Source organism: Apus apus, chromosome 1 (assembly GCF_020740795.1).
Source record: "Apus apus isolate bApuApu2 chromosome 1, bApuApu2.pri.cur, whole genome shotgun sequence".
NCBI lineage: Eukaryota > Metazoa > Chordata > Aves > Apodiformes > Apodidae > Apus > Apus apus.
In genome coordinates this window covers 58898214-59391898 of record NC_067282.1, presented here as the reverse complement: position 1 = coordinate 59391898, position 493685 = coordinate 58898214, and the positions used below count along the sequence as shown (strand labels likewise).

Genomic DNA, 493685 nt, shown 5'->3' with positions numbered 1-493685 from the left:
CAATAAAGCAAAATACACAGTTGCCCAGGAAAAACTTACATGATTATATGCATGAGGAGTGGGAAACTTTACAGCTCAAAACAGCTGTGCTTTCTGCTCTTAGACTCCCAGGTATTTCAAGCAAGAGTGTCATTAAGTCACAAAAGTTTCTAGTCTAAATAGGTAAAATGTCAGACTTTCAATCAGTATTTTGAAGAGGGAAAGACAGACAACATTTTCCTTTACTGTTTTGGTTTATATATAAGCTGTGCTCAAACAGACATGCTGGTTTTATCTGGACCAAACACAAGCAGAAGAGATTTGTGCCCTTCAGCTTTAGAAGCATCACTTAAAAGAGCCATTGTGTCTGCACAGGGCAAGGCAGATGACGTGAGCTTTTAGTAACCCAGATTGTACAGTAACCCTGGTCCCAGAGCAGGAACTTGGATGCCTGACAAGTTCACTGTCGGGTATTAACTTGTTTGTTGAAAAGTTACTCTTCTCTAGGTCCTGGTATCTGGTATGATTTGAAAGGCAATACCCAGTTAGTAAAATTTGCCCTGTGTTCAGTCAGCAGAAGTAATGCTTTTTAACCTTCAACTATCTGACTGTGTGGCAACCAAAAAGATAGATTGAATGGCCAATCATGTTTAATTTTTACATAAGTTTTAACCTAGAAAAAAGGGTTCTCAGGTTGTTGAACACCACATTCCTTACGCTCATGTTTTGATTCCAGCTGGAAGGATAAAAAGTATGTAGATTCCCTGTAACTCCAGCACTGATTTAATATCTGACGGAGAGGGGAGAAAGAGCAATGCAAATGTTTTTTTCATGTCATTGAGTATCTCTGACTTCACTAAAAACTTGTGTCCAACAAAAGAGAGAGGAATAAAGATACTGTTTTTCACTAAGTTCTGTGGGGTTTTTTTCATCCAAGATGGAAGCAAGTTCTGATGCTGCAGAACCTTCAGAAGTTGTTTGTGGAACCATTTAAATTTTCGGGACCCAGTTCTCAATTCATGTCTAGAGGAAAACTTAAAGGTGTCTGTGGGCTTCCACTATGCCAAAGTTGTTCAGCTTGTTATGCGCAACCTTGACATCAACTAAACCAATCTTGCTGCTGCCATTAGATGACACGAGTGTAAAAACTTCAAGCAGAACAGATTGCTGCTCCTCAGGTGTTTGCTCTGCATCTAACTCAAGTTACCTTATTTTGGTAAAGCACCGGCTGCCATCTCCGTACTGTGTAGTGTATGAATCCGTAACTTTTAGTGCCACCTCTGAGCCCAACATCAGTGATGATACTTAACCAGAAGATAAGGCAGGGAAAGAAGAAAAATGAGTATGATGCAAAAGTTCGTATGCTCATCATAGAGAAAAAGCAACTGCACTTACTTCTTTAGGTATAAACTGTGCTGTGCGTTTTTTTATTGGGCTTCCTGTTCTGACAGTCCTGCACTTTGCTTGTCTGTCTGCTTGTTCATCTCTTAGATGGAGGGAGCAATGACCCTGTGGAATTCCCTATCATGCTCTGGGCAAAATCCTTCTGGCTTCATTGCTTGGTGCTCCATTGCTGGCACCTTCCTCTATCTGAGAGTCTTGCCCCTCCTTCTCTACCTCTTGTTCTCAGCCTTCAGCTCCAGCATTTTAACCCTTTTCTAGCTGCACAGTCACCAAAACATCACCTCCTCATTAGGAGAATAATTTCTGCAACCTTTTCCTCCCCTGCTACACCAAGAAAGGCTAGCCAGCAGTGTCTGACCTGAGAATGTCCTACTCCTGTCAAGGTAGGCAAGAGCTTGGGGATTGAGTTTAGCAGATGGCAGCAGTCACTGACAGCTGATGCTCACTGGGAACAGAATGTATATACATGGATATGGGTATGGACTGTAAACTAGACATCCCTGTGCAGAGACTCCAAAGTAATGATCACTCTGGACCATTTTGTGTTGTCTTTTGCAGGTTCCTGTTGACTCTTTGGTCACAATATTTTTACTTTTTTCTTCTGATGACTTTGTACTCACTCAGCACTTAAGTCCTAGTCCTTGCTATCCATTTGGTAACTGTTGTGCAGCCCTGCCTACCCAAGCCATTCCAAGGTGAACATGGACAGCAGGTGGCAATAGCAGAACTTGCAACATCCTTTGATTGCATTCTCTCCACTCAAGTAATTGTTAGCCTGTACTGGAATCACCATTTAATGTCATAAATATTATATGTATATCCACGTTAATAACTGCAACAGGAGGTCTATGCGTTCACGTGGAGTGAGGAAATGAAAGAACTCAGAAGTAATAAATAGCTTTAATTGAAATTGCCTGTAAAATACGGCCAAAGACTTCTTTGTTGTTGAAAGGGGAATCTGGAAACACTTCTCATTGTGAAAAAGATGAAAAAGTGGGAAGTCTTAATTTCACTTGAATGTTTACCTAGCTAAATTGTAGGAGTCAGAATGGATAGTGATAATAGAGAAGATGGTAACGGTGTGTCTGTTAAGATAAAAAGGGAGCCATCCCTGTAGATGTTATTAGCAGTACTATTTACTGTCATTCAAGTGAGTGGAGTGAGCATGTTTTACACCAAAGATTACGTTTCTCTTAGTACAGGTTTTATATGGTGTAAATTTTATTTTGTTAGGTTTGATGTCTCTCTAGGCTGCAGAGAAACTAAAAACAGAATAAGAAAACCTGAAGCTATAGTAATTATTCCTGCCACTACACTTCTGTGCATTTCTATATTCAAGAGAAAGGGTAGCAGCAAGCAATTGAACAAGCCATTACAAAAACAGAGCAGCATGCTTTGGTTTACCTGTAAAGTTTACTAATTAGGAGTGTCACATGGGCTGAAGGAGGGAAAGGAAACTGTAAATGAGAAGAAATACACCCACATCTGACTAAATACTGTGTGATAAGTTAGTCCCTACAACTTCTGTAGTTCTTCATATTTTTACCAGCACAGTACAGATGCTGTCAATTCTAGACATATTCTCTATAATATTTGGCAGGCCCCATGTTTCACTAGGTAATTTTGGTGTTATCCAAAGTGAGCAGTAGTATCTTTTTCTTTGTGCTGAGTGTTCATGGTGAAAAAAACAGATATCAAAAAAACAATAAAGGGAATGCTTCTGGTTTGTTTTGTTTTGTTTTTCTTAGAGCAAGCCATTGAAGTGATCTATGTACTCCAATAGAAGCAAAGAGGGTTTTTTTTGGGGATCAACCAACTTCTTCAAACAAGTTCCTGATATCTAGTGCAAACATTTAAAATCTTGTACACCTCCTAAGCAACATCAAAAAAGTTAAAACAGTCTCTTCAGTAGGGAATAGTCACAGAATCACAGAATGTCCCTGGCTGGAAGAGACCTCCAAGATCATCCAGTCCTGATGATGTCCTGACAACCCTTTTCAGTGAAGAAATGCTTCCTAATATCTAACCTAAACCTTCCCTGGCACAGCTTGCATCCATTCCCTCTGGTCCTATCACACATCACCAGGAAGAAGAGGCTGTCCCCCTCATCACTACAAACTCCTTTCAGGTAGTTGCAGAGAGCAATGAGGTCTCCCGTCAGCTTCCTCTTCTCCAGACTGAACAACCCCAGCTCCCTCAGCCACTCTTCATAGGACTTGTGCTCTAGGCCCTTCACAAGCCTCATTGCCCCTTTCTGGACACGCTCCAACACTTCTAGGTCCTCCTTATATTGAGGGGCCCAGAGCTGAACACAATGTTCAAGGTGTGGTCTCACCAGTGCCCAATACAGAGGGATGATCACCTCCCTATTCCTGCTGGCGACAGTTTTCCATAAAACTGCTTTAGCTCTGTCCTTTGGTGGCAGAAGATAACATTTACCCAATCCATTAATTTGCACAATTTAAAACACTGCTTTTATTATTAAATATGCTACTAATTTATATAACTTTTTTCTTCAATGGTGTTGTGTTGTAGCTGAACCTAGAAGCTTTGCCTGGGTATTTTCTTATCCATTGTAGATACAGGAAAGTCAATCCCTTGCTCTAAACTCATCTTTAAGAGACACATGGATACTGAGAATGATGGGCAGATTTATAAAGGATAAACTGGTTTTACCTTAAGTGACACATCAGTTCAGTTCAGTTCAGTCCTGGAAACACATAGTGTACATAGTGTATATTGAACATGACTGCTAGAAGGCAGCTACATGCTATTATCCACAAAGGGATTTGAACCCCAAATGTTCCTTTTTCAGGTGCCTTGCTTCCTCTTCCTTTTTTCTTTTTTTTTTCCCCTGTAATGTGTTGCTAGTCAGCTAACAGATCCAGCATATCAGCTGTAGTAGTTGTGTCCCCAGGTCTTTTTCTGAAGACTTTGTAGTCGTTTTCCCCACAGCCCCCCAAGCCTTGCCCTTGTAGTCACTCTCAGATTGCTGTGTTAAGAATGCCACGGGTGATGTCTTTGCCTTCAGTTGCTTCTGGAGTTGTGCATAATCTTGTTGCCCAAAGGAAAATGCTGTAGTTCTCTTTCCTCCCTGTGAAAACTGTTTATGTTACATATTCCTGAGATCTTATACGTGGAAAATACACTCTAGTCCTTTTGATGCCTGCTTTTCAATATACAGGTGTTAAAATTTAACATGTGTACCTGAGTTTGATTACAGCATGCTCTGCTTCAGAGTCAGCATATATGCATGTGTATTATTTCTTCCTGTTGTTGCCACAGCTGTGTAAGTGTATGGGCAGCAACAACTCATTTTTTTCATACCAAGGCCAGCTGTGCAAGTTTTACTGGTTTAATTAATCCCATTGGGGATGAGGAGGTCATTTAAAAATAAAAGCCAAAATAGGGTAAGAGGGTGGATATAATGACCTCATTATAAAGATGACATCATTATAAAGATGACATCAGAATGATGATTTTCCTTGCTGTGTGGGAATAGCTATCCCAGTATAAAGCACCTTCATACAAATGTAACTACTATAGGCATGTTAAGAAGTTGAGATAGTAGGGATATTGTATTGCTTTACTTCTATCACATTAATTACAATGGTGCTTATTTTTGACAGACAAGCCCCAAGTAACCTGTGGTAATTTAAAATTTCTTCATTTGGCCAATAGTTTTCTGCAAAGAAGCTTGTCTTTTCATGTGAAGTAAAACAAACCTTTCAAACTTTCATTTCCATTTTCTGTCCTTCATTTTTGTTAACACCTTTGCCATATCAATGAATCTTGTTCTTCTGATACCACATTTTCATGAAGAGTAGTTAATGAAGGAGCAAGAAACATCAGGAGGGGCAGGAATTTTGTGTGGGAGTGTGGGAAGGAGAGCCTTGACAGATGGTTCCCCAGCACTAGGACTGCCAAATGTCACATGTCAAGTAAGAGGATGCATGGCCAGGGAGGAAGGCAGGCAGGTAGCCCTTCTGCCCCTGATGAGCTCCTGCTGTCACCTTTAGGTTCTCATTAAGAGTTCAGGCAGTCCATGTCACAGTCAGCACTCCATACCAACCCATCTCTCCTGCACTCTGCTCTCCTGCTGTCTTCCAGTGTCTTCTACCAAACCTGAGTCTCATTCACAGATTAAAATAAGATTAAACTCTCAGTCAGTGAAGGGGAGAGGTCTCTGTGCCCATGCAGCTAGAAGAAAGTCTTACTGCCCTCAGGCCACCCTGCTGGTGCTGCCCAGCTCCAGAGGCTTTTCTCTCCCTCCACACCTACCCATTCTTTGCCCCTTCCCTTGTTGGTCATGCTGTGGCTCATCACATATTGCCTGCTGCCACGCACTGAGGCTGTCCACAGCAGCCTTCTGCTCCCACTCTCCCTGCTAGCAGTGTGGCAGACACCACCTGTATTTCACCAAAATCCACCCTGGCAGGACCTTGACAGAGGAAAAAGATGAGGTGTGTGTGGCAAACCTAGACACCTTAGCAAGGAGTAACCACCCCTGATACTGTGGTGGGTGGAACGAGTGATCATGAGCTGGAGTGTCTTAGGTTGCTGAGGCCAAACCTTGTCTAGGGATGCAGAGCTCGAGTGAGCAATACTATCCATGTACCATCTTCAGCCTAGAGTGCTGGCTGGTCTCGTGTCATGCTAAACTACTGTTATGGTTTGAGGGGACCCAGGCTAAAAGGACCTTGAGAGAAGATGTTTAAGACTCTGAGGGATCCAGAGGGCAGAACAGAGAGTGGTCAGTATTCTCTCCCATTTCCTGCCATGCTCTGTAAAAGCCAGGGGGATGGGAGGTCTGCCTCTTCCTGCTCTCTTCTTCCTTGCTGCTTCACTGCACTCAGAAATCTTGGAGAGGCTCCTGCTTTGTCATCAGCTTGCCACATGCTCTCCAGGATCGGAATCCATCTGGTGCTGAGAAGAGCCATGGACCCAGTTCCCGAGTTGGCTCTGTCACAAGGGACCCTCGGACCCTTATAGCCACAGTCATCAAGTTTGGATTTTGTATGTATTTGTTTCAAATCCCATGTGTTACTGTACTTTCCCTGTTCCAGTAAACTTGTTCCAGGTTTAACTTCCAACCTATAAGTCTCTCTTCCTTATTCCCCTTTCATTTTCCCTTGGGAGGGCGTGGGGGGGGGTAACAGAGAGCATTTCTGTTCTCTGGGTTTTGGTTTGCCCTGACCACTAAACCAAGACAGACACCTTACGAGGAGCCAAGGACTAAAAGCCTTGGTACTAAAAGCTCACGTACCTCCACCCTGCAAATAAGGACCTCAGGATATTTCTCTTAACTTTCCCATTCTTTAATTATACATACCGCTCCCTCAGGCTGGCACCCCTAACCTTTGCAGCCCCACTCTCCCCTGCTTTTCTCTTTAGCACCTCCCTGTCCCACTGCAGAGCCTGCTTTGGGCCCTGCTCCGTGTTTTATTTTGCACTATGCTGAATGTGAAGGGACACCTTGCAGTGGATCAGGAACCACAGCTAGGTACCAAATCTCATACACATTTACTGGATTGCTGCACATTTCCATACAATTCACTGTATTTGCCAGAGGTAGGCACCTTCTGCAGATGACAGCAGAGGGCTGAAGAACAGTCTGTAAGCTGCCTTTAGCCCAGTTGTCAGCTGGTGATTACCTGCTGTAAAAAAGTCTTTTAAGGCACTGCCTTTAAAGTGCCCGTGAAGGCTTCCTCCCATTATACAGAAACCAGATTATTGCTGAACTTATTTGATCCACTCCTAGGGAGTAATAAAACACACATTTTGCTCAGTAAAATCTCCATCTGGTCTCTGAGATGTATTGGCATGGTAAGCGTCCACCTTCCTTTGCTGTCGCTTGCAGTCCCCATCCAGCCACTTATCAGTTCATCTGTCACAAGAAGCAGGAAAATTTCCCTGGCATAGACAAAAAGTCACCTCCCTGCAGCCTCTAGTAATTGGTCCTGCCTCAGTTTTGGCAACTGAAGCTGCACATTTTAAGGTTGTAACAGCCTAAAAAGGATTTAACAGGCAGTTCCCTCTGCTCAGGCAGTCAAAACTGTCTCTCTACAAAGAAACTATGTAATGGGGAGGGAAAGCATTAGGAAGTAAAAAATTAATCACTTTTGTTTTTTTACTGGAAGAGCTCTTTTCTAATGCTGCAGAGCAGACAGGAGTTTGCCGGTTAGGAAATTAGGTAAACTGAATGCTGTTCTTTTGAGATACAACGTAGTGCCTTTCATTTGCAGCTGTGCACACAGAGTTGTAATCCACCCTATGTTTATCAGGTTCAAAAGCAGTTTTATCAAATTCACTGAGAAAAAAGAAATGCCACAGGATTGGGCTTAACTATCCTTCTGATACCCATGGGTCAAGGCTGAAACCTCAAGTCTTTCTTGTCTCGCTCTTAGGCTGAGTTTATTAAAGCTGCTGACCTGTTGCAAGTCATTGTGATTACACAAGTGACTCAGTCACCTTTCAAAAGCATCACATTATTTCAAGACAAAACCATTACTGAGTAATATCATGACGGTAAATATTTAATGGAAAAAAATAGGGTCTATCAGGTTTAACAGATGCTTGAGGTTATCAGTTCTTCTGTCAAGTGTGTGTTTCTGCATGTGTTGCCTTGACCTTGTCCAGAGGTACCCAGTCTCTGTGGTCTCCTCGCTCCCTAGTGTTTATCCTTTTGAGCCAGAATCCACTAGTTTAGTAATTTTCTTGGGGGCACAAGGCTTCTCAGACTTGCTTACCAGCCATAAGATTAATCTTAACTACTCTACCATGATTCTAGGATCTCAATGATGCAAAAGATGCCCATTGATACGTTGATCTATGAATGCCTCATGTGTGCAGATTCTGGAGATACAACCATTTTTGCTTTTCCTGGGCTTTCAGAGACTCCTGTAATTTATAAAAAGGCAGTTAGATTATTCAATGTGTGAAAAGACACAGATTTGGAGATCAAAGTGACAAAGGACAAAGGTGACCTAATTGTGGATGTGTGTTTCAGACCAGTGGAAAAGTGGAAATAAAAGACGTTAAAGAGTTTCAGAAGATGCTTCTGGCTGAGTATTTTTGCCAGGTCATGAGCTGTAATGGGAAATATGGAGTCTAATTCAGTTCCACACTGTAGGCATCTAAATTTAGCTATCAAATGTAGGTAACTGCCTGTGAGCCATATACCTAAACTTCCATTTCAAGCAGTGGAGTTCAAGTCCTTAGAGTTATTTGGGTCTGTTGAGCTACCAAGCTCATCCTAAATTAGACACCTAGTGGGCCAGTCAGTCAAAGGCCCACTCCTGCTGCTGCTAAGGTACTACTTAAACTTTTTCAAGTGTATTTGGCACATTCCCAGATGCCTAGGGTGCCTGAGGATGTGCTGGGTTCCTTGAAGCCAGAGGGATCACACACATCCATCTGGTAACTGTGTTGGCAAGGGGCAACTATGTACCTGTTTGCCCACACAGAAACACGCCAGATGGTTGGGACAGCTGAGTGTAATGCATCCTTCAGTGCAAGCCTTCTTGAATGTCCCAAAAGCTGCTCATATACTTGCTTGTTTCACATGGTAGACACATGAAGGACGTAAACATCAGCTGTTTCTGGGAAGTCCAAGAACTTAATCTGTTCAGAGTCTCTCTGCCAGGCTTACTACTGTGGGCGTAGTCCTGACTGTGAAGCTATGGACAGGAGGTGTAGGACTTAGGGCTCTTTGGTAAGGGTGGCTAGATATGTCTGCAGTAAGCATTGCTAATTGGAAAGCTGTTGCATGTCAACCCTGGCCTATCAAGTATAAATAGAACATGTAGGAATGGCTAAAAACAAATGTTTGAAGCACTAACATCTATAACTCACTCCTTTGCAAGAGAAAGGGCACCTTCCTCATATATCTTTGATCTTGTCCTCTATTCAACCTAAAAGGTAAAAAAAAAAAAAAAAAAGACTAAACAGACCCACAAATACATTAGAGCTTATTTTTATCTCTTTCTTTGCAGAGTTTGCTATCAAGGTTACAAATCTTTTTGGTATATTACACAAGGTTTACAAGAATTTAAGTACTAATGGTTTTTCACTGTAGAACATAAGGTGAGTACAGGGCAATTCTGGAAATACAGGATGTTCATGCACTTCTACAAAAGATATGTGAACACACAAATACTTGACAGTGGATATAAAGAAGAGATACCATCAGCTAACATAGGAGGACATATCCATAGATAATTGACTTGCACTTCACAAGAAGGTTCTTGGTCCCTAGCTGCTCATTGCACATTCATTTCACAAGGTATTGCTGGTACACATCTGCCTTAATAGCATCATCAGCTTTTTCTGTGCCACTGTTTCTACGCACTTGTGTCCTTTCTTCCCATTGCTTGGCTTCTGTTTGGAACTAAAGGCCGTTACTTCCATTTGCTGTGGGCAAAAATCTGCCTCTGAGAGACTCTCACTGTCCCTTGGCAGTGTGCCACAGAAACATTTATCCAGGAAAAAAACCAGTAGCTGGCACTACTGGATGGATTTTAGGGACTGCAGGATCACTTGCAGTGCATAACAGTGCACCTTTAAATTAGTTATTATTAGGTCCCTCTAGGAGATTAATTTTCTGGGTTTGTTCTTCTGAGGCTTTTACATTCCCCAGGGGGGCAAAGTGGCTGATGTACAGCCCACTCACTGTTCATACCAATACAGGGCAGCCTGGTGAGTTGCAGTGCTATGAATCATCTCCTTCCTTTTCACACTTTCAAGCAAGAGAGCTTTAAAGAGAAGTGATTTCTCTCTAGTAACCCATGTGTATCACTGTGTTCTGCTGTTTACCCAACAAAAGATTTCCTCTCTCCTTTGCCCTTTTTAATCATTATTGACAGCATGATTCTTCTAATTGTGAATCAGATTTATAGCCTGGGCATCACCTTCAGATTGAAATTTGTCTTCAAATTCCTTGCATCCAAACTGTGGTTAAATCTTGCAGGTGACTTTTCCTTACTCTTCTGAGGAGGTGGTCCTTTTTGAATACTCACACACCAAAAGTTTCTCAAATACAGGCACTGCAATCTCGGAAGAAGAGTGAGAACTGCTATTTTTGGTTAGAATTCCTGTAATTCCTGTCGTGCTTAGAAGCATGATTCACTGATCAAGACCCCATTGCATTAGGAATAGTGTGAAGCTTGTAGAAAGGACAGGGTCTCAGAAAACTTTACAAACCAAGTACATGAGACAACAGCTGGGTGGATATGAAGAGGCAGACAGGCAAATGCAGGGAATTGAGAAGTCTTTATTGGTCAGCATGGGGGTGACAGTACTTCCAGCACACATACTGTGTAAGAGTTTCAAAATTTTACTGGAAAGCTTTGAAAATTACAATGCATTCAGTGCATGAATGTTTATGGCATTCTTCTCCCATATGTGATGGCTGCAAGGAAGGAATGCATCAAGAAATGCAACAGATGACCAGGCAGTGGTTGGAATTAGCATCTTTATAGAGAATGAGGGATAAAAACACAAAGAAAACATGCTAGGAAACTTCTTGGAAATAAAGAAAAGGATATATTTGATGAGGGAGAAAAAAAAAAGTAGAGAATAAATGTGGAGTTCACAGGCAAACTGATGGAGAGGAAATACAAGAAAGTAATGGAGGGCAGAAGCTATCACAAATGGTGGTAAGGGTGCAACCTTGTGTTCAGCAAGTCCTTATGCTGGTGACTATGGGAAGAAAGAGAGGAACCCTCTAAATTTTTAGTTTTCTCCACATGCTCTGAACATCTCTGGGACTCCACATGTGATTTGAAGGAGTGTAAGATACAGTGAATACAAAAAAGTCTGGTGAGTAGGGTTAGGCATTTGCACTGGCAAATGTTTTGGAAACTTTGCACTGAAAAGTAATGATATGTATATTATTTTCCCTAAATACACCTAATGAGCAAAATTAGAGTATTAGTTCAGATGGTTAGCAGGACAGATGGAAGAGTGAAGGATATCTATAGGATGTGGGACTCAGCACCAGAAACTTGTCTGTATTACAGTTACACACTGTTAGCTGTATTTAGCTGGCTAGAGAAAAAACATGACATCTAAGATACTGGGATCCAAAAAAATCCAATTCATACACAGTCCACATTGGAGTATTAGCAAGCTACAGAATTGCCTCTTAAATTTGTTCAGTTTTTCCTCCAACCACTCAGCATGTTTTGCACTACAACCCATCATCCCTGGGACATCTCTGCCTTGAAAGCCACTCACCTCATCTCAGCTTTTTTTCCCCCTTAATATAAAACAGAAGAAATTTTGAACCAAACATCACTTACAGTGGGATTCATTTTAACCTAACTTGTAGTTTAAAAGTTAGCCTATTAATCTAACAGTCAATCAACTGATTCAGTTCTGGATGAGTAAATCAAGAGAGTGGTTCATTTAATTCCATAAAAATAAGGATGTATCTACATTTGCAAAGACATTCTGAGTCCTTTAAGGTAGAACAAGCTTTAATTTTTTTCTTGACCTAGATATCAACACAGTGGTTCAGATGCACTCAAAGAGAAATCCTGTATTAGTAATCACTGGTTGCCCACACGGGGGACCTGTTCAAGTACATCACCGCCCCCTCCTTTCTCATGTCCCTTGGTCTTCTTCAAGTGGAAAAAAGCCTCAGGGAAGAAAAAGGAGCACACACATCTGGCTTTCCCCTGAGTATGCAGTCAAGGTGGAGTCAGAGTGGCATCTGGACTCTAATGCTCTTTGATCTATGATCTAGTATACCAAATAATTAAATAATCATAGAACGGTTTGGGTTGGATCCCTGTTTATATTTCTTATGTAAGGGTGATGTGATTTTTATTTTGTTGGTTTTTGGGGGGTTTTTTGAGCTGTCAGATATGGTCTGCAAATCTGTAACTACTTTACAAAGCAGGTCACAAAATCCAGGAAGGGGAAGAGGTTAATAGGACTGTATTCAAAGCTTTTTGGCAGCCACTTCTGTCTCTTTTCTGTATTTTTATACTAATTTCTTGAAAATTTATGTTGTTTTTTTCATATATATTTTCTATATTTATTACTTGTGAATATTTATATGTTATTACTGAGCTCTTTTATGTGTCTATGGCTGCTCTTCTCATGATTCTTCTGATTTTTAAGATGTTCATTAATACCTTTGAGAAAAAAAAGAAAAGAATGAACAGTAATTCATAGACATAGCAAACTTCAGAAAAGCTGCTTAGGTTTCTGAGCCCTCAGTTTTAGTTTTGTCTGTCCCTTTAATTTCAGCTGAACACTTAATACTGATGAGAAGACAGCTGGTTGCTCAGACATGGATGTATAACATCTGCTGGCTGCTGTATAAGCATGAGACTTGAAACAGCTTCCTCTCACTGTGCACCTGACTTTTTTGAAAATGGTCCAGTTTTTGTGTTTGTGAACTGATTTAGTGCCTTTATTCATCACAGAGCATCTCCTCATCCCTTCTTTACCATCCTTCAATGTGTGCCACACCATCTGAAAATAAAAGATGGAATCAGAAGGATAGCACTTGGTTTTTAGATTTTGCAAAGTTCTTTCAATATTTCCTTCCGTTAAAACAAAAATAAATTATTTTTGGAGTGCCTGCAAGTCTTGTGTGACTCTTTATCTTGCTTGCCACAGGTGGCAGAAGTTAAAAAATGGAACACCCAAATGCTCACAAGCTTGGAACTAGAGGCAAGGGTGTGCTAAAGAATCTGCATAGCTGTGAAGTGTCTCTAGGCCTGCAGCAGCTAAACTGTAAGGTCTCGTTTCTTTAAAAAGGAAACAAGTAAAGCTTGTGACTAGTAAGTGTGCCTGAGAGGTTAATTAAAACAGCAGTGTTGGACCCACTTGCAATAAAGAAATTTAAAGAGCTTCTGCATCCCCGATTGTAGTTGGATGAGCATCCAGCAACGAAAAACCTTTCTGTGACCTGCACTCAAAATGCTTCCCATGCTGCTGGGAGATTTCAGAAGAATTCCACAAGATGGTTTGCAAGTACTGAATATGTACATGTACAGATGGTGGCTTTCTAATTCTGAAAATGCTTTCTTTCTGACACACAACACACACACACCTCATTCTGTGCATTTGTGAACATGTTCATACAGTTGGCTAAAAACATCCTGTACATTAAAGGGAAAATGGGGAGATGGGATCTTTTTTTTCCCTCAACACAAAAGTAAGAGGGGATGCATTTCATTGCCTCTTTTCACTTCACCTTCAGCATTTTCCTGGGACAGGACCTGCACAGACATAATAATCTGTAGCATGCAAACTGATTTCCAGGGTGGGGTAGGAAGGTGTTGATGTGCTCAAAGTTAAGCACAAGGCTAAGAACTTGCAGACCCAAAGTTGGGAATGTAAATCCTCCAGGCACAGTAACATGCCTTCCCAGGCAGCTGGGTATATGTGTTGTCAATAGGATGCCCTCATCCAAAATTCCTGTAACTGTGTTTGCTGGCACATCACTTGAATCTTTTGGTCATGCTTACTACCTACAGATGGTGCTTCATGAATGCATTTACACATGGCTGGGATTTAAATTAACTTCCTGGAGTGAGGGTGAGGGGAGCTTACTAGGATAGCTCCAGTGTTCAGCAGAGCTAGGACTTTGGGTCTTGCCCAGAACTTGTAGGTATTATTGCTATAAGAATAGTGCTTTTTGCCTCTTTTGTCAAGATAAGAGAGGCTCTTCTGCTTTTTAAGAGAAAAGGGAACTTATTATTTGGGATTTCAAAGATGTTCTCAATGTATATGTTTGCTCTTCTTTGCTGGGATTCAGCATTTTTACCCCTTGCTGAAACATGTTCTCTGGACCTCTTCTTCTTCTTACTCTCTTTCCAAGCAGAACTTGTGAATTGTGCCAAAAAGTGTTGGTCTTTTTAGCTCTCTGAGTCACCTGCACTGGATCAAAGAGCTGTGGTGATTTAGGCTATAAACATGTCAACAGCTGTCTGCTGCTTTCCTTTGTCAGGGAGAACAAAACGTCTTCTTTTAGCTGGGCTACTGCAATCCATAGGTCAGGGTAGCAAACCCACTTCATCTGCATTTTAGCTACAATAAACTCTTAACTGGAACACTTAAAGTATGTGTTCGATTACACTGCTACACTTCTGGGCATATGATTATAATTTTTTTGGTGATTGTAGTGCCTTTGTCAAATCCCTTCTACACAAATGCCTTGTGAGGAAATACAAACACTCTTTTCTCCATTTTTTTACTGTAGACAGGATCAGATTTGAGCTTATGCCACCGGTTGTGACAAGGCTAGGGTGTATTTGCTTATGTACATGTCCAAAATCTCCTGGCAGGTGCATTCCCTATGAAGGTTGAATAGCAAGGGTAGGATTAATTTGCTTTATTTTAGGTGTTTGAAGGTATTTAACCTTAGATTGTCATTGTAGGCTCCTTTATAAGCAGTGACCAGTGAAATCACAGAATCACAGAATCTTAGGGGTTGGAAGGGACCTCAAAAGATCATCTAGTCCAAACCTCTGTGCTGGACTCTTTCAAGCAGTTCCCTGTCCTTCTTGAACTGAGGGGCCCAGAACTGGACACAATACTCCAGATGCGGCCTCACCAAGGCAGAATAGAGGGGGAGGAGAACCTCCCTTGACCTACTAACCACACCCTTTCTAATGCACCCCAGGATGCCATTGGCCTTCTTGGCAGCAAGGGCACATTGCTGGCTCATGGTCATCCTCCTGTCCACCAGGACCCCCAGGTCCCTTTCTACTACACTGCTCTCCAGCAGGTCAGCCCCCAACCTGTACTCGTACATGGGGTGTTATTCCCCAGATGCAAGACTCTGCACTTGCCCTTCTTGAATTTTATCCAGTTTCTCCCCACCCGACTCTCCAGCCTGTCTAAGTCACCATCGGAGTTGATATGTGTCATTGTAAAATGAATGCCTGTGAAAAGTTTGGCAGGTAAGAAAGAGAGGCAATTCCTCTGTTTCCTTCCACTGTACTTAAAGAGAAAACAGGGTACTAGCTCCGACTGCTGTGGATGACTGTGAATTGGTGGCAATATTTCTATGTTTACTGTATTTTGACATCCCTCTTCACAGGTAACAAGGGTAGAACACAACTGTGAAGGCATAAGAATAACTGACAGAAGAACTTGAGATGATAGACATTTACAGGACTGGATGGGTCTCCTCCAGGAGTGGTAAAGAATAGAACAGCTGACTTGTTAATAAATATCTACAAGTGATCATCTCACATTTATTATGCCATGCTAAGATGAAACCCTAACCCTGGCTCTAACTCTAGCCCTACGAATAGCAGTTAAGTTATAGAGATTTTTTTTTCCTGTTATTCTGAAGAACAGAAATATTGCTAACACTGAAGTAATGCTGAAGTAATTCCAAAGAAATATGTGATCGTAATCTCATTACTAAGACTAAGAATTAACAAACACATTGAAAGTGACAATATGTTTATGAGATCCTTTTTTTTTGGTAGCAAGTTAATAAAGGAAGGGAGAAAAAAAAACAAACAGGCAAATATTTTACTAACTGAACTTTCACAAAATAGGCTGTAAAAGAAACTTGAAAACCACAGGGTTGGAGGAGCTGTTTTATCATGAATCAAAACCCCCAAGAGAAAGGAAGTAAAGGGTAAAAATTTCAGTCTGAAATGAGGTTAAATCTGAATGTTCAAGTGACTAGTATGCATAGAACTTTCTTGTGTACTATCATCAGCCTCAGTTGAAAGGAGAATTAGCAAATTATCATAAAATGTGCATATAATTAATTAGCAAAACCCTATATACCTGAAAAATTACTTCAAGTTGGAGATAAGCACTTACTTAAACTTCATTTCACCCAGCTATGCTGCAATATTACTTTGTTCAAGTACCTCACAGAGTGAAGAAGGATTCAATTTCTTCATCCAAATCCCTGGAATACATCCATTTGCTAAGTCTCAGGTTCTGCATGTTTTGCTATCCGTGGAGTAGGATGGGAAGGCAGCTGGTCAGAGCTGCACATGCTTTATCCCCCTTGACATATAAGAGGGGCTGGAAAAAAGCTGTGAGCGTGCCATTAGGAGTATGTTGGCTTGAACCCTAGTGCCCAACCCCAGCAAGCAAACTCTGACCCAAAGTATGGCAGTACTGCCACAGAGGGAGAAGAAAGCAACCCATAAGGCAACACTGTGTAAGAACACAGTAAAAACATTACTCCAGACTTAAAACTTTCTCTGTTTTTTTGCATAGGCTCCCTACCCAGTTATTTTGCAGGGGCTGATGGTAACAGGAGCTTGGCAGAACCATGCAGGCAATCTTGTTCACTGAACAGTTGCACTGACCAGGTGGCCCTCTGAGGTTGGCTGGGGACACAGACGCTTCTTTTTACACTTTCTAGGAAGTGTCCATATGCAATTAAATGAGCCAGGAAAAATAATCTGTTCTTCATTCCTTGGAAAGCTGAGATAGTATGGAATAAATGCTTGGGGTTTTCCAGCACACGCGCCTAAAATGGTTTGGCAAAGATGTGTGTTTGACCAGAGAAACACAGGCAGCACAGAGTCACATTTTTGGAGGGGTGGGGAGAGGGTGAGAACTCCTGCACTGTGGAAACAACCCAAGGTTGTTTTTTGCTGCCTTCTATGCCTTGTGACGCCATGAAGGTGTCACACAATGGGAGCCACAGAGCCTGTCACTAGTAAACTTTCTGCATCCTGTGGAGGCAGTTCCATTTTCCTGCTCTCTGCCTCCAGACTGGCTACTGGATTGAGTGGAGAAGGCCTCAGTGGGAGCTAGCTTGTAGTAGAAATATTTCCTTGTTTGCAAGGATGAGAGGAATGGGTCTAACTTGGTTCGGCACTTTCTTAACCTCATTTGAGCCCTACTGAAGACAAGGTCTTCACATTATACGTTCTTTTTGCACATTCCTGTTCTTCAGCATGTGGAAACCCAGTGGCTTTCTGGACAAGAACTGTTCCTGTAGCTGAGGGAGAAGTGGCTAATCTGCTCCATAACCACATTCAGCACCACTAACATGTCCATTAAAGCCTGTGAAGAGAAAGTAAAATTTATGGAATATGATTGTCATCTGCCTGTTTCTGATGCCTCTTAGACTGTCAAATAAATTGTTGAAGATCAGGGCTTCATCATCCTCTTTATTGGAGGCATGAACTGAGGGGCAGAATAGTGAAGGAATATGAATAATAACAAAGGAGAAAGTCACTGCTAAGGTTTTGGCCAGGATGGCATATTCCCAGCAAGCTAATGAAGACTTTGCAACAACCTTTTTTTTTTTTAATGTCTTCAGCTTAAAATGCCAGCTGAGTGAATCAAAATTAGGAGTGTTCAGCAGAGCAAGAAAGACTGCAGAGGACTCCTCTCCTGAAAATTAATAGAGACGTTTGGGAACCTTGGCTGAGATGCATGAATGAGTCTGTAATATCAACTACCAAAAAATCACTGTATATGTAGCTTTGGGGGATTTAACAAGCTGTTTGAAATATTGGAGACTATAAGAGAAATGAAAAAAAAAAATTAAATATGTTCGTTACAGTATTGTTACTTTATTTTGCCTTCAGAAACTGGCACTTAAGATTTGGCTGAACAGACATGGAACAGTTTCTTTTGATCAGTATGAATTAAAATGTATTTTGGCCTGCTGCTGCTTGCTGTTACTCCTCTGTGGCTCATATTGCAGAGGGTTTGATTAATGTGCATGCTTTACATGGGGTCATTTTTAGTTTTATATATAATTATATAAATATATATATATATTTATATAATTATATAAAGAGACAGTATCTACCCTGGATCAGGACACACTTGTTAGAGAAAACACACACACACTTTTTTTTCTTCCTGAATTTTTGCTCTACAGATTTAAACAAAAAAAAACTTTGAAGCTCATAATTTCTGCTCTTTAATGAACATGGTATTGATCTATGAAGGCAGCAAACCTGAAATTTAATCATCTGCCAGAGTCTCTTACAGAATACTGTCCTGACAGCTACAGGCTTAGCCTGATGGGATGCACTCTAATACAAGTGTCAGCAACTAGTAATCGAAGGCACCAACTCTTTTCTTGGGCCTACCAAGATGGTTTGATGTAGTGATCTAGTTTTAGGTATCCAAATAAAACCACTTACTCCTAATGTTCTGTCTTTTTGTGACTGAAGTTTGTGCATTTAATTGGTAAACAAAATTTAAACCAAGGGAATATTATTGTGTTCATATATACACATCACTGCTAAAAGCCTCAGCCTGCCTCCAGGCTGAAAAAGTTCATTGATGCCTTCTCAATATGGATAAAAGTTGTTTGTTTTTTTTAATATTTTTTTTTTACTTTTCAAAAAATGCTGGTGCAGAATTTCATTTCTCCCAGACTTTAATGTTGCTTTTCTTTGCATATAGATGTAATTATGCAGACTTCAAAATGCCCCATATGAAAGTTACTCAACTTTCAGAAGATTTGACAAATAATTCCCATTAGAGTACAAGAGCCATACATTGAAACTATCTGGGTTGTATTAACATTTACAGAACTACAAACATGGTCAGACACTCCCTGCTTGGCAGTACTAAGGCAACTTTTCAACTAGTCACTTTGCTGCTTTATTTTAAATGGCTTACAACATTATACTGTGCCTGACTAAATCTTCTTTCTCTTTCATTTTTTGATTTTGGCTGTCATCTGTATTTCAAGGCAGTCTCCTTCTCTGGAGACTTTCAAGACCCATCTGGACACGTTTCTGTGTGATCTGCCCTAGGTGTTTCTGCTGCAGCAGAGGGCTGGACTTGATCTTCAGAGGTCCCTTCCAACCCCTGTGATTCTATGATTCTTTTTAACTGTCCCACAGACATACAGGCACCACTGATGGATTGAAAGCAAGGTGGCTTACCTCTTGGAAATGTATTTTTAACTAGCTGCAGATACCAGAGTAACACTGGTGGTGTAAGTTCTATACCTGTGCCCTGGGCTGGCAGAAGCTGCTCCACAAAGCTCTGTAGCAGCTGTGAGGAGCTTTTTGCTTGCCATGAGCAGCCACTGAAATACATTTGAGAACCCACAGATTATCATCCAGCTTAATTCAAAATGGGGAGAAAACTCCAAACCACCTAAAACTCTCAGCACATCAGTTTGCCTCAAAGGAAATTCTCAATTTTTTTTTCCCTGCAGTTGCTCTTTCTTTACTGTGATCTTTGTTATGCAAGACATATACCCAGATTTGGGTTAAAACATGAGGATATTTAGACCACAGCTAACTTAAAGTTGTTAATATACTTTCTTACCATACAAATGGCTGTATTTTTTCATGATGACAGAGTACTTATTCCCATCAGAAGGCAATTTCTGAGGTATGTGAGGAAACATAATGTATAGAAAAGTTTTTACTGTAGATACACTGACATTGCATCATAACTTGGAAAGGGGAGAATACAGGGATGAAAAACTTGGAAGGTGACTTGATGACTTTCGCTCCCAGCAGCATAATCCAGTATATCTGCTCATTCCTGCTGGCTATGTACAGTAATGAGGGGTGAATTCCTCTTCCCCAAGCCATGTAAACATCATCAGGTAACTCCTGCAAGGTGAAGGTCCCTGTGATACCTGCGGCTGAGGCAGCACCTGTCCACAATCCCACAGCTCTGCAGCCTCCAGGACATAGGCTGCTGCTGCTGAATTTTCTGTTCTGCTCTGACCACTTTGCACAGCTCAGACACTAGCAAAGGGCTGCAGTGTGTCTAGAGACAGCCAGCAGAGAATTTCCTTAACACAAAGGGGCTTTTCATTGGCATTAGGCATTAGCTGTGCTCCGCACCAGGCATGCTCCTCCTTCCCTCCAGTGGTTTAGTGGTGGGAGGGGAAAAGGGCAGACTGGGGAAGAAGGACCAACAGAGGTCTATATCCATTTTCCAGACAGTCTTAGGATGAGGGGCACTGGTAGGCTGCATACTGAGCCCCTGCCCCAAGCCCATCACCTGCTGTTGATGTGGAACAGTGGAGTTTCTCATATATACTTAAGCACAGGAGGAAAAAATGTCCTCAGCAGCAGCCCCAGCACTAAGTGGTAACACACAACCTGAAAATAATTCAGCAGGCAACAATGGGACACCTGACACAGGTTTTGTTCGAAACAGGCTTCAGCACATGCTTGTGTAGGAGGGAGCAGAGGGACATGCTGTGCTGACACACCTATGTGAATGGAGGCAAGGAATATAAACTGCAGTTTAAAGGAAGTTTTCAAGGGATGCTGCTAGTCCCTATGCTCATCAGAAACAAATACCAGGAAAGTGAGTGTGATCCTAACAGCATCTGACTGCACATGCAAGTCTGGCATTTTCTGAATACAATGCCATTTCTATTGCTTTTTTTAATGTAAAGTATTTAAGTACTCTTGGGAAGAGTACTCCATGACAGAGAATTTACTATAAAAGCAGAGCAGAAGAGAAAAGTGACTGAAGAAGGAAAACCTTCTCATTTCAGTGCTATAAACACTGAGGTAGCTGTTGGCATCCAGCTTGCAACCAAACAGATCTTGCACTCAGCACTTTTCCCATGGCATCCATTTCAGTCTGACATTGAAGAGGGGTCTCATGCTGGCCGGTGAATCCCCAGGTGGCAGCAGCCTCTGGGCTGTCATGACAACCACAGGCCTATGGCCATGGGTTCTGGATGCCTGCACACACTGTGTGGAGGCTGGGTTTGTGATTAATCCTTTGCTGACGTTTGACTGTTGCACTCTGCCAATGCCTCTTCCAGTTCAGAGATCAGGGAAAGTAATTTCCACTGGGCTGTTCATTTTTATTGCTGACTTAATGGTACTTTTCTGGCTAATGGTACCAGATTATTCTGGGAAATAATATATCAAAGGACCATTTTATCAATGGTCTAAAAGATAGCATACCCTCTTTTGTCTCTTTCAGTTAAGCAGTTGCCCCTAAACCATTTCTTTCCTAGGCTCAGAGTTATTCTTGATTACTGCAGAGACTACGGCCAGTGACAGGGAACATGAACAGCAGTATCCCAAGCATGTCAGCATCTCAGCGCAGTGTGACTGCAATACAAATTATTTTTGGACTCATGCTGTGACTATTCAGGGGAAGAGACTCTCCATCTCCACCACAATACCTTCACAGCTCTTACCAGAAGAGTTTTCCAGAGAGTGAACAACCTGGGGTAATCTCTGCATTTTGAATCATTAGTCTTTGTCAAGTATTTCTTGCTGTGATAAGCTTTCAGTTTAATTTGTGGATAGAATAATTCACATTCAGAGCAGTGATAGCAGAGCTTTTCCAAACAGGGTAAGTTTCATGGCATCATGGCATTACTGCAGTTTCAGGATGCTGTTTTTCCCTGAAATAGAGGGCGAAGGCTTAAGAGTGCTGTAGTCCTTCGCTTGTGCAACAGGTATGTTTTCAAGGAAAGACGTGCAGCCCCTGCTCTCCTGATCTGCATTTCAGCATCTCTGAGACCAGCACTGACATACACCAAGGCCACTGCCAGCCAGGACCACCACTCCCCTGGTGTGAGACCCTCTGAGCAGATGCAGCGGTGGGAGCCCCGAGACACAGACTCTGGGCAGCTCTAGGTCTCCCTCTCCAGGAGCAAGGCTGTTGAAAAAGCAACTGCTGAGGCTGATTGTCAGTTCCTTCGTTTGCCAGCTTCTTCAGAATTTAAGATTGTTATTCTGTCACTGGAGAAAAGCTTTTTTTATTACAGCCACCTGACTGTTTTGTATTTGGGCTTTCAGGGCAAGCAGTTAGAGAGCAAAGAGTAGTGAGGAAATACTGAGACAGCCAATCTCCTGGGCACTCAGAGCCAAGGGGTTTTCCCTGACTCTTTGAAGCTAATTTATTTATTAGCTGCTGAGGAACAGCAGTAACCATGTGTCAGTATTTATCAAAATTTGTCTCTGATACCCTTCTCCACAAGATGGGTCTGGCACTTCTGCAAAGCCACATGGGGGTAAAGACACAGCAGGTCCATGAGGAGCTGACACCCTCCACTCCGTGATGGTAGCTCTGCCAAAGGTACTGCTACAATTAGCATTGCAACCCACTACTTAAATGTAATAGGGCTGCAGCCTAAAACACTAGAAGTGGGTTTTCTGCTAGTTAGGACTTCGACTGCCACTTAATGTCTGTGGGAAGCATGTGCTTTGACCACTGTGCCTATCATGTTGGCCATCCTTCTCCGTGGGTCACACACACACATTTCCTTTAACTGGGGCTAGCAGGCCCCTCGTTTTCAGAAGAAAGATCTGAACCTGGACATTTGCAGTCAGGGTGGTCAATCTCATCTCTCCTCATCCATTTTAATAGAATCACAGAATCATAGAATGGTTTGAGTTCGAAGGAACCTTGAAGATCATCTGGTTCCAACCCCCTGGCATGGGCAAGGACACCTCCCATTAGATCAGGTTGCTCAAGGCCCCGTCCAACCTGGCCTTGCACACTTCCTGGGATGGGCATCCACAGCTTCTCTGGTCAACCTGTTCCAGTGTCTCACCACCCTCACACTAAACAATTTCGTCCTAATGTCCAACCTAAATCTCCCCTCCTTCAGTTTTGATCCATTCCCCCTTGTCCTCTCACTACGTGCCCTTGTAAAAGGTCCCTCTCCAGCTTTCCTGTAGCCCCTTCAGGTACTGAGAGGCCGCTATGAAGTCTCCCTGGAGCCTTCTCTTATCCAGGTGTTGCAAGCCGATGCCAGGGGAACTAACGTTTCCCACACCAGGCAACTGTCCTAGCACACAGACTTGTAGGGATAGTAAAAAGCTCTCCAGCTTTCTGGGGGCTCTTCCATGAGCTCCAGCGAGATGAATGGGGTCATTTTGAGAGCCCACAACAAGACTACAGCTGTAGCCCAAATTGCCCAGCACCTGCTTTGTAGCTGAGACCACGGTATCGTGCCAAAAAATGATTTTGTCAGCAGGAGCCACCAGAGAAGTGCAGGCAGCCCGGCTCTCTCCTGTCGTACCGTATTAATTGACGGGATTGAGAAGGCTGGAAAGAGCAGAACCCCCAAAGTATCCACCGGGCTCCCACAGCTGAGACCCTGGCCAGCCCGGTGGAGGAGGCAGCGCTGGGTCTTCCATGACGACTTCGGGTGGGAGACCCACGGCCCCGCAGCACAGCCCCGGCGCCGGCCGAGCCCCCGGCGGGGCCCCGTGCTGCCACCTGCCGGCACCGGGACCCTGCGAGGCCCCGCAGCGAGACCCCGGGTCCCCCGGACCGTCCTTCTCCCTCCGCACTGCACTCATCGTCCTACATTATCCGCCGTTCATCAGACTTGCCCAGGGCCACGCGTATCAGGAGCATCCACAGGGAGGGCATCCAGCATGTTTCATCCTACTTTGTGAGGTAAATATTAATAACAGATACTGCTCATTCGAAAAAATGGCTCTGATAATTTTTTTTTTTTTTGGGGGGGGGGGTTGTTGTTGCTGTTGTTTGTTTGCTTGTTTTTGTTTGGTTGTTGTTTTTTTTTTTCTTTGCAAGAGCTTGTTTTGGAAGCAATTCCTCCAGTTTTTGACTGTGCCAATACTGTTGGGGCACGTGTGCTGTACATATGCCTGCATTCTTGGTTTTCTTACTTGTCCAGATAAAACCATGTGCCCACGTTTGCACCTGCCCGAGATCACACCTGCTCCCTCCTGTCTGAACATCAGGTTCACTTTTGCAAAGAAAAAAGTACAGCAAAAGGTCAAGTATGGTGATTCAAGCATAAAATTGGGGCATGAGTTTTTAAGCATCCAGTCTTGGCAGCAGAGAGATACCCTCATGCCCCATAATACAGCTATATCCCAAATATCCTGTTGTGATTGGAGTGCTTCATGTTTCAAGGTACAACAACACAAACCAACACCCACCCCTTCCCACATACTGTAGTACGAGATTAGGCACCAACTTAGGCTGCAGATTCTTCCAAGATGTCTTCCAAAGGATATCTAACTTCCCAAGGATATTTTCTTAGGATAACCACAAGTCCCGTAGAACTGCAGAAACTGGAATTTCTTCTGAACCATTTCATGGTTGGGAGGATGCAAAGTCACATCATCACAGAGGAAATGACCATCATAAACACTGATATTTGGACACAATCCTGTAAATTGTAAATAATTTGTGAGGGATGGCAGGTGTGAGCAGAGTTCCTGCTTCCACCTTCTGATGAAAAACGTTCATACTCAGAGAGAGCAAGCTGATGCAAGAAATTAAAATCCTCATTTTTTTAGCCAAAGTAGCCTTTACAGGTATACCTACATTGCAACTGATTTCCCAACTACACCTCCAAGTAGTTAAGACTATCATAACTCCCACCCAGAGGCTTCTGCTGTGTTAGCAATACAAAAGAGTGAAGGTACATTGACTCAGCTCTCCTCTCTCTGACATAATTTGTGACTAACGGGAAGGATTTTTTGCTTCATCTTGCTTACTGGAAAAGATGACCTTGAGCATTCAGCCGTGAAACTACAGTATCATGTGAAAACATGTAACTAATTCTAAATTATTATCTTATTGTGCATTACAAAACAAAAACCTCTGGAAGTTACAAAAGGAAACAGGGAGTCTGAAAGGAAAAAAATGCATGACAGGTATTAACAAAACCTCTCCTACGTTCACCAGACCTGCCCCACAACTATTCTTACTTTTGATAACATCACATAGTTAGTCTTGTTAAAGACTTTTGAAAGTCTAAGTAAACTGTGTTAGCTTTTTTCCCCTGCCTAGGAACACATTTAAAGAACTGTAATTGAAGAGGGAGATTTTCCAAGGTGAGACTGCTTGATTAGGCATCAGATTGTGACAGTCAAAGCATTTTTATGGATCCAAAATACAGCTAATAAGTGTGAAATATGCTAGAAATGAATACTACATTTCTTAATGAAAAATAGCTGATAGAGGGTTGTCTCAAGTTTCTGTATATGATTTGACATGGTTTGATATGTAAAATAAAGGAAGAAAGATCAAAGTTTGGTTAAAGAAGAGAGATGAATGAGGTCATTCTCAAAAATGGTAAAATGTGCAGGCTTCATTTCACTGACATTGGCCATCTCACCATGCCTCATCTGAGCAGGTTGTTTCACCCCACTCTGCTTGTGAGGTTAAGTCACTTGCTGTGCTGAGGTTCCCATTTCTCTCCACTGATCTCAGAGGGAACCCAGTCATCCACCCTCTTTATACGTGCTCAACTTTTCTTCTGGCAACTTATCTCTCCTGCTTCAAATTCTTTTGCTTACCCATGCCCAGAAAAGACAAAGCAGAAACTCAGATAATCTTAACAGGATTTAACTGAAGGGGTAACACAATAGTAGATGAACCTCATTGGTAATAAATGAGAAACAACTCACCCTGGGGACACCTACATCAGCTGACAGGGTCTCCTATAGCACAGTTTTCTAAAGCACCTCTCTTCCTGGACTGTACAGCCTACATCCAAACTGACCAGTCCAGGACCTATGGAGGAAGAAATGTGGCTCACCAGCTGAAGGAAAGCAACAGGCTGCATTCAGGACAAGGTGCAGCATGTATCCATGGCTCAGTTCAGATGCAGTCTGGCCACGAGCTTAGGCAGACTGATTCATGAAGCTACAGGCAGGGCACCCATGGTACACGTGCAACGGTCCTTTGTGCTGTGGAAAATAGTGTTATTCTCACCCCTTTCATGATGAGTTGCTTCTCACAGAATGCTTCCCAAGGTGGGCTGAAGTCCTAAGAGCCCCCACGCAGGCAGTTTTTTGGTTTTGTTCTCTGCAAAAAAGTGGGCCGCACCCTGGTGAACAGTTACTTTTACTGCTACTTTTGTTATCATGTTATATTAATGCAATTAATATGCACAGACAGTAGTTGCTAATCTACTCCTCTCTTAGAAGAGGCCGATTTTTTTCACTGCAATCAGAAACCCAGTTTGTCAAGGTCATGAACCATCTCATTCCTCAGCAATGGCTGATGTCAGAATGTGACCAAACCAGCCTCCATTTACTGGTTAATAATTAACAGTTTATTTCAAGTCCCTGATAAATTCTGGGTCAGATCTCTTGAAAACATTCGAGGGCTCAGAGTTAATGTTTATTTTAGCAGGGTAAAAATATGAAACACTTATTTTTGTAGCCTCCTGTGATTTGATTTTGTTTCCAGCATGAAACAAATTAGGCAACAGCAGCCACCTGCCTTGCCAGGGAGGCCAAAGAAAACAGCTAACAGGAAAATCTCTTAGAAACAGAAGACCAAATGGGAGGAAGCTACAAAGACCAGAGTAATAAGTTATCTCTGTGATCAGGTAGTTTAAGATAGTTTAAGGCTCCACATCTACCGTCATCTAAGTTTTCATCAAGTTATGCAGATTTTACAAAACCTTTTGAATACTATAAACTCTATTGTCTTTACATTTCTTTGCTTAAATCCAGTCTAGGTGAAACTACTTCCTAAAATCCAGACTATTTAATTTCTTCTTTCCTTTCAACTAGCTGGATCATGTCAACATAAGTTTTTTGATCCTTCCAGCTGATAATGGAGAAGCAAGATAGCACCTATGACTTACTATTAAAAAACTTTTAGAAGAAAGCCTTGGGCAGTTGTTAGCTTTCTTGTGGGTCTAATTTGTACTACAGGATGAGTTGGCTCAGAATCTGGGAGACCTTTGCAGCTCCTTTCTTCTACACTCACCTTCTACCCTGACAGCACCTCAAAAACTCAGTGTCCCACAGAAGAGAAAAATGAGCAGTTATTTTCATCTCCTGAAATGCCACAGCTTTTATATTAATGTTTTAGGACAAAGTGACCCAAATTTCCCTTTATTTCTATATGTAACTGCAGTGGTTTGGGGGCTGCTTCATAAAAGCATTTCTTTCACAGAGGTGAGGAGGATTCAAGTGGGAAACAGAGCAATTGTACAGGAGCTCTTTCCTGGTAAATGCTGCAAGTGTCTGAGGATTAGCAGCTCTGGGACTTTCTGATTTACATTAGTCTAACCTATTTTTCTTTTTTTCTTTTTTCTTTTTTTTACTTTTGGCCTCCACAAGGCAAGGAGTTCTGCAATGTAGTCATGCATGAGAAAAAAAAAACAATAACTTCCTTGGGTTTTAAACCTTCTCCCACAAGGTTGTGAAGGCTACTCTCACTATTTCTAGCTTCCTGATAGTTTTTCCTCCTTTATAGTGGCAATTTGAGGCAATGACTTATATGTTTTATCTGGAGAACAAACTCCACTTCCATTCTCTGGATTGCCTATATCCGTTCATTTTTAAAAAGGCCTCGAGTTTCAAGTTTTTGCACTTCTTGTGCCTTTACGCAATAGTTTGCTACACATTGTTTCTCTTTCCTGATCACAAGGTGTACTTACAGTTAATGTAAGCACATTGTCAGCTTGAGTGCCTTATCCATCAAAACACGGGCTTTGACCTGAAGCTCAGTGAAATGCATGGATTATTTTTTGTCCACACTGAAGAACACAGCCAACAAGTCTTTACTGTGACTTCTTCATTTGTACTCTAGTGGGGTTTTTTTGTGTTTTGTTTTGTTTTGTTTTGTTTTTTTTACTATCCATTTTCTGTATATCCAGAAATTAGCTAATTTATAACCCTAATAAAAAACTCATAATAAAACTTACATTCAAGTCTGTCCTTTTTCACTAAAGGATCTCAACACAGACTTCATTTGGGTATACTTTTAACTGTTAATGGTATTCCTAAGAAGTAAGAAAATACTTCAGGACTCAGTTGACCAGCAACAGGTTATGTGATCAAGTTCCTATTTGCCATTTCACTGAGAATGGAAATATTTTTCTATAGTGACTGATGTCCTCCACCCAGAGTGGATATTCCTATTTATTTTTCTTTTACCTTCTTCCATTCTCGTTTTCCATGTATGTAGTCTCTAATGAAGATTTCATTTTAAACTTTGCATTCTCTCTCTTCTCTTTTGGACAAACCTCCTTGTGTTTCACCTTTTAATTTTAAATTTCTTTTTTTTTTTTTCATTAATTTTAATTTGTCTATAGTTAATCCATTTTTTTCTTTTCTCCCTTTTCTGCTTTAAGAATAGCATTTTTGTTACATTCTTTTATAAAAGTCTCATCTGAGCTTTAGAGAATGACAAGCTTTTTTAATTCGACAGGAACAAGCTCACTCCAATAATAATATCTTATGTTAACATCTCCAATATGTTCTAAAAGTGTACTTTACTCTGTTATTTTCCTCCTTAAAGAGACCAGCTTTGGCACAAGCAGGTTTTTGAAGGCAGTTAGATTATATCATATTAAACCTGGAATGAGTTTCACCCAACACTTCTGTTTAAATTAGAAATTTAGATTAAATATCAACAAACATTAATAATTTCTGCAACTTCCTTTACCTCACAGAAGCTGTTTTCTCAATGTGTTAAAACAATAGATGCAATTCATATTCCATGAAAAAAATAAATCTCATGATAGATAGAAACTTTTTCCTTGAACATTTTCCTTCTTCCAACCTCTGTGGCTCTGTTTTCTCTCTGATTTAAGAATTATTTGCCCCGGCTGTGAAGGAAGGTTGGGATACCTCATACTCAAAGCTGCTGGAACTGATTAGTGATATATCAGGCCAAATACAGAAGTGATCTTCTCCCATAAGCAATTTCAGTAATGCTTCATTGAAGTTCACAGGAGTGTGAATCAGCACAAAATGTAGCACTACGTTTTTGCAATGCTCTGAAGATGCAAAATGTCATGACAGTGCTAGTTACTACTGGTGACTGAACAGCCGAAGAAAAGCAATCTGCAGTTATGTTTACTGCATAATCCCACTTGGCATTTCAAACAGAAAAAAGCAAGCAAACAAATTTTCAAATAATATTTTCAGAACTGAAGCCAGACCAGGAGGTACTAAAGCAATTACTTCAGCAACATGCTTTTCTAAAGGGAAACTCCAGCAACAGGTTTCGTTTCCAGGTAACTTCCCAGGCTCCCAGGAAACATAGCAGCATCTATGGTCTGGAAAAGCATCAAAACAGCAGCATGCAATTCCTAGCAACTCAGAAACAAAGTGCCAAAACATATACTGCTACAAAAACATCATTAGCATCAGATTTTCTCATGACATAACTACATAGGGGGAAAATTGTATTAGGAGAAAACAGTGTTTAATCTGCAAACAGTGGACACTGGTTTTTTATCAGAGGCGATTTTAAAGTATTTTTGCTCTTGAATTTACAGCAGAATTATGTCTGTATAATTAGATGGGAGAATATTTTTTTGAGGTGACTGAAGGTCAAATCCCATCATGCTTATTTATACCTTGGCTAAGAATAGTTCCACCGATCTCAATAAGACTTCTAGAGGAGTACCCAAAGTGAGTAATGATTAAAAACTTGGTTATTGAAAAAAGAAAAGGCAAAAGCAAAACAGAATAGTTTAATAAGATAAATCAACAACAAACATCTAAATAGTGAAAATGAAAATGTGCCTGAAAGAATGACACAGAAATAAATTCCCAGAAACATTGTGATGTAAAGCGATGCACTGGGGAGTGATGCACTTTATTTTAATCATAAATATATGGTTAAAGACACAGAAAACCAGGAATTTCTGAATGCAGCACCTTTATGTAAACTCTCTACAGGATATTGGGGTATGGCACTGTTTCAAATGCAGTGATGTCATCCTTATGCTGTGTTTAAAACTATTTTAATAAAACTTAGGGTCGTTTTAGTAGGCTTTAGAGCATAGATAGAATGTCTAATACAGGAATGTCCAACTAACTAGCTAGCAACTGAAATCTGAAACACTCTGTATTTTTTGTCTCTTTATACATGTTAGAAAGCAACAAGGAAGTCCTCTTTCATATTCTAGGAGGGGAAGATTTTCTATTACAGAAGTAACCGTTACTAACCAAATCATCATAGCATCCTTTTTACCTAGTTCAAAACTAGGACTAGAAGAGGACTTGAAAATTTTATACAGTAAGTTTCTAATAGGAAGACTACAAACGTAGGCAAAAAATTCCAGTATTACTCTCCAAAAACATGCTGGTATCAATTATATTTGCACATTCCATTTTGATCATCCTTTCTCCTCTTAATCTCCAAGTCCCATCTTCACACATGTAAGTAAATCATTACTGCCTTTATGCTCCTAATAACATTAATTTTTACTTTCTAAATAAGTTATATTACTTCCCAATAGTTGGTACATCCCTTGCCCAAGGGCCAAACATAGTAGATGAAGGGGTTCCATGCTTTTTGGAGAGGTCATTGTGGTAAATTTCATTTCACAGTCATCAGTTTACACTTGGAAGGTGACAATGTTATCTTTCTGTAGGGAGATAAAAAGAGGACAACTGTTCTTCACTGCCAAATTCAATCAAATTCTTTTGACCTTTAACGAGAACTCAGAGGGGAAGTCCTGTTTCTGTCTGCATACTGACAGGATGGTGGGAAGGAGTTCAAAGAGGAAGGAAAAAAGGGGATCACAATAGCTAGTCCAGCCAAGAGGTGAAATAAAAGTGTAAATGCAGAACAAAGTGTAACTCCTGACTGCATGTGACTTTGCCCTGAGGCAAAGTTGTCCAGGACACTCTTCAATGGCCTGACCAAGCACAATGTTCCTGACCAGGAACACTGATGACAAGCTTGTCATCACATGAGTTTCTTCATAGGAAATAGATACAGTTCACAGCCTAGAGAAATGACTTGAAATTAGGGTATAAAACACCAAAGACACTTGATATACATGAATGTCAATAGTGAAAAGGTGGGTTCTACTGCAAACACAGGTCTATTCTTCTGTATGTGTCACTTTTCTAATGATTCAAACAATGACAGTATTGAACTTGCAAGTAAAAATAAAGCTCTTCCAACTGTCACAAACCTGCAGTGTGAAAATAACTTCACATTTAAAGGTCACAAGTTGCCTTCATTTTGGCTTCTGTGTCATTATTAGTCACTAGGATTGTGCCATCTGATTCTGCCAAACCTGCACTCAGATTCCCACTCATGGGCTGTGGCAGCCCCTTGGACTTCTCATAGATACATGGATCTGTGTATCACAAACAAGACTCTTGATGAGTTTCTAAGAACTACAGCAAATTCTGTCTCACTGCCAGCTAACTTACTCCATCCCTTTCATGATGCTGGAAAAAGGGAAAACATAATACAACTTTTTATAGGCCATAATTCTGTGACTTCTTGTAGGCATATGGACCTATGTACACATGCACACACTGGGCCCTATTAAAGTCCAGGTACATGAGAAAATAGCAAGACAGCTTTGGGTTCCATTTGTTGATGGAATCCGATTTATACCTTAAAATGCTGCAGTTAGAAAAAAGAAATCTATGTAAAACTCACATTTTGTGCACTTACCAGAACTTCTTGCATTGTTATCACTTTAAATCACCATTGCTTACTTTCTGATCAAGCTGCCAGTCCTATATTTCCATGTCATTTGGTGAGTACATCCACACTAGGCCCCCTGAAGTTAAGGAAGGGAGTTTTTTCTTTCATACAGCAGAAAGTCCAGAAAAACTAGAGCACTGATTCCTTCATATGATAAAACATATACATCTAGATAGATCATTACAAAGTACTGGAGGACTTGGATGACTTTGGTGAAAGGCAGGTACTAGTAAGGAGAGAGTTGAGATAGCTGGTGGCATGGACCCATCAGGGCTGCTCCCTTCACACGGTGCCAGCTGCTGGCTGCTAACAAACTCAGATTGCTCTCTGAAGAAAGCTGATTTGAGACCTTGACTCACAGTTGAGCAATGGGGGACAAACTAACCTCCTACAGAAGACCTCCTGAGCCCCTATTTCCACCTGCATCTCTAGCATCTGTGCATCAAGGAAGTGTTTAGTACAGTTCAGCGGCTATATCTACAGCTCAAGTTGCCTCATGGTTTCTTCCTAAGATCTTCTTTCCAGTTACCTGTAACACAAGCAAATTCTATTCATCCAGGTCAGGCTTTTCTGTGAGAAGAATGTCTCAAGCTGGTTGATTTACCCATCTCATTTTCAGTGTGCTGTGATTTGGACATCTATCTAACAGAAGTAATACAGTGATACTCTTGTTCAATCCTAGTGAAAGAAAACAGTCCTACAACTGAGAGGCTCCAAGAGTTGCAGGGTTTGGAGAGGTGGCAGGGCAGGGACACCTGCCAAGAGGAAACAAAGGCCCATGAACTTGCTGAAGCCCCAGGGATCTGAAGCTCAGTGGCCTCAACCATGGGTTGCCTCAACTGCCTCCCCTGTGCTGATCACAAAACCAGCAGAAAACCACTCATGTCACTTTTGAGCTAGTTTTTCATCAGCTTATCAAGCTCAGTTAGCTTGGGGAAGGATCAAGGAGAAGCCAGTGCCAGCACAAGGAAAGGGGCAGAAAAAGAGGGAGAAAAAGGGATGGAACTGCAACCGTAGAGAAAGCAGGCTAACTCTGGGTTTAAAGTGCAGGACAATTTCCCTTGATTAGGGCATCTAGGTTGTGGACTAGTCTGTGATGTGAAGTGGAAGAATCTAGTCTGTGTAAGCATAAATATGTAGACAGAGCAGTGGCAATGTGATAAATAGCTCTTTCAGGCTTTATAGATTTGTAGCCTGAAAGAGAGTGCCTTGAGGGTGAGGTGTAGTTGGGGCTGTCTGGAAGATGACGAGTGCAAGTATTTGTCTTTAATGAGTATGCATGCCCATTTGCTCATTTAGAAGAAAGAAGTCATAAAGGAAGGCAATAAACAGAAACAAAACCAGAAATTGCTATGCTTCACAAACTGCTACCTGTTCATAGCCGTGACCTCATGTCTCATGAAGAGGTGCAACAAATAAAAGACTGGTGTGCCAGCATGTTTTGAGGACAAGGAATGATCCTCCCTTATTTTCCTTGTTTGTAAGGCTTTGTCTAGGATTCACTAGGTAACTGAGATACATGTCTTTATTTAATGGATTTGACCATGTTTAAAAAGCAGCCTGTGTCATTCAGCAGTTTTTACCTCCTTCATTATTACCATCAGTCCCATTGAGGCCCCCTCTGGTATCTTCAGAAAGCACTCATCTGGTCATGAAGGTTCAAAATTCCAGAAGACAGAGACACTGTCAGAAGAGGAAAAAGAGAGGCAGATTGAGGTGTTGAACACCAAGGCCACAGCAAACTTGTGGCATGTTGGGGGCAGCAGTTGGTAGCTGGCATGACATACATCTTCAACCCCTTGCTCAATGTGTTTCTAAAAGAAGATCAGCTCAGCAAAAATCAATCCTGTTCTGTGACAAACATTTCACCCCATGTGAACTTACAAAATACTCCTAGCCTGAAGACCAACTAGGGCCCATAGGCAGGACAATGTATATATAAATACCCAGGGAAGGCTGGCAAGGAAACAAATTAACAGGCTCTAATTTTCTTCTGCAAAACTAGGCAGCTTTCATACTGTGGTAGACTAGAAAGGTTGAGTTACCCTCATACTAGTATAGTCATTATTGTCTCAGATTTTTTGGCTGGCGTACAAGGCAGACATTCCTGTTCTTGAGGGGGTTTTACCCTAGCACAGAAATTGGTAGGAAACTTTAATGCATTGTTTGCCTTTGTAAGCTAGCCCAAGAGTTTGAATTCCAGAATATCTGAATACCAACCATCATGACCACGTCTCCACACTGTCAGGAAGGCTAATGAACAACTGCACTGTAATTAAATGGTGTCCTCAAATGCTCTAAAATGAAAAACAAATGAACCCCAGACACTGTGTGCAGCTTGCACACATGCACTGTCCAGACAGTAAAGTATTCTATATCCCGTCCTACTTAAGAAATGTTGACATACTTCTTGCCTGTGCTTACTGTGGTGGAGACCTCCTGCTACAGACGACTCAGTGATTTTGGGGAAATTATCTTGCAACAGGCCTATGCATCTGAGGGCTAGAGAGTAAATTACAGGCTCTTCATGTTTTCCCAAATATTTTCACATATGCTCTGTTATTATCTGTATTGCATTACAGACTATCATGAGCCATTTGTCTTGAACAACAGGCGACTTAAATTGTATGCTGTGGATTGGGGCACATTCATACGAGGAGACGTCGGCAGTAATGACCAGGCACACGGCGCTGTGCCCAGCAAACACGTTCCTCCTGAGGTCAGGGGAAGCTCGGACTGCTGAGGACTTCACAACCTCCAGTACTGAAGGGCTTACCTCAGGAGCCCTTCTACATACCTGGAACCTGTCCATGTCACCATTTTCCTAAGTTCTCCCAAAGATCTGAAACAACACACAGTACTCTCCTGTCTTATCACATCCGATCACTAGGGCTTGATCCCAGTGAACAGTGGGATAATGCATGTTGTGCCAAAGTCATTAGCTGTGGTACAGGGTCCAAATAAGTACTGGGCCTGATGGATTTGTTGGCTCATTTAGCCAGGCTATGGTTAACATACAAAAATACTATATTGCCATCAGTGAAAGTTGGCTGGTGACACTTTCAGGAGAGTCCCCTGTGTGACTGACCACTGCTAGCTGGAAATGCACACCCTCAGAAATGTGTAAGTGCAGGCATCTGTTTCAAGCAAATGCAGAGAACGTTTATGAAGGGAGTGGTATTCTCTTCATATAGTGCAAGCTATTTATTAACAAAACCTAAAATCCCAGTTGCATTTTCACCATATTATTGAAACTGTTTTCTGTTCTAACTTCTCTGCATCACTGTTAGAAATGATTGAGACCTATTTTGAACACCAGGAAGAGTGTAGTAATACATGAAAGTAACTCAAGTACAGTAGGATCTTGGTAAAATACAGAAATAATTGTTTTAAGTGCTTTAACTGCTATGATTTGGTAGCAGAAGAACTGCTGTAAATTGATCATACACAAGTTTTATAAGTATGGACAGTAAATCAGTGGATAAGATGAGAGGATGGACACCTTTACTGGTTTAGATCTTCACAGTCTAAACTCTTTGATATAACATTCTAGTTTTCTCTTTCTGAAATGATGCCTGCTGCTTCAAAAGGGTGTAACTTACATTGCCCATGGGAATTTGCAAATAGCACCCGTGCAAAAGAGGATGTCTGTTCTTTTTACACGTTGATACCAAGCACCCAGAAGAAGCCTACTTGCTTTGCACTACCTCAGGGAAGTACTTTGATTAGATGAGTTTCTTTTTCCCAGCTCCAGGACTGAGATGGGAATCCAGGCAGGAAATGGGAATCCGAGGTGAAGGCAAAATACCTCCATACAATAAGAAAAGCGAAGGGACACTGCCCCCCCTTCCCCCAGTATTTCACACAGCCCTGAATAACGCAAATTATTATTATTATTATTATTATTATTATTATTATTATTATTATTATTATTATTATTATTATTATTATTATCATCTATTGTAAGAAATTTTGTTCAAATAATTTATCCTCTGGGGATTGCTAGTACTTTTATATCTGGTGGATATCTGATCCTTAACCAAAATTCTGTATCACCAGCTACAGCTGTGAAACCACAAATCTGCGCAGTAAAGCAGAACAAGCAAAATTAACTGGACATGACTTTAAAAAATAAAATAAAATCTCCTAAAGAGCTATTCCTTTTTAGCAGGTAGGCAAAAATTGAAGCATCTCACAAATGTGAATCCTAGACTGGCTGAAGAAATTCTAATAGTTTCAACATGAGACATGCAAGTGTATGGATGTATGTTCATTTTTTATGAAAAGTGTTGCTATCTGAATGCTTTCGTGTGAGGAGGAAGAGGAAATTGATAACCAGTAAATTCTCTTAAAAATACTCTAACGTTGTTTTCCCTCCAGTTGGTCTGCACATTTTCATTTTCCTTGACCCAAATTCATAATGCGTTTACATCCTGTTAAAACATATTTCTAGATTTGTTTGGCACAAGGAGGTTTGAGGGGAAAATGACAGGCTAGATCTCTAGGTAATTGAAATGACTGCAGTTCTGTTACCTGAACTGGAGTTAAGCTGAATTACAGCAGGTGGGCAACTGTGGAAGTGGGCAGACTGCTAATGGGAAATCAAACCCCGATTGCTACAGAAAACCTACCTCCCACCACAGCAAATGTGTGAGGTAACTGGCATATAGCTCCGCCAGAGATCCAGAGAAGTTTGTGACTGCCCTCTCCCTGGAGGTGTTCCAAGGCCGGTTGGATGGAGCTTTGGAGCAACCAGGTGTAGCGGGAGACTTCCCTGCCCACGGCAGGGGGGTTGGAACTCGATGATTTTAAGGCCTCTTCCAACTCAAACCATTCTGCGATTATTTCAGAGCAAATTTCTGCCTCTCTGTTTACACTCCGGGAAGGGAGGGGGAGAAGAGGCTGGGGGCTCCGGGAGAGCTGCGGGGCTGCTGACTTTGGCGTTCCCGGCTGGAAAGGTTTGTCAGCCTGGGGGGGCATCAGCATCCCCCGGGGGGCTCCGTGTGGCCGAGCTCCGGCCCGATGCCCCCACGGGAGGCGGCTTCCCGGCACCCTGCCGCGGAGGGGTGGGCCTGGACGGCCCGCACACCCCCCCAGCTCCTCCGGGGCAGGCCCGCGGGGATAAGGAGAGTTGGCGGAGCCCCGGCTGCCTGCCCGCCCGCGTCCCCTCCCCCTGGCGCCGGCGAGGGAGGAGCGGGGCCGGGCCCAGGGGTAGGAGGAGCCGGGGCCGGGGCCGGATCGCGGCAGCTCCGGCAGAGCCCCCGAAGTTTGCGGTGCCCGCCGAGGGGGGCCTCGTCCCGCCGCTTGCGGGGCTCCGCTGCGCCCGGCGGAGCGGGCGCCCGGGGGAAGGGGCGGGGAGGGGCCGGACCGAGCCGCGATGAAGAAGCCGGACGGGAAGGTGGTGCTGCTGGGGGACATGAACGTGGGCAAGACCTCCCTGCTGCACCGCTACATGGAGAGGCGCTTCCAGGAGACGGTCAGCACCGTCGGCGGAGCCTTCTACCTCAAGCAGTGGGGGCCGTACAACATCTCCATCTGGGACACGGCAGGTGAGACCCCCGGCGCGGCGCGGCCCCTCTCCCGGGCAGGAGTGGGGGAGGTCCGGTCCCGCGGGCTCCCGGTGCTTCCCGGAGGAAAGGGCCGCTCCGAGCTCCGCGGGGTTTTGGCCGGCGGGTTGCCCCTCTCTTGCGGGCCCGGGGATTGCGGCGCTTGCCCCGCCGCCGTCTCGGGCGGGGGCTGCCTGCCGACACCCCCCTCGCTTCGGTCGCTGTGCCTGCCTTGTTCTTTTCCCTCATTTTGGCTCGGTGCTAATGTAAGAGCTGCTGATGGGAAAGACTGCGGTCGGGTGACCTCGCTGGGGACAGCTTCGCCTTTCCGAGAACCCCGGCGCGGGAGCTGGAGGGGGGAACGCCGCTCTGCCCCGGCGGGGGGGGCCGGGACATCCTCCACGGCTGCCCGGCCATCGGCGTGTTATTTCGGCACGACTGTAAAGTCGCTTAAAACAAATGGTTTGGCAGTACAACAAAGTCTGAAAAGAAGCACGTTTCTGATGGGCCGAAAGACGCCTTAGAACGGCTAATATCTGGTCTTTGGGGACCTGCTTCGCAAAACCTGGGTGTTCAGAGAGGATGCTGGTTGGCTTTCGTTTGCCCGAGTAGATGGCTACTGACTGCAACTCCAGGCAGGAGTTAAGAGAGGTTACAACTTCTGTTCATCACTCCTCGCTGCACGCTTTCAGATCTTCCATTGATCTCAGCTGGTGTCAGACTCGGACTTTCAAATGCACGCAGCTCACGACCCGTTCAGATGTGGCTCACTCCTTCACCACAGCCATCAAGAGCCTGTACATAAGGATTTAATGTGCCGAGAGGACGGGCTGCAGGCAGTTCCTGTCTGGGATAGCAGCAAGTGGTTGTCTGGCCCACAGTGCTGCGGCAGGCAGCATCTCTGAGATGCAAGAGGGAGCACGAGTTGTAGTTTGAAGTCTTGGGGTGGACGAGGTGGGAGGGCATGGGCTGGGGAAGTGGTCTGTAGTCTTGATCGAGTGAATGTCTTCCTTTTGGTTAATAGGCCAGAAGCTTTGCTCTGTCACATAGAGGGCCAGACTGCCCTACCTTTCCTGCTCTGGCACGGGGGTTGGACTAGGTGATCTTTCAAGGTCCCTTCCAACCCCTAAGATTCTGTGATTCTGTGAAAATGTAGGTCTTTTGTGTTGCTTGTGGGAGAAACATCTTGTTCAATTTTTTTCTTGTTTTCACATTTAGCCGAATTTTGTTAAAATTGGTTAGTGGCAGTATGAAGAATGCAAATTATATATAATTGCAAAATCTGGGGAGCTGCAGCATCGTGCAATATTCCAGTTTCCTTTGGGTGACGTTTGGGAGGGAAGTTCTTTTGCTGTGTCACTTCATGTCACAATCTAGTCCAAAATGGCTTTTCCTGTGTGAGGAATTGAGAAGAAGGAAGGAGAGAATGAAATTGCCAAGAAGTGATGCAGAGACACCTTTTTTGGAGGAGGAGAGATGTTTAAGAGCTTTTGCTTCTTGCATTTTTTAACTTGTTACTATGATGAAAGCATGCTAGCAGTAGTTCTCTTCTAAATACACTTTGTACGTCTTCTGCAGTGTCTTCTAAAAAATTCTTCTTCAGTTTTAGAATTGACACGTTTTACTGTGCAATGCCTCTTTTGGGCAACTGCTGCTTGTTTCTAGTAAGCCAGACCCACGTGGGTGATTAGCAGTGGACTTTATTTAAACAGAAGAATTATGTTGGTGAGATTGTTCTTTGGTAATTTCCCTGATGCCCTTCTGCTGCTTTTGTTGGTTTATTTGTTTGCATTATTTATTATTTATAATATACTATAAAGTTACTCCCTCCCAGGTATTGTCTTATGGATTTAAAACCTTCTTTTTTTTTCACTAATTTGTTCTTTTTGCAGTATTTTATTCAGTGTTGCTTGAGGATTCAGGTTCCAGCTTTATATGGGATCTGGAGTATCCACAGGTGGTTCCCCATGTGGTAGGGGAAGCACCCATAGGATACCTGTCTCAGGACAATGCAAGCATTCAGAGCTCATCACCTTCCTAGCAGCTGGAGTTCCCTCTGTGCCCTGGGGCAGGGCCATTGCTGATGCTGCTGCCTGCATAGCTTCCTGAGCATCGGCTAGACTTCTGTAGCAGGATTTCTGGAGCTGTATTTGCGGAGCACCAGCTGAAAAGTGGCTGTGTGTTGTCCTGAAGGCGGCATAGCACATCTTCCTCATTCTTCTCTGTTGTTGGCATTAGTGTGGAGCTCAGCATCCCATCTCTCGTGTTTCAGAGGCACGTATAGACTCTTGCACCTCTCCCTATTAACTTGTGCTCCTGCAGAAAAAATGGAAGTTGCCAAGACTGGGCTAGACAGACCATCTTGGGGCCTGTCAGCTCTGGTTTGTGAATAGCTCTCGTTAATCTTCTAAGAAATAGTAGCTCCCATGACACATAGTGTGCATTCTCCTGTCCTGATGAAGAAGGAAGTGACCTTGTGGTCACTGCAACTCTGTTAAGTCAACAATGGGATTCAAAAGCCTTTAATATTTATTTTTTATTATTTTTCTTTTCTGTGGACACAATGTGTCTGCAGTCCTTGGCTCTTATCTTTCTATGGTGTCACTGTTTTATCTGTACCAGGTGGGTACCAAGTAAGAATTTTTTGTTTTAAGGAGGAGCTTAAAATTGAGCTCTTTTGTCTGTTCATTATCCTGATGTTGCTTACTTCTGAATTCTTGTAACGCAGTTACAGGTACATCAAATATATACAATACCAATATATTGTTTTCTCTGACTGCATGTGCATAGATACACAGGGGAATCCAGAAAGAAAAGATCATCCAGGACCTGAAAAATTGTTTAGCACAGCAACATGACAAAAGTACAGTTCAGTGTTTGTACCCGTCTTACCTACCTGAATGCTGAATGCCAACTCAAGATGTCTGTCTTAATATCCCAATAGTGTTTTATACCATGTAAGAAATATTGAAGATTTGGCCTAGAAAATGGGGGGAGGCTTGGTAGCAATTACTATACCAGTTCAGTACTCTAGTAAAATACACAGTTATACAAGGTTAATTGGAGTGCATGTTCCCTTTTTTAAAGTTTTCTTTGTTCATGTCTTATTTAGTATATCAGTGTATGTCTATTTTTGTCGTTGCTTATCAGCATTATTTTAGAGACTGTTATCTCCACAGCAGTTCCCTGTATTTTACTTTCAGTTCAGTCTGGATGGTTATTTCTTATTCTGGTATGGGTTAAGCAGTTTGCTGTAACAATGTAAACCTTGATACGCTGAAGCTTTGTTCCTGTAGCACAAAGTTCTGTTTTTACAAGATTAGACTTCAGTGATTGATGAGTATATCTGCAGTAGCAGTGATGGATCAAAAGTTAAGCATGTGTTGATGCTAGTACTACATCAGTTTAATTGCTGATCTTCTGAATTATTTAAAATACATGTAACTTTTACTCATCCCTCTGTTGATCTTGCATTACTTCTCACTCTAGTATTCAGAAAAATCTCTTTTTTTTTTTTTTTTTCCCCAGGAAGAATTCAGTTTGCTTGCCAAAGTGCCTAAAATGTATGTTTCTGGGTTGTTAACTCTCCATAAATCATAGAAGTGCTCACCTGGCCTGTTCTACCAAGTTAGGTCTGAAGTGCAAATTGATTATTCTAGGGAAGACTCTTCTCTTGGTTGTACATTCACACTCCTCCATAGCTTGGAAGAATCAGCTTCTTAGTCTAGTCTTCCATGTTGCTATCCACAAGTCTTAGTAAAATGGATGTGCAGAAGTTGTCAGACTTGATTACTTTTTATGTAAATGCTGACAGCAAAGAGTTCAACATTTCCGGTGTTCCAATCTGATGATTATGAGAGAAGTTATTTGGATTGCATTCAACTCAAGGAAACAAATAAGCCACAGAAGGAAGAATACTTGGGAGAAATATATGGTTGCCATGTTTTTATGCTCTTTTTTCCTTAGCCATTTGATTTTGACTGTATCTCCATTGTCAGAGGCTTGGATAGATGGTGTTGTGGCTGATCCAGCATGGATTGTTGTATTCTTGTTGCAGATAATTATTAATTTACTCCTTAGATGCTAAAACTACAAATTATATTTACTTCTGTTTGTGTCAGTTAATTCAAAGGAATTAAATAAAAAAAGTGTGTGAATTGTAAAAAAAAAGAGAGAAACTGTAAACGTCTAGCATGTTTTAAAGGACTAGTCTGCTGGATAGAGGCCTAGTCTCTAAAGCATTTGAGTGTATTCTTTGACACCCTCATAATGGTATGTTTGAAGTAGTATTTTTCAGAACCAAGGAAGGTAAGCAGCAACATCAGCTAGAAGAACTTTCTCTTATGAAAGGGGTGGATGTTTGAGACTCAGGCTGTCAAAGCTATACATATATACATGTGTATTTGTGTGTATATATATCTTGTAGGCAGTGTTGACAGCAACTGCAGAGTAAACCAAAACTTCCTGTTGGGTGTTGGTGGCATGCAGCTCTGAGCTAGCACATAACCTTTTATCTTGGTCAGTGCAAATGCATCCTGAAGTTCTGAGGGTCTCAGTCCTGCTCCACCTCTAAACCTGGAATACTAATACATGGCAGTTGCAGCTAACAATCTTGTGGGAGTGTATAATTCAGGCTTATTTTCTGGTGTGCCTTAATATTTCAAAATAAAAGAGTTGTTTCTATGTTGGATTTCAGTGCCCCCAGCAGCAAGGTTTCTTAATTATTATTGGTCAGTGTCCCCTGTATTGCTGGCTGGGTAAGTCAGACTGGTAAGTTAATGACAAGTATTTAATAAAGTTCGCTTCATGATCCTGTGATTGTATTTTAAGAAAGAGTCTGGGTTTTGAACTTAACAGGTAGTCATGCAGCATGATAATGGGGAAACATAAAGGTTAACTGAGAAAGCAAGCTTCCTTTTTTTTCCTTCCTCTCATCTTAAGCTAGCTGATTTGACTTCTGTGAATATTCAGCTATTGGTTAATATTTTTACACCCCCGACCCCATTATTTTGCATCGGCAGGGTTTTTTTTTCTCTGCGACTTTTGACTTGTTGGAGCTGATAGGGACAAGAGAGATAAACGTAGCCTAGAAAAGGCTTTTTGGTGGCTTGGGTCAACTGCTGTATATCTGTTTAACAAATGCTTACACCTCTTGTGACTTGTTTGCTGATGTCTGATGGATCAGTGCTGGTGGGCATGTGTGAATCGCTCGCAGTTTCTGATGGGTGGTGTTTCACTGGGGCAGGGCAGGCCGTTGCTGGTGCTGAGCTTTCTTGGGATAGGTGTGAGTGTTCAGCTGGTAAGAAGCGCAAGGGTCCTCCCTTGCTTAGTAAGGCTTTGAGTCTTGACTGTGGTTTGTTTGGTTGTTGGTTTTTTTCGGTACTTATCTGGGTAGGTGTATGCTTCCTTCTGCACGTTTTTCTCCTGGAAAGGGGGTGACCTGTCAAAGTTCTCAGGGGAAACTTGTGATGAGGTGTGACTCAGTCCTTTGCAGTATGAGATCAGCCCAGGCAGGCTGCTCTCCCCGCTGCCCTGGAGGCAAATGTTCCCCTGTGCTGTGAACAATATGCAAATATACAAGATACAGATAGGCTGTAGATAAGCAGCAAGCATGGTCCTCCACCATACTGAAACAGAACAAAGAAAGAGTAGGATTAGTGGCGTATTTTCCTCGCAACTGAAGATCAGTCATAGCTACTCTGATACTCTGCTTATTTAGACTTTAGGAAGTAGTGGACTACACTAGGAGAAGAGGAGTGGGGACTTACATGAGACAGCTTCTCCAATATGGGATGGTTAGGTAGGTTAGTCAAAGCCAAAGAGGACTCTTGAGGCACGTTGGAAAGCCTTTTCAAACCAGGTGAGACGGTGATAGGGTAGCAGTTGGGGTTGAGTCTTGCTGAATGTGTGATGAGGTATCTTTAATTGAGGAGGTAATTTGTGGGGTTTAGAGGATGTCACCTCAAGCAGTGTCTTAGGCATCAGGGATCATTTAGTGAGAGACTGGTGAGAATGTACATGCACTCAGGAGGCTGAAATTTAACAGGATATGAGATGGGAATTAAGAAGAATAAAATGCCTTAAGTTTGTTGCTGGTGAGTCATGGCTTGTTGGGGCCCATTTGGCACTAAGAGGCTTCTTTTTTTTTTTTTTTTTTTTTGCCTCTGGGAATATTATCCAGCAGAATATGATGTTAGCCTCTGCGTATTAATTGTTCATAATTATTTCATGTAAAACAATGACAGCTGAGGACCAATGCTTTGTACACAAATGCTGTGGCTTTCCTGGGATTACTGTGTACAGTTACAGTCTCCAGATCTTGAAAAGGAAATCATAAGAATGGAGGTTCAAAGGGACAGTGTGGTTAGCTGCTGAGAAAAATCTCTTGTGTATGTGGGGAAAAAGCCCTGAAGAGAATTCACTGTCAGTGAGCTCTGTATCTAAAGCCTCTGAACCTGCTTCAGAGGCAGGAATAAAGGTTTTGCTTTACACCATCCCTGGAAGAATGGTTTTGTTATTGTGAAACAGTGTACTAGATTACTTTATTCTGCAATGAATGTTTTCTGAAAAGAGCAGAATAACTTGGGAAGTGATTAAAAATATGAAGAAATAATGAATTGCCTGGAGAAAGTCCTGGAAGAAGTTATTTTTTCTGTGTACCAGAACTTAAGAATGTGACAATACACAAATAAATTCAAAGGGGCAGATTCACTGCTGCTGAAATAAAGTGCTTTTCTATGCAAGTGAAATAAAAATATAGAAATAACATGTTAGGGGGAATTGTGAAATATACAAAACAAGTCAAAAGGAAACAGGAGACAAAATTAACTCAGTTTGTTTATTCAGCTATGGCTGATTCACTTTATTGAAGGAGAAGTTTTGTTTCTAATGTGTAATTTTATTACTGACCCTTGGGCAGGCAAGCTAATAGGGAGGGTATGGTACTTTTATGTTGTGAGTACTTGATGCAGGCCAAGATAAATGTCATGTTTGAACCTCTGCAGTAACTTCTGTATTCCAGCCCCCATGTTAAATTCCTGCTTTGCATGTGGTATTTAATAACAGCGTGCAAAGTGACTGCACTGTTTTAGCCCAAGTGGGAATTCACTTGACTGTTAAGTGAGGCTCTCTCTCAAATAGTACAGTGACCTGGCTTATGCTGTGCAGTGTTGTGCCATGGCATTGTGACTTGATGAACACTAGCAGCTTTGGAGACCTCGGCAGCACCTCAATTTCTATAACAAAAGAGGTTGTCTTTGTTATCTAATTTTGGCCTAGACTGAGACCTCAGTTTCAGAGTCAAACTGTGAAAAGAGGGAGAGAGAGATGTTTATATGGGCCATTTTCAAGTGCACCTGAGTGGATGGTGGAAGGGAAAACAAAAATACATGTTTGTCTAGTCCTTTGTGCATGGCTCATATTCTTGTTTTTCTGTGAAAATCTTGCTTTTCAGCTTTGGCTGATAAAAGTGAGTTTGTTCAAGTGCTTGAGTTGATTGAATTAGTCTATTTTAAACCCATGTTTTAGAGCTCCAGATCCTAGGTTGGAGTGATACTGAGAATCTTCCTAATGAAGAGTTTGTGCTTTTGGCATTACATCTTTTGTTCTCTGCTTACTGAAGGAGAGGTGTATTTTCCAGATATCTCTGTCAAAATTGACTAGACAGATGAAAGGTTAGTTGGAGTGTTGACTGTTTGTTTTGTAGCAATACAAAATGAAATGAAAATTAATGAGAGTGGCAGGCACGAGCAAAAGAAATGGTTAGTTAAACAATGTAAATGCAAAGCTGTTGACAAAAACTGCAGGCATGGACATTAATCTTCATGGTGGATTGGGGGCAGGTGGGAGGAACTGTAGAAAATTTCAGAAGGGTGTCTGATTTATTCACTTCCATAAAACAGGTCTCCTAGCAGTGTGTGTGTAAAGGATTAAATAGGTGTTCTGTGCAAGACAGCACGTTATTAGTGCCATGTTGCGTTCTTCACTTTCACTTTACTATTTGTGAAGTGTATACCTGAGCTGCTTAAGAAATTGCCACTCTTTCAACAGTTTGGGCATGAGGGGGGAAAACACAGGGATGGAACATTTTTTTCCCTGGTAGTTCTCTCTCTAGCTGGGTAAATAGTGTTGCACAGAACAGCAAAAAGCTTCATTGACTGTAACATAGAGATACATGTGGACACAGTAACTCATATTGACTCTATTCTGGTTATTTCTGGGGTACCAGGCACATTCCAATGAAAAACAAATAGATACTTAAAATTAGCATTGCACGTTTAGGTGCCTGAATTTAGGCAATCTGTGTTGTGGTGCCTTTTTCTATAGACTATGCAATGAGCTTTTTCCTTTAGAAGGAAGGAGAGAGTGGGTGCTTGAAATGTAAGTACAGGCCAGGTAACCAGCTGTTAGCTGTATGGCTTTACAATTGCTCCTTTGAGTGCTCATTTATGGTGAGTGCTTTTTTTATTTCACTGTGGTGCATGAATATTAAAGCCAGGGAGACTCATAGCCAAGTTCACAGTGTCTTGGCTGAGCTGCTTCTGATACATTGGGTACTTTAAATATCTGTGCTTCACACTGCAATAATCTTTTATCATAGATGAGTTGTTTGCTTCACTATAATTATTGTCTTGTGCTGAAGCCACTAGCCATGTGAGCTTCCAAGTGATTTTTCCTGTGGCACTGCTTCATGGGCTGAACTGAAGGTGAACTTGGTAATTCCTTGTCTGAGTCACATTGTACTATATTGCAAAATATCCAAACAAGTAACCTTTGTTTGGGGCTCCATCCGGAAAGAGGCTGAGTCTGTTGTGGATACGTCTGGAGCCATTACAAATTATGGAACAGAAATAATAATTTTCTCTCCCAAGTCTGAATGACTTGCTTTCTTCCAGGTGAACATTGGGTAGAACATCCTGGGATTTGATCAAAAGGCATCAAACTTGTCATAAATGCCTTTTGCTGCACCTGTCATATTAACTATAACTTCATATGCAGTGCCTGAAGATATGCCTAGGAAATGAAATTTTAACTTGGTGATAAAACTTAGCTTATGCAAGTGGTACTGCTGAGAGCAGACGTGGTCAAAGGAAATGAGTGGTTTTTTGCTCCTAATTTGAATGAATTATCAACATAAGTAGTTTGCCATCCTTCACCACAGGAGATCCAGGATATCATCTTTTAGGACTACAAAGTCAGTAAACATATGTGATTTCCTAAGCCTACTAACTTACCTGGGTGTGGGAAAAAATAATCTAGAAGTTAACTTCTTAACTTCATTTTTAAAGGGAGATAGATAATCAGATGTGTTTGTGAATCTTCTGATCTATCTTTCCATCTCTTAGGAAAGAGACTAGAATTGAAGTTGGCTTTGCGTGGGCCATCAAGGAGCCTTTCATGGCTGAACTGTGACGACACCCTAAAAACTGGTGTGAGCTTGAATTTACTATAAAAGAGCAAAAAGAGGGAAATGTGTATTTCAGCTTTTGCCTTCTCACCAATTCCATTAGAGCAAAAATACATTTTACACTAGTTTGTAGCATGGTGGAAACTTCATTTACAGTGCTCTAGGAGGAGAGACATTTGAAACTTGCAATACTCACACAGGCTAATGTCTTGCTATGAAATACAGTTTGGTGCTTTCATGTTATTTCTGTTCTGCCCTTTACAAAATATTTTTTTTGTTGTTTTTGCTTTTTTTCTGTAATGCAAATAACTCATCGTATTTTCAGCTACAGTGAATACCTCCTTTTTCCTTTTTATCCCGTGTACAGGTTAATGAATGGAAGTTTGGAATAATTTTGTTCAATAATGATTAAGCATCTGTTGTAGGTACTTCTCCCTGTTACCTGAGCTTCAGCTGCTGATCCACTGACATTTTTTATTTAATCTGTTACATGATTTAATATTCCTAATTACTTCTTTTGTATTTCAGGAAATTAATACAAAATACAGAGAACATAGCTTGTCCAACCATCCAACTGCTTTTATTTACTTAGTTAAAAAATAATGGTCTTCATTCCAGCAGAAATAGCAGGATATTTTTATTACAGGTTCTGCAGCTGATGACTACTTAGGAGTTTTCAGAAATGTATAATATTTGACCATAGATATTTAAATACTTGAGATTTTGTTTTAATTATATCATTATCTGTAAAATGAAGGATGGCTTAGACCTTCAGGAACATGTTCTTCCTGTAAGAATATATTAACTAGAAACCCTACAGAAACAGTTTGGAGGTGGGGCAAGAGAAATTAACGTGTAGTACACTTTGTGAAGAATGTGAAATGAAAGTTAGGTAGCTTGAACTAGCTTTTAAAACAAAATAAATGTCTAAAATGCTGGTCATTTGCTTGGTAACAATTTCTCTGCATGGGGTCAACCAACTTTGATTTCTGCTTAAGTTTACATTCCCAATCCGCTTAATGACAGCAGTCTTAAAACCTACATATGTGATGATGTGCTCTGGTTGCAGTGTCCTTCAGTTGAGCTCCTGCTCCCCTTTCCTCAAGGGGTTTGGGCTGATGGACTTCCCCTTCTGGTTGTGCACGCTTACTTCAGCAATGGGGCTGAAGCTTCGTGCAGTTTAATGCCTTGTGTTGTGAAAGTCCTCAGAAGTTCAGTTTCTGTTCTTCATAGTGGGCTCTGTGATCTGGACAAACAAATCTGTTGTTGCTGTCTTAATTGTTGCAATTAGCAATCTTGCTAGTGGTTATATTTTAGTCTTTTTGTGTTGTTGTGTGTTGTGTATTTGTTTCCATTCTCCAGCTGTAATTTTCTCTCAAAAAGGGAAGATTTTTCTTCATTCAGAAAAGGGTGAAATAACCAAAATAACCAGAATCTGTAGCAGTTTATTGTTAAAAAAAAGAACATAAGAAAAAGCCCTCTGTAGCTGAGTCATCATCTTCCAGGCTTCATAAAAGGAATACTAAATCCTGTGGGTTAAATACAAGTGAGCTTAGGTGTTATAAAAGTAAAAAAAACACCACAAAGCAACAAAAAATCAAACTTCCCCCCCTGTTTGTTTTTTTTTTTTTTTCCTGAAACAGGCTGTTATTTATTTAAAAAGTAAATCTCTAATTTTGTGAAACTGCAAATGTCTCAAAGCACTCAGCTCCTCCAACCCCTGCTAGTATGATTACTTCTTATTTTTCTGAGAAGGAACAAACTCCTGTAAGGCTGTCTTTAGGACAGGAGCTTTCCTTCACATAACAGATCGCTGTATGTATCACCTTCATCTTGTTTCCTTTCTCTTCCTGTTCTGGTTTTGTGCTTTTTTTTCTCTTTTAAAACTTCAAGCCTTGGAAGCCTAGTGACAGTAGAACAGTTGGCTCTGTCCTCTTTTTTATGCCCTAGAGATGCTGCCTTGTTGCCTTAATGATGAAGGAAAAGGATATGATGCATGCAAACCAGTAGGAAGTTCCCTTTCAGTAAGTAGCTTCTCCTCATGGCATAGGGTTGAGTGCTGGACAGTGGTAACACTGCTCTTTGTAGCTTCTTCTGTGTTGTGAATTCAGCAGTGAGGTGTTTATGGTCTTTAGTGGTACTGCCTTTATAACAGGTTGGGGATCATTAATGAGACAAGATCAATTTTTACCATGCTTGTTTCTTGGTTTTCGTTTCTTTAATCCTCAAATTAATGCCCCTGAAGAAAGAGTTCTAAGTATGCTCTTAAGAGTGTAGACAGAGAAGCCAGAAGTGGAATGAAGAGGGTGAAATAAATAGTGCTGCAAGTGTAAGAGCCACGTGTTCATCTCATCCAGCACAAGTTCTGAAGACACAAGCCATGCGTGCTGTGATAAAATAATCTGAGTGAGGCGAGCAAGTTTTAAGTACATTCCTGTAAAACCCAGATGGCAGGTGTACGTCTGGAACAGTCTCCTATTGTTGGTAGTTGGTGAAGACAGCCCACTGGATCACCAGAACTTCCTTGTGTTTTTGACAAGTAGCAGCTATCCAGAAGCACCCAGTGAAGACGACTTCACCTGAATAGAAACTGACAGGGGCTGGTAAGGAGTAGAAGCAGTTCTAACTTTCTTGAAGATAAACTATGAGTTCTTAGTTGAGAACCTGCCTATAAATGATCTGATGTTGAAATAAATAATAAAAGTATCTGTTTAATGAGTGGGCATAGGTTTAAGTCCTGTGCTACTGATAGGAATCTGTCTTTAAAAAAACAGTAGTAGTCAATTTTTCATTCAGTTTGTAGGATCCATGGCCTTTACTTCTACCCATTTAGCAAGGTGTAAATGTTTTTCGAATTGCTAGTGAATTTGGGTTTAAAGTTAAACTCTAGTATTACAAATCAGGAGCTAGCATATAGTTATCTACTGCAGCTGAGTTCCATTTCACCAGAGCATAGTTTAACCTCAAATAAGAAGCCCGTATCAAGTACCTGCTGGTGCAGACCATCTGTGGGTGCCTGCTGGTGCTCGGATCACCCTAGCTTCTTCCTAAGGTGTTTCAGTGTTACTCATTATGTGAGCAAGAATTTATCATTTTTGAAACACATGACACAGAATATCACTTCTGGCAAGACAATCTGCCAGCTTTCAAGATTTTTTCTTTGTGAAATTTTGTCTCTGTTTTTCAGAATATGAATGTTGTAATTTGTAGATACTTTTTTTTTTTTCTTGGAATGCTGAACAGTGATGATTAGCAGCATTTACAATTCAGCAGTTAGTGCAATACACCATACGTTTGAAAGTATTTCTAGTCCTCCTCTTTTGTCACCTAATCTGGAAAGGTACTAGTGGGAGAAGAGATACATGGAAGTGGTGCTTGAGGTACTGTCTACATATGGGCTTAGTAATTAAATATTTTTATCTCCAAAAGGAACCATGGCCAATATAATATACTGGGGTCCCTCCTTCTGTATTGTAGGGCCCCAGTGCCAGTACTGAACAAAGCTGTGCTGCTGCTGTGGGAGAAGAGGATGGCCTCTGGCTGTGGGAAGGTGCCTTCTTGGGAGTGTATGACCAGCTTGTCCTTGAAGCCTTCCAAGCTGACTGCCGAAGGCTAAAAAAGATGTTGCTTCTGATGCCCTGGTGCTGTGGTAAAACTCACTGCAGAGATCCCTTGAAATGTCTGAAGAATGAGCTTTCTGCAGTGTCTTTTTTGCAGTTTTGCTGCACTCTGACAGCTTGTTGCCACTTTTTAGGTATTGATGGCAGGATGGAAAAAAGTGCCATTGAGATGGGGCTGATGGAAAATAGGTATTGCCATAGTTAACGTTGTCATAAGTGAAACTCTCCAGTGGAGCTGTGAAAGAAAAAAAACTAACTTAATGTTTTTTCCCATGTGACTCCACTTGTGTGGGTGTTCACAAAAATGTTTATAGCTGCATGTTGGTTTCCTGTACTTGGGAAGGGGCTTGAGGACCGACAGCCAGGAGGCAGAAATACCTATGATGTGTTTGGGGTTAAAATGGTAATATGGCAAAAAAAAAGTTTCTAATACATGAGACAATTTCATTTTATTTATGGTTGGGTACAAAACTTAATCCATAGAGGATCTGCAGTTAGTAGCATGAGGTGTCCCTGCTCATGGCAGGGAGGTTGGAACCTGATGGTCTTTGAGCTTCCTTCCAACCTTAACCCTTCTATGATTCTATAATTATTTTCCTTCTCTAACATGTCGATAGCCTTAATTAAGATGTTTATTAGGTTCATGGTATTTCCTTGCTCAAAAAATGGTGTGGTGTATTGCATTGATTGACTTGGTATGTACATAGTTACCCTTCTGCAGAAAATTGGTATGTTTGTAATTTCTATTCTGAAAAAGATATCTAAGGCAAAAGCAAAATACCTAATGAGGAAGTTGAAAAAATCTAAGTAAACTTGAAACAGGAATAAAAATGAAGAAAACAAGGAAGCATCTCTAATCTGTGAGGGGGCAGGGAGATGCTGGCTTGCTGAATTCTCACTGAGAGCTGGCAGGAATGCCTGCTGAGTGGTAGCATTTCAGGGTGCTTCTGGAGATACATTGAGGAGTCCACTCTCAACCAGCCCTACCCATTTCTGGATTTATTTATTTTTTTTAAATCACACACCTGTATCAATGTTTGCTTGGGTGAATTGGAAGACAAGTTAACTAGCCAGTTCCTTATTGAGCAAGATAAATCATCCAGCGTGTGTGGGGTGACCTCCTGGCCCCTCAGTGCCAGTCAGTCTGTGCTGAAATACACCCATCCGTGCATTCCTGCCTGAGCTGAGGGCCTGCTTCTTCGTTTGAAGAGTATATTTAGGGAGGGAGTGTGGGCTTTGGAGATCTTTCGGAGTGTCTCTGAAGATAAGGACTTGGTAACTGCCTCTGCTTAGCAGTTGCATAGAGAAGTGGGCTCATCTGCAGTGCCTGTTCCCGTGTGGAAAAGAAATTGTAAATTTAAGGAAAAAGTATCAGTTTTCAGGTACTGGAAAGAAAAACAAGCTGCTTTAGGGCTCATCCTGTGGAAAATGAATTGCTTTTCTGTAGGAGGGACTTCTCTTGGAGGAGATGGATTGCTATTCAAGCAGGCATTACAACCCCAAAGGCTTCCTGCACAACTCCAGAGCAAACTTCTTAGGCAGGCGAAGCTGTTTTACAGCCCTGTTCTGTAACTGACCTCTTTGTTACCCACCACTGAGCAATATTGGACCGTCAAGCTCTGCTGCTGCAGCTAAGTGTTCAGTGCTATTGCTTCCCTTAGAACTCTTCCAAAGTAAATCTGAAGGGTTGTTTTTTTTTCCCCTTATGGTTTGCTTCCAATCATATCTTTCCTTAAGAAGGTAAGCTGCCAAATGACCGCTTCTCTTTAAGTAGCAGATTAAAAAGGTTCAGAAGAATTCACGTTGATGCTTACATTTTATTTACTCAGTTTCAAATTTCTAAATTCATCCTTGCACTCCTGCTCCCATTTTAGTACAGGGGTACAGAAGCTTCATAAATTTAACTCTCAAGCACCCTTGCCATGTTTTCTTTTCAGTAGAGAAGGTGTTGATGCTACATCTCAGCTGGAGTTCTGGTGGAGCATTTGCTTGTAGACAAAATTATGATGTCCCATAAAGCTGGCATGCCCTCATTCTTTTGCCACACTTCAGTGTTTAAATAAAACATCTTCCTACACAACTGTGAGGTTTCAGAGGGAAATAGATAAATACTTGTGTTTGTTTTTTTGGTTTGTGTTGCAGATGCACTCAAAAAATGCATTCTGGTCTGGTGGGGCTATTCTGTTCTTCTACAAGGCAACTGGGCTTTCAGACAGCTGAAAGTATGTGAACTGCTTGAAGACTCTGGGATTATTTTCTTCACTATACAGTCAGTGAAGAGAACTACATAAAATGACTGGTTTGAAAAAAGTAAGTCTAATCTAGCTAAATGAAAAAGCCATCCAGGATTACAGAGGCATCAGTGGGAACTCTAGCTACAAATAAGTGGATTTTTTTATTTTTTGCATGTCCAGCTAAGGTTCTATTTTGCTAAACCAAGCAGGGTAGTGTGGTTAGGAGCTTTATTTTTTTTCTCTGTAATGCTCGGTGTTACCATGCATAATATTATTACATTTAGAACTATGGATATAAAGCATATTGGTGGAGTAAAGTTGGTGTTTTTATGGAAGCTTTGATTTTGAAATTAAAATTCTTGTGATTTTAGAAGCTTGGGCTTAATTTCATTATTAGAATGTAAGTTCTACTTTATTCTTGCCAGCAAGGAAAATAATTTTTTGTATTTATGCAGCAGAACAGATTCCAGGTACTTTTTTGTCCCAGAAAAGCTGAAACTACTTAATGAGGTTAATCTTGTAGACAAAAGGGATCTCCTCTGATAGTATTTATTTTTCTTTATACAGGAGTTGTGTAGGTCCTTTGTTTGGTGAAGACATTGCTGGTTATAGATACCATGAGTATGCATTTAGTCCAAAGATACTGTGTTTGTAAGTCTCTTTATAAAAAGATGATTGCAGCTAGAAGTATGCAGACTAGACAAATGTGTAAGGCTGCAAATAGAGACTAATGGTGTGGAGTGCTGGTAACAGATTAAGATAGAACCATCTGGGGAACAATATGTATTTTGCAAGGTCCATTGAGTTGGTAGTAGATGACAAACTGAGCTCTTTGTCCCTCGTGATGCTCCAAAGCGTACAAGCTGTTCTAAGAAGTATACCAAGTGTTGGGAGGGATGAAAGTAGTGAAGAATTTAAGTAACCTCGTAGCTTCATTGAGAGTCTTTTAAAGTCTTGGTTGTAGAATAATATGGAAAGGTTGGTGAAAAGAGCTACAGGTATGGTGAATGGTTTAGAGGCATCTGTCAGAGGCAAAGAGCATGAATATGAAAAAAATGTTGATTTCTTTGGCCTAACATGAAGAAGGTTGTCATAAAGGAACACCTTTTACAGAGAATGGTGGGTTTTTTCTGTTTTTTTTTCTTTCTTCTGTTTGTTTGTGGTTTTGTGGTTTTGTTTTTTTTGTGTGTGTATGGTAGGTTGTTTCAAAGTCTCATAGCTGAAATGCAGCAAAGTAATTCATGCGATATTAACATGCCTTTTTTGTTTGCTTTATAAAATACAAATTCTTTAGGCGTAAGATGAGGGCTGAGCAAAATTCTATCATCTTTATAAAGCAGGAGATCAGATTTGAATGAGCATTATTACACTTATCTCTGGTCTTGCTCTGTGATTTTTTTTTTTTTTTTCCCCCTCTTCTCGTTAACTTGATCTCCTCCTTCCCATGAACATGTCTGACAGGTTTGTTCTTGGGGCCTTGTAATGGAGGTCTTCACTGCCAGTTATGGAATGAAAATTGGCAAACTGCTCTTCAGGGCTAGATCAAAAAAAGTTTCTGGGAATATTTAAACTAGTTAAATTTAAACTGAATAATACAGGATTTGATAAGGTGACTGTGGGATGTTTATTATTGGTGAGAGAGTTCATCTGCAGTAATCAGATTTTTTGGATGGCCCTGTGACTCAGCATGCTCTACAGGATTAACAACGGATTGATCCACACCAGCTAAGCATCTGCTTTTAGTTTAGCTGCCTTTAGAAAGTGAAGCTTTTACTTAAAAGCACATTTCTCCATAAAATATCACTGTTAGCTGTCAAAAACCCACAGCAAATGTTTACCCATGTTTCAGTTGTGAGTTCTTGAAAGGTGTGCCATGAGTTAAAGCTTTTGAGTAATTTCCTCAGCACACGAGAGAAATGTTGTCACTAGGCATTTATTTTGGAGGTTCTACCAACACAGGACCAGAAAGGGAACCTTTTGGGAGAATATGAAACAAAGCTAACTAAAACTAACTAGCTGAATTCCCATTTATTTTCTGTTTTGCCACTTTTATTAAATGAGATTTTATATGTGCCCTTTGGTTGAAGTGAAACATACCACAACAAGCAGTCATCTTCAGATAACGCTCAGATGATCCTGGAGATTGTTAACCACGTCTCAGAGTTTGGCATGTGACCTGCAGTACACCAGGCTGACATGATTCTTGCATAACTTCTCCACGTGCTGTTTGTCCTAACAATAAAAGGCCCATTTAAGTGAGCTTCTTTGGAAGAATTGTTTTATGTGAATCGTGCCAAAGTATCACTTTTGGAATGTTAATTGAATTGGTGTTTTAATAACGATTGAAAAGTCAGTTGAAACTGCTTGACCTATTGGTATAGTTCAAGTGTGATGAGGGAAAGCTGTTCTCAAGAAAGCATATGAAGGGGTCAGGGCTGTTTTGAACTGCAATTACTCTGGGTGTATATAGCAAAAAAATTAAGAAAGAAACCCGGCCAAAATAGAATTATGAGCACTTTTTACTGATTTAAACTATGAAAGGGGAACCAAATTAATAATACTTGCTGCTGCCATTTGTTTTAGCTGGCTGTTAAGGTGACTTTCCTTATGAAAAGGCTGCAAACTAGGAATAAGGTTGAATCTATAAAGAAACAGAGGGAGCAGTACTATTAGCAAAGCTATTAATCCTTTTAGGGGAAGACTCATCCTTCAGAAGGTAGGTGAGTAGCTAGATTTTTAGTGCAAAATCTTTTATGTACTTCATATTTGTTGGTTCCTGCTGAAACATGTGCTGCAAACTTTATTTATGGTTTGTCCATTATTTTTAGTTTAGTTATTATATTTAAAGGGGAGAGAAAAGAAGTAGCCTAAAAGATATCTGGATATATATTTTTTTTTCTTTCTTTTTTTTTTTTTTTCATTAAATGTACAGCTATTCTTACGTATAGAGTGGAATTTGCATTTCTAGTCAGTAAAAGCCTCCTTTTTCTTTATTTCCAATAACATCTAATGATTGTTTTTGTTTGTTAAGATTCTGAATGGATTCCTTTCCCAGCCATACTCACACTAAAGAATTTCCTCCTAATGTCTAACCTAAATCTCCCCTCTTTCAGTTTTGATCCATTCCCCCTTGTCCTCTCACAACGAGCCCTTGTAAAAAGCCCCTCCCCAGCTTTCCTGTAGGCCCCTTCAGGCCCTTGAAGGCCACTATGAGATCTCCCTGGAGCCTTCCCTTCTCCAGGCTGAACAGCCCCAGCTCTCTCAGCGTGTCTCCCTAGGAGAGGTGCTCCAGCCCTCTGATCATCTTTGTGGCCCTCTTCTGGCTTTGCTCCTCCTCTGTAGTTTGTCTTTATGCTCTTTTAAAACTTTCTGGTTTTCCATCTTCATCCTACTTTCAATATGTCTTTCAATGTCTTTTTTTTTTTTTTTTTAAACTGTGAAATGTAGTTGGAGGTAAAAATACATTATTTGTGTTTTTAGTGCCCTTAGCTAAAGCAAAGGAAGTAAGTAAGAGTTGCTTTTCATAACATGCTGGTAGTTGCTGGTGTGGACTAGCATTCCAGGGGGTAGTCATCTTCTTTTGGCACAATGTTAATAGCTAATTTAGGAGCCTGAAAGCATATTGGTTTTGTTACATGAGGGAATGGAAAGAAAGGATTAGTTTTATTTTTTTCCTTTCATATTGCATTGGAGACAGAATCTCCAGTATTAGACCTTGATGCTTAGTTTTTCCTGATTACTATTATAGTTTCTCTTGTTATTCCATGAAGAATGTACTAATACCTGTCAAATATTCCTGTATAAGTTTGCTGGGGACAAGTGCTTATCCTTCAAGGATAAAAGGTAAGATTTATATTCTTTTTTAAAAATAGCGTACAAGAATTAGTCCTGTCAAACAGCCCTTCAGTTAGTAATTGCTGAGTATTTTTCCTCTATTTTTGACTCCTATCAGAATTTGGGTTCTCTGATAACTCTGTTTGCATGTGTTTTGGTGTGTGTTTTATCCCATACAATGCTGCATCACTGATGGCAGTTCAGTACACTTCTAAAAAAATTCCATTTTTAATACTTGTACTCACACGAAGAGTGCCGCTTAATCTCTCAGGATAAAATTCGTACTGTGGTACCATAGCTCATAAATTTGGGATTGTAGTGCCAAGGCATTTCCTGTTTCATCAAAAGTTTTCTCTGCCTCCAGCAAGGTAAGAAGTTGGATTTTCTCAAGTAATTTATCAGGCTGTTCAGACGAAATCAGGTCTATTGAATTGAATTTTGATATCTTATAGAATTATATTCTAGAATCTGCTAGTAGTTTGTACAAAATTTCTGTATGTGAATTCAACAGGGACTAGGTCATACTGACATAATTTAATGCCACTTCCAGATCAGGAAAGTAATGTTACATTCTTCCTGTGTAACAGCACACTGAACTCTTCAGATCTGCCTTTTATTCAAATCACAGAATCATAGAATGGTTTGGGTTGGAAGGGACCTTGAAGATCATCTAGTTCCAGCCCCTGTGCCTGGGCAGGGACACCTCCCACTAGACCAGGTTGCTCAGAGCCCCATCCAGCCTGGCCTTGAGCGCATCCAGGGGCAGGGCTTCTAGTCTTTCTAGTCATTGATTTTTGTGTCCAAGTCAAACATTTCTTAGTGGGGGTTTGATATTTATTGTGTGATAGTTAAAGCTGACTGAAGGACAGGGCTCAGTTTGATTGTGATTTCTCAGCTTGCTTAAGCAAGAAGCGAATGTTTGCTCCTCTTCATGTGGCTTTCTTGCTCGCACTGACCTGCTGTTTTGCAGAAGAACCTTTCACATGCCTAAAATGATGCACATAGAGATACTTGACTTAGCAACTGAGAGTAAGTTGTATTTAGAAGTTGAGTAGGCTTGTCCCAATCATATGTTGAGCCTTCTTTCTTGACTGACTGTATTTGAATGTTTTCTCTTTGGAGAGCTGTATTAAAGCATTTTCCTTTGTTCGCTGTTCACTTAACCCATGCGGCTGTTATTTTATTCTTCCGTGTTTTGCTCTTTCTACTTTAAGACATGAAAGTAGAGCCCTTTGGGTATTAAGATCAGTACTTTCCTATGCTTATATTGCATTCTGCTTTGGCCAAGACACCTATATCTGATTTTAATAACTTAAACAGTAGCTCCTTAAATAGGGCACAGTTCATGCCTTGAATATTGATTCATATCTAAGTAATGAGTATAAACAAAATACATGTAATCTTGATTTTTAGGAGAGCTAGAGGTCTGTTACATTCCGTAATGTAGCACTGTCAATGTATAATACTAAGTGAAGGTGGGGCTTAAATTAATTTTCTAGTTGCTCAACTGTAATTGTTTTGTTGGTTGGGTTTTTGGGAGGATTTGTGGTAGTTTTTGGTGTGGGTTTTGTTTTTTTTCCCTCCCAGAGACTTCTGTTATATGGGGAATTCTGTCTTGGAAGAAAACCAAATGCTGGGATTTTTCTAATGGACTGGGAAATCATGTGTTCAGAGAGATCCTGGATGAGTAAAAATTGAGCTCCTCAGTGCTTTCTGACTGATGTTTTCACTTATTCCTGCTTAGGTCCTTCATGTTAATTCTTTGGGATGGAGGCCTTTATTTTTATCCCTAAATAATGACAGGCATAGTCTTGTTCTTAATAAAGCTCTTTCTTTCAAGGGAAATGTGATAAAGCCACCTAGAAGAAATAAATATCACTCTTGCAGAAGGTAATGAGGAACTCTGACTTCATCAGTGTCAGAACTTTACAGCCTGACTCGCATGTAGGCAGGGGAATTTTCCTGAAACCTTCAGGGACCTTTATTGTTTTGTCTTTGATAGTCAGACTGTATCTCAGTATATGTGCACAAACGGAAGTATCAGCTCCTAGAAAAATTGTTTCACATAATGTCCTTTAAAGGGTGACGACTTTACTGCTTTGTCTGCAAACAGAAGGAAGTGCTCTTCCTTAAAAAGGAGTTCCTTTCTCTGCCCTTGTGGTCTCGGAGATGTTCACACTGAGGTAACTCCAGAGCATCAGGGTCAGCCTTTGACTCTTCATCCACTGCAGCTGTATCCTCAGCTCTCATTTCTTTCTAATACTGATTTCCACACTGTGTCATACTTTCCCTTTTCTTTCCTGTTTTTGCTGTTTTCTTAGGGCACAGTTCCTGTAGCTTTTCATGTGCATTCAAGTTCAGACTCCTATAAAGGAGAATTTAAAAGGCGAAACCTAGTTGATGCCTTGGGTTTGTGTTTATTCCTCTCTACTGTTCAGATGACAATCCTGCTTAAATTACAGTGAAAATCCTTACAAGACACCTGTTTCATGGGCTGAGAACTTCTTGGACAATTTTGCACTCTTGTTATTTTTTAATGCAATGTTAGTGTGCTTCTGTTGCTCACCTGTGTGTTTTCCACACCACTACTTTTAGGGACTCAGAATTTATGATTCTACTCAGACTGTGGTATCAGAGTAAGGACATTTCTTTTTTCAGTATCTTCTGAAGACCTTTTTAGCTCTTTAGTATGTGTGGTGTTTTATTCCTCAAGACTCACATTAACTGGATGTTTTTCATTCTTGTGCCTGCTCAACACTGAGAGACTTAAAACTTGTTCTTCCAGTAGAGGATTTCTTCAAAAAGAGTGTGTGGGGGTGGTTATACTACTTAAGTTGTAGTGAAAGCCTTTGAAGAGGTGGTAGGTAAGGAATGTTCAGCTCTGGCTGGAGGAAACCTGTTGCTCTTGTAAACATCAACAGCAACTTCACAGACTACTGTGGATACCATCCCTAGGGACAGCAGACAGTAGGAGAGCTCCAAGGAGGCTGAGGCAGTGGCTAATATTGCTGTTGTCAGCAGATCCCATAGCTGGGACCTGGGAAGGGAATGCTCAGTCAGGCTGTGCTTCCAAATCAGAAAAAAGGTTCATGTGGGCTGCTGCACTGCAGCTGAGAGGTGAGGGTGCTGTAGGAGGCTGACTAGATCAAAGCCTAGCCCTTAAGTTCAGGTCTCAGCACACTTCAAATCTACCCTTGCTGGATTTATCAGACTAGTCTCTTGCAATGTCTACTTTTCTCTTCTTTCTCCCCTGAGTTTCTTATGAACTTTGTGGTACTGAGGTCCATTTGGCTCAAAATTCTTTGATTTATGACAACCATCACAGGACTTTGAAAATGCTTGCTGGCTGTGCTGCTCCTGAGCAGGTGAAGGCTCCAGCAGGACTTCATATACCTGTTGGAAGAGCCTCTGAAAAGCTAATGGTGCTGCAGGTAGTGATGTAGCCATAGGGGTTGTTGAACTCCTGTAATAAGGCAAGATATAAAGATGAAAAGAAAAATGGAAATGAGTTTTTGGTTGCATGGCTTTAAGGAATTTCCCTAATGCTGTGCATTTGTGGTTGGTTTGGTGGTTCTGCAGTTCCTTTGATTGCAGATTGTTCAACAGTTTTGCCACTCTTCTCTGTTACCTAGTTTTTTGTTGCTTTGTGGTTTTGTTTCTAATGGGTGAAATGGTTTTAATTCTTGGATTCAGGGATTGCCATTCAATTTAGCCAACTGTGTAAAGAGGTACATGGTTGTAGTGGGACCAGATGGGTACAGAGAAAGAAATAACTGGGCATAAGAAAGGGGTGGCTGTTTTCATGCAATAAGGTTCTCAGTGTAACATCTGATACTATTCTTCCTGAGACCTTGAGGGACAGATAAAATATTAGTTTAAATACTTTGTGTAGTTTTGGGGAGTTTCCATGTTTAGGGTTGTTCCAGCCCTTAAATCCCACAAGTGCCACTTGTGCCACAAGTACCAGAAGGATACTGTGCTGCAAAAATAAACAATACATTTTTTCTGCATGTAGATTGTGCGTGTGGGTGAGAGAGGGAGCCTATCCATAAGTCCTCTGACATAATTAATCCCTTATGCAGGGTAAATTCTTAATGTTTCTTTCCCCTTTTCAACAATATAGTAGTTGTAGAAGTAGCCAGTTTGTAGTTCGAGTCTAAAAATGCCATGCTGTATGTTACACTGTTCAAGATTAAATTAGCATAAAAATTCCATAAAACAAGTAATAGTATTGTTCTAGTACTCATTGCTGTAGCTAATGATTTTGGGGGCTGGATTTTGTCTTAGGCATCTGAAGTGGGAGAATGGGGGAGGATATATGTTCCATTGTGGTTTCAAGACCACAATATAACCAGGGTTTGGATAAAAACAAAGTAGGTCATGGCACAAACTTCTATTGAAAAATTGGAGACTTAAAAAAAAAAAAATCACTTGCATTGTAACTAAAAGCACAACTTGGAAGATGAGATTGGAGGAAAAAGTGTAAAAGCACTGACATTCTCCCTGCCCTACAGCCCGATCTCCCTTGCCCTTACCCAATAATGTACAATACTCTTTTGTTGGAGGAAAACAAATCAGAGGTTATACAAAATTGCACTGAACTAATTCTCCATAAACTTTGCCTGGTGCTTTTCTGAACCCCATTCATTGAACTTTTGCCCTCTGCAATGCCATATAACACTTACTGCCAATTATTCACTGTGTAGGTTGGTATTTAAACTACGTGGATGATTTTTTGATGGGGAATCACTTTCTGCATTATGAGAGAAATTAAATAGTTGCTTCTGAATTCCTTTCTTGGTATTAAGTCTGAATTTATAGACATCTGGTTTCACCTTTTTTTAATCATCCACCAGCCTGAGAGATCCCATAATTTTTGCTCAGGCAAAAGTTTTGTATATTCCTGAACATCCTCACCAGCTTCCATTAGACCACTTTATAATGTATTCTGCACCTTTTCAAATCATTTTCTCTGAGAGCTACCAGAGTTTCACTAAGTCTTAAAAGCATGGTGAGCTTTGGATTTCATGTTCTAGCTTGATGTTTTCTGGTATTGTTTTACTGATAACAATGAACACTGCATCTCTGCTGGTCACTGTGGAGTAGGATCCTAAGTTGGCCAAAGGACTTACACAGTGACTCAAAGATCTATTCTAAGTTCTGTTTCTGACTGCAATTAGGCACCAAGTTAATTTCAGTTTTCCCAATAGACGCTGACCTGTGTTTTTCAGCATTCATTTCTTCTGCCTTTCTTATTTCACAGTCATATACAAAGATTTCAGGATGCTGTAACTCATGGTGGTCAGTAATTTTGTACAGAAAATTAAGGTAACCAGATGGCTTCCAGGTTTTCTATAAATGGAAGTTCTGTGCAAAGAGACTATACAGAGAAGGGTTGATAAATTATGATGATTCTTAAATGTTCAGAAGAGCCTAGTTGGCTCTTTTTTAATATTTCTTTTTCTTTATTCATTCACACTTCTGTTACATCGTGACCAAAGGCTGACTCTGATGGTTGGTAGAAGTCTAGTTTGTTTTATCTCTTTTTCAGTAGAGTTTTGTGGAGTAGAGGGAATGTGCTACAGCAAATTCTGCGTATAGCAGGCATTTGGGGAAAGTTGCAGTATTTAATAGGAAAGGAAAACTGTCTGTCTTCTGCCTCCTTTCTCTTAGTCCCTTTGCAACTACTAAGAACGTTGTTTGCTTTCCAAAATTTAAAGAGTCAGTTTTGTCTTCCAAGAAACAAATTTGACGTACACCATCAAGGTCTAGCTGGAAGTGCTGGTAGATACTTGCTGAATGATGATGAGGAGGAAGAAATGTTTTGTTACAGCTGTTGGTTATTGAGTGATGGTCAGGGCATCTTAAAAGATAAATTACTCTTAAAATGTAGTTTTATTGGTTCTCTATAGTGTATGTATTTAGTATGCTAAACAATGTGTGAGTACTTGTGATGGGACAGATGCATATTGGTACAGGGTATATAGGGCAGCATTAAAGACAAGTCTTTCCCTGCAAAGCCAGTGTACCTGAGACCTGTGGGCACATAGCATAGGACTAAGTTGCTGACAGGGTCCTTCCAAAAACCTAGGAAGAAGTGGATTACTGACTTTTATCTAGATTTCTGAACTGGATGTACTTGAAAGCATGTACTGAATTTATAGAAACAGTAAGTTCTAGCAGAGTTTGAAACAGGAGGATGTATTTTTTTGTTCATAAACGGTTTAATAGGTGGAATGGGCCATCTGGGTATGCAAGCAGGGTAGTTGTTAGTGTGACATAAGTAAACTAGCATGCAATTTATTAGAAAAAAAACACTTTTTTTTTGCTTACTTTGAATGCTGTGTCACCCTCGCTTGCTCACTCCTCTTTAAAGATTCCCTGCTCTGAACTGGAGCAGGCAGTGAGCTGAGCTGCTCTGTGACAGTGTTGCACTCTTAAGGAAAAGCAGAAGGAAAAAGCTGAAAATGCAGTAAATAACACATTTACCTTCAGTGTTGCATCCGAACTTGTGAAGTCGGCTTAAAATTCTTTTAAACTCTTACTCGGTTAATAATGTAGCTTCCAAGAGACTAACTTTCTTTGCTGTGTTTAAACTCTTGCCAGGACGGGAGCAGTTCCATGGCCTCGGGTCTATGTACTGCAGAGGAGCTGCTGCTGTGATCCTCACGTATGATGTGAACAGCCTCCAAAGCCTGACAGAGCTGGAAGAAAGATTCTTGGCACTGACGGACAGTGCGAGCGCTGACTGCATTTTTGCTATTGTTGGAAACAAAGTTGACCTGGCGGATGACTGTGCTTTACCACCGGATGAAAATAGACCTGAGAAGTCTCTTGCCAGCTGTGGCTCGAAGGTGCGAAAACAAGTCCATGCAGAGGATGCGATTGCACTCTATAAAAAGATACTGAAATACAAAATGCTCGATGAGAAGGATTTTCCAGCAGCTGAAAAAATGTGCTTTGAGACCAGTGCAAAAACAGGGTACAAGGTGGACTACCTCTTTGAAACTGTGTTTGAGATGGTAGTCCCCATAATTGTACGGCAGAAAGCTGAGGGGCCGCAGCAAACTGTAGACATTACTGACTACAAGCCAGCAAAAAGGACAAAATCTGGTTGTTGTGCCTGAACCATTGACATGACATGAAGAAAAGGGGGAGGGATTCTTTGCTCCAGCAAACTGAGGACTGGCAAGTGTTTGCAGTTCACCAGAAAGGAGAAGTCAAAGAATAAATAGGCTAAAACGGTGCATGAGAAAAACCTGAATCTACTGACCATTTAAAGTTTCTGGGAAGTTCTGTGTACGAAAGTGGGAATGTGAGTGAAATTATGGAGGAAGACTTGCCAGTTTCCATGGTCTCTGAAGAAAAACGGTATTTTAGTCCAATTGGTAGCGACAATCAATTGAACAGTTTTGAAGGAGTCTGATTTTTTTTAATGACTCACCATTTCATCTTGCATGTAAATGACCTGACAGCTTTCACATGTTTATAATCTTTGCCCTTGCAACTCTAACTTTGGAAGATTGAATACATGGTACTTTTATATTCTTAAGAAAAAAAGAAAATCCAAGTATAATTTATATTTGTAGCTAATAAATCAATTACAGTTGTTTTATGTCAGATATAACAGTGTAAGATTCGGAAGCCAAACGATTAAAATCACTGTGGATACGTACTATTCATTTGGAGACTTTATTAATGTGAATTCTCCTTCCATAGTGGGCTTTCATGTATTAACAAGCAGCATGACAACTGTTGCTGCTCTAATTGCAAGTTGCAGGAGGAAGTTTTTTCATTCATTTTTCTCTTGTAATTCTTTGTCATGTGGATAGTGAAGTGTTTTTGCAGAAGGGAGCAGTTTTCTATTTTGTCTGCATGGTGCCTATAGGATACCACAGTGTTGAATACATGTGTTCTGTCTCCCTTCCAACACCTCCTTAGTTCTGCCCAGGCAAAGCTGCAGCTTTCATTTTTAGCAGCTATGTATGACATTACCATCTACCTGCAGGGAAGTGAGGGCTGGCATTTTCTGATGTGATAGTGGCTAATGCAGGAGGAAGGGAAGAGAAACTGCCTTCTGTGGAGTAGAAGGGTACATGAAGGAGCAGTAATGAGGTTTCTCTCCTGACTGCAGTGAAAAGGAGGACCTAATACTCAATACTACTTCTAGAGTTTTCCAACCCTCTTGGCTACACAGAATGCATGCAGTGACTCTGGAGCTCACACTGGGACACCATAACCAGAGTGAAGAACTGGTAGTTTAAAAAAAACAAAACAACAAACAAACAAAGACTCTCCCCTCCCCAATAATGTCCTCCTAAAACCAAAAAGGCTCAAAGATGCCATGTTCCAATGCTTTATCATTGCCTTTCTTGGTTCCACACAAATCATAGTTGTTTAGTACATGGAGAGACAATTCCTAAATTAATAATGAATTAAATGATCGCTAAGTGTATTTTAAGTATTTTTTTTCCAAACATATGGCCTCTTGAGAACCTTTCTGCAGAGTAGTATCTTTATTTTCTGCTTTCAAGTTCATGCATGGTATAGATGTAGTGGGGAAGAATGGCTTGGGGGAAATACCTTTGTACATTTAACCATAAAAATCATAGAATGGTTTGGGCTGGAAAAGACCTTTAGGTCATCAACTCCAGCTCCCTGCCTCCCCTGCAATAAGCACGGACGTCTTCCTCAGGTTGCTCAGAGCCCCACCCAACCTGACCTTCAAAGTTTCCAGGGATGGGGCAGCTACCACCTTCCTGGGCAACCTGTTCCTGTGTTTCATCACCCTAACTGTAAATTTTTTTTTCCATGTACCTAGTCTGAATCTACCCTTATTTAGTTTAAAACCGTTACCCCTTGTCCTATGGGTACAGGTCCTACACAGGGTTGTCATCTTTTGGATTTGCTAGAGATTGGCCGATCTGTCAGAGAATTAACTGCAGCTGCTGTGTGGTGTTTACAGTGGTATACAATTAAAAACCCTCTAGCTCTTAACAAAATTCCAAGGCCAGTATCTTAGTAGTCTCTTAGTACTGAGGAGACAAACAGGCTACACTCTCAGCCTTCCTCCCTACCAAAGTGATCTGCTATTGTATCTGTGAGAGGTTACTGCTGGCGTTGCTGCATCTGTTGACAACTGAACCTGCAGCATGCACTGGTGGCAAGGTGAGGCTTTTGAAAGATGTACACCTAGAAGGTACGGAACAGGAACAAATATTCGTACATCTAACACTTCTTAAGGTATAAATATTTGCAATTCAGTTGCACCAGCATTTGATTAATATAAGATCTTGAGAAATTCTTGCAGTCCTTCCAAAAGCTCCAACTTGGGTGTTTTCACTGAAAGAGATGACATAGGAGCCAGCCTTGCATGCTGTGCTTTTGCCTTTAGGGCTACACTTGTCTGACACAATGTTCAAGGCTTTTTAGTGTCGCTGGCTGTTGTTCCTTGAGAAGTGTCTGGGTTATGAGAGATTGTCACTCTGCCAGTCTGTGAGAGATCATGGGGTTGCAGAACAGAACCTGGGAGGCTGTGTAACACACAGGACTATTGATAAGAGGTTAAGGAGTAGAACTGGATTGCTCAATATGTGTGCTAGCCTCATTTCTTTACTACTTTCTGAAGTTCTATTGCTTGTTATATTGCTACATACTCTTGTAAAAAGTCCCTCACCAGCTTTCCTGTAGCTCCTTCAGATGCTGGAAAGCTGCTGTAATGTCTCCCTGGAGCCTTCTCTTCCTCAGGCTGAACAGCCCCAACTCTTTCAGCCTGTCTTAATAGGAGAGGTGCTCCAGCCCTCTGATTATCTTCGTGGCCCTCCTTTGGACTCACTCCAACAGATCCATGACTTTCTTATGTTGGGGGCTCCAGAACTGGACACAGTACTCCAGGTGGGGTCTCATGAGAGCTAAGTAGAGAGCAGAATTACCTCTGTTGACCTGCTGGCTGTGCTGCTTTTGATGCAGCCCAGGACACAGTTGGCTTTCTGGGTTGCACGTGCACATCACCAGCTCATGTTGAGCTTCTCATCAACCAACAACCCTAAGTCCTTTTCCTCAGAGCTACTTTCAATCCATTCTCGGCCCAGCCTGTAATTGTGCTTGGGATTGCCCCAACACAGGTGCAGGACAAGTACATCTGTTTGATGCCTGCTCTTCTGCATGCCACTGGCTGCATCACTGTGAGGTTCCTTTCCCCATTAAAAATCATGGAGCATCCTGGAGCTTGGCAGGTTGTGCCTGCACTGCTGGAGCCAGGTGGCACCCCTCCCTGCCAGGACTAGTGATGGCAGGTCAAAGCAGGGACCCTGGTGTTCTGCCTGGGAGGGGAGCCTCATTTTACAAGTATTTATTTCCTTTCCCCTGCTCCTTCATTTTGTTTGTCTGGTTTATGTGAAGTGTTTGAACTGTGAAATAAAAGATGTTATTTTTGGCCAAGCTGGGTGACTGAGCAAAAGGCCTGACTATGCCCAAGCTGATGTCTGGGTCAAGCTGTGACCCAAAGGGGAGGCAGAGAAGGAGGATTGGAGGAATGGCATGGTGAGCAGGATGGGGGGAACTGGCTGGGAAGGCCCCATCCTGCTTCCTGCCCCTTGCAGGCTCTGATGGTGCAAGACAGGTTGTTATAGGCCCATGACAACCCCAACAAGGCTTCGAGTCTTGTGGAGGGCACAAAAGGAGCCTGAAGTCGTGCTGGTGCCCATGGGGTAGGGCAGAGCTGCTGAGCTTAGTTGTGCCCTTGCTCATGTTGTGGTTTAGCAATATGGTTTAGTGGTGGATGTGGCAGTGATGAGTTAACGACTGGACCTGAAGATCTTACAGGGTTTTTCCAACCAGAATGATTCTATGATTCTGTTGTGGGAAGCACCACTGCCATTTTTACTTCTCTGCTTGTGGGTTATGGGGCCCAGGGGTTTTACTTGCTTCCCTCATCCAGTATGTCTTGCACCAACGTGTGCCTAGTCCTATGGCTATGAGGCTGGATCCCTGCTTACCCTTGGTGGGTATGGGTGGCCATCCTTGGAGATGACCCTGGCCCCCAGGTAGTTATGGAGGCTGGTGCTGACTGCCAGAGACACCATCAGCGCATCACCAGTGACCTTCCCAGCTTCTCTTCTGGTAGCAGTCTGTTACTTTTTGATTTGAGGTCACATGTATTGTTTGCTTTTTTTTCTGTTTCTGGCAGCTGTGGACAAGCCCAGTCATGCAGGGTGTGAATGAACTCAACTGATCTGGTCAATACACTCTGAGGAAATGATCAGTGTCAACTGATGTCATTATGTTGACTTCCCTATAGCTGTGCTGATAGACTGATTCATTATTACCTACAGAATGAGAATATAATCTTGTTTACTTTCTCTAGCCTCAACAGCATGTTATATTTTAGTATGTGTTCAAAAAGGAAAGCATGGGAAGCAAACAGCAAACTTCGAAGGACAGGTTGTGACTTGGCCAAACCCAGGCAAAAAACACTTGTGGTTTTTACATCCCAGACTGGATCACTATAGTTCAGTAAAAAGATTGTTTTGTTTTGCTATAGCTGAGTTCCTCCTCTATAAAAATATTTTAATTTCTTGGAAGTGGGTTCTTGGAAGGGATCTTCAAAGATTATCTAGAGCACCCCCCCTGCCATAGACAGGGACATGTTTCAAAGGGCTCCTTAAAGCCCTGTCCAACCTGGTCTTGAACAGGTCCAGGAATGTGGCATCCTGGGCTTCTCTGGGCAACCTGTTAAAATCACTGCCCCTTGTCCTGCGGCTATAGGCCTTGGTAAAAAGTCTCTCTCCATGCTCCTTTTAAGCCCCCTTTATATATAGAAAGGCTGCTCTAAGATCTCCCTAAGCCTTCCCTTCTCCAGGCTGAACAACCCAAACACAGCCTGTCTTCGTAGGCGAGGAGGTAAATTCGCAGCTAAAAGGCAGTTCGAATACCTCGGCTCCCCTCTGTGCTGTGCTCCACGTTTGCTTGCAAGGTGAAATCCTTTGGCTACTGCAAGTATTTCACGTGTTTGCACGCATGAGCTTCCTCCCCTTCTCAAACAGTGATTGCGCAGGCTGTAGAGAAACACAGGTGTGAGTACACAGACCCGAAGCACATGATGTGCACAAAGTACAAAAGTTGGCACCTTGTGGGGTTTTGTGGTTTTATTTTTTTCCTGCACTGGGCCTGTCTGTTCAACTCAATGCTGTGCCGATAGCTTGCAGAACAAACATGCTAAGAACAGTTTACATGAGTCAGGGGAAGTTAAGATTCAAAGCAGCTGTAGGAGGAAGACCTCTATCTGCTAAAGTTTTTACATGCTACATAAATAAATAAATAAATAGCTGCACGGGAGAATTGGGCACAATGCATTAGCCATGAAAATCTAAATAGATTGCTGCTGTTGTTGACATAATAGTTTTTTTACAGATCTGTGTAACCTCCACTGGAATTCTTTTAAAACCCTCAATGTGCTGCATTGCCAGAGTTGTATGCTGTAAAAATCAAAAGTGGAAACTGTGTGATCATCCCACAACCACTGATATTTATCAACACCTGAAAGAGGTAAATTGATGAATCTTAAATGTTTCTTACTGCCATGTGTAATTTAAAAGAACTGGCACATGTGGAATAGGTTTGGCTCCTGTTGACTTGCAGTGTTTTCAATCCTAAGTAATTTTATCTAGCTGAAAAAAAAAATATAAAAAATTAGTTTGTTGAGGGGGCTGCCTTTCAGAGCCACAGCATGGCCAGAGAGTTCATTTCAAACTCAGGTAGTTTCTCCATTTATGGATAGATCTAATTATATGTACAACTAATCTAGGTCAGACAGTGTGCTAGCTAAGAACTTGAACTTAATTTATGCTTAATATTTTTTTGCGGAGGTAACACTTGTCAAGTTTGGTTAATGTTGGTTTCCTGAATGTTCTGGGGCATGAATAACATGTTGCTTTAATCTGCAACATTGCAATTTATTGGCTTAAATTGTTATTCCTAACAACAGATGAAACAGTATTTTCAGTAGTTTAGCTTAAACAAACAAATCAAGAAACACAGCTTCCATCTTGGAGCTTTTTGAGAGCCATGAAATAAACACGCTTATTCCTGGCTGAAGAGTTTAAATTTAAGTGGAAGGAGCTTTCTGGTAGTGTTTTCTTAATTCCTCAGGTGCAAACAAAGTAATTCAACAGAGCAGTCCATACACATTTTATAGAAAAACACTATTACGGAATGGAAATCATCAACAAATAGAGGTGTAGAAAAAAAACAAGTTTTATTTATGATACAGTGAGTATGGAATGTAATTCCAAAAGCCAAAAAGCACCTGAAGCAGGAGTGAGGTTGAACTGTTGAAAAATCAACTGTCATTACTATAAAAGTATCTTTGATTTTAGTTTAAAGCAGTTAGGTATATAATCACACTATGCAATGAGGAAATGTGCAGCTGATCCTTTTATTCCCCTCCGCCCCCCCTTGTGGTGGTGATGACAGACAACTTTGGGCTAAATTGCCTCTTTCTACAGAAGGGATGAGCCAGCCGTTCTGGCCAATTATCAAGCCTGGCATGCAATAACCTGTTTCTCTTCGGGAAAAGATGGTGCCAAACACATGCCCTGCTTCCTTCCCTTTTGCTTTTGCAAGGATGGCTGTGTGCAAGCTGGGATATTGGTCATCTCAATGCCACCTGTCCCCAGCTGCTAGGACAGCATGCCTTCCAAAGAGGAAACTGGCAGGTCTGGAAGTTCTGCATTTGAAGCTCATGTGGCATTGAGCGACAATGCTCTCCTGCAAAACCTACTCTGTGTTCAGTAGCTGCTTGAACAGTGTGTGGTTAAGATTGGTATGTGATGAGGGGCTTGGTTTCAGAGGGGGTTTTTGCTGCAATGCAAAAACTACTTGGTGCTGCTGCTGTGTGGGCACTGTGATGCAGCTGAAGGTCCAGAACACTGTGGAGCCTGAGAGCTTTGTAATGATCCTCTGGCCTGGGGTATGTCTAGAAAAAAAAATAAATCATCAAGCTTGTAAAATAAAATGCTGAACTTCATCCTACAGTCTCCTAATAAAAACAGGAAGAGTAGCATTTTGTGGTCACTCTTTTTGGGAGGCCTGTGGGCTTCTCTGCTGTTGCCAGCGGTTAAGTGCTAAAGCATGGCAACGCTTGAAAAAAAACAACAAATACAATAAAAAGATGGTTGTTTTGGGTGTGTTTGAAATGCCCAAGCATAAAATACTAAAATCAAAGGTTTCAATGCTGGACAAAGGCACTTTCCAGAGCATATTTCTTTGTATTTGGCAAGGGTTTAGCACTTGGATCCCCTTGGGGTAATTTCAGGAACTGCAGCTGTTAAGTGTTTACTGTTGTGACAAATACAGTAAATAGAAAAGATACATATATTCTCTTAAAGTAAATGCAGTGGGTATCTGACCAAGGCAACCATTTATTACTGAAGCTCTTTTGGTGTTTCAAAGCTGTGAGTATTTGTATAATTTGGCAGACAATGTTAGACTAGCAAAAGATGTGTACATATACTGTATAGTAGGAGAACACAGAACTAGATCTGTGTTAGACTTCATTTGTGTTACAGTTAATTTGCTTTTACAGACATTTTTAAAAATTAACTTTCCATTCAGCTTTTGAGGTAATAAGTTAAAAAAGCACCAACATGATTTTTTCAAATGTCTAACCATCATAGAAGGCTCCACCCTGTAAGACCCACACGATGAGCAGGTTCCTTATACTGTGCAAGACTTCTATAAATTTTTCATACAGACTTGACATCTGCTGATATGGCTTCGGATGAGTCCTGCCTTGAGTGTATCTGCTGAGGGCTTGCTTTGGAAGGGCTGGTCGACTGTAGTGAGCCAGAAGCTGTATTTATTTGCAAAGTAGTGACAGGTTCCACGTGCGCCATTACATTCGATGAAAGGAGTTGCTCTGAAATCTTCCAGGCAGCTCCCAGGAGAAACCAGCGACTGTCCTCCACCTTCATCACCAGCAGCAGTGTGCTAAACAAGACAAGGAGGGCAGTGTTCAGAGTATAACCTCAGGCAATGCTGCCAAAAACTTACACATGGGAAAAGAGAAAAAACACTAGAATTGCTCCTAATTTTTATTTCTGCTAATCTTGCAACTAGGTGAGGCTTAAGGGTTTGGCTATGCTTTAGCTATAAAAAGGAGCTAACTCATATGTTGATGCCACTTCAAGTCTTCTCACAAACATGTTTTCTATAGTTAAGAGTTTCGCTTTGGGGAGCCTTAGAACTAGAGAATCGTTTAGGTGGGAAAAGCCCACTGGAAGTCACCTCAGCCAGTTTCCTGCTCAAAGCAGGGCAGCTTACAAAGTTGCCTTTGGTTGCTGCGGGCACCATTGAGTTGTTAATACCTCCAATAATGGAGTTTTCCACAACCTCTCTGGGCAGCCTGTTCCTCTGATTACGCTCACTAAGAAGAACTTTTCACCATATAGCTAACTTGGATTTCTCTAATTATAAAGTCTGTCATGCTTTGCATTGTACCTGAGGTGCACTGTGGAAACAAAATTAGCTTCTATACAAATAAGCTGTTCCATCTGTGGCATATTGTTTGACAGCAAATTACACCAGAATAATGCATCTTTATACCACTCAGCTGTTACCTTTGACACATACTGTGGTAACGAACTGAATGTTACTTTTCTTCTGTCAAAGGCATTACTAACAAAAAAGACATTTCCTCTGCCCATTTAAGAACTGTACAGCTGCATTTTTAAGAGGAGCTGTTTAATTTTCTGTTAAAAACTGGAGGAATTTGCAATATAAAAGAAAGCCACTGGAAAATAAAGTTGCTAAATAGGTTTGTAAATATAAGGAGAAATCTGGGCACATCCAATATGTTTTAATAAACACCATACTATAAAAGTACATGTTTTAACTAGCTTTGTTTATGCTGTGAGAGGCCCACTGTGTTCATATAAATGAATAACAGAAATTACCATCTTTGAACAGAGTGAAGGACTCTGAGCTCTGACTGGTGTTAAATATTGCTGAGATTTAGACACTTGGTTGTTTTTGGTTTGGTGTTTTTTTTTTTTTAAAAAACAAACAAACAAACAAAAAAACAAAAAAAACCCCAAACAAACCACAACCCAAACCAACAACTCTCTCCCACCCACAAACTCCACCCAAACCCCAAAGCTGCAGCTCATCAACTGCCTTACAAATTTGCAAGATTTGCTAAGCTGTGAAGTTCAGGAGCAAAACCATTCTAGCATCCCTCTACAAGAACAAGGGTGGTAAGTAGCAGCATTCACTATTACAGCTTTGAGCCCTTTGCAGTTGGAGCTGGAAAGCCTGCTTGGGAGCAGGCCTGCTTCACCACCTCAGGATGAGCAGTGGCATTCCTATGCGCAGTGTAAATGCTCCCACCCTGTGCCTATAATACCTCCTCTTTTATTTGCCATGGCCTTCTATCCTTCTTACACTTCTATCCTCCAACACTTAACCTGCATCCTATAAAGGTAGAGTGGCCTGTGTGGCCTTGTTACATGAAATCTTACTGACTTCTATACCTGCTTGGGCAGGAATCCATGACGACTCCCTGCATGATTGTACCTTACTCAGGGGAAGGAGGTGACAAATTTAAGCCAAGGAAGTAAAACAGTATGTACTTTGTGATAACCACAAGTGTTCTGTACTTCTTCCATAGTTGTCTGAGAAGCAGAAATGTGTACACCAAACATTTCATTTGCTCCAAACACTAGCTGAGAAAATCAGAATTCTTCTCACTGTGTGTTCCTTGGTACTGGCAGGCTTTGTCCTGGCAAAAGGTTCTTGCTAAGGTGACAACTTGGTTCTTAACAATGCTCAGTGTTTACACAGGTCTTTGCAAACATTGAATTAATCCTTGGAATTCTTACACCCTAAGTATGAGATGGGTATCAGGGCTTTTTATAGAAGCAAAAGAAAGGTCAAACACAGGGCTGGTCAAAAGTGTGACCTGCCCTCTCAAGACACTTTTGTTTTCTGTAACTAAATGAAAAAATAGCAGATTTCCTTTTACCTTATTTTCTGAAAAGTTAAAGCTTTTGGATTTTGACTATTGCTATTCTATGTTTTCTTCTAGAGAAATATTTTTTCCCCCCCTACCTTGCATCATTCAGTCCAATCTTTAATGAGTCAACAACATGGGCACACTGTTGCAGGCTTTGCCTCTCGGGTACATCAAGCAAGTAAGAAATATGAGCACCTGTCAGATCATTCACTGACACATTCTAGCTGCTCTTTAACCATGCTAAGCCCTCCAGTGCTTATGTGATCTGGCCTGCAAGAAAAGCAGGTCATGCCCTTCAGTAGGTCTTCCACTGCACACCTAACGCTAAGTTTTTCTGTACCATCCCATTTCCTAATTATGACAGGATCTAAGAGATCCTATATGACTGAGCATATACAGCTCAGTTCTTGTTGCTATGAGAGATACAAACACTGAAGTTAAATTTTAGAAACAAGAGGAGGCCGTCTCCCTTTCCAGACTAGGTGAAAGACACTAGCTTCTAAATCTTCAACCAGACACCAATGATTGCAAGTTTCTAAAAGAAGGATACAAATTTTGTGATTTCCTCCCCTCCCCCCCTTGATCAGCTACTTAATAGTGATGTATGTAAGTAACTCTCAATCTTCAGCTGTGAATACGCTTTGTAGGCTACTGTCAGTGCAATTTTATTTGCTAATCCATAGCTGTCTCTGTGCTCTGCTCCAAAGCTCTATGGTGTACGTAAAGTAACTCCTCCAGATGTTAGTCTGTCAAGAGGCAATTTTCTCTGCAATTGACCGAAATTTTGTTTCTCCTCTCTGCTTCCTAGAAGATAGTTCTGTAGTTCCCTGGTTCCCCAGTATGATGCATGTTTTTGGTGTTCCTGGATCTGAAACAGAGCAGCCTTTCTATCTAAGTATTTAAGACTCAGACTTAAAACCCAGTGCCACACAGTGTGACACTGGAGAGCAAATACCATAAGGAAGGAATATCCGATCCACAAACTGCGCCAGCCTTCAGGGCAGTGAGGAATAGAAGCTTCTTGGCTATGGACAGCAATTGCCACAGCTGGGGCCTCACAAACTGAGCAGCGACTGATATACGGCTTAATGTCATCTTCTGCCACAGGCATCATTGGAAGAGGTGCTGTAGTCGAGAGCCAGTAGGATTTATCATTTCGACTTGCGTAATAACAAATATCCCCAGGGTTACAGTAGAGGAATGGCATAGTACTAAAACGAGCCAAACATGAGCCAGCCAGCCCTGTTAAAAAAGAAGAAAAAAAAAAGAAATTACAGCAATCATTCTTACAGAAGACAATGCACGTTTTCAGTTTCCTGCTCTTTCCCAAGCACTTGTCAGTAAAACCCTGAAATCCAGAATGTTTTGCTGGCTTTACAGGCAGCTATTAGTTTTTCCTACCTCAATTTGTTAGCTTCACTCACTCTGAACAAGTAAAAACTGTCATCCCAGGGACTGACAGTAAAACCACTGTACATTCCTGGGACTGAGAGAAGCCTGCTGGGTAAGAGAAGAGAGAAGTAGGTGGAAAAGTACAGTGTGTGTTGGGAATTGGAGTCACCAACACTGGTAGGTGCATGGGAGAGAGAGCAGTTGAATAGCACTAGTGACTTGCAGGAGCCTTCTCAGTGGCACTCCATGCAGACATAGAACTTCTATCTTCTCATTTTGGTGTTTGCCAAACCTGTTTGCTGAAGTCCCAGCTTTCTCTAGATTCTGTTTATTTAGTTGAGTTGTTTTGGTTTTTTTTTCTTTTTTTTTTTTCTTTTTTTCTTTTTCATCCAGAGAGATGGAATTGAGGTGGCTCCCAGCAATACCCGCACATACCTAGATCCTGGTTGTGTGCTTTCTCTTGTCCTTCAAAGTACAGTAGACTGTATCCACTCCAGAGTTTGTTCATGCCAACTGGGCACATGGGCTCTTGATCAGACTGGCTGTGCTTCACCAGCAGGTAGCCCATGCTCACGCTGCGACCTGGCATGCCTGGCAGCCCGGGGCTGCCGGGGCGGCCTGGCTGACCTTAGAACAGCAGAGGGGAAAGACAGAAAACAACTGAAGTTCATGCTCCCACAGCAAGCTGATATTCCAGCTAAGCTGCTGACAGACAAAGCTTAATTGCATGATGCCTCTTGTTGTAAGTTATTGTTAAAAGAGCTGTAGTTCTAGGATTGCAGCAGTTGTTTTGTAAGTAGATGTGGGCTGGATTAGGCTCCTTGGTTTCTAAGATGATGCATTTCACTATCAGAAGCAGGAAAAGTCACATATAAAATTCTAATTAAGTTGAGCATACTTGGTTCAGTACAGATGAACATACTTTATCTTTAAAACTTTTTCTTAGTTCAAGATTAACCAATGATTTTTTTTTAAACTGCTTGCAGTTGCTTTCTGCGGTTAAAACTATGCTCTGCAAATAACTTCTTCTCTGTTTACTTAGCTAATTAAGATGGTAATCATTCTGCTCTTTGTCTGGTTAAGGACATAGGTATTTCTTTTACAAATAAGTTCCCCTAAACATCATCTATCCAAACATCACATGCCAAACCGTTCTTTTCCATGAATGTAATTTTTAGAAAATCACTAGGCTGAAATACTTCAGAGAAAACCGATATAAAAACACACTCAGATCAAAACAGACTAACTCACCAGTGGACTGACATCTAGATCTAGCAAACATTCCAAAAATATTGCTTTAAGATAACTCTGGTAAAAGTTAGTTAGCTGTCCCTTGTGAAAAAGCTGTGAAAACAGAAACCTTCTCTCTCCTCCCTATCCAGTGATCTAGTAACTAGAGAACAATTTATGGCAGTGAAATAGGAGAAAGGGAAGAAGTGCTGTGCAACATCTCTTACCTTCAAATCCCACAGGACCCTGAAATCCTGCTGATCCTTGTTCACCTCTGGAACCGGGAGGAGCTGGAATGCCACCCCTGCCCTGGAGTCCTGGCTCTCCAGGTGAACCTCTGAAACCTTGCACCAACAATGGTTATAAGCACAGTGACTGCAGAGACACCAGCATGCTACCCACTTTGTTAATATGTGCTCTATTTGCATGTTTGGTCCCATCTGCCAGGTTTATCAATTTACACTAAAGGCAAGTCCCTGTGGTTCTTCCTCAGGCAAAGAGCATTGACTTCATTGGAAAAGGTTGCTTAGGTCAAAACTGCACCAGCCCTGCAACCCTAATCTTTCACTCTTGCTGACACCACACATATCTGATGAGGCTAGTAGTGAGAGGTACACTGCACAAGGTCCACACGACTAACGCTACATTCCCATGGCTGATAGCACCCCCATGAGGATGTGCACATTTCCTCACATTTGGCTATGAGAGTGTTGTCAAAGTTTCCCCTGCTAGGAGGAGGAGGCAAGCCAAGCCCTAGCTTTGAAAGACCAAAATTTGACTCGGCTTTCTGACTTACAGAATTTAAAGAGAGTCAGTGCAGTGCTCTGGTGGCCTCACTCTGCTAAGGGGAACTGAGTTTTCACTCTGAGTATCTGATTCTTACCTGGATCACCTGGTGGACCCTGAGGTCCTGTATCTCCTGGGCTTCCTTGAGGTCCTATATTTCCACGGGGACCTGGTGAACCTTGCTCAGCAACCAGCCTTGGAGGAAGAGGAGGCAGCCCAGGAGAGCCTGGAGGGCCCTGAAAGCCTGTAATAAGAGGCAAGATGAGATAGTTTGATGAAAAATATCCCCTTGTATTTTCCTATGTTCCTTCATCCACAGATATGTTGCTATTACTTGGCTGCCTATATGGGAGAAGGACTGTGGTCTGCAACTCACCACCTTGGGTACAGCAGCCATATTTATTATAATGGGAGAACATGTGTGAGTATGGGGATTGTCTTCTCTTGGAGAGCACACAGACAAGCAGAAGGAAATGGATTATGCCCATGCTCCCTCATTTATGGCACAGGAAGCTGCGAAGCTCCCCCGAAACAGCCAACAACTCAGCTGCTGCACCATCTTCTGTAGGGCTCTGGGAGACACAAATACTTGATGGTATAGATACAGTGAAGGATTTTAAAGATATTTCTAAATATCCAGTATGTCTACTCTGGAGGATTACTTTAGACAAGGAATTATTTTTTTTATAAACCTGAAAGTGGCTCTGATTTTGGAGTTTGGCACCTCATACAAGATAAATTCATAAAGGCAAAAAGTTGACCGCCCATGTTAAATTCAGGCATCTGTCCAACTGAAATTTGCCAGGGGTCCCACAGAGTCGTGCAGGTTGAAGAGGTCTTGGGAGATCATTTAGCCTAACCTCCTGCTCAAAGCAGGGCCAGTTAGATCAGCCCTGTGGAGCTGCAAAATGAGTAGGTTAGAAAGGAGTTAGGCATCAGACTGCACTTACCAGTTAGTCCTCTATCCCCCTTGGGTCCAATAGGTCCTAAATCACCTGGAAATCCTACTGTGCCCATAAAGCCAATGACACCTTGTTCACCCTTACGACCTTGAATGCAAAATGAGAGGTGGCATTATTGCATTTCAACATGGATCGAGAGCAAAAGTCACGTTACTAAAGCTGCTGTAGCATAGGAGGTTCCCCTGCCCACAGCTAAGATCAGCATTTCCCACTCTTACCTTTTGGTCCAGGGTACCCGGGAACTCCAGGTCTCCCTTCAGGTCCAGGATCACCTCTACTTCCTTTTTGGCCAATTTCTCCACTCATACCTGTTGGTCCACTTTCTCCTTTGCTGCCTGGTGGAGCTGGTACTCCAGGCTGTCCCTGTAGTCCTGGATAGCCTGTTTAGAGCACATCTAATTTGTAAATTGTTTATACATAAGACCTGGTCAGAAGGGAAAAAAAAAAAATAACAGTACTGTCTAATTGTATCCCACCAGGTTTAATTTCCTTAATTTAGGTGGGGAGCTAATGCTTAGCTCCCTGGTAGACTTATTCAGTGCTCCTGCTCCAGGTCTCAGGCTGGCACACCCTTCTGCTGAGATGGCAGAGGAATTAGGGCATGGAGCTGCCACAGAGTACAGTGTCATTTCTAGCAAGAGTTCAGCAAAAGTGGGGTGCCTGCTGAGATACAGCCCTCAGTGAGCTATTCCTTCCCCAGCAAATGCCCCACATTCACTAGGTGTCTCCCTGCTTGATACCCATTTCTCCAAGAAATTAGAGAGAAATCAGAGAGCAGCAAGCACCTGACTCAGTACCAGGTGGTAAATAAGCCAAGGACTTACTGTTCTGTGTATTCTAGTGCTTCAGTTGAACATTTAGATACAAGTAACTACTTCATGCTGTCTTGGGAATTATGGGAACAGCCACTTTTTCCAGAATTACATATTGCCTGAAGCTAAAACTGGCAGTTTGCTCTTCAGTTACCTCTGCTGCCTAAGAAGACATTTGGACTTTGTTTCTGAAGAGCGAAGCACTTACTAATTAGGGTTTTGAGTGGGGCATCTCTTGTGTTGTCTGCTGAAGTTGGATCATGGGTGGATACAAACGCAAGATGCGTGTGGCAAAGTAAGTGAGCCACAGCCATACCTGCCTCACCATTTTGTCTGGGAGATAGTGTTCCTGTTCCCACTCTCCTGACTGCTTCTGTTGTCATTTTTTAATCCAATGACTGCTGGGGGAGTGGGAATCAGGATGCAGTTAAGCCAACTAACCTCTTCTTCCCATTTGGAAACCTTGGTATTTTGTTGGTTCTCAGCCAGCAATTTACATAAAAATTTCCATGCAACATATAAAGGTGATGGTAGGACACCTGCAACTTCTGCTACAAGCCCTTCACAGAAGCACTAAAGTTTGAAATGATTGTGCAGTCTAACAAGCAATAGGTGTATCGGCTTCTAAATACAGCAAGATGTAGAGCAGTTCTTGCCGATGTGTGAGAGAGGCAGGCTCATAGCACGGACTTTTAGAGAGAAGAGCTAATGCTTCCCAGTGTAACTTAATTTGCATGGTAATTTCACATAGGAAAATTTTGTAAATTATTGAGAAAACATTCCACAGAATTGCAAGTCTGCCACCACCCTCAGGTTTTAAAGTAGTAAATTAGCGTAACATTTCTGAAAGCTGTAAAGAGAATTCTGGATTATTAAATCTGTTACTTGCATGAAAATCAAACCCTGTCATCAGGACAACCTGAAGCAACACTGCTTTTTGCTTTCCAGAGGTCTATCCCTAATATTTTATGTCCCATTAGCTCTGGCTGACAATTTTAATGTACTGTAGTGTTGCTTTTAATAGGAATATTTTCCTGAATCAAGACAGAAATAACAATGTCCGCTGTTGCTAACCCAGTACTTAGTCTTCTATTGTTCTCTGAGGGGAATGAAACATGAATTACCTGGCACTCCGTCTAGACCTGGGGAGCCTTTATCACCAGGATATCCTGATATATTTGAAATCCCAGGAGGCCCGGGAAATCCTTCCTGCCCAGGAATGCCAAAGGGTCCTTGGACTCCTGAAAGGAAGAGAAGAAATAATCAGTACTGCAAGGAAAATGCACAATTGCAATTATAAGGACTCGCCTCAGACTATGTATAAATAATGTGATTTTTAAAATGGAAAACACCTGCAGTTCCCACTGATTTTTGTTTTATTTTTTTTTTCAGATTATGTTGTGGAGGTTTTTCTTAAAAAGAACCAAATGAGAGTTTTGTGCCAAAGCTCTCTGGGTAGCTCATTACATCTCACTGTGTGGAATGCTAATACTCTTGTGCCTGCCAGATAAAGTACTATTTCAAGATAGGAAGTACTCAAAATATCCCAGGTATATTGAAGCAGATGAGAAAGCATTTTTGTTCTTCTCTGCCCTGCGCGGCCAGGGGTCACAGACACTTAGGGTCTTTTGGGGTCACTTAAAACCAAAAGTTTGAATCCAGCAAGTTCTCTATAGATGAGAAGTGTTAAGTGGACAAAAATCTTGCCACCAATGACAGATTATTCTTTTATGTAGATTCAGGTTGTCAGGAAGCCACAAACCTTCTTTTTTATTATTAATTAAAGTAATAAATAAATAAAGTTCTTCCAGACAGACATGAGATTAGAGTAATATCTGTTTCCTCCAGGGCTTGATAAATCTCTAAATGGTGTTTGAGATGGCACAGCAGGTTAATAACAAAGCGTAACACAAAATAGTAATGAACCATTGAACCAAGTAGGCGAAGACAGTCAGATCTGAATGGACTATGCCAGTCCATTCAGAGCCAAAATGTTGGAAAACCTTTTAAAAAACCCTTGTCATTAGTTGATTAATCCATAACATCAGCCTGGTGGCTCCCTGGTGGGAGAAGAACTGGTGGTGAACCATCCTGAGATAAGTGCAGCTGGCTATGACAAGGTGGGTTTGAGCTGGAAGGCTGTACACTGACATTGCACCAGGGGGGGTGGTAGGAGTAAAGCACTATGCACAGAAACAGAGCCCAGGAGGGATCAGTGGCACAGTTGCACACTGATGGACAGTGAGGCTTTCAGAAGAAGGTAAATATTGTTGGATTCATGACCAAAAGAAAGACAGACCATTCATAGTGTTTGTGTAACTGGAGCCTCATTACAAATATTTTGGGAGCTGATCGCTGAGAGTAGCATCTGGAATTTGCAGAGAGCTCAGTAAGTGCTGCAAGATGCTGTTACCATGGGGAAGGACCCAAGCTGTCCTGGAGGGACTAGTTGAGCTCTGACCCCAAACAGTGACCTTCCCCACATCAGGAGCTCTCCTATGCAACTCTATGCTTGGAAAAGTGTAACACCCGCAACTGAAACAAATAAGTAGATCCCATTCTCTGGAATACAAACCTGGAACACCTCTGTCTCCCTTCTGACCCTGAGGTCCGCGGCTGCCTTCCACTCTGCTCGGCTCTCCTGCTTCCCCTTTGTCACCCACTGCACCTGGGAAACCTGCAGGGCCATAGCCATCTGGACCTGTTGTGGAGTTGTTTAAAAATTAAGAGGAAAGCTGAAATGTTTCTGCATGTAACAATGTATCAGCATGCTAACACACATGTATGGAGCAGGTGGATTTACTAAATACATTGAAAAAAATGGCTCATCATGGGGAAAAAAGGCCTTGAGGCTTTAACTTTATAAGAGGAAATAAATAATCATTTGAAATTGTATTCTAATTCACCTGTGTGGCAACACACCGTGTATGAAGTTGTTTGCCAGAGCCCACAATAACGAGGCAATTCCACACTGGGCTTTGGATGACACAGTTAAGGAAGTGACACCGCAAAGATCTCAGCGACCAAACTTGCAGCCAACACAGTGTTGTACCCATGAACAGGCAGAGTAAAAGTCTCACTTACCTGGTGAACCTGGTAAGCCCTTTGTGCCCGGTAAGCCATGCAGTCCACCGATTCCCCTTGAGCCAGGTAAGCCTGTTTTAAAATTAAATTTATGTTTAACATTATAGTTTCTATGTGTCTGAATATATTCCCGGGCAGAAAATTCAAATGCCTGAATAAATACTATTCTCTGTCAAAATCTTGAGTATTATATGCAAATTAATGCATTACAATAAGCTTATTGTGAAATACACCACACCATGGTTTTGTGACTGGCAAATTTTGTTATTATCCAATGAACTCAATAAGATGTTTTTTTAAATATCTCTGATCTGTCTGGTAGCATGCCATTAGTTCCAGTCTTGCTACTACAATTTTTTTAATAACCATTTAGTTTTCAAAAATACTCTAACCAAGACAATGATGGCATAATTGTAGGCTCTACATGTGATTATAATGAAACTCTCTTCAGGAGAAATTCACTCTGTGTCATTTAAAAAACCCAACAAGACCCTAACAAAATGTCTAATAGCTGCTGCTGCTGTTGTTACAGGTAAAATTTATCCCATCTATTTGTACCTGTCAAAGTGTTAAGCATGATGTTAAAGCTAGACAGGTATCTCAAATCAATAGCCAGAGCTCTGGAGGACAATTCAACCTTCATAAAAATAAGAATCTGTCTTGCTCTTCACTGTCTATGAAGGCAGCCTTCATAACTATATTAGCTTGGATTTGATGCAGGTTCAGATAGATTAATCTTACTCAGAGCAGTGCAATTTCTGGCTGTACTGTAGAAAAAAAGTCTGCTAACTTAACATATAAAGGAATTAGGTGGCAACCAATGAGAGTCTGTATTCTGTGATACAAACAGCTTCATTTGAAATTTCCACCTCTATTTTGATAGCAGAATTCTGTCTGATCCGTAAGTAATTTATTCTTAAAACCAGACATTGCATCAGTTCACAGTTTTCAATTATGACATAGGGCAAGTATATTGTTTGCTATCTAACGCCATATTATAAAACACTACTCTTCCTGCATGTTAGGTTTCTTTTTGTTGTTGTTTGCTTGTTTTTGTTTTTCCTTCCAGCTGTCATGAAAAATGAAAGTATTTCCCGAAAACTGCTTTCTTGGTTGAAGAAGGTCATCAGCAGTTTAAGTGAGCTCAGTAGATGCCAGTCCTTTTGAAGTCCTAAATTGGAAATTAACCATGTAGGTTTTAATGCACCTGGACTTTATGAGCAATAAATGCTTACCAAAGACAACTCTGCCACTCTGAACTGCAAAAAGCCCCCTTTCTTCTTCTTTACCCCAAAGGAACAACAGCAAGTGCTCATGCCGAAATGACTGAGTAGCTGAAGTTGTATGAATACCTGCTTGTCCTGGTAAGCCAGGCCAGCCTGGAGTTCCCTTTTCACCCTGCAATCCAGGAGTCCCAGGGCTTCCCTGCTGCCCTGGGGGGCCAACCAGTCCTGGCAAACCTGCGTGACAAGGGTGAATCATTGCTCATGAGTGTCCTTAAAACCAGTAGCCCAAAACATAGACTTGTGCTACCTTCATTTTCCCAGGTAGCAAAATGAAGGCTTTTCCCTCTGAATGTCATTGTATGACACTGCACCACTCATCCAAGTGGAAGAAAATGAAAGAGATCAAAGGCAGGAGAAGCAAGGTGTAACAGAACAATTTATTACAAACTTCAGGTTTCTGACAACCTCAAAACTACCGTGGGCTCCTCTTATTAAAATGATAATTTTACTTCTGTTGCCAGTTACAATAAGTAATTTCATTTATGTTCACCTACATTTCCCCTTCTGCAGCATCTGTTTTGCCTTTCGGACTGGAGGAAAGGCAGGACTGTTTCCTAGTGAGGTACCCACCAAAACTGCTCCAGAATGGCTGGAGTTTCTAAGCCCTGTAATTTTATGAGAAACGTGGAGCAACTGTTCTGAGAGAGCATTAGCCATGTTCTTAAGTTCTGAGTTTATGATCCAGCCAGAGAAGAACCTAACATCTGTTCCCCAGTACTCTTGTGCAGTTGGCCAACAAGCCTGGCTCAAAGGCCCGAGTGACTGGGTCCTGAGGGATATTGACTTAATTTTTGGCAGAAAAGAGCATTGAAAAGCCCACCTCCTTGTAGTACTGAGACAGTATTAGAATACTTTAATTCCTTTCTTTCAAGGGAAAAAGATATATTTTTTTCTTTCTCTTCTTAAAACAGTTTTATTCTTTGGATCATTAAAGAGAATATTTTACCTTGCTGTCCCACTGAGCCAGGGACACCCTGGGTGCCCTTGAGGCCATCAATGCCAGGGAAACCAGGATCACCACCTTCACCTTTTTGTCCTGTGCCTCCTCTTATGCCTGGAAAACCACAAACCCAGTATATTATTTTAACAATGTCTATACAACACTAAGCTAACAAGTGTAATGTGAACTTGGCTACTGAATAGATCCTGGTCTTGCCACATAAAGACATTCTTCTAGTCAGAGTGCTTGCATAATCAGGGAGAATGAATAGCAATCTAACAGCATGCTGGCCAAATCTTCATTAAATTTGTTTTTAAAAGCACTCCCCAAATTATGTGGAATACGACTCTGATGTTCCAAGTGTGCTGCATGTGCAGGGAGATTTTTATACAGTACCTAACTAGCCCATGTCAAAATTGACCTGACTCTGCTATCTCATCTTGCATAATCACAGCCTGATATTGCTCCTTTTATCACCAATGGCAAAAAATTAGACAGAAATGTTTACTGGAGTTGAAAGTGACTGTTGTTTACTGCTGTAACTGTACTTTCAGCTGAAGAGGTAAATGGAGCACATACTCATTTCAATAAAGAATAGGTGAATCTCTTCAGGGGCTGTCATGAAAGCACAGGTTCAACAGCCATCAAAAGCCCATGGTAAGCTCTCCCTCCCTTCCTCTGTGGACTTTAGTATGTGAAAAGTAATACACCCAGAACAACTTTGAAACTGGTACCTGTTAAGCCTGGCACACCAACTTCCCCTTTCAGGCCTGGCATTCCTGGTAAGTCTACAGTATCTCCCCGCTCACCTATTTCAAGCAAAAATGAACACATGAGCTGTAAGGCTTGAATTTCAACAGTTATTTCCTGTTCTTGTTTTGAGGGAATTGCAACCTTCAACTCAAAATTCATTAATTATTATTTTCCTAGAATAAAAGAGGAGTAAGTTAAAGAAAGAAAAACAAACAGTCACTAGAACTGACATCCTCCCTGCCATGGATGGATTTATTCATGGACAGTACATGTTGCATGAAATTAACAGCATTAACCTCTTCACAGCCTCCTACATTTACAGTATCATTCTGTAAGACTGTATGAAGACTCTGTAAGACTGAAGACCTCCTAAGACTCTTCAGAACTTAAAGGTGAGCATTTGATGGGTAATGAAAACAAAGAGAGCTCAGATAAGAGACCAAACTCACCTATTTCACCATGTGAGCCAGGAGTACCAAAACGGCCTGAAATTCCTGGAGTACCCTTTTCTCCCTGTCAGATGATTGAAAACAGGTATCAGTTAATGAGGATGAGGATTTACTCCACCTTCCAATCAGCACAGTTTGTAAATATTGATAAGAAGCTATTCAACTTATCGTTTCTGAGTTTCTGTAGTACTTTGTAATTTAGAGTCATTTGACTGAACCCAGTCAAACTAAATCAGTTAAACTAGCCAAGGGCCAAGTTATGTACGTGAAGACTAAGTCTGAAATTGAGAACATCTTATTACACATATATGGTAGTGAGTCCTGCTGTCCCCGGTTAGGAAAAAGTCCTACTGAAATCTAAAGGCAAAGCTACCTGAGGAAGGGACATAGTTGTTGGATCTCTTACATAAGTGATACCTTTGAATCTACTGTCAAGTCTTTTGTAAGAGTTTCTTTCTTCCAGCACAGTTTTATAGCCAAAGTGAATCACAGTCAATTACCCTGTGGGAGCTGAGATTCTTAAACCCTTTTACTGTTAATGAGTGACAGTGAGTAATTTTTGGCAGTGGTATGATCAGTCCTGGGAGAAAGGGAAGAATAAACCCAGCACTGAGAATAATTTTTACCAACAGCTACAGCAACAGGATCAAGGACCTAGAAGGAACTGAGGACATCAGCAAAAGCTGATGCATGAAATTTGGATGTCTCCCAATAAGAAAAGAAAGGACTCTGCTTAATGGACGTTGGAGGGATCAAGCAAAAATATTTGATCTATTTATTCAGTTTTTATTGCATTTTTGTCTTTGCACTGTAGCTGTTCAGAACAATCTCAAGAGGTGAATGCTGCTCCCTAGAGAAGCAGAATGCCAGCACAAGGATACCCTTATTCCCGCACAGGCATGAACTCACCCTGCCTCCTGTGGTGCCAGGGAAGCCTCTGATACCAGGAGAACCAGCTGGACCAGGATACCCTTTCAGACCTGTCAGCCCTTTTGCACCAATGTCCCCTTTGACACCAGCCACGTAGCTCGGATGCCCAGGAGACCCAGGAGTCCCTGTCTTTCCAGGAATGCCTGGCATTCCTTTGCTACCTGCAGGCAAGGAAGAAGAAAAATAAAGAAGACTTAAACTATTAAAGTCGGGAAGGCTGACACGCAGCTGCTTGTGTGAAAGTTTTCCTGCTAGTGGCCTTCTTGAAACATGGCATCATGATGTGCTAGGACAAAGAGGCAGCACACGTGTGTGACATAACCCCACAAGACTTTCCTTGGGGGTGGCTCCGTGAAACATTGCTGGGTGACCCTCATGAATGTGCTTGCTTTGTTTTGCTGTGAATACTGACCTTTTAAGCCAAAGAATCCTTTTGTGCCCCTTTCTCCAGCATCTCCTTTTTCACCCTTAACTTCCATCATCATGCCGGGCTTGAGCTTTGGGGGCTCTCCTGGGGGTCCTTGATCCCCACGGTCACCTACGGGTAAAAACCAACCATGTTACAAAAAGCTAGTTGGTGGCACTGTGCTGGAGAAAGCAAACAGAAGAGTAACTTCAGCAAAAAGGGACTGACAGATGATCTTGCACAAGTAATAGAAAATCCACTTGCATAAAAAGTTATCTGTATAAATACAATGTGTCAGCAGAACAGTCAAGCAGAAGAAAACATCAAAACTGTGTTAAACTTCTGTACATACAATCCTGGGGTGCTGGACCCAGATTCATCTGTGACAGATAATTTACCTCGCAGCAGATCAGTTAGTTGTCATTGTTTATAAAAAAACAAAAAGCATACTGGAGAAAGTGCAGAAAAGTACGTTATTTCCAGTGAAAGGGAAACTCTCAGTCAAAAAACCCTGGGTGAAATAAAGGGTTTTAATTTGCTACCAGTTATTGTGTTCCTTTTCTTGATTTGAAGGTTACGGGTGACACCAGTCACCAAATAATATCCTGAAGAAAGGACCCAAATGGCTGTCTTTAGTTCTTTGCAGGATGCAGAGACAGGCCAGCCTCTCAGACTTGGCTCCTATGCACTGTCTTATACTGCTTCACCAAGAAGTACATTGACAGTTTTCTTTGCAGAGACTGTTTTCACACTTGCTTTTTGCTCAGACCTCCCCTGAATTACTGGGACCACTGTTTTGCAACCTTTTTGCAAACTGGTTGTTATTAAGCACCTACCTCTGGGTCCTCAGAAAGAAAATTTTGGTCTTGTGGTAAAGCATGTATTTAAAGATCATTGTAATGTATCAGATAATTGTATGCAAATATATAAAAGAGGACAGAGTTACAGTTTTCATTTGCCTGATATCAACTGATATATTTCTGACTTTTAACTACTTAATTGCCTGGTTTTCTGAATATTTTGGTGCCTTTGCAGTGCAACTGGGGCAAAATTTGAATCTTTTCCCCCAAACACCGTAGGCTTCTTGGGAAAAGGTGCTGTTAAAATACGCACATGCCCAGAGTTGCCACTGTCTGAACTCAGCTGAATAATAAGACATCTGTCTCCAACTAAAGATACAAAGATTTAAAAGGTAACCTTTCCCTGAGCCTAAAATCCAGGCCTCTTGCCCAGAGGCCCATGTGTGAAATATGTGGGGTAATGTCTGAGCTAAATTTACCAAGAGAAAAATGTGTCGTCTTTGCCTTTATGTCCTTGTAAAATAGTTTTCCAGCTGTGAAAAGCAAACATACTGATGCCACCCATAAGCAAATACCTTTAAAGCCACGTGAGCCCTGTGAGCCTTTATCACCCTGAGGCCCAAACGAGCCAAATTCTCCTTTGATTCCCTTGATGCCTGGTCTTCCTTTTAGGCCTGTCATGCCTTTGAAACCATCAATGCCAGGTGAACCTCTTGAACCTTTGAAGAAAGAAAGGGAAGAGAACTGTTACCTCACTCAGATTTCTGCAAACTTAATAAATATGAACGCGTGACTAAATGCATGACTTAAATGGTATGAAAACTTCAGTGCAGCAGCACCTGCTTTTGTGTGCCTTGATGCCTAGGGCAATCTGCAGCTCTAGATCAGGCACCTAAGCGCTCTGAGTGGTCAAGAAGAGCAGGAGTACATTGAGCTGCCTCAACTGGCCAAGAGGAGGTGTTGTGAAGATTACCAGAATTTAGTGTCTTCTTCTGAAACATCTCAACTCCTCTCCTACAGGTAGACTAGAGAAAGGTACCCAGTTCCATGCAAGCTTTTTAGTCAGTCTGTGTGTCAACGTGTAGAAATACAAATCATAGGTCTAGGACTGGCTGGTCCTTTGTCACAAAAAATTCCTGTACTTCACCTTTCTAAACACGTGGGTCATGCTAACAAACAGATCACCATCCCCATCAAATAAGAGCTAATCAGTGCTCCTGAGCTGTCCTAGGAAAAAAGTCCTGTCTTTTCAACTGATGAAATTGCAACATGCTTTCTTAGGCATGCACCCCACCTTGTGTTTAACTTAGCTCCACATGGAGTTGAATCCTGTTGAAACTTCTCCTGTGATGTAGCCAACTTTCATTGGACATGGGGTTTTTGAGCCTGGAAAGTGAGAATCTCACCTTCTCTATACATAAGATTAGTATCCTGATAAAAGTCAACATCAAGGTCTTGTGTCTGGCATTGCTCAATACACAACTGCCAGCTTAAAGAAACTTCAAAGCAAAGGTTTGGGGAAACATCTCTTTAATTTCCCTGTGAGCTGGTTGGGACTGGGACAATGGAAAGACTTTTGGAGAGGGGAAAGAGTAAATCCTTCTAAAAATATTTTTTTAAAAGGAGAAATAAAACATCGATTGCCCTTCTACACAGGGCTGCAAGTCACAAGTTAGCATTTTGGCAAGCACAATGCAGGGGAAAACAGACAGTGATTTTGGAATGTATTAGGCATATGACTCTAATTCTTCAGTTTTAATCAGAGCTAGCCCAGTAGAGAACATGGCCTGTTCATCTCAGCACAGAACGGCTTTAAGCAATGTTACTATTTCCAGAGCAGCTGTCCAGAGCTCACCTTTATCTCCTGGAAAGCCACCCATTCCGCTTATGCCAGGGGGACCAGTTGTGCCAGGTACGCCTTGTAATCCCGGGTAACCTGCTTCACCTTTGTCACCAGACAGACCTTTCATGCCCACGGGGCCAGGAAAACCTTGTTCACCATCTTCTCCCCTAGCACCAGGTGGACCTGCCATGTGAACATGCAAACAGGGAGATGAAAAAGCGTTTGGACGTACATGATGATTTCCTACCAGGTAGCTCAAGAGGGAGAGAACTGCTGTCCTACCAGCTACATGTTGAGGGTGGGAAATGAGGATTTTTTTTTCAGCAAAGGACTGCAGAAATTACTATAAAGACAAAGCAGCTCATCAATAGATCTCATTTTTGCCACCAGTTTGGTTCTGTACCCAGTCGCAACAGGACCTTCCCTTCCTCTTTAATTCAAGAATTAAGCCCCTTTTCCATAAGACTGCTCCCATTTGGTAGCTTCCTTCTCCCGGTCTGCCACCAGCAAGCTCTGACCTGGCTTGACAGATGGCTACAGAAGGAAAAAACAGCAGCTCTGCCAGCAAGGACCATCATCACCCCTATTTCCCCATGTGTGATACCAGTACAATTTGTAGTCACAGTGTCTGCACTATTACTGTCATTTCCCTGGCTGGGAATTAAAACATTGCACGTACCACAACCCCAAGCTTAACTTTTTGCTGTGGAAAGTGATACAGTTTCCCTGCTACAGAGACCTGACAGGAGGAGTGACACAGGACAGTAATGTTTCCTCACCCACAGGTCCTTGAGAGCCAGGCCTGCCATCTGGCCCAGGGTTTCCTGGTAGCCCTGGGAAGCCACGAGTTCCTGGTATTCCCGGCAATCCCATCAAACCAGGGAGACCTTGCGGTCCTGGATCTCCTTTGGGTCCTGGTGAACCTGGGCCACCATCCGCTCCTAAAATACCATAATCATACATTAGAGAACATCAATATTTAGGGAGCTGATTATTACATATCACTTCTGTGTAGGTATCTTTCAGAGTATTTTTTTCTCTGAAAATTCAATGAGAACAGGAATAGCAAATTAAAAGACTGCTCATTAATTTTAAAATAATTGACATTACCAGTACTGATCTCAATATTTGGATTGGAAAGGTTCTGGCTCTTTCAAATGAATGGGAACAATTTGGTACCAAGTGGATACAGATAGAGCAGGTCTCTTCCACTTTTAACCCCAGTAATTCTGTGATTCCTGATCTCTCTCTTTATCACATACATCTTCCTAAGAATTGAATCAAGGAGCTGACTGAACCACTGAAATAATACTCTTGTATCTTTTCTGAAGTGTAATTGGCAGGAATGGGAACATTTAAGGCATTAAGGGCTCTGGTTTTGTGTTACTGTTAAGAAATTTTCAAGTAAGGTCTTTACAAGGCATTGTTATAAGATTAATATAATTTTCCAAGCAAAAAGGCCTCGATTCTACACAATGTAGTGCACGGGGTGAAAACGTACATCTCCATAATGTAAGAGCAAAGGAGGTGTCAAGATTTAAAAGGTTATGCCTGCTTTTCATCCAGGTTGGAGAAGCAGCAGTGTACCAGACATCAAAAGCAGAGGGCAGTTAAAATCCAGGTCAAGTGGATCTGCTTCTCTTTATTCAGGTTTAGGTCCATTGGCTTGACTCTAGTTAAGTGTTATAACTGAGGTCACAGAAGGTTTTCTCAGCAACAGAATACAGGCTTTAGCTCCCTGTTCTGGTCTAGAAGTTTAAGCAGCAAGGATGACACAAAGGAATCATTAGCCACTTCATATAAAACAAACAAACAAAAAAACTAAAAAAAAAAAAAAGACTTAAAAAATTCACGTGTTTTTTGGAGCCATTCTGTTTGAACTGTAAAATAAAACAAGAACAGAAAAACTGGTAATGCTTTTTCTTTTCAATGTACTCTTTTTTTTGTTATTACTGAAAACTTAGTTCTACAGAAATGCTTAGAAAGAAGATACAAAGTTACACTTTTTTTTCCTTTTCAATCCATATTTTACTCTGAATTTCTTCCCCTTTTCAGAGGTGTTAGTGATTTTTTCTGCCTTTTTTCAAATTTGTCAAGTGCCACAGAGCTGTCTTCATCCTTTTCCTTCACTCTGGGGCTCTACTGAAGGTGAAACCAGCTCTTCTCACTTCAAATAACTCAAGTAAGATGGTGCTCTTCTTTGTCTTTTTTTAATTTTTATTGGAAATAATGAGTCTCTAAAACAGATTCCACTGATATACCTCCTTGCTTTGAGCTAGTTACAAAATGACTACTCCCTTCTCACTTCCACAACAGGGCAAGAAGGTAATCAGCAGTCCTAACTATGTGAAGAAACACTACTGAAACTGTGTAGCAGGGGATGCTTAATTCCCACATGTGCTTTCCACAGTCCTCCACAGAATTCAGAATGTGACAAAATCAGATTTTTGTACAGAAACAATGGTTTACTGTTTTTCTACGCTCTGTGAAATAAAAGAAATAAAATGAACACTCTAAAGTCATGAGTAAGTATATAATATAATATAATCTTTTTCTTGTTCTTAATTGCCCAAAGACTGACCAGGTAAAATGGCTTATCAACATTTACTTAACACTATGTCCTCTTAATTAAAATGTACAAATTCTGCACTAGTGTACTAATGTACTATTCTGCAAAGCCATGTACTATCCAAATATCTAGCACAGGAAACAATCTCAGTATTATGCAGTATGTAAGTAAAAAGTGGGAGTAATAACTACATCACCATTTCCTTAACTATCGTGGGGAAAATTAACAGTACATCTGAAGACACAAAGATTTGTAAAATCTGGTTCTTTGGTATCCTGTTGTAGTTATTTCATGAAGTGCAATCAGTGCTGGCCATAAGCAATGGATCTCCTGAAGGTGTTTGGAGGAGCCAGGCATATTGGTTAACAGTTAAGGTAGATGGGGAACTGATGTAAGATCATCATACCCTGGGAGCTGATGCTGGTTGATGCAATCAGTACCTCTAAGGTGTCCTAACACAGTCTCTTACTACTTTCACATCTCTGTAATTTGGAGGCATTTACAACACACTTGTACTCAAACATTCCTTAATTTGCAGTAGCTTTTACCTCTAGTTCCTGGTACTCCTTGGTCTCCTGGCGAGCCCTTCAACCCCGGGAGGCCAGGCAGCCCAAGATCCCCTCGGGGACCTGGTACTGCTGCTAAGACATCACCAGGAAGGCCCTTCAGTCCTGTTGCTCCTGAAGCACCGGGTTTTCCTGTAAGGCCTGGGTGTCCCTGCAGTCCAGGCAGACCGTTGGGGCCCCTGTCTCCCCTGGGCCCAGTAAAACCTATAAATAAAACCAGAGTTCACTACAAATGTTGGGATTTTAAATTCTAGATACAATAACATAAAGGCATGATGATGTTGCAATTTCCCCTAGTTCTTAGCAGAAACCTGTAGAATAAAACAAAGTGTCATATAAATGTTTTTAAATCAAGTTGCATTTGTAAGAACATTTGATCAAATGTGGAAGTGGGCAGAACTTAGAGGTGACCCCTCAAGGATACCCTGTACCTAGGTGATAAAAGATCCACAGCTCCAGGCACAGTTGCTTCTGTCTTATTCTGTAAGGGAAAAAAACCCAAACAGTTCCTGTACACAAAAACCTGGTTTGATACACAGCAGGACAGGACATTTCAGGGAGTCAAATTTGAAAAACCACATAAGGAGTGAATGCATACTGGTAAACTGGGAAGAGCTAGAGGAGTTGCCCAGATGGGGCACTGCTGTTCCGCACACATCTCACAGGGCCAATGCCAGTTGCTTCACACTCTTAATGAAGGAGGGCCATTGTCCCTGTCCTCCACCCTGTAGGTGAATGACTGGGAAGGCACAAGCCCCATTACAACAAATGACAGGGGAAAGGCTTCTTGTGGCCTGAGAAACAGGACTTGAACTGGAAGTAAGTCCAAGCACTGGTGAAAGGAAGTATGGAAAATGGCAGAAAATTGGCCTGAGTGCTGACCACCCTGAAGCCTGGGAGCCAAATGGTACAGGAGCCCTAATTTAGCATTAGAGCACTCTGCAGAGCTTAGCAAGGGAAATACAGGTTCACAGTCTTGCCCTATGCTGCACAGAGCCATGTTTTATAATGCAACCCTTGCCTGTTGACTCTTCTTTTGCTTTTGCTTTTGCTACTACAGATGCTGTAGATGAGGCTAGAGAATGACTTCAGGTTGTGTGCTGCCTCAGGGCAAAGCAGCACCTAGGCACCGGATTTAGGAAAGTTTGTAGCACTTCACAGTATCTGTGATGATTTAGGTTGTAACTCAAGAGAGATGGAGAGAATTTAAGAGCTCCTAAATTAAATTGCATTGAATTGTGCTGCAGAAAAAACCTCAAAGCCTGCTTCTTTGATGAAATTAACTTGGTCAACCACAGGGAAGCTGCTGTTTCTGGCAGTAACTCTTGCTGGACTGACTGCTGATCCTTGAGCATACCCACTGCAGCTTATATGGCTGTGCAGTGGCACTATTTTAGGCTCATCTGCTTTACTATCTATGAACAGATCAACTATACATGCAATTAATTGATGTGTCATCTTGGACATCCTGGAACCTCTGGAGATACAGAAGCCCTGGGATTGAATCTGTACCTATTACAGACTAGCATAAAACATGACAAATACCAAACATTGCAAACAACTTGTTTGGAAACAACTGTGTATGGACAAGTAAGTGGCTAGTATTGTGCCTTTGATACAATCAAAGTATAATTTATACTAGTACTGGAAAGAGTTAAACAGAAACACTAATGCTAGTATTTCCTTCTTTTCTGCATCATCACGTTGAGTGTATTCCATTCAGAATCTGAAACATCTTGTTATTGAATTTCTTTATTTTTAGATGTACTTAATGAATTTTTAGTCACATTTTTAATTTTCCACTATAAAGCAGAACTTAAAAGGTTGGTGTCTGTGTTACTTTCCATCATTGCAGAAGTTGCAGAAAATATTTTTGGATTTGAAAAACAGCAGTTCTGTATAACAGTTTACTGTCAGAACGTGGAAGGGAAAAGAAGTGAAAACGCATCCTGTGTGATATACTCTAGGTGATCCTGCTCTGTCAGGGGGGTTGGACTAGATGATCTTTCAAGGTCCCTTCCAACCCCTAAGATTCTATGATTCTGTATCTGGAATCCAGTTTTTGTGTTTCAGTGACAGTAATAAAGAGGTCAAAATTATAAAAAGAATGACTTTTCAAGCTACCTGGAGGACCTGGGAATCCTTCTCGACCTGGATCACCTCGTGTACCATTTTGCCCTGGGAATCCCACTGGACCTGGATCACCTGGGAATCCTCTTGCACCTTTTGCACCTAGATTATATAAAAGAAAGTAAGAAACTTTGATCTTAACAAACAGAAATGTGCATACAAAGTAAGCAAAGGAAGGGGTAAATATCATTATGATGCATTTCCAGATGCAAAAATGAAGTTTCTAGCTCCATAGCAGTATTCAAGATCCCAAGACATGGACCAAAAATGTAGGCTAAGTAATCTCAGAAACATGGATTAACCTGACATAAAGACTAATGATATGGAGACTACTAGGGTGAAAGTAATTAGTATCATGAACTTTTGGTATTTTGTAAATTAAGGCTTTTAGCTTAAGGTCAAAAGACAATGTCAAAGAAGAATGCTCAAAAGAAATAGATGAGATGCTGTAGGAGGAACTAATTTTTCCCTTCCCTACTAAAATGATCACAGAACAAGAGCAGACTGGTTTAGATAACCACAAAACAGAAATGTAAGGCTAAAGGTTATATCTAATAATCCTAGAAACTGAACACAAATTAACTAGCCTACTTACTATATTTGTAAAAGTACAGGTCTATAGCTTTGATAGTAAAAGGGCTGTGCCCTGAAAAAGTCTTCCTCTGGCACTAAACTCAGGGTCATACTGAGTTACCTCCCAACAGGTAAAATGAGGCCTTGCCTCACTGTGATGTAGTATTTGACATTTGGATAAGGGCAAAAAATACTGTTTCTTAACATCTCAAAACCTACTGTCATTTTATAGGATTATTTTGTTAAATTTATAAGATTACATTTTTAATTATTTTTTTTTTCACATGTAGTAGTTTTATTGTGTGAGTCTCATTAATTAATTGTATTCCAAGATAAAGATTTTTTTGTTAAGTTCTTTGAGAATAAATCCTGTGGAATGCTTTGTTTCCCTACCCTCCCCAGCTCTTTGAACTCTAAATTCCCAGCTCAGGCTTGAAGGTCAACAACATGCCTTAACATTTTAGGTGTTGTTGCTTAGCATCACCATGGATTACAACTAATTTATTTATCACACTGAAAGCAAGTTTCTCTCCATCTCTGACTATGACAAACCAAGGAAAATACCACTTGAATTTTGAGACTTTTTTCCACTTTAGTTTTCTGAATTTCCATTATTTAGCCATGCCTGTTTGCAGTTCTAGGTGTTGTTTGTTAAAGGGAGAAGAAAACCTTTAAGAACACTGCAAATAAGGTGCACATAAATAGCAAATGCAGAACAATCAGCTTTTCCCCAGTGCCATATAGGACTAGTCTTCTCTCCCCGATACGAACAATAACTTCTGAGGAAGCAATTAAAAGGCAAAATCCTAGGCTTTCAGGTCTCAGTGAAAAATTCTACCGTGCCTCTTACCCACATGCATTTGTTTCCCACCTGCAATAACTGACTTTTATTCACTTTGTTCAGTATTGCACTAATTGACAAGCCATATTAGAGAAAGAAGGCAACACCCAGAGAATGCAACCACTGCTTTCCACATTATTTCAGTAATTGGTGTTAACATGTTGTACCAAACAGTAGTAAGGAAAATTTTTTATGTTAGACTGCTGTTGAGTTTGCAAGTGCTCGAGCTGTACATTTGAAACAGAAAAAAACTTGAACATTCAATAGTAAACACATAGGTCTTAAGACTAATGAATAACCAAGGTGTAACTTAGAGTGGGCTGTGTATGCTGCCAGGAATTTCAAAGGAACACAAGGACAGGAGGATGTAGGACTATAAAGATGACTCCTTGCTTGAGGTGCTGGGTGTCATCAGCACCTAGGACACTGAGAGACTTGATTGTCTATAGCAAAGCCCCATCCTGGCTGAAAAGGTGATGGGAAATCTTGTGGACAAAATGACAACACTCTAAGCAACCCACGAAAAGACTGTAGAGGAGGTCTGGGTGTTTTTGTGTCAATCCAGAGAATGTCTGTAGGCATTATGCTCCAGGAAACTAGACTGACACAGACAAGAAGCTGTGAAAATTTGTAAGATGTCTTTTTCCTCCTTGAGTTCCAGCTTCAGTCCTGCCTCAGGTTGGAAAGTAAACTACGAACAGGATCCTGCACTGGTCTCAGCAAGGGGCCTTCTCCAGTTTTTGGAGGAAAGGGATGCAAAAAAATCTTATAATTGCTACGGCATATAAGCTGAGAAAGACAGAGAAAGATTTCTCAAAGAGCTAACCAAGAGTACAAAATATAAACCATGCAAAAACAGTGTCACTTGTGTTACAGCAGACTTATGGGTAGGAGTTAAATCTAGCTGTATTCACTGAAAGAAAAACCTGAGATCATATGAAAAAATAAACAAGTCATTGTACTCAGAAAAAATTACAAAGATGGCAAAGAAAACAACCTTCAGAAGCATTGATCCAAACAATGAACTAAGGCATTATGACTAAGGAAACACAGATCAGAGATACACATCTTTCAACAGAGATAAAAAAATGTTCCCTTTCAAGATCCATTAGTCTGTGATAAATAAATCCATCAATCCATGCAAGCCATAATAACCTTGTATTGGGAAAAAAAAAAAAAAAAAGCTTGACCTTCAAATTTATAGTCCAGATCTCTGACTTTGGCTAAAGCATAGAGGGCACAGGAAGGCGTGCATCACAAATTTTATATTTCCCAAACTCTGAAGGACCCAGTTATGGGTTTTGTCAGCATCTTTATAGCTGGTCATGAGAAATATTTACTGAAAAACAGCTTTATAGCTTAGGTTGGGAGTACCTAAGCTTATAGGAACAATCAGTGTTGGTCAGAGGTCCCCTCTTCAAGGTCAGCTGTTATGACTACTCAGCAACACATTGTTTGAGTTTCTCTCAATTCCCATTTCACACAGTCCTTCAGACTCTGACCACACCTCCTCATCCTCTTCCTTTTGGAAAGAGGTGGGGAACTCTTGGTGCTGGGTAGGCCAGGATCATGAGATGGCCCTTCTGGGCTAGTGGACCAGCTCTGCTAGGAAGGAGTGCACGGCTGCAGACAGCACAACTGTGCTGCATCAGACAACTATCCCATTACACTGAGTCACATTGAAGACTTCAGGTTCACACCTGCTGAGGGGGGTCTGTGTATCACAGAAAGAGGATCAATAAGAAGGATTTGCCACAGTCCTCCATTGGAACCTTTGATCACCCTTCTCCCAGAGGAGAGGATGCCCAGTCAGCTCTGAGAGGCCTTGTTACACTCTCTACCAGTAATGTCGAGGACTCTCTCTGTACACTGTCACTTACTTGCATTTGCAGAATAGCAAATGGCCTGTCCTTTCTGTCTTCTCTTTCATGGCTGATGCTCAGTAGCAAAGCCAGAATTAACTCAGGGATGGTGCAGCCACGTGGACTGTATGCTGCTAGGATCTCTCTGCTGGCTTCTAGTTACCACTGTCCTCCACTGTAATTTCTAAAACTCATTGCCTGCTAAGGCTCAGCTTTAATTGATCTGCCAAGATCTCCATCAAAATGTAGTGTATGTGGGAAACAAAGATGAAGGCAAAATGTTACCTGTGGCTCCTGGCAGCCCTGGTCTGCCTTGGGATCCCTTTGGTGGCCTCACACAGCCCGCACCTGCAAACAAAGAGGGTTAATCACACCATACGAGTTCATATGCTGCCTCTCCTCAGCTTAGTGCCTGCAGCTGAGGTAACATCATTAAAGCAGGTGAATGACATCAACAGGTAAAACCCTAGTTAAAAAAAAAGTTAAAAAAAATACAGGTGGCATTTTCAGGGGAGCACTCAAGCTGAGCTCCACTCCAAGAGCTGTTTTTCTGCCTATTTTACAGGGACTATGGTGGATGCTCCAGTTAGACCAGCATGGGAAGGGTAGTCCAACCTCATGGATGACTGTATTTTTCACAGTAAGAAAGATACTTTGTTTCCCTGAGAGCAATTCCTAACCCTGAAGCAATCAAGTCAATTATTAGTACAAATGAAGTGTTTTTCTCTTTACATGGCAAACTGCACTTAAAACCTTCACTTGAAGTTCTTCTTTAAAAAAAGCTGCTTCAATTTTCTTGGGCACTCAATTTCTGGGAATGGTGTTACAGATTTAGGGCAATAATTATTTTGTCACAATAAACACTCAGGAGTGACAAGATCTCTGAAATTGCAGAGATGAAAATGCAATAATTTTAGAATATGTTCAATTTGATTAAATTACTTTAGAGCTACATACAGTATATGCATGGCTATTTGTGATCTGATGCTCACTATCAGTTTACAATCAAGAGCATCCCAGGCAGTCATCAGAAAGGAAATATCAAGCCATAAGAGCAGCATAAGACTAAGTATTAAAAAAATATTCAAGCCATTTGTATGTACAGTACCTGACCATATTGGCTCGCTTCCATCACCTCTAGAAAAGTCTTCAATGACTTGCCCACAGTCTATAAGCAAAGAATAGGAAAAGACAGTTCTTATTTAAAGGAGTAAAATGCTCTCAATTCTAACTGAAATGTCTATTACAACATCAGAAAATGTATTTTCTTATATATTATGCATATGTACAACACAAACCGTTTGTTGCAACATACTGGGACTCTCTATAAATACATTAATTCCATCCAGGCCTGAAACTAGCCCTGTCAAAGCTGGAAGGCTGTGTCCCATGTACTGTGTACGGTTGGCAAGTGCCTTTTCTGGCTTGAATATTCTGCCAGGCAGCTCAAAGCTGAGCAGAAAAACTCAGAGCCTGATCTCTTGTGAACGTAGCCCTGGCATTCTTATGCTGGAAGGGACTTGGAAAGCTGCAGAGATACTACGAAGAGCTCTCAAGAATGGATACATGACTTTCTCTGGTCTATTGAAAGCTTATGTTGGATGGGGAAGACCAGAGAAAACCACCCGTGAGTACTCCATCATGGACATTGTTCCATCATAGACATTGCTCCATTGCCTCCAACTACTTGAAACCTGAAAGATGTTACTTGCTGGCACTAAGACATTCATTCACGCTGTTTCAATAACTGACATGAAACTACTGGGACTTCTGAAGCATTTCCTTCTTTAAGATTTCTGGATAACTTATACAAGCAATGCATTTTTACCCACATAAACCCCCACTTAATGCTACCTTTTCAACAGTGTGCTGTACAGACATTGCATATGAATCAGCAACAATGTCCTGTGGCTTTGATGTAAGTCAGAGTGATGTCTCTTACCTAGTTGGCCAGGCTCTCCTGGCACACCAGGCAGACCTGGAGGTCCTGGGTTTCCATCTTGTCCGCGGTCACCTGGAGGACCTGGGTACCCTTTTGGACCAGGAAGTCCTTCCCCTGGCAGGCCTGCTTCTCCTGGAAAGCCCTTTGGGCCTAATTCGCCAGGATAACCAGGGTCACCAGGGAAACCTCTAATAGCATCACCCTGCAGGAAGTGAATGGAGGTTGTCACTCTTGACTTTTCTGAGAAACAAACAGAACTCAAACAGTTGAACTACATTAATGAATAATATCTTAGAGGCAGCATCTCCTTAGGTGCAGCATCCCAGCTCTTTAAATCAATATTGCAAGTGAAATATATTTGAAATAATGACTTCCATTTAGATCCCATGGCAAATATGGCATGAGAAAAGCACTCTTAGAGGGAGCATTCCCCTAAAACTGTTGGGATGAAGGGCACTTGGCCAACATAGATTGCTGCTGTGGGGAGGCTTACTGCCCTTCCTGAAAAGCTGGGTTTTGGGGAAACCTCATGCACTGCTGGAGATATTCTGGTGTGTCATTTACTTCTGAGACCTTGAGAAAAGTTGACAAAAAACTGCACCCAAATGGGCAGATTTTTCATCTGTTCCTCTAGTGATAGTTCTACACTATTAACATCTTATGAACATCACTTGAAAATGTTTCCATCTTCAGAAGTACCATAAAGTACCATCTTTATTGGTAGTAAAAAGCACTGTGGTACAGACTGGATGATATGGCTCTGACCCATCATCAAATATGATGTAAGAGAAACCCAGTGGCCCAAAAGAGCATTTATGATGAGCAAGATAAATTATTTTTGCAAGTATTCAACTTTCTTTTGCCTACAGAAGTAGCTTGGAAAATGAGCTAAGGCTTCATGTTTAACTTCTAGATGGCTACAGTCAGTTATGTCAGGTTCTATTAAACATATATATGATGACACAACCTACATTTTGAGGATGCAAAATTATAGTAAATTTTGCTTTTAACTCAGTTGTAACAAAGGTCTGGAAGTTCAGTCACTAATAAGCCACTAATTGTCACAAAATACCCTATATTAACAAGCTGGCCTAAATGGGGTATGCTATGCTACTTAGTTGTTTCAATAAAATGGAAATAAAAGTGAAAGATTGTTCTAAAAAACCTGAGATTAAACCTGATGTTTAATATATCAATAACCAGGAAATCCAATCTAGCTGTGCATCATTATCAGTGAGAGAATAGCCTGGTGATCATAACCCCTCAGAATGATACGCATAAGTAACCGGGTGTGGTGGAAATGATTTAGCTGTATTTGCTACTTACTGGAAGGCCAGGTTGTCCTGGTAAACCATCAAATCCATCTCTGCCTGGGAAACCATCTTCACCTCTGATACCAGGCAGACCAGGATCTCCTCGGATTCCTTTGGTGCCTGAAGGAGAGACCTTTTATTATGACACCAAGATCCCATGAAAGTTACAATAATATAAAAATACAAATATGATTTTTTACTCTACCTTTAGTAGTTATGTGCAAAGAATCTCCCTTTTGTCCTTTTGGTCCAGGAAATCCAACTGGACCCGAAAATCCCTGGTGTTAAAAAACAAAAAACAAAACAAACCAACAAAAAAAAAATCAACAAAAAACCCCCCAGAATAATTTAAGAAATAAGAATCAAGGTTTGTATTTTTACTGTCCTACTTAAAAAAAAAAAGTCTCCTTGAATTTTACTGCTTTCCTATTACTTTCTGTGATTGTTTTCTCAATTCTTGTGCCTGAGTCTTTAGCAATATGCTCTAGTGCTGGGAGATCTGGCTGATGTTTTTGCTCTACCACTCTCCATCATTTTTGAAAGATCATTGTAAACAGGAGAGGTGCCTGAGGACTGGAGGAAAGCCAGTGTCACTCCAGTCTTCAAAGAGGGCAAGAAGGATGATCCAGGAAACTACAGACCAGTCAGAATCACATCTGCCCCTGGAAAAATTATGAAGCAGCTCATTCTGGAAGTCATCACTATGCACATGAAAGAGAAGAAGGTTATCAGGTGTAGCCAGCATGGATTTACCAAGGGGAAATCGTGTCTGACTAATATCTGATATCCTTCTATGGTGTTGTGACTGAATGGGTAGATGCAGGGAGAACAGTGGATGTTGTCTACCTTGACCTTAGCAAGGCTTTTGACACTGTCTCCCATGACTCCTTATAAGCAAGCTCAGGAAGTGTGGGGTAGAAGAATGGGCAATGAGATGGACTGAGAACTGGCTAAACAATAGCGCCCAGAGAGCAGTGATCAATGGTGCAGAGTCCAGCTGGAGACCTGTAACTAATGAGTTCCCCAGGGATCAGTGCTGGGTCCAGTCCTGTTCAACATCTTCACCAATGACCTGGATGAGGGGACAGAGTGTCTTCTCAGTAAGTTTGCTGATGTTAAGAAACTGGGAGGATTGGCTGATTCACCTGAAGGCTCTGCAGCCATTCAGCAAGATTTGGACAGACTGGAGAGCTGGGCAAAGAGGAACCTAATGAGGTTCAACAAGAATAAGTGTAGAGTCCTGCACCTGGGAAGGAACAACAACATGCACCAGTATAGGTTAGGAGCTGACCTGCTAGAAAGCAGCTCTGTGGAGAAGGACCTTGCAGTCCTGGTGGACAAGTTATCTCTGGCCAGCAATCTGCCCTTGTGGCCAAGAAGGCCAGTGGTATCCTGGGGCACATTAAGAAGAGTGTGGCCAGCAGGTCAAGGGAGGATCTCCTCTGAATGAAAGGAAGGTACCTATTGCATTGATTTTTTGTTTAAAAGATTCTTGTTCCATTCCTTATGTAAAAGGGTGTCTTTTACATCACTACCTCTTACTGACATTCTCCAAGATTTTCTTGGGTGAAAAGCATGTCTGGAAACTGTATCTCAGCTGCAGGTCATCTCAATAATACAGGTTCACACTTCTGTAATTCTGAAGTGGTAGATCAGATTTGAGTATAAGGATCCTGCTTTATCCAGGACATACTTGCAAACTGCATTTTAATGGCCAGTGAAACCACAACTATCACCACAGTGAAGATGCTTCTTTTGACAATTGCTTTTTACAGGCTGAAACAAATCTCAGGATCTTAATATAATGCTGAATTATTTCACTGACTATCTGACTGCAGAAATCTTCAGCAGTAATCCTGCATTAATAGGATGATCACATTGCTATTATTTTGATTTTAAGTTTTAGAGCTTGTGTATAATGCCATGTAGCACACAGGTCTATTCAAAGGGTTTTACAGCTGTTTCTAACTTCTCTTTCTCCATAGGAAAAAAATTCCCTTTGCTTGGGATACATTTCATTAAATTGATACAGATCTGATCTAGATTCAATACACTTATTGTCCATATATGTAACTTGTTCAATGTACTCAAAGAATTATAAGATCACTTCTGCTTAAGAATACGGACCAAAAATACTTAAGCTAAATTGTTCTAGTTTGAATTTGGTGCAGGCCAAAAGCTGACATAAAGTCAGGGTTCTGCTGCTGAGTGATATTTTGCTATGCTATGTCTGTGTATGTCTATACTACTGTCTGTTCTTCAGTAACTTAAATTCTGGGATGAAGTTACCAAAATTCTTCATTTAAAAGGCAAAAAACCCAGTTAAAATTTTTCAAGTTCTACAAAAGTTTCAACACTCAACTTCCTGAAAATATAATTTTTTTCATGACTTCTAGAAAGCAGATTTTTTCATAAAAGTATTTTGGATTATCACCAAGAATAATTTTTTTTCTGCTTTTTTTGGACAGCCACAATCAACTCAAAGTATATTTTCTTTTAATTCTAAAAAGTCTCAAACTTAAGCTAGTTGTGAGTGAGTTTGTTGTTTTGATGTTCAGAAGAGCCTAAAGCACTAACTGAAAGTGTTATGTATGTTTGCTCTGATATCTTTGAATAAACAAAATCAGTTTAAGCTCAGTATTACAAAGATTTCATTCTAAAATCTTGAGAGATATGACTTCCTAAAGTCAGTTCTGACTGTGTATGCAGTTGGCATACCATAAATTACAGCACCTTTAGTTGTGAATAACAAGCAAGTAATTACAAGCAAAGCTCTTTTCTCAGGGTTATTGAATGGTGGTTTCTAGGAAGACTTAATGTATTGTAAACAAGAACCTCACATTTCATCAGTTTGACATGTGCATCTTATTAGCAAGTTACTACTGCAGTTGTTACCATTCTAGATAGCCAGATCATACCCAGCACTACGGCTGCTTGAAAGAGTTCTTCTGAAACAGTTTTGTTTAAATGGAAAGAGGACTTTGGATTATGTGGGAATGTTTAGCTCTTCCCAAAATATCCTATATTCACCTCCATCCTAGCCATTTTTGGCTTTCTTTATTTTGTAGACAGCAATCTGAAAGCTATTCAAGTGGCACAGAAAGAGAGGAATCATACTTTTAATCAATTTTCCATGGAGAATAGCTTGTGGGTTTTTTTTCCTTCCAGGCATATAAAACAGCACAATAAAGAAAAAAGTATCTCACTTTAGCTCCAGGGTAGCCAGGAATACCATGTGGTCCTTGATCACCATGTTCTCCTTTCCTCCCAGGCTGGCCAGGGGTTCCTGGAAAGCCAGGAGGGCCAGGGGGACCAGTAGAGCCCCTTCTGAGTTCCTCATCCACAAGGCATTTACTGCAATCCCCTTCTTCACCTAAGGAAAGGATTGAAGAGAGAAGAAAGAATGCTCTGTCACAACAAATAGATGTTCAGCTGTATCCACTTTATATATAGACAAGAATACTTGAGTAGTTTCTCAAATACTTGACAAAACTACTTTTTTTTTTTTCTTACAAGAAACTAACACAATGTTTCCTTGTTGTGTGAAGCCCAGATCAAATTCATCAGTCCCCAAGCACATCATAGATCAATAAACAGACTCCATACAATGGAAGCTTTACACAATGCTTAACAGCAGATTAACTATCAAGTTATATTTTATAACCTACCTTTAGGTCCTTTGGGTCCTCTTTGCCCAGGAAAACCTTGCACACCAAATCTACCTGGTGTCCCCTCATGTCCTTTTAATCCAAAGAGAGGACCTAGAAGTTTAATTAAATAAAAATATAAATTAACCTACTGTAGATTTACTGTTCTTCTCTTTCCTCACTATTCCTTTGAGTCACACTGCATCTGCCCTTTTCTGTTTCCCCTAACATCATTTACTGTCTAACCCAGCCTGTTGCTGTCTACCCCCTGCTCTCTTCCTCTCCCTCTTTTTACAGCTTCCCACACCTGTTCTCAGTAACTTTCATCTGCTGTGGCAGATGATCCTTGACATTCTTTGTTCTCTCTCATCCTGAATTCCTTTGCTCCTCTCTCTCAGCACAACCTACTTTGTAATACCACAGACAACCTGTTTGGGATCACCTCCTGCAACCTTTTCTGGAATCTGACCAACCTCATGGTGAAAAAGGCTTTCCTAATATCTAAGCAGAACTTCTCTTGTTGCAGTTTGTGATCATTGCTTGTTGCTGTGCTTCTTAATGAAGCACCTGGCTCCATTTTCCCTATGACTCACTGAGAGGTAGGGCAAGATAGCAATAAAATTCATCTTAGCTTTCTCTTCTCCAGACTAAGGAAAAAATCCAGCCCTCTCAGACACTCCTTTGACACTCATATCCCTCCCCCAGCCCAGTACAGACCTTTTCTTTCAAATGTTGCCAGGAACACCTAAAAAACATGCAAACCTTTCCTTCACTGATGAGCATGCCACACTTCTCACCTGCATGCCCTCCCCACCTTCCATTTAATTTCATTTCATCCCCTCAATCTACTTTCTCACTTTGCTTTGCCAACAGCTATCTTTAAAATAAGCAAATATGTTCAAGTGACTTCTCATCATTTCTCTTCATGAACTTACCAGGGGCTCCAGCAGGACCGGGTGGACCACGGAGTCCTGGTGTGCCGTGCTTACCCGGAAACCCAGGTGGGCCTGCCTGATAAGCTGGAGATCCTATTTCACCTTTTTCACCTTTTGGGCCAATTTCTCCAGGTAATCCTGGCTTATCTGCATCCACTGAAACAGAACCAGGGAAGAAATTCAGAACAATTTCTTAAAAATGCTGCTCAAAGAGCTGTTGATGCAGCAGAAGGGAAAGATCATGTAACTGCATCTAGTGTGCAAGGAATAATGGAGATATTTAGCACAGAGCAAAAATAGTAACTGCACTTATCACTTGAGTAAATCTGAATCAAGGCTCTGTCATCACCTTTACTTCAGTTGTTTTGACAGAACCCCATCAATGCCAAAGGAAAGTCCTTCTCTCGGTTTTAGCCCCACCAGTTAGCTATCTACCACTTTGCACTGCATATTCCATGGTCTGCACGTGTACTTCCCCCATCCCGATCCTGGATCACTGTAAAACTAGCTATGAAGTTAAACAGTTGGAACATGTGTTGCTTGGATATTACCATCAGAGAATCCAGGAAGACCAGGCAGCCCACGATCTCCTGCCTCTCCTGGTTCTCCTGGTAGTCCAGAAACTCCTGGAAAGCCTGGATCACCTCTTACACCTGAAAGACATCCCGAGTTCCACAAAACATGTTAATGTGATGCTGTTTGTGACCCACAAGTGCCTACTTGTGATACACTGCAGATTGCTCAATTCTTTAAAAGTAAACATGTGAAACTACAAGGGCTCCAGAATATTAGAATTTACAATTGTTTTTAAGGGTAGCTTTATAAAAGCAAAAACCTGCTTCCTCATGCTGCCTCAGTCTGAATAAAATCAGCTTTTCTGTAAAGCCCAAATACCTGAGAGCTGAGCATGGCCTGTGACAAGAATGGTGTGGAGCCACCAAGCCCAGGAGGAAGAATATCCCTCAGCTCTTACTAATATGCTGCTAGAGCTACATTGTTCCTGGGAAGCACAGAAAACAAGCTCCCTGAGGAGAGTCTCTCTTCCTCCTACAAGAAGTTCCTGCTTTAGCACAGTCTCTTCTGCTCCTAAAAGCCTGGCGGGGTATTCTGGCTGATTTGAACAATGTTTTGGGCCTCTTGTCCCCTTTCTCTGGCAGGAAGGGAATGATCATTGTCAGACTATGGCTTTCAACAAAACTAGTAAACTCATTGGCAGGAGGACACAGGCTGGGGCAATGGCATATGATCATTCTTCTTGTTTGCTGGCACCTTCTCTTGAATAGTTTTGGCCTTGGCAATCTGATACCACCTTCTACATGTTTCTAGTCTGGCCAGCTAGAGCCACCAGAGCTCTGCAGGACTGCTGACAGTGGGTGCTACAAGCCTAGGGCAAAGATCACAAAGGAAATATATCAATTTTAAAAAGAGGAAAACCAATCCTCTTCTATTCCTTAAGGCTTTTCTACTTATTTTTCTTTCTGATTATTAGATTATAAGACTGGTCTCTGCTGTGCTGCCATTGCTGCTTTTTATCCAGAGTCTCTAAAACAGGATGCTTAAGACAGACTCCCCCATTCTTCCTTTCACTAGATGACAAAGTCACATCCATTTTTTGCTTGCTTCTTCTCTGTGAATATAGGAATGCATGAATGCCTTTTGTATAGCAACCCAGCTTCAGCAGGAGAGACAAAGAAGCCACTTGCCTGCAAAAAGTGATTAGGCCACTCTCTCGGAAAGCAATTATACCTTCTGGGATAGTTTAGCAAACCACAGTTTTCTAAGGAGATTCATTCTCTGAATTTTGTGCTTTTGATCTATGTAAAAGGTAGTAAAGGGCAGCTGAGATACACAATCTAGGCAAAGAAGATGTACCTTTCCTTGGGATGCGGGAAGGAACATAGGAAACTGGTCCTGGAAGACCCATCTCGCCCGGCTCCCCCTATTAACAATGGTTGAAATATCACATCTGAGTACATTATTCTAGAGAACTTCTTTAAAAATGGAAAGGCATGCCCATGAAACACAAATAAACAAAATTTCAAAAGAAATTTCTGAGATTTCAAGTTAAACAATCACATAACTGGTTCTGCAATGATGACAAACACAATGGATTTTACGTGACAGGAAAGAAAAGAAAGCAAAATGACATCTGGCTTATTGCTTCTAGCAGATGAAAGTAAAGCAGTACCTTGCCTCCCCTAGGACCATAGCCGCCTGGTGGACCATCAAATCCTGGAAAACCCTGAAATACACATAAAAATGATTGACTTTTCCTTTATCAGAGATAAAATAAAATTATTTGTTAGTGTGAAAACTGTGCAACGGAGCTAAGCAGTTCATCTCCCTGGGGCATAGCAATTTGGGTAATACCATTAAGTCTCATGTTTTGATGTTCCATCTCTTGAACCAAGCCCAACTTCCACCAAAGGCCAGAGGGACCTGTTGTGTTGCAGGCTCTGTCACTCCTGGCAGTGGTACAGATGGAGGGAGCACCTACACTCAATAACCCAAGGAGGTTCCAGGATGGGGGAGGAGAAAGGGGAACCCCTCTGTGCCAGGTGACCCTGAGACATGTGGGCCAAGCAATCAGAACACACCAACCTGCTAAAAGAAGAGTAAATGAGTCTGAATCATTATGAGTAGACATATTTTCACTGGAATACAAGCAGTGAGTAGTGAAACAGCACTGGAGTGCATAGGTCCCTTCTGCTGTGTTCCAGGCATCTGGAGCCTGTTTGGCCAAAGGGGGTTTCTCTGGCTGAATAAAAAGAACTCGGGACCAGTCCAGAAGGTGCATTCATCCAATTCTCCCAACCCTGGGCATGCCACATCCCAGAGAAAATTTTCCATCCCTACCTCAGCTAATGCTATAATATTTAAGGTCCTGCCCACTTCATTCTTTTAAAAGTTTCCAATCCAAAGCATGTGGATTAAAATGGATGGTAAAACACAGTACATCCTATCACATGACAGTGCATTTCAGCTGCTGGGGGTGCACAGACTGAAGTGCAGATTCCAGTGATGCTGATACAGAAGAGATGATCTCTTCTGTGTACTATACTCAGCTCTTGACCACTTTTCTTATGTACAGAAAACGTTCATATATACTCAGGAATAAGACTAGTGTTAAAAAGGTGAGCTTTTAGTACAAAACAGCAGCCAGATCATAAACTGGTATCAATTAACACTGTTTCACTGAGACCAGTAGATTGATATAATTCACACCAGTTAGATTATTAGCTAGTTTTTTTTGTTTTTTTTTTTTTTTTTTTTTTTTAATTCAGCATCTCCTGGGTTTCACAGTGGGTACAAATCCTACACAGAACTCGAATGTTAATAACCAGCTCTGTAAGTTACTCCTGCAGTTCTGAAGCACTACAAATACCACAGCTCTCAGCAAGATGCCCCAAAATGGACCACAGGCTTCAGAGACTTTTCCATGATGGCAATTGTACATCACCATCAGAAAATAAGCCTCTTGAGTATCAGGTGTAAAATCTCTTTACACTAGGTGGAGCTGCTGGTCTAAAAGTAAAGCCGGAAGCTTCCTCATTAGCTGCCGCTTCAGCTAATGTGTGCAGGCAGGACTGAAGCACCCTTCTTTGCTGCTTAAGACTGTAATCGCTCAAAAATCAACAAAAAGGAGATCGTTGTGAACAGCACATTGAGTAGGCTGTCCTCTTTCATACACAATTTGTACAATAACACTCTGTCCAAACTAATGTACGTTCCACAAAAATAATTGCCATGATCCACCTTCTACAGGGGAAGGCACTAACCTTTTCTGACTGGAACATGAACTTCTGTTAAAGTCAACCAGCAGACTTGAGCAGGTTTTTCATCAGTCTCTCCATGTACACTTACAGCATATTCCCTTCCACACCACTAGGCTTTGTGATGGGATCAAATCAATTTGCTTTTTTTTTTTTTTCTGTATTTAATGCACTTCCATGTCCCATGTGTTTCACGTTATTATTGTTATGTCTTGGTGGCAGGATAAATCCTTAAACAACTAAGGATGGAGAAGCATGGGAAAGTCATGCATCCAACAGCAATTAGAATACCTCATGGAAGTGACTTCTAGTGCTGACTGAAGAAGCCTTTTTTCAGAGACCAACAGACAGTATGAGCTCTTCTCTGTCTAACAAAAAGCTATTTAAAGTATTTGGGTGTGTTTCCATGGGGACAGAGATGTAACTGGTATATTTATCAGTTTCCTTCTCTTCTTATTTTGTATATTCAAGATAGCCATATATCTCAAACACAACTGCAGAAAGCTATTTAAAAAAATGAAGTTTCTGCATGTAGGAAGACAATTATAGAAGTCATGGTTGCAGTAATGAGAACAATTGAAATGACACATCCCCACAGTGCTCTTAAAACACGTTCATGTTTTAAACAAGACCAACTTTAATTATAGGGGTATTTATTTTCTCACTGATGAGAAAAATAGCTGACCCAAAATTGCAATGATGGATGAATCCAGCTGATATTTGTTAGACTACAGCTTGTGTAATTACAGGCAAAATTTGTCTTCTACAGCTTACTCTCAGACAGATTGTCTACATACGTGGTAGAAACAACAGTCTTGTATGAAATACTCACTCTTTCTCCACTGAGTCCTGGAAAACCACTGATGCCAGGCAGTCCCTATGAAGGCACAATAAATTTAGCAAAATAAAAGACATCCTAACACCCTACTGATTAAAAACCATTATCTAATCTGGTATTTGGTTTTTATCTCTTAATCAATACATTGTGAACTGACCATGAAAGTTTTAAAGATGGATGACATTTTTTTTTTTTAAATGTATGCTGAGTATTGTTCTCACTCTGTTTACTTTTACTGCACTGTTTACTGCACTTTAGAAACACTGCCCCAAAAAAGGCACCCGTAGATACTACAAGGTAGCCATATTTAAGTTAGCTTTTTTTCTGGAGTCAAAAATAACCAGAGCCAAACTCATGTTTGTTAACCATGGTCTGAAAAGAGCTAAGATGGGAACCATGAAATACAATCTGTGCTGAGGACCAGGACAGGAGCTGTGGTCAGTGAGCACAGCTCTAGGAGATGAACAAGGCTTCCCAATGATGATACAGGCATACGTGTGAGTACCATGGGGCCCTCCTCCCACTACTATTTCAAAATGGCCTTTTAATTTTCCTCTATCAGGCAGGGCAGAGCTGGCCACAGCCTGGTGGGCTGAGGAACTATAATTTCTATAGTTTGCTAATCTGTTCCTGAAGGCAAACTCTCGACTTGGATTTGCACATTCAGCTGGGTGAATTTTGCCTTTCATGAGTGACTCACCCTTTGTCCTGGGAAGCCTATTACTCCTTCTTCACCTTTTTCAGGAGCATAGAGAAGTACACCCTAGGAAACATTACAAGTCAGTTCAACATATTTCTTCATTACGTGCAAAAAAATCGTAACACTGTTTTATGAAAGCTAAACAGGAAGGGAACATCATTGTAACACATGGATAATCTATTAATAGCTACAAGTGAAAGAACTGTTGTCCTTAAAATTAAGTGTAACATGCTTGCTTCATAACAATAGCAGGAGCAGGCAATCAGGGAGAGGACAAGGTTTCCCTCATACCCTCCTTCACTGTTTCTTCTGTGGCTGCAACTCTGAAGAAGAGCCAAAGCTATTGTTCAGCTATACAATCAAGCAACTCAGATTAAGCCCAAACTGTAGCTGCAGAGAGCTATCTGGCAAACACAGGCATGGTGCTATCTGTCCTACTATAAAAATAAAACCAACAACACAATATCCCCTTTTGCAACATTATCATAAAATCTATGGTTTTCCTAATGAGGTCAACAGAATTCTGCATGTGTAAAATTTGACCATCAGTTGAAGAACTGTCTAGTTCTTCACACACAGAGGGCACCAGGGCTCACACTGCAACCTTCTCCCATAACCTTCTGGAGAAGCTGACCAGGCCATCTGAGAAAATAAAGCTCTGCAAAATGCTCAGTAAAGTCTCTCTAATTGGTAAAGACTGGTAAAGAAAGATTTAAATCACTCTGGGAAGTAAAAAGGAACCACTCCATGGCAAAGCTATTTAGACAGTCTAGAGTTTGCCTGTGAGTTAACTGAACCACATTCAGTCAAGCCTGGTTGACAGCTTGAAATGATACAGCAACACATGGGATTACTGTCCACTTACTCAACAGACTTAATAAACAGTGAGATCAAAAGCCTGTATGTGCTGGAGAACAGACTGAAAAGGAATGAGAAAATTTTGCTATATACTTATTTAATGAAATGTAGAGGAATTTTAAAACAGATCAGCACCAATAAGGACATTTATTAATAGTTAAAGCTAAAATTAAAAAGTGTGTGAGGGAAAACCTTATTCTGCTAAACCAGCAAGAGAATGAATGACTGGTTGTTCTGTGGAGTTACTGCACGTCATGTTGTTCAGGTTTTCTGAAGTAACAACTGATGTCTCTGCTTATGTCATTCCATAGCATTTCAATGAAGAGTGCACCAGTATTAATTCCAATATCATGATTTGTCTTTGTTCTTCTCCACTTGACTTACTGGAACTCCAGCTTCCCCTCTTTGTCCAGGATCTCCTCTTTCACCCTAACAATAAAGAAAAAGTACTCAGATATGTTTGGCAGACCCATTTACATTTCAGTAACTTTTCTGCAACACAAAATGACAAATCTTTGTCAAGAGAAAAAATCCCACTCTTGCACTGTTTCTGCATACTTTTCCCATATGAAATGCATGCTTTTGTAAGATTTTAAAAGCTGCTTTTTTTAAAAAAAAATAATATTTTTTTAAAAAGGTTTCTAGGAGTGTGAACACTTGAGGTTGTAGCTGTCTGGCTGGTCAGTGCCTAAGCAATGCCTATGAATAAATGCTCAGTTTTACCTACTGATGATCTGTGGATTGTCTGATCAAAAGTAAAAGTTTCTGTTAGGATGAGACAAATCATAGCCTAAATTCTACTTGCTCTATTGACAGTACCTCCTTTGAATACAAAGGCACTCCAGGTAAGTCGCTCATACATGGACGTCTCTGCTTAGTTAAGGAAATCCCAACATGTGTGTTACTTTATGCAGACTACAGATTGTCAAAGGCTTTTTTAGATCTTTCAGTATCACACCAATCTACTTATCTTACTGCAGAAATTTAATGAGCCACATGGACCTTCGAACTTCAAATTTGGGATGAAAAACTACTGGTCTAGAGGTTGCTGTCTGATACAGAATATCTGGGTACAAGGTGTAAATACCTCTGCTACCAGTAAGAAGCAACAGATGTGAATAAACTACATCTTGCTGTTAAAGATTTCTCCAATATGTGTGAACACGCTTTAATTTTAAGTGTACAAATATCTGCTCCATATAGAACATTTATGTAAACAAACACAATAAGCTTCCCTAAAGACAAGCTTCTTTTACAGGAAGATAATTCCACTCACTGATATGAAAAATAAGATATTGAATAATTTCTCAGCAGTTACTTCTGCTTGCAAAATAAGAAGATGTGAGTGATGGCCAGAACAAAAAGAACAAGTTTGCCTGAGGCACCTCTAGTCTGTGAGAAGTGCTTTCTGAATGACTTTAACCACTGCAGTTTCAATAAATACTTCATGATCCAAGCTGTGGGGAAGTAGCAGATTTATATTTTTATATGCTAAAGTCTGCTAAGTTTTATATGTAAAAGCACATTTGTACAATATTTTAGTGTTGGTACTGCAGAGCTCTTAGTTCTTTGTGTATTTTGGCAAAATACTCTGTAGTTACCTTGTGTTTGTCAGAAGGAGCAGCCATCAGTTCTCTTGTAGGAAGCCCAGGTGGACCTGGAGGACCTGGGGGGCCCTGCAGGGATAGCAGAAGGGTACATTTATTAATAGTCATAATACCTCATCAAGCTGTGGCTCAGCAGAGAGTCTGAGGAACTGCAACAAAAGGAGCAATACAGATTTGCCCCAGCTAGGAGTATGGTTCTATACCTCTGAATAAATTGATAACAAGATACATTTTTTTTTAATGCTGGGATTAACATACAGCGATACTTGCTCTTGCCCTGTTTGTTTCCAGCATGATGGCAATGATTATCACTTCATATGGCTGTAAAATTTCAGAAGTGTTACTTCTGTGTTGGTGTAAATGTGGGCACAGATAGACCTAGACATGTAGAAGTTAGTTCAGCTATACATTCCTTATGGAGGTTATCATTATTTTAAAGTTACACTCGTTTTCCTCTTAGAATTACATAAAACAACTGGAAATTCAGACAGTATTTTAAATAGGTTCCTTTATACATAGCAAATAACAGCAACCTGTCCTTTAGTAGTGATATTATTTCGTTAGTTTTCTTTTACCTGTTCACCTTTTTCTCCATAGAATCCAAGGCCCCTGTTGCCCTGTAAAAACAATAGGTCAAGACTTAGTAAGTGTACGACTCAGTTTTCTAATGTAAAATTGAAGTTTAAACATGCTTAAAGGCCTTTTCAGGTTTTCAAGTCTGTAGGACACCACTGAAGAACTGCAATCAAGTAACATGGCAGGTTTACCTCAAAGCATTTTTATAGATTTAAAAGTATTTTAATAGACCTAAACATTTAGAAAGACAACTCAAATTAAAATCTTGTGCTACCTGTGCTTCTTACAACAGACTTTGAGTCATTCACTGAGTAATGTCATGAAAAGATCAAGCATTTCTTTTGCAAGTTTTTTAATAGCACAGAATATTAAATAAAAATACCTAAGTGGGCTGGAACGATGAACTCATATATTTTTCCCTCTGAGCTATAATTGAATACTGCAAAGACTGCAAGGATTCTCTGTTCATGGGAAGCTAGTGTGACTATGGTAGCAAATTAAATCTGACTCTAGAGCTGGTTTAATCTTTTCAGGGTAGGCGATCCCAGTTTAAGATTAACTTCTTGTGGTATGCAGCCAACACAGAAGGTCTTGTGCTACACTGTCTTTGGTGCAGCCTGTGGTTCTTTATTTTACTGCCTTCAAGTGGGTCTTGGATAAACCTCAGTGACACAAAATCAACATAAACGACCGTGACACAAAGACTTACTTGTGGTCCTTGTGGTCCTCGGGGCCCTGGTGGTCCCTGGGGAAACACAATAAGGGAGAGCAAGTTACTTGTTGCTTTCTGACCAATGCACGCAGAGGTCAGTTACTTTATGTCTGAAATATAAGAATATATTTAGAAGCCAGTGTATTCCTCAGCATTCAATATGCTATCCTCACTGTATTAGCTGTGTTTACTGTTCTGAAAAATAACCACCTAGGTCACATTGTAACCTTTCCCAACAGAGTAACAGTCTCCTAGCTTAGAACAAATGAAATCCCATTTTTATTTCAAGTAATAAGAATTTTGCTTTAGGATTCTGACTTGGTAACATACCTGAAGTTTAGCACATCTTTAGGTGCTTCACTGGACTGGTGTCTTGGTACCGCATCTGACTGTAAGGGGAGCTGAACTACCATATGCATCTCAGATAACCTACTTGGTATTGGACAGAATGAAATCAAAGGAAGATGGTGGGAAGTGGACCTGTAACAGGAAAAAAACCTGCCAGAGTCCTATAAGAAGAATAGCAGGAAAGCCATTCACGGGAGAGACAGCCTGTCTTTCTTCAGTCAGCTATGGTAGTTATCAAGCTCAAATGGGCTGTACTCATTAAAAGCTCTGTCAAATGCAGGAAAAGTGGGGTGAACAAGAAGCATGAGCTATTCAGAGAAGAAGATGGTGAACAAGAGGCATAGAAAAGGGAGAGAGCTGCAGATGGAATCGTCCATCTACTGAACCACAAAGGTGGGTTAGGCAAAATCAAGCCCTAACTGCAAGGAAAAGATAGTTACATTCAGGTAAGACCTGAACTTGGTCGGCAACTCTGCCTTGCTATGTACTTTTGTGTGCAGGAACAATAGACTTGTTTTAAAAAAATGACTTTTGAATCAGTTTTGGTTGGTCAAGTAGTTTGAGAGCTGCTGCCTGATCTAGTGGGCAGACACACTGTGCATCACGCTGTCTGGGGGCCTTGTAGGGATTTAGGGAGTCATGCTTGCCTATGTGCGGGATCTAAGACTAAAAGAAGAGGAACAATGCAAACTCAGAAATGGGAAATGCTCTCAGGTCCCTCCCAATGGTGAGTCACAGCTTTAGAGATAGAAAATATAGTTGGACATACTTTGTTAAGATTTGGAGATGGTGGGGATCCATTCACTCTGGAAGAGTGTCCAAAAGAGATGTTGCCAAGATGACAACCAGAGGGATGTGGTCACCGTGCTCAGAAATTGTATGGTTCATAGCACTCCTAACATCCAAGACAGAGCACTGGGAACATGAAGCATTTTGGGCTGGGCTCCTGTGTGAAGCTCATGAACTTTGTGGGTTCACTCTAGACAAAGAGTAACGAAGGGACTGAGGAGATTGGCCTTTAGGAGGACTAGGGTCAAAAGACAAAGTGCAGCTTATGTCAGATGATAAAACAGACCCCTGCAGAAAACTAACTTTGGAAAAGCTTAGAATGCTGTGGATTTAGTCCCTGATTTATTTTTTTTTCCTTTGGAGGGAGGTGTCCCTGAAAACAGCTGTGGAGGCTGTGTGTAAGAAGCCCTGATTTTTTTTTTCCCCTTCAAATCAGTGATGTAGAACAGGTCTGAAGTGAATTTTGAAAAAAACCCCAAACAAACAAACAAAAACCCAAATGCTATAAAATTGTCTTACAGGAAATAAAGCAAGCCTGAAGAAAATGAAATACATTGGATTTGAACATCTGCTTCTCACCCATAAAACTATTAACCATGGCAATCAAGTATGTAGAAAATGTTGTATGGTGAGAACACAACCTTCCCAAATAATTATCCCATAACAGTTGTCAATGTCAATGCTGTAAATGTTGATTTAGGAAAAAATTACTGACAGATACTTTAAAAATAAAATTGTGTTCTAAATACTAACAAAGAGTACTATCTATCCAGTCTCCTGTAGGAAGTGTGAAGAGCTAATATACGTATGAAAAACTCAACATGCATTGGTAATGAGTGCTTGCAGCCCAGAAAGCCAACTGTAACCTAGGCTGCATCAGAAGAGGTATGGTCAGCAGGTCAAGGGAGGTGATTCTCCCCCTCTGCTCTGTTCTCATGAGACCCCACCTGGAGAACTGTGTCCAGCTCTGGAGTCCTCAACACAAGGACATGGAGCTGTTAGAGCAAGTCCAGAGGGCCACAACAACAATCAGAGGGCTGCAGCACCTCGCCTATGGAGACAGGCTGAGAGACTTGGAGTTGTTCAGCCTAGAGAAGAGAAGGTGCCAGGTAGAACTTATAACAGCCTTCCAGTACCTGGAGGGGCCTACAGGAAAGCTGGGGAGGGTCTTTTTATAAGGGCAAAAAGTTATAGGACATGGGGTAATGGTTTTAAACTGGAAAAGGGTAGATATAGGTTAGACTTCAGGAAGAAATTCTTGACTGTGAGGGTGGTGAGAAAGTGGAACAGGTTGCCCAGGGACGCTATGTCTGCCCCTTCCCTGAAAGTGTTCAAGGCCAGGCTGGACGGGGCTTTGAGTGACCTGGTGTAGTGGGAGGTGTCCTTGCCCATACAGAGGGGTTGGAACTAGATGGTCTTTAAGGCCTCTTCCAATCCAGACCGTTCTTTGATTCTATGATACCCTTTAGGAGCAGAAAAGATAACATATTGTGGTCCTGATATCTTTGATAACTCAGTGTAGGGGTATGCAAACTGGACAGCACTGAATAATCTTTGCAAACCAGAGTCTTTCAAGGAGGTTAAAGAAACACATTACAAATCAAAAGCCATACAGGGTAAAATAAACAACACCTCTTTTTGCAATATTCATACTTGTAGAATCAGTGTCTCACAGTGCTTTTTAAAAGGTTTTGCATCCAAGGACACCTACTTTCTATTTCTAACCTGTTTATTCTATTCATTTGCTAGGTTACAATCAAACACCATGGAACTTGCTGAGGTAATTATTCTGTTAGGTTTATTTTCTACAGAACCTATTTTAAATGTACTTACTGGTCTTCCTCGCTGCCCTCTTGGGCCAGTGGGTCCTTGAATACCCAGTGTACCTGGAGGTCCCTTTAAATTAAAAAAAAAACCAACATTCAACGATCAATTAATATTTTTCTGATATCAGTTATTATGGACACTACATCACATTTGTTGTAATACTACTTACCTGAAAACCACTGAACCCTGGATCCCCAGGTTCGCCCTAAAAAAACAAAGTAAAAAATGCAATAAATAATACATACAAAATTTAATAAAATCTTCTACTCACTCCTTAATTTTTCTCTCATTCCAAAAGCTAATCATAGCATAGAATGCTACACAAACCATTACATACAGATGCTCTCAATACATGTGTTGAGATAACCAAATGTGGGCCCCGTGGGGTTTGTAGTTCCCATATGTACTACAGTTCGAGCCATACAGTAGGAGGGTATTAAGCTGGCTAGGGAAGTTGAGGGTCCAAACTACAAGGCTGAATCGGAAAACAGACCACGTTCAATTCTTTTTTGAAAAATCCTATCTAACCAATGGCTTAATTAGGGCTATAACCTTAGCTGAAATGTACAAACTCATTTTTCATGAGTTGCATGGGAATTACCAAATCGTTTTGATTCTCTTCTGAGTCACTAAAAGCATTTGGAACATACTGTTTTCAGTGACCACATACTTTAACTGCAGTACATGTTGAAATGTTTTTGGAAATTGGATCAAAAAATGTTCTAGTGCAAAGACGTCCCAATACGCATAAATAATGCGGTATTCAGTCCAGACACCTTTAATCATTTTGAACAGCATCCTAGTGAATTTGAGTTTAGTTAACAAGAGTATTATGTGGAACCAAGTACTTTCTGAAATGAATACAGGTGTCAGTATTCACCCTTGGGTAAGTACTAGAGCAATTCTTAAACATTGCTTAATCATTCCTAATGACTAGCAAGTGCACATTTAAAGAGTTTCTTCAAGTAAGATTCCATTAAAAAATACAGGCAACTTAAAAATATGTCAACAGAAAAACCTATTTTGGCCCTCATTGTTGGCACAAAATATACGTGAAGGATGTCAAGAGATCCCTTCCGTGCTGCGTACAGCTCAGATGTAGCTTTGTACATACATTTGTCACATTTTATACTCTAAGAGCATATCTAACCCCTTATCTTTATCTGATACCTCAAATTATACAAGACTACATGTATGAGAAAATCTACAAGTGATCACAGAAGAAGTTTTATGAATTAGATACAGTAAAAGCACCCATAGGAATAGTCAGGCTTCTCTAAATAACTAAATAATATATGGAAACATATTTTATCCCAAGTCAACCCAACTCCTGCTTGAAGATTACACAGAAAGGATGCTAGTATCAAATAGAATCATTCAATGGACAAAACTGTGGCAAAGAAATGATTTTGCCATGAATGACACAAGATAGTCATTGCATAAAGAGGGTAATATTTGAACTAAAACATCCCCAGTGCCTCTGCAATCTACCCGTAGGCTGGAATTCCTTGCAAGTAACTGAGTGGAGTTGGTTTTTTTTTCCCCCTGTATATCAGATAGCCCTTGCTGTAACCAGAGAAAGCAGAAGCTGCCTCACAAAACCTACACAGAATCGAAGTGGGCCTCTTGGGATGCATCCATCAGAGTGTAATAAAAATTAACTCTCCATCATCTGCTTGTAACACTGTACTGATGATTAATAACTCACAGGAGTTACAGACGTACCCGGTATCGGCTTGCGATGTCCGGTGGCAGTATATAGGGCTCCCCCTTCTGGCCCTTTGGCCCTTGCACTCCCTGGAGGTGGCAAAAAAAATAATTAGAATTAAGTTTTCATATAATATATTAACACACAAATGGCTAAGAGTAATGAAAAATATTTGTTGGAATTTTCACGAGTATATACATACCACTGTTTAGAGGCAGAGACTCTGCCTAGTTCTGGAAATGCATGGTTTAAAAACAAAGTGTAAACTCACACAGTACATAAAAGAATGAATTTCTGATTCCAGGGGGAAGAAATTCCCATTGCCTGGGAGTAGTGTTACAGGGTAGCACTTCCTAAAACAGCAGCTGCAGCTCCCCAGGGCTGACACATGTCCTGGTACATGCAAGGAGCCCCACTGCTCACCTCAGCATGATCTTACATACCATGCCATGAAAAGCCAATACTTTGGCCATGTGGCAGGGAAGAAAAAGGTTACTTTCATTGGGAATTATTTAATATTCCTTTACTTCTGTTGGATAAAGCTGTACAGGTTTTCTTGAAGCAATCTCCCCGCAAGACCTACATGACAGGTATAGCTGTGGGCAGACCACCCAGCCCTGGCTGCAATTTAATAGCTAAGCATAGTGCAGGGTGTCCACAGTAAATCTGCATGGATGCTCTCCTGGGCCAAAAGGGAGCTCTGTTAAGAGATGTCCCGTTCACTTCCGACAAACACATGAATGAAGCTCACTTCAGCCAGGATCTTAGCTTTAGGTACTCACTTACTGCCGGCAACTTACAATGGTGCCAGGGAAACCAGAGAATCCAGGAGTTCCTGAGTCACCAGGGTCACCTACTGTCCCATTACAGCCATCATGACCTGGTTTCCCCCTTGATCCTGGCTGCCCTGGATGACCCTGTTGAGGAAAAAATAATAGTGTTTATCTATCCATCTGTTTCTAGTTTTCCTCTTCCTGCAGTCACACAGTATTTAGACATTCTCACATTAAGCCCAAGGCTTGGATCCATGGGAAACTATGATTTTCAAAGACAGAAACAGACAGTGTCTTTTTTTAATATAGCTGCAGCTTGAACCAGATGCCCCAGACAGCATGAAAAAATGAGTAGTGAAGGACCTTTCAGCAAGGGTAAGAAAGCTATGTTCAATGCAGGCTCTGTTAGGCAGAGAACTAAGCCAGATGAGGCTGCTGTGCAGAGAGCCACCAGGAACCCGGATTGTTAAGCATTTAAGTGCTTCAAACTGGAAGAGAGGGAAGAAAGGCTCTTTGGGTTTGAACAGATTTCATGCTGGGAAAAAAGTCACCGATTATTTTTGAGCTAGGTTGAGTGTTGTGATGAGACTTTAAGTATGGAAGAAAACAGCACGGTTCAAAGCAAGGGAGCCAGGGAAACTGCAGAGCATCCACATGAAGCCTCTGAAAAGTTACTCCTGTCTTGAACTGGATTTCCATTGCTGTACCTACATTCACCTTAATTGCTGTTGCTTCTGCTTTGAAAAGAGGCTGCTGAGAAGCAAACCTGCCCATGAACAGCTCTTTCTTCCAGTGGACTCGGCTAGAAAACCCAGAAACAACATAACATACACCATTTCTCATCTCTTTCTATAGAGCAAGAGTTTTCTCTTTGCTTCTGCTCCCTTGCTTAGAAGAAAAATAAATTTGTCCATGTCCTTACCGAACTCCATCAAGTACTGGCATTCCTCACTCCAGAAGAGATTCAGGCTTGCCACTACCCTTTCTTGGCCTCCAGCCCCACATCCTAGAACTGTGCTATTACAGTTTGTACATGCATCTATCTACCTGCCTTCTGATGATCAGTGTTAAGCCTAGGCCTAAGGAAACTGTTCGGAGAACACAAGTGAGTGGGAAGGGCAAGGGAGCTTGCGGATAGGACACAAGGAGCATGCAGGTACTGTCTGAAGGTATTTATCCCTCTCAGTGCAATGTGCAGAGGTCGGGAAGGCAGGGCTAAAAATGAAAACTTGCTCAGGTAAGAGAAGAGGTCCAGCTACAGCAACACAGAGCTTCACAGGGGAGGGATTCATTCTCCTTCTCAGGACACCAGAGTGCTTAGAAACAACTCGGTATGATGTAGTGAGATGAACATGATTCTTGGCTTCAGGAGTGTTAATAGGAATAGGAAAGAGGTTCTTCTGCTTTTCCTTTAAGAGTGAAAAAGAGGGAGAGGAGGAAGAGTGTGAGAGAGAAAGCCCTGAAACTTGATAGGGAGCTCTTCTGGAAACAAAAAAGGGTGAAAGCAGAGTGGATGTGGATGCGTGGGCTGCAGAGCGGGGCCCTGGTGTCAGGGAGCACTACAAAGGAAACCCAAGCCTGGGAACTCTGTCCAGGGATTCCAGTGACTCAGATTTCTTTGTTATTTTATGACACAAGATGTAAAGGACTGTAAGCTGGGAAAATGCTGTGCTGTGAACTTTACCCAGTTTTCCTCTTTGAGTGTTTCAGTTTCATGGATCTGGTCAATTTGCTCAAAGTTTGACACTGCTTAGTGTTCAGGAAGTTTTTTAAGACTACCTGAAGCATGCCATATGGGCTATAAAGCAAATAACAATGGTTAGTATTCTTAAAAATCATTGGCTTTTCTTCATGCTTTGCAACTCTGAAATAATTAAGTAATGACCCACTGGTGTCCTTCGTTCACAAGCTTAAGGGATGTGAATTACTTATCTCTCAGCTCTTTCCTACAAAAGAACATACTTAGCTGAGTAACCTCCAGGGACACAGGAAATTTCTGTCCTTTCTTGTCCCCTTTTACAAGGGGATTTCTCCAGAGGACAAAGCAAATGGAGTTTAATTATCAGCACAGGTTCTGCTCTCTTGTGCGTCTTCAGTTCCACTCACTTCAACAAATGCCCTCAGCTTAAAAGTGCGTACGTGGCTGATGCAGAATTCAGCCCAGAGATTTTAATTAAAGTACAAAGGCTTTAAACTAGCTTGCAGTACTTGCAGTTGGTGATTTCTTAAAGATGAGGTAACTGGCTACTTACAGGAATGCCATCTGCCCCAGGGAATCCAGTGACTCCTCTTTGCCCCTAGAGTGGAAGAGTACAATTAAAACAATGTTCTGCCCAGTATTTTGCTCATTAGCTAAAACATCAGATATTCGAAAGTTACCACTTCTCCTTTGGGTCCACTTATTCCTGGATGTCCTCTTTCACCTTTGTGACCTTTGGGACCTTGCAGTCCTGGGATCCCCATCAATCCTGGTGGTCCAGTGAACCCCTGTGATCCAAGGAGTCCTGGCTGGCCCTGATTAAGAAAAAGAAAAAAAAAAAGAAAAAAAGCATTTATTTAGAAACTGTTGTGATATATGAAGCTGGATAAGTTATCACTGCTGCAATGGAGTCAATCTCTTGTAAAGAATCTTTTGATGAACATCATCTGGAAACACCATGCAGAGAAACTCCTGCAGCAGCGACCGCATTGTGTGTGATAAATTCAATACGTGGAAATCAACACTTGAATCAATATTCACTACCTGAATATTCACTGCTACTGCATAAAAAAAGTGGTCTTTTTGGAATAAGACTTCTCAAAGAGTGATTCACAGTGACCTACAACACAAGCAACTACACTCCAAGGAAGTAAAATATGCTTAATGGTAAAATTTGCTTAAAGGCCGTATTTCTTACAAATGGACTCTGATATTTAATGGCAGGAATTTCTGTCTCTGTGGGGATGAAATTTCTTTTTATCAGTGGAGCCTGAAAATGAATAGACATGCATACATCCACACAGGTTGAAGACCTGCATGCAGGGCTTCCCTGTCATTCTCCCTTCCAGCACTGGTTCAGCTCTTCAGGCTACTTCAAACATTGTTTAAAAATAATCCCCTGTTGACTGCCAACATCACAAGGCTCAACAGGGGAAAAAATCATTCTGAAATGACACAATGGTGGTTTAAGCAATGGGTTGTGACAGTATGTCTGAGATCTGTGAACCAAAGTGTTTGAAAGCCATTCCAGACATGGTGTCATTGAAGGCACATATGTTTTGCATGCTCTACAGTGCTCAGTGCATTAATGACACTAGTAGTAAATCGCTGCGATCTTTTCTGGAGAAATATGCTTCAATGGTGCAAAGCATCATTTACCAAGACATTCTAATTAAGCCGATTCTAATGAAAGTATTTTTAAAAGGCAATTAGTTTTTTCACAGACCAGTCTGCAACAGCATCAATATCTCACAAAGCAAGAATTACAGCAAAACATGAGCAAACAGATATACATTTATATAAAGAAGCTGATGAAAAATAGCACCTTGTTTTATTATACAATACTTACAGTCTTGCCCATGCCTGGAAATAAAGTTAGGAGATGAATGTAATCCTTGTCCAAGAAGGATAATAGTTCAAGTTCATTGAATGCCACTGAGGTGGAAGGAGTGAAGAAGGACTTGAAGAAATGAACCTGAAGATACCCTGACTTATTTGTATTCAGGAAGTTGTAGTAAAGATACTGAACAATGCCTTATTGATATTAGGCAAAATTTATTTTGTTCTTATACTGAAGGACAGGCACATTTCTAACACACTTTTAAACTTAATTGTCAACCATCTATCTGTAATTAGCACTTATCTATGCTACAGTTGCCTTGATATTGCAAGCCTGAAAACAAACATGACTGAAATAGAGCTTACTTCTAGTTTTAAAAACAAATCAATTTTTCACACTGCTTTCGTGGAAAATGGTTGCCACAAAAGTTGGAGTAGGTTTTATATTTTGAATCTTATTGTATTATATCAAATGAGTCCACACTGAGAAGATGACATAGTAAAACAAAGTACAGAACTCAATGCAATTTTTTTTTCTTGCAAGAATACTAGGAATGAGCCAATAGGAAGAATTAATTACATGAAGTTCCTTGAGATAAGCCACTATGATGGATCTCCTACAGTATGGGTTGTTTGCTATACTGTTATGATTCATTTGACAAAACTGATGGTTTAGGAACATCGCCAAAGGACACGATGGATTTAAGTGTTTGAGCTGTTAGTGTGAAAGAGAATCTCTTCTGCTTACAAGGAAGCTCAAATTTATACACCATCCCTACTTCTAAACCAAGCCTGCTCACGTGGATTACTAGGCATGTACCCCCAAATCTGGACAGAAACCTTTAAAAAAAAATAATGAAAATGTTTCTTTTACACATGCAAAGAACACAGAAATATGAGTAAAATTCAATTGGAGAGACTTGAGTTGGCTCCAGTTTCAATTTAATTTTGAGAGGTTCTGAAAACAAATGTTTCAGTCACTTCCACAAGAAAGGAAAACATGGGTCCTGTACACTGAAAATGCAGCTTCATTTCTGAAGTACCTGAAAGCGAAGTCAAATAAAATCCAAAAGCTGCTCATCCACCTGAGATATGCAAACCACCTGCATAGTGTCAGTCTGTACCCATTTTGAGGGCAGCAGGATGCAGGCAGAATGTGTGTAAAACATTTAATTGTCAATTCTGATAAAACAATGGCTATGTACAGAATTGTCAAATCTGTTCCTGGCTTTTTTTCAGGAGCTGTACAGATCTGCAATACCTCAATGCTGGCATTACATGCAACATGCTTAACTCTCTAATTTTGACATCAAATGTCACTCTTCCACTTTCAGTCCATCTTCCTAACTGGTGTGGAGCAAAAAGTAAACAAGGAATGGAAGACAAGGAAGAGATCTGGGCAACGCCAGTGCCCCTTTCCATGGTTTCCTGGCAATTATCTGATCATTTGATTGCTGAAGGGGTTTTTTAATATCATTTGCAATGAAGACAAAATAATGATCCTTCTGGGACCAGTTTAGCGTGAGGCTAGAATCAGAGCTGGGTAAGTACTTAATATCATGACAATGTTTGTGTAATTCTTCAGCCAACTAGTACCCTGGCTTGTTAACTGAAATAACTTCGTTAACCTTCATTAACTCAGACTTGTCAGCTTTTACTCTGCTTTCTTTATGTTAAATCTTTTGTTGAACAAGTATGTCCCTTCTTCATTAGCAAATGACCTAAGGACATTCTCTCTTTTGCAAAGGTCATAGCGGAGATTTAAGCAAAGACAATCAATTTGAAAGGTTTAGTCAAAGAAAGCATGACTCAATTATTAGAGTCCTGAATTCCCCTGTGTGAAACACACCAGGAACGGTACTGCTCTGCTTTTGCTCCTGGAGGGTCAGAAATCCTACAAAATTCTCCAAAGCTGTGAAAATGTGTCTGTGTGGGCTGCTCTCCACAGTCTGGATTAAATTTCCAGGTAAAAAACCAAACAACAAACAAAAAGCCCCAGCCACGCCCCCCCCCCCCCCAACAAACAACAAAAAAAGCAAGCCTAAGGAAACATGCTAGCCCTGTCATATTTTAGACAACTCACAAAGTTCTTTCTCTGGTGCTCCCTTTTCTTAAACTATAAAGCACTGCAGAGATGTGCTCTGGCCTATGGTACTCTCTGGCAGAAGGCTTTCCATTTTGCTAGGTTAAACTGGAACTCTTCCTGAACCCAGAACATGGCATGATTACCCCATAACATACACCACTGGATTTTCAGGCCAGTGTTGAGAAGCTTATCTAAGGGTGCATGACATGCTACAGCCAGCACGTTGGAGGAAGCATGCAAAAAGGAAAAAGTGGGCTGATGGAGTATCTTAAAGACTAAAAAGACATTTTTTCTTTGTTCTTATACAAAATTTTCACAACTTTTTAGATGACTTAGAAAGCTCCCAATGTCAGGATACACTGCTAAATAGGCTGTCCCTGCTTTGCTCTTCATGTGACTTCAGCTGATTGGAAGAGGTCTCGCACAATTTGTGTGGCTGACCCAGCCATGTGCTAAAGCTATTTACAGAGAGGAGCAAAGGTCAGAAATTTAGGAAGCCTGAAGGAAATCTTCCCAGAAAATATTTGCAATGTTACATATACATTGTCACTTGTCCAGTGACGTGCAAGAAAGAAAATGTTGTTCATGTTGTGACTGAATTTAATAGCTGCGTTTTGAAATTAAGTCCCCGTGGACTTCAGAAGATCCTGAACAGACTTTTAAATCTGTGCTGAACGTTCATGTTTTGCAGCTTCAGCCTTAATTTCCAGTTCTTTCAGGATCAGTCAAGTGAAAGAGATGTCATGTTGCAATACTTTCTTCTTTCTAATTTGCTGCTAAATTTACAGTGTGGAAACAAAACTGGCAGAGGAGGGTGCACTAATTTTGAAAGCAACCAATTGTTTGAGGTGCTATACAAATAAAGATACAATAAATGACAATACCTGCTACAAAAGGTTTTTAAATACAAGTACATCGTCATGAACTGCTGAGAAACCCACCTACCAGCATGGAGACACAAAGAAAGGAGAAAACTGTTTATTTCCAATAAAGAGGAGACAGAAGAGCTTCACTGTCACTGAGCCCACTACTCCACATTTCATTACAGACTTCCATTTTGCAACTGCTTCTGGTATATGGAATGTGATGATTCAGTGTTCCCCACATGAAAACAATCCTTCTAGGCCATAATTTAATAGTGGACAAGAAGAAAAGAGGTTAATTCCCTGACATTTTAAAAAGGTCATTGGTGAAAGGACAAGTTCACTTCCTGCAGGAAGGGTGATCTGACTGTGACAGACAAGTGGGAGCTGGGACTTTTCCTAAGAGGACTCAGCCTGAAACGGTCCCCATAGGAACAAATGGGAAAAGGATGTTACAGCAAGGACCTTGATGAAGTCCTTCTACAGTGAGACCAGCAACTGGAACAGAGAGCAACTCACCAGGGAATAAAATTCGTTATAAGGAAAATGAGCTGATTAAAAGTGCTAACCCAGGAAAAGGCATCCCTGTGGGCACACAGGAAAGAAAAAGAAAAGTTTTGAAATGTAATGCTGACAAAATGTGGAGAAAGGGGTGTAAATGTAGGGAATTTGCAATTCTCTTAGGCATCATCCATGGAGATAGGCATAGTAGAGAAATTGTTGAGCCTAACTGAAAAATGTATGACCTTAGTGCTCCCCTCACCCCATAAAACATCAACTTCAATGAACTGCCTAAAGAACCCTGTTGTAGCACACTGACTCAGACTGGGATGGGCATTTCTCCTGGAGCATAAGTGTAGGAGTTTATAGATTGAACATATTAGAGGGAACTATATAAGGGAAGGATTTGGGTTTCCAGCTCCATGTGTTGCACACAGAGAAAAGCAGACCACATGGAGCATCTTACTGTCGCAGCTCAACTGGTTGATTTTGAGACAGTGACTGCTTCTGGAGGCCCCAGGCTGCCCAGTACACACAGATCTCAGAGAGCTTGCTGCATAATGCCCTCTGACTAATTTGCAGAACCAATTTCAAAAGCAGTTTAAGACCTGATGGGTCTGAACTGGCTATTTTTGCATAATCTCTGTATGGCAGAGATACACGCATAGTCTTCCTTTCCAGTCAGCTATACTAAGATGAAATTTTTGTTTACCCACACTTCTCAGTAGTTACAGAAATAAAGCCAATTTAAAACACCTCACTTTCAAAGCTTCCCTGGGTACAACTTCAGCCACTGATGAGCACATCTACCATGATGCAGAAGACACTGGTACATTTCTACACTGTACATCATTATGCTGTACACTGAAAATGTAGTTTGAATGGTTTTATCCACCTCAGCAGCTCAGAGTTTTGTTTCAGCAAGACTTAAACATTTTTGCAATTCCATCTGAGAAAAGCAGGTCAAAACAATCTGTGGAATGATAGAAAATACAAGTACATGGGGCAAAACACAGCTAATGCTACCTCTGTAAAGAGAGGTTATCTGGGAGAAAAAATCCTGAAGTCTGTACAGGCTTGGTTGTTGAGCATACTAGCATGTCACTTTATTCCTGTGTTCTTAGGACTGTAATGATGACTATTTTCCGAAAAACACATGATCAATCTTAATTTGCAGTGAGCATTCAGAAGCTCCTCACTAGATGGCACCAGGCACTGCAGTTGTATGCAGCCCCACCAACCACAGGTGCACCTTTCCAGAGCATATCATAACCTTCAGGAAATCTGTTAAAGAGTTCAGGTAAGGTCAAGACATTGTTGTGCAAGGTCTAAGGCAACAACAGCTGAAGCTTTCATGCAAAATGTCTAGCAGTGAGATATCTGGGGAAGTGCAAATGAAATGAGATTAAATCCATCATGCAACCAAGTGACATGGCTTCCTGAAGTGCCCATGTTTTATTGTTCACCCTATATTTCATGTAGTAGAAGGACTTGATCTTCTAAGAGGAAGGAGATAAACTTATTTTATTTCTCCAGTGGGCTGTTAATTTTACATTTAAAGTCACAGGCCTGCATCTTCTCAAATTTATGTTCAGAATCTGTATTTTACTGTAGGGCTAGCATTAGCTTCTGTCGCCACGTGGCTACCAGCATTAGGAAGGGATGGACTTCTATTATCTAACTTGAATATTGACAAGGAAATGAAGCAAATCTTTCATATGTGCCTTGAGCTGTGTGATATTCAATTCGCAAACACAGAGTAGCACTGAAAGAGTCAGCAGGCTTTAAGAAAGAGGAAATAGCTAATGGTTATTTCTATTTTTAATTTATCTTTTGCTACTTCAGAGAAGGTTATTTAGCTGAGTTTCACATTCCAGCTCATTTTCTCAGAAAAAAATTAAAACAACTTTCCTTCTCATTTGTTAAAAAGCTTCTTTTATTTATACTAAAAAGTAAGCAAAAAAATTTAAAAAATAACTTTAAGTTAAAAATAACTAAAAAACGAGCCTAGTTCAGCCTAGTGGCATGGTAGCAATTTGCTGCTCTTTCAACTACATTGTCTGGACATGCGACATTTTCTCTCAGGACAGCAGTGACCAAGTGACATTAACATTAATTCCAGAGCAGTGATTCAACTTGCAGAAGTTGTTTGTCTTTTTGGGGTTTTTTTGGGTTGGTTTTTTTCATTAAGGAAGGAATAAACATTCAGTCTTCACAAAAAAGAACTATGAAAGCATTCTCTTTACCAGAAGCCACAGCCCTTTTCTGTACTCAGTAAATGTAGTAATTTTGTACTGCTTCGTGTTCCCACGGTTTGATCTAATTTGTGATCTTCCAGAAAGTTGCTATTGTCACCCAAGAAGATAAAACATGCGTCAAAGAAAATACACCCTGGAATGTAGGGCAAGCACTCAAAAGAACCAGTTAAAAGTTCCTTCATGTCACAAAATACATAGAAGCATTAGTCAGAAATGCTTTTTGTACTTCATAGAGCTGCTGCAGAAAGAAACATACTGGGACCATGGCAATGGTATCTCAAAGACAAACATCAGAAAGGGCAAGTCTAGACAAAACTTTATGAGGATTTCCGTGCTAAGTCTTCAAAAGGTTGTTGCGTAGAGGAACGAAGAGGAAGGAGAAGATGTGGGAAGGAAGTAGTGGGGAAGGGTTTTTTTGTTTGCAGACTCAGTAAGGGGATAGCTCTGTAAGTTCAAAGCAGTATCTCTGCTAAAGTATGGCTGGAAAGACAAATTGGGGAATTTGGGATCAGAATTAAGACATGTATTGGCAAATGTATCTATCTAGTGAGAATGCTTGAATAAATGATGTGATAGGACTTTCAGTGACTTGAAAGGCACCACATTTTTTTTAAGGATTGCATTTATTGAACAGATGTACATATTCACCTACATGCACTGCAGTGATCCAAAGCTTCTATCTGGGGTGACATCTTATGGCATGAAACAGCCTAACGAAGATACTCAAACTAGGTCAAACAAATGCACCCTGAATGTGTTCATTTTTTTAAGTCTATAAAAGGAGCTTAGGTCGCTAGCTCAAGTGCTCACCTCCACATCACTGCTTTCTGAAATATGCAAAAAAGAAATTCCCCAAAGGATGAAGTCCTGGCATTGTGGATTTAGCAGTTAGAATTGAGCCTCAAATAAACTTGAGCATGAAAATTATGCTGCATGAAGAAGAGCTGAATATAAATGCAAAAAATTTACTAAGCTTGGCAGGCAGTATATGCCAGAACCGTTGCTACTGGTGGTGCAAACTAGCAGGATTTTCTTGGAAGTCAGAAATTTTTCAGCATAAAAAAGGGATCAGATGATCATATTGTGTGCTCAAAAGCACATCCATTTATTCCAAGTATATCATCTGGCCCCTACCTTGGTTCCTTTTTGGCTACTGAGATACGTGTTTCTATTAGCCTGCTAGAAGCCACATAAACATCAGCACTTCTATATAGCTTCTTAGCTCGGTTTCTCTCATCTTTACTCAGGGCATAACAAGATTTCTGCCTACATCTGGCTCTGTTAAAATTCTGGTGTGGGGCTCTGGGAGGAGGTAAAGGTATCATGGGGAACTCTTCAGATCTCAGAAAACTGCAGAGCTGGGGCTGCCTGACACTGCAACATAGACATGCTTTGGGTTACAGTGAGAGTGCAATTAATGGAGCTACTCATTGTGTTGGTTAACCTGAGAGTACCAACCTAGAAAATTATCAAGGCAGAAAACAGTACTTCTATGGTGTAAATATTGCCCCTCTGACTTCCAACTAAACACTGTCTTTAAGAACGAGATAACTAACTTAGAGATGTTACTTCGAGTCAACTTGAAGTTGAGATCATGAGATGATAATATTTTACAGAACGCTAAAGTGACATTGATTATCCTTGCAAAACATTCATTACTGTTTAATTAATTTGAGAATGTTAGTTCGATGGCCAACAAAAAATTCACCAGAGAGGAAAATAAACTTGCCAAATTTGCTCTTACAACCAGACAAATATCAAGACGATTGGTGTGGAGCAGGAGGAAGCAAGGAACTCCCAGTTACTCTGTGACAGTTGCTTTATGACACTGATGTAAATGAGCAGACTTTGGTCATTGGTACCTATTAAACATTTAAGCATTTTAAGGGAGGGTGAATACCTCACACATTTTTAGCACAATGAGTATGTTTTCAAAACAGAAAAAAATTCTGTTTGTTCAACATGGGTTTTGACAGGACTAAAAAAGCCAGACATTTTCCAGGGCACCATACAATGCAATGCAGTCCTCCTAATCTGCTAGTATCTACATCAAAATTTGTTTAGAGGTGTTTTTTTTCATTCTTTACATTAATTCCATTCATTTTATTACCATCATACTATTAAGATCAACTGCTTTTTATAACTTTTAAAAAATCACAGTTCACACGAAATGCTAAGGACTTGCATAACACAGTGGGTTGGGTAGCTAGCTGTAAGTTAGCTGCTTGGCTAGCTGGGCTCCTCAAGACAAGACAACAACCAGCACCTGCTCGTGTTAGAACATTCAGTCATAGACCCGAGAGCTGCTCCGCCAGCCCAGTTTTTTTTCAAATGGCTTTCAGTGGTGTGTGGGAGTGTTCTCAAGATCCTAAAATTCAGGAAGTTCAACACAGATGTTTTCTGTCAGTAGGAGCTGGAAGCACCAATAGTAACATCTGTTCACTTTTCATATTTGTGAGAACATTTTTTTTCTGTCCAAAAACCATTCACTGTTGAAATTTCCAAATTGTGCAACTGGCCAAAATGTTAAGCTCATTTAGGCTCCATCAGTTCAAGAGTATGTGAAAATTAAAACCCCTTCAGGATTTCAGTCTTTCTTCTGCCAATTTTTTCCATTCTGTGCTCCTCTTCTGTTTAAACAAAAGCATAACTAGTTTTGTGGTGGGAACAGCTATCACAACTGACTTGATCATGCAAATATAAGTTACTACTGACTGTTTTAACCATAGAAATATTTTTCTTATAGAGGCTGTGGCATTTTTAGTAACTTGTGTGCTGACATACCCTTTCCAGAATACATGCTCTAGCACCATGTACAAGGGACTCAGTGCAGATCTTAGACACCCTCACACTCTGGTCCTGGGAATTTACAGTTTGGGACAGTCTCTGAGTCCCCAGCAAGGCCAGATGATTGGCTCTGAACTACCAGGAAGGACAGGGGGGCTTTAAGGCAGATGTGTGCAGCACTATGAAGAATCATTGTTTGTTGCAGAATAAGAGACCATTTTTTTCTCCTAACACTTCTGGACAGATGGGTCTCAAGAGCAGCGGGGTACTGAGATAATCTGAAGAGCTTGCGCAGTTGTTTCCTCTACATGATTTGCTAAACTTGATGTTAGTGTCAATGTGGATGCTCTAGAAAATTCAGCAGCTGGGACTCTGCTGAAGCCTGTTGTTCAGTCAGCTTAAGCTGAAGCTAAACAAACCCTTATGCCATCCAGTGAGTGTGGTTTCTTAACAGCACAAGTTTTTCTAACACTATCACTTTGAAGGTCTTTAAACTGAACCTGGCTTTCTGTTGGGTTTGTTCAAAAACAATAGATAGTCTAGGTAATTTAGTCTTGCCATTTTCATATAGTCAGTAGAAACACTGAAAACTGTTAGCAGCTGTCTTTTACATAATACAGCTTATTGTCTTTTCTATGCAGATTCATAGCAGATTTTTAAAAGTGAGCAGTACTACAGCGAGCTGAATGATGCAGGGAAACTAAATGATCTGAAGTGAAGAATGGTCAGAAGCTAAAGTATTACTTGGAGAAGTCTCTGTGATCCTACACAAGACTTCTATTTTTCCCTTGTGATCAGGAAGGACAGTAAAAATATTTTCTATATTATCTACCTGAAAAAAAATACTCTCCGTTTAAATGTAACTTGTGATAACAGTCCTGAAGAGGGTCAAGAGTGGAGTATAAACTTGAACAGGAAGATATAGCTCTCCAGATCCGTTACAAAAGATCTGCTTTGTCTGTTATAGTCAGTTTGAGGTAGAAATAATGGAGGCCAAGACTGCCCACCCAACTGCAGATTCCAAAATCTCATCACTCACAGTAAAGAGTGTTCTGGAGAACATCAGCAGCAGACAATTCCACAGCTGTTCAAGGAGAAAGTCTATTTATCATTTCAAATGTTGATTTCAAAAGCTACTGGAAATTTTTTAACCATTTATTGTAGGCAGTGTGGGCCATACAGCTGCTTCAGCAGAGGATCAGCACAAAAATCAGAGTACACCATTCTGTCTGATCCTCTGTTTTTCATTCTACTTCATACTGGGGGAGAGAAGGTACTACAAAAGTGCAATGTCAATTTGCTTTTACTTGAAGGACATCCATTAGCTTGACAGATTCTGGAGAAAATTAAGGTTGTTTTCTAACTGATAGCAAATGCAGGTAATGTGGAGGAAAAGAGAAGCTTTCCAGACAAGGACAATCAGGAGAAGGAGCCTTCCTGTTCTGTGGGAGTACCAGAGAGATTGCTGAAGAATTTGTTGCATTACTCATCTGGGTCCCATCACTAGGGACTGGTTTCAGTCTTCAGGTTGAAGAGAGAATTTTCAGTATTTCTGATTCTGGAGTGCCTTCAAGCTTTGTTAAATTGGTGCTTTCTTGGATAAAAAATAGTCTGCTTACAGTATTAGTTGTGTGAAAGAAATCAGTGCAGCACCATGATGTGCTGTCTTCATGAACTTACGACAATGCAATTGCAGCCCAATGAGAGAGGCTGCATTTATTGACAGGGTAGTTCAAATTGCTGGTGATGAAAAGTCAGAATAGTGCAATTCACAGGTTAGCCATGACCCTGAACTTCTGCTAGGATGCCTCTCCTGCTTTACCTTGTCTGCCACAGGCAAGGATGAAAAGAAACAAGATAAATTTGAGGCAACACATTCTTTCCAAAAAACTAAATAATGCTGGAACATCTGCATCCTAGATTTATGGGTCCTGGATGCTTCAGGTACCTGAAATGACCTCAGCTGCCACAAGGAGCATCCATCTCCTGTATTTTTGAGTGAGGTGGTAACAAGTGCACTTCATGTGTACGTAGCTCCTCTCAGTTTTTGACCTCCCACTTCCCTTTCTCCACAAAAAAAAAGTTTCAGCTTTAACTGTCTTTCCTCTTCTGCATCTGGGAGATCTTACAGCTTTTACCTAGTTTCTGAAAAGAGTTAAAGCTAGCTCTCCTATGCAAGGTATACCTACTGCTTTTTTGTCAAGAGGCAAAGGACACTTGCTACATGAATGCAAACAAACTCTGAGCAGTATGGTTATTGAGCACTATAGTGCTCAACACAGACTGTGATAATATGGATGGTTAAATGGATCGCTACTGACTAGGTTTGGTAACCCCAAAATTACATGGACAATAAGCAAGACTGACCAAATATTACCTGCTCTAGCTGACCCTGCTTGACCAGGGGTGGACTCGACTAGATGACCTTAAGAGGTCCCTTCCAACCTCAATCATTCTTCAGTGAAATAGGGCACCACACTTAATATTCAAAATCCAACCTAAGATCCTGCGCTTTAACTGTTTGCTAGGTCTGTTGTTTGGATTTTTTTCTCCTCTGTGATGTCTGCAGAATTTTTCTGTGCCTGTGTATGTATTCATTCTCCCTTTGGGTTGCTGTCTTTTTTTTCTCCTCTGTGATGTCTGCAGAATTTTTCTGTGCCTGTGTATGTATTCATTCTCCCTTTGGGTTGCTGTCTTCAGATCTTGGTGTATCTAAAACAAGCCATAAAGCACTTTAATTTCTTTAAAACAGGTAAGGGGAGGGAGTCACTGACATGAGGCAGTAATACTTCCCTTACTGTTAAACACTGATGATTACTATTTGGGTAAAGTCAGCATTATTAACAAAAGCCAAGATGCAAGTTTATACCTATCTGCCCATGGATACAATAACTGTGCTTGTTGCAGACATATTTGTGCATGTGTGAGGTCTCCCCTATCTTTACAGTTTAGATGGGTGCAGTATTTACAAGAAAAGCAAGGCTTCTGGTTCTGCAATGTTTTAATAACCTCAGCTAAAACCCTGCTGGCCTGTCATTCTACTGACTTCACACAAACCTTGCAGTTCTGAACTAGACTGCAAAAGTTTCTGCTGTTATTTGCTTCCACAGGAAGACATCAGTGAGCATTCCACAGAAAAAAAACCCATTTTTTTTCTGAACACTGCCTGATATTTAATTACTTTTTGGCATGAGAAAGAACTGAACAGTCTATCTAAAAGAAGGGATCTGAAGAAAGAGTCAGAAAAAGAAAGAGGAGGAAGACATTCAGCTTCTGAATATCTGAGTTAGGACCATACTTCTTTTCCTATTGCCCCCACCACCTCCAAACAAGAAAGAAACCCACAACAGACTTAGGAATAGTTACATGAAAAGAAGAATATGCATGAATTCATCTTAATAAGGCTGAAAGAAATTTCAGAGGTTTTAACAACCACTTTATTAAGAATCACCGAAAACTTATTTCTAGTTATGCTGGTTGCGTTAATGAAACACTATTCACACCTTGAGAAGATGGAACTAATTCTAAGTATACAGTTTGGTAATCCCGTGGGGATTACACAAATCAGGAAGAATATTAATGAAGCATCATAGAGAAAAAAAATTGTATTATTAACTATGATAGACTGTGGACAAGAAAAAAAACCAAAGCTGTTTCCTTTCTGCATCCAGTAAAACTATTCTATTCTGAAGAAAAGTAAGGTTTATGATAATTTCCCAATTAATTTCAGTTATTTGTAAAGTTCCATCTAGACACTAAGATAAGAGTGTCATAATAATTTAAAATTATTACAGAAATTAGAATAATTTTGTATTTTATGCAAAGTAGTTATGAGATTTTTGCAGAAGTCCCTCCTAGACTGAACTCTCCCCAAGAAATTCAGATCTTAATATGCAGAAAATCTGATAAAAAAGAAGGTGAAACAAAGTGGGACAAGAGATGCTCCCCGAAGTCATGCTGAGAAACATCAGCATTTCTAAACCTTGGCAACCACATGTCTGCCATTAATCATATTTAGAGACATTAGAAATGGTATGTGTGAGTTGAAGGCAGCTGGGAAGAGATGTGAAGCTGTATCAAAACTCTTGGGAGGAAAACTGAGGGAGGCATATTTGGTGCTAGACCATGGTGCGGTTCAAGCATGTACCTCCATCTCCCACAATGACAATGTGGCCTTTGAAACCTGCTTCAGCTATTGGAAAATACAGACTTCCAGGGAAGCATTCACAGGAATTCAGTTCTGGGCTCCTGGTTATAAGAAGGACCTAGAAGTGCTGGAGCGTGTCCAGAAAGGGGCAACGAGGCTTGTGAAGGGCCTAGAGCACAAGTCCTATGAGGAGTGGCTGAGGGACCTGTGGTTGCTTAGTCTGGAGAAGAGGAGGCTGAGGGGAGGCTTCATTGCTCTCTGCAACTCCCTGAAAGGCGGTTGGAGTGATGAGGGGGACAGCCTCTTCTCCCTGGTGATGTGTGATAGGACCAGAGGGAATGGATGCAAGTTGTGCCAGGGGAGGTTTAGGTTAGATATTAGGAAGCATTTCTTCACTGAAAGGGTTATCAGGTATTGGAATAGATTGCCCAGGGCAGTGGTGGAGTCACCATCTCTGGATGCATTTAAACAGCATGTGGACCTGGTGCTTAGGGACATGGTCTAGTGGTGAGCTTGTGGTGTTAGGTCTAGGGCTGGACTGAATGATCTTGGAGGTCTGTTCTAGCCAGAGACATTCTGTGATTCTGTGAAAACAGGAAACCTACTGGAAACAAAATTTCACAGCCTTTTTGCCTTGCTTTTGCTTTTTTCTGCACTGTTTTGCTTTTTTTTTCTGCCCCCTTTCTAGACTCTCATTGGCCAAATAGTAGTTAAACTGTAACTATTTTATTAAAAAAAACAACTATAAACTTTCCTTTTACCTTAATATTTGTCTGATATTAAAAAGTGATTGTGGGATTAAACAGGCAAAACAACAGCTTTCTCATTTTTCAGCACCTAAGCACATGTAAATTACTGATGTTGGCTTGAGAGTGGCCTGCACTGAGCTAACAGCAGCATCACTTCTGTGCAATGAACCGAGGATGGGAAGCACCCACTGAGAACACTTTCCTCCAGTCACCTCTCTGAAGTCCACTGTGAGTCCTCTTCCACCCTCTGCAGAAACCCGTGTGGGTATCACAATCCCTATCTCATGTCAAGAGAGGCACAGGTCTTAGACATGCCTTTCTGAATTGAGGTGAATTTCTGTCAGTTTGGTATTGGCTAATTATTTTTATTAGGTTCCTTCAGCATCAGTACAATCCTTCAACACAGAGATAAACTGGACTTCTTTTATTTATGTAGAATCCTAAGAAGAAGGCTTTGAAGAACATTTCAGAAAATAGTTTTCAAGCAGCTGTTAACAACTTCATAGAAGAAATGCAAAAGATACGTGTTGGCGTAATAATACACAGTGACAAAAATGTAAACATAAAAAGCCAGGCTGTGACTTAATTTAAGCCTTGTTTAGTCACATGCTAGCTAAAGCATGCTGTCACACTCAAAATTATAAAAAAAACCCAGAAATTTAAAACAACGGAAGCCACAGAGCAGTGGGACTTCTCGCACTATGCCAAAGATGTGTACTGGAAAAAACATCAGTTAAATATCCCAGATTAAATAGAAAATACGTAAGCATCCATTTAAAACACTTTTACATTCTTAATCACTTATTTTCTTAAACTGAATCAATGTGTATATATTCAGTAAAATGCATCAGTATTGGTTCCAATTTAAAAAACCAACAGCACAGTTGATCTTACATTTTGGGAAATGAGTTAAAAACACTACTGAAAAGACTAAATTCTAGTTGTAATCAATATGCCTTTTGCCATATCAGGTTCATTAAGTGGTGGGGACTGAAGCATGATGTTCTAGGCAGACACAACTGTCAAAAGGGCACCTTGCAGGCCATTTTGAGAGGACACAAGTCCAAGATCTGAGAATTACTCCAGCATGTCCTCTTAGTAAAGCTGAATACCAGCAATTTAAAGTCCATGGGCACACAAGAAGCCACTGAATGGACAAAGTGAGATTTGAAAAATGGGAATCTCATAACTTTCAAGATATGGCCCAAAATATGCCTATTTTTTCAGGTAACTTTAACATTACAGTACTAGAGAGATTATTTGATGTGACTGTCAAGGCCTCACTCAAGGTCAGCTGCCTTCAGCCACACCTACCTCTTAGTTTTTTGCAAGCAATAGTTGAGCGGTATTGGAGGCACATGGAAAAATGTGTCAAGCAATTTAAAGTACTTAAAACCTTTGCTTTTTAAATGCTCTTATATATCCTCAGGAAACGTCACTGGTACAACTGAAGAATTATTTTAAATAAAGTTGTGGTATGAACATTTTAAAAAATTGTAATTACTGATTCTTTTCTCCAAAGATTAATCTTTGTCTTGCAGAGCGTCTTGCAGCACTGCTACACCAATTAATTCCTGATGTGCAGCAGTGCATGGGAGAGCCACCAACAGGCATTCCTGGTGGGACTGTTGCCCTAGAAGTCAGGAGGCCACTGGTTACACATCACTGCTCTGCTACTTCAGGCTAAACCATGCAATGTTTGAGTTACTTCTGGTTAAATTAAGCTCGTGTTAATGTATTGGCTGAAGCTCACCAGCTCCTTTTAGGGAGAGATGGGCATGCTGTGCAGAGTGGTTGCTCTCCTCACTGTCCTTCCTAAGGACCACAAGAACCCAATGGGATGGTTGAACTCTTTAAAAAAGAGACCTGTGATTTTTGGTGGTGTCTATTTCATGGGGCTGCCCAAATGAAGTTGTCCTAAACAGCTGCTTCTTACAATATCTGCCAGAAAAGCTTCTTCACCTTTCTTTGGGAGGCAGAAACGAGGCATACAACAGAGCCAACTCTGTACTACCTTCTTCTGCGTGGATTTCCTTTCAGGAGGGTGGAGGGAAGAGGTAATCACAGATCTTCCCTCATGAGGGCTGTTGATCTGCCTTGCCTAAGGGAGTCTTTGGTGTCACTGTACACTATCATGTCTTTCTTCATTGGTCTGCATGTGGACTGTGAGGAATGGGGAAGCACCCAACATTTGTATACCTACAGTCTTGGTCAGCGCTGCCCATCTTCCTCAACTAAAGAACTGTCCATCTCCATGCTATTAATCTACAATAGGCTCTACAAAAATAAAAAAATTACCAGCTCGTGTTTTCTTTAGAGTTATGTAAAATTCACATAATAATTGGAGGGATTAATTCCAATGCCCTGCATGTAGACCATGACACTGAAAATGAGCATAAATACTAAGAAAAAAGAATGTCCCAAGGCCACTTACTATCACAAGCATGAAATACAGAGCTCCTTGTTTAAGCTTTCCTACACCATTCCAGTCTATTCTCTCCTCATTATCCCCACAGAAAGACTATTCATTCATGATAAGTTGGTTTAATTAGTTCAGATAATTTTCCATCGTGGTTCACATGCTGTGTTCTGCCTCCTGCAAAATTGCTTAAAAGCTACAGTCACGGCAAAGAGTTTTGAGTCACTTTCATGAATTTGCTCCAAAATTTGTCTGCGTTGCCCAGCACCCAAAACCACCAAAAGAACCATCATCATGTCTGTATGTGGTGCTGTTAGTTAAACATTTGGAGCTATAGCTGAAGAAATAAGGATTAGGATTTTTGCTAGTAATTATAATCAGATGCCTACAACAATCATTGCGGTTTTGCCCGATTGTTCAGTTGTTGCTCAGACAGACTATCCATGACATGAGCGGGAAATTCCCGTGAGAAAAGATTCTGGAAATGAGGTCCAAATGGTGTGTTCTATTGGTTTGCCTGGAGAAAATACACAGGTTTTCTGACAGTTTATTTTAATTATGGAGTAGCCAGAATAAACTGAATATAGCCCAATAAATGACATACCTTTTATCCTCGAAACATATTCATTTTTGCATTAATGTATATTTTTAACATTTTAAAAGTTGTGGATTGAAAAAGTTTACTGGCTACTAACACATCCATACTAGATATTTTTATCCACATTTTATTGGTAAACAATTTTCTCACATGTTTGTAAGTAAATAAACTGTAAACCATATCTCTAGACACATATCAATGTAGATGAATAAACAGTCTGAGAGAGGTTTCCAAAAAGTCTCAAGCTGTCATGTAATATTAACAGGAATACAGTGTGCTCTCAGCAGCACTACTCAGAGCGAAATGTTATGCCCATGGATGGTAAAGCAATGAATAAGCTGCAGTTAGGCCTGGTCATGAAGCTCTGTGTTTGAAGGTTGGACACGAATGCCAAAAAATCTGTACAATTAAGTGCTACTAGTCCTACAGATCCCGAGCAGGCCATGTAAGAGCTTATCACCCTTCTTGCTGTGAAAAGCCAAAGAGAAACACAGGCTCAACAACTGCATACTTGCAGCTCTTCTAGATCTGCAGGGCTAAACAAAGCTGGGAACATAAAGCCACACAAACCACCCACTCTGAAGGCAGTCCAGAGAGAGCTCAGCACTAGCCTTAAGCAGCTTGAAAACCAGAGCTGTTTAGGATTATTTTGCTGAATGTTTTCTCATCAGAAAACACCAATCTGCCAGAAAGAATTCTTTGAGTAGACCAGTTTAGAGGACATTGGGGGGGAGGGAGGAGAGGGGGGGTGGGAAATGGGACAGAATTCCTAACTCCAAAATGGGAGTTTTGGTCCAAATGAGAGAAGGTACCAACTCTTGCACTGGTGAATGGCTATAGCACTCACAGGAGATGTGGGAAGCTCAGGTTCAAGCCTAGAGCACAGCTGCACTGTCACGTCTGTATTTCTTTTTCTAAATGTGGTTTTCCATCTCAGAACTTTATAAAAGAAAAATAAATAAAATTATCAGTTTTGCCTTATTTAGGAATAAGATATTACATGTCTTGAAAATATTTCAGGTCAGCAAAACAGGCTCTGTTAACATTTGTTCTGCCATACACTACCCAAGAACAGTTCCCTTGCTTTTATGCTGGTGGACAGCATATTTGGGTCTTGCCATCTCCTGCCTTTTACACCTGCTATGTTGTGAACAGAGTCAATGTCACCAGCCTGGCTCTCCTGGCCTTATTCCAGCCTAAGATTTCCTCATGCTGGAGGGAACCTCTTCAGCTGCTTTTACAGAGCAGCTTTAATTTCTCTTTCCTCTGCTACAGTTTTTCAAAAGAGGTCTTTGTAGAAATTGTCTTCCTTATTTTTCACCTTCTTTCCAACAGTGTAGCTTCTGACTAACATGTCTCTGATAACTGAAGTGAAGGAGGTAACAGCTTGTGCAATCATCTTAGTTAAATGGGCTTTTACCAGCATTTAACTTTTACTTTTCCTAGTCTTCATGTGAATTGCAATGCCAAGTGTACACACTGTAAATGAGAACTGAGATTTAGATGTATTCCTTTCTGAAATAATTAGTGACAAAGGAAAGGGTATTCAAAAGGTAGTACAGACTGAATGCAGTGCTGGAATTATACATTCACTGGCTTGCAGCAGTGGATGCAGAAAAGGTTCCCACTGCAAAGAGAGGTTGATGGTGGAAGTCTGCTAAAATAAGGTTCTCTCTGGGTGAACTTCTGGCCATTTACAGTTTCTTCATGTTTAAATCTATGATTTATAGATTTCTCTGCCTTTCACTATGAGATTTTATTAATTTGAGATTATCGTAGCTTTCAGTACACAGGCATCACTGCTATTTAAACAGTAAGTATGTTGCAATAAACTCTACTGCCTTGTCATCTCTGATTAACTCCACTGAATCCAATTACACCACTCCAGTACTAGACCAGTGCAGCTGAACTGGGAACAAATTTGGGTCTAACATTTAACAGATGTCCGATGGGAAAATTTCCAGTGTCTCTCCTTTTTTTCTTAGAAAGCAGTTGAAAGTAAAAACTAGTTTAACTCTGGTTTCTCATAGCTCAGAATCTCTCACAATAAAATCCTTTAGGAATAACATGAGAATTAAAGAAACCACACTAATATAACAAAAGGGAAGAACAGCTCTGCTTAAAATACAAACTATTTCACATGCTTATTCCTATCTGTATTATATAGAATCCTTCCACTGAAAACATTCCAAGAATGTGCCATTTACCATTAAATCAATGAAGTCAAAGAGCATGGGAATGTACTCTGCAATCCCAGAAGAATCCATCCAGATTGTGCTATCAACAACCTGCAATGTAGTGCAAGGTTGAGACTGAGCCTGATGCTTTGTCCAAAAGTCAGGTTATTATTTTTTTTAAACCCTCAACTGCAAGCATTTAAAATGTACCATTTATGACTGTTTGTCACAGGAAAGTTAAGTTGGAAAACGATGCTTTTTAAATTAACATATTTTATTTTCTCTCCATTTATATGTGAATGTTTACTGCAAACAAATTGCATGTGAGCTGTTCTGAAACAACCCCCTAAAAATAAGTAATTGAAGCTTACTCAAATACATGACAGAAGCAGGAATTTTGCTGAGTTATTACATGCTCAGCTTTTTCACCCCATGCCTCGTCTAATGTTAGGACCCCAGCTTCTCAGATAAATATGATTCTTGTATAAACACATTCTTTCCAACAATATTCATCTGGCTCTTTGCGTCTAAGAGAGTATGAAACGTTACAGAGCTCTCAGCACTTCATTCTCTCTCTCATTCAGCAAGCAAAAATAAATCTTTGCTTTCCCTGCTGGTATATAATATGCAGTGCCAGGAGCTGCAAAATCCTTCCCTTTTCTAGTAGTGTCCAGTGCACTCAAGAACTCATCGTTAGCCACAGACATGAAGAAATGTTAAACAAAGATGCTACTGCATAAGCATCTCCTCCTACACCAGCTCTTGCAATAGGTTTAATATTCAGCTGCACTTGAAGAAAATCCTGGTTGAGATTAACGTGGCGTCATAGCCGGACTGCTTGCGTAGTTTTATTTAGAGTGGCGTCAGCATCCCTGCAGAGCAATCCAGCTAGGATATTTAAAACACACCTCAACAAGGCAAGAAATCAGATTTTTCACATTGATTGCTCTGGATTTTCACAGGGGAGTAGGGAGGTCTCGATTGCTGTTGCTCTTCCAAAGAACAAGTTCTTATACAAGGACAGAATGCGGCTCCTCCTTTTCAGTGTGGGTTGCATTTAAAGAGAAGGACCCAGCACAGCTTCCAAGCTCCTGGATCCAGATGCTTATCCCACCCACTTCTTTACTGTGCATCAGGTTGTTCCTTGCCTCCTTCCTCCCCTCCCTCTGCTCCATACTCTACTGGAAGAACATGAAGCTTATGAAGACAGAGGAATATAGCTTGTAGGGGCACCAGCATCATGAGGCTGGCTACAACAGGACCTGCAAGATACTTAATTTATACACCACCCGAATGAAACAGCTGGTACTGAACAGTTACATGGAGACAAGAAACAGAAATTAAGAATACTACCATGATTTCATAGCTAAGACAATGCACTAACACTGCAGATCTGAGTAGTTTAATTCTCAGCCGTGGCTTTCCTTCTTAACACCGGCAAAGCTCTTAAGATTTGCATCAGTGGATACCAACTCCTTCCTTCAAGTCTCTGTTTCTGTTGCTTAAATAAGCAGCATGTTCTGCAGTGGCAAAACTCTACCTTTTTCTCATCATTTGCATTACTTCAGTGAGTAAAGCCCTCTTTCGATTAGGATCAAATTTCTGTGTGACTATTAATGACAGCAGAACAGCTGTAACTCAGTCTGTCATACTAGTTTGGAACTGTTCATTAAAGAAGTTAATTATTATAATTTTCTTTATTTCATATTATAAAGAAAACTTCCCTAAAATTATTTTATTAATTTTCATCCCAGTAAATTAATATTAACTTGGAGAGCGATTTGTTCAGTTAAGAGCTTGAGTAAGCAATCTTGCACACAGGCACACAGGCACACAGAATGCCTAGCATGCAGGTGTCCACTTCTGTGGAGGAGGGGAACCACAGTTCTTTCACATTCACTCATCATCCTTCTTGTGTGTCCACTGAGCTCCACTCTCTGGAGGTCCACCTCTGGGGAGAGAAATGTGATATGGGCAGCTTTCTATATTTAGATCCGACAACAACTGAGAAGCCAAACATCGGCTGCACTGAGCAGCTTTGCAGTCTATTGCCATGTCTACAGCAGCCTTGCAAATCCAGGCCCTGCATAGCAAAGAGCCACGTTTCTTTATCAACTAAGAGCTGGCTTATATACTCCACTGGCATTTGTATTACAGCGTATAGATGGAAACCAGAACTTGATCCACCAAAGCAGCCTTTTCAGAGTTACATTGCCCCAGCTGTAACACAGCACTTTGCATCAAACTGTGGCTATTTTTTTTTCTCTTGAGTAAGAATAATGTACTTTTATGGCTGAGTTCTCCATCAGTGTATGTTTCTGACATAGGGAACTAAAAAAAATCTTTTCCTGTTTCTTTGTCTGTGTATAACAACATGTGCCAAAAGGAAGCATGTTTGGACATTATTATGCAGCTTGCTGAGAAATTATCTTACATGTGAGGTTTCTTCTTTCCTACTAGCCATTATGATTCCTTATCTCAAGTATTCAAACTATTTGCTAATTAGTCTCTCTTCTGTTGTTTTTTTTTGGTGCTTTTTCTGTTTTTGTTTTAAAAAGTAGTTGCTATGAAAATAATAATAACTTGTGGACACAACTATTTCTGTCCATTTTTAAAATATTGAAATGTTCTCTTTTACTGAGTAAGAATTCTAATATATCTCTGGGAATATCTCTGTAGAAAGCAGGCTGGTAGAATTGTGTTGTAAGGTTGTCTGAAAAGCTGGTGAAATAAAAGGACTAAATATTTTTTTTGTGACTAATTGCTATTAGGAGTTATTACTAAGGCCTGATCCACATCATTAAAATGAGCAGCAAATAGACTTCCATTTATTTTACATTATATAAGATACATCAGGTATAAAGGCTTAAATTTTTAATTGCAAAAAAGTTCCCATTATCTGTTATTTTGCTCTAGCCTTAAGGAAAAACCAAATATATCCAAATATGCTTGTCTACATGTTAACATATTTAGGGGGCTTTCAAGATGCAACATACCCAAAAAGTTGCCGATGTGACTAAAAGCAGAGGGGGAAAAAGGTGTGACCTGTACATGGGAACAAGAACTTCTGATGAGAATTTTGCAGCATTTTGCTCTACTTGGTGCTATCCCTGCTCCACTAATGAACAGCTGAAATTCACAACTAAGAGATGGAGATTGTTTGTTTGTTTCTTTTTTAAAAAGGTAGATGGTATCAAGCCCAACTTCTAAAATCTTCCAACAGAAACATCTTTCCATCTGCTGCTATAGTTTCTTTATCCTGAAATTGTTCTGTGGAATTTCCTGTTTACACTCAATCTCCTAATTTATAGATCATGTCCTTCAACACCAATGGAAGAGTTTATGTAACTCCCATTTACTGAATTCCTTCATTATGCTCTTTTAGAACAAAATGGATTATTATCTTAATGTGTGTAAGTTCAAGAGGTTTAGCATTTCTTTGTAATGAATATTTCTACAAACTTAAATGTAATTGCAAATTTGAGCTTCTTACTGGCAATTGCCTCATTTGAAAAAGAAAATTAAACTCAAACTGCTGGAGTAAAATCTATAGCCTGTCTCAAAGAGTGACACTACCATTATTTTAAAGTTCCTCATTTGGTGTTTACAATATGTATTAGGTCAAGCTGAAACACTAACAAAATGAAATGTCTCCTATTCAGTTGTCTTCTTAAGAAATCCTTCTCATCGTTTTTATTTCTGATCATGAAGTACAGGATGACCCTGGGGCAGACCCTCCAGCGTGACAGCTGGGAGACCTATACATGGCCAACTCAGAAAGGAGAACTTTGCAAATACTTGTGTAAGGAATTTCCTTTCATGGAGACTGTAGGATAGGTAGTCTTTCCATAGGGCAAGCTGTGGGGGTCACCCCTGGCCATATAGATGCTTCTTGACTGGTGGAAACTGGGACCTGGCTCTTCTAATCTCCTCCTTTTTCCTCCAGTCACACTTCCATTACAGAAAAGTCTCTATAGCAAAGGACAGGCAAAGAAATCCAGACTGCACTGTCCTTCCTAGGCAGTATTTAAGGAGGAGGATGGATGAGTCATTTTTTCCATCTCACAGAAGCACGCACTTCCATCCTCAGCCCATCCAGTGCCGGCAGCCTTCCTGCAGCTTGGAAAAATGGAAGAAGAGAGTCCTGGATCCCAGTGCACACCTCCATTCCTCTCTCTGTTACCCAGGAAGCCTTACAAAATCCCTTCCTATAATGGCTTTGGAAAACAATGATTCAGTTTTTTACTAAAACAAGATTTATATTGCTCAGTCCTCGATGCATTTTTAAGTGGTTTCTTGAAAATCATCCAAAGGTTGACTTGGGAACCAGATTGATTCTAGCTTAGAACAAACTTCTTTTAATCATGTATGTAAGAATCAAAAGCCGTTTGCTGCTAACTGGCCAAAGTCAAGATGTGACTAAATCCAGCTGGCAGCCAGTCACAAGTGGTGTTCCTCAGGGCTCAGTGCTGGGACCATTTCTGTTTAACATCTTTATTGATGATCTTGATAAGGACATAGAGTGTATTATCAGCAAGTTTGCAGAGGACACCAAGCTAGGTGGGAATGTTGATCTGCATGAGGTTATGGAGGCTCTACAGAGAGATTTGGATAGATTAGATCATTGGGCTAATGTTAATGGTCTGGGCTTCAACAAGGCCAAGTGCCAGGTCCTGCACTTGGGCCACAACAACCCCATGTAACGCTACAGGCTTGGGGAAGTGTGGCTGGAAAGTGTCTGGCAGAAAAGGACCTGGGGGTTCTAATTGACAAGCAGCTGAATATGAGCCAGCAGTGTGCCCAGGTGGCCAAGAAAGCCAATGACATCCTGGCTTGTATTAGAAACAGTGTGACCAGCAGAAGGAGAGAGGTGATTGTCCCCCTGTACTCAGCACTGGTGAGGCCACACCTGGAGTATTGTGTCCAGTTTTGGACACCTCAACTCAAGAGAGTTACCGTGGTGCTGGAGCAAGTACAGAGGAGGGCAACGAAGCTGGTGAAGGGCCTGGAGAATCAATCTTTTGAAGAAAGGTTGAAGGAGCTGGGAATGTTTAGTTTGCAAAAGAAGAGGTTGAGGGGAGACCTCATCAGTCTCTACAACTACCTGAAAGGTCATTGTAGAGAAGTTGGTGCTGGTTTCTTTTTACAGGTAATTAGTGACAGAACAAGAGGCAATGGCTTCAGGCTGCAACAGGGTAGGTTCAGATTGGACATTAGGAAAAATTTTTTCACAGAAAGAGTGGTTAGACGCTGGAATAGGCTGCCCAGGGAGGTGGTTGAGTCACCATTCCTGGATTTGTTTAAGGGTCGTTTGGATGTGGTGTTGGTGGATATGGTTTAAGGGAGAACTTTGTAGAGTAGGGATGATGGTTGGACTCGGTGATCCCAAGGGTCTTTTCCAATCTGAATAGTTCTATGATTCTATGATTATAAATAATAACTGTGTCCTCTTGCCCTGGCTTCTCTGCCTTCTCTCCTGAAGTAAGGTGGCAGGAAAGGCCTCCTCATTCTCTCACTGACATCATTGACCCATGCCCATAGCGAGAGAGGCTGAGACAGCACTGAGGTGTCTATTTAAACAGCATGTTTGCTGCCCACGATGCATGATCTGGGCACTCTTATACCTTGTAGCCTAGCCTGCCCTTCAGACAAATAAAAGATTTCACTGACAATACCTAAATTCCCTCTTTTTCCAGCAACTTTATTCACACAGGCAGAGGAACACAAACACCTCAACTTCTGCTCCATGTCATCTTTTATTGGATCATGTCAACCACATGAACATTTACACAGAATGGACTTATTTTCCCCTTGTGCAACCCTGAGCCCTGCTGCATTTCAACTGCTTTCCTCTACTGCCCAGCTCACTGTTCCCTCCTGCTCCCTGCTGCCCACCTCCTCTTCTGGCCTTAGTCCCAGTCGTCTGCTGTGGGTTCCTAGACAAATCACATCCACAATCTTTGTCCTTCTGTCTCCTTCACTGTCCACTCCCACACCCTCCCAAAATCTCTTTGCCAAATAGCCACTTGGCAAGAAGAGCATCTCCAGGTTCATCAGGTGCCCATTCTTGGAGAGAAAAGCACCAGCTAAAAGAGAAGGGTGGGGTTGGCATAGGGATAGCCAGGGAGGGAAAAAAAAACACAACAGGCAATGAAGCACAGTGGAGATTCCTTGCCTGGTAGCATGGATGAGTAGCTGGTTTTTGGTGAACCTCAGAGTAAATAAAACACTGTGCCTTACTTCTGCTCTATAACCTGGCCTAAAAAGAGAGGAAGAAAGAAATTAACAACAAGAAAAAGGTGGCTGGAGTCCTTTGATAAAAATTTTATGGGCTGTGAGACTGGTCTAAAATCCGTTACTGAAAACCAGCCAGAAATTCAAATAGCTAATCTGAGGGCTCACATTTTTTTGTCTCAGCAGAGGAAAGTACAAAACAGACCGAAATCAAAACACAGCTAATTTTCAGGAGACACTGGGTGGTAAGAAGCAGTTGTGTTTTGTAAGAACAAGCCATCAAGAAGAAGAATGCATCCTACTTTGATTTTTTTTTCTAAACATGGATTTGAGGTCGATAAAGGCAAATGAGCTCACCTCCCAGTAGAGATAAAATTCCACTCATACAACTGATTAGCTAAAAGACAGTCCTCATCATACTAAAACTATTCAAATCAAACCCTCCTCCCCAAACCTTCCCACAACCTCCCCAACACCACCCACAGTTCTCAGGGCATTGGAAAAGTAGCTGCTGACAAATGGGAGAGCTGTCCATCGACTGAGTTTTCCAAGTGTTCTGTTTTGGCTATTTATTGGCATAGTTACATTGCAAATGAACTTCTCACTCACTGATACGTTCCAGTAAAATTCTGACCTAAGGAAAGCATGCGTGCCCAGTCATTTGGGCCAACTGGCAGAGGTTGATTAAGATCTCTGTTATTTTTACTTTGTTTTGACTGGCTTTGAAAAGGCAGTCCTAAACAGGCTTTTCTCATTTTTTTGAATCCTAGGGAGTCAAGGAGGTGTCATTCTGCATGTGTAGAAAATACCGTGGGTCCAGGCAGCACTGTGCAATTACAGGTTGCCACTTAAACTTGAATACCTCTTCATTCTGATTTACTCCCCAGCTATCAAAACAAGATGTACTGTTGTACAAGCATTTCTTCCAAACTTTGATAAGGGAAATTATATTAAAACCCAAAGGGGTAGACAGAGAATTCCACAGCTCCCGGTGAACGTCACTTCCTTCTTCTGGTCCTCAGCTTTTCCCAACTAAAGACTGCATCTTCTGACATTTATGTTGAAATACTCAGAGCCTCCTGCATGGTTCTGACTGGGAACAGAAGAAACCTTCTAGTGACAGAAGATAATTGTCATACTGGCTGACAATTCCTACATATTTCTTGCAGAAATAGTCAGACAGTCTGTGGAATAATCCTCCACCTCCTCAAACTTAAATCCTTTAGGTATAGCTCCCACTAACAGGACTTAATTAGTGATAAAAGTTGCACTAAATATTGAACTGCAATATTCAGATAAATACACATTTATCCAACACCAGATTTAAATCTGAAGAGATGCCACAGGAACAACATAATCCAAGATGGAAATGACAACTGTTGCATCTAATGACCTTTCTCACTTCTGAGATTTTGAACGGTATAAGCAGGTATACACACCCCATAAGACACAGAGAGTAATCCCTATGTTTTCTCTGTATTGATAAGCTCTTGGCCAGGCAGTCTAAGTTAGTTCTGGACACTGCATTTCAAGAGTCAAGCAGAAAATAATGATGACTGATCAGCAATACAAGAAACTACAAGTAATACATGAGTGAGTCAGCTCTTCCTAGGCTGCAGTAGCAAAGACTAAGTGGGGAATAATAGCAAAGATACCAGCACATGCACTTCAGTTATGTTGACAAGCTTGCTGAGGAAGACTGTGTAGCATCCACCTCTTTAGGAGGAAGTTAAACATATGTTTGCAGCAGTAGCAGAGATGGCACACTTTACAGTTTACTAGAACATAAGCAAGAAAAAAAGCCCTGTCAAATGTAGTAAGTGCTTATTAGTTATACTACCTCCAGAGCCTCAAAGAGATCAAAGCCCCTGTATGAGGGGTACTCTATATGCACATTAAATAACAGTTTAGAGAGCTCTCACTGTAAATAAACATGAGGGCTGAAGGAGGGAAGTGTTGATATTTTCTTTACTTAGGTTGAGAACCTCAGCCACAGGGTATTAACCAAAAGGCAAGGACCTAGTTTCCAAAAATACTCAGTACCAAACCCTGTCTCCAAGTTCCCTAAGGAGCCCTCAACTGCCAGTTAGTTACTCCTCAGTAAATAAGTATGATGACCAAAAATCAGAACAAAATGGACTTAACTTGCTGTCAAACACTTCCAAAAATCCATTTGACTTCAGCAATTAAAGAGAACTGAGCTCTTGAGAGATTCACCTTATGTGACATCGCTTTGAACAGATCAGGAATTGGTGGCTAAGCCAAGAAGGGAAGCAACATTTCCTGAGAGCCGAAGGCTACAAGCACGACACCTTGCCTGGAGGTTGCAGCAACTCCTGCACCTTTTCTGTCCATGCACTGGCATTGGGCACAACTCAGACATTCATGCAATAATAATTACTGAGCAATCAACAAACAAACAAACATTGAAGTATGTACAGCTGGGCAAAAAGCAGTACTGATTCACTGCAGTAGGGTGAACTGTGATCTTTAAGATTAGCTGCTTCATGAATGAGCTGTCAATCCACCTCAGGAGCAAGGACATCTTAATATAGTGTATATAAGAGGGAAACACTTCTTCTTTCTGTTTTTTGGTAGTAACTTCTCACATACTCCTATGTTATACAAAGTTGATACTGAGGTTCTCTACAGATTAACAATTTGTGTATTGAAGTACCTTGTGTCCCAACAGGCCTGGGAGCCCCAGGATGGTAAAAAGTGCACTTTTGGCAATTAAAAGGTGGTACTTACATGTTCTCTAAAGACTATACAGAAATATAATCTCTCTAGGGGAAAAAAAACCCAAAGCCAAACTGTTTTGAAAACAACATTTATAATTTTGTTTGTTTGCTGGGAATATATCACTTCACTCTGTGTAGTCTTGATTACATGGTTTATTGAAAAGGTTAAAATCACTTGATAGTAATAAAGTCTCCCTGTTTTGCTCATAATGATAAATATAATCTGATTGACAAGAATGGGGAATGTAACCCAGTGGATACCACAGGTAAGATATCCAGCTGATATGAATGGGGGTAGCTCCATTTTCTTCTTGAAGCTGATGCTGATATTCTGAAATTGTCATGTAAGAAGATCCGACAGATACTTTTTCTTATTATCTACTGACATCAGAGAGGCTTTAGAAGAAATGTCTGTGTGCAAAGGAACAGGAATGGAAGAGAAACTACCTACAGGTCATCTGACTACAACTGGTCCAAAAAGTGGAAGACACAGTGCACAGATGGGTCAGAGTGTATTCATCTTCTTCTCCCATCACAGACTTCCACTAGTTTCTCACCACAGGAACTACCAACAGTCACACCTCCCAAACCCCATGTCACCCTCAGTGGACGTGAGCAGTCCTTAAGTTTTGTGGTTAGCCCTCAGTTCAGGAATTAATTTAGCAGAAGTGAAGATGGACTCTACATCAAAGGTCACACACACAAGCTCTTAAGAGTTTTAATTTTTTTCACATAAGAAAGCAGGGGCAACAGTTTTAGCTTACAAGAAAACCTAAGCTCAAGTCCAAAGTAACCGGGAACTTGTTTGTTTTCACTCTTTTCCTCAGTATAAATTCTTGTTCACCAGCACCACACTGTGTACCCTAAAATCTGGAGAAAATCTGGCCTACTTTTGACCTGAGAGACTATAAATAAATGTAGACAAAACACAGACAATAGCAGACAACTGCATATTTTTACATATGTTACATGAAACTATAGCAATATTCTTCCTCTCAGAAGATATTTGTTCCCTTAAGCGCTTGATAACTTTGTGCTTAGTGAAAATGATTGTGTGTGTGTGTGTCACTTTAATATAATGACACAATCTGTAAGTACAATAGCCTAAGTTTAAATAATGCTTCCTCAGAAAGTTTCAGGCACAGAACTAAGGAGTTAAGTAGTTTCCATGTTTGTTTTTCCTGGATCCTGTTCTGAGACTATCTTCCATAGCTGGAAAAGGTCAACATCCTACCATTAATACAACGTTATTCCCACAAGCTTCTACAACAAAAAAAAAAGTTTTCATAAACAAAAGCCATTTTTTTAATGTGGTGCATCAAGAGCCATGTTTACTTGTGCTGCTATTTTGCCAGTACCTTATGGTTTAGAAAAGATAAGACTATTAACGGAATTTAAAATACATATTTTTTGATCTTATTCCACATTGAGAATGAAAGAAAATGTTACTAAACTGTCCTCCCAACTTCCTCTCTTGAGAGGTCGGACAACTTGGCAATCTATCACTTCTGGGGGGAAAAAAAAAAAAAAAAAAAAGTATACATATGTATACTTGAAGGAGACATGACATGTAAAAAAATTATATACAATCATGCAACATTTTCTGAACTTTGCTCTGGAAATAAATAATGCTTTGACAGTAAGGAACCAGTTTGAAGTATTTTATAGTCATTATAGTAAATTCTACAAATCTTCTCATAATCAAAATGCCCAGAGGAATTTCTCTATTTTGACTTTTAACTTGCTTTGTTCCTACGCAATGGTTGGCAAACACAATTCATCTGGGGAATGTGCATACATTTCTAGTCTATCCTTCTCTCAGCTTTCTGTAATACTTCAAGAGAGTGCTCACAAAAGCAGTACCAAAGTACTTGCATGACATCTGGCTAAGAATGTAAAAGGACAAAATATTGACGAGAATTGAGGTTTTTTTTTCTTCACATATAGTTCTCAGCTGTAGCACCTGTTTGGATTGCTCATTTGTTCCCAATGCATATGATTCACATCCCTTCTCTCCAGAGAAATGAATGCACAAAACTATTATGCACTATCCAGAACATGGATCCCGCTATTTCTCCCCTTTAATCTTTCAAATCTAATGGGGAAAGAATGCATTGGAATGGTGGTATCTGAAAAAGGTGTGGTGCATGGAATTAAATACGTGATAATCTTGAACTCAAAAACCCATAAATTGCTATCTGTTAGTCTACTTGATCTGCCTCTTCTCCATAGCATGCCTTTCAAAAAGCAGTCAGTGAGCTGGAACATGCCATCAATTATCTGTTTTGGAGGAAAAACGTTCCGGTTTGGTTTTCTAACATGAAGGAAAACACAGAAATCTGAAGAGCAGAGGAGCTCTTCAACCTGCATGCACTCCCCACACTGTCTGTCGGTGCTGGTTCATGGTACAGGTCTGTCCTGGTCTCAGCACATGTCTCCTTGAGGGTTTTTTTTTCTTTGAAGAACTCTTTTCCTTTCTCATGGTCCATTAACAATAAGGATTTTGTGTCAGGGGAGCAACTTTTGACCTCAAGCTGAAACTTGGGCAAATTATAAACCTTTGTAAAGCTGTATACACTCAGCAAAGCTTCTTACTTTCAGCAGTTGAAACCTGGGACCATCCCATTGGTTTGGAATGTGCTCAAACCCCAACAGCTACCTGGCAGGACAAGGCTCAGCAAAGACAGAGCATCCCATGCAGTTGGCTCTGTGTGTATCCCCCATCAATCACTTGTGTGGAGAGGCATCAGCATTGCAGAAGCTTGGGAGGGCGCCCATCCCAAAGCTGAGGAGCTTTGGGAGGATCATTCCTATAGGTCCTCTTCCAAACCAGCCTGAGATAGATATGAAAACTGAGAGCAGATTTCCATGCCTTCTCAGCCAGCATTCGGGCAGCGTGAAGCACGCCCAGCAAGACGGCAGGCTGGATGATGAGGTCAGATGTAGGATGTCAGCTGGAGGTGTTTGAGAAACCAGAAGCAAGGCTGTTAAAATTATTAGTAATAGGAGCCAGAGAGGAAAGATGGGTCCTGGAGGCACAGGAAGACTGGAACTCACAGTATTGGCCAGGAAGGGAGATGAGTTTTTTGAAAAAGGATGGACAACTGGTGAAAGAGGGACTTTCAGGTCAAATGGGGATGCAGATGGTTGCATAAAGGGAATAACAGTTGGAATAGATGTAATTTTAAACTTTTTTAATTCAGAATTTCAGATTAAAAAAGAGAGGTATTACACAGGATTGATGACTGAGAAGCAGGTCAGGGTTTCGTACCTGAATCTGTGCTTCCACCTAAGCTATTCAGCAGTACCAGGGTGCTGCTGACCACTCCCTTTTCTGAGAAAATGTGGAGAGCATGTGAGGAATAAGGGTGACTCTACCACCTTGGTTGAAAGACAGCAAGTCTAATCGGAAGAGTAAGATGAGTAATTTCCCCTTCAGAGACTTTCAGCACTTTTGCTCTGTTCAAATTTCTCATTCCTATGGTTAGCCCTCACCCAAGCAAGAAGTTTTGTTCCCAAGTTCTCCATTAAAAGACCCTTAAGAACAGCTCTAGTAATCCAAAGATCAACCACTCTGAATATCAACAGACACTGACTTTGCATCCTAAAGATTCCAGCTAAAGACAGGGAGGAAAAAAATGTAAAAGGGCTATATCCCTGGGTACCTCATTTAGTTGTGATACATAATACCCCAACCAAAAGGATAGGGGCAGCACACAGGATCTGATCTTGTAATATAGCAATAAAAGTAACAGCATCCTGAAGTGGTTACAGGAACACACATAGTAGCACATAACAGAAAGCAAATGTACAGTTCATGTTACTTGGGCTCCATATCCACCAGCCACAAAGCAGTAAAAACACATATCACACTAACGACATCAGAGGAGATTACATCATTTCAGGGACACATCTGACTCTGGCTGTAAGAGAATCTGGAGAAGCACAAATGTCAGGCTAAAAGCTGAAAGAGCCAATACAGCATTACAAGCCTCATGGCGTCAAACAAAGCCATATGCACTGGGCATAGACTAAACTGGCCTAAGTTTCAGGGTCATAAACAAAGCAGGGGACTGTTTCACAGCCCCCATCAGAATTTATTCTTAGCATATTCATCTGCCTGAATATTCAGGAGTCAGATAGGAAGTAAATGAAATTAATCAGTCATCAGCTGGCTGATGCTCTCGCATCCTGGAGTGTTTATGGGTTGTGCAACACTTCCTCTCCCAGGGAAAAAAAAATCCTTGCTAAAAGACAAAATGTTTTCTTTCAATCACTGGTTCTTAGTAACAGTTCATTGTTGAGATTTTCTCTGCTTTGTCTCTGCTTACCTCATGACACTTTACTATCTAAATATTAGTGGATTGCTTGAAAGACTTGCCTTCTTTTCATTTACATATCACTATGTACACTTTCATAATTTTTCTTTCTGGCTACCACCCTCTCCTCCTTCCAGCCCATCCTAACCAACTCAAGGAAAGTTTTGCATGTTCTATAATTACACTGAAAGCTTTGTGCCCATGGAAGGAGGCACTTGTAAGAAGGAAGTCTTGACGCTCTTTTGCTTTGGAGAGTAGCAGATTAATATCTCCAGATGGTTTTATCTCCATTCTCTCCTGAAAGTCAAACTTAAGCAAAGATGGCTATTTCCTATTTCCATTACAAGAAATGGAAAGGTTTGCACAGAAGGATAAGCTGGAAGCTTAAGCATTTCCCTCCTGGACCCTCTGGAATGTCTTCCTTACTGTTGTAGCTTTGATTTAAAACACCTGGGTCTTCCCCTGGTCAAACACAAAAAAAATCTGCCTGTGATGTTTCAGCTTTCTTAGGAAACACGCTTCGCGCCTCTTGTGAATTCCTAGATGCTTAGTTAGCTCTCAAAAAGCCAAAACCTTATTTCTTGCCAAATTTCAGTTCTGAAAAATAATCAGACCAACAAACACAATAACAAATGATCAAACTAGAAATACTTTTCTTGCAGGGCCTCAACCAAATCATGTCTGGTGGAAATTGCTGCAATCTATTTGGTGAGGCACAGCTGGGGTGGGATATCTCTGGCAAATTTTTCTATGTGCCTGCAGCTAAAGGGATTCATTTGCAATATGTGCTCAAAGGGTAGCTCATATTTGCTTCAAGAAGCTGGTTAATTCATAGATGTTATAGAACCCTAACACTGACTTGCTCTTCTACTGGGTGAATTTTGAGGAACCTCTTTCTTGAACTAAATGGGCATTTTTAAGGGGTAAGCCTAAGTTTTACTTATATATCAATTAATGATAAGAATAGATGATAATGTTTGAGAAAACACAGGCTTCTTTCTGAAAACTGTGGTAGATGTTTGAGAAAATAAACTGCAGGAATACATGAGCAATTATAAACTAGTACTAGGTATTGAATTTCATTATGGGAATGCCTTAAATTGAATAAGAAATTGTACTCCATCAGGCATGGATAACAGCTATGCAGCCTCTAACTGCATACACTTTCCAAGATCATCAACTAAATTTGATTTAGGGAATTAGAAGTATGAAAGTTTTTACAGTATGAAAGATCTCTACATTAAAGATCTCCTCTTGAAGCAAAAGATTCACAAGTGGCTGCAGGAGTGTTCCAGCAATTGTAGATACATGGCAGAGAAGTATGTTTATCCCACAAAAATGAAAAGGACTCCTGTTGATTTAGTACACAGAGGCAGGAATGTATCTAGCTTTACAATTACGCCTTATTGCATGGGGGTTTACTCAGCCAGCTGGTGTGCTGATTTATACCACACAAAACATCTTTGAAGCCAGTTAAATTACACAATGTATATAAACAAGGATAGCTCTCTGCCTAGGACTAAGAATAGATGGAGAAGGAAAATCCTTACAGGGAAGATAGCACACAATGTCTGCGAGAGGGAGAGTAAACAGCAACCCATCCGGTAGCTGTGTAAATGCAGCAAGCCCAACAGACTCAGCAGACAAGATGATGTGTACATTTGTTCTAGAGTAGTGGTATAAAATTTAATATTTTTAAGAGTGTACTTATTAAGAATGGTATTTAGCGTTTATTTAGTTCTTGTCAACATGAGAGGACAAACTGTCATACCTAGGCAGGACACATTGAAATTACTTAGAAAATTTTTGATGATTAAATGTATACATGACTGATACAATTAGCCCTGGCTAGTAAACTATTAGGTAATAAACTATTACTGTGACTATTACATTGTGTCTCTTTGCCTATATACGCAGCCTCCTAGAGAAGAGAGCACTCCTGTGTTGGCAGAGTCATATGCCTCTCCAGGAAGGACTGGATACACTGAGGGAGATTCTGGGGACAGGAAGGTCCTCTTCCCCTGAGGGGGAGGACCCCCACCTCTCGGTATGTTTCTTGTTCTGCATGCTACATACCATGGTGGGCTATGGGCTGAAGTGTCCTGCTATGTTGTTAGTTGTTGGCTCCTTAGGGAAGTGTTGGGACCACTTTCTGTTACTGCTCAAGAGGGTGGTCCAAGGGCACCCTGATCCTTCCCATGAGTGCTTCCTGATGAAGGAACTTCCTCTTCTTTGGCCTTGGTGGTAGGCATATATCTAGACTAACACAAACAGCCCCATTCTCCACTTCCATGTATCTAGAAAAGCGCAGGTGGCTTCAGGGTATGGCATGTGAGGATGGCAGTTCAGCAGGCAGGAGAAGCAAGCCTGTTTTCTAGCACACTTGACTGTGGTTACCACTGCAGATCAGGGCCCAGAGGTGCTTGATCTCACGCAGGTGCCCTGTGTTTTTAACAACATCATTCCAACACATACCGTTCCCCTTCTCAAGAGATGCTTGAGCTGTTGTGCCAGATAGAAAATATGCCACTACACACCTCCTGGGCCCAGAGGAAATAGCTCTACAGGTGCCAGGGTGAGCAGCTCCCCACTGAGAAACCAACTGTGGAAGTGGCAGGGCCAGCAGTGGGAACAGGGCTGTGGCTCTGATGGCCGTGGAGTGAAAGATGTTCTATCCTGGGGAACCATTGTCATGTCTCTATTTCCCCCTCCTTTTTCTGTCCACAGATAATCCTGACACTTCCCATCCTATATGAGTTGTGTTGAGCAGTATGTGGGGACCAAGGAAAAAGGAGGAGGGGGAGGCAAGTGCTGCTGCTGCCCCAGCCACCCCTGTTGGGGACAAGACGAAGCACTAGGGCCTGGTGGCGTCCTGGTCCTTGCTCCATGCATGGACCTGTAATCTTGGGTCTACAAGTCTACACAGTCTACTTACCCTCCTCTGCCTGTAGGGACAGAAACAGCACACATCTTTAAGTAGAATTTTCTATGTTGGCCAAATGTCTGCTGTTAGCAGCAGCTGTATTTTATGATGACATTTTTCAGATGGCTTTACAATTCACCAAGTGGTTTTCTTAGACATGCTTGCCCCCTCCTGGGGGGCATAATGTTTTTCTCTCATCTCCTTTGATGACAAAACTCTATCCCCCCTTGAGAAAGCTTTCTGGTCCTCCCTCCTCCATTCTTTGTTCTGCTGAGCTCTGGATGTCTCTATTGACTTCTTGAATTTTAACACTGCTATTTAATTGGATAAACTGACTTCTTCCATTTTATATTTATATTTCTTAGCACATCTGCTGCATTTGAGAGTTCACTGCATGGATGCTTCAGACCACACCATAGGATCTTGGCAGTTACACATGACTTTAGAGATTTTATACACACATATCTGACGTAGAGAGGAAGTAATTAAACCATATGGACCTCTCCTATACAGTAGGAAGCACAGAACAAATCTTCTCACTTGATTTATTATGTAATTTAGCAAAACCAACTCTGTAACTTTTGTTTGAAAGAAAGAGGCCAGCTGAAAAGAACAGAGAGGACCTGCACGGGGAGCTGTGGCTCAGGCAGTTTTATGTGCCTGCAGCCATTCAGAAAAGTCAAGACCTCACTGGCACCACGAGGTATGAGCTACTGGAGTGCGAACTCTGCAGTTTGGTTTGCAAGGCTTTGTGACAAAAAGAAAATAGAAATTAATCTGTCCTCATCCTGCACATTTACTTCTGGTTCTGCTCCAATGGCAGGGGCTAAGGTGGAGGGGCTGCAGAGAACAGCACCAGAAGCTTTCCTGTGTCACACAAGGGGATCCCACCCCTCCCCTATCTTGCAGCCCTGCTCTGTGTGGAGAGGCTGAAGAAGTGCAAGGCTAGGCCTGTGCAATTTAGCCTGTCCCATCTGCCAGGCACAACGATGGTGAGGGAATGGTCCCCACAATGTCTGCCACTGTGTGAGTCCCCAGCAAATATAAATAAAATCAGATACAAGCTGTGGAATAGGAAGCAAGATGGTTTTATACCACACATCTGCTCCAAGCACATGGAGAGGCAAGCTCTGTAAATCATACAGGGCGTTAGTATCATGGTGGTAAGGGACGCTCTGCGGTAGCAGCAGCCATATTTGAACTGAAGAGCTTCCTGTGGACAAGATGTTCTATCCATAAACCTGCATGCCAGTGCATGCCCTGATTAAATACTGGAATAATGAACACTTATGGGTCCAACACCCATAGTGTGGTGTGGTGCCTTTGGGCCCTGTGCTGCTGGAATCCCAAACCCCCGGGCAGAATCTGTCACTGTACCCCCTGCATGCTGCTACGTCTGCCAGTAACATGGAAGTGTGAGCAATGCTCTTGGCACTCTACAAAGAGCCACATGCAAACAGCTCCTGCCCCACAGGTGCTTACATCTTAACATAGCCAAGCACAGCAAGCCATGAAGACCATGGCAGTCCATGTTGTGGGGAGAAGCGTTCACCTTAGAGAATCAGATTCTCATTCCTCTTCCAGGCTACCAAAAAGGGAAGTCCCTTAAAAGGAAGCCTTTAATACAAAAAGACTGGTGAAGTGGCAAAGGAGAAGATGTTGCGTGCTAAGGAGTAGATGACAGAAAGGTCATAAAAATAATAGAGAATAAGTAGAACATCTAGAAACTGAGAAACAGACAAAAGGAAGTGATGGTTTATAGGGAAAAAAGAGTATTTGGATCAGAGAATAATATGGACACATCCAAGTCCTTATTCAACTGGACAGAAAGACTATATTGGCTGCTGTACCCTGAATGGAGTCAAGCATCATGAACACTAGGAGCATAATGAGCACAAGAAGTTTCTTTTCTGCTCTTAGATTGCTACTATGCTTTGCCAACAATCTTGGGGCCAAATAGACCCACTTCTGAACAATTTATAAGGCTTGAGAATACATCTTTAACCAGAGATACTATATTTGCAAAAATTAGTTTTGCTAACTAATAAAAGAAACACTAGTTAGACACAGAATTTCATCAATCAGCCATGACCCATAGTTACAAAACCAAAATAACCACCAAATGAAAAAAACCCACAAAAAGTCGCAAAGAGTTTTCTTCACTGGGCATTTAAGACAGTACTAGACAGAAAGGAATCTGACAGACTAATATAATCTTTTAATACAAAAATAATTTTAGCCTGTGGGAGAAGAAATGCTGCAAGGATGTTTTGTTTCTTTGGGCCTGTAGCTTATTCATTGTCTAGAACTGTTGTCCATGCCTAAAACACAGACTTCAGTCCTTCAAGATCTTCTGTCTGCATGCTTCTAAAGTAAGTATCTAGCTGTAAGACATATTAACACTTGTAATCCTCTTCCAGATCAGTGTAATGGAAGCACTTACAGCTCAACAGCCTCATTCGTTGTGCAAAGACACTGAAAAATCTTTGGAAACCTTACATACAAATGGAAGTAAATAAGGAACATTTATTCTCAGTGTCAATAAGAAAATGCTGAGAACGGGCTTGTTCTGCCTCAGCAGATACTGTTTGTGATGACAGCCTGCCCATTCCCACATTCCTGGTCTCTCCAGGTCAGACTCAAAGGATTCCACTAATAGTTTGGTACTTACCGAAGCAGACAAAAGGAAAATGGGTCAATGTTACTTGCTCCCATGTGACAAAAATACAGAAAATAGAAACAAGCACCATTTGAGAAACTTGTAAAGCCTTGGATGCATGTCATGAGAAACCGTTTACTCTGGAGTGTAATTTAAGCACTAAAAGATGACCTGGACTACACCCCCTGGATGCCTGTGTGAGCTGCCTAGTTACAGAGCAAGGTTATCACCCACCAACTGCATGTTCTGACAGAAAGCAGAAATTGCAAAACTTGGCCAAAAGCACAAAGAATATCTTTGTGCAGTAGTTGCACTGTCTGACTGTCAGAAGTCAAAACCTGAAGGTCTAACCAAATGGACAGTACCTTTGACCTAAAACAACCCTAACAGTGCACTTCATTTCTGTAATGAAGTGCAATTCATATGTGAAAACCAAACAAAACCAGGAATGACACATGAGAATGTACTGTGCTGTGCAGACACTATTGACAAGAATGAGAGAAAAGATTACACAGAGTCACAAAGAGAGTCACAAAATTGCTCAAAGGCAGGTACTTATTTTCTAAATAAGGTAAAATAATATACTTTCAATATTTCATAGGAAGAGAGGCAGGGGAAAAAAACATTTTCTGAGTAAAAAGGTATGGTAATATTTTTTAATTAGTGTGAATTACATCCAAAGGGCTCTTATCCCAGTGTTGGTTATTGTGACCACGTTTAGCTTTCCACTTGTCTCCAAAAAGACACCCAGCTTTTTAAAACTTTCCTTTCTATTATTTCTTCACTACAGTTACATTTTCTAGTTAAATTTTAATTCTTGATTTATCTTCTCAAATAAAGTGGTTCTCAGTTCCTTACTATATACTTTGTCTTGCTTTTCTTCCCCATGTCATCCAAATTTGTGACATGCAAATGGTAAAATACACTCTTAAAAGTGCTGCCCTCAAAATAGATTCTTAAAATACCAGTAAAATACCTTCTCAATTTATTAGCAAACTGCTGTAAGACTTGTTTTCTTATTTGAGTGTAACAAGCCCATAAATCAATGGAATACATAGTTAATGCAAAAGGCATCAAATACTGTCATTTCAAACCCAGGAGCTGAATTCGCATTACAAATAGAGTTAATCCAGCACATTTACTTCAGTCATGACTTTGTTTAAACTACAACCTTGGTATTCATTTTGATTAATTACACTAATTCTTGAGCTTTGTCCAAGGCAGTTGAATTGTTCTCTTGTCACACCAGCTGAGATTGCAAAGCTTTTTGAGACAAGCTTTCTAGAGAAGTATCTCCACAGATATAGACCCCTAGATCAATGTGCTTTAGAAATGAAGTTGAAAATCTAAATTAAAAGGTGGACATATACTTTTGAATACTTTTCATTCAAGCTTCATTCTATTTCTCCTGTACAGTTGATTTGAAAAGATTTTAGAGGAATTCTGCTTCCAGGACAGAAGCCAGAGACAGGGACTGCAATTCGTTAGCTTGGGATGGATGTAACAATACTGTATTCCTTTGGATTATGATCATACACAATTTTTGAAGTTTCCAATTATGGAATAAAACAGATTTTCATAGGTGGTTGAAGCAGAAAGGGTCTGCAAAAGAACAAATGGATAAAAAGGAGGGAAAAAAAAAAGTTTTGGTAAATGTGCACATTTTGTTTTATTCGGAAAAAAGACTCAATTTGAGTTATTTTATCTTTTAAACATTCTGAACATTTATAAATGACAATGTGATTTTGGCATGAAAATGTAATTGTGCATTGACATGCATAGAAACAAAATACCCTGCTTTTTCTTATGTATTTTGCATTTTTTGGTTGAAACGAGTTCTTAGGAAAACCTTTCACTGACTGCTTCCAAATCTCAGATTTTGTGCAGAATGCATATGTGGAAATAGGATTCACTGCTGTTTGCTCATGGGAAAGTTATCTAACCCCCATCCACCAGTTCAAAGTGGTCTCTGATGTTGATTAAACATGTATAAACAGAGCTTAAAAAAAAAGGAAGCACGCATATTTCAATCTAAAAATTGTCAGGACAAATGTACTAAAGAACAGCAATTAGCAACCAATATGAGTATCTAGCTACACGGTTGATTGAGAGTTCCTGCAGCCCAGGTTAAGCAATTTTCACTAAATAAAACATTAGGTCATAAACTAGGCATTAAGTTTCAGATTGACTCAAGTTCAAGTTCTATCAAGCAAACCTGTACCCTGCCTGCCTTCCGTAGCTAACTCTAGAGAGTATAGGCCTATTTTCTGCTCAGTTCTTGCAATTAAGCCTTAAGCCCAAGATTTAGAAGCCTGTGGAACAATGTCAAGACTTCAGGGATTTATGTTTTGAAAGTATAAAGATAAACAAAAGCATGCATTTGAAACTGTAGCCTCAAATGTGTATGTTAAAGGGAACTGTCCTCTTATGTTGGAAAGCAGAATTTAGCTTCACACTGTTAAACATATTTTTATGGTATCACTCTTGTTTTCCTGTCTTTTGCAGTCATCATTGAGCTGCTCTCCACTATGACCTCGACTAGCCTGAGAAAAAAATGAACATTAAATCTCGATGTACCATACCAGACTCGAAGAAAGTATTCAAATAATGAAGAGTGCCTTCCTGTTCATGTCTAATAATGCTTATTAGCACTATCGGTATTTTTCATTTAAATCTGCCACCATTATAAATACCTCCCTCAAATACTTCCCCTTCTGAGGGCAGCTCCCCTTCCTGGAAGTTTCCAGAGACTTAACCCTGGCCTATGAAGCAATACAAAATTTTGAAGCATCTTTTTTTGGTACTTCATATCCATTCTAGTGCAGAATCTGACATTTTTGAAGATATATGATCAAATTCACTCCCAAAGCTTTGTATATGGCAAACACTGGAGAGTAAATAGGACATTTTTCAAACCGTTTTTGTCTGGGGAAGTTAAGAACAAAAAGAGAGACAAGCAAGGGCAGGCCACTGCAAAACATGTGAGCTTTGTGAATTTTTGGCTTGTGTGATCAGTGGGATTTACTTCTGGTGGTGGGTTCATGTTTGGGTGTTTGCTGAGTGACTTTCTGAGGATGTCTGAAGGTTGTATGAACTGGCAAGGTGGTTCCTAGACCCTTACAATGGAGGATCTTGCACAACAGAGGAGCTTGCACCAGCCTGTCTGCAGAGGCTTAGGTCAGCTTGCCTTCTTCCCATGGCTCCTATGTACATCTCCGTGAGGCCAGATCTTCCTTTTTGCAACATATCTTAACATGGATAGGGCAGGGAAAGGAAAAAAGAATCCCACTCATCTCTCAAAGGAGAAGCTACACTAATAGAAACTTTCAAGAGCTAACTTATTGTAAGCTCACGATGCATGCAGAAGCTGAGCAACAGCACAGAGACCACTCAGTTTGTTGCAGAGAGAGTGCAAGGTGTGTTAATAGTGACCCAGGAGTCAGGTTTTGTATATGCAGCCCCTGGTCCTAGCAGAAGTCCTGGATTTTTCCTCTAGAGGTAAGAGTGGCTGAGCTGGAGAGAAACAGGTCTACAGGCAAGGCTCACCAGGATGTGATGGAGCAGTCCCATGCTGTGGCTGCCCTCACATGACCCCCATCATAAAAAGTAACTGATGTTGACTAAATATGTATACACAGGATGTCAGTCTGTGGGAAGGTGGATAATCAGCTTGGAGTGAGGGATCAGATCTCTGATAAACTCTAATCTCCAGCTCATTATAATATCCATGTGGCATGAGGATGCTCATGGAGCAGAATGAATCTTCCATGAGAGGACAAAGCAGGTGATGCTAGTGGGAGGTCAGATTATTTGAAAATTATTTGACACAGGTAGCTGGATTAGAAACAGTTGAGAGGACCATCATGAGATGGCCAGACAGGTATTTAGTCTGGTACAAAGGAGGAATCAGTGGTCACAGTCTGTTACATGACTGGTGTGGGAGAACAGGGATGTCCTAGGGGTAAGGCAAGGCTGCTGTGTGACACACTTCTGAAAAGGCAAGTGAGGAAATGGATAGCATGAGTAAAATTAACAGGGAAGATAACACCATTTTCAATGCCACTCGACTGGTGCTTGCAACAGAGAACGGCCAAAATTTTTAAGAGCTTCTACAGCAATGCTAGAGATCTAAAAAACAGGATTATGGAATTATCCTACTTGGCAACAAATTACAATCCTGATATAACAGGCATCCCGCACTGGTGAAAGGAGGATAATCAGTCGCATACAGAGTTGCTAGACTGTCTGGTCTACAGGAGTTATAGAAAATGAGATGCAGCCAGGGCAGTGGCATAGGATGTGAAGGCTTAAAGGAAGTGTACCGAAAAAAAAAAAAAAAAAAAAAAAAAGAAGGTAGAGGGGAGCATTAGGGAATCCTTGTGAGTAGAAATATCAGGCAGGTAGTACTTGCTGTTTAGGATTCCACTTTTAAAAACACTGATCATGAAATACTCAGTGAAATTAGGAAAGCAGCAGAACTAGATCAGGTAGCAATACTGGCAGATTCCAACTACCAATGTACTGTCAGGCACAGTGACTCATCCAGATAAGGAGATAAAATTTTTGGACACAGCAACTGACCACTTTTTAGCGTGGTGAGCCTTGGGATGCATAAGAAAGGATGCTGCTTCAGGTTTAGTCTTGAGTGTTGCATAGGACCTGCTTCAAGAGGTACTACTGGGAGAACTGTTCTGCAAGATCTTCACAGTATAACTGAACTTAATGCTGTAGTGGGTTGGAGTAATCCAAACAAATACATCACATAGATAACCAGTTCCAAGAAAGGAAAATATATAAAAATCACAAAAACAATAAAAACTTTAAAAAGCAGTCAGAAGGGCAAGAAGCCTAAAGCAACCTGGAGACTTTTCAAAAACACTGTATTAAAAGCCCTGGTAAACTATGTGTTGTATATCAAAAAGAAAGTAAAACAGTTCAGTAAAAACCCTGGATAGCTAATAAAAAAAGCTAAGGAGGCTATTGTAAGGAAAAAGGTTAGCATTTGAAAAATTACTGAAATGAACAGGAAAGCCCATAAAAAAACAGATCAAGAGCTAACGGCAACTAGGATGCCTAAAAAAAGAATGCAGCTATTTTGCAGAAGGTCATCAAGCCCATACTAAAAAGCTGTTTAAAGAAAAGCAAGAAGCTATCAAAGGAAAGAGTAGTACCACACGATGCCAAAGGCTTATATAAGAGGCACTTAGAATAGTAGAATCATAGAATGGTTAAGGTTGGAAGGGTCCTTAAAGATCATCAACCTCCCTGCTATGAGCAGGGACAATACTTGGGGATGATAAGGCCATAGCAGAGAAACTTTGTGACTTCTTTGCATATGTCTTTACTGCTGAAGTGGTTTGAGAAGGTCCCAAACCCGAGCTATTTTTTGAACCAGATTAATTTCAGGTAAATATAAAGGAAGCAGAACATAAAGCAGATAAGGCCGGCGTTGCTAAGTGACAAGGAGTGGATGAAATTCACTTCTGAAGAAACTCAGGTATGAAACTGCAGAAATACTGGCTGAGGTGTGTGACACATCATTACAAACTGCCACTGCACTAGTACCCTAGTGTCAACCGAGGTCCTACGTGGAAGAGAGGTTTAAGAGGGGACCCTGTGAACTGTGGGCCAGTTTGTTTGACTTTCCTGCTTGGCCAGGCAGTAGTCTACCTTAAAAAATACAATAAATGGGCACAATGACAGCATAGTAAAGCAGGCCCTAGTGACCATAATATATTTGGATTTTCAAAATGGCTCTGACAAAATACTTCACCAAAGCTTTATAAAAGAAATTCCCTTGGAGTTTGAAGAGAGGTGTTCTTATGGATTGAAGTTCTGAAGACACAGTTACAGCACCTTAAAAAAAGGGTTTGACAAATTCAGGGTGAAGCACAGATACTGAGGGAACATATCAGTAGGGTGATCTTGGGTACAAGGGAAATGGACTGCAGAAATTTGCCAGACCTCTGTGATCTTGACAAATAGTATCTCCTGCTGCCACTGTTGGGAATAGAGTAGTGGGATAGATGAACTAACTTCTGGTCTAATTTCAGAAGACACTTCTTACCTTCTTATTCTGTGAAACTAGAATAAAATACTGGGTTTCATCAGACGTATCAACTTACACTCTCCAAGAGTTACAAAGGAACTACTGCCATTATACCAGCTTAGAACACAGTCAGTTGTGATGCTCAGAAACTACACTAAGAGTTAACAAAATTATTAGATTGGATTTAACATTTCCCTAAGATATGGAAATGGAATTGGCTTCAGAATACTGAAGTGTTGCTCTTTAAAAAAAATTATGGACAAAACCTTCTGCTAGATCTAGTCCATGTGTTAAGATTTAAACTTGTAAGGAAAATGCTTGTAAGTAAAGATCAGACACTAGATTTATGGTCTGAAGCTGCACCAGGGGAGATTTAGGTTGGATATCAGGAAGCACTTCCTCTCGGAGAGGGCAATCAGACATTGGAATGGACTTCCCAGGGAAGTGGTGGAGTCATCGTCCCTGGATGTGTTCAAAGAGAGGCTGAATGTGGCACTTAGTGCCATGGTCTAGCTGATGTAGGTCAAGAGAGGTTCTCCTCCCCCTCTATTCTGCATTGGTGAGGCCACTTCTGGAATATTGTGTCCAGTTCTGGGCCCCTCAGTTCAAGAAGGACAGGGAAGTGCTTGAAAGAGTCCAGCGCAGAGCCACAAGGATGATTAAGGGAGTGGAACATCTCCCTTATGAGGAAAGGCTGAGGGAGCTGGGTCTCTTTAGTTTGGAGAAAAGGAGACTGAGGGGGGACCTCATCAATGTTTACAAATATGTAAAGGGTGAGTGTCAAGACGATGGAGTTAAGCTTTTTTCGGTGATGACCAGTGATAGGACAAGGAGTAATGGATACAAGTTGGAGCATAGGAGGTTTAAGATGAATATCAGGAAAAATTTTTTTACTGTAAGAGTGACAGAGCACTGGAACAGGCTGCCCAGAGAGGTTGTGGAGTCTCCTTCGCTGGAGACATTCAAAACCCGCCTGGACGCCTTCCTGTGTGATGTACTCTAGGTGACCCTGCTCTGGCAGGGGGGTTGGACTAGATGATCTTTCGAGGTCCCTTCCAACCCCTAGGATTCTATGATTCTATGATTCTATTCTATGATGTGGTGGTGTTGGGTCATAGGCTGGACTTGATGATCTCAGAAGTCTTTTCCAGCCTCAATAATTCTGTGATTCTGCGTGATTCTGTGATTTCACAATTGCTTGGCATCCAAAAGCAGACAGGAATAGGTGAACTGGTAATAGCTTAACCTGGGCCATTGCATTACTGAAAACAATATAACATATCTGTAAAGGAGTTGCTCTGAACTCTTGTGTCAGCCTTGATTAAAAAGGAATATTTAGGCATTCCCAAAAATTTGCCTTTACGGGGGAACATGAAGCTGATTCTTCATCTCACAGTTCCCATTATTCCAGCCCCTTGCAAAAACAATGGCTAAAACGGCTTGAGCACTGTTAGATGCTTGACTCAGACAGAAAGTACAAAGTGAGATTTCAGTAAAGTGCATTTTCTCACTCTATAGAAAGATCAAAAAGTTTTGTATTCACTTCCACTTTCTACAAAGCATTCTAGGTCAATTATGAAGTGAGGTTGATTATGAACTTCAATAGGTCAAACAGTTGGCCATTGTACTGAAAGGAGTTACCGTTTCCTACATAAGTGCATTAACATTTAACAAATTTTAAAGGGGCATATATTGTACTTTGACCAATATATGTCTTGCAAAAAACCCTATAAATCCCAATATTTTAGGATTTGCAATAAAAATCCAGAGGAAAAAGAAAGAAACCGGAAGTTTTTATTCTGTTTTGTTTGTTTGTTTGTTTGCTTGTTTGTTTTGCTGTTGGTTTTTTTGTGGTTTGTTTGTTTGTTTGTTTTTCCCCTTTAGTCCAGGGCCTTCAGTTCATTCAATTTCAAATACACTATCATGACTTGCTTTTTCTCCTTTCCTTCTAATCCAGGCACCTGGCTGCTCCTTACAGCATTCTCTCCATGTGAGAAAATGAAAAGAGAAGTCTGTTGTCTCAGAAGTCTTAGGAGAACAACTTGGGAGAAGCTGTCTCAGGAGACAATGAGAAGATGAGTCTGTATCATCTTAGGGAGAAGATGAAGTTTTGTCTTTTCTCTCCCTTTTCACCCTATTTTCTTCACTGAAGCTTATATAGTGGTTTCTTTTCATGTGGATTTGGACATTCCTGCAGGAGCTCAAATTCTTGCTGGAGCTTGGCTGAGCTTTTTGCCAGCTGTGAGAAGGAGAGATGAGGGTGAGACTGGTTGGCTTCTGCAGCCCTAGCACTGAGGACCTGAAGAGTTGTGAGGTACACTTAGATAGACTGGATATTTGGATATTTATATCCATCTAACAGTAAACATGCACCTGGTTTTAAAGTAAAATAATGAGACTGCAGTTAAGGAGAACCAAGACTAGTGTACCAATAGACACCAGAAAAAAATCTGGCTTATGGCAGAAAACAAAGCAGAGACACACAGAAATAAAAATAGACATTTCTTCAGGCCTTTCCTACTTTCATAGTTCACAACTGTATTCACTACTCTAATTAATTTATTTCACACAGCAGCTTCTGATATGCATTCAGTAGCAGCAATCCAAAGAAGGTGCTTCTGTTTGCCTGATTTTGAGACACTTGTCACAAACAGGTGACTTTTCAGGGGATGGCAGGGCTGCTAGCTGGCTGCAGACCCTCACAGGGCTGCTCCCACCAGAGTCCCAGGTGCCCTGGAAGTGACAGCTCTGCTGCACCCGAGAGAGGCAGTCACTGCAGGAGCAGGCTCTGACAGACTGCTTCAGGCACTCTTACAAGTGCAAACACGCAATACGTCTATTGTGCGTGTAATGAGTCACCTCAAACAGAAAATGTGTGTTGTGCCAGATATACAGAGGTTTTGTGAAAATAAATATTCCCATTGAGGATTAGCATGAGACCAGAAGCTACGCCAAATTTGACTAGTCTCTAAAGGCCAATCCTGTTCCTTAAACCAGATGTTTAACAGAGGTTGTGACATCTGAAGAGACCAGCAGACACAGAATACATGCAGTGTATGCTGACTCAGAATGACGTATATAATTTCAGAGCATTAAAATACCATTTTTGAAGTGCTATAAAATTCTTTACATCACTTTCCCCAATACTCCTTCACATCTTGCACAATTAACCACAGTAGCAAAATACGACTGACGTAACATCATCTTTCTCTTTTATAGTGTCTGTTTAAAGGGAAGTCAGTGTGATTAGATACTGGTGTTACTTACTTCCCTGAGATGGATAAAAAAGAGTGGTGAGTGAGTACATAAATTCTGCCCTTATCTCCCAGTCTACATGCTAAGCAAAACAGGGAGCTTCTCATTGTTGGCACCTGACTGATTCTCTTATTCAGCAATTTAACATTTTCAGCTTTTCTAGCCTATAGAATTACTTTTCTTCAGCTACGTCTTTTCTCTTCCAGACTTGGTAACTTGAAATTAAGGGTTATTCAGTCAATAAGGAACATGAAAAAGATTCCAGTCACAAAAGTTGGTAGTTTTTCTACAGATCCCTATTTCCATGGACTCTAGTGGTGAACAAGTACATCCACCCTTTGCTTTCAGAACCAAAAAAGGACACTGAAAGAAGAGAAAAGTTGGAGTAATATCATATTTGAAGCCATTTCATAAAGCATCAGTTTTTGCCTTTGAGTGCCTTTGGAGGGAAGTGGCAGGAAGTACTTGCCCAACTTCATGTGCTGAATGATGAGGGTAAGGCAGTAACAGCTGGAGGGAGAACCACCAAAAGCTGTGTCTCAGGGGAGGGCTTGTTTGTTCTCAGTTTCATTAGTTTGCCATTAGGCTATTGTAATGGAAAGCAGATCATGAGCAGATGATGGTCAGGGGATGGTAGTATAACCATTACAGTCTTCATGGCATGGTAGCCCCAGGATCATCTGACTGCCACAGAGACATCGGGACTCCTGCTGTAAACAAGAATGTTCCTTGCCTCCCACCTACACTGTTACTTTCCTACCACCTCTTCCTCTGCTCAGACGTGGAGTCAAGCTTGAGGAATGTGATGGGAATGGGAACTGACAGCCTGCTGTGTGGAGAGAAGGCAGAGAACTAAAAAATCTTATGAGGTTTGTGATAGCAGAAAGAGCATATGACCTGCTGTTGCATCTCTTGCCTGACCTATTCTTAGACATGGGTGGATGGAAAAGGCTGAGTCACTGTCTCAGCTGCAGAAGACCAAGCTGTACAGAAGGATCCTGCCAGCCAGGGCTCCAAGCCATCAGGATAGGAACTGCCCTATTTCTTAGAGCATTTTGTGGCAGGTGGCTAATCCCCTCCACCCTGTCTCCCTTCCTCTATCTCAATTTGCACTACTCCCCAAAACAAAGAACAGTATCAGCAATAACCTAATGCCAAAGTCCCAAACAGCTCCCTTCCAGCAGGGATTTCAGGTTTTGCAGGTCTGGATCCCTTCTACTTTAATGGAAATCACAGGCATGAGGTATCTGTTAACCAGATACCATTTTGTTAGAATTCAAAAACATTACTGAGTGATTTTGTCCATATTCATTTAGCACTGTCACACAATCCAGTGATGCTCTAGCACATTGTGTTCCTTAAATTGTGATCTGAAAAGCTCATCATGGCTATCAGGTCCCTTGGCCCTGATCTTTGAAAGAAGAACCTCCTGTATTTCATAATAAATTATTTCTTCAAATCTAGAAGCTCTTGAGGAAGTAAGATGAAACAACAATAACTTTTTCCTGAAAAAGATTAATTGTTTGAATATTCTTAGCAGTCTGATGCAAGTCCACCTTCAGCAAACCACGTTGAACTGGTATCACCAAGAAGCTTTTACAGGAAAAAATGTTACTTACACGGCTTCCTTTTTCAGGGAAACACTGACATCCTCCACTGCAGTCTCTGCCTCCACATGGTCCAGTGTAAGTCTTTCCACCCTGCAAACAAGAACACACATAAGCAGAACTGTTAGAAGGTATCAGCTACAATACCTGGCACAGCACAATAACCTTTGATTGGCAGACCTGCTGGGAACTTGCCCAAGCAAAGATCTAGATCAGATCTGTGATTTCCAGTTGAAGCCTCTTTAATCTGTGTTAGAAGCAGGCATGAATGGCTTTCCAATTCTTGGAGATCAGTGTCAAGAAATATAATGTCAGGCTATTTTTCCCTCCACATTTTCAAAACATTGCAGCTCCACGCTGAGCTCTATCTCACACATCTTTTTGACACATGCAACAGATATCGTATCACAGAAGCACAGCTGCTTAGATTCTTCAGGGACATGGACTAAGCCCTAGGTCACAACACAGCACATCCTTCTATGCGTGCTCTAAATTGTTAATATATTTTAAAGAATTTATGGCTGTGCATAAAGGAAGACATAGGTATCATGTTCAAAATCGTAAGTCAAACTTCTGCTTTCTCTTCAATGGTTCCTTATTCTGGAGGCTCCTAAAACTTGCCAGCAAACAACCACCATGATCTAGAAGCCAGACTTAGATTAAACAAGCAGCTGCAGTTATATCTCTCCTGCCTATCCAGAATCACTCTGCCCTGGGATATAAATATATGGATCATGAAATATGCATCACTCCATGCAAACCTTTGGATGGATTTTAACAGGCAGGCTAGCTCAGATTACCCCTAGCACACACTGCCTGCACAAAATGCAGCAGCCACAGTCACTCCTGTTCAGAAATTTGAACAGCAGAGATGTTGTGTATGCGATGGTGTGACTTTTATAACTGTAACTTAATAATTAGCAATACTATGAGGTATGGGCCCACCTAAGCCCAGGGCTTCAAACCCCTCAAAGTGCCCCAGCAGCTTAGTAAATAATCTGAAAAGGAGGAAGGGATTTCTCATCGCTGTTTATGAACTTTATTTGTCCCACAGCAAATAATCAATAGAGCTGGAAGAAAGACTGAAGTCTAGTGGCTACAGGAAAGATGTCTTGGAGTCACAGCCCCTCATTCAGGGCAACTGCTAATTTTCACATGCACTGCTCCTTAGATAAAACCTCAAGGCACCCCAGATATAGGGTACAGAGCCAGGCTCCATGTCACTTGCTCCCCTCCTGACTGGAAGGACCCTAAATCCCTTTGCTGTGCTGCAGCAGGGACAAATGGTCCCTTCACCTTTCCTGCCTCCTTCATAGCTTGAGTCCATGATCTCTTGGAAGGGAGATGGCAGGAGTATAAACAAGCCCCCAAAACAGTCTGGGTGCCCTGACCTTCTATGATTTTGCTTAAAAAGGTAGTGATGGTGCTGTTCCTGTCTCTGGTCCTGACCCAGGGAATTAAATCACAGCAAGGGACCAACACTGCCATACTTGCCATTTTTCAGGTAGCTCTAAGCAATCCCCTACTCAACACCGGGGATTGCTGGGTCACACTTCTCAGGTATCCATTTCTACTGTTACACTACTGAGAACTTGAAAACACAGCTCTGGGCTTTGCAGTCCTCCTTGGGAGCCAAACAAATAAAAGGTATAGAGTAGGTATCAGGCCTTGCATAAGTACTCCTTCAGTTATATTTGTACAACAGGCTCTGAATCAACAAGCAGCAACGCAGAGTTCCCAAAACAAGTTCTTATGCTTGTCATGAGAGGCTTCATGTCTGTATTATAGCTATTTTTATGTATTAAAATACTCTTGCTTCAGCTGGATATTTAATGAAACAAATATATTTTTTATACTGATAAAACAGGTCCGCAGAACTGAATCTATGCCCCAAGCTATTTAAAGGTTAGGTGTTTGGTTCAGGAAATTATTTCATGGACGTAACAGTGCTCTACGTCATGTTATAAACTCTGCTTTGTGTTTAGGCTATTGTTTAGAGAAAATAATAAGCCAAGACATTTTCCTAAACTCCAGCAACTTGCTCAAGTTGGTCCATCTGTTTTGGTTGGAGTTGTAAACAACAGTATATCCTAGCCTAACAGTAACACACTGACAGATATAGTAATTTTATCATGTGACTTTTCAATTATGCCTACTGAGAAAACAACACAGAGAACAATAAGTTTATTTCTTTCTTAATTAGCAGAGTGGCTCTAAATTTGGTAAACTGTTGTTAAGGAGAAAATAGAGTATGAATCAGAATCATGGCAAGATATTTGTGCACTTGTAAAAAAAAAAAAAAAAAAGAGGCTGCTAATACTTATTTAAACTGGAAGAAGTTCAAGGTCTATTGTTTGTGTACCATCCACCATCCAACATTTTAATTTGCATGCTGTAACAATAACAGCAACTAATTGTTTTCTTCCACAATTTTAGGAAGCTTTTTTTTTTTTTTTTAAATTTTCTCATTTTATGTCCTTTTATGCACATAGATTCTTCAGATAATGGAGAGAAAAATCTGGAAAAATTCACAAAGGTACGAAACACATAATAGGAAAACAGTTGAGACCAGCATTAATCTATCTCTTCTGGATTATATTTGCCCTCTCCTCATTCCTTAACTTCCACTTCTTCGCTTTTTGACTGATAGTGGTTGGACTCTAGGAGCTTTTAGTCACATGTAGCATTTTCTACATTATTATCTATGAATGTATAACTTCTTGAAGCTGGATCATTGCACGGCTGCTCAATCTGGCATTACTGGTAAATTACAGTATGAAACATTATGGTTTAAAATATTTTCATGTTAAGAAATAAATCTGCTAAGGACCTTGTAAAATATTGTCAAAACCAATTATACACATGGACACACAACTGAGATGAGGAGAAATCAAATGGATGTGTATCAGCCAATAATTATAATGCAAAAAGCCCAATTCAAAATTCAGCCATTGACAATGTAGTTTTAAAGTAACACAATTATTTATTTCCTTAGGAAAACTGATTTCTGGCAATGTAACACCAATAGTGACATTCAAGTGAAGTTGTCTTGATCTGAGATGGGTGCCTCAGGTACCTTTCTGGTCAGTGAGGAAAAGAGAAATGTGGTTTATATAATCTAATTTAAGCTTTCTGTGATATAGGCAGAAAACAAGGCCTGTTGTTATAGACCGTTCAGAGAACCTCATCAGAACTATTTCAGACATCTCAGATAAACCCCATCCTAGAAGGGTGAAGAGATTAGAAAGGTAGCCTAGGGTAACTTAAGCTGTGTCTACAGTGCAGATGTCCAGCTTCAGCTGAGATGAATCCTACACTAAGTGTTCAAATCTCATTCTCAAAGCTACCTGTGGCCTCTGACAGGAACACCAAGTGCGATGAAAACTCTTTTTAAGAGTAGACATATGGTACAAACACAAAATGGGTTATGCCATTGTATTGGTAAGCAAGCTCTCTGTGGGTAAAGTGAGGCATTGCTTAATCGGAATTAGGTTGAAAAATCAAGGCTAAAATTTGAGAATCCTGGCAAAACTATGTACTGTAAAAGACATGTAACCAATATGGGCCACAAGGTCAGAAGGCAGCCTTTAAATTATTGAATTATTATGAATTAATACTACTAATAACAGAGTTGTGTTACTTAGCTAACTGAAGCATTATTAAACTCTTAGGGGTGTGTTCTCTAAATAGCAAATAATCATGTTACAGCTTCAGTCTAAAGGGTGAGAGTTGGATTTGCAGAGTAAGACCACTCTAAAGCTTCCACTTCGTTCTGAAAGCACTGAAACACCCTGTACATCTCCTCCTCTTGCTAGCAGGAGGGCAGTTTTGCTTCTGGTCACACAGACCAGTATGTGCTGTCATACCCATATGGGTTGCAGCCAACTTGCTCTGGGATCTGAAAACCAGGTAGAAACTACTACACATGAAGGGCTGGAGACAGACCTTCAGCTCACACATCAGCAGCTCACATCTGCTTAGGTCCACAGTGTTCAGAGCCAGGCATCTCTAGAGCAGACTTACCTTGCGGAGACACAAGGACAGAGCAGTCCAGAACAGAATGTCTGCAGTTCTCTCCCTGTCATCTTTTATTTGCCAGCTTAGATATCTCCACAGGGACCCATATAAGTATGTCTAGCTCCTGGAGCCTGACCTACTCGAAAACGTGGTTTTCTAAAAAAAATTTTTTTAAATACCGCTGGAAAAGATGACGGGGGGGTTTCTTTAGTCTTTTGTGGGGGGAGAAGATGGACCATTCTCCACAGGTGGACTTAGTGGAGCAGCTTTACTCTGCCCCATTCATTGCACAGCAGTCAGCACAGTCTCTTACAAAATGAGAGATTGAGAGGTAGTTCTCAGATGCAGAAAAATCAAACATGCACCTGTCCCTGGGAAAGCCGTAACCAGCAGGCTGAAAACTAGGCTTAAATGGATGGAGAAAGGGAATGAGGAAAGCAATAAACTGAAAGGGAAAAGAGGCACTTATCCAACTCTCCATTGGGTCACTGTGCTGGAATGAATATAAGATTGATGGTTCAAGGAACGTGAACGCTACTTAAACATGAGCAAGAGAAAACATGTAAATGCGTGCCATCTGTGTTTAAAAAGCTTGTATACTCTCCTAGTGTAAACAGCTTCTCATTTTTATGCATGTGAAAAAGCAAGCATGATATGTGCATGTCGCAACACAAAATCTTTTTTTGCCCTCTTGCTTTCTCGTAATTTTTGTGTCCCCAAACAATATTACTTTTGTTAGTACATCTTCAGCCAACAAAGTCAACTTCTTTTCCAAGAATTCATATAGGTCTGCTTCTTACTTAAATGCAGTTTCTTTTAGCCCAACCTTAAAAAGAACCCAGAAACATATATGCAGTTCTCTTTAAGCTTTCCTGCACATTCATGATTTAGTTATTACTAATCCTGATGACACTTGTGTAATTGTGCACATTCAAGTACCTTCACTTCAAGGGCTGGTACTCTGACAGAGAACAAAGGCAACCAGAGGACAAACCTCAAAGTACAGTTCTATGAGTACAGAAAGACCAGGAAATATAAGCCATTTCCTTACATGCAGCTCAAAAAAAAACAACAAGGAAATTATAACAAAAATATTGCAGCCTGGAATCAAAAGACTCTGCACACCAACATTTTCTTTGATAAAGTCTTATAGGCTGCAGTTGTGCATAAGCTTCTGTCCTGACAAGTTCCATTCTGTACTCTCCATGAATCGCAGCAGCCCCTCTGAGCTCATTAAGTTTCACCAAGAGAGGTTTTAGAAGGTCTGGGACCTTGCTGAAAGGCTGCACGACAACTAGGAATGTTGACATATTGCATACTTCTGCAGTGTAGCACTTTTGGTTGCCTCACATGAGATATCAGCCTGGAAGTCCCAAGGGGACTCCTGGCACACCTGTGAGGCAGTCATCTGTGTTACCACTGAGTAGACCAGCCCAGCCCACACCTCCAGGAAGGACCTCTGCTTCCACGTTTGACCTTCAGCTGTTGAAACTCACATTAACTTTAAATTTGGTTTAGAAGGCCCTGACTTGGAAACATTTATTTTCTGCTTCCTTCAAAAGACAGGAGAAAAAGATAAAGTAAGAGTATGACAGGGTACCCCTGCTGTTGATGAATGAGGCAGAGGGGAACTTGGTTTGAAATTTAACTGCACAGTTGTCTTTGCTCAAAATCGGCATTTTACTCCTTAAAGAATAGAAAACATTTCTTGCCTGGATGCCAAATTTATTTCTCTAGAAACATGTATAAACAACCATTCAAAACAAGTATGGAGAACGCTGTGAGCAGGGGAGGCCTGGATTGCCTAGTATCAGGCTTGGTCTGGAAAACACTCTATCCCCAGAGTTACAATGCCAAAGAAGGAACCAGCCATCTGAAAATGTCTGCTTGCTATCCAGTAGCTACTAGTGCACTGGACAGTAAGCCCACTGTGAAGACCTTAATTGGCGAGGGAAAGGGAGAGATAAATTGGCACATTCAGAGAGGAAGGAAAAGATGTGGGTGTGGATCCTCTCTCCAACTGTTCTGAGAATTACTTTGCTAAGAAATAATTCTTTCTTTCATATCTGAATGGGAGCCAAAACCTTTTCTAGACTGGATGCATGGCAACAGGAATAATTTAGTGCGTGACCTCAATATCATATGAATGTTTACACTTCCCACCAAGAACAGGGGGAGCCATGCACATCCTTCAACTAGAAAAAAACCTGGAGGAGGAAAGTGGTCCCAGGAGGAAGACACAGAGACTCACCACCAGACATATGAAGAAAACTGGTCTTATAACAACCGCCTAACACAGTCTGCCCAATGCAATGGGAACAGTAATGCTTGTGGCAAGCAATCATGAATTACCCATCAGTGCAGAGTTTCAAGTGCCACCTCTCCCTTACAATGAAGTTACAGAGAAAATTGGGATGCAGGTTGCTGAGTCTGCTTCGGTTCTGAGTCCTGACAGCCACGGGAACGTCACCAAAGGAGTATCCAAAAGCAGCACTGCTCCCAGGGGCTAGGAAGCCTGTGCCCGAAGTTTGAGGTGAAGGAAGGAAGGGCAAGAGAATACAAAGTCTCTAATGCTGAGACAGCTCCAACAGACGCAAAGTTTTCTTCTCAAGTGTGTCTCAGCAAGCATGTCAAAGTCAGCAATGGGAAACATGAATTTTGTACCTCTCAGAAGTGAAGCTATAAAGGACTTTCCTCTTATGGGCTGGCTTCTGGCTCTTGATTATATGAACTTTCTGGCACGCGGCCTTGATTTCAAGGCTGCACAGCTTCATTTCAAAGTGAAACTTCACAGCTCCACATGTTCCTTTTATTTGAGGTATTATTTACCATCCCTTCTTCAAATTAAAAAGTTCTCGTCACAGTCTTGAGACACTGCCTTTGTAACTGCAGAGGCCAGACACGATACAGTATAAACCTACCCTTCACGTTTTCATAAAAGCATTTCTAATTTTGTGGCTTTCATCCAAACACATATTTACCCAGCAAACCAGATGGAATCCAGAAGGAGCCGCTGTGATACAGTAGGCATTTAAAAAAAAAAGAAAAAATAAAAAAGAAAAAAAGAAAAAAAAGAAAAGTAAGGTCTTTAACAGGCTCAGTCAGAGAGTAAATCATAAAAACTGGCTAAATATACAGTACAGATATTTGAATAACTGTCCAGGGGTCTTGCCCACTCTCCCAACATGAGGTTGTTGGCAAACAGTACACTTCCAAGCAAGCAAGTATGCCATAACATTGTTTTCTGTCAAGAAGTCAGTGAATGGAGGCCTCATATTTTACAGGTAATGAAGTTGGATTCAACTGCATTTTGCCTTTTTTTCCCCCTCACAGAGATGACTATATGTTATCCTAAGAAAGCGACTAGAATATAAGATGGGAAAATCCAGTTAAAACATTTTAAGATATCAAACAATAAAAAAATAGTAACCACTATAGAAAAAACTATTACTGCTGCTTGTTTTTGAAGCATCTGTGATGTCCTCTGGAAAGGGACTCCTAAAAAACAGTTGCAGGTCTCTACATGAATGTACTCAGCTCTCAGGCGCTAATGAAGGAGGGTTAAGATGCATAGGGCTTTTCCTAAAACTAAACTGCATTCAGAGTAGGAAGAACAATATCCTCTGGCAATTTCCTATTTGAGACAGGTGACCTAATTGCCTAATGGAACGACAATTTTTGTCTTAATCATCATATAAGGCTTGAATATGTTCTAGCAAGAGAGATATTAAGCTCTTTGAAGAGGATGCAGCCATGGTTGAAGGTATCTCTTACACCTAACAAAGGGGCAATTATGACATGGTCATCAGCTGACACCTGTGGCCCAGACCGATTACAGAAGAACAGTAAGTGTTGCTTGTGAGCACTCTATTTTCAGTTTTGCCAGCTTAAGAATCAGGTTGGTTTGCGGAACGCGCCCTCTCCCTCCCCACCCCAGATATGAGTCTAGTAAGAGTTTGAAGCTGGAAATGTACATTGGCTTCATACATAGTTGGAAGCACACTGGCTTTTGCTGATTATTTTGAGAACTCAGACACCTTATTAATATGTAAATATCTAAACTTATGTGACTTCATATCAACTGACTCTTTGTTCAAAATGGAATTTTTTAGCTAAATCTGAGAGAAGAGTAAAAGATGCAGAAGTAGCTGAAGGAAAACCTGGATGGGTAAATTAAAATTTGTTTTGATATATCATTAAACATGATTTCATCTTTGTAAATGCATGCTTTTAGAAATGCATATCATTTCAGTCTGTTATCTTTTCTTATGAAACAACAGAATCTCATCCAGCATCCAACTTGGCATTCCTCATCTAAAAGGATGGTGGTCTTTAGAGTAGGAATGTTGGGACATCTTAACATGAGCCCTTATTCCCAACACCTCATCTCTAGAAATTATGTGTTGCTCCACAGAAACTACTTAGGTGGTTTTAAAAAGGGGTATTGAAGAAGTCAGAAGTGTTTTCTAGCTATCAGTGATGAAGAAAGCTCTCTGACTTGGCAAAGTAGACATAATCACTTATTAAGGAGTCTTTGATGACAAGCTACACAGAAAGGAACAGTTTGTTTCTCTTTTAATTTTTATTCTACTATTTTATTGTACGCAAACCACTGTGCATTTGGTACTTGATCTACCCAAGTGTAAAGGCTTATGCAAAGGCACTGTTCATGGACAGTGTAATCACCTCAGTTACACTGCACAGTGGATCAAAAATATTTTCTGTAAAGGAATTAGGGCAAAGGCACTATCAGCCCTTAATCTGAATTTGGCTTTTGTCCAATATTTTATAATACTGGAATAAAATCCCCCTTCCCATCCCTAAGAACAGAAAGACATTTGTTCACATACTAGTAGCATAAAAATGAAACACAGCATCCAGTCATTAAAGTAGCAATTTCTATATTTAACTGCTTTTAGTTTCCGAAGTCTAGTCATTTTCAGTTCTGGAAAGACATCCAAATAATGATATCATTTGCTTCAAACAATAGAAAGTCTGGATGCTATTCTATATAAGGAGATTTTTTTTTGCTCTATTTATAAACCACGCCAGTTATTTGACCTGTCTAGTTTACTCACCTACGTAAATTGGCAGACTCAGGAAACTCACTTAAGAACATATTATTCTTAGTGATTGGCAAACTTTAAAAGATGCTGAATTATACTTCAGATCTATATCCAGTAATTCTCAAAACTCATCTGCCTCTATTACACTAAGAACAAGCCAACCTGCCAGTGTAAGAAACGTTTTTGCCTTAGAACCAGCAGCAAGGCAATTGCATTAGTCCTGCTTGTGGGGGACTGACAGAAACCAGCCGGACAGCTGTTTGCGTGGCTGTATTGTCTGTATTCGCTCTGTGCAGTGCAGTGGTGCCAGGGCCTCCTGAAATGTAAGCAGAACCACCGAGATTGTATTCCAGTTTCATGATTTCTACAATTAATTAAAAATGCTTCATTGTGTATGAGCTGCATTTGTAAACTGAATTAGTTTGTTAGTTTTCCTCTGAAGAATAGCTGTTTACAGCTGTAGCCTGCTGACCTGGTTCTTATGCATTTGCAGATCCTGGAAAGGGTTTGTTTTTTTATCCTTGGGATAAAAGTTTTTAATGGCCTTTTTTAATCCTGTTGTGCCTGCAGAATCTAGTACAGCAGAGAGACAGAGAGAGCTGAGTTGAAGTTCTTCCTGCAAAATTATTTTCTAAATTGCAATTAGAAAAATACACCAAGAACTGGAAGTATGGAGATATCATGGGGAGCGCAATTTGAAAGGAATGGATTTGCACAGGTTTATCGGTAATGGCACAAATTAACTGAGAGACATTACTTTTATAATACATGCTGATGGGTAAATCTAGGCCAGTGTAAGTCTTGCAGCCCTGGCTCAGTTTCCAGAGTTGGCTGTTAGACAAATGACTGTACTGGAAATATTAAATGTGGAAATTTGCTACGCAATTTTTCAGAACTGCTTCTTGGGACTGGACTGGTATTTAATTAAAAGTAAGAAGAATGGATAAGAGATTTGCAAACTGGAAAGAGAACTGTATTTGATGTTGAAAGTGTTTACTGCTAACTGCTTGTTCAGATACAACACCCACCATTTCCTTTCTATTTCAGTCAAGTAAAAGCTCATGAGAAGTAGCTTTCTTACTGACCCTTACTGACCTTACACTTTTCTACACTTTTCAGTGTAGATTTCAAAACTTTACCTCCTCCCTGACCGTCCTCCTCTCTGCTCTGAGTTGATCAGTGTTGCCACTGGTAAAATCCTGAGGTAACCCAGACTGTAATAGAGGATATACCAGACAAAGAAGGTGTATTAGAGGATCTGACATAGCAGAATTATCTGCAAACCACTGTGGAAGTTTTGCTATTTATAATGGGGGGAAGGCAGGCAATCTAAAACACAGGAAAAGGTGTTCAGAAAAAATATCCTTCTCTTCCTGGTGGACGTAAAAGCTGGTAGTCAACTGTTAGTGATCATGTCCTTTCTCACCCATATACTTTTAATTAGGAAAGTGTCTTAATATGTTTTCTCAAATGAGAAAAGAGTGGATGTGCAAAAGCACCTTTACAATTTTTTATTTATTTAGCTAGTAAGATGTCCCTAAGTGCATAAGAAACACCTGAAAAAATACAAACAAGACAAGGACTGTAATTCCTGCCCTTAAAAATTACATTATACATTTCAATTCCCACTTCTATCAGAAAAGATGTTTTAGTTGCGTAGGTGACAAAATCTATAGCTCAACATTATGCTTATTTTTTGTATTTGTAATCTGTAGATGTCAGAATCTGCAACCTGGGAAGGCCCAATTAATTTCTCCTTTACACCAAAAAATAAATAACAGCCTATTTTTTTTCCCTCTGGATTTTTTTTTTTTCATCCTTCACACCCACTTCTACATACATTTCATGAGAGTGGTGGCAAGGTTTTTCTTGGGGGGGGAGGTTCTATTTCCTTCAAAATACTAAATTGATTATACAAGAATATTACCACAGCCACAGGATGGAACGCTGGCTCAGAAGATAGTGTAGAACATACATTTACCCAGAATAAGAAAAAAAGAGCTCATATTTCCTATATGTAGCACTGACTTATGACTTACAACCTGCTTTGGTTCATGTTCAGCTGCTGGGTGGATTTCTGCAATACTGCAGAACTGAGCTGAACGTACTTTCCCAGAGTCACACGATGAGTCACTGGTTCAGCTTGGTCTAGGACCCAAGACCTTCCTGCCTTCCAGTCCATTTCCCTAACCAACAGACAAACACTGTCTGCATTGCTGCAATAAGTCTTCAGGCTCAGTCTCCAAACCAAAAATGCTCTTATCACAGTACAAACAACTAACGCACTGAGGTTATAAACAACCAAATATCAAGCTTCTTTAAAATGACTCAAGTGATGTAACTTTGCCTTTCTTTCACATCCTTTTTCATTATATGCTTGTCTTTTTCAAACAGATCTACAAAAATAAAAAAAATGTTAATGCCTTGGCAGTAAGGTGTTGAAAATAGACAAGAATAAAGTAAGGAATACATCTATAGTTCACTGTATCAGAAATTACATGGGCTTGCCTCTTAGAAGACACAGAACAGATCCCACAGTGCTCATCAAGCTCCAAGGTCTTAGCAACTGGTAACTGATGTTTTTTTCAGAAATTATTTCCTGTATAGGCTGTACATTCCACCTAACTTCCCACGAAGAATAACTCTGAATTAGAAATCCAGCAGAGACAACCAGTAGACTGGATGTGTTTATTCAGCTTTGCCATATGCAGCTTTCTATGAAACTCCTCATAGGTGATGTCAGCTCAAAATGTTGATTTTGAGACAGAATGCCCAAAGCCCAAGACTGGATCTTAGGAATACTTTATACGCAATGATGTGGAAATAAACTGAGATTGAAATGATCAAGTTAAAGGGTCACAATCTTGCTTAAAAAGATTTCCATGCTCTATCTCCCTGCTTGCCTCCCTAAAACTTCACAAATCATATCTCATGACTGTGCTTGGAACAGATCTCCAGATTAGAGACCAGTAACAAGACTGTCAATGTCTTGGGCAAGTACCATCTTATTAGGCCAGTGGTCAGGCCTCTCTAGGCTCTGAAACATAAAAACCTAGTGGCTTTTGCCTGACCTAAGATGCAAGACACTGCTAAACTCCAAAGACTGGTAGAAAAAAACATGTAGGCTGGAGGAATCAGTACTCTAGGGAACCATTACCAAAGGTATGGCTCAACTGCTGCCAAGACTGTTCTCCAGGGACTTTTTGCTCTCCCACACAAAGCCAGGCCTTCATTTTCAGGCATCAGAAGGGAATAATAATAATAATAAAAAATTTTTAAAAATTGTCTTATCTTTCTTTCCTCTGATCATGGAGAAGTCAATATCTACACCATATTTTGTGAACAGGATAGATCTCAAAGGCAGTAAGTTTCTGGAAGAACTCTGCTATGTTTCCCCTCCTAGCAAAATCCTCTCTCACATTTACTTTTACAAAAGAGACTCAATGCTTGAACTGCTGAAATCACAGAAAACAGCTCCGTTACTTCCTCTTCACTAGATCTTTATATCTGTGTTCTTCTTCCCCAGCCTCTAGTAAATTATTCCAGTTGATTTTTGAAAGGCAGGTCTTTTTCATGCATAGGTAACAACACTGACACGCTGGATCAATAATGAGGTTTTGAATCCTATGCCACTTTGTCAGCAACAGCTGTAGCTCACAGATGGATCTCACTAAGCACACATTTGAGGTGCTAGGCCCTGACTGTTCAGAGCCTGCAAGCTGCATAATTAGAACCTTGCTGCTCTGCCCAACAAGATGAGCAACAGTTCCCAGAAAATTCCCACTCTCTGTTTATATTTCTCAGCTTGTAATGTTTCCCCTCTTGTATCCTGAAAGGTAAGAAGAGGGTTTCTCTAGTAGTCAGATCCTGGAACCTGTTTAGCTGAATCAGAAAGATGTTAAAACAAGTCTTGGAGGCATTTACTCCAAACCTCATCCTCTTTATTTCCTTAGTGTGTACTGACACACATGCAAGTGTAATTTGTTTTCCAGCTGTGAAGTGTAATAGTTTTTCTTCTGGCTCTTTTTCCTTACGTTTCTGTTTCTTCTGATGAACAGAATCTTGGGTTCCACTCAGGCAACTGCTTCTCAGTGGCAAGAGATCCTGGATCAGCTATTACCTTTGTTTCAATTTCAGTTTTGCTGCTGAAGTACACTCTTCTAGCACAGCTGGACCATTTTTCTCTACAGCTCCCAGTTTTCATGGCACCAACTGTTCACATATTCCATTCAGAATATTTATTCTGAAGTTCTTATTTCCGATAGCCCGAGCATAATATCTCAGTTACCTAGACTTTTTTGACAGCTCTCCATTACCTCCTTTATGCATACACATGCTCATTCCCTCTCTCTGTACATAACCTAGGTCGCAACATAATTTGGAGAACACCCTAAGGTAGATTACAGTCACACGAACATAACCCTTATTTTGTGGCATTAGTGATTCCTGCTGTCCTCTCTTACATCAAACAGTGGCTTTAGTAGCTTTGGAGATTGCTGCTTTCTACTGGTGTTCAGGTACTTATGTACTATATGTGAGGAAAATTTTGGAGGCTAAGTAACCACTGATGCAGCTAGGCAAGATACTAGGAATAGGGGCATGACAAAAACAATCCTTGAAGAACTTGGTATGGTAATAATCAATCCTCCTTATGTTTTTCTTTTCTGCTATTTACTGAGTAAAAGTATCTATATTAATGAATTTCCCAGAAATTCTTGTCACTTTCCAATGCCCTGCTTCCCACCCATCCCCAAAAACTACCTCCCAGTGCAAATTGCCAGTAGGTCCGAACTCAGTTGTCTCATTAAACGCAACCATATGCCTTAATCACAGAAACTGAGCCTCTTGCTGCCCACTGGAGAACATCACCACCATAAAGTGTGATGTTCTTGGCTATGAATTCCTGCTACTATGTAAACTAGGATCCCATGGGAAATGAGAAAGTTTTATTCTGCTTGTACTGTTTTTTATTATCTTTAGGTAACTAAGAAAACACTAATTCTTCTGTTGCCCTCATTAAACCACAGCAATAATATAAAAAATCATATAAAAAGCTATGCTTAAAATCTCACAATAGCAGAAACCCTCACCCTCCACACAAATTTACTTAACTCCTATAACCCCAAATCTCAGTATGCTTCTCTTTGTACAAAACCAAAGCAAATGTCACTGTTACACCACAGTGGCAATAGTCTAACTTTCTCCTGTCATCTTTTTCTAGCAACAGGTGACCTAGATGAAGCATGACCTAAATGACTGAAGACAACAGTTTAAGCCAGATACTAAAAGAGCAATAGGATGCATTACACAAGCAATTGTTTGGTCTTGTATTTTGACAAAAATATAAGTTACTAGCTGCTCCTGTTTGCTATCTTCTCTTTTTTTAACAATTCTGTGCTTTCAGGGGGAGTGCAGAATGGTGCTGACATGCTTTCTGTGTCTGTTTTGCTAGAAATAGTTGGAACAGCTGGCAAAAGGGAGGTTAACTTACTTCTCATTTCCTCTCCACCTCCACAGACCCCCATCCCAGGAAGGTAGTGGGAAAAAAGGAATTGTTCTTCTGAATTGCACATCCATCCCATCTTCTCTTGGGAAGAGACAGCTATTTCTTATCTTGGCTGTTTTACATCACTGAAATGTGAAGGGGGAGTTTGAAGGAAGGAAATCAGACAAAAAGACAGAGAGACATCTATGTTTCAGAGCTTTGGAGGGAACTGCTATCTATATACCAGAAGAAGGGTGGAGTGGTTGGTGGTGGGTCAGGACAAAAACCCTGTAGGTAATGAGGAGCTAGAAACCTCCACTGATAAAAAAAAACAAAAACAAAAACAAAACTTTTTGGTGAAACTGAGATCTTTGCTCTTCTATCTGCTCTTTACATTTTTTATAAAGACATTTAAATAAATACATTTACAGTATTTTAGCCTGCAAACTTCGTGGCAATATAGACTTTCCTCTGAGATCCTAAGGAAAAGATGTGGCTGTCTAAGTTATTCATGCCTCAAAGACAGAAAGGAAAGAAAAACATCCTTTTTGCATTATTCTAGGAGACACTGCCCCTGGAAATAGAAATTTATGGCTACATCTAGTATAATTAATATCCTTTGGTAATACTTCAACAAATGACAGCCGGGTTAATTCAGCCTTCCCTCTGGGGATCATAAATGAACACTTGGGTTCTCTGAGGAGACGCAAAGAAATTTTAATTATCACACTTAGAAGAAGTTCTGTTTAAAGGACACAGACTTGAAATACATGAAGCACAAACTTCAGAAGATCTGGAGTTAAAGATAAGCACCCCAAATTGAGAGTACTTATCTGAAGCTTATCTGGACTATTTGATGTGCTGTGAAATGGCACCAGAAATCCTGTACCAGCAGGGCTTCTGTGGTAACTTCAGAACTTCCTTTCAGGCTAGAAACTTAATCTGTTTGGTGGCAATTCCTCACCTCTGGATCTTGCATAACAGCAAGAGCATGGCACAAGAACACAAAAACCAGAAACCAGTAACTTAAGAAACTCCTGTCATGGAAGTGATAACCAGGCATTTCAGACCTCAGAACTCCTCATGCAGCAATGGCAACTTGGACAAACTCATCCAGTTTCTCTTGTGAAAGCAGATGATCTGAAGAGCAGCCTTTTCCCAAGAACTCTCATGGATAATGAGAGACTTCTCCATAGTCTAGAGAAGGAACATCATCTTTTGGCATCTGCTAGTGAGGGAAGTGAACAACGGACCAGGCTTTAGCAGGCTTAATTGAACATTTATTTTCTAGCATTTTGGGCCTTTGTGTTAAAAACAACAAAGTTTAAAAGTGTAGAAAACCATATGCACTGGTTTGCAAACACTTGGGTGACTTCCCTAGGGTAAACAGTGGTCCTTAATAAACAGCTCTGGTCCTGAAAAGTGGAAAAATGTGTCTATGTGGGGAAAAAGATTCCAAGCAGATTATTTCTTCCTTTTTTTTTTTTTCCTTTTGGGATGAAAGAAGACTTAATTCAGTCAGCCTGTTCCGCGTGGCTGGGGCTCTGCGTGGATCCCTGCACCGTTGCACTTTCTGTAAAGGACCAGAAGCACCACAGGGATGGCTGGGCTGTCACTGGAGAGACTGGAGCAGGGAGCAGTCAGGAAGCCAGCTGCCGGCATGGGAGTCACAACCAGAAGCAGCAGCAGCAGCGACTAATGGCAAAACCAGTGGGGGAACTCAGCATGGCAGAACACGCATGGGGCTTAGAGCTGGAGCAAGTTTGGCTGCAGACAGTGCCCACCCCCTTCCAGACCTGGGCACCCAGCTCCTGTGGGAACTGGGAAGCCACTGAGGCCATCACCTCCAGCTCCTGGAGGGCAGTGACGCTACCAATATTCTCCGTGATGGCAGTTTTGCCTCCTGCTGGGGATTACTTAGGTTTTCCAAAATGATGTATGATTAATTGGGAGGTAGAAAGAACAGGGAAGTGTAAAGATTTATTTATTTAGGCTCCTTCTTTTGATTCATTGTTCCTGCGGAGGGAAGTACTGCTCAATAAGAGAGCGTAATTTAGATTGCCAGATTTCTGGGTGGAGGCACAAACTGGTGCAGTTTGTTTGGCTCTTTGAGGTGGGGATGCCTTTTTTTTTTTTTTTTTCTTTTTTAGTAAGGAGACCTATACTGCTTCTTGCCAGAGAAGTTTTTCTCATGTGGAGCTCCCTGTTGGGTTAGACAGGAGTCTTCCCAGGCAATATGGGCAGATATGGATCTCTAAAGAACCAATGCATAAAAACAGGTATCACATCTACAGGCATCACTATCTTGTATGTAGGTGGACACGGTGAAGTGTCATTTATCATCTAGATAGTTCAGCCAGGAAAAGCTGGTATCCCAATCACACTGTCAAATGACACTGCTGTCAGTGGAGTACCTCTGTGCAAAAAATACAAATCAGAAACAGCACAAGCTTTGCCTTTCTGGCTTTATATGTAATAGAAGTTTTTGTTAACAAAACATAGATATGTAACCCACAGATGGTTGGATTGCAGACCTGGCTAAAGACTGCTTGAATAGACCCTTACACTTAGCTAGGTGACTAAAAGGATGCAACTGAGATGGTACGATGCAACACTGTCCATGACGTTGTAATAATAAGCTTAATAAACATTAGATGTCATAATAATATGATTTAAGTACATGCTTAGATATTACACGTTTTTGATTGACTTTTTGCCTTTGAGAGAGACCATATGAACTATGCTAATTTATTCTCCATATTCATTCAGATATGTTGCTTTTTAAAAAAATCCTTTTCTCTATTTTCCTTTTTGGAATAAAACTCCAGTGGAAACTGAAATTCCAGAAGAATGTACTCTTTTTGGAGAGTGAGCTGTGAAAACATGCAGAATTTTCAGATTTCCCATAATAAAACTTCCTTGGCCTCTAACATCAGAACTATCCGTTCCTCCAAGTGCACACTAATAAAATATTCACCGTCTAGAGAAGACATTGGCAGTGTTTTTCATACCATCTGCATTCTGACTCGGGAACTTCTCATGAGCTGAGTAAGGGTGCTGACTTGGACAGCTTTCAAAAACTGGGCAAAGAGTGCTTGACATGCCATGGGAGGTGAAGAGTCTGCGAGTCAAACTGTTACTGACCCCCACCCACTCATCCCAGTGCACCTCACCCCACATCTGCAGTCTGGACATCATGTTCCAGCTTTGACAAAAGCATCCTCCTTGCCTGTATTTCTACAGTAAGTCCAAAATAATTAATTATTTCTAATGTGCAGTGCTGAAACTGTGTTAGTATGTCAGTCACTCTGTTTCATCTTAAAGGATCTCTGTTTCCATAACGTAGTACCTGTGGCATGTATTTTGTGGCCTGGTTCACTCACAGAGCTCAGGACGTGCAGTTAGCATTTGCTCACTGCAGGGCAGATATGCACCCTCTACCTAAATCATTCTAGCTGCAAACTGTACCATCTGAGGAGCTGATCTAGATCAGAACTACCAAATATATTCATTGTGCTGTTTTTTTAACAACACAATACGCTTCTTCTAATAATTCTCAAGCTGAAAGTTCGATATAGTGTCTAAAATGCATTTATATGATTTCTGCTACTGGGTTTTTTTTTGTAATCCTTAGGCTCAAAAATAGCAAAAATTAATTCTGTGTGGTAGGAGACAGCAACAACAGTATCAAAACACATACCAAAAAAATCCCTTTTGTCAGCCAAGGCAAAGTTGGGAAACATTATTTATACTGCTGTTAATTTTAGATTTTTTTTATTCAAACAAAAATGTAAAATTGATTACAAAGAAGCCTTTTCTCAACTTCAACTACATGTTCTAGCTCTATACATCAGGTCAGAAGAAGTTCCACAAATGCAACATACTTTCTACGTAAACACAAACTGTAGAAAATTTCCATATCAAAATGATAGATCACTTGAGTTTTTAATTTCTTTCTGAGTAAGAAAAAAATGTTTTTCAGATATTTTTCCATAAAATTTATTGAATATGTTTGAAACATGGCTTCCTTTCTTTTGGATTCAAAGTAGTGCATACTTTCAGAAAAATAGTGATACAAAGGGTCAGCCAACTTTCTTTTCCAGGCCTCCACACAGATTCAAGGCACCTGTGCTGTGAGACTCCTCTGCCTCAGGGAGGCTTGCCCAGCTCCACTTTGCTGGGAAGACCTGATAAGGCTGTGGATTGGATTGACAGGATTGCAGGCTAGGAAGGTTAGCAGGGCTGTTCCAGCTGTCCCCTCAGTGCAGCTGGAGCCTGCAGACATTGCTGTAGCACAGCCTCCTGCATCAGATGGCTAGTCAAAAGCAGAGGAGCATCAAAGCAATATGGAAGGCAGCTCTGGGATCACATTGCTCTCTGATCTTGTTGAGGCTGTAGCCTTTCCACAGAGGACTTCTGTCTTGTTTCACTAAAATCCTCTCCTGCATTCAATTTTTTTCCCTGGCATTCAACTGCTCCCTTTCCTTAGGACATGGCAACACCTACAGCATGAGGAAAACAGGAGGTACCACAAGCAGCTTGTGGAGCAGGCTCCTGGCTAGCCATGCAGAAAAAGAGCATTCTTCACGTGCTTGCTCATTTGCAAATGAGTGAATGCTGCTGAGAGCTCCCAAGTCTCTGTTATCTCTGTGACTGACCCTTGCTGAACAGCCGGCAGCAAAATGAACTTTCCAGGGTGGCCGAGTATCAAATAACTGTGTGTTGCCTGGACTAGAGAACAGCACCATTACCACTTATCTTGTTATGACAAAACGAGTTAGCATATTCGTCATTCTTCACTTGATAAATGTAAGCAGACACAAGGGGTATGTAGGGACATAACATCATCTGCTTCCATTTCTCAAAAATAGCAAAGCTAAGTATCTTCTCTGTGAATGCAGCATATTCTAAAATTAGAAAAACAAAGACTGCAGAAAGGTTTCTCAGACTTTGTTTTCTAATTTAATAATGGGAAGAATGGCTCCTTCCATCCTTCCTGTTCACCTACATGTCTCACTGTCAGCAGGTAGATGGAAGGAGAGCTGTAGCTAAGAAAAAAGGAGCTGAGTTACATAAAATTTACCAAAAAATGGAGCTACTTGATGGAAACAATCTGAATTCCAGTGTTAAAGTAATATTACATAAGGGGGTTCCCAGATTTAGTTGAATGATGGCAGCAACTCTTGTCTTCACAGGTGGGTTTATTACAGAATGACAAACAATCACAGAATGTTAGGGACGGGAACTCTGGAGATCATCTAGTCCAACCACCCTGCCAGAGCAGGTTCATCTAGAATAGGTTGCACACAATGGTGTCCAGATGGGTTCTGAATGTCTCCAGAGGTGGAGCCTCAACAACGTCTCTGGGCAGCCTGTTCCAGTGCTCCATTACCCTTACAGTGAAGAAGTTTGTTTAGGTTAAACCTCCTGTGTTTCAGGAGGTTTGCCCTTGTCCTGTCACTGGACACCACTGAAAAGAGTCTGGTCCCACCTTCCTGACACCAGCCCTTTAGATATTTATAAGCATTGATGAGATTCCCCCTCAGCCTCCTCCTCTCCAGGCTGAACAGCCCCAGCTCTCTCAGCCTTTCCTCGTATGGTAGATGCTCCAGCCTTGTAATCATCTTAGTGGCCCTGTGCTGGACTCTCTCCAGCAATTCCTTATTGTTCATGAATTGGGGAGCCCAGAATTGGATGCAGTATTTCGAATAATAGGTTATCTATTCTTTGAATATACAAATGAATTTGAATTCACAAATTCAGACCTCTGCAATCACTTCTGTCATCCACTTTTCATAAAGGCTTGCTCCCATAACACCTTAGCTCCAGCAACCTCAGCTGGAGCTGCAGACATCCTATGGGCTTCTCTGCAGTATGTCCATGCTAGTGGACAGCAGCAGACATGGGTACTTTTGATTCTGTTTGCATGCAGAGGGCAACTCAAGTGAGCAGAGCTGCTAGCCACCATCTCTGGCTGGCACACGCGTACCACTATTTAACTGTGTGCCCGTATGGTTATTTTGTCAAATAAATAGTCTAGTTATGTCACAGGAGACTGCAGTAGAAATAAAATGGAAGTTATGTCCATTTGGACTGAAAAACAACTGTCAGAAACATTTGGCTCCTTAATGTAGCCCGACACAAAGCAGAGGTCGAACCAGCCTTGTTTGCAGGTTGAGCTCTGGTGTTAGAGATCCGGAGTCCCCTCACTTGTGTTGGCCCATTAAGGGAAAATGTTCATCAGTGCTACTCTTGAGACTTGTGTATGGAAAAGCCACAGCAATTCAGCAGATAATTTAGAATATTCATGCTATATAACAGCCATAAACATGAGGTAGTTGTAATGGCAAGACCAGGCTGGAGACAAAGATGTGATCACTTGCAGAAACCAGAATTAGGAAACCTAAAATCTCAAAGTACCCATTGAAAATAAATATATTTTGACTGCTTCTCTGAATCTTGACTGCACTAAAAAAAAGTCACACAAACCAACTTCTGCTGCTTTTTCTTAAGCAGAAGTATGCAAAGTAGCTTTAAACTTATCTCTTATCTCTACGCTTGGGGTATATGGAATTTTCCAGAGGAATTTGCCTAGCAGATGTTTTTAACTAGAGTTGGTTAAAAACATGATGAAGCCCCAGCAGGGAAAATAAATAACAGTGTTGTCACACTAGGAACCCAGTTGTCATTGCTACTGATGAAGAAGGATAACTGCCTGCCCTGAGCAGGAGTGCTCTGGTGGTCTCCATAGTATCTGAGATGGAGGAAAACAAGCTGGACAGAGTTCAGGGAAGCACAAGTATTGCCTCATATACCTTCAAATTATAACAAGCCTTGATCAGGTATTCGCCAGATCAGATTTTTGGGGGACTTCCTATGTACCTGTAAAATAAACTATCTTGAGAAAGAAACTGCCTCTCGTCCAACTGGAAACTAAGAGCGTAAGGCTGGATCCCTTGGACCTTTAAGATGGAAAGCATTTCTCCTACAGAGGAGTTCTGTTTAATTAAACTATTGAAGACAGTCACCAGGGACAAAGAGCTGCAGTGAAGGAGAAAGAATTGGCCTGTCTCCACATTTCAGGCTACCCATGAAGGTTGTTTCTTCCAGGCTGAGGAGGGAAAATGCCTAGAGGAAGAAATGGGGACAAAATTCTGCAGGGAATTTTGTAAAGATTTCCTTCCCTTGTTTTCTCATGGAAGAAGGTGATCTGAACTCTTAAATAAATGCTCCACGAAACCTCATATGAATCAACTTCTTGTCAAAAAAGCCTGCTTTTCTACATGAAACACTCTTTAAGAAGTTCCTATGGAACAATTTAATATAATTAATTCCATCCAACTCCACCACTGATGTGCTGCTTTTGCAATACCAGAAGCAAAATTGAGCATGACTGAACTCTTTTCCTGCAATGTCATGTTGCTATACAAATACTAACTGGCTTCAGGCTACAACATCATGCTGCCCTTTGAATCCAGGTTAGCCTGTGCAGGGTGGCTGCACTCTTGGGCCTCTTTGGAGAGGCAATGAATGGACACTGTGGGTGGTAGGTTCCCACAGCACTAATGGTCACAGAAAAAAATGAAGCAAGACAGAGGGCAGGGACGGAGGAAAAAGAAAGTAGGACCAAGAAGTGGAAATCTATTATATGTCCACAGAGCTCAAAGGGAAAGAATAAACAAAGCACTATTATTCCTTCTGTTGCTGCTTTTTTTTTTTTTTTTTAGAATTCACTTTCTCAGTTGTTTTTTCTTTTTTACTAGATTTCTTTTATCTTCCTGTCTCCTGATCTTTCTTTACCAAAAAAAAAAATACCATGTTGAGATGCACTCAGGCTTAGAAATGATTAAAAGAGCCGCACTGTACTTATCCTCCCAAGTGTCCCTTCGCACAGAGGCACTTCCCTGCTCCCCTGCTGACTGCGGACCAGGGTGCTGAGCCAGGTAGCCAACCCGCAGCGCCGTGAGCTTCACTTCAGCAGGCACGCTCCTTCCTCCGCTTGACCCCGGATCACTGCAGAGCGTGCAGCAGGGGCATCACATGTCCTTCAGGGAACCCCCGGCTCCCTGTCCCCTGGCACAGGCTGAGCCAAAGCAGCCTCAGGAGAGCAGCAGACACCAGCAGCTGCTGGCAGCTGGCAGTAGCTTCCCCTGGTGGGCAGCTCGCCCCAGAGATGCATTTGAGAAGGCAGAAGATGCTTCTCCTTACAGGAGTGTGACTGCAAGGAAACGCAGCTCATCTGTGCCCTGCAGCGATAAAGCCTCACAGCGACAAAGAAAAGTGCCTGGGGATTTAATGTGCTTGGAAGAAAAGGCTTGGGTCCTCATTAACATACACAAGCCAGCAGTGTTTGCTAAACAAAAGTGGCTATGGACACCTGGAAGATCAGAGCCTCTCTGAAACACCTCAGAAGGGCCTGTTTGACATTCATTGCTGTCTGTGCAACCAGAGAAAGGACACGGGCATCTCTGAAGGACAACGAGGTCCAGCTGCCATGCCTCTCTAGACACCCACTATGCTCCAGGTCCAGCAGGTTCCTCCTCCCTAGCAGTCGGCCTAGACCTGCCGAGGAGCCCTTCCATGGCTAATGCCGGGTGAGGGAAAGCTAAGCCTTTAGAAATCCGACTTCTTGGAAACATCTCAAATTAGGCATTTACTTTGACCATTATGAAGGGGAAAACCTTGTATTACTGAGTTTATCCAGCCTACAATTTACATCAAGCAAGTAGACAACAAGTTTTTCAGCTGCACAGCATCTTTTGTTCACTGTTGCTGCTGATACAGAGGGAAATTCTTGGCTTAGCAGCAAGCAAAAGAAGCAATAGATGTCTGTGGTATACATTCAGAGTATTAAAAGAAATGCAAATATTAGAAAACTATGCCTGATACTGTTTCAATTTATTTCAGAAGCTTCATTTTACTGTTGTAAGTGGGGGATTAGTTTCTATAATGGAGTTTCCAGGAGATTCTATTATTATATACTAACCATTAAATTTACAGTACTTGAGGGAAGACTTCCTTCTGTTTCTTGGGATACCTCCCAGGAGAATCTGGGATTGGAATGGTTGACTCAGTAAATACTTATTTTTGGTTGTATAACCTTCTTTCCAGCAAATGTGTGACCTACGGTTATTTTTGTTGAAGAAGAAATTTGAAATTATCTATTGGCATGGTATTCTTTAATAGGCTGAAAAAACAATTACTTCCCTAAAAGGAAACTTTGAAAAATACTACATTTTGTGAGTTATTAGAGTATAATTACAGAAGAGATCGTTTTCAACACAGGATGAATGACACATATTAGACAAGCGTGTACAGATAGGGAGAACTGCCTTTTTGATTAACCCACAAACTTTGTTCCCAGCAAGATAACCTCTCAAAAAATACCTTGTCTGTAAAGTAGGACCTCAGGTGGACTCTTACAAAGAGGTTTTAAATAATAAAGCCAAAGCTGCCTTTACTATGTGCTTCTTCATGAATTCAGACAAACGTGAATGTGTTAACAATATGCATGAAAACAACCATTTCCAAAGAAGCAAATAAGCAAATATTTGGTTACAGGCAAATAGAAGACAAACTCTTGATTTTTAAAACTGTAACCTCAGAAGAGGGAACAACCCTCAAACTAGTTGCATCCAGAGAGGTGGACTTCACAACATAATACTTGCCAGTGAATAGTAACAGTACATCCTTTCAGTCCAAGAACAGCTGCACTGTCTAAATACACTATGACCATTTCTTTGCATTACTTTATCAGAAACATCCCAGTTGGGTAACATACAATCTCCTCTTCCTATTCCCATTGTCATCCTTTATAAACTTAATTAAAAAGTCTAACTGCAGAGAATTGCTTGTAAACAATTGAGGACAATTATCTTCTTCAATGGGACAACTTCTTTTCTTAGGTATCAAGTATCACAGTTTGAGTTTCTCTCTTCACACTGTGAAGCCAGTATTAGGAAACAACAAAGTAAACAATAGAAAGAAAAGAAAGAAACCCACCAAGACCTAGATCAGCTTAAGTTAAAGAATTTAACATCATTTCAAAGCAGTTAATTGAAATAGTGTGGTAGCCTTTCTGATCAGTCTTAAGAAAATGCTGCAGTCTACCCAGACTGCAACGTACTCCATCCCAAAAGCATGTAAAATTTAAAATTAATCCATGTCCATATAAAGAAAAGGTAATACATTATGGACCAATCCTTATTTGTATTTGAAGCTCTTAACAAACCAATATTCAACCTTTTTAGAATGTCAAAACTATGAAGAAAATGTAACAGAAATAAAAAGAAACATCTGCCTCTATTCCTGTTGAGCTACTGCGTGCCTTTGAGGGGGTACTTCTACTGATGCCCTGTGCTGGATGGAAAGATCAACTCTACAGGTGTAGAATGTATCTATACAGAGTGTATGTGTAAGCCCAAAATGTTAAAAAAGTGTTTTTATTTGTGAACAGGGTTTAAATCCGCACTTCCTACCATTGCCATTTTGACAATGATCATCATGGCTAGATGAACTGGATTTAGATCTAGGATTTTGACACTGTGTAGAGTAAAACTGCACCGAGTGATGAAACTTTAACCTTACAAATGTCACGTTATACTGCCCACCATAACAGCATCCTGGCTCTATTCCCCATGCCAAATGAGACAAAGAAGTTAGCAACATCAGGATAATGTTACATTTGTGGAAAAAGGCTAACTGATGAATGATACATATCTGAATTTCCTCATTTCCTTCCAGATTAAAGTTTATTATTAAATGTAAAAACACAAGAGACCTAACTAAAAATAAGTAGGTTTGTTGCTTAAATCGTTTTAAATCACCACAGCTATCTTAAGAGAAGTAAAAGGCAAGAGAATTAATTGGAAATCATTACACTGTAAGGAGTAGGCACACCAATCTCAAGTTACTATTTTCAGCCTAGTACACATAATAGGACAAGAGGGCAAAGGTAGAAATTAAAGAAAAACAAATTCCAGCCGTCAGGAAGCATTTTTCACATGAGAATCATAAATGTTGGAACAATCTATCAAGTAAGGTTAATGAGGCTAACAGCTAGCAGCCAAGGAACATAAAATTAGATGGCATCATGGGTGGATGACAAAAAAGGAAGCAATTTTGCAATTATCCTGAAGGCAAGAATACTTCCGATGCTCTTTGCATACCAACATGCATACAAGGGACACTTTTGCCTTTCACTTACATCTGCTAAATCCGATAACCATCCCTAGGGGAATTTCACAGCATCAGTGACAGGATAACCTGGCCCAGGGGTTGCATGGAAGGTACATAAGAAATGAGAAAGGAAGGGTTATTTTTCCTTAATTGGCTGTGATTTAAAAATCAGGTTAATTTTTCTGATTTACTGTACTTTTCAAATTTCTTATATCTACTTACAGTTTTATACCATTAAATAATACCTAAGAGCTATGAGAAAATCTGTTCTTGAAACTGTTCATGGAGTAACAAAGATAACAATTTCACTGCATCACTCTTTGACTTGATACTGCATGACATTCTGATAATGAATCATACAGAAAATTACCATATAACAAAATCAACATGACATATCTTATATGGATTTAAAATACATATTTTGCTAAGTGTCAGATAAAATTTCAGTTGAAGAGATATGAGTTCTTGCCGATTGATTCTTCACCCAGTGCTATTTAGCAATTCTATGAGTTATACGGAAGAAAGTATAACTTTTTCACTGCAAAGTTAGCTGATACCATGAAGATGGGGCATGATAAAATCATGTAGAATATAGATTAAATGCTAAAATGGGAGCAATTAAAATATATATTAACGCTGCCCATTGTAAATTCCTACCCATAAGGAAAGACATTTGGGACACAGAGAGTAGGAGGAACTCTTTTTGGGTTATCTTTTTCCCTGACAAGAGGCATAACAGGGTCTTGATAATCCTTCATTTCAATTTGAAGTTCCAGTACAGTGAAAAGAGATAATAAAGCATTTGGCCGTATAAACTGAGTAGTACTGAACAGAAATAAAGAGGTTATGCAGTTTTCTTAGTTAAGACTGATGAAATTCTTGGTCCTCTTGTGACTGACAATTTCAAGTATGAATGGAAGAGAACTTGCATACAAGCCACAGGCAATGGTCAAAGACTTTGAATTAAGGCTTCTTTAGTGACAAACTGCAGGATGTTAATCTACGTAACTTCAAAATAAAAAAGTGAGCATAGGCGTTTAAAACAATTGTTTCACCACATACTATTATCATCAGCACTGGTGGCAGACATCATGGATATGCCATTCTCCCAGTTCCAGGTCTGGCCTTGTAATACTCCAAAATGGGTTAAAAACTACAAGCCACACATGTATATATACACACACACATATAAAAATTACATATATTAAAAAGTATCTACATAATGAAACTAGTAATGCTGAGCTCTTTCATCTACCTTGAAAAGGTAAAACAAACTCAGAGGCAGATTTTAAAGCTAGATCAATGTGGTCTAACATCTGTGTTTGTTTATTGCAAGAGTAATCAACTACTGGAACAACTTAGCAAGGGCTGTAACAGACTCTTCGACATTGGAAAAACAAAAAGTACAGATGGGATGTTTCTCTAAAACTGGCACTGTAATTCAAGCATTAATTAAATTCAGGAAATTATCACAGCCTACATTATAAATATTAGCCTTGCTTTATACATTCCATGTTTTTTCTTTACACTAGTACGCCACATGAATCAAGTGTACTCTCTCAAACTGAGTCTGTACTTTCAACTTATGGGAGACAAGGACCACAGAAGAGAGATAAAAGACACAACAGTTTAGTGCTCTAAGTCTTACATAAGGAAGTGTAATGTGGTGGCAGTGTCATAGGGTTGAAATGAGTAAAATTCCTAGCTGGCTGGTCACATGATCATTATTTAAGTCAAGACATAATTTCACTGGTTGATAATAAATGCAGATCACCAGTTTGGGGACATATTCTGACTCACTCTTTCAGGACCCTATTCTGAACTTTTTATTCCTAGAAATTAAGAATTGAACCTGCTTACAGTAAAACATTTCCCAGCTTAGACAGAGAGATATATCATACAACTACAAATCCAGCAAAGTAAAAAGATGTATATAATGTTAAGTCACTCATTATTACCTGAGGGAGGCTTGGAAAGCGGGACTTCAGTAACGATTAACATGAAACCCCACTGTCAGCACACACAGGCAGCATTTCTATTAATTGTTACCCTGAACATTAAATTCAGTCAATCCTATTGTGTTCTGTTCCATCTCCGAGCAACCAACAGAAAAGGTTGAATGCTTATAGCCTGGTTTATAGGATTTCCACAAGTATGCTGCATTCTCACCTTAAAAACTGACTGAAAAAATTAGACCATTTGATAGCACCAATTTAAATTAGAATTTTCTGTTGAAGACAACATGCTGTTCTGCTTAAAAGCTGGTGGCACAAAATAGCTCTCATAGCACTGCAGTTAATCATTACAAAACAGTTAAGCCACAGAAGTATTGTGTTCTTCAGCCTTAGTTATTTAGACTCAAAGCAATTTGTCACATGTCCTTAATAATTAGACAGAATCCATGCAATAATATACTAAGATCTCACACTGCTAAGTCTTTTCAAAGCATGCTGAATATACCCTTTTGAAACATATGGACCTTTTGAGGCCTGTCTAATGCAGTATGTAGCAATACAGCATCAAAAAGTGAGTTTTAAATGACCCACCTTGGTTACTATCCCTGGCCTGAGCACCATGGGCTGCAGTGTATTTGTAAAATCTTCTAGAGCAATTAATTAGGAAAGTTCTAGCTGTAGAAACACAGGGCTTACAAAAAGTAACTTTTATCTTGGCAAAGTAGCCAGCTTAGTAACCTATAGTCATGGAAATCAGCAGGCAACAGCATGCTACTCTGAGTGTTGAAGGATAAAACATTTCCATCCCAGTTATTTTCAAATGTTAGACATGTTACAGATAATGTAGTGCAACTGCGGCGCAAATGTGTGTACTGAATGCTGAGGAGAAAATGGCTAACAGCGTGTTTATGTGCCAACCTCTCCCTCATATGCTTGGCTGGGCAATACACACCTGCATGATGTAGGCTAGGGCATGGCTCTCCTGCACCAGGCTGCAGAAAGACCAGCTCCACTGGGATGGACAGGCAGCAAATCCTGACTTGCTCACATTCTCTAATTAAGTCAACTACGGCTCTCATGTTGGGGTTCTGTTTTAAGACAGTCCGTGTGGCTCTGCTGTTGTGGAGGCTGATGGACAGTTTGACACTCATGCCTGAAGGAGGAGAGTGTGAGTCTGCAGTGGACAGCATTTTCAGGTCTCCCACAGATGTGGCTGGGAGCTCTGTCCTGCAGCTGGACCCCTCAGGGAGCTGCTCTCCATTTCTGCTTGTGAAATTCTGGAGCTTTCCCTTTCCTCAGGTCTCAAAGTTTTCTGGCATTTGTCTTGCTGCTTTTGGACATGCAGAGATTTTGGGAACAGATGATCAGATCAAAAGGTCAGAAGTCTTTCCTGCTTGTGCTCTGGAGCACAGTCATTGTGTACGTTGCTCACTTGAAAGATGCATGGGATAGCTGACATTATGAACCAGGCTCTCTGCAATGTCTAACCAGAGTATCTAAAATTACCTTTGGTTCTAAAGTGCCAGAAAAATAGGGAATTTCTTTGAGCTATGGCAAAACTGAGTTGGTCTTTTGTTCAAAAAAAGACAGAAAGAAAATCAGCAACTACCTTGCACTTTTATTTTAATTCACCATTTTCACAGGTCCTTTCTTAGGAAAACAGTAGTCCCTTTTGACAGTAGGCAAACTTGGAAGTAGGAAGACACAGTAAAAATTCTGAGATTGAACAGCAAGATTTCTGCAGCTGAAACAACTTTAGGGCAATCAGACCACAAAAAAAACCCCAACAGAATGGTCCCAGGCTTGGCTTCTCAGCTACTGGGGAACAGGAATTTTCTCAAAGAAAAGAAGAGCAAATTCATGTTCCCAGAAAAGCTGCAAACAGTGGGGGATCTTGACATGAGACAGCCTTAGGAGGGCCCCTGTCCTTCTTTAAATAAAACAATCCTGTTTCTTCTGGGTGTACAGAAATGTTTGGGGAGATGATATTTTTGCATAGACAAAAAGATAAGCATGGGATTGGCCATTATCTGCACAAAGTCCTGTAATCTCTCTACAGACTACATCTGCAGGATAAGCAGTGAAACTACTTGGCAGCTGCATTTTCAAATCCCTTCAACTTCTGAGAAGGACAAACTTTAATCTTTCAAAATTAATTGTGCTGTTCTATGAAGTTATGTGTGCTTGTCTTAATGGAACTTTTTTTTTTTTTTTTAAAGCATGAAACTGAAAGATTGGTAGCCTCCAGGCTAGGAGTATATGGCTGGGGCGGATATCAGTCTACTCTCATTCATAACAAATGATGGCTGTACTTCAGTTCCTCCCCCCTTATTCACACGTTACTGGCTTTATGAAAGAGTGAATGATACATGACTAACATGGAAACCACATTAAATTAAAACTAAATACTTTTAAAAAGTAGTAAAAATTACATCATCCCTAATTTGAGATGGTGTACTTCCAGTGAAGCAGCTGACAAGCCTGGAGTCCACCTCATGGAAACTGGATTCAACACATAAATAGCTCCCAACATGCCAGTACGATGTCTCTAACCGCCTGTGATTTGGTCATAGTAACTGCTTTATGCTTTTCCTTGGGGAAGAAACCAACAGACCAATTGGTTCAAAGCATGAGGTCCTGCATACCTATTACACAGTGCAGGACCATGCAAGCATGCTGCTCTAGGGCTCACAAGGATTCCTTACTCGGGCAAATTCAAGACGACAGTCCCAATCTTCAAAGTGATTTATGATCCAGCCTCAAGCTATCTTACCAATCCCCCATCTACTCAATAGTGACCCTATGTATTACTGTACCCCTAAGGGACAATACAAACAAAACCCAAGAGATTAGAGTTGTGAAACACACAGAAGGGAAGGGATGCCATCCAGAGGGACCTTGACAGGCTTGAGAGGTGGGGCTGTGCAAACTGTATGAAGTTCACAAAGGCCAAGTGCAAGGTCCTGCATCTGGTTTGGAGCAATGACAAGCACAGATACAGGCTGAGTGGTGAATGGACTGAAAACAGCCCTGAGGAGGATGACTTGGGGGTATTGGCTGATGAGAAGTTCAACATGAGCTGGCAATGTGCGCCTGCAGCCCAGGAAGCCAACTCTATCCTGGGATTCATCAAAAGCAGTGTAGCCAACAGGTCAAGGGAGGTGATTATCCCCCTGTAGTCTGCTCTCTTGAGACCCCACCTGGAGTACTGTGTCCATTCTGGAGCCCCTAACACAGGAAGGACATCAAGCTGTTGGAGCAAGTCCAGAGGAGGGTCATGAAGATGATCAGAGGGCTGGAACACCTCTCATGAAAACAGGCTGAGAGAGTTGGGGTTGTTCAGCCTGGAAAAGAGAAAGCTCTGGAGAGCCCTCATAGCAGCCTTCCAGTACCTCAAGGGGCCTACAGGAAAGCTGGGGAGGGACTTTTTACAAGGACATACAGTGATAGGACAAGGGGTAATGACTGATAAACTGCAGTTCAACAAACAAGGACAATTAAAACTCCTACCTTCTTCTACTCACCCATCCTTGACTTTATTTTAAAACCAGAAGGTAAAAGCACACATTCTTGCCATTCCCCTCACCTGACCACTCTATGTAGATGCAAAATCTCTCAGGGGAGAGAAGCAGTTGAAGGAGATGCACTGCAATGTTTATACTCTCCAAGAACCGAACAAAGGACAGTTGGGGAGTGCAGTGTAAGCCACCAGCAAATGAGGATGTAGCCAAGTGCTACATAGTCACTGTCCCTTCCTTGGAAAGGACTAATTTTCCTAACACTTGGGCATGACAAAGAGGACTAGTAAACGGCTTTTTCACCCCTCTGCAATTTGGTTTGTGACTTGTTGCCATTTACATCTATGTACATGCTTACTTTTTATTTTACTTCCATGATGTAGATATCAACAAGCAGGGCATGATAATGCAATGAAACATTGAATAAAGCTTAAAACAAAACTATCAGGAGGAGTTTTGCTTTTCCTTGGCATAAATTCCCTATTCAAGTGACATGGCAAAACTATTGCAAAGCAAGCTGCAAGTATTCAGAATACTAACTGATATTTTCTGCTCCTAACTATAAATCAGCTCATGCTTCTATCTCATCCCTACTCAGGTAAAACTACCTAATACACTGATACACATGAGAAATGAGAGAGGGCCCTGATTTCCAGCCAGTTAATCTGTCACAGTTTGAGGCACACGTTCTCCCTATCTACATTAGTGACTGATGTTTGGGCTAGGAAGCTTTCACTTGCTTTGCTTCAGCATGCAACCTTAAGACATTTTTGGGCACAATGCAGGAGTCAGTATAATCTAAGGACCACAAGGAGTCTCTAAAGTTCCCCCCTTGTTTTGGAAAGTAAGAAGGCTAATTACCAAGGCTAATTACTATTACGGACATGGACAGACTGTGCCAATTGACCACAAGGGCAAGGAATTCACCTGGGACTATGTGGTTTACTGTAAGGGACACAGCCAGAGAGAAAGCAGCCTGTGAGCTTTAGCTAGAGTTAAGAGATAACAGATGTGCTGGCTTCCTTGTGGGTATGTTGAGAGGACAGAAGATTTGGGCAACTGTCTACATACTCTTACCACACACCTGCTAAGCAGCTAGGGAAAACCCAGCTTCAGCCCCACACTGCAAGGGAAATGCTTAAAAGTTCCCCGTTCACTTCCTCCTTCCAGCCAGCGTCACTTAGATTTTCCAAGTGTCAAGCAGAGACGTTTGGGCCATGTCCAGCAGACTGTTTCTCTGGCTGCTGGCTCAGGGAGATATGCAGGCTTCCCATGCTCCATGGCCCCAGCAGCTATTCCCAGCCCAGCGCGGGAGCAGCATTCCTTTCTGCCCACTCCCTTCAGTGTGGCTCAGCCCGGGACATGCCGGCAGCCCCGGTGACCAGCTCCGCTCTCTTCCCGGAGGAGCTCCCTGGGGTTTCTGCACATGTGTTCGGGGTGCCATGAGATTCGGAACAGGTGGCTGAACATCAATTACATGGGGTCAGCGAGGCTGCAGCTCAAATGTTAAAAAGGCCTTTCCTCATCTGTTTGCAGCATGCCTGAAGACTGCAAAGGCAGAGCAGCAGAAGCCAACACTGTGCGGAAGACGAAGGACACACGAGCACCATGGGGAAAGCCTGCTAAGCTCTCCCAGTTTCCCATCCCTACTTTAAGAAACTATTCTGCTCCCCATGGCTACAAGGCATAGCAGGCGTGGGGAGGACCTGACCATGGAGACTCCTAGGATACAGGCACTGGATTGTGATTTGTACAGATGCTTGGTTTTGTATTTGGTTTTTTTTGTTTGTTTGTTTTTTTAATTCTTTTTATTATTTTTTTCTATGTGCCTGATGAAGAGCAGGTTTGTTTCCAAGTCTGCATTTCCACAGGAGGCATGCAGTGAGAGGGTCAGCTCCCTGCTGAGCCAGGATCTGTGGCCTCCCGAGGATGGGCAGAAGGGCAGCCACACTGCTCTGCCTGCCGCACTGAGCACTGATGGCTGGCATGTGAGCTCTGGGAGCCACAGTGACATAAACACCCGTGAGATCAGAGCTGAGCTTTGGGACAAGGCTTAAACTCAAGGCAGTTAGTTGTTTTCTAATGACACAAACAAAAAGGAGAAAAAAAACAACAAAATGAAAAACTCCACTTGCAGAACAGCGTAAATGGGAGGGCTTGTGCTGTATCCAAAATATTTCACTTTGCCTGGCATTCCAGTGTTGCACACAGCCTGATTATATAGTCAGAAGGTAATTTTGACCAGCATAGAACTTTTAAAAGCCTTGTGAAAATTAGAGGAAAAGCATAGATGGAATAAAGAATTTATTACTTGGCTCCATTGAAGAGGTGTGGGCATGATCTGCAGCTGAGACCTGCCAAAAATAAGCCAAGCCCTATTTATCTGAATGATCTTTACTTGCTGACTTCAGAAAGCTACTTCAAAATAAAGGTTGGGATCATTTATGAATAAATAGGACACCTGAAATATCCCAGTAACTGCCCATCCCTGGTAACCAATATGATCTAAATGTTCTTCTGATCTTGCATGTCTAAAACAAAAATAGTTGGTAAATTTATGTTGAAATTATTTTTTTTTTGACAAAAAGTCCTTTTTTGACTGCCTATTCAGTCAGAAGAAAAAAAGCCAAACAATGCCACTCCTTCAATTCACACCAAAGGCCCTGAACAATTTGGAAATTCCGTCCTGGCCCTCTGAAAGCATGCACATTTCCTTAATATGTCCACCAAATTTTAAAACTTGCACATCTGCCTTTTCAGCACACGTTTCCTGCCCCTTGGCCTTCCCTGGGTTGTCCGGGCTACACCAGGACCTGCCAAGTCCTCAGGCCCTGCTCCCCATCCCGCCCCGGGGGAACCCCAGGGCTGGCCGGCCAGGCGCTGGGCCAGCTCCTGGTGCAGCTGCGCAGCCTTCCCTCCCAGAGGGGTGTGAAGTGACCTGCGTGGGAAAAAGGCCGTGAGAAGTGGGGCTTCCCCCTTGGCCTGCCAGTGTCTTGGGGTCAGCCGCCCCTGTTGCCTGGCCATGGGCCACCCTGACCTTCACTTGTGGGCCAGTGTCCCAGCCTGGCCTTGGTCTGTCCCCATCCTCATGGCCCTGCCCAGCCCTCCAAGGCTGTGTCTGAGGCTGGTGACCTTCCCTGGACCTGCAGGGTGCTGTAGGGATGTGCCAGGAGGGTGAGGGCCCTGCCCACCTCCCCACCGCAGCCCCCAATGCCCGTCTGCCAGGAGCAGCTGCTGCACTGCTGCTGAGGAAAACAAGACAGCATCTCCTTGTTTCGGGGGTGTACGAACTGAAACGTGTTCAGAAAATGCAGCAGCCTCATGAAACACTGCTAATGGTTGAAGAGGGGGTCTGGTAGAAACACACCAAAGGGAAGGGACGCAATCCAGAGACCCTGACAGGCTTGAGAGGCGGGCCTACGCCAACCTCATGAAGTTCAATAAGGCCAAGTGCAAGGTCCTGCAGCTGGGTCGGGAGCATTTCCATGTGCAATTACAGGCTGAGAGGAGAATGGATTGAGATCAGTCCTGAGGAAAGGAGTTGGGGGTGTTGGTCAATGAGAAGCTCAACGTGAGCTGGGAATGTGTGCTTGCAGCCCAGAAAGTCAACTCTGTCCTGGGATTCATCAAAAGCAGTGTAGCCAACAGGTTGAGAGAGGGGATTCTCCCCCTGTGCTCTGCTCTCCTGATACCCCACCTGGAGTACTGTGTCCACTTCTGGAGTTCCCAACATGGGGACATGTCCCAAGGACATGAAGCTATTGGGATGAGTCCAGAGGAGGGCCACAAAGATGATCAAGAGGGCTGGAGCATCTCTGCTATAAAGACAGGCTGAGAGAGTTGGGGTTGTTCAACATGGAGAAGAGAAGGCTCCAGGAAGACCTCATAGCAGACTTCTAGTATCTGAAGGAGCCTACAGGAAAGCTGGGGATAGACTTTTTACAAGGGCATGTAGTGATAGGATGAGGGGTATACGGCTTTAAACTGGAAGCAGGGAGATGTAGGTTAGACATTAGGAAGAAATTCTTAATTATGAAGGGGGTGAGACGCTGGCACATGTTGCCCAGGGAAATTGTCAGCCCCCTCCCTGGAAGTGTTCAAGGCACTGGTTGGATGGGGCTTTGAACAGCCTGGTGTAGAGGGAGGTGTTCCAGCCCATGGCAGGGGGGGTTTGAACTAGATGATCTTTAAGCTCCCTTATGACCCAAACCATTCCATGATTCTCTGAACTGTGCTGCAAAACTTTGGTTCAGCTGAAGTACATGCAGTTATTCATGAAGATGCAAGTTAGCTTAGGAACTTAGCTGCAAGGGCTTTTTCCTTGCTACACATTCTTTCTAGGGTCTGAAAACAAGGAGCTACCCTTGCACGGTCATGATTCACACCAGCACCTTCAGCTTCCAAATGGACAAAAAAGGGCACGTGAAAATCAACGTCAGTCCTTAGTCACTCAGAAATATTTGCACAATAAAAGTTACATACTTTCACTGCAAGCTGAGTCAACTGCTTCTTTCAACTAGCTGCTGCCATTTTAAAGAAAATAACTGTTGATAAACATCAGGAAATACTGCAAATTTCGCTTTGCTTTTTGTTCCTTAAGAGCAAACGAGGGTACTGCGAATAGCACAACGCATTAGTTTCCTAAGGGAGAAGGGGTGAGAGAAGATAAGCTGCCTTCTTTGGCAGGCAAAGATATCTTAACTCTAAAGTACTAAATTAACTTTGAACTCTCCCAAGATCTTGGATTGGTATAACAGAAGATGAAGAATGTTCCACTCCTTCACCATTTTTTGGCTTGGAAAACGGAAAGCAACTAACTAATTAAGAATAGTCTGGTCTCAAAAAAGAAATTAATTACTACCAAAAAAAATAATCCACTAATACAAATTGTTCTCTAAACTACTGAATTAAAATATCCATAGCAAATGTGCATGCTTATAATATAACTGAACAAGATAAAATGTAGCTTTACAGTGCAGGGCAAGGCAAATCTGTTTGGACTTACAAATAATTTTTTGCACAAAATTAAAAAAATACATGGTAGGTTTAGTACTATAATACATAAAGACTTCCTGTGGTGCAATTGCTACACAATACAACCCAGATGGGCTACTTTAGAAGCTCAAGGAAAAGCAATGCTGAATTTTTGAAACCACTTCAGCTACTTTCAGAGTAAAAATACAAGATCATTTTATTTATTATCTTGTCAGCATTCTTGTCTCCATTATCAACACTTTAACCTCTGAGAAATATGGGAAGCTGACAAAACTTGTCTTTTCTACCAAATGCAGCTTGACTACATGATATGCCATTTCATAACTCAAAAAAAAAAAAAAAAAAATAGAATTACTCCAAACATACGATTGAAGACATTCATTGAGCATGCTTCTGATCTACCCACAGGAAAAAGTGAGTAAAAAAATCTATGTTTGGCTTTGCAACGAGAGATTAAGGAACATGAACACACATGAGAACCTACTCCTTATTGCTAACTCCAGGGAGACACCACACATTGCCTTCGGTGTAACCTGTTCTTGAATAAATAACTTCAATTAGTGTTAGGACTTGGTTGTAAACAAAAAATAGGCTCTCTAATTTAATCCACACAGACATAACAGAAATAGGTCTTAAAGAAACCTTCCTAGGAAGAATGGTTAACTAATAAGAAGCTAGGATGAGTATTGGTTTCATAGGCATAGCAGCAAAAAAAAAAAAAAAAAACCAAGGAAGAATTTGAGGAATAACAGGAGAAAGAGACATTTAAGGAAACTCTCTTACTGCTGAGTGAAACAGACAGCATAAAAGAAAGGACCAGAAATAAAGTACATAAAGCTGTGGACCATGACTGTGTTTCCACACATGCCATACTTGCAATGACTGTGTCAGTTTGACATCCTATGATGCTGACAGGAGGAATCCTGGCTCTGATAAAAGAAAAAACAAAATTCCCATTTGGGCAGCTGTCCTGCTGCCCATCTACAGCATGGTCCACACTGCAACCCTCATCACAGAAACATCATTGCCAGATCAAGGAATGGCTGTCAGTGTTGGTTAAAGTGAGGGCTTTTTTCCTATGTAGCCGAGTGGGTGCCACCTCCTTCACTTGGTACTTTTAATAGTTTTTTAAAGGAGCTGCCCATTCTTCACAGCTCCATGACTGAACATAGAAAGTGTCCTCTTCAAACTACCCTATAATTCTTTCGAGGTTCAAATAAATTTAGAATGTCCCCAAAATGCTGGGTTTTTTTGAAAATAATCATTAGTCCAGTCTTCTTATGGAGCAGCACTCTTACACAAAAGATAAGCCAAACTGTACAGATATTTCAACAGACATAAATAAGCCATGTCTGCCAGAATGGAAATGCCTCAAATGAAGTTGTTCTAAAATAGGACTGTGGTGTTTCTTTTTGGGGGATCTCCTAGGCAGAGCTATTTCTGAAGTAGTGCACAGGTAGGGAGTCTGGTGTTTCCAGGAAGAGACGGATGCACTAAGTAATGTGGTAGAAGAATTCCATACATCAGATTGATGACTCATTCCGTTAACACCTGGGCAGTACCAGTGCACCATTACATGTCCCGTACTGTGATCCTAGTGCGTATGTTCACAGTGGACACGCCCAGCAGGATGGGCTGATGACTCCATCCTGGCTTACTTTCAGCCTGGAAAGCCTGGGTTAACATAAAAAGTTCTCCTGTTTCAAGTTTCCAAATGGAATAAAACAGGACGCATCTGGGAAAACCTGGATGTAAGATAGACACAGAGCATTGACACATTTTAACTCAGAGCATTAACTTAGGCACCTGTGCCAGCAATCTAATTTCACTATAAAGTCGATAGAAAGAAGCACACAGTACTGTTGGCTTTACCCTCTTTTTTTAAGGATTGTTGCTTCTCCCTCTCTGATGCCATTCTGTATAATATATCCCTTATAATGCACTGCTTTGACTCTGCTTTCCTTCTATATAAACCTCTTTAGGCATCTATATAGGTTCTCTTTTTCAACAATTGTGGTCTCTTACTTGTAGTTACTTTTGCAAATGTTAGTCTAACTAAATTTCTCTCAGTTTTCTTTCTTTTATCTGACAATAATTCCCTTCTTTTCTGGGATTCCTCTTCTCCCACCAGAATATAGCTTGGAAAAAAAATCCCAAACAATTTTCATCAGGGGTAGTTTAAAAAAATATACTAAGGGGGCACCAATGAAGTTATCAAATGTTATAAAACTACTTAGGAAGAAGTGTGCTTTGGAAAAGACAAAATAAAAAAAAATATCAGCATTAGTAGGTGATACATTGTCTCAAAAGAAAAAAAAACCAGTAATCCAAGAATTGCATTTTAGATTAAATATTTGCATGGACAGAAGGTAGAAGAAGAAATCTGCAAACTTAGCTAGACTTTGGATAGTTAACACAATTTTATTTAAGCCAGATGAATATTTAAATCTATAATTTAGAGTAGTTCCAAAGTTATTTGGAATTGGCTTCATCCTGGCTCAAACCAGGACAGGCCTATAACATCAGCAGCCAGTATGTGCCAAAGAGTGCTAAGGATAACTGGAGCCTGATCCACTCCATTTGGCTGTCTCTCCTAGTATTTCCATCCAGGGAGTCCTCTTCCTTAGCTCACTTCAAGCCTTCAACCAGCATCCTCTCCTCTTGCCAGAGACACCATTTCTTCTTCCCCACTGCTCAGACATCCTAAACAGCCTCCTCCTTTTTCTACCTCTCACTTCTTTCTTTGCTCAGAAACATCTGTCTCCATAACAGCTAGCAGCAGCCTGCCAGGTAAGATGCCCAGTCAAATCCTCTGAGTTCCCCTCTTTGTCTCTCCCTTCTTCCTGGCTTTCCCCTTCATCTCATTCCAGTTTCTTCCTACGTGCAATTTCACTCATTCAACAATACTTATCTCCAGCAGCTGTAAGTCATTCACATATACACAGCTGTCAAACTCAGCTCCTCTGCTTGTCTCATTATAGGGCAGAACCATGACTTCCAAAATCTGTTCTCGCACACTTTAATAATTCATAGCTTTTTTTTTTTTAATCTAAGCTAATAAACCACTTAATAACACTAGCACATCAACCTGCATAACAAATAGTAGAAGATTCAAAGTGACAAACAGGATTACAATATAAGGAATATGACTCCCAACAACCCAACTTCAATCACTCAGGTGCTGCTGCTTCCCACGTGTCTACTTTGTAACTCTGCAAACCACACTTGACTAGAGCTGTCAACACAAGGCAAAAGCCCAACCCTCCTCCCCCCTCAGCTGCCTGCTTCCAGTCCTGTGCCATCCTAAGTTTCTATGAATACAAACAGTGATCTGATCCAGGCTAAAGTTAGCTCTCACCCCTCTTCTCTTTTGGGGTACTGATTAGTTTAAACAAGTAATCTCCCAATTCAGTTCACCACATGACTACAGAAAGACCTGTGCTGGCTAAGGGAAGGGAGTGGCATATGGAATGCCATATGGAAAATGGGATAAATATTTTGGTGGCAATGCAGATTTAATTTTGCATGGAAACATGACCAAACTTCCTCACTCATTCCTCGGGGTGCTTCATCTCCTGTGCAGCCACCACCTTAGGAACTGTTAAATCAGGGAAATTAGATTTCCAAGGAGGTGAATTTACATTTCCAAGATACTCCAGGAAAATCAGCATGTGGAGATTCAAGCAGCTGTGACCAGACTGAATCCACTAATCCAGGTAGATCAAACAGCTCTTCAGTATACCTCTATGTTAGCACCACAGCCTGCAGTCTACAAGCAAGAATATGCAAGAGAATGAAGCAGCCCGTGCTATACCTAAATCTTAGGTATCATGCTCCACATGCTACAGCCCAACTTCATAAAAAGAAGAGTCATACCAAAAAAGCCACCTTTTCATGTCAACTGATCCCAGTGATTACATCACAGGACCTAAAACACTTCTGTTATCACTGGTTTCCATAGGCCATGGAAATACCATCATCCGTTTAGCAGAATGATGTTTCCATGAAAACATGGCAAAGAAAAGAAGAATGAGACACTCGAGGTCCTTGCTTACATCCCTTCCCATGGGCCTGTGGGTCCCCAGCCTGCCACCTCTCACTCAGCCATGATGTGGAGAGACCAACCAGCCGTACAGACCAACAGGCAAGTTCCATGTGCCAACTGCAGCTGCGCCGCAAAATTACGCGTCCTATCACCTGCTGCAAAAGTCCTAGGGAAATATCCCATTCCTTAATATATTTTGCCATCTTACCACAAAGATGTAACCACAGTCATAAAGAGGGGGTGAAAGTTGCAGAGAGTAGGACTAAAATATGAGTAGGATAGCTTTTGAAAGAATGCAATCAAGGTGCCACTTCCACATGGCCATAAAGCCTTACCCACACTTGGTGGCTGACAAATGCAGCCACAAGCCAAGCCTTGGCAGCCTTTCAGTTTGCAGGATGCAGGCCTGATCCAAAGCCTGCTTGCACTCATGACAGCTTTTCCATTAAATTCACCAAATTTTGTTACAGGAAAATCTTACACTCCCACGTATGTTATCTCCTGCTTCTTTCACATCCTTGGGACAATAATCCCAGAGTTTAGTAACTTCTGGTTACATCAACAACTCAAGCAGATAGCGGCAACCACCAATACAGCATCTAACTTACCAATTTTTGTTTCTGGATTTAACAACTTAGTGTAAACAACAAGTTACATAAAAACATCTCTGATTTGTAAAAATAAGCCACATCTTCAACGTGTCAGTCCTCAGATGAGGTCTGTACATAACTGAAGATACTTCACCTGCAGGTCAACTTCCCGAGGTACTCTCTGGTATCTATAGCACTGCATTTTTGTCCCACCCACCTGTCTCGGTGCGTTTCTTATTAAAATGAAGACGTTCTGGGGCTTGCTTTGCTAGTGCTTTAACAACTCACCCAATCTGAGCGAAAGCCACAATGTAATACTTCAAATGACCTGGCGCTGAAACCTTATGCTTCTCTGCTAAACAACATTTTGTTGAAGACAGCAATTTGTAAGGCTTGCAGAGATTACTTGTTTGTTGTTTCTTTTAATGGAATGATAGATAAGCCATCTGGCAAAGAAAAACGCAGTTCCTCACTTTCAGGTACCAAGGAAACTGCTTTTTCCTCCTCTCTCCTCAGTAAAAGTCGTAAGGCATTTTACTTACAGCATCCACTTTGACGGCTGACAGCACGACTTCCATCAGGATCAGCAGAAGCCCCAGATCCCTGCAGGGAAAGGTGAATAAACACGGTATTTGTTTTCCCCTAGCACAAAACAAGCACGTGAAAAAACTCCGCAGTTAAAGGTGGCAATACGACTTTAAAAAAGTTACTTCCAAAAAGCCTGCCGAGCGGAATTACTTACTGACAAATAAAAGTACGTGCACCGGGAAGCTGCGAGATGTCCATTGTCGCTCCTTCCCTGCCCGGGGGCTCGGCTCACGGCTTCCTCCCGCCGGACGGCCGCCCCTGCAAAGCAGAGAAGAGCCCGCCTGTACCGCCGCTACCCTCGGCGGAGGTCCCCGGGCTTGGCGACGCCGCTGCCGGGGCAGGGACTGGCCCCACCGGCCGGGCCGATCCGAGGTGTCAGGGGTGTCCTGCCCCTCCCGGCCCCGCGCAGAGAGCGGCGTCCCGCCGGCGCGCAGCCACCCGCGGGGGCGCGGACCCCGACGGGCAGAGCGCAGCAGAGCCAGCGCCCCCGGCCCCTTCCCCTGCCCTTACCCCGGCCCCTTCCGCCGCCCGCTCCGCACCGTTGCGCGCCGCGCTGCCGTGCCCTCCCGGGCGGCCGCAGCGGTGTGGGGAGAGGGAGCGGCCCGCCTCCCCCCTCCGCCCGCCCGTCCCCCACCCCCCCAGCCTCCGCTGTCCCGCCACCCACCCGCGGCGGGGAGGAGGAGGAGGAGGAACTGCGGCCGGCGGGGAGAGGGCGAGGTTGCGCCCTCCCAGGGTCCCCGCCCGGGGGGAGGAGAGGGGGCTGCCGCCGCCCATCGGTTACGGCGCGGCGAGTCCCTCGCCCCCGAGGCATTGCAGGCGCCGCGGCAGCCACGGAGGGGAAGAGACGCGCATGTGGGGCCGGCCCCGCGGAGCCCCACACTGAGCCGCCGGCGCCCCGCCGCACAGGGACCGACGGCGCGGCGCGGTGCGGTGCGCGGCAGCATGCGGCTCTGGCTGGGCTTCGGGCTGCTGCTGAGCGCCGAGCTCAGCGCCGTGTCCGCCGCGGTGAGTACGCGGGGGGCGGCTCTCTGGGGCTGCGCGACGGGGCGCCCAGGCGGGACCCTCTCCCGGGGACGGGGCGGATTCCCCATCCTTGTTCTATGCCCCCGCCTGAATTGCGCGGGGCCTTCGCTCTTGGCAAGGTGGAGCAGCCAGGTGGGCTTGGCGGGGATGCCCGGCTGCCCCGCCGCTGCTGCGGCGCTGCGCCCGCTCGCCGGCAACTCCGCGGGCGCGGAGCGGGGCGGCCGGCACCGCGCCTGGGGCTCCGGCCGTGGGCTGGCGGCGGGGGTCCCGGTACCGGGCCCGCCGCGCTCCCACGACTCGGCAATGAGCGCCGCTGGCTGGGGAGGGAATATAAAGCACGCACCCGCTCGGGGCTTAAAAGTAGTAAGTTGTGTCTCCACGGTAAAAATCAAAAATTAAAAAAAGGTGAGCTTTAGTAGGGGGTAGAAAAAACGGGGGCGGAGGGAGAAGCGGTTGGTTGCTTGGACTCGGGAGTGTCGGGCTCGCTGCCTCTGACCCCCACGATGGGCTGGAGACCAGGAAGGATCGTGATGTTAATGGTTAAAGTTCACTGTTGGCACCTTTCCCGATTAAGCCAGATTCAGCCACAGACATTTAAAATCGAAAGTATGCAAGAAGTCTGAAAGTTTTGCTCGGGGAGCTAATTTTATCACTGAGATATTAGCTATCCACTGTCCTTAAGTTAAAGGACTCTCTTTTCTGGAGCTCCTGAAGTGTTTGTACTGTTCCTTCGTCATCTCCAAGTAAAGGGTGGTTGACAGAATAATTTGGAATAGGTCATCCTTTCATGTTTCCTTGGTTTCTTGCCTTTGATTAGGTTGATGCTGGTGGTGAAGTTCAGGAGTGCAGAAAGCTTTAGTAGCCATGGGCAGATGGATTTTTGTCATTCTCTATACAATAAATGTAGGATCTTGTATTAGCAATCTGTAAAGAAAGCACTGGAAAGGGCTGTTTTAAATTCTTTTTCTGCAGTTTCAGGTGAAATTAAGTTCTGTAGTGAATTTTGATATCTCTGTGTGACCGTGGGGACGGTATGTATGCCTGCAGTCAGCTGAAGTAAGAAATGTACTGAACTTCTGATGTCTTATCTGTTGCTGCTGGGCTGATAATATCAGGCATACTGTGACTGCAGTAAAGCACTCGGTGATGCAGCTCTTAAGCAATACATCCATCATGTGGTGTTAAACTGATTAAACTGTATTTCTTTCAGGATATAATTAACTTTAATTAATTAAAATCTCTTGAAGTGAATTATTCACACTTGACTTCTGAATTTGGTATTCCTAGAGGTATAAATATCTACCTGTGAGATATGTTCCCATATTGCACTGTAAAGTGAAGTCATGGGGTTAACCCTGCTTGCCAATCAAAGACAGAAAACTACCTAGGGAAGATGTGCTTATTAAAAGAAGATACACAATGTAGTTGTCAGTTGTACAATTCCAATCTTCTGTAGCAACTTGGAAGAGGCTCTGCTTTAGAAGTGTCCTTTATGTGCCAGATAAATTGTTTTATTAAGACCAAGATCCTTAAAATGTAATCTGGACCTGTTAATCATACTATGAAGTTATCCCCATAATTAACTGTTCTTTCTGTGCTATGCTGATGGCAGACTTTCCTCATCAGTGCCATCAGGAAGCACCAGTATGCTGTGGAAGTTGAGCTCCTTGCACTTTTGTTGCCTTAGATAAACTTTCAGCCGTACATGGGTGGCCTCTCAATCAATTCAGTTCTGTTGGCATTGTCCCCAGCTCCACGCTGTTGCCGGTCACTAGCATCTGCCCAAAAGGCAATGGAGACTGCTGTTGGCTGGCAGCTTACCAGGCCTGGGTGGTGGTTGAGGGGCTGCTCTTTGGAGGCCCTTGAGTAGGGATGATGCCTCTTAATGATTGTGGCTGGGTGGTGTGATCCACTGTACACTTGGGCAGGATCTCTTACTTCTGCATTTGGAGAGCTGTTAGAGCTGGCCCAGCGCTCACATTGTCCTCAGACGAACTCATTTCCACTGTTTACATTAAAAGAGTAAATGGGTTAGCAGAGTACTGTGTGGTAGGCAAGGTTGTGTCCAGTACTGTTTGCAATAGGCTGAATGGAGCAACTGCTTTTCTCCTGCAAAAAAAAAAAGATGCTGATTCTTTCCTTCCCTTCCCTAAAGTAGCTTATATTAGCTAGATTTAAAATAAATACATGTTGTTTGTTCCTCCACAGTATTGTCATGTTCTGAATTTTCCTGTGGCCTTCATCATGGAATTGCTCAGGCTGGAGGCCACCTTGCAGATCATCTACTCCAACCCCCTGCTCAGAGCAGGGCCAGCTGCACCAGGCTACAGAGGGCTGTGTCTAGCTAGGGGCTGACTGTCTCCAAGGATGGAGACTCCACAGCCTCTCTGGGCAACATGTGCCAGTGCTCGGTCACCCTCCCAAGGAAAAAATGTTTCTTCATATGAGCATCGTGGTTGCACTGGGATAACTATCTGAGACTTGAGATGGTGCCTGTGAATGCAAATGTAGCAGGAGCAGTTTGTGCTATATTGGCAGTGGTGATTCAGCAGTGTTACAGGGTTGGTAGAGTGAAAAATTTGTTTTATCACTGACGTATCTGTGGTTAAATATATACAAAGCAACTTGGAAGAACTGCTCTTGCAGAGGCATTTGACTTAGCAAACACAACCTCTAGCCAGCTACTGTCAGGACAGAAAAGGGAGCTCCTCTGTGGCAGCTCCCACAGGATGTAGTATGGCACTATAAAATGCATCCAGATGCAGCACTGGAAGCTCAGTATTTTTTACATCGATCAGTTATAATTAAAATATTAATTATAGCGAATCTGGCCTTTTGTACTGTTCTATGTTCTTCTCAGAGATTAGTTTTCAAATTACAAGGAGAACAGAGTGGAAGACAGGGCAGTAGATTAAGATGTTTCCAGGTCAGGCTGAGAGACTGCTCCCACGAGACGGCTAAAGGAGAGCTTGTTTTGATGGATCTCTGCAGGGGCTCTCATTTCTGACACACTTCAGGCTGCCATTTCCTTTGAAGAAAGTCTGTTTCCTAACATTAGTACTGCTTGGTTGAGAGATGACAATGCCATGGAAATCCCAGCTTCATGTGTTGGTACCTTGTTGATGCCGCTGCGGTGCCAGTCCCTGGGCTTTTGGCAGTGGAGCATGATCTTCTGGCTGCACTTGACCAGGGGGTGAGTCTCCTTCCACACAAGTGAGCTGGCTGCCGTGTGATGCTGGGGGACCGGAGGAGATGCCCTATCCACTGCCACTTGGCAATGGGCTTAGTGGTCTCACCGAGTTCCCAATCCATCTCCTTTCCCGCTTTTTTTAGAGCCAGGCTAGAGCTGAGAGCAAGCTCTATCCAGCTACTGGGAGAAGGCAGGCCAAACCAGAGATAAAAGCATGCATAATTTTTTCCACAAGGGCAGTGCTGAATTGTGCCGTGTGTATGGTGGCAGCTGGGGATGCATTGGTGGGAGGCCAGGAGGTTCCTGTCCCTGGGTAAGACCCGTCTAGGGAGCAGTGCCTTGTCCATGGCTGGGCGGAGAAGGCTCTGCTGTGTTGCCCTCTTGCCTTCCTCGCGTCACTCCTATTTTTAACTTGTATTTGGGGCTGCAGCCTGATTCTAGGCCATAAGCAAAAAACTAAATTGCTTCCAACTAGTCTGATAATTTTTTCTGTTCCCTTTTGCTAAAATCATGGCTTATTGGGATGAATTGGTACAAGGCAGGTAAGCCAAGAACAGATAAAATAAATTACTTGGGCTTTTGGCATGTGGCTGAAGAGAAGTCATATGACTGAGTCTGAATGACTGACAGCACTTCACTTGGGTGTGCTTTTGTTAGTGAAATAAGGCTGGGTTGGGCACCTGCCGTCTGCAGCCAGTCCTGTCTAGTGCTGCTACTGTCTTCCATATTGAGAGACCTGTTCACTAAGGCAATTTGACATCCTTGTCCCTGCATGTCCTCATGGACTTGTCAATACCAAAAACATGTCTAACAAGCCCTGCCAAGTTTTAGTTCAGGATAGAGATATGGTCACTTTTATTCAGAAAATGTGGCCAGGAGAGACCCAGGTGACTTCCAGTAAGTTACGTGCCTCTTGGGCTTCACAGGGAAATGGGGGTCAGTTTTCCCTGCCAAGATATGTGTGGTGTGGGAGGGTCTGAAGACAAGTACAGCACTCCCGTTTCTTCCTGTTGGAGCAAGGTGGCTTGGCAGGAAGGGGTATGAGACCTGGAGCAGCTGGGGATGCACCACAGAGGACAATGAGAGTGTGGGTAGGAAGGTGGCCTTCCAGCCCAAGGTGAAGAGTTCTTGCCAAGGAAGTGGCAGTCTTGTGTTTGTCTGTCCACCCCTAGCAGTGGAGAGTCATTTGGTTGAGATATATATACAGAACAAAATGCATGGGCATATCTGGGAGCAGGGGGGATTGAGCCTGATGACTCCTTGCTCCCAGAAGAACATCCTTGTCCCTGTTGTCCTTCCTGCCTGCTTTCCCTTTCCCTCTTGACAACTTTTCTACAGCATCGCGGCACCGGGTGTCAGAATCAGGAGAGAAGGGCAAGCTGTTTTGGGAACACATACCTGTTTGCTTCCAGCTGTGTTGGAGAACGCAGTCCCTGTACCTCCCTGAGCAGTCAGTCATGACTCATCTCCGTGACCTTCATTCCTGGAGCCAGCTGTTGAGCATCAACACATGCAAGTGCGTTCCTGGACCATCACCCCAAGTAGCACAGATTTTGCTTCTGTGTCTCTGTGTATCGGATCTCTGCAGGACTACTGTGGTGTGTCATAGCAACTCCTCCACTGGGTGTATATAATCCTGAGATATAATTAGGTTATACAATGCCTGGGTTTATGGTGGATGTATATACTGTCAGCTGCCTTGATCGTGTAAATAAATGCAGGATAGCTGCTGCAGGCAGCTAAGACAATTGTTTAGAAATGTCAGAGAGCATCTCTAGGGATAGGCTTATGAATATTGTTCTTTTTATAGAACTAGACTAAACAAAGGAAGATTCAACAGCTCAACATGAGAATAAATTGACTTACTTCATCAGTGTTTCACAGTTACATAGTGCTCCCTTCCCAGAATTTCTATTGACTTTCCCATCACAAAGGCCCTGAACACCTTGCAAAATTTGGTCAAAGGGAAGAGATTGGGCATGGGCTATGGAATACCAACCTGTGCCTCTAGAGGGGGGTTGGAGGTGTGAAGTACTGCTGCAATTTAAAGATGTTTGTGGGAAGACACATTTTTGATCTGCTGGGTTGTGAGTGGCTGGAATTATTCTTGGTGCTTTAATACATCAGAAAAGTATGTGGCATTAGCCCTCCAAGAGTCTTTATATAGCAGTATCTTGGACAGTGTGGAAGTAAAGTACAGAACACATTAAAACATTGTCAGTATCTAAATTACTATCATTATGCTATCCTAATCTGAGGTGACTTGCAGTAAAGGGCAAATGTGTTCATCTTAAAGAAGAACGTGTAAGTAGAAAATATAAAAAACCCCTACACTCTGAGAGATAATCTGTATCTCTGACAAACAGAAACATCAAAAGGATCATTGAAGATTTCTTAAAAAAATGAGTCCATGTTATCTTTAAGTTCCTATTTGGTATTAAGAAAAATAGAAGTATTTAATTAAGCAGGTTTCAGTAAATGTTTCAAAGACTAAAAAAAGATGACTGTTTAACCTTCCTTTGTCTCTGAGATACTCTCTTCCAGAGAGAGGAGCTTGGATAAGCTTTCTAAATTGAAAAAAATGTACAGTAGTGTGTATTTAGAAGCACTGCTCTGTTCTACTCTGAATTAAGTTATTACCACTTTGATTGATCCAATAGCTTAAATATGTATTTCTTAGGAAACCTGTTAAATTGGGCCCACTTCCATTGTATTTCCAAGGTGGGCAAAGGACATTGTAAGCCTTAAGTTTGTATTAACTCTTCTTAGCCTAGGTGAATCTGTGTAGGTGGTAGGAAATACCCCTTTTTCTCTCTGATTTGCCAGGTTATCAAGTGTTACTTCTGGGTTCCAGTGAGAGCTGTAGTCCTGCTTTTATATATCCATGCTGGGGTGTTACAGCAGTGTCAGTGCGGTTCTGGTGCAAGGTGCTGCAGCGTGGGAGCAGGTGGCAGGTGCCCTGGGACCCTGGGAGCTGGCAGCTGGGAATGTGCTCGGGTGGAGATGAGTCAGCCTGGCCTCACAGCCCGCAAAAATCTCTTCCTTTTTTTTTTTTTTTTTTTTTTTTGGCCGGGATTGCCTTACAGTAACATTAAAAAAAAAAACAAAAGACATGGCTAGAGATGAAATGAAGGAAACCAGAGAACAGTTGGAAAAAGATGGGTTTCTTTTGGTTTATTTTTTCTGATGTTACCTTCATGTAGCATATCAAAAGGATGCTGTCCTCAAACATGTTCCAAAATAAATGTGGTAAGATTTTCCAACTTTGTGCCAGCCTAATTAATCGAAAGTGTAACCATGTTTTTAGCAAAGTTATTCAGCTACTTTTGTGGAATTTGATGTAGTTTGGGTTGGTTTTTTTTTGGGTGGAGCAAAGAGAAGTACTAAACATCCTCTGTTCCTCTCCTTTCCTCTGCGTTTTCTCTCTGTGTGCACTCCTGCTGCCTTCACCTTTACTGGTGCTGGCAAAGAGCCTTTTGCAGGGACTGAGGAAGGGTGTGCATCTTCAAAAGAACAATGTAAAGGACTAAACACAAAGTGCTGTCAAGTGTGCAGAGTAAACAAATCGCAAAGTAATAATTATCTTTCATCTTTTCGTGGCTTTCATCCACTAGTAGCAAATGACAGAGACAGCATTTTGACATGAAGGTATTCCAGATGGCTAGGAGGGAACTGGTGGAAGAAATTACCAAAGTTATAAAATAAACACAACAATTAGATTAATACACAAAGATTAGTAGGAAGAACTAGAATATTGTAACTAAACCCCTAATGAGTTAGGTCTTTTGTGTTCAGTAGAGGTAGAGTCTTTTACACGTTAAGCATGAGACAAACGATCCATTAGCCTGTCTGTAGATAGCATTGTATACCTTAAAGAACATTTGAAATGCTGCAGCTGGGAAGCAGAAATAAGATTTTAGGTAAAGTTTGTCACCCCAGTGGAGAACCCTGTCCAGCTGTTCGAGTGAGAGCAGAGGAGATGTGCTGAAGAGCTTGATTTTGCAGATACTGTGAGACATGATGAAATCCCGAGTCACTTCTAGATGCCGAACTTCTAAAAAGGTGCCAGAAGTCTGGTCATGTTCCCTAGTATTTGCTAGAAGGAAATTACTGGGGCAACAAAGATGGTTGGGGGATTGGAGCATCCCTCTTATGAGTAAAGGCTGAGAGAGCTGGCACTCTTCAGCCTGGAGAAGAGAAGGCTGAGGGGAGACCTTATTAATGCCTAAAATATATAAAGGGTGGGTGTGAGGAGGATGGAACCAGACTCTTTTCATTAGTTCCTGGTGACAGGACAAGGGGCAATGGGAACATAAGAAGTTCTATTTAAATATGAGAAAAAACTCCTTTACTATTAGGGTGACAAAGCACTGGAACAGGCTGCCCAGGGAGGTTGTGGAGTCTCCTTCTCTGGAGACATTCAGAGCCCACCTGGATGCAGTCCTGAGTAATGTGCTCTATGCCATCCTGCTTTAGTTGGGGAGCTGGACTAGATGATCTCTGGAGGTCCCTTCCAACTCTGACCATTCTGTGATTCTGTGACTTGAGGTAACTACCATTGAGGCAACTACTACCTTTAAAAATCAATGTCCAGCCTTTTATTGCCCGTATTTGTCTCAGCTGCTGTGGGATTTATAATCTCTTTGGCCACATGAGAGCTCTGTGGTTTCACCATAATGGTCAACCTTCCTCCTAGCCAAGGTGCCCGGTCCTACATCTTCTGTACATGAAAGTGTTGTCTTAACACTGGCGCATAAACTTGGAAGAATGTTTCTTAATGGTTTTGGGGGTGAAAGTATTCTAGTTCATCAATATAGCTGGTGCCATTCTTATGTAAGCATTAATTCTATAGATATTAGTGTTGGAAATGCGAAGTGAAGTATATCATGTTTCATGCAAATAATCACTAACTTAGGGGAAAATGTATTGTTTTATTGGCTGGTTCTATTTTGTCTATTTTAATACATAATTTATGGGGTCCTTAATTTAGGATACAGATACCAGAATGAGAAAGGCTTTTTTTTTTTTTTTTTTTTTTTAATGCCATGACAAATGTTTCAGTTGTAGCTAAGGGACAGAACAAGTTAGCCCATTTTTCACTGGATAGCTATGTGCTGACTGGATATTGTAAGTCGTTTGGTCTTATTAGTCCAGTTATTTATCTAGTGGAAGAAAATTTGTTTTCTAGTCTACTGAATACTTCTATTGAAATACTTGATAATCTAAAGGCATTGAAATAAATCCTAAGATTCTAATGAAACCCAAATAAGGCTGAAAAATTACACTGCTATGGCTGTAAAAAGTTAGAACAAAGGTTTGAAGAAAAAATTGGTGCATTAATGGTTTGTATTCATAGTGCACATATTAAGGGAAAAATCAGCTAAGTGGGGGTAGACTCAGACATTCCAGGAATTTTCGTATTGTACTTGAAGCTCTGTCCCTTTTATGGCAATGGTAAGTCAGCTATCTACTAGCAGAATAAAAAAAGATAAATTCTGGCTGCCATAAAGCCAAGATGCATGTGCAAGCAGTATTCAGGGCCAAAACTCAGAAGATTTTTAGCAGTAAATACACGTTTTTTTAACAGTAAGCAATAACAGGCAAGGAAGACTGAAACTACATGAATACTTGTACTATGACAGTTTTGCTTGAGGAAATGAGGTTTGTTGTTGTTTGTTTTTTTTTTACTGAAACTATCTTATTAATTTTTCTTTAGCTGAAATCTTGACTGGGCTATATCTTTTTTAAGAACATCTGTATTTTTTGAGTCAACATGGAAATATTTCTAGAAAACCAGACTAAGAAGAGGTATAAATGAAAGTGAAGTAAAGAAAAAAGCTTAACATTATCCTAGGAAGTCTGTGTTTTTATTCTTTTTGTTTGTTTGCTTGTTTGAAATGGAACAGTGATTCTGAGGAGTCAAGGCTGCATGACTGATCCCAAGGGGCTGGAGTAGAAACCAGGGCAAGAAACATTCCAGAAGACAGGGATTAGAAGAGATTGTCAGAAACTGGTACTGCAAAAAGAAAAAGTCAGGAAAGTGGGAAAGGACTAAGAGGTAGAACCCTGCACTTTGTTGTGATTATAGCTGGAGAACAACTGTGAGAGCTGGTTCTGGCTCATGGCTCCTGCCACCAGTTGCAGGGGCTTCCCAGCTGGCAGTCCTAGGCTGGAAAAGGTTGTTCTTCTGATGGATACTGTTAAGTTCCAGCTGGGGAAAGACTCAGACATGGGTTCTGGTGATGTTAATTCTTATGTAGTGTAATCCTACTGTCTGTGACTTTCTACTGCTATTTTAAAACTTACTTCCCAGTATGGACCTTGGTGATACAGCAAATGTTCCAGTGCCTAAAGACTTTGGGTTAAATAACATTTCAGCTCATGCCTTTGAGAATGCCAAAATAGTGGTTCAAATCATGCAGAAAAACAAATCCATCTTCCTGGGGACATGCCTTTGAAAATGTGCTCTTATTCACACTGCTCAGACAAACAGAGGGTGCTGATTTTTGATGCATTTTCCAGGAATGATGTGCTTGGTTGGGACAGTGCTTGCAGTCTTGAATGGACTGGATGTGTCATAAGCATAGAGAAGCTTTGAATGGTAACCCCCTGAGACACACAAGCAAGGAACTGCCATCCTTGCAGTGATTCTAGCTCACTGCCCTCTGCCCTGTCAGGTGCAGAGTCCTTTCCTGGAAGATGCTAATGATTTCAGCTTCCATTTAATTCATTTTTACACTAGTTGAAGGTGCTAAGGATGTGGAAGGATTTGTCCTAGAGCATCAAGGATACCAAAGAAGATGAGAGTAACAGGGTAAACCCAGAAAACTGCATAGGTCAAAAAGGAGGGAGATTGGTTTGTGAGGATGTTTCTGTGTGCTGTTTATTATAAGACTCTTCTTAGAGCTTTCACATAATATCCACAAAGGAACCAGCCTGGGGTCAGGTGCAAATACAGGCTGGGGGCAGAATGGCTAGAGATCAGCCCTGAGGAAAAGCAAAGTGCCCTTGCAGCCCAGAGGGCCAGCCTCATCTGTGGCTGCATCAGAAGAAGTGAGGCCAGCAGGGCAAGGAAGGTGATTCTGCCCCTCTACTCTTGCTCTGGAGAGGCCACACCTGGAGTATTGTGTACAGCTCTGGAGCCTTCATCACAGGAAAGGCATGGAGCTGTTGGAGAGGGTCTATAGAAGGGTCATGAAGAGGATCAAAGGGCTGGAGCACCTCTGCTATGAAGATAGGCTGAGAGAGTTGAGGCTGTTCAGCCTGGAGAAGAGAAGGCTCTGAGGAGACCTTATAGTGGCCTTCCAGTACCTGAAGGGGCTACAGGAAAGCTGGGGAGGGGCTCTTCACTAGAGAGGGCAATGGTAGGACAAAGGGTAATGGTTTTAAACTGAGAGAGGGAAGGTTTAGGTTAGACATCAGGAAAAAAATTCTTCACCATGAGGGTAGTAAGGTGCTGGAATAGCCTGTCCAGGGTGGTAGTGGAAGCCCCCTCCCTGGAGGTGTTTAAGGCCAGGTTGGATGAGGCTTTCAGCAACCTGGTCTAGTGTGAGGTGTCCTTGCTCATAGCAGGGAGGTTGGAACCTGATGATTTAAGGTCCCTTCCAACCTTAACTATTCTATATTTCTATGATAGCAAGTGATTGCCTTACACTCATTTATGTCACCACAATCTTTACAAAAGTCACATACACATCTACTAAAAGGTTTTTTTTCTAAACACCGTCCTTGCTTTCAGAAGCACTTTCTCGCTGGTACCACAGGAACTGCTGGGGCTGGAATGGGCTTGGCAATGTGAGAGCAAAGGGAGAAGGTCTGTCGATCCTGCAGATACAGTGTTTCTAGATGTTGCCAGGCTCATAGAAAGTAAAACTGCACAAAACACGGGATATTATTCAAGACTAACTGAACCTATGTTAAGGCCTGAGCTGTCATCTACACGATCCCTGTGCAGCTTGGAATGAAAGCCAGCATATTATGATTTTGGTAGAGTTTGCAAATTACCATTTCTATGCACAATTTTTGTTACACAATGTGAGACACATCTGTGTATTGACAGATGTAACCCTGGTCTCCATTTCAGCAGAAAACATTTTAAATTTCTTTAATGTCAATATATCAATATATTTTAATAAGTAGTCTCCTGTTGGTTAAAATTAAATAGGATCATTTTAGCTAATAAAAGAGAACAGCACACAGAAGTCAATGCAGTGCCAAAACAGTCCATGTACTGAGTATCTGTCTTCTGTTGAACTCAGGTTTATTTTAGCTGGGCTGTCACCCTGTACCATAGGACCCATAAGCGTTTCTTTGTTTTTGTAAATCCCCACTCATTATCATAGATTAAAGTCTGAACATTTCATGAACAAAATGCGGAAAGTTCTGCATTTTCCTCCTTGTGTTTGCTCAGATGCATGCCATCATTGCAACAGTAATGGGCGATTACACGGAACGGGTTTGCACATGGTGCAGTGTGTATCTATATTGTGCAAAAGAAATGTATAAAATTGATTGATATGGGAAGGTGCATATGTGATTATGTCATGTCTTGTGGTTTTTTTGGTAACGCCCCTACGTTTCTGATGTGGTTCAGCTGTCTAGAAAATTATTCACAGTTCTAAATCTGAAGGTACATAAATCATATGTAATCAGTCATGAAGACAGAATGAGTTCTCTGCAAAGTTGCTCATATTATTGGATCAAGCATTGGAACAGGCTGCCCAGGGAAGTGGTTGGGTCACCATCCCTGGAGGTATTTAGAAGATGTGTAGATAAGACACTTAGGGACATGGTTTAGTGATGTACCTGGCAGTGTTAGGTTTACAGTTGGACTCAATGTTCTTAAAGGTCTTTATTAACCCAAATTATTCTAAGTTTTGCTGAAAATAATTTTCCGTTGTGATGTGCTTAAAATATGAGACTCTTATATGAGTTTTTCTATACCTGAAGACAACTAATGAATTTCTGGAATGTTAGGTAAAATGTAAAGCTTGGATACAAGATCACTACTTAAAATTGAATTTTTAAGAGTGCATGTCAAGGGATCTGTTTCTTGTCACTATTGTTGGCTGTGTTAGAAAGTGTGAAGGGCAGAATTCCTGTGCTTAGATTTCTAGTATTAAGTAGAAACTGCCACAAAAGCATTTTTAAAATCGGAATCACACCATGCTAAAGGCAGAATTATAATTGTACCTTCATAATTAACCAATCTCATAGTTGTCACTGGTGGTGAGCAGTGATCTGTGTGTTACCTTTGGTACCAATTATGAATCTAACAGCTCAATATCAAGTGAGAGAATTTCTAGGAATTAGCCATTTGACTGAATTTTGGTGCTGATGCTTTAAAATCTGACTGGCTGCAGGAATTTAGTGACCCACTAAGTGTAAAACTGGGTCTGCTATGGAGAAGCCTGAGCTTACACAGGTATCTGCTTCCTTAGATTAGGAAGCAGGGGAGGGATAGGACTGTAAAAGAGTCAAGGGACTTTGCACATTGAGGTGAAATACTGAGATACCAGCTGGGTGGAGAAATAATTTCTAAGCACATTGGCTGGGTAAGACCAACAGCCACAGTTGGATGTCTCCCCATGCCTTCCTATGTGTGCTCTGCTTCCTGTGGGATGGGCGGCCTTTCAGTCTTCTCCTTACAGCTTCTTTACTGTGGGATATGAAAAAGATGTATGAACATTTTTCCCCCTGTGTATTGCCTCCTACGCACAAAGCCTTGCGAGTGAATTGGCACCATTTGCCTTTTGTTGGCTGCCAGCACCTGTGTTTTGAAGCAGAATTGTGGCTGAGGCTTGAGCTGGCCTCCTGCAGGACCAGCAGCAGCACCCACCACCATTCGTCCCATGGGAGAGGCAGAGGAGCGCAGATCACCTGGCAGGCTGTGCAACCCAAGTAGACACTTTGTGGTTACACTTGATTCCCATCAGCCTGAGGATGACCTGCAGGGATCCCAGATCCTTGGCCTATCCCACCAGAACCGCAGGGGTTTGATCTCCAGCAGAGCCTGAGGTGGTAGCACTGCTCCATCCTTGCTGACCTGTTGAAGCTGACCTCTCCAGCTGACTGCAGAAGGGAGCAAGAGCAGTGCCTGTTACATCCCCTTCAAAACCTACAGGCAGTGAGAAATGGGAGGGAACAAGCTGTAAAAAGGACAGAAAATGTCAGTAAGATCTATGTGTCTTTTCTTACTGTTAGGGAGTTCCAGCAATTTGTTTAGGACGTAAGAAATTACTTCTGTCACTGAAGAATTATTACCCACAGAGAAGCACACTAGTGGTTTTGGTCAGCAGATTAAAAATGAGTTTAGTCAGCTTGGTTGACTGAGGGTTATTTGATATTAACAGATTTACAGAGCGAAAAAAAGAGGCTGGTCAGATGTCTTGTGTCTGTGTTCCTCCCTTCAACCAGTGTTACCCTGTTCTCTAGACTGAAAGTCCATTGTCATACCTGTAACCACTTAATTTTTTTCACATTTGTTTCAATGTTGGGACTTAGTGATGATGGGCTGGTAGCTTCCTAAAAACTTAGTGACTTAAATATAATGGAACACATGAAAATATATGCTAATGCGTAATGTCAGGAAGCCATTAAAAGCTTCTGGATGTGTTGACAGGTGAGAAACTACCTGGGAGTAGTGATGAAGGTAAATTAGCAAGGGAAGAATACCTCTAGGCTAAGTCATCAAAGAGAGTTTTTAAAAAATAGTAGACATTAACAAAGAGGCATCTTCCAAAATGTTATCAGTAGAGTACAAGACAACTTTTTCTCCAGGGTTTGGTTTATTATTTCCCATAGTTAAGTGAACCCTTCAAACTAGCTTCTAAGACTGTGGATGTATTTCTTGGTACCTGTTTTTCTCCTCATTATAACTCTTTTAACAGTGGAAAGGAGACAGACTACTGGGTAGAATCTTCTGGTAGTCTTTTAACCAGACGTTTTTTCAGGAAAGAGGGACTGAGAATGGAAGGTTGTCTGAAACTCATAGTTTTGCAGCTGTGCCCAGCTGGTGTGTTGTTTCTTTTTTAAGGACTACTGACAGCTGGTACAGATTTCAGCCTCTAGAGCCCCTGAGAAATGGAGAAATACATGTATTTTGGAGAAAAAGCAGCCCCAAATGTTTAGGAATAAAAGGTGACTTACTTTTTTGGCTTTGTTTCTTTTTCCAGCCCTTTTCAAGAAATACTGTAAAGGAAAACTTTGGAGAAAAAAATCAAAAGAAATGTACATTATGTATTTTTGTCTCAGGCAGTAAAATAATCACTAGGGTAATGATAGAAATATTACTGCTGTACTTTTATTTATCAAAATTCTTTCTAAAATTATAAATAGTTTGAATGAACAACTTCATTTTGGAACCTGCAGTATCAGCCCAACTGTGGTCTATTATTCTCAGTCCTGTGCAAAGTACACTGCCATGTCTATACATTGGCATACTGTGTTTCTTGACAAAGATTTTTTTTTTTACCAGAAGCATTTCCTTTTTATTATAGACTGAAGTACCTGAAATACTGATTTTTGTTTATGAGTTAATGAATGGACACAGTATATTACATGTAATATTCAGAAGTATTTTATAATTCACTTAATGCAAACATATCTCGCACTGCTCGCTCCTTTTAACACTGAGAGATTTATTATACATAATGTAGATAAAGCCTCATTTTAGTAAAGTTATCTGTTGCAGATAATTTTTTCTGCTCTCTCCTCATTGCCTTTTATTTTTCTTCAGGAGAAGTGTCATACTCCCCTGTCCTCTCTCCCTTATGCCTTTAAAAATGTGGGCAGCTCTCACATCTAAAGCTGGACCATGTGTCTAGATGGAATCAAGGAAGAATAACATGTTCCAATTATTTTTTTTCCCCTTGCCACTGAATTTGGCATAGCCTAGATTCTGACTCTATGGTAAAAATAAAGTGTTTTCTTGTTTTCTCTTCTTTCAGAATAAATGATGAACTTCCTCACTGTGCAGTCTAAGGTTTCATTTTTCCAGTTTTGTTTGTTCTGTGGCGTGTTCATCAGACCTTTTTAGATATGAAGCTATGGACATTGTGTCTTGTCTAAGGGTAGAGTGTCTGTTTCAGAGATAAATCTCTAATGTTGCCTCTGGACATGCACTGCCATGCCACAAACTCCTGGAGGGCTGTTGTTGGTTTTTTTTTGTCTGAAGGATTGTTGCACCTCCAGTGGTTCCCCTCCCTTTGCACATCCATCTACTCCCTCAGCTACAAGCAGAATTGCAAACACGTGCAGGTACTGCAGCCTGAAGTGATGGATCTGGAATATTTTTAATGAACTTGTCCTAGAGTAGCTTTCTTGATACCCTTCTTTCTCCTTTTTCATTTGGTGTATGCAAGGAAATCTTCTCCATGAGCAGCTCTGGCTGGCTGCTTAGATACCCTGATTGAGCAGAGAGCTACATAAAGCTGATCAACTGTTTATCTGGTTCCTGTCCTAGCGTATGGTCAGTTTATTGCTGATCTGGTGGGCTGAGGGAGAAGTTGCAGGCAGTATTCAGTCCAGCTGCAGGTGAACGTGGCTGGCTGCACACATGGGAGCAGAAATCCAGGCCCTGTTTTGCCACAGGCTGCTTTGGCAGCCCTAGGCAGCATTTTTTATTTTTAGCTTCCCTGTGTCTCCTTTTCCCAACAGTGAAGTAAGGACAACAAAACTTCCTGATCTTCAAAGCAGGATATAAGTCAGTTGTTTGATATTCCATGATAGGGATTATGCAAAACCTAGAAGTATATAAATAAAATTAATTTGATCAAGAGTGAAGGTTAGTTTTTCAGTTTCAGGAACAAAAGCAGTGTGCATGTCCCAAAATCAGGCAGCTCATGCACAGCCCTTCACATGTACCTCTGCATTGTCTAGCTGTTCAATATATTGGCCCTTTCTGTTGTCATTTTTAAATGTCTCTACAGTAACCACAGAGACAAAAACTTTAAATAAGGAGGCTAAGTATCAAAATGGGATAAAGATGGATGATCAAGGGGAATTTTTTCAGAAAGTTCAGGGTAGTGCACCAGATTAGCTGGGGATTTCCATCTGAAGCTTTTATTTTGGCTACTTCTTCATTACCTGCTGTGAGAACAGAATTGTTCCTAACTTTAACTGCAGTATATTTAAAAGCCTGTCTTCTAAATTGTTTCTTTTTAGGACCCCAAACCAGAATTTTATTATTATTTTTTCCCTACAAGAAAAGACAAGTATTCACAGAATTATTGGAATGAGTAAAGGTGATGGATATGAATTTTGATATCCAGTGTAGAAGAAGAAAATGAAAGTAATTGGACAGAATAGCTTTAAACCCATATGCTTCATGATGCCTGCCAGTTTGTCCATGGAAAAAACAGCCGAAGTATCTATTTTAAATTTATTTTAATGATTTAAAAAGTCTTTTGGAAATGGAAATTTTAACTTATTTATTTATTTATTTATTTATTTATTTCCCAGTTTCTTTAACATGAAATTCCTTTCCAGTGAAAGAAGGGAAATGAAGTTCATGAATAAAGGAGGGCTTGCCAACAGATTATAAACTTTGGATTGTTATAAATATCTATTAAAAGTTCAATGTCATAATGTGAGAGATTACCTGCTCTCCTCTTCCTCGACTGCTAATTTAAAGTGAGGGGGACTGATTTAATTTTTTACGATTCATTTCACAGAGTTGGACAAGATAGAGAATCTGGGCTGTTCTCAGCTGGATAGTGAACAGTAGAGCTATTCTTTTGGTCCAAAAACCCTGACCTCGTAGGGAAAAGTGATCCAACTGCTTCCAAAATAGGCACATCTGTATACTGTAGTACTTTGTCTCTGAGGGATACTAGATGTATGCTCCAAAAGCTGAAGTACTGGTGAGATAAATTTAGAGTTACCGAATAAAAGACGTGAAACTACACCTCATCCCAAAAATGTTAGGCAACCCTATGAATTTTTTATTTAAACAAGTTATATCATTCTATTTCAAGAAGTATGGCAGGTACTGAAATAGAGAAATGCAAAACAAGCTTCTTGTCAGTTTGCTTTGCTCTGTTTTCCCCTTGAGAGTGCAATGTGATTGAAACATTCAGAAGAAACACTGAAATTTATACATGGCTGAAGTGAGGGATGGATGTGATTTTACTATTATAAGCACTATTTTCTTGCTTGTAGGCAATTTTCTTTGTTGAGTTAAGAACAAGAGAACTTGCTGATGTCAGCTTCTTAGCCCAGTAATACCAGGTAGCAGTGAAGAACCAATTGGTGGGGAAATAGATTTGCTGCTTTTCCTAAAAGAGTGATAAGAAAAGGCAGCTGTCTGAGCTAACCTTCATTCAGCTGTTGTAGAGGGATTAGGACAATAGATTGGCCACAATGGCAAGATATTGGGAGTCAAGAGACATGGTCTTTGTTGAGAATGTTTTATGATTCATTTGACAGCATTGGACAGGATAGGGAAGCAGGCTGGACTGACTTGCTGTCTGATGCTGAAGTGGCTGCATCCTACAGGGCTGCCAAAAGAGACATTTCCACTCCCTTTTCCTTAAGTATTTTAGTCTCAGTGTTCTTTTTGCTGTAAGCTGGCACTCGTTTCAGCCCGGCTGGTTCCCAGCATTGGCTCTTGGCGTGGCTGGCTGTGTGAGGGTGGGTGTTAGCACAGGAGAGGGAAGGGAGCGGGGCCAGACCGCAGCTGTTAGCAGCAGCAGCAGCAGCAGCGCGGGTTTGGGCTGTGCTGCAGGAGAGGTGTTAACCACAGCTCCAAGGTGTGGTTTCACATCAGAGCTGGACTGACCTAGAGGAGGGGTGGAGGATGAGTGGGGCTGACTTTCTGGTCACAGCCAGCTATGAGCTGGCTTCCCCAAAGTGCAGCTTTGCTCCCTCTCTTGTCTGTTTGCATTTGGAGCGGCGGAGACCAGGAAACGATGTATAGCCACATGCGCTTCCCTCTTAGCGCTTGTCCGTATGCCGACGTTGTACTAACATACCTTTGTACAGAGAAAATGCTTAAAGAATATTCCATTTTCATAGTCAAGCTCTGTGCAACCTCAAAATGGGCCTCTTTTGCAACATACTAACCTTTAATTGCTTGATGGATTTCACAGGATCTTGTCTCGTTCAATAATAGAACAGACTGTGCTCACTGAGAGAGGGGCGATGCAGGGTTTTCTGCCTTACTCTTTATTTTTTGGACTTGTTTCTTATTTAAGATCTCACAATCAAGTTGTATTTTGAAGGCAGAATATGTGCCTTCAGCTTCTTAGGAGCTCCCTATGGCTTTTATCACAATAGTGCCTGAATACTTCAAAAAAACACGCAGTGATTTTTAGAAGCATATTGCTGCACTTGGCTATTTCACTCCATTCTCTCTGTGTGAGCCAGACTGGTACTTGACACTTTCCTAAAGATTTCATAGCTATTTGCTGATGATTTGGGAGAGGAAGCATAGAGAAGATAGTGTCAGAAGTTACCTCCTAATTAGCATTTGGTAACATTTCATAGTATGCTTTTAACACAGTAGCTTCAGCTGAAGCCAAGTGTTTGAGATCATTGTTATGAGAAAACTCCAACACCAAATATGTAGAAAATTAAGAATGTATAATTAATGACTGCCTCTGAAAAGCATGGAAATTATTTTTGCAGCATCTTCAAGGGATTTCATGGTAGAAGCAGGGACTGGATTCTCCAGGGCATCACTCAATTGCCTTAACCAGGAAAAGTCTTTGCATTTGTCTCCTTCAGCTCTTGATGCACCACTCTAGTACCTGCAGCAACCAAGCAGCAGTCATACAGGCAGCCTACGTCATTATAGCAGAACCTACTGCTGGTATTTCATATTATCTTTAAATGGATCTGAGTGGGGCTGGCACTGATCAGGGATGGCCATGCTCTCTCACAGCTCATGCCTGTTTTCAGAGAGGAAAAGCATTTTTGGCCAGACAGTTCCTTGCTGTGGCTTGCTAGGCAGCAAAAGTGCAAGGCAGGTAACGGTGGTACCAGTTCAGCCAGGCCAGGTTAGTGTGGAGGACTTGGGTTGCCTCAGAGCATTTAGAATCAAAGAATCATAGAATGGTTTGAGTTCTAAGGGCCTTTAAGATCATCTGGTTCCAACCCCCCTGCCTGGGCAGGGACACCTCCAACTAGATCATGTTGCTGAAAGCCCTATCCAACCTGGCCTTGAACACTTCCAGGAAGGGGGCAGCCAGAATTCCTCAAGGCAACCTGTTCCAGTGTCTCACCACCCTCACAGTCAAGAATTTCTTTCTAATGTCTAGCCTTAATCTCTCCTCTTTCAGTTTAAAGCCATTACCCCTTGTCCTCTCACTACAAGCCCTTGTAACAAGTCCCTCCCTAGCTTTCCTGTAGGTCCCCTTTAGGTACTGGAAGGCCACTGTAAGGTCTCCCCAGAGCCCTGTCTTCTCCAGGCTGAACAACCCAACTCTCTCAGCCTGTCTTAGGAGAGGTGCTCCAGCCTTCTGATCATTTTGTGACCCTTCTCTGGACTCATTCCTTGAATAGTAAGTAATTCAAGGAGTTCAGCCTGTGCAAGGAAAGCAAGAGAGCCACTTGAGAAGAATGTAACCCTCTGCTCAGAAGCTCTCACAAAGCACCTTAAGTTTTGCATTTCCTAACTTGCTTTAGCATGGAAGAAGGTTGTAAATCTAAACCCTTCAAAATTAATTGAAAGAGCAAAGTGAATTGAACAAAAAAAAATAAAAATCATCACATTTCTATTTAACTCTTCCAAGAAAGGAAGGCTGTGAATTGTAGCTCCACCACAGAGATTGTAATGAGAGGTACTAATTTCCAGCTGCTCTCAGTTATCCCATCACTTTCTCAGAGTGGGAGGAAGGTGTGGTATTTAAAATCCTTCCTCAAAGGCCTATAGTCACTTATTGAAAGCAGTGGTGAAATGGAAGTTCTTTTTTCTGCATCTCATCCAGACTATTGTTTTGCTTCAGTAAAGAGACTCTACTCTTTTTTCCTTCTCATTTTCTCAGCTCAGTGTCTTTCCCCTGATTGTATTGGTTAATTTTCTTTTACATTACCTAATTAACTTACCTGTCATCCTTTTTTTTCCTCACTCCTTTGCCTTGATAGTGCAGTCCCAGTGTGCTTGACTGTAATTTTAATCTTACCCTTACCTCTTCATGTGAAGCCAGTTGACCTTACATTTATTGCCGAGTCCACTATCTTTGCTTGTAATAAGGAAGAAAAACATATGGAGCAAACAACAGGTTTTTAGGTTAGCATTGGATGCACACAAGTATTTTGTCTTTTAACTGCTGATGAGCAGGTAGTTCCCAGTTTACAAGCTGCTTCATCTGCTTGATGTACCCATTACATCATTGCTTAGTCTGTGCTCCTCTTTTGGTGTTCCTGTCTTTGTGCTGAACTCTTGCCAGATATAAATTGTATGCCTGAAAACATGGGAGAGTTCATGGAACAATTGCCTTTCTTTTTCCCTGGAAATTGTTCAGTGGGTTTTTGCTTCAGTGGGGTTCCACGTTGTGGTTATTGTCACTCAATCCAACGCTCAAAATCACCGTGAGAAAACGGAAAGGTCAGATGCTATGGGACATCCTTGCAAATCTGCTTTCCATCTCACGACTGTGGAGCTTTTAAAACTAGCTAAAAGCTTTGTTGAACAACTGTAAAATGATAAAATCTATGAATTCAGCTGAAGCAATGGTAAAAACTGTAAGCCAGTTATTTTTAGGCTTTGTGTAGACATATACAGGTTTTTGCAACCTGTTTTGAATTATCTGTGGTAACAGCAAAGCATATATTGCTATTAAACGTATAAAGCTTGAAGTTCTCTTAAGCATGTTTCTACTTAGAGAGTGTCTTTCAGAACATCAGTGTTAACAGTGTGACTTGGTCTGTCCTTCTGCCCTTGGTGCCTTCTATGTGCTGTTGGTAGCAGGTAGTCCCAGCTGCCTACTGGATAGCAGTGAGCACCTCACAACTAATTGTGAGGATGGTGTGCATTATAGATGTGTTAAACACACAAAGAACATTGTAGAATTTTTCTAATTATCTGTTCAATGTAGTAATTGATTAAAAAAAAATAAAAAGTCTTAATAGTCAAGAAAATTATGTGTCTTTCCTGAGAAAAGTGATTTGACACTGTGAAGCTGGATAAGCAGTGTGATGTAACTTTATGTAGCCTGTAAGACAATAAGAAGTATGCAGTTTTTGATCTACTAATAGGCTGAGCAGAAATACACTAGAAGGGGAAAATGACGAGGGTTGAGTATATTACAGTAGGTGTTTTATAGCTTGTATATGCAACAGTTTCAGAGCTTATAAGGACTAGAAATCTTCCCATGGTTTCAGTGAGCTTTACATCTTAAACATTGGACTTAATGACTGTGCTAAGATGAAGGAAACCAGAAGTAACTTGACAACCAAAAGTTCATACTCTATTGGAGTTCCATGTTCTGATTTTTCTAAATGTGATCATGAAATACTGGTGAATAATTGCAGGTAAGTTTGATGGTTTAAACATACAGTTTAGTAAGAATGACTGAAAAAGTTTGAGGAATGATGGGAGTGGCCACTTTGGCTACTGTTGGTGTTTGAATAAGAACTGTTTTATTTTAATTCAAAGTGAACAAATATTACAATTACATCACATCTTTTAAACATTTATGGGTGTCATGACTTCCATAATGCATAAAACTGCAATTAAAAAGTTGTGCTTTTTGAACAGCAAGATTTTAAATTCTCACAGTTGGTATTTCATTGGTTTTAGGACCTTTTCTTTTAAAGAGTTTTGCTTTTAATATAAGTGAGTAATTGTTTTACATTTTCAAAGGAATAATAATGACATTGTGTTGTATTCTAGATAGTTAGGAGTTTAGGAATGCGACTTTTATTTTAAGGTTGCATGGGATCTCCCAAAGGCATTTCACTTTTGACCTTTAGATGAAATAAATGGATGTTCGCTTTTTGTAGAACGGACAGATCCTGCTGGTAGAGTGTAAAGGCATTTCTTATTTAGTACAAAGTCAAGCTTTATGTGGAGAATTAGATATACAGATTAAGCAACAGTACTAAAATGAAGTAATGCCAATATAATGCCAATCTTGTTCTCGCCTTAAAAAAGTTTACATCCTTGGACTTAAACTGCTAATGCATATCTGTGTTATCAGTTTTGCCTTTAGTTCCTTGCTTCTAATTTTCCATTCATAATTTCATAGCAATAGAGATGTTTGTGTACATGCATGTGTGCTAAGGGCCAGACTTTATTTCTTCTGAAATCTGGGGTGCTCGCCATGCGAATTAGTACATGTATTTGTTATCAGGTATGTCTAGTCTTCACAATAGAACAGTTTTGATTGTAACTAATAGGAAATAGGTAGATGCCTAGATTATGACATCTGCAGTACATCTATCTTAAACTGTCTTCCTGTTATTATGGTGTTTGTAACATGTTAATTCTTTCAGCTGTTTCTCAGGTGACTGGATGTGCAATGGTTTTGTGTTGCTTTAATTTTTCAAATAAATTCATGTGCTTTAAATGGATTTTATATGTTAGACAAGGCAGAATTAAAAAAAAAAAAAAAAAGCCATACACTTGAAGCAGAAGGTGGACAGATTTGTTGTGATGCTCTGCAATCTGTAGAAATCCATTCCTGGCTGCAAACCAACCTTTTTGAAGTGCATACCTGATCAGATAAAGCAGGCAGTGGACTCTTGCCAGATGCTTTGTCCAGCTTTCCAGCAATGGGATATGCCACTGAGGGGTGACCAAAGTTCCACTTGGCAGCTGTGAGCACTGGGCACCCTGCACAGCTGTACCTGCCCCAAAAGTGCTGTACACAGATGAGTGGTACTGCAAGTCCCCTCTCCTGTCCAGGGCTGCAGCTGGGCCTGTTTTGTTTTGCTTGAAAAATATGTGCTTGAACAATGTTGTTTCTAGTTATTTACTGTACAAGCCAAGTAGGCCAAAGTGACGTTGAAACATCAACTTCCATTTTCAGGCACTTGGTTTAGATGTACCAAGACGGATGACAAAAGTCACCAACCTCCTTCCCCTCCATCACCTCCACTTTGCTGGACCCTCATAGTTTGAGGTAAAGGTCAAGAAAATACAAAATTCAGAGGAAGTATTAATCACTCCCCTGTTATTTTGGATCCCAAGTGGTATAGTAAGGGTGGTATAGTACATCCCAAGGGATGAATATGGCACCTCAGTCCTAAAACGCAATGCATTTACTTTTTCAGGAAGTTTATGAGTTCCAGTATTGAAATGGATCATTGCTCAGTATAAATTTTTACGAATTTAAGTCAAAATCTGAATCTTCCACAGGCCTAATTTAACTGAGAAACAGAACATTTGGACCTGAAAGGGGTTTCACAGAAGCAAGGTCTTTTGAAGAGCAGCTGCTTCTAAAACTTCTGAGAGGCCTGAGCTCTGAATGGTCTGAGTTAAGTGCAAATGATTTCTTTGTTTCTCTGAACCTCCTCACCTCTGTAGTTTGAGCCTTTCTTTGTATTTAGGTGAAAGAATTGCAGAGAAAGTTAAAACTTAGAGGCCAATAGTGCTTTTGTAGGTGAGAGATGGCTCCAGCAGATGAAGTGAGAAAAGAAGATGCCTTTGTGTGGGCTTTCCTCTGCCTATTTGTTTTGTAGATGCACTCTTGAGCTTTCTAAACTATTTGCTCCCAGTGCTGCACTCTGGTGTTATGAAGAGCTTGGATTCTCAGCTCTCTCACTGCCTTTGATTTTACCAAAAGTAGAAACAAGGGAGGGAGAAGCATTTCCCTTCCCAGTATCCTTCTCAGCAATGAAAGTGATAGATGGAGAGAGCATCCAGCGTGGCTGCTGTTTGTGCTAAGTTGTGCTAAGTTGCTAAGTTGGACTGGGCACTGGTTCTACTCTTTGCTGGTAAGGACGCACGGAGATGTTTGCCCTGTTTGTTTGTCTTGTGGGCTTCAAGTAACATGCCTGGTTTTGTTCCATGGTCAGATATTTATTGATTTTGAAAAGTTGTGGAAATACTGTGTAGATTTTCAGTCTGGTTGTGGCTTATGGGAAAGTGGGAGGGGGAACATACTTGTGAGAAAGAAAATTCTCAGCAACCTGTTTCAAACTATAGGCATATTAATTTGGGGAAGGTTCTTTACTTTTAACAAAGTATGCCTGTGCTAGAACAACCAGGTGGAAAATTGGAAGCAAAAGCATTGGCACAGCTTCCTGTTCCCTCCATGGCAGGGGGAGGGGTGGGAGGACCAAGCCCTGGCTGTGTATGGGTGATGGTGGGAAGCAGCGTGAATCAGATGCACCCAAAATACAGTTTCCTGTTCTATAGAAGCAGTGAGTTCAGTGATTCCCCTCTCTGAGTTGGCTGCAGAAGAAAAACATTCTTGCGCCCTTCCGAGTATTTAACCCATCATCCAGTTACAGTTGTGAAAAATGCAAAAACCTTGGAGTCCATAAAAGGAGATAATTTGAAGTTAATAGGGGAGCAGTGTGTCGCACTGAAATGGAACACAAGCTGTCGTGCGTTTCACTTGTGTTCTGCTCTGTGAAATTAATCTGCCAATTTAATTCATGTCTGTAGCTAAACAAAACTTCACATGACATAACAGAAAAGTGCTTGCATTTCTGATTACTCCTGCGGGTTTTTCATAGTACTGTAGCTTTCTGCCATTCTAAGGACAGAGAGATGAACCTCAGCATGCACTGAAAGGTGGCAGATTGAACAGCTGAACCTCAAGAGTTGATTTAAAGGTTGGCCAAAATGCCCCCCTGCCTCTGCTGTGCTCCCTTATACATATTAACCTAAATTGGTTAAATATACAACATGATTTATGAAGCACAAAATTGCTTCAGCAGATGAAAGTTACCTAAGCCTGTAGATGTAGGATATTTCATTGCCCTATTTTTTTTATTTATGTTTTTTTTTAATTCAGTTAATAAGTTAGTATATTAGTTACTGAAGTTAATATAGGGTGCATTAAATGAAATTCTGTGCATCTATGTTCAATGAGGCAGGAGCATCAAAATCAGGTGGGCCATGATTGCCCCTAAAGTTTAAAGCTGAGGGATTTGACAGCAGAGAACTTCACATGTGAAAATTTTTATCTTAAACCTCTTGAAACAGAGATTAGGGAGGAAGCAACCATGCATAGGTGGCTGAAGGCCTTGGTGATGAAGCTTACTTGGTAATCTGGATGCCTTTGGTGCTGGGTGCTGTGCTCTCCATTCCCTTGTTGGGTTAGTCTTACACAAGTTTTATGCACCATGAGGTGCTCTTCTCTGCCCAGGATAAACCCATTTCTATTCAGAGTGCTGCCATGTTCCTGGCACCAAAAAAAGCACAGTAGGAGACAAAAGTAAGCCTCTATTGCATCCCCTTGTTCCCTGAGGACCCTGTCACTGCAGTGGGGAGGAAGGTGGCAGTGGGGACACAGAAGAGGGAGGGGAAGGTGACTGTGATGGCAGTGGCCCCATAAACCTGCTTTTAGCCCTTCTGCACCTTTATTATCTTTCCTGCCTTTGTGCACCCAGAAACACACTTTCTGCATACCCCTGCAATGCAGAGCTGTCCCTCAAACCTTCCTGTCCCCAAACCCTCCCACTTGGGAACTAGCCCTCCTCCTCACCAGCTCCCCAGTCCCCCACCATCTGCTGTGCTGGCCATGTCTCACACCCTCTCCTCTCCTTCTTGCCAAAGCCCACTTCTTGTTTTTAGAGGCTTTGAAAAAATAGTCTGTGATTATCAAAGACACACCTAGACAAGAGGATCAGGGGAAGGTGAAGACATAACATATGGGAGCCCTAATATTTGCAGCCTTGTGCTCACCAAATGTGACTAATACTTGGAAGACTGATGATCAGATGCCATCATTGATCCATTAATTGAAGATGGCTTTTGTCTTAATCTCCTATATTGCAACATGTTGGAGATGTGCGTCACTAAGTGTTTACTGTTGGAGATTACTGATATTCTTCCAGACTGCCTTGTGTATGCTCAGTTTTGAAGACTTTGGCACAGTTGTTCCACTGTGAATTTTAGAAACATATGTTCAGAAATATATATCTTTCATATTCCATTTGTGCAGCTGCAAATAAAAACTTGGTACTATCTCTTTCTTTAGGGAAAAAGTAAAGAACGTGCTGTACCCATGTATGAGTCATGGTTAATTTATTTTCTATGAGAAATTATAAATGCTGTACTGCATGACCTTTGTCATCTGTGTGTACAGTGGAAAAAATTTACCAAGCTAGGAATATCAATGGAAGCCTTCTCAATAACCAAAAACAGGCAAATAAGTTCCCATTGGGTCCTATTTTATTTTATTTTTTTCTTCACTAAATGATTATTTACTGTGGAACAAATGATGACTGCCTGAGAATTTACAAGCTGAACAAGCTTTAAGATCATGCAGCCTCCTTGACAAACTAGCATTCTCTGATCTTACATCAAAGGAATGGGGCTTTTTTTAGTTGGTGAAATGAGTCTGGAGCAAACATATCTGCTTCCATATTTTTAATTTAAAGTACTATTTATATTATTAATTATTGGTTAATATGGATAATATATTTATTGCAAGTGGTGCTTGTAGCTATACCCTGTTCATTTTTTGCTGTACTGAACTGGATGAAACCTGGCAAGGAAAAAATCAAAACTCCACACTTGAGCGTGAAGTGCAACTAGAATCTCTAGGACAAGGTACATCTCCCAGGTTCTCTCCCTCACATCCTTCAAGTAGTGTTATTACCCATGTACTGTGTAATGCATCAAGCATTTCTCACCCGCCCCCTTTACCCCCCAGCATCTCGGATTCTTTTTCATTGAGAGTTAATGTTTGGCTTGGTGCTAACCTAACAGCTTACTACAGCCTGTGCTGTGGAACTGAAGCATGCCTTGTAATGAATTAGATACACATCCTTAGAATAAGAGGGATCATGTGTCTGCTGTCCAGGGATATTTGTGGGGGTGGCAGAGAAATCAGAATGAACGGACAATAAAATGCTTTTTCATTCACGCCACAGTTTTCGTGAGGCTTCATAATGGTGTTTTTGTCATTGCTTATTTTCCTAGTCTGTATGCTTGTGTTACAGTTTTTATTGTTTAATATCCTGTTTATTAACATACATCCTACAAAAATGAAGGTACAGCAATTGCTTGGCCATAGATGTATTTGTCAAAGGAAAATAGGAAAGTCAGAGTAACTTGTTAATCTGAAAAGCGAATAAACATCTACAAGAGTCTGAGGGGTATTGATCTTTTAGATCTGATTTTTACCTGTTGAGAAGAACTTTTAGACATTATGAAAATGGTTATGATTGTGGATTACAGTTTTTATAGTTTCTGAAAGGGAAAGAAGTAGAAAATAGTTGAAAGAATAAAGTTGAAGTAGATTCTCTTAAACAGACTCAGGGATGCTTTGGTAAGATCCAGTTGGAAGTGAGACTAAACAATTAGTGCTGTATCTTTAAGCAGCATAAACTATACAACCACAATTGGAAAAACAGAAGGCCTATTAGGAAACTAATTGAGAGCTTCTCCAAAGAGATTGAGTGAGTTGAAGCATGTTACACAGAAAATGACAGTGAGGCCAAATTACTGGGAACCATTATAAATAAGTACCATGGTCATGTAGGGACATACTTGGAAAGATCAAACTGAGATAAAATGAACAGGGGGCATAATAAAGAGAGAATACTCCATGTGCTTGTGAATGCTAAGAGAAAACCAAAGGCAAGAAGTTGTGCCTTTGTAAATGGAGATGAAAACCTGACGATGAACAAGGCTTCTATGTTCAGGTGGTTAACGCATGCATCATCAGGAATCGGAGCTATTTGGGGAAGGAGCAGGCTAGAACCTACTTAATTTAGATGGATATTAAAAATCATTTGACCCTCATGACTCAGACTCATGGCAGTGCTCACAGTCTAGGTTTTTTTTAAGCTGCAGAGCCATAAGATGTAGTTGTCTCTCACTCCTGCCCCTGCCCACTCCCAGGAGCTTACTCCCACTCCTGAACTCTGCCCCTTCTTGTGCTGCCATGGGAATTCATCCAGTTACATGGTGAAACAGGGCAGGGAGTTTATTTGGCTCAAAAGTTTTGACATTGTAGAACTGCTTTGCTATGTTAGTTCTTGGGAAGTTACTTTCACCAACCCAGTCCACTACTTGCTTGTTCTGCTGGTAGGAGGGGATCAATGAGAGGTCTACTTTTGGTGGCTGTGCTAGCATCGAGTGTTAGTGGACCTACAGCATTGCCCCACGGATTTAAGCCTGAACTTCCAGCCAGTAAGAACTACCAAGGTGTAGTTGTATGTTACACCTGAACTGAAGGGCTCTATTTTCCTACTCCCACCAGTGCACTCTCATGATTTCTCTTGTCATCGTCTGTCCTACTCTGAGCCAGTTCAGCTCACTAGCCTTTGAAAAAAAAATAAATTCTATTTAAAACAATCTTAGTGTTTTTTGGTTGGTTTGTTTGTTTGTTTGTTTGGTTTTTGTGTGTGTGTGGTTTTTTTGGGGGGTTTTATTGGTTGGTTGGTTGTTTTTTTTTTGTGAGGAACAGGTTGATTCTTTGTGGTAGCAGTGACTGTTTGACTGACTAAGGTAGATCCATCTTCACCTTCAGCCAGTAGCCTGTTGCAATCTTCCAGTCATTAGTAGTCATCTCATAACTTTGAGAAGTTATGTGAGGTAGAAGGACACTGGACAGACAAGCTTATACTTGCTTTGGTTTGTTTTTCTTTAAAAGGTCAGGAAGGAATACCCATGAACTAATACAGACTAATCAGTTTTTCTCAAGTTCCCCAAAAAGATCCCTGGCCGACTAAACAAACTGGAAGCACCCGAGTAAATAAACACCCACGCTGCTCATGCTGGCACCAGCTGTATTAAATCAGTTCAGTGGCTCTGTAACACAGTAACAAGTGGTGAATAGCAAAGCAGCAGATAACAGTGAATTCAGTAATGGTTTTGACATCTCTCATCTGCTTCATGATGTCTGGTCAAATGATGGAGGGAGGCAGCAGCATACAGTATGGAGCCTTTTGTATCCTGTGTGGAAAAAGGAATGGACATCCTCTGAAATTAGAGGAAACGGAGAAAGCACAGGTCTTGAGCTATATTAAAAATTGTTGAGAAGTGGGTAAGAATAAAGTGTTTCTATTGTGCAGATTAAAAAAAGGAATAATTAAATTGCTAGGAAAAGGATTCAGATTGCTCATTAAATTGGTAAGTTTTAAGACCAGAAAAGCCCTATGAGAAACAAGAGTAGCTGAGTCTTCCTTGAGACAGCAGGCTTAGTAGCTTCCTGTGTTCTCCTTTCAGTTACTATTTTCTAGTTTTTAATTTAAAGTGGCAACATGAAGCTTAACTACTAATATACAACATCAGGTATTCAGAGTGTAGACAATGAGCTACAGGATACCCTCAGAGAAATTTAGGTTGCTTCAGAGGAACTCAAGGACTGCAAGGCAATATAGGATGTCCTATAGTTATCCCAGACATTGGCAATTAAACTCTGTTTCAGCATGCATCAGTGAACAGTTGGAAAACTAATCAAATCTATTCACATATTAATGCGTTTCTTTGCTCCCCATCTTCCCCTCTGTAGGATGCAAGAAAGAAATCCTTTTCAAAAAGTATTTTTTTTTTCTTTCAAGACAGAGGCTGTGATTTGTTACAAGCAAAATAACTTTGAATGCACCTCAAACTGAGTGTAAAAGAAATGTACAAAAGATTTAGAGGATCTTTAGCTCTTCTTCTAGGGTCATGCACCAGATGGAGAGCCCAGCTGTCTGTTCCTCCTGACCTTTGGTTTACATTCTTTTCAAATCTCAGCAAAGAAAAAGGAAAAAAAAATCATTAAGAAAGAAACATTAGTGTTGATCAGAGAAACAGGAAGTTTTCAAAAAGCACTTCTGAGATAGGCCTTACCTCCATCTGATGCTCTTCTTTCTTTGTAGCTAAGTTATGAGGCAGTTTTGAAAAACTTCAGTGGATGTGGCTAAACAGAGTAAGGACGTGTTTAGGAGCAGTGAGAAGTCTTAATGTTTCTCAGGGCAAGGGATGTGTGTTGCCAACATGCCAATCAATGTCCAAGAAAACTCCAGCATCTTCTGAATGACTCGTTCCTCAGCCCTCTTCCTTGCCCTCCCACGTAGCACAGCTTCTCAGCACCAGTTACATTTTGCACAAAGCATAAATATTGGGGCAGTTAAGCAAGAAGAGAGAGCCAGTATATTGTTCTCTTAATTTACTTAGCATATGACCTTGCATGTATCTGCAGCTTACATTAAATTACATGAGCTGTGGATTTAGTTTTTTGGAGCATTTTTTTAAAGCAGTGTATTTGTTACAAAGATAATGCTTCCCCTAGTGGGAAAAGGAAGACTGTATTGTTACAGTGACATGTCTTTGTAATTTGAGATGACTTATTTCTTTTCAGAGCTTAGACTCTGTGTGTGTAATTATAATAGTAGAAAAACAGACCTTTGATATTCTGAACTGCAGGCAAACAGTGCAATTGGGGGTTGCAAACAAATATTTTATTTTTCAGTGTTTTTCCTTATTATTTAGAAGCCAAAAAAAGATTAAAACTTAGCCTATATTGCCCCCGAATTTATGATTTACCAATATTTGAGATTCTGGTTCATGAAAGTAAGCTAAACTGAGAAGGATTTTGGATAACAAAACAAAAGATCTATGGAGGGTTAGGGTTGGGGTGGCATACCGCTCTTTGTGTCCACACAGCCAGACTAGAAGGGTAAGGATGGAGAGGGAGACCTCCTTAAGGTATCCCTTGTCCTTCAAGTCCAGTCTTGACCCAGTCTCAATTTTAAGCTCATCTCTGGTCCATCTGGGGACTCCTCTTTTTTTTCCCAGCTCTTTCCTCCTGGCATCTCCTGCTCACCACTCTTGCCTCACCAGTCAAACTCCTTCATATTCTCCATTTCTCCATATCTGGTCTGAAACCTCTGCTGCCTCAGCAACAGGAGGCTCTCCTGGTTCCCTTGCTGAGGCCACTCTCGCTCCATCTGCCCTGGCTTATAGCTAATAATGACATATTCACCTTCTTGTAGTACCATAGGCTAATGCAGTTGTCCCAGTGTCTTCACCAGTCCATCTTCATCTCTGGTTTCTTTTTTTGGAAACAAAATTGTTTTCCTCTGATTTTGTGCAGTTTCTGTCCTCCCAGTCTCCCAGTATGGAGAGCCTCCCCAGGGTTTTGGTTGCTGCTTCTCTTCTCCACCAGTCCTGCCTGGTTCTGAAGCCCCCTGTGAGCACATGGCCCATCCTGCTCCCCCTGAGCCTCCTTTGCCATGCTGCACAATGTATGCTGCTCCTGGGAGGATGCTTCATTTCATCTGCTGATCCAGTTAATAATGGCTAAAAGGCTGTCTTTTTTTTTGTTTTCTTCCCTTGCTGATTTGCATGTCATTGAATTATTTTGGTACTTGTAGTGTATATATATTAAAAATACATTTTTTCAATTAATTAGCTGGTTAAAGCCTGAATGCATAATGCAAGGCTGAGAGCAAAGCTCATCCCAGTTGGTAAAGTAGTTCATCCCAACCCTGCTGTTCTAAAAAACACTGTTGTTTTCTTAGAAATAATTTCTCTCTTAGTAAACTGTGTAAAAGAAACTTTATGGAGAATGGTGTGCTCTGATGGGGTGATTGTGCTTTACTGATTGATTTCAGTAAATTGGTGACAGTACAGCCAGATTGTCCATCTGTCTAATGAATGCTGGTAGTGAGAGCTTATCTGATTTTTGTCTTTGGGGGAAGTAATTTAAATTAAATGTATGTATTATGAAGATCCACACAATAAGTAAAAATCTTTGCCTCCATTGGCACAAATAGTCAGCTGGCCAACTGAAGTTCCAGCATTGCCAACAAAAGGAGTATAATGAAGAACTATTTTTCTAATTTTTATTTCTAGATTTGTTACTTTAAATCCTCCAGTAATGAAATAGAAGTGTGCTGTGGTTTGGAAGTACCCTAAATATCTCTACTTTATCCATATGGCCTGGTGATGATTTCGCCATTAAAAGAAGCTGTTTCTTACGCAGCACTCCTGGAAGTCCAGAGTCAAAAAACTACATAGACAAATGGTGACTGACCATGTTTAAGAAAATGTCACAGTGTCATATGAACGAGCATAGTTAATACTGTGTCAGAGTTTACGACGTTTCCTGTTTTCAGTGCTTAGTAATTGTAATCTAATCTCCTTTGGTTTGGAGGGGAGATTAAATTGTTGCCAGGGACCATTTTCAAAAACTGAAAGTAAATGAAAAGTCAGCTGGTTTTGCTTGAAAGCGAAAATATAAAGTGGAGTAGGCTTCTATTTTGAAGTGAAAATTGGATGACAAATATTACAGTATTCAGTGGAGTCACTGAAAAGCAGTTGTTCAACATAAACCTCTCAAATGTTATTTTTTCTAGGAAAAGGCAAAGACTTTGTAGAAAATCCATTTCTGTAAAAATCTATTTCTACAATCTACTTCTCTAATACAGTAAGTTTCACTTTTCTAAATCCTGAAAGTACCTTTCAAGTATTCTTAAGCTACTGCCTGTAGACTGAATTTATTTTTATAGCCCTTTTATTATGGGCTAGGAGTTATTATAGATTAAATAAGATATTTGATGCCCAAATGGCTAACATACTGCCACTATTAACTTAGAATAAACAGATAACATTCAAAATTGTATCTGATAATCCTTCATTAGAACTACATATGACTCCTTAGGTATGTGTGAAGCTGCTATTATAATTTATTCTTACTCTGCTTTTTATGCCTCATCATATTCCTCTCGAAGAGTACCTTTGCTCTAAGTGATAGGCATTTGCAATTCTTTTACTACATCTTGCATTTTAAAGGTGGCTAATGTTGAAGACCAAAATATTTTTGACATGAGAAGGTGCTGTGGTTTGAAAAGTTGCTCCTGCAAAAGCCTGACTGGGGAAGGAACTGTTAGGTCAGTCTCAGTGGCTCCTTCTGCTCTTCCTTCTGTCTTGGGGTGAATCTCAAGCCATTCAGGAATTTGTTGAAAATAGGACACACAGAGAGGGATGAAATGGAGCATATATGCAGTGCACAGAATGAGCAAAGAAACAAGACTAAATTATTAATTTTTCCCTATTTTCCCATGAAGCCTGTTTCCCTATTCCTGCTGCTTCTTATGTTCATTGGTATGAACCTAAGATGACAGAAGAGCAGAGGCTTTGAGAGACTTTTTTGTTATAAAAATGAGCAGGACCCTACTAATTACTTAACTGAGGAGTAAGTAATTGTGGTCATTCTCCTGTTAATATATGAGAAAGATTATAAATGCTCTAACTGCAGAAGAAGCTTCAGTGAGAATTTGAGCTGTACTGAGCCAACTGAAAACCTTTTTTTTTTTTTTTCGTCCTTTCAATGTTGTTGTTTCTAAACCATGGGCATCCTTTAGTGCCTGAAAGTTTTTTTTAGTCTCCAGAAAACTAGTAAGAGTCTAAAAAGGATACATTTCCTCATTCTCTCACTGTAGTTTTCACACTCTAAGGGGTTCTAGAGATGATACTAATCATCTCTTTCAGCTCACTTCCCCCATTGCTCAAATGTTAATTTTCAGAATCAAGCATCCTTTGGCTGGATCTAATCTCAGCAAGACTGCATAGCATGGATCTGCATCACCCAATGCAGATATAATTGTGGCTTCTGTTTGAGTGTCACTCGTATATGGCAAAGTCAAGATTGTTATATGTGGTTATTAATACACTTAGTGTTACCATAGGCAGGGACACAGCAAAGTGCAGAGTATGTCAGAGAGAGAAGATGAACTATTGTTGATAAGAGGAAACAAGTGCACATAAGATGTGTTTCACATGTTTAGGAGTGAGGTCCAATGGTCACAGTTTCTTCTTTCAGGTGAGTTTGCACAGTGAAAGATGATATTGTCTATTCCACAGCTGTATTTAAACAAACTCCTTGCAACTGAAAAGAAAAAAAAAACCTCAAAACAATCCAAGCAGTAAAAGGAAGGATCTTTCCTGCTGTAGAAATTAGGGATTCCCTTTCTAGAAGCATGCTGCATAGATGGTATGTACTTTTGTTCAATGTAATTGGCACTTTTGTCAGTCATCTTAGATATTTTAAGTAATTTTCCTGAAAGACACTCTTTTCTTCAGGAATAGTTTCCACACAATGATTTTCTTCCATTTTTGAAAGGCAGTTTTTGAACCCAGGGTTTATGATACAACAACTCTGTTGTCTGAAATCTTATGATTGTTCAACTAATCCGCTGACTTAGAAGTTGCATCTATGAGATGTATTTATAAATTACAGTTCATACTGCAAGTTCCTTTGCTTTAAGAATGGTCATGCAATCTAAGTAGTAGGCTTAGGAATTCCCTGTGCATTACCCATGTTACTGGCCTTGCATTTGCCTTGCAGGACCAGCTCTTGACACTTTATGGTCATCCAAGCCCAGATCCTGTTGTGGCACACAGCTGAATAGTTTGAAGTGGTGAGGTAAACCAACAGTCAAATAGTAACAATGCTGTGTGCTGTTACAAGGTGTGACAAATCCATCGTGCTACTGTATGAGCAAGCTATAAAATAAACTAACGTCTCCAGGGACTTGTCCTTGGTGTGTCCCTTACATGGGACTTGCTTAGTCAGGAGGCACCACAAATTGCCAAGAGCAGTGTTAGGATGTCAGCTGCCAGTGAATCTGTTGGCCCACATGTGTGCCTGTCCAGCACTGTGTGCATGTAAAAGAGGCCAACATAAGTAAGAGTTCTTCAGCAAAGAGCAACTCGACCAGTTTGGTTTGTCCTTGAGCTCTTCACTGCAAACAATACCTTTAGGTCAACATTTTACTGCCAGCGGTGTTTCCTGGTCAGAAATGATCAAAAGCTTTCTGTGCCTTTATACCTGTTAGAGCCTGTTTGAAGTTTGGTTGTGATTCAATTATTTAAGATGTTTCAGGACAGGTTGTACACATACTAGAAATATCATTCAAAATGGAGAAGATCAGAAGAGTTTATGAGGAGGGGAAAAAAAAAGCATGTAAGCCAAGCTTCCTTCTGACTTTTACATTGTAATTAATCTTTCCATGCAGTATTTGAAATTAGTCACCACTGTTAAAAGAGAACAAAGCATTTTTAGTTTAACGGTTTTGGTTTTTTTATTAAAAGAATACACATTTTTCCGGATAAGAATGAAATACCGGAATACCTATAATTTTTTACGTTCCATTATTCCTCCACAATGATGTAAATTTCTTGAAAAAAACACATTTGAGGTTTTGCAAAGATAAAATTCAGATGCTTTCTTCTTTACAAAATGGTGACACATAGCCACCTAAAAGGAAGGAAGGATGTGAAAAATAAGACCAAAGGAAGAAGGCTGCTGTCCTAATGAGTATTGCAGAATCTTCTATGGTACTAATTGCCTAAAATTTCCATCTTCCCACAGATGCTATTTTTATATAGAGTTTTTCCAAGGCATCACTAAATGAAATTGGCATTACTAAAAAGTGATGCAAGTTGCTGTTACACCAGCTCTTCATTTGGGTAGCATAAAAGCATTCATATTTTTAATATGTGGACATTTCAAGAAGACTATTTCAGTACATTCTATTATGAACTGCATCTGAGCTAAAAACAGAAATTCTTTTTCCAGTTAAAATAACTGTCTTTACCCAAGCAGTGCTTACCTTTGGTCACTATATTTTTTATCTTTCCAGAAAATTTGCCAGATTTGGAGATGACTTCATAATGTGCAAGTTTTAAGACAGAATGTAATTTTTTTCATTTGAGAGAAATAAATCTGCTATGCTGAATGCATGTACATTAGTAATTTATAGAGATTAAGACAGAACCCTACAATGGAGGTTAGAGAATGTGTGGTGTTCGTGTTTAATTTTGGCAAGTTGAAGTGCCTCTTCAATTCTTAAAGATCTTTAACTTGGAAAATTAGACAAAATTGAATAATTTTTACTAAACATGTGGGTGCCCAAAGTGACGTCCTATAACTAAATCCAAATGAGTAACAAGGTTTTCAAAATCGCTGGGTGCGCTGGAGTTTCTGGTTGTATTGTTGGGTGATGTGATGGGAGCAGCAATGTCAAAAGAAGCTACATCATTGGTTTGGATCTGCTTAGTGCCCTGCAATTTTATAAAATATTAATCTTATTTAGATTTGTACAGAGGAAATACTAATACCAAGGTTAATGCTGTTGCTCAACTAAGAATTGCAGGTGCTTTTCTCTTTCCCGGTGGTGTTTCTCATGACTTTTAGTTTTTAAACTTAGATGCTCTAAGTGTGTCCTCTTTCCAGCAGTATTCTCATTTAGTTGCAGGAAACTTGTTAGATGTTCAGAACCCCTTGAAGGCCTTTTGGCTCTCACATGGCCTATTTGGTTTCACTTTTCTATCTTTTTGAAGGAATTGTGGGAAAGAGTCTGATACTATGGGTGCATATCAAAGAAGCCAGCTGTCTCTTCTTTCAGTCCGGGTGCATTTTCAGTTTTGGCAAACAGTATCGATCTCATGGCTATCCTGCTGCTGCAAAAACTTAGCAAATCACTGTGGAATATGTTCCTTCTGGGAGATGCAGTGGCTCAAGCATGTTTGTGACTCTTGGATTCTGAATTCTGTTGAAGTCTCTTCTATTTTGGTTTAGTTGGAGTTGAAAGTCAGATAGAATAAAATTACAATGTATGACCTTAACTGTGTTCTTGTGGAGATGCCTGCAGGTTCTGGAATCCAAATATCCTTCTCCTCCTTCTCCTGCCTCTTGAGACAACCTGCCACTGTTCTTTGTACTTTGTTCTTTTTCTTTGCTCTTTGTATTTGGGCTCCTAATTGTATATCTTAGTGCCTTTTCCTGCTTTCCCTGCTCAACTCTGAGTGCTCTGGGTTGTGCCAGCCTAGAGTGATGCTCAAGAGGTCATGATTCATGAAGAAACGAAGGAAGGGTTAAATACAAGAGTCTGTCAAAGTGGTTTGGGGATGTGGACTGGGATGTGGAGAAATAGATGGAGCTTACCTGACTGACTTTTGTAGGGGAGGGCACTTTCACTCCACACATATCCTGGGATTCCAGTTTTGTTCCTGTGGGATGACAGGGATGTAAACTCTTCCATTTTTGGTTACTCTGAGAAATACTGGAATTTGCATAGTTTAATTATTACAGTATTTTAAAATAAAATAACTTATATTTCTTTCTAGCACTATATATGACTTCAATGAAATATTTTATCTTAGTAGGATACTTTTCAAACCCAAGTAATTTTACTGGAAGATCAAATAAACTGTTAGAGACAGGGAACAATAAATATTGTAAAAACGTAATATAAATAAATATCTCCTTCAAAGTGAACACCAGTGAAATTAAGGGACTAGTTTCCTTGTAAAACTTTTGCTTACATTAAGTCTGGCTAAAATATGCTAATGGTAGCTTTATCAAACAGACTGAATGAGCCCTAAAAGCTTGAATTATTTAACATTTGACTTTTTTTCTGTTTCAACTTCTGAATTATATCAACTGGAAGAATGATCCATGAGCAAATCCAAATGGAGTTACATTATCACTGTGCAAGAAATGTGAGCTGGGCCCAAAGCAAGTGTGATTTTGGATTAAAAAGATTGTTTTTTTAATAGTTACCCTTCAGTTTATTTGAAATTTATCTGCTGTTTTTGTTCTTTAGTTTGCAAGTCTCTGATCTATGAAATAGGCAAGGGGATGACACTTTTTTAATTAAAAAAACCCCAAATATAATCTAGTCGTAAACTCTAGTCTAAAGAGCAATGCCAAAAATTAAAGGACCCTTGGTAGTCATGAATACTTAGTGTAAGGTGGCAGTCAGATGTTTAAGGCTATGTGTGGGCAGCATTTTGCCCTTTTGGTTAGTGACCCAGTTTTAATAAGTAAATACTCTGATTTTGGTGATTTCAGTTTTCTTTAATTTTTCATGCAGTGTAAATATGAGATATTTTGAAAAAGTGTTATTTAGATGTGTGGTTAAAAGTGTGGTCTGTTCTAGGGAGTGATTAGGGAATACATCTGCCGCATTAAGGATGTTGCCATGAGAATGACATGTTCTGAACTTTGAGTTTTAATATGACTTTTGCAGATGTGCTGGCATGGAAGGGCGGTCTCGTGATGTGACTCTGGGTGGTTTTGCTTACATTTATCACTTTTATTCTTGTTTTTTTGAGGACACGTGTTAGTCAAATTTGTCAATATTTGCATTTCTTGTCATGAAATTGTTAAGCTGAACATTTTTTCATTCATGAATCTACTCAGAATGTTCTGAAACAGCTAGACTAATTTATAGTTACAGACAGCTTTAATTCTAGTGAAACATTGGTTGGCTGGGACTGTGTGACTCCTCACATTTCTTGTGTATGTTACTTGAGGTTATTTTTCATTCCTTGAGGATAATTTTCTTGAATTTATGCTTGTAGTTGGTGCTTTATTTATGCTTGTTAGTGTTGGGAACATACAGCAGATCGCAAAGAAAAATACTTAAGAATGCAGAATAATTAAAAATCTAAAAATTCTATAGCAAAGGTACAACTGTGTGTACTGCTATATGTAGTCTGAGTGACATGTCTTCCAGAAGTGTTCACACACTGGGAAGGCTTTGGGAAATAGCATTGGGAAGATCCCTCTTGACATCTGAGTTCCCCGAAATGTGGAATTATGGCATTAAGCAATGTTGGGAGTGCCTCAGTGTATGATAATGTTTGACAAATAAGCCTTGCTAAGCTTGCAGTGACATTCCAGTTGACTGGCATTGTCAGTTCAGCTAACAATAGGAAGTTGGTCAACCTATTTTGGAAAAAAAAAAAGAAAAAAAAAGAAAAAAAAAAAGCCAGATCTTACAAACAAACATTGAATGAGGTTTTCAAAGAGAAGTCATATAGGTATAGAAAATCAGAAGTAACAAATTTATTTAGGAAGAATATAGACCAGTGTAACTTTAAAGATACTTTGAATGTCCTTTTACTAATACCAGCAAAAATGGAAGTATCTTTGTTAGAAAGTTGCAGTTTTGGAGAAGGGAATATGATCAATAATGCTTATCTTTTTTTTTTTTTTTTTTTTTTTCCCCGATGATGAGTGCCTTAGATAAAGTACTTATGAAGCCTATATCAGTCTTAAACTCCCCACATCAGTTTGTTCCTAGACAGTTCAACCTGTGGTCCCCCTTGCATCATCTTGCACCCTCCACTGTGGCAGCATTTTTTTTATTGAGGATAGTTCAGTAAGCTAAAATGGACCATTAAAAAAAATAGAGCAAAAAAGTCACTCTACTTAGTCCTCCTGTATGTTAATCCCAGGATGGGTTTGAGGTGTGCCAGTGGCAGCCCAGGAGGAGGGCTAGGACTACAGAAGGGAGAGGACAAACCTATGGCAGATCCCATTAAGACTGGGCTCCATGGCTTTACCTGTTGTGAACCAGCCCTTCAGTGAGTGGTAGGAGGAGCAGTCTTCATTGTGTTTTTCATATTGCTTTTTGGGTGCTTTGAGCCTCCTACTGGCAAGATCTTTTTTGGTAGAGCCTTGAAAGTGATGCTCAGCCCTCTTCTATAATAACCCATGTTTATTGATTTCAGAAATTTTTGAATAATTTTTTTTTACAAAGAATGAGATCTTTAGTGTTTTAGCTTTTACTGGATTGATGAACTTATTCTGATAAATTCTGATTTGTATTTGGGTGTTGAAGTGTATTTATGTCTGCTTGCTTGTTACTAATAAGTGGAGGAAAACTTATAGCGAAACATTATTTGTCTGCTTCTTACTGTTTTTAAATAAGCTGTTCACAAAATATTTACAGCTATATCTCAGTGTTCATCAATGTTTGCTCTCCTGCTGACCTCTACATGTGGAATGCAGGTTAGGCAAATATTTAATTTTACTGAGCTATAGCTTTTCCATCACTCAGGAAGTTGTCATAGAAAAGAATGGATTTTCAGCTTCTCTTCTAAATCACGTTATTTCCGTTTCTGCAGTGAAAGCCATTTACTTTTCTTCTTGTGCTTAATTAATATGGCATTTTTGTAAACTGCTAGTATTAAACACTTCCCTGGGTGCTCATGAAGTATGTTTTTATTTACCAAATGCAGTCAACAACTGAAGAGGTACAATAAAAATTACTGTTCTATGCTTCACAAGAGGAAAAAAAATCAGTTTTGGTCAGCTTCCTGTCTAGTCAACAAAGGAACATAAAAGAAAGAGAGGACTGACAAGTTTGTTTCCTTTTGCGTCTGGCCAGTGTTGCACACTAAAATAATATTTCCTGTCACTATTTTGCTGTCCTGTGGTCATGTTCCAACATGTAAATTTTTATTAAAACTGGATTTTCAAATGTCAATTTTGGAAAATGTGTGTTTGAGAAGATTGTCTGTTTTTCATTTGGGCCAGACAAGTAAATGGTAGTACAAGTAAATAGTACAAGTTTTTTCTTGTGACTAGGTTTTAAAAATGTCAAAAGAATCTTGTTGACCAGCCACATTACTAAAACTGAGTCCCACAGCCGAAAGAGGAAAAAAAAAATAGAAAAATTATTCTAGGTTAGTCTTTAGTTACTGATTTTGAGACAATTTATTATTTAATTTTTTTTTTTTAGTAGATGTGCTTATTTACAGTGCATTGTGCCTCTAGAATTTCACAATCCAGTTGCAAGTTAAAATGTCCTCTGGAATAAAGAGCTGATGTGTATAGGAAGAGCTGGCATGATAGTCTCTGCCAGTATGAACATTCTGGTGTGTTTATGTAAGGATTAAGTTCAGAGCGAAGTGGAGGATTAGGGGTCTAGGACTTTAGGGCAACAAAAACTAGAATGTTAATTTGCATTGCCAGTCTCTGAAGTCCTCCATGCTCTAGGCTCTCCGCTAAGATCCTGGATCCAACAGGAGGTGTAACCACCACAAGTGTGGAATTTAATGGGACAAAGTGTGAGATTTAGACCATATAATTTCCACCTAAGTTCCCCTTCCTCCCCTTCCTTCCCATCCAAGTTTGCTGTTCATCAGATGAATGAGGTAGACAGCAACATCCCTAAAGAGGGCTGATCCATCCAATTCTTAGAAGCCTATTGCACATAGGTGCCCCAAGTTCTTGCAAGTTGTTATGAGTCATTGCTAGCTTTTGCATACTGGTGTGGTGATAATGCTGTTCATCAGCCAGAAGATACATGCTCCTCTCCTCTAATTCTCAGGGGAGTGTTTTAATCCATAGATTAGCTCCTCTGTGTTCTTTTGGTTGATGTCAGGTACAAGGAACTCATAAACCACCATAAACCATGGTTTCCCGAGTACGTTTGTGAAAGATCTTACACGTAAGATATGTATCTCTTGCAAGTTGGGAGTCTTCAGCAGCCTTGGCAATATGCATCTCAGGTCTTTAAATATGGAGTAATGTCCTTTGAAATGTAACCAGAACTGAGCAAAGTGTTTCTGGAGTGTGCAGAGTCTTTAGGAGAAAAGATACTGATGTGTCCTGAAGAGAAAGCAGCTCACAGTCAATGGCACCCTTGAGAGGACCAAAAACTTGAACCCACTGTCCTGTTAAAGAGCAGGGCTTTTTAATAAATGACTGACAATTTGTTGCAAACATTATTAAATTGAGCCAAAGTTGCAACTCGGAGCTTAAGATGCCCAGGTAGATTGTTGACTGGCAGTTTGTTAAAGCATTTCAGAAAAATGCATAGACTAAGATTCTGGTACTGCTTCCAGTCCAAAATTTGTGGTAGGGTTCTAATGCAGCTGCTCCTTGTGGAAAACAGATTTCATTTTAGGAAATACTGTTCCCATTTTAGGGCTGCCCTGTGATGCTGCAGGTTTTAGAACTGGCTGTCTACAACAATTGGCTGAAATTTTTCACTAGAGCCATTAAATGCAGCTTTTTTTTATGGTAGCAGTGGTATTGCCATAGGATGAACCTGTTTGGAAGAGGTTTGAGATCTGTGGGAAAGAAAATAGGTTTATAAAATGAAATTCTGTGTATGTTTTGGCTGGCTGCTAAGTAGACTAAACATGCTGCTTGCTTTTTAAATCTGGTGTTTGACAAGGATGTTGAACTGCTGTGGTTACTACTGCTGTTTCCAGAAAACCAAAAGGTTCTTAAAAGGTATTAATTGCTCATTAACAATCTTATGACTCTTTGTTGAGTCTACTGGCCAGAGTGAGGTTGTCACTATTTTACCTGTCTCCTCTTCCCAGTGTTACTGAGTCTAGTGAGTTTTCCTCCTATCTAGTGTTGTCAGTTATCAAGAATGCATTTTAAAATGTTTATATGAATAATTATTGATTTTTTATTTCATTGTCAGAATTTTTGAAAAGGTTTAGGTTCCTTTTAGAGGAAAAGATGACTTCACATGAATTGAACATTGTTTTAATCAGGAAATAATTTAGGCAGTTCTGATAAATTAATGCAATACAAATTGCATACAGTCTAGTACAATTTGACAGCCTGTAAATACTTTGGCTGACAGAGTCCTCCTGGAAGGATTTTCATGAGAAATTGTATAAAACACCTGAAATATGCCATGGAGGTGAGTGGGGACTTCTCTTACGGTTTTCCATGCAGAAGCTGCAGCATTTGACATGTAGAGACAAATCTTATTAGTTGCTGTACCTCTTGGAAGATGGGGCTGTGTGTTGGGGATGTTCATGCAGGGCAGGCACAGCCCCAGTTTCAGGGAGTGACTCTGCAGCAGCAGTCTGTCTGTGTTGAGGAACTCCTGCCAGTGCCCTTGCTGCATGTATCATGGACCCGCAGAAAGCAATGTCATTTCACATATCATGCAAAATAAGACTCAGGGAGGGCTGAAAGACAAGAAACCGGTGATGGGGAGAAGAGAATGAAGATGGAGCAAACAGACACTCTTCATGCAGCATATGTGACAGGGAGGAGGAGGTCTCCTGGGCAAGATCCAGCCCAGGGTGATGGTGTTACTTGCACATGTACACAACCACCATGACAACTGGTGATTAATCATGCTCTTGGAGGGTGTTAACGGGAAATTAGGAGTTGTATAAGCACAAAGGCTGTGCTCAGAGCCCATCCAAAGGAAAGCCGTGTTCAGGCCGTGTGAGTTCAAAACACAGCAGTCTGTATCTGTGCTATTGTACATCACCTGGGTGTTGTTCTCTGGGCCCAAGCCTAGAAGTCCAGCTAATCTGCCTGTCCTGTTTTCACATTCTTTGGTGTGCATCTCTTAACCAAGATGAGTTCGCTTCTCTGTTTATTTAGTCTAGGCAAGGATGACAGGAAGAAGCCCTCCGCTTCTCAGAGCTGTGCTGTTTTAAAGCTGTTACTTTTAAACGTATTTGTTTACATTGACATTCATGTTTATCAGCTAACGCAGGGAAAGCACCGCTCATGGACTTACTGTAAACATTTGCAAAATAGCTTCACTGGCTTCCTGCATAGCCCTCCTGAGAAGTCTCCTTTGCCTTCAGATTTACAAAAACGAGTACTGGTTATAATGGTGAAGACTTAGTGGTGGCAAGGAGGTGGCCTCTTTGTCAGGGCAATGATGGAGATAGTGCTGAGAGGAGGAGCAGCCCTCATGGGCAAGGAGCAGCACCCTACTTCGTGTGACGGGGGAATCGTGGAAAGGTCCCATGACTCCGCAGCCACGGGGATGGTCCAGGGGCCTTGGTGGCCTGTTGGGGCGTGCAGGGGGGTTACCACCCCTGTGCCTGGGCTGCAGTACCCTGGGGGTAACGCTTGGCACCTGGAACAGCAGCAGTGCTGTGTCCTGCTAACCGCTGTGCTAAACCAAAGTGTAGGTGGGGAAGCAGGGTGGCTACATGGCTGCTAAGAGGGATATTTTTCCTCTCCACCTTTTGAGACATTGTCCAGTAACAAAGGAACTTGGCCTGTGGCCACACCACTGCGGTTTGTCCTTCTGCAGACAGGCAAAGCCACACCCAGGCTGTGGGCGTGGGGGTTTTCTCCAGTGGTGGCAGCTGCCCCTTCCTGTGCTGCCCAGAGCTGCTTAGAGAGGGCTCCTGTGTGTGAGAGGAGGGAAGGAGGGTCTCCTCCATGACAATTTCCTCTCAGCCTGGTTCCTCCAGGGTCAGGGGAACACTGGGAGAAGGAGAGTGGCCGGGAGGAGCTGCATTACGTGCCCACCTGGCTGCCTCTTTTCTCAGCCTCTGCCTAGTTTTGGTAGCATTGCATTTTGTCTGCCTGATGGAGCCATTTTGGAGCAGGCTTTCAACTACACTAAGCACCCATACTCAGACTTATTGTGGGTACCCTTGTGCTTGGGAAAATTGGGGTGTGTTCATAAGACGGTGGTTGGTGAAGCTCCAAGGAATTTCTAGAAAGCAGTTAATCCCTGCAGGTGTAGGTTTACTGAGAGTACAGCAAGGAGTCTGCTGTCTGTCTCCCCAGCATCACTGGCCACTGCTGGCAGCAGTTAGAGGACACCATTGTAATGACACTGTTTTCATCTTGTCAGGTCTTGGCTGGATCCAGCCTTGTACTTCTAGCTGGTGCTAGAAGGTGGTGTGTGGATCCATCCAGGAAAGACAGCAAGAGAAATAAGCTCACATGGTTTGTTTCAGAGGCTGCAATTGCTCAGCCTCATCAATGAGAATGAAGTTTGATGTTCGGTTTCCCGTCAACTTTTATGCCTAGTAACTGCTAATGCTAGTTACACTATAAAGTCGAGTCAGAAGGCAGGGTGTTTGGATCTGTGTTGTGCAGAACAAGGAGCAGTGTGCTTTGTATGATCCAGAGTAGCTGTGTGTGAGGCAGGTGATAAGCTCTGCAACAGCCATGGTGGGTCTGCAACAGGTTTTCCTGTCCTCCTCTCAGGTTTTTTTAAGTTAGAAAGATGAGGAATGGGAGCTTCTCACCTGCATGTGTCACCTTGCTCCAGTTTGCCCATTCACAAAGTAGAAGAGTAGGATGGGGATTATTGGCATTACTATAATCAAATTTTGGAAGGGCAGTGACTTTTGAAATGTATTCCTGAAAGTGCTTGTCACTGAATGTCAGAATGTCTTGGAGCATCCTCTAATCCTCGGTTGTCTGTTAAATAACACCAGAGAATCCTACTGGCATCCGGATTTCTTTTCACTTTTTAAAAAAATATAACTGAAAGTGAAGTTCTTAAATAGGAAAAGGTACAAAACAAACTGGACTGGATATTCACTTGGTAAATACAGTATTCTCTGCTTGCTGGAGGCTAAGTAGTACCTGGAAAGCAGTCTGTATCTACAGATCTAGTGGATAATGCTGATGGTAGGTTTTATATATTAGTGATAATATCATTAGTTAGTATTCACAAACCAGTTATCTGCTTTGAGCTGTGCACAACTGAGTGATAACATGTGGTAGTCTGAAAATTTCACTAAGTAAGCAAATACCTTGAGAGTTGCCAGAGCTTCCTGTAAAAGAATGTACTTAGAGGAAACAGTTGCTTTAAATGCCATTTTTGTCCAAACACGGAACAAAAGGAACAACTTTATATTTCCTGTGAACTAACTGGAAGCCCCCTGGATTTGCATTGCTTTGTGAAAATGATGTTCACATCACCAACAGGAAAGTCATGTTCACAGAGCAGCTTTCAGGGGACTCCCATGACCCTACCTCCAGGACAGACCCCTTGGGAATCTGGAAAAGAATGTAAAAAATGAGATCCCAGAAACAACACGTTTCATCTCCAGCAATCTGGTATTCTTTTTTACTAAGAAGGTTAATCTCTTTTTTAACATCTTTTTATTGAAGTACTTCCAACAGATGCTAATTTACAAAATAAATGTTTTCTGAAATAGTTCAAATTAATTATTTAAAAATTCACTGATGTTCCCTTGAGTGGCTAATATACACTAGGGATCTCTGATAAGAATCTATGGTCTGGCTGCAATTTTTGTATTAACGTCCTGTAGGATTCTGGTCATACCTAAAAAAACCCAAGAACACAACCTTCCCCCCAAACAGAAAAAACCCTGCCAAAAACTACCCCCCATATCCCAAGAGCCATAGATTATTTTTTTTCCTGATTCTATACAGCTTTTCTTAAAATCACTTGATTTTCTGAAAATTGTACAAGAGTTTTAAATAAAGCCAGAGCCGAACCGCTGTGATTAGTTTTTAAATTTCATCATGCACAGTGATATTTCATACAGTAACTTGCCATTCCTTTCAGATGTTATCTGTATGTTAATTTGGAGCTTGCTTTGAGTTTCCTTCAAACTAACAAGGATACTTAATTGATGCACTGACATACTAGTAACCATGAGGTGCCATGGTTTTCCACTGGTCTGAAGCTATCCCTGGAAGTTTTGGTAGGAGAACAGTTCTATTTTGACAGAGAAATGAGTGGGGACAGGTTCTGCTTCCTTCCTTCAACCTACAGCCAAAGGAGGTCTTCAGGAGAATAAATTCTTCTTATCAACATAAGGTTTAAGGAGCCTCTGGATATTACTGGGTTGAACTAATTTCTGTTGCTTGAACATAGGCATCTGGTGCCACTTGAGATCTTTACATAGGCCTGGCAGAGGCGACCCTGGACCTAGGGGATAGCTGTTCCCACCTGGCCTGGCAGCTGGAGGAAGGTGGCGTCCTACAGGACATCTCTAGCAGCACTGTTCTTCTGTGTTCTTTGGATACCAGATTTACACAGAATGGAAATGACACAACCAAGGACTTTAAATAGCTACTACATGACAGAAGCTTCCAGTGATTGCTGACTAGAGCTGAACTTAATTTGATGACCTAGAAGGTTAAAGCTGTAAAACCAATAAACTGTCCCTTGGTTCAGGGAATTCCCTGAACAGTCATAGCTGTTGGGATTTGCTGGGAAAAAAAGAATTAAAAAGGACATGAAGATAAGCTGCCAACTTTTTTTTTTTTTTTTAATGGGAGAGAAAAAGGATTTGGGAGAGTAGGAAAGACTGAAGGTTGCTGACATAAAATCTTAAAATGTTATCTTTTCTCTATTATTTATCTGTCCGTAGACATCTGAAATTGCTGGATTTAGAAATGAAATGAGAACTGTGCTCAATTTCTGTTCTGTGCTTTGAGTCCTGAAAATGAAGACATGGCAGATGTTCCTTTCCTGAACCATTCTGAGTTGAATTTCAAATTGTCAGTCCAGGACAATTGGCTTTGTATCAATTCCTGTAAGGAAAGGACTTGCCACTCTTCAGGTGTTTGGCCAAGGCCAGTCCTTTAGCATTGACATCAGCAAGCAGCAGCAGTTACCCTTGTTCCAGCAGAGGTTATGAGAGTGACCCAGGGTGGGGGACAGTGCACCAGGTTGCTCTCTTCTCTTTTCTGTCCCTCAGGAAGCTGTCAGTCCCACTGAAGCCCGTCTGTGCACAGCTAGTCTTTGGTGCCTACTGCAGTATCTGGGCGAGTGCTCACGGCTAGGTTTCCATTCTAATTTCCAATTAATATTACTTGTCATAAAAAAGTGATAGTTTCTATTATTTACTTCAAGCTAACCTTAGCAGTTCATTTGTTTTGAAGTCATGTTCTCTGTTTAGCCACTGCACTTAAAATGATTGTGGTTTTGGATGAGAATAGTGGTGATATAACCCTCTATGTTGCTTTAGTTGAAATTTATTTGAGATTTGAACTAAATTCTGGTTCAAGTTCAAATACCAATTCAAACACCAATGGAGACAGAGTATAACCTTTAAAAATTATTAGCTAGTACATTTTGGTCAGAAATGGCTGAGTTTGACAGGAAGTTAGGGAATTGATGGAGTATTTGTCTTTAGAATTGCCAAAATAAATATTTAAACCATATTCTATGAACAAAACAGTCAAGGATAAAATATTAAGAATAATAAAATTACTTTAAAGAAAACACCATTTCAGAGACATTTTTCAGGAATGTTTAAATAGTATAATTTGACTTTTCTGATTTTTCTTCATTTGTTACGTGCTAAAGAAATAGAAGCCTGGAGTCAAAGGAGTTGCTTTTTCCTGATGGCTGTTTCCTTCAGTTTTAAAGATGCCTATGTTCAGTGCAGTGTGGGCCTTTGAATCCACCCTTCAGCTCGTGGATGAGTGGCCATTTACCAGCTGGTGCTTGGAAGATCTTCTGTCATGCTTCGGTAGTGCAGTTCCATGCCCAGCTACACACCTCGTGTGGAGGCAGGATGAGAGCGACTGGAAATGCCTTTATACTCTAGTGCTTTGGACTGTCGTTAGGAAAGATGCTCAGGTTCCCATCTCTGATCTAATAAGATTTCAGTGCTCCATGTGAAATAAAATTATTTCAATGAGAAAGAGGGGGTCAGTATTGCCTTTGAAGTGCTCCACAGCATAGCAGGTTTCCTCCTCTTCTAAAAGCAGTGAGCTCAGACCCTCTGAGGCAGAATATAGTGTATGGTAGAGCAGCTCTAAGTCTGAGTCAAACACTTAATGCAAAGTTGAATTTTGAAGGAGTGTGGTTTGAGGTTTTGTGGTTGGTGGGGTGGGTTTTTTTGCTTGGTTTTTTTTACATTATGGCATAGAAGAATGATGTGCTTAAACTGAGCAACCAATTCAACTTGCCAACAATTTTACAAGTTTGAAAGCCTTAATTCAGGTGGGAGAAATTTAATTTTCCCCCACAGAGTTCCTGTCAACCAGTATGACAATACATGACTTTACCATTCAAAAGTAATGTTTCAAAATGTACTTTTAGCTAATACAGATGTTAATACATACCTTGTTACTGTTGTTTTAGCAAAGCTAGAAGTTTTCTAAGTCTGTCATTTGTGGGTTTTTTAATAGATGAGAGTTCTTGTTTCTTGCAAACCACACTTTTTGTCCTTTTGTTTAAATACAGTATGGTCAGATATAGAAACAATTAAACTTTTCATCCTCATGTGTTAATCTAAGTGTAGTCATCTGTTTCCATAATCTAAAGTAAATCTAGTATCACAAAGGTAAATAACCAAATTTTGCTAACTTGCTAAGACAGTCTGGATTTTTTTTTTTTTGTTACCCTCTTTGTTCTAGCTAAGTGTAAATCAGAAGTTCTAGCAACATTTTTTTTTTTTTAAGTTGTTAATGGACTGCAAAATCAGTTAAGAAAAATAGTGAGTTTAACTGGAATATAGGATTGCTTTCCTCTAATGGTGCTTTACATGCAAAAGGGGAGTTCAGCTAATGCAGTACAGTTATTTCTAAAGGTTAAAGACAAGAATAGTAATACAGCCAGGGAGCTATTTTGACAGTCTGAAGAGAGAAGAAAATATGAGAGGAATGCAAGATAAGTGTCCTGTAGTTGGCATCAGTTCCCTATTCCTGTATTTGGTGGGATGTGAAACTGAACACTTCTATTGATCCAGCTTTCGTGTCAGCTACATGAGTTGTACCTATTTGGGTGTAGGTGGAACTGCAGCATCTGCTATGTAAGGATAAAACTCCCTTGGCCTTCCCTGTTGTGATTAGGTAGGTTGGTGCAGGGGTAGACTGGGTGGATTGTGTGGAGGGAGGAGATTCAGTCTTAAAGCTGTCACTGTCAAACAGCCATTCCCATCCCATTGGCATAGCCACTGCTGGTGTTTGAACTTGGAGCTTGTTTTGTAATTCAGTTCCAATTTGGGTTTGAACTAAAGCAGCATAGAGTGGGAAGTCTTCACTGTTTCATCAGAAAACATCAGTTTAAGTGTAATGTCTTAACAGAATATGTAATTTTATAATGAATGAATCCTAAGATGAAATAATTATGGCTCTTTTTACTTGTTGAAGCATTTTGGCTATGGACAAGAAACATTGTGAATAGTCAGAGTATTTTGATACCAGTGCTAGTCTCACCAGTTGCCTGTTCACAGGAATTTCATTTGAAAGACACTGTGTTTTGGGTGGGAGAAGTGACTGCATTCCCTGGAATGAGTTTTTCATCATGAATAGAAATAAGTAAATAGAATTTTATAAAATTTCTACCTTACACATGTGCTTTACAGGGTAGGATTTGAACTCAATTGATGCCTATGCAATTAGCCTAAGCTGGGAGCCAGCCCTGCAGCTGACACTCAGCAAGCAGTGTCTGACCTGTTGTGGGAAAGGGAACTACGTTTTGTGTTGAAAAATGCAGTTTTGTAAGAAAGAGGAGCGTCCAAGAACTGACTCGGCCTTTGTATTTTTTTGGAGATTTCTGCAGCCTCCAGAAATGGTTCATGTCCAAATACGGCAGTCGTCTCCCTCCTAGGCTGCTCATCTGGCTGTTTGCATCGTTCCTGTGCGAGTTCCAAGCAGTAGTCCTCAAATGCCAGGAAAGTAGCTGGACGTGGAAGAACAGGGCAAAACAGCAAAAGCCTGTAGCTACAGTCTGGCAGATGTCTTACAGGCTTCATTGCAGAGCAGAGTTTCTTCCATCTGCTGCAGGAACTTTCAGCAGCCTTCTCAGCTCTGTCACTGACAGGGCTTCATACACCTAAGGCTTGCTGTGTGGTTCATGGAAGTTAGAGGTCTGGGTTGGGACACCTATTCGTTAGCAGCACTTTTTTTGAACTATATGTTGGATGAATGTAATCTCTTTTATAGCTTAATACTGATTTGGTAGCGTGATTCACTGAGCTTATCAGTTGCAGACAGTCTGGGAGAATGAAACGGAACGGAAATGCTTGTCAAAAAATGAAGCAATTTGTATTGCTAAAATGAGCTTCTGCTTATGGGCTGACTGATATTTTGTGGGAGGAGTAAGATAAAATGAAATGTCTTCAAATATAATACAAGAGGCTGGCCTGTGATGCCAGGAAGCCATGGCTATTTGAAAAGTGCTAGCATACCATGCAAAGAAGGTGCGGTATCACAGTGCACCTAGCCAAAATCTTTGGATTAGTCTGTAATTGGCTCCTAGATAAGGTATAAAGAGCCTGGCTTTTCATCCCCCCCCCCCCCAGATTATGCTTCTTGCTCAGCACCATTCCCTCTCTGGGCATTTGGAGGACAGCAGCTTTTGCTCAAAGCTTCATGCAGTTTCTGGGGAATGCATTGTTTCAAGGAGGATGTCTGGAAAGATAGGACAAAACTACTTCTCTTCATTTGTCCCATTATCTCTAGTCACATGTGGTGGGAAATAACTAACTGAATTTTTTGTATCATGAGACTGATTTAAAATAATAGAAGTTTAGAAGTAAGCTTACTTACCTTGTGATTATTATCTTTATTCCTTCAGGATGAAGTTTCCCACTTAAAACTTGATTGTGTAAGGTTCTTAAGTCATTTCTACATGAGCACCAGAAATGCAGATCTGCTTGTTCACAGTGTGAAAGATACTGAAGTGAATTTCTAACGATTACTGAGGAATGAAGACCTATTGTTATTTTCTGTCCCATTCTGTCTGTGATCTCTAGCCCTCTGCTTGATCTTCCTATCCACACTTTTCTCTCCATTTTCCCCCTTGTTCTCCCACATAGCCTATACTCCTTTCTGTCCATTTCAGTCTCCATTGCTTAGTCCTCCAAGGTGTGCTTGATCTCCACTGAAAGCAAACATCCAGAATAGGGGACCTGGATCCCAGCACAGAAGTGCCTGTTTCTTGCCAGTGTATAAAGGGATACTGCAGTGACTAGCAGAGATGTTTGTACTTGCATTGGGTTAGATGAACCCAAACCCTGATTTCTGTAACTGCTGTAACATCTTCCTCTCTCCCAGTATCTCATTACTTAAATGCCCCTTTAACTTCCTTAAATTGACCTTTGGTCCATTAGCTTTTTCCAGTTTGGCCTTCACAGAGGACAAGGGGGACAAAACTCATACAGGGAAGAAGCTCATACTCCTAGTATATACAGAATGTTGTCATATCCCTCAGATTCAAAAATATATGTTAGTAGCTGAGGGTAATGCTGTCCAATAGTGGCTGTCATTGTTGGCCAACCTTCCATCCACCTGCAAAGTTTACACTCAGTGATAGTAGGAGATGATGCTACTGTAAAATAAACAGAGTTTTGTAGGGCGGGTGGCCTGTTGTGGAGCACCAGGCTACAGCAGTTGCCTGAAAATAGGACCTTATGCAGCTGTGCTCCCTGGTTCTCAGTACCTTCTTACCTTCCTTGCCTTTGCTTATTCTAATCTGAGGCTCAAGAAACAGGAAAAATTTAATATAATGGTGGGTTTTTTTGAGGAGCACAAAAAGACACCCAAAAGGACAAGTCCATTCTTCTGGCCGTGCTAAATTTAAGAACAAATCCCAACTGAAAAATAAATAACAACATACTTTTTTTCCCCCTAAAATGGTGCATGTTAAATAACAAGCTGAAGGAAATATGCAGAGATTAACTTGAAAACAGATGTTTCAAATGATTCGATGACGTATTTTAATTACATTCCCAGATGCAATTAAAACAGACTTTTTCAGAATTTAAGGGATGTGTTGATAAAGCTGATAACATTCTACATGATGCTGGAGGAGGAAGTATGAGCTGCAAGCATGCATCCTTCAGCTGTGATCTCATCAGGTCTGAAAAACTGAGAGGTCATGCTGGGTCACTTCTGGAAATGGGAGACCCAATGTTTTTCCAGGCAGAACCGTGTACCACAAGGAGTAAAGTGGATTGTTCAGCAGGTGGCGTTTTTCCCTCCTGGTCAGTCTCGAGTTGTCATTGCAGCACATGTTGGTGTTATCTTCGGATCTAGTTCTCTTTCTGCAGCATAGAATTAATGCTCATTATAATCAGAGCTAATTTTAATCTTCCTGTGTATTTATAATATAGGGTGGTAAAATGTAAGAAAAAAAATGGGAATATTTTTGCTTAGTGTGAACATGGAGAAAGTTTGACTTCAAACAAATTCAGCAGAACTACATGTAAAAAGGAAGATCTCAACAAAAGCAACAAATGCTTCAGGAGCTGTATTACAGTTTTACTGGACAGCCTTTAATAATTTTATTTTTAGTATTAAACCCCCATTTCTTTTTGATGCTTTACTTAAAAAAAATATTATTTACCAAGTAAAAATGGTACAGTACTATTTAAATTTCTGGAGTGATTATGTTTCTTGGTCTTGTTGGAGAATTTCCAAACTGAAAACAGATTAGGTACACTTGCTTTTACTTCCCAAAAGTACTGAGGTCCTCATAGAACACACGGGTGTTGAGAGACAGGCTCCCAGCATCATCCATGCTGAGAGTTGCCTCTGGAGAGGTGCTGTTGCTGGCTGCTTCCTGGTAACATCTCAACAGGGCTGCTGAAGGGTCTTGGATGTGCTGGTGGAATGTTCGGTGATACTAATGTTTTGATTGTTTTCCTTATGGTTTGTTTCTGAGGGCCATGACAACAGTAAAAGCAACAGGCTGCTGAGCTTCTTGCTGGTTGCTTCATGACCATGAGGAAAAAGTGAGTAGCCCAGATGCACTTGATTGCACAGAAATACTTTGGTAACACAAAGCAACCATAAACTTTTACCTGTGCATCAGTTAATTTAAGTTACCTCATACATTATCACCTTTCACGTGTTGCAAAACAGTGAGTGGCTCTTAATAATTATGTTGCAAAAATCCCCATCTTTCGCTTGCTGTTGACTCAATCCAAACAAACCATATCTTTCAAGACTCCACCTTATGGTTTATGTGAATAAAGGCATGAAAACTTTTAGTAGCACTTATTCGTATTAAGCTTCCTTCCTCAAACACCTAAATCAAGATCTTCTTTCCCTAGCTTCTGAGGGAAGTGTCACTTTACAGTATTTCCTGTGGTGAGATCAGCTGTTAGGATTAGCAAGGCCAGCTGCGCAGCGCACCTTTCTCTCCTGGGATGAAAACACCTCTATTCCCATCTACCTGCCCTTCAGAATTTCACCTCACAGAATCCAGGTAGACTAGTGAGTCTGTCAACATCTATGCTGAAGTACTATCTTTTCTGGAGGTGCAAGCTGGCTGTAGTTGACTTTAGTTTCACCATCCCTTTCTTCTCAAAGCAATGGCACATACTTATAGAGATTAAGTATTTATGCAGAATGCAAGCCATTTATTAGCAAACTTACGTTAAAGAGGTTCTTCTAGGACTGGCTTGATTTTGCTTCAAATATTCTGTTGGGCTTTGAATGTATGATTATGAAATCCAAGAGGAGAACCCACTTGTTTTAAATTGAGACGTTCATCTTGCTAGATGCAGAGTATGTGTATATCCTGTAAAAATGAGTTGCTTTTTAAATGGTGGCCTAAAAGGCAATTATTTAGAAGTAATGTAACAGTTTTCTATGGCTAAAAGCTACAGCAGGTATTTTCTTGTATTACAAAGGCATCTGTAACTGTGACTGAGACAAGAATTGTACATCTGTACAAAGATAACAAAGTACTGCATTGAGCTTAAGTGAACATTCCCTATGCTGACCAGCCTTACAGCCACAGTGATACTGCTGAGATCCCTGGCTTGTTGTTCTATATTCTGGCCCAGTTCATAGAATTAATTCTCAATTCTCTTTTATTTTCAGGGTTGTTCCGGTTGTGGAAAATGTGACTGCAGTGGAGTAAAAGGGCAGAAGGTGAGTAAGTCAGCTCTCTCCTCTTCATTATCTTGCTCATGTAAACCACACTGTGTATAATCTACTGGGAGGCAGGTAAGCCATTGGTTTCAGTGAACACTTGCACCTCAGCAGCAGAGGGCAGGAGGGCCAGGGGTGGGAAACAGCTGAATTCCCTCCCTGCGGGATGAAGCCCCCAGCCCAGTGACGGGCTGTGCCCTCCCTCTTTCTCCCTTGAGCATCATGCTGACCCAGCGCTCTCACCTTTCCTTCACCTCACCTCCAGTCTTTTCAGTGAGGATTGACATCCTGACCACCTCTGGAAGTGATACCAGCAGTCCAGTTCAGAAATACTCCCCTCAGCATATGCTGTGCAGATTGCTCTCCAGGAAAGCTGTGGTACATCATAAGCAACATACCCTGACCAGGGTTAGCCCTGGGAGGCAATGACCTGCAATAGGAAAGAGGAGATTAATAATAAACTTAAATACAGAAAAGTGTCGCAGGTCAAGGAAAAAAAAATATTTAAAGCTTTTTGACAGAACCTTGCAAATGAGTTTTACAGCTCCCATTCAGCTATCCAAACCTTGTGTGTATGAAACAGAAAAGGGACTTGAAACACTTCTTTTAAAGCAGTAACAGTGAAGAAAAAATATAGCATACTTAAGCATTCCATAAATTCCCCCTGTAAATCACCTGCTTTTGTAAATACTGTAGACATTCAATCACTCCCCTTATCTCTTCCAGTTTTGCTGTAGAGATTTTAATCTACAGTGTGTTCTGTTGTGCATACACATGTATTGTAAATCACCAATATAAATGAGTGTAAACAAAAGGTTTTATCATCCTGTGATTGCAGTGGGAATGTTTTTTGAGGTAAAGTTTTTAGGTCACCCAAAGGAATGCTTAGAAGAGGTGTTTTGTTTGTTTGTTGTTTTGAAGGGTTTGTTTTGGGTTTTTAAAAATAAAATATACAGCTGGTGTTCTACATTGTCTCACATGTGACAGTTACATATTTATGGATGAGGGTTTTAAGAATGTTTGCTAGTGGACTTTCTTTGTGGGTTTTTTTTCCAGATCGAGGAATGTAAATTAAAATGTCTTTTAATTGGAGACCCAAGCAATGATAATTTTCTTTGCAACTAAACAGATTAATTTGTGAGACAAATGAAAAGTGTCAAGCTTCAAAACATCTTTTACATGGAGTCTCCTTTTTTTAATGACCCATTAATACCAGTTTAATAAAAGTCAGCTATGTATTAAAAACAGAGCAAAGACTTGGGGAAAGCTGCAGAACTCTGCATTTATTCCTTGATATCTTGATCCTTTTTTTTGTATCAAGTACAAATGAATCATTGTAGAATGAAATAGAATTATGACTCTCTTGTTGAAAGCCTTTAGTTTTAAGTTCATAGAGTCTGCCAACACCTTGTAACTAGGTAATTTAAGAAAGTAATAGTTTATGAAAATACACTGTATTAAACTTTATGCTTCATTTATTTTCAGTTGCAATCCTGACTCTTTTTGCTGATGTTTTTAATTTGCATAATGCAGAGTCTCAAAAAGTTCTCTTTGAAACAAATAGATGCTTGCCTTGTAAGCTTTGAACCAAAATGACTTCAAATTAATGTACATTATTTCAAAATGTAGAAGAGGGTAAATATCAGTCCATACCAACAGAAGTCATAGTAAATTCCACATCTCATGCAAAGCTATCCAGCAAGTAAGTCAGTGTACTTCACACTCTTCCTAGTGGGTTCCATCTCAAACTTCTCTAACTTAAAACGTGTGTGGTGAAATGTTTACATTCTTTTAGACTGTGTAGGGGATGTAATTATTTTCATTTGAGACAACTAGACAGGTGAATTAATAGTTATACCTAGAAAACAAGATTCAAGAAATGCGTTTGAAGGTATTTTGGAATGCATTTAAAAGTAACTTGATTCAGATCAATATACATCTATGCTTGCTCATCATGTTAATGCTCTGAGGCTTTCAAACATATTAGGATTTTGAGCAGAAAACGGAGTTTTATTTGAAAACATCTGCCCCCTGTCCTTGTTTCAGCCTAGTGCAGCTTTTTGTAATAATTCTTTACATTCAGTGCCTGTCTAGAATAGGGACAGACTGCTGCCAGTCTCAGGTCTGAAGACAGAAGTTGGTGAGGGAAAGTAAGGGAAGCATCCTTTCTGCTTGCCTCTATAAGATGTCTTTAAATGGTCTTTCCAACCAACATATTGGGATTTGAAGCACATTTCTGCTGTATGGTTCCCATGAAGGCACACATCAGTAGCAGAACCAGTTATCTCAGAGAGTTACATGAATGCTGCTTAATCAGAGAAGGACTAATTAGAAATACTGATCCTAGCCAAGATGCAAGCCAGAAGAGAGCTGCCATGCCCAGCTCTTGTGGTACCCCAGACCATGTTAGAGAACATCTGCTCTCTACTTCTCCCATAGCCACTTGCATAGGAAGTACATATCCATTCTGCCCTGCACCAACCACAGCCAACATGTTGCCTATGGTGGAAACCCTTTTGATCTGGCTTCCATGTTGTCCAGAAGTGCACAAATGCTGAAGGGCCTTTTCCAGTCCACCCACTCTCTTCAGCAATGTAACCACACCAGTTTAGTGCCGTGGGAGCTTCAGAAGCTGCGGAAGCGGGTGCTGGGTTTACCCTTTAATGCCTTAATTATTAACATCTGGAGAGATATTTCCTACCATAGTGTGGGAAGAAGTTCCAGAACCTATGATTTGGGGGTGGGGTTTAAGTAAATACATTTGGCCAAGTAATAGTATTAATGATCTCACCAGAAAAAGTCCTAAAAATAGCATTTAAATTAAAAGCTGAGAAATGCCCAAGAAGTATTACCCAACAGCATTTCAGACAAGGAAGAGCAAATTATGTTGCCCTATTTTTCTCTCTCCTCTGAGAATCTTTTCATCAATATGACCATTTGCATGCCCATATTTAGAATATATTCAATATGTGCTGTCATTAAACTGTTTCCATGAAAATTGCATCTCTATGCCAAACTCCTTTAAGATGACTCATACTTTATCAAGGGCATATAATTGAAAAAGTCTAAGGGTTTTCATCCCTTTTAGAAAATATCAGAAAGTCAGTGTAATTGCAACAGATGGTTCCTATCCTGTAAAGCCTTTATTACTACACTGAACACTAGGCTGTTATTTTAAGCTATATAATGTCAAGTATCACGTATTTGCCAAACAAAAGATGCAGAAATTTTAGAAAAACATAATACTGTTTTCCGTTAGCTAGATAAGCCTAAAACATCTTTATTTGTTTCCTCTTACACTTATTACTTGGATTGCTGCATAGTAAGTGAGTGTTCTTCCTAAATTTGCTGAAGTGTGAGATCTGTTTAAATTGATTAGAGTTTTGAAGACTTGCCTGCATGTTACTGGGTTACTCAGACACAGACAGAAGCTGTGGTTTCTCTCTTACGTCCACCTAGATTTTGAGAACAATTTCAAGCAGCTGTGGAGATAAGAAGTGCTAGCACTAATGTGTGTAGAAAAAGCATGTTAAGCATTTAATTACCATTTAGAACAAAGACTGTATAGAGCCGAGTAAAATTCTCCATGCACTGACTTTTTCCAAGAATTTTCATTCTCTCATTCATGCCCATTGGCACTCATTTTACTCCATATCGGAAACATGTATAAATTGAGGCAACTGGAACTTTGCAGTAACTAATATGGAATGTTTATTCTTCTCACACTTACCAGTTAGAATACATTGAAGTAGAAATCCTCATTCTTGAATTCCCCTGTCTCAGCATTACCCATTGAAATTTGAAGTAACAAAAATATGAAATGTGATTTCGTCACGGCACATGAAGTATTGCACTTTAAAAAAAAATAATACTCTCTGCTAGGGTATTCTGAAAGAAATCAGAAAATAAGAATAAAATTAACTCTTATGTAGCTGCTAGTTTTGAGTTTTTTTGCTTTGAGATTTGAGAAAACCTGAGCAAATTATTTTATATTGGCATATTTTTGTTTGCCTAATTCTGAGGCTGTATACATATCATTATACCTACATAAAAATTACTTCTCCTTTCCCTTCATGAGTGCATCATTCCCATGTGGCTTAGCCATGCTGCAGAAGTACACAAACTGGCTTTGCTTGGGCTATTTTGGGTCTGGAAGCCAGGAGGTCGATGGTCACTGGGACATCCCAGGTCACCCGTCAACAGAAGCAGTGACCACTCGTTTCTCTCCTGCACACTCCTTCAGTCTTCAAAGTCACACATGGTTTTGCTGTTTGCAGGTGACTGTGCTTCTCCATTTTGTGGCTGCCCCCTGGTGAGGGCCATAAAGTTGACAAGAGGGGTGACAGGCAATGCTTGAGAGAAGATCGTATTTGCAGTCTGGAAAGGGCTAATAGATGCCATGAAATTATCTAATCATTCCTGAAAGGGGGAGATCAAAAGACTGTAATAAAACAAGCGAAGATATTGGTCAGCTGCAGATCTGATATTCTACAAGACTTGTGGTTTGTAAATATTCTTGAAAATCGGGCCATTGTCACAATGCTTATGTCAATTCTGCAGTGACAGTAGTAGGTTTTCATTAATTTATCCTTCCCTCAGAGAAAAAAAAAATCCTTTTCATTCAAATCAGGGGAAAACATCTATGTTTCATAAAGAGAGCACACAAACAAAGCTGCTACTCTTGAAAAGAACAAGACATCAAAAGATTTTTAATAATATTGAGTGGGATATGCTTCAGTGTTCAAACTGTCAGACCAAACTGCTAAGTAGCATCTAGAGCCATCAAATTTGCTTAGTTTAAAATAGACATTGGAACCATTTGTCCCATTTGTCCAAATGGGACTCAATGTCTATGGCAAATTTTTCTGTATTAAGATATATTTTTGCACTCAGTACAGTACATATCTTTGATCAACACAAACTACTGGATTACACTGAATAACTTATCTCTATGGAAAGAGTGCTATAAAAGCAGATATCCCAGTAACACTATTTAACAGGGTAGGCTCACATTTAGTTTTCATAACTGACTCCTAAAGGTTTTCACAAAATATTTCAGTTGGCATAATATGACCTTTTAAACATCTGTTGCTAGTTGCATATCTTTCCTTGCAAAGGTGCTGGTGTAATAAACTCAGGTATTTTTTCATGGAATAAAACATGTTCTCTAGCCTTATGGAGTTTGGTTTTACATTTGTGCAACTGCTGTTAGTGTATGTCTTCATTATGGTCTCTCAGAGGATTACAGGGCCTTATTTTGATCTGAAGCATGTGAGCGTCCAGTGAAGTCAGTACAGTCTACCAAATATGAGATCAAAGTAAGATGAGAGAAGACCTGTAAGATCTCCATTTCTCTGAAGTCTGCATGCTCCGGAAGTGGAGCTGCCCAGTTCCTGTGCAATACCCCTGCACGGTTTGAAATCTTCCCAAATTAAAAATGATGTTCGTATAAACAGGGTCAGTATTTATTGACTACACAGTGATTATAAAACTTAGGTCCCAGTGTGCAGGTTTTCATTATCAGGTCAGCTGTGCGACAGCACCTGCAGTCTGCTTCCGCTTTCTGTATGTTCACCTTGTTGCCCACTAATACTCTTGAGATACCGACAGGGTTTTGTGGATGTGTGTTAGGAGTCTGAGGCAGCAAATCTCTGAGGTGCCGCAACAGCTACATTTTGTAGTTTACCCTTCAGGCTTTTTAAAATAAGTCTGCCATTCAATTTATATTTTGTTTGCTGGGGATCTCAGACCAAACCAGCCATTATAATTGAGGGCTCTGTGATGTGTCAGTTCCCACTGACACATCAGTACTTGATACATTTAATAATCAAGTCTCTGTCTACATTTTCTGTGTAGCAGTGTTCACAAGAAGCAACCTTGGCATATGTAATAATTACTAGGGAAGCACAGTAATACAGTAGTCTCCCCAGATCACTTCCTAGTCTTTCTAGCCAAGAGCATATGTCATTTGAGGGTTTGGTTTTGGTTTTGTTTCTGTCTCATGCTAGTGGTAGTTAGTTGTTTGCTTCTCTTTGCTCAGCTACCTCCTGTTTGAGATTTTAGACCTGTTTTCAGTGAGAGGTCATAACTTACATGAGTCATTGCAGACATCCAGCCATATGATGTTGGATTTCAGAAAAGCAGATCTGAATTCTCTTTAAGGTTTGGATTTCATTATGAAAGAGTAAAATGCCAAATGTTATACACAACTCTCAAAAACACTTCCAGCAGAAGCAATAGCAAAACTTGTAACCTTATATGCCTGGAAAGAGACAGAACAGTAAGAAACAGCATGAAAGTGGTATTTTCAAAGAGGAAACCTGCAGTAGCTGCTAAAAAGTGATAGTGGAGTACTTTATCACACAAGCAAGTTTCTAACCAAGAGAACCTCTTTATTTTATCCAAGAAGCTTAGTATCACAGAAAGAGCAATAGCAGTTGAGGAAGCATTTTTAAGAGATGTTAAAAAGGATTTACATTTCTTTTCGGCTACAAAGTGGAACACCTGAGAAAGTTTTACAGAACAATAAGTAAATTAAGTTATAGGCAACCTATCAAAGAAAGTTAACCCATATGATGAAAATAGTAATTACCTTTCAGTAACAGGTAAAATCTTCTCCTGTATCATCTTTAACACCAGAAGAAAAGCAAAATTAAGATAAAGCATCTTAGACTCCCATCTAGAAAATCACTTTTCTATCCCTTAGAATATTTAAGAGTAACTAGAATGGCAAAACCTACCCATAAATTTTGTAGCTCTTAAAAAAAGCATGTGACAGCTTCCACTGAAGTTCAGCTGGAATATTTTTAAATGTTTTGGTATGCCAACAAAAATAATTCTCACCAAGCTTTGTGTCAAAGATCAGCGTGCACAGTTAAAGTAAATACTGAGTTGAGTGAGTGAGTGAACACAGACACTGGTGTCAAATCGGATGTCCTCTCACTTCTCTCTCATTTGATACTGTTAGTGACTGTGTCGGATACAACAAAAGTCTTAAATGCCTAGTTAGCAGAATACTAAGAGCTTTGGGGGGGTTTTGGTGACCCTTAGTTATGTTAGAACAGATTGCTGGGCTGCCAAGCAAAGACTGAAGGACTGCAGGACTATAAACAAATGGGTTTAAGCAGTAGTAATGGAGGGGAGGGACTTCAGTAAAGGGGCAGCCTGAAGTGTCCTCTGACTCATGTCTGGAGTTAGGTGAAAAAAAGGGAGGAATACCAAGGGTTTGTGTGATGGAGCAGTGAACAGAGAAGGCAGTGCTGCTGCCAGCTGTATGCAGCACCTGTAGCCAGATCTGTGAGTTAAGGATGCAATTAAAGATCTTCAACTCAAACTTCGTTTCTGTCTGAAAACAAGGAGATGGAAGCTTGAAATCCAGCAAGGACACACACAGCCTAGTAAAGGTCCTCCAAGAGAGCTCTTTAGAAAGGTCTAGGTATTATTTTAGCGGGGTCTGTAGTGGTAGGGCAAAGGGTAATGACTTTATACTGAAAGAGGGTAGATTTAGAGTAGATATTAAGAAGAAATTTTTTACCACGAGGGTGGTGAAACAATGGAACAGGTTACCCAGGCAAGGTGGTAGGAGCCCCATCCCTGGAAACATTCAAGGTCAGGTTGGATGGGACTCTGAGCAACCTGATCTAGTTGAAGGTGTCTCTGCTCACTGCAGGGGGGTCAGAGTAGATGACCTTTAAAGACTCCTTTCAACCTAAACTATTCAGTGATTATATGCGATCTATTTATATCAGTGCCAAGGCATGGGAACTGAGGGGACACTGTTTACCTCAGGAAAAAAAAAAAAAAAAAAAAAAAAAAAAAAAAAAAAAAAAAAAGGAAATGAATAATGCTTGGAAAAGTGAAAGTCCCCAGGTGTAGGCAAAGTACAAATCTCTGACAGCAAACCTGCCTTCAGCTTCTGCCTGTCCCTGGGCACAGGCAGCCTCAGGACGGGCCGGTGCCTCCATCGCACAAACCCGGGCTGTGTCACTTCCCACCGGCCCCTCTGGGTGGCACTCATAGATCACGGATGGCGGGTGTTCTGACAGGCCCGTTTACTCATCCTTGCCTTTGTTGTTGTCTTATTATTATTTTTTATTATTAATAATATTTTTTTGCCGAAAGAAAAACCTCAAAGGCACCTACTAAGCTGTATAGCACCCGATTCTGTTTGGTATTCACTGGCAAGTGATACCCTGATGCTGGTACCCTCCACAAGCTAAAATTAAGGATTTTTTTTTTTTCATCATTATTAATGATGATTGCCTCTTTGTTAACTTAATTGATTTAGGCTGAACAACCCTGCAGGTACTACAAAAAATATTTTGTAGTGTCTGTTTTCTGGTGTATCTGGTTCAGTCAAGACTCATGGGTCTGCACTTTTGAGGCACAATGTTACCTGCCTTCTGGTATTTTCATGATAAAAATTCAGAAGGCAGAATATTTCCTCCGGCTTTTGAGGAATATTCCTATGCAACTTTCAAAATGCTTAAAACTTTAGAAAGGCCATTTCAAACCTAACCTGAAAAAGCAGCTAGAATAGCACTGTCTAGAATAGTACTATCTGTCATGTACTCTCTAAGATACAAGCTACTTCATTATGAGAACTTTATTGCAGTCTGTACTGTCTCGGACCAGCCGCCCATATTTTTACTATTTATGGAAGAGATTATTTTCTGTAAGTGTGTCCATGACAAACCTTTGGCAAGAGAATAAAACTTGCATGTAACGTCACATATCATTCCAGGTCTAGGGCCTGAACAAGAATAAATTAAAAAAACCTGAAAAGTTCAGGCCCCCTTTTTTTTTTTTTTTGTTTTCTGCTATTTCATCTTTTAATGTGAGCTTTAAAACAACGCCAAATGCAAACAAATGATAAATAATCTTCACTAATGAAGAAGGAAGGGCGTGGAGCATTTTTACCCCTTATATTCTTGGACCTTCAACGCTGGAAGTGATTTAACACAATGTGCAATAAAACAAAGGAAGAGTTACTCAGACCTAATGACTTCAACAGATGATTAGAAAGAGTGGGAAATATAGCACCCTTTTGATTCGACCTGTCTCCAGGTGCTAGAATTTCCTTTATTTTTACAATGCAAATGCATTTGTCCTTCAAATTTATTCTTCCCTTGTGGTTCTTTGAGGTACTTCTGTTCCCAGGGTGGCTCTAACTGATGGAAAAAGGGTCCTTGACTCACATCTGATGTGGGGAAAAAAAAAAAAGTTTGGAAATAGACCATGCACACCTTTGGTAAAAGGTTTGTGTGACTTTCTCCAGCATCATGAGCTCTGTGAGTGTGGCTCTTTTGAAGATCAAGAGAAGTTTAAACATAATGAACCATTACATAACTTGTTGCCAGGCTTTGTGCAAGCAGACTTCCACAGATGGAAGTCAAAAGTTCACTTGCTGTCTATTGGCTTCTTGTCTCTTTTAGTCTTACCTTCATATTCATGTCCTTCATGTACCGTGGCCTCAGTCACGCTTTGAGGTAGACTGCTCCTGGCTTACAAAATGTTAAAACTCAGAGTCTTGCATGTTATTTTTTGTGAATGTCTGAAAGGTGTATGTACCCCACTAAACTTAAGTGGCTTTTTTTTTTTTTTTTTCCCCTTAATGGAGGCAAACCAAGCAATTCCAAGCAATTCTTCTAAATAATGGTTTGCTCTAAGTATGAACATGTTCCTCTTCAGCATCCTATCCATTTCTGGATCTGTACCATTTATCTGCACTGGAGTCAAATGCCACACAAAAACTACATTGGCCAAAGATTCACAAATGTAAGGTAACATTGAGAACTAAAATTAAGAGTGTATATGGCTCAAAAAGCCCTAAAAATGTGAAACTTGGACACCTTGCTTCATAAAACAGGATTACAGCGGTTGGAAATTGGGGAATAGCTACAATATGAGCAAGAAGTGGAATTACATAAATGGTTGGTACATTATTTAGAGAGAAGCCATTACTTAAAGTTGGTTTAAGAGAAACTGTGTGATGCTGATAGGCAATCAGATGCTTGGCACTAATTAAACGGAGGCTGAATCTCCAGCCATGACTGACTTTTGAATGTTAATTTTACTTCAGTCAGCTTGTTTTACTTCTTACTCAGCTTTAAATGAAATGGAGGCACACTGTGTATCCACCCACTTACTTGCACACCAACAAAGAACACACATACTGATATGTAGAGCAAAGGATAATCAAAGATCGTGATTTCTATTTTTATACTCCTGGGAAGCACTTAGCAGCTTCCTGGGGAATGCTCTCTGCAGCCATGAGGCGACACTGAAATATGCTTTCAGTCTAAGCATTCTTTTGTATTTAGGAGGCAGAAGCCCAGGCTCAGTCCCTGAACCCTAAACCTGAACAGCTTTTTAGTTAAATGTTTATACTGATAGATTCGCTATCAGAGGTTTGGGTTCATTTTGTATCAAACTGCACAGGTTCCCCAGTGTTGTAGATTCATGAGGTTGGGGAACAGGTACTTTCATAGTAGGAAGAACAATCCTTTCAGGGAGTGAAAAACGAGAGCTGAGTAAGATGCCATTGTTTGATGATCAGAATGAAGCTTTTGCCCCTGTGTATATGAAAGTGTAGGCACTGGCTTGTGCTCTGAAGGTGGGTGCTTCTCAGTGTTCTCACCCCAAAGTGCAACCTGAGAGCTAGTTTAACTGTGGGACTGAAGAAATCCCACATGTGAAAGTCACTGGGGAGGGAGCAAAAGGAAAAGGAGATGGCAGAACTAGCACTGTGGCAGAGGGGCATGACTAGAGAGTGCTGTTGCTGCTCCCCAGCAGCTCTTGGGCTTGGAATTTGTTGACATACGTGTCTGTGTGTAATGAAGAGCGGTCCTGGTAATGCTTGACGTTGTGCAGGGTACTCATCCAGCCCACATCTAGCCTGACTGTGGAGCTGTGTAGGTGATGTAAAACTGTCATGGCCATTTCTTCTGTTAGTCATGCCAAAAGTGCTAGACTCATGTTTCCACGTGAGTGAGCATTCTCAGATGCTTCCTGGCAGTGCAAGAATCCAGATTTTGCTAACTCTCCTCCCTTACCTCCCCTCTGACCCCACTCTTCCATTCTTTATACTGTCAGGGGCTCAGCCCCAAAACTTACGGGTGAGCCAAGATCTTTACAGGGCTCCTACACAGATTCTTTGCATGTCTTCACACTTATGTTTGTGTAATTAATTACTCATTATTCGTGTGGCTCTGGTATATTATAGCTATAGCACAGATAGATTCTAGTGCTGAAGAATGTGCAGTGGGAATTTTGTAATGTTAAACATCCTTAGTGCATTTGAGGACGCTTGCCCTGTGAGCATATAGCAATCAGTCTGTTTGACTGATATCCACTTCACACTTCCAATAAAATACTGAAAATGGTAAGTGCAGCTGAGGACAAACAGATGATATTTATTGTACACGTTTATTTTAATTCTGAAAGAGATTCAGAGCCTGTGCTCCCTCTGGTGGTTAAAAATACACTTGTAATAAAGAGCTAGGTGTTCCCCACCTCTGTTTCTTCGGTAATGTAACACTGAGGCAATTATAATTCTTTGATATAGGTTTTAAATAGTGTGGAGAGAAACACAGTAGCTTGAGAGTGCTGCTCAGATCACACAATAGTGTTTCCCACTGTACAGCACAATTACTGGTCCCTCACCTCAAAGCCGGTTCACGTGAGTGCTTGCAGTTATTTCTGCTAAAGGAACAAGTACAGAGCCTGCGTTCACCTCTCCTGTGGCTTGGGATAGTCTGGGTAGAAACCATCTCGGGCGTTGCAAGGCCATTGTGTAGATTTTTACAAGGTCACACAGGAGCATCAAGGTGTGAATGTTTTGGATGATGGGTTTTCTTGTTAAGAGTTGCATCTAGGCCTCAGACTAATCTCTTTCAAAAAGCATTGTGTGAGACCATTTCTAAAATCAGACTGAGGATAAGAGAAAAAAAGAAAATAATGCTGAATGTTCAGGCCCTGATTCTCTCCTTTTGGAAACTACATCCTCAGTTTTCATCTTGAAGCAGCTGGATTTATTTGCCACACATGCCGTTGATGGTGTTTTGGTTCAATGGACATTAGCTTTTAGGAAGAGGGGGGCATTTGTTTGTGAGAGAGAAAGTCTGGGCTTATAATGATGGTAGGTCAGCAGCAGCAGTGGTCTGAAGATGGCTTCTCTGGCAAAGTCAAGGATTTGTGGATGAACTCCAGCAAACCCCACTGCGCTGGTGTTAGAAGCTGTTCTCGCTGCATTTTTGCCCCATGTCCTGCATTGCTATGTCCTCCTTACATTGGTTTTGGCAGCTGCCTGGCCACCTAATGAGCTCCTCAGTTCACTGAGACCAGAGCAAGAGAAAACTGAGTTAATTTAGTGAGCTGAACTGGTGCGGTGAAGGCTGAGGATATTGTACCAGCTGCTGTAAAGAAGGATGAGGTGGAGCTGTAAAAGGTGGCACTCCTTTAAAAGGAGAAGGAGAAGAAGAGCCTTTACTGGGTAGATCAGCTCAGCTGCCTTTTGACATCTCTCCTTAAAACTGAGTTTTGTGCCTTTTCAGCTGAAGGGCAAGCATATGTCTGCCCTGCTGTCTCAGCTGCAGGGCTATTGCTGGCAGAGGCAAATGGAGCATCTTTCAGATGTACATTGTTATTCACCGTGTGCCTGAGTCTCTGGAGAGCCTGACAACATTATATTCATACGGGCCCAGACACCCTGTGATTCTGCACTTCTGGAGACAGTTGATTTATATCCATGTTAGCAGTTTCTCAAGTCTAAAATCTCCCAGCCCAGCAGTCCCTAGAGAAAATAAAAGGGGAAATAATTTATGATGAGGTGGTGATTATTTCCTCCTTCCCCCCGCCCCCCACACTTAATTTATTACAGCTGAATCTTCTGAAACTATTTAACTTCATGTGACTTTTGTGTAGCAATCTGCAGTTGTTCCATGTGCCAAACAGCATTTCATGGCTAATTTGGAAGGGTAGGTGCCAGCAAAAATACCAGCCCATGTAGTTAAGCTCTTAACAGGTTTACCTCTGCTTAGAAGTCCATTCCAATTGCTTTGAATTTGAACTACCTAATGCAAAAGCATGTGGATGAATTTCACAGAAGCTGGGCTAACACAGGCATCTTGCTTATTAAATGAGTTCAACAATGAGTGAGCACTTTCTGTCTTTTTACATAGCACCTCCACATTTTCAGCAGCTGAGTGGTAAAATATTCATTTTTGTGAGCTGAGTAATGAATTCTCCTTTGTGCTTTCTGACAGTTTGCATTGAATCAGCAGAGGTACAGATGACTTGGTTACATCTGTTTTAATTTTTTGAGTCTCATGAATTGATTTGTAAGAAGCAGAAGCTCTTTCAATGTTACTTGCCAAGATTTTGCAGCTGTGAATATTGGAACTTGAACAATACACAGTCCTTGCAGTCAGAGTCTCATGCTCTACGCATCACAGCTAGAAATCTCAGTGCTGAGCGAAAAATAAGTGGGGTAGCAGCAGTGATCTGGTGCTTGCCAATTTATGTAGTTTGGATACTTAATGAGTTGCAGCATAAACATAGTGCAAGCACTAGCTGTTGGGCTGTTTGGCTGGAACACTGAGTGAAGAAAGGAAGTGGGCAGGCAAGCAGGGAAAGGATGCTGCTCAAGTATTCCCCTGCAATGCAAGACATCTTCAGGACATGCTTACATCTGTACTGTGCAACATAATAAGTGATAGTTTCATCTCAACTTGAAGTTCCAAATAAGCCACAGTGGGTAGGAAAGCAGCAGTACAAATGTTGCTACACCAGTGATGTCTGTGAGCTAACCTACCCAGTGACACTAGGACACATGGAGCTCTGCATGCACATGAATTCACAGCTTCTAGATGGTAGAGTTTCTATACTCACTTGTTCAGCATAGACACTTTGAGACTGATAGAATTTTACTATAATTTAGTGTATTGGCACTGGCAAAAAAACATACTACGGTGGAAGTTGGTACTAACTGGAGCAGAAGCATGGAAGTTAGACCTTTCTTCCTTAGTCCTGCTTCTTTCCTTACAAGTTGTAGCACATTAGTCTTCTAAGACTGTTATACAAGGAGGCAGTCTGATACCTGGACTTAAGAAAGGAACTGGAACCCAAGAGACATCCTTAGGTCTGTTACTGGGTTTTGGTGGAATAGGTTGTCCTAACGTCTCTGAGTTTCCATGGATGGCATGGAGGACTAAAGTCCCATTAATTGTGTAGCCCGAGACTGCACAAGTTTGGCCTACTTATCCAATACTTTGGAATACTTAACCCAAACTTATTTTGCAGTAAAATCAAATGGGAAGGCAGACTAGAGGGAGATGTGTAAGCAGTACCTAAGCCCATGCTCCCCTGTTAATAGAGAGGGATTTTGCAGCTCTTACACATGCAGTCACCTTTATGTTTCCTTACTTCCCTCTGGCAAATCGCAGACAAAAAGATGAGCTCAGTTCCAGTATGAGAAACCACGAGTGTCCAGTATTTGAGACTCTATAGCTCTCCATAGGTTCAGCAGTTAAGCTTGTCAGGTCTTAGGACATCCAGTAGCTTGACTGGACATCTAGAAGTCCTGGAAAAATAGCCAGTTATTTTTCTTACTGGCCTAACTGCTCAAGTGAGTAAAATGAAATGTTTCTAGGGAAACCTGGATGCTCAGAGTGACTTGGTCTGGGCTCTGTTCCTGCAGCTATGTAATATCCCTCAGACAGGGCAGCCTGGAAGGTTGAAGATAGCCTTGAGAAAATTTGCGTTGGAAGTCACCTTTTTTTTTTTTTTTTTTTTTTTTTTTTCCCCCAAGCCTTGAGTTAATCTACTTGGCAAGTTGAAGTGGTTATTACCTTAAGTGATTTACAGGCAAGTTAAGGCCCTTTTACATTGCCAGAAGTCTTAAGGGAGCCTTAAACTAAGTGAAAACCTGATCTGTAAATGTCAGGTTTTTTTCTTAAGGATGGAGACTTAAGACTGTTTCCCTGTGTTGCAGGGTGCAGTGGTTCGAAGTGTGTTGAAATCCTCAGATGGACAGAACTCCTGACTGCAGGAAGTATTAGTGGTGTTACACATGACTTGTATTTCTCCGTGGGTGTCAAAATAATCTGGTTTTCTTCTCATTTGCACATGTTGTGCTTTCCTTTAGCAATGGAAAACCCTGTTGTATGTACCCGAGTACTCAGCTTTTCCCTCCTTCATCTATCTCCCAGCAGGTCATGGGAGCAAGTGCCCAGGATTCAGTGTAAAGAACTTGGTCTGAAGTGACATAACAGCTGGTTTTGCAGAGATACACTTGTTCCTACAGGGCTAATTAGCCAGCCAAAGTATGGGCTTAAGTACTTGAGGAGTCTGTTAAACATTTCAGATTGCCTTCAGATTTTTAATTGCTTCAGCATTTATTTAGAGGCCTGGATCCTGTTACATTCTTCCTTAAAATATTTTTCCAAACTATTTTAGTTACTTTGGAACTTGGACTTTGTACCTCTTACAACTGACCTAGAAATCTGTTTCTTCAGCTATTCTGCTGCTTGCTTTGTTTTGCTGGGCTTTGTTGTCTAACACACTGCCTCAGATTTGGGTTACAAGCAAACTTTGTTTTCAGACTATGACAAAGAACACTGGGGAATAGATGGAGATCATGCCATTTCAACACCTCCAAAACCTGATGGTTTGCCTCAGAAAGTACCTTTTTACTGAAAATATATTTCTAGGAAGGAAGGAGAAGAGAAGCAGCAGGAGAGTTTTTCCTGGCAGGAAATTTGAATAAACGGGTGTTATTTTGATTTCACTTTCTCATGCTCTTATCATCTCAGTTATAGTTTTCTTCCCTCCTTCCTCCATAGCCCTGTTTTTAGCTGTCAATCACCTCTCTTCTCCCTTGTCTCTTCATCTTCACAAAATCCTGGCCAAGGAGCTAAAAACCAACATCAACACAGTAACTCCAGAAATCTTCTGAAAGTGTATCTAACACCATGTCTGTGAGACATCACTCAGTTTCCTCTGCCTGCATATCATAACCTTTTCTTTGCAAGGTGCCAAGTGAACTCTCCAAAACTCACATGTTCTTCTTCTCTTGTGTACTCAGTCCTTAGCTGACCCTTCCAAGCAACCAGCATATTGCTGGGAATCTGTCCTGAGCAAACAGGAGAAAAGTTTCTTGCTAATAACTATCCTAAAATCCAAATACTAAATTGTTTGTTAATTACAAATAGCAATCTCATCTGTCACTGTTTATTTTAGCTGAAAATAGTTAAATCTTCACCTACCTTCCTTCTGTCTGTTTTGAACTTTGTTGATTATATTTTCTTGTTGCTAACCTTTGAAATTCGGTCCATATTTTGAGTTTCTAAAGCAAGTGCCATTTTTTTTAGCTGTTGTCCAAACTTAAATGCCTTTTCCTATTTGCAATTGCACACAAATTTTTTATTCATCCAATATCCCCCCATTTTTTTGCTCAATATGAAGTGTTTCTTCCTGTTGGACACCATACGTTGAAAGGAGAACTCTTGTCACTTCCTACATGGAACACTTGGCTTTTTATTTGCTTAATTTGCTGTTTTCAGACTTTGATGTGAGTAGTTATTTCCCTTCTCCCCAGTGTGTAGATTTTGCAGCCTTTATTCAGACAGTGTTCCTCTTGGTTTCACTGGGAGTCCAAGTATAGTGAATGTATAATAGTAGCAATATTGATCTAGAGTGTGGATAGATTTTCTGCCTCCTAGCTTTATCTGTTTTAAGTACATTTGTGGTTGTAGGGAGAGGGAGAACACAGACAACACAGATGTCCCCTACAGTATTAAGGAAGAACCTAAGGGATGACGCATACAATCTGTGTTTTTAGCTTCTTGGGAAGATCCTCTGTCTTGAAGCACTGTCCCTGAACTACCCTGAAATTCAAACCTTAAGTGACAAACCTGGTCTCCAAAATCTGCGGTTGTGAATTATATGTAAGAAGAGGAATGGTATTTGCCATTTATACAGTAGTCACTGAACAGTGATATTTGTGATTTTCAGGAATTTAACTGTGGATTTGGGGTGTTAGATTTTCTACCAGGATTTAGAGGTATCGCTATAGGAGTGCAGATAGATCTTACTGGGAAGAAAGTGACCTTCCTGGTCCCAGGGGTACAAAAATGCTATTAACAGTGTTATCCAGGGAGACAGAAAAAAAGTTTCATTGACATTCAAGGCCTGGTTTTCTATCATGCCACACTCATTCTCTGTCAATGTATAATTGAACCAGAAATTTTTCTTTGTATAGTAATTCTTCTTTCAAATACCAACATGAAATGCTTGCTTTCACACGTAGCTCTTACCACCTATCAGATTTCTTGGGCACAGAAGGGGGATATGCAGGTTGCTTGAAGAAGCAGCTTCAGTTGATTAGTTGCTAATGAATTTTCTTCCTCCACAGGGAGAAAGAGGCTTGCCGGGACTACAGGGTGTGATTGGGTTTCCTGGAATGCAAGGACCTGAAGGTCCCCCTGGGCCACCAGGGCTTAAGGTAAGAACTTAAGCTTTAATATTTAAAACACTCAGATTTCCCTAACTTCTTCTCCCTAGGAATGACAAAGTTATCTCTTTTCCTTTGCAGGGTGATACTGGAGAACCAGGACTGCCAGGAACAAAGGGAACTAGGGTGAGTTCTAACTTAGTTTTTTTGCAATTCTAATGTCTGCTGATTTGTATGTCTTTAACTCTCCATGGCTACCTTCGAGTCTTTCTTGAATTAATCAATGGCATCTTCTTGTGCTTCACAATAGTTTCAAAATAATTCTTGGTTTTGCCTTTGAAGTTCTTTCTCCATTGGGCAGTCAGTGCCTTTGTCCATTTGCATTACCACTGCATCAATAGCACTGGTTTTAATATGCCTTTGGTATGTTTCTGACATACCAAGAGGCTTTTTTCCGGCTTCAATATCAACCTTATTATCTCATGCAAAATTCTCCTTTATGTTTGCCATCTAACTTCCTTGAAGCACTGCAGCAGAGATGCTGACACATCCATGAGCACATACATGTTAAAATGTGCACAGGGTACAGAGCCAAATTAAAGCTGGGGACAAAGATCTCTTGACTTTGCTAGAAAAGGCTCTGAATATGCCTGTAACTTTCCTGTTTTAGTTTCTGTTAAATGTGGCACTTAAATAACACCTATTTTAACACACTATGTTAGCCAGGGGTGTATCTTTTGGGGTTTTGTGAGGTCCCAAGCTCATTCTGAGCATTTTCATGTGTCATAATGTAATGAAAGAAAATTCAAATTACTTGACCCGTAATAATGCATACATTTTCAGCTATACGCTCTTGTCCAGAGGTGAATATGAAATGCATCTCAGTTTTGTTCTCCATTTGTCTGCAGTTGCTACAACACAGAGAATTTACTGAACCAACTGCAGTTTCTGAGCTATTACAGAGGGAGTACTCTGCTAGATCAAGAAATCCTTATTTCAGTCTATGTTGTTCATGTTACCCTGGGTTATCCTGGCTGTTAATGTGAATTGGCATCTCCTGAAAAATGTGTTCGTGTGCAACAGTGCAAGTAGACTGTATTTTAGCAATTACAAACTTTTGGAAGATGCAAATATACTATCTGATCACAGGATTCCCATACATCTTTTCTGCTTCATGATACATGTATTAGGAAATACTACATGAATAAATCAGCTGATAGGATGAAAATGTCAAGTCAAACTCCTGATTCATTTCATGGGAAAGCAGTTCAAGGAGAATGAGTTATCTCAGCCTGGTAGGTTTTTGATAATAAATGTGGATTGATACACTGGTGTGGAGTATGAAAGATAGAGAAGCATCTTTACAGTGCGTTAACTTTCTCACCTCTGTTATGAAGAGGTGCCTACAGTAAATTTCATTTTGGGAATGATGGTTGTGAGGAAACAGCACATCTACATTTCTTTTCATCTGTGCGTAAGGTTCTGGTACAGTTCCTGTTGAAGGAAATCCATATTGCTGCTTTTAAAAGTTAAAGAAATGTAAGAAGTTGCTTTCATTTATCAGTTACTAAGGTGACAAGTTTGAGAGGTTTTGAAAATTGGAGCTATTTTGTCAAGGAAGTTTAAAAGAAACTTTTACTTGTTTTTTTGACTGTCACCACTGGAGATGCAATTTAGGCTTCAGCTTCTCCTTGCTGTTTTGTGGGTTTATCATTTCATTTTATGTTTTTGTCAACTGCAGGGGCCCCCAGGAGCATCAGGCTTTCCAGGAAACCCAGGCCTTCCTGTATGTATGAAGTATATGTATTTTTACAAAGAACATCAATGTTTTACTGACTGCATTATTGTTAATATTGCTAATTTCTTTACTTTCTTTTCATGTAGGGCATTCCTGGACAAGATGGTCCTCCTGGTCCACCTGGCATTCCAGGGTGTAATGGCACAAAGGTGACATTTACATATGTTCATAACAGCATCTCAATGTTGAAATAAAAATGTCCCTCAAGAACATGTTCCCTAAACGAATCCAATTTGTCTGTTTCTCTCAGGGTGAAAGAGGTCCAGTAGGTCCCCCAGGTTTACCAGGACTGACTGGGAGCATAGTAAGTAGATTCTTTAATGCTTGATTCACTTGTTTTAATCCTGATTCTTGAAATGCAAATATGACTGTATGAAATTATATAGAGTATAAGATGAAAAATATACAATACTGAGGAAGAATAACATCAAATATGTCTTTTTCCACAGGGACCCCCAGGACCTCCTGGAATGAAGGTACATTTTGCTCTAAGTGTGTTCATGTGCTGCTTCTAACAATAAGAATTAGGGTGAACTCTACACCCTCTAGGACTAGCAGTCCTTATTTAAGTACTGAAAAACTGTAGTGGCATGTTTCACTTTTTACTCTGTTCTGCAGTCCCACTAAATAAAAACAGGGGGCAACCTCCAGTCAATAAGAATCGAACATATGTATTATTCCATGCAGGTCTTAAAAGTGTAAGTACTACATGGATTCCAATGGAAGAAGACTGTACATATAATTAATTATGTATAAGTAGTATGGTGGCCACCTAATTATACATAAATTTGTTTCTAGATTTTATGGTTCAGACATTTGTTTCCATATTGGAATTTCATTTATCAAAACAGTTTCACATACATAATGTTTGGGGAAGAAGGTCATATAGCTCACAATAGGAGAGGCATCCAACACGTGCTAAACAGTTTTCATAAAGACAAAAATTAAACTAACTAGGTAACTGATGAGTACATTTTGTGAACTGGAGAGTGAAATATTGAATGTCAACAGAAAGCTGTTGCTCTTTAAAATTAACAGATATAATTTGGTACTGTAAGCTGAATGTATTTCCAAATGTCACCTCCAGTTTGTGATGACATGACTAGCTGAACTTGTAAAATGCCCTTTTCTCTTTCTCTCACATGGGAAGAACTGACTGTCTATAAATACTGAAGTACTTCAATCTTTCTTCCCTAGGCATGTATGCATAGGTGTACAAGTCCTGAAATAGAATCACTTACAACATTGCAACTTTGTACAAAAACACAGGAAAAGTGGGATCTTTTGCTATCAAAAAAAGAGACATTATGGTGTGGATAATGATCAGAATAGTTTTCCAAAGTAAGACAAAGTGGAAGAAAAAGCATGCTGTGAGTGGCTTTCATGTCAAAATTAGGTATACAGCTGAAGATCTCAGCCTGGAAAAGAGACTGTGAGGTTACCACTTCTCTCAGTAGCCAGATCAGACACTCCAGTTGTGTGTTGACACTGCAGTAGTGATAGATTTGGTGGGAAAATCTTTCTCATTACCCATTACAGTATAAGGAAAATAGGGTATGAAGGAAGATTTGGAACTGGCATCTCTTCAGGTAGCTTTAATAGGACACTTGGCAATTCAGGTCTTAAGTTTTAATATCTCTTGCTATGTTTCAGCTGAATTAAAAGAGTGACTTTTTTAAAGTCAGCTTTCCAAATGATTCCGAATTTGCATAGTTCCAACTTTCCTTTCATCTCAGTATCAGTGTTTTTGACTGTATTTGTATGGATGTTGAAGTATTATTCTCTTTCTTTACTTATTATAGGGAGATCCAGGTGAAGTGATTGGTCTTTTACCTCCTAGTTTGCTAAAAGGTGAAAAAGGCTTTCCTGGCCAACCTGGACTACCTGTAAGTCTAAATGATTTTTGAATAGCAGTAGGCTTCAATTAAAATTTTATCAGTATGATGAAATTACCAAATAAATATCACTCTTTAATTATACCATTTTAATTTTTTGTAGGGTCCGCCTGGATCTCCAGGGTTTCAGGGAACAATGGGGCCACAAGGGCCTCCAGGAGAACCAGTAAGTTTCCTCTCATGGTGATTTGCATTTTACTTATAGAGCTTTATTATAGGAAAGTTCTACAAGGTGTGTATAGCTGGTGTTGGTGTTTGGGAAAGATAACCTGTGGTTCCAGGCTTCGTGTTTAGCCTCCTGGATTCTGCCATGGCAGGAATGAGTAGATAACAAATATTTTCAAAATCAGCTGCTCTTACAGTCATCTTCTCTTCCAGCATGCTTGGAGGGCATTTTTATGTGGGAGGGGTTGCAATAGTTATTCCTCTTTCCCTTCACTTATTTTGTAGAAAATAAACCTGAAACTTAGTAGCCAGATATAAATCAAAATGTTTGATGAGGTTGTTCTTGTGGGTAGTCACAGTAAATAGTACTGTGGAAAGCAGGATATCAACTGTCTGTTATTATGGTCAATTGTCAAGTGCTGAAGGTATTTCAGCTATTTGACATTTTAACAAGTCTAACAGACACCTAATATCTTCTCTTCCTGTACTGGATGCAGGTGACACTAGCAGTTATGTCCATCTGCTAAAAGTCTACCCAGTGTTTTGGGTTATTAAAATGAGCTGTGTGAGATTTCTTACCCTTCTGAAGAAGAATGAAAGTGATGTAAAGGAAAATGGTAGTACAGTTTAGTCGTAATTTGCACTTGCTGATGTGAGAAAGAAGAAATTTAATGAAAGAAAAATTAGGACTAATTTTTAGCATGCAAAACTGAAAATAAATAAATAAATAATAAAGCAGTACCATAGAGGGCTTTTTAATTGTCTCTTTTATTATTCATTCTAAGTGGTGAGTTGTGGACAGTAGCAGAAAAAGACTTTTCATCTTGCTTTAGTGGAAAGATTTGCTTTTTTGCTATCTTTATAGAACAAGGTATTATTCCAACTAGTGTACTGCATAAATATATATGCTAAAGTGTACTGTCTTGTAGGGTCCCCCAGGGCCACCAGGACTCCCAGGCGAGAAGGTAAGACTCTTTTTATTGTAAAGATTGAGTCTTTATGTATTTGGCACACTATTTCCCCAAAAGCTGGAAAAAAATGATCCTAAAGGAGTGGGTTTTTTTCACTTTGGGATCTGTTTATTTGTCTTAATGGGCATCATAAAGAGAGATTTTAAACACATTTTTTAGTTTTTTGATCAAGTTTTTTTGCATCTGTTAACTTACTTGATGGAATTGCTAGTAATTAAAACATTCTGTGATTATTTGAACTAATTTAAAAATGTAAAAGCTTTCAGTAAAATGTTGAAGAAAAAAACATACTGACAACAAAATTATCTGATAAATTTAATTCAGTATGTCTTTTTCACAAATTACTGCCTAAATTAAAATGCAGGGAGAGTTGGGACATAGTTATTTATTTGTTTCACACGTGCATTTAAAAACATACGCTGTCTTTTATATCCTCTCTTAACTTTTGGCATGTACAAAATACCTTCAGATGTGTGTGTATGCCTGTATTCACTGCTGATAAAAAATTAATAAGTATGTGTAATTTTTATTTTCAGGGCTACATGGGCTTGGGCTTTCAGGGTCCCAAAGGTGAAAAAGTAAGTCTCTGTTGAAAACCTCTAAATAAAAACTGACAGAAATACTCTTGGTAGTATACATCAATAACCTGTTGGAATCAATGGAGAAAATGAGCATTGTAATTTTTGGAAGACTCGAATAAAACTGCAGCTTGCACCTAAGTTAACAAAGGTTGTGAATGGTTACAGACTTTGTTCATTATGATGTTATACTTGACATTAATTTAGGTCATTATCCTTTTTTACAGCTGTGACTGGTACTAACTACTTTAATTTGCAGCAGGCAGATCTGTAAATGTTTACTCTGTTTATTAGGACTTCTGGGATATGTTTGAAATCAATTTCATTCTGAGGGATGAGATTTAGTGTGCAGTCCAGAATTACTAGAATTAATTGTGGTTGGACTCTTAAGGGCTTGTCTGCCTTGATCTGCTTTGGTAGTGTATACTTTTGAAACAGATCTTTCAGTTGTCCTCTTTTACTATGTTTTGACTCAACCGGGGGCATTTTTAAGAGCACACTGAATTGTTTACTTTTGAATGAAACTAAGCCAAAAGATGTGCTCCTGGATCCCATTTATTCTCTTAACCAGGATCAAATGGGAGGTAGAACATGTTGGGTTTAATGTATTACCTCTCACCACTGAGAAGTCCAGGCTGAAGTGCCTTATGGTGCTTTTCAGGAGTTAAAAAATGCATGTAGTCGTGGGTTACTTGGTAAATTGATAATGTATCTGAGCCCTTCTCCAGAAGCTTCTCATGATCTTTATTGACAGAGACCTTTTGGAGTATAAGTAAATTACATTACTTAGTTGGAGGTTTTTTTTATCCACCACCTTGTTTATATATTTTGAGTCACACTATTCCTCATAGAATTTTTTGCTACGTGACACATTGTTGAGATTAACTTAGTAAAGTAAATTTTCTTGAAAAATGTTGGCTGTAGAAGTATGTGGAGATTTCCTGGACTCCTCAGGTTTGTCTTTAGCAAAAAATAAATGGTACTGTTATGAATTACTGCTTGACAGAAGTATATCAAACCTTTTTGGAGGTGTTTTAGTGTAAAAGATAGTGCTTTTGCATTACATAAGGAGATGAAGTTCTGACATTCCTGTGGACACATACATAATAAAAAAAGTATGACCCACAGTTACCATATTGAAGTTGGTCTTTACAGACAGTTGTAAAGATAATGGAACACTATAAGCTTTGACTAACGTTTTCCTTCAGCCGTCGACTTTCTGCACCCAACCTTTTTCCTCCTAATCTCCTTTCCCCTGAAGGAGGCACTAAAATCTTTTTGTTATTATGATCATTAATTGGGTATGTTCCTGATATTCGATATTAAACAGCCTTCATCATAAAAGGAGATTCTTTCTTTAGGCTAGTCTGTCTGTCACCCATTATACAGTTGTGTCTCCTAGAATTGCTTATGTAACCCTTTCTCTGAATGATTTTGCTGAAAAAATAGTTGAAAAAAACCCAAAACATTTAGTTATAGTTTTAAAAGTGAGTGGAAGTTCTCTTTAATGCTATTTGTCTTAGCAATGTCTGTTCTCAGTGCCAGTACTGTTTTCAATGGACTATCCTGCATTTGGTGTTGACAGGGAGAACAAGGGGTAAGGGGTCCCCCAGGCCCACCAGGACCAGCACCACATATGAAAGAAAAAGGGAGTGAAATCTTAAAGGGAGAAAAGGTGAGACATTAAAATACTAATCTTGTACTCTTCATTAAAATATGATCGATAACGATTAGCAAGCAAAACAGGAAAAAGAAAACAGTAAGTCACCTGCAGCCAGTTTAAAAAAAAAATAAATTGTTTTACTTAGTGAATTATTTTTTATTGTCTTTCTTGAAGCTTCTCTGAAAAATATAAATTATAAATGCATAAATAACACAAACAGCAGAAGACTTTCTGAGAAAAGAGGATTGATAAGCATAGACCTGTAAACACCAAATATTCTGAAAATTTGAATTAAGTAGCTTATGCTGGACTTCTCAGATACAGAATCACATTCATGGAATCTGAGTGGTAATGAATTTTTCAATTGTTGAATTAGGCAGTCTAGTTACTAAGCAATAGTATAATAAACTAGCTTAATGGATTCACATTTTGTGTTTGTCTAACTTCTTGCACATCATACTGTTAGGCATTGTTCTTGAAGTGGAGAACAGTGTTAAATGGACTTTTGCTGACATGAAGAATTAAATTTTTTACAACCTAAATGAAGAACGGTGAAGATCTTTCTCAATAATCTACTTTTTTTTTTTTTGTAATTCCATTAGGGTGATCCAGGTGAAAAGGGTGAACAGGGATTCCCAGTAAGTATTGTGGAGATTTTTTCTTGTTACTATAAAATTTGTGAAGAATTTGATAATGGCCCTAAATATCTTTATAGCTATTTGATAAATACAAATTTACTTCAGAATTTGACAGTATTTTAAAACTAGTGTCTATTTTCTAGGGATTGCCCGGTTCAGGTTTCAAAGGAGAAAAGGGTGAACCTGGGAAGCCTGGTCCACGTGTAAGTATGCTCAACTTTATCAATACCATGATCATAGTCACTGTATTGTTTCCATAAGCAAATTAAACTTAGTAACTACTAGCGAAAGTGCAAATTTGGTATATTTCAAAAAAGCAAGTTTTGCTGCAGGACAGGTGTACAAGTCAAGGTAGTAGTAATAGTAATATATTGTAATACTTGTATGTAACATGCTTTCAAATAACTTAAAGACCTGTAACAGTAGCTTGTAGTGCTGAAAGTAAAGGCAAGACTCCCATTGATCCCAACTGAAGCAAGATTTAGTCACTCCAGAACAGAAGTAAAAGCAAAACAAAACAAGTCACTCTGTAGGAATGACCCTAGATAAGTAGAACATGTTGAATGTATTTCCAATACTCATGTGCAATCCACAAAATAAGCCCACTTAGCTGAAAGGTGCTGTTTCTTACGAAGAAGATTAATGGAGCAAAAAATCTGGATGAATGAGACATGTTCACTGGCTGGTTTCTAGCCTGAATTTAGAGGCTTGAGGCTGTAAGTTCTGTTACATTTGCCTGCTGTGACCTATATCATGGCTTCATCCATACAACTTCTGCATGAATCATGCTGTGTTTTTCACAGCTGAGCTGGTAGCAGAAACATGCATTTTCTATGTGCAGGCATAGCTAAAGTATTGTTTCTCAAACTGTGTTTCATCACAAACCATTAGAAAAGACCCAGGACATCTATAGGCATTGATTTTACTTCAATCTGGAAAAGATAAAATAACCCTCTGTGGATACTTCACGGTCAAATGTTTCATCAACCTTTTAGTAAAGATATGTGACAGGATTTTCTTTGCTATCATGTATGTATTTTTACTCGTACACTAAATAAGGGCTTGAAAGCTGGAAGAATGGAGAAATGTTGGCCTAGAACTTGTTGGGGAAACCAAAGCATCTTTGAATTATTCAAAAACATAGCTTTCAGTTTCTGCCAAGTTCCCTGAACTAAATTTGTAAGGTATTTTATAAATATTTCTCGTTATTCAAGGAAATCAGAGTTACTTCTGAAATTAAAATAAGGCTTGAAAATGAGCAGATGTTAATATCTAATAGTCTAGTTTTGTGGAATGAAACCATGATTCATTTCAGTCACAGCTGAAGACTCCTGACTTTACAGATTGTATTTTTAATTAATCATTAAAAATTACTTGAAATGCTTCTTTATAAGATACCATAGCTGCAAACTTAAGTGGTAGTGGTCTGTTCACATTGGTTGTATAATTTTTATCCTTCAATTACATTGTTTTAGATGGAATTTTTTTACCTAAACTGATGTCATTAATTTTTTTGCTGAACGGCATGTTCAGCATACTTTTCAAATATGTGCATTTTCTTGGGTTTATGGGACATACTCATATTGCTTATGATATGCACACAATCTAAGTAAGCACTGAGCCACCAACTAAAAGTCAGCCTCCAGTGGATTTTGGGCTACAAGCCTAGGTGCCAGTCCCTTAATAGTCCATAGGAAAAGGAAGAGAACAGGCTGCCCAGAGATGTTGTGTGGGCTCCATCCCTGGAGGTGTTCAAGGCCAGGCTGGATGGGGCTCTGAGCAGCCTGTTCTAGTGGGAGGTGTCCCTGCCCATGCAGAGGAGTTGGAACTCGACGATCTTTAAGGTCCCTTCCAACACAAAAAATTCTGTGATTCTGTGAATGCTGAAAAGTAGGTTAGTCCGTCAAGGTCTGTTGATTGCCTCAGGGGAATCTAATCCTCTCTGCAGGCCAACACAGTGGTCTGCTAGTGTGTAATTTTGCTCTGGGGGAGGGAGTCTTGGATTCTAGGTTATCATCTGCCTTGTGATTTGAAAGATAAGCTATATTATAAGATATAAGCTTTTAATTTAGAGGAAGTGTTTTTACCACTAGATTACCATGCAGTCTGATTTGGGGCCACTTTGTAAGCCTTCTGTTGAAACTGTCACCAAATGTCTATGAATAAAGGTTTTGTGAGGTTGGAGAGTACATATATATATATATTATATATACATATATATATACATATATATATATATATAAAGGGATTGCTATGAAGGGAAGAATTTCTTGGTCTGGTTCCAGTTTCCTGTGCTGTTGATGTATTTTGTCTTGAAGCCTCCCTGACTGGGAAATCCATGTTATTCCTAGATCTAGAAACAGATTTGCAGGATTTTATTTAATTCTGCAGCTTGTAAGATGTTGGGTAACATAAGCACTAGGCAGTCACAAATTGCCTGCCTTGTACCCTCTGCAGTGTTGACTGCATTAGCACATGTTGATTAATGCATTACAACAGTGATTTGTTCTAGTGTTTCACTCACTGTATTTCGAAATTATGTGTATGTGGCTATCTGTTTAAGCAGAATTGAACTTGGTGTTTTACAGGGAAAGCCTGGAAAAGATGGTGACCCAGGACCAAAAGGAGAAGCTGTATGTATTTGACTTAATTTTCTGCAGTTCCTTACATTAAAAAACAAACAAACAAACAAACTGTGTGTTATCAATGGTTGACACTTTCTAGCCTTCTGAATTGTTTACTTAACGTTGTTGCTTTCAGTGAATTAGTGACTGGTTTGAAAATGTAAAACTTCAATGTTGCCAAGGCTAAGATGTGACTATATCTGTCTTTTCTGGCTTTGCTGTCTTCTACACACAGGGTTTGCCTGGTGGGTTTGGGGTTCCAGGACGACCTGGCGAGCCTGGTGCGAAAGTACGTGGTACTGACCTTTGCTTCCTGTCACACAGAATGAGGAGTTAAGGGCTTGTATTGTGTGCATTAAAGCAATGTATTGTGTGCGTTAAAGCAATGAATGCATGTAAAGCAACATTAAATTAGCGTTAAATAAAGTAACAGTAAATGAATGTTACTAAGTTGTAAAGTCATAACTCGAAGACTAGGAAAAGTCAAAATTAAGGTATCTTAGGTATTCCTGGTTTAAATCTCTTATATGAATTGATTAATGCAGGCTCTGTTTTCGCTAGCTCTTTGTCCAGCCAGAATATGTGCAAATGTACTTTCCTAAAACTTCCAGTTTCTCTTTGTATAGTGTAAAGCAATACAGACCCACAAACTAATTCCTTACTGCTTATTACAATGGTCCAGGTACTTACAATCTGGAGGTTGTATGAATCTGTATCAAAGCGCTCATTTGCTACTGAATTTGTGGGGAAGAAAATATGATCTGGATTTAAAATGTCAATTGTATTTTGATTAAGGGTGACAAAGGTGAACGAGGTTTCCCAGGACCTCCAGGAAGAGTAAGTAATATAAATCATTGTTTTATTTCAAACTTGAAAGAAAATATAAATTTTGTGAAAGTCAAAGGGCTCAAACAATGAGGGGAAAAAAGAGAGACTCTGCATGTTCTGATCTCATTCTGATCAGTCATGTCCTCATTTTTTCTTAATGAAAACAAAAGTTGGATACAATTCTTTTGAGTATGTTTGAAATTTGAAAAGAAGCTCTCAAAGAATATGAATTTCCAATATTTTGGACTATGAAAATGATAGGCATTGTTAATCATTACAGAGTATCAAAAAGAGTTCAAAAGAGTAAGTCTGTCAGCTTTGCATACTGTAGTTTTTTGAACATTTAAAATAAATATGGGACTAGTCAGCAACAGAGAGACCATTGATGATGCTGCTACCCCAACATGGGGGAAAATTCCCAGCATCAGCTAGTTTTATTTTTAAAAATTCCTGAATATTATATTGTAAATGTTAGTATCCTATATGTCAAACTCAGATCGATGTTAGCATAAATTGCTAGAACTTAGTATTTTAAAATTAAAGGTAATGCAAACCTAATGTATCAGTGCTTAGACCATCCTGAGGTTACTTGGCATCATTCTTGTTCAGAACAGTTCTATAAAGCTCTCCACTTAACCCTACTACTGAAATGAAGAAATTTTGGTAGGATAGAAAATACTTGTTTTCTCTGGTAATTCCTCAGCAGCTACAACCCTCTCACAGCAGTTGTTACGTATCACTGAAAACCCAAGTGTAACCAAAACTGCTCAGAATTTTTTTCACAGAGCAAAATGGCCTCTGTGCCATCAGGTCAGAATTGAGGAGATAGAAACAAGGGCACAGATGTGTGTTTCTAGTGTTATAATTTTTGCCCTGTGATTCAGGTTATAGATTCTGGACCAATAGATACCTTTGGTGAAAAAGGAGATCCTGGAGTTTCAGGTTTGCCTGGACTTAAAGGTCAAAAAGGTGAAAAAGGTATGTATTTTGTCTTGTCTTGTTGATTGAGTTATGCTTTTTGTTTTCTTATTAAAGGAAATTCAAATTGCTCTACCTGTGAGCTCAGGAGCTTTAAATGACAGTGAAATGTTTCAGTTATTTATTTAATTGCTTTCAGGTTATTACATTTTGTTGCAATTTGTAAGACACTTCTCATAATAAATAAGTCTGCCTTTCAGTTATAGATCAGAAAATAATACTGGGATCTGTTGTTGTGGCAGTTTGATAGTTCCATGAGATTACTTAAGAAGACGGAAATCAGCAAAAGCATAAAGAGGATAATAATACAGAGAATCTTGAGACTCCTTCTAAAAAATCAGCAACTACATTTTGATCTTAAAATTGGCTTGCAGAATTTACAAAATTTTGCAGTAAACAGGGAAAATCAAGCATTCCCTTTCCCATTTTCCCCATTACAGACCTTACCCTATTGAAGTAACATCAGTGGAGAAGATGGCAGAGAGCAGGGCCTTTTCCATAGAAGTATTGTTTGCAGATACCTCTAGGTTGTTTAACTTAACCTTTGATACTAGCTTGGAATGTGTACTTAAATAATATGTGCTAAATGTGCATTGATGTTGGCACTGCTGACTTCACTGCCTAATTGAAAACTTCTCTTTCTGAAGGCTTCCCTGGTATACAAGGAATCCCAGGACCTCCAGGTATGAATTCATGGCCACTGATTTTGTTCACATTTTTGCCCAGTTCTTGAGTGTGTAGTCCTGGGAGATTTCTCCTCACCTGCCAGTTCCTGCCTGACTAAGAGAACATCCCAGTCAGTGTCCTCTTTAGGGGTCTAATCATCCCCCTAGACCCTTCCTGTAGTTTGCTTTTCCTGTGTCTCTGATGTGACCCAGCCTTGCTCTTTGTGTAGAGCCTTGATAACTTTCTGCTTAAATTGAAGTAGCGTGCACAGGTCCTCAGAGATAGCCAGACAGTATGGCTCAACTGGGCAAGGAGAGTTGTAAAATGTGAATATATGTGTGGTTATGTACATATGTGCCTCTGTATACAATCTCACATGTAGATAATTCGTTTTGCTCTCACTTCAGCTCTGTATGTGTTTGTATAAATACAATAAAACAAGGTTTGCCAGAAGAAATAACATTTATTAGATCAAAGTCATTCCTGCAAGCTTCCTACTTTTTTTTTTTTTTACTATATCATTTCATCTAATAATATTTCTTTCTTTTGTCTGCAAATATTCCCTTTTTCATAGTTTTATCTTCATGTTATCTATGTATGTGCATGTGTTTGAACCAAACCACAATACTTGCTTTTTAAAAATTAAGGAAAACATCTGTGGAAACCTGACTGTAGCACATCTTGCAGTGATACAACTATTAGCTCCTTTTGCTCACATTTCATATCTTGACAGTGAGCTAGATATGAGATTAATATGAGCCAGGGTCAGATAATTTCCAGGAAAATTGTCACAGTTTAGAGAGGAGATACTATATACTGCAGGCTGTAATAGTACCTAAAGAATTCTGTATGACAAGACAAGAAGAATGGTAGCTCTTAGACTGTCATTACCCTACAGAAATTGAGATTTGTGTGACTTTCATATCTTCCCACAATGTTGCTGAAGGTTTAAAATGGTTTAGGGATCAAGTGTAGTGATTAGTTGTGAAATGAAATAACTCATAAAGGTGTGCAGACCTGTGTGACTGTACAAATAACTAAAATGAGATTTTAAGGAGGTTTGTTGTTGGTTTTGTGGTTTTGTTGGTGTTGGGTTTTTTTGTGTTTTTTTGTTGTGTTTTTTTTTTCCTAGCTGTTTAACTGCTTCTCTTTATTGGCTTTAGTTTGTACATTATTCCTACAAACAGTTTTGGTTCTAACATTCCTGAAATCTGCTAGCATTGTTGAATACTTATTTACAGAAGTTCTTAGACATGCTGTCACTAGGTGTTTTTAAGATTTGCATTATTATGAGCTAAGGAAGTATGTAATAGTTTTTAAGTGTAATAGCTAAATTAACTCCTGTGTCACCACTATTTACCATCCAGCAAAAGTTATTAGTATAGATTAAGTGTGTTTGTCTAGGCACCTAACTGAAGTGAATTACTCTGAGCTCTAGTGAGTATTTAACCTCAGTTTTGGATAAATCATCAACAGTAAAAATGCAGTCCCTCTTTTATTTTCCACTAGCATTTTTTTGTTTATCTCTGTAACCTAATGGAAGCTAATGTGTTGATAATATTACTGTCTTTTCACTTGTCAATTTTTTCATGTATGTTTTACTCTGTCCAAAGGTCAGCCGCTTCCTGACAGGGTAGGATCACCAGGTGTCCCTGGACAGAGAGGTGAAAAAGGTGAAAAGGGTTCTCCGGGATTCCCTTTACCTGGACCCCCTGGAAGAGATGGCTTCCCAGGTCCCCCAGGGTTGCCTGGCCCACCAGGTCCTCCAGGTGTACCAGGTAGGTAAAGCACTTGGTTACTTTTCAGAATGAAGACTTAATGAAGCCCATAAAAAAAGGAAAAAGAGACACGATTATAAAAGCCATAATCAGAATGCATCTACATTGTGGAAAAAAAACATATCTGAGTTATTATTGGACCAAGTAAAAGCTGTTCCATGGTGCAGCAACTGCCTGTTTCCTTAATGGGACAAGGATTCTTTGCTAAATAAATGTTTTTTTAAAAAAATTCAGCAGTTTGTTGTGGATTGTTACAATATAACCAAAATGATTGACCTTAATATGTATTGTTTTTCCTCTGTGTCCTATAGAGATAACTATAAATATTCACTTTAAGAAGTAACAGATACTAGTATTGTTCCTAGCATAAAATATAACTGTTCAGTATCACAGTTTACAATCTGCAGTACCAATCTATGTAACAGATTGAACAGGTGTAAGAGCTGCAGACTGAGATACTAGGTTGCCAGAAGTTTTAATTGTAAGATGAAATTATCTTACAGGAGAATGGGTTCAACTCATGCTTTATATAATTAAATTAAAGGCTAGTAATAATGTGCCAAATAAATCATAATATTGTAATAATGATAACAACATTATACAGTTATGTATAATAAGATTTTCATAAAGTATCTTTAAAGAGAAAAGCATTTTGGTTTTGCTTGACAATGAAGCAATGAAAAAAGTACATATTAAAATGGTTTATGCTTAATAGTTCCTTACAACTGATGTTCTAGGTCTTTTATTGAAGGAAAACTTTTGCTATAGGTGATACAGATATTGTGAGTTAAATTGTCATTTAAACATAAAGAATAATGTTCCTATGATAGTTGTTTAAATAATCTAAAACTGTTGAAAGAAATATTATTCTCTATGGAAACCCTGAACCAAAAATACTTTGTTCAAAAAAAATTGAAGATGCCTAGTTGTTGCTGTATTTGACAATGAAACACTACAAAATCCAGAAGCTAGAATATGGAATTAAATAGCTAAATCTTATTTTGCAAAAAAATAAGAGCAATTCATGTTTTTTTCTACAGCATATTTCTGTCACTGCTTAATTCTACTCCATCCTCAGGCACTTCTTTTGTTTTCTTCAAGTGCATATTGGGAAACAATGATTTTTAATTTAATTGCTTTTTGGCAATCTTCACATTAACATTATGACTACTGCCTTTAACCAAAATTATGTCATATTATATTCAGTCAGAACCTGTGCTGTATCATAGACAGAACGAGCTCAATTTGTATTCTCATGTCAAGCCTAAATTTTCTAGTTTTTACCTATTTCAGTTAACATATGAGTTTTCTTGTTTTCAGGAAGCTTGATCAGTGTGAAGAAGTTAACTAGACGTTAACAAGGTGCTCTTGACCTAGTAATTTCCTAAACATTGAAAACAAAAGTTCAACAAATTTCTTTAGAATGTCAATATTCTCCATTCTCTTCAGGGTCAGACCAACAATTTTTAACCTACAGCACTTTTCATAGCCAAAACTTACAATAAAATTAGAATTTACGTTAAAGTTGTTTCTAACCTTATTATGACAGAGCCTTTCTTATCTCTAATTCTTAGGGTTTCTTGAGCAGTATATATGGAATCAGAATACAGAATCCCAGTTAAATTTTTCAAAGGAAATAAAAAATAAAAGCAAAATGCTATCCTGACTTGTCACTCTTCCTAGATACATTCAGCTGGGACATTAATTAATGCATGTCAAACATAATTGTCAAACTATATTCTTTATTGCATTTCCATTGCAGATGGAATTGATCAATGCCAGCGGGGAGAACCTGGTGCACCAGGTACTCCTGGACTTCCAGGAAGAGATGGTTTTCCAGGAGAGATGGGAGAGAAAGGTAATGCTATTCTAAGGTGATTGTTTTCTAACTCAGTACCCCAGAGACCGGGTATGTAAAGAGGCTGAGCAGGCTAGCCTGGATCCAGAGAAAATGTAGTTAAAGTTAGTTAAACAAATAGTTCATGGACATGGAAGATGTTTCTTGAGTCTCTGATGAGTCAAGGAGGGATATTGTATGTTGAGTTGTGTGACACCAACTTCACTTACATTTCACTTAGCCTGCACGTTGCTGGAAAGGGATAAAGGATGGCACTTGGCTGAAAGAGGAACTGGGAAGGAAGAAAGGTTTGAGTATAGTCCCATTAAGTGTAAATTGAACTCTTCACGGCAATTTAAGATGTGAATTCTGAGATGAAGGATTAGGGAGGGGCAGATGAGTTGGAAATAGAAATGGTTTATGAATCATGAGTATACCTAAAGCTAAAATTATAACACCTATAAATAGGACCGTCAAACGTGTTTTAGCAGCATTGACTAAGTGCACATATAAAAAAGGAGCTGTACTCATTTACACCATGGCTGGTCCTTCCTAATCTCATTCTGCTCACTGCTTTTCTAAAACTGCAAAATTGCAGTGTCTATAGACGTTCTTCTTTTTCTGTTTAATCTTTTTATTTCATTTATACCCAGTTTGTATTTCTCTTCTTTTTGATCCTCTTCAACCTGGTCCCTTTTAACTGTTCTGTTAAATATTATCCTTAGTGTAAGACGTAAGTTGATTTTCATGCCATTTGTTTAAAAAATTTAAAGAATTTTGGTGACAAATTGACTTTGAAGCATGTAATTAGATAGCACACTTATTTTTGCACTTTCAACTTGAAGTGTATTAGATTGACATTTGCCCCTGAATCCACCTGCTTGCAGTTGTGTTAAATATTTTCATCGTTATTCATTAGTTTTTTTGTTTGTTGTTTTTTTTCAGGTGAAAAAGGTGAAACCTGTGCCTTATGTGATAAAGTAGGACCTCCTGGACTTCCAGGACCACAAGGGCCACCAGGTCCAGCAGGTAAAAACTCATTAACTACCTAAGAATGAACAATGTAGGCTAAAATCTAAACATGCAGCAGATATGATTAATTACTTTTTGTCCCACTAATAAAATTGTATGTGAAACTAATGAAAGGTGTATGGAATATTCCTTTTTTTTGCCTATTTCCAAGTTTCCAGTGCAGTCAACACAAATTGCCAAGGAAGCAGGAACTGCTACCATACTAGAGAAGTGTCATGTGCAAACAGTGATATTATACCTAGTGTTTGTTATAGTGGCTGTTGATGAACATGGTTTAGGTAGTTTTAGGACTGCAGTGGTTACATGATAGGTCTAAATAATTAGGTGAATTAATTCCTAAGTCAAATGAATCGTCAACTTCTGAGTTGATGAATGCAGACACATAGAGAACATGAGCACATGAATCTATACAACTTCACTGACTTTAGCAGCATTATGTTGATATAACTGGGAATAGAATAAGACCCTTTGAGAAGGATCACAAGGAATTCACATACAATGAGCTATTTGTGAAAGCATGTAATATATAGAATTGTATTTTGTCTCCCTGACAAGGTTTTCCAGGACAATCAGGTTTCAAGGGTGACAGAGGCTTACCTGGACTTGATGGCCTTCCAGGGGTACCTGTAAGTAATGCCTTGCCAAATGCTATGTGTCTTATGAGGCCTGTGATCAAAAAACATGTGATCATCAGTGTGATTGTGCAATAGTTGTGTTTAAAAACCGACTATCACAGTGATATGATAAAAGTAAAGGTATTATGCTTAGCAAAATAAACTAGGAAGCAAGGTGGTTGAGCTATGACAGGAAAAAAGAGTTGTCGGAAGTGGGCTATATCTCTGTGTTTACCCAGTATATGAACTCAACAGGACACACGACCTTCTGGCTGAGCAAGCTACAAGCTGAATTGGGTAAAACGTAGGATTTTGCAGGCCTGCCCTGACATTCTTGTGAATTATTCCAATAACTCTGCTGTTGTGTACATATATATTGAGAGAGAGAGACAGTGCCATCTAGCGTAGTGTAAGCAGTCTAATATTAGCATGCAGCAGACTTCAGCAGTTTGTCTCAGTTTTGGGAAACGTGTGCAGTGTATTCCATAAAACATAACTAGATAGCAGGAAAGCTAAGTAGTTTTGAAGAAATAAAGGAAAGTTGTGAAAGTGGAGAGTGTCCTGATATGATGATCACTTGTAAATTGTGCTGATGCAGGTCAACATGACTCTCAGAGAGTAAGGCTGGCTATCAGAAGCAGAACAGCCATAAGCATGGCAGTTGTCTAAACTGTAACACAGATTAGTCCTAGATGAGAACTGCACTAGCACAGCTACATTTGCTCTTGTATGAGTTCGCTTGAGTCTCACTATGTGCTGTCAAGACCTGCCTTAGCATAAACGTTCCTGTAGTACAACGTGGAGTTTCACACCACTCTTAATGTAAGTAGGCTGAGTTTGTCAGTCTTCCCAGATGTTTTTGCCAAGAAGAGTGAGCTGATCTCTTTTCAGTAGTTCCCTGTGATGTGATGAGGGGAAATGGACAAAAACTGGAACACAGGAATTTTCACCTCAATATGAGGAAAAATATTTACTGTGAGGGAGACGGAGCACTGGAACAGGCTGCCCAGAGAGTTTGTGGAGGCTCCTTCTCTGGAGACTTTCAAGACCTGTCTGGATGCATTTCTGTCAGACTTGCCCTAGATGGTCCTGCTCTGGCAGGCAGGTTGGACCTGATGATCGCCAAAGGTCCCTTCAAACCCCTAGAGTTCTGTGATTCACGTGCTGGAGTTACACAGATACCTCTGTCACCAGAGGCGGTGGGTGTGCTCACCAAGCCTCTTTCCATAATCTACCAGAAGTTTAGGCAGACTGGGGGAGTCCCAATGGACTGGCAGGTGACAAATGTGACACCCATCTGCAAGAAAGGCTGGAAGGAGGGTTCGGGAAACTGCAGACCTGTCAGTCTGACCTCGGTGTGAGGGAGCAGATCATCCTGAGTGCCGTTACGCACCACGTACAGAACAACCAGGTGATCAGCACCAGTCAGCACAGGTTTATGAAAGGCAGATGCTGCCTGACGAACCTGATCTCCTTCTATGACAAGATGACTCGCCTGGTGGATGATGTCTCGCTGTGGATGCTGTCTACCTGGACTTCTGTAAGGCCTTTGACACTGTCTCCCACAGCATTCTCATGAAAAAACTGCCTGCTCGTGGCTTGTATGGGCGTATTCTCTGCCGGATAAAACACTGGCTGGATGGCCGGGCCCAGAAGGTGGTGATGAATGGAGCTAGGTCCAGCTGATGGCCAGTCAGTAGTGGAGTCCCTCAGGGCTTAGTGTTGGGAACACTTATTTTTGGAGCAGATGGAGAGAAGAGCCACGAGGTTGGTGAGAGGCCTAGAGAACAAGACTTATGAAGAGCGGCTGAGGGAACTGGGGCTATTTAGTCTAAAGAAAAGGAGGCTGAGGGGGAGACCTTATCACACTCTACAACTACCTGAAAGGACATTGTAGAGAGGTAGGTGCTGGTCTCTTCTCACAAGTAAATAGCAATAGGGCAAGAGGGAATGGCCTAAAGCTATACCAGGAGAGATTTAGGTTGAAGGAATTCTTTTTTCTCTGAAAGGTTTGTCAGGCATTGGAACAGGCTGCCCAGAGAAGTTGTTGAGTCGCCATCCCTGGATGTGTTTAAAAGTCGTATAGATGTGGTACTTGGGGAAATGGTTTAGGGATGAACATGGTAGAGTAGAGTTAATGGTTGAAGCTGAGGATCTTAAAAGGTCTTTTCCAATCTAAGTGATTCTGTGATTCTAATTCCTTACTCAAGGACTCTGTTTCTCTTCCTTGAGCATAAGTAAAACCTAGAAGCCTGAATTCAGCCAATGAAAGTTAGCTAGGATGGAGTCCAGTCTCTGTTTCCACCACAGAAAATAAGATCGTATTGCTCAGTGATGGAAGTTGCTATAATATAAATGTGATCCATGAAAGAAATGGTGGAGAAAAAGAAAAGGCAACATAATGTATTTAAACATTTTTTTGTGTCTGGCATTTGTTCTCAGCACATATTTTGCCACACCCTTATGTTTTCCTTTTATTGCCCCTTAAGTTCTGTTCATGTCTTTCATCAGACCAGGACTGACTGCTGTTTTGAATGCTTTTAAGCTTGTTTTGTTCTACAAAGTTCAGCCAGGTGGTAATCCAGCATATAGTTTGGCTTGGAAAAACTACACAGGGGCCAGTCTCCCAAGTTCACGTTGTTTAGAGCTGTGCCAGAGCATCAGTCTTACTTAGGACCCACGAAAGCTAATGGAAATATTACCTTTGATCATGTTCTAGTTCAGGTTTAAGTGAAGGGCACACATCAGCCATAAGCAGGCATGAAGTTTGTGCTTTATTACCCTAGTGAGTAGCTCTTACTCACTACAAATTAGAGAGACTGTTCCTATGGCAGAAGTTTGTAGAAGTCCTAGAAAACATTTAGGGAAAAACTGGAATTCCGGAAATGCTATAGCTTTCTTATAAGGTAATTTCTTCCCAAGGAGGGCTTACAAAAAACTCTTTACTGAGCATGTGTGTGGTATTCTGACAGTACCAACTGTCTGTGATTGTTAATTGTGCAAGATTGATGAACTTCAGTAAAGAAGAGAAATTTTATTTGCTTCAGAACTAAATGTCAGAAATAAAATACCCAGGGAGAAGCTTTCGGCCTTCCCTTAGCCTTAGCTCTTGTGCCAATAACATTTGCATTTTGTTTAAGACAATTAATTTAATTTCACAGACAGTCTATATGTTTGAATAATCTTATAGTTTATTTTGAAAGTTTTGAAAGAAAGAAAATTGTGGGTGGGGCTTGTATAAGCAATTTAAACCTCTAAGTTGGGCTGAGTTTGTCTTTGCATATTGAAAGTGTGTTATTTTCCTGTATTATAACTATTTCTGCTAGTATTGTAAATTATCATGGAAATGTAGATATGCTTTTGTTGCTTTTGCATCAGGGAAATAGGTTCCACAGTGTTAGAGAATTCAGCATCTAATGATTGAGGGAGACACCTTACCTCTGAAAATGCTTTTTAAAAAAGCCTTGTTTACCTTCATGCTGATATTATATAAATATGTATAACTCAAATCCAGTGGGTAGTCTGTTGAAAATCCAGAGTAGTTTTTTGGTGTCATGGCCTGTGGTTCTTGCATAAGTAGTGTAAGTTCATATGGACCATCTAAAATTATATACCACTGATGAGTGACAAAATGGTTAAGACAAGAAAATTTGCATTAGTTCCTCATTCACTCTGCTGTGTCCTGGAAAATACTTTCAGCTTCTCAATTGAAAACGTAAAGGTTTACTTGATTTGTCTATTTTTTAATTTCTGAAGATTTGCTTTCTTTTATATCAGTTGAAGGGTTGGAAGGGCAACTGATGACATCTGATTTTATGAAATTTCAGGGCCCCCCCGGCACTCCAGGACTTACTGGCAGCCCTGGGGCAAAAGGAGAACCAGGAGATTTTACTTATGATTCTATCCTGAAAGGTGATAAGGGAGATCCTGGTTTCCCAGGACAACCAGGTACTCCTGGAAGAGAAGGAAGGCCGGGAAAAGATGGATTGCCAGGTCTCCAGGGTCCAAAAGGAGTACCAGTATGTGTATTTCTTTATTTTCACTTATTGTCCTACTGTGTGTTTATTACATTTGCATACTGTCCTATACACTCTGTCTTTCAGATCAGGTATCACATGCTTTTACTCCCTATATATGATTTTTGTTTATTTGCCTCATTCATTGTTCCACATCTTGTTCTTACCTTGGGTGATTAATTCTTCTTCAGAGCAAGACTCCAGTTTCCCTGGAACTACTGGGGAGGATGGTCTTTCAACAACAGACTGCTTCAGAGTTAGATTTTGACCCTTTCTTTTCACAAGTCATGCAAATAAGTTATATGGCTCAGATGTCTTCAGCATGGTTTGCTACTTGCAGGACTATAGAGCAAGGCTACTTCTCCCACAAAGTTGGGGGCATGGAGAATAGTTGTGTTCTTTCCTCCCTTTCTCACAGCTTGATAGTGAGAACTAGTGCAGATTGATTAACTGGTATCTGGAGATGATTGAAGGAATGCAGTTATGAAGTAGAGATTAAGACAAGATTTAACTCTGTTCTAGCATACTTCTCTTGTGGAAACTAATGCTTCAAAGTCTTGCACTGATAGACATTTCAGCTGATATATATGTGGAGCTGAATGTGGAGCTCACGTCTGCTCCCAGATCCACCTCTGGTAACATATCCTACACAGTCCAGTTAGCTGCATTGCACACTAGGTATGGTTTCTATGTACAATTGTATGTGGAACCCAGTTCTATTTCCATTGAACTTGGTGATAAAAAATCCACTTTCTTCAGCATTACAGATACCTGTGCTAAATCCAAAGTACAAAGTATTGAAAGAGAGAATGATGTGTTCTGTCTTGCCAATCAAGCAAAAGGTACACTCATACTTTCCAAAAATTAGGGTACAGCTGGCTTGAAAGGAGAACGTGGTCCCCCTGGCCAACCTGGATTCCCTGGAGTACGTGGTGAAAGAGGTTTTCCTGGCACTCCTGGGATAGGTGTTGCTGGGTTACCTGGTGACAAAGGAGACAGAGGCTTTGCTGGAACCCCAGGTTTACCAGGCCTTCCAGGTAATGCTATAGTATGCTTTAAAAAAAAAAAAAAAAAAAAAGCCCTTTAGCTGGCACAACTTAGAGGATCACCAGAATTTAAGGTTGAAATAAAAATACTTTCTAATTTAAATCAGTGTTTGTTTTCAGCAGTATAACAACAAATCTTTGAGGGCAGTTTTCCTGAAGCGTTTTTTGGGCCAACTGGGGTGGTTTCGGTTCATCCATAAACTAAGTTAATCCTATTTTTCTATGAATCTTTTACAAAAAATACCCCCTTCATAACAAGTCAGTTTTAATGGTATGGGTGAGCTAATACTGCTGGCTAGTTAAACTCTTGTGTTTAATTCCTGTACTGAATACATCATTACATTCACAGGTGCAAAGGGTGAAGCAGGACGAACTGTATCACTCCCGGGACCTCCTGGGGCAGATGGGCTTCCTGGGCCACCTGGTTTCCCTGGACCCCAAGGTGCAATAGCTGGTTAATCTTTCTCTGGTCATAATGGCTCTGTTCCCAAGAAGCTAGCCGTTGTTTTGACATTTGTCTTGTTTTCACTTGCAAAGGTGACAAAGGGGATCCTGGGCTTCCAGGTAGACCTGGCCTGCCAGGAGAAAAAGGTGCTGTTGGGCAGCCAGGTATCGGGTTCCCTGGACCTCCAGGACCCAAAGGTAAGATAAAGTTACCCATCCAACAGAGCTGGTGTAACTGCAGTGTGGGTGGAGGCCTGCATTGTCATCCAGCCATAGCTGCATGAGATTTGGGAGGTGCTGCTGAAGAACCTCCCTTGCAAAAGTCCACAAGCACCACAGTAAACATACTTTCAGTGCATATGTGCTTTGTGCAGTGATGTGGTGCAGATACAGACAATGTCAAAGCTAGTGCTAGAGTAGAAAGTGATACAGTGCAACATCTTACACTGCAGCAGCTGAGGTTGCTGAGAGATGAAGTGACCTTTCTGTGAGATGGAGCACTGCGTGGTTGGTCAAAAAAAATGTGGTGACATAACTATTAACATTTTTGGGCCAGAGCTAACAGTTCTGCTGTGTCCCAGGTAGCTGGGAGTGGTTTGGTTAAAATCCCAGTGTGCCCAACATAAGTTCAATCTTCCCTGTGTGGCCATTGTCAGGGTGTGCACATAGCTTAGAGGGAGTCTAAATGTTCATATTCTAGTTTTGTATTTTTGGGAGATGTATTTCATAGTGCTGCTACTCATTTAGAAATAGATGACTGAACTTTCAGCAGACATCTCAATCCACAAAAATTCTTTTGTGTCTTCATTATTATTTCATTTATTATGATTCCACACACCAATGAACTGGGAGAGTCAGAAAGACTTAAATAAGGAGAAAAGGCAAATCTTTACCTGTGACTGCATCTAGTTCCTCCAACTAAGTGGTGTGGGGTGAACCTGAACAGAAGAATCCCATTGCATCTAGGAAAAGGATTGCTGCATGCTCTTTGATGCCAGCGAGAAAGGAATGACATATCAAACACATTTCTTTCAAGTATTCTTCCTTGAATTCAGCTCTGTCCAATGACTTTCTGGGGCTTAGCCTAAGGGCTGGATTTCCCAGTCCCTGAGACTTTTCCCTGGGAGAGGAGTTTCACCTCAAACTTGAGCATGTGCTGGTATTGAGTGAGTGCTATCTTCAGGTGATTTGCAGAATGTTGTATGTATTCCTTCCTGCGTTCCCAAGGTGCAGTGCATGGTCCAGCTGTGGCATAGAAACTTTGTGTGCAACTCACAGCAGGATGTGTAGGACTCATCACATAACATATACTGAACAAAAGATGTTGATTCACAGATAGATTGTGTTGTGCATCCCTCAGTCTGATGCCCTTTCTGAAAAAAGACCAGTTTTGCAGACAGGATGTTTCTCAATGACACAAGCCCACAAGGCTATTAATTTATGAGGGGTAGGCATTTATTTCTTCTGGGTGGTTCTTTCTCATCAGAAGCCAAATGCTGCATGAAGCTCAGTGTTTGAATCTCTGTTGAGACATTTGAGTGCTGGCGTCCCTAGAAGTATGACATAAAAGACTACACAGACCTTTTAAGACATGACCCTGTGAGGATGTGAATGTTTCAGTTAGAGGCTTGAAGAAACAACAAAGGACACAGGCAGAAACAGTAATTATAAGAGTTTTGTTTTGTTTTACAGGTTTCCCAGGTCAGCCTGGTTCACCTGGTCTGCCAGGGAGTCCAGGAAGCCCTGGCCTGGATGGTCTGCCTGGTGTACCGGGTTTACAAGGTCAAAAAGTAGGTGTCAGCTGCTGATACTTTTATCTGTGGCTGTTCATATTAAGGAATGTGTGCAAAGATTCTGCTCTTTAAAAAAAAAAAAAAAGAAAGTTGACCAAACTGTCCTTCAACTCACATTTCTCACCATTCACAAAAACGACTGGAGTGGATGGATATGAATGCTTGACATTAATGCTAAAAGGCTTATGGCTCTCCCCTGAAGTCATGTATTACACTCTGCCTCTGAGTGATATAAATACAGTCAGTGAATTAATTCTCTGTTTTGATGATTCCAAATCTGTTGTTTTTCTTTGGCTAGGGTGAACCTGGTGTAGGTCTCCCTGGCCCTAAGGGATTGCAAGGCCTTCCAGGCCCAGCTGGCATCCCTGGAGAAAAAGGAAGTCCAGGACTGCCTGGCTTACGAGGCGAGCAAGGCTTCCCAGGCATACCTGGACAGCAAGGATTCAGAGGTAACATCTCAGGAAAAACACAACTTTGTATTTCAATTTCTGTTTTAAATTCAAGCCCTGATAGATGCAGCAAAAAGTCTGTTCACCACTGGGATGTCCTACTAATATCTTGGGATATTGCCCTTTTTCCTTCCCCTCATTTTCTCCTACCAACCACCAGTAGCCAATGTTATCAGCAAAGAGAAGCCCTTCCTCTGAGTCCAAGCAGGGGGTATTGGAGGCTGAAATGAGGTCTTGTCTGCTAAGTGCTTCTGAAGCACCTGGTGTAGCATCTTTATCAAACAAGATTCCAAATAACATCAGAGGATGCTCGGTCTAAGTCTCTGTCTCCCCGCAGGTGACCCTGGCCTCCCAGGGCTGCAGGGCTTGCAGGGCCCTCCGGGTGCCCCAGGAATGGGCCCGCAGGGATCGCCAGGACCCGCTGGGCAGCCAGGACCCCAGGGACCACCAGGTGAGTGGAAAATACTCTCGTGACAGTGCTTAGGAGCAGACTTTTGGCATAAATGGATATTAGCATTGGAAAAGCATTGCTTGAGAACTGCAGAGGAAATGGGGTCAAGTTATGCCGGGGGAGGTTCAGGCTGGGTATTAGGAAAAATTTATTCACAGAAAGAATGGTGAGATATTGGAACAGGCTGCCCAGGGAGGTGGTGGAGGCACCATCCCTGGAGGTGTTAGAAAAACAGGTAGACATGCTGTTTTGGGAGATGGTTTAGTGGTTAGGGGTTGTAGGGCTGACAATTGGACTTGATGATCTTGAAGGTGTTTTCCAACCTGTGATTCTATTTTGTGGTGTGAGGTCAGTAGGGTTGCACAGGGGGGCATGTCAGTGGGCCTCCTCCAACTGGTCCAGAACAAAGGGTGAGGCCTCCTGAGAAAATGCCTGCCATTTTGTTAGTCTCCTTAGGTCACTGGTAGCTAATACATAAAGAATCAAAGCCTCACTTAGAAAATGAGGACTATTTCTGCTGTCTGGCTTTGAGTGTTCATTCTTCATGCCATGGAATTTCTGAACAGGTGGATGTTATCAGATGTTCTTGTTATTGGTGTTCCCCATGCTTTGTTAAGGACTAATCCTCTCTCTTCTGTTTTCCTTAGGATTTCCTGGAATAAAAGGAGAAAGGGGCTTCCCTGGTATCCCAGGTCTAGATATGCCAGGACCAAAAGGGGATAAAGGTAGCCAGGGCCAGCCCGGTGTACCAGGTTCTGTGGGGTTACCTGGCCTGCCAGGTCCACAGGGGGCTGTTGGATTGAAAGGATCAGCAGGTAAACATCTTTCTCTTCAGAAACCAGCATATTTGGCAACTGTTTTATTAAGCTGTAGTAACATGTCCTTTCACTCATTTAGGAATTGAACCATCAAAGAGCCCAAACTTAGGAAAACACATGGGCTGACGTCAATAAGGCAGATCTGTGCATGTGTAACTGAACTGTTACTGAAGTCATGTAGTGGGTCAAATCCAACTAGGATTTGCAGGAACTAGCCTTTAGCCTGTAATAATGAAAGGGGATTATTCTGCACAGTTTCAGTGATAGAATGCGATTTCAATAATGCCCTTGTTAATGACAGCATTGTTTACTGCAATAGGAAGTTTTAAGAATCTGTCAAAAAACCATTACAAACTTCAGTTTATTCTGGTTTTCATAATGCTGTGTTTACTGTTGTTTTCTCTCTCAGGCTATTCTAGATTAATTGTTCTTCTTTGTCCCATTTTTCCTTAAGTAGTGCAATTCCTAATATGACAGGGAGTAAATAATTCAGTTTCTTGTACTTCTTTACACTGCTTGCTTTATCTTGGTTATTCACTCTTTCATTTTGGTTTCAGGACCCAAAGGAGAAATGGGAGTTATGGGAACTCCTGGGTTGCCAGGAACTCCTGGACCAGTTGGAGATCGAGGGTTTCCTGGTGAAAAAGGTAAGAGAGATTTTGGGTTTGTTTTTTTTTGTATAGTCTACCTTTTTCTCAGCAGATGGCAAGTCTGGAAATAACAAAATATAAGGAGTATGCTTGGCCTAAGGAATGTTTTAGGTCAAGTAACTTCCCTTTAAGTTAGAAATAGTGTAATCTAGAAAGTCATGTGTTTGAGCACCAAGCCAGGGCTTTTGATCCATTCTTCAACAACATAAGGGCTTGCTAGGTGTAAGGAAGCTAGAGATAGTAATCCAAGAAAAATTGTGAATTGAAATTAAAATTAAAAAAATTGAAATTATGAAAAGCCAGCAGGAAGGTCTTCATTAAATCTTTCAAATAATGCTCCGTATTACTGCCAAGCTCCTATCCCTATTGTTCTGAGAGTCTAAAATTAATGACTCTGAACTGGGAAAAATATATCAAGTGTTTTTGACAGAGCTACTGCGAAGACCTGGTATAGAAAAGCTTCATGAGATAAATGAGAGGTTCCAGAGCATGGTATTCAGTGGTCAACATTTGAATAAATAACTAATTTCATTTGTTGTTGTCTACTAAATATTTATGCTAAGTTTTTTATGCCACTTTAATATTCTGTGCTATCTCTTCATAGGTAGCCAAGGTTACAAAGGTGTAATTGGACCACAGGGTGATCCTGGTGCCAAAGGAGATAAAGGTGAAGCTGGTCTCCCAGGAAAACCCGGAACAATGGACAACATGGACATGGTTAGTCTCAAAGGCCAAAAGGGAGATCAAGGAGAAAAAGGTAACTTTAGTCTCATCTGTTAAGCAGCAATGCTTTGAATTCAGTTGTATCTTAGTTTTAGACAACAGTTTTAAAAATAAGATTAGAGAATTTCATACAGCAAAAAGCAGATATATTTCTGGTATCTTTCAACTCCATAGAAGCAAAGATTAATCACAGAAAGAAAGGGTTTTGGCTGGATGGAAGAGGTTCAGTTTACCCTTATAAAATCCATTTTACCTCTTCTATCAGAAGACTCTCTCAAAAGAAAAGAAATTTTAAAAGTAGAAACTAGAGCTTGCCAGAAGAGAAAAGCTGTCTTTCATGTAAAGCATATAGTGAAAACACTCTGTTGGCTATCAAGATCAAATGATATTGTAAGAAAAAGTGGGCAGCCTTTTTTGACACACATTTCTTTGTGACCTAGAGAAATTTAGAATCATAGAATCACAGAATATGCTGAGTTGGAAGGGACCCATCAGGATCATCCTGGACGGGAGTCCAACTCCCATCCCTGTGTAGGGCACCCCCAGAGTCACACCATGTGCCTGAGAGCATCATCCAAAGACTTCTTGAACTCAGGCAGCCTTGATGCTGTTACTACTTCCCTGGGGAGCTTGTTCCAGTGCCATTTCCCCCAAGTCCTGTCTTTGGTCATAGGAGTGAAGAGATCAGTCCCTCCCCATCTCTTCCTCTCGTAAGGAAACGATAGACTGCAATGAGGTCACCCTTCAGGCTCCTTTTCTCCAAGCTGAACAATCCAAGTGACCTCAGCCACTCTTCGTAAGACCGACCCTTCACCATCCTTGTGGCTCTCCTTTGGACACTCTCCAATAGCTTGATGTCCTTTTTATATTGTGGTGCCCAAAACTGAATGCAGTACTCAAGGTGAGGCTGCACCAGTGCAGAGCAGAGGGGGACAGTCACCTCCTTCGACCGGCTGGCAACGCTCTGCTTGATGCTCCTCCTGGCTGCCAGGGCACACTGCTGGCTCATATTCAGTTTGCCATCAACCAGGACCTCCAGGTCCTTCTCTGCTACACTGCTCTCCAGACACTCATTCCCTAGTCTGTGTTTACCATCAGGATTGCCCCGTCCCAGGTGTAGAATCCAGCAATCAACCCTTGTTAAACTTCACGTGGTTGGTGACTGCCCATCCTTCTAACCTGTTGGGGTCTCTCTGCAAGGCATGAATACAAAAAGATCAACTTATGTCAGTTTAGGAACATCAGGAAATATGAAGAAAAAGGACAGTTTTCTATTTAGAAACTTAATGATGGTAGAGTTACTATGTTTTTTAGACAGTGCATTCTTCTTGGATTTTTATTTTTACTGTTACATGAAAATGTAGTTGTTGAAGATCATTCTTTTTGCTGCTTTCCTCTTCAAAGAAAAATAGTGCATATTTTATATATTTTCATTATTTGTCCTTTTCTAATTAAGATTTACTTGTTATTAAATATCCCTTAAGCATTTTAAAATAAATGGTAACTGTCTTGGTTAAAATGCAAGTGTGGAGCTTAGCAGGGAGCCACCTAGATCACATAGTCTTTGATTTCCATCAACCAGATCTTTCAGCCTTTCATTGTATATCATGTTTTCTGAAGTAATTATCCTTCTTTTTACCCCTTCCTAAGCACACACAATCTACAGATTGCCCTGGCTCATTATGTCTGGAAGGGTAGGTTCCAAATAGACCTGCCAATTTCTGCTCTTATTCTGCCCATCTAATCCTCTTCAACCCAATTGATAATTGGTACCAGCAGAGAAAAAATAACCTAGTTATATTATACTGTTACAGGCAAGAGTGGAAGGTCTTAAGTTTACTTAAAGAATCACTGACAAAAATATCAGGAAAAGGTGATTTTTAATATAAATTTATGAACGTGCAACTTAACAGAGTTTGATGGCAAGATTTACTCTGTTACTTACAATGTGGAAGATGTATGTAGGGGTTGGAAGTGGATGGGAGTGATTTACACAGGGATTAAGGGAAATAACTGATACAGGGATAGGGGAGACTGAGTTGGGGGTGGGCTGGAGTGATTTGCACACAGGGATCAGGGAAAAAGAATGAGAGAGACTTCACCCTGCCCCCCCAGATTGAGTCACGAGGTTCAGACTTGAACCCCCTTGCTTTCTAAACTCCTCCTCAGAGAGGAATCTAGAGGAGGCTGAATCCACTCCTAGTCCCAAACTTAGGACAGAATTATGGGTCTGGTGTGATTTGAAAAGCGGTGAATTAAGACCGATTAACACTGTTATAGCAAATCACAAAATTAAGTTATATACAATTCTAGTAACTTAATCAAGAATCAGTTATAATGGATACAGAGTTCAATTAAAAACTAGCAAAGTTTCTAAACTAAATTGTGCACAAACGCACACACACAAAGAGATATAGAGGTTTACCTGTTAAATGTTAAATGTTGGTACCTAATTTCATGAAAGAAGTTGCTTTCTTTCCCCTCTGATTACCTAATGGAGTTGAATTGTACCAACCTGATATAATTTGATTTTCCCCCATACCTAAGAGACTTGTCCAGCTACTTACTCTTTCAATTGGATGAACCAGCTTCCTTTGTGAGACACGTGATGAGGGCCACAGATCAGTTAATGCCAGAGAGCCCTGAAAGATCTCCCCCTGAAGACCAATATTTATAAGATCCAAGATAATTGACTTTGGTTAGTTCTTTTCCGTGACAGGAACAGTTAAGAAGTGCATAATTGCCCCAAATTACTGTATTTGCAGTGAGACAGAAAGGTGTCCAGTTATCCAGGTACACTGCTCCAGCAGGCAAGATCAGAAAGTGACAGATTGTATCAGCCTATTGCACTTGCTGTCAAAACAAGAATGGTGTCAGGCCCACTGTACTTGTAACTAAAGCAAGAACAATGTTGGCTGATGTTGATGTTGCAACATGGCTCAGTGAACAGGGAGGTCTGCACCACCACATATATATATATATATATATATTTAGAATATAAATTACATTTATTATATGTATTAATACTCCATAACTTTACTCATCTATTAGCTGCCTTCATCTCTCTAGGCATGAATATCACATTCATGTTTTAAAAAGCTTCTAAAATACAAACTGTGCAGAAAAGACATGGTATTTTTATGGAAGATCATCAGTTATGTTTAATGAAAAAAATTGGCTTCGGACATCTTGAGATGTTGGGTTTTTTGGTATCCAGGGGACCATGGACCAACTGGAGAAAAAGGTTTACGTGGGGAATATGGAGAACCAGGAATTCCAGGGAAGGATGGTGAACCTGGTACTCCCGGACAGCCAGGTATGTCTGAAGCTAGCAACAGAGGCTGTTCATTAGGTATTTTAAACCACATTAACTAACAAGATTCTTTAATTTCTCTGCTGTCCATAGGACCAAAAGGTGATCAGGGTCCCCCAGGGTACCCAGGAGATCCAGGACTTCCAGGACAAAAAGGATCAGTTGGTGAAATGGGTTTGCCAGGTATGGATTGCTGGGAATTTCTTACTATTGTTTTCCTCAATATAGAACATTATGAGAGACCTGTGTGGAATATTTGTTGGTATAGATCTACTAAATGGTTGCACTATTTGTGGTGTTTGAACTTTTGGGACATTGCTTTCTCAATCCTATTGTAATATACCAACAATGGAATGGTTTCCTGAGTTTCTACCTGTGCATCCTTTAGCTGGATGCATAGGATTTGTGTATTTCTTGCAGCCAGGCAGTTTTTCAAATGTACCTGTCTGTCTCTGCTACCATGTGAACTGTGTGAAGCTTCTTGTGTGTTTTCCCCCTTATGAAAAGTTTGGTGAGTTGCTGTGTACTGCATGCTTGTTACAAACTGGAGTGGTCTAGGAAGAGCATTGTGGAGGGGACTGGTAAGGAATAGAATGGCAAAGAACCTAAATCTTAACACGGAAACTGAGTCTCCATTTAGATGGCCTTGTACCTACTGTATGTAGGAAATCAAAGGTGAAAGATTGAAATAGTAAAGGGAGACAGAAACATTTGCTAGAGTCCCTTTGTCACTGTGGTCCTGTTAGAAAATAATCAAATCAACATAAAGTTTAATTCAACTAATATTTTAGCAAGAGTGCTGAATCCAAGATTATGACCTTCTAAGGAGAGCTTATCTTCCTGTAAGAAGTCCCACTTAGAGACTGAATGTCAAAAGTTAGTTTACTAGTTATTTAGTGAGTTACATTTTTTTCTAGCTCTAAATAACTAAGGCAACACTGAAAAATCATTGTCAACACTGCTAGTGTACCACTAGTTTTGATAAGCCCATTTTTCCTTTTCTTTTACTAGGAACACCTGGAGAAAAGGGTCTGCCGGGAGTACCAGGTTCACCGGGCACACCAGGGTTCCCTGGGCAAAAAGGTGAAAAAGGAGACAAAGGAGCTCCAGGTTTTCCTGGGATTGGCATTCCAGGGTCTCCTGGTGAGAAGGTATTTACACCCCTAAGGATCTAATTGTCTGACTCTACCAAGTACCTCATTTGAAGAGATGCTTTTGGCCTTCAAGCTCTTTCATTATGCTTTCTACTGTGCTCATTTAAATACCTGATGAGAGACTTGAAAGGTGTGCATAGGTTTAAATGCTTTCTGTTTGATGGGACCATTATCTCCAGGGTTCTTATTTACTGTGTCTTCTCAGAATAGGCTTATTTACACTGCTAGAAATGTGGGGGAGGGGAATAACTTTTAAAAATGTTAAGTAAATAAAGTGAAAAGGGCTTCTTGCAAACAGAGCAAGTAATCACACAGAAATAGTTATTTGTACTTTTATAGACACACTGGGAAGTTGAAAAAACCTAAAAAATGCTCAGATATTACTCAAAAGAGAACTGTATTAATACTGTCTGTAAAGTTAATTTAATAATATTCTAATATAATTCTCATTTGCTTCATATTCCTTTTCTTAGCTACACAGTGATTGTAACCACAAATGTAAAAATAAAGTAAAAATTGTAAAAGTAAAATCTATTAATCTAGTAGCAAACTTGCTGAAGACTTAAAAAACTAATTTTTTCAAAGGTTATTAAGTGCAATTAATAAGTTATGAGGCTAATTTGAAAAGGATTTTGTAAAAACTATCATAAAAATGCATTGAAAATAACTAATTTTGGTATGGAGATAGTAAGCAATTGCTAGAAAGGTCAATAATTCTGACAGTGAAATTTAATATAAAATTTAATTCTAAATTACTTTGTTTCTAAATGGAAAAGGAATGAAATTATTTGTTAGTTTGATGAACAAGAGGAGTGACACATACCATTGAAAACAGAAAAAGCCATTTCAGAATTAATGTGTGGATTTTTTAATCTGTGTTGCTTTTTCTAGGGAGAACCAGGAAGAACGGGTACTCCAGGTTTGTCTGGAGATAAGGGTGAAAAGGGTAGTGCAGGAATTCCTGGAATGCCGGGTTCTCCAGGTCCCAAAGGATCTCCTGGCATGGCAGGATTTCCAGGCAAGTGTTTATGCTCTAATAAAACAGAAAATGCAGTGAAAAATTGATGTGAAGTTCATACCAAATATCCTGCATGTAAACCCATGTCTTCTTCCTTTCTTTAGGGAGCCCTGGCCGCCATGGAGAAAAGGGTGAAAAAGGACTTCCCGGCTTAAGTGGCATTCCAGGTTTAAAAGGAGAACCAGGTAGAAAAGAAACATAGAACATCAAATACTACTAAAAGTGTTCATCTGCAGGCAGTGGGTAAAACAAGCACTGGCATTCTACATTCATTTTGGCTCAGAGATTTCCTGGTATATTTGTTCATTCCATAAGGGGGAAAAAGACAGTGCTGTTGCCCAGGTAAATCTGAGTGTGGGGGCTCATACTTCTTTTGCACTCTTTGTGGAATAGATTTTAGCACCTTCCACAAAACTTATTGTTGCAGTAGCCATTAGTTGTATTGTTTGTGAGTTCATTAAAAACAATACATTTGATCTCTTGGTCTGTACCTGAATCACCACACTAGCATCTTTACACAGTTGGTTAAAAAAGGAGAGTAAGTCCATGCTGCTATAACAATATTTTTTAACTTGGAGCATTGTGTCCTTAGTTCATTGGCTGCAGGAGACATCACCTTACAGGGCAATGGGCTGCACTATTCACAAATCTTTGCTGGAGTTCCTGCACTCTAAATTCACTGAGATTCGTGATAATTAGCTATGTCAAAATCTGTAGTTCTCGAGCCCCATCTCACACTGATTTAATTCAGAAGTAACCTCAGAGAACAGCCACACTGAAGTCATCGTGCAGTATCTGCTTCGTCTCTGTGGGAGCAAAATAATAAGTTAAGCTTTTCTGTAGAGGAAAATAACATGTAAAAAAAAGTTGGATGATATGTAGATGAAATGAAAATAGCAATGATTTTTCAGGTGAACCTGGTGTTCCGGGTCCTGCTGGTTCCATTGGACAGAAGGGTGAACCAGGTTATGATGGGATTCCAGGCGCAGCTGGTGCAAAGGGTGAACAAGGTACTGTGACTGTCATGTTAAGTTGATACAAAAATGCACAGAGACAGGCTACACAGGAGTGGCTGGTAGAGGGATGTGCTGGGTTTGAGTTAGTTTGGATGGAACCTTGGAAAATCATGTTAGAATGGTGTCTTGCTTGATACTGACTATCATCCTTTATTGTAAATCTGATCATTTAGATGAGCAACTGTGTTTAATCAGTGTCATCTTGAAAGAATTTATTTCACAAAAGCTGGCAATAGTTTAAAGAATTGGCATGTTTTGGAATTAATCTCAGTCTGCAACTTAGCTGCAATATAATGGAACAAGCTTGACTTTTCTTCACTCATACAAGACCCATTGTGCTAGATACAATACCCCTACATAACAAAGACAGTCTCTGCCCTGAAGAATATTTGCATAAACAGTTTATTTATATTTTATATTTGCTTAATAGAGTTTTATTCATTACAGATTAAATTTAAGTACTGTCCTGTCTTCTGATTTTTTGCTGCCTCTGTATTACAGGTATTCCAGGTAGAGGACTTCCAGGATTTCCTGGTGCAAAGGGAGATAAAGGTAAAACATTTCTTTACACAAGCAGGAAACCTGCCTCCCAACATACGATAGCAGTAATTCTGTAATTTAGACATATTTTCTGCTTCCTTCTTTTACATGCTATACCTTTTCAGAGAGTTAGAAACTCTGAGGGGTTCAAATACTAATTTCTGTTACAGTGGCAGCATCTTGGACATGAGTTAGATACGCACTAAAATAGGTAATTATTCATAGTGTGGAATTTACTGCAAACTGTGCTGTGACGAGGCAATATAAATAACTCCCGTGTTTGTGTGCTGTGCTGTTGACTCCAAGTATTTCTGTTTTCCTACTAATTTTGCAAGAATCAGAGTCTAGTGAGTCTCTATACACCAGACAGCTAAAGATAGCAGTTTTGTGGCCAGGATGCCACAGTATTTTTTTTTACCTGTAGCTGTTGTGCAGCCCAGATGCAATTTTATTCATTGCTAAAGTAGTTTTTCTCTGTAGTTCAGTAGAGCATGTCTAAGCTACACACAGAAACATGGTGCAGAGTTGCAAAAGATAGCACAGACCTGGTGAGTTCTTACTGAAAATTATTATTAACTGGACTCAGGACTTACTAGCTTGTGTACAAGCACAGAGCTATCACAATTTCAAGACCACTTGTGGTCTTAAAGTTTTTCACTACCTTGTGCTGTGAGAACAGCTTTATTGGCTTGCGTCAGTGCTTGTTCAAGGTGTCTGTAGTGCACCATGCTCCATTTTATGTAATAAGTGTGTCCTAGACTCTACAGTAGTGAAGAAGTATCCAACTGCTGCTCATAAAGGAAATTGTGTACAAGTAATGGATTTTCGATTTTAAACATCCAGAAAATACACAAAAAAAAGATTCAACTGGTCCATTTATAAATTACATAACATGAAGACTTTTAAGAACTTGGCATATCAATGACCTACCTCACTCATTCATTCTATAAATACAGGAAAACTGTGTTCAATCAAAAGTGCTAAACCAGAATTTTAGAATATATTTTATTTACCATCTCAGATTAATTAGTAGTCTTTAATTGCTGAGAAAGCCCTCATGTTAGGGAACTTCTTTTAATAAGCAAATTCTCTAATCATAGGTCAGTAAAGCATGCAGAATGCTGGATTATGAGAGCACTTTTCTCACCTTATGTATGTCTCTTATATTGTCATCACAGATCATTTAAAAATATCTGATATTAGAGTAAATAGATATCCAGCTGACATAATTTGTGTTCCATATGTATTGTAGTTCCAAAAGAACAAGTCTGGGTTTTAAAGACCCTGTTCTGTTTAGGCAAAGAGACAAGGATAGTGTTCTTTATTAATTTCATTTCTCTTATTATTCTACTGAGACCAGTTAATGTATATTCTTTTGGTTCAGTCTTGATCTAAAATTCAACTGAATTGCAATGTTAAACTATTTGTGCAAGTCTGAAAGTACGTACTAAGTGTCTAAATCTAGATCTTAGTAAAAAAAAATAATTCCCTTTTTCTCTGGGAGCAAGTATTTTTATGCTTAGTCAAACAAAACATCCATTATTCAGCTATGACAATAATAATTGTGATGGAGTAGGGTTTTGGGAGATTCATGTTACTTGTGGAAGGACTGAGAGAGAGATGCTGAATGTTAATCTATTTTTAGAGTAGTTTAAAATAGCCTAGTAATCAGTTTAGTTAAGAAAAGATATGTCAATCAAACTACTCTTCTCCTCATAGATAATGTCATAATGTGAAGAATAAGTTTTCCTAAAGTTTTGCATTTTGTTCAAGTGTATAAAAGCAAAGTCAATATTCTCTTGAGGAATAAAGCTTACTATGAGTAAGTGGCTAATAGTGCAGAAGGTTTCAGTGATTGTGATCCTTTCTCTAATCGTGTTTTGGGGGTTGTTTCAAATCTTAGGTGCGAAAGGTGATGTGGGCTTTCCAGGATCCCCAGGAAGTCCGGGGATCCCAGGTCTGAAAGGAGAACCAGGATATGCTGGTCCACCAGGCCCTAAGGGCAGCCAAGGTCTTCCTGGACTACCAGGAAGTGCAATTGAGGGCCCTAAGGGAGACAGAGGACCCCAAGGCCAACCTGGCCTTCCAGGTAATTCTGTATCTTTAGTATTAATTAATAATATAATTAATTAATAATATAATGAATATTACATATCCTTGTTTATCCTCTTCTCACAGATCAGAGAAAAGCTCCACTTCATAGGCAGTTTCACATTATGTCCTAGAACAGACTGATTCTATGTCCTAGGGAAGCTGGGTTTGTCCAGAAGGCTTTCTGGACAGAAGATTATCTCCCATTTTTGTGTTTTCCTCTGAATTTCTTTTACTGATTGGAGGCGGCCATGGCTGTATGTTCCTGCATCCTGGAGTGTTAAATATGTATAAACATGGCCCAGTGTGGCCTTACCTTGGCAGTGGCTCTGTGCTAGAGGTTGAGGAGAAGAGTACAGCAGAGCTGCAGTATGTCTCTAGCATGTTCATACCTGAGAACACACCATCTGTTTGTTCTTCACATACAGAAAATTCTCCACTATTTTCCATCAGCCACACGCTGATAAATGCTAGATGTCGAATCACATGGGGAGTCATATGGACCTTCCTGCAACACATTCTACTTAATTTCTTGATATGCAGTTGCCGTATGTTACGAGATGTTGTTTCTTTGGTTCTGCCCATCTGTAGATGGAGCCAGCTTGTCTTCCATCAGAAGAGATTTTGCCACTAAATTCTCTCTTCTGGTTTGTAGGTCTACCAGGTCCAACAGGTCCACCAGGACCCCCGGGTCTGAAAGGGGCCAAAGGAGAGCAGGGGAGCAATGGCTGGCCCGGGATTCCTGGGAGTCCGGGAGTCAAAGGTGATCCAGGTTTCCAGGGACTGCCAGTAAGTTACTTTCAGTACACTCCAGATTTGCTGAAAGCTGGTTATTGTAATTAATTGATATATTAATCATAGATGTTTCTTGTTCAAACTAATAATACTTTATTTTCAAAGTGCCTTTCGATTCACTGCCGAAGATATAAAGTCAGTTTTAAAACATTTCAATTTTCTCCTTTTAAAGGCTGCCTACCAGTAAACCCCAGTGAGCTAATGAACTTATTAGAAATTTATAGATAGTGAGTGGTAACATACAACACTCAGAATATAATTTACAGTGTACTAACAGTACAGGATGGCTGCAGCACATCCATAAATCCTGCAAATGCATTAGTAGTTAATTTTAAAGGTTGCATATTTCACGATAAATTGCCTTCTGAAACTACCTGAACTGTTTGATTTTGTTATGAAACCTTTCAAATGAAGTGCACTTTCAGTACTGTCAGTGATGAAATATAACTGCTGATTTAGAAATACAAACAGGCAATGCTATTAATACATAGTTGTCATATATTATTTATTTTCCCTGATCTAAACCAGTCCCTTTTCTTCCTATTAGGGAGAATGAAGTAGAATAGAACAGTCAACCAGAGTAGATGGTTTTCTATGCTTTCTCTTGGAGTGTCTGCTGCCTTATCCACACTGAAAAATACACTCTATATTTTACCTTTTCATTCCCTCTTTCCTACTAAGACAGTAGTAATAATATTAATAATAATACTAACATTAATAATAATAAAAGGAAGAGGAATAAGGAGTTAGGTAGGTATGACTCAACAATTCCTAGTGTACAAAAAGAAGGCAGACTCTAGGAATAAGTTTCTGATATGAAAAGTGAGATACTGATAGCAGACTTAAAAGATCCACCTTATTCTTGATAATACGAAGATCTACTGCATCCTATTCTGCATCCAGGAGTAATTTCACAGAGACATTGAGGATTTGCTTCAGTGTTCAACACTAGATCTTGACTATGCCTTTTTATCTTTGAGACCGTACCATAACAGCTTTGAAGCTAGCAAACTTCAAAATAACATTGCAGTATATTTTCCCTATTTTAAGAATTTGCAGTACTTCTGCAGAGAAGTACCAGGAATTACCCCAAGAAATTCTAAAGCTTTTCACAGGTTGATATTCCAGTCCAAGACTGTTTGTTTATCAAGAGTGGAAAATGCCAAAGGATTTTGATCCCATGGCTTCAGTCAGAAGAAAATGTTTTACTATCCTTGAGCTGCAATGCCTGGTATTGGGTTGTTAACTCACTGTGAATTGCTCCAGTGAGAGTTATTTCAATATTAAACTTCCTCTGGTGATACATACTGAAATGGGTTTCTAATGTCTTCATCCTCCCAAATGTGACAGGCTTCTGCCCTGATTACAATTCAATTGCTCATACAGGTCTCTAGGTACATGGTAACCTACATCAGAAATGAGACGTTGGGGATGACACAGCCTGTCCAGCAATCCTACCCAAAAAAAGTGCATGCAGAGATCAGACTGTTAAATACAAATCCCTTGGGTTTTTTTTCTGTGCTTTTGAATGTTGAAATGAGAAAAGAAACATTTTCATCATTTTCACAAACTGAAATAGTTTTGTTTTGTTTGGAGAAGATCCAAACCAAAATGTTGTTTGCCAAGCTATATCTAATGAGGAAAAAGGTTTAAGAAACTGCATAGTGGTGTGGAAAAAGTATTTTGATGGAAAGCTTCCAATAAACTCCTCTTATAAATAATTCCATTTTATAATTACAACCTAAACCAAATTTACTTAAAAGCCTCTTTTAATGAGATTATCTGACTCATGACTGTCTTCTGAATTAATGTTAGCCCTCCTGTTTTGTGCTGCAGAAGTTCACATTATGATACAAAGAGAGGCCATTTCTTTAAACAGTCCCTCATACCGTGACTATGTAACTGGAGGAAACTTCATCGACACCTCTCTTACCACTCCAAAGGCAGCATGTCTTTTGTTGAACTTTGAAAGTCTCACTGCTGACATCCATTTTTGTGCTAGTCATCTCCCTTTATAGTCAGTGGAAAGAATTAGACATTTATAAGGAGCCATTCTTGTCACCTTAATATAAACATCTAACTTAAGTCAAATGAAAAATCACTCCTTTGTCTGTGTGTTCTATTGCTCTCCAAATATGATCACAGGTCCTACCATTGGTATTACTTTTCACTGAGTACTTAATTCACGTCTCCAAACTCTGATCTGTAAGTTACTTAGCAAGGGGATTTTGTTTCTTCCCTCTACCTGTGTTCCACGTTTTATTACATAGGGGACTATCACTGCCATATTGCTTCAGCCAGGGAGAAATTCTAAACTATATTTAGAAGCTTTTTGCAGGTGATCTGCAACAGACAAAAGAAGAACAGGAAATTGGCAGTCATTTAAATTGCAATTTACAGTGTCTTTTGAAATATGGACTTGATTTTCCTAGAAGTGAGGCTACAGTGAACTTGTTGCCCTTAGTTTCAAGGGAGCAGCCTATAATAATAAAGGCAGAAGGAGGAGGAGTTTGTATTGTGTTTGAAGGGTTTAAGTCCTTGAGTGTTTTAGCCCTGTTGAAAAGTAAGTCTTCGGAGGACTGCCAGTTCTTGAGCACATTTAATTTCATTCCACATGTGAATGTAGAAGTTTTCAAGTGTACTGTGGTCTAGAATTACCCCATTTAGTTATCTAACTAGCAATGGCCTGCTGAGGCTTCACTGAAGTTAGTATTTGCTGAGATTTGTGCTTTCTGATGTTTTTCATCACAATGAGGTCTGTGCTTGAGAATCTTTTTATTGGGTGTACTGTTAGTGAGGCCTTACTCTGATCTAGTATCTTTGTAAGGCAAAATATAGTTTACTAAGAACAATGTGTCACGGTTGTTCCTGTAAAAGAAGCTTCTCATTTGATCATGGTAGAGAATCACCATTCCTTAAACAAAGGCTTTTCTTTCGTATTTTTTTTCATAGGTTTCACAAAATACACAGCCTATTTGAGAGTCCTATCATAATAGTGTAGGATAACTATATTTCACATTTTCTTTTATACAGGGTAGTCCTGGTTTACCGGGAGATATTGGTCAAAAGGGTGATCTGGGACCTCCAGGAGTTCCAGGTGTTCCAGGTAAAAAGAAAATTTACCGTATTCCTAGAAAGTATGCAAAGATGTCTCTTTCATATCTTTTCTCCCTCAAAAGAGATGCTCAAAGAATGTTGGCTCTATGTTACAAACTATTGAAGCAGGACATTGAAAGCTGCATAAAAAGTCATACAATAATATAGAGATTTTTCTAAAGGTTTTTTGAATGTTGCCTGTTTTCTTGCTTTGCCAATTTTACATGCATACTTGCATTTTACATTATGTACTTACCTAAAATCAATTGTTTATGGACATTACCAGCCAAGAATTCTCAAGATTTTCTTGAGGATTAGAGGCAGATGTTACGTCTCTATTTGAGGAAACAGGTTCACTGTGTCACAAGTGTTGACTACACTGCTGCTACTGTTACCATCATTTACCTGAAAACACTATGTGTATTAAAAAATGCAGTTGTTAGTAGAGAAAAAACAGTTGTTATATTTTAGAGAAATATATTCGTAATTAAAGTAAGAAAAGTCTGTTTTCAGTTAGTGTTTCATTGGTGACAGTGCTGTTATTTGTCTTGTTCTTACAAACAGTTAAAAAGTACTTGTGTGAATAAAGTCACACCCTTACATGATCACAGGGTTGTACATGATTATTCTGCACATATCCTTCCAAATCAATAAATTATTGATTGTCATGTAAATGTTTCCTTTGAATTCAGGTCCAAAAGGATCTTCTGGTTTCCCAGGGCTTAAGGGTGAGCGGGGTGACCAAGGTCTTCCTGGATCTAAAGGTATAATACAAAGACTTGCTCTTTTTCCCCGGATGTTGTTGTTTAAATTATTATTATTTGTGACTAACAAATGGATATATCCCTAAACCTTTTATTCAGTGTAAAAATGTAGAGTGTGAAAACAGGTATAACGGAATCAGCATCTGAATGATCGAATTTAAGTATTGGATAGAAAGTGAATGTATTGATCTCCTACTCTGAAAAATGGATACTGCAGTTTTGTCATTATTAGAATCTTTAAATTATATCATAGAACCATAGAATCATAGAAAGGTTTGCGTTTGAAAGGACCTTTAAAGATCATCTAGAGCAGCCTCCCTGCCATGGGCAGGGACATATTTCACTAGACCAGGTTGCTCAAAGCCACATCCAACCTGACTTTGAACATTCCAGTGATGGGCTATCCACAACTACTCTAAGCAACTACTCTAAGCAACTACTCTACTCTGTTTCGGCATCTCACCAACCTCATTGTAACAAATGTCCTTCTTCTGTCCAATCTGAATCTACCTTTTTTCTCTTTAAAATTGTTGCCCCTTGTTCTGTCACTCCAGACCCTGTTAAAAAGTCTCTGTCTTTCTTATAATTTTCCTTTTATATATTGAAAAGCTGCAATAAACTGTCCCCAGAGTCTTCTCTTCTCCAGGCTGAACAACCGAACTCTCTCAGCCTTTCTTCATAGCAGAGGTGTTCCAGCCCTCTGATCATTTTCGTAGCTCTCCTCTGGACCTGCTCTAACAGGCCCACATCTTTCTTGTACTGAGGACCCCAGAGTTGCATACAGTACTCCAGGTGGGGTCTCATGAAAGCAGAGTAGAGGGGAAGAGTCACTGCCCTCCACCTGCTGGCCACACTTCGAATGTGATCAAATTCCTGGGCTTCAAACACACGTTGCCAGCTCATATCCTACTTTTTTGTCTACCTGTGTTCCCAAGTCCTTCTCTGCAGGGCTGCACTCAATCCATTTATCCCCCAGTCTGTAGTGGTATTGCAGATTGCCCCTACCCAGGTGCAGGACCTTACACTTGGCCTTTTTGAACTTCATGAGGTTCGTATTTGCCCGCTTCTCAAGCATGTCAAATGACTATGCCACTCAGCTGGGTGTCACCACCAAGCTTTCTGAGGGAAGTCCATGCAACCTGAGCACTGGACAGCTATTTCAAACCTTGGAAGGTCTGTTTGGGTGGAGACATTGGCATAGATAGGCTATTGTGCTTCCATTTGAGTTTCAGCCACAGCCTTGCAGTTGTGGTGGTGGACTCCATTTTCTTTCGGCAGGTCATAGCCTCCTTACAGTTCTGATAGTTGTCAGAGTGTGCAGCTCTTCTGACCAAACTGCTGTGCAGACTGCCAGGGCCACCCTCAACAGATGCTGCTCCCTGTTTGTGCACCTGGCCACAGTGTGTCTGGTCAGAGCTACGTCTGTGGGCCTGCTCTGTCCTGTCTGGTGGAAGATGGGAAGGTAGGAGGTAGCCATTTGGTTTTCAGCAGCACCACGTGCTGCTACTTAGGTGTTACCAGAGGCTTGTCAGTGGCAGAGGCCCAGCCCAGGCTGTGTCCCCCATTGTGCTTTGAACCCTGTTGTCTGCTACCCTCAGTCAGCTACAGGTTTGGGTTTTAAGCAAGTATGACCCTATTCAATGCACATATAAAGCCTTGGTCACATTGATATCTTGTCTGTCTTGCTACATTTGCTACATCTTGTCTCTTGCTATATTTGGCAATTCAAGGTAACATTGTTTTCTCACTTTTTTATTGTGCAATACTAAATACATGTTTATTTCCCCTGTTAACTTTGCCAGGTTTACAAGGCCCACCAGGCCCACCAGGTGCTTTTCAGCTTGTTAAAGGGGATCCTGGCTTACCTGGCCCTGTAGGACCAGTAGGTCTCAAAGGATTCCCAGGACTTCCAGGTCCCAAAGGACAACAAGGTAAGAGTTTCTAACCTGCCAGTAGAAATGCATTTTAAGTAATACAAAAATAGACCAATGGTAGGCTAGACGCTAGAAGATTTGTGATATAATATTATCTGGCTTTTTATATGCCACTTAAATTGTGTCAGCAATGATGAAGAGAGTAATTTTTGATGTTCATCCAAAGGAGTCCCAGAAACAAATGCCTTCCTAACGACTTTTAATGGGCTCTGCCTCTGCAGTCATCACATCAGTATCTGAGATTAGCAGTAAGCAGGATGAGTTGCAACACTGCTTATCCTTTTCCCAGGATGTATTTGTTAGGCTATCTGCTGTCTTTAGTCTTGAATCTGAACTCAATTACTGTGTGTCTCTGGAAGAAGACAAGCATGAGGAAACAAAAACATGATCTTGGAGTGGAAAGTGCTTCCTGAGGAATTGTATTCCACAGTGCTAGATTTCTTCTCTTAATACAGACATTGCTTTTTTAATAAAGAAAGGGTGAACTGCAAACATGAAACACATGAGAGAATAAGAGAATGGAGCAAATGGTTAGACAATGAAACACTGGCACAAGGACACAAGACCTTCAAAGTGATAGGACATGGAGAGTGGGAACTCAGAGGTGTTCTTAAGCTATTAAGATTCTAAGGGAAACCTTTGTTCCTGGTTGTTTTATGAGAAGATGTTGGGCATTATGGTGGAATAGAATTAATATCTTCCTTTTATTATATAGAATAGATATGAAAGTTTGCTCATGAAGATGGGTTTACAACTCTGCAGTTGCTGTCCTTTAGGAAATAGCTATGAAATAATCTCAGTGACTGAACACAGGATGGGTTGGTTTGTAGGGGATCTGTCACTGTTCTCTAGCAGTCAGTTCAATAACTGAACATAATATTGCTTTTTTGAATGCTCAGGAAAAGGACAGCAATGACTAAAGCTTCTGATGTGCCACAGACATGTTGGTATGGAACTGGTGGTATTGACTTATTTTTTTCAAAGTCTGAGTTACTGGGTTTATGTAGGACTCAAAGCATCCCCAGAAATCAGTGAAGAGATGACATAATATATGTCTGAAAACCTATTTGTGAAAAAGCAAAGAGAATACTGATTTTCCCACTCTCCATGACCCTGCTTTTTTAAAGTCTAATTTTGAATTTGATTTGCTAAGCAGAGAGGGGAGAGATTGGTGCCCTTCCTTTTCACATTCCAGGCAAATACTAGTTATTTTAGAAACACCCTCTGCTCACTTCTCTGTTCTTTTCTACTATAATCACTTTGCCTGCTGTAACCCACTTATATGTTGTAGATACTGAATATACACACGGAATCTGCATGAGTTTAGTTTATGCTGCAGTGTGCCTGTGCTGTCTTGTATTAAAAGCCAAAGAGACAGGACTAACATGAATTAATATCCAGTAATAACTATTCCTTGTTTTTCAACAGGGGTAACAGGACCTTCAGGTGTACCTGGACCACCTGGTAGTCCAGGGTTTGATGGTAAACCTGGGCAAAAAGGAGAAATTGGTCCTTATGGTCCCCCAGGTAGGCCCATGCATTCTTCAAAGACTTGATTACTTCATAGAAAAATAACATAGGAGATAAGGTGTGAGTGTATCTAATTTCAGTTCTTTAGTTATATAGGCAGAATACTGCTGTCTGTAGAGATAAAAGGAGACTCTCTGTATTGTAGGGCCCAGAGGATTCCCTGGTCCACCTGGCCCTGAAGGTTTGCCTGGGGCTATGGGCCCACCAGGTGCACCATCTGTTGCTCATGGCTTCCTTGTTACCAGACACAGTCAAACCACTGAAGAGCCATCTTGTCCATTTGGAACAAGGCTGATCTACCATGGTTACTCCTTGCTTTATGTACAAGGCAATGAAAGAGCACATGGTCAAGATCTGGGTAAGTAGAGACAAAATTAGAATTAAATTAGAATTAATTACTAAGAAAAATGTTTCTTTCATTTGTAGAACTGTGTTTAACAAACATGTAATTACTCTTGGCTAGCTGGTGCTTTATTATGCCTTTTAAGTTGTTACAAATAATGGTTTGTTGTATAGTGGAAACAGTCTCAGTTTATTTAAGAAAGTCTTTATCAAAGCCTTTGAGGTGGTCATCCATGGTATCTTTGTAGTCAAATTCATGAGATATGGGCTGGCTACATAGATGATAAGGTGAGTGGAAAATTGGTGGGTCCATCAGGCTCAGAGGGATGTGATCAGGTGTATGAAGTCTGTGTGGTGACTGTTGATTAGTGATGTCCCTCCGGAATTAATGCTGGGCCAATACTGTTTAATGAATTTATTAATGACTTGGGTGATGGGCTAGAGTGCCCACTCAGCAAGTTGGTGCATGATGTCAGGTTGGGAGGAACAGTTAGTTTCCTAGGGGATGCAGCTGCCATTCAGAGGGACCTGGCCAAGCTGGGTGAAAGGTCTGAGAACAACCTCAAGATGTTCAGTAAAAGCAAATGTGAAGGGGTATGAAATAATCTCCTGCAACAGAATGGACTGAGGACTGACTGCCATTTCCAGCAGCAGCAGTACAGACTGCTAGAAACATGCTTTGCAGAAAAGGACCTGGGAATCCTGTTGAGCAACACTGAACACGAGTTAGCAGTGTGCCCTTGCAAGAACTACACATCCCCTCTGCCCAACCTGATAGGCTCTGCTGGCAGAAGTGCAACCAGCAGATGGAGGAAAGTGGTTCTTCCCCTCTGTTTGGCAGTAGTGAAACCACATCTGGTATATTGTGCCCTGACTTGGCTCTCCCTGAACAAAGAAGTCATTGATATACCAGGATGAATACAGCAGCTAGCTACTGAGATGGCTAGTGGGGATCCGATGGAACTGGATTTGCTCAGCATTAACAGAAATTTTAGGGGAAAGCCTTTATTGCTGTCTCCAGCAAGGGTTGAGAAGATGGAGCCAAACTCTTCTCAGAGTGGCTCAGTCACAGAATAAACAATGAACACAAGTATGAGATATATTCCAGTGAATCATAAAGAGCTTTTTCACCCTGCTGATAAACAATGGAATGGGACCTCAGAGAGGTTGTTGAATCTCTGTCTTTAGAGATACCCAAAAACTCAGCTGCATATGAATGCAAGTAACCTGATTTAACTAACATGGGGTTGACGACTTCTACAGGGCTGTTATATCCTAAATTATTCCATAATCCTATAGGCAAGACTGGGCTAATCTTTGCCTTGCCCTGTTCCTTCCTTATGGAGCTAAGAGAAGTCACTTCCTCTGAGAGAACTGGGCCCTCCAGAGCAAGTGTCATCTGCTTTTCAGCTGCTCCTGGATATACTTGTTTGGCAGTTGTCAATGTTTAACAAAAATGGATTAACAAGTAACTTTTCACTTAACATTTCAGGCACAGCAGGAAGCTGTCTTCGTAAATTTAGTACCATGCCTTTCTTATTCTGCAATATCAACAATGTATGTAACTTTGCGTCAAGGAATGACTATTCCTACTGGCTGTCCACTCCTGAACCCATGCCGATGAATATGGCTCCTATCACTGGTGATAATATCAGACCATTCATCAGCAGGTATGGTTTCAGCTCTTCTGTGTTTGTAAAATGAAGAAGCCTGTGAAAATTGTATAGGGTACTTCAGTTTTTTGGAAAAGGCTTTTAATGTGTGTATTTTTATTTCCTGCCTTTAAATGTAAAGATTGAGTTCCTTTGATAGAGCATTTCAAAGTGTGCATTTTTTTAGTTTAGACTTTGATTAAAAAATAATTGAATTTTTAGGAGAAACTCAGACAAACAGAGTAGTCTATTTTGGGTCTAATTGAAAAGAATTACTTTGAAATTATGCTTTGCAAAAGCTATAATGTGTAGGAGAAAAAGTTCTGAATTTATTCACAATTCTTTTCCAAAGCAGTTCTTCTCTTTTTGATGTGCCATAGCTAGAAGCTTTTTGGGGCTCAGTTTCCTTTTGTTTGAAAATGGTAGCATTATTTATCATAGACTGCCAGGCTTCCACTATTGTTTTGGATGTACTGCTTGAATACAGCCATTATTGTCTGAGTTAAAGGAAACAGTTGCAAAATCAATCATCTAATTTTTAATAATCCCAGATTCTCAGCTAGCATAAATTCTGCCACTAATATCAGACATAATTGTTTTGTATCAATCCAAACATGTTGAATTTAGAGTCCTTTGTAAATTTTAAGGCCACTAGCAAAAAGTATCCTTCAGTTCCAGTGCTGAAGGCAGAGGTGTGAGCAAGTGTATTGAACTTTACCACTGTCATTAGATAAGAATCTGACAGGGAATTTCCAGTTTATAACCTAAATGGTAATAATTAGATATAGGCATTATTATGTTTCCTATCATTGCTTCTAATCTGTATCAGCTCTTGATGATCCCCCTTCCTGCCATATAAAGGGAACAAGAGTGGAGATTGCTTTTATTATTTTCTTAAGTCTGTATACACCACCCAAGAGAAAGGACAATTTAAACCCAACTCAGTGGGTTGTAGTCTTGACGTCTTGGTATGTTCTAAACCTATTTGGCTCTACTGCAAAACATTTATTTTGCACAATAGAATACATCTTGTGTCTACAGCTGTACTCTGTACTCTATTTTTGGTTTAGTGCCATAGAAATTGGTGTGCCTTGAAAATGAGTGGGAAGATTCACAAGAGAGACTAATTTTTGTTGGTCCTAGTGTTTTGATTGTTTGTTGGATGTGAATGAAGGGGCCTGACTTTCAGAAAAATTCAAATGACCGGCCTCTGAAATTCATATTCCCTTTATGCCATCCCTGATCCAGCACCCAAAATAACCTTTAACAATCACTTTTGAAACTCTTACTCAAGGAGGTACCCACCAACATTTTACCTTATGCATATAGAGGCTTCTGCACCATAAAAAAAATGTGTGTATTTATATACACATGTACCTGTGTGCATATATGTTTTTTTTCATCTTTTAGCTGTAGCAGAGTGAGATAATTGTAATACATATTTTTTTAAACCAGCAAGGAAGCTGAGAAGACTGTTCTTTCAATTTATTAGTAGAGGCTGTTATACCAATGGTTTTTCCTGTCCAGAAAGTTGAAAAGGTGTAAAAGTGTCACTTGCTGTCTTGGGTCATAGGACTTCTTTTCATGTAAGGCCTTCCACTGAAATACCAGAAATCTCTTGAAGCAAAGCAGAGCTCCAAGAATAGAGGCAGCTTTACATTCTTCTTTTAACTTACTCTTTCATTGATGTGTTTCTTAAAATAACTGTCTTGCTTCTGCACTAAAGATGAAGGCCGTAGGTATGAAAGCAGTCTTCACAAGTCAGAAATAGAAGGCTTTCATTCTGAATTCCTCTGCTTCTGTGTATTTTCCAGAATCCAACTGATTCCATTTTGCACTTGGTTCTTTTCACTGTTCTGATAATAGGAATCAAACTGTTTCGTTCTAAGTGTCTGTTTTGAATCATTATCATCATTGCTAAATGCAGTCGCCAATTTAGGAGTTGTACAAGAAAAAATTTGATTATATCTACAAAACTCCTTGTTGCTAGCTCCCATTTTAAAATTGCCAGCCCAACTCACATTTTTTAGCATTCTCCTGTGAAGGCACACTTAGTTAGAGGATTATTCAGTAACTTAGCAGTTCTGCAACACAATCAGTTTGTCTAAAGTAGAAGAACTGTTGCTGAAGAGTTGTTTTTTTGGGTTCATTGTTCAAGTTACTTTGCTAAAAATCCCTTACTGGAGATCAAGACAGATCAAAGGTAAATAAAAGCCCCTTTCAAGGAAAAAGCATGGGGAAGAGTCTTTATTAGATTAGCAGTGATTACCTTTGTGAGACATTTTCCAGAGATGACTTCCTCTCTGGAAGTCACTCAGGGCTATGTTTAGGATGATGAATTGCTGTTACTTGTCTCTGATCACAGCTACCACTTTCAAGTGATACTTGTTGCGTTACAATGTTTGGCTATTTGCCTGTCATTTTCATGACATTGAACGCTTTTAGAAACCACAGCACAAATGGGACTAGAAAGACAAATACCTTTAAATACTCAGAAAAGAGGTCTCTTGTTCTTTGTTCATAAGAAGGCTAACAGAAATAGGCATTATAATAGAAATAGGCATTATAATAGGAATAGGCAATTGGGGCATTGTAACAGGCTGCCCAGGGAGGTTGTGGCTGCCCCCTCCCTGGAGGTGTTCAAGGCCAGGCTGGATGGGGCTTTGAGCAGCCTGGTCTAGTGGGAGGTGTCCCTGCCTTTGCAGGGGCATTGGAATTGAGTGATCTTCTAGGTCCCTTCCAGCTCACACTACTGTGTTATTCTATGAATAAGACTTAATATTTAAGCTGTTCCTAAGTAAGTTAGTTGTTTTTCTAAATGAAAAAAAAATATTTTCCTTTGATTTTGAGGGTGACAACATTTTCTAATGTTAGATTCCTGAAAGAATGTGACTTCTGAAAAAGGAAGTAGTCACAATCAAATGCATGTAGCTCATTCATGTCCTGGTCTTTCTAGATGCTCTGTGTGTGAAGCTCCTGCTATGGTAATAGCCGTTCACAGTCAAACAATTCAAATACCACCATGTCCTGAAGGCTGGAGTTCACTTTGGATTGGTTACTCCTTTGTAATGGTGAGTGCACTGGGACATACCCTGAGCTGAGAAAAGCATTTGTTTCAGGCGTTTGATCTGCACTCATGCTCTGGGAAAGTTAATATCTGACTATGTCACTTCAGGTCTTAATGGGCATTAGACCTATACACTTTCTGTAGGTTTTTAAAAGACTCTGTCTAATTACTAAATGAGAATAATGCCATAGTACTTAGTTGTTGACTTTTGGGGAAGTCCACACACCTTACACTCTTGTTTGCAGCTCCAGCACAGGATCCAAGTGCTGAATAAAAAAGGAAATAAATATAATTTTCCATTGTCCTTTTACATCTACATTGCAGTATCTTCCTCGAGTGATAGCATATCAGTGCTTGTCCTCTTTCCAGTTTTCAAATGGCATTTTTGACCTTTTACTCAGTTTTTTCAACTGTATCTATGCTAGTAAAATAAATAGGGCCAAGGAGTGGCCTGGAAGAGCCACTCTGTAGTCCACCATAGTGGTTAGTTGTTAGCAGGCTTCTGTCATGCTCACAGGTTGGATCAAAAGCCACTGTCCCAGGCAGGGTCTGGATATGGTCTGAGAAATGGCATGGATCCAGAGCTGTTAGACTTGGCAGTGGGAGGGAGGCCACTTTGATGTGGAGCAAGAATTGGATTAAGCTATTCAGATATAAACCATACCCGTCTGTATACCTGGTGGGCCGGAGAGCTGGCCCTGGCTTGTTGCTAGCATAGAGATAACTTGGGCTCTGCTGTCAGTTCTGAAGGATTTCCATGCATACAGCTGCCCTGAAGTCGATGTTGTTGGTGCATTGTGCTGCCATTAAGTGAGAGAACCCAATGCCACCTCTGAGTCCTTCACCTCCACCTTCTTGGTCCTCCTTGAGCTGAGAGACAAAACAGCAGACTGACACAACAGAAGACAAAGGAGAGGCATGTGAAGAAATACTTGTGCAAGAGAGTTAATAGATGTTGTAGCAGAAGAGGCAAAGAGTCCCTCTCTGACTGATGCTTTTCCATTTTTCTAGCACACCAGTGCTGGTGCAGAGGGCTCTGGCCAGGCCCTGGCGTCTCCTGGTTCCTGCCTGGAGGAGTTTCGCAGCGCTCCCTTCATCGAATGCCATGGCCGGGGCACCTGCAATTATTATGCAAATGCTTACAGCTTCTGGCTTGCCACTATAGAGAGGAGTGAGATGTTCAAGTAAGTTCATGATTTATTTATCAGTATTTGAGACTCAGTCAAGCCTTGTCACTGAATAAGAGAAGTACTGTTTGAATGTAAAACATGATTCAAGTATTGGCTGTGCCCCAAGCTGGTTAGTATATGCAGTTACTGATTTTCGTAACAAGAAAGAAAAAAATTATAAAAGCTTTCAGAGAAACTAAGGAACGTATCTTATGTTAGTGTTTACAATGTGTCATTTGTACCTGATATTTTGCTTTTCAGAATAATCTAACAATGTTTGCATTTCTGCTATGTTTGTATTCACCGAGTTGTAACTGGGATAGGCTGATGTACCAATTGTAATTAAGTTAGAATATAACATTTCCCCTAGTGGATGTTAACACCTAATAGAACCACTTGAAATTAGAGCAGATGTTGAACTAAGTTAACTGAACAATTATTTACCTTTCCCTAATGTTGGAGGACGCATGTCTGAGTAAAACGCAGGTGAAAGCCTTAGGCGTTTCTTCAGTCCCACTGAGGTTCTAATTGCAGGAACTAAGTGGTAGTAGGCTTTGTTCTGGTCTCCTGCACATAAGTATTTTTCAACACAGTCTAATTTGTTCAGTATGAATTTAATTAATATGTTAGCATATAGACCAGTTCCCAGATCTGCTTGGCTTACTTGATTAGCAGACATTCCTCTGGAGTGCAGGCAAGCATCCTCTTCTACTGCAGTCGCTGCCACTTCATGCCCTTCATTAGGTACCTGTCATCTCTTCATGTCCTCTAGCTCAGTGAATGCTCCTTAGCCTGTCTCAGTCAAAAGAAAGGAGGCTGTTTAGCCAGTTTTCGACTGTTTGTCTATGCGATAGTTGTCAACTCAGAAGGTAGAAAAGTTGAGCACCGGGACTGATTATCCCTCGGGCTGTTATCATGTCATCAACCAGAAAAGCTACTACTGAAAGAGCCCATTTGCCAGCACTGGGGTAAGCACTGGCTCCCTAGGAAAGAGAAAAGCTGATCAGAGGAAATTTTAGAAGAATCAGCATTATAGTTGTTTGTATTCATTGAGTCCTACCCTGAGACCTGTCAACTTCATATCCTTTTCTGGCTACAATCTGTATCTCAAATTAATAAAATAATCCCAGATCAGGGGACTTGTCCTACTATCATAATTCACAAATACTCCTCAGTTTCCTATAAGGTCATAATCCTTTGTAAAGAAAAGCATTAAATGTAAGCATAGTTTTGTCTGAAAATTATTTCTTTCTACTTGCTATGAGTAACTCCTTACGATAGATTAGAGAGTAAATATTTTGGTTTGCCTTTCTATACGACATGACAACATTTTCTTTGCTGGCTTTTCGTTTTTCTGTGAAACTACAAGAGTTAAAAGAAACTCATGATCAGTCAAGTATCTTCAGTTTCTTACCACCCAAATTCCAGCATGTTTTCAAACTACTGCTAGTGTCGTCTGGTTAAGAAAAAATTCAGCCTTGTGACAGAACTGAATTCTGAAATAACTGGAAGTGGACAATGTTTAAAACTACTCTTGTGGTAGTTTGTGACCGAAAGTGAAGATACATTAGAGAAGTTAGGGACAACTTCTTGATTCAGCACAGCTTAAAGAGGCAGTTGGCTGCATGCAGAGTTTGTGTTGTCAGTTATAAACCTGAGAAAGGACTGTCTGTATCAGCAATTGTTAATGGGTCTCTTCATTTATTTCTCTTTGATAGGAAACCGACTCCCTCAACTTTGAAAGCAGGGGATCTGCGCTCAAATGTTAGCCGTTGTCAAGTCTGTATGAGAAAAACATAATGACTTTTGAATTTCAACTAATTTCACACAATATGGTGCTATTCGTTTAACAGCAATGAAGCCTAGACATATATCATATGTACCTCATTGTTGTCCAATATGAAAACAGTAAAGTGCCTTTTAGGAACTTGCATAACTAACACACACTGCTTTACTGGCCCTGTCCTTGCTGAAGAAGAAAAGAGACAACAAAGATAAGCTTCAAATGTTGACATGCCAAATGGCACTTTTGATCAAAGTATATGTATTTTTTATATAAATGCAATGCACTGATAGAATAAAAAGTCAGCATTTATCCAGAGAAAATGCAAAGGTGCTAGGAGGTATGCAGTTCTGCCTTATACTGTTTGACCCCCCTTTCTCATCCTTGTATTATATATTTAGATTCATTTTTCTTCCCCAGATAAGTTTGTTGTTACCATTACCTAAGTGTCTCAAAATCCCAAACTCTTGGGTATGTACTTATCGTTCCTGTACAAAGCAACACTAATGTATAAAAAAGAAAAAAGAAAAAAAAGAAAAAAAAAAAGAGTTTTGGGATTACAGACTGTGGTTGAGGAATATGTGACCATCTTCTCACAACATAGAGTGCCACCCTGCAAACCTTTGCTTCTGTTTGTAGTCTTCAGCACTGTTGGTTTTGATGGGACTACATCTGGAAGAGATTGCCAAATTGGTTTCCCAAGCAGGCAAATAAGTGTTTCTGCTATGTTGGTACTATGCAGCTTGTTTATGCAGTAGAACAAACTTTCCTGTGGAATAAAGAATGATCCAGCAATGGTCAAGAAAAAATATATATATAAATATTTTAGTAATTTATATAGGTATCAACCATTAGACAAATCAAGCTCTGAGTTTATAATTTCAAAAAGAAGCTTACAAACATTTTCTTCTTTTCAGAGTCATGAATTAGATGTTAAATGCCAAAATATTATGTGAAATGTTCATTTTACATAGGCCATTTCAATGCTGAAGTTGCAGAGACTGAACCCAGGTTAATAGCTATTTGTGTTTATTATAGTAAATCCTGCTTTGAGCTTATAGTCTTTATTCTGTATTTAATATTTTTCAGGGTTTTAAACACTACTCACACACTGAATGACTTGATTTTGAAAAGTATAAGGCCTTAATTTTGTTAATATTGTGCCAAAAATTCTTTAAAGTGGCCTCAGAAATATTTCTAAAGAATTTCTATGCAATGATACCATTGTTTGAGCACATCTGTGTCCAAAAGTGTTTTATAGACTATTACCATGCAAATACCAAAAGATTTTTGCAAATGCCAAGGCCTTTGTGTAATTTCTTACATGTGTATTTCTTAAGAATTCAAGTTTGTAATAAAACTATTTGTGTAAAAAAACCAGAAGAAAAGAAAAAGTTTTTACTAATTTGTTATTAGCATTCATTTGCAGCAATGAATTAATTTTTAATAAGCCACCAATAAATGCACAAGCTTGATGCAATTCTAGATCATTTTTGTTTTGCACATCTTTCAGATGTACAAAGCATCTTCAAAAGGGGAAAACAGGACAATGTATTGACACCTCTATTGTAACCTTATGAGAACTGGTACTGATTGACAAAACATGGGTTATGAATCTGTTACTGAAATATGTTTGGCAACATGTGACAAAAATCTGTTAACTTCATCTTAGCTCATGGGAAACAATCAAGTTATACACATTTCTTGCTCTTCCCTTGAGCTTTTCATGCACAAATCAGAACTGAATTATACAGGATAAAAATGAAAATATCTGGTAATCATTTTGTTTGTAAGTGGGCAAAGCAAATCTTGGCTCTGGTTGTCTGAAGAGGAAATGGGCCGTGATAACTTTTTCCTTGGCAAAAGTAAGTAATTCATTAATGTTTCGTGTTGTTTTTCAAAATTTATGAAGGGGCTGCTGCTGCTGTTGCTGCTGTTCTGAACTTATTTTCATTTAAAATCTTTGAGGACTTTGGCTAGCCAAAGGACTCAGAGCCCCTGGATGGAACCCTGGATGGTTTCCTCTAGTGCTGATTCTTTACTTTCACGGGAGTTTTGCCAGGTGATCATTCTATTTATATATGACCAGTCCTCACAAAAGTCCCTTAGCAGCTTATCAAATGTAAGAGTCTGATTCTGTCTAATCAGCCTGATACAGCATTTAAGGATGAATTAAGCAGGCATGCAGCCTTCTCTAACTCAGAGGATCCAAGGTGCTGCTCAGACTTTTTGATTGCACTCTACAGTTTATCTGCTGGCCAGCTAGGGATTTGGTTTGCTTGGTTTGAATTGTCTCAGAACTGCCAGATAGTTGAATTTGTAAAGTCCTGTGTGTGCGTTTAAATCCAATCTGTGCATAAGAATACAATTCCTTGTATTCCAGTAGTCCCTAGTGAAGTGACTACTCACTGCAGCTGGGTATGCACTAATGGGTGTTTCCTCAACTAGGAGCTTTTTGGAAACAAAGCCCTTAGAAAATGTTCAAAAAACCTGTTTGAACTATAGTTTTATGTAATACTTATCTAGTAGTAATTATTTATTCCATAACATCCAGCCCATAAAATGACCTAAGCTCTTGTCAGGCTAAAGATGTCATTTCTACTTAAGGCAATGAGTAAACTTCTTGGTGGTTATCACATACCAACCAGATCTACCAAAAATGTTGTGAACGCTAGATTTTTGTGTCCTGGATAAGGCAGAGCCCAGGTACTAAAACAGAACAGAAGTGTGAAACTCTTTTGTGCTTTCAAAAATCTGTAAATTCCCCATGTTCAGTCATTTATGGCCAGCATTGTTGCTGCAGTGTAGTTCATTGTGTGACCAGGCAACTGCAAACACATCATTTGTTAAAATGGTCTTGCAATTGCTTAAATTTTGGGAGAAAGCTTTCCTTAAGAAGCACAGCTTATTTAGTAGGTCTGACTGTTTTTGAATGCAGTACTTGAAGAGTGACTACTTCCATGACCCAAATAAGTACATTTCTAAAACAGTGGGTGGTGCCCTTGCTCTCCTTATGGTAAGATCAGTACCAACAAACTGACACTAAGGATTGCCTTTTTCTCTAACCCTCTAAAATGTAAAGCAGCCTGGCATCTCTCAGTTTTAACCAAGTCTCTCTATTCTGTTGTGTTCTAGTTACCAGCAGTTTTCCTTCTGAAACAGTCTCCAGTAAAATTAAAAAAATATTATACACAGACAAAATACAAATAGAATGTAATGGAATAATGTATTTTGAAACACATGATATTGTAGCTTGTGTGTCTTTATATCTTTTATGCTTTTCATAGTGGTAGCTTCCTTGATGAAATACACTTCCTTCTATGAAACAGGACTCCTGAGAGCAGTATGTCCCTACTAGCCTCCCTGAGAAATGATTGTCTTAAAGCTATACCTTTTTATGACTGAAAATCATAAAGCTGCATGACTTTTTGAGGCTTCCTTTCCTACTTTTCATGTTTCACAAATCTAGAGGAATCTGCACCAACTATGCACGGTGGATCATGAACATGTAACACAGAGGGCCAGGCACACGGGTCCCTGAGCACCCACTAAGCCCAGTCAGCAGAGAATGTGGCACCTGGTACAAAGACAGAGCCCTGGCAGTTTAAAACCACAGGTGCCTTGGCCTGTGTCTGTATTTCCATCATTTGCTCTAGTAACAGTGATGGGCAATGCGTGCACTTGGACCTTGAGAGGGAGCCCAGCAGTTTTCTTGGGGCTTCCCCTCTCTGCTGTTCACAGAGCAGCAGGGATGTGCTGCCCACTGTGCTTCTACCTCTCCACACAGAGCTAACCTTTCTTATTAACTTCACATTCTGAATTAGATAACACTTGCGAGGACATGAGAGACCAGTGTGGATCCCTAAATGCATGCAACAGGCTCAGGTTGATGCTGAGACCTGGGATGGTCTGGGATATAATTAATCATTCTTAAGAAGTATCCAGTGGCCACATGGAAGCATTCAACCTTTCAGTTTTCAGACTGAGATGAGAATGTAGAGAGAGGAAATAATTCACTAGTTATGGTATAGTTTATTTAGGGTGAATGTAAAATTAATTGTGAGCTTGCAATATCAGGGAAGTCTGTACAGCATAACACCAAATTAAAAATAATAAGAAAACTTATCACCAACAGCTGAGCAAGAAACACCACATGTTCTTTGTGAAAGATGTGCTAACAGTCAGAAGAACCTCAAAAATTAATTTCCTGAAAGCTTACATTTAAAAAAAATTCTCTTATTTCAGAGTGTCAGAAGAAAGTCCTTCCCAAAATGCAAAGAGGGCGTGTGTGGTTTTGGGTATTTCTCTCTAGCAAACAATATGCTTGTTTTGTTGCTTGAGGTGTTAATACCTGTGGGAGGATAAATCACTACTACTTCTCATGAGCTCGGAAATGCTTCCTGTGGTAAAGATAATTCACCCAGCCAGGATTACTGACAACACCTTCTATCTTCAGCTCCCCCTGTAAGAGGGTGACTCTGAGCTGAATATTCTTACTTATATTTCATTGTTGATTTATAAAGTTATATTGATTTCCAGCTTCTCATTGTCTTTAAAACCAAAGAGAACAGAGTGTTCCTTTTATGTAAGCAATCAGAAGATTTCCAAATGTCTGAGTCTTTTAGTTTTACATATGTTAGAGAGCTGCCTTCATTTTCTTCTGGCTATATGCAGTCAGCTATATTTAATATAATTGGCGTGCAGAGGACAGACGACTTGACAGAGTGAAAGTTATAGATGGAACATGATCATTTGATGCTCTGTCAACTCGTGTCTTGCCTAAGAAAACATGTTACATTTCATGCAGAATTGTAGCAGGCTTCATTTGTCATCTCAGCTCCATGAAGTATGATTTACACTGTAGTAAATAAGTATGTAAAATGTCCTGGGCAGGGGAGAGACTCCTTGTGAAACAGTTTGAAGAGCATTGATCAAGCCCTTTTATTATTCCTAACACACAGCTTTTAGGCCAGTGTAGTTCACTGCATGCTTTCTCTAGAATGTACCTCTCAGGCTTGCACCAGAGTGGTTATTTCTCACCGTTGGTTCCTGGAAGGGGTTCAAAGTGGAGAGTGTTAGCACATGCCCAGAGCTATCTTCTGCCAAAGCTTTTGTTATCTTTGTGGCATAGTAGCTGGCAGTGGAAGATATTATCTTCTTCCTATTTCCTCTAAATAATTACAGCAGCATTTTTTCCAGCCTAATTTTGGACATGAACCTGTTTGTGAGATGTGATTGAAGTGACAACCAAATCATAAGGACCTGAAATGGAATCACGTGGATCACATGTCAAGAAGTGTTTCTGTGTACCAGTTTCAAAAATGTATCTGGGAATCCCCACACTATTGGTGATACTCAGACACTGATTCCCAAGGGACAGATATTGAGATCTATCTGTTATCCTAGCATGGATCCTGCAGCATCTGCAGGAACTCTGACAGGTAAGAAGGTGAATACTAGACAGAAGTGAATGAAAATTCTTGCTGGCTGAACAGGCACATCTACAAAGAAAATCATTGTTTGCTCTCATTTCCACATAGACAGACTACAGCATTTGCAGATTTTTGGACCAACTTTGATCAGCAGTTGGAAACTGTCCGCCATCTCTGTTCAAATCTAATACCATCCAGGCCTTCTAGCATTGCCCCTGAACTGAAGAAAGGACCTAGCCCAGGTCAATAAAATATACACCCTGTCTTACCCTCAGACCTCCCTTTGCCAATAAAAAAATCATAGAAAATAAAAGAAGCGCTGGCGTTCCAATAAAAATACACTGCAGCTCTCTTCCTGGCAAATCTGACTACTGGGAAAGATGGTGATCTCTCTAAAATGGGAAGGAAAAATCTGAGATGGAAAACTGAGAAAATATTCTTTAGATAATATACCGACAGTTACTCAGAGTAAGAAGGACAATACCTGAAATGCTATAATCACCTACAGTTATGATGGAATTTGAGGTATTCCCCAGAAAGACTGGGATTTCTTAACAGGAAAACTACAGAAGTTACAAAGGCCAAATTAAAAAAACAACAAAACAACAAAACAGAAATCACCCTAGCTGAGTAGACTTTCCTGAACACAGCCTTGTATATTTGAAATAAAAATAATATTCAGAATCCAAAGATAACTGCGATGCACAGCACTTCCTACAGGGAAGCACTGTGGCCTGCACATCACAGGAGAGTAATTGGCATTCTGCTGAGATGAGGTGCTTTAGAGGCCCTGCAAGGTTTCACTTACAGCCACTCAGAGAACTGACCTAAAAAACAGAGTAGGTCCTACTTGTCAGAGCCTGAGATTGCCCCAGAGGACATTTGTGAAGAGGATCTGGAAGCTGTGGCCAAGTGCTTGGTTCACTGCTATGAGAAAGACAAGCTCTGCTGTGTAGCCTTAGTACTGATGCATTTTTTGGTATGTTTTGTCCTGATCTGCTGCAGTCAGAGAAACAAGTGTAATAATGACTATCAGCAAGAATTAGATTTCTTTCCCAAAGCACACATTACAGTGGAAATTTTGAAACTTTTCCTCCTCTTTTTCAGGTGAATTGCAGAGAATCACAGAGAGAAAGAGAAAAACATTTTCTAGTTGTTTGTTTGCTCTTGCAAGGCACTGAACATGACCCCTCAGGAATGTGTGGGAGAGGAAATGAAAAGCAGACGTGGGAAGCTGAAAAAGCAGCACTTCTCCTCTATCATTAAGTATATAATAAGGTAGATTACATCAGTTGTTGGCCTAGTCTCCCTGGTGAACAGGTGTCATAGATACAGCACTGTCTAATCAAATATTAACTCATCATGTGGCAGCAAGTACTAGGACAGGGAACATGTTAAGATCATCTACATCCTTTCACAGGCAGCCAACTCTTCTGTGAGGCAATGGGGTTCAGCAAAGGACATTCTTCTCGTTCTTACAGAGTGAATCTAATTTTATATAGTTGCATAGAGTTGCAACAGCCATTTTTTTTCTGCTTCCTATGAGATTGGAGATTAACATAGGAACAGCCACAAACTCAGAACAAAAATATTCTGTGTTTATGTACATAGTTATAAAGTAAACCCACAGGAGTTTAGTAGTAACTATCTTCGACCGTTACTTAGAATAAACAAGATATTTGATTCACGTATTTCTAGATTGTTTACAATTGCAAATAAATGCCATTGCTCCCATTCTACAAGCAGAAAAAGTGGAAATGAAATTAGTTAGTTAGAAAAGAAGTCAGAACTTTAACTCCTGGACCAGGTCTGTCTCTGCTGGATCATGGTCTGCTCTGAACTGTCTGGCACTCCTGGACCATGGTGAAAAAAATAAATACTTGTTTAGCTTTTGAATAGTCTATTGCATTTCTTAGACTTTTCACTTTATACAACCTTATATAGAATCCAAAGAGTTGCAGTAGTTTTCAAATGGCAGCTGGATCAGATATGTGGGGAGTGTATGGAAGGTGTTGAGTAACATGAAAGGAGGTGCCTGTTGAGAGTCTCTTTCTGCCTGCTCAGCCACTTTCCTGGAGGAGAAGAAAAATCACTAAAGTAGGGTATTCAAATAGAGGCTCCGAAGCAAACTACTGATAGATGAAATGAGACAGGGAACTTTTTTCAAGAAAGACAGCGCATCACTTACTCTCCTTTTTCTCAGGTCAGAAGCCTAAAAGTCCTTCACACTGTTTCAAGGAGGGGGCTAAAAACTCTTCCTGTTTAGTAGAGAACAAGCTTAGTAACTTAGGGGTATATTGACCTTACAATAATTCAGCCTGGAGAGTCCTTTATAACCATCAAAGTGGGGGTATTTGGAGCTGGTTTTGCTATAAAAATGTAGCTGTAAAGAAAAGTTAAGTATTAAGGCCTGACAAATTTGAATAGTTATTTGGTGGGATTGCCTGCACTGGCAGGACTGAAGAACTAAGACACTTTCCATTCCAAGCTGTGTTAACACTTACTAAAAAGAAATGCACAGCTGTTGGCCGTATCTGTCATTTCCTATTATCAGATATTGCCCTTCCATGTTCTGGTGGGATTTTTATTATGTGTATATATACATATATATATATATGTGTGTGTGTATATATAAAAATCTACAGTTATTTTTTATATATATTTTACGTCTAAGAACTATATTCCCATCACTTATACTACTTGTCCTAAATTATATTAAAATTCAGCTGACAGAAAAGTGAACCTCTTGTATAAGATTGAATAAGTCCAGCTCTGTAGTTTTTAATTACTCAGTGAAGGTGGGAGAAGTGCCAAGAGCTGGAGAGATCTAGGTGCAAATTTTAGCTCTGACTCAGCTCCGCCTTGAACGGATATACAGGTGCAGCCTGTTCCCTCTCCACCCCGCTTACTTTTGGGAAGAAGCCCAGAGGCACAGGAAAGGGTGGACAAGCTGGTAGTGATCTCCAGCAGGTTCATGGTCTGGGCAGTCAGTGGGATAGGACTGGTGGGTGCATCACAGGGTAAATATGCTCTGGGGCTGGGACCCAGCCGAGGTGCATGGCTTACAGACACAACACCTGCCCCACTATGCGAATACAGCTGGTGTCATCCCACTCTACTTCTGTTCAAGTCAATGTCAGTCCATGGGAGCAGAGCTGGTGAGGCATGAGCACCTTGATTAAATCCCTTGTGATGTGTTAAAAAAGGAGGGTTCAAAACAAGCATTGCTAGGCCAGCTGTTGGTGATAAAGCCTTATTAATTTATTTGGGATTAATCGAAGAGGTCTGTTTGGAATCTGTACTATATCACCTTCAACATCTTCAAGACAGCTTAATGTGACAGAGCCAGTGAAAGGAGGCAGTCTTCTTGAACTCCCACTTCTGGAAAGAAGACCAGCAAGGGCTTGTCATCAGTTTTTATTAACACTATTTTAGCAAGCTCTTGCCATTTTAAGTATTGTGGGAAAAACAAAGCAGTCATCTGCCTCCTCTAGCAATTTTCATAGCTCATGAGACTAATTGTTCCTGTCAGGTAGCTGGATAGATTTTTCATTCTTTACAGCTGACAGCCTTTTTGCATTTGGTATTGAAAGTTTAGCTTCAGCCTTATGCTACAAAGCATATCCTACATATTTTAATAATTTCCTAGAATCAGTCACCTTTTGAAAGAGGCACAGTGCTGCCCTGCAAAGCACAGAAAGAACAGCACTGAGGCTACAGGATTCTTGCTCACTTGAGGATTTGTTGGCAGAAGTGTAATGCTCTCAGTGAAAGGCACTGAGAACAGGCTTTAGTTTGATCTTGGTGAACTTGTGATCCTTACTTTTATTTTACCCTCAGCATGTACTGTGGGTTGACGTAGATTTTAATTTTTTTAAAAGCTATGTTGTTGGTGGGTCCTGGAGGGCTTGCTACAGAAAAAGGCCACAGAATAGGAAGGTTCTCTTGTTTTTGTAAGCGGAAGTGGAGGCTCATTAATGACAGAGAGATTCTGCTTCAGTAAACTTGTGTTGGTGGGACAGGTTTAAGCACTTAATCCTTTTGCTGCTCCTGTTATAACAATTCCTAGAATATGGCCACACTAACAGGATGTTTTTCATAGAGATTAAAAAGGATTATTCATTTTAGTGACTCATCTCCAGCCAGTCCATTGTTGAAAGCTGTGGCTGATTGTGTAAACAGTATGTTTTCCTGATGAAAGGAAAGCAAACTGGAGACCTGTTCCTTTTCAGCCATCATCTATTCTGACCTTTGTTCTCTGTTATCAATATAATGGTTAAAAATCCCAACAAATTCTAGTTCTCTTCAGCCTGTCCTTTGTGTTAGCCCAAGTATCTGTCTCTCCCTGTCCTTTACCTCTACAGATTATTCAGAGATAAATACTGTAATACCATGCAGTGTCTACTCCTCTGATTTCTTTCAGAGTGGTGTCATGTCTGTGTGTCAATATTAGTGGCACATCCTCATCTGGTTCTGCTCAGAAGATAATTCTGGAAACAACAGGCCCAAGGACATTTTTTGCAATGAAAGAAGTCCTCTTTCGATGAGGTAACAGGAGCAGCTGGGTGAAAGCATGAGAGCAAGTAAAATGCTCCACAAAAAGATGAAAAGGTATCTTGGTTTCTTAACGTAAGGCAGGAATTGTGGTGCTGAATAAGGGTCTCTACTCTTGAGCTCCCCTACTACATCCACATAAAGTCTGCCTCTTTTCTAACCATAAACTTCTGACTGAATTAATTTTCCATCATTTTCATCTGCTTGGAAAAGGTCTAAACAGCTAGGACATGCAAAAAAAGCCTTCAAAAAATACAGCCTAGCTTGGAGTGTCTCTTTTAATATTAACTTTCCTGGCACAATTAAACAGCTTCTTACTTTTTGCTTATTACCAAGGATTTCTCTGTGAAATGCTTGTCACCTACATTTTTTCATATGTGGGAAAGTCAATTGGATTTCTACCTACTGCTTTTAATCTTTCAGTTTTTCAGGTCTTCTCCTGGCATGTTACCTACGACTTTGTGAACAGGAACTGTCAGTCTTTTGAAGTATAACAAACACACACATTAGAGATAACCTTTTGGGATATATTCTCTAAATTGTACCCAATTGTACACAATAACAAAAGTAATTTTCTTACACTATAAACAAAAAAACAGAATTCAATTGAACATCATGGAGCAAAAATTGCTTGGATAAATGATTTTCCTGTGAAACAGAAAATATACATTCTCTTGCCACTATTGACATGGTACATGCTGCCATCTGCATGTCCTGAGAAAGCACCTGGCTTGCTTCCTTACCTGCTGCTCTTGTCCTTTCTCAGTGGCTGTATCAAAGTGCACTATAAACAAAAAAATTCATCAAATGCCAAGCTTTTAAACCTTACTTAATGCCATTTTCTCCGGGCTTTTGCAATGTGATTGGTCATCCCTGTTTCACAGGTGGAGGAGCTGAGGCAGAGATGACTATGATTTATGGGCTGGGAGCAGAGCTTGAGCTCACCTTCTTCACACCCTCAGTGTCTCCTCCGAGACCATGTCCACAGCTGCTGTTTTTGTGCCCACAGTTACTGTCGATTGCTGCCAGTACTTCACAGCTGTATAACATTTCTTCTGAAATGCTGAAGTATCTGAAGAGACCCGAGGATAATACTGCATTTATGCCATGATACATGCTGCATTACTAACCTGAAATCAACCAAAGCGCTAAAGGTGCTTTTTCTGCCCCCCTTTCTTCCTCTGTGCATAGGTAGCTGAATGTTGGTGAAGTGCCTGATTTTACACTTGTGGTTTGATATGTGTCTATGTGTAGGTCACTAAGAGTACATTAGGGATGCAGTGACATTTGTCATTCAAACTATCGCATCAGCCAAGCCACTGCAAGCGTTAATTATTTCACAAGTGGCTGCACTCAGATCTGTGCCTCAGGCTGGCATATTGCCAAAAAAGGGGTGACTTCTAAAAAAAATTTTTCTTTTCCTCTTTTTAGTGACTCAAAATTTTGTTTCCATTCTAGCACCCTGTTAGGTGGGATCGTGGTCCTTAGATAACTTTCGGAGGAATGTGAAGACACACCGGGTAACAAACAAAAAGAAGTTAAAATTGCAAACTATGTTTTCTTTCTTTGTGGCAGATTGCTGAGGCTCCTGTTCAGGAATTGAAAGGCAAGAAGCTATTTCATTGCCCACAGGAATTCGAGGGGCTTTGTGTTACAGTCAGGTAGCAAGAATCTGTTTCAATTGGTGCCATTGCCAGGAAGCTCACAGCTTAGTTTAAATCTTTGTCATGAGTCCATGAGGTTTTTTCTTACCATAGGCTGAAGTGAGAGCCACAAATTGTAATAAAAATTGAAAAAGAAAAAGAAAGAAAGAACAAACAGAATTTTTCTAGGACTTAGGAACGAGTTGTCTGTAGACTACTGCTGATGGCTTAATCACCATTTCATTCTGTGAACAATAGGGGTTTGTTGGCCAGCTGGGGTTTACTAGATACTTCCAAGTCATAGTTATTTCCAGTTAGAAATGCTATCCGCTGTCAAGTCAAATCCCCACAGAGGAGGCTGCTGAGTCTTTACTCTCTGCCAGAGCAAAGGCACTGCCCTGGTCTTCTGTAGCCCAACTGGAGCCACGGATATGACAGGAAACTGAGCAGAGACAGGGCAGCCTGGAAACTCTGGCCCTGGTCAGTGTGTTCATTGCTGCTATAAAAAGACTTCAGTCAATTATGAATTTTGTCAGAACATTCTAATACGGATGGAAGGAGAAGGTCACTTTGAAAATAGCTCATATTTATTTGTCTGTCAATGCTCAGAAGTAATTATATACATACACCAGATGCTAGACTGGCTGTGCCCTTTGTTCTTAACAATTATAACAAAAAGAAGAATGTCCAAGCAGTATAATTTTAATAATCCCAAAGATTAGCAACTAATCCCAAACCATAATGAATTTTCCATCAGTGTGGCTTGTAGGTGACTGTCATTACAAATCTAGTCCAATGAAGTCCATTACCCAAAGCAAGGCTCATGGACTGCAGAAAACCAGAACAGAAGCCAGGGTCAGCGATGGAATAAATAAAAATTATAAAAAATTGCCTGGAAGGTGCTGTATTGACAACCTGCAGATGGCAGTGCACTCAACTCCTACTTACATTGCAAGGAAATTATCTTTAAAGAGGTGAAGATCCATCATTTCTTCCTTTTGCATCACTTTCTGTTCCATTCCTTCTTATAAATACCAAGTCTTAGTGCCACGTAGCTACTAATTTTCTTGTCTTTAATAATGAATGTCATTTGATTGCCAGTTAGACATATTGGGTGAAAAGACTTGGACTTCTGCTCAAGCACCTGAATTCTGGACAAAGTGGTGACCCTATAGAAAACAGGTGTGTGAGGAGAGACATGTCTTTGAGTAATGGAAAAAAACAACCCTCTGGTCAGAGCATGCCTTTGCTGAGTATGCTATATGAGCACTATCAGTGTCACATGAACTACCAAAAGGTCAATTCTAAACTGCTCTTGGTGACCCACAGGTATCTAAAGCCACAGCCCATGGAGGTCTGAGGTTCTGGTGCAGATGAAGTATTTTAAGTTCGAAACTGCAGATCAGAAGCCTTCTGTTCAGAAGCCAGCTCATCTGGGAAGGGAGTACATGGGATTACTTTAAACCATGTTGTGCCTGAACATTGTTATGAAGCCATGATCTGAATGAATGTCTGAAATGGTATAAAAAACATATCCAAGTGAACAAATGAACAATTGATAGTGTGTGCTGCAGTCCAAGTTAGGATGTTATAGCCTGGTTGGGTGGACAACGAAATTGCTAAGAAACCAGATGGATGGTCAGGCTCAGAGGGTCATGGTCAGTGGATAATATTCTGCCTGGAGCATGAAACAGGGTAGGTACTGCAGGATCTGTCCTGGGACTTGTGCTACTTTATGTTCTTATCAGTGACCTAGAGGAGGCTGTGAAACAGTTGCATCAGGTTTGCAGATAATGGCAGTAGCTGTCCAATGCTTTCCATGGAAAAGCTGTCATTCAGAGGGACCTAGATAGGTAGAAGGAATGGGCCAGTAGTAACTTCATTATATTCAAGAAACCAAAGGCCAACTGCTTCAACTGGAAGGGAAGAGTCTTTTGCAGTGACATAGGCTGGGGACAGACTAGCTGGGGAGGAGCTCTGGGGAAGGGGCTCTGGTGCCCTGGGAGCTGGGCAGGAGCCAGCAGCAAGTCCTGGCAGCAGAGACAGGCAGCAGCATCCAGGGCTGCATCAGCAGGAGCACCACCAGGAGCTTGGGCAGGGCATGTCCCCTCTGCCCAGCACTCATTGTTAGGCCACATGTGGGTACCGAGGCCAGTTGGTGCTCCCAGTGCAGGAAAGACACGGACAACCTGGAGTGAGTTCATCCCCACCACGCTCAAGGTTGGAGTGTGTCCCTGAGCAGGGGCTGGGGCAGGGGACATGTCCAGCCTGGGGCAGAGGTGGCTTTGGGGGCAGCTGATAGTCCCCTTGGTGCTTATAGAGAGGGGATGGAGCCAGGGCATTGGGCCTGTCATAGCCAGAAAACAAGTTTCATCAGGTGGGAACTGACCCTATCAGGGGTCAGGCTGGGTACCGGAAACCTCTCCCCAGGGGACAGGAAGACCAGGGGGTGAGCAGAGGGACAGGCTGCCCAGGAAGAGGGGCAGGGTCCGTCCTTGGGGGTTTTCAGGACTAGGCTGGGCAAAGCCCTGAGCAACCTGGTTTGATCTCTCAGGTGGTCCTCCTCAGGTCTCTTCCAACACAAACTATTTTATGATTCCATGGTTCTAACCAGTAATATTCGACACAGGAGCATGAAGAATATCTATCTCTTTGTGATGCTATTTTCACCCAATTACAGACTGGTAATAAATCCTGGCTGGGGACAGTAACCCAGACCCATGCATCTTGACCACTGATATAAATTCGCATACACTTTCTTGACTCAAAAGTGTTTAAATAGAGCAGATGTTGTTGCTCATTTTTTACAGTGAATGGTAAATTTGTCAACAGAATATTTCAATGCTTCTTCTCAGATATGGAACAAAGAACCAAACAAAGAGTTCTGCTCTTTTTTTCCCATCACTATTTACAGTTCATCACCAGTATCCTATAAAGTGTGACTTAAAGAGTACATATTGTTTCTAATTAGTTCCTTTTTTAAAGATCTGTTATAATTTTAAATTTTATTGGTCATTCACTGTAGCTGGTGACATTTCTCTGATTCCTTCAGCTTCTGCTATCTCCTTCCTCTTTGAAGTTAAAACCTATCAATCACTGACATTTTTCTTTCCTTCCCAGATTCTAGATATTTATTTTGAGGATTTCTTTATTGTTCTGTATCTTTTTCTTTTTAATCCGTTGCATTTTTCATGGTTGCTCAATCACAGGTTTTTATTTAGTATCCGAGAACTAATTCTTTAGCATTTTCTCATGTGCTTTTTAAAAGTATTTCTTGCTCTCTATATAAATCCGGTTGCCAGTTAGTTTAAATATTTAAAAAATTATGGTGTAAATGTTGATAAAATATAGTGCTCATTAGTAGAAATACTACGGTAAAATAAATTTAAACCAATGAAGATCATTAATGCATAGGTAAGCATAAATATTCTAAATTAGCAGGGAATATTTTCTTGCCCACCAAAAAGAATTCTAATGTGGCAACTGTCTTATAATCACCTTCTATTAATACTTCAAGGTCTCTGTAGTTACCTTACCAAAGTCTTCACCCAGGTGTAACTACTCATACTTTTTTGAAACTCTCATTAAAAATATCTAATGTAATTAATTTGTTGCCACCACCTAAGAAAGTGAGGCTTTTTCTAAACGTTCCTAAGGCAGTTCTTACAATGCAGCTAACACATGGACAACGTGACCTCCAGAGATCCCTTCCAAACTCAGAGTACTAATTACACCTGTGATTTCTTCTGCAATACTTTGACTATCTACTTCAGTATTATCTGTTCTCACTGCTTCCAATTTTGTGCAATATCTACCCTATAATTTTTTATCTGCTTTTCAGTGAGTACGTTATTAATGAAATATAAAAGCCTGTGTACTTGAAAGACCTTTGAACCTGGACAGCTGTGAACCAACGTTCATAGAAATGGGTTTCAGGTTCAGAAGCGATATGGATATTTTAGTCAGTGGGATCCCATAGACTCACTGCTTTAGATCACAGTGCTTGTGCCACAGCCCTCCTGAGCCCCTAATTACCAAGATACTTTTCCTTGTTAGCTGAGGAAATCTGGTTTCTAGTTAATTGTAGAACAGAAACCATGGCAAGATGGTAAATGGAACAGACATAGGAACTGAGAATTCAGCACTCTGAAAAATAAAAATATTCCATAAAGACCCTCTTAACTTTGATCTCAACCTTCTAGCAAATCCTTGGTTTGATCAGTGATACTGTACAATGTTGTCATTCCTTTCTCAGCCTGGTTTTCTTTTTCTTACAGCACTGGTATCCAGGTTGCAACACCCAGGGTTCCTCTCCTTGTCAGCTTTCTAGGAAAAAAAACACTGAAATAAAACAACCACCACTCCTGTGTAGACACATGCCATGCTTTGGCAGCACATGATGTCTCTGCCACACAGCTGGGCTGTAGATGCCCTTGGTATAGTGTGGCTACTGCAGCTCACTGAAGAGGCTGCAACTCCCACTCCTCCTGCACTACTCTCTGCTCACTCCGCTGCTCCTGCTCCCCCTCCCCATCAACGGCTTCCACCCACCCACAGGTTGGGAAGCTGCATACTCAGCATTTTTAAATGCTCCAGTAAGTAAAGCCTAGCATGTGCAGTTAATCATTGATCTTTATTTTTATTAACTTAATGCTAGAGGTTCGGATTAAGAGGCTTCTGAGTCTTCAGAGAAATAAAAGAGCAAGGAGGAGGGAGAGAAAGGTGTGCTCACTCCGTTACTGACCGCGTTCCAGCGACTGACACATTGCTGGGCATAACCCACGCCAGCTGTAGGAACTGCTGTTATTGGAGGCCATTTCTCTGGGATTTTCCACTGGCTTCAGATCCTCCAGACTTATAAGCTCTTCAGTTGTTCCCTTTCTAACTTGGAAACTTGTGTACCAGGCTTGTGAAAACAGCCATCTATTTTGACCCTGGTCTACTTTCCTTGGGTAGAATCAGACCTCTGCAGCTTGTGCAAATTCCCTACCTGATGCTTGATTATTTGGGGACATGTAGGAGGGATGCTGAATTGCTCCCTTCCGGTTTCTTACTTGTATACCTATGTGTGTGTGAATGCACGTGGATATGTTGATGTAGCTTCAGCTGCTGTTGGATGTAGCGTGTGTCTGTGTCTCAGTGAGCCAAGGCAGCTTCCCTTTATGAAGCTGAGCCTTTCTCAGTTGAGAAAAAAAAAAAACAAAAGCAAACAAAAAAACAAAAAACCAAAAACCAAATAACAGAAAAAACTGGAGTGAGTGTAACTGAAAATGAGCTCTCTGTCTGTGAATCATCCAAATATGTGCATCAGAAACTTCAAGTTTTGCTGAGCTTGTAATCAAGGTTATACAGATGCCCATGATTTTGAGGAACATCTTTAATTTCATCTTTCATTTGAGGCATTGCATCTAGCATATAAGGAAAGGCTGAGAGAGCTGGGTCTGTTCAGCTTAGAGAAAAGGCAGCTAAGGGGGAATCTCCTTAATGCTTATAAATATCTAAAGGGCAGGAGTCAGGAGGATGGAGTCAGACTCTTCTCAGTGGTGTCTAGTGACAGAACACGGGGTATTAAATATAAGAAAATACTTTTTTACTCTGAGGGTGACAGAACTGGAACAGGCTGCCTGGAATGGTTGTGGAGTCTCCATCGTTGAAGACACTCAAAACCTGCCTGGGCGTGTTCCTATGTGATCTCCTCTAGGGGATCCTGCTCTAGCAGGGGGGTTGGATTAGATGGTCTTTCAAGGTGCTTTCCAACCCTGACTACTCTGTGATTCTGTGAACTACACAAAGTGTGGTGAGCAAGGATAGGATAGGTGAGAAAAGGATGAGGTAAAAAAATTCTGATCACAATGAGAATTAGGGTAATTAGTTATTTTGTCGTAAAGTGTTTGGATAAGCCCATCCCTTTGAGAGAATCGTTGCAAAGCCGTTAACATCCAACCACACAGTGTCATGTTTTGCATCAGATTTTGAAGTGAAATCTTGTGGGGGAGGGAAAGTTACCCTTAAAATGCCCCGATGCATAGAAGAGAAATGCTCATGCATGAATGAAGTATCCACTGCAAAGGCAACATACACAAACTGCAAACAAGCAAACCATCAAGCAAAATACATAAACTGAAAACACACATCCTGCCTACTTTGTTTCACTATGTAACTTAGGCTGAGTCTGACCTGAAGGATGCATTTGTAATGAGTGGGTGCATTTTTAATAATTTTGTACATCCCCTCATTTAGAAAATGTACTCCTTTGAAATCTCTGCAGTTTCTGAGGGGACTTAATTCCCCATTCAGGCTCTCACTCCCAGCTGAGCCCTGTATAACTCTCTTGTGCAGTCCTGTGCACTTGTACTGCACCTCATCATTGTGTTTGAAAAGAGATGAACCAGCAGCACAGGGGGGAGGCCTGGCAGTGGCGTTGGACTCTGTGTCAGTGCTGTAGATCACAGCAGAGCTGAGGATGGGCTCTAACCCATGAATCCAACTAGCTGCCCTAAACCAAAACGCTTTGTTGTCATTTAAATGCAGCACCTCTACAAGCTTCCCTGAAGACTCTCCCAATATTGATGTGATCTGAAGGGAAGCTCCTACCACCACTTCGAGCCTATTTGCTTTCATATCCTAAATGTGTTCCTTAGGAAAATGACTACTGGCAAAGTTTTAAATTACTTACAGCAGCTAATTGAAAAAGAGACAGATAATTATTTTGGACACATGGGGCTATCCACAGATGCACTAAAGAAAGATTTTTCTCCAGGAGACACATTAGCACTGGTATGTTAAATGTGAAGTTATCCCTACATGCTCCCTAGAATTGCTTGCTAACTCAAAAGCTACTACAGAAAATCACTTTTCTTTGGCTGCGGAAACCTGGTGACTATTAATCACAGAATAACAGAATTGTTCTGGTTGAAAAAGACCTTCAGGATCATCAGATCCAACCATTAACCTAACTGCACCAAGGCCAGAGCTAAACCATATCCCTAAGCACCACATCTACACGCAAAAGTAGAAACATGGTGACTTCACTTATAAAATGGCAAGGTCTATGTGGTTTGGGTGAGTGCTATTGAGAGGTCTTATGAAATGAGTTTAGCTACAGCTTTAAAAGTCCGTAGCATAAAGCACTGGAACTAGTTGTCCTGCAAGCTCCAGAAGCTACAATACTGATCATTAGCTAGATAGTAGACAAAACAAACCTCTGTCAGAGCCCTTGGCTCAGAGAGGTTTCTGAAAAAAAAACCAGACACTATCTGGTTACAAATATTACCTGCATGAAATACTCTGAGTGGCAGAACGAAGTAGCTAAAACCAATAGAGCTGAAATTTCCTGGAAATTTGGAAGGCAAATAGCTTGAACAGTGCTTCATTCTGTATCCATGTTTTACGCTGACCAATCTGCTAAGTTTTGTCAGACATGACAAAAATTAAAGCCAAGTGAAGTGAAGGAGCCCATGCTGATGTCACAGAAAAACTCTGCAACCTGGAGCAAAGGAGAGAGATTTGTTTGTTAAGGAAGACTGGAAAAGATCTCTGGATCTTTGTTAGGTTGGATGGAAAAAACTCGTATCCTTGTTGTAAAATCTTATTCTTGCTGCAAAGATATAATTTTATTAAAGACACTATGGTTAAAACAGGTGATTGTACAAATGCAATCTGCTTTCGCTTGCTATTTTATTTCACTTTGTCCTGGACGTTGAATCCTTTTTCTAGTACTGAAGAGCCAGTGTGTCTATGCAGCTGTGCAGTGGGGCACAGTTTAGTAGACATGTACTTGGGCAACTGGAAAGGATCAGGCAGTTAACCAAAAAAATCCATCTTGGTAGAAAATGTTCCTATTTAATAAAATAGTGATTAAAAAGGACAGGATGGTCAGGCTCCAGATAAAAGCACTCTAAAATGATACTGCTGAAGACAGGACTACTACCTTTTGCTACTTAGACACAGGAATAGTTGCAGCATGAAAAACAGATCTTCAAGTCACAGCAAACCTGGAGCTACGTGAAAAAAAGATCTGATTTTAGACCAAAGACTAGTTGATACTCCTGCACTGCTGTTTGAACATGGCTCTAACCATGCAGTGAGCCCAAACTTGCTTCAGATCCACACTTTGGGTTGAAGACAAGCTGGGGGTGTGGGGGGTGATTGGGCTTGGATTAACTTTGAGTTTAGGTGTGAATTTACTCTTTACCCCAAACCCATCCTAGTTAAATTGAGCTCTTCAGCCCCAGCCTGGGAAACACGGTTGAATAGTGCAAGAACCACATGCTTGAGGCTGCTATTCAGATTAGTTAATAAATTGGTTTTAAATACCACATTAGCATTGTGTAATCATTGTCTCTTCTGTTATCCTTAGCTGGGAAAAGAAAGCATTGGGAATGATACCTTCAATGGGTTTTCCTGCAAGCCAGCTGAAACCAGTTATATCACACAGAGGCTGGTGAAATGTGGTGCTGTCGCCTGGTGCCCCGATGCACGGTTGAAAAGACTGTCAAACCCTGGATTCTGATGGGGTAGTGAGGAGCAAGCAGGTTATTTGTAAACTTTAGCAGGTAGTGTGTACTGGTTAACTCACTTCTACAGGCAGCCTGGACACTCCTGAAACATCTGTCACAGGACATAAACATTTACTGTTTCTTTAACGTCAAACCTTGGGCTCGAAACCAGTTCAGGTTAAATGAATACCTGCTATTCTTAGCCATTTCAGCTTAAATTATACTCGGTGTGCTTACTTATTTAGCAATCAGTTACTTCATGTTTTTAGTGAGTGTGAGGACAATCATGCCTGTCTTGCTGGGCCACAACACCCTGCAGATAGTCTCAGTTTCTCAGCATGAAAGAGTGCACAGGGCCACCCACACTGGCAGATGTGCTTCTGCTGTGTGACTTCTGCTGAAGCAGACCAAAAAGCCCCTTCAAAAAACAAAAACCACTGTTGAAATAGGGAAGGGTGGGAGGAGGATCTCATCCAGCTTATTCTCTGGTGCCAGGATCTGATTCCTAAGCTTTGGGTGTAGCTCCACAGACATGTCTTGCTCACTAGCTCATTTGTTCTGGCTTCACCGTTGTGGTTCACTTCTTGCCTCTGTATGACACAGTCACACGGCTCACAGAACCAAGGCCATGCAAGTTGGTTTTGTGCAGTTGTATGACTGATGAAATTGCCAAGTAGTAGCCTCTTTTTTAATAAAGATTATATGTTTTCCTCCAACAAGGCTTGAGATCTTGATAAGGAAATAGCTCTGGTTAGCAGAAAAGATTTTGCAGTCAGTTTCAAATCAAAGAAAATCTCTGAAGATACTTTTTAACACCCTCAGAGTCCTCTTTGCCTTTCTGTTTGCATTGGTATGTTCCCACATAGAATTGTCAGTGAGAGGTCATTTAGTTGTTTGGGTTTTTTTTGTTTGTTGTTTGGTTGGGTTTGGGTTTTCTTTGTGTTTTGTTTTGTTGTTTGGGGTGGGTTTTGTTGTGTGTTTTTTTTTGTTTGCTTGCTTGTTTGTTTTTTTCTTTACAGCAGGAGTCTTTTCTTCATGACTTATTTGGTACTGAGCCAAACTTCAGTGGTATAACATGGGTGATTTTACCCAAGGTAAATAACTCCTATCTTCCTTTTCTAAGAAACTTTAGACTGTAACCCCCACCCTCCAGGGCTGAGTTATGATCACAGCACTCTCTCAAAGAGGACAAGTCAGGTTACAGTGCTCACTAGATTAACCAAACATAAAACGTGGACGCAACAGTTCACAATCACAAAGAGTAAATGCACTTGAGAAACAAGAGTTCCAGTTTAGCAGTACAACAACAAATTAGCTTGTTATGAATAACATTTACAATAACTTCACAAGTGAAGCTGGCATTCTGTTCTGCTAAAGACAAGAAGTCGCAAGGTGAAACCGCCAACTGTCCGGGAAGAGAATAAAAATCACTTGTTCACATCAGGGCTGATTAGAAAGAACAACTATTTCATCTCAATTTGTGTTCTTTTTAACCTGCTATTGCTCAGCTAAAGGTCATTTCCACCAATGACAGCTCTGTAAGAGAAATCTTGCAGATGCTGAACCACATTCAAGATGTGTTCTGCAGACTAATAGGAAGGTGAACTGATTCAAGGAGTTGAAAAATGTAATCTTGCAAACACTTGTAAACGATCTCTTTGATTTCAGATGAGAGCTGTCATGTGATTAAATTTTCTCATCTGCATATGTGTTTGCATGATTAGGCCTGAAGCATGAAACTTAGTGCATGATTTAAAAAATAATAAGGAAATAAATGCTTTTTTGGTGAAAGAATAGAGGAAATAATGCCTTTTTAGCCTTTACTGACTTTATTATCTTTCTACCTAAACTATGTATACGGGTTAGTGTTTTTTAATTTATGTGTATGGTGGAATTGAGGTCAGAGTTATAAAATCATGTAATAAGAAGAATATTTTCTATCTTGTGAGAGAGCATCAACTCTGCTCTTGTGAGACGACAACTGGAGTATTGTTTCCAGTTCTGGAGCCCCCAACACAAGAAGGACGTGGAGCTGTTAGAGTGAGTCCAGAGGAGGGTCACAAAGATGATCAGAGGGTGGAGCACCTCTTCTATCAAGACAGACTGAGACAGTTGGGACAGGTCATCCTGGAGAAGAGAAGGCTCTGGGGAGACCTTATAACAGCTTTCTGGTACCTGGAGGAGCTACAGGAAAGCTGGGGAGGGACTTTTTACAGGGGCATGTAGTGATAGGATGAGGGACAATGGCTTTAAAGTGGAAGAAGGGAGATTTAGGTTAGACATTAGGAAGAAATTCTGCACTCTGAGAGTGGTGAGACACTGGAACAGGTTGTGCAGGGGCAGTTGTGGCTGCCCTATCCCTGGAAGTGTTCAAGGCCAGGTTGGACAGGACTTTGAGCAATGTGATCTAGTGAAAGGTGTCCCTGTTCATGGCAGGGAGTCTGGAACTAAATGATCTTAAGGTCTCTTCCAACCCAAACCCTTATAGGATTCTAGGATAGAAGTGTAGATTCTGGTGTTGAGAAGCAGCCAAAAAGCAAAGTAACACCAAATCTCTGTCTCTGTTGCTATAAGGGTTGAAAAGTGAAGGGAAAGATTTTGAAAGCAAGATGGATAACAGTTACATGCAAAATCCTTAGCAAAGACAGATGTAAGGCAGTGGTCAGCAACAGATTAATCCTTCCCTTCCCCACATTGTGATTTACTTCAGACAGCTTAGCTCAGAGAAATTTAATGTTTATCTTTACCATGCTTTTGAGTGGCATGGCTTTGTCATTTATATCAACAGCAGAATGTCATTCCAGAGGCCAGACTTCACCACATTTTCTGCACTTGTGGGGATTGACCCCACCCTAGTTAAAGAGACTGAGATCGTGTCCTGATACCATTTCATGCCTAGGCAGGTGCAGTTTTATTCTTGAAGGACTTATTTGGAGCTGGAATTTGGACAAAGCATAGGACAGGGAGTAGGAAAACAAAGGTTTTCTGAGATATGACTAAAGGGAAGGGTCAGGCAAATTCATTTTAGCAGCAGCACATTATGGTCAAGGTAGGAAAAATGCAGAGACTATAGGGAAAACAATTAGATCGACAGGCAGATGGTCAATATAAGCTTAGCACTAAAGATCAAACTGAGGGACATAATGAATCTCATCCTAAAATGTGTTTAAAAAGTGGTAAGTGGGATTCAGGTGAGGCTAAGATTCCTAAATTGTGGTTGCAGTATGTAGATGTTACATAAGGGCCGCTTGTTTAAGCTCCCACTACTGTCAACAGAGGTTTAGTCAATGGGATCCAGAGAGAAGTACAGCAGACAAGTTGCTTGGGGCACACAGTTCAGCTGTCTAAGCATAGATATCTAATGCCAGCTGAGATGCCCAAGGCTGTGCCATCTGGCCTACAGCTGCCTCTTCTGAAACAAGGAAGACAAAAAGTTCTGTCTTATATCTGCCGGCCCACCCAGATGTTTCAGATACCTTCACGCATCTGAAATGGATGCTGGGCACAGCACGTATGTCCAGGGGTACGTTTGAACCAGGTGAACTGTGTCCTAGATGCCTATTTAAGAATGAGCCCCTAGGAAGCTCTCTGTGCTCTCCTAAATGTAGTTGTTTTTAACCTGGTATGATTCCCATACAAATACTAATTCCCAGTTAGCCATTACCACCACCCTCACAGTTGTACATATAATCTGGCTCCTACAAAAGGTGAGTCATGTAATCTGAAAATGGTACTCAAGATTATTCTAGGGAATACCTGCTGCTACTCTTTGATGTACATTTTTTGGTATTGCAGTACTGAATAACTTGCACTTTGACATCTGCCTTCAAACATCTAAAACGATATGAAGTGAAGCATAGTTTAGGGAAACAGTTCCAGAAGAAGAACTGACAAGAACTGAGGTCTGGTCTACACATACACACACACACACATTCCATGTAATTAGTGGTGCAAGTTTATCTGAATGATTTCATACTGGTATGAACACTTTTATTCTGAGATAATTTTCCAATTTCACTTCCGTTTCATGTGAGGAAGCTGGGGTAAACCAATTCCAGGTTAACTGTGCCTGTGTGGTATAACTCGTAACATTTCACTCCAGAGACAAAGGCTTGAGGATAGAAGAAGGGAAAGGAGAGAAGGGCAGGTAAAACCAATGTCACAGAGGATGTTAGTCAAACCATGGACAATGGTAGTAAAAGGAAACACTCATTTAAGTTTCTCCTGATTTTCTAATAATGATGACAAAACATTGGCTCTATTTGCTTTGTTTTCAAATGGTTTGTGTTCTTATACTTCCTGGTTGTTCCTTTCATTGTGAGCTTTTTGTTTGATACAAATTGTTTCAATATGTCTGAATGGCCTGTTTGAACACATGGCTTAATTCACTTCCATTTTCAAGAACAAATATCTCAAGCACTCAAAAATGTTTAGAAATAACTCCACACCCATAAAACATCAAAATATTTGCAAGTGCCTGGAGTAGGAAATGCTGCTTATTTGTAAAATGTGCAGTTTATTTGAAAATCAATTCTGTATTTCATTTGAAATGAAAGTATGTAGAAATAGTTTGTTGGCTTAAAGGAATTCTAATGTATGCTGTCCCTTAAAATGACTTCCATCCTCAAAGCTTCTCTTTTTTCACTGCCATTATCAGCAGTCTCCAATTCTGCAGACTCTTGGGCATGACACAATGGTTGCCATAATCTAATTGACTTCAGTGGGAAAATACCTAAGGAAAATGTCACATCTGACAGTTTTTGCAGAATTAGAGTCACTGTAAAGTATTTGTGCTTCCCAGCTGAGGGACCTAACTTCAGTTACTTGCATTGGTGTGTACAGGAGCTGCACGGGTCAAACTTAGTAGCCAGTTACTGATCACAAGTGATGACACCTTTCTTCTGAAGTGGCACGGAGTGTGGTCAGGTGAGAACTGGTGTCATTTTAGTGTTACAAACATGCTTCAAGACATTTATCTGTAATGGTGCTCAAAACAGGCAACATGTTGTGCTGTCAAGGCCCGATGAAAAGTTTTATAAAAGGCTGGGATGAAAGGCATTATAAAGGCAGCAGAAAATGCTCTTTCGATATTGAATTTTCTGTGCCTTCTTTCCTGAGTACTTCAACTTTGCAACTTTAAATTAAAGTTTCCTTTGTATAGTGGGTTTTGGTGTGGTCTTTTTAAAGTTTAATTTTGTCGATGCAAAGTCAGTCCAATTATTCCCTCCTAGGAAATGTCTGAATCACAGTCTTCAATGTGGAAACACAGGAAGACAAAGTCACCTTTACCAAGGAACCCCTTCTGTGGAAAGTCTGGAAACTTTACAGTGTTACTTGCTATACTGGCTGAGGTATTTTTGTTCCATTAAAAACAGATGCTATTCTTTAGTATTAAGACAGATTAATTTCACAGATACAATGGGATCCTATTATAACAATCTGGTTTTGCTTTTAACAGAACAACTTCATTGTGTGCATGATGCTTGGCTATAATATAAGTGTTTTGATGTGCAAATGGAAATCTGGGAATCCGACTTTCTTAAAGTATATGTAAAAGGTGGCTCCGTTTGTAGACTCTAAAAGTGGATTTAACTGTACAAGTGTTTGAATACATACCATCTGTGTTAAACATATGTTCTTTTTAGGCCTGAATTTGCCACCACCATTTTTTTCCTTTGAAATTACTAGAGCGTGCTTCAAACTGACTGGGCATCTAAGAATTCCAGATTAACTGACAGCCATCTTGACACACATTAATAGTACTTTGCTGTGTAATTAACAAAATAAATATGGATTGGTTTAGTTGTGAGATGAGACACTTGCCAATGCTGTGAGGACAAAGTAGTGTGACTTGGGGTAGAGCCAGCTTTGCACAGCTTTAAGCTTCAAAAGCAGCAAGAGAGGACCTTGGGAACACGAGCACAAAACGTGACTGGAGAACAGTGAGGAGCCTATGGTATTGTTGTCACATCTGGTCCCAGAGATGGGAGTGAACGGAGGGCTGCTTACAAACAGCTGAGCTGTGGCACAGTTGTCCTGCAGCCTTTCCAAGCTAGGTATGTTTTCAGTGACTAGAGGCTTAGTTATGGAATTTAGTTCTCTTTCAAGAACATCCATGGCTTGCTTTTCTAATTGGAAGGGCAGTCCACACAAAAAATATTTTTTATTCTAGGAGAAGAAACAACATCTCAGAAAGAAGCTCAGGGCTTTAGAAAGATGCAACAGCTCACAAGGGGGAAAATGAATCAAGCAGCTGTGCTTTTCAGAACAGCCACATCACTTTTGGGTAGTGTTGTGTCACTGAGCCCTGGCAATTACATGTGTGATCTAAAATGAAATGTCACTGGGTCTTCCATTTATTATACTCAATCATAATTGGTAGCCTGAGTCTTTCCAACACTGGCTTTGATCTTGCTGCTTGATTTATGTGAACTGACTCTAGTGCTTTGGAAAACCTCAGTTGAAATCAGTGAGGTTGTGCAAGGGTGTATATTTTGCCCTGCAGCTCAGGCTGCAGGATAGGAGAATAATTTTTTAAGATTGAAAATTGCTTTTTGGATTTACTACCATGAAATGCCAGAGTAATGTACTCAAAATTTTCATTTTCGTAAATGTGCCTGTTGATACATGACTGGAGAATGTGAATTTCTGGAACGCCGGGTTGGATTGCTGAGCAATTCCCAGGCATCGCTCCCCTGACTGGCGGGGCGTTGAGACTACTGAGTGGGTAGAAAGATCTGAATCTAGCACATGAAGATAAATGAAGGACAAGAAAGCTGATTGTAACAACAGCAACAACAACAATAATATTTTTTCTTCATACCAAATAGTTGAAAAAAGTGTCAGTATTTTCCCAGTGCAGGGAAATCAGGTCTTACCTCTCACAGCCTACTCATCTTCTCAGAATTCTTCCCTTATGCTTCTTTAAAGTCATGGCAGCCCATCTTTTGGTCACTCCTTACTCAATAGAATACTAAATCACCAATTTAGAGATAAGGAAGCTGCTTACAACACCTCCACCCCTACCCCCAGATTGTATAATATTGTTTGTTATTTTATATATATTGGCGAAAGTAGATTGTTTTAATAAAAAATAAACACCTATGTAGCTTTGAGGATCTAACCAATATTTGTTATAAATAAACATTATACATTTTTATCTTGGTTCATCTGTATAATAATAAATAATACTAGAATATCTTAGTCCCCTGCAATGAGCAGGGAAGTCTGGAACACGAAAGACTTACCCTCAGTGAAAGAGAATCATGTTAGAGAGCGTTGAAACAAATAAGGCATGATGAAGTCTATGGAGTCTTATAGATTGGATCCACAAGTGTCAAGGGAGCTGGTTCATGTCACTGTAAGGCTGCTCTTGATTATCTTTGCAAGGTCATGGTACCTAAGGGATGTTTCTGAGAACTGGAAGAAAGGATGTTGCTCCTATGTTCAAGAAGAGCAAGAAGGAGGATCTGCGGATCTACAGGCTGGTCAGCTGCACCTCGATCCCTGGGAAGGTGATGCAGCCACTAATCCGAAAACCATTTCCAGACCTGAAAGACAAAAAGATTACCAGGGTTGGTCAGCAAGGATTTACAAAGGGGGGATCATGCTTAACCAGCCTGTTAGTCTTCTCCAATGACATGATCTCAGGAGTTTAGTTCCAACCTCAACCAAGATGCGCCAAAGATTACTGGGATATTGGAGCATCTCCCTTATGAGGAAAGGCTGAGAGAGCTGGGACTCTTCAGCCTGGAGAAGAGAAGGCTGAGGGGAGACCTTATTAATACCTATAGGTATCTAAAGGGTGAGTGCAAGGAGGATGAATACAGACTCTTTTCAGTAGTTCCCAGTGACAGGATGAGGGCACAAGCTGGAACACAGAAAGCTCCATTTAAATATGAGGAAAACCTTCTTCACTATGAGTGACAGAGCACTGAACAGGCTGCCCAAGGGGTTGTGGAGTCCCCTTCTCTGAAGATATTCAAGACCTGCTTGGATGTAGCCCTGAGTAATGTGCTCTAGGGGATCCTGCTTAAGCAGGGGAGTTGGACTAGATGATCTCCAGAGGTCCCTTCCAGCTCTGACAATTCCGTGATTCTGTGATATTTCACAGTAGAGCTTCTGCCATGTTTAATTGTATTTGCTCATCAGATATAAAAATATCTCAGTGGAATTACCCAGTATCAGAGTAGCTGCACATAAGAATCATCATTTAAAGCAAAAGTTCTTTTCCTACTTTTTACCTCAAAACCTACAGGAAATTCCTAGGCCACAAAGAGTGAATTGATTCCCTCAGAGTGACTACTCCCCTGATTCCTCCTGTTCTACTTCTGCAGCTCTCCAATACAATACAAGTGGCACTTGCCAATTAAAAGAAAGTTGTAGCTATTTTGTTAGCAACTTGAAATTATACCAAATAATATCTCTAAGGTGAATTATAAAAACTGGGTTAAAACTAGACTGAAAGTAGGTATCACATAGGATTTCTGTTTTTCTTCCTAGTATGTAGCTATGCTGGGGATTCTGTTATAATTGACATGTTATGTCAATTCTGTAGAGTATTTTCCGTTTATGGTTCAGCTTCATTGCTCATCTAGCTGCTCATATGAACATTGCCCTGGCTGCTTGGCAATGCACTGTAATTAATATTATACTAAGTACCAGTGCCTTCGAACCAGAGTTTTTTAAATGCAGGTATTCATAGTAGAATATTTCTCATGCCAGATAAATAATCAAAGTACTGAAATGAGACATTCTTAATGCTATATGCTATGCTATTTAGTGTCACAAATGTATTTTATTAAGACAGGAAAGTTAGTCTTCAACAGCAAAATAAGTTTGAGTGTATCAGGCACTTCATGTGAAGACAATTAGTTCACTGTTGCCGTACAAATTCTTTCCTCTGTCAATAATGTTGAAGTAAATATTGTTTCCTCTTTCTTAATGCATACTTGTCTATTATCTCATAGTCACTGCATTTCCCAGAGAGAAATGCAACACATTGTATGGGTATGTGCCCTCTGAGTGCCCAAAACAAACCTCCCTACCCCTGTTTCAAGTCCCTCTCATTTTCTACGCTCTCGTGTCTTCCCTGTCTTGCCCAGGACAACTCTCTCCCCTCATGCTCCCATACTCTGGCTCCCTTCCCATGCATGGCCCAATCTTTGGCCATCATTCCCTGCCACAGATGCTCAGTCATCCCTCTCTCTCCAAAGCACTGGTAATTCTCATAGTCATCTCGCATACTTCCCACCTCACCCCCGATCTCTTCCCATGGCACAGACCCAAAGGGCAAGTCCCAGATGCTGTACCTAGAATCAGCAGCTGCTGCTTTGGACACTTGCTGCATGAGCCAAGTTTGAGCAGCCCCAGTTCTCCCTTCTCAGCCCCCGAGACCTGTAACACATTTATTGGCTCCTTGGTTGACTGAGTGGCTGCAAGTTTTTCTTCTAACTGTATCTGCTGCTCATTTAATACAGTGTATGTTGGAGTCTATAAATAAATGTAATGTCCAGAGTGCTCAGGGCTGAATTAGCCATGAGCTGTAAGGACACATGCTCTCGCAGTGGGTCTGCTGTTTCCCTTTGCTGTCTTTCTAGTGCCAGCAAAGGCAGTGCTAGGTAAGGGCAAGGGTGAAAGGGCGACTTCACACCTCAGAGCCACTATATAAAGATAGCTTTGTGGCTCTGCAGGAAGCACAAGTGATTGGAGAACAATCTTACAGGCAAGATGAAGAGAAAGATAAAATTTGAAACTTGCCTAGGATTTGAATCATGTTTTTGAATGTCATACTGGAGAATGTTTTCCATTCTACAGATACAGGGATGTTCCTCTTAAATTTAGTGATGTCGGTAGGTACTTAGAACATTTTTGGCAGCCAAACTTAGTAATGCAGTTACTGCTTTGTTACTTGCTAGAAAATACACTGATAGTCTGATGGGAAAGGAAAATCCAGGGCCTTTTTCTTCATCCGACCATGTTTGGCCTCCAGGCTGCACGCCTTCTATTTATTTTCCTAAATATTCTTGTTTCCTTCTGAGGAACTGCTCTCCTAACCTCTCATTTCTACCTTTCCATCTCCTTCTCCTTTGCTCCACTCTGGCCATGTCCAAATCTCCCTTCACCAGCTTCTTCCTCCCATGCTGCCTTCTGATGTCCTTCCTTTTGCTGCCTCTTCCTCCTGTGCAGAGCCCTCCTTCCCTTGTCATCTTGGGGTTCTTTCCCTGATATAGACACCCCAGCTCCAGCTCTTGGGTTTCCTTTTTGGCCTTGCCCAGGAAAAAATGAAGGCTTGCTCTGCCCTCTGCAGCTTCCACCTGGAACACGTGCAGGAAGGATGCCATTTTAAAGGTATTTAGCTATGGATTTCTAAACAATAGGTGAAAAAGCTGTTTTTCAAAGGCTTATAGCTGGACCATCTTGGATGGAGAAAAGCAGAAGGTTTTTCACATGTAAGCCCCTCCACTTAGATTTCAAGTGCTTTCTGTGAACCTTTGTATTTAAGGACAGGTTTTAAAAGTTTTTTTAAATGTGCAAAATGCTCTCCATTCCCATGTTCAATATTGTGGGTGGCTGGACCTTGCTGTGTCATATTTTCCACAAAAATTCAGTGTCCAGTGTTCGCTTCAATCTGAAGTCTTTCACACACATAGGGGTTGACAAATCCTATCTCATGGGAAGTCTCATTAAGAGCAATATCACAGAAAGTTCCAGGCTACCACTAGTATCCTACCTACTTAAGAAACCGAAAATAAAAAATAAATAAATAAATAAATAAATATTCATTTAAAGCACTAACTACTGAACATGCTAGCAAAATATGTCACACTGACACTATGTTTTGGTGTCACTTTGCCCAAGACTTAATTAAGACAGCTTGAAGAGTAGACTGACTTCAATTAGCTTGATATCAAATTCTGACTGAACAATTGCTAATAAAAGATAAGAGAGATAATAAACATGGCCAGCTTTTTTTCTTTCTTTTTAATGTGAATTTGGAGGAGGAAGGGAATAATGGACTGAGAAATGTTTTATTTCTTCTCATCAGGGTGAAAGAAAGGAAAAATACACCTGAGATGTCTCTTTAAAAGATCCATTTAAATGGGACCACTGTTGGAGGAGGTAATTATTTTTTTATCATAAAAGCTTGACAGCCTCCTTTTAGGGCTGAAATGGAGAAACAAAATGAAATCTTTTGTATGATGGATTGAGTTAATGCACAGCAGCTTTCTGAGTAGGAAAACCAGGGAAGTGATTAGGTTATTTTTATTACTTTAGCTAGAGAGACTGGATACTGCAGCTACAACTAGTCACTGGGGTATAATGAATAGATCCTTTACTAACAGAATATAGAGCTTTAAAGGCAGATGCCATTCAGGATTTCAACTACCTTGCTGCATCCCAGAGGGCTGTAAAGAGCACACAGCTGTGTGACGTGGTCCGAGTTGCTCTCCTGGACCTTGCACAGTTAATCTGGACTGCTCAGAAGGACCTTTGCTGTGCAGAGGTCTAGACAGACCGTGGGGCCTGCCTGGCTGCTGCAGATGGGCTGCGAGCGTTTGGCAGCCTGCACCAGGGTGTGTTCGCTTGGCTGCTGGCTGTGCCAGGTACCAAAAAAAGTCCCAAACTCAGCTCAGCAGCTGGAAAAGGTGGAATGACTAAGCAAGAGGAAAGGACAAGCCATTTTACCATTCCTGGGGTCAGGTGATAAGGGTTGGCTGGAAAACCGTCCGTGTTTCTGCAGCCCAGAAAGCCAACTGTATCCTGGGCTGCGTCAAAAGCACTGTGACCAGCAGGTCGAGGGATGGGACTCTGCCCCTCTACTCCGCTCTCATGAGACAACACCTGGAGCACTGTGTCCAGTTCTGGAGCCCCCAGCAAAAGAAGGACATGGAGCTGTTGGAGTGAGTGCAGAGGAGGGTCATGAAGATGATCTGAGGGCTGGAGCACCTCTCCTGTGAAGACAGGCTGAGAGAGTTGGGGCTGTTCAGCCTGGAGAAGAGAAGGCTCTGGGGAGACCTCATAGTGGTCTTCCAGTACCTGAAGGGGCCTACAGGAAAGCTGAAGAGGACTTTTTACAAGGGCATGTAGTGATAGGATGAGGCAGAATGGCTTTAAACTGGAAGACGGGAGATTTTTATTAGCTATTAGGACAACATTCTTCACTCTGAGAGTGGTGAGACACTGGAACAGGTTGTCCAGAGAAGCTGTGCCTGCCCTCTCCCTGGAAGTGTTCAAGTCCAGGTTGGATGGGGCTTTGAGTAACCAGGCTTAGTGGAAGGTGCCTCTACCCATGCAGGGGGTATGAAACTAGATGATCTTTAAGGTCCCTTCCAACCCAAACAATTCTATGACTCTAGGATTATAGGTGAAGAGCTACCCAGAGCATTTGTGTGAGTTCTGACCTGCTGGTGTGTGGTGAAACCTCAGAGTGCTACAGAGAGGGTTTCTCTTCATTGTCACCCCCTCAGAGATACACCTTCTTCCTCATTATTTACATCTGTGACAGTGTCTGTATTGTCTGTCAAGTCTAGCCAGAGGGTAACTAACAAAAGAGTAACTTTCCAGGACCTCTATGTGTTGCAGGTCTTTACAAGAAAAGGCATGAGGGAGGAATCTGGTTTCATTCTGGTTGCTTTGCATATATCTGCTGGTCTAAAGGAAAAACAGACACAAAGTCAACCAGTAACCTGAAAATATCATGTGTAAGGGAATCCCTGGGACGAACAGATATCTAGTGCAATGTGCCCTAACATATATTATCCCGGTTTTAGGATACACCTCAGCCCTGGATACTAGATGCAGGTTACGATGACCTTCAAGCTGTCCCATTTTGTGCTGGAGTTGCAGTCAGTCTTCCAGTAGGGTCAGAGTACAAAGGCCAGAACCATGTCTCACTCATGCTGCCTCCTTTATTATTTTACATGTAGGTGGGAATAAGGACCTAAGTGTTATTTACATGTTCCTGATTAAAATATTGTTTACCACTAGGGGAAAGAATATTTAATATGAAGAAAATACATGTAATGAAAGCTCTGAAGTCTTATGTTTCCCGAAGAGGATGCTAAGAGCGAGAAAGACTAATTTGTTGTGGATGCAGTGTAATCTTTGAAAACATCCAGTCTATTTCTCTGCCTCTCTGCAGCATTCTTCAGGATCTCAGAAATACAAGATTCAGTGGACTCCAGACCTTTTGTCCATTTTACTCAAAATTGTTTGTGGTGTGCTTTATGTCCCTATACTGCTTTGTTTACAGCTTCCCTCCCTGAACCCCTGAGCTTGCGGTGAGCCAGGGAAAGGCTATATGCCTGCTGCCTCTGCCCACCTAGTTTTTGTTTCACTGTTCCCATTTACTTTTCAAGCTGCCTAGACCCCGTACATTGAGGGTTTGCTGCCTTCCCAAGCATTTTAGCAAATGTTTGTGAGGCAATTTAGGGCTGGTTAGAGGCGAGAGGGCTGTGAGAAGCCTCCCTGGGGGCCTCCTCCACCTCAGGGATCCCTTTCCTGATCAGGCCCTGGCCCGTGGTGACCACCCAGGTGTCTGTGCTCAGCCTTGCTGACCCAGACCCCCCCCTGGCTGGCTTGATATCCCAGCCTGACCTTGGTCTATTCTTGTCCCCAGGTCCCTGCCCAACGCCGGTGACTGTCCCTGGGCTGCTGGGGGCTGCAGGTCTGTTCTGGGTGGGTGAGAGCCAGGCCTGCCTTTCTGCTGCCTTCAGCTCCAGCTCTCCTGCCTGTGCAGGGCAGTGCCGTGGTGTAGCCAGTATCACACTCAGGTCTGTTTGGTTCTGGTTTGATTTTGTTTTGTTTTGTTTTTTTTTTCCCCTTTATTTGTACAGCTAGTACCAAGGCAGGTAAGCTTATCTATGGCTTTTGAGAGCTACCACAGCAGACCACAGCAGACTCAGGAATACTATGAGGTTAGTTTCCACAGTTTAACTAGCTGCTGTGGTAGTTGCCTTTGTGTGTTCTTAGTCTGCAGCAAATGCAGGATAATTCAGCTTAACTCTTTATTACTGCAGTCTCAATTAAATCCAATTACCTCACATTTGCTACAAGATTACACACACACAGGATTACTGACGCTAAGCTGATCGTGGAGAATCTGACAACAGCTGAGCCCAGCCTAAATATTTCTGACTACTCTTAGGGGTAATTCATACTGCTGTCTGCATCTCTTCTGAGTTTGTTGCCCTAGAGCTTTATCTCTAAGAGAAGGTGTTCTGCTTCTAAGTGCCAGCACCTCTTAGTAAAGGAATTTGCGTTAGGCTAAACTGGTGACAGTGGAGAGAAAGGACCAGGCACTGCAGCAAATGGAAAGTCTTAGCCTCAGGCTTACATGTTACTCCAAGCATTGAAAGGCTAGGAAATTTTCTTACAGGAATCCCAGGTCCTGCACAGTTAGCCAGAATTTATCAGAGACGTTTCTAGGGATGAAGTAATGTAATATTTTTCCGTTACTATTTGGTGTGTTTCAAAAGGAGAGAAATTAAAGCTCAGATCTCCCCAGTACATTTAGACTTAAATTCTGGATAAGTTTTCTCCTAAAGTGGTATGCAGGACTTGACTAGAAGAGATGTAAAAACTTAAGTTATACATATAAAAGGATAAATCCAGCAGAGAGGGTTTGTGGGAGTGGGGGAGAATAGCAATACAGGCAACCTTGGAGGAGACAAAGAGCTTTCTATGAAAATTAGGCCACAAACAGAAGAAGGACTATTTTAATCTGGCATATATTCTGAGGCCCTTCTGAGGAAGATATTTTTAGAAAAAAATTACACACATGTGATGCTCTGTCATCTGAGGCTTAGTGACTCCCAGAAATCCGCTACTTAGGCAATCCATAATTCACATGATAGAAGCATGCGATAATGCTTCCAAAATAAGGTGCACCTTTTTCCTTTTTTTCTTTTTTTCTTTTATTATATACCTATTTTTTAGTAAAACAAGGTAGCATGCACAGACTGGAGGGCAAGGTGAGCGCAGATTGCCTTATATTGGTAGCTGGCTTTTCAAGTAAGGTAGTAATGGCTTGTAATGGTGGAACTAAATATATATATATATAATTCATAGTTGCTTCCCCTCAAGCAGATTTTATGGATTTTTGAAGAGCTTATTTTGTACCAGAATGATTTTGAGTGCCATTCTGCTAGCACTCCAGAAAAATATTCCAACACCTGCTCTCCCACAGAATTAGTTCTACTTATATTCCTAAAAAGAAGGCCAAATGAATTATAGTATCTGCTATTAATAATTTCACATGTACCTTCTGAGAACCATGATATTGTAAATATTCATCAATCTCTATTCATACAGTAATAGGAAGAGGTAATGCACTACATTAGGGGTAACATCAATTTCAGAATACGTGGAAGACCAAATCTTTGAGCTATATGCAACACAAAATGCTTTTAAAAGGTAGACCCTTTCAGTTTTCATCATTGTCCAATGACAAAAATTAAAAACTAGAGAAGAATGAACACTGTCTATGCCAATTTGTTTGGAAAGCACCTTTCTGACCACTGTGATGGATTGTGAGTCAAGTGGCTTGCTCTTTATGTTCAGGCATACAACAGGGATTTCAATAAGGTCAAAACCAGTAAGGTAAACCTTGAAAGCATTTGCTATTTATAAATCACTGAACTTCGAACAAGTACGCATCATACACTGGAATCTGACCTTAGCAGAAATAAAATCTAAAGGGGATTGAAACTCACACAGACGTTATGCCACTTCTCACACAATATCATATTTAAAGAACATTCTCCCAAGAGCTTCTTCAGTGAGTACGGTTCGTAGGTCAAAACATTCAGCTTCATTTATTGTAGCCTTAAATGTACAACTTCCCCAAATGTGAGTGGCTTTTAGAGGAAAACAAATAATGAAGAAAGAAATTTGGGCACCACATTTATGTATTTTTCAAAGCAAGCTCAAAACCAGCCTGAGAGGTATAATCCTGGGGTCCAGTTCCCTCCTGCCAAGTGGCTGCAGGGGGACAGACCATCTAGATGATTTTACATTTTTCATTCAGTTCTGCCAAGACCAAAATAAAAATATTAGTGATTTTTATTGTTCTTATTTACTTGTAAAGATTCTTGACTATGGAACTTTCCAGCTGAACTCTGGGAAGAGTCAGACCTTCTGTCCCTGCCTCCTGTGGTGTTTCAACAGTTATGCACTGAATCTGACTGGCCTCATTAACTGCAGGTATGATACAGACACAAAGAATACAGGTAATTTTAGTTACACAGGGCTGTAAAAGTCAGGGCAAAGACATTAAAAAACCTGCAAACCTTCAACTCCCTGAGGCAGCCCTAGATAAGGAGGTATGAGAAGACACCCCTCATGCTGGCTGTGCTGTGGTAATGAAACAGCTGGGAGGGAAGGGGACCTGGTATTATCTTTAGCTGACCTAGATGGATTTGGAAGAGGACATATGTCTACAGCTTCAGCCAGGGGTTGTAAACATGGGATTAACTTCCCTCTAGGAAAGCTGAGTTACCTCAGTATTTCCACAGCAGCAAACTACTCATCTTTGCCATAATGGCTAAATAGCCACATTTTCATTCCAGCGCTGCCTACCATTTATAGGTCACCCATCACACCGTCTCCTTTAGAGAGTTTTTTCATATAGCAATTATATTTGGGAATCAAATCTTTTTGGTGGCAAGATACCATTCCTATGACTGGCACTCAGAAAATGAAAGATATGCTTGAGATTTTAGAGACAGATGAAAGACTCTATGATCCTCTTAATGATCAGTCCAAAATGTGGATAATATATTTAGATAAAGAAAAATGTTACAGCCATGAGAAAGGTCTATTAAGCTGCCTGTAAGGAGGTGAAATTACAGAAATGAAAGAAAAGGAACAGAAGATTATATACTTTGTGGAACTGTCTTCAATCCATTTGCACTCTCCTCAGCTCTCTTCATGCACACAGTATGAAGCCCAGCTGTAGATCAGCCACACAAATAGTGTGGATGTGACCCTTACACCATGTTTTAACCATGCCAAAGGGACAGTTAGCATGCATGGTTCACACGTAGTCCTGTGGAAAGGAAAGAAGAACAGAATAAAAATAATACTCTCATCTGAAGAGGAGAATTTTGACCTCATGTTGGAGGTGGAAAACTGGTCACATCAGACAGCATAATGAATAATCAGACCTGGTGTGTTCATCTAGAGGAGATTCCTTCATCTGGCAGCTGAAGCATTCTCCCAATTACGCAGTAGCTGCTGAGTGACAGAAGACATGGGTTAAGATGCCAAAGTGAAGAGGTCATTCTGCAAACTTGACCTGTTAAAATGTGAGATCTCCTAGCAGCATACTTAAGAATCTTCATACTCTTAATTTGTCTTAGTCTTGCTGGTCAAGTTCATGTCTCCTATCCACAGGTATTACCTAGAAAGGGAACTGCTTTGATGGAGAGTTCAGTCAGGACCAAACCTTCCAGGGTTTGCTGCTTTACTGTTACCGTGCAGGAGGCAAGCTTCAGGAGGCTAAAAACAGTGGAAGAAATCGTAGCTTGTTAAGTATCAAAATGAACCTTTGATCCACTACTTGGCTGTTCTGTCAAATACTGATACAAAAACTACATATGCTTGTTTTTCTCAGCCTAGAAGGACAGAGCAACCTTCTGATAACAGGCGATTTGTGTTAAGTTTGATAAACAACTGGGGCAAAAAAGAATGACTGTGCTGAAATCTTGATCCAGAAGTCAGACAGGCATTTTATTAACGACATCCCAGGGTAGAAGAATCCTCAGATAATCCTTTTCTACATCACATTATACTGTGAGCAGTTGTGCTGAGATTCAGGGAAAGATTAAGTGATGACTTTAACAGATAGAGAGTGGATTGTGATTTGGAGGTAAAATGAGTCTTCTTTCCATTAGTAATTTACAAGGATAAAATTGATGGTGACTTCACTAAGAAATTGCCCCATGTAGCACCATTTAAAGCACTCTGAGGCTTGATCCCTGGAAATTTGGAAGTGATGAGTTCATAGGGAAAAATTTGACTATTCACTTTGCTTTCCTGAATTTTGCTTTATTTCTGTGATTCAAAGAGCACCTGTCACCTCTGTCCCTCTTTAAAGCTTCAGTTTTCCAATGTGATTATGTCTTTCAGAATGTGTGTAGGGGTTACCTATCACCTGAAACACACAGATATTATTTTTATGCTGACAGGAGCAGCCTGTGATCTTCAATATCTCTAATTTTGAAATTACCTATAGTAACCCCCTGGCATGTGAATGTATTTACTTCTCAGTCAGCTTTGAGTGTCAAATGCTAAATGCCGCATATAAAAACCTTAGGCGAATCTGCAACATTTTCTGAAAGAATCTGGGTCCATTGCCTTTTCACAGCCTTTTGTGGATTTCATAAGCACAGAGATAAAAGAACAAGCTCATTTAAGATCTATGAAGTTAAGTTGCCTCATATAAATAAGCCCAAGTTTGCAAAGCTGAAAAGAGTCTTTAAGTGTCCAAATGGAGGCATATCCTGGAACAAGCAGTTCCTATAATCAAACCAAATCTGGCTACAGTGATCCAGGATAGAAACATTCAAGTTATCCAGCACCAGGCTCTGAACAAGCCCTAGTTCAGAGCTGATCCAAACTGCAGCACACTAGGCCCTGTGCTGGATTGGAGCTGAATGGAGAATTTATTAAAGTCATCCTGATATGACTGGTACTGTCTCATGCTAGTATTAACCATGGCTTTTTGCTCATTTTAGGACTCTGCATATATTGTAACATCATTGGTTCTGACATGTGCACTGCATGCATTTGTAAATCAAGGAAATTTGTCTTATTTTTCTTTTCACTGGTGATATTAATGATGAGCACTGACTTGTTCCTACTCATTCTATTGCATGAAGCAAGCACAAGCTTTTTAAGTGTTTCAGAGCTCTGGCTTTAAGGAAAAAAACCTGACCTGATGTGTATAGGAGCAGCTTTCAGCCCATCAGTGACCATTAAACAGGTAGCCAAAGGTAAAAGGGTCTGGCTGAGTCTCTGCTGCAGAAGAAAAGAGGATTAGTAACCAATCCTCAGCCCAAGGCTAAGTGCCAGTGGGTGGCTATGTCCAACGAATGGAGGGCTAGCACTGCTAGATGTCCTAGTGAGGGCAAATAGAAATAGTTTTAATCAACAGCCAAGCAGTCATAATGATCAGATCCCCAGGAACCAGGACTGTGTTTGTAGCTCCTGAGAGATGTGTTACACTAGAAGTGGTGGGAGGAAGAACAGCTCTGTCCCTAGCCTTCTTCAAACCAGCCTTCAGACAAGAGTACAAAAAATGTAAGTGTTGCATTTAGAGGAGCCAGCCTTCCAGGAACTCCTGAAGTAGTGTTTCCTCACACTGCTTTTTTCCAGGGAAGGCTTTATCCCACATGATCCACCCAAAGAGAGAGAAAAAACTATGAATCTACATACTTGCCTTACCACATTGGGAGCTCAAAAGCACTCCTGGTACTTGTGTGCGCCTCTCACCTCTCCCAGAGCAGCAGCATAGCCATAACTTCAAAACAAAAATGTCTGTTTGGGGATACTGAGAACCATCTTTGACCCTTTCCTTAGGACACTCCAGTCTGGAATTGTTCTCTGTGCTGCAGAGAAGACCAATTTGCTAGCACTCTTGGGTGTTTTTCTATTTTTGAACTGCAACAGAAAGTATTTTGTTTGGGATTTGTTTTCCTCCACCACCACAGAACTGTGCAGTTGTTCTTCTGTTGTTGATCTTCTGTATCAGTGGAATGAATTAGGCAAACATGTTTTATTTGTCAATCTGGCAAGTGGAAAGAAAGAGAAAAGAACATATCCAACATCACAGGATGCTAAGAAAATTACTTCTATTTTTAGCCTGGTACATTTTCAGACATGTGAACACCTCTGTTAATCGCAGGCCCTGTGGCAGTGCTCTAGGGATTATTGAATTGCTTGGAAAGCTGGCAGCCCTATATGGCATACCAGTGAAGGACCTGACAAGGCTAATTGTGTTCCAAGTTGTTTTCAGCACCAGTGGGAAGGGAGGTCTGTGTCCTGGATGTACTGTACAAACTAAGTAGTAATGACGGAGGAAAGGGAGGTGGGAAGAGCAGGGTGCTGAATAAAGGTAACAGGATCTACAGGCATATGACATTTCACTAATATATTTGGCCTCTGGACGTTGAAGAGCAGTTGCATGTTTACAGGGAGATGTACTACTGAGAGTGCCTAGGCTTCCCTTGGAAACTTTGAATGACTGTTAGATCTCTAGTACATCTTTCTACCTCTCTTCCCTATAACAGTACGAATACAAAATTCATTACTAACGAAGTTTACCCCCTAGACACAGGACTTTTCGAATTGAGATAAATTATTTTTTTACCTCCATGCACTTATGAAGCCTAAAATTTATGTCCACAAGTTTTCAAGCTCTAGTAATAACATTTCAGGAATTTTCCCCTCTTGGAAATTCCCAGTAGTAACAAATGATTTTCAAATCTTCCTGCCTTCCAGTATGGGTTTCTGCCTAATCTATTGCTTGAGTGATTTTTCTGCTGTCCTAAGAAGTGTTGCTTGAAGAGTGCTTCATTCAAAACCTGTGTGAGCAGGTGAAAATTCTGTTTTATTTACACCTGTTTATCTCACATTTGAAATTTGTTCTGTTAATCAAATTCAATATATTTAACCAAACTCCTTTCACAGCCTTTGGCTTGCATTCATCAACAATGCATTCATATATGACTCTGGGTTTTGGTGAGAGGAGGCAGGTAACCTTTTACAACTTAGAGCTCCAGGAAAACTAGCTTGCTTTTGATGCTGCAGGAACAAACATGCCATGAAAACATGTCATTGAAACAGATTTAACAACATGTCCTTTTTTATGAGCACAAGAGTAGATTTATGCTAGGTCTGGCTTTGGTGCCTTCTTGTTTTTCTCTGTCCTATGCTGTTAAGCAAAGAATCTCCTGCAAAAAGTGAGCTGTTTCATCTTTTCTAGGGCATATCTTACAGTCTTACAGTGGCAATGCAATCTAAGATTGTGATTTTACTCAAGTGTGTTACCTCTTAAGAGTTATGAGCCCTCTGACTGAGGACTTAATAACAGGAAATTTTGGGGAGCGCAATCTCAAAGGGAAACTGTTGGCATCGTGGAGCTCAGGAATAATCTCTCTACCAGAATAATGAAAGAGAAGCCAGATAAAAGGATGAAAGGATGTGAGAGAAGGTATGGAGGAATAGAGGCTTGGGGAAAATAGCCAGGAAATGAGAGAAGGTCTGGAAGGATATCAGGGGTGTGATGGAAAGAGATTGTGAGGAGAAGCATTTCCAGAAGGGAGAAGCCTGGCAAAGAAGTATGAAGTGATATTAAATGGAGTGAGGCATACTCTGGCTTTGAGGCAGGAGCAGACTGGGGCTTGCAATGCAAGCACTCTCCTTCTAGGGCTGCGGGCCTGAAAGCAAAAGGGTTTTTATGCTTGGGAGCAGACTAACAGGCAGATTATATGCTCATCTTCCTAAAGGTATTATGAAGCCTTTTGTTGGTATCCTTAGAACAGACTGGTGAGGATGTTACTTGCCATCAATTTTTTTCAGTTAGATCTGGGGTGGGCAGGTCCGGAAGGATACATGTGTTCTGCCAAAAAATAACATATTATAATGGGTCCTCTGGCTCATCAAGCAAGTGACAGTGAAATGATAAGGCTACAATCTTCCTTCTCTCAACCAAATAAGCCATTCTAATTCATTGTCTCTATTGGCAACAGGCCTTTATTTATGTTCTCCCCTGAATTATACTTGAGTATTGGCCAGGAGAAGCTAAACTATGTGAGGGAGCCTACCAACAGTGTGGATGGTCCATGGCCCTGTTTAGTTTCCCAGCCATAGTCATAACCCATGAAAGTGCACTGGGGTTCAGAAACAAGTGGAAGAGAATGCTTTGCTGCAAGGAAATTCTTGAGAACTATTTTAGCTCTCAAAAGGAATGTGAAGCCTTCAAGGGATTTTTCCAGGCAGTGCAGGTTTTTCCTGCTTTCCCCTGTGCCTCGTATGAGTAAGATGAGAATCTAAAACCTGCACAAGGATGAGCATAGAGCTCATCTCTCTTAAGTTCCCCTATCAGAGTGATGATGACCAATTGACAGAGGTGCCAAGTCACCAACAGAGGCTTGGCATTGTGCCAGCCTGTGATGATTTTAAAAATGAGTTTAAAATACATTTAAAAAGTTTGATATAAGTGACAGGTTCAGTTTAAGAATAGTCCCTTTCTGTGGGACCCTGGATATTTATAGATGAGTTAATTTATGATGAAGAGGACTAGAGAGATTGGTGCCACAATGCCAAAGTAAGCATTCATTATTATTTTGTTATATTATCAAGAAATTAATAAGTAATCTGTATTGGTGCGTGTCATAGCATAAGCTGCAGCATGACTTCTTGATGATTTTATCTGGTGTCATAGTTGGAGACTGTAGTTATCCTACATGCTCTGTCCATTACGTAGTCTTGGGATAAAAGGGCAAGGAAAGTAAATTGTGCCTCTATTTGCAAAATAGAGCTAGAGTGTAGCCAAAGTACTTGTGCAGATCCATAAATTTAAGAGTACACAAATCTTCCCATCATATCCTATGCAGTCGTGTATTTATTTTTTGTTATGATGAAGCTGAATTTTCTAAGAAAGTAATAATAAATAAGTTCATAAGAATTTATTCTGAAAGAAGTTCTAACTATCAAGACCAAGAGCTGCTATGATAACTCCACAGACATCAGCACAAAAATGGCAGTATATTCTGCCAAAACACAATGTGCCATTCCATTGCAGTAGGACTATCAGCCCCAAATTGCCATCTGTGTCTCCTGCAGTGCTCAGTGTCTCATGTGGCTAATTAGCTGGCATAAGTCATCATGTGAAAGAAGGCATTGTTCTGTCTTGTTGGACACTTTTTTGTTCAGAATTTAAGGTACCTACATTTGTTCATCTAGAAGATTTATTATGGGGAACCCTAAATGTTCTGAGTACTACACAGAAAAACGAGGATACATAATCTTGACTATGAAGAGTGTATATGATTTAGGCAAACAGCTTAGAGGGGCAGGTACATGACTAGTCATACGTTTTCAAAATTGCTTCAGATGGAAAATGGGGTTTTCAAGAAAAAAAATCATAAGATATTCTTGCTTTGAAGTCACTTGTTTTTAGGTAGGGTCTGACCACAAGTTTCAGTTCAGATATTCTACTGCAGTCTTGCAAAAGTCATAGTTAAGCTGTTTGGGGTTTTCTTTGTTTGTGTGTAGTTCCCTGTCTTGAACTGAACTGCAGTTCTACAGATGCAGTCTCATCCCATGTTAATAAGAGACCATATGGTGTCTCACGGAAGATGTAGGCTAAATAATAAACCTTATTTACTGAGAAGAATGTACAGCAAATAATCTGTAACTCCCAGTGGAACAGAAATATTTTACCAAAAAGAGCTTCACAACAAGTTTTCACAAGGCAATTTCATTTCATTGGTTTTGTCTGTCTCCTTCCTGTGGAAGGGCACAGTCTCCGTGTCAAAGAGACAACAAGGAGACAGAAGGGTGGGAGATTTGTAACTGAAAAGATGAAGAGAGGAGACTGGTTTCTGAAGTACTTGCAGCTGACAATACTGCTAATAATGTGTGGTTGTTTTTAAAAGAATGATAACCTGGCAGACTCATTAGAGTATTGAGATAAAGATATGGTTGCTTACTATAGCAGTATAAGATGGCCTAAATAATTTTTCAAACATTAGGGAATGGGAAATTTGACCTGAGATAGATATTCTGAACTCAAGAAGCTGTGAGATCCTGTCCAGATATATTAGCCAATATGGTTACTAATAAATAATACTTATTCATTATTATTATGACTAAACTCATGTCTAGATATGGCTAAAATGCTTCTGCTGTGAGTACTCTGGGATACAAACCATCTTTTTCCATCCAGAACTTAAGGGCAGCAATTCCTGTTTCATGCACAGAGGCTCTGTTGAAAACAAAATTCCAAATGAAACCATAAAGGCAGTGGGGAAGAGGGGATGCAGCAGCAGGACTCCTTCTTTAGCAGGAAATCTCTCATAACTTCATGGAGGTAAGAAGCTGGTCTGGAAGAGCTCTGTATCTTTCCATCTGAATCCCATACATGAAATCATTTCCTATTGCCTTTGGTTTAGAAAGTAATTATTAGGCCATGCCCAGAGGTGTAGCTGAAAACTCTTCAGCAATTTAGCTGTGGTCAGAGCAAGCTGTATCTTTGTGGAGACCCCCTTAGATAAGTCCCACGGATGTTCTTCTGGGCTTTCAAATGCTGTTTGCAACAGCGAACTACAGAACTACAATGAATCTGTAATAATTCACCTCAGCAGCCTCACTCAGGGGCTTTTATCCCAAGTAGGTTGCCAGCTTTCTTAAACATGGTTTACTGTATATTGACAGCTTTTTGGTTATTTCTGTTTCTTTGCCCATATGAACCACTCCTTAAAATGGCCTGTTTCCCTGGCACCGGGAATGAAACTGGAACAGCTTGTCCTGGCAACTGTTGCTAGTCTACCATAATTGGATGTATTAAAAATAAAAACAACAACAAAACAATTGTTTTTCCTCATTCCTTCCCAGTAGAAATCAATTACTCACAGCCTTTATTTAGCACATGTGACATTTACCTAAGCAAAGGCAACTGGTGAGCTGGTTATGTGTAACAGTCCTGGGGAGCACAGATCTTACTCATGCTCCAGGCTTCGCCCTGCTGTTCTGCTTGTCACCCAGGGTTAGTCATTATTAAGGGCAGCACAGGATGTTTCTGGACAAACTGCTATGAGATCCTTATTGCCATAAATTTAAATGGAATTGAACAAGTGGATCAGTTTCTTTATTTGCTATTGGGAGTACCCTCCAGCAGCATGCCATGCAAAGAATTTTCCCTGCTGGACTTCACACCAAGGCTACATCCTCAGCACAAACTATCACCTTTGATGCTTGCTGGCTGCTGTCCATCAGATCTCCATGTGCTCTTGCTCGTGCAATAAACCACACACTCATTCCTCCTCCAGACAGTACCTGCCCCTCTCCCTCCCCATCCCCATCCTCATCCCCATCCCCATCCTGGCAGTGCTTATCTGCAGGCTCCAGGGAGACCTGGGAGATCATTTTATTTGCTTGACGCACACCTGACTCCTGACCTGTGAGTGCAGTTGTCTTGGGAATGCAGCTCAAGTCAGGTCAAAATTCAATGGGAGGGCAGGGGGGGAGAGGAATTAGGAAAGAGTTTGTTTAATTTGTTCTGTTTCTTTTCGGTTGAGGCAAATCTCATGGAAGTGGGTGGCCTAGGAAACTTGCTGCAGATTTGGATTAATTTCTCCTCTCAGACTGAGGTCATCTGGAGCTACACCTCCTGTGCGTGAAAGAAAAACCTTAACCACCTGGCACGAGGTAGATGAACTATTGAAATAATATCTGAAAAAAAGTGTGGTTTTGACTCTCTAACCTGCTTGTATTGGTATGCATTTGGGCAGTTGTGTAGCTGGGGTCTAGGTGCCTGTCCTCCCACATGGTACGTGCCGTAATAGCTGTGGATTTCTCTTTCCTGCAGCATCCTGCTAGTGTTGTGACTCCAACTGATCATTACTGTTTCATTTAATACCAGCATCTAAGGGAGAACTGAGTCAAACCAAATGTTCAATGTAACATGTGAAGAATTTTCTTCAGGTTTCCCTCCTTCAACAAGAAATATCAGGAATAATTCTTGGTTTGTGCCAAACTGAATTGTTCTTTTGATTTTCCCCCCATTACTGTCACTACGAGACATTATCCCTGTGTCAGTTCTGACCAGCCTGTGTGTTGCCTGCATTTTGAGGGGTGTTTTCTGTCTGTCAACTGTCTCACTCAGAAAAAGGCCCTTTCTTTCCTCTGACAGTATCTTGAATGCAAAATAATGCTCTTATCTCTCAGTTTCATCTAGACATCACCTTGCTTCTGCAAAGGAAGCTATTTTAGTGCTTACATTCACATGAGGTCGTTCTTTAACATCATAAGCTGGTGTTTATTCATTGCTTAGATTCAGAATATATAAAAATTTTCTTTTAAAAGATACAGTCTTATACGTAAAAGCCTTCAAAGGTGACTTTGAAGTTTAAAGATCATTATTTGGCAAGCAATGTGGGGTCTGCCAACATGGTTGGTTAAAGAACATACTGTGCTAATTTGCAGTTTTACTAACAGAGATAAGAAGCCTGAACTACAGAACTGAGTACAATCAGGGGCATGTAAATGGCACCTATGTTATTGTCTGCTGGATCTCCTGAGAGTTCTGGCTGTAGTTTAGAGCGTATCTTTATTTAAAACCCCACTGTCAGAAAGAGTGATGTGTTGGATGTTCCAGAGGAATATGAGAGCTAGAAGACTCTCCAGAAAATGAAATTTCCCTTTAAGACTTGCCATGCAACTCAGCTGTTGTTACGTTCTTTTCCTGAATTTTATTCCCCATTTTAATATATCTATCAATGTTAGAAACTTGGGCAAATCAATAGATTTTCAACTTTGCAAAGACTCCACAAGTGAAGGTGTAGGAAAACAAATAAGTGTTAGGATATTGGTCTTCTAGTTTGGCCTTACTGAGTGTGCCTCAAGATGAACCTTGATTATTCATATGGGAGTGATTTAAAATACCTGCTCTGTTTTTCTGCCAGACATTATTACCCCAGCAGCAGAGGCAGCAGAAAGGGTGATATACCCTTCTCTCAGCTACAGAGGTCATAGACTGGTGTATTCCCTGAAACTGCAATACATCTTAGCTTTTGGGCAGTGACTCCTGGCTGTGTGGGCAGGCATCTGAGAGTAATAACCTCTTAAATTATTCCAACATACACTGCAAGAGCTCATTTAAAGGCACTGTGCATAATCTTGGGCCCATATTTTCTAAGGTGCATTTATTTTCATGAAGCTTTGTGTACAGCCTGCATGTTTGCACCTATGTACATATGGTCATTAGGCTTCTCATCTGTGCATGAAGCTGTCAAAGTGAACACATGAAATTGTCTTTTGTGCAGTGTGGGTGGATAGCCATAGTGCTGCCAATCACAGTAATGTCTTGGTGCCTTTCGAAATCCTTTTCATCAGGATGTTAATGTTTCCTTTTTTTTTTCATATAATCTTTGGCTGCGTCTGCCTTGAAATGTCTCTGTTCCCCTCCCTCTGCCCTCAAGAATTCTGATAATAGATTTGGGTGAAGTAATGAAAAAAAAAAAAAGTAGTGAAATGCATGAAAAATCAGAATAGTATCTACTTTTTCTTGGATTGCTTCCTTCAAATAAGGTCTGAAGCAGTTTAAGTAAAACATGATCTTTTCTTATTCTCTTGCTGTACGTCAGTTTTACATGCATAGAGAAGTTATTTTACCATATATGTATTTTCCACTTTTATTCCTTAAATTTACCTTGTTGATAGCCATGCTACATTTTATAGTCTATGTAATCATTAAGAAAAAACAAAATTATCTGTAGGCATATGCTGTATTTCTGATTACATGTCTTTATTACTTGAAGTTTTCAGCCCAGTTTAGATTAGTTTTGCTCCTTCTCTTTCCTCACCAGCAGATTGTAAATATTCCAGTAAATGAAGGCTTGGGATCTGCATTTCTTCTTAAGGACAATGATCTTACAAATGTCTTTTTCTTTCTTTAAAGAAAAAGAGTCCATAGCAAGAGATCTGGTAGTGAAGGCACTTTCCTTTATACCTGTTCCCCCACACCTCATTCATCTGGGTTCCATCCTGAATCTGTTCACAGTGACTTTTCTACTAGTTTCAGATTGGGGTGTGTGTGGATTTTTGATGCAGTTCTGGGTGCAGAGGTAAGTGTTTGGTGCCGAAGAGTCTTTCAGACATGCTGTCTTAAGGATTGCTGTAGACTGCCTGCACCACTTTTTGGGGTAGACCTGCAAGAGAACGTGCTGCACAGTGGTCTGGTGTTCAGAAAGCAAACTTGCTTTCTAATTTGCTAGCTCGCTAGCAAGCTGGCTCTTGAGAATCAGTTAATGACAGATCATATATCTGAAGTTGGCACTGCATTGTGGAGTGCAGCCACAGCCTTAAGAGCCTTTAAAAGATGAGTGCCTATTACTGATCTATAAAACATCATTGCATAGCAATTTATTCCACAGAAACAAAATGATACAAGGAGAAACTGTATTCATTACATAAACAGCACACTTCAACAAACAAGACTGACATTCTATAAGCAGTACACATGTAAGAATGGGAACTTTATAAAACAAATTGTGAGAGGAACAAACTGTAACAGTCTGATGTAATTTCAGTAATTTTGTAATTGAGAATTTCTACCCACTGCGTGTGAAAGAAAAAGTACACATAGTCCTGCACACCCACTATGTATTTTCTTCTTTGATAGTGGCATGCATGTTAGCTGTTGAAATGATGGGTTTGGATCCTTTCCATTATTCTTTGACCATTCACAGAGATGTCCTGAAAGGTGAAGGAATGCAGGAAGGCTGCACACTCTCAAAGAAGGAAAAATTAAAGGCATAAGAGCAGGCCATCCATGTGTGCTGAAAGATGAGCTGGCAGGGAAAAAGAGAGGCCTGGCTGAACAGAGAGCTCTGGTTGGAAATCTGGAAAATAAGGAGAGTTTATAACCTTTGGAAGACGGGGCAGCCAACTCAGGGGGACTACAAAGACGTCATGAAGCAATGCAGGAAGAAAATTAGAAGGGCCAAAGCCCAACTGGAGCTGAATCTGGCTACTACCATAAAAGACAATTTAAAAAGTTTCTATAAATACATTAGCAACAAAAAGAGGGCTAAACAGAATCTTCATCCTTCATTGGATGCAGAAGGAAACACAATGATCAAGTATAAGGAAAAGGCTGAGGTACTTAACATTTTCTTTGCCTGTGTCTTTAATAAGTAAGAACAGTTTTGGCCTGGGTAGCCAGCCCTCTGGAAGACATGGGTAGGGAGCAAAATGAAGCCCCGATAATCCAAGGGGAAATTGTTAGAGACCTGCTACCCCACTTAGACACATAGAAGTCTATGGGGCCAGATTGGACACACCCAAGAGTACTGAAAATACTGGCAGAAGTGCTCACCAAGTCACTTCTACATCATCTACCAGCAGTCCTGGCTAAGTGGGGAGGTCCCAGTTGACTGGAGGTCAGCAAATGTGATCCCCATCTACAAGAAGGGCTGGAAGGAGGATCTGGGGAAGTACAGACCTATCAGTCAGACCTCAGCACTGGGGAAGGTTATGGAGTGATATTATACAACATGTGTAGGACAACCAGGTGATCAGGCCCAGTCAGCATGGGTTCATGGAAGACAAGTTGACTAATTGAACTGACTAATCAAATCTCCTTCTATGACAAGGTGACCCACTTAGTGGATGAGGGAAAGGCTGTGGGTGTTGTTTACCTGAACTTTAGTAAAGCTTCTGACACCATTTCCCACAGCATTCTCCTGGAGAAACTGGCTGCTCATGGCTTGGACTGGTGTTCTCTTCAATGGGTAAAAACCTGGCTGGATGGTGGGACCCAAAGAGTTGTGGTGAATGGAATTAATCCAGCTGGCAACCAATACCAAGCAGTGTTCCCCAGGGCTCAATTTAGGGCCAGTTATCTTTAATATCTTAATCAACGATCTGGACAAGGGGATCAAGTACACCCTCAGTAAATTTGCAGATGACACCAAGTTAAGCAGGAGTGGTGATCTTCTTGAGGGTAGAGGAGAGATCTCCAGAGCAGTCTGGACAGGCTGGATCTATGGGCCTCAATTGTATGCTTTTCAACAAGGCCAAGTGCTGGGTCCTGCTCTTAGATCACAAGACCTCCATGCAATGCTACAGGCTTAGGGAAAACTGGCTGAAAGCTGCCCAGCAGAAGAGAACCTGTGGGCGTTGATTGACAGCCAGCTGAATAAGAGCCAGCAGTGTGCTTAGGTGGCCAAGAAGGCCAACAGCATCCTGGCTTGTATGAGAAAGAGTGTGGCCAGCAAGAGTAGGAAAGTGATCCTCTCCCTGTACTTGGCACTGGTGAGGCTGCACCTCAAGTACTGTGTTCAGTTTTGGACCCCTCACTCTAAGAATGACATTGAAATGCTGGAATGAGTCCAGAGAAGGGTGACAAAGCTGGTGAAGGGTCTAGAGAACAAGTCTTATGAGTAGCCCCTGAGGGAACTGGGGTTGTTTAGTCTGGAGACAAGGAGGCTGAGGGGAGACCTTCTTGCTCTCTACAGCTCCCAAAAGGAGGTTGTAGCGAGGTTGGGGTTGGTCTCTTCTCCCAAGGAACAAGCAATAAGACAAGAGGAAATGGCCTTAAGTTGTGCCAGGGGAGGTTTAGATTGGATATTAAGAAAAATTTATTTACTGAAATAAATTAGTCAGGCACTGGAACAGGCTGCCCAGGGGAGTGTTGAGTCATCATCCCTGGAGGTATTTAAAAGACGTGTAGATGTGGTACTGAGGGACATGGTTTAGTGCTGGATTTGGCAGCATTAGGTTATCAGTTGGACTTGATGATTTTAAGGGTTTTTTTCAACCGAAAAAATTCCGTGAGTCTATGTTATTGCTTCCTGAAGTTAGGAAGGGAAAAATTGTATTTTGATAATTAATATGATTCGTAATTGGAAAACAAAACAAAACAGAAAACAAACCCAGCTGTTTAATTTGGGCTTTTTTCTCCAGCAAAATACTGGGAGGAAGACTGTGATATAGCTTACAGTTGATTTCTTTCAGACAGCAGTAATGGAAAATGTCCTTATGAATATAATTACGTATGTGAACAATCAGTGACATCTGCCAAAGTTTTCATTGTTGGTTAGGTTAATCTTTCATCTTTTCAAACATTTATTTGTAGACATAGATTGGTTACAGAAAGAACAACAGCAGCTATGGCCTCACTATATGTATACTAATTGATATAAAAGTGTACATATATATATACAAGCAGACATACCAGCATTCCAGACACACACCAGAAACATCTGTACAGCTAAAAGTAAAACCAAACTAATATTTTCCATTCCCATTTTTGAACCTACCTTTGTGCTATGCTGCAAATTTTACTGACTTACTAGGTTCAGACACTGCTTATCGTTTAAAATCAGGTTATTCATACAAACCCAGCCTGAACAGCAAATATTGGAAGGTCAGGTTTTGGCTTGGCACTTCTGAAAAGATGTGAACCAGTTGGAAAGAATCTGCAGCAAAGCAACAAGAATGAGTAGAGGTCTAGAAAACATAACCCATGAGAAAAAATTGAAGTTACCAAGGCTGTTTAGTCTAGACAGGAGCAGACAGAATGGAAAAAATCTTAGCAGTTTTCAAATATCTAAAAAGCAGCTACACTTATCTATTTCCAAATGATGGCCGATAAAGCAAGAAGGAATTAACTTAAACTGCGGTAAGGGAGAGAGAGATGAGACATTAGGAAATACACTGTAATGGTATGGCCAAAGGAGCACTGCAAGAGTGCTGGAATCTTGATCATCTGGAGATTTTAAAGAGCAGGTTAGAAAACCACCAGCCAAGAGTAAACTTTGGAGAGGGGGCAGGGGAAGGAATGAAGGGATTGAGCTAGGCAATCTTTTTAGGATCTTTTGATAACTCCTTATTTCTAGATTACATGATTTCACATTCTGCACTGTTACAAAAGGGTGTCACACTCCCTTCAGTGCCCTTCCAGGCATTCACGACACCCTGAAGACAGATCTCATTTTCTGGATCAGGATGCACCAGTGGAAAATGTTACTTCCCCAAGTCATTGTATGCAGTGGAAGCAAACCATTTCTTTGGTCTGTCTTTCCAGTCACCTACCAGGATGGCTTATGTGGATGCTTCAAAACCACTTCAGTCAAAATAACTAAGCTAGTAAAATTCTTTTTGAAGTGTGTATGCTAATATGGCTATCTTACTAGACTGAGTAGCTTCTGCCGGTAGGTCTCCAGAAAAATGAATGATAAAGAAGGGGTGAGGCTCAGCTTTTTGGCTGAGCATGTTCTCTTCTCCCACTTTAAGGCTTTGTAGACATTGATCTGACCATAATTGTCCCTGCTAATCTTGTTGCTTTCTCACTTGCTATAATTTCTCAAAGGAATTAATCTCTTTACCATTTACTCACATCAAATTCATTTTTTAGATGATTTTTGCTCTGTTGGACAAAGCTCATGCATCATGGGTTGTACCTCTGACATTTTTTATCAGACATAAAGTTAATATATATTAGCGTAAGTTACAGTCAGTGCAAGACAGACTGGGTTTGGAGGCTGTTGTCATCCTCAGAAGGAAGTGGGCTAGGTAGACAATGTTTTACTGTTGTTTTAAATATCATGTTCTATTTTGATATATTGCCTTTCTGGCAAATCAGATCCATTCTTCAGGAACTGCCAACACAGAGCTGATAATACATTACATACTGCAAAATCAGTCCAAGAAGTTACAGTGGTAAATGGCCAGGCCTCCTCTTCTTAACAACCTGTTAATATTTAGAGGGTAACTCGGACATTGGTAGCTGAAACTCAGGATATAACTTCAGATTCTGGGGAAGAAAACAGAAGCTGCTAAAAGACTGATGAAATGGTACTTCTCAGAGTCTTATACTGAGACCTAAACTTCACCTTCCAGTGCCTGGATTTGAGTTTGACTGTCAGCTGAATGCCAGGTGTCTGGCTCCCCCACTTCAGGACATGGGGAAAGCACTTCAGAGCAGAGAGGGCTGCAAACACCTGTGACCTGGGCAGAATGACATCCCAAATGGCTACTGGAAAACAATGTATGGAGGTGCCCTGAATAGCCCTGTTTTGTTTTCTTTTGTTTTGTAGGGCTTGTCCTAGCCATTGGACTTTTTTTGGGATGCTGTGAGGCTCATGTGAATGTCCTTCTTGAAGAGAAGTCTGTGAGTGACATATCAGAGGAAGGAGATAGAAGTGAAAGGGAAGACTGGGGAAGGATGTTCATCTGAGTGAGTGAGGCCACCTGGGAGCTAATCTGAACCTTACAGCTGTGATATGTATCCACAGGCAGCAAAGTGCTTCTTTTACAGGAGAAATGTGAGTTACTCTCCTTTCTATCCAGTGCCTTTAAGTGACTCTGTATTTTGACATAGTCTTGTGGACCAATTTTGGTAAGAGCTGGAGACTGCCTTTAGTCTTCAATCTCTCATACTCCAGAGCTATTCCCTACCAATGAGGTCTCTGGACTGCTGCTCTCTTCCTCTGGCTACATCTGACAAGGGAAAAGTCCTTACCTGATCTAGTTTTGAAATAAAACTCAGAAAAATGTTTGGGACTGTGAATCTTGAAGGAGACAACTGAACAAGATTTGTGCATCCCAGAATTTAAACCAAAAACCTTCCACAAATAACCAGTGGCTGTCTTAGCTGTGTCCCTACTCAGTAGCCTCTTTGGAGGAATACTTTGCAGGACTGGAAGGGAAGTATTGATGAAAGATTTTTAAGAGGTCGTATCTTAGTTAACTGATACGCCTTTTTGAGACTGTGTAAAAAAGGAGGATATGTTTATCAATACATTGCAGACTGATAAGCCTGAGTCCATGACTGCAAAAAGGCTAAAATGAACCCTAAAATTGCTTCCAGTTTTGTGAGAACTTGCATCCATCTGCCACATCTCTTGCCTTACCTTGCATTTCTGGACCCTCTAAAATTCCCAGGTGTGTATAAGCATGACTCACAACCTCCATCTGCTCTGTGATCCATGTTGGCCATAAGAACCTTATATCGCTGTCATGAAGCCAAAGGGCTCCCTTCAAACTAAACATGCTTTTTGTGTGGGTAGAATGCCATCTTAAAGGGATACTCCCATCTGAAGATTTTATTGCACTGACATGAAACTGCTTGGGTGATGTAGAGGGCTATAAAGGCTTGTATCCTTATAAAAAATCAGTAATGCAATGGAAGATGAAAATGGATTCCAAGACTCAAACTTTTTATAAGAGTTCTTCAAGATTTAGAATTGTCATAGAATTTAGCATAACTGTCATCATCCTTGAGTTAGAGATTTAAAATTGTTCTTTTTCTTCATGATATTTGCAGTAACCTGGTTTTAAAAGATATTTCACTAGTTCTGCAAGGGACACTGTACCTAGGGTCTGCCTTTATGTGCTGGCTATCTGCTTTCAAAATACATGCAAAGACACATTTCATTCAGAGTAGAAGCTAAAATCCCTGCCAGATACAGCATAACGTTAATCAAGATAAAATGTTTGGAGTGTTATAAATAGCTATAAGAATGAAAGCTAGTTCCAGCCTCTAAGTCTTTAGTTTACATGTTTGCTTACATTTTACAGATGTACTCACATTAATCTAATGAAATTTAACAAGATAGTTAAAAGTATATCCATAGTTTCTTTTAGTTATTTCTATCTGTAAAGCAGTTCTGGAAACTTTGAGTGACAACAGAGAGCTCAGAAATCAGTGACAAAAGGTGTGTGGCAGAACAAATCAGTAACACTGTTATTAAGTAGGACATTATTTTGCATGCATACTGATCAGAATAGAAAGACATTTACCAGAGCAAAACTTACTATCTGGAAATACAACATTGTTTAAAACATTTCAGCAATACAACCAAGGAATAAGTGGCTTCAGGAAATAAGAAGTAACTCTGGTTTAGCTCAAGAAAACCAGTTCCTTCTCTTGAAACAAATTCATAACCTTTCACTTGCATATAAATTGCAAGTAGCAAGACACTTGTAAGAGTTGTAAAGGCATATTTTGTATGATGAGCAGCCTCCTCCCAGCTGCAGTTTTCGAGGGTGGAGGGGGGGAGCAACAGCATCATTTCTCACAGGGTCGCCATTCACACTTTAAACAGGACATATATGGGAACTAAAATACCACTTGTGCTGTTCTAAATGTATATTAGAAAGCACTAAAGTGGATATAATTTATCCCTGTGGCATCCAGATGCCATGGAAACCCATCTCATGTAAGCCAGGATGTTTCTTTTATGATTTAAATTCCATTTCTTCTGGCCCACGTGAAGCATATGAATACCACCAAGGGAGAATTCACATATAAACTATGAAACACTTCTTAGCAGCTTCAAACCTTTTCCAAAGTGACAGTAAGATCATTTGTATAATCTCTGTGTACATTTTCAATCCTTTAGTTGCTTCAAGAAGAAGCAGAAAACTCTTTAATGTCAAACTTTATGTAAAGCTCTGTCTGTGACATTTCAGTATGAACATTCTTACACAAAACCAGATTGCATTGTACTTCCACTGGACAGAAAATTAACCAGGAAAGAGAGTCTAATGAAGATATTATATTCTTACACAGTGACTAAATAGAAGGCCCTAAAAGTTCTCAAAGTCTTGCTTAAAGGTTTAAACAACCTTTTATTTTCTTTTCTTGTAACATGGTTCTCAATCTCTGAAGTTTTCCACTCATTGTGAGAGGGGAAAAAAGGTGATTCATATGATAAAGAGGAGTAATATAGTTGTGTTGCTGGAAATCTAACTTTAGGAGCAAAGTTTAAACTATATTTTGTAGGAAAGGGAGAGGCTACATGCCGAATTCTGAGTTGTCTATAATACCCTTAAAATTCAGTGAGGAAAAATTGAAGACTCGATCAGCTTTCTTGTGTTTTCCCAGAGGCAAATAAGCAAAGTCACTGGAACTGTTGGTATCCTCCCATTTATTGTATGCGATGGAGTTCCGCAGGTTAGATTCATGTCACAGAAGACAGATATTAACTCTCAGTCACTCACCACCTTCCAGCTGTATCCTTCAGCTCCTTCACAAATCTGAAATGCATCTTTCTGTGCTGAAACTTAGAAAACTCTTTTCTCTAAAATAATTTCTTGTTAGCAGATGACACACCAGAAGGCTGTGCTGCCATTCAGAGAGACCTAGACAGGCTGGAGACTTGGGCGGGGAAAAACCTGATGAAGTTTAACAAGGGCAAGTGTAGAGTTTTGCATTTGGGGAAGAAAAATGTCATGCACCAGTACAGGTTGGGGGCTGACCTGCTGGAGAGCAGTGTAGGTGAAAGGGACCTGGGGGTCCTGGTAGACAGGAGGATGACCATGAGCCAGCAATGTGCCCTTATGGCTAAGAAGGCCAATGGCATCCTGGGGTGCATTAGAAAGGGTGTGGTTAGTAGGTCAAGAGAGGTTCTCCTCCCCCTCTATTGTGCATTGGTGAGGCCGCATCTGGAGTATTGTGTCCAGTTCTGGGCCCCTCAGTTCAAGAAGGACAGGGAACTGCTTGAAAGAGTCCAGCGCAGAGCCACAAAGATGATTAAGGGAGTGGAACATCTCCCTTATGAGGAAAGGCTGAAGGAGCTGAGTCTCTTTAGTTTGGAGAAAAGGAGACTGAGGGGTGACCTCATCAATGTTTACAAATACATAAAGGGTGAGTGTCAAGAAGATGGAGTTAAGCTTTTTTCAGTGATGACCAGTGATAGGACAAGGAGTAATGGATACAAGTTGGAGCATAGGAGGTTTAAGGTGAATATCAGAAAATTTTTTTTTACTGTGAGAGTGACAGAACACTGGAACAGGCTGCCCAGAGAGGTTGTGGAGTCTCCTTCTCTGGAGACATTCAAAACCCGCCTGGACACCTTCCTGTGTGATGTACTCTAGGTGACCCTGCTCTGGCAGGGGGGTTGGACTAGATGATCTTTCGAGGTCCCTTCCAACCCCTAGGATTCTATGATTCTATGATTCTATGATTCTATGATTCTATAATCCTTGCTATCTCTGCCTTTCAGTTCTATTAGAAACTTCCCCTTGCACTGTGTTCTTCTCACTTGCATTCACAGGTATTCTGTTTTGTTTTGGTTTTTTGTTGTGGGTTGTTTGTTTTTTTTCTTTCACTATGTACAGCAGCTGCATTGATGATCAGCTATTTGTGTGTGTGTAAATACCTGGGGAAAAAAACTGCCATGCTTAATGCTCTGGAACACTTTGATAATTTATTTTCTTTGAGGTTCGTCAATAGCTGTTGGCAAGACGCAAGCTTGATTTGGGCTGTATTCTTCAGTAGAGTTTATTCATTGATAAACTCAGAGTGTATTCGATAATATTGTTAAAGTATTCACACAAATACTTTCTTACAAGTTCTGAGACCAGCACTCTGTGTTGCCTACAAGATATGCTTTGCCTCCAAATGCTGCCTTGCTAAAGTCACTCTTCTTTCCTGCTTTACTGCTTCATTCCACTGTTGTTGAGGGCCTCTGGCAGAAGAGTGCAGGCATAGGCTAGTGGGTTAGCTTTGGATGTCACCACTAACAACCACCTGTGTGAAGTGATTGCCCTGAAGAGAAGGAGCAGAGCTGAACGTGTGCCCATATCTCAGCTGTTCCAGTTCATGCTTAAGCTGCTAATGGCTGTGGATTCACATGAAGGTGCCAAAGTGCAAAGCACATGGCCTTCTGCCTGGTTTCTTCTGTGACAGTGGTCATGACCATCAGCAGAAAAAGCTGCTACAGAGTAGTGGAGACCCACAACATCTTCAGTTGCTCCAGCGGTTCATTGGCGAATGTGAGCATCTGCCAGAGCAACTGCAATCAGACATAACACTGCAAGCTGTACAGATGTATCTGAACACGCTTTGAAGTAGCTACCTTGGATACAGCCCAAGAAATAGCTGAGGCAGCACAGTGTCCAGTGCAGGCTGTGTTCCCAGTTATTTATTCAGCTTCTCGGGTGGTTTGCAGAGCTGGAGTGGAGAGCTGTGCTGCCATAGCTACGTAGTAACAGCTCTCCTGATGGTTTAAAGTCAGGCTGGGCTTGTATGCTCCACACAAGCAGACCAGCTCTGCCCTTACTTGTTTGTACAGTGAGATTTCAGTTCCCCACTGAGACCTTCAGGCACGGCTGCAATAGAAATACTAATGAATCATTAATAAATTCTGCTGAATCATTTGAAAACTATTCACTGTGCAGTTGATGTTTATCAGTGCAGAATAGGTGGTGCAACAAGAGATGGCAAACAGACAACCTGTGGACTGGTTTGCTCCAATTCATTGCACATTTTCTTCTGAGGATAATTACAACTAAAAAATGAAAGCGAACGATGTGCATTCGGGGTTGGAAAGATTCCTCTTGCCTCCAAATATCTTCTTAAAATATCTTTGTTTATTAGTCCCAGTATTGCTTTACTGTCAAGGCAGTACTGCTGAAATGTCTGGACAGAAGTGTTTTCTTTCCAAAATACAGTTATGAGATGTCAGAATCGGGTATATTCTGTCCTTCTATTAGTATTTCTATGTTCCTTTGGCATAAATTCATGCCAGGCTCCACCTTTGGACCCAAAACAGCTAGATGGAGCTCTTTCCTCTCTAATTAACAAGAAACTGATTCAAAGAATTAATTTAAAATCTTGGACCAATCCTGGCAATGAAAATATTCTCACTTTTAAAAAAAAGCTCTGAGTAAGAAATACATAGGAAGATCTTGCAAGATTATACTCAAAGGCTGAAACTAGAAAGATGTTAATAAAGTGCATGTGAACAGAGCTAGATTTGCAGCGCATGGACTATTGACAAAAGAAGACAAAATTAAAGAAAGAGAAGTCTAACTTGAACATTTTCTGTCAAACAGTATGTCTGTAATTTATATACACATATATACAAAAGATTGGATTAGGTGATACAGTGGCCTGTCTTTTTTTCTGACTCAGTGAATCTAGACAGATGTCAAGTGCATTTGTTGTCAGTGGAGATAGCTAAGCTGCTGCTTGTAAGAAGCTGTGTTAAAACGAGCCAGGTAGAGGTCCTATAATCTTAAATAGCATGGCCAAGAGAAGACTAAACATTGCCTTGAAAATATACAAAGCAGGGAAGCAGCCTCAGATATTTGTGCTAGTTACTCTAATTAAGTTAGGAAAATCTACCCTAATATGGATATTTTTCCTTCCGTCAACTCTCAGGAAATGAAGATACATAAAAGTAGGGAACTCTTTACCGTAAAAATATACACAGTAACTATAGACATAATTTATATGAACTTAATTAGATATTTCAGTTTGGAAAACTAAGGTAACTGTAGCAAAGAAAGATCTGAGGATGTTTACTCTTTGTTTTCCATTGTAATGCATACACTTACATTAAAAGCTCTTATACTCAGTGGAAGATTTTCCCACTGATTTGAGAGAACTAAAAATAAACTACATCACATAATTGCTTTCACAAACAGCTCATCAAGCTCCATTCTGGAAACAGTGCTTGTGTCACCTACTGAGAGAGTCTGGTTATAGACAGAGACACAACTGAGCTGTAGCTGGCTGTTCTCCCCTCCATAGTCCACCAACACCAAAAGCTAGCAGAGGAAACAGAGTTGCAATGACACTTTGTGGCATCCATGTATTATCCCAGCTTCAGAGAGCACAAGATTTTTCCAGAGGCTACCACAATCTCCTGCTGATTCTGCTGGCTAAGTCCTAGAGTCTGTCTTCCTAGACAGCTGAAGTGTGGTAGGTATACTTGCTTCCCTTAAGCACTTCTGTTGCCATGGCCCAGGATGGAGGACTCCACAGTGGGCTCTGGGATTTCCTCAGCTGTACCTGGCACTGTGGACATGAAGAAGTCTGCCTGAGCTGCATAATTCAATCTCTTGTTGTTGCAGCCAGTCACAAATTCTATCCCTCTTTGACTGTGTAGCTCCAGCTAACAATATTGCTTGTTGCCATAGCACCTATTGGAAAGTTGTTCCAGGATCAGACTGTACTGAAGATTAGAAACCTTCTGATCACCAGATATAACATACTATTAGCCAGTTTATACCTACCTGTTCTCATACAACTATACCTGAAAGCTTAACTAGACCTTCTCCCTCCATGGTGCTTATGGAATAGAGACAAATTGTAACTACATTAGCAAATTGATTCCAGGAATAAGACTGGATTGGTAGGCAGAAGCAGTCAGTGCTGAGACTCTTGTGTTACACCCCTTACAGGCAGTTTGGAGTTTACTTGGAATATGATTTGTTCTTGGTGAATTCCTCCACTGCACATGCTGTTCAAAGCTTTCTAAAGAAAATCTGTGCTTCACACCTTTTATTCCTGGACCTCAGGAAGTGCCACACTGTCCATCTGCCTCATGCAGATTCATGCCACTGCTCACAGCAGTTTCCTCACTGCTATTATCTGTGTAAGGTCAAACACATGAAAGCATCACTTCTGTTCCTGTTCGTGCTGTCTCTGCACGACACCATCTGCAGCTCCATAGCCTGCACAGCGTCAGCTGCGCTGTGCTGCAGGCAAGGAGTGCATCCTGTGGCTTCGGTAGGTAGCCCAGCAGGACAGCCAGAGCTAACTGACTCTTGCACTCCCAGATTTCTATGTCTGCTCTGACTATTTTTCCCAGGCTTGATTGGTGTTGAGTTGAGACTACTGGGACTGCATCACCAATGGGAGGACCAGTAGTGGGTGTGAAATTTCCCACTGAAGCACAGCACCACCAAGAATCTCTCTTCTGAGTTGGTGCCCAGACCATCCTGGCATGAAATTTTGCAAGCTGACTGATACCCGTGTTCTGAATAGCCCTACACCCTATGGAGCCTTACAAACTTCAAAGGCTGGTCTGTGGCTTACCAATGTGGGATGAGTGAAGCTCTCCAAGATGAGTCTTCATACCTGTGTCCTAAATATAGTGCAAAAGGGTGATATCAGAAAAATTGTTGAGACCTTTGCGATCCAGGGGTTGCAGAATTGTGTATGTCATGGGGCAGAAGGGCAGGGCCTTTCTTCCCATCCACTTCCCAGTGCATGGCATCTACGATCATGTAAACTGCAAGGGCTACCACCACTTGTTCAGGCTTAAAGCAGGCCAAGGTGCCTTGATAGCATTCACCAAAAGGACGCAGGGTACTTATGCCTTCTGCAGCTCTGGCCACTGGGATGCTGGCATCATCTTTTCAAGCTGAATGAGAATCATTCAGGGTACTCAGGCCCTGTAGAGATGCTGGCACCTCCATGCTTCAGTAGATCATGAGACTGTGCTGAGGACTACCAAGACAAGGATGGGAATGCTCCCTTACTGCCAGGAGCTTCTTACTGCATGTGCAAGTCATGTGTCTTTGGCCAAATATTGCAAGGTGGGGGGCCACTCTGAGCAGCCTTAATGCCAGTGGCCTCCAAATTATGGGTGCCTGCAGGGCTGTGGGGGAATGCATTTTGGACTGAAACTGTGTGAACAGTTTCTGCAGAAAAACTGTGCACAACCTGTTGAACTCCACACACAAAGCACCCAGGATGACGTGTGCTTGGAATGTTATCTGTTCCATCATTGGTGGAGAGTAGCTGAGACAAGATGTTTAAATGTACCCATCTTTTCCAGAAATGAAACTTCATAATGGAAATTAGAAAGTTTTAAAAAGAAAAAATAAGAAAAGAAAAACCTGACATGTTCTTTAGGTCTGCTTAGTGTCCCTTTTCCTCCAGGACAGGCTGCAGGGGGTTTCTTTAGGCTTAGCAGGGGCTTCAGCTGTTCACTGGTATGTATGCTATACCTTTTCAGCAAATCTGGCTACTCCAGCTAAGTCTTTGCTAACTCTCTCTGCCTCCTATTATTTTTTTATGTATCAATATGTGCTTTGACCCAGTAAGTCTCAGGAAACCACCCCCATGCTCCACTGAGGTGAGTCTTCTGCCCTCACAGGTCTTTCCTTGAGTAGCTGCTCAGGGAGGATGTAGCTGCCAGAATATACATGTAATTCAGGTGATAGGGGCAGTGGATGGGTGTGTTCTTTGCTGCTCAGCAGAGATCTAAGAGGAGAAGAGGACATGGAGGGTGGTTTGCTTACATGTGGCACTGAAGGGAGCTGGCAGCAGACACAGAGGTGGGAGGGAAGACTGTTGAAGGTTCTGTTGGCTGAAGCTCCTTGGGGAATGGGACAATAAGTAAGTGTTGGATTACTAGAGCTAGTTGTCCCTGAAGGGTGGGAAGGAACCCCTCATTGGGAATTTCTTTTCAAATTCTAGTAAAAAAAAAATCTCTTCTGTGCCTAGGCTTTTGCCTCAAATGCTTGATTCACCAAGACTGAGCCCTTCTAGCCTCACAAGTTGCCTGTGTTCCTTGCTCCCGAGCATCTTAAGGCTGGAGTCCCAGCAGCTGTGCTTGCTCTTCCACACATGAAGGACTTAGGGGTCAAGCTTCCTGCAATGACAAAGCTGTTCAAGGAGCCGCCACTGCACTCTTTCCATGTTATGATAGGAAGGTACCTACAACCCACACTCCCTTCTCCAGCAGCTTGCTCTTATCTCATGTAAAAAGAGTACTGCACATGCTAGGGTGGCCCAGAGTTTTAGATCAAGGTAGAAATACCTATAGCTAAGTGAAAATGGGTTAGCATAAGCAACTTCATCTCCTGAGCCGACAGGTCCTATCAACATGGTAGAGAGTGGGAAAGTCAACATGGCCAGAAACTGATTAGGAGCAGGGACAAAGAGATATAGGGAAGAAGTGCAGGGGCTGAGAAAAAAAACAGTCAGCAGTACAAACCTGCCCCCAGAAACAGCATCTGCTGCTGCCAGTGTGGTAACACAACTCAGAGGGGATAAAGTTGGTAAAAAGTGGCTAATATGGCCTCATCAAAAGGGCAACATAATTTCTGTAACTATGGCCACTTAAGAGAGGAAAGCAGTCTCTGTGCTGTCCAGAGATTGCTCTCCACCAGGCTGTCTACCTGACGTTGCTGATGTGGAGGCCCCTCTTCAGGTCCCTTTCTCCTTCAGCTCCTTCTCTTCCCAGGAACCTGGGCTTGAAGCTCTGAAGAAAGGCGAAGGAGTTGCTGTTGTTGCCACTTCTTCTTCTGAGCTCCTGGCCCTTTTAAACATCTGGAATAATCCTTGTTACACCAGCTCTGAATTGTGTCACTCTTTGCCTTCTTTGGTGTTCACTTGAGCCTGCAATGAGCTGCCATGTCCAGCACTTGACACAGGAGCCAAAGTCTCCAGTGGGCAGTTAACCTTTGCAACAGAGGAGTGCAGAACAGCAAGAAGCTTCAAGTGCTCAAGTGTTGAGAAGGGCAGAGCAGAGAGCTGCTGTTAGTCAGTGAGAGCAGAAAGCTTCCTCCATGCCCATAATGATCCCTTACTTTGCTTTCACTGTGTGGGATGTGTATATATTGAGCCAAGACCTTCCAGCTCCCAGCGGTAGTAGATGTAGTTTTAGATTGCAGTGAGGGCAGCCCCTTAGGATTTGTCACAAATCTGCGGGATGCTTTGCTACCACCTGTCAGACTGAGAAATGATGTGGGGCTGTGTGCTACAGGGGCTGTGCAGAACCCTACTGGGCACTCCCTCTAGTAACCAAACTCCTGGAGTTGCTGCTGATGCCAACATATGTCCACTTTCGCTCTCTCTCCAGGTCATGAGACACCATACTGTGGCCTTCTATTAAAGTGACAGCGTGTCTCCAAATATGATGAAGAAGCTTTTTGTTTCTCCACTTTTCTTCCAGGAATACAAGACCCAAAGATTATTCTCTGTTTGCAGACTGCCTGCTTAAATAGGGAATAAGACTGATTCTCTGCCCTAGACCCTAGATGCTCTTTTATTGGAAGCACATTTTCTCCAAAACTTCATGGACTATTTGGTGCCATAATGGATTTCTATGAAAGGACAGCTATGATCATGGGAAGTCCTGGAAGGAGGCGGGCATGCACATGCATGCAGAACCATGCAGCTTTTTTTGGGGGGTGAGAATATGGAAGAAAGATGGAGAAGATCAGTAGCCAGCTGCTACCCCAGTAGCAACCTTAAGTGGTAAAAACAGGGAAAAAAATCAGCATCTACTTTTCATTCTCACGGCTGAGGGCAGGGCTGGGAGTGAAATGTTATTGTGCATGGTGCCATCACTACAGCTTCAGGTGATAATTCAGTGCATACAGGGAAGGGCCATCCAAGTGTATCAATGCACAGAAGGTTAAGAGGGACAAATCAGCATGGTGTGCTGCATTTCAGCTTGCCTGGATGCCTGCACTAAGCTAGATGCTCCTGCTGGGTGGGATTGGATGAATGGTTTGGGATGTAGACACTTTCTATGTGGAAAAAACTCCCTGAAAGCTTATAATGTTTGGAGGATAGTTTGTGAAAGTGGTCAGATCAGCAATATGCTAAAACACAGCTGTAATACAGCTGCTAGAGGTTCACTCCTTCTCTTCTCAGCCTAGAGACACAAGTATGGAGCTGTACCCTTACCCATGCTCGAATTAACCTGGACAGAGGGTGAGTGTTGCAAGTCATGGCAGGAGTGGGCAAAGCAGGAGTGCCTCAGAATGCCCTCACATGCCTTCTGGGGGAGGGGGGTTTCCATGCCAGTACTGGCCTGCTGGCACTGTGACACACAGCTCAAACAAGCAGCCAACTTTCTGGTGGACTCCCAACCACTGAATTTTTAAAATTGTCTGTAATGGACACAGATTTCCCACAGTGTGATTATTTTCTTTGGAAAAGACATTTTTTTCTTCTTGAATTGCATGCAACCTTGCTAGTAACCTGCTGATACTGCCACTGTGTTATTTAACTGGCCAAGTAGTTTTCAGCCTGTTCATCTCACAGTTTGATGCAAGATGTCATTTCCTCAAGTCTTTGCGAATCTTCTAGGAGAACGGGCAGGTGTCTGATACTTTGACAGCCAAGATAAAGGTTGCAAGCTGGAAAAGGAAACAGTGACAAGGTTGGGCTGGTAACCAAGGGGAAAGGTAGAAAACCCAGAGATGCTTCTGCAGAAGATGAAGGGCTATTTGCAGAAACAGTTAAGGCATAGCAGTTATTGTTATGTGGAAAGGCAGAGATAGGGCTTGTTCCTTTGCATGGCAGGAGGCACAATTTATGGTGTTGTGTGATCTGTGGAAGAGTCAAGAGCTTTCTCACAGCATAGTTGTTATACGTAACACCTAGTGGCAACGTGGCCCACACCCTGGCTCAAAACCCTGTGTGTCCATGGAGCATCAGAGCACTTCTGAAGTGGAGATTTCATTTTAGTTTTCTCCAAGGGGAATTTAACTTATGCACACCAAAATAACCCTGCCACCTGAACCACGATGCTGGAACAGAATCAAACAGGGGAGTCTCTTCAAAACTACATGGCTGCTTCAAGCCACACTGTCATGCAGACATTACCTCACACTCTCTTCTCAGCCTTCTGAGGGTGAGAGGAAATCAGGTAAGGTTTTCATGTTGTTGTCCTGGCCTTGGCCTTGTAGCTGAGCTGGGGTACTGTAGATTGGTGCAATACCTATAGGAACCTTGTTCTAGCATCCATGCCCGCTTTCTCTTCTGAGGAACTTGGGTATAGGGATGCTTTTTTGCACCTGACCCACCCCAATATAAAAGTTGGTATCTGGACCCGGGAACATGGAAGCATCTATGGGTCAGCAATACAGATGTGACTTGTTGGCTGCCTCCTCTGAACCTACTGTAGTGCACTGCAAGTGAATGCTTCTTACTGCATCCAAAAAGATCAAGTCTGATGGCAAACCTACCTCCTTAGCTACACATAAAGGGCCTTTTTTATTTTTTTTTTTCCATTTGACAACATACGATCCAAGAAGATGCCTCCCAAAAGTCCTATAGTATTGAAAAGATTGAACAAAAATAATCTAATTAATTCGGGACAGTAAACTTATCCCATTGGATCTGCTTTTTAAATTTCTGTCCTTAAATGATACTTTTGGAACAGAACAAAAAGACTGGACTTTTATATTCCACCAAAGTGTAACAAATGGCTGTTTAAATCACTTGCTTCCCTTTTCTAGGAGATGATGTGCAAAACCTTTGTACATAATAACACATATTTTTAAAGCAAATCTTTGTCATAGAATTGTAATTTAAAAAAATGAAATGAAAGCTTCCTAAGTCGGTGTCTGGCATTTCCCCTTCACTACTTTGTGTCTTCCAATTGGATAAGCATCAATGAATTATCACAAGGCCTCTGCCTGAGGTTCAGCTGTGTGATCACATCTAACTTTGTTCTTCACAACCTGAGGGATTAGCAGGATCATAAATCAAGAGTTTTATCTACTTGAGCCATTAAGCACAAATATTAAAGTTTCATATATCTTTTTATACTTATTGTGTGGTAATAATCAAGATGAGTTTTTTGGTTTTGTTTTCTCTTTTGATGCATTTCTTTAGGAAAAAGATACTCCAATATTTAAGATAAATCATTGCTGACATTTTGCAGACTATCAGGCACCAAAAAATCTGAAATACCTGACAAAAAGTATTTACAATGAGACCTGTTTAATCCTAAATCAATCCTCAAGTCCTATTTCTATATAGGTTAGAATGATCTTTGGGCTAACAAAAGGGTGACAGGAAACCAGATAGTCAGATATTTGGATAAAGTAAGAAGGGATTAACCAGGCCTGAGTGATGTTCTGCAAAACAAGGAAGACTAAATGCCAGTTCAGAGTTCAGAAGGGCAGATGAGAAATAAATATTGCATCCTGACTCCTCTTTGCCTTATTAATAGTATGACCTGGGGTGAAGAGTCCCTTGATAGCTGTGGGCCTTGGAGGAAGCTGCCAGCGGAGCCCAGCTACACATGCACTGTGGCAAAAAAAGGCTCAGGGACACCACCTGGAACACGAGGAAGTCTTATCTGAAATGCAGGCAATCTTGGTTGATTGGCAGAACCACAGGAGAGAGAAATCAAAGCAAATCCAATTTTAAAAAACCCTGTTTATCAGTGTTAGCAGTGCCCTGCTGTGCTGGTAAGAGTGATCTTTGGTGTCCTTGTTTTTTCTTCTCCCATTTTGAACAGCATAAGGAACACGTTCCCACTCATAGTTCATGAAGCTGCCAGCTACATGCTCATTCCTGAGCCTGTTTCTTAGGACCTTCTACCATGACCCTGGGGGAAGTCACCAGCTTATAATGGCTGTGAAGATTTATGTTATTAATTAGTCAATAGGAAATAAAGCTTCACTTGATTTGGATTCCTGTATTTTATCTATGTTAAGTCATAGAATCATAGAATCATAGAACTATTCAGGTTGGAAAAGACCCTTGGGATCACCGAGTCCAACCATCATTCCTACTCTACAAAGTTCTCCCCTAAACCATATCCACCAACACTACATCCAAAAGACCCTTAAACACATCCAGGGATGGTGACTCAACCACCTCCCTGGGCAGCCTATTCCAGTGTCTAACCACTCTTTCTGTGAAAAAAATTTTCCTAATGTCCAGTCTAAACCTCCCCTGTTACAGCTTGAAGCCATTCTGTCTTGTTCTGTCACTAATTACCTGTGAGAAGAGACCAGCACCAACTTGTCTACAATGACCTTTCAGATAGTTATAGAGACTGATGAGGTCTCCCCTCAGCCTCCTCTTTCTCAAACTAAACATTCCCAGCTCCTTCAAGCATTCTTAATAAGATTTATTCTCTAGGCCCTTCACCAGCTTTGTTGCCCTCCTCTGTACTCGCTCCAGCACCTCCATATCTCTCTTGAATTGAGGTGTCCAAAACTGGATGCAATACTCCAGGTGTGGCCTCACCAGTGCTGAGTACAGGGGGACAATCACCTCTCTCCTTCTGCTGGTCACACTGTTTCTAATACAAGCCAGGATGCCATTGGCTTTCTTGGCCACCTGGGCACACTGCTGGCTCATGTTCAGCTGCTTGTCAACTGGAACCCCCAGGTCCTTTTCTGCCAGGCAGCTTTCCAGCCACACTTCCCCAGGCCTGTAGCACTGCATGGGGTTGTTGTGGCCCAAGTGCAGGACCCGGCACTTGGCCTTGTTGAAGTCCAGATCATTAACATTAGCCCAACCACCCATTCTATCCAAGTCTCTCTGTAGAGCCTCCCTAACCTCATGCAGATCAACACTCCCACCTAACTTGGTGTCATCTGCAAACTTACTGATAATACGCTCTATGTCCTTATCGAGATCATCAATAAAGATGTTAAGCAGAAATGGTCCCAACACTGAGCCCTGAGGAACACCACCTGTGACCAGCTACCAGCTGGATTTGACTCCATTGACCACCACTCTTTGGGCCTGACTGTCCAGCCAGTGCTTGATCCAACATACCAAAGTCATGCACTAAGAAATATTATACTTGTCATCCTTCTCTTTCTCCCATTGTTCGTAACACTCACTTGTGTTATTTCCTCTGCTAAAATGTAGGGTGTTATCAAATGTCTGTGGAATGAAAGCAAGTATGTCTATAAAGGGATAATCTTCATAACTAAATGCTTCTCTGAGATGTGGGAGTATACTGACATAACCATTTGTGCATCTGAACCTCCTCTGATTCTTTTCAGACCCTTTATCATACCAAACATGCTTCAAGGGCAAAAGTATTTTTTAATTTGTTGTTGAATAATAACAATTTCCTATTTATTGTCTCAGATAACCCGGTTGGGGATAAGGTGGAGGCAAGAACTAGTAAAGACTAAAATGGATCCTTCTTTTCCAGGTAGCAGCCAATGTCAGATGCTTCAGGAAAAGACACATCTAATAGCCACATAGTTGGTTTCTAATGCTGCTGATAGTATTCTTTCCTGCTTCATTAGTGATCTAAAAAATTTCCTGTCCTGAAAAATGAATCCCAGAATAGATCAGGATATTCTAAAGTACAAAATCAGGAAGACATCGCTCCAAGTGGAAACATTAGAATTAACCTTTGTGATGATGATCATAAAAATCCATCAGCTGTGAAAAGTCATTGTCAACCATACCTGTAAATTAACACATCTGCACTCTGTTAGGGAAATGTGGCATTATTAATTGATTTTCTTATCTTATTAAATTGTTTTCTTTCTTTTTTCTTCCCTTCCGCTCTCCCCACCTCCCTAAAAAAGGGATTTAAACAAGGTAGAGAAGGCAGGTAGGAAGAGAAAGAGGAAACAGCTAGTGGAAAGGTATGGCTGGGCAGGCTGACAGGCAGATTAGCCAGGTGATGGATGATACTTAGGAATGTTTGCACACTGAGCCTCCTTAATTGCTCTCCATAAAGTAGTGAACAAAAGAAGGAAGGGCTGATTTTATTTTAATCTGAATTACTCACATGGCCAATGTTTCTTTTCATCAGACCCCTTACCCTGTCAGCTTGGGCTCCCTATCATTCTATTAATGAATATTTTAACTTTTTCTACTTTTTATGTATAACACATTTTGCTATTCTGCTTTCTGACTAATGATAGCAAAGCAAGCTTATGGACACCAAAGGGGGGCAAAATGCATGCTTACCATCCTTGAATTGCACACTACCTGCTAGAGCACAACACAAAACATTGTACATCCTACATAACTGGATTGTGTCAGAGTAAATTATTAGTGGAAAAGTTATCCTCTCACAACTCACGTACACTCAATTCAAGTCTTAGGGAAGATCCTATATAAATATTTGATGTATACACTCTGTTTTCAATACCACTCTATTCCTAACAAAGAACAAAATTTGAATCTTCAGTTAGACATAAGGTAGAGAAACAGAAGGCAATGCTGAGCAACGTGTAGGCTTGCACAGGGATGTACCTAGTCCAATATTTCCATGCCAGGACAAGATTTTTTCCAACAGCCACTAATGCCTCTGCCCTCCCTGAGGGGTTCCCTACCAAAAGGCTCCTTACAGAGGCTCTGTGCCTCTGCAGTCAAGGTTTTAGGACTAAGCATGGCCAATGGCAGTAATCTCCCTGCTGAAGGCATCTTGTCCTTGTTGTGGGATGGAGGTGAGGATGAGTAAAACACAGTCTCTGAGCAGTCTGGCAGAGGCAGTGTGCTTCTGTGCTTCCCAGCTGAGACGTGAATGTTCATTTCTACAAGTGAAAGGGCTTTTTCCTATTTTAGATCGTGCAACACAAAGTACGTATTCAGTAAGATGGCTTGAATAGTTGCAGTGCAGTCCCACTTTATTAATTAAACCAGAGTTGTGTTTAATTCATTTTGACAGTACACTTCTTCCCCCTGTTATATTTGTAACAGCAGGAATCCTACTTGCTGGCTAATAGTTCCACAGAAACATGCAATTACAGAAATTGCCTATCAGTCTTCATGTCTCTTACTGTGGCCAACATAGTGAAAGCACTGAAACTTATCTGACCAGATGTGAACTGGGTGTGTGCCATGGAGGCTTTCTTGTCCCTCCAGGCAATCACAGGCAGCTCAGATTTGTGTGTCAGGAAGGGGACTGAAGTATAGCTACAGATGTTCTTCATGGCTGTCAGATTCCTCAACCCTATTTAGAAATAAACACTGTTCTCTCTAATCCCTTCGGCTATCTCTTAGAGTGGACTCAACTAGTTACCTAACATAAAAAGTGAGTAAGAAAAGAGGTATATGGTGGGAATCCACGGTGATGCATGACAAGGTAAGAAGAAATTATGTTTCCTTCCATTTATCAGCTGTGAGAACTGTAACCAGAGAAAATACAGCCTGGTAGGAGAAACTGGAATCTACAACAGTGTATTCATTGTGACCCATTAAAGAAAGGTAAAAGCAGTAAGGTTGGGATTTGTAAAGGAGAAGCAGAAGGCTTTTAGCAGAAGAAGCAAAAGAAGCTTTTAGCAGAAGGAAAGCTGACAGTTTCCTTCCATCCACATCTACACCTTCTGTGTCTGTTCATTCAACACCGCAGCCCTACGGTGCTCTTTGAATAATGGTCCATAAGAACGTCCAGCATTCCAGAAAAAACATTTGAAAATGCTATCTTTGTTCATTATACACAGCATTTTAGCCTGCAGTTGAAAATACAACACAAGAATTCATTAGACGCCACTGCATCCCTGTGAGACTGGAAAGGTTTGTCTTCTTTATTTTGCAAGGAAGCAATAAACAACGGCAATTACTCATGTTAAGTATAAACCTACATTAATAACAAAGCCTAAAACACAGTGCAGCTTTCCTCTGTGCAACTGTCATCTTCTTTCCTTTCTGACACTTACCAGTTAAAAACGAATGAGGAATTCAAGCTAATAAAATAGAGGAAATTATTCATGTAGACTAACCACAGCCTTGTAAAGCCGGTCTCTCTAGACACTAAATGGAGACATTTAGGATAAGTTGCCTGCTAAAGGACACTTGCTTTTTCCCCCTACTCCCTCTCTCTCACTCTCTCTCAGCTTTTGAACATAAGTGACTCACACAGAGTCACAGAATGGTAGGGCTTGGAAGGGACCTCTGGAGATCATCTAGTCCAACCCCCCTGCTAGAGCAGGATCCAAGCAGCTGATTGCACATGGCTCATCAGCAGGTTGAAGACCCCCATGTGAGAACAGTGCTGAATGCTTGAGGTTACACAGGAGCTGAGGGCAGAGGGCAATCCAGACCCTGGAGTGGGGAGGAAGCTGAAAACTCCAGCATCACTGCCTTTCACATCCCTTTCACGTCCCATAGTGAAGAAATTAGACCCTTAGTCAAAACAACCTCCATTCTCCTGCGACCAGCCCTTGTGTTCCTCTTCCTTTGGATCTCTATGTATGTGCTGTGTACTTTATGACTCTTGATCATGCAAATATGCTGAATGGCTCCTATTGGCAGGAAGATCAATTGCCCTGGAGTCATTTAGGAGATTATGCTAAATGCATATCAGGGAGACGCCCTTCAGGGAGACATACGGTGTTTTTAAGTTATTTTTAGAATTTTACTTTCAAATGAAAACAATTTCTAAAAGTATACGAGTCCCTGACAACATTGAAGTTAAACAGCCAAATACCTGTAAAACTGTGTTTCCTAATCCGTGCTGAATATGCATTGCCATATGAGGTGAAACAAGACACTTAAAGGTTTAGTGTTTGATCTAAGCCCTCAGCTGTCACTTATCAGAGCTGGTCAGGTGCCAATCTATTTATTTATTTATTTATTTATTTTCCCTCAGGAAAAGTATTTCCATGTTTCAAAAATAAGTATTTTAATTCTTTTCTCTAATGAAAGAGTTGAATTGAAAAATACCTCACAAGTTATTTCACTTTCTTCTCTGACTTGCTCACTTTCTGCGTGTGATTGTTTGCCTTGGTGAGCAAAGAGAGCCGGGACATCGGAGCAGACGTAAAAGCACAGCCCTTTGTTTTTTCAGTATACAATAACTTCCTTGGTCCCCTGGAAATTTATTTCCATGACAGCCTTCTTGAATGGCATATTTGCTGTTTGTATTTTACCCTGCTTGTGTTTGCGTATGCGTGTGTGAGCGTACGTGTGTGCTGGCGGGAGGGTGTGCCCGCAGCATGATGGTTCCCATTGATGAGAAAGGAGAGGAGGAGGTTATTAAGGAGATGTTATGAAAGACTTAGAAGGAAAGAGTGCCCGTAGCTGCCAGAGTGAATTAATTATTAATGTTTATAGCTTTAAAGTTTTTAGAAGCCCAGCTGGTCAGGGTATATGTGTGTGTGTACGTTTGTGTGTGTGCGTGTGTAAATATAAAGGTTAATGACTCAAGGCGTGTTTAGTCAATGAATGAGTAAAAGTGCCCAGGCTTCAAACAACGACTAGCAGACATGCCTGAGAATATCCACCCTAGTAATCATCACCCAGAACCTGTAAACAGTGAAATTTCACTTGCTTGGGACCTTCTGGCAGCCCTGTTACTACCATTGCACTTTAAAGGGTCTTTTTTAAATGTGACAGAGAGATGTATTGTTTTATTTTGCAAAAGTATCATCTATATTTACAGATGAGTGATAATACTTAAGACAATAGACTTTGTTTTGTTCCCAGAGAAGCCATGTAGCTGGTTTGAAATGGTAGAAAGCTGGTTTTCCCAGAAATTATCTATATTTAAGGAAACAGTTATGCAACTAACCATTATCCAGCTTGGCATGCGAGCTCATTTTGTCTTCATTTCTGAATAACTTATGGAAAAATTTCATATGGAAAAAACCTCCCTAACCCAAACAAGTAGAGAGAGAAAAACAGTTAAATATTAAAAAATAAAATTAAAAAAAAAATAAGACAGTATAGCTGTGCATGAAAGAGAATTCTGATTTTTGTAATGAATTATTTATTTGCAAAAAGGAAAAGAAATTACATTTGTTTGATTTTCACCCCTTCTCTGAGAGTAAGAGCTTTTCTGCTAATAACCCAGAAGGCCTAGGTCTTGATCTTTTCCCTGCTTAGGTTTATTTGCACTTGTCTGTGTGTCTGAAAGCTCAGAAATAAGTGATGTCTTCTCAGTCTAATGGAAGCTTTCCTATCTATATGAGATCCTGAAAAGTGCAATGAACCTGGTATTTGAAACCATGCATAAACTCCTTCTAAATCACCCAAAAGTTTATTCTTGCTGTATCACTGAATATTTAAGTATTTTCTCTCTAGTGAGAGGAAAGAGTTCAAATATTTGCAGATTGAGGAGGAAACTAAACCTCAGATTCCAACATCTTGAATGTCTGAAAAAAGTAATGATAGCTATTTTTTTCCATGCCATTTTTTTAATCAAGGCCTTAGTCTATCCTTTCTTTTCTGTTACCTGTTGTTGTCTTTAATTACATTACTGGGAAATAGGCAAAAAGTTTTGCTTGTTCCAAGGTTTTGGTGTTTCTGTTTTTGTTTTTGTTTGTTTTTTTTTCAGTTGATCATTTTGACGTTCTTGTATTTGTTCATGTCACAACAGCCCCCAGCTTTTGCTCTCCAAAACTTGGCTGCACCTGTTATATTTTTCTTGCTTAAAACTGTAGTAAACCAGTGCTCATTGCTGGCCAGAGCATGTGGTCCCTGACTGCACACATAAAATACCTGAGCAAATAGAGCAACTTCACATCTTACAGAAGTGGCTGCAGAAAGTGGACAGAAAGCCTTTATCCTCACAGCTCTGAGGTCCTGACTTAGATAAAGAGCAAAAGCCAGACTAAGAGAATTTACAGAAAAGAATTTTAAGATTATTTATATATACATATATATATTTACACACACATATATATATATGAAGATCTGTAGTAGTCAGCAAATTCCAGGTAAGTTTAGTGTTCTTTTTTCTCTGTCATTTTGCCAGGTTTAATAAAGGATTAAAGCTGAGACTTGTACACCCCTGGCATGAAAGGTTCGTGCATAAGGAATTGGGGCAAGGAGAACTGCAAATTCTTCTTTGGCAAACTCAGCCACGTGCACTCCTCCATCTGGAAAACCAAGGAAAGCAGAGACAGAAGGTCTACATCTGAGAAGGCCTGGCAGTAGTGCAGATGTAGAAACTGCATACACTTAGCTGCTCTAGATGTGGTTAGCATCCAGAACTTGAATCTGCTTGCAACAGGCAAGTTCCTTTTCACAGATGGAATAGGTATGGTTGCACCTGAGAAGGTTAGGAGCTAGAGGACTGTATGTTCCTATCAACTTACATTACAGGTTGCAGATCCAAAACTTGGCACGTTAGGCTTCTGAAGTCCAGGTAGCCAACCTTTGTGCTGCTTATACATGTAATGTGCACAACATCCAGCAGGTCATCTTCTACTGTTTGCATTTTACTATCCTACCTTTGAGGGAAAGGTCAGCAAGCCAAGCATCAGTGAAGGTGGAGCCTTCATCAGTTCCTTTCTAAAAAGGTAAAATTCAACTTCAGCTTACGTATGTGTATGTGTTTATAGAGATGAGAGACCAGCCACCATTACTGTGACAATAAAGACATGCTTTGCTGTAAATTAGGGTGGCTGATGGCAGAGGTTTATTGAGAGCTAGAGAATAGTGTTGTGGGACAAAAGCCCAGCACAATGAGAAGGGGATGTTGCATTCCTCACCTAAACGGTTTTCCTCAAAGCTTCTTTATGCACAGAACTGCCATCACACTTCAGAGCTGAATAGTAGCAATGTACCAAATATCATTACACAGATGGTAAAAGCCTGAACAATGTAATAACAAACATGCACCGTGTGCAGGTAAAACCTGCTGAGCCTACACTCATGGAGGTCTTTCAGCAAGTGACAGTACCCTTGGAAAGAGGACTGTGCCTTACACCTTGCAGAATCATAAATACCAGTTTCTGTACTGATGTTTTATCAAGAAAAACTTCAAAAAACTTTTGAGGAAATTTCTTCAGTATTCATAAGTATGAAGTTTGGGGGTGTCGGGGGGTTCGAGGAGAATACCCAGTCCATACACTAGCTGTATTTGTAAAGTACTGCCTAGGTATCTGAAAAGGACATATCAGAGTTTCACAGCAGTACAATTCCCTCTTCAAGTTACTTTGTGTTACGATCACATATACTTTTTACATGTCTGTTACCAAAACCAAATTAAAGTTATAACAGAGCCTCCTTCATCAACATCTGACCACCCCCAGACAAATGGTGGTGTGAGCCATGCATGCTTGTTGATATGTAATTCCTTGACTCTCAGCAGCTGCTGGGCCTCCTCCCACCCTTTCCTCTCAGGGCACTTCCTACTTGAAAAGCATCGTATGTCTGGGGCAGACTTTTGCCATCCCTGCTGCTGAGCCCTGTCTTGGCACCAGCGACTCATTGAATCATGTCAGCTCTGCTGCCAGCTGTCCAGCAGCCTGTGTCTCCATGTAGACCCCTCTAATTGTATGGCAAAGAACTCACATACCTTGACAGTTTTCACTTAGCTCTTATTTAGCCAGCTACAGAGCAAAAATGATCAAAAAAGTAATTTGTCACTTTGGTCCCTGAAGCACGTAAAAATTAAAATGTCCATCAACATGTGTCTCTAATAGAAAAGCAAGAAGGTAGCTGAGACAAAATTGTGTCCTTTTTACAAGTAATAGTTAAATTCATAAATAAAGTTTAACACCATTCTGTGACTAGGTTTGGGGTAGCAGTTCCCAGGTATGTGAGAAAAGAAGGGTAGAAACATGAAACAATGTACTAAAATGTGTTTGTGTATCAAATAATATGATGGCAGCAAATGCTGCATCTCTCTTTCAAAAATATCATAAGGGATGTTCAAGAGATCAAAAGCAGAGAAACCAGTTCTTCAGTAACTAGTATACTAATTGAAGCAGTAACCAAAATTTAAATTATAAAATGCTGTGATGTAACACAGCAGGGGCAAATAAGCACTGCCTTTGCAAAGAAAATGTCTGTTTGTGAAAGCCTCAGCACAACAGCAGATCCCAAGGGGGAGACAGGACTGACAAAAAACAAGAAGTGCATTTTGTATGAAAAATTGATGTTTGAGCAGTTTGGATCCTTTCAACATTTTGTTGATATGGCAGGAGCTCCTGGTAGACAGGAGATCCAAGCACACATCAGTGGACCTCAGCACTCAGTCTTGAACCTCAGTACTCTCCATCCTGGGGAAGAGCCTTAAATCTACAGCACAGGTAATACGCCTCTCTCATTCTGTCTCACTCACAGGCAAAATTACTTATCTTAACACATACAGAAACGTTGTCACTTAGTGCTTCTCTACAAAGGCAGAACATTTGAAATAAAAGCTGAATTCCAAAATAAAAATTATTCATTGAAAAATTCCAAACCATCCTTATTAGAAAAGCACACAGTCCTGAGATCCAAAGTGCTTTTATTAAAGCCTGTCACAAAATATTTATAATTGTATCTATGTATGACAAACACTGTATCTATTTTGGATTAAACAGAGCTTCTAGGGATTGCTGGAATCAAAAGTGACTGTCAGTAGGCAGGAAAAACATTTTTTTCACCATCTGAACTGTAATGAAAATCTCTGCTCGAAATGTAACATCAGTAATAGAATTCAAACAGTGCTAAGATAGACATGAAGATGGAGAAGAATATGGCTGTGTAAACTGAGAGTATGCCAAATGCTAGTAGTCACATCTAAGAACAACAAAGCAGAACAAAACAAAGCCTGAATTGAAGTTTTGTGGCAATGGGCTAAAATCACGAGGATTATGCAGAACCCTCTGCATCGTGAGAGCGTGAGATAGTTCACGCTAGGAAGAAGATAAGTAAGAGGGACTAAAGGACAGAGATAAAATATTGGAATTTAAATAGAGAGAGAATGTAAATTGGGAGATTCCTTTTATGGTTCTCATAATTCAAGAGAAAGGCGATGGCCTGTGAAATCGGGAAACAACACATTTAAATGTGGTTTAAAGGAAATGCTCTTTATGCAACGTGTAATTATCTGTTAGGACTGATTGCAAGAAGATGACTTAGACAAAGGGCTTAGCAGGATTTGAAGAATGATTAGATTTTTATAAAGATAATAAGAACGTTCATAGTTAATTAGACAGGATAAGAAATTTACAGGGCATATCTATGGTGTGTTACGATTAAAAAGAGCTACCAGTTAGTGGAGGTTAGGTAGATATTTCTCTCATGGCTAGATTATTCTGTAAAGTTCATTCTGGGTTTTCTTTCATCTTTTTCTGAGACATTTGCTCTCAGACTTAGGGTGACAGACAAATCTTTGGTTCAATGCCATGTTGTCAAATTATAGTTCCTGTGCCACAAAGGCAGAAAAGTTGTATCTGTTTAATTCTAAGACCTGGAACTGTATCTGTGAGAGATTAATAACTATACAAATAAAATATTTTGCTCTGCCCAGGTATGTCTCTCAGTTTGCAGAATTGTTGAGACACTTATGATCTTGGAAGCCTTTTGCCCTTTACTGACCTTGAACAAAACTGGCTGATGCCTTCCCAAAAAAAGTCTGGTAGGATCAAAGACAACAACCAGAGCCTTAGTCAGACAAGCTCTAGAACCAGGCACATCTGGGACTGGTGGATGCACTCTCTGGCAGCATAGTTGACAACTGCTCAGAAGACACCCACAGCTCACCATGTGTCTTATGGAGTGTTCGGGTCTTGGCTTCCCAAGCTCCCTTCCAGCCCTCAAACCTCCATGTCTTCTCTAGGAAAGAAGGGAAGAGGAAGAACAATGTATTTCTGCACCTCATAGCAGAGCTGGGGTCTGGTTGTAGAACTTACCTGGAACTTGGAGTTGAGAAGAAATCACTGGTGTGATAAAAAATATAGTCGCAGGGATCACAGAATCACAGAATGTTATGGGTTGGAAGGGACCTCTGAAGATCATTGAGTCCAACCGCCCTGCCAGAGCAGGACCAAAAACTAGGGCAGATCACTCAGAAAAGCATCCAGACAGGTCTTGACATTCTCCAGAGAAGGACACTCCACCACCTCTCTGGGGACCCTGTTCCAGTGCTCTGTAACCCTCAGAGTAAAGAAGTTCTTCCTCATGTTGAAGTGGAACTTCCTGTGCTCGAGTTTGAATCCATTGTTACATAATTTAAAAAGGATGAGAAAGTTACAGCACTCAGCCCGATCCAGAGTGAGAGATGTATTTATCTACTTCTGTAGTACAAGTCTCTTTCAGCTTTTCAGGGTAACATACCTGTAAAGAAGATGCTTTTCATTAATTAACATTAGTTGTACAACACACCTCTCCTATAAAGACAGGCTGAGAGATTTGGAGTTGTTCAGCTTAGAGAAGAGAAGGCTTATAGTGGCCTTCCAGTACCTGAAGGAGCTACAGGAAAGCTGGGGAGGGACAGTTTACAAGGGCTTGCAGTGAAAGGACAAGGGATAATGGCTTTAAACTGGAAGAGGAGAGATTCAGGTTAGACATTAGGAGGAAATTCTTGACTGTGAGGGTGGTGATACACTGGCACAGGTTGCTCAAGGAAGCTGTGGATGCCTCATTCCTGGAAACATTTGAGGTCAGGTTGGATGGGGCTTTGAGCAACCTGGTCTAGTGGGAGGTGTCCCTGCCCATGGCAAGGGGGTTAGAACTAAATTATCTTTAAGGTTCCTTCGAACCCAAGTCATTCTTTGATTCTATGATTTTGTTACCCAAAAAATGTTGCTATTGTCACAGTACTGACCAACTGACCTACTCTCAGGTCTGTTGAGGGTGACAGAAGAATTTAAGACTTTTATGAAAAGTTGGGAAATTATTTTAGAGAGGGCAAGAAAAACAAATAGTAAAATGGGCATCCCCACTAAGCTTGCTTACATCCAAGATTGTCAAGTAGATTATAATAAACATAAGAAGACTGTATGCCTTTTGTGGGTCATTCTGTGGGTCTTATTGAAGGATGGTATAAAGTTAGATATGGTTCTGCACTGGCTGTTTTAACAGCAGTCTGACCTCCCATTATTTTAGGATTGTTCTTAGAAGATTATAGAGGATGTGAAAAATTCAGTCTGTAATTTGGGAGAAGGTCTGTTCACTCAATCTTTCATATTTCTTCCATGGTCAAGCCTAGAGTCAGTAACAGAGAGCACTGTCTTCTGCAGTCCTCTGAAGAAAAAAATTTTCTATTCCAAAGTTCTTCTCTTAACTGTGATTTTAAATAAAATATTTTCTCTTAAAATTACCCTGTAAAAGTAATTTTAACAGCATATATTTGACCTTAAAATTACTTAAATTATGGCAATAAAATGTAGAAGTATATTTTAGTGGCTCATATATAATGAACCAACAACTTATGTTGATCCCAAATGTCAATGTAATACTATTCTCAGTTGTCATAATAACTGGACATAATATTGTAAATAAACTTTACAGCTTTAAATGTGTGGATACACAGAAAAGATATATACAGTTTAACGAGACTAAGAGAAAGTGAGTCAGTTAAGTTGGTTTTTCTTATAGTGAAATCTGACTGATACCTGCACAAGCTGTGAAACTGGTCATACACGTAACATAGACATTTCTGTGTAGATTAAGGCTTAAAATCTGCAAAGAAAAAGATTGCATCTTCAAATGATTAAAAAGTAACTATGATGTTTCTCTATGCATTGCAACAATAATATGTAATATTTAGAAACCTCTGTCTTTCTTTAGCAAGTACATCTAATTGATGAATTTGTTCTTCTGATACTTTCGTAAAGAACAATTGAAATTCTGGGAAATACATGTATGAAAATTCATGGTTATTTTTAGGAATTTGTGCTTTTCCAGCTGAAACCCAATATGCCACAATCTAACTACCATGTCAGAGATTTATTTTTCTTGCTTACATATTGTCAACAGCTTTCATTGTGTGTCTGTACAATGTATATGCTTCTGGTAAACAACAACATGTTTTGTAACAGGCAGAGATTTAAATACCAGCCCTCTGCAACAGGACACAAATATTTTTTATTATTAAATGACACATGATGCAGCTGAGTAATGTGAGATCCCCTCATTTTTAGTTAGAAGTAACTGAAATAGGGCCAAATTCAAATTACACCTATGATCAGAGGTGACAGATTCTGATAAATCAGCAGCTCAAGTACTTTTGTACAGGAACCCATTAAATGACATATATATATCTACAACCACAATATCTACAGAGAAAAAGTTCTTTTACACAGTGGTAGTAAATTACTTCCTAGGAGAAGATGTATATTTTGGTGCTTTTTGAAAAAATGCTAGCAATTTAACTGATTGGTTTTAATGCTGGAGAAACCTGTAATAATTCCAGTTTAGTCTGTGATATTGTCAGGGAGAGAAAAAGGGAATATGCTCATGTTTATTAAACAGTCAGTTGAGGTAATGTGAAGATATCCTCTGACCTGGTTCTGATCTCATTTAAACTGTGTGAAACCAGACTAATTCTGGAATTAGTCCTCAAATAATTCAGGGAAGTTTAGAATGGACATTGCAGCCTTTGGAGTAAAAACTGTCCTGTCACTCAGCTGTAATCTTTCAAGTTGTTCTCCTGAGGCTGAATAAATTCTTTAAGTTTCCTTGAAAATGTTTTTGAAATTAAAAGAATAAAGTTTATATTATCATCACCACTTCCTGTAAGACTTAAGACATTTGCTTGTTCTTATTGCTCAGGTAACAATAAACTTAAAGAAGTCTCATGATTGGTGAGGAATCTGATTCAGATACTGAATCTGAGGAGTCTGAGGTACTGAATCTGAGGACTCTGAGTAAGATACCACTCACCATCAGGAAGGGAATCAGTTTTTAGCAAAATGTTTTGATTATTTTCTAAAATGCAATTTTTCTTTTAAAATGCTATTTTAACCTTTATCTTTTAAACATACTTTTTCAATTTATTTTAATTGAAATTAAAACATTTAAAAAAAATTGTTTTATTTTTAATTTCTCCATTCTCATGGCTTCTCTTTGGTGTTCATTACCCAAATGCAGGCTGAGGACTGTCCAATGATTCAAGAAACCTAAAAGGAGAGGAAAAGGTCCAGAGGAGAAGGCAGCTGCAACTCCACAGAGTGTAGTTGTATGTTAACATCAGGCAAATTTCTCTATGTTTGAACAGTTTGTGAGCCAAAGTTGTAGAGAGAGTTGGTAATTTCCCAAGTTCTTTTCCTGCTGCGTCATGAGGATCTGGCCATATCGTTATTGATTATACAAGACTACTTCTGGGTGTATTTTTCTGCCTGGCAGCTGCTGTCTTGGTAAAGTTCACATGGAAACTTCCAAGTTTTTCCTCCAGTAAGATCTGCATTTCCATCCATCCACATGTGCCATGTTATTTTTTAAGTTGATAGAAAACCTGTCTGTTCTCAGGGTGCTATACAGTTTGCAATAACCGATGTCTTAATTTTTTTTTCAACTATGGTTTTATGGTAATTCTAATAAAGATGATGGTGATGAACGTGAAGGTGTTAATGAAAGCAGAGTGAGAGGTAATTCAGAATACATTCTTTTCTAGTAGGTTGAAGGGAGGTAGTTGTCTCCTTATATGACTCTTTTCTATTACTGTATGTATTGTGTAAACATAAACTCTTTCATGTCTGATTACTTTGTTCATCATGTAGCTGTTCATACTTACACAATTTCTTAATTAAAAATTGCAAAATCTTTAGAGTTTCACCTCCCTGTCCTGTCTCACAATTAGCCTGATGAAAGAAAATGCTGCCATGCCAGCTGTTCCGTACAAGGACTTGAATGACCAAAGTAGCTCTGTTGCACACTCCCTGCACACTTTGTAAAGCAAACCAGGTTGAATGAATGCATTCTCATTTGCCTGTGGATTTTTTTCATTTGCCATAGAAACTATGTTTTGCTAGTTTGTTGGTTCAAGAACTCAGTGCTGATATTAGAACGCACAGGATAGTTTTATCTTAGAAGTAGCTAATTGTGCATCAAGAGTTTCTTCAGTACAGTCTTTAACACAAAAAAAACCCTTTAACAAATGTTCAAAGTTCTGTTCTCCTGAACACTGTAATACTAAGGAGAAGGCAGCTTGCATTTTAAGGAATTCAGACAAGCCTTTTTGGTTAATGTTTTCCCCAAAAAATATGTTATTTACCAAAAAAAGCACTGCCTGAAGGCAACACATGCTACTGGATTTCTCTTTTCCTCCTGGCATTGTACTCATTTTCTGATTGTCTCACACCCAGCTGCAAAGCAGATCAGTGCTACCAGAGCCTGTTTCTGCAAGCATGCTCCTGGGAAACCTATTTCACATAGCTTTGGTTTTACTCTTCCTTTGTTGGGCATTATCTTAGTACTACAGCTGTCACTGACCAAAGAAATGTTTAATTGCTGCTTCAGTATCCATTCCATGAAGTATGTTTAGTGTACGCATGACCTTTAAGCACACCTATACCTGATGGTATCTTTTACCATCTTTCAGCTGGACTGAAGTCTGTTCTGCCCCAATGCACAAGGTGCTGTACATGAGTCCATACAACAGGAACTCCCCTGCACACTGGACCACCAGATCTGGAAGATCCATCACATGCATGCATTGCGGGAAGGGAGAGGCTTTGATGTGAGGTGGTACCCTGGGGGGATTTGACTTCTTCAGCATATATTTGAGATCCTTTCTGTGTCTAGTACAGTCCTCCAGCTAACCATAGAAGAGGCTGATCAATTAATTTGGACAGAAGATTAACTGTGCTTAAATTCATGGAATAGGGCCTTTGTGGTTGGGAAGGCAGGAATCAAATGCTGGAATCAAATCAGACATAGGGAGCCTGTGTGATGGACCCCTCTGCTTTTCACTTTGATAAGTCAACAGATAGACTTAAGAAACCTTAACACTTGCTTTATGCCCTAAGGTTAGTAATATTTCATTTTTGCTCAGAATTGAAAAAAAAAAAAAAGTCACCATCAAAGATACCAATTACACTTGTCTTCTTGGAGGAAACATTTACGGAAGAGATGAGGCCAACCCCATGGGCACATCACTTCTGTCCTCTTCTCTGGGATTCTCTTAGTAAACCTCATTTTTCCTTTTCACCTATGGAAGAAATAATTTCCCACATCTATCTAATCAAGACATAACACTTACTGAAGACAGTAAAAGAGGTTTGATTTCAAGGCTGAGGAAAACATGCCTATCCAAAAGGCTGCCTGTTTTTACTGGCTCGTTTAATACACATTATTACATATTCCTGCAAGGTTTGCCAGATTTATCTTTTGGCCATTCCTTCTATCGCAATACAACTAGAGCTTTCCTTGGCTTACAGAGACACAGGATAAAGAACCTATGCCCCTTACAGGTGTTCCTCTGGGCCTTGAGCATTTGAATGTGGCTAAGCACAGCCAGGGTCCGAATGCAGTATGAAGAGCAAGACTAATAGTGTGTAAATAAACAAATAAAAAATCCTAGAGTAGCTCCTCAGCTGATTCAACTGCAAAATGAGTTCCTCAAAAGATTCTTCCAGATACCAGTTCTTGTTTTAAGTACTATAAAGTGCAGAACTGCATTCTCAGTGCATGTATGTGTTAGAGGGAAATCTGTCCTTAGTTTACCTTACTAAATTATATTGAGAAGTATAATTTCTGTTTTCATTAACTTGGTTAACTATTAGCAGTCATATTCTTATTGGTGAGCTTTCCCAAAAATATACATTTATGTTTCATGCAATGACTCTCTTATGAAAATAACACCAAGACATATCATTTGTATGAAATCCTCTCTCACACACCCGGGGCTGCGAGCTTGTTAGGTACCACCCAGCTGAGCACAGAGTAGGTTCAGTAATACAAACCTTCCTTTTAAAGATTGCCAGGTCCCCACAGATTTCAGCTCCGAGAGACTGACCACATGTCCTCTGTTGACAGCAGCAATGCCATGATGGGAATGCTTGGCAACCTCCTCCACTGTCCCCTCAGCAGATTCTCTTGTGCTAGTGCTTTTTTAGCTTGTTTCAGCTTCAGCCTGACTCATTTTGATGGATGTGGGTCAGGAAGCAGCTCAGCAAACAGATCCATAGGACAGTAAACTCTAGTAGTCTGGCAGTGACAGTCCTTAAAGGTGGGGTCTTCACCTCTTCCCCCTGCAGCTAACAGAGAGGGAATGGTGACTTAGTCATTGAAGGTTTTGGTTGTCTTTTCCTCTTTTTTAGTGTTTTTGCCTCTGATTCTTCTTTAGCACAAGAATAAGAAATGGCAATCCAGTGACTACATGTGGTAGGGAACAGGCATATGGATTTGTACAGGAAGGAATATGAAAGAAAATATTTAATCTTAGAATATGGATGTTTTATTTTTTCCAGGCATTAGTGAGATTATCCTACTGTGGAGGAGGACTCTTTTCATGCTTCCCCTGAAATTCTTTTCTGCAGCTCATTGAGCTTCTTATTCATTCATTTTGTGCAAAACAGAGTAATTACAGACTTTTAAATCCTGTGTCTTTATTACTGTGTGTATACTCTTCCTTTTCTTTTTTTGTTGCTAAGCCAAATGGGTAAAAATAATTATTTCTTTAATTTATCTTTTAGTCCAGAACTCATTATGGACGAGTATTAATCACTATTTTGTAACTTTTAACAGATGAAGCTTTATCTTCTGAGGTGTGAAAATGTGTGTCTTAACAATGGTGTCTTTCCTTTTTTTTCCATAGCCACTGACATCCTGCTGCCTGGAGATCAGAGGGACCCAGATTTCTTCCTGCTTCACTAGAGCAAGGGTAGACCTACATAAAGACTGGCAGATGCTTCCTTGGGAGAAAACGGAGGCTCAGGCATAGTGGGAAGAGCAAAATTCCTGTTTACCACCTCTGTGCTCCATCTGTAGAGGGGAAAATGAGTGGTCCCTCAAAGCAGCATTTCCCAGCTACAGTGCTGTAGAGAGAAGGAGGTGTGTGAGTAGGTGATGTAGTGTGTGATGGTACCACTGGCCTTCTGCATTGGGGATTGACTGGTAGGTCAGCACAGGATGTCAGGAAAGGTGGATCACTGATGGTACCGGTCAATAGATCACGGAATTACAGAATGGTTTGGGTTGGAAGGGACCTTAAAGATCATCTAGTTCCAGCCCCTCTGCCTGGGCAAGGACACCTCCCACTAGATCAGGCTGATCATTCCCCATGCAGAATATATTGTCTGTAGGTTGTCTTCATCTGAACCGAGATGACAGCCAGGTAAAAGAGAGGTGCAGTGCCAACAACTTTGCAGCAATTGGATGGCAGCCACCTGAGCTAGAGCTGCATTGCCCTGCACTTGAACTTTTGGTTGTACCAGAGGAGAACGCAGCAAAACATAGCCCCTCGTCCCCCGTTATCCTTTCTGCTTCTCTTTTCTGACCACTCTGACTACTTTCCTCTTCTGCTGCCCACCTGTCTTATAGCATTCCTGTTTCTCCTTGTGCCAGGTGGCTGTTGAGACATCACATAGCCAATCTCTGCAGTGGCGGTCACTAAGCTTGCCTACAAGTCCCTGAATTTTTCATTATTTAGTGAAAAGTTTCAATATCTAATATTAATTTTGAGTTGTGTCACAATACAAAATACTACACACTAGCCTGGTACCTTCATCAGGAGTTTTCCAACCATTTCCAGTAAGGAGGGCAGAATTTCTGTCATTTCTACTCTTCCTACTACACACCTCGATAAACTGAAGCTTAAACATACCACTTGCTCATTCCATGAAGCAGTTTTTCTAAGATCACACTGCCGTCCAAGACTTGTACCATATGTCAAATTGGAGTTGTGGTTTGATAATGCTGCTGTAAAATGTCATTATCACCTCTCTTCATTCAAAAAAGGCTAATGAAAAGTATGCAAATATTTGACTTGCAAGTCAATTGTACACTCCTTACGTAGCCAGGCTAGGAGACAAGGTAGCCTTCCGAAGTGGGAAAAGTCTGCTCACCTTCACATCCACCAGCACAAACTTGTCTTACCTCTTCAATATCACTGAAGCATGATGCCACCAAAGCCAATAAATATCCCCAGGATAAGGCTGCTTACAAGTCTCTGCCATTCATGAAATTCTCTAAATATTCGCTGTCACGTGTAATATTTCAAAGGCATAACAGAAAGAAAATGTGTGCTATTTTACAAGGGTGAGCTAAATGCATTTGTTTTGCCCTGTGCCTGAGATGAAAAGAAACCAGGCAATTAAATAAGGAAGTCTGGGGCCCATTTTATGGTATCGTATGTGACCGCAAAAGGGAGAGTGGTAATTGCCATTGCTGTGTGATATCCTTTAGCAACCTGACTCAGAGAATATCTCTGCATCCTAGAATGCCAGTGTTTTATAAAGCCTGCAGGCACATCAGTCTTCAATAAGAGAGCTCACCCCATTAAAGCATTTAAAATTAATTTTAATCCAGAGAATTCAAGTCCTGTCTTTAAACCTTCACAAACGAGTTTAAAGCTGTCATGTACCATAAATTCGTGGTGGTCTATAGTGTTTTTTTAATAAGCTGAACAAAGCACAACAATTACATGCGGGATTCAGCAAGGCCCAGTTGGAGTGTATAGATAATACTCTTAGAGAAGAGCTCTTTCTACCTTTTATAATAGCCACTGTATGTATAAAGTCTACAGAAAAATGTCATTGTGATAACAGCTATCCCCCAAGTCAGGCGTGCTATAATGAAAAGACAGTGCTTCTCCTTTATTCCTGTGACAATAAAACAGCAAGGTAGGCATCCTGTCCCATAGCCAGAACATTGTAATGTAGGTGCCATTTGCCATATACCAGGATGCTGAAATTAGTCCTACCCTGCTGCAAAATAAGGGGAAATCTGCTGCTGCTTGACTTCACGTGTTCCTTCTTACTGAACCATGGAAACAACTGCTGCATGTTCATAGCTTTGAGATGAAATAACACAGAATTTCAGCTCTTGTCCATTTCTCTTCACAAATGTAAGACGTACTGAAAATGGTTAATCTGAAGCCAATACCTAACTGACCAGGCTTTGTCTTGCAGGCTACTCTTATTTCCTTCCTTTATGCTTCTATCTTCTCATGTATTAGGGCAGTGATGATTCCCACCTCCTCTTTGTCAAAGACTGACTTTCACTACCTGCTATGCTTCGAGCAAGCACTCTGTGCTTTCACTGCTGGTGTAAACACAATGTTATTGGTGCTGAGACCCTTCCCTGGAGCCAGAACACTGACACTTCTGCTTATTGAGCTGACCCCTGTGACCCTGCTGTGCTGCTGAGCTCTTTGGCAGCAGTGTCCCATTGCAATCTCAAGGGCAGTGGCTTCATTGCCCTGGCAGGTCTCTGGCTGAAGCAGCCACTGCTCATGGGATGCTGCTTGCTGTCCCATCAGGTTTGCTGATCCAGCTCCCCACAAGGTTACACTCCAGCTCCCAAAAGTGAAATGATCCGAGGTAATGGCCCCCCCAACCCTGCACTAAAAGTAGCAGGTGTTTTATAATAGGTGTTTTATAAATGAGATCACTTTTTCAATCTTAGAAAGAGGCAGCTGAGATGAAAGAAGATGGACATCTCTTAAACCTGCTTCCCTGGAGAAATCTTAAGTGAACCCTTAGGCTCATTTATTTTCTGTTGGTATTTACCTGCTGACTCTAGTCATAATTAAGCTGTGAGCTCCTCAGGGCAGAGACTAGCCTTTTGTTCTGTGTTAATTAGTAGTTTATGCAACAAGGCCTCCCTGACTTCTGATACAAAAATCAATGTGTTTTATTTTTCAGGTCTGGGGGAGGTTCTGGCAGTCTTCACACAGAGAAGAGAATCATAATGCACGCACATTGGTTGAACACTGCTCATAAAATGCTAAACAATTATAATTCAGTTGATGTTAAGACATAAATGATCAGATTAATGATTTTGAGTTAGTAGTCTACTGTAGTCACACCCATCTCTCCAGGCATTATTTCAGGCTGTCTGCATAGTCAGTAAAGGAACAATGCATTGATTTTCTCCCAGTTAATATTTTCTGTGTTTTCTGGAGTGGTTAGGGTTGAAAACATATTTATTTTCCTAAGTTAAAGCTTGGATTCCTGGGGGATTCAAATGGGCTGCTAACTTCATAATGGCTGCCAGGAGCAGCTACTGACCAAGTGTCTTTGTTCTTCTGATTCCAGTGTTTGGGTCAGCTAGACAACAGTAAATATTCTCTATGGAATTTTACAAAAGAACTACAAAAACTTAACTGAGGGGGAAAAAAATCAGCAATATTTCAAACATTCTGTGTAAAACTTATTTTTTTTATAATTCTGAACACTGGCAATACTTCAGTTGCTCAACTAGTTGGTAAGAAAAAGTGAAAGAAAGAATTATGCTATGTGAAAATTTTATTTTCAAAGTCAGTCTTTCATTAAAACTTTTAAATCATCTGTATTTGTGACAAATAAAAACCACATGGGGATTTAAATTATTGTTTGTATAATGTGTCAGAGAAAGAAATTTAGAGCTTTTTCCAAGCATCAGGGAAACTTTAGGAGTTCACAAACTGTCACCAGTCTCATTAATCACCCTGGATTTTTAAGTATGTAATTCTAACCATGCTAAACAATTAAATCAAAGTTAAGGCCAGAGCTTGCCTCTGAATCCACATACGCGTTATCCATTTAAGTCAATGTGAGGACAAAATTTAGCTCTTAAGCCTTTTAACTGATAAAGTCCTAAAATAGCTTTACAGGCAAGAATTTCCTGGCAAGACTGGAGTTTTGTAAATCTAAAAGCATGCAATCATATTTCAATGTAAAATAGCATATAAATATCAAGCTACATCTTGAATTGTAGCCAAATGCAGCACTATATCAAGCATGGCTCAGAAGTGCTATATACAAAATCAATGCTTTGTCAAGTTTCTGAATTGGTACATCAGAAACACAGAAATTTGCACATACATATCATTGTACAGAATTGGAAGCTGCCATTGTGCTTTTTGTCTCAGTTATAAGCTGTTTTGCTAAAAGAAATATAACATTTAGCTTTTAAAGTCAGAGCAGGGAGATATTAGGGAGTATTTCAAGGAGAGTTATATAGGTAAAGCCAGGCTCTGATAAACTTACTGCCACTGTGTAGTGTTGTATCCCTGCACAGGGAGCTCAGTCAGTGGCTTCCTCTAAAAGTAAAGTACTTTCGAGTGTAAGTAGCAGAAAAGTTTTGATAAAAGCCTTTTAAACCACCCACTCATTTGGATAAGTCTCAAAAGCCAGTGAGAAATTTTAACTTGTCAGAAAGTAATAATATAATTACTCTTTTTCAGAACATAATTCCTATTTGGCTATTACACTCAGCCTGTGTAGATCCATCCTTATTTAACTTGGCGTATATTATAGCTTTTAATTTCCTCTCCTAAACCTGATGTTTAACATTGTGCATTGCTGGACCCCCATCCTGGAGGAAAGTGACCGTCAGCTGTGGAGGAGCAAGTGATCTCTGTATAGATGAGATCTGAAGACAACTGCTTAGTGACTGATGCAATGGAGAAAGCAGAAGCTGTGTTGGGATGCAGCACTGAAAATGACGTTGTCATAGTGATAAATCAAAGCCATCTCTGCAGCAACATTGTGAACACATGTTAGTGTCACTTGTTGAAGCTGGAGAAGAGGACTTTGAGGTAGTCAGGATAGTAAGAGCTCAGACTACTGATTAAGCTGCATGAATGGAAAACAACAGAAGGCATGAGACCAAACAGGAATGAGCTGTGAGACTTAAGAGAGTGATGATGGTAGAGTACCTACAGATTGGTAAGCTTTCTTTCCTTGACACAAGTTATCTGAATATATGTTCATGGGGTTGTATGTAAGATCACTCAAAATAAATTTTTCTTTCCTTGTTAGCAATACCCATAATGTCCAAAGTTCAGAAGTTAAGAGCCCTGGAGGGACAAGAAGAAAAAAACAAGAGACATCAGTGGGACCTTTCCGAGTTGTAACTGCCTAGGAAAGGAGGATGTAAATACTTCAACTCTGATGTGCAGTCAGCTTCTTCCACTCAAGCCCACCCATCAGTCAGGTGCTGAATTGCCTCAGTTCACTGCCTAAACTTCTCAGGTAAATCAAACAAGTGACAGCTACCCAGCAACACTTGGCAGTGCTTCCAGGGTAGTTTCACAAATCGATCCACTGTCTGTACAGAAACAGAAGACAGAGGACGGGAAGACCATTGGAGGTAGCCTCTATTAACTCACATCCTCAAAGCAGGATGTGAGCTTTGCTTAGTCAAGCTTTGGATATCTCCATGGATGGACTGTCCACAACCTCCCTGGCCTCCTGTTCCAGTGTCTGATCATCCTCATGGTGAAAATTTTTTTCTTGTATCAAGTTGGCAATTACAAGTGTTACAGCTTGTAACTCTCCTTCCATCTTGCTTCTCTGGGAAAAGTCTGGCTCCATCTTCTTTATACCTTCACACAAAGCAGCTGCAAACAGCAGTAAGGTATATCCTTTGTCTTCTCATGTGGACGAGCAAACCCATTTCTCGGAAGCATCAGGGCAGAGGGTTGAGTCTAGTCACATCACCCACCCCCAGCTGTGTCTTCCCTTCTTTCAATCAAAGCCCATAATTCTGCCAGTGGGGAAACAGCAACTTGTTACTTCCTCTCTGTTCACTGAAACAGGAGTTCTTGTGAGCTCTCTTTGCAAACTAGTAGTTTCTAATAACAGAAGAAAAAGGCCTTTGTGTCTATGCTCAAGTTCTTATTATTCTAAAGACAGCAGCTCTCAAGACACATATCACAGAAAAACTGCAAGCTTTGCCCTCAAACAGTAGAAAAAGGAAATACTACTTCCCATAATTCCTGCTGGTTTATTTCTAAAAGTAGTAGAATGGAAAAGCTGTCTTTCAGTGAAAAGTAAGCTAGAGCAGCATTTAATTTGTGAATGTCTTAGCTGTTTCCCCTGGTACCTTTTAAGTTTTCAGAGGAGAGGGTTTTTTGCATTCTTGCTTTCATAAAACAATATTCAGCAACACAGAGAGAGCCCTAAAACACATACAGCCACAGGTTTTTTTCCTGTTTTTCTACTAGATAAATTTAATCTACATCTTCCTGAAAAAACTTCCATCAAACACACTTATCATGGTTGCATTCCATCTCCCCCACACATGCATCTATTCTAGCATTCAATAATCAGAACACTTTAAGTTTCTTAAGCAAATTGAATTCATTTTATGAAACAAATGAGAGCTCCTCTGTATTGATTAGTAAGTCAGTTACACTTGAAATTTGTCTGCCAACTGACCTTTTTTAAAACACCAAGGTATGGAGGCTTTGCTTCATCTTTCACCAGTGCTTATTTAAGAATGACTCAATTTTGTCATTTCTACTGAGGCTTTCTTGTCTCTCCCCAATGAAAGTGAGGAAAAAAAAACAGAGTTTTATTGAGTTTAAGTGCTTGTGCAAGCAATGCAAAAACAGATGATGAGGATTCAAATAATTTATTAGTGTGTACATATATATATGTATATTCACATAGAACATACACCCCCCAAAAAATTAGAAAAAGCTAGGATAAAATTGCATTTCAGAAGAATCCAAGTAAAAAAAATAACTTAGTAAAATGCTTTTTGATAACATTTGGCTTCACTATTTTTTATTGTTATAGGTTTTTTAAAAAGACTTTTCAGAAGGTCTAATAATTAAAGAGTGCCTGCATTCGAGTCCCAGTCCAACTCACGTATCCCTCCCACTTAAAACCTGGGACATTCATAGATTTGTCACTCTTACACAGACGTTTATTGTACAGCTACTGATTTTCTCTACTGCTTAAAAAACAGGCAAAGGCTTTACAGAAGAATGCTGTCTGGCAGCATGCTCAGTTATGCCCCTGTTTTCTCTGTTCTCTCAGAATCCAGCTTGATCCATCAGTTGTCTCTAGTTGCAAAAGTGGTTTAGGAACTCTTACCTTCCCCACCATTGGCTGTTCATTCCCATCAATGAGAAGCAGGTCACTGCCCCATATTTTTGTTTGGTTGCTCTTTTTCTGTTTTTTTGGTGTGTTGTTTTTTTTTAAACCCAATATGGGGACTGGTACAGCTCCATAGAACTAAACCAGCATGACTGAGGAAGTGATCAATTGCAGCTATGGGGCAGGAGTAAGCAGCAAATGTTGCAACCTCTTAAATCAGCTGCCACTTGAAAAAAAAGTTCCTATAACTACATCTTTGTGTGATGTGCTGGGGGAGTAGAGGAGTATTTTTATGAATATAACTGCAGTGATTCATGTGTTTGGTGTTCTGGAATGTGTTGAGCATATGGTATTGCAGGCTTTATGTAAGTGACCTTGCAAGTTTGTATTTTTAAATCTATTATGGAACAACTAATGAATAGGTTCTGATTTCTCATTCCTGCTGGTGTAAATCTTGAACTTCTGGTAAGTATTCTGTTCGGGACAGACCCTGCAGCAATTCCTGTAGGACAGGCATTTTTTCAATCCCAATGGAATGAGGTGTTTTCTGCAACAAGATCTCCTTGTTGCCAGGAGATTTTTGCTCCTGGCATATGCTACCTTGGGTTTTTGCTGTGGGCAGAAATGATGTGAGCCATGATAGCAATGCAGAGAGATACTGTATACAAAGTCTTATTTGTGCAAAAGCACAAATAAACTAGAAAACCTCTTACTGTTCTTGTGCCTTGACACAGCTAGAGGCTGTGACTTTATTAGTGAGCAACACACTGCCAGGGAGCACTACTGGGTCCAGAAAGTTCCTCATCCCTAATACTGCACTGATGGGTATTTCCAGTGCTGGGTTTTGGCCTGGCATCCTGTGTGTGCTGTGTTGAAGAAAGGAACTTGGTCTGGACTTCTCAGTTAGCTTGTTGACTACATCAGTAAAAACCTGAGACCTGCCCACCAGGGCCAGCTGAATCTTTCTTCCAAGTTTGATATTTTAGCAAAAAAAATCCATTGTGTCATGGCATAGAGCATTTTTCGTGGAGATCGTCAACGCCTTAACAGCATATTGTAGGTAAATACATTTCCTCTGTATTGCACTGAAATTCCTATGTTGGACCTTTAATGATTCCATACTGTGTTTAGCTGGCTTATAAATAGCACCTTAAAAGTGTGATAACTGTATTTTTTCCACTCTGAATAGTTAATTCTAAATATTAGATCAAATAGTGTTGAAGCCTTTTAAGCAAAAGGCCTCAATTAGTGCCTTGTGGAGTTCTGGACTGCCTTTGGTGACACGTATGGTCTGCAGGGCCTCAGATGCAGAAATCGATCAGACCAGTTCTTCCAAAATAATTATTCCTCTGAGCTGTTCTGCAGGCTCTAATCCAAAATGTAAATGAGCATGTTCCAGAATAATTACTCTACTTACAAAGCAGAGTAAATATCATAAAATGAAATAATTTCTATTCCAAATTATACTCCTTGTATAGAGGAATCATTCTAGAATATAGGAAGAGCAAGAAAATACGTAGACTGTGTTGAGATTTTGATTACTCATACAATCCTGATGTCAGTAATTTTCCAAAAATTCCTATATTTCTACATTGCTAAAGTAGTTTAGAGCATGCATGGTTGTTTCAAGCACACCTACAAAGCTCGATGATTATGTCAGATATATTTGTACCAAGTGAAAAATAAATTGAGTTTGAGTTCCCAGGTTCGCATATTTACTATGGAGATGGGGATTTTTTTTATAGTTTGAGTACTACCCATCCAATGTAATGAGCTAGTTCACTTGCTTGAATGATAAATTGACTAAGGCTCCATTGAAATGAGCATTTATATTTGTGGCAGAGCAAGTTCACATGTCACGTCTCCCCATCCATATGCTCTCCCTTTTTACAGCTGCACAGTGAACCAGGTTGAGAAACTGATAATCCAGAAGGACATTCAGAAAAAGTGTATCTTTTTAATCTGTATTAATTCCTTGATCCACTTTGAGGCTTCTGTTTGGCACCATGCACAGTTGTACCACACATGGCGTACAAAGGGAAAGGAATGGCAGGCTGACAATAGAAACCCCTTTTTCTTTTGTTTCCTTGAAACCTTGCATTGCTTTATCTAAATGTAGAAAATTTTCCGCTCTTAGAAGTGGCTACAAATAATTTCCAAAGCAAAAGTGAGTGTATATGTGTATCTAGTAGCTGTCAATCAGCCCAAAGCCACAGTGTTGTGAAAGAGGGTCATACTCCTTCATCAGCCTTCAGTATCTATATTAATTAGCATTGTGCGTAAAACTGAGTTAGCTTTTTTTTTTTTCTTATAAGATACTATGCTGACTTGACTGTATTTTAGCTTCTTCTCTTCTCCCAATGGCCCCTAAGAGTTTGGTTCAGGTCTCTACAAGTACCATGACTTGCTTGAAATTATAACACCACAGTTCTAATTATTTGCATGGAAAATTAAAATGCAAGAGAATAATTATGCCAAAAATGTTCTCTTGTCTAGACAAAACCTTTTAAGGATGGCAGGATGGGGGAAGGCTTCTCTACTTCTCTCCAAGTACTTGTGCAGACCTACTGTGCAGAACAAACACCCTGAGGATAACGCCTCTGGGACAAGTCAGACCTGCTGATTATTCGTACACATGCATCAAGACTATTAGGTTTTGGTAGTGTCAGACTGATTACTTGTAAACTACTGACTGCATACTACAGGGAGTAAGGTCAACTGGCTCTGCTGGCTTTACTTCATACCTGACTTTTGCATGAAAAATGACCACTGGTTAATCGAGTCATCTTCAATCGGGACAGAAATTCTGAGTGGCAAAAGATAATTGGTCTAGAAATCCATGGACATATCAGGTCAGGCCCCACAGTAAATCTAATCTTAGGAGAAGTATTTAAGATAGAACAGTTAGCTGTGAAAAGAACTCTGCAAATGTCTTCTTGAAGGCATCCTGCTAATTAAGGGGCTGAAATTCAAGCAACTACAACCTTAGGAAATGTTTCGTGAATGTCGGTGCACATCTTTGTGCATGTGCCAGATTTCTGAATGCATAGCTTTCCCATTGCCAGGGATACGAACATGAAAATGTCTAATAAGTAAGCCTTGAGCCAAACAGAAATGAGACAGCCAAAAAACCTGGCTAACCCAAGCCACTTTTTGATATTTCTTTCAGGAAGACATCTATAAAGCACTAAATTTTAGGACCAAGGCTTTTTACCATTCCTAAAGTGTTAGCAGGAAGAGCACAGAAAAAAGCTAGAGACAATAAATTGTTATGAAAAACTGTTCCTGAGCAGACACAGCAGCCAAATTAAAAATAGGACTATCATCACTTTATTAAGAGCCATATTTATTAAAATGCCTGCAGGGCAGTGCTTCTCTTACTTTTGCCCTAAGAACAAATTCTGGTTCTGCATGCAGTTCTTTCCAGACAAGCACATGCAAACAGTTATGGACAGCTTTATTTTAATATGTACACATACCCTGAACAGCAGAAATCCTACATGATATATCTTGTGAAGTGCATTCTGTCCACAAGCTTAAATAGTCTTCACAAGAATGCAAGTACAGGCCATGCAGCTATCTCCATGACTGAGTATGAGACACCATGACGTGGGTCAAATGATGGATGACAGGGGTCCAGGTCACAGGATTCATATGCCTGATGTCAGTATGTGTGGCTGTTTAATGGGGGCATCTCAGGGCACTGCAGATCACATGCTAGGAAGGCAAAAGAGAAGGGTAGGCTGTACTGCTGGTCTGAGAGTTCCCCTGTGGAGAGACAGTGATAACTGGGTAACTAAATAACTGGCTCCCTTCTGGCTGATGGATGTCAAACACCAGCTGTAGCCTGAAGTAGGAGAGTAATGGTAGCACTGCTTTGTATGTACATCATGTTGGCTTGTCCAGGCAAGAGATCATCCATTTACAAACACAGGGCTCATAGCTTCTGACCTTTAAATAAGACCAGAAATCTCCATTCCTGCTCTCTCCTTATGTAAGGAGATTTTGAGGGGAAAAGGCAAAAGGCAACCTTTTGGCCACATGGCACTTTAACAGAATCATAGAATGGTTTGGGTTGGAATGGACCCTAAATATCATCTAGTTCCAAACTCCCTGCAATGGGCAGAGACACTTCCCATTAGACCACGTTGCTCAAACCCTCATCCAACCTGGCCTTGAACACTTCTAAGGAGGGGGCATCCATAACTTCACTGGGCAACCTGTTCCAGTGTGTCACCACCCTCATAGGGAAGAATTTTCTCCTAATATCTGATCTAAATCTCTTCTCTTCCAGTTAAAAGCCATTACCACTAATCCTGTCGTTACATGCTCTTCTAAAAAGTCCCTCTCCCGCTTTCCTGTAGCTCCTTCAGGTACTGGAAGGCTGCTATAAGTTCTCCCCAGAGGCTTCTCTTCTCCAGGCTGAACAGCCTCAACTCTCTCAGCTTATGTTCATAGGAGAGGTGCTCCAGCCCTCTGATCATCTTTGTGGCTTCCTGTGGACTCACTCCAACAGCTCCATGTCCTTCTTGTATTGGGGGCTCCAGAGCTGGACACAGGACTCCAGGTGGGGTCTCACAAGCATAGTAGAGGGGCAGAATAACCTCCCTCAACCTACTGGCCACAATTCCTTTGATGCAGACCAGGGTACAGTTGGCTTTCTGGGCTTCAAGAGCACATTACTGGGTCATACTAAGCTTCTCATCAACAAAGACCCCCACGTCCTAAGAGACTTAGGACTTACTACGTGCTTTGAAAGCATGGGCTTTGTAACAGCTGCTTGAATGTGACTTAATGAGGAGGGCACTGGATTGTCTAATAGGGATGACTAAATACCGAAGGGAATAAGAGGTAGAATTTGAAGTTACCTTCCTCCTGTGAGGCTGAGATGTCAGTAAGAGAGAGTAGAGAAAAAGACTGAGATTGTATTTGGGAACCAAGGATTTCCTGCACAGATGCTAAGGCTGGATGACAGGCGTATTTATTGGTCTTGCTTATTTGATGGTCATCTGACCTGCTTCTTACAGTAAGAAGTGGGTCTTACTGGTGTTTCATATTTGCTGTAACATTCATTGTCACACTTTCACAAAACTCTGGCCAATAATAAGCATGGCAGAAACTTTCTGTTCTCATGATAGGAGTCACAGGAAGGCACTTTACAAGTCAGGCTAAGATGTAAGACAGGACTTAGAGATCAGAACCCAAAAAACATGTATAGAACTAAACCTGCAATTTTAGATTCCCAGTTACGTACTGCCTTGACCTGCAAGCTCCTTGTTGGGAACTCTGTGCATTTCCCACTCGCTCTCTATGAACACCTCAGTTCTCGCAAGCCTGACTGAAACCCAGCTGCTCAGCTTCACTGTGCATAATTACCCTGGGGATTCTAATCTATTAAGCATTAGCATGACACAACTACAACATACCAACAGGATTGGGCTCACCAAGCAATGTCAGTGTTTCCACTTCTTAAAAAACTTGCTGAAGTAGCGTTCTTTCATAATTTAGTGGTCAGAGTATCTACTTGGGAAATGGAAAACCCCCTTCAGCGCCCTCAGATCAACATCTCCTATCTGACCTTGTCATTCTTTACCAGCTTCTTTCCTCCACCAGTTAAAGCCAGGTTACTATACAGAAGAGACTTCAGCCTTATTGGGGAATGAAATGGAGAGACATACTTATGATACTGCTTCCCAGGTGGCATAGCACTGAGCTCAGAGCATGAAGTAATTTGTTCCTGTTTCCAAGACAATTTTGGTATGTCATCCAAAGGCTATTTTATTTAAAATGCAAAATCAAAGCTGGGAGAAGGGACTGGAATCCAGATATACTGTGTTGTGCCTTCAACAATATGCCAATTATTAATTATTTAGTCTGCATTACATGCTTGGTCTCTAGCCCTGCAATTCTGTGATAGCCTCTTCTTCTCCATTCACTGCAAGGTGAAGGAAAGGTAGATGATGGCCTTCATGGACACCAGTAACAACAGTATCTGAAAAAAAACCCTGAATTAATCTGATAGCTTCATAACTTGGCTTAGGGACCTGAAAAAGGGTAGAGCATGTTCTTCCTGCCAATCTTCACGCAAATCTGGTAGGACAAAAACCCTCTAGCCTGAACCAGATCACAGGGAATGAAGAGCTCTGGGTCTGCAGATATGACTTGGAGGGGCAGCTTGGAGATGATATCAAATTGTGTTGCTTCTGCTTTCTCTCACAGCTGTTGTGACTTGTTCCTCTCCTTGCTTCCAAGCCAACAGCAGCCTCACCTGTTGTCAGTATTCAGGCTCTCAAGCTCCTTAAGCCCTTTGCTGAAAGATGCTCCCCAAGTGTCAATCACCCCTGAGCCACACCAGTGAAGGTGCAGTCCCAATAATAGGATGCAGAAATTATACTGAAGTGATAAATACTTGAATGATTAATCATTACTCATATGATTTGCTCTGATAAGCCAAGCCAGAATAGCACTGCTATCTTGATTCTAGCTCGGAAAGACAGTAAGCTGGCTGCTGCAGCACCTGAAGGCAAGCAGCTGCTCCACAGCCAGCCCTCCCTTCAGGAGGCTCTGTCAGTTTGGTCTTTAGGCTGTGCTGATGACAGTCACAACCACTTCCTGGGCTACCTTGGAGGTAGACCCTAAGATCTGTCATTTCTAGACTGCAAAGTAACCCATTGCCCAACGAAACCTGGAGCCCAACTTACTCTCAGTAGCAATGGGGTAGTTTTGCTCACTAACAGTCTTCCAAACAACGTTATTGAAAGTATTTTTTCTCTACACTGTGCTATTAGCAGATACCTCCCACAAAGCCAATAGAGACTGGGTAAATATAATGTCTGTGCTAACGACTGATTAATGAAAGTCAGAGCCAAGTTACAATGGCATCAGCTTTTGAGCAACTAGCAGCAGCAAATGTAATTGTTGCTTTCTTACATTTTAGTGTGTAAGTCCTGCTGACTGTGGAGAATTGAATCACATGGTCAGCTGGACTACATGGTCACTTCTTTCCTCACTATCTGCAGCAACCCCAAGTCTCAAACTTCTGTAAAAACAAGGCAGGATCCTTGGTGACCAAGTAGTGAGCTCTTCCTTAGATCAGTTAAAATGCTACCCTATTTGTGTGTATTTATACATCATGTGTGTTTGTGTATGAAAACGTGTCTCTAGTAGAGACAATTATATCAGCACTGTAACAGGAAGGTAGATGGCCTTTCTTGTTTGAGTACAAGCAGTCCTTTAAGTAATGGCATGGTTGCATAACAGCACGGAAATTTAAAGCTGATCTCTGTTTGCTCTAACAAATGTAAGGCTGGCACCCTGTCAGTTATGACTCAAGTAGCACATTATAACACTTCAACCATATTGAACTGTGCGTCACTAGAAGAGTTATTCAGTACTCTGTTTTCTTACTTATGGATGAAGAGCAAGTAGCAGAATGGATTTTTTTTTTTTACTTTTTTTTTTTTTTTGGTGAGCTGTGGATTTCCATTCACTTTCACCGGGATGCTTTGTAATGTGATACGACTGCAGAGCTCGTTTTCTTACAAAAACACCTCACCTGAGTAACAGTGTTGTTTCTAGAGAGGAACTATGTTTTATACAGTACTCTCTACTGTAAGAACTGGTGAGGTAATGAGGTCATAAAAGTCTGCAGAAAAAGATTTAAGAGTTTTAGTTTCACTGTTGATGAATGTGAGGAAAATAACTCCCTCTCTTTTTCTCTCTGTTTTTCTCTCTGCTTTTCTGCAGAGGGGTCTGCAGTCACTGTTACTGAAGACCACTGACCAAGTGGTAGAGCTGGGGCAGCTGTGCTTTCATCCTCGCCCTACTTCTGTGCAGTACTATTGCCCTGTCTTTCATAAAGCTTTGTGGTGGTCCAAAACACGTAACACTTGCAGTTTTCTTTACTGTGTCGTTGTGGGGTTTTTCTGGTCAGATTTTATTTTAATCTTTATATTCAGCTTTAGGCACTTTCTCATGTTAGTCACTTTATCTTTCGTTCTGAATAGCACATCTTTTTCACTCATTCACTTGTTGCCACCATTCTAAGATAACTTTTCCTGCTTTATGTTGTAAAACAAAACACTCATGCATGTCATAATTGGCTGCTTAATCTGACATTTCCTTCAATTCTCTGTTAACCCTTTTTTTCCCAAGAGTAGCTGAGTAGGTATCAACCTTTTTTCTGACAAAAGCTCCTTCTCTCTCTCCCTCACTGTATATTTGCTCTAATGTAGCTCTCTGTTCTGCTACCAAAAAATGAGAGTAGAAGAAAAACTTTGTGATTTCTCCCTTGCTTGAATGCTTGAAGAACCATTCTGTGAGCAGGGTTTTTCTCTGTTGCCCTGTACAGTCATTTACCATGTTCCACTTTACCAATGGAAATCTTACCAGCAGCACCAGAGGTAAACCAAACTACAGAGCTTGCCATGGGCATTAAGAAACAGGAAGTCTTACCCAAAAGTGCTTTTAACTAAATGTTTGTGTCCTTTTGTTTTTAAACTCATTAGGCATAATTGCCTACGTCATACACAAATCTCATTCTCTGTAGTGTCTTGAAACCTTAAACCTCATTAAATTGGACCTAGATGCAAATGGGGCAGGTGTTACCATTGACAGTGGGATTTCAGGATTATTTAGGTACTTTGGATATTTTTGTGTAAACTTAAGCTATAAAGAAGGCTACACTCTACTTCAGGTTGTCAACAATATAGAAGAAACATAGGTCTAAGATAACAAACCTAGTTTTCACTGTTTGGAAGTCAGAATTGGACAGTTGCAGTACACCACACTGTTTTCAAATGCTGGTCTGAGGCACTCTTTTATAGTCCCAATTAAAGGATGTTACAAGTAAATGATGTTAGAAATAAGTCAGATTTCACATGGGAATGTTTGAGGCTGAATAATTATGAATTCTTCACATTACCAGCCCTGAGGAGTTGTGCTTTGGAGGATGTTTTAAAAACTGGCTTAAAATAATTTGGAAGTGGTTGTCACCATTGCTGGTGATACACAATGCAGTCTCAGTCACAAACCAGCCTGAAATTTATTAGGATTCCAGTATTAGTGACTTCATCTGAAGACTGTTTTAATCTGGACTTTGACTCATATTTAGAAAAAGATTTAGCTGGGAAGTGGCCATTGTCCCAGATGCCCATCCTGCTCAAAGTTTCAACCACAATAAAAAAGAGGTTTAAATGGGATTGACATCCAATCCTCCATTGCTGTAATTTCCAGCTTAAAACATTATTGTATGGTTAGCATTAACATAAAAACACCACCAGTTTCTGTTATTGACTGTAGGATAAACCATAAACAGGGGTGATTCAGGTATCTGTCCTGCTCAGTCACTGCTTGGAGAGAAATGGATAGTTGTGGGTGAAAGTTGCCTCAGCTATGCCAGTTTAATTAGCGATCGAAGTCAAGCCTGAGCCTTTTTAGAAACTGTGTTATAAGGTTATTCTATCAAAGCTGGAGGTGTTCAAGTGTCTATCTAAAAGCTACATTCAAAGAGATCATGAGTTCCCAGACAAGGAAATAAGTAAGTCTTAATTAGACTGGAATTAGGGCTGACAGTATATTTCAGTGGCCTAATTGTTACAACCCTTGCATAAAAGATGCAGAAAGAAAAAAGGCAGTGAAAGGTTTGTCAACAGCTGATCTTGTAGGTGACTCAGGTGTTTCTCCTACTTCTTTTTATGTTGTCCTGGGAAGTCCTATTAAGGCTGTAAGATAGCAGCTCTGGGCTATGCCCTTTCAAATAGCACCTACCGCTCATTCCTCCCTTACTCATTCATCGTGCTGTCACTTATTAATTCCCATCTATCTGTTTGATAAATTCATTCATTGCCTACTTCAAAATTATCTCCTCATCTACTTACTTAATGAGGGATTCAGATAGCTCAAGGAGTTTTATTTTGTGTTTTAAACTTATTTTTCCTACACTCTGGAGGGTTTCACCTCAGAGTGGAGCTGCAGAAACCTGTGGAGCTTGGGAGGAGCTTGCTGTTGACACAGTCCTTGATCTTCAGAAATGCCTCAGTGTACTGAGCCTTTGAACGTCCCTGTTGTCACTAAACATGAGAAACTCCATTGGAACATGATGAACTCCTCTGTTCCCATGAGATTTTTTTACTCACTGCACTTACAAAGCATGTGCTGGGCTCTGAAGTGCTTTTTATTAATCTTAATGTTTGAGCTTGAACATTTTCTGCAGTGCACTCTACTCAAATGGATTTTATAAACAAAACAAATATCCTCAAAATGAAAGTTCTTTTTACCTTAAAACCCAACATCAGCTTTTTTTTTATGATGAAAGGTCCAATTATGTCTTATCACAAAGGATTTCCTAGTGTTGAAATTACTCCACAATTCAAAAACATTAGATGATTTTTCAGTTTACAGAGCTTTGTGACATTATGCTTTTCTTTAACACTGTTTCCTTTAGACATAGAAGATTTCCCTTTTTTTTTGCTAGAAGTTTTCTAGTCATCACAGTTACAAAGAATGCCCAAGGTTTAAAACAGATATATACAAAAAGAATTCCAAATTTATCACAAATTTGATGTTTAAACTAATCTAATTACTTTTTTCTAGACTCATGATTCCTGAATGCTCAGGTTGGCAACATTAAATACAACCTCATTAGAACTCCACATTTGTTTATTAATGGCCTACTTGCTGCCAGTTAAAAGAGAGCTTACTGAAGAAAAAAAATCAGTAAAAGAAAAATGGGCTTCATCCTAGCTCAAACCAGGACAAAATCTAATTCTATTTTCTGTTTTTAATTTTTAAATAAAAAACAATTTCAAGGTTGTGAAAATCTCAGCTGTTGCCCACCCCTCTCCATCTCATTTCCTAGCTAGTTTTAAAATGAGTTTTCATTTCCTGCCTCCAAAGGACTTACCTGAATAAAATGAACAGGTCAGTAGAAATATTGTCTGACAACATATTTGAGCTTGAGAGACATGTTCCTTGAGACTGAAGAGAATAAGAGCAAAAAAAATATTTGTATGAAATGAAAGAGAGAGAGCTCATCATGGACTTGCTGTCACCATTTCATCTTCCACTGGCAAAATGAAAGCATAATTCCCATTGAGTTGTTCAACAGATCAATTACAAAATGGCATGTGCCATAACCTTCTGAATAACCATGTTGGTTTAGGATCAATGTATTGAGTGATGGAGGGAGATACGACCCTCACTGTGCATGTTGTGATACTCTTTACATCTATTGACAAAATGCATTTGTTTTGTTTACATACATTTACATTCTGTTTACAGAGCTGAACCCTGGGTGCTTTGTAGTTCCAGGTATAACGTATATCTATGTTTATGATTGCTTCAATTCATAAATATGCTAATGATCCCATTCTGTGACAGTGGGTAGCATCCAAAGATGACTTAGATAAAAGCAAGGCTTTTCTAAAATGCCCTGGGAAAGGAAGAGGTAGGTTCATTCACACACTCCTGCTGGTGATGTGGCTGAGCTGTGTCACTGGAGTTGGGCTCTGGTCACCAGACTCTTGCTCGTTGAGAAGGTGTCCTCACTGGTCCTACCTCACACACATCATATAGCTGCCTTGGGTGGCCTAAAGGCAGAGAATAATCTTCTCTTTCCCAGCTCCATCTCCCATGCTCAATGGAACGTTTATCCATCTATTTTCTCCTATTTCCCACTGATTCTGTGGCAGTTGTGATACCTTACTATGTGCTCCCTATCCACAACCTGCCACTCACACATGGGTGAGTACAGCAAAGCTCATATCCAGCAGCTCCCTCTCCCTCACCAGAAGAAAAGAAACCAAAGCAAGCTACCCCACTAAGTCACTGCACCAGGCAGGTTGAGCTGAGCATCTTTTCCTTCAGGTACAACCACCACGCCACTTCGGCTACAGCTTTGCAAGACAAGAGTTTTTTTACTTTGCCCTGGGACAAGAGCTGTTCTTTTCTATAAGCAATAAGAAAAAAATTCACCAGATTTTCAGATTTTGGTTGTTGGTTATTTTTGTCTACTGGAACGATAGCAGGAGAAGATACTCTTCTGGTAATGTTATTTTGCCTTACAAATCAGGACTGCAGTAATACACTGAAAGCTTGTAAATCATAGGCTGAAGCTTTGAGGCAGTGAAAAGTTTGGACTGAAATCTATTAGACTTTGTCCAAGAGCCCCTGTCAGACCATAGGCCTACAGTCACAAGAGCCACATAGTGGGCTGTCTGAGGAGCCACATTCGTCTGAACTAACCCAAGCTCAGCACCTTCCTGGGCTCAGCCAGCAGGTAGGGAGGTCATTTTTAGCTCACCAAGAGGAGCTGCAGCTTCTGGCTGCTGGGGAGAGCCTGAGAGGGAGTCTTGGCTCTGCTCCCTGGCTGGACTTGCAAACAATGAGCCCATGAGGGCTCTGCCAACTCCCTGCTGGTGTTTGGCTGCTGGCTGGCAGATGTAAATGGCTCCTTAGCTGGAGGATGACCGTGGTAATCAAAGCCAACACATACACACACACAATATGAGTATTTTTATTCCTTCATACAAATTGTTAGACATTTGCTGCCAATTATTTGCTAGAAGTTAAGGTTTAAAAGTTTTCTGCAGTCCTTTTCTAGTTCTTTTTCTGCACCCCCTATCGAAATATATCATTGATCTTGTTTTGGCTCTGAGAGTTTTCCATTTTATTATTTTTATTCAAGATGATATCTGGCCACTGGTGCATTGTCTATATGACAGGAAGAAAATTTTTGTTTTCCTAAGCAAATGTTTTACCGCTCACACATACATTGTCCTGTTAGTAGAAGAGGACTGATCTCCCAAAAAGCAGAAACGCACACCTCTAGCTATGCCTGGGCCTCAGAATGAGCATGATTGACATTTTGGCATGACCAGGAGACTTGCCTGAGATAAGGACTGCAGGAACAGGCCAATGTTTGTCCAAAAGGTGCAGAGAGCAATACTGTCCTTCCTTGGTATATCTTTTGAAATTTAAGGTTATTAAGTGTTATATGAAAACTTAAGTTTTGTTTAATATTTTGCTGCTTGTAAAATCAATCATTAGTGGGGAGAGGAATTTGGCTCTTTGTTTCCACTTCTGACAGAAAACAGGGAAAAAAACTTTAATTTAATAATAAATTTCTCATTGCAGGCAACATGAATACTGTCTTTTTTACCTGGTTAAATGAATCTTTTAGACACTGTACTCAAAGCAACTTTCCTCTTCTCTCTAAAATCTGTGTTATTATGTTTTGACCAAGCTTCTATGTATTTCGCAAATTCATTGCCTTCAATTTGTTCCCGTCCTTCTTGGCATTCTTATATCACGACAATTACAGAAAACTTTTATTTTTTTTTTCTTCCCTGATTTTGCTGTCAACATACTGGACTGAGGTCAGAAGCTTTAGAAAGTGTACTTACTTATTATTTTAAAATCTTAAAGATACCTGCTCTTTGAAGTCAAGATGAAGGGCTGTTGAATTCCCAGGTTTTATTTTCATACAAATAGTATCTTCAGAGTCTGCAGAATTCATTTCAGCTCATATTTATTGCTTTATTTTTTTCTCTTTTTTTTGCTGAGATGGAAGGTGGCCTTTTCCATTTGTCTATAATGCTGCTACTGCTGTGAACTTACCACCAGCCAAGTACTTAAAATGAAAACAATGCACAAAACATGTACACAAATCTTACTGCAGGGAATGTATTTGATTCCAAGTCTGTGCAGACATGGAGAAGAAAAGGGACTAAAAGCTGCCAAGTAACTTAGTGTTGTGGAATAAAGCTGTACACAGGTGTACTCCACAAATGCAGGTTTCCTTGAAGATGGCTTCTGTTGTCAGTGGTCCAAATGTATGTTTTCTCCAAGTGATACCATATTTGGCTTGCATTAATGGTTTTTGACAAATGTATTTAATCTTAATCACCTTGTGGTTGGGTTAGAGATAAAACTTACTGCCAAAACAACCTTCTTACTATTCCAGTGTAAATCCATACCTTTACGTCGTGACTATTCCTGATTTTTATACGATGATGTCACTCATTTTAAACCTGCAGATGCAGACGGTACCCAAACTTAGTGTCTGCTCAGTTTTGCTACTGAAGACTGTTCATTGCAGAAACAAGGAGCTCCGTGAATTCACTGTGAAAAGGGAGTGTTAATGTAATGTAATGAAACCCTTTATTAATTTAGGCTCCTATATCATTGCTCTGTGCTTTTTATGCTGCTTTGGCTTTTGCTGCCTGCCAACCATATCTCCATTTGAAGCTTTGAAACATCAGAAGGGATGTCCGTAACCTCAGCAGAATTTCTCTTTGCTGGTATGAGTGGAATGTTGGCCCGGCACAGGGAAATCATGTCTCTCCTTGTTAACTCCTACTGATAAAGCAGTGCATGAAAACCACTGATGCATCTTGTAAATGCAAACAAAATGTTTGTTTGAACTGGAAGCTATCACAGCTCATTGACCTTTTATGAGTTTACCAACAAAAATGTAAACAGTGGTATTTGTGAGCCAAGGCATGGTAGAAATGGTACACCTTGGTGCAAGATGTGTTGTAGAAACTTGTCTTCGCAGCCTCTTTTGCTGTCTAAAGAAAATAAATAAATAAACCAAACCTCTGGTTACTTTTTTCACCAGCTGGCTTTCAGAGCTCAATGCTCTAATTTATCTGGATCCCTCTGCAAGGCCTCTTGTTCCTCAAGAGAGTCAACAGCACCTCCTAGTTTGGTATCAGTAGCAAACTTGCTACGGGGGCATTTATCTCCCACATCCAGATCTTTGATAAATAGATGGTACAGAACTGGCCCTATAATTGAACATTGCTGGTGACTGGTTGCCAGTCTGATTTAGCCCCATACACTACAAGCCTTTGAGCTCTGTCTGCCCTTCAGCCAGTTCTTCATCCAGCGCACTGTGAAACTGATCATCCCCCAGTTGCAGAACTTGTCCAGAAGGATGCTGTGATGGACAGTATCAAAAGCCTTCCTAAAATCCAGAAAAAACACATCCATCATCTTCCATTCATTCAGTAGGCTGGTGACCTTACCATGGAAGGATATCAAATTAGTTGAAGAGGACTTTCCTTTTGTGACCCCAAAATGACTGTGCCTGAGGATTGCATTTTTCTTTAAATGCCTTTCAGTAGTACCCAGAATAACATAAGGTTCATGCCAATGGTTGGTCCCTGGCACACACAGTGCATGCATGGCAAGTGACTGCTGGGGGATCTTGAGCCTGCACTGCAGTTGAGGTACTCTGGGTGGTGGCCCTCTCTGTTTCTTCAATCTTGATTCCCTCTGGAGGGAAACTGCCTTGAACACCAGTGATGTGCTTTGTTCTATATCACATCTCTGTATAAAAGACAGGCAAATGTATAACAAAACCAGCCTCCTCTGGTACATTAAATCAGTAACATAGAAACACAGACTGCATTTTTGGGTTCCTCAATCCTTCCATTATCAGCTGTACAAGCATGCCTATACGTGTGATGTAGTCCACAAATTTTCCAAGATCTACCAATGATTATATTATTGTATCTGCCTTTATAAATGCTATCATACAAAACCAACCTATGCTCACTTTGTTACATTCCTAGTGCATAGTAATGTGTTTGCCTTTTCCAGATCTTCTAAAATTAGACTGAGAAGTCATGCTTCTAAAGTAATATTTTAACTTCAATGCAAGATCATTCCACTATGTCAAATAAGACTGGGTATTTCTAGATGGTAAGTGCCACTGAAAAGCAATCAGTCCATTGACTTTTTCTATTCATGACATAAAAATAGGATAGTGTTTTTTGCAAACGGTGGAATTTATTGTGCTTCAGTGATTGTCCCCAAATCATGTAGAATATATTATAACTAAGTAGTAGTTGCAAGGACCTTTGAGTTCAAAAGATTAATTGAGCTGTTTGATGAGGCTTAAGAAACAGGCTGTGTGATTTAAATGGCAATACTCAATAATTTATGACTTTGTGAGGTGATTTTTTTCCAGAGTTCAATCTTTCTTATTGCATGCCAAAAGTCTTCCAAGATCATTATGTGTTCAGAAGTCTCTTAAATATCTGAATATTCCCAGGGGAAGAGCGGTGTTGATTTGCAGAAGAGACAGAGAATTTGGTTTTTTTATCACTGTTATTATGCCACATTTTAATACAAAATATGCAAGGCAACTAAGAAAATATATCCACAGGGTTTAGGTTTAGTAAAAACAGTAGAGAAAAAGATTTAGCTATTCTAACATGGGCAGAAAGAAATTCATAGGCAAGGGACAATCTGTTATGTAGTAACTAATTCACTTACTATGGAACTGTTCATGTTTCAACTGTATGTGGAGTACAGATAGTAGATATTACAGAGCACAGCACACACTGTACCCTGGACTGTAAAACAGCAAAAGTCCTTTATGTGGGAAAGAGCTTATGAGACCAGCTCAAATGCTTTAAACACTGTTAGGTGGGGGAGGACAGCCATTCCAGAGTTAAGCTTGCTGTAATAGTAGCCCCAGTAGTGAGAGGAAACTGATGCCTCTCATGTGACAAGGGGTAACCTTGAAGATGCTGACACGTGCCAGGCGACTAGAAGCAGAATGTGAAGTGTCCCCTACCAGCTTCTCTGTATGGTGTGACGTTGCTCCCCCCAAAGTGATATACTTCTTGCTTTGTCATTTCTCAAATCCATGTATTTTCCCTTCTAAAGTCTACCTCAGAATGTCTGAATTAAGGATATATAATTAGCTTTTCTACTGAATATGAAGTGAAATAATGATATCACAAAATAGAACTGCACAGCAGAATTCACCTTATCTCAATAATTTTTGTCAGTTTTTAGCAAGGAAGCAAGAAGAGAGACAAAGCTTTTTCTGATGGACTGGCAGATAGCTAAGACATCTTTTAGAGAATAATTGGGTAGATTTCTATTTAAATTAATTAAGAATATAAGCAGTAGCTTTAAAATAGCTTCTCACTGCCAAGACAGGAAATAAAATTCCTAGTATGGCAGCTACTAACTTGGTGGTAGTCAGGAGGAGTGGGGTTAGAAAGATAATTCTATGATCCCTTGTAAAGATAGCTTGTATCGTATGATAGAATCATAGACTGACTTGGGCTGGAAGGGACCTTAAAGTTCATCCAGTTCCAACCACCCTGCCATAGGAAGGGACCCCTCCCACTAGATCAGGTTGCTCAGAGCCCCATCCAACCTGGCCTTGAATGCTTCCAGGGAGGGGGCAGTCACAGTTTCCGTAGACAACCCGTTTCAGTGTCTCACCACCCTCATAGTGAAGAACTTCCTCCTAATGTCTAAATTAAATCTATCCTTATCTGGTTTAAAATGATTCCCACTTGTCCTATCGCTACATGCCATAGTAAAAGGTCCTTCCCCAGATTTCCTGTAGGCCCCTTTTAGGCACTGAAAAGCCGCTATGAGGTCTTCCCTGAGCCTTCTCTTCTCCAGGCTGAACAACCCCAGCTCTCTTAGACTGTCTTCATAGCAGAGGTGCTCCAGCATTCTGATCATCTTTGTGGCCCTCCTCTAGACTCACGCCAACAGCTCCATGTCCTTCTTGTGTTGGGGGCTCCAGAGCTGGACACAGTACTCCAGGTGGGGTCTCACAAGAGCAGAGCAGAAGGGGAGAATCACCCCTTTTTTCCTGCTGGCCACTTATTTTGATGTAGCTCGGGGGATGTTTGGTTTTCTCGGCTGCAACCACACATTGCCAGCTCATGTTGAGCTTGTCACCAGCCAACACCCCCAAGTCCTTTTCCTCAGGACTGCTCTCAATCCATTCTCTGCCCAGCCTGTAATTGTGCTTGAGATTGCTCTGACCCAGGTGCAGGATTTTGCACTTGGCCCTATTTAACTTCATGAAGTTGGCATGGGCCCATCTCTTGAGCCTGTCAAGGTCTCTCTGGATGGCTTGCCTCCCCTCCAGCGTATCAACCGCTCCACACAGCTTGGTGTTGTCACCAAACTTGCTGAGAGTGCACTCAATTCCACTGTCCATGTAGCCAATAAAGATGTTAAACAGCACCAGTTCCAGCACTGACCCTTAAGGAATACCATTCGTCACTGTTCTCCATTTGGACATCAAGCCATTTACCACAACTCTTTGCATGAGACCATCCAGGCAATTCCTTCACCACCAAGTGGTAAGCCCTTAATTAATGTAAACCATTATTCAAGAATGACCTAAGCCATCACTGCAATATTATTTTCAGGACAATTGAAACTAGTCCATTAATATCTCTGTAAAATATAACATTTTTAGATGTTAATCAGCAGTAAAGGAAAATCAAACCATTCCCAGACTGTATAATGAAAGGCCATGGTAAGTTGTCCACATCTGGTCATCAGAACCATTTGAACTGCTTGCCATGAACTTTAATAATAAAAAGACACGGGGCAGTCTGCAAATAAAAGAAGAACAGACATATCTGGTCCTAACAGTTTGGGACCACTGCTCTCAGCCTCTTCTTGCTTTTTTGTGTTTGGTAATTTTGTTGGGTTTTTGGGGGGGGATTTTTTTTTTGCATTTCCCCAGATTCTAGTTTGAGAGCACCAAATGTAAACACTTACCCTTGTATTTCAAGTCAGTTTAGCTTTCTCTTCTCCTCCTCCACTGAAGTTGCTGACAGTTAACCTGCTCCTGAGGCTCTCCGGAAGTGACCTCATGTATGAAACGTGTACTTTGAAATACATTAATTTCTAAACATTTCAGCCTAGCTTCTCATTAGTCTGCATCACAACCTACTTCAGACATGAAGCTGGTCTTGTTTCTACCAGCCACCATACACCTACATGATTTACTGCTGAGGAATTAGTTTTGGCGACATACATGCCCCTTCCCCTTCAGATATATTCGTAAAAGCATTGAAAATCTACTTTTTCTTTTTTTTTTTTTTCCTAAAAACCCACTGTTTATCTGGATTTATAGCTTTGTTGATCTGATACTCTTCTTAAGACAATTCATTTTCCCCAGGGAAGTGAACATGGTAGTTTGGCTTCCAAGGGCTTCTATGCACTCCGTGGCAACGGTGTTCCTGCTGTCAGGGGATCTTAGCAAAGTGTTGCTTTTCAGAAACAAACTGCCAAGCTCTGACTAGAAGATTGGAAAAATACTCTCAGTAGGTAAGTCCTCAAGTGCAACAAAACATGGGAACCAAAACTCCTTCCCCAAATTTTCACGTCTCTGATCCTAGATAATTTATGACTTTGTTTTCCCTAATCTTGATCACACTGGGTAGGTTCTGAATGTGCAGATTCTTGAGTGAGAATGGGTGGGATGAGATGGAATCTGCATGTAGACCCTCAGGGGAAAAATAAATTCATTAAAATGTTGTCTACATCTGTGTACTTACAGAATGAAGTATTTTGCAGGCACAGATTAATATAATCTTTGAAATCCATGATCTATTCTGATATACACCAGCCAGGAAACTTATCCTAAGGCATCTTTTTTTTTTGTTCTTCTGGATCCTTATTAGTATCTGGTCATTAACTTGTAATACATTTTAGTAATATGCAGTAATCTAGCTAAAACTTATCAACATAACTTTTAGCTAAAAAACTCTAGCTAAAAAGCTCTAATTTCTTAGATACAGATAACCCTTAATACTTACTGAAGCTGTTGGGAGGAAGTAACAAAGCATTTCATAAAATGGCCCTAAATTTTTGTAACTAAAATCACCCATTTTATGTCACTCCATACTTACTGAAAGCTGTCTTACATAATTGCTTGACCATTAATAAATCTGTGTCAAGCTTCTCACCAGTACCTAACCAGGGGTTATGCTGGTCCCCATTCGGTATGTTGGAGTTTTTTTAATGTAACTTTTAATCTGCATCTAAACAAGTAGTATTACTTTGCAGCTAAATTTTAAAGTAAAAATATATGTATCTGGACAATCTTGCTGGGTTTTTTTTCTAGTTATAAATTTAGAAACACAGGACATCCCATGCTTTCTATAAATCTCATTAGTTATGGAGTTGCTGGAAAACTGGCTTTATTCCACAGCTTCTAGGTATTTTAGAAATGTTGTCTTTCCATGTATAAGGCAATATAATTTCTGCCAGCTATCCGCACAAAACAGTTAATTTATTTCACAGTAACTTCAGCTACTGTCTGCAATAACTTTTTAGCTAAAAAACTATCTGGTCAGGCTTACCAGTAGTAGAATCATATAATAATTTTGGTTGGAAAAGAGCTTTAAGATCATCAAGTCCAACTGTTAATGTTTTGCAGGTTTTATTTCCAATGTTTTATTTACAGGATCCGTCGCTTCCACTTTCTTTTTTTTTTTTCTTTTTTTTTTAGTGACTAATAAGTTTTGGTGTATCAGCCTTTGGCAGCTTAGTCTAAACTGTTATTAAAAGGTCCTCATTTTTCAGAAGATCTTGCTCATGTTTTCTAGTATTTTAATTTGCCTAATTAATACATCCAAGATGTGGTTTCATGGCATAAAATGCTCAGTCAGAGCACTGACTTTAGGTACTCTTTTCCCTTTCTCCTCCTGCTGCCCTGCACTGTGATACGTGGCTAAGAGCAGACCCCCAGCTCTGCTGAAAAATTGTTTGTGGCACCATGCTGTGAAGTTGAACACAGAATTGAAAATCCTGCAGATAAACTCTTTGCAGTATGAAACCAGGGCCCAGAAATCACTTGTCACTCTAGCCACCACAAGTCTTCCCATTTCAGAATTTGGAGAATGATCCTGTTCTGCTATTTCCATTTCTAAGAGTTAGTTAAATCATACTCTTTCAATGCTCTGACTCCTCGTAAAACACACAGAACTGTTGTTCAATGCATCTTCTTTTCCATCATTATCTTATTGTTTGGATGGTTTTAAACTGTGGAGGCATTTGCAGGTAGGCAAAGACTGTAATTTCCTTCTGCAACTCTTCTTTGAGGCAGAGGGTATAGATTAATTCTTCCAAAATGATATAGGTTGCATCTGATTAGAACCTGGCAATTATGTCTGTGAAAAAAAAAATTAGTGTGAGTTTTGTATTGTAAATTCTGTGTTTGTTCTTTACTTGTCTGGTGTCTGTGGGTGAAATGCAATAATATGAGAAATGGGATGATTTTTCTTAAGAGGATAAAGACACCCATGATCAGGAGGAGGAACTGCACAGTCACATTGCTCTGCCTCTGATACTAGAGGCAAAAGCCTACACATCATGGCATCCTGTGCTAGAAAGAAACCTAAAGCTTCTGTAGCCTCCCTGGTTAATTCAAGCCTGATTAATGATTTCTGGAGGGTCATTCGCTGTCAAATATTCCCTATGGGAGCCACAGTACACGAAGAACTGCATAGCACTTTTGGCAAAATATAAGACACAGGGCACTAACTATGTCTACGACAGTGACAATCATAACCTTATCAAAAAAGTAAAAAAATAACCTTTGCTTAAGCAGAATTGAGAACATTTGAATATCCCTGCCCACAACCACTGCCCAGTATTCTATCAATAGCATTCACAAGCAGGGCATTCAAAGAAACCATACATTTTTACTTATTTTTCTCCATCAAATATGCCTTCAATATGTTAACCTAGATATATTGCAGTTGGTTGCCTCCTAGCACAGGACTGGCTAGATTGCAACTCACAACTCTGTGGGTCTAAAACTAGCAAAATAATAACTACTGGAAAATTAGGAAACACTAATTTGTTGGCAGTGATTTTTTTCACAGGACAACATAACATACATTTTCCTATGAAAGAGTGACTTTGCTTCTAGCCATAAACCCAAGGGTGTTTTGATAAAGAAAGTCTATCTATATGCTCACTGATTCAAGTTAGAAAATTACTTTATTTACGTGGATTGATAGGGCACCTGGGAAATGATTGTTCATCAGGAAAAAGCTGACATAAATGCATTAAATAATATTTTCAGATATGACAAAAGCATTATGCAAGTTGATTACACATTAGTAATTATTTTAGTTGCTATTTGATTAATCTATGGCAAATGAGCTAGTGGATTTAATTACAATTTTATGTGCTGTTGATACATGTGCTATAAATAAGAGCATTACACGTGGGTCACTCCAGTGTTTGGTTGTGGAATTGTTTATGTGACATACTGATGTCACCAAATTGTTATTCTAGATCACTGGATAATCATGACTTTTTACAAGAAGGAATCAGCTTTTCATGGAGTCAGTTTCTCATTCAGTCCCTGAATTCCATTAGTTCCTGATTGATTTTAAGCAAAATATACAGAGGGGCTAGAAGTGTATTTGTGTTTTTTACATCTCTTTGTGTGAAATTCAAGTATGAATAACTTGTTTGGGCATTCTGGTTTCTAGATTCTGAGCTAAAGCCTGCTGAAAGCAAAGTCAGGTCTCTCAATGAGTAACAAAAGTGATACAGGAATGAATAACCAGCCTGCCGCCCATGTGTGTCTGCTGACCTGTCCCCACACTGCTTCAGGGTAGTCCTTTTTATATAAAAATTGCTTTGAACGAGAAAGATCAGACAGGCCAGTGCAGAGCTGGAGAGCAAGCTAACAAACCATCTGTGGTGATGACTAAGACCAGGGCTAGAGCTCATTCACCGGGCCTTGGTTATTTAGCAAAGTGTACCCTCACTGACCTTCATCAGGTCTGGGTTAGACTTTTACAGTAGCGTTGTTTGCTACTGACTCATCAAGTATAGTATGAACAGTATATGGGATAGATGTAGTCTTGACTGACAGCTCATAAGCTCTTCATGGAATTTGTCCCCTTATTTGCTTTAAATGTAATGGGAATGAGAGTTCAGTGTGTCAAATATGATTAGTACTAGGTGAAAAGCATGGCTGTGCTAGCTAAAAGGTGAGCATGAATTCACAGTTTCACAACAGTTCAACTTCAGTAGTAAGACTAGTTTAATGAATTCCCATCATTTCTTCTTCCCCCCTCTCAGTCGGCTCTTTTCTGCCCCCAGTTGCTCATTCCCACACCCTGTCCCCTCCAAAACAAATGTTATTTTTAAACCAAATCAGTTCGGGGATCCAGTTCAGATTGCAGTTCCACAAACAGTTGTGTTGACACAACTGTGGAGGTGGTACAATATGGGGAGGCAGGATTGAGTGGTTAGGAATGACAGATTGTGAAATGACAGCTTGAAAGTAATACCTGGAAATGAAAGACTTTTTACATGAGACCTGTGGAACCATTATCTAAATTATACATCAACAAATCAGAACATAAAGCTCAGTAGAGAAAGTCAACACAATAAAACTCCTTGTCTTCATCCAAATCCTAAAGCTGGGGGGTTCTGGTAATCTGCCTTTTTCTGGCTTTAGTTCTGCTAAACTGAAGCAATAGCTGAACCATTCAAGGCTGTCTGGAATTATAAAATAGGTTGCATATGTTGTTGTTTTTCTCCCCTCTTCTCCCGGCTGAGTTTATTTTTCATTTTGAATGTTTATGTTGAACTCTGTCATTCTACTGCCCATCTAATTCCTCATCCAGTTTTATAGTTAAGCAGTAACTAGAAACTAATGCTCAGGAAAAAGCATGGTTTAGTTATTTGATGTGATCCAGCCTCATATAACGTATAAACCCTCCAAAGTAGCAGTAAGAGAGTTGCAGAGGACCCTTCTTACCTCCAATTCAAAATGACATGTTAAAACCTGTAGTTTAGAAAGAGTGCATCTTCTCATAACCATCTCCAAACAAAGTACAGCTGGGTTTAAAATGGAGAAAAGCAAGATTATGCTTTCTTTTCTTAAATAATTTGAATTATGGAAACTCAGCAGAAAGCACAATAAAATGGGCAGCTGTATAACTGGTATGGCAGACCTTTCCCACATCTCAGTGCTTCTACAGTTCAAGCCCGCCCTTTTGTAGTTTTGTAGGTGGACACATTTGTTAGGGACAAGCTGTTACAACAATGCAAGTAAGCATCTCCAGTTCCTCAGTTTCCTTTGCCCCACAGTGACTGAGAGTCAGATGGGAGGAGTGGAGAACTGGCAGCAAGGGCTTGGGGCAGGCACACCTGCCTGAATGCCCAGCTGCTGCCCTTGGGAAAGCCACCTCTGCTCAGAAAGATGCAGATCACTTTTCAGTCCTTCAGAAAATCTTCCAGTAAAAGTGATCTCCTATTTTTTCTAGGTAGGAAAAAAAAAAAAAATGAATGGCACTCTACTTACTCTCCGTTGTTGTTTGTGGTTTTTTTTTTTACCAGCCCAGTTTTAACTATTCATAAAAAAGGCAGAAGAAGTAGAAGTATTTATCGTCCTCTTGGCTAATAGCTCACAAGGACCCATGAAATAAGAGTGAAAGGCGAGTGGAGAGAGAGGCACATATTAAACCCTATTCTTTTTCTAATCAGGAATGTGGTGGGAGCAGAAACGAGGCAGGATCAGGCAGGCTTGAATGAAAACATATTTGCAAGAACTTTTGTCTGTAAAATATTTCCTGTGATGTTTTTTAACAGTAGAGCAAACTCCCCTCTTTTCACACACAGGGCAAGACACGGCCTTAAAGTTTTACTTCACATTTCTGTTTCCATTCTGTTACGTTTATTGCCTGCAGTAATTTTATGATTGCTTTTCAGTGGCTTAGAGGCATAGAGTATACTTTATTTCTATATCAAAATCATAACAAATTCCATTCAGCAAATTGTTAAAACTGGTAGGTGTGGGGGGGTTTTTTTCATTGTATTTTCTCACCTAACCCATGGCAAATGAGTTCTGGCAGATGTATCTGATGACATTATCCTCCCTCATCCCATCACTCCTTGATGTGACTCTCTGCCTGTCATGACCCTAAGGACATGGAGGACCTCCCCGCCCTGCCCACCCCTGGGGCTTCTGCCACCTTGCCCAGAGCTGCTCTGCAGCAGCAGGGCTCATCACCAGTTGCCCACAGCCGTGCCCTGCCCGGCCACAGACCCCAGTGCGCTGGGCCCACCCACGGGCCTGCATCCCACCCTGGCCCATTCCCATCCCCACAGCCCTGCCTGGCTGTCCTGAGCTGTCTCTGGCTCTGCCACCCTCACCAGGCCTGATCCTGACCCCACCCATGGGCAAACATCCCAGCCTGGCATCTCCTTGGCCTTGCTTTCCTCTTTATTTCTGCTCATGTGATGCACTGGCTAATGTGGTCTCTATTTTTCACCATTTCCTTCAATAATTTTGCTGAACTTCTGCTTTTCCTCAGAGACCATGAGCACATAGTGTGCCACTGTATCTTGAGTTACCCAGATATTTCTTCACAAAGTAACCACTACCAAAGCTATCCACATGTTAACAGAGTCCAAAACTGTCACCAGTCCAACAGTGTAGATTATGTCCTCCATATCTGTTGCCCATGCCTAAAGGTGAGGTGTCTCCAGAGTTTTCATTTCTTGTTGGGATCTCAGCCATGGGGTGTTTAATTTAGTTTTTCCTTTGCACTGTGTACAGAAATACTGTGTTTCACAAAAGTCAGGTTGTGTATGTAAGCTTTTTTCTGCTCTGTGTCAATTAACTCACATTCTTAGGCTAGAAAGAAGCCAGGTGACAAGAAGTTATGTGTGATGGTGGAGCAAAACCCTCTTCTGAATCAGAAAAATAGTTTTTTCAGAAGGAAAGTGCAAAGTCAGCTCTTACGGAGCTGCATATTCAGGAGCCAGGGAGAAGGAAGAATAGACAATAATCTTCTCTGAGTAAAAATCCCAAAGTATTCTGTGAATTTTTACAGCTCTGTGGTATCTGTGGATTTCACATTTCTTGCAAGTTTTTTTCTCAGTATTTCTTTGCACTTCAGGGTTGCTATATCAGAGAAAACTGGACTTCTGGTTCTTCAGAGGAGCAACAAAAACATACAGCATCTAACGATGGATGTCCATCAACAATTTTCCCTATAAAAATGTTTTCCTCTATGCCTGCTTTCTTCCATTCCCATACAGATATTTACCTCCTCAGTTCTGTCAGTGGAGCCATTGGTAAGATTTTACTCAATAGAATCTTAGTTCTGAGCTAAGAAAAATCCTCCACAAAATAAAAAAATAGGAGGGGGGAAAAAAAGCCTTTTCAACCCTGGTTATTCTCATTTAGAGCATGGCACTGAAGACACATTGTCCTGCATCACAGGCACAGCTAAGGAGGTGATAAATTGTTGTATGAGGGAGGAATGAGTAAATGGGATGAGAAAGCATGGGAATCTATTAAATTGGTTTTGCCACCAGAGAAAATGAAGTCTGGAACTACACTACAGGCTTTGTGTGACTAGAACTAGACAATATTAAGATGAAAAAGCACTGATAGCTGCCAAGGAATCATCTATATGAGCATCTCACAGGATATGCTGCAGATGCTGTGCAACAGCAGGGAATTTAAATAAACAAAGTGCTGTTAAAAAAAGGCTTCTAGAGTTAAGCACAGTTTGGTTACAAAATTAAAGTATGTCTGTCCTTCAACAGCAAATTAAATTTTTATTTTTCTATAACAAATGTTTTTAAAGAAGTGCATATTTGTGCATCTATGTTGCTTTTGCAAGAAATTTCCGAGAAAAATCACAAGGGAATAAAAGGTGAGAGTGATTGTGACATTTTGAAACTTTATGGAGAAAGGATTACCTCTCCTAGGAGAAGAAGAGTTTTGTTTGGTATGTCTAGGTACATGATCTCAACCTAACTGTTTCCTCTAAGTTTATGGTGTTTTCACCATAGGTGCTGACTAGGACCTTAGACTTGTGATTACTTTATCAACAGTCATGACAGTTTAAGATGTTTACACCTGTCAGTGGTTTGATGGTGGAATCATCCTCCAGCACACCCTCAGTTCTGAGGGTTCTTGAAAGGGGTTCCTAGTCACAGGTCTGGCTGGTTAGTGTCCATGGGGGTGCCTGGGGCAAGACAGGAGGAAAAACACTCCTGGGCTGGCTCTGATGTCAGCTGAGCTCTGGGGTCAAACACCTTCTGCTGAGGATTAGTAACAAAGCCCAGAGTGGCTGACTCTAAGCCTCAGTTAGATCCAGAAATTATAACCTCAAGCACCTTAGAAAACAAATTAGCTTTCTCCATTCTCCTCCTCCCTGTATTACACTGAAGTTAAATGTGATGGAATCTGGCTCTCATCAGGGCTTACTAAATCAGCCTACTGAATTCTAGGCTTGAACTCAAAAACTTCCAAATGTATGTGTGATGATTATATGTAAACCAGAAAGTAATGTCTGTGAAATAATAGTAATGCTATTATTAGTTTTGACATTGGTAAAGTGCATTCATTTCTCAGCACTTACACTGAGCAACCATGGCCTCTAATAGACCACAAAATTGTCAACTGCTAGCTGAAAAGGAGCTTAAAAAGCATACTGATTTGCAGTAATTTATTGTTAGTCATTCTAGGAAAAAGCATGGAATTAGCTGAATACTTCTGTCGTTAATAAAGTTATACCAAAATGGGATTCCATGGGATTCTGCTATCGTTCAAATAATATTAAACATGCTCTTAATAACCTTGCACTGTTAATAACCTTCTGCTGTTAATCTCTGCATAATGTGAAACTACGAATTAAGAAGTCTTTTCATGTACAGGGGCAGAACTTCATTTAAAGACCTTGATAGTGCAAGAAGAAGACTGAAATAAATCCATATTGCAAACAGTCAGCTAAATGGCTGGGGAGATAAAGAAGGACTTGTGAAGACAGAAGCAGTGCAATGTCAAATCTATTTTTTGCACAATTTCCTTCCAATTAAAAGCAGGAATGTAGCAATAAATGAGTGGTTTGTGCAAGCTCAAAAATGTAAATGGTAAAAATGATCAATGAGGCTGATAAAATAAAATTTCTTTATATTTGATCAGATAGAAAATGAAGATTAATGGACTCTGATTAATCCCATATTTAGCTTTGGATATCCACTGGCTTGGCAATACTGAATATCCTATCCCTTTTTAATTTTTATATTATATACAAGCCAAGACTTACGCTGATTTTATAAACACTGTTTGTGCTCATCTTAATTTACCATTTGTGCTTATCTTGATTTAACTTTGGTTAAATTAAATTCAGATCATGGTGTTGATAACTTTTACTCTAAATTTTCCTGTCACTTTTTTGTTTTATTCTTAAGCTCAACAGTCTGCTTTATTTTAATAGAGTAATTGATATTCACTGAACTAATAAAGCTTACTCAGCTAACATATCCAGTTGGTGTACCTCTGCCACACAGCCTGGACAAATCGAAGCACTGGCAAAAACATTTTTCTGGCAGCAATCCTTTCGGGGGGGGGGGGGGGAAGAAAAAAAGAAAATACTTTCTTTTGTTCTTTTTGAGGCATTTGGGCTGCTTAACACAGGAAAAAAAAACATAACCAAAAAAACTGGTTTTGAAATACAGGCATGATTTACAGGGCATGTTGACTAAAAAAAATTAGGAATTATTTCGTAATTAATACAAAATAGATTTTTTTCCTTCAAACCCTGCTGCTCTTGTGTCTTTAGCCCATCCCGGCTACAACACTACTACCAGCGTTTTCATAACAAAGTAGTAGAAGAGCATGTACTGTTCAGTGTATTTATTTCAAGCCTGACACTCTGCAGGCAGAGCTGCGGAAAGAAGAGAGTCACACCCTTCAGCCAAATATTGGCAGGTCATTCTGTTTTACAGAGGGGCCCACTCTCACTGCACAGCCCTGGAGGACTATTTCTGCAAAATACGCGGACCAAGGACCAGCTGCTGCTGGTGAAACCAGGTGGTTTTGAGAGGTTTCTGCCCACACTGCCCAGGCGCAGCTTCTCCAGCAGGATGGGTGTCTGTGCCTTGAAACACATTGCCCACCCTGTGATCTTTGTGATGCCCCAGAGGTCCAGGACATCATTACCCCTGTTCATGTGGGAAATTCTTCTAGGGAAAGAAGCGCCAGTAGTGTCAATGATCAATGTCTAATGCTCAAGTTCCATTTATGGGCCTCCTTATGGATCAGATGACCTTTAAAGATCCCTTCCAACCCAAACCATTCTATTATTCTATTTAACTTGTTGATAAGCCCTTTCTGTCCCCAGTAGAGGAGACACACCCATCACTTCCTCTAGGCACAGTCTTACAGAGCTTGTTCACATCAGCAGGGGGCCTGGGACATGGCTTGGACTGTAGCTGTTTATATCTGAGGATATATGAAGCATCTAGCAGCGAGCAGCCCAAAAAGCAACGGACCTCCCAGACAGGAGAGGGGAATACAGGAAAAACATTCAGACAGAGAATGAGTCAAAGCTGAAACAGCGGAAAAGGCCCAAATCTGCTTGGTTGTGTTTGTTGGAAAGTGTCATGAGTATGGCAAAGAACTTCGAATGCAGACATTTGTATCCTTGTTTTTATTTCATTTGGGTGTCCAGCCTAAAGCACCTAGAGACTACTCAGCTGAATGCTAAGCACCAATACTTATAGTAGAAGAGAGCAGGAACTGTACTTTCACCTTACAAAGGCCTAAAATTGCTAAGTACTCTCTAAAAATACATCTGGAAAGCATGTTATGTGAAGGAAAAAATATTAGAGGACCATGTTTATTTTTTTTTCAGCATCTTTACTCACAACATGTAAGAGAAAGATAATAATACTACCAGGGTGTTGGGAAGATAAATCCATTAATATTTGCAGAGAAACAGAGTATTACAATGACAGCAGCATGGAAAAGCCCATGAGAAAATGAGTGATTCTCTATTCAGGGCAGCATTCAGGTGGTGTGCAGTAAATAATGGATGGGGCACACATTGAGAGATGAGTCTAAAAAGAAATATTGAACAACTATCCACTCACTGAGCGCTGTTCATCCTTTCCTCATCCTGTTATTTGCACTTCCCATGAAGTCTGTAAAAGGAAAATAGATGCTGTCTGACTTCGGAGCAGCTGGGTAGCCTTAATCTCACCTAATTTTAGCCTACAAAATAAGATGTCTAATCTGTGCTTCCCTCGTAGTCAGTGAAAAGAGATAGGTACCTTGGGAAGCAATTAATCACACTACCTCTGACACCCATGTTAGGATGAGGTGATCAGTGTCTGGTGGTGTCTATCTCTTTTCCTGGACACACACTGAGGGAGTGCAGAGAAACAATTTGGCTTAGTCCTCCAGTGTTGAGATGACTTCAGTGTTTAGATTAATCCTGCCCTAAATCTCAATCTGAATGGTACAGTGTGCCATCCCAAAACAAGTAAATCATTTTAACTGCCTTGTTTTCCTTCTAGTTTTCTGTGAATCATGATCTGTTTTGCACTGTAAAGGTGCTGAAATTTGCATTAGGCTGTCACTGACAAGGTGCTTCAAGGGTGCCATTTGTGGGGAGGCTGGAGGGTGATGGAATGATGCTTGATTAGATGTAGAACAGCTGCTTGTGAAGGCTGGTATCAACTCGAGAAGGATCCCTCTCTTTCTCCATGTCCCTGCTTGTGGAAGGTTCCTTCATAGTACATGTGACTCTTTGAGAAAATTACATTCTTTAGAAAGACCCTGTTTTGCATTAGGAAACAAGCATTCTGTCTTATCTTCATCACATTATTTTAACCATTTATATCACAAATCTGACCTCTGTATTATGTCAGGATGAGAAATCAGGTATCTTGCACAAACCTTCTGGCAAGTTACGCAGAACTAGTGAAGAAATTTTATTTTATGGTTGAACATGTATTTAATTTTCAATCCAAGATGAAGAGGAGAAATAAAAGCTCAAAGGAAACAAAGCTGGTTGCATTAAGATGGGGGGAAGATTCATTCAGGCATGATTTTTTTTTAAATTAACCTACTGTCTTTTGTTTATTAAAATGGAGCTATGAGAGTTTACCTCTGTATTATGAGGACCAGTCCCTGGTGAGTTTCTGAAGACTGGGCTTCTGGATTTGAAATGGCAAGTCAGTAACCTGGATTAAAATGTTTGTTGGGTTTCTTTTTGTTTGCTTTCATGAAACTATTTCTGAACTTGAATCTAGTTGCCATTTGTTCTTTTCTTTTTCCTGGGTTGCTATTATAAGGCATCTTTTACGAATGAAGCTTCTGTCCTTATTTTTTTATGGTTAAGTTGGAAAACTTCCTTTGAAAGGACATTTCAGATTCTGCAGGAAAATACAGAATAGGTAAATTAACAGAATATTTGCCAATCAATCATCTTCAAGTAAAACTCAGCTATAGTTAATGCAGTCACAAGTCTGTGTCAGTCTCTGCACTCCAGGGACAAGTCAAATACATAATGCAAACCCACTCTACTTCTCTTCATAACATTAATACTAATTCTATAAAATTTTCATGGTAGGTGAAGTTCGGCATTTTATTTTCTAACAGTAACTCAAAATAGCAGTTTCATGCTGGTCCTTCCATTTGTTTTCTTCATTCACTAAACACATTTCCTTCCAATACTTTTTCCACCTGCTTACACTATGGAGGCCTACAGCATCCTACAATCAGTGCTGAAAAAAAAAAATCAATAAATTAGAGGGCTGACCAGAGGAGACACTATCAAAGATAACTCCTTTATGCTTAGTGTTCACTATGGCTTTGGAAGCCAGCTTAATAACAGGCAAGGTGGCTTCCCACTGTCATCTTTCATATATCTAAGAGTAGAGGAGGAACTACCAATGGTGTAAATTCCCTACCTTCAGCTATTACTAAGACATTGCTGGTTTTTACACTTCTGCAGTGGCTTGCAGGAAGTGATCCTTTGTAGACTGGCTAGCCAATACTGAATTTTCAACAGACTGGTTTTAACAAGTTGCCTTTCAGTTGGCAAAAAGCTTTACTGCAGGTTAGTGCTTAGAGATGTTAGAAATTACTTTAAGAATACATCTCATTTGCTTTGGTGAAAAACTAGCTTAAATTAGTTTAAGTGGCTTTGCACTGTAATGGATGAAGAATACTTACATGATTTATTCTGCATTGGAAGTGATAAAGTGATATCACATAGAGAGGTGATGCTAGAAAGTGAAAAAAAAGACTTGTGTCCCGCAGTGATTAACTTCCCATGTCCCAGTGGACCCAACCACATCAGCCAGTGTGCTGAAGAGACACTTCCTAAATGCTGGAGCTCATTCTGTATGTTTCTGAAGGTCTACAATTTTATGTCCCAACTGTTCAATTACCAAAACAATGTAATGGCACTTTCTATATTCTCATCTCTTCAAAGTTTGCAAAAACGAAGACAAAGTACACTCCTTCCCTCAGCCATTATCTACCTGTATTTACATTACTTTGCTACTTTATTAAATTATTAGGTTGATTCCATATGCACAATGCAAACCTCAGCATATAAACAAGCAAATTCTTCTGTGTTTTACTGTGCTAGAGCCAGCAGTGCCCTGGTGTACCACTGTTGTAATAATGTCTGCAGAAGGACTTGTGTGAATGCTCTTTAACTTCTGTCAAAGTCAGTCTGGATACTCCAAATCCCCAGAGCTGCTTCCATGACAAGAAAAAATGAGCTGGGGAAGGACAATCTCTGGCCCAAACAGCTGCTTGAACAAGTACCTCTGGCTGCAGAGCAGTTCAACATGGAATGTCTCATAAGTGTGGGTACCCCATGATACTGGGTGTATCATCTGGCATGATAGCATCTTGGAAGGTTAATGGTCCGTCACCTCACTCCCCACCAACAAGCAAGTAACTTGATTGCTACTTCCAAACATGAGGCAAAGCTTGGAGCTATATAATGTTTTGATTTTTATTTTTTTTAACTTGCCTTTCTTAAATGTGCTTTTGGTCAGTTAATTTTTTTTTATTTCAGCTTTTGAGAGTGTAATAATGAAAATGACTAACTATTAGGGAGTACATTAGATTAATGTTAATAAGACTATAGTTACTCATCAGTCCTATGTCACCTAATACTCTCTTCCTGAAAGGTTGTTTTGAAAATCAGAAATTTCCATTTACTGGCAAGATCTGGATTGAAGAGAAATGTCTTATGCAGCTAACTGTTACTGAAAATCATGATGCAGGAGCTATAAATCAAAACTAAGCAAACAATTTTGTTCAGTGCATAGACATTTTTCACCATGCTTCAGGGCTTTAATACTGATTTCTTTTATGCTGACCTCTGCTCATTAGTTGACTCTACTGTCATTTTTCTGTAACTGTTCACACAACATATACTGTCCTTTCTGCTATATTTTCCAGCTATTCCACAGTGTGTTTCTTTTCCCTCCTCAACTCCCCTTCTCTTAAAGGCTTGGGGAAATATCTGGATGAAAATCCAAGCTATGAATAAGTTAACTGCACCTTTTTTTCTTTTGTTGCCCAAAAAGACTTATAATGTGTTTAATGTGTTCATTTAATTTGCTTCTTCTCTTTGTTTTTTTTGTTTGTTTGGGTATTTTTTGTTTTGTTTTTGTCTTTGTTGTTGTTTGGTTGTGGGTTTTGGTTTTGGTTTGGTTTGGTTTTTAAATTTTTGTTTTGGTTTTGGGTTTGGTTGGGGTTTTTTTGGTTTTTTGGTTGTTGTTTTTTCCCCTGCCTTTTGTTCTCCTCTGTTTCAAACTAGTTCATGTTAAGCTGCATTACTTTTTACTTAATGAGCTAAAATGTTGGGGCAGGTATGTTGAGGACTTTAAGAAATCCACATTAAATTTATTAATTTTTGAGTGAAAACCGGGTGAAAGACAGCAACCTTATTTCATTTGATAGGGACCTTTCCTGAAACAGTTGGAAAATGTTCTAGTTTTCACCATCCTCCCCAACAGAACTATATGTAATACCTTTCATTTTCCTGTTTTGAGCCAAAGAATGTTCTGAGTTGTCAAACAGGAGAATCAGCGTACGACTAATATTATTCCAAAGTAGATTGCTGAGTGACATTTTGAATTATGTATTCCCACTATTGTGCCTAACCCCCTTCCAGTCTCTAATTGTGGGTCCGTTTTTGTGCATGTTAAGTAGTTTTTCATCTTGACTGAATTCTAATTTTATCTGAACCTTTGCAAGTTATGTATGCTAATGATATGTATAAAAAATTTCATCCATTTTGAAACTAGAGTGTTTTCAACAAAATGCTTCCATTTTATAAATGTGAATTGCAACTACTCCTAGCTTTGTCACTCAAAAAGATTTTTTCATGATATATTTTAAATATAATTATGAGATACACATACAATTTATCACTTGTTTTCTGTAGTTTATAGTAGTATTCTTTTTAGTAAGACAAAGATAACATAAAAATTTATGTATGCAGTTCTAATACAAGTTACAGAATAAAATACAAGACAAAATTAATATTCTAGAATATTCTATTCGAGAATAATTTTAAGGAATCTTTTTGCAAAAACAGTCATGGTGTTCCTTTTATTAATTTCTTGGAGATATGAGATGTAATTCTATTTTAAGTTTATGTATTTAAAATTATCCCTCTCTGCTTACAACTACATATGTAACTGTGACAGTTTGTGAGACACTGGCACATGTTGCCCAGAGAAACTGTTGCTGCCCTCTCCCTGGAAGTATTCAAGGCCAGGCTGGATGAGGTGGGGTTCTGAGCAACCTGGTCTAGTGGGAGGTGTCCCTGCCCATGCACAGGGCTTGGAACTAGATGATATTTAAGGTCCCTTCCAACCTAAACCATTCCATGATTCTATAATAATAGGTATTTTTAAATGAATGCAGCTGCAAAAAAGAGAGTTTTCTAATTATTTCTTACCTAGTACTGAAAAGGAAGGACAATGAAATAAAAATGATCAATTGAAGATTTAAGTGTTTATTTATTAAATGATTCAAAGTGTAAAGGAAATAACTAATTTTAAAGTCCATTTGAAATATAATTCCCCATTATGCCATCATTGACACAGGCATATTATCATTTACCAATAAAAATTCAGCTCTGTATTTGGAAAAAAAATACCTTTGTTATTGGCTGCTACACCTCATTTGCATTGGTTTACAACAGAGATAACTTTATGCAAGTTGAATGGAGTGCATTGTTTCTAATAATTCACAAGTTGTTTCAATTTATTGCAGAGGTATAACAATAAAAAGAAGATACAAACGAGTTGTTGATGAACGCACTATCCTTCAAACTGAGTTAAAAAATTTAGGTATTGCTATTGCTACAGTTCTTTTGTAATTAAACTTCACCTAAAATTCTCTTGTAATTAGAATTCATACTATTAATCACAGAAAACATAAATAGAGGAATGTCTTCCCAATGAAATGTGACAATGTGCCGTAATTCACCATTTTGTGAAACAAGTAATTATCAGGATCATTGGAAAAATAAAGCTCTGGAACAATATGATTAAACCTTTCTATGAATATTCTAATAGGGATAAATTGAATTAACAACCTAAACAGTTTTGAACAATGTAAATGGCAATGTAGAATGGGTGACAGTGTTACATGAGAGTTGTGATAAGGTTTTTGTGATGGCAGAGGGTCCTGACAAGAAGACACACGCAGGTTCTCCATTCCCATGTCTATACTGCCAGTTTTTGCAATGAGGAAAATCAACTCAAACACACGTACTCAGGCAGACCAAATGTTACAAAATTTTCTAAGCCACAGAACAAGCAGTCTTAAGCACAACAATGACTAATAGATGAGAATCTGAACAGTGTTCAGACAATAAAATAGTAATTAACACCTATTTAGACATTATCCTTGTGAAGTAATGGTACATTTGAGCATTACACCATTGATTTAATATATTTTTGCCCAGCCTTACTCAGGGCCAAAAGGACAAACCTAACTCCTAATTTAGCTACTCCTGTCATGAAATTCTGATCTATCAATGCTAAAGAAGTACTCTCCTGGCACTAGAAATGCTAGGCAGAAGAATTACCAATATAATTAGGAACTCAATATTGATCTGAGAGTAGTTTAGCAATTGTTAATCATATAAGATAATTGCTGACAATTAGCATAAAGCCAGCACACTTGCATAAAAATAATCCTGAATCCCATTTTGTTTTTTTCTTAGTAGTTCAACATTTGTGCCCATAACTGATTTAAAACGCATCTCCTTCACTGAGTGATATAATAAAAAGAAGACATAGTATTTATTATTGTGGAACCACATTAAAAATATCCCAAGGCTTAGAATATTTAGAATTTTAGTAATATTTTGAAAGCTTTCCAGGTTGTCCAATTGTTATATTAGAAAACACAGGGCTGGTAAAAAGCAACTTGAATACACCAAGTCTTTTATTTAAAAAAGTGTCCAAAAGAACTTTTAACCACAGGCAGACCAGATATCTTTGAATACAAAGCCACTAATCAGTCATTCTGTTGGGGTGGTGATCTAAGACCTCACTGTTTGCAAAAGTGTTGACTTTGTCCTGACAGTGCATTCATGTCTACTCCTCTGGTCCAGCTGAAACACAACCTTAATTTTTCGGTAAAATCAGTATTAGTGAGATCAGCAGAATGATTCATGTCACCTTGCTTGGCAGCATGGCAGGGGCAGCAGGCACAGGTAGCCAAGGGTGAGGGGGAAGAACTTGCTCCACCAGTGGCCATGACTTTTCAAATTGGCTTGAACGGGTTATGATACTGTGTCTTTGACGACGTAACAGCAACTTTCTCTAGTTGTGTGAGGAGTTTAAAACTTGAGTTTTGATGCTCTTCTCCTGAAGGTAATAGGACCTCTGCCAGAAGAATCTTTTATTCATCTTCATAGACTGCCAATACATCGGACTGAATTAAAAAAATCAATTGAGTGAAACCTACCTGATAGGTTTAAGGCTTGGCTTTTTTTTTTCTGCCTGTGTTGAAGGAATGCTGCCTCTGATTTTTCTGAAGCAACGTATGGTAAGGACGCCTGGCTAAAAAAGTTTCCCCTTCTCTAAACATGAAGAGAAGACATATATGATGTTCCTATCCAGTGAACTGGGGGAGCACTTGCTGTTCATAATGGAGAAGGGAGAAACCACCTGAGACATGATAAATGCATTAGCTCAGAGCGGGTCACTAGCTGGCCAACATGGATGGTCTACAGACACCTTTTTTTTCATAGCAGTGATGATTTTCCTAGTGTTTCCCACTGACTCACTGGGAAAAAGATATTAACGTCTCTTTCACTATGGATCTTCCAGCTTCACATTGCCTTGGTTACACTGAGAGCAGGTTACACCAGATGCAGGTTCCGGCTTGGGCACCAACTGTGATAGCAATAGATGTGTTTACAGAGTATCTCTTGGCAAAAGTTTGTGGTATCAGCTGAAGATGCAAAATAGCAGCAAATTAAAAAATGCTTTTAAAGGAACACAGTTGGGGCAACTTAGAATAGTGTATTGCTCCTGCTGGCTGCTCTGCTCTTCTGGAAGAAGTTGTTGCTCTTTGGAAACCTGCTCTTCAGCTGCCACAGCCTCAGGCTTGGCATATTACCTTAAACGGCCATCAGTCCCACTTCAACCTAATGGGCTGGGGGCTGGTGTGGCTGTGAAGCAAACTGTAGGTGTGGTAACCTCCATGGAGAGGAGCAGCAGACTTCTGTGCTAGGGGCACTACCTGCTTAAATTTTTCTAGCATGAATCACAGGTTTCCTGCTGGCACCCTACTTTAAGGCACCTTTTTGCAGTTAGCTGGCTGTTCTTCATGAGGAAAATAGCCTTTTGATTAACACTCTTCTGAGGATTAAGTTAGCATTAAAGAGCCTGAGGCTTGGTCTCCAGTATTTCATGTAGCAAACAAATGGCATGTGTTGTGACCTGGACAATCAAATCACCTTCACATAGAGATCACATATATTTTCCTCCCACCTCTGTTTTTCTTTTTCAGGGCTTTACCAGAACAGTAGCACTAAGAAACCCTCACTTGAGAAGGTTTGCATGTTCTCCTAAGAAGGCCAGTAGTGTAAAAGGTTTATTTCTTAGTAAATTGCTGGAAAACAAGGGACAGAAGAAAATTAAAACTGAAGTTTTCTAGAGGCTCTCATCTAGTTCATCTTCCTAGCAATTTAATCCAGCCTGTTCATATATTACCTTTCCCAGAAAGAAGTGTTACCTGAGTTGCCAATTTAATCTTAATTCCAGACTGTATAAATCCATTCTGACTTGTGTAAGGTTACACTTTGAACTGAACTGTACACATATTAAATTTGGCAAAAAAATCTCTCATTATTTCAGTGGGTGTCAGCCCCTAGGCCAAGATAATTCAAACTGGTTTATCTGCAGCAGGATAAGTATGTCCTACATACAAGCTCTACTCTCTAGTAAAAGCAGAGGCTGGAGCTTGGACACTACCCATGCAATTTGGTTCAGGACCTCTACCCAGTCATGTGATGTCCATTTGATCCTGTTCTTGCCATTGAGAGTTTAGAAGGATGAAAAGTGAACATGTAAAGAGTTTGCCACCTGTAGTTGTTTGGTCCTCCACCCCTCCTTTTTTTTCCCTAAGGTTACAACCTCCTCAGGAGTAGGGCAGTACAGACCATGTGAATTACCCTCAGTAAGTTCCCTGCAGAGTCAGTGAGCTCAGCGTAAATATTTTATACCGGTGAACTTAAAATAAATTGTCAGGTTTTGTACTGACATGGTAACATGTGGACTTGCATATGTTCCACCTAACTCCAGGCTGGGAGGTGGTTTTCTGGCTGAGCAGTTGTTGCACAGGCCACAATGCTGCTTATCATGCACTTCGTTTTGCAAACAGCAGCACACTCTGATAATGTTTTAATCTCCTTTAGATCCTTAGTTATCCTCTCAGGAGAGACACCCCACTGTTTTCCCCCACTACCTTCTTTAATCTTTTTTAGGTAAAACTGACTTAGTTAACACAACCTGTCAATACCTGGCTATGGATTCTAGTAATTTCAGGCACCACAGACAGATCTGGAAGAGGATGCATGTCCACAAGATAAGACCTTAAACGGGGCAGCCAGAGTGACCAGCTTTACCAAAACACAGTTCTCCCTTCTCACCTTTAGTGTGGGGATGACTAAGTTATGAATGAAGTTGCTAATGATCATGAATTAAAAAACCACGTATCAGTGCCATTTTTTTTTTTTACAGGCCTAAAAACTCTAGGGTTATGGCTGCTTCCCAAAAAGCCTAGCCCATCTTTCAATGGAGTGAGTGAATTCAAGAGAGGAGAGAAAGGTAAGTGCAAATAGATGACTGAGAGCAGAAAACATTAGAGCCACACCAACAGAAGCCTTTCCTGCTCCTGAGTCAGAGTTCTGTGTGAGCATGAGTCAAATCCTTTAATTGTGGCAGCACAACGCTGGAAGATTTCTAGCTATAGCACCTTATTTGGGCTCCTAAGCAAAGCCTGAACTAGGGAAAAAACCCCTGTGTTTAAAAACTAAACAGCGGACAGACCTGAACCTTTTCAAATAGAAGTGAAACCAGATTAATGTCTAGAAAAACTGTTACAAGTATGCTTTAGTGAGAAAACTGTCTGAAGACTTTTGTTTAAAAATGGTCACCTTCCTGTATGTAACCTGTATGTAACTTTCCTGTACCTACTACTGCTGGAAAATTCCTGAAGTTCTTTTTTAAAAAAAAAAGGCAACAAATTGTGCCTGGTTACTGGCTTGTCACTTAGTGATAGCAGTCATTTCAGACATCCGCGCACACAGAGAACTGTGTATGTAAAATCTACTCAAGCTAATGTGATGAGCAGAAAACTGAACAAGAATGGTGTGAAGAAAAAAAAAAAAAAAGGGATGGAAGAACTGTATCACTATTGATGAAATCAATGAAATCACTATTTTAGCAGGCATGCACTGTGTGTTTTCTGTAAAATATGACGGGATAACCAGCCTTTTTTTTTTTTTTTTTTTTTTTTTTTGTAACTGTGGGTCACCTAAACTTGAATGAGTTTTTTATATTCGCATGATTCTTTTTTCCATATGCAAAACCGGCAGTTCTTAAAATATATGTAAATAAGTGTTATTTAGAAAGACAGTCTGGTCATAGATGTAATGAATCCAAATAGATTTAGCCTTAGCTCAGTTCAGTGTTATTTTCCAAGCTCCTCTCTTCACATGCAAGAGTCATGCATTTAGAACAGGCTGCCTGAGGTCACAGACAGGATTTAACGAGTGCAAGCCTGCTTAAGGAGGCCGATTTGAACTGAGTGGATACAGAGCCTTATTTATGACACAAACATAATCTGAATTAAATTGGTTTATGTCTTGTTCATGTTTAAGAGTACTGTGCTACCCTTATGCAATATTTGCATTGGAAAATGAGAGATTTGCATGGGAGTGAATCACTAAAATTATTCACAAGGCATTACAGCATTTTACAGTGGATCTTTCATAAGGCAATCAGGATGGATACTGTGGCATCAGCTTCAAAATAAAATTTGGGTGCTGTGTATGAAATTTTGTTAATTTCTTTTAGTAAAAAGACTGTCTCACCATAATTTTTAATTTTAAATAGAACAGTTCCTACCTTTTACATAATACCTTTTGCTCCAGAACACTTGCAACCTATCTATCTGCATCATGGTGTTAGTGCAGGCACTGAACACGGAGAAGCGATTTAGGCAGAATGAGAAAGCAGTGTTTGGAGCACATAAGGTCATCTCTTGAATAGGAGGATTTTCTGCTAGCAGCTGGCACTTCTGAATCTGACCAGTGACTGGAAGGCGTTGTGCCAGAAGCTAGGACTTAAAAAGATCTTCAGGCTGGGGAGCACAAAATTGAAATGGAGAGGAGCTGATAGGCTTTTTTTCAAGTTTTAGAGACAGGTCAGGGAGGTGAGTGAGGCAATGATTGATGGGGTTGGCACTTCTGGGTTTGTGTACAGGGGAAGGCTGCACTGAGGTAAATTTAATTAGCTTTGAAGTCAGTATAGTTACTGTAGTGCCTGCCCATGTTATGTATCTTCTTGGTATAGGAGGACTTTCCTTTTCAACCTGTTGGTTATATATTCGAGATAAATGGGAAAATCCATTCTTGCTCTGTCATATAAGTGTACATATGAAAGTTTGCTCTGGTACAAAGTCAGGGCCAAATTCATGTCAGGAAAGATTTGTCAGAATAGCTCTCCCAGCAAGCCCCCTTAAGACAGAGAGAGCCTGTATGAGCAAGTAAAATTATTTACCTATGTAACAAACACCAGTGCAAAAGTGCAAAATGAGCTGTACCACTTTTGTGCCACAATAAGTGGTTTCCCCTTGGCCTTTCATCATTATAAAAAGGATGCCAGACAAAGCATCTCACAGGCCATTTGTACTGCTCCAAAGGGTACTTGTTATGCCAACCTCTATGCCTGTTTAAATTAACATGTACCTTATTTTTTACATTCTCAAGACTAGTCATGCATAAAGCCACCACCAGCCACACTAATGCAATGCTATGTCTATACCATGGCTACTAATCATGTTCTAATGCAATAGTGAACACATAGAAGGACATAGGTAGCACATGGTTTTGCAGAGATACCCTAATGTAGATGGCTTTATTGACTTGGACTTCCTTTACTGCTAAAAAGATAAACTACTTCATTTTTTTTAACTTCAGAAAAACCAACATGCATCAGCTCTCCTGTGCTAAAAAACTAGTCAAGATAAGGTGCTTCAGTTTTGTACTGAGGTAAATTTTCCGAGTTCAATCCCAGGAAAGACAAGAGGGCTGACCTTGCTGAACTAAGCTGGTGGTACAATTAAAGTATCTTGCACTTGCAATTAAAGCACTTGGCTTTGTTTCCATATCTAACATATATTAGTGATTTTTATTCAAAAATATCATAACCGTTTGGGGTTTTTTTTAGCAGAAAAGACCTAGTCTCTATAATCTGCTTTTGTGTTACTTCAGGAGCAATTCTGTAGTTGAAGTGGGTTGACTCTGGCTGGATGCCAGATGTCCACCAAAGCCACTCTGTCACTCCCCTCCTCAGCTGGACAGGGGAGGGAAAATATAATGAAAAAACTGAGATAGAGACAGTGAGAGACCATTCAATTACCATCACAGGCAAAAGACATTTGATTGGGGAAATAAGTTTATTATCAATCAAATCGGAACAGGATAAGGAGAAATAAACCCACATATTAAAAACACCTTCCAGCTACTCCCCCCACAGCTTTTCCTGGGCTCCCAATTTCTCTACCTCCTCCTCAGTGGTGCAGTGGGATGGGAAAGGGAGGCTGCTCTCACTGTCTCTGCTGCTCCTTCCTCCTCAGAAGGACGATTCCTCACAGTCTTCCCCCGCTCCAGCGTGGGGTTCCTCCCACGGGAGACAGTCCTCCATGAACTTCTCCAGTGTGAGTCCTTTCCACAGGCTGCAGTTCTTAATGAACTGCTCCAGTGTGGGTCCTTTCCACACAGTGAAGTCCTTCAGGAGCAGACTGCTCCAGCACGGGTGCCCCATGGGGTCATAAGCCCTGCCAGCAAATCTGCTCCAGCATGAGGTCCACTCTCCATGGGTCCACTGGTCCTGCCAGGAGCCTGGCCAGCATGGGCTTCCCATGGGGTCACTGCCTCTTTTGAGCATCCACCTACTCCAGCGTAGGGTCCTCCACAGGCTGGAGAAGTGGAGCAGTTGGATATCTGCACCACTGTGAACCTCCATGGGCTGCAGGGGTACAGCCTGCCTCACCATAGTCTTCACCATGGACTGCAGGGGAATCTCTGCTCTGTTGCCTGGAGCACCTCCTGCCCCTCCTTCTTCACTGACCTTAGAACAGAGTAGAATCATCAAGGCTGGAAAAGACCTTCAAGATCATCAAGTCCAACCATCTGCACTGCAACTCGTAACCACGAAGCCATCTCCTGAAACACCACGTCTACCCATTTTTTTAACACCTCCAGGGACGGTGCCTCCACCACCTCCCTGGGCAGCCTGTTCCAATGCCTCACCACTCTTCCTGTGAAGACGTTTTTCCTGATATCCAATCTGAACCTCCCCTGGTGCAACTTGACCCCATTTCCTCTGGTGCTATTGCTAGACACTAGGGCAAAGAAACCAACACCCACCTCACTACAACCTCCTTTCAGGGAGTTGTAGAGAGCAATGAGGTCTCCCCTCAGCCTCCTCCAGGCTGAACAGCCCCAGCTCCCACAGCCTCTCCTCATAAGACCTGTTCTCCAGACCCCTAATCAGCCTAGTTTTGATTCTCTGCACCCTCTCTAGCACCTCAATGTCCTTCCTATACTGCACCTTCTTAAGTATATTATTACAGAGGTGCTACCGTCGTCACTGATGGGGTTTGCCTTGGCCAGCAGTAGGTTCATCTTGGAGCTGGCTGGCACTGGCTCTGTTGAACAGGGGGGAAGCTTCTGGAAACTTCTTACAGAAGCCAGCCCGGTAGCCCACCTGCTACCTAAACCTTGCCACTCAAAACAAATACTCGCCCCCTATACATAGCACAAAGTTTATCAAATATACCTAAATTCTACATGGGAATGAAATTTACTGTTGACATCTGCTTCTATGACAAGTCCTCTGAAACAAGGAGCAGTAAGTCCAGAGTGTTTCAGTATCCTCGGTGATGCAATTTGCATTTGGAATAATTATGCCTACAAAGTGCTTGGGAATTGCTATGTCTACACAGCTGTTACAACACTGCTGCTTTGCATTCTTGGAAGATTCCATAGTTTATTGCTTTGCCCCTCTGTTTTTTTCCATCCTGCTCATTGTGAAAGATCCCGCCAGAAGGTAGGGGAGTATTTCCTGTGATTTCTCTCATTTCATCACAATGTTTGAAGGAAGTTCCACTTTCAAAGGACTGTAGGGCATCAGGCAAGAAGTGCTGAAGACCACTGGGAGGTTCTTGATGCAGTTTGTATATCTTTAGGGACAGGGACATGTGCACAGCTGAAGTTGAGCAGAAACAACTGAGTAAACTAATGGATGAAATGGTGAGGCTCAGTAGTGATGCAGAACAGGGACAGCCAGCAATTTCAACAGGGTTTGGGAATATTAACTTTCAAGCGCCTTAAATGGAGAAATTGCCCCGCAACTGTAGGAATGGAATATGTCGTAAGAATTTCTCTTGGCATGGTGAAATATACCCATCCATTTTAATCTGAAGGCTCGCCGTTCTCATTTGGTAACTATTTAAGCAGAGAAAAATCCACAGGAAAAATGGTTGAATTATTAGGAAGGAGTAATGTGCAACAACTGAAAAAATATCTGGCTTATATGAGTTGGCAACGCATGGGCATTTATTGATAAGTTTAAGTATTTGAAGGTAGCTAATTCTATTTAGGTCATTAGTGTGACCGATAAGGCCATTGTCACTTCAGATTGTACGTAACAGAAGGCAGCATTTTCCTATGGTGTAGCAAAGACAGATGATCACCATGGGAGACTTACTAATATTAGAATGATGTGATGGGTAGGTCCAAGAAACATATATTTTTAGAAACATTGGGCTATTTAATGCTATTTCTTTTTTTCTTTAAGGTCAAATATAGAAAACTGTAGTGCTATGAGTATTCTTGTCTATCTGAAAGATTTAGCATCGCCATGCACCCGTGTTTTCCCTGTTTATGAAGCCTTTCACTGGAGACTTAACTAAGAAAGGCACATTTATACCCAACCAAGTGGGGTGATTTTAGACTGTACATTAACAATACTCAAAAACTGGAGGCTTGATTGGCAATATCTGTCTCAAGTGGGAACTATTTCCTCTGTGTTATGCAGATTCTTTCACAGCAAAGTAAACAGAGGAACACTAAGACATTTTGAATGGTAAAAAAAGCAGTGATGGGGCACTTCCTGATCAGGAAGACAACAGTCAGGGATGCCCTACAATTCAAATGTGAAATGTGTACAGATTTGTGAACAAAGTGGATGCCCTCTTAGGGCAGGAGTAGGGAAATTCATATATATTGAGGGTTTTAATATATCATGCACAGGGATTTTATTGAATTCTGCAAAGCTTTTTATATAATCAAGCAATGTTACAAAAATCGTTTCAGAAGATAGAGGTTAGGGCAAAAGAGCGAGGGAAAATATTCTGTGGAACCGTAGAAATACACCCTCCCTTTGGGCAGATGAATTAGCATATTTTATTTGTTACTTTGCAATATGGAATGTGGAAGGACAAACTTGTACCTGCAAATTGCTGTTAAAAGCTGCTACCTCAGTAGATGCACTGCTAGAGAAAGGCTGCCAGACACAGAGAGCGGGGTTTTGTCTTTGAAAAAAGTATGTTTAGATTTACCAGCTCTCTGTCTCCTGCAAAAACTGTTTCTGAAGGTTTATGACCTTTTTCCACTACTCTCTCTCCTCTTAACCTTTTGCAATTTAATTTTCTTTCCATTCTTCCATATTTTTATCGCTCTGTTGTGTACACAAAAATCAGTAAATGTGCCATCCCTTGATTCTGTTTCCTTCTTGTGTAGATTAGACAGCTGTTGATCCAGTGTAGACATCCGTAGCCATGGTTGCTGCAATGTGGCATGGGTGGGAAAGATCAAAAGGAACAGGTAGTTGTTTCCCAAGAAATAGTCCCTATGCCAAGAATAATAAAATTGTGCCACATCTGTTTCAAAGTAGAGTACTATCTTTGCCTGAAGATTTCTTTTCTAACACCTGTAGGCCAGTATAAAGTCATCTGTGAAATAAACAGGATTTGGCAGCCACCAAAGAAAAAAAATGCTGAGAATCTCTACAGTTAATAGAATATTTGTATAGTCAGAGTTGGGAGATTTATTTTGTAACAACCCAGTCCAGAGCTGAAGGCATAATGAAAATAAGCCAGAAAATTTATTCCATTTTTTTTTTTCTGTCGTGTACCTACTGTTAAAATACATTCACCTTCTACTCATTAGGCCATACAGGGTTGCCCCATTGGATATGTATGACTGAGCAAAATGGTAGAATAGCAAAGAAAGGTAACAACAATTAAGGTCTGTTCAGCAGGCATCATCTGAGAGAAGTTGTACATTCACAAGAAGTGGGACTGAGGTCTTGTCCATTGAGGCACTTTAGTGTTCGACTCCAAAGTTAAGTGCTTTGCTTCTACTTCTTCAGAAAAGAAAATTCAGTGTCCACTTCCATTAACCAATAGTGAAGTCAGGCACTAGCTATTCAAGGAACTTTACTTTTGTATGGAGTCAATACATGTTGTAGAGTCAGAGATGTATGGGCATCTTGCTATCCATCAGGAGACATAAATTCAAGTGGTGAAGTCTATCTACAGTCAGCTTAGTCAGTATTATGTCATTTGGGTCAAGGAATCAAAAGTGATCAAATACCATGATGCACATAATATCCCTTGAATGTTTCTAACTAGGAAATGTAGAAGCACAGCTAACCTTTTGAATTTAGATATTCAAAAGTCTTCTTGAAGACTGTGTGTAAATTGGTGATGTGTACTTATTTTGTAACCTTTGACAAAGCATCTATCATGGTAGAAATGCTGTATAATCCATATAACAGAATGTGTGTTCATAAGACACAGCCATACATTACTTCTTAAATGTGTTAGTTCTTACCACACTCATTGGAAGAGGCAGTATGATCGTAACCAGAGTAACACATGGAGGCTCCAGTGCAAGTACAGCCAATACTGAGAGAATCAGGATTCAGTAGCTAGCTGTATAAACAAAAGAATGCTGTATTTTATAAGTGCATCAACAAATTCAATTACATTTCAGATCTACATCAATCAAAAAATTGGGAAGCCCTTGGCATAGTGCTTTATGCTTCAAAAGATTCCAGAGGTATTCAAGCATTTGTCATAGCTGCACCATTTGTAGCAAAGGATACATCTTAAGACTTGTTGTTTTCTTCAAGTCCTTTCTTAGAGATATATTCACAACAAAACACTCTGATGTCATGGATGGTTAAGCCTTTGGGGCATGAATTTAAAGGCCTGCATGACATGTTTTCCTATCTATGGTGATAGGTAGTGAGAAAGTTTTGGCTTGTCTACAGGTTTTTTTGGCCTAAACTGCATAAAAAGGTGGAAACTGGTCAATATGGTAAATGCCTTAAATAAATAATTTTTAATAATTGTAATTATTTTTAATAATTAATTATTTGAAAAAATTTTCAATCCCTAGTGCAGACAAGCAAGTATCATTGATATGAAATGTATTTTCTAACACTGGAACTTCACATAAACCTTGTTTGTAATGTTATTTCTAGAGGTCTCCTACTTGATGATCCAGGGAGAGTACTCTCTGTTCAAATTACAGGCTTCTTCATTGATGATTATCAAAAGTATATTGGTGGGCCTGAAAGTGAATTTAAAAACCTGTGTTGCAAAAACCTGTTTCTTTCGAGGATTTCTTGTCTCTATGTCACTAGAACAGAATTTTCAAAAGCAAAAGAAATTCCTCATGCACTAGCCAAAGTCTTTCTGAAGCAATCTGTGTACCCAGCCAGCTGTTTGCAGCAAGTCAAATTGTTTGGTAGGTTAAGATGAGTTATTTGAAATCAGCTCTAACATATCCCTTCAGATAGCTCTCTTATGGATCATCCATGCCATTATGGTTTTATTGTAGAAGAAAACAAATTAATTTAAAACTTTAAGTTTTGAACACAGTTAAAATCCTGAAAAGCTTAAAGATTAATATTTTCAAATGAAATAAAAATAATACCATTTAGATAAAGCAAATAAAAAAGAGATTAAATTAATTTAATTAACCTTTACCTGAATTGCTGTCTTGATTTAGTCTGATTCGTTCAACATACAGTAACCTTAAATATCTACTTATAATAATGACTGCAATGTAAAGCTGTTTAGTTAAGAACTCAGTTCTATTACCAAATGTAACTAAACATAATTTAAAATCCCTTATAGAATCATAGTCTAGATTGCAATTTTGGTAAAGAAAATTTTCAGAGGCTCAGCTGCTTCTTTTCCTCATGACTGTATAACCATCTTTCTTTTTTTTTCCTTTTTTTTTTTTTTTTTTTTTTTCCAGATGTAGAAGTCTGCAGTGCAAAGACCTGAATCAGGACTAATCACCCCGGGCTCCTTTTATTGTCAAAGAAAAGAAAAGAAAAGAAAAGAAAAGAAAAGAAAAGAAAAGAAAAGAAAAGAAAATAAAAGAAAAGAAAAGAAAAGAAAAGAAAAGAAAAGAAAAGAAAAGAAAAGAAAAGAGAAGAAAAGAAAAGAAAAGAAAAGAAAAGAAAAGAAAAGAAAAGAAAAGAAAAGAAAAGAAAAGAGAAGAAAAAAGAAAAGAAAAGAAAAGAAAAGAAAAGAAAAGAAAAGAAAAGAAAAGAAAAGAAAAGAAAAGAAAAGAAAAGAAAAGAAAAGAAAAGAAAAGAAAAGAAAAGAAAAGAAAAGAAAAGAAAAGAAAAGAAAAGAAAAGAAAAGAAAGAGAAAAAGCACTTTAAGGCATGATTCATACCATCCTAATGTAAGCATCTAAAATAGGTTAAAATTCGTTGAGCTCTAAAATGTCTGGTTTTCTCTATGGACAATGACATGGTCACCCTAGGGAATCACTAGCTTAGATGTGGATATCTGTGTTACTAAGGTGAGATGATTTCCACCTTATGTAACTTTTGTAACCAAGAACAAATAACTATAAAGAAAGAAACATTGCCTCTATAAAAAGGCTTCTAATACAATGATAGGTGCTAAATCTCCTGTTCCATGTTCCCTACAATGCCCTAGATCCTCTAAAAAAAAAATGGTCACAAAGGAAACTGTTATAATACTGCATCATCCTCCATTCCAACTCAGGAAAGTGGTTGTTCACTAAACTTGAAACTAACACTTGCCAAGAAGTACATAGCAGTGATCTAATTAAAGATGTGCACACAGAATTCAGTGCTGATTAGTATGGGTATGATAATTAGTGCATACAGCAGTACATCAGTGTATTAGTGCATATATACATATATGTGTATGTATACATACTAAAAGAATGCTTAAAAGCCAATTATAGATAGTAATTGCAGTTGAGAAAAACTGAAAGCCAACAGACATATATATATTAATACATTTCATACATTAATAAATGCAGTATATTGGTATACAAACTAAATATATCTATGAAGCCATAGGGATAAAGACAAGAAAAACAAGTCTTTGTTTTAGTCTGAATTTCTGTAGGACCATTCAGGACAATAGAAATGTGAAGTCCTAGAGATTACATAGTTCCATTGCTAGCTGTAGAAAAGCAAAAACATTCATACAGTATTTCTGGTTTGCATTTAGAGAGAAAAATAGAGTTTGCATTGCCAAAGTACCATCTATTCTGACATTCTCCTAAGTGGATGGTAAAGAGAATCTACTAATTTATTAATTAAAAAAAAAAAAAAAGCATTTCATTTTAATTTAAATGACCTGATTTAAAGATTTTAAAAGGAATCTTGTACTGCTGCTCACTGGCAAAAAGTTTTGGCATACTGAAGAAGTCCAACAGGCCTGGAAAAATCTAATGCCGTGTTGGTATTTCAACAGCGTAAACAGGATGACCAGGGTAACTGTAGATGAGTTAACTTGACCTTAGTTCCGTGTGAAAGAATGGAACAGCTGATATGGAATAAGGAAATAAAAAATGGTAACATCATCATTGCCAGTCAGCATGACCTTATGCAAAACAGGTTAACTTAAACAAACTGCACTGTACTTTTTTGATATAAAAATGTTGATTATTTGATTTGTTTAATTAAGGTAATTATGTTGACAAAGCAATGTCTTTCAGCCTTCTGTTCAGCATTGATACCTCATGACACCGTGATTAAAATATTAGCACTAGAACAAAACAAAAAAAACATATATCAAACAAGACTAAACTGTATAACTCAGAAACTTAATGTGTAATTGTAAACTAAATGTTACCAAGCATTGTCAGTGTGGTGCTACAGAGATCCCTTCATGTCTGAGACATTTATTTAATGCTTTTACCTAGGGCATGACAAAAAAAACACCACATAAACTAAATTCTAGTAATACCTCTACATTATGCAAATGGCAAAAGAAGGAGAGAAATTACGAGGACAGATTATAAACAGGAAGTGATTTAGACAAATTTCTAGCTGAGCAGAAGCAGTATAGTTATTAATATTGCCAATTAAATGTGATCTATTTTGGCAGGAGGATATAGACACTACACTCGCAGGACTGAGGAGTGTAATGGCTCTAAAAAAATGTGAAGGCAATAGCTGATGGTCAATTTTTTTTTAAATAGCATTAAGTTAGTGATCCACAATTTTACTGTAGAAGGGGTCAAAGATGGTCTTTCAGTGAATATGTTGGTCAGAACAAATTAAGTTCTCAATAGAGAAATGCAGAAACAACGAAAGTTACCACCTTACAAACACATACCATGACACTGTTTTGGACTATACAAACAGATCAATTGCTCTGGGATATATTGCAAACACAGTGGATGGGGAAATGGTTAGCAGGGGTTATGTACATCTGCATAAATAAGGCACAGAAGAACAGCAGGGAGTCTGTCCTTGCTGTGTTTGGGGAAACAAGACTTTGGCTACATTATTTGTAAACAAGATTGCACAACTTTGCTAACTCTTGTGGTGTTTTTGTTTTGGGTTTTTTTATTTCAGTAAGCACAAAACAAGCCTCAGAGTGAGTCAAGAAGCTTGAGACACTGCTGTTTAATGGGACACTCATCCTGACAGCGTCCTGTTTATTTTCCTGTCTTCTGGTCCCCAGGGATTTGCTGGGTAAGAGGTGGAATGGTCCCCTGGTCCTTTCTGGGACAGTCATCATTGGCACTGGAGAACAGAGCCACCTGTCCACCCTGCCATGCTGCATCCCAATAATCCCCATCTTTCTCCAGTCTTCCCTCTCCAGGAGGATCAGGTATTAATTTTCCACTTATTTTTTTCCCTTCCTGGAATGCTCTAAAAGGGAAAGATGATAAAGAAGCTCTGTAGATCTCACTCCACTCTTGTAGTTTGGAAAGGAGAAAGCATATACAAAAGGAGTTTGATGCTGACTTGAGGAGCTATACCAGATTGCATGCAGCAATCCCCAGGACCCTGATCTCTTAGTCTTCTCCAGGCTCATGGTTTCAGATGGAAACCAGGGAGGAGGAAGAGTGGCCGCTCGGTGTTTAGGTTTCATGTCCGTATGGAGCCAAACTTGCAGTTTGAAGAAGCTGCTTTGGGTTTGCTATCTGGTAGGATTAGGTAGGCTGCTGTAGAGAAATAGAAATGAAGCTGATGAAAACAGTAGGGAGATCCACATCTCTCGGTGTCTGTGGATAAGACAGTAGTAATGGCTAATATTGTGATGGGGAGTCAGACTGGTGCATCAGGTCATGTTGTGAGGCAACAGCCCTCGCGCTGCCCTGCAACATAGGCTTATACCCCCCACACCTAAGGGTGCAAAGGATCTTTGGTAACTCACTGCCTTGCAGCCCTGCAGCCTTTCGTCTCTGATCTGACACATAATCAATAAAACCAGGGGGTTGTCAGTCAGCTGCATCTAGTTCATGGAGCAGAAAAATCTGCAGCAAAAATGTGGTCCAAATGGACAGAAGTGTCAGACAGGAGCAAGTGTACCAGTCTCATGGTTAATGCATGAGATCTGGCAGACTGGAAACTGAGAGGAAAATGTGAGGCAGAACTCAGGGCTGGGAGACAGCAGGAAACAACAAATCACCTAATCTATTAATCATTGACATTGGTATGGAATGTGAAGATCAATATAGATGAAAAGGGATAAAATGGATAGGTTATAAATAAAGCACTGATTAATAACATCCTTACCCCTCAGCGTCTTCATCACCACACTAAGGATACTGTGGGCTTCTGGTTTTCGGTCGCTCTTCTAAATAGGCTGTAATTCTGCCCTTTCTAAAACAATGATATCTGTCCCAGAGCTGGTACACAGCACTCAGAGGGCAATGAGCAACTTTAAAGTAAAAATCTTCCAAATTTCTGATTCCACAGCAAAATCATCAGGGTTTTGCCCCATAATGCCTAAAATGTTTTCTGCAGTTTGCTGGTGGTCACATTGTATCCAGAGAGGCAAGCAATTGAATGCATATATTCATCTTGGCCATCTAAAAGAGAGGGGGCAAGTGTAAGTTAGTTATCTAGAATCCCTCTACAGCAAACAGAGAGGGAGAGTGATTTTCTAATGGAAATATGTCATATCTGTTTTAGGCCATTGTTTTGTGATCATTACTATCAGAGCTCCACACAAATGAACATAAAAGATATGAAACGTATCTTGAACACTTCTTTTGAAAATAAGTGGAATGCTTTTTGTTAAAGGAGGAGAGCATACAATATTGAGTCCATGCTGTCATTAAGGTTTTATGCTGCTTACAGAAGCAATAAAGATGCCCTAACTGGCATGAAGGTAAGTGCTGAGAGTGGATGGTATCTTAGCAGGCATAAACTTCCTGGTAAAAGTTAATGTCTTAATTCTTTGTAAAAAATATCAATTAGTTGCAGTTGTACAGCTCAACACCTGCATCGTATGGGCAAATATCTCCCCCAACATAAAGGAACATAAACCCAGATTCACTATACTGTGAATATGCTCACTGTTAGACTTCAGATCTGCCTGAAAAAAGGATGAGTAACTCTCCATCATGTTGGAGGAACTCTAAGGGCTAAAATGCATTAGACATCCAACTTTTAGATATCCATGGTTAGCTGAGATGAGCACCACCTCACCAAAGATGCAGGGACATTCAATCCAGCTGAGTTTACAGCATCTCTTTACTTGTCCCATCACTTATGTATATCATTTAATGGCCACTTGAGGCCTGTAAAGGAAGACTTAAATATTATAATCTAGTTTGATCACATGTTTTTTGTGCTGCAGAGGACATCAGACAACGGAACTCTCTACAGTTTGCTTTAAAATCCATGCTGCAATAATAAATACAACTTTATTCTTAAGTGACTTGTCAAGTCTGAGAAAAAGTATAAAATTTATCCAAGAAAACCAATAAAAATTTATAATGAGGAACAAAAATAAGTGTACTGAAACTAATGAACTTGAGACCAAATTTTGTCAGTTCTGTGGGGTTGTTTTCAAAAAGTAAAGAAGGCAGCCTCATCAACTGTTGTGTGCTCCTGTATCTAGAGGATTCAACAATTCAGAGGGAATGGTTTGTAAGATTTTACAGTTTCTTAAATTCTTGAAGTCCAAGTGGAGACTAGATACTTGTCTAAAATAATATGTTGATTTGATGTGTGTGTGCAGTGTAGTTACAAATCTGAACCTGCACTTTAACAAAGAAAATAAAAATTTATTATAGACAACCTTCAAAAGTTAGAAACTGAAGAACCTACTTTATTTTCCCCAGTTGAAAGTAAAAAAGCAACTACAATGAACAAGTCACTAAATGGGATTGTAAAATTATTTCAGTATTATCTGTCTAAAGAACAGGTAATGTAAGGATTTCTGAGTGTAAATGTTTTGGTGAGTGTGATTTTTAACTTGTTGGTATTTCTTTAAATATAGCCAACACAGGCGGGTGGCAGACAACTGTTGTTTTTAAACTTGATTATCCAGCAAGAATATTGAAATCACTTACCCATAGGCATTTTTCAGCAAATGTTCAATTAACAACTTGACAGCCAACTATTGACTTTAAAACTATCTGATCTTTCCACAATCAATAAACCGCATCTGCATCATTTTAACAGCTGTGATACTGTTACACGTTTATCACATTTGTTGTGCTTACATGCTTCTAATTGAAGCAAAGAAGGTCATTTTGTCGCAAAGAGGGACAGACACCTTCTCAGGGAATCGTTATGGAGGAAACTTGGGTAGATACATTGGCCGGGATAGGTAAACCAAAGGCCAAACTATGGTGCAGTCCAAGGTCCAACTTAGTTAGGACAGAAGAACGTTTTGTTGGCACTTTGTACCAGAAATGAAAGGCCCTTTCAGCTCACGGGGGGGTCTAAGAAAAAGATTCCCTTGGGAGGCTTCTCTTCTGAGGCTTCTTCCAGGTCCTTATACAACTCCCAATGAAGAAATGGTTTGCTTTGTTTTGGTGTGGCTAGCATAAGGTAGTGGACTGAATCTTAGCTCACAGAAACCCTTCCATGACAGCGGCTTTTGAGAGATGACAGCAACTCTTGCGACACCTGCGTCTGGAGTTATTGACCTTCAAAACATCTACTCTCACAGCCTTGAAAGATTTTACAAGACAGCAGTTGCCTAGCCAAAAAGAATTAATTTCCCATCATGTAATAGAAATTAGTGAATTTCTAAACTCAAATGTATCCTGGACTTCCAATATGCAGCCTACCTCTCCTTATTAGATACCTGAATAGACGAAGGAGTGACATTCCCTGCAGGCTTTGGGAAGAATATTCTAAACCTCCTTTACTGTATATTAGTAAAAGATAACAAAAGGGAAGAAAATGACAATGAACCGAAAGACAAGATCAAAAAAGAAACATGTAGAAATTAAGTGAACCACCCAGAAACATTCCTTTACTGTATGATTAAATGCAGCAGATGACATTAAAAACATGTTCATTTGCCACGATTACCTCATTCTCTCTTACAAATGCTTTTCCTTTGCTTAATCAGCAGTTTAACTGAAAGTACACTCTTCACTTGTATTTGATTTTGTGGTCTCCCACTTCAATAATGAAAATATAACATTCACATGAATATTTTATTAACATTAAGTGACCATTTTGATTTCTATCCATGAGCACTCAGCAGAACATGCATGAATCTTTTCTCTTTTTTTTTTTTTATTATTTGATGGCAATTTTTTTAGTGAGTTATTATCATTTAGACATATAAATTGCCTCCACCCACAGTACTGCTTGCTACAACAAGGATCTTGGAGATACTTGCTCCTCCTTCTTCTGCCCCGTAATCCAGCCTGTACACTTAGTCAGTGTGGTGTTTGAGCCATGATGCCCACCAACTGGGTGAAGGTTTTATTCAGCCTCTCTTGTAGGCACATGAATCTGTATACATTTCTAGCGCAAACAGTTTTGTACTCACTTTGCTGTGATGCTTCACCTTTTTGAAATTAATAGTTGCATCTAAGCTGTGCATCTGAAAAAAAAAGGCTTCCAAAAATATGTTTTAAAGATAGACCTCTTCCTTCAGTACACGTGTTGCCTTTTGTGCTTTCCTCAGGCATGTGAGCCCACCAAAATATGGAAGGCTGACACTTTTCAAGTCCTTCTTTAAACCCTGAGCATGGCTGCAGTGTCTATCAGTTAGTTGACTGGCAAGCAGAAGCTGCTTCTTGTCATCCACATCGTTCATGGGACTGCAGAATCGCCTTGCTCCTGTTTGACTCCCCACATCTTCCTCAATCTTCCTCAATTCATTGTATGTGTTCAATATATACATTAAACAAAGCAGAAGGAGGCCCACCATTAATTACTCATCTACACAATGGGAGCCTAAGGCTCCAGTGAGTTTCCCAGACACTGTCTAAATAATGCAGATAGATGATAATTCTCCTTGAAAGCAGTCAGCCTGTTCCGAGGGCAAGCCTTCCTCATTTTATTCACATAGAGCTTCTGCTGAAGGGGTACACTGAAAAAAAGCAGACAAGATTTTCCTTTGCAGTGACTCTTTTCCCCCAAATGTTTATCTCCCTGCTGGCATTGTGTGTGCATAAATTAGACCAGCAAATGTTTTGCATGAGTAAGAATTGCACCAACAGCTTAGCCCAAACAGTAACTGCTGATGCACAATCATAGTGTTATCCTCTTTATTTTGCACAATAGACAAAAAAAAAAAAAAAGAAAAAGAAAAAAAGAAGAAAAAAAAAGATAATTTTGTGGGGTTTTTTCCTTTCAGCAGTAATGATCCTGTGGCTATTTATAAAGGGTATATATCATAGAAATCCAATAAAAGAAGACTGGAAGTAAACATGAGATCATCTAGACTATTACACTGCCCTGAGTCAGGACAACTGTACTTGTGTCACTCCCGATAAATATTTGTGCAGCTTAAAATGCTCCAGTGATGGGGACTCTATAAAAATCCCTTGACAATCTACTCCAGGACTGCATTACCCCTGCTGTTAGGAAAATTATCCTGATGTCAAGATAAATGACAGAGGAAGTTAGGCTCCCTTCTGAAGTTGTTTTGTTTTGTTTTAAAAAAAAAACACTTGAAGAAAAAGGGTTACTACCTAAAGCTGATGCAAAGGCCATCTGAAACAAACAGCCAAATGAATTGTAGGGCAGAGGGGAAAGCTGAATGCCTGGGATTGTTTTGCTGTGTAACAGCCTCCAAGAGCAGTAAGAAACAAACAGAGAGGCTGGAGTAACCTGCCTAGGGAAAGAAGTAAACAAATAGATTTTCAAACAGATTGCTACCTGGAAATAAACAAAAAGAGACCGCAGAAAAAAACAAACCCAAAAAGCAAAACCAAAAAACTACCCAACAAAACAACCCAACGTTTTCTATTGTGTCTGGGAAACAGGCCTTTGCAAATTTTCTGTAAATATTGCATCAAAGAAATACTGTATTATATCATCTGTCTCATCTTGAACAGAAATGCTGTGAAAGACGCTCAATCTTGGCTATCCATCAGGTCAGAAAAGTACATTACAAAATCTCTTTGAAAAATTAAATGGGGGGGGGGGAAAGGGCATTATTTTCAGTTATTCTTTTTTATTCATATGCTATTCTCACGGGCAAGAGGAGTATAAAATTCAACTATTGTTTGAAAATACTTGGCTCTATTGCTTAACGGATACTTCTTTTTTTCCCTAAACCAGGATTGGTTATATTCCATCAGGCTTTTTTTCTTGAAATCAACAACACTATATGTTTAGCTTCCTGATCACTCCAGAAGGAATATGAGAGCATTTCCACCCCCCCCAAAAAAAAACCTCATCATTTGAAAACTATCTGCTGAATCCAAAAGAGCGCCTCAGGGGCGGCGGGAACTATCGCATTCCCTGCTCCCAGCACCTCCGCTTCACTCTCCCGCCCGCAGCTCCAGCAGAGCTGGGCAGGGGCCCCGCACAGCCGATCCCGCAGCCGCCCCGGGCGCGGGCCCCGCCAGCCAGCGGGGGGCAGCACGCACCGGCGCTGCCACCGCCCCTCGGAGCGGGGCGAAGCGGGGGGGACGGGGGGCGGGAGAGGGCGGGGGGAGGCGGGGGTGCCTCCGCCGTCGCCGCCGACGCGCTCGGGAGGTGGGAATGGGGAGCGGGAGGTGGGGGCGGGGGCAGCAAAAGCCCGCAGCAAAAATAAACCACGCAACTAGCAACAACAACAACAACAACAAAAAATATTCCAGGAAGAAAATCCTGGTGATTGCGACGCGCTGACGCATCTCAGCCCTCATGCGTAATGCTCGGGCGGCTTGCGCAGGGGCGGGAGCGGGGCTGGAGATGATGTTCCCCTCCCTCCGCCCGGGGTTCCCACCGGGAGGCTCGGCGAGGGTGGCGATTTCCGCGGGAGGCGGCAAACGCGCGGAGCCCCGCGGAGGCGGGGCCAGTGTGGGGGCCAGTGAGGGGCCCGCGGACCCCCTCCCCCCCGTCCCCCCCCCCGCCTGCAGCCCCAAGCCCCGGCCCGCCTCAGGACACGCCGGTGACACGGGGCGCGTTCCCAAAACGGGCTTTTGGGGGTACACCTGTCGCGGGAAGGAGCACCGTCTCCCTGTTCCCACCACGGGAACTTTGCTCGGTGTTTTCTCCAAACTATTCTCAAGGTATCGGCCTGCTTACGGACTGCAGAGTTCTGAACTTGCCCCTCGAGATGCAGATTTTGAGGAAGAAATTATCCAAAGGCAGAGAAATATCCAAGTCTTTGTCAAAAAATAAGAAACTGGATAGAAGGCATGCTCCAGATTTTCCTCAGCTTTTTTTGCCTCCCATATAAGAATGTCCAAGCTGACGACATATACATTGTTACAATATATTTTTCAAATAATTAATGAAACTATTCTTAGCTTCAAGAATTACTGAATATCGATAGGTAACCCAAATCCAACCTGGAATTCTCTGGAAATCTGGGGGCGCAATATTCACTCAGGGAAGTAATCTTTGCTTAAGAAATTAGTCTTTTCAGAGTCTTTGATGTCTGAATATCTTTCGCTCGTGTACAAAGCCACCCATAATTGTTTTCACATGCCCAAGGGGGAAAAAAAATGGCAGAAAACTGGCATCCCAAATTTAAGGGAGTAGGGCAACTGTATCCCTTATTGTTACTCTTGTTACAGAAGGATAAAACATGCTGTTAGGAGTTACTAAATGAGTAGCATCAACAAAGTATTTTACAAAGCTATCTGGAAAGATGGCCTGTCCTCCCTTCCAAGTAACACAGACTTCACAACTGGGTAGTAGTACAGTCATGGTACATTAGCACTCAAAGGAGCTGAGAAAGGTTAAAGAGAAAAAAGGTAATGGGAGTTCATCAGTGTTATGAAATGTATAACCATAATGACACTGTATCAGAAGTAGGCAAATAAAAGTACAAGAGAATAAACTGACTTCACCTGTTTATGTAGAAGTTCAAGGACATCAAAATATAAATCAGTCTATTTTGTTGGAACAGATAACTGTACTCTTGATAGTAAACCAAAGTGTTGCTGACGCAGATAATCTTTCTCTACACTGTTTTTTTTCCCCATGGCTTCACTACCATCAGCTCTCTGATCCTGGCAACAGGTAGAAGGCAACAGCCAAGCCAAACATCAAGCACATCCCTTTCAACTGTTACTCCTTATCCTGAAAGATATTTCAAAATGAGATTTAGACTAAGAACAAACATAAATGTATTTTTAAAGGATATGACAATTTTTGAAATTTAACCTACTCACCTATCCAGCCTCTCCAAGTGTTTTGTGAGTTGCCTGGATGTGACTTTGGGCAGTCAAATATAGCTACATATCCTAGGGCCTAGTGCTCCAATCCCCCTAATGCGGGAGGAAAAATATCCCAAATAGACCCAACTGGATCCTGTGTTTATTGGTCTTGTAGAGCTGAGCTTCCACATGTAACTAAGACAGTTGCATGCCCCTAGAGGCAATAGTGTCATCTGACCATTCAACTATGATTCAGGCAAAGTCTTCCCAAGCAAAATTCACTGATGTCTTCCAAAGTTCATTGCAAGCAAACCCACCACTCATCATTCATCCATATAGTCCATACTCACAGCCTGTTGTGTCACTGAAAACCCACTTATTTCAGAAATTAACCAAAACACTGAGTTTTAATACATTTATGCATAAATTAAATAGTCACACTCTCTATGTTTTGGGTTTTTTTTGACATACAGCTGAGGAACCCCAAATACTCGAAGCTTGGAAATGTGAAATCAGCAGAACTCTGTGCTGGCAAAACTGTATTTAAAACTGTATTTGTTATATCTAGACTAACCTTCATTATTTTCATAAGCAAAATCTATAATTTTCTAGGCTTGTCTATGCCAGTTTAGGGTGAACGGAGGTAACATTTTATGACTGACATAAGTGACAGCAAATGCCCCTCACATAGTATATTTTGATAAATCTGACCATTACACAGCACAGTGTATTTTTCTTGGAGGAAAAAAGAGATGGCTGAAGCAAGTTATTCTGGCAAAAGCATAGTTTAGCAGGCAGGAAAAATACTAATATTAGCACTATTTTGTTGGTCTACTGCATATATTAGCAAAGCATTCCCAGCAGAGACCTAAAACAAGAAGATAAATGTGGTGAAATAGATACAGGGCAGGGTGATATGACAGAAGAAAAGGAACAGGAGAGGTAGAAAGAGATACTTTTTCTTTTGCCATGATGGAATTATTCTACAGAGATGATTTAAGCAAACATCCTCTGGCAAACCTATTGCAGTTACTGAAGATGCTGCTGTCCCTATTTATCCACCCTCTGTCTTCTGCCTGAAATTGCTTGGTGGAACAAGCACCATGTGCTATGCTTCAAAAGCCCAAATTCACAGTCTGGTGTTATCACTGAAAACCCACTTATTCCAGAAATTAATGCTAATATGCTACATGACACAAAGGAATAGCTGAAGCATGAGACATGCCAGCCTGTAGAAACAGTGACCTGTAGCTGAGAGGTGCGATGGAAGAATGGTGTTAGGGCATTTATTTTAATTAAATGCCCACATAATGAAATTGAAACAACTGGGAAAATTTTCCAGAAGGGATACCGTTTTGAACAGCAATTCAGAGTAGTTCAGAGAAAACCGAGTAGAATTATCTGTGTGAACTGGGGTAATTAATTCTGGACTGTCGATCATGAAACAACAGTACTTTTTAACTTGAATTTTATGCACACCTGAGTCCCACTTCTTGAACTTTGTACCCCAGTTATGCATGAAAAAAACAAAACCTAAACATAATCATGGAAAAAATAATATTTGTCATTAATCAGCCACTGCTAAAAATGAACTGCTAAATATGCTGCTTACATCAATGTTAATACAGAAATAAGAAGTAAAAACTTCAGCCTTGAATTCTAGACTGTCCTAATGCCTTTATCATAGAAATTATTTGGGAATTTAGCTCTGCTGCTACAGCCAGTATATCAAATGTGTATTGCCCACACAGTCAAGAGTAAAATATACAGAAAAATTGAGTAGATGAATTAACATTCATCTTTTTTACATGTCAGACCCAAGAATGCTTGCTCAAGGTCAACAAGCGTATTTCATAAATGTCTGGAAAAATGTTTCCAAATTTCCCAGGGGTTTCCAGACAAAAGGCTCTTGGTGATTATGGGCACAGAACATTCAGAATGTCAAGAAATTGTCAGGTAACTAACTCTCCTTTGTCTTCAGTAGTGTGAGAACAGCAGATAGGCCTGTTAGTCCAAGGCAAAAACATCAACTATTCCTGAGTTTTTATCTGAAACCTGCCTCCCTGAGATCTGTTATGCAATCATTACATATAATTTAAATGTACAATTACCAGTTCTATGCATTTTTCCAGATATAGAAATCAAAGAACATTACCAGGACAGTAAAGACTGTAAGCACCGTTTGCTGTGAGGAGTCACACAGGTACAGAAAGGTCACAGGTACCTTGCCCAAGGTTATGCACTGAACCTGCTGCACGTTGCAGGCACACTTTTCTTGGTCCTCCTGAGAAGTCGGTGCCTCAGATCTCCAATTCCTTCTCTACCTCTGCCCCCTCCCCCCTTAAAAAAAAAAACACAAACAAACAACAAACAACCAAAAACCCCTAAACCAACCAACCAAAAAAACCCAGGTAACTACTACCTTGTATGTAAGTGCTAGTATTTCCCCGTAAGACGAAGGGAGAAGTCTTGCTTTTAATGCAGCTTAGCGGTATTTACAGTGAAGTGGTCTTTTCCAATCACATCCCCCCCTCCCCTCTACCTCCCAGTTACAGCTGTTGATTTCTAAATAGGTTATTATGACCCAAACCGAGGAGAATTTCGGGCGGGCGGGAGGGGAACGGAGCCGGGCGGTGGCGGCAGTACGTGCGGGCTGCTCCGCCGCCGCCTTCTCCACCGGGAACACGGGGAGAGCCCAGCCCCGGTCCCTGCCACGGCCCCGCACGGCGGCAGCTGGAGGCGCCGCATCACTTTGATCTTTTTTCTTTTTTTGTTGTTTCTTCCGCCCCCCTCCCCGGCTTTACGCGCAAACCCGGCTGGTTCGCAGGCCGACAAATGAAAGCGTGTCCCGACAGCGTTCAGGGGAGGGGATGGGAAGGGCGGGGGGATGTTTGCTTGACCCCAGCCTCACTTCTCCCTCCGGGCATGTGCACGGGGAGGCTTCCCCCTCCGCTCTCGGGGCGGGGGGTGATGTGGCGGGGATTAGGAGCAGGCTGGGCTGTACGCTCCGAGCACAGCCTTCCCCCTCCATCCCCCGGCTTCCCTTGCCGCTGCTCCCGCAGCACACCGCACGCTTCGTCAGGAGCCGCCGCTGCCCTCACGGGGGAGGCGGCAGCCGGGCATCCCCGCTCCGCATCCCCCTCCCGGGCCCCTGCGCTTCTCCGCACGGGAAAA

The 493685-nt window shown here is 40.5% G+C and overlaps 3 protein-coding genes across 5 annotated transcripts; 2 read left to right on the top strand and 1 right to left on the bottom strand.

Moving 5' to 3' along the window:
* The first annotated feature begins 36981 nt into the window (after positions 1–36981).
* RAB20 (RAB20, member RAS oncogene family) lies at positions 36982–64031 on the top strand. The gene is made up of 2 exons (XM_051607960.1): positions 36982–37265; positions 62963–64031. The coding sequence occupies exons 1-2, from the start codon at positions 37094–37096 to the stop codon at positions 63481–63483; spliced, it is 693 nt and encodes a 230-aa protein (XP_051463920.1). The 5' UTR covers positions 36982–37093; the 3' UTR covers positions 63484–64031.
* Positions 64032–69592: 5561 nt separating this feature from the next.
* On the bottom strand, positions 69593–213874 carry COL4A2 (collagen type IV alpha 2 chain). Of its 3 annotated transcripts, none has more exons than XM_051615916.1 (48): positions 213785–213874; positions 213429–213532; positions 213229–213289; positions 171850–171930; positions 122307–122441; positions 122180–122224; positions 119955–120071; positions 119172–119243; positions 117616–117651; positions 117453–117515; positions 114480–114515; positions 113770–113811; positions 113189–113263; positions 111972–112016; positions 110730–110792; positions 110024–110068; positions 107607–107660; positions 107291–107357; positions 105970–106071; positions 105419–105574; positions 104505–104597; positions 104043–104209; positions 101042–101114; positions 100850–100956; positions 99524–99725; positions 98690–98749; positions 97867–97929; positions 94300–94407; positions 92158–92379; positions 89820–89981; positions 89053–89223; positions 87773–87916; positions 86404–86529; positions 85971–86152; positions 85062–85125; positions 84594–84668; positions 83866–83973; positions 82986–83093; positions 81634–81705; positions 81125–81250; positions 79674–79790; positions 77956–78117; positions 77726–77824; positions 76873–77019; positions 76217–76333; positions 75195–75386; positions 74323–74609; positions 69593–71344 (listed from the first exon to the last, which is right to left on the bottom strand). In XM_051615916.1, the coding sequence occupies exons 2-48, from the start codon at positions 213470–213472 to the stop codon at positions 71090–71092; spliced, it is 5148 nt and encodes a 1715-aa protein (XP_051471876.1). In that variant the 5' UTR covers positions 213473–213532; positions 213785–213874; the 3' UTR covers positions 69593–71089. The 3 variants fall into 3 exon arrangements, with proteins under 3 accessions (XP_051471876.1, XP_051471886.1, XP_051471896.1); XM_051615926.1 differs by having other exon boundaries at positions 213814–213847; XM_051615936.1 differs by lacking the exons at positions 94300–94407; positions 97867–97929; positions 98690–98749 and having other exon boundaries at positions 99596–99725.
* Positions 213875–213998: 124 nt separating this feature from the next.
* Positions 213999–343063, top strand: COL4A1 (collagen type IV alpha 1 chain). Its single transcript, XM_051608259.1, has 52 exons — positions 213999–214279; positions 268853–268903; positions 286317–286406; positions 286497–286541; positions 288097–288141; positions 288240–288302; positions 288404–288457; positions 288603–288629; positions 289956–290039; positions 290152–290214; positions 291143–291178; positions 291721–291762; positions 293348–293437; positions 294028–294063; positions 294207–294266; positions 296652–296696; positions 296923–296976; positions 297483–297524; positions 298400–298493; positions 299141–299176; positions 300773–300937; positions 302700–302795; positions 303720–303803; positions 304362–304432; positions 308248–308439; positions 309305–309473; positions 309832–309924; positions 310020–310124; positions 311619–311716; positions 312018–312168; positions 312506–312619; positions 313267–313434; positions 313995–314084; positions 314692–314844; positions 318028–318126; positions 318217–318306; positions 319135–319274; positions 320169–320295; positions 320400–320480; positions 321207–321305; positions 321813–321863; positions 323755–323940; positions 324598–324731; positions 327771–327843; positions 328526–328597; positions 330400–330528; positions 331960–332058; positions 332207–332419; positions 333896–334073; positions 337012–337126; positions 338134–338306; positions 340010–343063. The coding sequence occupies exons 1-52, from the start codon at positions 214217–214219 to the stop codon at positions 340089–340091; spliced, it is 5010 nt and encodes a 1669-aa protein (XP_051464219.1). The 5' UTR covers positions 213999–214216; the 3' UTR covers positions 340092–343063.
* Positions 343064–493685: the final 150622 nt, after the last annotated feature.

Bases quoted from the DNA above. Each gene is read 5' to 3' on its own strand.
- COL4A1 (XM_051608259.1), top strand. From the start codon at position 214,217: ATGCGGCTCTGGCTGGGCTTCGGGCTGCTGCTGAGCGCCGAGCTCAGC. The intron at 299,177-300,772 runs GTATGAATTCAT...CTCTGTCCAAAG, and splicing joins AGGAATCCCAGGACCTCCAG to GTCAGCCGCTTCCTGACAGG. The intron at 321,864-323,754 runs GTAAAACATTTC...TTCAAATCTTAG, and splicing joins TGGTGCAAAGGGAGATAAAG to GTGCGAAAGGTGATGTGGGC.
- COL4A2 (XM_051615916.1), bottom strand. From the start codon at position 213,472: ATGGACATCTCGCAGCTTCCCGGTGCACGTACTTTTATTTGTCA. The intron at 117,516-117,615 runs GTAAGTAGTATT...TTTAATTTAAAG, and splicing joins CAGGGTTCAGTGGTTTTCAG to GGACCTCCAGGTACACTGGG. The intron at 113,264-113,769 runs GTAAAAGAAAAC...CTATCCCTGCAG, and splicing joins ATGGAGAAAAAGGTGAACAG to GGCCCCCCAGGTCCTCCAGG.
- RAB20 (XM_051607960.1), top strand. From the start codon at position 37,094: ATGAAGAAGCCGGACGGGAAGGTGGTGCTGCTGGGGGACATGAACGTG. The intron at 37,266-62,962 runs GTGAGACCCCCG...AACTCTTGCCAG, and splicing joins CTCCATCTGGGACACGGCAG to GACGGGAGCAGTTCCATGGC.